The following is a 576,716-nucleotide window of genomic DNA, read 5'->3' on the forward strand; positions in this document are numbered from 1 at the left end:
ATTTGGCCTGGTTTGAGCCAAACCAGGACAGTTGTATAATACAAGTCATTAAATATGAAGGTTTCCTGTTACCGATTTCAAGACAGGCCAATGAAATTTAAAAGAGTGAAAATCTGTAGAAAAGTTCAAATTCAAGGTTCATTGAGATAAGTATTTTCATATTTAGTGGTCTGCAGAATAACAAAACATCAATTAGATTAGGCTTATGGCAAAATTAAGCTTCAGAAATAACAGTACAATTAGGAAGATGTATCTTAGGGCAATCAAAAGGGACTTCAGGGCCCTGGGGCGTTTGGTAAAGGGGGTAGGTGCACAGGTGATATACTCTTCAATTCCTTTGGTATTTGGTGAAAATAGGGAAAAGACTATGAAAGTACAACAGATTAATATGTGGCTAAGAGACTGGTGCCGTAGGTGGGATTTTGGGTTTGTTGACCACGGGGCGGCTTTCATGACACCGGGCCTGCTTATGCCAGATGGGGAACAGCTGAATCAGAAGGGGAAAAGGGTTATGGCCCAGAAGTTGGCAGGGCTGATCAAGAGGTCTTTAAACTAGGTTCGATGGGGGAGGGGGATAAGACCAGGGCAGTCACAAATAAACCTAGGGGTGACAGGCCTGCGTCGGGGGCAAGGCCGCTAGCCCAGCTGAAGTGCGTTTACACCAATGCACGCAGTATGGGCAACAACAGGAAGAGCTAGAGGCCACTGTACAGCAGGAAGGTTATGATGTGGTTGCCATCACAGAAACGTGGTGGGATGACTCTCATGACTGGAGTGCAACTATGGATGGCTATAAGCTCTTTAAGAGGGACAGGCGAAGCAGGAGAGGCGGTGGGGTAGCACTATATGTTAGGGAGTGCTTGGACTGTGTTGAAATTGAGGAAGATGGGGAGGATGACAAGGTTGAATGTTTATGGGTGAAGATCAGGGGGAAGGTCGGCAGGGCGGACATTACGGTGGGAGTCTATTATAGACCACCCAACCAGGATGAGCAGGCGGAAGAGGCGTTTTACAAGCGGCTGTCAGAAGCCGCCCGGTCGCCGGCCCTTGTACTCGTGGGAGACTTCAACTTGCCGGATGTCTGCTGGAAATACAACATGGCAGAGAGGAAGCAATCTAGGAGGTTCCTAGAATGTGTGGAGGACAACTTCCTCATGCAAGTGGTAAATGAGCCCACTAGAGGAGGGGCCCTGCTTGACCTGTTGTTTGTGAACAGAGAAGGACTAGTGGGAGATGTGAGGGTCGGTGGCCGTCTTGGGAGTAGCGACCATGAAATGTTAGAGTTTTCGATAGTGGGGCAAGTAAGGAGGGGCAAGAGTAGGACTTCTGCCTTAGATTTCCGGCAGGCTGACTTTAGCCTGTTTAAGAGGCTGGTGGACAGAGTCCCTTGGGAATCGGTCCTGAAGGGCAAAGGAGTCCAGGAAGGCTGGACATGCTTCAAAAGGGAATTGTTAAATATTCAGGAGCAGGCTGTCCCGGTGTGTAGGAAGGCAAGCCGTCGGGGAAAAAGACCGGCCTGGTTAAACAGGGAACTTAGACTAGAACTTAAGGAAAAAAAGAGAGCCTACATGCTCTGGAAGAAGGGTCGGGTAACTTGGGAGGTCTATAGGGACGTGGCCAGGTCGTGTAGGGAGAAGATTAGAAGGGCCAAAGCTCAATTAGAGCTTGATTTGGCTGCTACAGTCAAAGACAACAAAAAAAGCTTTTACAAATACATCAACAGCAAAAGGAGGGTCAAGGAGAGCCTCCACCACTTGCTGAATGAGGAGAGTAGTGTAGTGTCAGGGGATGAGGAAAAGGCAGAGGTGCTCAATGCCTTCTTTGCCTCGGTCTTTAATGTCAAGACCGGTTGTCCTCAGGAGACTCGGCCCCCAGAGCCTGAAATTAGGGACGGGGGGCTGTGTGAACCTCCCATGATCCAGGAGGAGACGGTTAGTGACCTGCTGTGCCAGTTGGACACCCACAAGGCTATGGGCCCAGATGGGATTCACCCTAGAGTAATGAAGGAACTGGCAAATGAACTTGCCAAACCACTCTCGATTATCTACTGGCAGTCCTGGTTAACTGGAGAAGTTCCAGCTGACAGGAAATTAGCAAACGTAACGCCCATCTACAAGAAGGGTCGGAAGGACGATCCAGGGAACTATAGGCCTGTCAGCCTGACCTCGGTGCCAGGCAAGGTGATGGAACAGATCATCCTGAGTGCCATTACACGGCACATGCAGGACAATCGGGGCATCGGGGCCAGCCAACATGGATTCATGAAAGGCAGGTCCTGCTCGACCAACCTGATCTCCTTCTATGACAAAGTGACCCGCTTAGTAGATGAGGGCAGGGCTGTGGATGTAGTCTATCTAGACTTCAGTAAGGCATTCGACACTGTCTCCCACAGCATCTTTCGAGACAAACTGGCTGCCCGGGGCTTGGATGGGTGGACTCTTAAATGGGTTAAAAACTGGCTGGATGGCCGAGCCCAGAGAGTGGTGGTGAATGGGGCAAAGTCCAACTGGTGGCCGGTCACTAGCGGTGTTCCCCAGGGCTCAGTTCTGGGGCTGGTGCTGTTCAATATCTTTATAGATGATCTAGATGTAGGGATTGAGTGCACCCTCAGTAAATTTGCAGATGACACCAAGCTGGGTGGGAGTGTCGATCTGCTGGAGGGTAGGAAGGCCCTACAGAGGGATCTGGACAGGTTAGATAGATGGGCCGAGACCAACGGCATAAGGTTCAACAAGAACAAGTGCCGGGTCTTACACTTCAGCCACAACAACCCCATGCAGCTCTACAGGCTGGGGGAAGAGTGGTTAGAAAACGGCCCAGCGGAAAGAGACCTGGGGGTGCTGATCGACAGCTGGCTAAAGATGAGCCAGCAGTGTGCCCAGGTGGCCAAGAAGGCCAATGGCAGCCTGGCCTCTATTAGGAATAGTGTAGCCAGCTGGTCTAGGGAAGTGATCGTCCCTCTGTACTTGGCACTGGTGAGGCCGCATCTTGAGTACTGTGTCCAGTTCTGGGCCCCGCACTTCAAGAAAGATGTTGAGGTGTTGGAGCGAGTCCAGAGGAGGGCGACCAAGCTGGTGAAGGGTCTGGAGGGTCTGACCTATGAGGAACGGCTGAGGGAGCTGGGGTTGTTTAGCCTGGAGAAGAGGAGGCTCAGAGGTGACCTTATTGCAGTCTACAACTACCTGAAGGGAGGTTGTAGTGAAGTGTGAGTTGGCTTCTTCTCCTAGGCAACTAGAGATAGGACAAGAGGACACAGCCTCAAGCTTCGCCAGGGGAGGTTCAGGTTGGACATCAGGAAGAATTTCTTCTCAGAAAGGGTTATTAGACATTGGAATGGGCTGCCCAGGGAGGTGGTGGAGTCACCATCTCTGGATGTGTTTAAGAAAAGACTGGACATGGCACTTAGTGCCATGGTCTAGTTGACAGGGTGGTGTAGGGACAGCAGTTGGACTCGATGATCCCTGAGGTCTCTTCCAACCTGGTTGATTCTGTGATTCTGTGGTATGTCAAATGTCTTGTTACCTGGTGCACATGCTTTTGCTCTTACTTTGGAGAGAAAATAAGTTGATTTTTCAGCACAGTGACAGCCATAAATGTTGGAGGCTTAGCTTGCCATAGTCTCTACAGTTATGTCTCTGCTGTTTTTTCTGTTGCTTCATGCCATAGAAGGTTTGGTCATACCATTTCATAGCATAAAATCATAGAATCATAGGAAACATAAAACTGAAAAAGATCTCAGAAGTTCATCCAATTGTGTTCATGCACAAAAGACCTTTTCTACTGTGATGGAGACTCCTCAGGCCTTCTAGACAGCCAGTTTCAGCATTCATTTTCACTGGCAAACTTCTAGAAACTTCCACCAATAATTTTCCTTGCTGCAGTTTGAGCCCGTTATTTCTAGTCCTGGGCATAGTGAATAGATTATTACCTTTCTATTTGAACCAGCCTTCTATGACTTTGAAAACTACTATTTCTTGTTTTAATCTTCTCTAGCTTTAAATAAATTGAACGTCTTCAGTCTTTCCCCATGTGCTAGAAACTTCTAATCATGTAACTAGTTAAGAAAACAGTGCTAGACCTGCAGTAGAAATATACTAAAGGGCAAGGAAGATTTTACTCTCCCAGCCTAAATAATGAAAGACAAATCATGAGTCATTACTGGTCCACTGTGTGTGTTCTCTAGAAATAGTTTAAACTAGATTGACCAAGAGTACAACATCATCTCCTTCCAACATTTTAGGACCAGCTACCTGGTCATGCTGTAGTCCTTTTCTGAATGTCTGTAACTGTATTAGGTAACCTAAAAATCACAGTGACTTTAGAAATCTTAGGATTAAGAGATTACTTCTTTCAACTGTTGTGAGGAAAGAAGTTTCTCATGGGTACACTTAAAGTAGTGAAGTCTTCAATTTCTTCCAGGACATTGGAAACCGGTTATTATGAATCAATTTCCAGTTCTTCTAGACTGATTCTTCTGCTTCTAGGTTGCAATTGGTTAGGTCTCTGAAAATAAATTGCTGGGATTTTTGCAGCTTTGCTATTGATTCTGTTATGGCCTTCTAAGCAGTGGTCTATAGAACCTATTTACTGTGCTTGACTCCAACCCTTGCTCATTTTTATTTGATTCACAGCTACATTAAAATACATTTGTACAATAAATAAGGTGTCAGAGGTAGCTTATTTTACATGGGTGTTTATCTTTATAGTCTCTTCTGTTAAATTGGTGTTTCTGATATTTATGACAAAAGGAGTTTACTGTACTTTCTTCCGTGATGTGCGTTTTAATACACTGGTGCAAGTTTACCTCAACTGGCCATTATGATCATCAGCTACTCGCCAGTGTTGCCTACACTTCTGTATTACATGGCATTACTATAGTCTATAAACTGCACCGTCATGCTATTGTTTAGAAAGTCTGTGTTCCTTCTTGGTACTCTTACCTTAAAAAATGACTTTTTTTTGTGATGCATTATCTTGTCAGGGTTTTTATTGGGATGGTGTTTTCCACTTATTTTTAAAGAAAGCCTGTAGCACCTTTTTCTAAGAACACTTGCTAGCATGGAAAGAGTTAAGCAACAGCACCAGCTCTGAGCCAGGGAAATAGCACTGTGGAAACCAGGCTAGAGTCTTGTTTGGAGGCTAAAGACACAAGCACTGAACAGAAACAGAAATGACAGTTCAACAAAGAAAAAGAGGTAGATAATTGTTGAGAGAGATAGAGGGCCCTGGAGAGCATTCAGGGGACTGGGAGGAAGTGGGGAAGCCACTGTCTGGATCAAGGGTCTACACTAGAGTAATACATAAACAAGGTTGCTGATTGCATGTCAAAAAAACATTTAGCAGCAATGAGAGAAGCTATCTTCCTCTCATCCCATTATCAGTCTCTAGTAATGTATCACATAGTCCATGTACCACAGTCCCCATGCAGCTTTTCTTGTCTTCTTTGTGCATCAATATCATTGTGGTATCCAACTCTTATATTGAAGTATGCAGATGTTTACAGATCTGGTGATGTGTTCATCACTTTTCTGTAAATACTTTGCACTCCTTGGAAATAAAGTAACTACAAACTTGAAGCAAACTGACAAAGACATTGGACCCATGTGTGCCCTTTCTATCACTAGACAGTTATAATGCAACTAAGATAGCCCAGTGAATTTGTTCCTTTGATTTTTCAGCTGCTTTGACATCTAACACACTTCAGGCTTACTTTTTTTCTTTCTTCAGCTGGTGTAAACTGGGAGTAACAAGTAAAATGAAAGGAGCTTGGCCAATGTGAAAACATGGCAGCTTAGTCTCATGGCATTGAAAGTCACTCGTCCGTTCATTCTCTCCTTTACTGGACATTAAGTAACAGACAGAGTTAATTAATCAAGGTTATAATTTACAAAGTTGGTAAAATATTTTTTCTTTTACAGTAATTCATTAAGGTTGTGGGGTTTTTTTTAACCAAGAAACTCCCTCTTACCCATTGCTAGATCTCTGTACTCACAATCTTTGTAAGAAAGGAATTGACTCTCTGTTCTCTGAGAGTATCTCAACAGTTACTCTGACCACTTTCCCAAATAGCCAGGCTTAGGCATCCTGCGGGTGTACTCGCACTGTGTACATGTATGTGGCATGTAAACTATATCCACTTGCCTTGGCAATGAGTAGAGCAAAAGTGTGTTATGACCAACTGAGAGGGCAGGCTTCTACTTTTCATCAAGCAGATTCAGTCTGTGCATGCTCACTGTGAGGATCTAGTACATGGCACCACAGAAGGTACCGTTAGTTAACATTGGACTGTGGGGAACTAAATGAGTCATCTACCTGATTTTTCTAAGATACCCTAAAAATAATAGTTCATTAAACACTCAGCTTGGGTTTAATGTAGAGGGTCAGAGGCACCACCCATATGTAACCTTGCACAACAGGTGCTTAGTAATCATTTTAGAATGCATTTTCTTTTCTAAAAATAACAGACAATTCAATTTCTCTGCAAGATATTTGTGTGAAATATACATATTTCTCATCAAAAGTGCAATGGTTCAGCTTAAAAGCCAATACTGAAGAAAGCAGAAACAATAGGTTAAGTAAGTGAAATATCAGTGATGCATTTGCAAACTGAAGTAATTTCCATGCTGAGGGAAAAGCCTAGAAGGATTTTAGCTAGAAAAATACAAGTAACTAGTGAAAGACACTTGAAGAAGTTCATCTTTTACTATATAAGTAAGTATGTCCTGTCCTTATTTTGTCTGAGTCTTTCTTCACCTTTATTCATTACCATTTCTGAGATCGCTAGGCTTTTCTGCGTTTACGAAAGATACACCACTTCGTATTCACAATTACTCTTATTAGGACCAAATTGTCTTATGCTGTACATTGGTACAGAGGCTAAACAATTTCACTAAAAATAGCAAAAATACTGATCATTTAAAGCTATAGGAATACACTATAATGTTTTATATTGTTGCATTTCATTAACATTCTGACCTTTTGCTTCCCTACAAGAACCAGAATATTCACAATATTCACATGTGATCTAAAGTAGAAATAATAACAGTGTTGCCATACTTTTGATGATATGAGCAATATGAGGAAAGATATGTAGGTAAATGCAGTATCTTCTATTAGTCTGTTGCTTCTCCTTCTAACATTAAGAATGACTTAGAGAAATGAATATTACAGCCTATCATTTGATCTAATAAAATATCCTACAAATGTAAAGGAGAGTAGAATGTCTACAGCAGACACATCAGACTACCTGTAAAAAAATAATTTAAAAATATATTAAATTCTAAAATAATTGTCTGTAGATGCAATAGCGAACCTCCGTGTACTCATCTTCCAGTTACCCCGACTGAAGACTAATAACTTAATGTGACGTGAATTCTCCTGAAAGGAAATGTATGTGGCTTTTATAGAACACAGCAATCAAATTCAAGCTAAACGTTCCTGAGAATGTCTGGCCTATAATCTCAAAATCTCAAATCTCTCAATTATTGTGTCTCATGTTACCTCGACCATCAGAATGGTACTTGTAAACTGCCAGACGTTTGCAATCAATGACAAAATTCATATTACTTTTGTAAGTACAGAATAAGATGCTAATTCAGTCAGAACCAGAAGTATATAGAGTGAGGGTTCCTGTGGGATGGTACTTCAAAGCAGAGTTGCAAATACAAATGAGAGAAGTGTCACTAAATGGGAAGTGATATATCCATTATCTGAAGTTTCTGTGTAGTCATAAATGAGAGACTCATATACTATGTTTGCAGTAACTGTGCAAACAGCTATCAGAACAATTGAAAAATTTTCAAAGCTTGTGACAGGGGAAGGCAGCAGAACAGCCAGTGGGGTAGGTGTGGGGTAAGAACACGGTCATCTTAAATTCCATAAAATAAAACCTACTTTCTTCTAGAAGCAGAAAGAGTGAGAACTCTCTACTCCTCTGCAAAGACAGGACCATTCTAGGAATCGCCACTAGGTGAGGAAGATGCCATCTCATATGACTGCTGAGCAGCCTGAAAGCCATGCACATATGCAGCAGCCCTGGTCCTCAAATTGAGAAAATATCTGACAGTAGTTTAATATTTGCTGAAATAATTCAGCAACCAGAGTTTAATATAAATATCCTGGTGACAAAGAATTGTCAAGTCACAGCACAACACTGAATTCTGAGCATCCAGTTCATGTGCCTAAATTAGGACACTCAGTCTGGCTTTGATGCACTGTGTAGGCAATAGGGATTCCTCCAAGCTCACCATCAGATTCTGCCTCTTGACTATTAAAGGGAACCTGTTGATGAACTAGATTAATATGGTAAACGCCAACTTTATACCAGTACCTTAAATAAGTCTATATAAACACTGGAATTATTCAAAAGCCATTTTAAGATGCAAGTAGTACGAATTACCCGATCCAGTACAGAAAAGCACATGCTTAATATTAAGCGGATACTTAAACACTTTTATATATCAGGACCTCACAGAAGACTTGTAAGGTTTGGACTGTTTGTTTCTCTGAGATCTGATCACTAGAAATTTTTTTTAATCATGGTTGTTTTATGTATATACCACCAGTTATGACATTAATGTGTCCTTTGAATGAAACAAATGCTCTAAAATGCTCATTATTGTTTCCAAAACAAAGTCAAAAGCTCACTTGACTGAAATTAGCCTTGTTTCTTACTTTTACTGTGTTTCACTGACTATACATATTTTGAGAAAATAATCCATTTTACAGTATAGTTTTATTATGCTACAAAGAAATAAAATACTAATCTGACTAAACTGATAATTTTTTTTGTAATTTTATACAGCACAGAATAATTATGATTATTTTTCTTGGTAATTACAAATGATAATTATATTTGAAGTTACCATAAAAATCTATGACTTATAAATTCACAACAAATAATTCTGTAGTCATCCAGCTAGCACATCGATAAACCAGTTTCATTATAGCACCACCAACTGCAAAACCCTTAATAAGTTCAATACAGACGATACAGTATATTTGCCAATGGAACAAATGAGATTATAAAGCAGTCTTTTTTTTAATGCACAGAACATTTTTTTTTCCTGTTTGATGTATAAGTCAATTTTATTTTACAGTTTCCGAGTTTTCTATGCACAACAAGTGCAAGAGAACTAAACGTTATTAAATTAGCTCTAACACTGTTAATGTGAGCAGAATGCAGGAAAAACCTGTTATCTATTTATTAATCTTGAGTTATGTAATCACAAGACAACAGAAATAGAGTTTAGGTTTTGAATTAGATAACAGATAAAGCACTAATGTTCTGATGGGATATTTGCCTGTGAATGGTGGTTAATGTATTAAAAGTTACCCATCTGTGGTATGCATACTGCAAGAGTTTTCATGGTAACAATAATGCACTTATTCATCTTTGTTGGTACAATACCAGCCAAAGCAGAAAACTTAAATATTCTTGAGAAAAATATACACAAGCACAGCACTAGAGAAGACTTAGTAGTTAACAGATGGCTAGTTCTGCAGAGATGCTTTAACAGATGGCTGGCATGAAGTTCTGGAAAAAAAATTTACTAGAGTTTGGAAGGTATAATCTTACCAAACAAGACTTACTCTCTATTCCCATGAAGCTAATGTGCAGCATCATGCTGTTGCAAGTAGATAATATAAGGTTTTATCTATTACTGGCAACCAAATTCAGCACTTTCTAAAATCCAGTGCAAGAGAGAAAAAAAAAATAATCATTGTTTCCTTACCACCTATTGTTGCTTGGGTTGTTTTTTTTTCACTCAGTGAAAGCAAGTGTGTCCATGCATAAGCTTGACAACAAACTTTTTCTCTGAACATTTGGGGATCCTCACAGCTATCAAGTGCGCATGGTACTCAGACTGTAGGTATCAACTCAAAAGAAACGTCACACACTTCTGGGGTGCTTTCTTGTGTATCTCCATTGTCAAAGTTGTTCCAAAGTAGGGAAGCACATAATAATCCTTGAGATCCCTGAAGATTTCATGGGTTGAGAGCATTAGATCTTTTGTAACTTCTACCACCCTCATGTAAACAAAAATAATTTCAAAAAGAGGAGTAAAACAGAAGTTAAACACAAAACCATAAAATTTAAACATAAAATTTTTACATTTTATGGGTGTAAATAATTTTTCATTAATCCAGAAGAAGGAAAAAAGAAAACCAGAAAAGACTCACCCAGCAATATTTAATGAGGCAAAATTCCTGTTGAAGCTTGCTATATACTTGCAAAAATCACCAGGTGGTCAAAAGAGAGGTGAGCTGGCTTCAGGATAGCTAAATGTGACACTTCTTGCCAGGGAGAGAAATCTGTAAAGCAAATGGCAGATTCTTTATCAGAAATAAAAAGTGCCTATCAGGAAGAATGAGCTCTGCTCTATTAATGCCAAAGGTGGTATGATTAAACCTTAGTTATATATTCATTTGAGATGTCCAGTGTTTAAACTCAAACACAGTTGTTTGCTGATTTTGTTTCCCAGTCATGTCCATCCACAAATCAATGCTACCTTTCACTACAAGAATAACATATGTATTATTTTTTATTCCTAAACATCAGATTTTGCATGTTCTCTTCTTCCTGTCTCATTTGTATATGTCGTAAACTTTAAGTAGTTTTCAGACACTTTCCTTTATTCTGTAGGGAAATGGAAGCATTATCAGTGCAAGAAGTTTGAGTAATTTTGACTGACAACCAAAGGAAGGTAAAGAGAAACTATGTGACAATTGGAGGATTGATGAAAATGATTAAGTGAAACTCTTGTAGATTTAATGTAATGGGCAAGATAACAAGGGCCAAATTCATTATATGATTTAAGTACAAAGATCTAGGTTAACTCACATGGTTAATCCAATTCTAGATTAAATTCTTAATTAATTTTAATATGTTCTCTCCCATGATTCATTGTAAGTAAAGATACAGGCTGTGACAGTGACAAACATAATGATGTTATTGATTATTTTAATTTACAGGTTATCATAGAAAAACACTTTTACCAATTATCTACATTTACCTCGTAAAAGTTAAATATAATTAATAATAATTAGAGTAAAACCTATATTAGATACTTGATACAGTTACATTTTCACGTTACAAAAATAATTTTCAGTTGAATAATATGTTTGACATAAATGTTTCTTCCCAAAAATATATCTGAGCTTTGACATGGAGAAGTACATGCAGATAATTGACTAGGCATCATGAGAATAAGCTAAAAATTGTGTAGCATGGATGTTGTTTTTTGTAGAACCAGCTGCACTTCTGATTGTGTTCTAGAAATAGCTCTTTAGTGTTCTATGTCTCACATTTCAGTGTTGTTGGAAACTCACAGCTTGTAAATGGATGGGAAAGAGGAGTTGCTCCTGAAACACTCCATTTTATCTATTCTCTTCTGAGGATAAAGTAGAACTAAGAAAAGTAATGCATCTTTTTGATAAGAACTTTGCTTTTACTTCATTCTTCTGAGGCTAAAAGTATGCTTTTGTAACATCCCACAGCAAACAGCTTTAATATTTTGAAGCACCACTCATCTACCAAATTTCAATTGCTCTGCAAGTGTTTATTACAAGAAGATTGCCAATGTAACAATCACATAACCACTGTCATAGATCATAAGTGAATCACAAAAAAATCAGTATCCTGCAAGCTAAATTTTACATTTGAAATGTAAATGGTAAATTACTAAAACAGTATTTGACAACTGACTTACTTTCTGCTCTTTCCAAGCAACTTTGACTCTTACATTCCTGAAGGTGAAAAAAGTTAAACAAAGCAAAATAATTAAAAAATATGTTTTTCAAACATAGAAGACAAATGTTTTGTTAAAAGGTGAAAATGGAAGTATAGTGTTCATGCTCAGAGAAGTCACAAATACTCTGTGACAGAACACATGCTCTCCTTTCAGTGAAAACAAATAGTTGCCTCTATCAGCAATACTTCAACAGCTTGCAGCTTGGTCTCATGTCAGGCTCAAGCATCAGGGTTGTTGTCCTTTCATTTCCTCCTGCTTGCCAAAGTAGTATCCCAGTTTTACACCTTCACCTTTCTGTCACCAAACTCCCAGAGTAAAACACCAGTCCCCATCCCCTGCAACCTCAGCAAGTACCCTCTCTCTTGCCAGGCCTGGTAGTTACCAACAGATCAGCAACAACTGCCTGTACAAAGGAGCCCACCCAAGCTGCACTCAGACAGTTATTTGGATTGGTTATTGACTGTGTGAAGAACCTCATCCCACATTTTGGAAAAGTTCATGTACTACCACTAGTGGTAGTTCATGTAGTAATAGCTCACACAGTTAATGGTATTTATGCCACAGTCTGGGAACTTATTTCCTATAAAAATACAAAACAATTCCGCTTGTTCTTAATGTATCTTAATTTACTTGTAGCATAGACATAATACTAATGACTTCAAATATTTTATAGCCTGATGTTCAAACTAGCTAAGATGGAGCAATGAATAACATGGCCATTGGTGCCGCTGTTATATGCATAGTCTTCCCCTCCTTTATCCCTGTGCTGGTTTTGGCTGGGATAGAGTTAATTTCCTTCATAGCAGGTCATATGGTGCTCTGTTTTGGATTTGTGCTGGAAACAATGTTGATAATACAGGGACGTTTTTGCTGTTGCTGAGCAGTACTTAAACAGCATCAAGGCCTTTTCTGCTCCTCGTACCACCCCATCAGTGAGTAGGCTGTGGGTGCACAAGAAGTTGGGAGGGAACACAGCTGGGACAGCTGATCTCAGCTGACCAAAGGAATATTCCATAACATATGACATCATACTCAGCAATATAAAAACTGGGGAAAGAAGAAGGAAGGTGGGGGGGGCTGTTTGGAGTGATGGCATTTGTTTTCCCAAGTAACCATTACACGTGATGGAGCCCTGCTTTCCTGGAGATGGCTGAACACCTGCCTGCCAATGGGAAGTAGTGAATGAATTCCTTGGTTTGCTTTGCTTGTGCATGCAGGTTTTGCTTTACCTATTGAAATGTCTTTATCTCAACCCATAAGTTTTCTGACTTTTACACTTTCAATACTCTCCCCCATTCCACTCAGGGAGAGTGAGTGAGTGGCTGCGTGGTGCTTAGTTGCCTGCTGGGGTTAAACCATGACAACTCCGCAACTTCATTTTGCTCAGCTTCAAGCATCTAACTGAAAAATGTGAATTATAAGCCTTTTTCAGGAGATGTCTCTTTTACCCCACAAAAATAGCTGTCTATGGATCTGAGAGAGTTAGATGCAGTAGTAAGAGGCAAAACATTTCTCCATGCATTTTTTCTGAAATTGCAATTCTGACAGAAGTTTATTAATTTGCTTAAGCAGTTCTAAATTTTAAAATATACTGTTTTTCAGTGGAAAGGCACCACTCCCCTTCCATTCTGTTTTCTAACCAGACTCTGGTTAGAAAACATTTCATGACATGCTTAAAGAAAATGTGAGGGAGGCATTTCAATAGTGCATGTCTATTGATTTGTCCTCAAAGCCTTATATTTATGACTCGAAATCCATTTGCCCCAAAATTTCCTTTGTTGAATTCTTTATTCACCATTGAACTGAAGTGGGTAAACTATTTCCTAAATTAAAAATGAATAATTGAATTTACCTTCAGCTCCAGTTTTGCCATTCATGTACTTTCTGCCTAACACTTCTAGTTATCCTTCATGTATGTCTTTTCATTAACAAGGTCTGGCAAAGTATGAACAACTCCCAGTGAATGCAACTGCACAGAGCCATTGTTGTTCAGTCAACAATGAGGACAAGGGAGTATAAAGTAGAAGAAAGAGGTCAGGGCAATGGGAGACATTTTGTCAGTAGCCAGATTAAAAAAAAACAAAAGACGACAAAAGATGAAATGGAGGGTAGTAGTGGCCCTCCTTTTCTTCCCAAAACTCCCCTGACTCTCTCTACTGAGTCACCTTGAGCATAGCTCTTGTTCTTGAACTCCTCACATTGAGCCCTAGTATGACTGAGGTGACTCATTCTCATCACAACTGCTTTACATCGCTACTGTAGCACAAAATGAATTGCTTCTCCCCACTCAGGAGGTTCGACCTTCAAAGTCTGTTCTAGCTATTAGAAAGCATTACCTCCTCTTATGCTATCTCACATATATTTATATGTGAGATGTATATAAGATGGAAGATTCTCCAAGGCAGTTTTGTTTTCTGTCCTGCTACATATATCTAATTAATCTGTTTTACAATTTTATCAGAATATGTGAACATCCACTGAGAAACCATTCTTACAACTTTACTTACAGATTCAATGTAATGCTTACCCATAATTCTGCTAGAGCACATACTGAACACTGTGTGAAAGGGAACCTGATTAACAGAAATTTGACTCTGTCAATTAAGGACAAATTGTCTAAGGATTGTTCATTAATGACAATGAAGGACAGGTTTCAACTCCAATAAAAGGATTAATATTATAAAGGTATAAGCATCTATTCAAAGCTGTGCATAAAATAGGATATAATTAATTGTATCAGTATAAGACTAAAAACATGCAAGTGTAATAGAATTTAATTGCAGTGCTACAATTCTGAGAGACTGTGATACCTGTACAAAGAAATAGATTTTCATCCAATACTTTACATAATCTTAATTTTTTGTTTTGTTTTAGTTAGAGCAGGCTATCTCATAATAAAATCGAATGTGTCTAGTTTTAAATTTAAACAGTGTCTTTCTGCAACAGAGAAAATATTGATCTAAATTTTGACCTATTCTGCTGTCAAAGGATATAAATATTACTAAAATAATCAAAGAAATTTTTTTGATGGAATGTTCAACTGACTGTGCACAATGCCAGTGTTTATCACAGTAACACATAGTCCAACAACAGCTTAAGCTTTAAAACCACATTTAGGTTATAATTTAACTTAAAAATTTCAGTTCTAAAAAAGTTAGGACCCTTATATTCAGCAGAAATTGTCCTTAAAAATATTCTTATCACTGTACGATTACTACTAGAGAATCAGAGTTTCTGTGCATGGGCACGAGTGTTTTTATAGCCTAAATAAAATAGTTACCAAAAAAACCACAGTTGTGCAAATAAAAAAAGAAATCCTTTAAACTGATTGTAACAGACAGAAGAGTTGTTCTGCTTGGTGCTTCAGGACTCAGCTGGCTAGGAGGCACTGGCAGAGCTACTACAGTTCCATAGTTCTGGAACAATCAATAACAAGCAACTGAAAACCCTAAACACTGACTGGAAGTCAAAGCAAGCTGTCCAAGCAATACACCTATCTGCGGTATGTAAGACACTGAGTAGTATAAGATACCAAACAAACACTGAGACAATCAGCTCTGAAAAAGGTCAGTTCAATTTATTTCTTGATTTCACTGTTTTTCCCATATCTTCCCACTCAAATCCATACTATATGCGTTTATTAATACATTTTTTGCCATGTAAATCACTTCAAACATTCAGTCTCATGAGAAAAATCCATCTCAAGAGATTTCAAGTCCAGACTCCTCATCAGACAGGATGTAATGTTGCGGATGCAGGTACCACTTCTTCTCACTCACCACAATTTCTATAGAAGTGAAAATGCTTATATTTTATATATATGCACGTATTGTATTGACATCGTTAAAGAAACCTAGCATAAGCATACCAGTGCTGTATAGCAGCACTGCATAGCAGGTTTACATAGTACTGCCACCCACTTAGCGATCTTATCCATCCACATCAGAAAGTGTCATGCCAACAGAAGGAGCAGTATCTTTGTAAAAGCTGTACAAGAGAAGCTAATGACGCTTGATGCAGAACATTTATATTTTCCACCTATTATATCAGTCAAATGGCCACTGATAAAATCGTTAGTTTAAAGATAAAATGTAAAACAAAAAGGGAATGATTGAATCATTTCTGTTATAATCACCTGCACTAAGCAATGACAAAGACAGGTCAACACAGGAGGAGAAAGACAGTGTATTTTTTTACTTCACAGAACAGTTTGCTTGATAGTCACTAATTTTTCAGTAAACAAGTCTGTAGAGCATGAATGTAATTGCTGTGCTATGTTAATATTACTAACAATTTACTGCACTTTTCTATCTGTCTTCCACATTTGTAATGTATTTGAAGCAGTCTATTCCAAATAAGACACTGCAGCATTTTTCCCCTCCTTCTGTTCTGGAGTGTTTTCTGCTCTCACTTAAAACCAGCCTCATCTTGAATGACCTGTGTCAGGTGCAGTGGGAGCCGGGGGCTCCCCCAGGTCCCTCAGGGCAGGACCCAGCAGCCAGGGCTCATCCCACCACCCCAGCCAGGAGCGGGGCAGCTGGAGGGCACCATTGGCAGCCCCAGGCACCAGGCACCGCCCTGGGGACAGCAGGGCAGGGCTTGGAAAGCTGGAAACCAGCCATGATGTGGCATCACTGGGGAACAGACTGATGGCCCCAGGGGGCTGAAATGGGGCCTTGGGCATGGTGGGGGGAGCCCCAGGAAGGTGGGCAGGGACAGCAAGAATTAGCAGTACCCTCAGGGCCTTGACAACCCACACCTCAATGCTGGACGTTATTTTCTCTACAAAACTGCAGACAAACTGAAGAATCCAGCCAGTTGTAGCAGCTCTCTCTTTTGGCTTTGTAGGTACTATAGACAATACCTACAACAACTGTATTCATATATAGTTTAAATGGGGACGATTCTCCACAGGAAACAAAAGTCTGCAGCTATATGTTCAGACCTACTCTTGTTCTATTTCAATACCAACATATTCCTACTAGTAAGGAATTTTTTAGATGTAAAATGATTCCTTTTTAAAATACTCAAAACAAGCTTTTGCATGAAAATTCCAGATTCAGTGAAAAATTCCTCAGGGCTCAGCCATTCCAGTCAGTTTTCCAGTAGAAGAAACTGAAAAAGCAGTTAGCACAACCATTTTCCACATAATTCTCTGATCATGAGGAGAAGGAAGAGTTCCTCCTTCAGTCCACACAATCACAATCTCTACTTTTTTTCCACTTGATGTAGGGGTACCTGTAGCAAAAAAACAGGATTATACAAATACAATCACCTTAACCACTTCACTATCTTGTATTTGGGCATACAACTGTAGTATTTAATTTACTTTGCTTATAAATTGGGTTCATTTTCAGCTGAAGTTTTCTGCCTCCTCTTCCCACAGTGCTTTGTCACTCCAGTTTTCATGCAATTTAAATGAGACTCAAGGATTGATTTCTTGATTAGCTTATGCAAAAGCTGTATTCATCATTCTGCATTGTTCATCATCAGTTTAGGGAGGGAACAGAAACAAATAAATAAGTACCTCTCACTAAAGCTAAAAATAAGTTGTATCTATTTGCAGTTGAGTTGGCTATTGTCATTTAAAGAGTTACAGGGGTTCCCTCCCTCAGCCAATGCTATTTGAGTATTTGTTTACCATGAATTGCCTGACTTTCCTGTACACTAGAATGATAAATTTCTGTGGGCCAGTTTTATGCCATCTAACCAAACAGCTTAGGTTAAAAAGCATTTACAGAGATTATACTCTTATGATACCTTTGGACACAGTTATTAGAATCAAGTGTGGACTTAAGCTCCCCCATAAAAGGCCATTTATTCCCCAGTGAACTCTCAAAAGTTATGGGTAGTTTCACTCCTAATTTGGGTACCTCCATCGGTCCTTTGAGCAAAGATACACTATGTCTTTACCACTATACTAAGACATCAAGACCATCCCAAGTATAAACTAACTACACTGAATCACTGAAAGTGATTTTTTTAAATGTAAATACATTTCCATCTGCTGGTTTATGCTAGCTTTTCTGTATCAGTTAAGAATTGTATGTTTTCTCATCACTGCTTGACCATAATTAAGCTGGCATATAGTAAGCCTGGACTGATTTGAAGGAAAAAATCTTTCTCTAGCCAGAAATAGTCCTCTATAGTGACAAACAAATTTTCCAACAGATTTCTAAACTGACTTTTCCAAAACTACCTATAATTTTTTAATATGAAGTATTTCCTTCTCATGAAGGAAATGAGAGAAAAATTCCTATCCATCCATGCTGTCCTTCGCATTTCTAAAGCAGACTAGAGTGAAAACACAGATCGACTGCCTAAAGTAATCACTTCGAAACACATGTGCTCATAAATCATTCTAAGAATGATTTTTTCTTTCACTAAGGGATTACACAAATAGCAAACCTGTATTTTTGTGACAGCAGTTCCTGAAAAATACTAACTTACGTCAAGCTAGTACAGTCTAAAATACACAGCACATGTCATCCTTTTATTTTAGAAGTATCAATGACTACAAAAATGCACATTAATTTATGCTATTTTAAAATAGAGTCCTTTGAGACTGTGTAGAACAACCACCCTAGAATTACATTCATTTGACCAAAAGGAGTAAGAAAACACAGCTAGTAATTGAGTGAACTTCCTTTAAAAACATCCTCTGGGAATTTGCAGATCTAGCCATCTGAATAGTCCTGACTTACAGACATCACATGTATCTACTGTTCAATTTATATCTGATAGCAAAATGAAACTGATTAGGAGAGACAGAGAGCCAAACAGCCCTGCATGGTGTTAGTTTTGAAGGAAGGAGCAAGGCATGAATATCACAAAAAACGTCTCTAAGGCATGAATATCACAAAAACTTCTCTGTCAAGTTAGAGTTGCCTGGATTGGTAAGAAAGGAAGCTACAAGGCAAGCTTGCCTTCTGTCCTATTCCTCGGCCGTTTCCTTCTCATAAAATCACTTCATCTCCACCACTTTTATCCACTATTACCTTCTGCTTAATGTTACTGACTGTCCACTCCAAAATGCCCGCCATCGAGCTATAGGATGATTTGGCTCCAAGAAGAGCTGTTAATTATAAATAGGCACAGTGAGAACTGAAGAGCAGCTGCAGCCAGTAAGCTTTTGCTGTAGCAAACCCCTCTTCAAACATATTCTAACATATTACTCTTCCCTTTCAAAATAGGCCAACTTTAATTTCAAAATGGATCTCAAAAACTTCAGAATCAAGATCCAATTGTCTAAAATGCGCTTGGGTTTCTGGAGGCAGAAAAACAGAACATGCTAAATAAAGCAAGGTGGTGAATAGTGGCTCTGAGAGATTTTGTTTTCTTTCTTGGATAAGTGGACAAAATGAGATCATTTTTTCAGTAAGATTTCCTTAAATTCCATTGGCTAAAATCTCAACTCCTGAAAACAGTGAATAAAGTAACCTGTTAAAAAGTTTCAATTAAAACAACAAAAAAACCCACTACCCAGTAGTTTACATCAGCTAAGGACCTGATCCCACATTCTCTCTGCCAGTCTGCTAACCAGAAAATAAAAGTCTATTATTTCTGTGTAGAAATGAAAGTTTTATTTCTACAGAAACCCTACAAATGCTTAAACTTGGCAAAACTTCTTAAAGCTAAATCATTATTAATAGCAAATTCCAACTGAGAACTGGCTGCATTTAGAATATAACCCAAGTCATGCTGAGTGGTAAAATTGCCCTCCCACCCCCTCTTTTTTTGCTCAGATAAAGAAGTGAAGTGATGTCAGTTCACACAAGGGAGAAAAAAAGAAATCCAATAAAGTAAGATGCTAACAAGCATCCCCTAAAAACAAACTTGAAGTACCCCTCAAAGATCCGTAATGAAGTATCACAAAAGACTGAGTTAAATGCTTGTGCAAGCAGAAAGACCTTAAAAAATGTAATGAAATTTAACAAATCCTGTCAAACCAAAAGTGAAATAAGTTCCTTAAGGGAAGTAAGAGCACTGTGCATTTTGTACTACTTTACAGAACTGGAATGGTGTTAGTTTTGATACGAGAGCTGATCCCAAGCAAAGTTTGGACTCAAACGGTGCAGATGCCCCTTACTGCCACATAATTCTCCAGCTCTGTTACAATACTCTTCTAGAAGATCCAGCCTCCACAAAGGTTTATGCAATTGCTGACATAACTTCACTTCCCAGGGAGCAGTAAAGGACTCCCTGCAGTGTCTCTTAACACCTGTCATATATGTCATACAAAAAAACCAAGAAAACACATGGAAATTCTTTATCACTGCCAGAGTTTTAAGCTACATCAACAAAAGACTGTGGCATATCAATACCATGAGCACTGTGACAGAACTTAAAAATGGCACTATAGAGACCCTAAGGCATCTATCTTATTTAACTGAACTATGCTCATCTCTAGTGATGGAGAAGAAATCAATTCAGTTAATCCAGTCCTGCAACTCTGTTCCATCTGCCTCTCTTACCATTGAGCCCTAAATTACCATCACTTTTATGATGCATAGATATAAGATCAACTGAATTTGATTGGATTTTTTACTGTCTTGGAAACACAGCCATATTATACCTTTGCATTTAAAATCCCTGAGAGAAATTCTACACAAACATTTCACATATAGATGACAGAAGATAAATAGTTAAAACTGTGCCTGAGATGAATTTTACTTCCAGAATCACAGCAATGCTAATTCTCCCTACCTCCTACTCGCCAGGCTCAGATCTAGCACAAATAAAACTATTATAGTTTCTACTGAGCTGGCATGCAAGATACCCATACAAGGGTATTTTGTGCCACTGTGCACCTGACTGGACTGTCTGATTTACAGTATCATATATAGTTTTCTATGTTGTGGCACCTGACATGTTACAGCATCCAAGTGATCGATCCAGATTTACAGAATCTTGAGGTAAGAGATTATAACAGTTCCCAAATGAATGTAAGATTTAAGCATCCTAATGTAGCGTTGTATGAAAACCTCTACCGAGCAAGTGAGTACATCATACCCACAGTAGATTTCATTAATTCCCAAATTTGTTAAGTATTTTTTTTATTTTCTGGTCAAGCCTTGCTGCCAAATCCCAGCAGCTGTACTCCTACAGTTTCATAGTTGTCTTCGGTATTTTGACAGTCTTGCTGAGTCTATTGTCACAGACAAGGATGTTACTAGCTCCAGTGGAACTGGCAACTACCTCGGTTGTGGCAGTTAAAACCAACATGTATTTTAAGGAGTGTCCTAAACTGCCACCTTTCACAGTCAAGTGTATTAAACTATAAGCAATTACAACTGAGTTTAATATGCCCAGCTGTGAACTGCTCCAGCTAAAGGCTCAACACACGATCTTCCACATCTTTTCTGTTACAGGGGTAATAACCTCAGGTGAATGAGAAGGGATAAAGAACTATTAGATACGGATATCAGTCTAGTCTGATGCAAGACCAGAACTCATAACTCAAAGCCTTACTATCTTGCCTAAAAGGGGATGCTCTTAGTTTACAAGGTTACAAGCCACATTTCTGTAATTAGGCATGTGTATCTCAGGTTTCCAGAAGTCTTATGTTATATGCTGCATAAACTTGGTAAGATCCACTTGACAAATATATAGTTATTTTCTCGAGGATCTCAAAGCAATTTAAAAACATAATTGCAAGTCTCGAGTTTCAGGTATGCACTCTTAAATATAAATAATCACATCGAAGTATTTGGCATGGGAAAAATAAATAAAAATTCAGATGTGGCATTTTTGTCCATTGTTTGTTTGGGGAGAAAATGAGAAGGTTTGGGATTCTTTTTGCACTAAATGAAATAAATTTTGCCTAAGACTACTGAGAACTGGAGGTGTAGGTTTTTCAGTCTTTTCTCAGTGGAACACATCTGTTTTCTCAACCTTTCATTTTGGGCATGACAAGAAATAAAATCAAGAAATATTCTTCCATGTCATTTATCTTTTTATCATTTTGTTTCAAACCAAAACCACAGCATTTAGGTAAAGTCCTGAGTATGTCACATTGGCATGTTTACTCTGTGTACATACTGGTCTCTTAAGAAGAGGTTTTCGCTTGATCAGTTGTCATGGAAGAATTGTGGTTATTGCTGAGATAGCATGATTAAATGAATGCAGCTATAATAGTGGCTAAAGCCCTGAATTAGATAAGGTACTAATCTTTTCTTATGCATCTTCAGAAAGATGCAAAAAAAGGAAAATACACAGAAGTTAACAAGCAAGACTAACAGAAGGACTAAGTGTTAATCAACCTGTATTTTTATCTAAGCACAGCAGGCTTAAGATTTTAATACAAATTAACTGTTAATAAGACTTTAATAGCCCAATTGTATATGCTAATGTAAAGCCCATGAATACTCGTTCTAAGAAACACTTGGACTATTGGTGATGACTTTCTATCACCATTGCTTTTTTAAAAAATTGCATGGGAAGGTTTTTTCCTAATGATTGCAGCCTACATCTATGTTTTTTTACAGGAGTTGGACCTTCGTGTAGCTGAACACAGTGGTAAGTAGGACAACAGCAAAGTCAATAGCAAATTGCAAGATATGAAGAGAAAATAAATGGTGCTTGTAGCTCTGAGGTAGGTAACCTGAAAATGAGAGATACGTATATAAGAAGAATTTGGTATTTAGGGATACGGGCAAGGAAAAATTCAAGGGATGAGGGTTCTAGAATGAGGTGATGAAAAGGAGAGGGCAAAAAAGTATGTGAAGGATGTTCAAGGATGAGAAAAAATGTTACCAAGAGTCCACTGACTAAATCCTGGTTTGGATGTAGGGCTACAACATTCTCTGCTTTGTTGTATTTCAGTTGCTGTGAATACGGCAGGTTTCGTAAATGTTTGTTCTTGTCTTGATGATGCACCACAATCATGGTACAGTTACAACCTCACAGAGGATCATAGCAAATATTAAAACATGTTCTCTGAAGTACTTGAATATTGGCAATATCTGCCATTATGGTAAGGACTAAAATGGGTCGATTCACTACCTAGCCCAAAACTCTGGATTAAGCTGGACTCAAATTATTCATCACAAGAAGTAAGTATTTAAGTTATGAGTTTAAGTTGTGGATGTAGAGAACATGTTTGTAACATTTTGTATTCAGAGGGAAACAGTAATATTTCTTATTGGTTAAAGTATCTGTCTTGAAGAGAAATGTTTCTTTTTCCTACTTTCCTTTTCTCCTTTATGGTGCTAAAACTGAACACACTCCTATATATTAGTTTTTATATCAGAAGAAAATCAAACTGAAATTTCTGGATCAAACACTTATTTTAGCTTTATGACCATACAGTTTCAATCTTTTTTTCCAAAGTCCTGTATCTCAGATAAAGGCTTACTCAATAACTTTGAAACTGGAAAGATATTTCTGTGAGAGAGAGCTAATATAATACATTCAGATAAGACTTTTTCTGAGGAATTAAAATCAGCCTTCTAATAAAAAAAAAAACATCACTTTTTGTCTAGTAGAATCACATTTATGGAGTAGTACAGGGTATTAAATCTGTTTAACGGACAAAAAAACACAAGTCACAATTAAGCGAGATCACGGATCGTGTAATTCAATGGTCAGGTGAGCATATGACTCAATGTGAGTTATGCAAGGTCAAGAACAATCCAATGGCATAATGAGAAACTGAACAGAGAGCTGGTATGTCAGACATTGTTTTGGCAATTAACTGCACATTCATTCTTAAACAAACAGCTTATTGCAGCTAAAGAGCTACGTCCTTTCAAGCAATTCACATAAGCCTAAAATACTATTCAACGATCATAATTTTTTATTTTCCTTCTAATATTACAGCTTTGAAATAAATTTCTTTGAAATAAACTGCTGTTTCCTTTCTTTATATATCCCTCAAGACCCCTAGTCTGTAATGAAATTAACATTTTCCAAATGTAACATTGGCTAATTCACAGGTCTCTCATTTTTAGGACATGTCATAGTCCCCAGCAATCATTTGAAGGAAAAAGAGAAGGAAACAGAAGATACTTGTTACTGAAGTCATGTACAAACTACAAAATTTGTTTCTTTCTTATCAGCTTTATATATTGTATCTCATTCTACAGAAGAGTGAGTTTCAGACACAGATGCAGTTAACCATTAATTACAACTGCAGAACAGTATAAAGGTCAGTGATTATACTATTACCCAAAGCTTTCTGAAAAAAAATCACTGAACATGGTCCTTGTCCACGCTTGCGCTACAATCACTGCATCAGCAGGCTGGCTGCAGCTGTGGTTAACAGCCACTGTCAGCGACGGATAATTTCATTGCATTAGACAAGATGTGAAAGGACCACCTAAAAGAAACTTAATAAAGGAGAAACTTAAAACATAAAAAACCCTTAGCACAATGATTTGCAATGAACATTATTTGAAGAGAAGCAGAGCTCTATTGTGTTGTAAATATAATAAAATGCTTCCAGCTCATAAAAATCACTTGTTAATGGGACTATTGTGTCATTGTAAATTACTGTAAAGTAACATTATCACATGCATCATCCAAGCCATTTTCAAACCATTCATCAACATTAACTGTCATTGTGGAAAGAGAGTTTCCTGTGTTTAGAAGCTACAGTCACAGATATATACAAAAAGCAGGAATTTCATTCACAAATCAGTTCAGTTCAGATGTTTATTGTGTACTGCCTTGTCTCTACACCATTGTTGGAACTGAAATTATGTCCTAAAAGATGAACCAGAAATAAAAAAATAGAGCAGACTACACCAAAGACGTGTAATAACTTGAATTATTGAACCAAAAAAAAAAAGTATGATGTAGCTAGTTGTCTGTCTGAAACATTCCTGAAATTTCCAAGCCAAATTCTACTCAAATATTCTTAAGCAGTAGAAATATGTGTGGGTGGATGGAGGACAAGGGAATTTGCATAGAAGGTAATCTTGTGATTGTTTTCCAGTCTGAATTAGAAAAAGAAGTGAATGAATGTTCAGTGACAGACAGACATACAAGCATCAGAAATGCCCTAACGGCATCAGACAGGTAGTCTGGTCTACCTAGCTGAGTGACCACAGGAGATGTTATTCATGAAAGGCAAATAAACCTGACCACCCTCTGAGGTTCTCAAAGTGGACACTCCCCTCAGATCCCTAGCCACTGGATTAAGGGTCGTGGGAGGTACATCACTTTCTAGCCCTTCTTTAGTTATTTACAGTCCCTGAATTTGTCTAATCCCTTTTATATCTGTTGATGTTGTCTGTCTCTACAATTTTCTCTGGCAACTAATTCCAACATTTCACCGCTTGCTACTTAAAAATCATACCTTTAAAAAAATCTATTTCAAACTGATCTCCTACTAGTTTCAGCTAGTTCTAGTACAATATTTTGTGAGTAATGATTCTGTATTTACCTCATCCATCAACTTCACGGTTTTGCAAAACTTCCTTTACAAACAACAGCTTTCCAAAAGATATGCTCTTGCTTATGTTAAAATTAAGCTTGGATTGAGACACGGTAGTATGTTTAATTCTGGACAAGACTTGTTAGTAGTGAGTTTATTTAAGTTTCCTTCAAGAAATGAATTCAACTTCTCAGGGCTCAAAGAATTTCTCTGTTTTATCAACCTCAATAAAATACTGCAACATCTGTCAATGTATTGGGTTTCTGTGGAAAGATTTTGGTAGCAGGAGGGCTGCAGCAGCAGCTTCTATGAGAAGACGCCAGAAGTTGCCCCCATGTTGGACAGAGCCAGTTTCAGCTGACTCCAATGACCCACGGCTGGCCAAAGCTGAGCCCATCAGTGACATTGGTAGTACCTCTGTGATAACGTATTTAAGAGGAGGTAAAAACCACTGTATAACAGCAACTGGGAGAGAGGAGTGAGAATATTTGAGAGAAACAAGTCTGCAGACACCAAGGTCAGTGAAGAAGAAGGGGGATGAGGTGCTCTGGGTGCCAGAGCAGAGATTCTCCTGCAGCCCGTAGTGAAGACCACGGTGAAGCAGTTTGTCCTCCTGCAGCCCATGGAGGTTAACAGTGGAGCAGATATCCACCTGCAGTCTGTGGAGGATGCCATGCCAGAGCAGGTGGATTGTACCCTGAAGGAAGTTGTGACCCTGTAGAGAACCCACACTGGAGCAGGCTCCTGGCAGGACCTGTAGCCCGTGGAGAGGAGGCCATGCAGGAGCAGTTTTTCTGGCAGGACCTATCACCCCATGGGGGACCCACACTGGAGCAGTCCATTCCTGAAGGACTGTACCCTGTGGAAAGGACCCACATTGGAAAAGCTTGTGAAGGACTGTCTCCCATGAGTTGGACCCCGAGCTGGAGCAAGGGAAGAGTGCGAGGAGGAAGGAGTGGCAGAGACCAAGTGTTATGAAATGACCATAATCCTCATTCCCCATGCCCCTGTGCCACTTGAAGGGAGGAGGTAGAAGAATGAGGAGAGAAGTTGAGCCTAGGAAGACATGAAGAGTGGGAGGAAGGTGTTTTTTAGACTTTTTCTTATTTTTCATTATCCTAATCTGTTTGATTGGCAATAAAGTGAATTAATTTCCCTCTCCCTAGAAGTGTTCAAGGGCAGGTTGGATGAGTAACCTGATCCAGTGGAAGGTGTCCCTGACCATGGCAGGGGCGGTGGAACTAGATGATCTTTAAAAGTCCCTTCCAAACCAAACCATTCTACAATTCTGTGATAACTGTGCTAGTAAAATAAAAATTGCCATGGAACATTCCCAGACACATTAGAATAATCCAATCTGTAAAACTGTTAGTAAGGTCACTAATGCAGTTTTAGCCTGGACCAAGTATCAGCCTCTCAGATAATTTCTGGACATCATCTTGAATTTAACAAAGGACAAGCAGTTACAAATAGACAGTTCAGGCCAGTGTGGTTTGGAAAGTAAATGGACATACAGCATGCATGTAGGTTGCCCTCTGCCAGCCATGTTCAATACCATTGAATGATGCTGTGTATTTGCCACTATAATTTTCCAGCATAAATATAGCCATCACAGAATAAAATTTTAAATTATTTGATAATATTCATCAATTTCAATGAGTTCAGTATCCAAGCATTTTTCTGAAAGCCCAAGAACTTTCAATCGTTTCAGAAGCATTTAAAATTTTTTTTCATAGAAGTCAGCATAGATAGCTCAGTGAAAATGACGATGTGCTGTGCAAGACCAGACAAAAAATAAAAATATTTATTTGTTTGGAAATAAAGCAGCACACTCATACGCCCATGGAGTATTTTATTCACTATTTTGACATCCTATCTGGCTGTATGAACAGCTATTCAAAACTCATCCACTGAAAGCTTTCTTACATCTGTCTCTGCAGCATCTTATACTGCATACATTTACAGAGATAGAATGCTGGAAAATATGGATTGCCATTTTGATCCCAATCAATACCTATGCTTCTTCTGTACTCTACATTTAGTATAACATCCATATTAGTTCAAAACCAGAATCTCAGTCTTCACCTCTTAACATTCACATTTTATTTGTTTGTACTGAAGCCTTTTGAAAACTGGAAAAATATTTAAAGAAATGAAAAAGTAGCATGTAAATCTGCTATACTTTTTAAAGGTACATACCTACTCAACTTAAACAGCTCCACAAAAGGTAGTGCAGATCACTGAAGCAATTTATGAGCTAGAAGTCTCTAAAAGCTACAAAGTAGGTTGTTACACAAGAGACTAAAAATAGCTGTTATGATTTATCATGTCCTGATTCCTTTGGGGCTGTTAGAATCCGGAACAGAAACAAGAGCCCTTTTGTAAAATCTCTCCTTTTGTGTTTATCTGGCAAACATGACACAATCTTTATTATTTTCTCAATAACCCATGAAGATTGTTATATACTCATTTCATAATTTGAAACATAAGTCTGTAAACCACACACACTAATGGAGAGTCTTCTAACAAAAAGGAATATATATATTTTTTAATGTTACTTTAGGCAAAGAAACACATTTGTAATGCAAACTGGTAGAGAATAAGCAAGTTAGAGCTATGGCAGAATATCAAGAATGACACTCTCCTTAATGCATCTCATTACATCCAGATGCTGAAGAATACAATGCTTACTATCATGCACTCATCTCAGGCAATGAAGATTGAAAGCCTGAGCCTGTAATTCTTGAGGCAAAACTTTCATTCTCTGAAAGACTGCAGAGTCAAACCATATGTTTCACTGACATTTTCTTCTGTAGTTCTGTTGTATTTTGTTTTGTATATTATGTTAAATCAGATCTTTATGTCCTGAATGTAGTGTTCCTGACTGCTATCCAGCTACAGTTATCTTTCTATGCCTAGCAGGTACTACACACAGCTGGGATGAGAGGGGGGCATTCTTTGAGAGAAAAACTCTTAATCATTCTTTGGTTCCTTAAAATGAAGGAAGAAAAAAAAAAATCTAACACGTCTGTATGCTGGTCTGTATGACAGACAAAGCAAATCTTCTGGCTAGCAAAAAGCAAAGTAGAAAGGCACGGTGTTTAAGAGAACTTAACTGATATTTGCTGCCTGCAGGGTGTAAGGTAAATGCCATGGTGTTTTAACTTACTGCTTGCAGAAGATTGATCACAAGTGCTTTATGAAAGAAAGAAAAATTGCACTGATCCTAGACAGGTGCACAGTGTATCCATGCATCTCCTCATTAATGTTTAACTGACGCTTTGTGTCCACAGACATTTCTTTCTGCATCAGTACAAGTTTAAGCAGTTATTCTCCTCTCTCTGCCTTATGCTTGCTTCCACATCAGTGCTGCTCACTTGCTTTTGTGAATATAACTATCTGTAGGGCTACAGAGTGAACTGAATCAGCAAACTGATCCAAGTTAAAATACCCATACTCAAAATAAAATGCAGGTGAGGGTTGGAGGAGGAATTTTCATTCCTGACCCAGTTCAAAGACAGTAAGGATGCAGAGTAGTACTACAGACAGGATAACAAGAAAGACAATATTGTAAGAAACATCACAATTAAAGTGTAAGTGTATGATGAGAAGAAGGTAATATAATTATGTTCTGCTGTTTTGATAAAATTAGAAACTTACTTTTTTGAGACAATACTGTGAGGGTAATTCTTTTTAAGTCATGTAGGCTTTTACTGTTTTACGAATTTTGTGGAATAAGCATTCCCAGCATGATGCAGACTTTGCCTCTATTTGAGTGTTAGCTTAAGAAAGGCAGATACTTTATTCATGAAAATGAATGTACTGAAGAATCCTCCTCTTCGGAGGTAAGCCTATCCTCATTCTTCCTTTCAGAGAAAATGCTTTCAAAAAGATGAGTAAAATGTTTCCCAACTGACCAAAGGGATATTCCATACCATATGTTGCCATGCTCAGCATATAAAGCTGGGGGAAGAAGAAGGAAGGGTGACAATGTTTGGAGTGATGGTGTTTGTCTTCCCAATTAACCATTACATGTGATGAAGCCCTGCTTCCCTGGAGATGGCTGAACACCTGCCTGCCAATGGGAAGTAGTGAATGAATTCCTTGTTTTGTTTTGCTTGAGCACACAGCTTTTGCTTTACCTATTAAACTATCTTTATCTCAACCAACGAGTTTTCTCACTTTTACCCTTCCAATTCTCTCCCCCATCCCATCTGGGGGGAGAGAGTGAGCGAGTGGCTGCGTGGTGCTTAGTCACCAGCTGGGGTTAAACCACAACACAAGAAAATTGAATAGATAATGTTATAGATTTATTCCTTAAACCATCAATATTATTTCCTAATCATTATATTTAAAATATTTTGTTGTCATTCAATTCAAATGAATGATGGCCATACTCTTACAACCTCATCAAAATAAGGAATTTTTTTCTTAAGTTATGTACTGTAACTTTGTCATAGACAGTACAGCCTCGATTGTCAGGGCAATTTTCTGTTAAATCATTTCTTACAGGTCCATCAGCGAGCTGCAAATATAAATCATTCCCAGTAACCACTTTCCAAAGTCAGAGCAATTATTATACGCCTGTAAAATTTTTAGCTATAAGTGTGGTGAGAGAGAATCATAAAAAAAAATATATTCCCGCTATCAAATCATCAGCTAAGCACTGCTGAAAGCAAATACCAATTTAGGCATCACTGTTAAGCAAGAGAAATTGCACCCCACTTGTTGATTTCCAGGCTTCTCCTGATAGCGGAGGCACTTAGTGTTATCTCAATCAAGAGCAACAATAAAGCATGTCAGATGCAAAAAGAACCATTGAACATCTGTAGCCAGATTCAGTCACAGCAGCTCAGAACACAGAGGCAGCAGGAGGACAAGGAAATCTTCCATTTCAAACAGATAGCTTGTGTGCCTCTTCTGTGCACAGGGGACTCCATCCCTGTGGAGTGACAGAAAAGTAAATGCTTCAGAGTATAGGCTTGATAAAAGTTATATGGGTTGTTTGAGAAACAGGCCTACAATATACTTCCTTCAACTGCAACGGCTCAAGCAATTGGTCTACTGAAGTCTCTGGCAACTGCTTAGCAGAAAACTTAGAGAAACCATACAGAACAAAGGAAGGACAGACAGACATAAGACAGACAGATGGATGGATGGAAGGATGAAGTACTTGCCATTTCCATTATCTAATTTTCTAAGCTTTATCTAACACCAGTCTATTACAGAACAAACTGTGACTAACAACCTTGCAGAAAGGCAAGTTTGTCACAAATGAAGACCAACCTGACATGGTCCTGTGAGAACAAAAATGTCTGCAGTCGGATTGTATTGACAACCTCACCCCAACACGGTCAGCAATGGAGGAATAGCACATGAACAGGACAGGCAAATCACGTTGTATATCACACACATCCCCTTGTACCCCAGACTGCTCTAGGGAGGGAATGAATCTCTTAAGCCCTTCATTTCTGGTGTCTTGACAGGTACTGCTGAAGAAGAGCCTGTAAGGTATTTCTGATCTGTCTTATAGAAGCAGTGGTTTGATATATGGTTTACTGACTCCTCAAGAAGGTAAATAAATAAAACAATCAGAGTCAAAACTGACTTTTATAGATTGATGCTGTAGAAAGACTCAGGAGAATTTAAATTTAGCAGTACCAAAATTCCTCTAAGATGGAGAGAGGGAGAGAGGGAGGAGTCCTCCCCTGTTATATTTATTGTCATCTTTCTTATCACATACATGTATATTTACCAGTGGAGCCATATACATTTACGTAACAGTCCACAGAATAGTTTTTTACACTTGGTTATTAGAGTTATCAGGACAGTATATGCAGGAATAAGAGGTGAAAGCTAAAGATCATGGTAACTGGAGTCTTGATTTTTTATAAACGTATGTTGAAGAAGAAGAGTTATCCTTCACATAAAAGATAAATGTTTTTCAAAAGAGAACACTCATGACATCATTTGGTGTGAATTTAGGAGTGGTCCAAAACTGAGAAAAAATTAATACCAATTTTGACTAAAATTTCTAGGGCAATATAATAGATTATCTTTGCAATTTGTTAAAGCAGCAATTCTTCTGCTTAGCAGACCGCAGAACAACTTTTCAAGTTTGTCTTTAAGTGACAACCACAGCTCACAGTAACAGATCTGGTTAGACCAGATACAAATCAAGCAGTAATCATCTATTAATAATAATGTTTAAAACGTGAGAAAAAAATATTGGCATAGCATATATGTCAGTTAGAAGGAAAATAGCTTTAGCTAAAGCCAAGGAAAACTGTAGATTTCAATTTGAAGTAATCAGAAATGGCTTAACAGCAAACAGTAGATAGCAGTTCATGAAGAAAATCATTTAAACTGTTTCACACAGACCTTTGCAGTAGGGAGAACACCTGGAGAAGCAGAGTTTGATTAAGGATAACTAGCAAGGACTCTGGCAGGGAACTGTCATGCTTATCCAGCCTGTGGGAGTTGTTTGAAGATACTGCTGTTGTAAGAGATAAGGGCAATTCAGTGGATGCAATATACTCATATTTTCAAAAGTATTTGACTAAGTTCCAAACTAGAGATTAGTGGCTGAGGTAAAGAACAAGGGTTAAAATGGGCTGCTGGATAAAAAGACTGGATCAGGAGCAGAGTATAAAGTACTGCTATAGAAGGAAACTTCTTACAAATTGGAAAGGGGTTTGAGGTCAATCAGGTTAATAGGCATGTGCAGAAGTCTAGAAATACATTATTTATGTGACAGTGCCTTGTGAACTGAATTGGGAAATATCCATACCATATATGATTGCATGCAAAGTGAATAATGAAAAAATAATATAGAAAGCACCACAAGAAGTGAATCAAAGTGAATTTGAAAATTTTCACAAGCAAGTGAAAATAAGTTAAATAATTTTAATGACACTGCTGACAACTAGACCAAATGCTCACCAGAAAAGAAGATAAATGGGGAAAACATCATTGTCAAGAATATACAGCATAAAAAAAAAAGACAGTTACTATTACAACAGATTTTTTTTCAAATGAAATAGCAAACAACTCTGCAGAGATTATTCTATTGCCATAGAAAGTAACAATCACGGATGGTCATGGTTCTTGTAGTTGTTATGTATAATGCTGCTAATGTACACGAAGGATACAAATGTTATATTAAAACACACAGAATTTTTAGTCAATCAAGAAAGATAAAGGAGCTGTTCTTATCACTGTTGAAGAACCACAGAACCTCAAAACAGGTTTTATTTTTTTGGGGAGGCATACCTTTATACCACCAAGATTAAAGTGTAAGGAAACAATCCAATTGAATATTGGATTGTTATTGAATATCCACCTTGAATGCTGTGTTCAGTTTTGGGCCCCTTACTACAAGAAATACATTGAGGTGCTGGACCGTGTCCAAAGAAGGGAATCGAATCTGGTGAAGGGTCTAGAGCACAAGTCTTATGAGGAGCGGCTGAGGGAACTGGGGTTGTTTAGTTTGGAGAAAAGGAGGCTGAGGGGAGACCTTATTGCTGTCTACAAGTACCTGAAAGGAGGTTGTAGCGAGGAGGGTGCTAGTCTTCTCCCAGGTAACAACTGATAGGACGAGAGGAAATGGCCTCAAGTTGCTCCAGGGGAAGTTTGGATTGGATATTAGGAAAAATTTCTTCACAGAAAGGGTTATCAAGCATTGGAACAGGCTGCCCTGGGAAGTGGTGGAGTCACCATACCTGGAGGTATTTAAAAGATGAGTAGATGTGGTTCTTGGGGATATTGTTTAGTCGTGGACTTGGCAGTGTTAGGTTAATTGTTGGACTTGATGATCTTAAAGGTCCTTTCCAATCAAAACGATTCTATGATTCTATGATTCTAATTGCAGAATTAGGATTTTGAAAGCAAAAAAAAAAATTTAAAAAAAAGGTTTCTATAAAAGCCTATTAATCTACAAGTGAGTTATTTGGAAAATTTACTGTAACAAAAAGGTTGCAAGTTTAAGGAACATCTAATGGATTATTAATAATTAACATTGCTATATGAATGCAAACCTACGCTCAGCAGATATTGTGCCAATGCAAATCATCAACCAGGTTCTACCGCCTTTAGATGCGTGCAAAAGTAGCCAAAAATCCATTCATTCATGTTAGTATTCATGTTAGATTTCTAACAACCCTTCTCCCTCCCGCATTGGTATGCAAAAAAGCAAGGTGTGTCAGCTGATTTGAAACCATTCCCAAGAATACTTCTGCTCTCCAGTTTGTTTACTCTCCACCCTTCTTCCCATGTTTGCCAGTAATTTTTACAGAAGCTTTGCCTGGTCTATCTACTTTTCCCTAGAGCCTCCAATCCTAGGAAGTGTGATTTCTTTGCACAAATAAATGTCTTTTCTCCTGATAACATGTGCCAAAGCATTCAGTGTTACAGAGAAACTCAAAAGATTTTGCACTATTAGATTTTAGGTGAGAAAATCACCATGAAAACTCTTCATATTCTCCTTTGTAGCCTCGTAATTCATCCTACAACTGTAGAATCCTAATTCATATCAGGTGCCATCAGCTGCCTTCCGTAAATATGACAAATACAATAGTCTAGGAAGATTGCACATACGATCTTATTAATGCTTCATAAGGCAAGGAAATATAAATACGTAACTACAGTAAAATAAAATAAACAAAATTTCACTAGCTATTTTTTCTTATTATCATCAGTAGATGCATATTGCACACGGTTGACTTAATAGGCTTTAAATTTATTCAGCTCAATCATTGCTTCTATAATAAATGCAAATGTTGTGTCACAACCCAAAATATAGAAATAAGTTGTATAATATACTACCCAATGCATTCAGCTCTATTTGTACAGAGGTGTTTTATAACCCAATACACACACACATTTTAAATCAAGGCAAACAATTTCAAAAGGCACTCAGAAAAGCAATGACATAAATAATATTGTAGGGGTCCTTATTGCTTTCACATTAATAATTTCTGTATCCAGTTTATTCAGGTAACAAATTATTTTTTGTTCATTTTTAAACTGACTGAAAGAGTTCATATTGGTCATGAAGCTGGAGAAAAAAAATCACATCACAATCTTCTAGACATTTATATTACATCTGCTACTAATATAGATGCTGTAATTAGGATTTAGTCCATGATATTCTTGTGGGAAGCAGGCTAGAAAGCAAATATAGCATGGTTGACTAACATAAAAAGACACTCTTTAAATCCATTGATGACAATATGTTGAGCAAAGAATATTTTTCTGATCACAAGCATTTTTCAATTTAACTACATATTAGGTGTGATTGTAACATACCTATCATTTGTTCTGATGCATTGGTTTGGTATACTGGATTAGGTAAACATCTCACCAGAATTTTGAAATGCTGCAAAAAATTATAATCAATACACAGTATTTCAGAAGATGTAGTATTTTTTTAAAATTTCCATGCATTTGCAAATAGTTCTTTTGTAGCTAAGATGATACACAGTTTTTAACTTTGGCTTTATGCACCAGCTCCTACTTTACCATGATTTGATTTACCATACTTTACCATGATTTGATTAGAAAAGAAAATCCATTCCTGAAGGATCAGAATGAAATACAGGAGACCAGTATTTTAGGGATAAAGGCTATTCTTCTCAGACATCTCCTATCTTCAAACAGCTGTAAGCTCTACTGGAGAACATGGAAACATTCTTGGATATACAAGAGAACTCCTTGGGCAATGGATTTACTAGCAAGGAGATACGGCTTAGAAATTATAACACTAATCTTTTTTAAAATGCCTTAAAATAATATAGCAAATATTCTCCTTAAAATATTGAAAAGGAAACTTGAAATCAACCATAACTGCTAGTCAGCCTCCACAAAACCTGAGAGCAATCAAAAGATGAGATAATCTTGTCTCTAAAAAGCTATAGAAGATTTTACTGAATTCCTTTCATCTTGCCTATCAAGACTCAAGTGGCAAGAAAATATTTGTTCAGAGAGAATATTATTGCCTTATTTTTAAAGTGTGTGTTTTGCAACTGTGAACCTTCTACTCAAATCTTACTGATCTCTACGTATTGGAAATGTCAAATCTTCATTCAATGACCGTCTTAAACCTTTTAAAGACGATGCCTTCAATGATAGGATCTGCTTGATTATACTGGAAATAAATGTGTTTGATCTGAAATGTACCAAATGCATGTTTATAAAGGCTTAATTCATAAGCATCACTCACGTCAAAGCAGCTCTTTCTATAATCAAATTTGTATGACACATATATGACGAGGTACAACTCCTTTGTATTGCAGCATAATACATATAGAATATATTCTACACGTCTATTTGCTGTTAGTCTGCAGAAAACAGATATATATATATACACTCAAATCTGAAATTAATAAAATAGCATCTTTATTATTGTTTTAGACTGTAAATGACAATTTCCCTTCCAAGGAAGAAACATGTTAAATTTCATTTCAACTGGATGAAATAATCTCCCAGATTTCTGTAATCTTTTAAAGTCTTGCTGGTCTCTTGAATTTTGGCTTCCTAACTCTTCTATTAGCTGTGGAAACACTGTATTGTGCAACTAGATGCTTTAACAACAGTTTTGCCTTACTCTTTGTAAAACAGAAATAATTCTGGAGAACACAAAGTCAAGCAGATGGGGGGAAGCAAATAATTCATAAATAATACTTTGCAGCTATAACAACATCAGAGTTGAAGCCGATTGCAAAACCTCAACAGAATGACTTTATATCAGTCAGTTTATGTAGCTAAAAGTTTATGTTGAAACATTTTCAGTAAGATTTTCATCCAGAAAAAAAATCATTGGATAATCTGGCCCATGATTAATTTTTTAATAGAACAGAAGAGAAAGTAACTTTGTCCCACATACTAGTGGACAAACTCGCTTAGCAACTCCAGGCTTTCATGATCTCAGTCAGAAACAGAAGGAAATGAGATTCTCTGTTACAAGTGAATGCCTTGACTAACCTGGTTTGTCCCTCCCAAAATACCTTGACCTCATGCTGGTGTAGAATATGATTTTTAGGCTTCAAAATTTTTCACAAGATGATAGAAAATCTCTTACAACCTTCTCTGCTTGAAATTCCCTTGCTCAGATAAATACTTACATCTTGAATTTTAAAGCATGAAAATCTAAGACCCTGGTAAAAATAGGCAACTTTCACATGAAAAATATTATCAAAAAAATCTTCCTGTAACAATTTGTTATTGGTCAGTATCTGAACTACGTACTAGCTGCAATGCTTAAGAAATACATGATGGACAGTATGAAAATAGCAGTGAATCATTCAGAATTATTTTTCATAAAGTATTTTGGGTAAGTCATTCACTTACTTTCTTTGAAGTTTCTCTAGTTTTCTGTGACATAGGGATGTTGATATCAAACACTACCTCCTATGTGCTGCATTTTTATTATATAGACTGTCAAAAGTATAGGGACCTCAGGGCTGAGGCTGGAGAATGCATTAGATTTCGGTCAGAACCATCACAGAATGCTGATGAAAGTCTACTGACACTCTGACATTTTTGTTAAGCTTTTCATGTTTAACAAAAGCAAAAAAAGTCCTGACCAACTTTAATCCTGGTATTTGTTAAGTAGCAAAAAAGGTTTACTTCCAAAACATAAATATAAAAGAAGAGGAAATGTTATATAGTTTTTGTTGCTACTGGCTTCATTTTGAAGCACTGTTTCTAACTAAAGAAGAGAGGCTTGCCAGGCACAAGTGTAGAGAAATACTTAAATCAGAAAATGGATTTAGAACAGAAAAATAAGTTCATAGTATTTAAATTATAGCAAAAGGAGCAGAAATACCGTGGAAAATACTTCTGTAGCACTAACTTGTATTTTAGATAGCATTTAAGTCCTTAAATGGAGTTCATGTCTGTCATAGATAAACCAAGTCAAATATGAATTCAGGATAATTGATGAGGAAATAAAAGCTTTTAAAGTTGATGGACTGATAAAAGCAGACACTCAAGTCTTTAGTTGACAAGGTGGATCACTGATTTGAAATAACTTATTATAAAAGCAGATCATCTGGTCACTGGTATCAGATCACTTATGATGAGAAGCCAAAGGTACAATGCTGCCAGATATACAATACATATCTTCAGATGCCTAACAAGAAGCTATTGCATGTCTGTCACTTTTGAAAATGAAATAAATTGTCCTGTTCTTTTTATTCATTTTTCTAAAATTCTGAACCAGAAAACTATGTTATTTTAGCTAAAAAGTGCATTATTTCCAATACCAACAGCTTAAGGCTAAACAAGACAGTACAAATCACTTTCAATCATATAACATATTGTTTACAGAATATGCAATTGCAAATTCCACTGTATTTACATTCAAATAATTTTTTTCACTTACAGTATTTACTCAGAAGTTAGAACTCTGTAAGCAGTTAATTTATATCCTAAAGTTCCCTTGACTTCAAGATAATCTACCTATATCAAGAGACTGGAAATTGTTTTATAAGTTCTTCTTGCTAATAATTTTATTATCACTAAAAATAATGAGCTGATACAGAATTGCTGACCTCAAGGTAATAAGTGAACTTCCTCATTTTTCCCTCAAGCTGTGTCAAGAGTATGTGGTCACTGCTTAAAAGTGTAAGCTTTGGTAAATATTAAAAATATATATATTTATGGCTATGAAGGTGTTTCTTTCTGGAAAATTCCTTTTCACTAGATAGAGTCATTCAGATATTAGTCAGAGTAGCTCCCCCAGAGTCCTGCAACAGTGAGTATCTCAGAAGGACAAAAGAAATTAAAAATGGCCCTCTGCCTCCCTCCTCACCTCCCTTTCCCAGTTCAGTAAGACTGCCACTTCTACCTGGTGGTTTGGTTCCTGAGTGGTACCACATAAGCAGCAGGAGTCATGAGAGCCTGCAATATTTTTCCCAGACCTGAAACAACTCTGGACAACCCTTTTGGATGGTATATATGACATGATAGTACTGCATGCATCCACAATAAATTATGGCAGTACTGTTCATTTGAAGGCTCATCATAGTTGATATGTTTAGGCATGACAGAATGATCGACCTTTTTATATATACTGGAATAAGCAAGCTCAGTTCTGCCTCAAGTCTCTGCAGCCTTGAATGCCTTCACATGGGATAACTGCAATTTCTCTCATTGTCTGTTTAAGTGCTTTTGCCATTTTTTAATATATTGCGTACAAGCGAAACCTGTGATATTGTTTGATAGCTTGCTGAACACCTCTTGCAGAAAGGGGTACAGTCAATTTCGCCATCGAGACTGCCACATAAAACTGCAACATATCAAGATTTCTCTTTTTATTGCATCGCTAATTCTTTAATATATAATAAGGTGAGCTGAAATACATTTGAAAAATGATTCATATTAATTATAAACTTATTTATAACCTCTAACAAGTTTTGGATTTTTTTCCCCTAGCTACCATTTAAGAGGCAGTAGATACAATATTCTAGGACAAGGATTATAAACTGTGGTACGTAAAAAAAAAAAAAAAAGACATGCAAATATTGATATGCAAATATTTCCCAGATAATTTTTGGGTATGTGGCTGAAAAATACTGCTGTCCCCTACATCTCTTGCTTCTGTCAATAACAGTCCTTTTTGGTGCCCAACGTGGGGCCTGAGAAATTCAAGAAAAGGATAGTAATTGGGATAGGTAACGTAAAGACACAGACTGAACAATTTTAAGAGAGCAGAATGATCATGGGGAATTTTGATTGTTGTAAGTGTGGTGAAGGGACAGGGGGTGGATTGTGTGTAAATTGTTCACTTTCATTCAGTGTTGTGATGATGTTATTTTGATTTTGGTGTGGGGAATTTTTTTTTTTGTTGACGTGAGTGAAGTTTGTGAAGACTGTGTGATTAATGTAAATTTTAATGAAAATTCTTAAAAACGGGATTCACAGAGGTGAGGGGTGGAATGTATTGGGTTTTCCTGGCAAGGTCGTGGTAGCAGGGGGACTACAGGAGTGGCTTCTGTGAGAAGCTGCTAGAAGCTTCTGCTATGTCTGATAGAGCCAATGCCAGCTGGCTCCAAGATGGACCTGCCACTGGCCAAGGCTGAGCCCATCAGCAACAGTGGTAGCTCCTCTGCGATAACATATTTAAGAAGGGGAAAAAGTTGCTGCACAACAGCAACTGCAGCTGGAGAGAGAGTGAGAATATGTGAGAGAAACAACTCTGCAGACACCAAGGTCAGTGAAGAAGGAGAGGGAGGAGGTGTTTCAGGTGCCAGAGCAGAGATTCCCCTGCAGCCCCTGGTGAGGTAGGCTGTCCCCCTGCAGCCCATGGAGGTTAATGGTAGAGCAGATATCCACCTGTAGCCCATGGAAGGCCCCACACCAGAGCAGGTGGATGTCCAAAGGAAGCTGTGACCCTGTGGGAAGCCTGCACTGGAGCAGGCTCCTGGCAGGACCTGTGGACCCGTGGAGAGAGGAGCCCACACTGGAGCAGGTTTGCTGGCAGGACTTGTGACGCCATGAGGGACATACACTGGAGTAGTCTGTTCCTGAAGGACTGCACCCTGTGGAAGGGACCCACACTGGAGCAGTTCATGAAGAACTGTAGCCCATGGCAAGGACTCAACATTGGAGTTCATGGAGGACTGTCTCCCATGGGTGGGACCCCACACTGGACCTGGGGAAGAGCATGAGGAGTCCTCCCCCTCAGGAAGAAGGAACAGCAGAGACAATCTGTGATGAACTGACTGTAACCCCCATTCCCCATCCCCTTGTTCCACTGCAGGGGAGGATGTAGAGAACTCAGGAGTAAAGTTAAGTCCAGGAAGAAGGGAGGGGTGGGAAGAAGGTGTTTTTAAGATTTGGTTTTATTTCTCATTACCCTTCTTTGATTTGACTGGTAATAGATTAATTTTTTTTCCCCAAGTCTGGTTTGCCCATGATAGTGATTGATGAGTGATCTCTCCTTGTCCTTATCCTGACCAATGAGCCTTTCATTATATTTTCTCTCCCCTGTCCAGCTTAGGAGGGGAAGTGATAGAGCAGCTTTGGTGGGTACCAGGCATCCGGCCAGTGTCAACCCACCACAGTACAATGCTTAGTAGTCATCTTTCTTCTCAGATAAAGCTTGTTAGCCTAGTTACTAGGGTGTTAAACTGTTAACAAAGATAAAGACCAAAGTACTTGCTTAGAACTATATATAGTTATGTTTCAACAAAGTTATCCAAAAAAAAAGCCTATGAAGATATTGAGCTAGGGGCTCCAGTAATAAATAAGATGAATCAGAATTGTTTGTTTACATGCTCAAACTTAATAGAATTGGTATTGCAGCACCCTTGTGAAATGAATTGCATAACTTGAAGAATAAGATAAAACTTATGTAAAAGGACAGAGAAAGCAAAGTGGGAATTGAAGCAGCACTCTATCAAGTTAGTGTTATCTGTTACTAAGTTACTGTACTGGTTTTTTTTGGGATAGAGTTAATTTTCTTCATAGCAGCTCATATGGTGCTCTGCTTTGGATTTGTGACCAAAGCAGTGTCCATAACAAAGGGATGTCTTAGCTATTGCTGAGCGGTGCTTACACAGCATCAAGGCCTTTTCTGCTCCTCACACTGCCCCGCCAGTGAGTAGGCTGGTGGTGCACAAGGAGTTGGGAGGGGACACAGTCAGGACAGCTGACCCCAACTGACCAAAGGGATATTCCATAACATATGATGTCATGCTTAGCAATAAAAGGCTAGGGGAAGAAGGAGGAAGGGGCGACGTTCAGAGTTATGGTGCTTGTCTTCCCAAGTAACCATTTCATATGATGGAGCCCTGCTTTCCTACAGATGGCTGAACACCTGCCTGACGATGGGAAGTGGTGAATGGATTCATTGTTTTTCTTTGCTTGTGCATGCAGCTTTTGCTTTACCTATTAAACTGTCTTTATCTCAACCCACAAGTTTTCCTCACTTTTACTCTTCCAATTCTCTCCCCCATCCAGGGCTGAGCTGCCCAGCTGGGGTTAACCTACAACCATTACCCATAACTGACAAGAAAACAATCCTTGAACACTATTCAAATGCATAACTAGGCTTCAGAGAACGTTGATACCAACTCTTACAGTCACCTACATAAGTTAAAAATGTGATATCACAGGAACCTTTATCCTTAGTGAAACATGCCAGACATTTCACCCTCCTGATGATACAATTATTTCATCAGCATTTATGGCATATATGTCAGTCTCCTAAGTTAAGAACACTTTCACCCATGTAAGAGAAATTACAAATTCATTTAGCTATGATCATAGAACTGAAATTACTTTGTAGCAAGTGCTCTTGTTTTGAATATATTTGCTATGTGCAAGTGGAATAAAACAGAAAAAGGATTTATATATGTTTGGTGCTTAAATAAAATTTTCACAAGTCTAGAAGTAAATTATGAGTTAAACCAACTAATTTTTGAACAGGAAATTATTAATTGCAACTAAAATTATTACATTACATATTCAAAAATCTGTAATTAAGAAACACTAATGATTGTATTGACTTAGAGGATTATAAAAAACAGACAATAAAATTAAAAGTAGCATATAGGAAATGAAGACTGGAATTTTATATGAGTGACTACAAATTAAAAACTAGGGAAACAGAACGGCAAAAGATAAAATACCTAACTACTAATTTTGGAAGATATAAGAAAATATATTCAAATAATCGTAAATGGTAAAACTGTCAACAGCCACACAAAGCACATAGAAGTATGTAATGAACATAGCTCATCAGTATTTGGGAAAAATGTGTTGATAAATGTACTACATAGAATAAGAACTACCTTCCACTTCATCAGTAATTTCAGAGGACACTACATTTCCTTAATTTTGTACTTCAAAAATTGTGGTTCAGTTATTTTTTACTTAAGAATTTTAAGAAAGTTTATCAAGGAGTTTTCTGGATCATTAATACAGATCTTCAACAAGCCTTAGACCTTTATGAGATACTTATTCAGCATGAGACTAAGCAGTTAAATTAAAAATAAATGTAAAATAATACACACTGTAAATGCTTGTTGAACCCAATGTTCAGAGAAATTATGAATTTTCAAGCGTTAACTTTCAGTCAGATTCAACTATTGTATTAAATTCGGCAAAAAGGCACTGGAAAATCTTAGAGGTACTCTTTCTCCATCACTGTAGCTCTTTGCCTTATGAAAGGCTTAAAACCATGCAAGAAGATTAAAATCTGATTTAAAGTTCAAAATGTGAAAGTGTGAAATCCAAAGCCTTGCATTTAGGATAAAAAAATAATATTCCAAAATTATGTGTTGTGTTATATTTCATGGTCTATGAGCAAAAGTTTTCCATGAAAAGGAGACTCTAACTTGACATGGTTAAAATTCGCTAACAAGAATTTTCAACAGAAAAGCATTTATGTAGTCATATTAAAAACCATCTGCCAATAATTAACAGACTTAAATACCACCTTTGGCTACTACTTACAGTAGAATACACGGGTAACCACATAGCTGGATCTGTGACTTAACTTTGCAATCACGAGCTTGTAATGACATAGCTGGCTTTAACTATGGTATGTTACAATTATCATTAGTAAGTGAGGAAGCTGTTGTCATCCTCACCAGCAGTCTAAGCTGGCACATACTTGCCTTAACATGAAGTTGTCTTTGTGATACAAGGTTATTTTCTCCTCACTTATCTGTCAGACCTTTAAAACTGATGGATTTTTACTCCATTGCACTATTATCCTCTGCCCTCACTGCTGCTCTACATCCAAACCCATTGAGCACTCTGAAGGTCCAACATCTTTACTAACTGCTCAGTCTCCTAGCTTTGCTCAGGTAGCAGAAAGATTTCATGCATGTGTTACAAGCAATATGATCTGTGAATGCAAGTTACATCTTTTGTAACTATGTCAGAATAAATATCGTATTCTGATCTCAAAACTACAGATGTACTTATAGTTGGAGTAGAGAAGGAACAGCTTCCCCACAGAATGGAAGTCTGAAACCCACTGTTTTGCACAATAATGTAAGAAGAATGTAACATTTTAAAATATTTTGAAAACATTGGTCTGAGGAAGCTTGATTAAAAGAATTAAATTGAAATATACCTAAATAGCAACACATCCTAGTTGCTTTACGCTAGGACAAAAGGGGGAATTTGAAAACCTGAGAGAGAATATTAACAATCTTGTTAAATTAAGGGGACTCCATCTCAACTGCTTTGTCACCATTAGCTCTAGCAATATGCAAACCCCACTCTGCTCATACCACAGTATTTCTGAATATATTCATTCAACAAACACACTACCATATTGCAACAGTTTTTCTTGCAGAACTACATTGATTTGTGGTACTGTATTTGATCATCTTAGATAATAGCCATCTGAAGCATCTTAGACAAGGAAGGGTTGAAGTGTTTTGACAATTCTGTATTAGCATCTCCTAAAATACCTCAACTCATTTCCCTCTTTGTCTTCCCTGAAGTAAAATGTATGTGGCTGCAGCTGTGAAATTTCAGTCTGGCATTTTTGTTGCAGTTAAGTCTTTCACTTAAATGTGATTATGAGCCATTTCTGAGATGCCAATCAGAAAGGCAATATACCAAGAAGATTAACACACAACAGCTATGAAAACAAGAATGAAGGACTACTTTTTTATTATATCATTAGCTGGCTCTGTAACCTTTTCTTACATTACCCTACTTCCTTTCTGAGCACTCATATCCTCAGTATTTAGATATGGCCCATTATGATACCTATCCACAATCTTCTTCCCAAATATTCTCATTTCTGTTCCACAGAACAGTCTACATGCACATTTTGAAATAGAGTAAGGTAGAAATTAATTAACAAAAACACATCATAAAATCATATAGTTGAGTACTGTGGCATATATGGACACCTTCACTCCTTAAAGTAACTTCAGTTGATCTTAGAATATTATATTTAACATTAGTTTAAGCTCTGTACTACCCTTATCATGACAGTAACTGAAATCCCTGTTGAAAATTAAGCAACAGGACTAGCAGCAACCAATCTGCTTTGTACATTACCATCCTCCAAACTCAGATCCAGTATGAAATGTGGAAAGGGAAGAGAACTGGATAAACAAAAGCGTGGAGCAGAGAACCATTAAATGTAATATGTACATTGCACCATGTTTAGAGACATAACACTTCAAGACAAGGTCTCTGTTTAACCTGCACCCAGGGCTAAGCAATAACCAGTTGTTCTATCACCCAATCTCCCCTCCCTAACCTAGAAAAGGAATTCAGAAAAGGAGGGAAACTCATAGGTTAAAATTCAAACAGATTTAATAAAATAAGAAAACCAATATCAATACAAATAACACGAAGTTATACTTAGCCCATAGAGCAGTGACAAGTCCCTCCATGGATCACAACATTTGAGAAATGAAGAGAGCATAAAGAGTGAGAGAAGAGCAGAACCAAGAGCCCCCTATCTCTAGCAAGCTTTCCCATTTATAGTGAACCTGATGTTAATGAACTAATGATGTTAGTGAACACACCTGTGGGCCAGCCTGGGTCAGCTGCCCTGGATTTAACTGCTAATGGCCTTGATCACCATACCGTGGCTGGCTGTAAACTGAAACAAAAAGTACCAGAAAATTGATTCTATAAATTTTATCTCTGCAAAACCAGGACAGACAACTGGAATTATAAAAAAAAAACACATAGAATAAAGCTGCAAGAAGTGGACAAACACTAGTTATGGCCCAGAGATCCTGCAACTGAAAGGTCCCAGGCAAGGTACTTCACGTCTTCACCTCTAGCTCCCTGCTACTGCATATCTATCTCATTAATTTTTATCTTGACAGGAACAGCTACATACCACAGCTTTGTGTAACAAACAGAGCAGAGATGCTGCAATTTAATCCCACTGCTCTCATTAGTCCTTTTGCTAAGAAGAAAAAAAACACACACTTGAATTCTGTCCAAACTGTCTGCTACCATGGAAATAGAAAATCATCTTGCTAAGAAAATGCTACATTGTATCTACTAATATTTCAGCCAAGTACAGTCTGTAGCAGTAGAGATTTTGGCAGAACTTCAGCCCATGACATGAGAGCTGTTCAGTACATCCTGTGAGATAACTAATGGTCTCAATTCCTGCTCACTGAAAATCCAAAGAAGCTGAAGAAGTTTGTCACTTTACAGGAAGCACTTGGTATCTTTGCATTGTTAGGTCATAAACCAGTATATAACAAACTGCTCTTATTTCCTTCTTATAAAAGTAGCTTGCATGTTAAGGACATGCAGTTGGTAATATTGATGACAATAAAAAAAAAAAGCTCAATCCAATTTGAAAAATAGCTTATTCTTGGTTGTGGTCAAGAATGGAGTACCTTTGGAAAGTCTGGAACAAGTTGTTGAAGTAATTTAATGAGCCACAAAGTAGTAGGAGTTAAATATTTCGATATTTTTTAAAAGGAAGCCTTTCCTGATCATTCAGTGTAAAGAGCTTGTGGGTTTTGCATTTGTATTTCAGACTAGACTAACTCAGTTTTTCTACAACATCTAGGATGACCTTTTTTTTTCCTTTCCATTTAAGAAAATACATTGATTTGTACAAAGGCAAAAACAGAACAGACATCTGCTACATATTATTCAAACAATGCAGAACACAATTATTGTGTCTGCATACAAAATACCAGAAGTAGATACAAAAATTAAAGGTTCAGAAGAGTAGAAAGTATGAAGTAATGGTAACATATCAATTGCAGAAGGATTGCTAAGTGGAAAATAAATTTTCACACACATTTAACCTATTGTTTTAAAAGAAAGACAGTTTCACCAAGGCATCAAAGAGATCATTTAATCTCTTTTTGCCCTTAGTTTCACTGTGTGAATAGAGATAAACCTGTATTTCAAACTGTTTCTAGTTCTTCAGAGGAAATACTTATTCTCCCAACATCTTCTTAGCCTGGAGAAGACTGAGAGGGGATCTTATCAATACTTACAAATACCTTAAGGGCAGGTGTCAAGAAGATGGGGCCAGACTCTTCTCAGTGGTGCCCAGCAACAGGACAAGGGGCAATGGGCACAAACTGAAACACAGGAAGTTCCATTTAATATGAGGAAAAACTTCTTTACTTTGAGGGTGACAGAGCACTGGAACAGGCTGCCCAGAGAGGTTGTGGAGTCTCCTTCTCTGGAGATATTCAAAACCTGCCTGGATGCGACCCTGTGCAATGTGCTGTAGGTGAACCTGCTTTGGCAGGTGGTTGGACTAGATGATCTCCAGAGGTCCCTTCCAACCCCAACCATTCTGTGATTCTGTCTTCTTGCACAGTCTTGGATCAAAAAGAATTCTAAATTCTGCCCTTCCCTTTACGATTATTCACATTTTAAGGAGGCTGAACCAAAAACATTTGCAATCTAACTTTTGAAAGCTGCAGGGTTTGTCAAGCTTCCAGTATTTTATGTCTCTCCTGGCTGCCAATACAGGCAGATGTAAAAATTTCCTCAAGTGTTCCTTATGTGTTAGTTCATTTATACCTTGAAACAGGCAGATGTCGGGGGAAAGCAGGAGGGTAGAACTCATAATCTTGCTGACAGCAATGTTAACATTGTTCCAAAAATTCAGTATGAGCCTAATTTTGCTCCTGTTAAAGTCAGTCAGATTTTGGCTCTTGACTTGAATGGATGTAGAAATAGAGCTTAGGCAAGGCCATACAAACAGCTTTTGGAGAATATTGACATTTTAGGTTTTGAATACTTGGATGACTACTCATTGTGAAATTAGGTCATTTCTATAGGTTCTACTAGATGCTGATAGCAGTTTATCACACATCGCCTTTCACAGATGAATACGTCCACTTATTTGCTAAAACAAAGCTTCTCATTTCCTATCTAGTATACTTACCATATGCCAGCATTTGACAGCAGAGCCAGAACCTTTTCAGTTCTGCCTTCCTCCTAACACTCCTTGATGTGACAGCAATTATCAGTCCCCATACTTCTGTCCTTCAGCCACCTTTGATACAAGGCAAACTGGCTTCCTCAATAGTGTCAGTTTATAATTATGTTCAGAGTTTCTGATACTGTTTCAACCCAGGATTTTTAACTATGGTGAGCAACATGTGTCAGAAGTAACCATGAAGAAGCAGACATTTGGAAGACAGATTGATCTTCATTACCATATAAATGTAAACACCTTGATCTTTAGCTCCTCATGGCACATATTTGCAGATGTAAAAATATCTTGACCTGGAAGAACCTTTAGGTGTTAGGTTTTCCTTTTCCTCCTTTTAGTGGGCAAAGCCATGTTACTCATATTACTTACCAGGGATTCCCCCAGGAAGCTTTCTTCCCTCAGAGTGAAATAAGATCCATAAATAAGATCATGACACTTAATGCTGCTTCTGTCAACTGTTTCTAAAGGAACAATTAGAAAAGTCTCTTCAACTGGAAAAAGCACCGTCACAACACCTTCAGGAATAACTTTGTATTTAAACATCCCCCTCTCCCGCTCTCATCAGTTTCACATCAGTGGCCAGCCTAAACCACAAGGGTCCTCAGCGTCCTCCTACCAGATGCATTCTCTGTAGAGGAAAAACTTCACAACCTCCCTGTGCAACAGCTAGTTACACATACAGGGAGAAAAAACAGCTTTTGCTTGTCAGATTAGAGGAATTTATGAGTAAGTGTCATCTTTTGCCTGTTTTTGGTGAGGGGAGTGTTTGTTTTGTTTCATGCTTGTTGCCTGAAACTATTTCTGGACTTGTGTCTTCTCTCTCTTCATCCCACAGTAAATGTATCTCTAGGACATTTTTACATTTTGATGCATAAATTCTTTATGCCAGGAACTTGGCATGCCCTCTCCCAAGCATTCCCAGTAAGTGCTCACGAGACTCAGACCAGATGCATAATAACCAACCTAAAGGTCATTGGAAGAAATAATCTTTGACAGCAAAACTAGGAGTCATCCCTAAACTTTGTGAGTTTCCAGAGCAAGGAAACTCTCAGGTTCCCATTTCATTGAAACTCTACTTCCTTCATTAAAGATGAAGGAGCAGAACAAGTATCTTCTATTTTCTTTCTATAACAACCATCCTTTTCTTCTCTCTCCTTTGTTAACATTGTTGCCCTGTCAAGGATGGGAGAGTGGAAGGTAGTTTGTTGCAAATTGAGATTTTACACAACTTTGAGGTAGCAACAATTTAGGATTTATTATTAGATAAATCACAGGATTAGATTGAACGGTATTTAATGCCACTTGATCATCAGCCAAACAGATTGGTTTAACAGAAGTTGTTATAATCAAACAGCTTCTTAGTTAAAGATTCGAGAATGGTAAGGTTCGCACAAGACTTATGACAGAGTTTCTTAAATCAAATTACACACGCACAAACACACACACACACTCACAAATACAGAGGTTAACCTGTGATTTAGATTTTCTCCTTTGTAATTTGTAATGAATTAATGGTACCAAATGATCTTTAAACTTCACAAAATCCAATTACAGTGAACTACTCACTCTTCTTCTTCATCGGCATCTATCAGCTGACAATCTGTGAACCTTGTGAAATCTACCCTGAGAGGAGTCCCAGCTCAGGAGGAGACACTGGATCACAGCCTACTGCGATCCCAGACAGCTCAAAGGGTCTCACTTAGGATCACTATTTATAGATGATTGACTTTGGTCAGTACCTTTTTTTTTTCAATTTGGCCACAACTTGTGTTAGGTGATTCTAGTATCTCAGCAACTGTACAATTCCAGTACTTTCCAGACTGTACAGTTCTGATACCTACCAGATCGGCCCATGATCCAGGTGGCAGCAGTTTTGGGTATGGTATGCAGGCAGCAGGAGTCTCAGGTAGGTCAGGGAGTGTCTGATCGTCCTGACTCACTGCAGTTGGAACCAAAACAACAACATAATATTGGCTTATCCTGAGATCACAAAGTAGCCCAGCAGGGGCTTCACCACCACGTGCCTCCATTTACCCACAGATGTTAGAAAAGACTAATCTCAGGCACTTGCAAGACATCTTCCTGAGGAAGTCATACTTTTTAAATGTGTTATCTGCAAACACTGTTGTGTTGTGTTGTGTGAGGTAGGTAAGTAAAAGTTAACATTGTTTTAAATAGGAAATTAAGCAACAAAGTATCCACATGAATTTGTCACCCTTGACGTAAGATAGTTATTAAGCAAGGAAGCAAATTCATTTAGCTTGGGAGTTCAAGTTACCTTATATTTACGGGTTTTATCTGAGGTTTTAGTGTTGATGGTTCAGGTTTTGCAATTTGTAAAAAAAAAAGATCTTACACTATCTGCACAGCACTTTCTTAAATATTGGTTAATTATTAAACAGAATAGGCAGAGGGCATTGATTTTCTGAAAATCAGACATGAAAACCCATATTGCACAGAAACTATTACATTATTTATTTTCTGACCTTGACAAATATTGTATGACACATTTTCTTTTTTTTTTTTAATACATATTTTTAACACATTTTTGCCTTCTATATATTTACAATCTTTCATAAACAAATATGCCCTGAAGTTTCTGGCTACCATTTAGCTTGCCTACAGTGAAGCACTAGAAAGGAAGGTTTCAGAGAGGCATATAATACAGACTGAGAAATGCTCTTTACTTGCTGCTTTGCAAAATTTGCTCTATCAATCAGAAACATGTATTGGAATAATTATGTCAAGGCGTGACCCTGAAGCATGACAAAATCATAATACAGAAATGCACATCCATCGCAGTTAATTTGAGTCACTGTTAAGACTGAAACTGACAGCACTGACAAATTTGTTGCAATGAGTCATAATGTTAAATACTGAAATGGCACCTGAGTTTTGTTCTGCTAACTTTGTTCAATTTGCTACTTGCTCATATTACTTTTACAAATTTCCTTTCACAGAATCACAGAATCACAGAATGTTAGGGATTGGAAGGGACCTCGAGAGATCATCTAGTCCAATCCCCCTGCCAGAGCAGGATTACCTAGACCATATCACACAGGAACGCATCCAGGCGGGTTTTGAATGTCTCCAGAGAAGGAGACTCCACAGCCTCACTGGGCAGCCTGTTCCAGTGTTCAGTTACCCTCACTTTGTTTTCAGCTTTCCAAGATTCTGCTGAAAACTCTGTGCTGATGAACTGCATACAAATCAGAAAACATTTATTTATACCGTTTCATAGATGATATAGTGAATAACATGAAAAGAGATCTCCAGATGGAATATTAGAGAGAAAATGGGAAAAAAAGTGGGGTGGAGGGGTGGGGGAATTAAAGATATTAATAGCTACATGAGTATAAAAAATAGATATTCCTGTATATAATGTTCTTTATATTTTTCAGATAGCTATGCATATAACTGAAAACTGGTACTAAAGTACAAGAGGAAATTCATCTAACATGAGATACATAAAATTGACCTAGCAGTAACATACTACTAACTCATTAAAAGATGAAGCACCATAATGTGTAATGCCTCCCTGAGTCAAACATAAGACATTTTCTTAGACAAGTATAAGACATCTCTTATTTCTGGGCCCAAACACCAGAATCTGGGGAATGGAATAAATTCCATATGCAAGAAAAGATCTGCAGCCTAAACTGCAGGCTTGGAGAGAAAGGCCAAATCATATAGCAAACAATCACAAAGATGTTCAGGATGAATGCATTCCTGAGAGGAAATGTTCTCAGTAGAGCAAGTCAAACAGAAAAATGCATTTGAAAAAAAAACAAAGGGGGATCTTGGATTGTGACCGCAGTGAAGCAAAGTGAACAAAGGTCATTGGGTAGATGACAAATCTGAAAGCTTGGTGGTAAGTCTAAATGATTAATGATACAAATCAATGTTTACAACATTCTATAAAATGCAATATATGTGATATGCTAGAAATGTGTATCTTGAAAGTATATTACAGCACCAATACAATTAAATCTGTGTTACACAAACTGCATTTACAATGGACAAGACATAGAAATTCATCTTGACTGTGCTCCATTCACATTAATTAGCTACAGGTACAACAATGGGATACAAAAAAAGGGGCTCCTTCCAGGGCTGAAGGTACAGGTGCTAAGGAGGGTAAATAAACGTCTCTGAGATAATATTCAAGAGAGTCTGAGTCCCCTGTTAATGTGAGGAAGTCCCAGAATTCCACTGACAGCATCACTTGCTATCATGATTTGGAGAAGATCAATAAAGTTGTATCTCAATGGCGTATCCCCAAAGCAGACAATATTTGAGGTGCTTAGCTCCAGCATTACTGAATTAAAAAAAAAAACAAACAACCAAACCCAACAAACAAATATATCATCCCCATTTTGACTTAGCTGTCTTCATTATTTTATGGAGTATTTGCTTGAAAACCTATAGTAGCCTTTTCTTCATCAATGTGTTTTTACCTTTCCCCTGCTACATTCATTTATGCACCTGTGTGTACCTTCAGCAATTATTAAAAAGGCCAGAAAAGAAAAACAGACTATCTGTAATCCTGACTTACAAAGTAAATTCCCCAGCTGTCAACTCATTGACTGGTCACCTTACTCTTTTTTATGCTTTGATCATTAAAGCTCTCCCAGTGGTCTCAGGTACATGTTCAATCAGAGAGGAGACAGAATCAGCCTTAAAGATAGAAACACTCAGTGTGAAAGAAGTGATTCTCATTATGCTCCAGCAAGTTTTATTGGATAACAGTGAGTGATTTTACTTTACCTGACTCTGACCTGTGCTAAGTCACACCAACAGATCAGCAGATTATTTTGCATAAGAGTTTCAGTGATTCTTAGCAGACTAAAAAATACTAGCACTGACATTTCATCCTTGCCTATATCCCTGAGGACACTATCTATCAAATTAAATGCCATCATACCCATGCTGCTTACATTAAGATTGGAAGAGATCCAAGACTTTGTAATGTGTTAGGAGCACTTGCATTTGGCCCATAGGAACTGGAGAATAAAGGTAGAGAAGATTCATCCCCCATTGAAATATGGATGAAAAACCTCTATTGATGCTAGCTTTATTATCCCAGTTGATTAGAAATAGTTACAATCAATTAAATGAATCGAAACAGCAAAAAGGACTTCAAATTCACACAACGAAAGATAATCTACTCATGTTTTGATATCACCATGGTATGCAACTATCGTTTGCTATATGGTTTCTGAGAAATTAAAATTGAGAGTTCTATACCATCATGAATGCAAACCAAACTGCTATTACAAAGCAGTTACATTTTAAAAAGGGATAACAATCAAAGATAATTATGTTCACAATTTGTTCTGATCACTTCTGCTACCCATATATATTCATTTGATTTTCCACTACACTTCCCCTTTTGTCAAGTGATTTGAAATATACCAGCTGCACCAATCACATTGTAATCACTTCATTTTACAATGCAACACAGTATGATGTAATGGAGCCTAAACAATTCTACTCTGTGTGGCTGTACAAAGAAGTTCTATAGTATTTTCCAAAAGTGGGGCTGTAAGACTCCCAAAGTATCCATCTACCCCTTTTGTTTGTTTTTTTCTAGTGGCATCCATCAGAGAGAGACCCTCCGCAGTACCAGGACAAGAGGACAAGACACTCTTCTCCTGCCCAAAGCAGCTGTAATTTCAAAGTGAAACAGTCCTGGTTCTACTGGACTGAATTATTTAGTCATCAGAATCTAAAACAAAGAGGTTCTATAGAGATGGAAAAACACATGGGTTGAATGACAAACAAAGTATTATTTACTGAATGTATTAAAAATTGTTTTTCCAGACACATTTCATCAAAGCAAAGTTCCATTCCCAGGAAAACAGCTATATTTACAAGTCACGTGAAAGAAGACTGCCACTGGACTGAATTATTTAGTTGTTTGCTAGAGACTTGATCAAATTCAGCCTCTGTGTAAACAGACAAATTTAAATGGAACACAGTTTGAGGTGTTCTACATCCTGGTTGAATTTGATCCTGTATCTGCATTAGATCTCTGGAAATGCTAGTGTAAAAATGTTGTCCTTGTAGTGAATGTAAATTTGCGGGTATGTTTTGGATTAAATAGTCCATAAGACTTAATAGTATCATTCATAAAAAAAACCAATAATCATCATGTATGCACGAAGGAGCTTGGATTTCTAATGTGGCCAACCCTTGAAAAGTCTGTCAAAGGTAGATAACTGAACGCAACTGTATTTTCATTAACACATTTATTTTCTTGGAAAGATGAAGTCTTTTTCTCATCATATATCCGTATCTGAACAATTTCTTTCCTACAACATTGACTGTTTAGATACACTTTTAATTTACTAACTACATTCAAATTTGTTCTTCCAACAGATCACTGAATTTTAGAAAACTTTGCCTTTTTTGTAACACATGTTCATGCAAATAACAGAAGATATTGTAAAAAATTGCTCATAGAAGAAAGGAATGCTTGAAAAGTGTAAATGTATTTAAAGATTCCCAAATATACCTAATTTATGTTAATATGGTATCTAAACAATATGTGAATATAGTCTTTTCATATTGAGCCACCACATTACCTCTGTTGCAAATGAATTAATGGTTTACTGGTTTAAGCAGCCAATATTTTAATATTTGTTGCAGATTTTCATTACTTTGTGTTGACAATTGCAGTTTCTGTACCATATACCACATAATTTTATTTGTTTATGATCAGAGTAATACCTCTTTACTCCTTTTTAACACAGTTTCAGTTTTCAGCTCTTCATTAGCCAAAATAGCATAAAATGCAAGGAAATGAAGTGTGAAACTTTACAAAAAGGAATTATCTTGCCAATTTCTCCATATCTCCAAATTAGTTCTCTCAAGTTTGTAAGAAACCAAAACATAAACATAAAGAGTTTAGATTAAAACATGACTACACAAATATTATATCATGCTTACAAGATTTATAATAATGGTGGAAGATGTACCTCACATTGCAATTTTTTTTTTCAATTACAGAATACAGATATTTTTATAAAATCTTATACACTGGTAATACAATAATCTAAAGCCATACTGATTTTGTAGAATCTTAACAAAAAAATGTGGAAACTGATCACACAAAATAGAAGAAAGAGCAGAGCAAAACAGACAGGAAAGCATAGCAGTTTTACAACAGCTCAAAAGAAAGAAGCATGACAAGTGTTCTCAGTAAATTGATCAGATAAAAAGAAAGTCGGTGGTAAAAAGCTATGGGCTAAGTATATAAGCATGTGGGCTATTGCTTAAGTAAAGATACATTGCTATGGTCCTTCACATCTTAATATTTAGTAAATCCAAGATCAGAGCATGACTGTAGTTGTTGCAAAGCACTAAGAATATTGTTTTCTGGGGTTTTTATCTCAACAAAAATGTATTTGTGCTTGCACTAAAGCAAGAACCATAAATGACGTTTTTCATTCTAGGGAAATATTTTAAGGACGAAAACTCCTATTAAAAGAGAAGAGTGCTCAGTAACCAGTTCTCATAGCAGATGTTAACCAATTGCACAGTCAGCTAACATACCCCTTCTAAAAAAAAAGGTAAAGATGACAAAGAGTTCCTGACCACCAAATCTGACCAAATGCAATAAGTAGCTGTAGTAGTAGTTCACTAGAGTAGTTCACTAGTAGTGTTTCACTAGAGGAGACTGGTGTTCAACTGAGGTGCTGGCACAAGGTTCCAACAAGTGTGTCCTAGTAGGTCACTTGATATAACAGCATAACAAAATGGGGAGGTGGGTCCAGTGCTCCCATCACATAGAACAGGGAGGTCACAAGAGGAACTGGAACATTTTGTGTACAGACAAATGCTAACAGTCTCCAGAAGAGAAAGAGCAAGGAATTGCTTGTACCCTTTTTGCGAGAAAATGTATTGATATTGAATTTAGCAAACCAATGCCTATGAAGTTGGTGAAGGTCAGCATGAGAACAAGTGGAAATTATCCCAGCAGTACATCTCTGTGCAGACTTAAAGGCCCTGAGTTCCTTGAGTCACCCAAGGGCTACAAATGGATAAAAACTCTTCCCTAATTATGGTCCCCCCCCAAATTAAGTATGTGGATGTACCTGGGCCAAATGTTGAGAATGGGTCCTGACTCTCCACCACAGAAACAGAGTAAGTACCCTTAGACTGCACAGGAAAGCCTAGAGTCCACCACTTTATCAGTTGACCAAGGAGTAAATGTACAAAAGTCAAGCACCTGTAGTGGTTTATCCTGTCCTGAATGATACAATATTCCATGGTCATATTCAAATTGTGTGCATAATACAAGAAAAAGGGGTAGAAACTAGGAGGTGTATGTATTGCAATTTTAACCACATTATTGAGACTTATATAAATATGCACTGAAGTAAGTAGTTCTAGAGAGTCCACTAAACGAAACAGAATACATATTATCACCTCCCTAAATGAACTTGACACAAATAGTGTGCGAGACACTGCAGGTAACAAGTCACTAATGTAGCAGAAAGACACAGGCAGTTCTGGTTATAATTCTTATTCCCAACAGTGATGATATGAAGCTGCCTATAGTGAAAAAATTTAGTGTCTCATTGGCTGCAACTTTTGAAAATCTCTGTATTACTAACAGTATGTAGAAATGTTCCAGACAAAGGGACTGCGATGCATCAAAACTGAGAAGCTTTTCCAAAATGCCCATTTTCTCACCATGTGGTAGACAAGTTAGTACTTCTTTTAAAGAAGGTATTCGGGCACCATAAATTGCCTTTAACAAAAGGATAAAATCTCAGTTACGAAGCTATAGGAAATACCAACCATCCCCTCAAGGTCAAAACACCACTGAATATGCTAATTATTGATATACATTTAGCTAGACCAGCACCATGCTTTCACTATGCTATTTAAGGATGACATTGTTACCTCTATTTTTTTGTCACAGAAAAAAATATCCTGCTGTCCTGAGAAGAGCACAACTGCTGGGAGTAAGAGGAATGAACCTCAAGAATACAGCGTCACCTACTTAATATTTGTCATTCTGCATTACTCCTTGCTGTGTATGAAGAGGCTTGACTTATGGGAAAAATAATTAGAACTGCGTTTAAAAACCAGCATAATTATATTGTTTGTATGCATTTTTGTACCACTAATGGATATTTTAACATCCCAGAGTTTCCTTTGCTTTTCTTTCATCTAGTTTCAAACATCCGATATACGTGGCTTTCTTTGGAATCTACTCTACGGCCAAAAAGCAGTAAGTATTTAACCTTTAATGCTTCAGTCTACACAAATGAATGTAGTAAAAAATGTTTTTTTGAAAAAAACAACTCTCCCTAAATTGCAGTCATTTTATGAAAAATTTGGTAAGTAGCTTCAAGCAGTCTACTTACCAAGAACCATTTTGTTTCTCTTTCTTGAACCATCTTACTATCTCCATAACAGTCAGGGAGGGGTTAGCAATTGCATTTACTTTGTAGATCAAATCTACAGCATCTACAATTTCAAATAACCTTTAAAAGCATGTAACCAGTGGCACTATATGTCACAGGCTACTTAACATATTTCATTATACCTATTTGTACATTTTCATATCATCCTAAACAATTGATCTTGTTTTTTCTGTGTTTATACTCTTGGGAGTACCCTTACATAAATGCATAGTGAGGTTTACAAAACATCGCCTGGCATTAAACACCTCTTTATATAGCCCAAAGAGAAGTCAGTTACAGGGAGCATTGACTGTTATTTTACCACCTACTTTCTTTAGTGTTGTGCCTTCACACACAATCAAAATATGTAAACAGAGTCAGCTTTAACTGATGTATCGCAAGAGCTACATTACTGGAGGCAGGTAAGAGGATGTACTTATTGTGAGCCAATGATTCTAATGGCTCTTGCACTTAAATTTCTTAATAGTGCCTAAGGGTGGTTTATACTATCTTAGACGGTCAGACCAGTGCATACAGACCTAAAACAGTGTTGCAAAAATGGCATAACACTGTCGTATACACCTCCCTTAATCCATGTCACTGAAAATACAGAGAAACAATATCAAACAGCTATTTTATCTTAATAGTATTTTCTTTCAGGTAAGAATTTTAATTAGATTTACTAGGTGGTAAGAGCAAAGAACTTTGTTTCTCGTTTGTGAAAACTAAGAAAACCTAATTAGATGTCATTCTGCTATTATCTCAAACTCTCCATAAATGAGAAGAAAGGAGACATGAAAATATTAGCATAAAAAGAGATTTAAGCGACAGGCCCTAATTTTCCCCATATCAACATTAACAGTGAAAGGGCTAAATTCTTACTAAAAAACTGAAGTCATCTAACAATACCTAATAAAGTATTTCATACCTTCTTATTATACAATGGTATTTCAGCATAACAACTAGGATTTAGCCTATCCTACTATCATTTTGCCCAGTTAGGATGTGCCATTACATTAGCAAGTAGCGTAGAGCTATGGAAGTGGATCTGCAAAGAACAGCTGGTGATTAGAGTTAACTCCAGAAGTGGCTGAGGGTTTTTTCAGCCAGAGCCCAGTTTCATTCCACCCCAGAAGAACTGAATCTATGTTCTCTAGGGTCATGGGGCAGTGTGTATCCAAGTGGGGGCTATCTGGAAATTCTCTATGAAAGTGGACTTCTGTTCTGAACTAAAACACTGATGTAGGTACATCCCGTGAGTTTGAAAAAGTGCCCTTTAAGCCCTGTTAATAACCTAGGCCTTAGAGAGCCAGATCTGAACTTAGATTTACAATATCTATGGTGTCCTAACCAACAGAAAGTTGGATTGAAAGAAAAGGGGGGAATTCACCAATTCACTAGTCATCCTCTGCAATACTTGCGTTTACTACTGCTGCGATATTTACACTCAGTTTATTAACCTAGTACCTTAGATATTAACTTCAGATGTGATTTATTGCAAAAGGATGCAAAATGAGCAAATACTATATACATTTAATATCATCAGCATCCACCTCCATCTCTTAATCCTAGCACACTGAAAGGAAATATTCTCAACAGATCATAAACAACAGTCATGTGATATATTACAGGCAATGTTATAGCTGTGTCATCTAAGCAAAGCTAATCTTTTTATAGATGTTAATTTAAAATACTATCCCTATATGTTTGCTTAATGTCTATAAATACATTTTACTTCAGATAAACCAGAAGCAGTTTTAAAAGAATACTGACATGAACCTATGAAATATCATATCAAAGAATGTTCCAGTAAATCTTGGCAGATAATATACACTTGGGGCTTGATTCTGCAATTTCAGGGCTCTCACTCATTTCTATTATGCTGGAGTCTTTCTAAAAGTATGTCCATTAACTCAAATAGTAAATGAGACCAATGCAGTGAAAAGATGACAAGTAGGTGTAGCCTGATGCCTAAACACTCTGTATTATGGATGATAAATTAAATGTTTGGGAGTTCCTTGTAACTGCCAAAATGTTGCCACCATGCCTATACTTGGAAACTGTCTGTCATTACACTGTACCAGTAGTATAAAGGGACCTTAAAACAGATGTGGAGTCTGTAATAATTATACACAGTTACAGTGATAACTGTATATAACAGTATACAGTTATACTCCAGTATGCTGTTACTGGAGTTATAACAGTAAAATCCAGGTCGAAGCATGAGCAGGAGTCCACACTTGGATTTTCAGTTGCTGAAGTAGTTGCAAGCTTGAGCCGTAGATGTGTCCTGTATCAAATCAGCATTATTACTTGCTATGAAAATTACAGTACAAGGTAAAAACCTCTAGTTTTATACTTCTTAAATGTAAAGAATGTGAGGAAATTAGAACACAGAACTACTCTTGTGAATGAGCATTTCATAATAAGAGAAATCATTTATTAAAAATAAAATATGCTATTTCAAAGAATTCAGTTAAAAATGAGTAGCAACAAGGTTGAAAAATTAAGTGAATTATTTGATCAATTGTTTATGTGACATTTTGAGGCTATAACATTTTACAGAAATGCAAAGTATTGAGACCATAATTAGCTATACTGTAATTCCACAGTCAATCACTTTGTACCAGTGTCCTGGTTTCATGGGATAAAATTTATAGAAGCAAGTTTCTGTTAGATTTTGTTTCAGTTTGTGGCCAGCCATGGTGATCAAGGGCAGCTGACCCAGGCTGGCCCACAGGTGTATTCTATATCATTAACATCAAGTTCACTACAAAAGGCAAAGCTTGTTGGGGAGAGAGGGGGCTTTTTTTTTTTTTTTTTTTTTTCTCCATCTTCCTCGTTCTTAATGATTGCTATTCCTGGAGCAACTTGCTGCAACTCTGTAGCTAAGTATAATTTTGTGTTTTGTATTATTATTGATATTGGTTTCCTTATTTTATTAAATCTGTTTAATGATAACCCATGAGTCTCCCTCCTTTTCCCAATTCCCTTCCTCGTCTGGGGAAGGGACATGGTGTGAGAGAAAAACTGTTATTGTTTAGCCCTGGGTGTGGGCTAAAGGAAGACACACAGTTAGTGGATATTGTGTTACTTTCTGGATGGGAAAAATGGATGTAACATTCTAGTAGCTCTTTTACTGACATAGATCATAAACTTTGTGTTGTTTCCTATTCTTGCATAGTACTTCTTTATTTATCTTTATAATGCTGTGTTTTACCTCTGAATTAAACTTTCATGGGAGGAAAAAGGTGATTTTCAAACAGGTATGGATCAGCCACACAAAAAAAAAAAAACAGGACTATAACTTGAACAAAATCATTCTTACAAGAGAAGTGTATTGAAGCTATCCATTTGCTGTTATCTGTGCATACATTGAGCAGGCAGACTGCTGTTGTCTCTTATTTACTTCTAATTTTCTGTAATTGATTATACATGGGCTCATTCCTAGACAAAATATAAACTTCTGAAAGAGGAAAAAGAATTTAATAAATATCAGTCTATACCCATTACCAGTATGGGAACATCAGAAGAACCAAAAAAAGACTGCTTCCTTATTAACTGTAGCAAGATAAATACAAAAATAATGTATTCAATGTGAAAGGCAAATTGACTTTCTTAATGCTTCCATTTTCTGGCTTTAACTAAATATGTTTACCCATTATATGTCAAAAATAACTTCAGTCTGTTTTGTCATATAACACTACAGTACACTCATAATGAAAACTCAGTCACGTGTAGTGTGTTTGCAGTTGATTGTAACTTCAGAATATTCACATCATTCAACCTTTTGTTTGCAACCTTCTGTTACATTCAACAGTAATTGTTGGGCTATAAAGTGTTATATTTGGGATGTTTTAATCATGTAGTTCACAGCCGTTGCAGATAATATCATTAGGAGTAGACCATGATTTGTACTTGTATTCATTCAAGTTTCAATGTCTTCTATGGGTAGGCATGATATTTTAATGATTACGAATTAAATGTAACTATTATATGCCTGCTAGTACTTTTAAGGCAATACTACTTACCAATATTACAGACTAATAAATAGGTCTATTTGTGAGATTCATAAATCTTCCTGAGTTTATTTTTTTTTAGTTCCAATCTAAACAAACACTATTAAGGGGTAACAACCCCAATACAGAAACATAATGCCTACAAGATATTCTGAGTAAGACTAGAATATTAAATGCGGGATATAGTAGACTCTACATTGCCATGTAAAAGTTCATTTAAGACTAACAAACTATTAAATGGAGCAGACTAATTTCACTTCATGTAATATACACTGAAGTAGACTGGCCTTTATATTATACTTTTAGAAGAATGTATAAAAAGAATGCTCACATTTAATGAACTTTAACAATTGAGAGTACAGAAACTCATGATTGGCCAGCTCTCTATAGGCCATTAACAAGAGTTTCTCAAACCATGCTGTATGATGGTCCACAATATGTTTTTCCCATCTGTGCAGATATTCATTTGGATTTTTCTTTATTCATATGAATTTTCAGGTATGATTTTTAAAAAAATATTGCAACACCAGTAAGAATGTGGGATGTCCCTGTGTTAATCTCAGCAGAGTATGAAATCTTTTTCCCCTCCCCAAAGATCTTCATCTGGACAGTGATGGAGTGCATCAGAGGCATTTAGTTCATAAATATTATTTACAGTACCTGCAAGGCAAAACACTTACTGTCAAAAAGTTTCATGAAGGGAAGCAGGATTTATTTTTAGTAAATATGGAAATTCTATACTTTTTTCCCTCCTGCTTTGATCTCAAAATAGCAAAAGGGTGAAGGATGACTACAGTAATAAATATGCTATACTTACAGTAAATATACTACAGCATGTAATGGAATGTGGCACAGTGCTATTGCCACATACAAATGTTAACAGGTCTACTTAGCATGACACTGTTTCAACAAAACTTGACTACATCCTATTCAAAACCTGTCTTAGTGCATGACCCATCATTCAGTACACTACGCACTGTGTCCGTGTATGGCAGCTAACACACAAGGACTCCAAATTCAAGTGGGACCTCTGCAATCTTGTGCTATACGTGTAATAGCCCTGGCTCAGCTTGAGTGCTACCAACTAAACAGTGAGATGCACTTATCTCATATAGCAATTTGGGGAAACAAAAGGATCCCTTTCCAAAACAAACTCTTTTCCATTTGTATCTGCCCTCAAAAAAATTTCCAAAGCAAAATGCTGACTGAAGAAAGAGGAGCTTTGCAAGTTGTTCATCACTGCATAGAAAAAGTCAAGTTGACATCCTTTAGTCCTGCAGTCAGCCTAACCCTGAAAAACACTGTACATCATATTTCTCATTTCAGGATTACCCTAATTTTCTCTGCTATGGAATTTCAGTCCAAATCCCAGATTGCTCAGCTACCTTCCATAGAAAAAAAGAACACTTCCAGAAAGCTAATATGAGTGGACAAATTATAACTGTACAATTAATCTTTCTTGTGGTCTTTTTATACTCAAAATTTTTTTTACAGGAAAAAAGGAAATGGTCCTTACATATAAATCCAAGAATTTATTGTTAGCTAGTCAAAATTTATTGCTAGTACAGTCAAAACCTTAACAATCTATTCAACAAATAATTATTAGTCCAGATCCAATTACTACAGAAAAAGAATACCTCTATACAGAAAAAAGACTTAATAGTAATAATACATTAAAAATAAACACATTTCCTAGTTTCTATCCCTTTTCCTGGTGTTATGCTGACCTTTCCCCTGCTCCTCTGGGTCCTAAGAAGGTCACAGGTTTCAATCCAGTATCAGGTGAGAGGGAGGGGCTGTTACACAAATTGTCAGAACATGAGAGTTCTTCACTGGCAAGAGTATGATGCTCATGTTGATGGCTTTGTTCTCCTCCCTCTAGGATCCACTTGGGATCATTTTTATGTGTTTACTAACATGATTTTATGCCTTGTTTATTCCTCATTTAAGGTTAACAGTGTCCCGGGCTGTGTTAGGAAGGCTGTTGCCAGGAGACCAAGGGAAGTGATCTTTGATCCTTCCTCTCTGCTCAGCCCTTGTGAAACACATCGGGGTTGGGTCCAGTTCTGGGCTTCCCAGTACAATAGAGGTGGGGACATACTGAAGTAAGTATGAGTCTGAAGAAGCTGGGTCTCCAGTGCTAAGCCCATGTCCCATCTCTTGGCAGCCCATGCCTGTACTCCTCTGTGCTGCATCCTTCTCAAGGCCTCTGCTGTCACACCAGAACAACATTACTTTATAATACATCATTATGTTAGTGTTGTGAACATTTCACTCTACACAGGATAACTGCTTGTTATTGTTTTCTATACAAACCTATGGTTGTATCATACAAAGATAAGTAGAAGTGAAGCAAAGTAGGCATAACCAAAACAAAAATTGTTGTTAGATACAGCTAGACCATGTAAAACAAAGCTCTGGATATCTCAAGAGAAGTTCAGCCAGAGCAAGCCTGAAAAGTCTCAGTCCTGAGGCCTTACAAACTTAGTACAAAGCCTCTGGCCTGTTACCAGTAATGGTAATACCATATTACAGGCCTACAGGCTTAGACTCTGTGGAAGAACAGAGGAAAGATGTAAGCATTCAAGAAAAGCAATAACTGATTCAAAGCAGACATAAGGAAGAGTGGATAAATCTGACTTACTTTATTTTTCTTCCAGAAAATTGTATCATAAGTCTACAGATTTGCATTGAAATCCTGTGTTTAAAAAGTCTCCATTTCAAAAATCAGTTCCCACAGGATGAAAAGGGAAAACTACAATAAATGGAACAAATACTTCTAACCAAACACAGATCATCATCAGCATGAACGCAAGCAAAGGAAACAGAAATTAGCAGTTTACTGGCAAGCTAGGAACCTAGATGACTTGCCAGATTTCCCTTTCTGAATAACAAGATTCCACCTTTGATTAGGACAATCAGAAACTGCCCTTCTGATATATCCTTTACAGTTAACTGTTATTCAGGACTAGATTAAAACATTAATCAGGCAGTAGTTAAACAAACAGGCAAGCAAAGCCTCTACTTTTACAATCATCTACGACAACTTCATCTGTCAAAAGATATACTTTCTACATATTTATATTCAACCATCTTCGGTTGAATTCTTGATTTTGCTGAATCTTCATTATTAACTTCTACAAGTACTTGTGAAATGAGGAAAAGCAGACTTGACCCTCAATAGTATTAGAGAGGGACAGGCATTTTATAGAACAGGATATGTTCCCTGCCTGAAGCATTGATATGAACAGAAAGAAATACCACCAAATAAAGTGCAACAGAGCCAAATTGTATACCAAAGCTACCAAGCTTTAGATCTGATCCTTTACTGTCAAAGAAACATACATCATCAGACACTTCCCATATGGCAGGGAAGTCTTGTGCATTATTGTCTCAGCCGTGTTACACTTGCTCAGAGGAAAGGAATATACAAAGACTACCATTTCTTGCAACTAGCCACCTCCAACTCCAAGACAAGCACCTTGAATCTGCCCACCCGAAAGCAACATAAGGCACAACCAATATAAGTATTAATAAACACATACATAGGAAGTTCGTAAACAGATGTTATGGAACAAGCACTACAGAACAGATACATATACCAGATGCTCAACCTTCAAAGGCTGGCCATCAGGTAAGAACAATATGCATAGAATACAGCTTATCTACCCAAATAATTCACAAGTTTGGTCACCGTGTTTGGGGATAGGACAGTTGGTGAACTGGTTATACCTACCCAGTAATACTACTATACTTATAGCTTGATCTATGCAGAGAACAATAAAATGCTACCATGTTAATCATAGAAATGCTTGCACTGCTAACTACTTCCACTTGAAGAATACCCACAAAAGATTGACCAGACTGCTGATCATTAAGGAATAAATTAATCCTCAGTGTAACACCACCACTGTCACAGAACCTGTCACAAGTTATCACACCAGATAAATTTGGCTGAGCATTAAAATGCTCATTACTGTAATTATGATTTTTCTTTCTAAAAATGCATTGAAAATGATCTGAACAAAATTACTCTAGAGCTGATTACAGCTCATGAATTTACATTATCATCAGCAGGAATATTCAGAGCCAGTTAACAAGTGATTACACTGAAAAATAATAAAACTTAGTAATTGGGTGTACAATACCGAGTGTATCAGATTTAAGAAAGTTTGGGTTGTTTTCCTTATTTAAATCATGTGACAAATACATACATTTTTTCATAAGATAAATACATGTTCATTACTGCTGAGGTCCTTAAAATACAGCATGTCAAATATATTCTTGCAGGACTGTAGCTACTCTTATATAGAAAGAATCAAAGTCGTCAATCAGTCTTCAAAAACTGAAGATTAAATGCTCTGTTTGAGTGGGTAAGTTAAATTCCTCAAAATATGTCCAAGTGTATTACAAGAAGTCTTTACCCCTCCTCAACTATAAAGAGAACACTCTAAAAATCTTCAGATAATATCAGTATGCTCCTTAGTCTATCTCAGTGAAGTATATAATTTAAACATTATTTGTTTTGACTGTTCTTTATTTAGCTCAGTAGAGTTCAATCCTATCTCATGCAGGTTCTCATCAGTCTAATAGCAACATTTCTTTCTGAAGTTCAGTGAACAGCATAACTATAGTTGTCAGGTGTTACTTGTTCCCTCATATCTTCCCTTGTATAGAACTTTTTTTTTGGTTGTTTTACTTATTTATGATGTGCTATGATAGAGTTATTGACAAAAGCAGAGTTGAGGAGTTTCTTTTTACAGCTGCAACAGAGAGAAACAACTTTTCATGTTTCATCACTTCTAAGGAAAGTGCCTTATACTCCACAAGTCAAAGGAAGTTCTGCCTTTGGTTATGCCTTAGTTTTGGTTTCAAATTCAGACCTCAAGTATTCCTGTACTTTAGGGATGCAGATATCAGGGACAGCTTCAACTTCAGCACTCAGTCTGATGAAGCCCTAATATGGGCTGCAGAAAGGACCAAAGTCACTTCCAAACCTCCTCAAAATTCACGACGGGTTCCTGATCAAAACGTCTCTCCTAACTGAGACAGGGCTGACAGCGGCGGCAGCAGCGAAAGCGGCGGCAGCGACTTGAGGTTAGTGCGGGGGCGAGGGCGACATCGGGCTTAACCGGGCGGTTTTTCGTACTCTGGGCCCCCCCTGAGCCCCCCGCGAGCATCAGCCCCGAGCTGCTTCCCTCTGACCCCGGACCCGGAGGTTCCCGGCAACGAATCGGGAGAGGAGGGGGCGTAGCCGGAGGCACCGCGGGCGATTTAAACGCTCCACCCCCTGTTATCGGTTGATAAAGAGCCTCCTGGAGGACAGGGACTAGTCCCTGCCCAGAAGGGAGTGGGAGAGGGAGACTCAGCAGTGCCTCTGTGAATCATCAGTGACTGGGTGTGTCCCAGGGCAGGAGAGGCTGCAGTTGTTTGCAGCTCGTTGGGGAGGGCACTGACTCCCTCCCAGTGCACAAGGCGAGGAAGGTGCCAAGGAGCTGTGAACCAGGGGTGCCACCAACAGGTATTTCCCAGTTCAGTGGAAGAACAATGGTATCTACCTGGTGGAAGAAGACCAAAATGGATGTGGGAACCCAGACAGAGCTCCCACGGAAGGAGGCGATGGTGCAGGTTGCGGGCTGCAGGGAATGCTACACCATCTCTGTGGTGTCAGGGGGCTGTGTGCGCTGTGAGCAAGTAGATGATCTGCTTGGCCGAGCGGCACAGCTGCAAAGCCAGGTTGAAAGGCTTCAAGCCGAAGTAGAAAGGCTTAGGAGCATTCAGGAGGCTGAAATGGAGATAGACTGGTGGAGCCAGGCTCTGCCCTCCCTGCAACAAAAATGGGAGCACCTGCCGGAGAGCTCCCAGGATCGAGGGACCCCTGTACTCTGCCTCTCTCAGGTGGAAAACGATAACCTAGAGGAGAGGAGTGAGTGGAGGCAAGTCTATGGCCGTGGCAATAGGCGAGTGCCCTCCTTGCCTACCTTGCCTCCACAGGTGCCTCTGAGCAATAGATATGAAGCCCTAGTGGAATACAGCCGGTCCAATGGGGATGTGGTGGAGAGGCAACCTATATCAGAGGTCCCACCACAGTCAGAAAAACCTGACAGGTGTATAGCTACCTCCTCCACAAGGAAGAAGAGAAGAGTTTTAGTGGTTGGAGACTCCTTCCTAAAGGGATCTGAGGGCCCAATATGCAGAGCTGACCCCCATCACAGGGAGGTCTGCAGCCTGCCTGGAGCCCGAATTAGGGATATCACCAGGCAACTCCCCAACCTGGTGAAGGCCACAGACTACTACCCCTTGCTGATCTTCCAGACAGGTGGGGAAGAAGCTGCATCCCGTAGTCTGAGGGGGATGAAGAAAGACTACAAGGCCCTAGGGCGGTTGGTGAAAGAGTCTGGAGCACAAGTTGTTTTCTCCTCCCTCCTTCCATTTTCAGGTGATGACGTTGTTTGGAATAGTAGGATTCTCTCTATTAACGCCTGGCTACGAGACTGGTGCTACAGGCAGGGCTTTGGGTTCTTTGATAATGGCTGGTTTTATAAGACAACAGGCGTGACAGTGATACATGGGAAAGGTTTATGTCGTAAGGGCAAAAGGGTTCTGGGACAGGAATTAGCAGGGCTCATTCGGAGAGCTTTAAACTAGATTCGAAGGGGGATGGGGTGGTAGCTGGGCTTGCACCACTGGGGCAACGCTCTAGTGTTGAGGTAGACCAGGAGGCCTCCCATCCCCCTGGGGTGAAATCAGGGGGTGAATCTGGGATGAAATCGGTGTGCTCAGCTCGCTCCCTGAAATGCCTGTACACCAATGCACGCAGCATGGGGAATAAGCAGGAGGAGTTAGAAATCCGTGTTCGGTCGGGGGGCTATGATCCAGTGGCAATTACAGAGACTTGGTGGGACGCCTCGCATGACTGGAATGTGGTCATGGATGGCTATGTCCTGTTCAGGAAAGACAGGCCGCTAAGGAGAGGTGGTGGAGTTGCTCTTTATGTGAGTGAGCAGCTAGAATGTATTGAGTTCTGTCCAGAGGCGGATCAGGAGCGAGTTGAGAGTTTGTGGGTGCGAATTAAGGGGCAGGCTGGCAGGGGTGATACTGTTGTGGGTGTCTATTACAGGCCACCAGATCAGGATGAGGAGGGTGATGAGGCCTTCTACAGGCAGCTGAGAGCAGTCTCGCAATTACAGGGCCTGGTTGTTGTGGGGGATTTCAACTACCCTGATATTTGCTGGGAGGCCTACTCAGCCAGCCATCCCCAGTCCAGGAGGTTCCTCCAGTGCATTGATGATAACTTGCTGATGCAAATGGTGGATGAGCCAACTAGGAGAGGAGCACTGCTGGATCTGATCCTTACTAACAAGGAGGGTCTGGTTGAAGAGGTGAAGGTTGAGGGCAGCCTTGGTTGTAGCGACCATGAGATGGTAGAGTTCAGGATCTCATGTGGCAGGAACAGAATAGCTAGCAGAATTGCAACCCTGGACTTCAGGAGGGCCAACTTTGGTCTTTTCAAGCAATTGCTAGGGGAAATCCCATGGGACAGGGTACTAGAAGGTAAGGGGGCCCAAGATAGTTGGTTAGCATTCAAGGACTGCTTCTTCCGAGCTCAAGATCAGAGCATCCCAGCAGGTAGGAAGTCAAGGAAGGGTAGCAGGAGACCTGCATGGTTGAACAGGGAACTGCTGGGCAAACTCAAGTGGAAGAAGAGGGTGTACAGATCGTGGAAGGAGGGGCTGGCCACTTGGGAGGAATAGAAGTCTGTTGTCAGAGGATGTAGGGAGGCAACTAGGAAAGCTAAGGCCTCCTTGGAATTAAACCTTGTAAGAGAGGTCAAGGACAACAGAAAGGGCTTCTTCAAATACATTGCAGGTAAATCCAACACTAGAGGCAATGTAGGCCCACTGATGAATGAGGTGGGGGTCCTGGAGACAGAAGATAAAAAGAAGGCGGAGTTACTGAATGCCTTCTTTGCCTCTGTCTATACTGTTGGAGGCTGTCCTGAGGAGCCCCGGACCCCTGAGGCCTCAGAAGAAGTCAGGATAGAGGAGGAATCTGTCTTGGTTGATGAGGGCTGTGTCAGGGACCAATTAAGCAATCTGGACGTCCATAAATCCATGGGCCCTGATGGGATGCATCCGCGGGTGCTGAGGGAGCTGGCGGAAGTCATTGCTAGGCCACTCTCCATCATCTTTGCTAAGTCGTGGGCAACGGGAGAGGTGCCTGAGGACTGGAGGAAAGCGAATGTCACTCCAGTCTTCAAAAAGGGCAGGAAGGAGGACCCGGGTAACTATAGACGGGTCAGCCTCACCTCCATCCCCGGAAAGGTGATGGAGCAACTTGTTCTTGGTGCTGTCTCTAGGCACATCAAGGATAGGGGGATCATTAGGGGCACTCAACATGGCTTCACCAACGGGAAGTCTTGCTCAACCAACTTGATAGCCTTTTATGAGGACGTAACCCGGTGGATAGATGATGGTAAAGCTGTGGATGTGGTCTATCTCGATTTCAGTAAAGCGTTTGACACAGTCTCCCACAGCATCCTCGCAGCTAAACTGGGGAAGTGTGGTCTGGATGATCGGGTAGTGAGGTGGATTGTGAACTGGCTGAAGGAAAGAAGCCAGAGAGTGGTGGTCAATGGGACAGAGTCCAGTTGGAGGTCTGTGTCTAGCGGAGTCCCACAAGGGTCCGTTCTGGGACCAGTTCTATTCAATATATTCATTAATGACTTGGATGAGGGATTAGAGTGCGCTGTCAGCAAGTTCGCTGATGACACAAAACTGGGAGGAGTGGCTGATGTGCCGGAAGGCTGCGCAGCCATTCAGAGAGACCTGGAGAGGCTGGAGAGTTGGGCGGGGAGAAATTTAATGAAATATAACAAGGGCAAGTGTAGAGTCCTGCATCTGGGCAAGAACAACCCCATGTACCAGTACAAGTTGGGGACAGACCTGTTGGAGACCAGCGTAGGGGAAAGGGACCTGGGGGTCCTAGTGGACAACAGGATGACCATGAGCCAGCAGTGTGCCCTTGTGGCCAAGAAGGCCAATGGCATCCTGGGGTGTATTAGAAGGGGTGTGGTCAGCAGGTCGAGAGAGGTTCTCCTCCCCCTCTACTCTGCCCTGGTGAGGCCGCATCTGGAATATTGTGTCCAGTTCTGGGCCCCTCAGTTCAAGAAGGACAGGGAACTGCTAGAGAGAGTCCAGCGCAGAGCCACAAAGATGATTAAGGGAGTGGAACATCTCCCTTATGAGGAGAGGCTGAGGGAGCTGGGTCTCTTTAGCTTAGAGAAGAGGAGACTGAGGGGTGACCTCATTAATGTTTATAAATATGTAAAGGGCAAGTGTCAAGAGGATGGAGCCAGGCTCTTCTCAGTGACATCCCTTGACAGGACAAGGGGCAATGGGTGCAAGCTGGAACACAGGAGGTTCCACTTAAATTTGAGGAAAAACTTCTTTACGGTGAGGGTGACTGAACACTGGAACAGGCTGCCCAGAGAGGTTGTGGAGTCTCCTTCTCTGGAGACATTCAAAACCCGCCTGGACGCGTTCCTGTGTGATATGATCTAGGTAATCCTGCTCCGGCAGGGGGATTGGACTAGATGATCTTTCGTGGTCCCTTCCAATCCCTAACATTCTGTGATTCTGTGAACTTCATATATGCTTAATCTCAGTCTGAATGTTGCATGCAGTGATGATGTTAGGATTGCTCACCAAAAGAGAGGTTGTCTTCTCCTGTTTGCCTTAAATTCTGTAAGTCTTCTCATTTTGAGTTAGAATTAGTAAGACTCACCAAGTTTGATGGTCACAGTTAACAAATAATACCTGTATCTTCATGACGGATCTTAGAAAATTAGATATCGACACAGTGTTTCCCATAATTTTGAAACTGTAAACCGCTAATGATCTTAATCTTTACTTGCAAGAAACTAGAGAAATAGAAATCAAGCAGATTTCACAAGGAAGCCTTTCCAGTCTTCATTTTCTTGAGGAGACCCTGTATCTCTTCCTTTTTTCTTTTCATAAGCCAAATGTTTCTGTAAAACAATGCCAGTGTCATGGTTTAAACCTGGCCGGCAGCCATACACCACAAAGATGCTCATTCACCCTCCCCCTGCCCCAGGGAATGGAGGAGAGAATTGGAGGGGTAAAGATAGGGGCATTCATAAGTTGAGATAAAAACAATTTAATAAATGAAATAAAATAAAATTAAAATAATAATGATAATAGAAATAGTAGAATATACAAACGAGTGATGTAGAATGCAATTGCTCACCACCTACCAACCAAGGCCCAGCCCATTCCCAGATAGTGATCCCAGAGGAGAGAGATCTCAAAACCACAATCCCGGAAAAGAAAGAGAACTTCCCAGCCAGCTCTCATCTATATACTGAGCATGACATTGTATGATATGAAATATTCCACAGGCCAATTTGGATCTGTTGCTCTGGCTATGCTGCCTCCCAGCTTCTTTCAGTACCTGCACACTAGCAAACATGGGAGTTGAAAAGTCCTCGATTTCTTAGCAATAACTAAAACCATCAGTGTATTATCAGCATTCTTCTCATACCAAATCCCATACTACAGCCAAAATATAACGCTATTCTAGCTACTAAGAAGAAAATTAGCTCTATCCCAGCCGAAATCAGGACACCCAGAAAAAAACTACTCACATTAATTTTTTAAATTAATAACCAAAACACTGGTAATAACAACAGCTCTTCTTACATCTTCAGAGACAGCAACCAAAACCTGCTCTCTTTGTCAGACTATACCCTGAGTTTTAACTCTCAAAATCCACACATCAGAAACTTTTGGTGTTAATGTAATATTTACAAGCTTAAAGCAGTGGCATCACAACGTTAGTGATCGATACCCTTTCTTCACAAGAAGTCATATGTGATAATGATTAGAGATTTAGGACTTCAGCAAGTATTATTACAAAGTGATATTTAGGAAAAATTGCATATGGATAATTTTTTGTGTTCCTTATTTGCACGACAAAGCAAACATAAACAAAGTAATCTAGAGGAAAATTCTGGCATTATTCTAGCTAACTGCCTAATTCCTGTTGATTCCTTCCATGATGTCAAAACATTGTTCCTATTCTTGGACATCAGCAGAAAACTATACGCCACAAAATGAAGAATGGATCAATTTTAGCCGCAGAAAAATATTAGTTCTACACACTATAGTTTACAGTAAGTACTTAGAGTCTAATTTGTAGATTATACCATAATTTATAACTCATGCTCTAAAACATGTTTTCTGCAGCAAGGCAAAAGCTGCAGCTTTACTAGTGAAGTATAGTACTACTTACCTCTAGCAAGCTCATCCCTATTTTCCCTCCCTCCATTGTTATTAAAATTATTTTCACCTGTACCACTGTTGCACTAAGTCTGTGTATCATCTACAATGGATTAGTTATGATACCACACTGTTTCTATTTCATAAGCAATCAAAAGAGTCACAGACATTTTTTCAACTGTTTCCATAACATTAATTAAATTGCCACTGTTATTTTGCAATCCTGCTCTGAAATCAATTTTAAGAGCAGTGCTAATGGGCTGCTTTTATGTCAGCTGATAAACAACTGGTCTGAGGGACAGATGTGTCATCATTCATGTCTTGAAATCATCTTTTTTCGAAGTAACTTTTCCAGGTAGATATGTAAGGTGGCAGTTTTATATCGAGATCAGGATCTGCTTTGAAAAGGCACCTTGCAGACACCCGAGGCAGAGAATAGCCCAACCTCAGGAAAATTTTGTTGAGAGAAGTCAGGAGTTATAGAGTGAACCTCTTTCCTCAGGTAACCTGAAGTGAAGCCTCCAGGACAGAGTAACACACTAAACTAATCTCTTCTTTCCCTAGAATCAGATTTTGTTACAAGTCCAGAGATACAAGCTGCAGGGAGACCACACACTATATTTGGTTTGAAGGAATCAGGAACTTAAATCTACACAGAAAACATTCTCAAGGCATGTGTCCAGACCACTTACAAGTGTGGAGGCCAGCAAGAAAACATCAAGGCCACTGAATGGCTGTGTATAGGCAGAATGTCAGCACTGGGAACATCGGCTGAGGTCAATGATTTACAGTGCCAAACCCAAACTGGCGAACTGTGTTTCCGGGGCATTGATAAGAAGTTCAGCTGTTTGGTTGAAAGTTTCAGAAGAGACTGTCAGTCCCAGAAAATAAAGGGCAGAAAAAGTAAACTGCTTGAAAAGAGATATGTAAAACCAAAGCAAAATTCAAGGAGGCAGTGAGAAATGGAACCCAGCTCCAAAAGCCAGAACTCCAAACATATCGCTATCCTAACGGGGTCCAGGGAGAAGCTGTGAAGCACTGGCAATTGATTTTACGCTGGTGCTTCAAATGACCACAATTTCGGAGAGCTAGAGGACTTTTGTTCTTACTCACACAAAGCATTTGATACAAAAGAACTTGTATCCAGCCAATATCATTTCTTTAGAAAGAGACGTTGAGCAATAATAGCATTTTACTTTGAACTGTACCAAGAGCTTTCTTCCCGGTACAGTTTTTACAGGAATAGCTGACTGCAATTTCACAGAAATTTTTTACAAGCACTGAAATATGGTATGAAGACTTGGAGGGGTGGGGGAGGGGGATATTTCTGTTGGGGTGGTGTGTAGCTAATGGATATCCTGAAAAGAACACATTTTTTATATACACATCTGCCTTTGGTTTTGTTTCAGTCACAATGTGTTCTATTTGTTTCCACAGGACAAAGACAATACTATGCATAAAAAAACAGGAAATATTTGTCTTTGCTCCAGTGTCTATGATTTAAAGGTTAATCAATATGCAATAGGGCTAAACAGGAATATGCTTACTAGTAGCTTGTCCAAATATCTTTTACAGTTTTGAACACCAACACTAAGCTGTTCATAACACTTGCACAACTTCTAGTATCCTCTACCACATCATATTTATTCACAGGATATTGAGCCATTTTGAATAATTTCATGCATATCAATGTCCATAATTGTTTCAGGCACTCCAATAGCACATGCTTCATTACTGAGTGCTAATCCAGAGAGATTGTTTTTTGTCAACACTCCATCCACATTGAATAGTTATGAACTGTATAATTTATTTTCATTATTCCTCTCTACATTGACTCTATCTTTTAAAAGTGTATGGCTTTCTAAGCTAAGCAGGCTAATAGAATCATAGAATCAGTTTGGCTGGAAAAGGTCTTTAAGATCAAGTCCAACTGTTAACCTAGCACTGCCAAGTTCACCACTAAGCCATGTCCCTAAGCACCACATCCACACATCTTTTAAATACCTCCAGGGATGGTGACTCCACCACTTCCCTGGGCAGCCTGTTCCAATGTTTGACAACCCTTTCAGTGAGGAAATTTTTCCTAATATCCAATCTAAACTTCCCCTGGCTACAGTAACCCAATAGCATTGTTTAAAGGTAGTATACTGTTTGTTAGTATATAGTGTTATCATAGTGGATGACAACCACATTTCTCTGCTTTTTATCTCTTTTCACGTAAGTTATTTGAGGAGAAAAACTTGGTGACTAACATTATTATTGCCCTTGAAGAATTGTTTCTGTATAGTAAGAGTTGCAAGGGCAAATTTGATGCAAATATGATGCTCACTTGATGCTACCCTTCCTTGGTTTGAAACCCTGAAAGAGTTCAAATCTGGAACCTGTCTAATAATTTTAGTTTATTCTGCCCTCCACAACTTAGTAAAGCAGAATTTCACAGCTATCCAGAGTAGAGACAGTGTTTCTCATTTCAGTTATGCTATCCTGTCAAATTAAGACAGGATTAATTAACTCCTAGATTCCTTCTCTTCATTCCTTCCCGTAGCCCTTGGTTTTTGATCAAGTGACAAAAAATCCTGGGTTTGTTACCACATGTGCTACCATATCACTAACATCTCCTTGGCAGAAGGCAACAGCATGTTGTACATCTGTGCACTTAAAGCCTCAGTACACCACAGCCTTAACACAACCATACATGCTACTACATACTGTAAGTCCACACATAGTCTACGTACTGGGTAATCTCAGCTACAGCACACACATTATTGTGTTTCTATTACACATATTGCATACATATAGGATCAGCTTTGAGCTTGCTCAGTTTTATGCTCAATAACTATCAACTTCAGTTAGGAAACATGAATTTGATCTCAATAAACCCTGCAGGACTGGCTTAAAAATGTAAGGTTCTTCTCATATTTTTTCCCTATGAAGTTCTGTAGTATTTCTATTTAAGCTTTTTCCCACAGAAATTAAGGCTTTTAAAGTTGAAATCCAAAGTTTAGCGAATTGCAATAGAGAGAAAACTTACTGAAGGAGTCTAACCCTGGCAGCTCAGATCTCCATAGAGATAATTTGATCCGGAGAGCCAAACACAATTCTTCAAGCATCCTAATAGGCTTATGTTGCACATCTCTTCACTACACAGCTGTCCGCAGCATAGATATCCATATGTCACAATGATCAGGGATTGTAAAGAAAATAATAAATGCCAGATGGCAATGGTTTCACAAAAGAATACAAAACTGCTACTGTCAGTATACTAACATCTGCATGAAAAAGAGACATATTCCTTTCTCTCTCTTCCTACTATTCTTAAGTCTTTACTTTGCTTGCTTTTTCCTGGGGTTTCTCATGCTGTAATGGCAAACCTGGTATCACTTAAGTATCCAGGCAAATTAAAGACAGACCGAATTGGTGCAGCAACATACAAAATGAATTAGAAATCTGTTCTCAAGCTTACAAAGAATCATTGGATCTTCTATCTATCTTAATGAAGCCTTGGTTTTCAGCCAAGGGGACCAAGAAAAGGCAAATGGGGAACCTCTGTGTCTCATTAGAACTAAAAAAGTGATTCCAGCACAGCTCACCAGTGTTCAAAAGCAATCATTTTATAATACTGCCAGCTCTACCTTTTCTTTTTCTTTTCATGTTGAACTGACAGCTTTTACTCCATCCACAAAGAGGCTGACAGGTGGAGCAGCAGCTGAGCAGCTGCAGGCATTTGGCTTCCTGTAGCTTGCTACTGGTGGCCGAGAACTTCTCTTCACTCTGGTGTTTGTCTCTCTGGAGAACTTGGGAAGTTAGCAGCACAAAGCCAAGTCTGATCTCCTGCAACTGCACCAATGGTGCAAAAGAAGCCAAAAAGGTTAGGAGGACTTCTTCTATCCCCCCATTATTTGCAAAATACTGATGCACATCTCCCTCTTGAAATAGACAAACAGGACAGAGAAGACTATATTGCCTCTGAATGGCTTGACAAGAAAGTAAGTGTGTTGAAAATCCACCTCAACCACAGGTTTCACATTAAAATGTGATTACTTCTTAGCCTTAGCAACCCAGTAGGTGACAGCAGTTATGCCACTTCAGAGCAGACAGCTCTTTTCAAAAGTCTGGACCAAAGCTGACGACCATGTTTTTGTTCTCTAGCATGATGACTTCACCATTCTACCACCATCTCCAGTGTACTAGAGAGATAAACGGTGAATCCCTGAAAGCAAGAGACAAAAACCCAAAGCAGTCCTGGTGGAGAGCAGGTACATATGACATGCCCCAAATATACTGCAAGTAGCTGCTACAAGGTACATGGATGTGGAAAGCAAAAAGCGGAGGCTGCGTTTTTCATTTCAGCCACCTTCAATGCCTTTTCTGCTGCTCTGTTCCTAAACTCCTATCAGAATCCTCCAGGACAGTTATCCATTCAATCATCTGTGACATATATGTCTGTTCATTCTGCTTGCAAATGTGCAATACTGACAGAAATAACTGACTGTCACAATATTTGCTTCAAAAATGAAATGAAAAAATGTGAATCCAAGAGCTGTGTCAAAACATAGTGCAATACGTGATTTAATGTGTCCCTGAACATAAAAGAAATCCTCTACTTCAAGCAGGGGAACATGCACAGGGCTGACAATCAGGAAGTCCTCAGCTTCTTTCCCATTTCTGACATTCTTTATACTTTGCTGAACGAAGACTCTAAGGATGACCAAGTTTCACTGCTGCAGTTTTTCCTTACTACATGCTAGTGATCTGTTTAACTTTCCTAAATCTATCATGTAAGAAAGCAGCTTTATATAAAAATACAGTTATTGCAGTTTGTAACCTGTCTGGAGATCCATAGCAAACAGGTGCTGAACATCTACCCCTCTCCAGGAGGCAACTTTTGCTGGATCTAGAGCTAGAGAAGGATACAGCCTAGCTGACTTCTGCAAATCATCCTGTCATCCAATGTTAACAGAAACATAAACTGAATTCATTTCAGCTATGTGCTCTTGTCCATTTTCACTGTCTCTGCCTTATTTCCCACATTAGGTTATATTTGGCACATTCACACAAACAATTAGGTGACATTCAGAAGCTGCTCACCTCTGCCTCTTCATAACTTAACCTCTGCTAGCCTCAATGTCAAACAAAACAAAGACAGTCGTTCTGTCTTTACTGTGCCCACCTGCCAGTAAAGGGTTTGAGTATGTTTGCCAATTTCAGTCAAATCTGAAGGACCAAAACTCACACGCACCAAAGGGAAGGAAAACTCAGTCTCTGTTTCTTCCATCTGTTAGCCATCTACTGGCAATGAATGGCACATGGGCAGCTTTGGAGGAGCTGCGTAAGGACAAGGGTGCTTCAAGAGAAGAAGTGATGGGTGTCCCCAAACCCAGCTTCCTGGGGAGGCCCTACTCCTTCTGGCTATCACCTGGCCCCCTTGCCCCAGAAGCCCCTCCCCTCTTCCAGTCACATGGTCTATTTTCTCCACCCCTTTCTGCCTTTGGGGGTCACCATTTTGTAAAATGTCATACCAATGTCATACCAACACATCATGTTCACAGGCTGCCCTGTGATCAGCCAGCAGGACCAGCCACCCCTTCCTGTTTAGCCGGTAGTGTGCCAGCATGAGAAGTCCCTTCTCACTATGCACACAGGGCCATTGTCTTGTTTCAGACGCTACCTGATGATTGGGAGCCACCATTTTGTAAACTGTGATATCCCATTGTGTTTTTGTGTGATTGGCTGCCAGTCCCCACGTCTCCCTCATGGTCAGCAGAGGGTCAGGTCCAGGGGCAGTGGGGGCCAACAGCACTTGAACCCGGCAGTACTGGAGCAGTGGCAGGGGCACAGTCCTCCACAGGACAGCAGCTCCTCCTGCCCTCCCCTCCCCCCACCATGGATCTACAAATATATGTTTAGGCATTTTATTTGCTCTCCTACATTTAGACAGCTAAATTTAGTTATATACAATGTTACTGAAGGACACCAGGGAGATTCAGTTCTGTGCTCTGGTGGTTACAATTCGTTGTGTCAGGATGGGATGACCTCAGTCCTAGAAATGCAGGTTTTCTTTTGTACTTCAGCCACTAGAGATGACCTTTTATTTTGATAAATAGGGCATTTCTGAAGTAAGGGGAAAAACGGGGGGGCGCGCTCACGGGTGCTGGGGGACGGTCTGGAGTAAACTACATGCTCTCAATGTGAGTATGGAAGCTTCTCCTTTATTAACAAAGAAAGCAGCGGTTATATAGACTACGTATATGTTAATCACGCGTCCCGATCGCACTTGTGATTGGTCCATAGATTTACATACTCAGAGCCATGACCGCCCCCCCCCCCCCCAGACGCAGCTCTGCTTCCCGCCGAAGCAGGCACCACAGGGTTGTTTTGCACCCTTCAAGGGGAGTCCAAGGTCGCTAGCTCTGGGCTTAACCCTTGCTCAAAGCCTGGGTTGCTCAGACTGCTCAGTGGCACAAGATCGTGCCCCTTCTCACTTAACCAAACCTCTACAATTCCCCCTTCTTGTTTGTGAGCAAGCCAGGCCTGATTTGCAAGTTTCATTAAAGCTTCCTGCAAACAAGAACACAAGCATGGTAACACTAACAAGATAACTGCAATCACAAAAACTCCCGTAAGAACCATTTTTTCCAGTTCCACTTTTCTTAGGGATAACAAAAATGGGTGTATTCCAAGGACTAACTGAGGGTTTGATATGTCCTGCTTTTAACTGTTCCTCTACCAGTCCCTTAGTAATCTGCATTCGCTCTTCAGTCATAGGCCACCTCAAAGCAGTTGTAACATTAGGTTGGTCAATTAAATACTGTGGCTCCCTGTTGGATATACACACAATTTTTACACCCAGACGTTAATGCATACAAAGCAACAAGGCATTGTTAAATAAATCAGCAACAAGTTAATTACTGCAACTTAGGCCCTATGACCAATTACACATGATTAAAATTACTTCCCACATTCACATCCACAGTACTCTTCCACCATTTAACATCTCAACCAAAACCTTACACATGTAAAACATTCACTAACAGGCAAAAAAAGTACTAAACCTGTATATTTGGTATTGCAAATACACTTATGTTGCGTCTGATTTTACTCCATACTGTGTAACTGCAGCTTTTGCTCGTTGAAGAATTTTCCAATCACGTGGTTCCCACACCGGGAATCGAACCCGGGCCGCCGGGGTGAAAACCCGGGAATGCTAGCAGCTAGACCACTTTCGGAACGGCGCTCGCAAGACCTGCTGTAAAAGTCCGGTGGCGTCCGTCTCCGGGTTCCCACGGTCAGGTGGTGTCGATCTTGACGGACAGGGTGAAGGCGGAAGGGGCGGGTACTCTGGCGGCGCGGAGGGGAGGGGCCGGCCCCCCTCTCCGGATGCCAGCTGAGCAGGGTGAGGAGCTGACCACCCCTCCCCCTCCTGTTTCCGCTCCCTTTGCCACACGGTCCTAGGAGCGCCACATGTTTCTTTGTTCACAACCTCCTCCTCTAAATTCTTGCTGCGCCATTTCTCCCGGGAGTTCGCCGCTTCTACCGCCGTACGGACCTCAGTGATAGATGGTTTTATCGTCGCTGACATGCCCTTAACTGCCGGTAACCCGAAGAAACGAGCCAGAACCCGAGTTTTTTCCGTTTTAGCGGGGGGGAGTGGGCTCCGGCGGCGCCGGCCGCATCTCAGCAGCCGCGCGGGTGACCTCTCTTTCTGCCCTCATAGTTTTTAAAGTCTCTATCACGTTTTGCCAGAGTCCACGCACCTCCTTAATTTCTTTTTCCTCGGGGTCCCTCTCAACAGTCTTTTCCCACATAATGTCTCCCACTTCTCTCCATTCCTCCACAGAAAATACAAGCGCTGTGTCTTTAAAATGTCCCCAGTGCTGGCCCAACTTTATCAGCTTAATTAGCTGTTTCTCCGCTGTCTCGCTCCCTCTCTTAGAGAGGATACTTGTGAGTAACGCGGCTGCAGCCTCTGTCTCCATGGCTGCCCTTTTTCCAGTGTCTGCTCTGTCCTTTCTTGGACCCAAACAGCACCTGAACTCTGGGAGCTGAGTGGCCAACTCTTCCAGTGTCTGCTCTGCCCTTTTTTGAACCCGAACAGCACCTCTCCCAGCCGTCTTTTTCCCAACACCTCCTTTTCGCTGCTTACCGCAGTCTAGGAGAGAGCACACCGAAGGGAATCATCCTCTGCTACCAGCTGAAGTAAGGGGAAAAACGGGGGGGCGCGCTCGCGGGTGCTGGGGGACAGTCTGGAGTAAACTACATGCTCTCAATGTGAGTATGGAAGCTTCTCCTTTATTAACAAAGAAAGCAGCGGTTATATAGACTATGTATATGTTAATCACGTGCCCCGATCGCACCTGTGATTGGTCCATAGGTTTACATACTCAGAGCCGTGACCGCCCCCCCCGCCCCCGGACGCAGCTCTGCTTCCCACCGAAGCAGGCACCACGGGGTTGTTTTGCACCCTTCAAGGGGAGTCCAAGGTCGCTAGCTCTGGGCTTAACCCTTGCTCAAAGCCTGGGTTGCTCAGACTGCTCAGTGGCACAAGATCGTGCCCCTTCTCACTTAACCAAACCTCTACACATTTCATCCTGCACATTATAATTACATGAATGAATGCTGAATTGCTTATTGCAGTATACATATCTTTTAGAGACTCCTTAAAACATAATGACTGCCAAATTACCCTGTAGGAAATGATGTTGTTACACTATAGCAACAATGTAGCTACAATCTCCAAGGAAGGAGAGATTAATCTTTGTTGAATCATAACTGATTTCAGTCTTTCAGACTCACAATCTCATAACCACAAGCACCAAGATGTGTGTAAGTACCCTGCCAAGCATTCTGGCCCTAAGACACCCATATCCAGGTAGTCTGTCCAGGATTGCTTGCAATGACATGGAGGACAAGGGGCATCGGTTTTCAAGTTCCTTCCTGCACTTCCTGGGTTTTTCTTAGGAGTGTGCTTATTTTGGATGTGTTTCATCCTACCCTTCAGCAGTTTGCACCTTTCTATCCTGTCCCACTTCTGCAAGTCATCAGGATTTAGTCACTGTCTCTGTTTCAGATCTACTTGTCCTGAGAAATTGCAAGTAGATGTGTGCTAGGATTTTGATGACCTGCTACTGTAGGTGTCTGCAACATATGTGATTTTTATAGCCCTTCTCCTCCTGGCGTTTTCACCCATGTGTTCACATTCACTCTCCCTTCATATTAATATAAATGTTTATAATGATTTTCCACAGGCCTAGAATATTCCTGGGTTTCTATTTTCTAATACATTGTAGGCACTTTAGTACCTGCTGGCAATAAAATGACAGATGCTTTTTATGATTCGTAAGTTTTTCTCTGAAAAGTCTCCAAAGCTTCTGGTACTGCCCCTCAGTATTTCAGCATCACATTATAGTAAACTTCCCACCTTCCTGTTTCAGAATCTCAAAAGAAGATAACAATTCACTTCTTTCTATGCAGCCATTTTGTCTACAAATTCCAATCTGATGCAATGTTCATATTCTATCTCTATTTTATTTGATTCTGGTAAGATTTATGGTGGGCCTTCCCAATTTATCATCTTCCATTACCCACATTACATTATCCCTTTTTATGCAAGCCAAATTGGAAAAAAGTTTGCCATTTATAGGACAGACAGAAAGAAATCTGTTGAGTAACAAAAAAAGTATTTCTTTCCCTTTTAAAGTATATTCTAAGTACTCCTTTTGTGAGTTGTCATAATACCCTTTCACTGACAGTCCTGCTGCATATTTGTCAAGGTCTACCTTATTGGCTAATCAGAACTTTATTGGTTGTAATAGAGATGTCACTTGATATCAGATAAAGATCTTGACCCAAATTCTATATGCAGCATTTATATTTAGGAGTGGCAGCTGGCTCTCTCCTCAGATTAGCAGCAGAGTAATCACTGGCAGATAGTAAATACAAACTTTAGTTCACAGATCCCTTTAATGAGAAAGTCAGGATGTTGAAGGCAAAAAAAGCTTTGCAAGAATCATGTAGACATTTTTAATTCATTCATTTTAATAAGAAACTTACTTTCTGCATAATTCTACCACAGAGCATGTTTCATACCGTAGTAAAGACTGAAACATAATTCAAAAACACACAAGGTTTCATTCTTCAGTCTTAAATTCTGTTAGCACTGTTCAGTTGGAGAAAAAATATTTCACGATAGGAAAAAAAGAAACTATTCAAATACTTAATCATCAGACCATTAAGATAATTTGGAAAGTTGTTTCAGAACCATTAGTATGGTCATAAAAATCTACTGATAAAAGTGTAAGAATGTAAGCCTTGAAAGACAGATAAATTAAATCAATAAAGAGAGATTGAGCAGCCTCTCCGTGCCTTTGTATTGGTTAGGATTGTCTTCCATAGCAGTCCTGAAATGTCATCCAGTTCCAGATACTATAGTCCACACAAAAGTAAAAGAAATATATAGTTAAAATGTGTTCCATAGGCTTCTGCATGTCCCTACCACATCTCTTGTACCCTTACAGCCTAGAAGAAAGCTTAAGAACGGAGATATTTGTTAGACAAAAGGAAATTTCATTTTGCAGAATTGTTGTATCTTAATAGAATCTTATGAACCAGGTACCCAGGTAAACGAAAACATCATTCCAAGGTAGGCACACCCATGTGACAGAATTAATGTAAAGCTTCTTGTTTCTTCCTCAGTGAACAAGGAAATCATGTCTAGCAAAAGAGAAGGCTGTGACCAAAAACATGATGGAAATAGAACTTGCTATAGAACAAAAAATTCTAAGGAGGGAAAAAGCATTTAATGGTAAACTGCATAGCAACCAAGATCTCACATAGGAAGTTTAAACTCTTGAATAGTTTAGAAGTTTATTCATATATACTTCCTCTGAAGTCAATAGTATGAATGTAAAGAATAATCTGTATGTGTTTGAGAACAATGTGTTCTAATAACTGCTTTCAGCAGAATAGTAGTTATAATGTAGTTATGTTTAGGTTTCATAATCAGTCTTTCAGACCAAAATCACTTCAAATAAATCTCATAAAATGATAAAAATATTCACCGATAATGTTTAGCCATGTAAATAGTAACATTTTTATGTGACCACTAAAATGTGAAGAAACAAAATTAAAAATAATCAAATCACTTAAACAGTTTCATTAGTTCTAAATATATGAAAAAAATCAATATTTACAAGAAGAATTCAATGTTTTATTCAACTCTAGTCCTTGTTTCTTTTAAAATGCTTTCTTGCTGCCTTGTGTAAGCTGTAAGCATCCTGGTTTGCAAACCAGGTTGCTACTTGGCTTCTGTACAGACCATTTCTGTTTGCTTTTTCACAACTACTAACAGAGGATTTATATCCTCAAATGTTCCCACTTCCCCAGGAGCATAGTTAACTTTTAACAGAAGTAGTGGCATAGACTTATTTACCAACTGGCAGCTACCACACACATATAAGAAAGGAAACACTGGACCATCAATTTAAGTCATGCACAAAGAAACTTTATTAACAGGGTATGAGGGGAATTGGTCGTCTGTTAGGCTTTTCCAGCTTTTTTCCTTTATTTCCTCAAATGCTGCTGTCTCTTCTATGCCTGTTCACCTTCCTTTAATTGCTGCAGGCCCAGACAGGAAGGTGAATAGACCATGGCACACATCAGTCACTTAGGTGGAATTTAATCAACTCAAGGATAAGGAAGCACATACAGCACCAACCTGCATCCCATAATGGTCCTACAGGTAGCTGTAAGCTCTCCCACAACCATGGGGGAAGGAAGCTCACCCCACCACCACCCACCCTCTCTGTGTGAAACTTATGCAAACTATCAGTTTCTGATTCACAGGCCTGTTGGCTGTTTTTTCTGGTTCACGTGGGAATTTCAGGAATCACTTTGGAGTTTTTCCTTATTGTTCCAATATACATGTTCTTCTGAAGTTGGGATTTTGCATTTTTGCAGGCAGTGTTGCCTGTCTTCCAGCACAATACAAAGTCACGAAGTCCACCATAGTGCATGGTAATGCTAGCGGTCTGGGGATGAGTGTAGGGCCTGTCAGAGCAGCTCACTGCACAGGTCTCTGCTTTGCGTGTGGCTGGGGTTGTGCTGGGGCTCCTTGGTGACCTCCTTGGATGGGTCCACAGCCTTTGAGCATGTTCCAAAGTGTCTGCAGCCCTCCACCCTTCTGGTGTCCTCCCCACTCTCATGAACTTCCCCTCTTCCCAACATGCGAGGGCTTGTTCAACAGCATTGTAAAATGAGGGGCCTCAAACTTGCCTTATACCTTTTACCTGTTTTCTTTCTATTCACATTAAAAACTTACTTATTAATTTAACTACCTATTATTAAAGAAAGTTTTGTTCATTATATACCTACACTTGTAGGTATACACATATTTTAATGTATGTACTTTCATGCGTATGTATAACTATATGCTATATATATACACATATAAATATATACATATGAAGTGCCTGTATAAATAACATCTATATTTTTGCATATTTCTACACACTTTTATAAGTAAAGTTTTATATAGAAATAATAATTTATTTATAAATCTGTATTTTTCTCTGTATTAGCATTTTGTGGTCCAAATGAGCAGCCAATCACAGGGTTATCATAGAATCATAGAATCAGAATAGTTTGGGTTGGAAGCGACCTTAAAGATCTAGTTCCAACCCCCCTGCCATGGGCAGGGACACCTTTTCACTAGACCATGGTGCTCAAAGCCCCATGCAATCTGGCCTTGAACACTGCCAGGGAGGGAGCAGCCACAGATTCTCTGGGCAACCTATGCCAGTGTCTAACCACCCTCACAGTAAATAATTTCTTCCTAATATCTCATCTAAATCTACCCTCTTTCAGTTTAAAATCGTTACCCCTCATCCTCTCACTACATTGCCCTTGTAAAAAGTCCCTCTCCACAGAATCACAGAATCACAGAATGTTAGGGATTGGAAGGGACCTCGAAAGATCATCTAGCCCGATCCCCCTGCCGGAGCAGGATTGCCTAGACCATATCACACAGGAGCGCGTCCAGGCGGGTTTTGAATGTCTCCAGAGAAGGAGACTCCACAACCTCTCTGGGCAGCCTGTTCCAGTGTTCGGTCACCCTCACCGTAAAGAAGTTTTTCCTCATATTTATGCGGAACCTCCTGTGTTCCAGCTTGCACCCATTGCCCCTTGTCCTGTCAAGGGATGTCACTGAGAAGAGCCTGGCTCCATCCTCATGACACTTGCCCTTTACATATTTATAAACATTAATGAGGTCACCCCTCAGTCTCCTCTTCTCTAAGCTAAAGAGACCCAGCTCCCTCAGCCTCTCCTCATAAGGGAGATGTTCCACTCCCTTAATCATCTTCGTGGCTCTGCGCTGGACTCTCTCTAGCAGTTTCTTGTCCTTCTTGAACTGAGGGGCCCAGAACTGGACACAATATTCCAGATGCGGCCTCACCAGGGCAGAGTAGAGGGGGAGGAGAACCTCTCTTGACCTGCTAACCACACCCCTTCTAATACACCCCAGGATGCCATTGGCCTTCTTGGCCACAAGGGCACACTGCTGGCTCATGGTCATCCTGCTGTCCACTAGGACCCCCCAGGTCCCTTTCCCCTACGCTGCTCTCCAACAGGTCTGTCCCCAACTTGTACTGGTACATGGGGTTGTTCTTGCCCAGATGCAGGACTCTACACTTGCCCTTGTTATATTTCATTAAATTTCTCCCTGCCCAACTCTCCAGCCTGTCCAGGTCTCTCTGAATGGCTGCGCAGCCTTCCGGCACATCAGCCACTCCTCCCAGTTTTGTGTCATCAGCGAACTTGCTGACAGCGCACTCTAATCCCTCATCCAAGTCATTAATGAATATATTGAATAGAACTGGTCCCAGTACCGACCCTTGAGGGACTCCGCTAGACACAGACCTCCAACTGGACTCTGTCCCATTGACCACCACTCTCTGGCTTCTTTCCTTCAGCCAGTTCACAATCCACCTCACTACCCGATCATCCAGACCACACTTCCTCAGTTTAGCTGCGAGGATGTTGTGGGAGACTGCGTCAAACGCTTTACTGAAATCGAGATAGACCACATCCACAGCTTTACCATCATCTATCCACCGGGTAACATCCTCATAAAAGGCTACCAAGTTGGTTAAGCATGACTTCCCCTTGCTGAAGCCATGCTGAGTGCCCCTAATGATCCCCCTATCCTTGATGTGCCTAGAGACAGCACCAAGGACAAGTTGTTCCGTCACCTTTCCAGGGATGGAGGTGAGGCTGACCGGTCTATAGTTACCCGGGTCCTCCTTCCTGCCCTTTTTGAAGACTGGAGTGACATTCGCTTTCCTCCAGTCCTCAGGCACCTCTCCCGTTGCCCACGACTTAGCAAAGATGATGGAGAGTGGCCTAGCAATGACTTCCGCCAGCTCCCTCAGCACCTGCGGGTGCATCCCATCAGGGCCCATGGATTTATGGATGTCCAGGTTGCTTAATTGGTCCCTGACCCAGCCCTCATCTACCAAGACAGATTCCTCCTCTATCTTGACTTCTTCTGGGGCCTCAGGGGTCCGGGGCTCCTCAGGACAGCCTCCAACAGTATAGACAGAGGCAAAGAAGGCATTCAGTAACTCCGCCTTCTTCTTATCCTCTGTCTCCAGGGCCCCCACCTCATTCATCAGTGGGCCTACATTGCCTCTAGTGTTGGTTTTACCTTCAATGTATTTGAAGAAGCCCTCCTTGAGGTACTGGAAGGCTGCTATAAGGTCTCCCTGGAGCCTTCTCTTCTCCAGGCTGACCCTGTCAGAAATGGCAGCTCCCCGCCACAAAACAGCAGCTGAAATAACATTGCAGCCTGAGTGTATTTAGTAAAAGGAGAATTGCTGCAATGATGCCCTTCTAGCGTAGACAGAAAGAGCAGGCTTGTCCTGACAGCCAACCACAGGGCTACCTGAGAACACGTGGGGTCTGATAATGCCACAAAAAGCCATCAGCCAATCACAAATCAGCATGAAAACATGTGGGTTACAACACTTTACAAAATGGCAGCTCTCTGCCAGAAAAAAGTGGCTGACCAAAATGGCGGCCCCTGTGTATGTAGTGGGAAGGGGCTTCCTGTTGTGAGGTACTTCGGGGTGAACTGGAAGGGGAAGCTGGTCCTGCCAGCCAATCACAGGGCACTCTGTCAACATGTGGGGTATGACATTTTACAAAATGGAGACCCCACAGGGGCAGAACGAGATGGAGTAAAGAAACTACATGACTGGAAGTGGGGAGGGACTGCTGGTGCAAGGACGTCATATGATGGCCAGTAGGGGCAGGGCTTCCATGGGACGTTTTGAGGGGGGCACCTGTCACTTCTTTTCTTAAATAAAGACTGTCCATATGCTACTTAGATCATGCAGGACAGTTAATTTCTGTTTCTCAGGTCTTAGACGAAAAATGAGGTAGAGCTGGGATAACTTAGGAATAGGAGAGGGGTAGGATTTAGGAAGAAGAGGATGGTGAGCTCCAAGTATCAGGTAAAAATGCAGTAAAGCTCAAAACATGAACAGTTTGTGCTTTCACATTAAAGCTATTAAACAGTGAGGGATTTATTTCAGCAGAAATAAGGGAGCATACATAACATTCTCTTACTGCAAGACTCAAAAGTATTTTATATCAAAGCATCAGCTTACCATTAACATTATCTGGTCGAATGGGACACATATTGCAAACGCCTCTTTTCAGAAGCTAGAATCCATTCCTAAAATGGACCTATCACACCTTATTTTTTATACCATTTCTTAGTAAATTAGGAACACCTAGTTCTAGGGAGTTTTTTGTTACTCCAAGGAAAAAAAAAAACTATTCTGAAAAGCAGACCAAACATTTTAACTTAAAAAAGTACCTTCTTTTTTCTTTCTTACTAACCAGTGAGATGGGATTACTTTAACAGATTAACATGTAAAACATTAAATTCAGTGTTTCAGTGTATGTACGATTAAATTCACTTCCATCAAGCAAACTTTTTTTTGCCTTAGTCAGACAGTATCATGGAGTAAACTGTTGGAAATTTAGGTGAGGTCCAAGCAATTTCTAACTTCCAATAAGTGACAGAATACTTCCAATAGTACAGTAATAGTACAGTATAGTACAACAATTCCACAACAATTCATTATATTTATCCTAGAATAAATCTGTATTAGCCTTTACTAACTAATTTGCATACATCTAGTAATGTAGTTCATATCTAGCTGCATTATCTAGTACAATCTGGAAATCGAAAGAATTCTTTGTACAGTGACTTCAGGGTTATATATTTAAGAGTGAGCTCTGGAGGGTAGAATATTTTGGTCAGCTAGAAGTATTTTGGAACATATTTAAACCAATCCTGAAATACTGAGGACAAATTTTTAAATTTGATTATTTACTGAAATAACAGAACTTAGGTCAGTCCAATCTGATGTTGTGTCAGGTTGTATTGACACTGGACCAGCCATTGCCAGCAGTTGTCCACACAAGGAAAAGGCAACACTGATTTCTGTTTTGAAGAACTGTATTTTCAGTCATTTACTTCCTGATTGTGGCTGTGAAACTACGAACTCGTGCATTTATTTTAGTATACAAATACTCTTTTTCAGTGTAAAACACTGTATTCACATGCTTATCAATGAACAAAAGTGTCTTTATGTGATTTTATAACTGCTGTGATTTCTACAGATTAGCTAAGCCTCATTGTGTTTTCCTCACTTCAAAGCCAGCTTGCAAAAAATATACTCTGAAAACAATGGAAATTCCTTAGATTCACATAGCACTTCAGAAAGTTTGACTTCATGCTATGACACAGGTGACAGTCTTTGATCAAAGAATTTCACAACGTAAGCTTGTAAAATATTCAAACCAATCTTTGTTTCTGCAGTGCATTCATGAAATAGTCTGCTTGCAGTGTTTGAATTTTAGACTGTCTTTAAGCATCCCATTGATTCAAAACCAACTCTCTTTTTCTTTAAGAAATCATAGCTCTATCAAGCACAAATAGATTGAAATAGGAGAATTGTAGTATTATCCATATTATAAGGTTTGGCAGTAGCTAATAACTCATTTAAGAGGTCTAAAACCTTGATTTTCTATTCCTCAGTCTTCTGAAAATCTTTTAGGAGTGGAATTTTCCACATGCTTGGTCTTATCTTTTGGTCAAATTGATTTGAGTTTGGGAATTTTTCTATAACACACATTTTCCATTGTGCATATATATACCAAACAAAGATGTATATACTATTTTTCCTTAGTATGTTCCTATTAAAGTGCTTAAACCATCAACTTCACAGCTAACCAAATTGTTGAAATACTTACAGAACCAGAAAAGCAATGTGAGATGGAGAAACTATATACAGTATCTTTAACATCTTAGATTGTCTGTAGGTAAATTTTCACCATAGGTCCAGCCTAGTAAATTGAAAAAATAATGAAACGTCTCCCAGATTAAGTTAAATTTAAGGAATAATAATAATTGGCAGAAAATACATCTAGGACAGGAAATTGGAATAAAGCTTCTGACCATTGAGACATTAACTTCTAGGGCAATTTCCAAGCTAGATAGCAGGAGAAAAGGAGCTAAAACGTTTTAGAATTATGCTTGGGTGTCATACAGAAAGGATTGCATGACAAAATTGGAATTGCAAGAAAGAGAAAATTGAGCTAATTAGTTAATTAATTATGTTTATGCATTGGTTCAGCCTGACTAGGGTCACTCATAACCTTTATCAGAACATGTAGTAAGAGGATGTAACAATTTTGTTTTTTTCTGTTTTTCTTTCAGTGGCACAACATGGTTATGGATTTTTGTTTTTATTATCAGTCCTATGTTTGTTAAATATTGCTTGGGGGGGATTACATGGCCTTGGCAGGGTGGCACCATGTAAAACAGACGATCTGTAGGACTTTATGAAACTGCATAATTGGTTACTCTGACAACATCCTAGACTCAACCACCCAAGCAGACATCCCTTCCACTGTTCCACTGTTCTCAGCATGGCCTGCATTAAGGCTTCAGACACTGTTTTGTCTTTTGAGGGAGTTTTGTTGGAGACAGAAGAGGTGGGGAAAGAATTGTTGTATTCAGTGTTGCATTTGAATCAGTGAGCGATAGCAGTGGGCAACTCCCTGATGTGGTCAGGGCAACATTTGCTGACTTGCCATGTTGTCTAAAGGAAGTTTGCTGCTTGCCAGGGGCCTGGATCTGGGACATTGTGGAGAGACTGCCAAAGCTTGTCCGACACTATGACTGTTACCTACTGCTCTTCTTCCACATGGGCACCAATACTTTCAGGGGCAATCTGGAGACTATAACAAATTACTACAGAGCTCTGAGAGTGACAGTCAGGGGTATGTGGGCCCAGGTGATGTTATTCTCAGTCCTCCGAGCGAGGGGAAAAGGTGTGAGGAGGAGAGGACTGATACTGCGTGTCAGCAATTGGTTGCACAGCTGGTGTCAGCAAGAGGGTTTTGGTTTCCATGGCCGTGGGACCCTGTTCATGGGTTCAACATCTGCTTGGGAGATGTGGGATCCATCTCAGTAAGTGGGGAAAAGGTATCTTTGCCAGCAGGATGGATGACCTGGTAAGGATAGCTGGAGAGCTTTAAACTAGGAACAACAGAGGAGGCTGGGAGCTGCCAGCAGCCCTGTCAGGGAGTGATGGTCAGGGTTAACAAGCAAAAGGTCTAGGGTGATATGAACAAAAGTGAACATAAAATCAACAAAACATGACTTAAACTGTCACCTCCATCTTTTGCATTTCAGCAGGGAAGTGCCTACAAGGCACCATTAGCAGAAAAAAAACCAAAGTCTTAGGGAAGTCAGCATGGTGGGGTGCCTCTATGAAGTGCCTGTACACTAACACATGCAGCATGGAGAATAAATACAAGCAGTTAGAGATCTGTGTGTGGTTGCAGGGATATGATCCTGTTGGGATCACATGGACATGGACCTGTACAAGGTAAATAAGAAAATGACCATCCTTGTGTGCAGTAATTCACAGCAATACAGTAGGTAAGTATTAAGATGCCTTTTATAAAGGGAAGTCATGTCTGGCAAACATATGGAGGTCCTTTGAACTGGATAAGGATGTGGATAAGAAAGATCTTGTTCATATAGTCCAGCTGGGTTTTTGAAAAGTGTTTCACCAAAGATTCTAAAAGAAATGTAACAGTTATCAGATAATGTAGAAGATTGTTCGATGATTATGTGTTCAAATAAGAAACAGAGTAGAAATAAAAGGTGGTCACCAGTAGACTGCTGGAGGGATTTGTACTGAGACCAATGTTCAACATATTCATACGTAATTTGGAAAAGAGGACAGTTACTGGAGTGACAGGTTGCCTAATAATACCACCAGTTCAACTGTGAAGACTGATGAAAGTCAGGCGATGCCCATAGGAAAAAGATGTATTTGATGAATTCTAAACTGAGTGTTACCACTCAGAAGTGAGCTCTCAGTGTTAGGATACATCCATCCACTTTGTAAAAACAAAATCTTGTTGTTCAGTAGCAATCAATAAAGCATTGTTGAGAAGAAGAGAGAGAATAACATTATACCATTAAAAATGTCACAGGGCACCCATATCTGGAACATTGTGTAAAAGTCCATCGTGGTCAAAAGGATTTAGTAGATCTGCAAAAGTTTCAAGCGAGCAAAGATGATCTAAGGCCTAAAAAGGCTCCCATAAAGGCTTATGATGTAAGAACTCAGTCTCCAAAAAAGACAAGAATTTAAATCGATTATTCAGTATTTCTTCCCATTTAAGAACTAGGGGGCAACAAATGAATCTATCAGACAGTAGGCTAAAACCAATCAAAAAGCAGTGTTTCTTCACACAATGTAGAGTTATATAGTATATGTCATGGTCAAACCCTGGTAGGCAGCTAAATCCCACACAGCCGCTCTCTCACTCCCCCACAGCAGGATAGGGGAAGAGAATTGGAAGGGTAAAAGTGAGAAAACTCGTGGGTTGAGGTAAAGACAGACTAATAAAGAAAGCACAAGCTGTGTGCACAAGCAAAGAAAAATGAAGAACTCATTGACTGCTTCCCATCAGCAGGCAGATGTTCAGCCATCCCCAGGAAAGCAGGGCTTCATCACGTGTAATGGTTACTTGGGACGACAAATGCCATAACTCCGAATGTCCCCTCTTCCTCCCTCTTTCCCCCTCCCAGCTTTTATTGCTGAGCCCAACATCATATGGTATGGGATATCCCTTTGGTCAGCTGGGGTCAGCTGTCCCAATTCTGTGCACCCCCAGTCTACTTGCTGGCAAGGCAGTGTGAGAAACAATAACAGCCTTGACACTGATCAACACTGTTTTGGTCACAAATCCAAAACATACCACCATATGAGCTGCTATGAAGAAAATTAACTCTATCCCAGCCAAAACAAGTACAGTATAGCATGCAGAATCTATGTCACAGTATGCTGTAAATGCTAGTTTCATGGGAGTCACACTTGGGCTGGACAAGTTCAGAAGGAAGCCACCAGAGGCTTCTAAATATCTACAAATCATGTCTTGTGGCAGAAATTGCTGAAGGATGGGTGAGAACTCCTGAAAAGGATTACATATGTTTTTCCTCTTCTCCCCTGCTGTGGACAGCCGCTGTTGACCACTGCTGGAGATAGGACAGGTGAGCTTGACTGACCATTAGTCTGACACAAAGTGACTACTATTTTTAGCAGACCTGCACACATTTACAAGCAAATTGCAGTCTTACACATTGACATAATATAATAATGATCTCTGCTTAGTTCTTTATTCCTAATGAATCCTAGCACAAATGACATCTCAATTACCACATTTCATTACAACTCTCAGATAATTTTTCTCTTTTTCCCCAACTGAGTTCAAAACATGTCTTAAAGCACTTCTCATAAAGAAGTAAAATCTTTTTTTCACAGTAGGATGGCTCAAGGGACAGTTTGAGAACCAGTTAAAGAAGGAATTAGTTACTAATAACAAATGCTTTAATTAAGTAAGGTCTGTTTCTTTTTTTGTTTCCTGGGTACTATTGTTCTTCACTATTATAAACTTTTATTAGAACAAGCACACCTCTCTAATCCTTGCAGATAAAACAAGGTCAGAACATGGACAGCTGTAACATCTGCATGAGTTAGCACTCAGGGCTCTGGGATGTGTGAATTGCTTAATGGGTTGTTAACTCAGATATGCACTGATAATAACTGAAAGATCAATTTGTCAACATTACTTATTTGGCCACTGATCAAAGCAGTATAAGAGGGTGAGGGAGATAATATGAAGGTCAGAATAATTTTCTGTGGGGATTTCACTTTGGCACATGAATATTGTTACTCCCTAATAGGTTACTAGGGAAAAAAACAATTAAGAATCCCAGGGTGAGCCAATAGCACAGAATCAGTCGTGGAACACCATTCCAAGCAGGGACCAGTCTGAGCCCATGCTGCATTTAAAACTCACTGGTGAGCCCAAGGAGTCAAAACACAAAAGACAAAATCTTGTTCAGAGCTCCAGACAGGTTCTCATTTTGGTGTTTCATATGTGTGAAACCTAATTTACAATTCCTAGAGTTTCCTTGAGTTCAAGACCTACTATCCTAGTAACATTCACTAGAGAAGTCCCTATGGCCTAGTTATGCAAGGAACTCTGCAATAGAATAAAACAATGGCTGCTCGGAAGAGTTTCATCTAATATAATATCTAATATTATTTTGAAGGCAGGCATAGAGCAAAGAAGAAAGAAGGTTTCATTCCGTTTCAGTATTCCAATTAAATGACTTAAATGTTACCAGCTGGATGTTTTTGTTTTGTTATGTAAGTTCCTGTTTTCATGAAATTTTTTTCTTCTTTTAAACAGAATTTTGTTATGAAAAGAGCTTGATTAAAAGAAAACAGAAGAGGGCAGACTGCGAGGTACCAGCCTTGGGGCAAAATCATCCACAAGAATCCATGAACTGAATGTGACAATGACTGAAATGGGCACAATATTTGCATAAAACTGCTCAGTCTCCTGCAAGCCTTTCACTATCATTTTATTAGCAGAACATCACAACAGTTAAAGTGAAAAAGATCAAAAGTGCACAAGTTTTGCCAGGGAATATAGCGCCCAAGTATGCCCTCTTACACTCTCTCCAATAAAGGAAAACAGAAAACTAAAGACACTATCTTACCAACCACAAAACCATGCAAAAAAAAAAAAGTTCCTCTTCAGTGTATCAGTGGGTTCTGTCAGTTACCTTTAAGGAAAGGAGAAAATAAGTCACATGCCAATGACAACAGCTTATCTATAAAGGAGGTGTTGTATGTATTCAGTTTCTCTAATTGAAAAAACATCTTTTCTCCTATATTAGTGGTTTTGCTTCTCTTAGATGGCTTTACTAGAAGATACTTCAATTCTGCTCAAGTATACTATGTTAAATCTATTTTTTTGCAAAAAGAAAAACGATATATCCAATGTGTTAACAGCTCGTGGGCTATAACTGAGCAGGTACAAGTTTTAGAGGTTTCTAGGAAAACCCAGGGTATATGGTATTGAGTTGTATCTGTCACGTTGAATCCCTGCAGCATCAGGCGTGTTAAAACAAAGCGCCTGTCCTACCACGTTGTAGGTTCAGACATATCTGAACAAACAAATCACTGTAATTCACAAAAGCATCAACAAAACATGGTTGTCACCTACTGGCATTTATTAAGCAAAAAACTGGCAGCAAAAATACATGAAGCTGATGCCGGTCATTTGGAATACGCAACTATTTATATTTAAAAAGACATATATGTCAAAACAGAAAACACAGTGTGATCTGAGATCTCATTACCTACTACAGCTTAAGGAAAATGATGCAACATTCCCCTCTAATGGGAAACAGTATTTTTAAATAGTGGAATCACAAGGTGTGGTTTCATCATCAAAAGTTTTCTATTAAGGTAAAGAGTTAATTATTGAGAAATGGAAAACAAATCCTCTAAATTTCAGAAGACCACCAGGTTATTCCTGCTGAAAAGGATTTTTCCAGAAAAAAAATCAGGTCAGTCTAAAGCAGCTGGCTACCCACTCTTCCATCAGTACGTAGTACTGTCATGTGGTTGCTAACACTGGAGTAAAAATTAAGATACTCAGGGTGATCTTCTATTAGCATTTTAGTTCAAAACATGAGTGCCTTTTGTTGTGAATTTCTGATCATCCCTGCTTACATTCACATTGTAGAGCAGTTTTAGAGCACACAAATTGGATTGCTTTCAGATTAAACTGAAATAGAAACTGTGCCCCAGAGTGACATACACCTAGTGCATTCAAACAAACAACTGGCATTCAGTGCACAAGACCAGAGCAGAGCTAGTCTGAAGTAACACAATGCCCTGCAAGTTAGTATGATGTGGATATCAGGTCCTTATCATCACCTGGTTTGCTTTCTGACCTGCTCCAACTGCACTATTTGCTCATGCAGATGTACTCTCAGTTAGCCAAAACGGAGGTACGCAGACTTACCTATTTCATAGAATCATAGAATCATAGAATGGTTTGAGTTGGAAGGGACCTTAAAGATCATCTAGTTCCAACCCCGCTGCCACAGGCAGGAACACCTTTCCTCTAGACCAAGTTGCTCAAAGCCTCCTCCAACCTGGCCTTAAACACTGCGAGGGACGGGTCAGCCACAACCTCTCTGGGCAACCTGTTCCAGTGTCTCACCACCCTCACAGTAAAGAATTTCTTCCTAATATCTAATCTAAATCTACACTCTTTCAGTTTAAAACCATTCCCCCTTGTCCTGCCACTACATGCTGTTGTAAAAACCCCTCTCCCACTTTCCCATAGGCCCCCTTCAGGTACTGGAAGGCTGCTGTGAGGTCTCCCTGGAGCCTTCTCTTCTCCAGGCTGAAGAGCCCCAGCATGGCTCTAAAACAATGTTGCAATAAATTATATAACAATAAATCACAACTGCAACGCCTTACATGTACATTTAAAGAGTTCTGTAAGGAATGCCAGTACACTGCAAATTTTAAAACCAAGAACATTAATAACATGATAGGATAGAAAGCCTAACTCCTATTGTGCTCACTTTTGCAAATAGTGCTAGTGATACTACTGGAATGACCTATTTAATACAATCAGCTCTTTACAAAGTTGGAAGTGCAATATTTTCTGTACCATAGACACGCTAAAGTATTTTACAGACTAAGTTACAAACAGAGAAGAAGAAATTGGTTTCCTTCTACGCAAAGGAACCCCGTGGAAGATTCTTGTATGCAAACACCATTTCAATGCACATGTTCCTGGAGGACATTATCACTCTGCAATGCTATCATCCTGCCTCAGTTTCCTCACAGAGTTCACTAGAGGTTGGAATTATCCCTCCACTTTAAGTGTTACAGTCTTCTCCCAGAGGGACAGTGTACACTTAGTCAAAACTGAATTCTTGATCAAGACTTCATCCCAGCAGATATTTTAACCCACTCAGTAACACAGATGTCAATTGCTATAGCTCACAGGTCCCCTACTCTTGAAGAATACTGAAAGCAATTAGGTCATACCTAATTCATCTTAGCAAGGAGGCCAGGCTTCCCACATGCAAAATGCTTCCTGTCAAAGACAGGTAACGCACGCTTTCGTAATCAGGTTTCCTTTCTTTTAAGCCTGCTACTCAGCCCAAATGCAGCAAATTGATTCTATCTGAGTTCTACACTTTTAACTCCTTGGTCATTATTAAAGGTATGAAAAATGCTAGAGATTGCAGAAAAAAAAGGCGTAAAAGTGAAAGGATAATGGACTTCAAGATTACCAAGTTCTTCTAAATAATACTTTGAAATCATAAGCAGTAAGGAGGTTGAGGACTATGAACAATACCTTCCCCAAAAAGCAGTGTTTTACTTAATACAAAACCCTTAAAATAGATGCCTGGGAATGATTTCAGTATGGATGCAGAAGTAAGAGCGCCACCTAGTGAGTCACTGTTACCACGCTCTGCAGCTCCCCGTTGAACTTATGGGAAATCCCGCACCTCTGCCTTTGCACTGGGGGGAGTGTTTGGGAGGTCTCTTCTTATTTTTCTTTATGCTGTAGTATACAGCACAAACAGAAGTTAAGAACTTGATGCAGAAATCACTGGGGGGAGATTCTATAGGCTATATTATTCAGCAGGGCAGACCAGGTAATCACAAAACATTGTTATCCTTAAAATCTCTTAAGGTAATTCATTTCAGCCGGCAAGCTCTGGCAGGCTGGCAAAAAGGGATATTCAGCAGTGATGTTAATATATATTCTGTTTCTCTTACATATGTGCTAGTATTACTTCTTCTTGTGAAATTCAAATAGTCCTTGAGGACAGGCTCCATCTTTCTCCATAAATGTACCTAACCCAGCTGGCGAGCGATTCATTCAGAGCACAGATGGGAACGGTGCAGATGTTCTGCGGTCTAACTTAATAAAATTCCTGTTGAATCTCACCAATGTGCAACACGTAAAACTCTGTGAATTACTGTTCATTGTTCATCAGACAACTACAATCAGGGAAGCAAAATACTCCAAAGTCCACTACTATTCGTAAAGAAAAAGTTGATCCTGAGACAACGGCAGTGTATACTCTGTTCCTAAGGGACAATATAATCCTTGATCTGTCTGTTCCATCACCTAGTACCTACTTTTCTACATTTTTTTTTTATTCCTACATGCTAATTTCTAATCCCCACATTAAATATCTCAGAGATGTCTCAAGGCTTTTCAGCCAGCCAGCAAAATGTTACAACAACAGATTAAGTCACACGGGGGTAAATAGAGGAAAGGAAGGAAAGCAGGAAAGGGGCAGCCTGGACCACCCCACAGGATTCCCTTTCCTTCTCCATTCCGCTGACTTCACCTCCCTGGCCATTCCCTTCCTCATGCAGCCACATCCCCTGACCAATTTACATCTACCCCTTATGTCACCCCACTAAGCTTCCCAGATGCCCCACAGAGCCAGGCCAAAGGCTGCAGAATACACTGAAAGGCATGACTTTACCCTTATGAAGGAGGTAAAAACAAGTTATTGCTGAGGGAGGAGCAGTCCCTTCCCATAATTTTTATCCCTCCTCCCCAGCAGGCGCTGCAGCCTGTGAAGGCAGCAGATGGGGATGGACCAGCTCTTCCAACCCTCGCCTGAAGGACAGGCAGTCCACTACTTTCTGCATATTGCTACCCTAGTCAGCAAGGGCCTAAATTTCCTTAAGCCTTCAGCGAACTCTGAATTTTCCCTTCGTGTAACTACATGCCTTGTTCAAACCAGTTCTAATAAGCCAATATCACACTCATTCTTCTCCTAGAAATGGTTACTTGCATTTTCTATGTGCTTATGTGCATTCATGCCTCTGTCATCCATTTGGATTTATTCCCAGAGCTGCTTTTCATTTGACAGCCATTGTTTTCTGTAATTTTTATACCTTGTACCCATGTTTATGGGAGTGCTATTTTGCTCTGTCATATGCCCAGAAGGGTCATTTACAAAAGAAGAAAAACATCATTACCTTTGTTTAACAGCTAGTGAGGCTCAGACACAGAGGTTAAGTGACTTACCAAGCAGAAGTCATTGGCAAAGCTGGAAATAAGTCAGTTATCTTCCCTCTTTGAACACCCTGCCTTCTAGACTGAAAAAACCCACTGCTGATTGCAAAGGAACAGATGAAATTATAAATATCGCTGGTTCCAATTCTATTACACTATTAAGTAAATCTTCACTTGTCAGGTAACGCCATTGCTAACTCACTGTCATTAGTTTCAGCTCAGTGCTCGTAGCCTGTAGGAAAAAAGGTACTACATCGAACATCCATTTAAAAAGTAATTCCATAACTTTGAAATGCCACTGGTTTGCCACCACTGATTTTGCAATTATTTCAGATCACTTCATAATAATTAGGAAAAACTGTCTAAAAGTAATTGTATTACATACAAGTTCATTTGTGAAAAACAGCTACCTAACCCTGAAGCTGTTTTTTCTTTACTGAGATGGCTCTTTTATGTCTAATTTTTATTAAACTGTCGTGATCAGGCAGATATTCAACATAAACTCAGAAGCTAAACATTAAAAAAGGTGCAGTAAAGGCTACAAATCTCAAAGCAATTCAAGCAGAGAATGAAAAATGACAGATCTGGTGGTTATATCAGCTGCTCACGCAGTACATAAGTAATATTAATTCAAGCGTGGACTTTTAAATATGTTCATGAAGTAAACAAATAGATCAGATAAAAAACCTAATTCTAAGTCTGAAAAGCCCTCCTGGAATACCACGAAACAGGCAATTTAAGAACCTGATGACAATTTTTAACATTCGTTGCAGATGCCCCAGAAAGCACAGTTAGGCACTGGGAAGAGGACCCAATAACCACGCATGTCCTTTTCAGCTGTTGTGGGGTTTTTTTTGTCCAGCATGCTACCTGTAAAAACCAGAGCTGTCCAACTTCTTTTATCTAAATTCAAGTGGTCTCCTGTTGGAAAGGATGCCTGGCAGTAATCAGGAGACAAGAAACTGTCATATTACTGAAACATTACTCTGCAAAGGAGTGAGCGAAGTGTTATTCACACATTTTTTTCTGAAGTTATTGGTTGGAAGCCTGTTCACTTTCCCCATTCTGTGCTGCACTTAATGTTTTCTGTATTTTGCACTTCAAAGCTGTGGTAATTCCACTGAATGATGCCCTAGGAAGATCACCTTTAAGGTGAAATGGAGGAGAGCATGCCCTGGATGGAATGCATTACCACAAACTAATGATGTGTTCACAGAAGTGACTCCTGCCCAGACTGTCAGCTGTGAGACATTCCTCCAGCTCTGTGTACCTGGATCTGCAGGTGATAGGCATGCAAGGCACTGCTCAATCCAAAGTCCTAGGGAACTTTTATAAATGGTTCTTCACCTGACCACACAAATTGTCCTGCTCCTTCCTGACCCAGAGCCTGACAAGCATAAAGAATCCAGTGTCCTGCTTTTTTCTGAAGGGTAATTAGGTACACCAGCTGCACCTTAGTGTACTGCCAGCTGTTATCCCTGCCTGAACTCTTGCAGACCACTTGGGGAGTGGACTGTCCGTGGGTGGGAGAAGTCCAGAAGTGTGGTCAGAAATGTATTGTTTTCCAGTGAGGGTGGGCCTGGGATGTGTCTTACACCTTAAGCGTAGTGCAAGGTCAAGGGAAAGCCACACAGAGGATGTGCTGTTGGGGACGGAGGGGAAAGAAAAGAAAGGGAGAGTCTGCAGCTGATATTTCACCACCTTCATGCCATGCAAGAATGATAAACTGCAGTCCTGACAGAGCTGTTTCAGACAATACCCAGGGTGTGGAGTGCATTCATTGTACGCAGTGTATCATTTTCCTGTCAAACCTGTAGCTAGTTTCAACGGAGGGAAGGGAGGGGGAAGCCATGTGCATGCTCTGATAAAGATATCTAAGAAGGACAAACTTCTTCATGTGGCACATGTTCATTTCTTGACCAAAATTATGATCATTTATGTGGTGCATGGACAGCAGTCTCATAATTCTTTTGCTAGCAGCAAAAACTTTTGGCAGTGATAGCAGCAGCAGAGAACAGTCTGCTAACCAAAACCGTAAGCATATTTGCTTGCTAGATCCTATAACATTCTCAACTTTTATATTTTATTTTAGAAAAATATTTACTGATGCTGCCTTGATCCCTTAAAAATAACTTACCTTCCTGTAACATTCTCCTTAGTCATTCATTCCCAGGAACCTCTGTACTTGTAAAGCTATTTATTAGCATTTTTAGAGCAAATGAGTGAAATAGGCAATAGGATTTGTCAAAATAACTTGTAAAAAATCCCCATATATAAATATTATATATCTTTAAACATTATATGCTTTTTTTTTAGTATGGGTGATTACAGTTAAAACATTACGGAGTCCTGTATAAGGTAAATATGCAGCCAATGCGAATTTATACCAATTGCTATGTAAAGTACAAAGAGTAGGGGACTGCTGTAGTCCCACAGAGCCCATATTAGTCAAGGATTCGCACTGGTATATTTGAGAGAAGAGTGCAAGGATAGTTTCAGCTTCCCATCTGCTGGCAAACCCTGTACTCAAGCATAACAGTACACAGACCAAACTGATATGTAAGGTGACAGAGAAGCAGAAAAAACATGGCAGAACTATCAAGATAGGAGCACCAGGAAAATATTTTCTAGTTACAGCTTGCTTCTTTCTGTATGTAAATGTAAAAAAAAAAAAAAGATACATACAAGAGCCCATTGCAACCTTCTGCAACACGGAAGAAACATACCCTGAATAAAATGACAAAATTTGACAGATACGGTGCTACATAGAAATGGGTAGATATTTGAGAGCTATGGAGCTACTGGAGAGGGTCCAGCAAAGGTCCAAGAAGATGATGAAGGGACTGGCGCATCTCTCATACAAGGAAAGGCTGAGAGCTGGGACTGCTCAACCTAGAGAAGAGAAGGCTCAGGGGGAATCTTATAAATATCTGAAGGCAAGGTGCAAAGAGGACAGAGCCAGGCTCTTTTCAGTGGTGCCCAGTGACAGGACCAGAGACACTGGGCACAAACTGAAACACAGGAGGTTCCCTCTGAACAGCAGGAAACACTTTCTTACTGTGAGGGTGACCAAGCCCTGGCACAGGTTGCCCAGAGAGGTGTTGGAGTCTCCCATCCTGGAGATATTCAAAAGCCATCTGGACATGGTCCTGGGCAACCGGCTCTAGGTGACCCTGCTAGATCAGGGAGGTTGGACCAGATGACCTCCAGAGGTTCCTTCCAGTCTGAAATATTCTGTGATTTTGTGAAAATTTCTTGCCAGAATATTTTTTCATCTTATTCCTTCTACATTTTAGAGTAAATCGTAAAGAAACAGCCTAAACTAAACATAAGCTACATTACACTTCCAAGTTAAAAAACAAATTGCTTGAGTCACAAAGGCTAAAGTTAATCCAGATTTTTTCCTGTGGGACATTTGCATTTGGATGTAACCTTACAGGTTGAATGCCTCAATCATATATTGATCAGACAGTATGCAGTGAATGACGCAGTGTTAGAGCCAGTAAATATGCATTTCACTCAGTACTCATCATCTGTCTTGGCTGCTAAGGATCTATCCATGTAATCCAGTTTCCTAAAGAATTTTCTCTAAACATACACTGTTCCTAAAGAAACTATATGTTTTTATCCTCTATTTAGTTCACTACTTTTTCCACAAAAAAGGTTAATTATGTAGACCAGGCCAACAAAATTTCTTCCCAGGAAATAAAACTCTGTGGACAATAAGTAAATGACAAAGTCTTTTAACTTGTATACAGCTAAACTGACTAGAATATCATATATGCAAATCTACAAATTCTATCCTAGTGCTTTAGAGGTCTGAAATGTGGGGGTATATTTCATATGTAAGTACAAAATAGGTAATACAAAATTAGTTTATTTTTAACCATAATTAGAGTTCCCCGTAATCTTGTATTCTATTTCTAATATACAAATTCCACTCAATGCCAAAAAAAAAATTCCCCTTTATTGGAACAGATATAATTTAAAGCATAAAACAACCATTATACATATGAAAAACCTGTTACTGAACTGCTGAACTATAGTTGTTTAGTGTACAGCATACACAGAATTCATTGGTCACAGCAAAACTAGAGGGCATTTTTATTTCAGCTGCTCAGCATATGAACAGATCTATTTCCCTGTTAGTTGCAGACAAAAGTAAACTGAAATTACCAATATTTGAAAAGAAAGGGATAAACTTGGAACCCACTTCTGGAAATCCTCAACATGCAGAGCTTCAACTGTGCCAAAAGAATATTATGTACAGAACAGATTTACAGGGCTTTGTTCTTTCAGGAACCTGAGTTTGAGAAGTAAGTTTTGAAAGCGGCACTCCTAATCAGTATCCTGATAAAAAATGTTAGCCTACTGCGAGAACATGTCGTGGTTATAATAATTACAGTGACTTAGCCTCAGTTTTTAGTAAACAGTGGGAAATACATAACTAAGAAGAAGCATCCTCAAAATATTTTGGAAATAGGAACAATGGAATGAAAGAAAGTGTCTGTATGTCACTGAACTCTGGTGGCATGGAATATTAGGCCCACACTACTAAGAGCTTGCAGAAGTTTAAGATCACCTCTTCCCGATAATTTGCATACCAAATATGATACTGTTAAGACTCTATATTATTTTATTCTGATCCAAGAAATAGAGTTTATCTCATGGACCTTGAAAGTTAAGGGTGCAGTCAGAAAGTACCTTGTTTTATTCAAACAGAGTTTTCCTTTTCTGTATTGTACTGCTGTCACTTCTAATCAGTCCCACATGTCACACCTAAGAAAAGAAAGAGAGATCCTGTAAAATTCAACATGTGTTTGCATGTGTTTGGGCCATTACAGCTAATAATATTTGTTTGCAGCAGCACCTAGAAACCAATAAGCCAGATGCCCCTGCTGAGAATATCTCAGCTATCTTGCAGTCTATACCTGATTCTCAAACAAATTATAAATATGCAACTTATTAGTCATTAGTCATTACTCGTGTCAGTTGCTCTTGCCTTCTCAGTTTTACTGCTCGTTGCTTGAACATCTTTCCTCTCTTAGCCAGCAGCTTTCCAGAACCACAATGTCCAGAAAACTGACCATAATATTCTAGGGTTTCATGTAAACCCCACTTTATGTAGCCAAATAATGTGATGGTTTAAATTTGACAGATTCCCACTCTAGTTTATGCTTTAAAAAGTGGTTTTTGGAAGGGGGGCTCAGCTACAGAACAAAGAACATCAATTATTTACATGACTATCCAATTAGTCAGAGCCTGTCAAATCCAATGTCTTGGCACTGCAGAGGCACTGACTCGTCGTGGATAGCAAGCACATTATTTCACCTGCAAGAAGGAAATATTGACAGGAGCAGCTGTGACATCTACTCCCAGCATAGATAGATGTACTGAAGTCAGGATCAGACAAAGTGAATTAGAATTATATATTACCTGGACAAAGGAAGTGGGGAAAAAACACAGTGAGTTTCTACATTATAGTCATAAACTAAATGGGAATAGCTGTCTACAGAAAGAAGAATTAAAGAAGTTCCACTGAAAGGCCTGATGGAGAACATCTTTATAGTGAAATAGTGCTAACACTTTTTTATAGCTAGATGATTGCCATCACATAAGTGAAATGAGCAAGATTTAAATAGCATATAAATAAATAAAAAAGGTGGGGAGAGCATTTGTCTCACATGCCGAATAGATAATTCAATCATTTTCAGAGAATAATGTCAGTTTCTCTACATTTATAATTTTTGTTGAAACAGGTTCTTAGGAAAAATTAAACCAGTCATAAATCATGCAAACATAAGACCTAAAATAAAATTCCTGATAAAAATGATAGGTGCAACATAAATTCTGAATGAATAAATGTTATCTGAACTGAAACAGCACTGATTAATTCCAAAAGTGACTTGGGGAGTGGCTTTTATACTTGTTAACACCAACTACTTGCTCTTGAACATTAGCAGTACAAACTCAGAGAAATCTCCAGTGATCATCTGTTCAGAGACTTAATTTTGTATTTGCAGTGTTTCTGTGGATTGAAATACAGAGTTATGAGCATCTCTGGCCTCCACATTTAGCTTGCATTCTAATCGCCTCTGGGTTGTATGGCTGCTGCAGGCATGTGCCACAAAGTCAGTCGAGCACAAGTCTACAGTTAAATCAGAGCTTCCCCTTAAGTCAGCTCTGCAAATCTTAACACTGTACTTTGTGTCAGCTCACTGCAGTGCTGCAGTGCAGAGAGACAAGGAGGACAAAGCAACACAGCTGTTTTCATCACTGAGCAAAATAAATAGAGATACCTGTAGGTATTAGAGATTCAGCTGTAGGGTATCAGCAAAAGTGGCTCAAACACTTGGAAAATCAGAAGGCATTTTCAAATGCTCCCAAACTGATCCTGTAGCACTTCCCAGTCATTATTATTCTGGCAAAGTTGTAAATGAAAAGTAGGTCGAGGTCGTTGATGTTGGTCAAGGTGGAAGGGGAAAAATAACATTTGCAACGCATAGCTGATAACCCATATACTAACAGAATGTTTACCAGTAACGTGGAAGAAAGTAGCACTGCCTTAAATCATATGGGATGAAGCTGTTCACTGCATCTTGTCCCCAGCATGCAACCACCCAGTCCTGCTACAAGTTACCAGTATGAAACAATCCATGGACGAACGCTCAGCATTTCCAGAGGCTAGAAAGTGGAAGTTGAGGCTCTGATACTCCCTACATGAGGAATGCAATAAGCCAGTACTACATCTAACTTCTGAAAACAGGAGCTGAGGTAAACTGGGGTCCCTTCTCAGGAAAAGAAATATGCTTAGAAGGAAACGTAAATTGAAAAGGACTACCTTTCAAGAAATGTATGAGAGCTGACCACAGCATCTATATAGGAGTAATTGTATGAGTAAGTATGCTTTTCTGTTCTGATGACAACTAATGAAGATAATAAGTCCTCAACATACAGGATAAGATTCAGTTCATAATTTAAACAACTCCACTGAATTTTCTAAAGGCACATGAACTGTCTAAGCCCCTGTTACAATTAATAGAAAACATAGTTAATGGAATGTAGAGTGTGATTCAGGTGATGAGCCGCTAGGTGACTGCCCTATACAGGGCCAAATCGCTCTCTGGGTTTCATTAATGATACTGAATATAACTTCATTGACTCATTGGAATCTGTCCACCGGTAGACATGTACATTTTAAACACAAACTGAATCCCACTCCAGTGACAGCCTTTTTGCCAGAAATTTATGCCATGTAGTATAGGTTCAACTTCCCTACTCAACTACAGCTCTTTTCCTGAGGGGAAAACGGCAAACAGGAATGGCTTGCTTAATTTATATATTTATACATAAGAACAACAGGAATGGAAATCAGGGCATTTAGGAATTTGGCAATTCTACAGTTTTAGATAATAATTCTTTGTGTCTCTGTGAGCTCAAGTTTCTTGATCCCACCACACATCCTCCATGGTCTCAATGACAGACAAAAAATATCCAGAAAAGGTTCTCTATCTAGACAGAAAAGTTCTGCCAGACCTTGAACCAGTGTGACCCAACCTAATGTGTCAGTGTTTTGTCAGATCTGCAGCTGTCATCACCCATTAGATCTAAGCTAGCAGCTCAAAAGTTCTGTAATTGTAGTGACATATACAGTCCATGAAAGTTATAAACTGAGAAAAAGAGAGTCTTTCCTTTTCATTATCATGAAGATAACAGAGAGTACAAAAATTGCATGGAATTCATCAGCAGTGAAAGAAAAATTCAGTGAGTTCCAGCTAAATCGCAGAGCTAGTGCTCTGACTCTTTCTAATAAGGAAAACACGATAATCCAATGATGAAATGATAAAATGTTGAAATGTCTCATTACCACTGATTTGGCTAGTTCTCTAGTCAAGAACATACCTAAGCCATTTCTTAACTCCAAGCTGATTGCTTGTAATGTCAAATGCATTATGCGGACACATTGACCCACGTAGCTGCGTAGCAATCACATGATGGTCCTCAGCTGCTGCTTCTATCAAAACTTACAGTCATATTTAGGACCCACTGCAATGCAGGAATCATCAGTACCCTAGCTAACTTCTGAAAACAGAGAGCAGGTACAGTGCCCAGAACACATGTATATCCTGCTTTAGACCTGATCAGTCTCATACTGAGCCAACATGGGTTTTTCTGTATGCTCGTCATGTATAGAGCCAACTCAGTATCTTTAAAACCGAGGTTTACATAAGCCCACTCTGTGAACAAAATACTAGGTATGTTACCAGCAATAGGTATAATTTCAAGCTTATACTAAACCACCTTTCAAGCAATATGTTGTCACATAGCATTGCTCAAGAAGCTGATAATAATTAAATGACAGAGAGTTTATACTACTGGAAAATAATGTGTATCTTCAGTAAGCATATTCTCATTAAACTATTATTCCTGTTAACATTGATATACTCAGAATACATTACTGTCTGGTAATAATGATCAATTCTGCATCAAAATGAGGAAGGAAGACTGAAATGGTGAACATTTCAGTGAAATACTCTCAGTGCTCTTTAATTAATTTCATACCACTGTTAAATCTCATCCCAAGATTAACAAATTGAAACTAATAGTACAGCTTTATAAGTGTCCAATAAAAACAATCTGAGTGTGGGATGAGAAACTGTACCTTCTTTCCAAATATTCAGCTCATTCAAATTGACAGGCACAGGAAATGCCAACAATAGCCCTTTGGACCCTAGTGATCATCCAGGGCAATATGAGAATGAAGAGCTGAGCCTCCCGCTAGGCAGATGACCAACACCTCCTTTGACAGAAAATTGATCACTCATCCTAAAACATGCAGGAGTCTGTCTAGGACTAAATAAATCTTTAGCAGACACTAACAACTTCATTAGCTACTGCCAGCACCTAATCTTCTGTAAGCCAGCTAATCAAGAAACAAGCAATCAGTGTCTCCCGTCACCTGTCAGTATTCTGGACAGACATCAGGAATGCTGCAGGCCAGAGACAGCACAGGAGCAGCACTCTTCACTTTGAGAGCTCATCTCCCCCAAGTCAGAAACAGAGGCAATCATTTATAGTTATTCTGCACTGTTCAATATCACTGATTTTTGAGCAAGTTCATTGCTACTCAAGGGAGATGCAGGAATACATAGATATTCCTCAAAATAACTGGATGAATCCTTCATTTCATACTCAATTTTATTGTTCACTCTTCATGAAAAAGAAGTAAATATGGAAAATATTTTCAGCACCTGTTATCTTTTGTGTGAGTGTGTTGATGTCCACAAAGAAGGTATGGATAAAACTGTATCACTTTATCATTTACACTCATTAATTCATCTATGACCAAACTACTTTTCCCAAGTATAAAAAGTCTGCTTCCTTAGTACATAGTCCCATGACCCAGTTTAGTTTCACATTTGCAAGAAGCTTTAAATACTTTCTTTTTAATGTCTTATATCTTACATCAACAATTTTATTCCATTGGAAAAGCAAAATCTTCACATTCCAGTGACATACAGAGCCATGTGCCTCCAGTCTTGCCTCTAGTCTCCTCTATTGTGCTTGAAATTGAGATATTACTATGGAGAGAAAATTAGTTCAAACTGTTTCTAAAGGTAATTTTTTGTTATTTAAATTGTATTGACTCTAAGTCTTCAGTCCCTCAAGACCTGGGAGAGCTGGGATCATGAGAGCAAAGGCGAAATGACAGGAGGACAATAATATAATCTGACCAGAAGAATCAAAGTTTAAACTAAGATTGTTATGTTTGCCTTGTAAGTGAAAACAGTAATCAATCTAAAAAAAAAAAAAAAAAAAAAAAAAAGATAGATTAAAATGGTTATTATTCCATGCTCTTTTCCCTTCTTTCTCCAAGAGATGGTTCTGCTCCCTCAGTTGGAATGCAGGTGGCTCAGACACCTGATTTTGCTTTCCATGCATTTGAAGAAAAGGAAACTTCTTGTGGGAGATATGGGAGGGGAGGCAAAAAACAACAGACAGGAAAGGAGGAATGGGAATAACCATATGTTGTTGTTGTTGTTATTATTATTATTATTACTATTATCATCATCATCGTTATTAAAAGGTGCACAAATTCTTGGTTTTACCGTTCAATCCTAATTTAAATCTGCAAGGCTGTGATCACATTGCCCCAAAGCCTCTTACAGAAAAGCTGGAAGTTATTTTTAACATTTTCCTTACAAAAGAACTCTCTAAAATTAAAAGAACATTTACACAAATGTCATAATATTAAAAAAAAAAACTTGAATACTACATGTTCAACAGAGACTGAAAAGTATTTGAAGTAAATTTATTAGTAAGTTGCATAACAGTCAACATAAGCTATTATTTACATATTAGCTAAATGAATATGTAAATTTTAATTTATTGTCTTGAAGTTGCTTCAGAATCAGCAGAATGCTGTCTAGAGAGCCAAAGCACATCAGATTTTTGCTGCAGAGTTTCTGCCTAGCTTGCTGTGGTTCCTAGGGATTTTGTCTATGTCCATATCTACAATGGCTTTTTTGTACACAAAAGATACTTTAGGCAATGTGACAGAGTTGTAGTTCCTCTGGCAACATCAGAGAATTGCGCTGCTGTTGGTTTTCAGGCTCAGACATGAGTAACACAAGATGGTGGCAGAAATGCCACATTGCCCCCAAGTTTTCCATAACCTTTTGTAAACTTCTGCATTTTAAGTTCTCTAAAAGCAAAGGCTTAGACATCATAGCTAAAAAAAAAGTGGAAGAAGATACCTAAATAAAACTTTGAGTGAGGAATGTACACAAAAATCCATTGGGAATTTATTTGTAACACTGATGATCCATAAAGCCTGACACAAGTGATCCAAGAAAGAAAACTAAAATGCCATATTGCAGTTTGCTTTTAAGGAGGGGGAGAATTTTGCCCTTTGCAAGAAGGTGCCAGGTATACTCAACTCAGGGTATTGCTACCTCTAACTGCCACCAAAGTCTTATTCATTTTGCCAGTCTTTCCAGTAACACTGCCAGGTCTTCACACGTTCCAAAGGCTGAGAAATGGCAAATGAGCAGGCGCTTCAGCAAAGGAGTGTCAGAAGGACAAACTGCAGTGCAGTGAACAGTAGCTTCATCTTATACTAGAAAGCGTATAAAACCCATGACAGCATGACCCCATTTATTTTCCGGAAATAGAAAAGGCTATTTAAAATAAGGAAAACAATTTTTTTTGCTACAGAAATCAGAATTTATTTTACGGAACTTAAGAGTAAATTAATTATCTATAAATCTATTCTTAAACATGAAGCAATGTATTTATGTTAATTTCTATATCTGATCTGTAGAAACTTCTCTCTTTGCAGTGTTTGGCTAAATGAGGCACCAAAAAGTAATAGTCAGTCCTGTCAACAGCAGTAGGAAGCTAAATGTATCCATTAATTAGTTTTATGACCTGATGAGCATAGATACCAGCACTGGTTAGCTGGTCACTTCAGGAGTGCTTGTTGTGTTTATAACAAAGCAAATCAAATAATGCAGTTTGCATTTGGGAAGGTGGAAAAGCTGAGCCAAATAGTCACTGACATGACCTGGCAAAAATCGATAGTGCTAAATTTGCACCTCTATTCCTAAGTGGCAGTAGGTGGTCATTTGGTTAAAGCCAATTACTTTAATGAAACCGATCTACTGCACCAGTGACAGCAAAAGTCAGAACTTGTTGATTTCTGAAGTTATGCTGCGTTTCACAAATCACTGGTGGAGTGAGCAGCAAGAATACGTGAAATGAAGACGATGACAATACTTCCAGTGCTTCTGACTGACAAGCACCAGTCTAGAGTAAGGGTCAAAAACCATTTTAAAGGATATTGCTACGCTGAGTTCTGTCATGTTTAAAAGCTTATGCTGACAGCTCAGTTGTTGTGCAGGAAAATGAGGTGGCATGCTATGGCAGAAACAAAGCAAGAATAATGAACATCTGTATCAGTTAAACCAAAAAGTTTCATGATGGAGCTCTGGGATTCTAATGATGATGATGCTGCTATTGAAAATGAAAATGTATACAACCACTTAATTCCCATGATTACTGCAACAGGTAGAGAGAACTATGTCCCTGAGAATCTCTGATGAATATTAGCAATGAAAAAGAATGTGAGCTGTAGAAAAAAAAAGAGGTTCACTGACAGGAAAAAAAGAAAGAATGAAAAGTAATGACTGATGAGCATTTTATACGTACACCAAATAAAAGATTTCTGAGTGACAAGACAAAATGACATGGTCTGATTTATCATATGACAGGGGTTTAGGATAAATAAAACAGTTGAAACATCCTAACAGTATATTTAGAGACATTTAAAGAATGATAGGGATGGCATCTCAGCTTAATAGCCTTATTCTTCAGTAAAAACTGCATGAAAATGGAATTCTTACGTGTTTTTCCCTGTACTGACCCTGTATGTGATGAATAAAGCAAGCTGTAAATTTAGGTGCATAGAATCTGAATGCATAATAAAACAAAAAGTGTTCTTCTTTCAAGACAGATGGACGAAAATAAAAAGAATGCTAATTCTATGTTGGGTTTTGTTTTGTTTTGTTTTATCTCAATATATACGTTAATAAAATCTTGTTTCTTCTTTTTTTTAAAATTTGGCCAGTTTTATCATTTGTTTTACATTGCTGGGTAATGTTTAGATATGGTCCTTAATGCAATTCCTAGAATTGCTGCTGAAAGCTTGATTGTTACTACTCAGAGATAAGTATCTGTCCCTGATCCTCCAAAAGATGTTGGTACTATATTAGCTTTTAGAAGTGGAATGTATCATGTATACACTTTAAAAACAATAATTGACATACTGTCTCTTCACACAGCAATGCTCAAGAAAGGTCAAGTTCAGGCAACTGACACCAGAAGGGAGAATGACATCCAGAATTAAGTTTTCAGACACTGTTCTTCCACCACTCAAACCTGATACTACTTAACTATTGCTCATCTACCAAGATACTGCAGAACAAAAGCTGCGACAGCTGAGGCTACCGCACCGCAAAGACCTAGAGAGGTAATGGTCAAACCCAACATCTTGACTGCACACAGGCACAAACCAGAGAACGTACCGTTATGATATGTTGCCTCTGTGTCAAAAAAGTTGATTGTTTGTATCTCCTCTGTTTCAGTAACACCTGTGTAATCACAAAACTGACTTTAAGACATTTCATGGCAATTTTCTCTTTAGATGATTTAAAATCATTGTATACTGACTTGCGCCAAGTCATTAGGTAACAATATTGCTTTTTTCTGTTTTCACAGAACTGAGCTTAACGGGGAGTTTTTAATGTTGCCATGGCAATATTAGACAATGCATTAAAAAAATCTTTTAGCATTTTTATTTGCTTGCTTGCTTGCTTTTTGCAGAAGAGAGCATTCCAAGGCAAAATATAATATCTCAGTCTATCGAGAAGCAAAACCTCTCCATTAAATTTGCTCTTCCTATTGAAGAAACAAACTATGTAATTTACTTTAAAAATAAACATTATTTTTAGTCAGAACTCAGTCAAACAGAACTTAATGTGAAATATGGAAATCATACCGGATATAAACCCTAATATTGAATTTTAAATAGTTTTCCCTTGTAATTTGTAGCACAATATCGTAGCCTTGTAGCCCACCAAATACGGAGTTACCATTGCCAGTAACAGACCACAGGCTTAGCATTAAGTTAATAACACAGGCATCAGGATGGGTCAGGCTTTGTCTGGACTAGTCTTGGCCTGCCTGGAGATTTGTTTTCGCATGTAACAGAAATTACCCAATGACCACATAACTACAACCTACTTTGTATTAGCTTTTGCTGAGCTTCATACAGTTGTACAAATAGTTCCTATTGTTATATATATTTGGTAACTAATCAATAATCAGAACATAGAGTTATTCTATGTACAAGAACTTACCTATAACCCTAGTGTGAAATGATGCGTAGGGGAGCACAGATACGTGATGATAGTGGAGGCCTTGAAAGTACAGGCACATGAGACACCAAAGGCCACATGGCAATAAATAGCAAGGGTCATAAATTACTGGTCATCAAAGTAACGCAGCCTTCAGAGCTGGGCAAAACCAGTTTTAGGGGTGACAGAGCAAAGCACAAGTATCTAAGATACGTAAATTACTTCAAATATTGTAAATTTGGATGTAACATCGACTTGCAGACCAATGGAGAAAGAGCCAGGTGCAGATTATTTTAGCAAACACATAGAAATGACACCAAGTTGATCCTAGACGGAGGCAGAAGACTTCACTATCATCACACTCTTCCTAGTGAAGCACTTATGAGGCTGATGACTTGTTGTAAGACCCAGAGGGACAGCAGAAGGGTGAGCATAACATCACAGAAGGAGGTAGATACTAGAAAGTTCGTGTATGTATTGTTTTAACTGTATATAATTTGAACTATAAGTGTCCAATGCATTTATAGTTTTCATGCTTGGTTGCATTTAAATATATTTTGTTTGATGGAACATATCTTACAGAGAAATTTATGTCATACAGTATAATTCTTAGCTGTCATTATTTAACACACAAATTTTCAGTTTCAAAGAAGTGATGAAAACGTCCCATAGTGTTGGACCCACTCCCAGCCCTTGCACAACTCCACGGGGTGGGGGTGATTTTCTGTTGATAACTACTTATTCATAGGTTATTCATTACCCAGTTCATTACTCCACTAAATGCATACTTCGTTAGTATTGTGTAGTGCCAATTCTGTAAGCAAGGTATGATGCAAGACACAGTCAAATGCCTTATAAAAATGAAAGCATGTTACATTCAAGCAGTTACTTTTAGCAATCACATCTGTAGTCTTAAGGAATGAAATCAAGTTTGTTTGATATTACCTACTTTTTATGAATTCAGTGACATACATTACTTAATTTTTAAATAATTCACTATTAAAGCAGCTCTTTCCTCTTCTTTCAAGTATAAAGTCTCTTATTTAGTCATGTCACAAGATATCCATTTGTTGAGTCTTCTGGAATTTATCCACAATTCCAAGATTTGCTAAGAATGAACATCAGCTGGTCAGACATTCCTTCAGTCATGTCTTCTGGAATTCTGTCCAGACCTGGTGAGTTCATAATCGTTTGCCACAACAAATGTTTTTCACAGAATCACAGAATCACAGAATGTTAGGGATTGGAAGGGACCTCGAAAGATCATCTAGTCCAATCCCCCTGCCGGAGCAAGATTACCTAGACCATATCACACAGGAAAGCGTCCAGGAGGGTTTTGAATGTCTCCAGAGAAGGAGACTCCACAACCTCTCTGGGCAGCCTGTTCCAGTGTTCTGTTACCCTCACCGTAAAGAAGTTTTTCCTCATATTTATGTGGAACCTCCTGTGTTCCAGCTTGCACCCATTGCCCCTTGTCCTGTCAAGGGATGTCACTGAGAAGAGCCTGGCTCCATCCTCATGACACTTGCCCTTTACATATTTATAAACATTAATGAGGTCACCCCTCAGTCTCCTCCAAGCTAAAGAGACCCAGCTCCCGCAGCCTCTCCTCATAAGGGAGATGTTCCACTCCCTTAATCATCTTCGTGGCTCTGCGCTGGACTCTCTCTAGCAGTTCCCTGTCCTTCTTGAACTGAGGGACCCAGAACTGGACACAATATTCCAGATGCGGCCTCACCAGGGCAGAGTAGAGGAGGAGGTTTTTAACCTCTTTGGTTACTAATGGAAAATACTTTATCATCCTCCTGTGAAATAAGTCCTTCACTGCACTTCTTTCAAAATGCAAGAGAGAAATATTCAGTGGCAATCACCAATGAGGATCGTGGCATATTCATATTGCTTGAATATTTTTTCATATCCTTAAAAAATGACTCTACTATGGTTAGCATAGCCATCATGGATCTTTTCCCAAGATTGTTAGTTTCCTTCAGTTTCTTTTTTCCAAAAATTCTAACAGGCAGATTTTGGTATCTATTTATTATTTCATGTGTTATATATTGTATTTTATTTCTAACTTTCACTTTACCAGTGAGGCAGAGTGGGCTTGCCTTGACTGTAGGATCAAACAATTTTGGTCCTCTAGTAAATCTTCATCAGTTATTTCTGATTAATGGAAAACATTAATTTGTTTGCCAGACTATATATAATCATAATGACTAGTCTTGATTCAGCCCAGGTGATTAATTCATCTTTATCTGCTATAATGATGACCAAAATAGAGAAACAGCATATTGGTGGCAGAATCTTTCATGTTAGAAAACAGTCATCTGTAATGTTTAAAAGAACTAAAGTATGCTTTTCTAAGGGCTCTATGAGACCTCTAATATGTCTCTCATGATTACAGCATTATGGACAAAAATGACCTATTTTTCTTCTCATTCGTGCTGTTTTTCGGTCTTCTAGACTATGCTAGTTAGCGCAGTGATGTTTCTTCAGTATACCCTATTACCTCTTTTGCCTATTTTATTCTCCTAAAGTGGGTAATAACCACTGATTTTAATGTTCTAATCATGCAAATCAACTCATCAGCTTTTAGGAATACCAGTTATATAAAATTTCTTCTAATCAATGAGAATTTCCAATTCATGTTGCTTATTGCCTTCAAGCAGTAGCATATAGCAATTGAAAAATATATTCTTTCCACATGTGTTGACCTTGATAACAACATCCTGAGTTTCTGTTTATATGACATTTGCATTCTTATTAAGTTTCCTTTTTTATTTTTATGTTAATAGCCTCATAGTTGCTCCAGCTAATCTCCAGTTGAGAAGATTATCACCTTTTTTCTCTGAAAGAAGTAAGCTGCAGTATTTATAAATCCAACCATCTCTTAGGATAAATGTTCTACAAACTGAAACTTTTCCTTTCTTACCAGCCATGCAAACATTGGTCCCCTCTGGTATCTTCTGCCTTTTCAGTGCTATTAGAGTGACTCTAAGAAGATTATGTGGGCTTTTGTCTTCTGCCTCCCTTCAAGATAACTGAAACTTCCTAAAGTGCGTAGGTCCACGTGAATGTCATGTAACTAATTTCAATGTGCATCATCCCTTAATAATATCTCATAAGTATCTATCTGGTGGATTCTCTGTCCTCTCTTTTCAACACAGAGTCATCAGTGATGACTGCTTGCCCTCCTGGGGTATTTGAACTCTTTCTGTAGCTGCTTGCTTCATGCAAAAAGAATATGAGTCAAGATATTCAACAGGCTTTTGTTCTGTTCTTCCAGAAACAAGGGACGAGTTACTGTTCATCTGATGATCTGACACTTGTAGAGGAAAGTAAATGTCCTTCTAGGTAAGGAAGTACACTCTGTACAACATTAACATCTCCTATGTTATAGTGCAAACCATAATCATGACTTCAGAAGCATTATTCATCACTGATACATACATTCTTCTAAAAATGTGAAGTATTTTATTTGCAGAGAAATTTTATTTGCAGAGAAATATAAGATTATAGTTAAGAAATTGCACTGTAGTGTAAGGGAGATTAAGACATCAAATGTTTATCTGCTGGAGGCATAAGAAAGCATTCCTCTTCTAGTATTTTAAACACCAACTGGCTGATCTTTGGCTGATAAACATTTACGGCATGATACTAGCTAGAACCTAACAGGATCAGACTGTTATTGCAGATTTCCAGCAGACAGACCACACAGTTTAAAAGAAATGGTAGTCAAATGTAACAAATTAATGGACAGCCTTCTAGGTCTACCCTACCTTACCCTTAGTTAGTTCGTAAAGCTTGATGTGGTAACAGCAGAAAGTGATAAGACTGAAAGTACAGCTCATTAGGCATAGAAAGGAGTAAACAGAATTCTTAGCAATTTATAGGGCATGTTTTCAACTCTTTTTACCCATGTAATTTTCATGTAAGTAATGTATAATACAGTGCCCCTATGCCACAGTGCAAAATGTAAATTTGACATCACAGTCCCTGAAGCAGCTTTGTCACCAGCGTGATCTGTGATCACTCATTGTTCTGTGATTAAAATATAAAACCCGTCTGATCAGACAAAGGAATAAATGATGAATAAGAAATGGCGCGGGGGCAGGAGTGCAGCACAGCTAATCCAGTAGCCTAACAGAGGTGAGGCTGCTGCAGATCCATGCCCTCAGGTCCAACTAGCAGCAAGGATGAGAATATATTCCTAGTACTGTGGCACACACACACAGAGCACACATATATACCGCATATATACATATATACACAGCTGACCACACAGATCAATACAGACAGACACACAGAGCACTCACACAACAGCACCAATAGCTTCATCCTGCTCCCCTTTCTAGCTAAGCAGGATGAAGGTCTCTGCGTGTAAAATGTATACATATCACAGAATCACAGAATCACAGAATGTTAGGGATTGGAAGGGACCTCGAAAGATCATCTAGTCCAATCCCCCTGCCGGAGCAGGATTACCTAGACCATATCACACAGGAATGCGTCCAGGTGGGTTTTGAATGTCTCCAGAGAAGGAGACTCCACAACCTCTCTGGGCAGCCTGTTCCAGTGTTCAGTCACCCTCACCGTAAAGAAGTTTTTCCTCAAATTTAAGTGGAACCTCCTGTGTTCCAGCTTGCACCCATTGCCCCTTGTCCTGTCAAGGGATGTCACTGAGAAGAGCCTGGCTCCATCCTCTTGACACTTGCCCTTTACATATTTATAAACATTGATGAGGTCACCCCTCAGTCTCCTCTTCTCTAAGCTAAAGAGACCCAGCTCCCTCAGCCTCTCCTCATAAGGGAGATGTTCCACTCCCTTAATCATCTTCGTGGCTCTGCGCTGGACTCTCTCTAGCAGTTCCCTGTCCTTCTTGAACTGAGGGGCCCAGAACTGGACACAATATTCCAGATGCAGCCTCACCAGGGCAGAGTAGAGGGGGAGGAGAACCTCTCTTGACCTGCTGACCACACCCCTTCTAATACACCCCAGGATGCCATTGGCCTTCTTGGCCACAAGGGCACATTGCTGGCTCATGGTCATCCTGCTGTCCACTAGGACCCCCAGGTCCCTTTCCCCTACGCTGCTCTCCAACAGCTCTGCCCCCAACTTGTACTGGTACATGGGGTTGTTCTTGCCCAGATGCAGGACTCTACACTTGCCCTTGTTATATTTCATTAAATTTCTCCCCGCCCAACTCTCCAGCCTCTCCAGGTCTCTCTGAATGGCTGCGCAGCCTTCCGGCACATCAGCCACTCCTCCCAGTTTGGTGTCATCAGCGAACTTGCTGACAGTGCACTCTAATCCCTCATCCAAGTCATTAATGAATATATTGAATAGAACTGGTCCCAGAACCGACCCTTGCGGGACTCCGCTAGACACAGACCTCCAACTGGACTCTGTCCCACTGACCACTACTCTCTGGCTTCTTTCCTTCAGCCAGTTCACAAGCCACCTCACTACCTGATCATCCAGACCACACTTCCCCAGTTTAGCTGCGAGGATGCTGTGGGAGACTGTGTCAAACGCTTTACTGAAATCGAGATAGACCACATCCACAGCTTTACCATCATCTATCCACCGGGTTACGTCCTCATAAAAGGCTATCAAGTTGGTTGAGCATGACTTCCCGTTGGTGAAGCCATGCTGAGTGCCCCTAATGATCCCCCTATCCTTGATGTACCTAGAGACAGCACCAAGAACAAGTTGTTCCATCACCTTTCCGGGGATGGAGGTGAGGCTGACCGGTCTATAGTTACCCGGGTCCTCCTTCTTGCCCTTTTTGAAGACTGGAGTGACATTCGCTTTCCTCCAGTCCTCAGGCACCTCTCCCGTTGCCCACGACTTAGCAAAGATGATGGAGAGTGGCCTAGCAATGACTTCCGCCAGCTCCCTCAGCACCTGCGGGTGCATCCCATCAGGGCCCATGGATTTATGGACGTCCAATGTACAATATGTACAATGTGGGTCCCTCCAGCAGCTGAGCTCAGACACTCAGTCTGCCTAGTGGCTGCCCCTGGATCCCAGTCTCCCCAGTTGCTGGCACGTGGACATCTGAGCCCCTGAGGCCACAGTCCCACTCCAGCTGCTGGTACCTCACTTAGATACACAGACAGAGACACACATGCACACACACCCTCCCAGATACACACACAGATGGCTCGGATTCCCCTGGTCCCCAGTACCCAGTGTTATAAATGAGGACTCGAGAAATTGAGCAATTATGGTTTATTGCCAATGATATGATCAGTAAGCAAGCCACAATAAGCAAAGACAGCGCTGGGCGGTCGGGGAGTCACCACTCCACCAAGACGTGCACCGAATCACACAGAAAGCATCCTTTTATTAGATAAAACATACATATTCATTAAGATGAGTAAGGGTTATTACAATTAGTTCTGGGAATGGATGTGATTATGTTAATTATTTCCAGGAACTCATTATTTGTAAATTTCCTCCTGTTTGTGTTCTGACAGTTCTTCTTGTCGGTGTTTGCCGTTAGTTGGTTGTGTTGATAATTCCTTATCTAGTTACAAGCTTAGCATATGTTATTTGAACCTACTATCTTTACCTAACAGGATGGTCATCTAGGATCACATTTTTCTTATTACACGAATCATCCCATTTATGCCCCCCCCCCACTTTACACAGTCCTTTGTTCCTGCCTACGTGGCCTCCAGAATCCTCTGCGTTGTATCTGTGCCCACGTCCAGTTGTTAGGTGGTCGTTATCGGTCTCCTGGTGGTCATTGGGATGAAGGCCGAAGTCTTCCTCAGGTGTCCTGGGGTGGACCTGGTAATTTAGTCAGTTTGCGCAAACCAACCCCCTCCCTTGAGCTGCTTAGTCATAGGGATTCCAACAAGCATATGACAGTTTCCTGATTAAACAGTTTTTAGGAACAAACATCTTGTACTGCTTAGCAAGCGTATAGATTAGGCAGCTTTCATGAACAAACATCCTGCACTGCTTATTACACCCAGCTCTTCCTTGGTCTCACCCTTAGAAGCAGATCTGGCTCCTCCCACCATTGCACCTACGCACTGGCTAGTGCAGCTTGCTCTTCACTAGCGCTCACACACTCACTCACACATCCACAACTCACTCCAGCTGCTGGCACAACACAGGCTCTCCAACTCCAGTGGCTGGCACTTAAGACTCTCATACAGCCACACAGAACAGAGAGCTCCTCACCCAGGCAAAGGGTTAGAAAATGGACTTGGATAAGAAGATAGGACAGACTGCACTGATCAGGCACCAGGCATGATCAGACAAGTGTACCAACCTTGTCTACCTGCAACCGGCCCCTTCGATGCCTTTCTCCTTCTATTTTCCCATGATAGCTCCTCCTCAAATCACTTGATTCATCTCCTTTCCTGCCTTCTTTACTTCTCTAAACACCCCATTATAAGTCCCACACAATCCCAAAATGCTCTTCCCCTGCACCCTATAATGTGTACCATACCCCTATGCAGTGACCCTCTCAGTCCGAAAGGTGCTCCGGAGACTCATCTTGATGGGTGTCACCCTGGCCCATGGCTGAGGCTCTCCTGGGATGCCCTGGCAGGGGGCTGGACAGGGCATCCTCCGAGTCCGTAATCCAGGTACCCCCGCCAGTCGCTGTCTCTCTGTGCTCCCTTCTGTGTGCGCAGACAAGCTTTTTACCACATAACCTAACAGGAACATGTGAGCCATATGACAAAAAAGCATCATAGCCCTCCTTTCAAACTAAGTATCAACATTTTAAATAAGACCACTCTGTCAAATGGTCTTTCTGTTCAGTTCACACAACAATTTTCTCCAATATAAGTAATTGATTCCCTGAATAGTCTTCAAAAGGGAGAAGAAGCACGACGATCACACCAAAAGGATGATCATATTTATTACGTGTGTTAAAGGACACCTGGACAATTCTTATGAATCCTTTATGAGGTACAAAGAAATAATCTCAGCAGGAACATCTCAACATCTTTTTCAATAGAAGTACTTTAAAAAGACTTTTGGCTAATACCATTCCCCTGAATAAACAGGTGAAAAACTGTGGTGTCCGTAACAAAATACTTACTATTCAAAACTCTATTCATTGATTACTTTATGCCAACCATCCTAAGTCAGAAGCGAGCACACTAGCTGCAGCAATTTACAAAGCACAAGATACTACTCATCTCTTACTGGGACAGCTCTGTCCTTTAGTGTCCTCAGGCAGCACTCTTCTAAGTGTCTTCCAGCTTCACTCTGTTTTTACTTTTCAGTGACAATTCCCTTTCCAAACAGGGCAAATGTTGATGTCTGTGTCTGATTAGATATGTTGGAATATTCTCTTTTTTTTTAATAGCTTTTGAAATTATTTGCCTGAAGTCATTCTCCAAGTTAGCGACTAAGCAGGACTTAAAAATTCCTAACTAGAAATTACTCTATCATGTCTCTAATGCTTCTGCTTTGCTGCTGGTAGGAATCGCCTTCTCCTCCCCCACAGTATATGTGACATGAATCCCTATAGCGCTATCCCATCTTGTGTCAGCAGAGCTTTCAACAACAGCATTTTGGGTTTCTTTAGTTGCTTCATAGGTCTCCAAGGAACCTCCTAATATAAAAAATACACAACAATAAACTAGATATAGCCCCAAATTAATTTTTAAATAAAAACTTGTACAAAATCCTGAGAGTTTCTTTTTCTCTCTTTGTCTAGGTATACATATACACACACACACATCAGCAGTTTGCGTAAGCAGTGAACCGTTAAACTACAGCAGCTCCTTTCCAGTTTCTCACAGCTACCAACCCCTTTCCATATTCATTTCTGAAACAAACTCTGTGATCAAAATCTAACCTCTTTTTTTTTTCACAGTGCTATGCTCAGTGACATGAGCCAGAATGGCAAACATCTAGCAGCATAACTGACAACAACCTAGCACCTGGCATTGAAAAAGATGCTCCACTTTCAGCAGAGTTCACAGGGATATCCAGCATCCTGCCGTGAGTCTGTGGGACTTGGAAGAAGCAAGCAGAAAATGGAGTTGAGATGACATTTGCATCTGTAGCTGACTGAGCAAATTCTGACTATGTCTCTCCCAGTTTCAGAATATGGCGAGAATACTGTTGTTGTTCTTGCCATTTAATCTCTGAAATCGTGCTTTAAGGAGTACTTATCAGTTAAATGAGAAAAGGATTTTTCTGTCTGTGTCTGGCCAGAAGAGTGACCTTTTCTTTGTTTCTTGTGAAAATTTTGCTGGTATTCTGAGGAGACTCTAGAAGAATATCATCTGGTCTAAATATGTATCACCTTCAGACCCACATAAACTACAACACAACCACCTTGCTTTTGCGGAATGCATCATATTGGAAACATAGAGTGCTTATATTCTGAGATAAGTAATATTGAGGAGTAGATCTCAGCAGTCTTGGCTTGAAACTAAGAAGTTTCATTGATATAAGGGGGGGGCTGTAATGATGTTTCTTTTTCCAGTATTTTTTTTCAAAACCCATGTGAATCAATCACTTAGATCTCCCTTTCTTCAGCATTATCCAGTATTTAGAGATAAGATATTGATACTTTATTCAACAAACTACTTTCTTCAGCAGCCCTTCTTTGAAGAACTTCAAAGAAAATATAAATAGTATGAATCACTGCAGTAATATACTTTGCGGTGGAGAACCAGTTCCACCACTTTTTGTATGTGCCACCGGGGCATATAGGAATAAGAAGAAAGATCAAAGAAAACATGAGATGACAGGTAAGGTCTGCCCACCAAGTTCCAAAGCTAGCTCTACAGTATTAGTAATAAATATCAGCCTAAATGGGTGTGAAGTGCAGCCTGTTGACCATGATGATTCAACATTTCAGCTCAGTTCACTTCAACACCACACTGAAATTATGTATATAAAAGAATTATTTTAATGTGCAGTCTTTCAAAATCACTAACAAAAGAATGAGAAAGAAACAAGAAATAGGACACCATATATATTCCTCAGACCAACACAATTTCTTTCTGGTTTCTATTTCTAAGCTGCTCCCATTCCTGACCACACACATAGTTCTTACATCATAAATAATTTTAAAAAATAAATTAGCAAATTATGAACACAGGATTCAGTTCTAGCCTCCTCCCTGGGCTTAACTGCTTTTAATAGTTCTACAATTCATGACTGTTTACCCAAAACATTATCCAACAGATCATCTCTCTGGCAAGATACTGTCGTATCAACACTTAGGTAAGTTAAGGGTTCTCAAACCTGTCAGTATCTCTCAACAAGACTAAAACCTGGCAACAACGTGGCTGCTTCAAACATCAATTGTTATTTTTTTACAAAGTTTTACTCTATCCATTACTATAAGTATAAACTGGGAGAGGAATGGCTGGAGAGCAGCCCTGCAGAAAGGGATCTGGGGGTGCTGGTCACCAGCAGGCTCAGTATGAGTCAGGAATGTGCCCTGGCAGCCAAGAGGGCAAACCGCATCCTGGGGTGCATCAAACACAGCATAACCAGCTGGCCAAAAGAGGTGATTGTCCCCCTGTATTCAGCATTGGTGCGGCCTCACCTCGAGTACTGTGTGCAGTTCTGGGCCCCACAATTTGGGAAGGGTGTGAAGGTTCATGAATGTGTCCAGAGTAGTGCAACAAAGCTGATGGAAAGGCTGGAAGGCATGTCCTATGAGGAGCAGCTGAGGACTTTGGGTTTGTCTAGTTTGGAGAAAATGAGGCTGAGGGTCAACCTCATCACTCTCTACAGCTTCCAGAGAAGAGGAAGTGAAGAGGGAGGTGCTGATCTCTTCTCCCTGGTATCCAGTGATAGGACACATGGGAATGGTTCAAAGCTGCATCAGGGGAGGTTCAGACTGGACATTAGGAAGCATTTCTTTACTGAGAGGGTGGTCAAACACTGGAACAGGCTTCCTAGAGAGGTGGTCGATGACCCGTCTGTCAGTGTTTAAGAGGCATTTGGATAACGCCCTTAATAACATGCTTTAACTTTTGGTCAGCCCTAAACTGGTCAGGCAGTTGGACGAGATGATTGTTGTAGGTCCCTTCCAACTGAAATATTCTATTCTATTCTATTCTATTCTATTCTATTCTATTCTATTCTATTCTATTCTATTCTATTCTATTCTATTCTATTCTATTCTATCCTATCCTATCCTATCCTATCCTATCCTATCTTTAAACAGTTGTATATGGTGATTTTCACAAAAGAAATGTTACTTGTTTGTTTCATGTTCAGAATGAAATGATGTTGCCATTTGTTTTACTTTCTTTTTTCATTCTCCTCTGATGCAGAGCTGGCAAATGTATTAATGCAAATTCACGAAACATGACACATAGTGCAGTCATCTTGATATTATGCAAGCATGGATCAGACTAGACACATGACCGAGATGCAGAAGCACTATGGCTAAAGTCGACCCTTAAAAATAATTCTCTAAATCAATCCTGGTAAATCTTTTAAAAAATTTTTGATGTTTTCTATGTTCAGGCTCCTTGTTGGATATAAGAATATAAATTTTATATTAGATTCTGATGTATTTATTTTTAAAAAAATAAAAAAACATAGTTTTCTGAAAGAAAAAAAGCAAAATAATAATGCATTCCTTATTCAACTCTCATATAAGGACAGTCATTCATGATGACATTATTAATTCTATTAGCATTAAAAAAAAAGTAGCAGTGTGGATTACTAGGAAATCTGTACTGTTTAAACTTAGGCTCAGCAACTAAAAGAAAACTTGTCCACTACCACTCCAGAATCCTGTTAAATTATGAGAATGTTTGTGATACTTCTATACTCTTTATCCATACCTGTGAAGCAAATAATGTTGTTTCACTTTTAAGTACATTTAAGAAATTACAGATAATCATAAATGGAGACTAATAAGAAACATATTTTCTATTCTAGCTACATTAATATTCACCAGCACAGAAGGAATATCATGCTGCTTAATTAACCTGAAAAACCCTGGACAAAATATAAGATAGCGCTGAAAAATCCCTATGTTAAAGAAGAGCAGCTGGGTGTTAAACCTAGGTACATTCATATCCGGTAGAAGATAATATGAATAGATTGAATTCAGAGAGCAATGCAGAAGAACCAGTAATAATGGACATGATATATCCCCTTTATGTAGCCTGCATTACACTAAAAAAGGCTCAGGTTTCAAAGAACAAATTTGAATTATGGGTTTTTATGCAGCAGTGGCTACATATTTTCTTACGCATATTTTCTTCAGTAGTATTTTCTTATGATACACTGTGTATTAAGTTTCAAGAACTCGCAGACCACTTACAATATCTGTGTGACTTTTAAATAAAGTATTAAAAGCCACAGGAACAAGATGACTGTAAAGAAGTATAGCTCATTTAATGACAGCATCTTCCACGCACTGGCTATTGCTAGCATTGCACTTGTGGTCATGCACAACACGATTACTTTGTAATTATGGGCAATAGAGATTTTGGACGTTTTCTGAGGAAGCTGCATTATCCTCACAGAACATTGATTTAAAATTCTTATCCCAGTGTCAGTAACAGTGGCATCTGCAGAGAGAAGTTTAGTTCTGAATGTGTGATACTCTCATCACAGCAGAGATCAACAGTGAGTCAAGGATGTCTGTCAGTTTCATCTTACAACTTCCACAGAGGCTGAATGTGTTCAATTTTTTGGAACACAGTGATTTAATAAGTTTTCTCTTGTCAAAGTAAAGACAAGGTCATCCTAATTACTAGTCCATTTCTTTTCTGAACCTGAAGTACACTTCAAGTAACTGTAAAATTCATAGCTCACATATTAATATTAGTATTTAGTTGTTAAAAAGAAACAAAAGAGTCAATTCAATAGCCCATAAATTACAATACATTTGCAGATAATCATTCAAGTGCGACCAGCTGGCAGTACTCACAGTGACCATAAACTAAGGACCAGGTTTTGTGAGTAACCCATTGTTCTCCAAATGAAAAACCCTTGTTTAACTCTGAATGCAACATTGCTTGGTTAAGAAACACATAAAGTAAGAAATACAGTAGTGAATTCACTCATGTAAATTTGCATGGTATTTCACAAACTTAAATTCAGATACATTCCTTGCTTCCCACATTCTACAATTTTGGCCCTACTTCATTGAAACCTTTTTCCAAAATTTGAGTTAGTTTTCTAAAACTTGAATTCTCACATGGCTATGCTGGAAGGATTTGATGCAAAAGACAGACTTTTTTTACACCTTTTTATTGGACCTCCAAGAAGCATAACAGTCAAACAAAGGACAAGACATAATGAACTGCAGATTTAGATACTACAGAATATTGAAATGCTGCCAAAGACCGGGTACTATGCAAAAGAGAATAAACAAAGGATTATTTAAGGCGCGAATATAAAACAAATTATGTAAGAAGAAATAAGAATTTTTTTTTTCCTGAGGAGCAAATTCCTCCTGAATTCATCTCATAATTTACATTTCTGTCCATCTTAGTCCATAAATAGGGTGAAGTTGTACTCACTTTGTGTATCTATCTCCCTTTAGCTAACTTTAGACATTACATTAATATATACACATCTACATGTGAGCTGCTCATTTTATGCTCACTTACTGGTAATTGAGAAGCACTGGCACTCTTACAGTATGATTCTTCTGTTTTTAGGGTGAGATGGACAGAACCTGTGTGCTTCTACTGATTCTTAAGCAAATGCAGAAGCTGAGCACAGACATAGATTTCTGTATAGCAGGAATATAAAATTTTTAAGACAAAGTCCTCTCTATGAATAATTTTTATCACTTTTATGTATCATATGTGTTAAAAAAATTATTACATACTGAAGAAAATTAGAATTTTTTCCTCAGGGACTTAGTAAGTCTATGTTAAGTCATCCGCAATTGATAAAATTAATTCCATGCAATATCTGGCACTTCTGGTCCACTAAAAATCGAGCAGATAATATCTTTATTGTACAACATCACCTTACACATACATTCAGTATGACTACAACTGAGGACATAGGCCACTTAGTTAAAAAACTTGCTTCAAAAATAATTTAAAATTTGGAAGAGTAGTAGGTTAGTATGTACAACCATTTGTGCATTTAAAGTCTTTGGAAGCTAGGGCATAGAAAGGCTGTGGTATATTCCTAATGTCTGCTGGGAAGTGAATGTCAAGAAAAACCTAAGAGCTACAAAAATGTAAAGTTTCAACATTTTCCAAGATGAGGAAATAAACATAACCCAGTAAATGTGTTTTTTTTTTCTATTAGTAGAAGAGCTCAGGCTTTGTACTGACCTGACAGTGCAGGGTCTCAGAATTTGGCTGGGCTTGTCTCAGCCTGAGTTGGTTTTAGCTTGCTTTGACAGTTGTCTAGTGGTCAAGTGACTATGGCATGATTTATTTTATCTTAATCTCAGTCAATACCACATATGGTAGTGGTCTGACAAACTGAGGCAGTCAGTTTGTGCAAAATTATAGCCATTAACTGAGGCTGGGAAGGCTGCAGGGCAACTCTCAGACTTGAGCTGGGAGCCAATGAGAAGGAAGCAGATTGCATTACGAAAACATATAAAAATAAACAGAATCAGGTTAAAAAATGGGAGGAAGAAAGCGGGAACATTGTGCTCCTCCTGGCAAAAAGAAGAAACCTCCCAATGGGAACGTTGTCCTGAGGGAAGACCTCATGATGCTGTCATCTTGTAAGCCCCTCCTGCATTCTCCTTGAGAGGGACAAATAGGATCCAGAGGAACATTTGAAAGGTGACCATAACACAAAAGAAAAGAGCAGATGCTAGGAAGGTTTTAGCTGCATTATAAAAGAGAGACTTTTCACTAGGAGATAACTTGGACTGTTAGACTGTTAAAACACTAAGTAGCCTGAAAGTGAATTCTTGGTCCTATATATGGCAAGTTCTCTTTTGCCCATAAACAAGAGTTTGAGTGCAACCCAGACAAAGCTACAAAGTCTGTTATCTTCGGAGATCCCTGGGTAACATGACCTTGCAAAGCCAAGTTATTCCTTGCAAAGCCTAGCTTTGTAGAATTCATACTGAATGACTATTCAAAAAAAATACCCTTCATTATTAAGTATCCCTGTATTGCTGTTTATCTACTAGAAAACATTCAAATTATACTAGTTTTTGTCTACAAATGGAAGTATACACATTGCCTTAGTATTCCCTCAGTCTCTCCTCTATGATAAGAAATAAAGTCCTGGTTTGGTTAGGCTGGAAACTTGCTTTTATGTGAAGTACATGTTTCAAGAAGTCAGGAAGGAAGGGTAGAACTGTCGTATTTGTTAAGTGACAGCTTTGACTCACAAGTCTGTAATGGAGTTTCCTCCATTTCCTCAAGGAAAGCAATATGCCAATGAATAGTCCTTACTCTCGATTAAAAATTTGTATTCAGAAAGAATACAAAAACATTCCTTAAAAAGTTAAGACTATTAGAAGAATTCATAAGAGGATTGCTCTCTTTTTTAATTACATTTAACTTTGCCTGACAGATTCATACATTAGAAATATAAAATACTGTATTTATAAAACATCCACATTTGCCTTGGGAATATGGTTGTAAAATTATGCTACAAAAATTGAAATCCTGAGGTACCTAGCATCAAGTTACAGGAGCTTAATTACAGCACTTACTCTTTGCTAGTCCACTATGAGGATTTTAACAACATGACTGAACAGAAGTAGCAAAAATTTGGACTTTCCAGTGTTTAGACTAGCCACTCTAAGGATAAGTGGTCTAGAAACATTATAACCAGTTCCATATGGCTATCTACCAAGCCCAAGATACACACGCTTTATGACTCCTCTAAACTGGTCATGTTCCCTTCTTTTTAGGAAGAGTGGAGTATGTTACTATGTTCTTGGGAGTCTGCTTTTGAACATCTCCAACAGTACAAATACAGACACAGGCACATATATACATGAATGCTTGCCTTCTTTTACGTAAGTGGAATACTTGCTAGAATTGCAGAGATGAAAGCAGTTCAGTGATCTGAGAAGATAGCACCCTTATGTGCTTCGCAAGACAGAACACAAGAAGAGACACTTGAGAAGACAGAAGTCAGAAATAAATCACCTGAATGCTAACAGTTACCCAGCTGGAGGCCTCTTAAGAGTCCAGTTGTATCTGCGTACAGACACCCAAGCACTCCAGAGTGAGCATTTTTTTCCTTGCAACTTCGTTTTGTGCTAAAATTATCTGACATTGCTCATTCATTCTTTCCGGCTCTCTCTGCACAGCTTGATCTTTAGCGTCATTTTACTGTGGTGCCTGTGGATTAGAAACCCCGTTGCTCAGGAGCACACACGACTGAGTAAGCGTGGAAGAGCACGTAAGGCACACACGGGTGTACAGACGTGGTTTGGGCAACAGCAAGTGTACAGTAAGTGTACACGGAAACCCAACTCCGGGGAAGCCCGAGGCGCTCATGCGGGAGCGGCAATGCCGCCGGGAGCTGCCTTCATGGTGTATGTGATCATGCAGGGAACAGCCGGTGCGGGCGGGCGCAGGTGCCGGCCCCGCTGCCCCAGTACTCCCGGCGAGACGCGTTTTTGTACACAGAAAAGGCAGCGGACGGCGCTAGCGCGGGCGGGGAGAAAGGCGGCGGCGCGGCCTGTAGCCGGGGTGGGCCTAGGCACGGCGCCGGCTTTCAGCGGCGCGGAGAGGCAGGGAGGAGGGATGGGAGCAGAGGCATGTCCTGGGCGCGGAGGGTGGGGAGCCCGGCGAGGCGGCTGAGCGGGCCGGGCCGGGCCGGGGCACAGCGACGAGCACCGCCGCTCACGTCCGGCGCCGTGCCGCGCCTCGCTTCGCCCCGCCTGCTCGCTTTACGGCAGTGTCGCGCCGTGGCGGCTCTTCCCGGCAGCGGAACCGGCAGGCCGGAAGGCAGGTGCGCGGCGGGCTCGGGCGGGCGGGGGTCGGGAGGCTGCGCGGGGCGGCGGTGCGCCCGGGGCTCGCCGGGCCCTAGCGGCGGGCAGCGGCCGGAGCTCGCTGCGCTCCGGCGGATGGGGCGAACGTTGTTTTCCACCGCGGTGTTAAAGGCCGGTGCGGGGCCGCGGTCTGGCCCCCTCGGCGGGGAGCGGGGCCGCTCGGCCCGCCCCGGTGGCAGTGCGCGTCCTCCCGCCGGCGCGCGGATTTCTGCCCGCCGCCCCTGGGGAGGGAGGGCGGAGGGGACGGCGCCGGGTCGCTGGCGGGGTCCGGCTGTTTCGGGGCAGCGAGGCCGCTGGCCGGTGCCAGGCCTTGCCTCCCGGCGGGGGCCCCGCGGCAGGGCCGGCGGCGGGCGGGGTGCCCTAACCCGGCAGCGGGGCCGGGCCCTGCCGTCTGCGTGCGTGTGCCCGAGCCCCAGCGCGCAGCTCGGCGAGCGATACGAGATCACTAATAAAGGCCGGGTCCCGGTTCTGCTCTCGTTCTGTTTCTGGTCTTGGCCTCAGTGTGATCATGGAAACGGGGATAACGGGAGTGTTGTCAAGTGGAAAACGCCACAGGTGTTGAATGGGCCTGAATACTTTCGGTACTTACTACCGGTATTAATAAATGCAGACAACTAGAAACGAATAATGAAAAACCAGCATGTGATCACGTAGAGTGTTTTTCGAGTGCTACTTGCTTCATTATGGTTGGTAATGGTAAACCGACAGCTTTGCTTGTACATCGTGCTTGTACATCGTCATCTCTAGTGTCCTAAGGCTTACCCTTCAGGTGCTTCAGGAGAATGTATCATGATGGAACTCAAATAATACCTTTATTTAAGGCTTTTTTATGTTCTGAATTTAGATTTAGTTGTTTTTAGAACACTAACATTTGTGTAGATCCGTTTCAATCTTCAGGCTTTTTCAAGAATTGACTGTGAAATAGTACTATTGAAATGGAACCAGTAATCTTCACTTTTGCAGAGAAGGCATCTAGTAGTCGAGCTTAGTTATTTTCTTGAGGACAGACTTGACTTGAGTCTACTCAATGAGTAGAAAAAATATTAGAAATTCCAGAGAAGATGCAACATGAGTTACGTATGTCCACATGGTAGGTCGCAGACATGAATTTTTAGGAGGAAGAAAACCAAACCAACCGTTAGTTCAAGTGCAAGCTGGCTTTTATCTGAAGACCACATTAATTATATCAGTGAGGTGCTGAGTCTAAGTAAACACGCACTACTTTTCAGCAGTTGCCGTAATAATTTCCTTTGGATTTGACTTGCTTCTGGCTGTGACAGAGTAAACTTGCATCATCGTGGAATTAGATGTGTAGATATTTGGAGGAACTGTCTTCCCATTTATGTGGGAACACTGACCAACTCCCACCTAGGGCCTTTATGCATTGTATAAATTAGTTTAAATGTGAGACCTGCACAGTTTTCTGTAAAAGCTAGTTTGGCCTTTGGAAGGGTGAAATCACTAGTTCCATTGAATCAGAGAGAAGGTAACAAATTGTCAAATGACAATATTTTGTTCTGGCAGTTCTGTGTTTAGGGAGCTTTCTTTGAAGCTAAACCTGGAGTGACAGGTAGGCTTTCTGTTTTTAAAATTAAGAGGAACGCACAATGCTCTTTTTCACCTCTTTATTTTCTTCTTGTTCCTTCCTTTCTGCAGCTGTCATGTATGTATTTGAAATATACCAGTGTGTTTCTCTCCCAGTAACCTATCTAACCTGAGCTTGTTGTATCTTTCCTAGTAGATAATGTCTTCTACATTGCTGGCCATTTTTGTTATCCTCTACTGCGTCCTTCTAAGCTGGTATGTGTCTTTCTAGAGACAAGGTGCACAACAAAGACAGCAGTAGTCTAGTGGAGTCTTTTAATATTGGTTAGGGGAAGGACAACATAGTATATTTTAAGGCTTCACTCTTATCTTTGAATATTAATGTTTCCTGTCTTTCCATGTCTTTTCACGTTTCCAGCATGACAAATGACATGATTGCCACTTGCTGTAGTCTGTAGATGTGTGTGCTGGTTTTGGCTGGAATAGAGTTAATTTTCTTCATAGTTCCTAGTACGGTGCTATATTTTGGATTTGTGACCAAAACAGTGTTGATAGTGTAGAGATGTTTTAGTTATTGCTGAGCAGTGCTTACACAGAGTCAAGGCCTTTTCTGCTTCTCACACCACCCCACCAGCGAGTAGGCTGGGAGTACACAAGAAGTTGGGAGGGGACACAGCTGGGACAGCTGACCAAAGGGGTCAGGACTGAAAGGGATATTCCATACCATATGACGACATGCTCAGCATATAAAGCTTTGGGAAAAAGAAGGAAGGGGGGGACGTTCAGAGTTACAGCATTTGTCTTCCCAAGTAACCGTTAGGCGTGATGGAGCCCTGCTTTCATCTGGGGATGGCTGAACACCTGCCTGCCGATGGGAAGCAGTGGATGGATTCCTTGGTTTGCTTTGCTTGTTTGCATGGCTTTTGCTTTACCTTTTAAGCTGTCTATATCTCAATTCATGATTTTTCTCACTTTCACCCTTCCGATTCTCTCCCCCATCCTACTGTAAGGGGAGTGAGTGAGTGGCTGTGTTGCCAGGTGGGGTTAAACCACAACAATGTGTTTCTTCAAAACTGCAACTAATGTGTTGTTTCTTGGCCTCCTCTGTTTTTGTGGTTCCTTACTCTTGCTTTAATGTAATATGTTTTACTGTCCATGTTGGATATGGTTCTTTCCTGGTAATTGTAAATTGTAATTTGGCCCTAAAATAGTTGCAGTCCCTTGCATCTTAGTGTCGTTTACAGATTTAGTAAGTATAGTCTTAATTCTATTGTCAGGAAGAACATTTAGAGTTGAAAAATCTTTTTTTACAGAATTAATAGCAAATTTGTCCTTTGTAAAGTACCAATGTGTATTTCTGCAGGTTCTTGTTAAACTACAACTCTTTCTCTGGAAAAAGTTGTCCTTTATAAATACTGAACTGAGCTCAGGCTGGTCCATGTTCTTCCTGTGTGTTTCATTCCTCTTCTCTTCCATAGTCATAGGAGCTGCTATTGGTGTGGGGAGGTGGTTGAAGGAAGGAAAGGCACATGTTGTCTTTTGCTGGGTAGTTATAACGTAAAGTTTACTTGGAAGCTGTTCAATGTGTGAATAATTCTACCATGTATTAGTTTTTTGAGTACTGAACAGGTTTCATTTTCCCCCCTACAAAATTTGTTGGAAGTTCTCATTACTCCAAATAATGGCTTAATGTTTTCCTGGTAAATTGTTTTTAGTAACAATTGTTGAAGTTGGTGTTGAGCACTTTCCAGCTTATGCATTTTTTTAAAACAAATTATGCTTTAATGTTTGGAGAAAGAAGAAAAAACAAAATCTACTCTCTAGTTTGGGCAAACTTATCTAATTAAAAGCAGTTTAACGACCTGTAATGTGTAGTTGGAAGCTTGTTAGAAATATGATAGCTGCTGTCTGAACTAAGAAGAGAGAGAAACAAGGGCTGGACCCACAAACAGATTTAGAGACTTTAGGCTCCTAAATTCCAAATTCTAATCCTCAGAATCTCTGTTGTCACATCTCCCTTAGCTCTGTTTTCAAACAAAATGTTTATCTAGCGTCTCTCCCCTGTAGCAGCCAGTCGCAGGAGTTTAGGCAACATACTGAAAAAAAAAATTGGAAAACAAATACAGTGATGCCTTCACTTTCGTATTACCTTTCAGTAGTCAGTGATTTTAATAGCTGATGGTCTGCCCCTAAGCTGTTGAGTTCAGTAACTACCAAGGTATCTGACTTCCATTAATTCATCTAATTCTTTTTTGAGCACGCTTGAACTTCTAATCCTTTTGGCATCTTGTGGCAATGAATTCCCAGATTTAATTATGTAAGGAAAGACATTCCATTTGATTGGCTGCTGACCGGGGTCAGCCCACCCCAGCACTTTGTGCAGACACCTAAAAACATGATTGAAGGAAGAAACAGCAACACACTCTGGTTCTCTGGTAAAAGTGCTCTCTGAATTAACCAGTGTTGTGAAAGATCCCAATGCCTTATGTTCCTTGAGGTTACTTACTTGGTATAGAATATTCCTCTTGAAGTTGTACACAGTTTTGTATAGTTTATTGAAAATCCATTAGGCTAGGGAGAAGCCAAGAAAGACTTAATTAAGCTGCAGTGGCTATGCTGGACTGCTTGGGCATTTACCAGTTTATCCTCACTGAAAGGGCAGTTGGTGTTCTCTTTGTTTTATTCAGTACATTAATGCATGGACTAGAATTTGGTGGCCGACCTCTAGATGAGCACGACTCTCTGAGATGCAAATTAAAATTCATGTGCTTTTTCTGGCTTGTTGAATCTTGCTGATGCTAGAGGAGAACATCTTTAACAGGGAAGTGGAGAATGTTTTACCTAACTGATATTTTAGGGAGGGAAAAGTTCCAGTGTGGGTCCCCCATGGGGTCACAAGTCCTGCTAGCAAACCTGCTCCAGTGTGGGCTCCCCTCTCCACAGGTCCACCAGTCCTGCCAGCAGCCTGCTCCAGCGGTGAGATGCAACATGTGTTACTTAGCTGTCATCATTAACTCAAAGATCTTTCCTTTCTCTCACTTACCTATTGTTTTTCATCCTCCCTTTACTTCCTTTGGACATGTACATCCGTATTTACCTTCCATACACCACCTCCTTTTTCTTTAATGACAAACAAGAGCCCCCTATTAAGCTAAAGCAAAACCAAACAAACACCACCCCCCTCATCTTGTATTTGTGGCTCATGCCTAGTGTTTAAATGAACATACATGTTATGTATGTTGGAGATACACTTATAGTACATCTCCACATGTAGGGCAAGCCTTTAAGTCTCTGTTGCTGGGGGTGCAATTTGTCTCTTGCTGCAGAGAATGAAAAATTTAAGGTGATTGGGTGTAAAAGTGCAGACGTTTCTATATCTAACAATTGAACTTCTTATGTTCTCGGAAAAGAAATATGAGTTATTCTGAAAAAAAGGGAGATTTTTTTCTTTTGTTTTGGAGTGGGGGTTTTTTTTTTTTTAGAAATGAGACCTATGGTTAGTAATGATCTCAAAGCACATCTAAAATGAATACGTTATTGGGCCAAGCCACACGTTTGGCATCACACCAAAACAGTATTGGGCATAATCACAGGAAACAGCCTCTCCAGCTGACGCTAGTGGGAACAGTGTCAGGCAGCTGGTGTTTCATCCTGTGTGCATGGCTAAGATTGTGAGAGGGAGAATCTGGAAAGGGTTAATATTCTATTGAATGCATGACTTGCAATTCCATTATTTGTTTTTTAGGGTTTTTTTTTTGATTTAGTGACTTACATGGTTAAGATCCTGAAATTGCCTCTTATATGAATGATGGCACATATAGGCACTGTTGTGCCTCCTCATTATGCTGAAGCATTTGTTTGAATTCTGGTATTCACTGAGAAGAATGTCAGGTATCAGGCAGCCGCTATATCTTTCTGAATGCATATTCCTTAATCTTGACATCTCCCTTTCAAAGACTGACCCTATCTTGACTGGAGATCAGCAATATTCGACCCAGACAACTTGAGAGAGTTCCAGTGCGATGTCTGAGCCTTTGGCAGAAAATTAGATGTCTGAAAGTGTACAATTGTTACTACATCATATAGCACTGCTTATAAAAGTGCAAAATTTGAAGTTGGAAAATATTGATATTGTAGTATCTTGTTTTGGCCTGCTGTTTATTATTAATATCTCAGACATCATTAAACCACTATTATCCTTGGCTGTCAACTTCGATGTTAGGTGCTGTATTTGTACTGTTTGCATCAGACATGCTTGGATAAGAAGTTTAAGTGAGTCTAATACAAATGTCTCCATTTTTGTAAAATAGCTTTTTCATCTAATGCTTTTATTTATTTCTTTAAAATGTCAATGAGAAATACACACCAAATAGAGTATGTTTTTTTTTTAAATATTGAGACTTATTTGTAAACAAAATATGAAGTTTACCTTTGTGTTGAAGCTGCTGAGGTTAATTGTAGCAATTCTAAAATGTGTTCATGTCACTAAAACTTAATGCTTCGGGATTTATTTATTTTTATTCCTCTTGCATAATAGTGTAAAGAAGTAAAATATTCTGTGTGGATATATTTAAAATGTCTTAATGTGTCCTCATGGTCTCGCTACTTTTGTGTTTTGATTTAGATGATCCTATGCTAATATTTATTGTAATGGTTTTTAAATGCCTTTAAAGTACCAAAAAAGTTACTGCATTTGCCCTTTTTTTTTTTTTTTTTTTTAGTTGGCTGGGGTATCATTTGCCTTTTTAGCTTTCTGTTCATTTGAAATGATTCCACTTTGACAAGTGAAAGTAAAAATGCCATTTGATCCAAATATTATGTGGTCAATAGCAATGTGCTATTAACTGCCAATGTCTAAAGCCTCTTTTTCTTTATAACATTCTTTGATATTAGTAATCAATAATAACTTCTTCAGGTTTTATAAATTAGAATTTTATATAGACAGCAAGAAACTTGTTAATAGTTTAAAGAATTATAGGCAAAACCTGGTAACACAGCTTAATATTCCTTAAATAGTTTAAACAAAATGACTGTTGTGAGGTTTTAAAGGACCTGTAACATGCCAAATACTAGAGGCTACAGAAGCTGGTACTTCAGGATAGTACAGGTGCTGATTTTTACCTGTGATTCTGTTGATGCTCTGTTATTCCACCATTTTCAACTTGAAAATTAAGGTACCTACATTTGAGCAATCCCCTTCTCAGCCCTACTAGGCAGCTGGCTTGTTTTGTTAAAGAGTATAGGAATTAAAATAAGTAAGTTTGAAACAAAACAGCAACAACAAAAAACCTCTTTGACCATAATCTCTGTAACATTTCAGTGGAGAAGAGAAAGAGATGGTTCTCTTATATTTGCTTATAGAAGAAAATAGGAAGGTCAAGAGTGGGAGGAAAACTTAAGTAGTTGGTAAAAATATAAAGTGGAAAACTTCTTTAGTAATGTTAGTTACCTTTGTAATATTGGTAGCAGTTTTTTACATTTTTCATTAATAAGAAAAAAAACCCACCCTGCTGAGATTGTGATCCGTGTTTACTGTTAGGTTTACTTTCACACTATAAAATTTGAATGGTTTCATACCCGAATTCTGAGTATAATCTGCTTTTATGTTTTACTTTCCCTCATAAAAAAGTGTCAATGTTAAAATAACTTCTTTTTTTAAAGAAGTAAAATAGGCTTAGAAGATATTGCCTTGCATCTTCACAAAAAAAAAAGAAAGGTGGATGTTGCTCTTTCTGCTTTAGGGAGAGAAGCTTAGTGGAAAGTTAAGGTTTTTTTAAAAGAGGCAGGATGTCTGAGATAGTACTAGAAATTGTCGAACTTCAGTTCCTTTTCCTAAAAAACATTAACAGAATGGGCCCAACTTATTCTCAATTGATTGAAGGCCGGGGGGAGGTATTTTTAGCATGTGAAGTTGCACTGATCTCAGGGTTAAATTCCCATTCCACTTGTCTCTCTACAAACATGAAATAATATGGTACCTATTCTCACACCTTCTTCTTGAGGGGGAATGGGCATAAGAATGGCAAAAGCTCATCTTGCATCGCTGTACGTGGGCCCTGGTAAAAAGGATTTAATCGCTGCTGCCTTTTAGGTCCTTGTTCCAAAACCGGCAGATCTTAGCAGGATCATTTGGTAGTACAGATGTTTCTGATCAAGCTTGGGGCAAACAGATATTTCTGTCAATCAGAAGGAATTAATTACCCTTAGGGTGGCTATGGGAAGACAAGCAGTAGCTGATCCACTCTAAAGGCAGTGTGATGCAGGCAGGTATCTACATCAACAGGCTTTATGTGAAAGCAGGTAACTTAATTTTTTTTTTAAACAAATGTAAATTTATGCTGCATCTCATAGGGCCAAGGCATTTTTGACCCAGCATTTACAGCTGGCTCTAGTATGTTGCAGAATAATAGTGTAAATTCCTAATCTGTACCTTGGTTTTCATATTAACAATAGAGTAATTGCACCAGTCCCCTGCTTTCTAATGGATGGCTATTTTTGATTTCTTGTGGTGGCCTGGTAAGGGCAGGTGTGATGGACCAGAAGTGAAGGGCATGCGGAGTTTGCCTGTAAACAAGGTGCAGAAGCCTTGGGTGGCTGCTCTGCCAAACCAGCCCCCTCCGGGGAACTTTAATCAAGTTCTCAAAGCACGTAAGCACATGTGGAGCAGCATTTATTAATATGAGCTCAACTGTAGGGCTTTGAGGCTGGGTTTGGCTCTTTGGCCAAGCCCACAGCACAGGAGGTGTGCCCTTACTTGTCCTCTGGGCTTCCAGGTTTTTTATTTCAGAAAGTGTTAATAACTCGATGAATAAAGGAGGAAGAAATGCTGCTTTAAAGCTCAGTTTCCTAACAAATGGGCCTGCTGGAGATGCTTTAAAATCTTGTGTATGTGAAAAGTGAGCTTTTAATTGAAAAGTGAGTTCGAACTTTCATAAACTACTGTGCATGTTATTTCAGAAAGGACAATTAAGATAATAATATTACAATTATGTTGTTATGTGTTATTGTAAAGGACCATAACTCTATAGAAAAAGGTGTTTGAGTGTAGGTATAAAATAAATAGGCAAAATGGAGTGATCTTTAATACCTAATGGCCATGCTCTCATTTGAGCAGTATGAGAGTGATTTACCATTTTTGTTGGGTTCAAACAAAAAAGGTCAGGTTAGATTCCCTCAAATTTTGGACACGCTACTTCTCTTCTGTAATGGTTGCTGTAATACAGGCTGTTTTCACTAGGAGCTGCGCTGGTATGACTTAACATGTCATACATTCACTGAACATCTCAAAAGCTGCAGTGTTGCTTGGTTTGTCTGCTTCTAGGCTTGAAATGGAACATGTCCTCTCTATCCCCTTCACAGTTAAAGATTTTATATTTCCACATTTTGTAGCTTCATCAGTATAACATTTATCTCCAAAATATCAGCTGTTGTGATGGCTTTTCTCAAAAAGCATCTTAATGTGAGGTGGGAAAACAAGCAGACTTGACAAGTCAGTGACATTTCTCTGTGACTGGAACTCTGCATCTGGGTTTGCTTTTGTGCTGTATTGCAAAGCTGATAGCTAAAATACAAATGTGGTCATTAAATAAAGAAAAATGTTAAGGATAATTGGATTAAAGCAGGTATTCTGTACAGTATATGACTGGGGCGGGGGGGGAAGTTGTTTTATTAACTCTGTTTTAAGTTCTTTAAATTCTGGATGGCCAATGGTCTTCAGGCATGCTAAGAATGATGCAGATCATTAGGTTTGTAATGGTATCATTAATTGTTTCAGAAATAATCTAAATCTGTATCTGCTACCATCAGAAACTGTAGCTGTGCATTAGAGTTCATTAAACAATTCAGCTGTGGGCAGCTTTCAGAATTAAACAACTCCGAGAATAGTTTCAGTAAAAGGCTTGGACCGAGTACAAGTTCAGATGGAGAACAGCTGTGTTTTGCTGTATAGATATGAGCGTGTTTCATACACGAAATAAGACTGCGCAGAAATAGGCTGTAGTCCTGGAGAGAGCCCCACGCTGTGTAAGTGTGTGTGTATGCTCCCAGTTGTGAGATGAAAACATGCTGAAGCACACTTTTTTCGATTTTCTGATAGCCCTTTTATTGCTTTATCTCTTAGAATAGTTCAGTGTTATGCATATTACAATCTTTTTTCTTCTGTCATAATTTTCTTTGTCTGTTTTGCCAGTTAAAAATGACTAAGCGGTTGTCAGGAAGGATGTCCCTGCATCAGCACCAGAGGCTGTTAATGACCTGAAAACTCCCAGTGTGCGCTGGTTCTGAGAAAATCTTCCTGTAGGTTGTAATCAGTTACTGCTGTTGGGAGCTGAAGTTCGGTTACATAGGTTTCACTATAATACTCTTGTGTTAGTGGTGCTAAAGGAATACTTGCCACTTTGCCTCATTGCTGGTAACTTCTGTAGGGAGGACAGAGAAGAACCACCTGCTGAGTGACCTCTGCATGTTACCATGTCTTGTCTACTGTCTGTGCCTTTCATGTCCTGTCTATTGAATCTTGATTATCAGCATTTTGAGAGAGATTTTTTTAGCTTAATTGAAGTGCCAGCCAAGTTCTGTTTGCTCAAAAAGGTCTCTGAAGTTTGTGATGTGAATTTGTATTTACAGCATGAACAAAGCCATGTTATTTGTTTTGTTCTCATCTAGGTGCTTGAACTGGGATTTAATTTCTCATCCTATGGATCACTGAATGAGTAACAGATGGCCTTGCCTCGTCTTACAGGAGCTTTACGCTCCTTTTCAAATGTCACTAAGCACGAGGATTACAGTGAAGAATTAGCTGACTTAACGGTAAAGATTTTTTTCTTTTCCAAAGCACAATAGTAAAGTTTTAGTGTATACAGTATGAATTCTTTGTTTTCTTAATTTGCATTGGTATTTTTCATAAGAGTATGCAAGCAAGACTGGGCAAAGTGTGTATAGTTTTCGTGTGCATTCCTTCATAGTGTCCTCACTCAAAGTCAGATTTGCTGTAGTGCTGTGATTTCTGCTAGGCCCTTACAACCATGATGTGCTGTATGGGTAGGGTCGCTTGGCTGTGTCAGTACAGCCCTTTTATTTCATCTTTCAGGAAGTTATTTAAGTTGGTCTGGGTGGGTATGTTTCTAGCCCCGAGCTTACGCAGAGCTGGGGAGCCAAACGTTTCCCTTGAATATTAAGTTCACTTCGGACTCTTGTTGGGGGATGTTTAGAATAAATTTAGTGATACTGAATTTAGGTACTTTTTTTTTTGCCTCAAGAAATAATGCATTAAAGCAATAGATGCGTTGCGAGAACCTGTAATGTTAAATGAATTTGGAATCTTGGGAGCTGTAAATCTCTTGAAGTTGCAACAGTTTGTCTTTACAGACAATTCTGCTTTGGAAAGACTAAAGTAGTGAGAGAGAGTGCGTGTGTGTATCCTTCCTTACGCACAGGAAAGAGTGTAAAGAACAGGTAATAGGGAAACTGCTTGCAACTGTTACTACATACTGGCTGAATGCAATTGTAAAGAGGTTTGTGGTTTTTTATCTGGTGTTTAATTTTAAAGGAACCTCCATGTACTAATTTGAAAAACCCAAATATTTTGCATTTTCAGACTAAAAGATCAAAACTACATGAACAGTTGCTGAAGTCTGATCTTACTTGGAAGAAGATAATAAAGTTTGTTGATGACAATTTGGACAAAAAAGAACACCAAACTGTAAATGGGGATTTAAAAGCTATATTACAAGCTGCAAAACAAATAGGTACATTTTCATTCTCTAGGAGTCTAATAATAGACTGTTTTGTTGGGGGTCACTTTTTCAAGCTGCTTTCTGCTTGCATATTTTGCGTAATTTTAGTTCTACCTTGATGCCAGGCTTGCCCTGAAATATCTTTGAAACTCCAGTTAATCTGATATGTATATGCATAATTTGTTTTGCTGTTTCATTTTAAAACATGGTTCTGTTGTTATGTGGATATTCTTGCTTTTTGATAGTGGTGTTGTGTAGTGTGTGGTATGGTTTGTGATCGACTTGTAGTAAGCAAAAGCCACAGCTTCTTTTGGAATGGCAGTACTCTGAGGAAAAAACAATCTTGGTGTTATCTGCTTTAATTCCACGTGATTGTACAATGAAAAATTGGATTAATACATAAGCAGATAAAAAGGTAAAAAAAATGGTTTCTGCTTGAAATGTTTGGTGTTGGGGAGAGAAATAAATAATAAATTTCACTCATCTGGGATTAAGCTTTTAAAACTGAATATACATTATGGCAAAGAAGGTGTGAAAACTTAGTTTTGATTGGAAACAGTTTTTGATGTACAGACTGAAACTAATTCAGCTTGTGCTGTTAGAATTTAATTTCATCAGCTCATAAACTGAGCACATGGCTCAAGCTCTAGCTGTCATGTATTTAAGAATTTTTCATTTCAACATAATAGGTATATTTTCTCTTTTTCTGGTTATGTTTCAAGTGTCTTGAACAGAACCGTAAGTAAAAGACGGAAAGAATTAATACGTATAAATATATTTGCTTTTTTTTTTTTTTGCATTATAGACCAGAGTGTGTTTTATTACAATCCAAATGTTAGCCTGCCTCACTCAGGTTTCTGTTTATTGACAGTTCTTTTGGAAATAACTAGCAAACTAAGTAAGAAACAAAGATCTAAACACAGACTTGCAAAAAAAAAGGCTAGACAAGTTATTCGTGTCCAGCATGGAGCAATCGGTCGTGCTGTACAGTTGCACAGAAGATGTCTGTTAAAGCTATTAATGGTTTTAATGCCTATTGCTTTAGTAAGTCATCAGAAGAAAAAATTCGAGTATTTCTCAAATCACTGTCAAAAATATTTTAAACTCATCTGATGAGACACATGTTCTAAACTTTGCTTTGTAGTTCATTCCTTCCATGTTTGTGACTCAGCTCTGTTTTTTTACAAATTTGGTCCTAATTGGTTTTAATCCTATATTTCTAATACAAGTAGTAGAGCTTGTGCTGTTAGTAGACTTTAACCTCTTCAGGCCAGAAGTTAAGCAAGTATTTCTGAGACAGAGAGGTCTCTAAGAAGGGCCACCTCTCTGCCCCACCTCAGATACCTCCGTTTCAGTGCACAGATTTCAGCTGGCACTTCTGATACGCAAGATTTGGGGGAAAGTCATGCAAGATGTGGAGTGAGTTTGCATCAACTGTCAATCCTAAAGTTAGTAAGGAAAAAATGCAGTCTGTATTGATAACTGATCAAAGAAATGAATGTTATGTTTTTAACTTTGTTTGTCTGAGATTGCCCACACAATTTATACTCTTTTACTAGTTCTTAAAAGATGTTTATTGCTGTGCTGCAATAGTAAGGCAGGTTTCAGACACAGCTGTGATGGGAAGCGAAAAGTCCTTTTTGGTACACATGGTGTAGAAATGTCTGTATGAACAACACATTTTAGAATACAGAAAGGCTAATGAGATTTCACTCAGTACTCCATTGCAATAGCATACTATTGATGTAATTTTTAAAAGTTATACTCTCCACTTTTCTGGCTTCTCTTCCTTGACTTGATCAATTCAGATTTTTTATTTTAGGATAACATTGTGATATTAGGAAGATGGCAATACAATTAGACCTGGAACAGGCACTGACCTGGTTTTACAGGGATGCTTGATCCATCTGTCCCATATGCCCCTTTACTAGCAAGTAAAGGCAGCCCCTCCTCAGCCCTGAGTCCTCCTGACCATGGTAGCAGGTTTGAAATATGTGGTATGGTCAGAACAACAAGTTGGTTTATTTTCCTGCTTCAGCTTGTGGTGATCAAGTACAGGGCTGCCTGACAATAACCCCTGGACTGTCCCAATAACAGCATTGGCATAGTTTATATTCCCCTTTTCCCATTTCTTGGCACTCCTCCTTGCTTCGCTTTTTACCTCTCAATTAAACAGTCTGTCTGTAATTACTTTTTCCCAGTTGGTTTCCAGTTTTGTTACCTATGCACCCATCCTAACATCATCCTCACAGGTTGAAAGGAAAAACTTTTTTGATGACAGACAAATATAGGACAGTTTCCAAATTAAAACAAGTGCATGATTATTTAGTTAGAGCAAGTTAGAAAGAAATCATCATCTTTGACACTTCTGACTAAAGGTGTGTAGTGTTTTGGAGACACAAACCAGAACGGATTACAGTGACAGGATTACAAACTGAACTGACAATAATGTTCCAACCATCATCATCAGAAATGTATAACAGGGAAAAGGCATTACTTGTATGCCTTTTTAGCTTAATTTCAAGGAAGTGAAATCTCAGCCTAGGCTAGAGATACTGTAATATTGATTTACTTTACGGGGAAAATGTCACTTACTGAAATGATCTGATTGGCTTAAAAACAAAAAGGGGAGAGTAGCTTCAAGTAGTGCATCTCTTGCCATCTTGGCTGGCTTATTATTTTCGGAGTGGAGAGGTAGTATTTTCTCAAGAAATGCTTCCACGAATAGGAGACATTGATAATAAAGGAGCACATAATAAACCTAAGAGACTTTTCTCATGTCCTTCAGTACAATTGCTCTTTTAGTTTAGTAATGTGTACTTCTGTTCTGACACAAGTGACTTTAAATAATGATGTGTTTTTGTATGTTAAGAATATGAGTGAGGTTCATGCAGCCAAACTTAGGCCTGTAAGTTTTCAGATGTTTTTTTGTTTTTTTTTCTGTGATTCCTATATCACTAGTCCTGAGAGGGAGGCTGAACCACCTTTTTCCTTTGAGATATAGGTACATATATATTGTATATGAGTGTATCTTTGCGACATATCTTCCATATGTAGGTATCTGATTATCCTGTAAATATCATCTCCAATCCCCTCCATGAACTTTTCCGCTTTTCAAAGTGCACCATAGGGAAATTCAAGAGAAATACTGCATTTTTAGGCACCTCCATTTATATGTTATGTTTCTAGTTACTCAGCCTTTTTCCATCTGCTTATGCTCAATTTCTTTTGCTCTTTCCTGTTACATTGTGGGGGGAAAAAAAACACTTGCTTTTGCTAGGGTTGAACCTAACTTACTTTGAATCAAGTAACAAGTACTGATGCCAAAATAATTAAAAATCTTCCCACTGATTTCAGTAACTTTTTCAACAGGCAGAAAACAGGAATGTGGTAGAGCAAACACGTAGGCCCATAACTGGATAGAAGAGGTATACAGAGGCAGGCACAAGGCAGTTTTGATTACTGAATAGCCACATTTACTATGCCAGAAATGCCTTTTGGGGGTTTTAAAAAATGAATAATATTTTTATTTTTAAAATAAATAGTTCATTTTAATAGTTCTTTTGAATATGCCATGCCGGGGTTAATCACCGGTGTTATCACTTAAATCGTACTGTTCTCTGCTGGAGTTCCATCGTTTGATCCTGATATAACTATAGAATTGACCGGATAAAGACATCTTGACAATAGCAGCTTGTGAATCTAGACAGTAAGGTTTTAAGATGTTTTTAAATCATGCAATCTTGTAAGAAACGCTAATTCTGCTAAAAATGTCAGGGTAACCTACCCAGCTTTTTAGAACACGTTTTTTAAACTTCGAAAAAAATTCTGCATGTTGTCCTCATATAAAACAAACAAAAAATCCCCAGTATACTGGCTGGTTTTGAGGGTGTTTTTTATGCTTGATGACTTCAAAAATTTTGTTTAGTAGTGACATTTTGGTTCATCATATGGTGTTTTTGCTTATGTTTTCCTTGAGTACCTTTGTGAATGTTTGTGTATGAGGTAAATTCATGTTTTTCTCTAATAATATATTTTTTTATTTGGATAATGTGATATTTTGTAGATATAAATCTAAATTCATGCACTTATTTGCTTTAATTTCTTTGGGCAATTTTTCTAACTAAAACACATTCTGTAGTAATTCTAATGGGAATTACTACATTCTTGTAGTAATTCTCAGCTGAGTTCTGTACATTTAGTCTGTTATGAATATTCAGATTAGGCAGTGAATAAACATTGATACAAAGTGGAAATTTGTTACCTTTAAGAAGCTCAGATGTATAGTGTTGTGAGTTCAAGATCTCAGGCAAGTTTTTCCTCTTACTTGGAAAAATAAGAAAGCATTGGTAATCCTTAATATGAATTTCTAGTAAGTAGAAGAATAATGAAGACAGATGCTTTATTATCATATACCTTTTATAATTCAGTACCTTACAACAATTGTTACTTGTTATGGTCTTCATTTCATATCTCTGTTGATGACTTGCAGCAAGAAATTGAATACAGTTTTGTTATAGACAGTGACAGAGAATTAGTTTAAAGTGTATAAAGTTACATTTGCTTTTGGTTTTGTTAACAGTTGGAGCAGAAAATGGACAAGAAGCAGTTGAAAGCGGAGCTGTTTTTCTCTTTAAGACATTTCACAGGAAAGAATGTGTTGGCCATGATGAGACAAAGGCGATCAAGCAGATGTTTGGGCCATTTCCATCATCATCTGCTACTGCAGCTTGTAATGCCACATGTCGGATTGCTTCTCACTTCACTGAAGAACAGCTTACAGCCCTTGTACAGATGGTGGAAGAGCAAAATGGTGATAACAGAGTGTTCTTCGGTAAAAATATAGTGTTTTCGTTTGACATGCATGATTTGGATCACTCTGAGGAGCTGCCTGTGAATGGTGAAGCCGATGCGCAGAAAATTATAAGCTTAGATTATAACAAATTTCTGAATAACCAGCTGAATCACTTACAGAATTACTGTGATGAGAAATCTGATCTCAAGTTGTTAGAAAAAGTAGATGATTCTTTTTTATGGTGTGAAGTTGGAAAGTATCTGAATGAATCTCAAGGAGGTACCCCTGGAGGGCCAACAACAGAAGACCTCTGCTGTACTTTGTACGAGATGCTTGCTTCTACCAAAAGTGGCGATGAACTTCAAAATGAGGTACAGTAGCATATTAACCATACTGCATGTATTTGAATGTTGCACAAGTATACCATTATTTCATATTGGATTATGCCAACATACTTTATCCAAGTGTTGTCTATGCTTTTTTTTTTTGTGTGTGTGTGTGTCTTGAGAAAAGTTACATGGCAGCATCTTTAATTTACCAGGAAGAAGAAGGATGCAGCATGAATTTTATGTCAATAGTCTCCTCTCCCCCTCAACAGACAGGCTATTATTTTTTTTTGGCTGTTTGCTCAGCTTCTCCATACTTTAAGCAGTAGCCAATTTAAGCTACAATATAAAAGTGTGAGAACTTGCAAAGCCAAACTTTCTTGGTCAGGTTCCATCTCCAGTTTCAGAGCCTTCCTCTTGCTGGAAAGAAAGTTGGAGGACTGTGCAGGTGGTGCTACTTTAAAACTTTGTCACATAACTTCTGTTTCTTTTGAAAAGGAAAGGGGGGCGTTTATCACAAGAACGGCAGAGAAAGCTTGAGGGAGAGAAAACAGTTGCTGGGAGGCTGGAGTTGAAGGATAAGCATAGTGGTAGAAAGGGGAAGAGCATGATTAAAGACTGGTGAAGAGGCTTTCAAGGCATGTGCAGGAGAGAAGATTGGATTAATCAAGGCAAGAAAGAACTGGTTTTGGATGGGGTTAGGAAAGAATTCCTGCAATTTGATAATTGCTTCTTCCTGTGCACTTTTCTGTTATGTTTACTTTATTTTTACTAACTTGTCCTGCTTTCCTCCCCTGAAAACATCCAGTACTTAAATTCTCAAATTAACTTTTCAGGAAAACTTTAAATGTTGAAAATTTGCTACAGAAATACAACTGATGGTAGGAATAGACAATCCTGTGAAAGACAGTATAATGAAAATTTGCTGGAATTTTGCCATTACAGCTGCAGATTTTATTCTTCTTAACAAAAACATTAAGTGATAGAGAAGAGGACCTGAATACTTCATTTTAGATTTAGCTAACTATGTATTGCTGTCTATCACATAATGATATAGTTGCTGAAGTTATATTCTTGTTCGGTTTGGTAGTCAGTAGGCTACATTCCAGCTGTCCTTTGAGCTATTTTCTATATATGAATATTTTTTTATAAACTACTACTAATTTGAGAACCTAAATATGCATATAAAGGGAAGCTGCTCTAATTTCTACTGCATTAAAATATGTTTCAAAAATAACACTTCTATGCGTATCTGCAGTTTCATATTTTGGGTGATTGTATTGAGGGAAGACACATGAAAATAGAACAGTGAACAGGTCTTGGAGAAGGAGATTGGATAAAGAAACTTGCATGTCAAAGGAAACATAAAAAAGAGTACCTTCATTTAACATAGGGACCTGAAGTTTATTAATTGTACAGAGATAAAGATTTTCAATTTTTTTTTCTAGATCAGATAAAGACTTTTCAGATATAGTCACAGGGTGTGCAGAAATAATTCCATACTTCCGCATAATGCCTACTTAATGCCTAAGTTTAACTTGTAAAATGTTAAAGGAAATGCTTGAAACCTTTCACTTGAAGCAAGAAGAAATAACTTTATTTTTATTTTGCAACTTTATGATCTAAATGGATTGCTAAATCAATTGGCAGAAAGTGCAAGCTGTCAGTTTTTATGTAGATCACCAATAAAGACTTCTTTTGCTTTAGTTTTTGGAACAAAGACTTTCTGCAAAATTTCTGTTTTGATGGCTTTACAGGAGTTTTAATTTGAAAAAAAAATGTTTACTCTGCCAATGTACACATACCTTTCTGAAGATTGCTTAGCAAGAGTAAATCCTTTTCTTTGCATTATTAGAGAGAAAAAGAATTCTTTCCCTTGAGTCTCTGAAACATGTATCTCATTTTGGATTTTTAAGAACTCTTAGTAATAAAAAAATACATTTTCTCCCCATTCTGCTTATTTCTGCCCCCATGTTGCCTTTCCTTGCAACAATCTCATTAATTCATTGTTCATTGCACAATGTGGGTGCGAGGCCAATTTGAACCTGAAGACTTTTTTGTTAAAAGCTAGCTGGCATTTGTATTGTGCTCTGTGTAAAAGTAGTCATGACTTAAAAATTTCTGCTGGATTTTGGATTTTGCCATCACTTAGGGATTTTTTGATTTTTTTTTTTTATTACAGCAATTTTGCTAATGGCATTATTAAGCACAAGTGGTGCTTTTAAACCTGAAGATAACCCATTTCTAAAACTAGGTCACAGATTTGCCTTATGAGATGGTATAACAAGTATGTGTTTGATCATGCATACTGAATATCTTACATTAATTGAGGTGATGTATACATGCTGAAGTCTCCATGTTCTACGAAATTCTTTTTTTCTTTATAAGCCAAGAAAAAAAGAACTGTTACTATGAAAGGATGGTAATTCTTTGTAAATAAAAATGCAGATCTGTAAAATACATTTTCGTATTTTAAAACAGTAGCCATGTCTATTCTTCTGTTTAGGAAGATACCACCTCCTATTTATTATTAAACAAGAAAAAAATATGCTGGTCGTGAGGATATTGGCAAGTGGACTTCTCTAGGACAATTTTATTTGATCCCTAAGCAAAGTTTATTTAAGATTCCAGATCACATTAAGAATATGAGCATTTTGAGATAATTTCAGGGGTGACATCCTGGGGTTTTTTTTTAGTGTATCTGTAGGCACACACATACATGCTATTTAGGTTTTTACTTAATGAACTCTGTAAGGAATTGAAATGAGCTTCTTTCTCCAGCATTGTATAGCTTACGTTTAATGTGGTTGGCAAGGTACAAGAAATACTTCGTTCTTTGTTTTCACTATTTAAGAACATTCCACACTTCCTTTGGGACAGTTTGTTTGTCTGGCACATCACTGGTGACTCTTAATTAGAGGAAAATTGATTCTTCTGCTTGGAGTGATATGGGAGTAATAACTTATTTTCTAAGTGTTTAAGACATGTCATTGGGGATATAAAGTCTAATAAAGCTAAATGACAGCTACTGGAGCATGCTTTTCACTGTATGTCAGATTTTGTTGATGAGTATGAAATGGTAATGATGCAGTAACAAGACTGTTATTTTAAGAAAGGAAGAAAAAACTGATGACAAACTAGAGTTTTGCCCAATAACCATGTGATTTGTATTATTTTTTTATTAAAACTTAGCATGCAGTGCATTCCTCAATTTGAATACTCAGTTTCTAGTATATTATGCTTTCAGAATGAAGACTTGAGGCATCTGAGAGCATTTTAGCAACTTTGCCACCTAACCCCTCCTAGAATAACTAGGAAAAAGTTGGAGGAGTTTAGTTCCTCTTTGGTTAGAGCGCGGTGTTCTCAGAGGGTCTTTCTTTTTCTTCTGTGAACTCTTGTCATAATTTATCTGCAAAATTTTTCTGCATTTTATTTTGGAGCTATCTGTCTCTATTTTTACACTAATGCAGAGATGCATTATACCGTTATCATAACAAAACAGGAAGAAATTTCCTGTAGAGATAAAATAACTAGAGGAAAAAAAGGAAATGCAGTCAGAATTGTGTTAAGATCTAGTTTATACTGCATAGAATATGAAAAAATGTGCAATTTATTCATCTCAGGAAAGAACTTTGCCCAAATAAAATTAAGAAACATTAATGTCATTCAGCATATTAGATTAGATGGTGATTCCCAGATTAATCATGTTAAATGCTGTGTAAATGACTAGAAGAACACTAGGCTATGATGTGAAACAGCAGAACTGTTTCAAGAAAATTACATTGTAAGTAGTAGTTTACATATTATGTGAGTAGTACGTATGTTTACTTATCAATTTATGGTACATTTATGTGCCTATAAAATAAGACACAAGAAGTTCATTGCTTAGGCTTCTTTTGTCAATTTTATGGTTATGACTATCTCCAGCTCTCTGCATTAAAAGGTAACGTATACACGTGCTTGAACTATACCATCTAGGGCTTCCATCAGTTAAATACAATCCAGCTGTATTGCAAACTGTTGTAGTGGGAAACAAACATTCCTTTTTATTTCATTTCTAAGAATAATTCGTTATTCATCATTCCTACCGAAAAAGTAAGATGTGACTTCTTCCTTGTTGGCATAAGCACCTGAGAACATTCAGGTGATGAAAACTACAGTAAGAGACCAAAGGGTAGTAACGTGGAGTTTGAAGGTGCTGAATCCTTCCTTCAAGGGTCAAAAACATTCCTTTCAAATCAAAGTAGACCTGAAATCAGAAAAATACAAGTTGTGGAATATAGGTTTTATATGATGGGGAAAAAAAAAGAGGTCAAGAGTTGGGCAGCACCTCTTCCTGTATTTATTCCTTAATGGATCCATCTAGTAATATACTCATCAGTAGAGCCAGAAGGTTACAGCTTTATTACTGAAATTCAGCTCTTTTCATGCTTATTTCAGGGTGGAAGTTAATAGATTATTTTGTTGTTTCATTAAGTAGGATTTTTTTTTCAGTGTCATGTTTGTGTGTCTCTGAATGCTTGATGTAGCAACAGGCTTTTAGACAGTTTTCCCCATGTTCTGCTATGTGGAGCTCTGCTATCTCTTGGGCTTCTGCCTGTAACTTTTCTTCAGCTGCCTTTGTCACTGGTGGCAATATAATGATTTTTTTTCCCCACTTCAGTTCATCTACATTGTTTCTGTTGCCCTATCCTAATCCCACCATAAATGTCTGCCAGTATGCTTTGTTGGTTGAACCTATAAATGCTCTTGGGATCAAGAACAAGGGGAACTTAACTAATTTGTCAATTCAACAAACTGGCAGGAAGCTCCTCTGTGTCTGCTACCAGCCTTTCCTCAAAGGAACTTCAGAAGAGTAAAGGAAAGCAAAATCTATTTAAACTGTCACATAGTCTGGAGGGGACCTTTTCTGCCGGTAATACAATATCTTAAACTAAGGAAGACTCGTTAATAAAAGAATGTGGGAAAGTTTGTCCCAACTTCGTCCCTCAAGACTGCTCCAGAGTCTTGTTGCCTGGGTGGTTAAAATGAACCCTTGTTATCTGGATTCTGGCTTTGTTCAGGGCTGGTTTTATGATTACTTTTCCTGTGCTACAGCTGTCCTCTTTTTTAAATCAATTTAAAAAATGAGCATCAAAGAGCTATGCTTGTAACTTTTTTCCAGACGATGCTATGCCTTCTCAACACTGCTTTTCCTTTCATTTACCCTTCAGGCGGTTGCTTGCCAACTTTTAATTCTTCTATTAATGCTCATCTTCACGAATTTAACAAGTCCTCATGTGGAAAACTGCAGTGTTTTAAATGAAGTCCAGATGTGAGACAACTGCTATTTATTCATTTTCTAGATTAATGAAGTGTTAGACCAAGTGATGTATCATTAGTAAGCCCATGCTGTGCTTACGCCGTTTTCCAGTTACCTGCATGTCTCTTTGATTTTTTTTTTTTTTCCCCCCAAAATATATCCTTTTAACTTTTCTCCAATCATATTTATATTTTTCTTGTCCACAGTGTTATTGCACTTGTACATGTGTGCTCCTTGACCTACAATTTCATATGTCACTTTTGGAAGATTTATGAAAGATTAACTTGCACTCAAGCTGCGAGAACAGTGAGCTCTCCAAATTTTGTTCCTAGCTTTAATGTGATAATTTTTATATTCATACTCCTTTCTCTTTAATCACCTTATCCTTATATCCAAAATCAAATACATTTCTTTAACCGGAGAGAAATTTGAATTTAAATTTAAAATTGAAATTAATTAAAGTAACAGGTCAGTAATTAACACTTTAATAATTAAGAGTCAAAATTTCCTTTTCAAAGGTAAATTTGTGCTACAGTAAGGGGCCTAGATAGCGAAGTCAGCTGGTCTGTGGAACTCAATGGAAAACAGGCCTGGGTACTTTCAAAGCAAGAGACACTAAAATTCTTCCCTGATGTAGGGATATGAGCCAATAAATAAAAGAAACACATAGCAGGAGATGAGTTTGTTTGGTTTGATTTGTTTTTTTTTCCTCTAGTCATCTTTTAGGAAGTCTTTCCAATCTACCCAGTCAAATCTAGTATAGCATCACCACCTTCTGGAAGCATACATCGTTCCTTGTAAGTAGGAAATTCACATACAAAAGTCTTATTAAATGATGGTTGCACTTAAATAAGGAAAAGAAAAGGTATTCACAGATTATAAAGTCTTTTCCTGAGCTTGGATTTCAATGTGTTTTCTTGATACTTGAAAACTGAGTTGTATTTCTAAAACTGTGTATCCTTCAGCCTGCAGCGATGACTGTTTTTTAGAATTTCTTCATGTCTAAACCAAAACATAAGGGACAGATTTGGCAATAGAAGTAGCAGCCTCACACTGCAGCTTGCAAGTCCCAGGGCACATCATTCACAGTACACCACAACTGGGCAGCGTTGCTAATTCTGATCAGAATAGAAAGTATAAAGCTCAGCAGTCAACAGATGATACATCTTTTCCCTAGCCCTGAAATTACAATTGATTTTTTTCTTTTTCTTACTCTTTTATTTTTCCCCCAGAAAACTTTTTATCACATATCTCAGGGATACTGTAGAAAGATGCATATTTTTTTAGAACATAGCCTCTGGGTTTTTTCTTTTTATTATTGGCTGCTGAATTAATGTCTGATATCCATATTAATATTGGATAGTATGTTACTTTATAAACTGATGGGTTGATAAAGAGATAAGAGCTTTTAAATTTTCCTGGATAATGTTCACTGTTGTATTTGTGTCTTTAGAGGGGAAAACTCCATTTGGTGTTTTACAGCACTGCAAATAAAGAGTGTTTTGTGAGGCTGGGTAAATATCACCTTTGTCTATAATGATTATCTTTCAAAAAGCCTCACAGCTCTTGGATTACTATCACTTCATCTGATGATGTCACATCTTATTTGACAAAGCTTCCTCCCCCCACCCCCCCGCCACCTAAAGTTGAAAAACTTTTAATTAAAAAATGCTGACACTGCATTTCACATGATAGTCTGATCGTGACAAAAGGTGTGTCTAGATTGACTTTGATCAGTACTTGCCTCTTATTCTGGAAAATACATGGTATCAACTAAATTTCTTTTAACTCTTGTTAATACTATTTTATTGATAGGTATACTTGTTTCATTTTGCTTATAAAATGGAGAGGAAGGCAAGCAGCACAGAGCAAAAGCTCTGAAAACTATCTGTAGTTACTATTTAAATGTTAGGCTTTCTTAATTAACATCACACTCTTATGCGTTATTGCCCTGCTTTAAGCAGTAAGATGAACAAATGAAATCTGAAAGGTGTAGGATAGTGTCCAGTATGGGCATACGGGACTGAGTCCGGTGAAGGGCCACAGATTATGAAGGGACTGGAGCGTCCGACGTAGAAGACACTGCGGCCCAGCGGAAAGAGACCAGGGGGTGCTGATCGACAGCCGGCTAAACATGAGCCAGCAGTGTGCCCAGGTGGCCAAGAAGGCCAATGGCATCCTGGCCTCTATTAGGAATAGTGTAGACAGCTGGTCTAGGGAAGTGATCATCCCTCAGTACTCGGCACTGGTGAGGCCACACCTTGAGTACTGTGTCCAGTTCTGAGCCCCGCACTTTAAGAAAGATGTTGAGGTGTTGGAGCGAGTCCAGAGGAGGACGACCAAGCTGGTGAAGGGTCTGGAGTGTCTGACCTATGAGGAATGGCTGAGGAAGCTGGGGTTGTTTAGCCTGGAGAAGAGGAGGCTCAGAGGTGACCTTATTGCAGTCTACAACTACCTGAAGGGAGGTTGTGGTAAAGTGGGAGTCGGCCTCTTCTCCCAGGCAACTAGCGATAGGACAAGAGGACATAGCCTCAAGCTTCGCCAGGGGAGGTTCAGGTTGGACATTAGGAAGCATTTCTTTTCAGAAAGGGTTATTAGACATTGGAATGGGCTGCCCAGGGAGGTGGTGGAGTCACCATCTCTGGATGTTTTTAAGAAAAGACTGGACATGGCACTTAGTGCCGTGGTCTAGTTGACTGGGTGATGTCAGGGCAATGATTGGACTCGATGATCCCTGAGGTCTCTTCCAACCTGGTTGATTCTGTGATTCTGTAACTGAGAGCTGTGGTTGTTCAGCCTAGAGAAGGGAAGGCTCAGGGGGATCTGATCTGGTCAGATCTGATGGGGAGGGAGTGAAGAAGATGGAGTCAGACTCCTGTCAGTGATATCCATTGGCAGGATGAGAGGCAATGGGCATAAACTGAAATGCAGGATGTTCTGTTGTAAACATAAAACATTTTTGTCCCTATGAGAGTGGTCAGACACAGGTGCAGTTTGCTCAGGAGGTTGTGGAGTCTCCAACCCTGGAGACTGAATGATCTCCAGAGGTTCCTTCAAACCTCAACCATTCTGTGATTCTGTCATTTCAATTGAATAAATAGAAGTAAGTAGAGAAAATCCTTCTATTTAGTCCTAATTCTGTATTAACTTAAGTCTTCATTTTTTCCTAATGGATTTTTTGCATTAAAATCAAGTGTAAACTATCCCTTACCCTAATATGTTCTTTTTTTAAGTTAAAAAAGTCTTGTTTTGTAACACGTTCTTTGTTAGTAGAATCTCATAATAAATAAGTGGAGTGGGCCTTTTAAGTACTTATATTTTAACCTTATGTGTAACTTAATTAATGAATTACGGTATACAGGAAATAAATAGTCCTTGTGTGGCAAGTAATCTCAATTAGGTTTTAAAGTGACCTTGATTTCAGATGTGTTAAATTGGTCTCCTAAATTAAGTATCTATAAATAATGGACATTTGTTGTTCAGAGAAATCATTCATTTAGTTTCCTGCATTAAACAGGAATCTGTAATGGTCATTATTCTCTTTAAGAGAAAATACATACAGTCTTAATTTACATGACCAAATTTCTAATACCCTTTAAAAGCCTAACATTATTTATGTGAACATTTAATTTTTTTTCAAGTGTAAGCTAAGACAAATGTAACATTGTGAAATGACATTGAAATACAGTTCAACAGGAAAGAGCATATTTTAGAGCTTATCGTGCAAACCAGCTGCAAAAGGATTTTTGAATTCCTACAGGTTGCACGCACTTGCTCTCTAGTTCAGGTGAGCGAATGGAAGAGTGTATACAGCACTGCACAAAATCACATTACTTCAGAATAAGGCTAAGCAAGCATATGTAGATTTTGTTTCCTACTAGTGACTTAGTGTGCTGTTTGTCAGTAGCACACACTGCAGACACTGCTCTCTGTATTTACTTACTTCTTGCTCATTACTTTCAGAGTAGCCAGAACTTTAGTGTTACATTTTACAAATAAAAACTATATGTTCTAGCTATTAGTATGCAAAATTTGATGACCTGAGGAACATTTAACTCTCATTTCTAAACCTGAATTCAATTTAATAATTCTCAGGTCTGTATTGAGAGTGATTCTCTGAGTGGTCTGAATATGTAATTTATATTAAGAGCTCTGAACTCTTCGCAGTTCACATTATAATACTGACTGTGAAAAGTGCTTTGACATTTCATTTTTTGCAGACTTGTGTGGCACTCAGGTGCTAGTTTTGACATACTGTGCAGGCTCCAAGAGAAATGCTTTAGAGAAACAGGCTGCATTATCTGCACATGGTGCAGTTGGCTTTGGCTCAATATTTGGCTAATACTTTTACTTGGCTCAGAGGGCAAGTGAAGCTTGTTTGCATATGCTGTGTAGCCATTCCCTGAGTTACAAGCTGACCTTCTCCATCAGAGAAGTGCAGTGTGCAGGTGTGAAAGTAGATGTGTACTTTGCTTTCCTTAAGCAAAATATGACATGAAGCATCAGCTTTTTGCTGCTCTCTAGAATGCCAGATATTGGACTTTGCAAATGCTTAACTCCTCCAAATATCAAGCATGAATGTTCTGCTATTGGAAACTCAGTTTTACTTGTCACTAGCTCGGTACATCAGTCTAATTGCATGTGCATCAGTGCTGCCAGAAGGTTCTCTGTTCCCTGTCAAAGCCAAAGCTTGGCTTTTCTGCGTAAGCTGCTACTCTTCTCTTTAGGCATAGGACTCCCATCTGCAGCTTTTCTAACTCATCTGTAGCAGTACCAAAGTTGTTCTGAGAGCCCCAGCACAAGACTGCTGTTTTCCCTGCACAGTTTTCATCAAACCATTATTAGGTGAAGAAAGAGAACTTTGATGTCAAAATGTGATTTGGGAGAAGTAGTGTTGGTATATAGTCTTTAGAAAATGTAGTGGGAAACACTATTTGAAATATAACAAATAGCATAATCTACTGAGGCGTAAGTAAACAGTACAGCTTGCTGGTGAATGAGAAAACTAAATTGGCCAGAAACTGAAGTCAGTGGTGAAATGGCTGATGTGATTGTCCAAAGTGAAAGAAATATGAACATTGAATTATTTTGAAATGATAGTTAAACGTGTAAGTGCAAAGACAAAACCTCTAGGATAAAATACTAGCATCATTAAAATCAGTTGGAGATTTGTCCTTGATTTCCAAAGGGTTTTGTTTTTACTACTTGTCTTAGTCTGTGCTTATGTTTTTAACTTATTTTACAGAGGTGTTTCTGAACTCTGTATATGTATAGCTGATATTTTACATGCACAGCCAGAAAAATCACACCATTATAAAACAGGATTGCACTAACATGTATTTGTATGTGGCCTGGGAAATTTTTGCCATTTAAAAGAGCTTTGATGTTATGTTGCCCTTGCATTTTTATGAGACTTTCCTACAGAGGAGCTGGATGTCTGGTTATACGCTCACTGGTGAACTACTCTTTACTGATTTTAACTAGTTTAATCCAATGAGTTTTACACTGTTAATAAAGTAGTCTTTAACAACTGATATAAGCAGATGTAGTAATAACTGCGTAAAATACTTAGCAAAAAACAGGATGCTTGTGTAAGCAGAGAGTAGTCATACTGTAACTTTTTTGTTCAAAATGGAAAACAGAGTACATTATGGGGTTTTTGTCATAAAAACTTTGGCTAACAGCTTGTTTTAGAGCATGAACTATTTTTTTATGAGCTATTGTATTTATTACTTAGTTATTTATAGTAAGAGACAAAAGACTTGTGAAACAGCTTTCAAAAATGCATTAATACAGGGAAAATCTTGGATATTTGATGCCAAAACTGAGTGTCTCAGGACTATATTTCTGCCATGCTGCAGAGGTTCTCCAGACCTCTAAACTTAACATGTTCATGCCGTGCTGGAGCTAGGCATGGACTCTGCAGGAAAGCGACAAAAGCATTCTATGCTTCAGCATCTTGTATTACTATATATTATATATAGTATAAATAGAATATATTATATAGATAGTTATGTATTACTATCTTTTATTACTGGGTAATCTTTATTGAAGCCCTGTTTGTGAAGATTAGGTTTGTGGAGGCTACATATAAGAATAGCAAAAAATCACGGTACTTTCTTTTGTTATGTAGAAGTCATTATTAAACCTTTCCTTATTAATGTTAATTTAATTAAAGAACTAAACAAAACTGTGGAAGTTAGATGAGTGAAGGGATTTGCAAGTGGAATTTTGGAATAAGATTCTGCTGACTCTCCTTACTCAAAGTAATCGAACTAAACATTAAATGTCCTGACATGCTAGTCAAATTCTTTTAAAAAATGCAGATGCCGAAAACATAAAAATATGCGTCCAGGTATGTAGCTATTTAAATAAAAAAAACCAACAAAAAAAGCCACAACCATAAAATGTTGTTTTGACTGAACATATTTCAAAAACGTCAAATCTGTATGTTTATATACCATTGTAAAGACCTTAAAGACCTTCATTGTAAGCACTACAAGATATTTTCAGTGGTACAACTACATTTCATAGTTGATCTTAAGTGGAGAATGTGTTAATATAGCCTGCTTATTGATAAGGAAAGCAGTTTCAGAAGATTACTTCATCATTACTATATATAGGAGGTGCTAAAAAATAGTTGGAAAAGGGTTCGCAGGAGGTCCATCGTATAGAAGATAGCATGTGAAATAATGCATGGAAAACTGAGAAAATTAAATAGGAAAAAATGATTTCCAGTCTGGTTTGATGCGAAGTAGTAGCAGTAGTACAAACATATTTAATGTGGGAGTACTGCATTAATGGACTATGGCTTGCAGGAAAAGGCACTCGGAGAGAGGGAGGGGATGGCAATAGACTGGCAGACTGGCAAATGTTGTGTAAATATTGGCTGTTCTTCTCACCAAGAGTTTCGGTTAACTTTCAGATTCTAGGCAAGTTTGTTTCCAGTGCTAGCATAGTTTTTGCAGTAACCAAACAATTTTCACTGTTAAAAGAAGTGTGCCTGAGCATCAACTCTCAGAACTGCTAGACACAGCAGTTGTCTGCTTCTTGTGAGGTGTTCTTCAGGATGCTGTAAGTTACCTAATTGCTCTATTTGGACATGGAAATTCAGTTGCCTGTAAGGGCTTTAAGCAGACACTGAGAATCGGGAGTAGATTATTATTATTATTATTTCAAGGCATATTCAATATTCATTTTTGTATAGGGCATAGCTAGACTACCGGTGCTCTTTAGTGATGGGAATTGTCATAAGTTGTGTCTGTATATCCTTCTACCTGTTACATACTTTCTACTGTTGGTACTGTTTTTTCTTTATTACTGAACAACCATTCATTTGGTATCTTTTCTTGCAATATTGAACAAAGTCTGAAGTGATAGTTAAAATGTTATTTAAAAACTGTATAAGACAACATCAAAAGTTATAAATGGCTTATTTTTGGTGACAGAAGGAAATGGAAGTACTTACCTGACCTCCAGAAATGTTCATCTTTTGCTCCTGGAGAACTCTTCAGCCAGCCCTACTAGTGATTGTTACTAATCTAGTAGTGATCATAAAGTTAACTATAAGTTTAGGAAACCTATCTAGGAATCTTGTCTAATTTTTTACAAATTGTTATAGATCTCAGGCTTCAGTATCATAGTTTAGAGGTTTTGTATAATACATGGAAGAGCAATACCTAGTAGTTTTTCCAAGTATCTGGGACATAATAAAGAACAGGAAGTGCTCATAGCCAGAGTAATTTTTTTTAATACTTCACATTCCTCCTACTTTCTGTTCTGTCATTATTTGCTAATGTCCTCCCTGGAGTCATTCCAAAATTTCATCTCCAAATCTCTCTGAATTCAGTACGGCTCCTCTTTTGTCTTAGCACAATTTAGAAGACTTTTGCCAGGGAACTTTCCTGAGGACAGACTGAATTTCTGTTGCCATTATATTACTTTAATGTAACTGTTTACTAAAAGTTAATTTGTTAGGTTTGTTGCTTAATAGCCATCACACATAAGTTTACTATAGGAAGTTGTTTGCATAGTAGAAAATAAACAAAATTCAAGCTGTCCTTAGAAATGTTTTCTTGGTTAAAATCAATGAAGAAGTGATGTAGCTCTTGTGAGGCTCCTTTGACAGAACAATTCAAAAAGCTACTGTTTAACATCCATTTTGACTTAAAACCAGCTAATTTTTATGTTCATTGCTATGTATATGCAACACCACATGAAAATTTTGGATATGATACTATGTTGATGTAATTTAATCTGCATTTTTCCTTATATATTGTGAAATTACATTAGCTTTTAGTTTTGTGTGTGTGTACCCTTGCATCACAGATATTTTCATGCCAAAGCAACTTGTCTCATAAAACATGTTTGGTTTTAAGCATCAAAGTGGCTCTTCGTTTTGTGCAGTAAAAGGACCTTCTAACCCTAACAAATTAACATGCCACAAAGCTTATTCCCCATTGCCTAGTTCATAAAAGCAGTACCCATTATGGAAAAGTTCAGGCATCTGTGAATCACCCCTGTGGTGTTTTATTTTATCTTATCATCAAAGCTTCTTACTTGGCATGAGACTGGCTTTTCAAGCTCATATTCTTCTCTTTGTAATTTTATTAAAATTACTAAGAATTTCATATTCAGACAATACAAAGCTTGGGCCTCACTATTCTTGACCATGGAGCTTATCTGCTTCCCTTTCATATAGAGGAAATAATCCAGTTATTTTTGATACAGGTTTCTCCTTTTCTGTTTGTGGCCTTCTTTTTTTTTAATCAGAATCAGAAGTATACAGCACTGTTGATGTCCAAGGACTGTTGAAACCCCAAGGATAATAGGAAACTTTGTCTTTTTGTGAAAACAGAGCCATGCTGTCTCCCTTTGTAAGAAACCAAATTGAATGGCGTTTGAGTGCTTTTTGAGGATAGAACTTAAGAACTGATGAAAGAGCCACAGTGAAAGCCAGAAGATGCTAGGCTTCATCCTGGTGCTAAGAGCTGGTCCCTCTCCTTCCTGTCAGTAACTGTTCCTCTTTCCTGTCAATTCCTTTACTTCAGTTTTGTACTGAGAGAAAGCTTGTTGTATCTTTGAGGTGGTATGAGGCTTGATCTATTAATGGTAACTTTTGAAATCAGCTTAAATATATCATTAAACTTAATGAGATCTTTTTCTAGAGTGAGCCAGTCTTCAGCTGATAGAACTTTTCCCTTTTTATTTTCTTTGATGCTGGGAAGTTCTTTTCACATTCACATAGAGACATAAGGAACTACAAGGTCTGCAAGAAATGCAGTCAGATGGCACCTGGAAGATTGTCTCACTTATTAAACACAAAATCACTTTCTTCCAAATGCTTTTATGGAAGGCAGGAAGTGGGGAAACACCTCAAAAAAAACCCAAACCCACAGCTGCTTGAGCTGCAGAAGTCACAGGGCTGGGATTACTGTGGTGCTTCGTGTTGCGTGGTTTCCAGTACCCTATGTCTGCTGCAGCTTTGCTGGCCGAGTTTGTGCTGGTGCTTTACTTGTGGGCTCACTGGCGCCTGCTAACGCCACTGTGCTCATGCTGCAGCCATGCAGAGCGTAAGAGCAGGAGGCACAAAGAGCAGTCGTTTGGATCGGTCTCCTCTAGTGACCCCTTCAGATCTCTGAAAATTTCTGTCTCTCTGTCAAATTTGGAAGTTACTGAAGAGGCTTAAAACTTGTTTGTTAGTTCACACGCTGGTAAATGCACAGTGATTTGGTAGGCCTTGTTTCTTTGGAAAGCTAGGCTAAAAATTCATTTTTCCTTAGGTGAAACCCTTTTTCTTCTTTTCTACACACACCTAAAATAATACGGAAGGCTGTGTTTCAGGGAAGAACCTGTGTTGTTTCCTTCTCCCCCACTTGTGTGTATGGCAACCCAGGGTGTTGGGGCATGCAGCCTGCGGCTGGTCAGTGTGAGCAAAGGCATGAGGCCTTTCGGCCTGTTTCCCTGGGGAAGCCTGCTGGGCCTGGCAGCCTTTCGTGGAGATCTTAATCACTCTCCTAGTTGGGATAAAACGAGCTATCCATATTAGAGTCTCTTGCTACTCTTTATCATCCACCTCCATTAAGCAACATGAACTAACTCCTTGGCTTTCTGGCATTTTCTTGTATGTTGTCACTACGCTTTAGGACAGCAGAAGTGCTGGACTAGAGGTGAACAGCTCCGTGCTCGACCAAGTCCCTCTTCTGAAATGGTCAGGTTTGGGAATTGCTGTCCTTTAAGAATATCTGCAAGTTTTTCTCTTTTGCAGAAAAGAATTCTGTGGCAACCACCGCCATGTTATAAATATCTGAAATAATCAGCCCTAAAAAAAAATGGTTCGGATGTTTGATTCTGATACAGAAACTTCCTCTATAAATGTATGTTTCCGGCTGGATAAAGTGAGAATTTCTTACCCCTGCATCTACTTTTCTGTTTCCTCTCACTACAAAATGAAATAGGCATCTACTGTCTCCTATTCAAGTTATGCTTTTGATTTTTTTTTCTTCGGGAGAATTTGGATTTGTGTTACTGCAATAATACTCATTCAGTAATTCCAAATTTGCCTGCTCCCTGTGCTTAGAAAAGTGGCAAGTGCAGCAAATCGCTAATCTTAGGAGGGTTTTTTTTTTCAGAATTCATAAATAGCGGATCCCAGAATACTTCTGAAGATAAATACTAGTTTAAGCAATCATGTAACAGCAAGTTTTTCTACACTTAAATTGGTCTTCAGGGCTTCCTTTTCAAAAAGCATGTCAGTAGTCTGCTGTTCGTAACTGGGTTTGACATTATTTCTAATTACCGAAGTCTTTAGGCTAAATAAGCTGGTGGAAGTCGCCTTGTAGCTATATGTTTGAAATTTTCAAAATTAATGCATCTGTGTAAGTTTCTAATTAGTCAGTGTTAAAACATTGATGGTGGTGGCAATCTCTCCAGTCTATTTGTTTTCACTTAAAAATGTTAAGAACATTTACTAAGATGCTTTGTTGTTTTGTGCTTGTCTCTTTGTCAAGTACAGTAGGCAGGTTTATTATGTATTTGCACAAGAAGCTGGAGAGAGCTTTCCAGCAAATATGTTAGAATTATGCTGTGACAGATTCTGCTATTTTTTTAATATAAGAAGAATAATAGAGATATATCTGTAATCAAAACTAATAGGAAATTAAATACGGAAGACAACTGTTTTAGGCCTATTAAGCAATATTTGCATATGCTTTCAATCTAATAGTCAGTTTTTTAGTCTTGTTATAAGAAAAATAATAATCTTAGGGGGTTTTTTTCTTGTAATTGATCAATTTCTGTGTTTTAACTTTAGATTTCACTTTGGTTTAAAAGAAGTCTTGACTGGTACCTGTAGACTGAGTTTTCTAAGAAATTAGTTTTCATGTTTTAATACTCATTTTGGAATTTTTCTTGCTGTGATTCATTTCTTTCTACTAGTGTGTAGTTGGAGTAAAATTGCATAGTGATCTGTGGATAGACAAATGCAGAAAGAGAGGGTATGCCAATATTCTGAGGAGAGATGGTATTAAAAAGAATAATTGGCTCTGTCTTTATTTGTGCATTGAACTTTTACACCTGGACTAAAAATGTGGCCGGGGCTGAAGACCAGATTTCCAGCATTACTTGTGGCACTGCAAATGTAGTTATGAGAAAAGCAACCAAAACTGAATGTTGAGTAAGAATTTGTCAAGAATGCATTATCTTCATGCAAATATCTTTCTGAAAGACAATGTTATAGGAAAACTTTTCCATCAGCTTCCTCACTCAGCCTTCTAAGTAAAATCGAAAGTTTTTGTTGGGGGAATTCCTAGAATTTTGCTGCTTTTCTCTAATCTACCTGTTTCTAACTTTGTGTTTCGTTCATTTTTTTTTTCCAATTGATGACCAAAAGTAAAATCCAGAGATTCAAAGCTACCTGATTTCATGGACAGACCCTTAAGACCTCTCTGATGACAAGTAGTAACTTCTCATTCATTCTCATGAAGCTGGCACTTTTTCTGCTGGAGGCTGCCTGAGAGCTAGGTGCTCCTGTCCCATGAAAATGCCTGCCTGTGGGCACGTCGTTCTGTTGTATCTGATTCCAGTGGCTGCTGAGGTTGCAATATGAGAATCCTTCAGCCCCTGTACTGAGGAATAGCAATCAGACATGCCTTTTGCATACATGTAGTTTATCAGCAACTTACCTTCAAAGTGCTTGAATTGCCTGGCCACTGTGAGGCAGGTACAGTTAAGCTGAGCTTGCTAGGACTCTGTGCAAGTCTCCTAGGTGGAAATGGTTCCTAGGATTGGAAGACCATTTCTGTGTAAGTAAGTGGACTTAATGTGCTGGACTGCATATTCAAAAATGCCAGACTTGAAAAAAGAAAAGCAGATCTGAGAGCTGAATTACTTTTTTCGCACCTAATATCTGTTTTTAATAAAATGGTAAGAAATTATGCTTTGTCTGGCTTATCTTGTTTTAATCAACTTGTAAGAAACATGAAAATACAGAATTTATCTGATTCTTGGTTTTACACCAAGTATTCTTCTATAATCTGTAGATGTAAGAGGTGGTATTAGTCCATTGCTTTTCAGTAGCATAATAGTAAGTAGCAGCCAGTGTATATATTACACCCATGAAGTTTGTATTGAATTTTCTTATGCGAAAAAAACCCTCTATCATCAATGTCTCTGTTTTTGTTACTGAGACTTTTAAGCAATAGCTAATATGAATTTTTCTGTCTGGTACTCTTTGGGCAGTATATCCAGACAGCTTTTGCAGTAAGCCTGTAGTCCAAGAGAAATGTCATATTTTCCCCATAATTTTTGAAATGAAGCAATCATTTCAGTTACTTCAGAGCTACCAGAATGGAAGAAACTTGAGATCATGCTATGGAGATGATTCTTCCATGGCTGTTTGAAAACTGTGCCTTGTAAAGCAAAATCATCTGCAAACAAGCCACTAAGAGCAGGCATAGCAATTAGTTATGCAGGTGGTGGTCTGTAACCTAGACCAACTGTTAGGCTATAAAGGTAGAGAGATAGAGCAAATAAGCACTGGCTGGCTGACTTTGGTTTACTGTTTGATTTATTGCTGCAGAACAGTACTCAGTACTAAGACTCAAGCAAGGTACAAGAACTGTTCCTAGTCTATTTTTGTTCACATTGGAAAACCAAAATATTTTCTGAGATTTATAGGATCTCTTCCCACCTCATAGAAGATGCAGAAATCAAGAAAATGCCCTTGTGATGGCAGATAGTTTATGTTGTCAAAGTACCTCATATTTGAGGTCACGGTAAGGACCTCCAAGGCTTCTTGTAAGTTGTGCCTTATAGAATTGAGAAGTGAACATTAGCTATTTAACATTCAGAGTGAAATCTTGTTTCAGTCCTGAACTGTGAGTTCAACAATAACGATGTACTTTTAATGGCTGAGCCTTACTTGAAAAAATTCCTATGTCATGCATCTCATTGGGGTTCAGCTTCTTGCTTGTTACCTGCTCTGGCAGATGGACTCTTGTCTATCTGCAAGACTGCTGTCTGTGTCTCCTTTTTCCGTATAACTCGTATATATTCAGTAGAAATCATTAGCATGGGGACCTTGCCTCACTTTTCTAATACAATATGACACATCTTGTCCTTCGGTTCCTAGATTGATTACTCATTACGCTTCCTTCCAGATATTAAGGCTATGCACATAAAATGAAATGTAAAAATCATTCAAACAAATATGAGTGACTATATATCACACTCATCTGTGTCTTTATGGTTACTGAGTAGTAGCTGAAGTCATCTGGGACCTTTGTTATTGAAGGCAGTCAGGGTTGCCTTTTGGGCACAATCTGTTACTGACTTCAAGGAACGTAATAGTTTGGCTGGTATTCAAGAAGCTGCTGACTGACATACAACCTCTCCAACTGTTGCCCGCTGTCTAGTTTATCTCATTATAACTTAATAAAAAGGCAGCTATGAACATTTACCAGATTCCTTTGCCTGCTCTCAGGGTCTTGAACATTGACTTTTCAGGCCAGAATATATAATAATATATCAAATCTGAAATGCTAGCACCTACACTGAATACAGAATTAGGCCCCTATGCCACTTTCTGTGTCAGAACCCTCACAGTTTTTGCAAACAAGATTGCACAGATGTCTTTTTCCTACCATGCTGTCCTGAAAGGGTCATGATCTGGGTAGCTATTGATCTTAGAACCCTTTTTTGTTGTTGTTGCATTCAGTGTTACATGCTGTTTAATGTTTTTCCATCAGCCATGTGAAGTCATTAACAGCATTCAAGTTACAGGCTCAAGTGCCAGTAACACGTCTGCCATTCAAACCTGCACCATCTTCATTTCAAGCATAAATTTCCCTGTTGACCCTTTTTGGAATGAACATTTGCGATGAGTGGCAGAAGCTCAATATGTTAGAAATAAATATGATGCTAGGAAAGTGTTGAAAATATTTCCAAAAACTTTCTGTTACTCTTGTAGTTTCTTCATTAAAAACTACCATTAGGCTGTCATCAACATGGTCCCCAGCCTTACTGTCCTTCGAAGATTCGTTGCTTCTAATTGGCATTTGAATGCTAGAAATTTCATCCCGCAGACTATTGGATTGGATGTGACCCTGCTAACTCCTGGGTTTGATTAGCGGAAGGCATTTCATTTGGAATGAAACTTAATAATTAGCCTCTTAAGCTATGTAAATTGCTAGGAGTGCATCACATTTTTTGATTTGCCTTTTCTTCTCTAAAAGAGAAAGTAAAATGTTTAGAAGCAAAATATTGTATCCGAAATTCTTTTTTTCAACAGCATAAAGCCTCTGAAGTAGTTCTCTTTCTCTGTAGTGAATATTAGAAATTTCTGTGTTGCTTAAACTGGATATTTGTCCAAAGGAGCAATGCGGCTCATTGGGGGTTAGTGCTTCAACACATGGAGAGGCTTGAGAGTAGATAGGATTGACAACTTGCCTCATAACTTTCTTAAGCTTTGCACTTTATATATATTGTTACTTTGTTTTTCTTTCACTACTGTTTGTGGAGTTTCATTCTTTACGAACATATTCGGTGGAATAGTAGAGCAATCACCTGAAACACCATCAAGAGAAGCCTGTTCTGTGCATTAGAAAATGACACAGCCTCCTGTGACAGTAATATGTTTATTTTTTGTAAATCAACATGCAAAGCAACTTTAGTAAGCAGTTACTTCAGCATTATGCCTCCAGCTGAACATCCAGGCATGAGACTAAACTGCGGCGGTCAGGACTACATCAGCACTTAGTAGGTACTGGAGGGTGTTGTGGATTTTGCTCTTTTACCACTAGTTCAGCCACTCCAGCCTATGTTGATAACTTCAATTTATACCATCAAGAATTAAAACTACTATAGGAAAGATGTGTCCTGGCAAAAGACAGCCGCTTTATCTCCTGGTCACGTGTTCTCTGTGCCTTGAGGCTTCATTTCTCCTAGTAGACATAAGGCAGTTCAACACAGCTCCTAATTTTCTCTTTCCTGCTCTTTGATTTGTACAGTCAACCTGTTGCTATAAAGTGTAAGTGCTTTCCAGTGTAAGATTGATAGCAGTAGTGAGGTGGTTACTTTGTACAAACTTTGGCCTAGGATTATTTGGGTAGTGTAACTATTAATATTAAAAATGTAATTCTTACAATGGAAAATTTTTTTAAGAAGGCAAATTCTGTGCTATTTCTGAAGATGTCAGACTCATCATTGGCCTGAAAAAAAGGGGTCATTGATCTGATGCCCTTGGCACTGTTCAAAATTTTACAAATGTAAGAAGAGGCAGCATAAAGTTATTTTGAAGTGTTCCCAGAGGGCAGTAGTCACAGACAGACACAGAAAAACTCACTGTTAAGGAATTGGCAAATTAAATACAGGACAGTAAGAGACCTCTCTCTCCTTTTTATAGTTAGAACAGAGATACTTGGATCCTACAGTGCCGAAGTCTTACTCTTTCATAGAACATCACATCAAAGTACATAATAACTTTTATTCTTACATGATAACTGAAGTTGTATGAATAATATTAGCAGCAGACTTAAAGAGCACTAAGGAAAACCTGCCCTATTTACCTTTTTGGAAATTGAAAAAAAATTGTTTTGAGCAGTATTAAAAATCAATAATGGGTTCTGTATAACTTATCAGTCTGCTGTAATGCTTTGATTTTTGACAAAATAATTATAGATAAGATGGACAGGGAAGAGCTTTTAATGTTTCGGGTGGGTTTTTTCCATTTTCCAAAAACAGTATTATGTGGAAAAGGGAACTTTAAATAGAGAATGGTGTTTATCTAACCTGCTACAAGAGAATCATTCGAGTAAGAGAATCATTGGGCCAAAATAGTGCTTATTGGTACAGAATTCTGTTCTGGTGTACATTACCTACATCATGTGTTTGAATTGCACGTGCTCACACGCACAGCATTATATGTGCAAGTAGTATAGACTTAAGTTGATATTAGTGTCGTCTTAATTGTTTCTTCAGATTTCTGCTGTACTTTTTTTTTTTTCTTTTGTAGGATGTGACTGAAAATTCAGTAGCCTATATCTCTTGTTCGCTTGAATGGGAATAATTTTTTATTTATCTGATTTTTATGAGAAAGCATTGGTTCTCTTGATTTATCTACTTAGATTGTGGAGGAATAAATTTGCAGCATAGTTTACGTAAATAAACAAGAAGACAGATGAAGTTTAGTCTTGAGAAGAGCTAAATTTTATACAAGAATCTCTGAGAAAAATCTTTTACTGAATAGACAAAATTCACAGATTTTAAATATTTCCAGCTGAAAACTTTCTGTAACTTTCCCTTTTTGTAATCAAGAATCTGGCTGAATACTAGCAATGATGATACCTTTTGGGTTGAATTACTTGGAGTTAAAGTTCATTAATTTGTTTAAATATTGCAGCCCTATTCATAAATTCACATTAATTTGGACAATGACTTATGTCTTTGTTGTCATTGTAGTTATTTGAACTGCTAGGCCCTGAAGGTTTTGAACTCATAGAGAAACTCCTACAGAACAGATCTCTGATTCTGGAAAGATCTTTAACTTGTCCAAATGATAACAGGTTCCAGACTCTGCAAGGTAAGTGACTACAAAATTTTTATTCCAAACCAGATAAAAAGTAGTTTTCTAACTGTTCAGTTATATTTCAAACAGCAGTGCTGTCTATGTGTATTTCGAAAGCAAGCAAAAAAAAAAGGGGGGGGATATTTATATGAGCTTAAACAAAGGAATCATGGTCTGGTTATACAGAGAAAACATATATATTGCATATATTTATTTAATTTTCAGCTACCTATGGGCATGTGTAATTTTTAAATGTACTAACTGTTGCACTGTATCTATTTTAATGGATTACTCTGGAAATAAGTTGATCTTTGGTTATTCCTCATCTGCTTTCCTGCTTACTCTCTAGTTCTGTACTATCAACAAATGTAGACCTTGGGCAGAAAAAGCACAGTAACAACCACTTCTGAAAAAAATGAAATGAAGCTTAAGCATGGATAAGTGAGAGGCAAAAAAGGGGTTCGGGTTTTATACTGTGATTTTTGTTTTTGTAAGATAAATTACTTGCACAGAGTAATTCTTTTAAAATCTGTTTTACAAACTGCTGTTTAAAAACAAGTCCTCTCACTTTTTCCTCTGACAAAAAGAAATCTGATTGTGAATAGGTTGTGGTTTGGGATAAGTCTTTCATCGACATAGCACCATGTAGCCCATTGCATGTTCACAACATACGGAGCTAGAAAGACGTGAATAAAACTAGTAATGATAGACTTATGTATCCTCACAATAATTTTAAAATGCAAATAAATCCTTTTTAATATGTTTATCTTAAATGAAATGTTATGTAGGCAAGTGTTTAGAAGTTCACCTCTTGTGCTGACGGTTAGTCTAAACTCATCAGAACAACCATTAGTTTTATCTGTTTGTGATTTCGAAGCAGCAGGTCTTGCTATCAATCAGTATAACAAGGTTTTGTGTCTTGGTGTTTTTCCCTTCTGAAATAATCAAATAATAAAAAATTCATAATATATTTAGTAGAAACTGAACTATTATAGTTTTTCTCCTATGTGCAGGTTTTAGTTACAGAAATATTTTCTTCTCACTTAGCAGAAGTGGTATTTTGGAAGCTTTTATGAATTCATTCTTCATTATGCCATCAGTAAAATCTATCACAGTAATTTTTGCTAGAATGTGGAGGAAGAATATTTTCGATGTTGTGCTTTTGAGACAATAGGAAAGCATTACTGATTGTATGGGTTTTTTTCGCTGATGAGAGAACCCTTCTTTCACTGTGTATAAGAAGTCAAAGATATTTGAGTATCTTCCCTGAGATTGAAGATGCTCTCCCTCAAGTTCCCTTTACTAATTTTAATAGGCTTTTTTTCTTTTAAGTTGATCAAAATGGTGTTTCTAATGGGGATTGAAATTTTATCTTCCTAGAATTGCATTTGGGGAAGAAAATAATTTGTGTCTACAGAAATTTAGTCAACTTTGAATAGTTTGTGTCTTGAGATAATAAGCACAAGTCAAGGAACTGTACGTGTACTGCTTTTTTGTATCATGCTGTATTATTTGACTGTTTCTTATGTAATTTACTTCCACGGCAGTAAAGGTGATTGTTGTGCTTATCAGACAAATCAAGTAACAGTTCTTTGCCCTGTTGTGTTCAGTCTGAATTAAATTTAGTTAGGAAATTGCATCTGTTGTTGTCCCCTTTTAATACAAGAGAGAGTGAGTTAAATCTAGAGACATGATGGTATTAATGTGGACATTTTGACAGTTTATTAGAATTTTTTCAATGCTATTTAGCAAGATACAGTCACCTTATGCAGTATGCATGCTATCAGAGGTAGGAGTTTCACTATTAGTGTAGGTGAAAACTAAACAGCACAAATTGTTCAAAGCATCAGTCAAGTCGGTTTATTCGATGAAAAAAACTTTTCTAGTTTTCGACTTCAGAGTTTGACTGCAAAAGTGCATATGAAACATAGCTGAATTAAGTATATAATATATTCAGTGAAACCTACATAAGCTAATAATCTGTTTGCAGGATTTTGAAAACAGAAGTTTAAAAACATTAGTATAGTTAAAAACAATACAAATCTCTCCACCCCATTGCATATAAAAGACTTGGTTTTGTCTTTGTTTTTGGCGAGTAATGGCCTTGGAAGGCTGAATGTGACTGGGCTTTTTCGGGTTCCCTGCTCCCCTAGTTTCATTGTTTACTGTAATTGTTCAGTGGTTATGATTCTTCTTGATTCAATCCTGCTGCTTTCCATGTGGAGGGAAGGAGTCCTTGTGGTTGTATAGAGTAGGATTTCTTTTCTCACTTGTTCAGGGAAATTACATTGTGAGTATGCTTTCAATACAATCATGTTGTCTGGGAAATACACACTAATTGCTTTGTGAAGAGGCTGTTTAAAAAAGCAGCCTGTTTAATCTGTTTTCACACCATTCTGCTCATCAGTGTATACATGTAAGAGAAGAGATAAGTGGCATTTCCACTGTTGATACAGTTATAAATACAGAAAAGAAAAAAAAGCCCTTCTTTTTGCTGCTAGCCCATCCTCTTGCTTTGGGATGAAGAATTTTTGTTTGCTTAACATGGTAACTTTAAACGTCCTACCTTTGGGACATGAGCCAGTACTTCTTTTAGATTTCTTGAGATCAACTGCTGCATCGTCATCTAAAGAAAGTTAAACTGTCTTTAAACACACACATGCCACCACCCCAAAAAAGAAAACAAACCTCAGAAACAAACCTTTAGAAGAAAAGTGGGGAAAACAAAGATGGAATTCAGTACTTATGGAGATGTATACCTGTTATCATATTGCAGAACAGTGCAAGAAGTTTATAGGAGAAAATGCTAAGCCCAATTATGGTTGTCAAGTTACAGTTCAGTCTGAACAGGAAAAGCTGTTAATGAAACAATATCGTCGAGAAGAAAAGCGAAATGCCAGAAAAGAGAAACAAGCTGGGGAAGATGGAGAGGTTTCTGGAGAAGGACTAATGTGCTTTGATCCCAAAGAGCTGCGGATGCAAAGGTAATAAATGCCAAAAGTTGAGAAACGCTTCTGTTGTAATTACTACTTTAACATATCATAATAGTTTATTTTCTTTTAGTTTGGTGATTAGGTGATTCTGACTTCAAGTCACGTTTTATTGCACATGTAGAATTTTTTTTTTTTTATATGAAAACCTAATTTTCAGGGAAATAAAGCAGTGATCTGCTTAATGAGAATCTTCCTGATCTCATCTCTGTGGGCTGGAGATGCAGATTAGAGGGGTAGGCTATCTTTCTTAGTTCCTGTATGCACACTATTTGCTTAAGATTTATGAAGTCTGTACTAAATCTATCAGAACTCTTTCTTTTTTTCCTCTCAAGATTAATGGATACTGTTTTCCAAGTTGTCAGCTAAAGGTAGTGGGAGGAGTAGGGGAGGGAGAGGATGAGGAGCAAATAAGCTGTTGTATTTCGTTTAGAAAAATATAGTAGGACTGGTATTTAACTGTGACTACCTGTTGCTATATTGCTTTAAAAGAGGCAATATTGCATTTAGGAAAGCCTTGCACTTACTGGATTGCACTTTTGATTTTTATCTGAACAGTGTGTTATAAGGACTTTATTTAACTGATGCCAGAGAATAACACTGTAAAATTCCTTTGTTAACTATTTCGTGCAATGTTTTTTTCCTTAAATTTCCACAATTCTTGCTCTGACTTTATTATACTGCATTCAGTTTTTGTGATGGCTGCCTAAAATGGGCAGAATTATTGCAGTTATTTTTCTGCTCACAGAGAACTAGCACTTTTGAATGCTCGAAGTATGCCAGTCCTAAGTAGACGGAGAGAGATGGACTTTGAAAAAATACATTATCCACATGTTTATGATTCCCGAGCTGAAGCTATGAAAACATCAGCATTCATTGGGGGTGCAAAGGTATGTGTTTGGTGCGTGACCCTTCTTGAACGGTACATCTTTCCAGTGAATAATGTGCAGCAAGATTCCCTTTGTTTCCTTAGAGATTCTCCTCCTTATCAGAGTCCAATGCATGAAGAAGTGTTTCATTGCAGAGGGTTTTACACACTTTCCTCTATTCTGTTTTTATTTTGACTCTAGAAGAAATAATCTCATTCTCAGCTAATGTATTTGTTTTTATTTCTAGGGTCACTTAAATAATTAAAATACTATTTTTCTCTTTCTATCTTTTGGAAAACATTGAATTGACTTTAACAAAATGAATGCTTTATGAAATTCTAGACTTAATGGATTTTGAAATTTAGTAAAATGGAGTTATCATCTTTTTTGTCTTTTTGGGACCGTTTTCTGAGTAGTAAAACTGATTATTTTCCACTTTGGGGGTTCAGTGCTATCTGTAAAATGAATCACTGAGAATTGCTTTTATTTTGGATTCATTTTTTGAAGGAAAGTGAGAAACCATTGTTTAAAGTGGGTTATATGTAATGACACTTTCTGTTTTCATACTTTCAATAATTTTCCTGTAATACTGTTTTAGGTGTTCTTACCAGAGGCAGTGCAGAGAGAAAACAATAAAATGTATGAAGAGGTGAAGATCCCCCACAGTGAACCAATGCCTATTGGTATTGAAGAGAAAATCGTTTATATTAAAGACTTAGATGAGGTGAGTAAACCATTTCAAAGATATTAAATTAGTTTTCACTTTGTATTACAAAAATTTAACTGAGAAAGATGATTACCAATTAATACTGTGATTTGTGATGTGTAAATGCAGCCAGTTAGTTTCTTCACTACTAATTTCAAGAATACGTGTTGGGGGATGCAGTTCAGTGATATCATAGAATCATAGAATTATGGAGTGGTTTGGGTTGGAAGGGACCTTAAAGATCATCTAGTTCCAGCCCGCCTGCCACAGGCAGGGACACCAGGTTGCTCAAAGCCCCATCCAATCTGGACTTAAATACTGCCAGGGAGGGGGCATCCACAACTTCTCTGGGCACCCTGTGCCAGTGTCTCACCACCCTCACAGTAAAGACTTTCTTCCTAATATCTAATCTAAATCTACCCTCTTTCAGTTTAAAACCGTTCCCCCTTGTCCTATCACTACATGCCCTTGTAAAAAGTCCCTTTCCAGCTTCCCTGTAGGCCCCCTTCAGGTACTGGAAGGCTGCTATAAGGTCTCCCCAGAACCCCAACTCTCTCAGCCTTTCTTCATAGGAGAGAAGCTCCAGTCCTCTCATCATCTTTGTGGCCCTCCTCTGGACTCGTTCCAACAGCTTCATGTCCTTCTTGTGTCAGGGGCCGCAGAACTGGACACAGTACTCCAGGTGGGGTCTCACAAGAGCAGAGTAGAGGAGGAGAATTATGTCCCTCGACATTCTGGCCATGCTGCTTTTGATGCAGCCCAGGACACAGTTGGCCTTCTGGGCTGCAAGCGCACATTGCCGACTCATGTTGAGCTTCTCATCAACCATCACCCCCAAGTCCTTCTCTTCAGGGCTGCTCTCAATCCATTCTTCACTCAGCCTGTATTTGTGCTTGGGATTGCCCCGACCCACACGCAGGACCTTGCACTTGGCCTTGTTGAACTTCATGCGGTTTGCACAGGCCCAACACTCAAGCCTGTCAAGGTCCCTCTGAATGGCATCCCTTCCCTCCAGCGTGTCAACTGCACCACACGGCTTGGTGTTGTTGGCAGACTTGCTGAGGGCACACTCAATCCCACTGTCCATGTCGCTGACAAAGATGTTAAACAGCACCAGTCCCAATACTGACCCCTGAGGAGCCCCACTCGTCACTGGTCTCCACTTGGACATCGAGCTGTTGACCGTAACTCTTTGAGTGCGACCATCCAGCCAATTCTTTATCCACCAAGTGATCCATCCGTCAAGTCCATGTCTCTCCAATTTAGAGAGAAGGATGTTGTGCGGGGCAGTGTCAAATGCTTTGCACAAGTCCAGGTAGATGACATCAGTTGCTCTTCCCCTATCCACCAGCGCTGTAACCCCGTCGTAGAAGGCCACCAAATTTGTCAGGCACGATTTGCCCTTAGTGAAGCCATGTTGGCTGTCACCAATTGCCTCCTTGATTTCCTGTGCCGCAGTATAGTTTCCAGGAGGATCTGCTCCCTGATCTTGCTAGGCACAGAGGTGAGACTGACTGGCCTGTAGTTCCCTGGGTCTTACTTTTTTCCCTTCTTGAAAATGGGGGTTATGTTTCCCCTTTTCCAGTCAGTGGGAACTTCACCAGACTGCCACGACTTCTCAAATATTATGGATAGTGGCTTAGCAACTTCATCCGACAGTTCCCTCAGGACCCGTGGATGCACCTCATCAGGTCCCATGGACTTGTGCACCTTCAGGTTCCTTAGATGGTCTTGAACCTGATCTTCTCCTACAGTGGGCGGTTCTTCATCCTCCCAGTCTCTGCCTCTAGCATATAAGTGTGTGTGTATATATATATATATACACACACATATCTCCCATGAAAGAGATATAATCCCTTTCATGACGACTCAGATTGAAGAAATTCCTGCTCTAAGCTACTTGTTCAGGAGTTGCAATTCTCAATTCCTTTGGTGTTACCTGTTCAGCTATTTATGGTTTTGAGCTGTGATCTGGATCACTAAAATGAAAAGAAAATATTATGGCAATTCTGTTCTCTTTCTGGAGACCACATGGAGAAGGGAGCCCAGGCTTCTGTATCTTGACTTGTGCAGATTGGCTTGTGACTGCACAGCGCTATTTTGCAGTCCATAAGACTAGTCTTATAGTACAGTGCAGTTGTGGGGGTATTGAATTATGGTGTTATAGACTGTATGGGGTCCAAACCTTCTGGGATAGTGCTTCTTGAAGCAGAAGGCAGCAAATCATTATTAGCAAAACTTTGATAATAGAAAATAGAGGGCACGGGGGGAAAATGCCAGTAAACCAAACATAAACTTTTAAACTTCTATTGATTTAAACTGGTGCAAAAGCTGAGATAAGGGAACTAAATTTGTTGTATTTACAGTCTAGAACTTGCAGTACTCCATGACATGTACCTGCTCACTCCTCATTGTATATGTCAAATCTGTTGATGAATAGAAGATTTACTATTGATTTCAACAGGGACATAAAGAGCAAGCTCTGTGTGCCTATGAAGAAGGCTTTATGTTTTTTAGTTCTTCAGCAGCGTACAACACGGAAAAATGTTTTGCAGTTTTTTCCCTGTGGGAAAACAGGAAATGAGAACATAAATCTAATATGGTTACCCAGAGTACTTTATTGGGATTCTGAGTAAAGATTGTCTTACATAAAGATTTAACTCTTTTTAAACAGAAGACAGTTTAATTTTAGAATCTGAGTCTTATTCTTTTCTGCTTGGGTGGTAGTAGCTAATGTCATGTTTATGCAGTGACTGACAGCTTTACTTGATAGAAAAGTTGAGCCACTGCAGCTGTAAAATGCGATATTTTATATGACCATTTTCAGCGTGACAGCTTTTTGCAGTGAAATGTCTTTCTCCTAAGCTAAATATTACCTACTAGTCTGTAAACATTTTGTGTGGAGTCCCAATATTTCAAGAGACAATAACTTGTTTCAGAAAAAATATAGTTCACATAGAAAAATTAATATCTAAAAGAAATGGTTTGCAGATTTTTACACATATAATGTTTAAAATAAATGTTACAAAATGCATCAGTTTTATGGATTTCATCTCCTTTGTAGGTTGTGTATCATCAAGAGGTACACTTTTCAGTTTTACAGTGAAATTCTGAAATAGAAACAATTTTCTTCAGGACTTTACTCTTCCGTATGTTTCCTATTACAGGACATCAAATAGGAGTTTCAACAGCAGATACAATTTTGAATGTTTGAATACTTATGTACTTAATTCCCACCCCCAACTTTTATAACAGTTTGCAACAAAAGATGACAAAGTTATGAATAGTTTGTCCACCTGCAGGACTTGTCAGATTTCCATGTCCGTGAGTGAAACGCATAGATTTGAATCTTGTTGAATAGCACCTTTTTCTCAGTGAGGTAAAGAGGCTGAAGTTGCCAATGTTTATTGTTTAAGATGCACCTGGTCAAGATGTAAGTATCTTGGTTAGGGTAAAATTTCTTTTGCTTTGTCTGTATGGCTGTTATAGATCTCTAAGCTCATAAAATCTTGGTTGGTGCTTAAATTTTTTGTAAAAAAACTCAAGTCAATTTAGACAGCCAGAAGCTTTTCTGACAATATGGTTTATTCTTTTGGTGAACTAGTGTAAGCAAAAGCAACAAAATAAGGTTTTTTAGCTTTATCCCTAGCATGTATAGATGCTTATAAGATAGCTCTTTTATATCTCTGTATAGATATGTTGCAAGATTATCTAAAATATAAACAGATGGGCAAGAAGGAGAGGTGACAGTAAATGTAACTGTAGATAGTTCATAGCGGTATTTAAAGGTATCATGAGGAAGTTGAGTTTTGCTACTGTTGACTATTATGAGATGTCATTAGTAGTAGGGTTTTGATGTAAAATGTTGAGTTGGTCTAAACATATAGATTAAGGTACTCAATATACATGCAACCCATGATAATAAAGGTCCCCAGCAAAAAAAAAAAGCTCAGAACAACCAAACAGTCTATTGTCACTGTTACAAGGGTATTTATCACACAACTCTCCAAGCACTTGGTGTTTTATGAAGAAATCCTGATGGTTTTAAAAATTATAAATATTATTCTTCCTTTGAGTTTATTCCTTTAGTTTTCATCTGTTCTCTATTTCACCAGTCCCATATCTGTTAACGCTTTGGTGAGTTTCTTGCCTTGCCAAGAACCAGCTCTGGCTGTGTTTCCCTGCCTCAGGTACTAACACTTGTTAGACCCAGTATTCAAAGAAACAAATACTTTAGGTTTTCTCAGGTGTTTCTCTTTGTAAAATTGTCTTTTTACATCCAGAAAATAAATCACTTTTCTACTTTCCAAGAACAGCTTTGCTGACTTACTTTCAGGCTTAAGCTTTTAAGTTCTCATTTGCCACAGAGGCACTGCGAGGAGAAGGAGGTGGGGCAGGTCGGAGCCCTTGGTGCTCAGTGCAGTTGAGTATGGGAGTCCTCCCTGAGCTCTTAAAGCTGTGGGGTGTCAGCTTGCTTCGGAGGGGCATAAACTGCTGATAACCTCTCTGGATCTACTTTGTCTACACAATAACGATAACAGATGGTGATCTCCTTCATTTACTATATAAATTCTTGGTAATAATAGCCTCTCTTCTGTAAGGTCCAGCTTTCTTTTGCTTGCTGTCACAAGCTGTGGCCAGAGGACAGAAGTAAAAATGGATTTGCACTATGGAAAACTTTGACCGTTCCATCAAAACACGTGCCCTCTTTGAAAACTTGAGGGACATCTGTGGGACATACAGGTCATTGCTTCAGGTACAGAGTACAGCAATTTTTGTACAATTGCAAAAATTCCTGGGCCTTCTGCTGGGCTCTTCTTCATGTGTGGAGAGGGTAGGTAGTCAGGAGAAGTACTGTATAGCTGACTTTCTAGTTGATTATGTTGTAGAGGGAAGTGTGCTTCTATTTAGGTTTGGTTTATGGAAAGTTTTTTGATAGCTGGTACAGATTTGTTTTTAAGGGAAAGAAATGTATATGCCATTGATAATATAAAGAATCCTACATCTTGATCTGAAGATTTCCAGTGGTACCTTCGCTCATTCAAGGTTAAAAACCTGAACTGCATCAATTTTCCCAAAGGACTGAAAAGAAATAAACCTTACTATGAAGTGTGACCAATAAGAAAGAGCATGAGAAGAATAGTAACAATACAAAATAAAATTAGTTCTCCACTAATGCTTTGTATTAGGTACATTGACAAGAGTGGGTCTGGGAACATACAAAGACCAAGAAGCTGTGCTATGTAGTTAAGAGAGTGCATTTCACAGACAAAGTATTTTTAGAAAATGCAGCTGGTAGTACCATAAGTATTTAAAGAAGCAGCAGAGTTGGCAGTCAGTGGTGGTGCAGAGACTAAGGACAAAAAGTATTCATTATTCAACTTAGTATTCACATTACCTAGCAGGTGAAAATTCTGTTATTCAGCTACTAGTTTGCATTTGTGTCATCTCTGTCTTTTAGCGGACAAAGGAGCTCTGTGAGAGTATCTGTAAGGTATAGGCATAACATAATGCTGGTAATGGAACTAAATTGTGAAAAAGTTAAGTTTACCTTTAATTTTCCTTTTAAAAGATGGAAGGTAAGAATTAGTCTAAAATGGGCTAGCTTGTATTCTTTTGAAAAAATGTTTCGCTTTCAACTGAATATTAATGCGAGAATTTTTGAAGTGTCATAGAAGCTTCTTTTCTTTTTAGTCTGTATTTTTTCATTTGCACAAAAGTAGTTTTAAGGGCTTAATATGTATTTCTCATCAGTTACGTGACTTTGATCACATTGTCAGCAGTTTGGATGGAATATATGACAGTGTAACATGCCTATTGCAGAATACACTATTAAATTTAATCTTCAAAGCTCTTAAGGTCAGAACTGAGTTTGTGATAAGGAGTTCATTTATATTTTGAACTGTTAGCCAAAAGTTAAACCTCTGGATCATGTAAGGTGAAATAATCTTTCATTTTAAATGTTTTTAAGTATTAGTTCAGATTACTTACATTTTTCTCATTTCCTTAAGTAAATGTAAACATAGATTGAGAAGAGGTGAGACAAATGTATTCCTCTAAATATTAATTCTAACAAACCACATTTTAACCACATTTTAAACATGTATAGACTCATTTTTTTATTTGTTTCTTTTGTACAAATATAAGGCAAAATGACAAAACTTCTACGAACCAACAGCAAAGGGAAGAGCAATGCCTTAAACTAGCACCGGCATGAACAGGAGGTTCTTATTTATAGGACTGGCAGCGTAATCAGCATGCACCTTCCACTGCACTCCAGAATGAAGAAATAACACATTTTAGCTAGATTTGGCACTATATTATCTGAAATCTTATGGCTAGTATTTTCACAGTAAGCATTTAGTTTAGTTAGAGCCTCCTTGCAAAGGATCAGAACTTTTCTAAAGAGTTTAACTTCATGGTTGGTTAAATTATTCCACAGGTATATTTTTCTAAAGTGTCATGGAATCAGTGCCTGGAAGAATTCAGACACTAAGATGAAACCCATGATACAAACTGACAAAAATCCAAATTTTTGTAGCTACCATTCCTACCTAATCCCATTATGCGCTGCAAATATGAGATCAGGAGTGGCCAACCTTTCACAATTTAGCAGCCATAAAAGCATAACATAGCATCTGTCATAAACTGCTGGCATTAGCACTCTCCTACTATCTGTGTTCCTTTTTCTGCTTTGTCACCCGTACCTGTCTACACTGTGATCTGAACTGCTTCACCTCCTGCCACAGTCTAACTCCACCTTTGTCACCTCATATTCTTTATTTCCTACTCCTGCTGAGTTGGGAGCAGGAGCTAGTGGTTTGCACAGAAGGTGCTGTGCTGCTGCTCGGGAGTGTCTTGGGCATTCTAGGAAAGCTAAGGCCTCCTTGGAATTAAACCTTGCAAGAGAGGTCAAGGACAACAGAAAGGGCTTCTTCAAATACATTGCAGGTAAAGCCAACACTAGAGGCAATGTAGGCCCACTGATGAATGAGGTGGGGGCCCTGGAGACAGAGGATAAAAAGAAGGCGGAGTTACTGAATGCCTTCTTTGCCTCTGTCTATACTGCTGGAGGCTGTCCTGAGAAGCCCCGGACCCCTGAGGCCCCAGAAGAAGTCAGGATAGAGCAGGAATCTGTCTTGGTTGATGAGGGCTGTGTCAGGGACCAATTAAGCAACCTGGACGTCCATAAATCCGTGGGTCCTGATGGGATGCATCCGCGGGTGCTGAGGGAGCTGGCGGAAGTCATTGCTAGGCCACTCTCCATCATCTTTGCTAAGTCGTGGGCAATGGGAGAGATGCCTGAGGACTGGAGGAAAGCGAATGTCACTCCAGTCTTCAAAAAGGGCAAGAAGGAGGACCTGGGTAACTATAGACCGGTCAGCCTCACCTCCATCCCCGGAAAGGTGATGGAACAACTTGTTCTTGGTGCTGTCTCTAGGCACATCAAGGATAGGGGGATCATTAGGGGCACTCAGCATGGCTTCAGCAAGGGGAAGTCATGCTTAACCAACTTGATAGCCTTTTATGAGGACATAACCCAGTGGATAGATGATGGTAAAGCTGTGGATGTGGTCTATCTTGATTTCAGTAAAGCATTTGACACAGTCTCCCACAGCATCCTCGCAGCTAAACTGAGAAAGTGTGGTCTGGATGATCGGGTAGTGAGGTGGATTGTGAACTGGCTGAAGGAAAGAAGCCAGAGAGTGGTGGTCAATGGGACAGAGTCCAGTTGGAGGCCTGTGTCTAGCGGAGTCCCTCAAGGGTCGGTACTGGGACCAGTACTATTCAATTTATTCATTAATGACTTGGATGAGGGAATAGAGTGCACCGTCAGCAAGTTCGCTGATGACACCAAACTGGGAGGAGTGGCTGACGCGCCGGAAGGCTGCGCAGCCATTCAGAGGGACCTAGACAGGCTGGAGAGTTGGGTGCGGAGAAATTTAATGAAATATAACAAGGGCAAGTGTAGAGTCCTGCACCTGGGCAAGAACAACCCCATGTACCAGTACAAGTTGGGGACAGAGCTGTTGGAGAGCAGCGTAGGGGAAAGGGACCTGGGGGTCCTAGTGGACAGCAGGATGACCATGAGCCAGCAGTGTGCCCTTGTGGCCAAGAAGGCCAATGGCATCCTGGGGTGTATTAGAAGGGGTGTGGTTAGTATGTCAAGAGAGGTTCTCCTCCCCTCTGCTCTGCTCTGGTGAGGCCGCATCTGGAATATTGTGTCCAGTTCTGGGCCCCTCAGTTCAAGAAGGACAGGGAACTGCTAGAGAGAGTCCAGCGCAGAGCCACGAAGATGATTAAGGGAGTGGAACATCTCCCTTATGAGGAGAGGCTGAGGGAGCTGGGTCTCTTTAGCTTAGAGAAGAGGAGACTGAGGGGTGACCTCATTAATGTTTATAAATATGTAAAGGGCAAGTGTCATGAGGATGGAGCCAGGCTCTTCTCAGTGACATCCCTTGACAGGACAAGGGGCAATGGGTGCAAGCTGGAACACAGGAGGTTCCACATAAATATGAGGAAAAACTTCTTCACGGTGAGGGTAACTGAACACTGGAACAGGCTGCCCAGAGAGGTTGTGGAGTCTCCTTCTCTGGAGACGTTCAAAACCCGCCTGGACGCGTTCCTGTGTGATATGGTCTAGGTAATCCTGCTCCGGCAGGGGGATTGGACTAGATGATCTTTCGAGGTCCCTTCCAATCCCTAACATTCTGGGATTCTGTGATTCTGTGGCAGAAGGGTGCACTGCATCACTGTGGCAGAAGGAGTTGCAAAGGGGAAGGATTCTTGGCTTATTGCAAGGCAGCAAATCCAACCCCATACTTGATTTGTAGATAATTATTCTTTTTGGCATTTATTATTATTTTGAAAGCTGTTATTTTCACCATAGTACAAGCATATGTGGCTTATAAGTAGTTAGTTGGTCACACCAGTTTAGTCTGAAGTATTGTGGTACTGTTAGCTGTGGAAGTGGCATGCTAGCTGGGTTGTTTCAATTACGAGAATTTAAGAGTAAGCGCAAGCTTAGATTTATTAGCTTTGGTTGCTTGACATGTAGCTTGACCATTACTGAAATATATCTTTTGTACTTACTATAAAGGTGGTTTTGTGCCAGCCTTTTTGATAAATAAATGTATCTTTAAAGTCATAAAGTCAGGTCAGGAAAAGTTCCTCTTCACTGTGAAAACAGGTTTTATCTAAAAAATTGCTGTTGGTGAAAAATTACTTCAGCTTTTTACCTAAAGTGGGTGTTCAGGGTAGGATTTATTTCTTTGTTTCATGTTGCTTCCATTTCCTTTTACTAGCACTACTTAATGGTCTAAATAAGAAATGGGGGTTTTTTTCTGCCTTATGTGAAGGAATTATTACAAAATCAATATTGCTTTTTTTCCTGTAATGTTTTCTTGTTTTTAAAATTGTACAGATTAAGTCTACTGAATAGAAGTATGGATATTTTTGCATAAATTACATTTTTCACATCTAGAATATTGGACCATTTATTCCTAAGTTGATCTTAGTGTATATTTCAGTTGCATATTTTCCAAACAGCAATTGATAGTTGGACTGAATTGAATAGTTTTTAAAAATATTTTTAATTATATTGAAATCTTGTCATTTATCCAATGAACTATACTAGAAAATTGCTCAGAGGAAAGTTTACAAGTTCCATAATCATTAGTCCCACCTTAAGACAAGGAAAAAAACCATGTCGGTCATGATACAATGGTTTTAATAGCTGGTAATGTGTATTAGGAATTGCAGTCTGTCTTCATATTTCATGAGTGGGGGTCTAAAGAAGGTAGAATATGTGCAATAACAGGTCAACAAAATATTGTACTTATGATTCTACACTGATGTAAATCTTAAAGCCTATGAGTTCTGGCTTAATTTTCTTCAATATGTGAGTTAAATGAGTATTTTATCATTACTTTAGAATTCTAGATGCAAAATCTACAATTTCTGCATCAAATTGCTTGAATATCTAACTTAGCCTGAGCTGAGGCGCTTGTGCATTGTTTTGTTTAAATTGTCTGAGTAGACACTGTTGCTTTGGCCGAAAGCACGTAACAATATGTGCTTCATGCCAAAGCAGCAGTTTATTGTCTGTCTTGTGTAAAATTATCATCTTTTCTGTTAAGTAAAACCTATTTCTTATTAGAAATAGTTTATTAACTCTTCATCAAAAAGATCTGTTGCTATGACATGCAACTTTGAAGTGGTATGGTCTTAAAATTTACCTGTAATCTGAAGTTGCAGAAATGCAAACGTGTGCTCTGTTGCTGGCTACTAATTCACTGTTGGAAGACACTTGCTGTACTTGAATATAACTCATTGAATGTAGTATTTTTAAAACATGCCTCAATTGACTATGGCTTTCTAATTTTTAGATATCACTGTATTACTTCCTGAATGCTAAATAGTTCTTTTCCTTTCAGCAACAGAAAACATCTTCCCGTTGTGATAAATCTCTGAAAAGTATTTTGAAAATTATTCTTATTTTATTGATACAGCCTTTAATGCTACAAATGATACCATAGCATTTTTCCAGATTCATAAAACCTTTCCATTAGTTTAAATACTAATATTCTTTTGCCAGTAAGATGCTCTTTTTTTTGTTCAACAGAATCACTGAATTTATTGCATTCCAGATTATTAACCTGATTTATTTTGGGTAACAACTTTAAAACAAAACATATCTAAATAATTTAGAGAGAGAAAGATACTTGATATGGTAATATCAAATAGTCATGATATGGTAATTGAAATACAGGTACACTGCAGTGATAGCAGGGCTTATGAATGTTGTAGTACAACTTTTAATTAATGCCAGAATGAAATGTGGGAGTCTGAATTCCTTGATTTAACACGGCAAGTGGATGTCCCAGCTCGGTGAGGCGGTGTTCTTAGGAGCAAATCTTGGGAGGATCAGGGATTACGACTACCCTTCAATAGCTGTGAGTTTGAGAAGCTGAAAACTAACACCAAAAGGGAAGATTAGGAGTGAAGTAGGTAGATAATAAAAGAATGAGTATGTAATCAAGAAATACTTTACAGATGGATAATTTTGTCCAGTAATCTGAGATTATCATTCTAAACACGGTTCCAACTGTATCTACTTTCTCCTGAAATGAGAGTATTTTTGCATCTCTGAAGTCTGTATCAAAATATATAAAGTAGGTTTCTTAGAACATGAGAATAAGAGCTTATGCTAGTGCTGAGATGAGAAAGGAAAAATGAACTATCTCAGAAGAGGATAAAGATTTTCTTTTTTAAAGTAGCGATAGTAAAATACAAAAAGAAAGGGAAGTGTAATCAGAGGTAGTGATATCAAGGCTGTTCTAAAAATAAGAAAGCAGGAAGTAGAGATTAACATTTTGTTTTCTGACAAAACCCATAATACAACTTCTTTTTCTGAGATACACATCCCAGGTGTGTGCTAGCTCTTAAGAGCTGAACACAGTACTGAATATGTTCATCTCGTAGCCATTTCATGGGTTTCCTCCAGAGCATTTTATTTGTAACTTTTACAGCTATTTTAAAAAACATTTTGAAATGAAGTGGTACCTGGCAGTAGGGATTGTGGTATACCCTTAGCATTTGAAAACTGTGATTTTTGGCTAAGCAAAAGATGTATTTGACACTATTATAGTCTTTGAGAGGACCTGTCTCTTAACATAGGATGAGAAATTGAAACAATTTTCTCTGAAAGATCTCTGCATTAGGCATGTGTGACGTGACTGCATTCTTTGCCTTAATCCATGATGCTTCTTCCATTCTCAGTCCAAGATTATCATAGACATAAAAAAGACAGTAATATATACATTTTAGATATTTAAAAATATATTTATAAAATATATTTTTTATATATACACAACACATATCTGGGTGTATGTATATATATATTTCCTATTAATGCAGAGTAGATTTTTAAAGTAACAGATGGTTTTTAACAGACCCATCTATATTCTCCTCTTTGCCTCCCTCGACTTGCCAGATTTTTACTTTATTATTTATAAACAGAAAAAAAGATCTGTATGCAAAAAAGATAGTCAAGCCGATATATGTCCCTTATACAGATGTATGTAGGATGCAAAAAAGAGAGGAAGATGATGAACAATTGCAGAGAGACAAGAACTGGAGTATGCTCTTATGTCAGATTTTATGAAGAGCAAAAAGCAGCTTTCACTGAGCAGCAGCCGATATCACAGAATCACAGAATGTTAGGGATTGGAAGGGACCTCGAAAGATCATCTAGTCCAATCCCCCTGCCGGAGCAGGATTGCCTAGACCATATCACACAGGAACGCGTCCAGGCGGGTTTTGAATGTCTCCAGAGAAGGAGACTCCACAACCTCTCTGGGCAGCCTGTTCCAGTGTTCAGTCACCCTCACCGTAAAGAAGTTTTTCCTCATATTTATGTGGAACCTCCTGTGTTCCAGCTTGCACCCATTGCCCCTTGTCCTGTCAAGGGATGTCACTGAGAAGAGCCTGGCTCCGTCCTCATGACACTTGCCCTTTACATATTTATAAACATTAATGAGGTCACCCCTCAGTCTCCTCTTCTCTAAGCTAAAGAGACCCAGCTCCCTCAGCCTCTCCTCATAAGGGAGATGTTCCACTCCCTTAATCATCTTCGTGGCTCTGCGCTGGACTCTCTCTAGCAGTTCCGTGTCCTTCTTGAACTGAGGGGCCCAGAACTGGACACAATATTCCAGACGCGGCCTCACCAGGGCAGAGTAGAGGGGGAGGAGAACCTCTCTCGACCTGCTAACCACACCCCTTCTAATACACCCCAGGATGCCATTGGCCTTCTTGGCCACAAGGGCACACTGCTGGCTCATGGTCATCCTGCTGTCCACTAGGACCCCCAGGTCCCTTTCCCCTACGCTGCTCTCCAACAGGTCTGTCCCCAACTTATACTGTACTGAACCAATCTGTGTCAATCCACTGTTGTGGAAATAATGCCATAGTTCACCTCTTTTGGGATGGGAAGGAATGAAGGCTCATGAGTTTCAGAGCTAGGCATTATATAACTGATCAGATATAAGCTTGTATTTGTTCAAACTACATCCTCCTTGGCGTATTCATATGATGTGGCTTTTATTTTTGGTATGATGTTGTGGATCAAATCACTGTAATGATCATTTAAAAACATTATTTTATAGAAATTGGAAAAATATTTGCTGAAGAAGATACTGATGAAGAAGATGCTGAAAAATGTTTAGTAGATACTGTCATGTGAGAGTTGCATATTCGTACACTTATTTGGGATTTTGGTAGCTCCTTTTCATGCAAATAGTAAATATGAATAAGGGAGTGCACTTTTTAGTATTAGCATGAGTAAAATTCACTGCATCTGATTTGAATAAAATGTTAAGCCTGTTTCATTTTCTACACAGCTGCCAAGTGTGTGTATATTGTGTAGTGCTGCCTCTGAAATGATTGAAAATCTGATGGGAACACTTACAAAGGCAAACCAGTAAAGGGCACCAGCTGCTGAAAAGCACCTGCTCAGCCACTGTGGGAATAGATGCATCTGCCTGTATTTAGAAGTAATCTAACAAAGTACCTGCTTTTACCTATCAGGATTTTAATTTGTGTAAAGGTTCAACTGGTGAAACTAATTCTGAATACTTAAAGAAAAGGAAAAAAAAATCTGGGGTGTTTTTTTTGTGCAAAAGAGCACCACTTCTGAGCAATAGGAGTCTCTGAAAGCTTCTCATTCTCACAACTATTCTGGTTTTGTTTTAATAAAAACAAACCCAGATATGGCAGCCAAAAGTCTCAGCTACACTGTGCATACTGTCTTAATAATGGATGCAGTCAGTATGGAAGAGATTATGCTACCAAAGAGCAGGTTTCCAGTTTTTGTTTGGCTTAGTTTGAGAGATGGATCTCAGGGGATTTTGTAAGAGTATATGTTTCTTTTTTCATTGCAGCTTATTTGATTTGTTGTGAATGGTAATGAGCACAGAAAAATATGTTTTACAATCAGAAGTCATTAGATAAATTTCCCAAATATTTTTTAAAAATGTACTTTTTGTGTTTTGATACTTGAATTTTTTTTGTTCCCACACATTGCTGACCTTACCACACAAGTTCATCCCTCACCTACCTTTTATTTTCCTACAGCAGATCAGGTGGAAAAACTTCTGTGAATACTGCAGGTTTAGTTGGGATATGGGAGAACAAAATAGCTGTATTCTTGTACAAAAACAGACTGATTGTGCTTGTAGTCTTCCCTTGTAAAATTTAGGGAAAAGTCTTTTAACATCTATATTGTAAAACAGTACTGCTGCCTTGGTTAGCAGTAGTGTGAAATTAATTGAAATAGAGAAGAAAATTGAGTTGTAGAAAGATTATGATAGCAATAGTTATTCCTCTGGGAATATTCTGCTGTTTACCATTCTTTCATTTTTACTTGATGTTTTAAAATTATTACTAGTTTCAACAATAATTATCATTCAGAACACTCTGTTAGTTTTTCTGGGTTTTGTTAGGTATTATTAGGAAGAAATAGTTTGTGTCTTACATTAAGGGCAAGCTAAACTAAATAGTTTGAAAATGTTATCTTAAAGTGGCTTCTACGTTAACAGTTTAAATATTTGTTTCTACATGAACAGTTAGAACTGATGCCTTTGTGTGCATAAAATAGTATTGATTAGGGTTTATTTAAAAATAAAAATACTGAAAGTTATCTATACTTTATATAATAATATGAAGTGCTGTTAAAGACAGGTTTCAATTTGTTTCAAAGGAAGACAATATTTAGGCTCTAAATTGTGATGTTCAACTGACTGTAAATTGAGTGACTTTTATGTATTAAAATTTGTAGAGTAATGTCACGGTTTAAAGCTGGGCTGGCTACTAAACCTGCGGCAGACGCTCTCTGTTAACCCTCCCCCCCCCACACCCGAAGGGAAAGGGAAAGGGAAAAGGGAGAGAGACTTACGGGTTGGAAAGTTAAAACAGTTTTAATAAACCTATAATAATGAAAAAGAGTATAATAATAATATTGGAATAATCAAATATATACAAATATATATACAAAACCAAGATCGAGCTCCCCCGATGTCGGCAACGTCACCACCGGCACTGCAGGGCAGGCTCCGGGAAGGCCCAGGCTGGGCCTAGTGACGGTCGAGAGCTGGATTCAGGGATGCACGGATCGGGATCGGGGGCAGCAGGAAAACAGTCGGAGTCCTCCTTGGACACCGGCCATAGCAGAAAAGAGCCCGAGAGCGAGACCCTCGTGATCCCCCCGCTTTTTACCGAGAATGACGTGTATGGGATGGAATACCCTCGTTGGTCAATTTTGGGTCACCTGCCCTGTCTGCTCCCCCCTGCAGCTGCGACCCCCCTTCGGCTCTTCACTCGTAAGCAGTGAGGAATTCAGCAGTGACCTTGGTTTCTCTAAGACTAAGTACAGCAAGAGCCTTACTGCACAACATCCCTACCAGTGCCTCAGTGATAACTACAAACTTCGAGCGTTATCAGTCCTGGAAGCGGACACTGTCTGCAAAACATGCAGTTAGTTTCAGAAAGTGCAGTTACTTAGAGGAGACTTAGCTGAAAGTAAAAATCACTGAAAGGAAAATCGGCCTGGTTTAGGCCAAACCAGGACAAGTAAAACCAATGACCAGTAAAAATCCAAGAAGCATTTCAGGTAGACGTGTTGTCCCACAGTGCAGCTGCATGTAACTCAAAGAAATCCAGATTTCTGGTTTACAGCATTTTTTTCCTCTTGTACTTATTCACTGTAATATTTGAAATCCAGTTATATCTACCTGGTGACTTTGCAGCTGTTACGTTTGCTGACCTCATTAAATGATCATAATAAGTGAAATATTTAAACTGAGAAAGCAATTTGTTAAATGTCCATTTTTCATTCTTTAGGGAGGTACATTTATGTCATTGACTGAATATAAAGACTTTTTGGTATAAAGCACATGCAGAGATCTGTACATTTTTTAATGAAAACAACTCAAAGTAGTTTTAGTCATTTTGATAATTAAGACTGGAGAATGAATAATGTGCTTCTGCTGCGTCCTGTTCAGGAGATAGCCATTTCTCAATGGAATTTCATAGTACAAGTGTGGAAGAAGAATGCAGTAGTCTGCTTTACTTTGATAGCATACCTGAAGGCAAGCTTTCATTCTTAGGAGTAATCAGTCTTCAATTTACAAGAGAAATACAGGGTATTGTTTTAAATTCTAATTAAAATTATGCTCAAGACCAAAATTGTTTTTCATTTTGAAGAAATGTAATCTCAAAGTGAAAATTTTCAAAGATGAGGGAAGCGTATGCTAATTCTGATATGCTGTGACATTTAAAAGATTAACTCGCACTGAAAATATTTAGACAAATTATAGTTTGTCTGATTTTAATGTTTGTCTTTAATTAACACAAGTTTCAGTACTCTTCTTGAGACATGCTTATCTAGGATAAGAATGTCCCAGGTCTTTCAATAATAGAAATGGGACTGGGATTGTCCATCAAGGGATTCAGTTAGAAATCACCAAATAGTTTTAAGTGTTTTTAAAAGGTTTTGGGATAGAGGAGCTACATGACCAAAAGATTGACTTTATGTCCGATAGGCTGTTCATCTCAGACTTGCAGTTTCCATTAACCTCAAGATCACACAGTAACTGCTAATACAGCGGAAGTTTCAAAGTTTTCCAAGAGTAGTAGTTGTTTGAGTCTGCAGAACAACAGGGAGCAACAAGTAACGTAAAGTCTCTTAAAGCAGGAAACAGGTTTTTTGTGTGTGTGTATTTTGTATCTTATTCTAACGAAATACTTTTTCTGTATTCTAATTGGAAAATTGGAATTCATCTACCACTTAATCTTTCAGTTAGAATATTGGAGCTGAACACATCAAATAAGAGTGGAGTTATTTTTTCTTTTCATATAAATAAATAGGTGTGCTTTGTATAATAATAATGACAATGGTAGTAGAAACCATTTCTTTCCTCTGTAGCATGTTGGAAATTAACCTGCAGAAGGGAAATAGGAACTTTTAATTGGCAGGAAGCAAAATATAGAGGAAGAGGATTTTATTTAGCCATTCATAAAAATTGCTTTTCATTGAACATAATATAATGAAGGAAAATTCTGTGCAAGTATTTCTCCTTCTCTGCTTTTGTTCCCTGAATCTGAAAAGGATGGGGATTTTTTCTGAGTCCTCTGAGACTATGTAGGAGTTAATTTCCTGTGTTGCTGATTCTCTTTCCTTTGCTTTTGACACCTCTAGACCTTTGTCCTTCTGGACTTCTAAGCATGAGACTGTCTCCCTGCCCTGCATCGTCCTTAGATGGAGACTTTTTGGCTTGTTGTCAAATGTATCTTTAAGCTAAATAAGAATGCCCCTGTCAAGTTTTGTGGCAGTAATTTGCCTACCTCAGAAAAAAAGACTATTTTGCATATCAATAGCTGCTGTAGCAGCAAAACAAAAAGTCTGGTCTAGTTGTAACCTGAGCATGTATCCTTTTCAAAGTACATGTGAAAGCTCTGTTAAATCTGTAGTGCTGTTTGCAAAGGCAGAACTATCTTCTTCATCAGCTTTTCAGTTTTTGTGATTCTGTAGTTTTCAGTGTCTTAATTTTCCATTAATCTAAATCCTGAGAACTGCTGAATGGAAATGCCCAGATGCAGCCCTTAAGAAAGTTTTGTGTCTTTATCCAGACCCATACCTCAGTCATTCACATAAGTCTGTGTGGTATGGGAGGGTCTGGGCTTTGATCTCTTTTGTCTGATGTCTGTCCTTTCCTCATGGTCACCATCTTTCAGGTTTGGCCAAAAACTGTCTGCTGTTTTCTGTCAGTACGCCTCCATCCCTCCTAGATTTTTCAGTTATCTGTCTAGGCTAGTTGCAGCAGCCACACCTTTTTTGAGATGTATATATGCCCTCATCAACACAACTTACTGCTTAGAAATATTTTTTCTTATTTTTCCTCTTTTTTTTTGTGTTAATAGTGGCATATTCTCTCAAAACTGGAACACGAATGTGGAAGGAAAAGAATAAAGTACGTCTTTCTTGATGTGATGCAGTTGTTTCAAAATTCTGCCAACTGGTTCAGGAATGGCAATTCATGCAAGAATTCAACTTTCAAAAAGTAGTTTCTGTGTCTACTTTAACATCATCTCATAATCTCTTTATTTGGGAAAAGTTGGCTAGAATCGTTTTATATTGGTTGCATGAAAGTGCTTCAGGTTTTATGCTGTGTGTTAGTAGAGTAACTTTTTTCTCACCAATGGCCGTAACTTATGTAATTCCTTTTAACTATGCCCTCACTATCTTTGATTCTTATTTGTTTGGTTTCTCCCTTTGTCTTGCAGTGTCTATATTCTTGAACAACTAGAAAAGGGTTTTTTATATTAACTCTTTGATTACAGTTACATTTGAGACAGTGTGCCTCAAACAGTGAATTTCCTTTTAAAGAGATGCACTGTATTTTCCCAGGGGAATAAATTAAGGGAGCAATATGCCATCAGCAGAGCTAGGAGTCTGTTTTAATTGTATAGAAGCATAACAAATTATGAGAGCATTCTCTAAGTAGAAGAAAACCAAAACCTGTAGAACAGACTGTGGCATATAAACGTTGGTTTCCTCATTGGTCCATCTGGAAAAGTCAGGGAGATGGTGGTAGTGGAGGTCTCAATACATAGCAGTCCAGAAGGAACGTTGCTGTTAAGGGCAACAATGTTCTAAATGTTTTACTTTGTAGAGTTTTTTGTATTTCACTCTTCCATGATCTTAGCTTTGTATAGCATTAACGTCTTTTTAAATTTTAAAGGAAAGAAACCCTCTTTATTTGATACTGTTAGTATGCATGAAATGTGAGCAAATTAAACTCAAATCCTTCTATCCTCATATAATTTTAACTTCTGATGTTATTAGGAAATGCCACAACTGATGCCAATTTCTCTTTTGCTATTTTCCTACTAGCTGCATACTTCAAAGTAAGTTTTGTGTGTAATTCACAAATGGCATCAGAAGGCTCTGAGAGGAGGCTGTGTTCTGATCTCCATTTCATTGCTGTAATCTGGAATAATTCTCTTGACGTCAGATGCTTTTGAGTTTACAATAGGGCCACTGAAATCAGAATCTCTCCTATGTGTTTATTTGGATGCCAAAATGTATGTAGATTTGCTGTGCTGTAGAAATCATTACTTTTATGGAAAAATCTTTCAGAAACACTTTGTCATCCATTTTCTCAAATCAAATCACCAGAGGGTATAATCATTCTGTCTATAATATTTTGTCATATTATAACTAGGCTGGGAGGGTTTTATCCTTTGATTTTACTTTTTTTTTTTTTATCAACTGTTTTTTTCAAGGAGTGCCTATGTTACTGTTACTGAAAAATAGAAACCAAGAAAACTCTCCAAACCAAATTATGGTTTAGAAAGCCGACATTGGTTTATTACAGCTGGGTGCATGGGGGATATCTCCTCCTATCATGCACACCTAAGAACAAAAGCTTGCTCCTTATGTACATAATTCCAAGAAAAGCCCACCCATTCCAAAAAAAAACTTACGTTATGTAATGCATTACATAATGTCTTTACGCATGCGTACTAAATTGGGGAAGGGGTCCTGGGTGGTCTCTGGGGGTCGCTGGTGGTCGCAATCCCCCTTTAATTGTGCTTGTGTGCAAGCGTGGTCGAGGCCTTCTTGTTTACAAGTACATGTGTTCTCAAGAAGAAGATATCGTTTTGAACTTATCTCTCCTCTGACACAAGAGTTTATGAATCAAGTTAATTTAGACATCACAAAGTTGTTCTCTACAGTTTTGTTTTGTCTTTTGGCCCTTTTATAATTAGCAGAGACCTTTGTTTTTCTAAGACTAAGCATAAACAGCATGAATCATTGTCTACTAGAACCTTGTTATCAATCCCATAAACAAACTCTATCTACAAAACATGTAGTTTGCTTCAGAACCTATTGTTATTCTCTATTATTCTAGCTAAAAGGAAAATTATTGACAGGAAAGCTTGTTCTGTGTAAAGGTAACACAGAGCAGGCCTTTTAGAGCCTACTCTGAGGCCTACTCTTGCTAAACCATTGCTAACTCTGAGGCCTACTCTTGCTAAACCATTGCTGAACTGAACCGTCTGGTATCATTACCGTAGTTAGTAGGAGACTAATATACTGCTAGACTTCACTGCAATTTTTTTAATGGAACTCTTCTGGACTTCCTCTGAATGGAGGCTGATTCTTCTCTAATGAAAGTTTGTTGAAGAGCACTCGCTGTTACGAGCTGTCCAGAATTTTCACATTTCTGAGAACTGAATAACTGTCAGAAAAACAACAGTTTCAGTATCTTGGCAAACATGAAGTCTGGAAGTCTGGAGGGGAAATGTTTAATCAGAGTTTAAAAACAGCATTCCAAATAAAGTAAAAACGTAACAATTTTCATAGTTTGTGTGCTACGATAGCTTTCCTTCCTATCTAATGTCAGACTGGATTTCTCAAGTACTATCCCACATCAACTAAGCAGAGGTAATCCTTTCATATACAATGAACATATATTATTTTTTTTCTCAGGATACTTTTTTATTCTTGTGAACTCTTTGTCAGAATCTAGGAAAATTATGCAGTGTTTGTTTTTAGTTCAGGGACAGTAATATAACTTGAAAATTTCCCTGTTTTCTGTTGGCTACTGCTGTTTAAATACCTATTGCATTAAACAGTGAATGTGGTGATAATAAAATCAAGACTACATAGTTTTCTAAAAGATGATGTTGAATTCAGTTTAAAAACATATTCAGGAAAGTCTAATGGGCTGTGATTCTGTGTTCTATAGGATGTCAGAGTATAATTTTACCCTTATGACTCATTATCTGTCATTTCTAGGAATTTCTTCTGGCTTCTTACTCTAATTAAGTGACTGGAGCACCTTTCATGTGAGGAGAGGCTGAGAGCGCTTGAGGAGTGGAGGCTCAGGGGGAATCTTACAAATGTATACAACTACCTGATGTGAGAATGATTAACAAAGAGGGAGCCAGGCTCTCCTCAGCGGTACCCTGTGACAGCACCAGCGGCAATGGGCACAAATTAAAACACATGAAACTTTATGTGAACACAAGAATATACTTTTTACTGTGAGGTGATCAAACACTGGCACAGGTTGCTCAGAGAGGTTGTGGAGTCTCCATACTTGGAGATATTTTAAACCCGACTGAATGCAGTCCTGGGCAACCTGATGTAGGTAATCCTGCTTTGACTAGTGGGTTGGACTAGATGATCTTCAACCTAAATGATTCTGTGATCTATGGTTACCACTAATAGTGACATGGATAGCCATAGCATGCAAGAATTGCTTTAGTTCTCGTCACTTGTAGCACATACAGCTTTGAAAATAGCTGCTGGTTCTCTGGTGCCTTTTGTTACTTGCATCTGTCTAAGATGTTTTACTCCAAGCTTCCTTTATAGCAAATAACTCTTCTGGTTCTACACTTTGGATGAGACATAGTTCGTACTTACTTGAAGAAATTATAATGCTGATTATGGCTCAAAGCCAATCCTAAGCTCTATTTGGTACGCTTGTGTGATTTTCGTATCTTTGTGTATGCTACTTGTTCCTACAAAAATTATCCCCCTAAGTCCAATGAAATCTCACTGATATGATTTGGTGCTAAATGGAGCAAATCCAAACATCATGCAGTTCTTCTTTTACGTGTTATGAACCTTTGCTTAAAATGTATATATGCGCTTTGAAAGACAACATTGCAGTCTTTGAGGCAGGTAGAAAATTGTATTTGCAAATAGTACTCCTAAGATAATACAAAAATAATTTGACCTTTATAGTATTTATATAGTTATATTTTTATTTATTATTGTTCCTAAATCTCGTGAGCTACCACCTCCATGAAAGTAGCAAAATATGAAAAGTGGCATCAGGAGAGGGAGGCTGTGGAAGTCCCCAGGTATAACATCTATGTTTATTTCTGAGTGTACCTTCAGTAACAAAATAGGATTTACACTGTCACAAAAGCGCTTTAAGTGTATACATGCATAATTAGAAAGTAGGAGGGACTACTAAATGTTTGTAATTTGGAGGGATAATGGAAATGTATTTATTAAATTGTGTATGTCTATATACATAGATATACAAATTTTTTGTGTGTGTGTGTATGAGTGTGTACACATAGATATGTGTTTTAACCGACAACATTCCAAAGTATAGCAAAGGGGAAAGATGACCTAGAGATTATTTACATGTCAGGATGAGGAACATCTGATGTTCATGGATTTTCTGTAAAACAGCATGGATTAGTCATGCTATTACCAGTTATGTCAATTATCTTTTTAACTGAAAGTGCAATAGAACAACTGACTGCAGAATGGGATTTGTTGCACCTGAAATATATAAGGTACTTTGATTAAAATATATCTACATTAAAATTAGGCCAACGAGTAGGGAAAATGCTGGAAGTTTAAACTTGGTTTATGAGGGCAGTGGATTATCTTTATGATAAATTGGTAGTAATCTTACTGTTTTGTTATAGTACGTTATTATAGTCATCTTTATAGAACATTATTTTAGGTGATTTTATGCTATGGAAATTAGGACAGATGACTAACATTTCTTTATTTCAGACTGTGAGAAAATTAGTCTACTATTTCATGAAAACTGGAAAAATTACACAGATAAGACAAAATCACTTTTAGAATGAGGAATATAAAGAGCACGTCCTGTAGATAAATCAATAAAATATGATAATTCTAAGGGAGATAACACCCAAACATATTTTCTGGATAAATTGCTAAAAATTAAGTGTACATATTTCTTCTAGTGTTGCTCTGGGTAGATTAGATAAGACATATTAGCTGTGTCTGTGCACGCCAATATTGAATTTAGAAGCTACTACTAAAATGCTTGCATTGTACATTGAAGTTAAGAGCACATTGGGCCACCGAGTAAAAATTTGTGATACTAAGGTTAATTGTATCTCATAAGCTGTTTCTGCCAGCTAGCATTAATACCTAAAGTGATACTGAGAGCAAAAGAAGATCTCAGCTTTTAATGGAACTTGTAGTTAGCACCCTTTTGTTCTGGGTGAGGGAGAGTGCTATAGACCATAGCAGGTTTCAGAGGTATGCCTGGGGAAAAAAGTGACCATCTTCTCTATCGTATTTGTTAAACTCTGTAGAACTACAACGTCTGGCTAATGAATTGCATGACTAAAATTCTGTCTAAAGTGCTAAGGGCCTGTGCTATTTAGAACAGACACTGTTACTACCGTGTTGTTAAAGCAGTTGTGTTTCTGAGCTGTAGCTTGCCTGCAGACTGAATTGTATGGACTCATTCATAAATATTACTTTAATGACTTTAACAGTTTTGTCCTATTTTTAAATTGCTGTTAGAGCACTAAAACACAAATATCTTTTTAATGAAATGACTAATTTAGAATATCTTAATTAAGTGTAATCTCATTTACTCATAAATGCATTAGTTGTAATAGTAAATTCCTTGGGAAAGAACTGGAAAGCTTACTGAAGTAAAAATAAAGGTTTTATACATCCATATCGGAGCTACCTTTACTTATCATCTTCTGGTTCGTGGAAAGAGTCGCTTCTCAGTGGTCAATCACACTACTGTAAGGACACCTGCATGTGTAAAGCTACATGTGTTCAACTTTGTGACTGCGAAAAACTCCTGTTCTTTTCTGAAGATACTTACACCTGGCTTCATTTAGACAACTGTGTTTCTGCTTTTTTTTAAAAACTGCTTCTTTAAATAATACACATATTGTGCAAGGTAGTGTTTTGTTAGTTCAATTCTGTAATCACCAGTTGTGTTTGTGAGTTTCTCTCCATAGATCCTTTATTTTAAACACTGTAAACAGTGTTTATCAGTGTGAACTTTATGGTGTTTATAGTAGCTTCTAAAACCAATTAGATGGAATGGGAAGGAAAAGGAGAAATATAACTATTTTCAAAGACCTGTCAAGAAATCTCAAAATGAAGTAACAGGCAAATTAGAAACCTAAACTGAGTCAGGAGGCCATAAAAATAGCTGATTGAACCGTGATAGTGCTAATGTAATCAGCAGGTCTCCAGGAAGCCCATTAACACTTTATAATAGTCTCATTCACGAAATGAATTTTGAAGATGATACACCAAGTAAACATTATGTATACAAAACTGGTGCAAAACAAATAAGCTTTCCCCCTGCAGTCTTGCAAGCAGAATAAACTGTGAAAGAACATTAATAGTGAAAACTTGTAATCCTGAAATTCACCTACTTAAAAAATTGAAGAAACTTGATGAAAAGTACTGGAAGTACTTGTATTAGATACGTTTTTTTCTTCACCAAAGATACTTAACAGTTTAGAATAGGTATTTGAATATATTTGAGACGTGTTAGTCCTATAAATACAAGTGCAATCCGTGATTTGAATGGAACTTGTTTTTTCAGTGTTGCATAAGAAGTTTTCAACCTGAAAGCTTTGCTAAGGCAAAGGTACTGCTAAATTTAAAGGAACATTTTTCAAAAAGAAATAGTGTTAATTGCATAGCATTTTCATTTACTTTTATATAAATGAATGTTGGCTTTTACTATTTCAAGTCCTCTAGAATAAAAGTACAGTTGGCCAGTCATTAACTACATCATTCCTCTACATTTGGGTAGAACATTGTCATGTATTGTGAAAATGGTGTATTAACCTAAAGTTGTAATTTGCATCTAAGCCTCTCACATGAGGCTACTACCAAGAAGCTGCAGCAGAATGATAGACCTAGTGCTGTTTGTTGCAAAGTTAAATAAAATAGTTGATTTGAATAGCTGATAAAGCTCTCATTCCTAAGCTTGCATTACTTGAGGTAGTAATAAATTGGGTCCTGCTCAAATAATTTGCTTAGAATTGGAAAGAATATTATTAGTACTGGAGAGGCTATTACCACAGCAAATGACTGTAAATGAACTGAAGCGCCCAGAATAATGGAAAGGGAGATCTTCAGAAGGTGCTTTCGGGACTGTTCTTTACAGTGAATTTGTACTTTTGTGGTTTTCTACAATTAAAATAAAAATTATAATAGTCAAATGTATCAGTAAGATACTTTTCATGATTATTAATAGAAGCAGTGCAGGTAATTAAATCTGTAGAAAGTAATTCTGTGTTCTGCAGTCTCTTTTAAGCATCTCTGAAAAGTAACTAAGAAAAAGCAAGTTTATTATAAAATTAACTTTATATCTTAAGGGTCTGTTCTTCAGTTGCAAAAGTTTTAGAATCTTCAAATGTAGAAATTTTAACTGTCTGCAGCAGTTCTTTCTTGGTGAAAATCTCATTTTTCAGAGAGACCAAGAGGAACAAAATAACTATTTTTATAATTGATGATTTGTACTTTATAAGATTTAAAAATGCATTAAACTATAACAACTATAATTGCCTATATTAGCTATGTAATTTAGTTTTTGAAAACATTCTCTATGTTTATTTGGGACTGCACATACAAGTTTTATGTTCCTTTTGGAGGCTGCAGTTTGTTGCAAGTATTGTTGGAAAAAGCAACTTATTGTCTGAACATAAACAATTGCAAGATGGAGATTTCCTCAGAAGAAAAGAGAAGGTTGTTACTGAATTTGTGTGTGTGTGTTTGCATAATTAAACTTTATTGCACAAAATTAATCATAAATAATTTTTTAAATCATCTGTTTCTTCAGCAGGTTTCTGTGCGTTGCCACCTCGTCTTCTATCGGAGTAGTCATAGTTTGTCATGTTAGATTTAAAGATATGTATTCTTCTAATCTGACTATTGCTGTTTTCCTGATATTTATTTATTAATAGGTCGTTATTTTACTGTATATTAGTTTTGGTCACACTTGATTAAAAACAAATTAAATGCTGAAATAGCATGTGGCTAAAGATTTTGGTTAATTTTAAGAGATGTTATCCTGCTATATTTTGTTTTCCTTATGTATTCAGTATTTGAAGGTTGAACAGGGATGGTATCCTCAAAATAAAAACCTTGGAATAATAAATATATTTCAACAGATATCCTGTTTTGTTACCATATCTTCTTTTTTTATGATTAATATATGTATACACACACACATATATATGAAAAACCCAAAATATGGTTGTTATTTGTTTTAACAGATTGGACAACTTGCTTTTAAAGGCATGAAAAGACTAAACCGAATCCAATCTATAGTTTTCGAGACTGCCTACAACACAAATGAGAACATGTTAATCTGTGCCCCCACTGGAGCTGGGAAGACTAACATTGCCATGCTGACAGTCCTTCATGAAATTCGCCAGCATGTCCAGCATGGTGTTATCAAAAAAGATGAGTTTAAGGTAAGAGTTTAATGAACCAAGTTACAGCTTTTTAACTTATAAGGTAAAACCCATTATATGTTATATATGGAATATGAAATCAGCAAGTTTTTGAGGGTATTACACTTTTCCAAGTCAAAGATAAGGCTAGTTGTGATTTACTTGATTACTGTTAAAGCTGGTTTTACTTGTGTTCTAAAAATCTTATTATGCAATTAAAAAGCTATGAAAACGCATTTTGCTTTGATGCAGAACCAATTTTCAAAGTGATGAGGGTGTATAAACAAAATCCATTGTCCTTTCAACAGCTGCACACTTACCCGACAAAGATAACTACTTTTCATATATCACTATTAAGATTTTTCACTGTAAGTGCCTGGTATCATATTTCACGATAAATTGTGATTTGTAATGGTTGCCATGAAACAAACTACATTGTGGGGTTTGCTCATTTATCAAGCGAGTGTCCTTTTGGTGCAGATTGTGTATGTTGCTCCTATGAAGGCTTTGGCAGCTGAAATGACTAATTACTTCAGCAAGCGGCTGGAACCACTAGGCATTACTGTGAAAGAGCTGACTGGTGATATGCAACTGTCAAAAGGTGAAATTCTGCGGACACAGGTATGTTTAATATTTTAAAATATTGTTCTGTGTGTGTATTCCTATCTCCATAGGTACGCTAGTCTTTTTTTAGACTTTCTTATAAAAGTATTGATGAAGCAGATGAAATATTATTACTGAGTCTGTAATTACAACGGTTGTGTTCTAAAATGCGACTTTCAATTCGAAGTGATTAAAATACTAATATATCTGGAATATCTTAAAGCAATGGGCTCATTAAACTTTTTGGTTTCTCCCATTTAGTCTTATTACTATGGCACCCCACTTCCATATAATCTCTGTATAAAATCTTACCCCATTTCCAGCTTGTGAACCTGTGCCCCTACCCTTTCAGGATTAAAAACCAAGTGTTATATGTGTGTGTTTGCAAGAACGTAACATTCATAATTTCAGATTTGGCATTTGATGAAAACTATCTTTAAAAAGTTGAAGGTCTGGTCTGCAAATGGTAAAATCTAGATAAATTTGAAATGCTGTAACAGCATTGTTGCAAATATGTCAAAATAATGCTTAACTTCTTTTTTATTAAAAAAAAAAAAGTTAGTAAAGCTGTAGGTTCCTGTTAACGGCTGATCTTACTTTTCCTTTTTAAGGACAAATGAGGAACAGTATAAAACATCAGTAGGTTAAACATTTGAACATTCATAGAAATTAATAACATTTACTTATTTAGCCTCATAAAGAGTATTGCATAGATGGAGGTTTTTCTGTTTTAGCAGATACTTCTTGTCATATTTATTTCAGGCAAATGCTGTTTGTGTCAGTGAAATATCATTTTTCCAAAATATTGAGATACTTTTATAACTGTTCTTACATAAAGTTCCTTGTAATTACCCTTCCTCCTCCTGCCTGGTCCAAGAGACAGAATACGACTTGGTTGTATTATCAATATGAACGTTTATAGATGTAACTTGTAGTAATTATTGATTCACATGAGTTATATTTTGCCAGTCTTAACTTTGATGTGTATTACATTTTTATGGTAAGACTAGGGAAAACTCTTCACGTGAGAATAAAAGATGTCTATATGTAATTAATAATAACAAGGACCACTGCAGTAATCTAGCATGAATACCTGGATAACAGTCGTCTTTATTAGAAGACATGTATGCGTACATATTGATGCATACAGTCACAATGCGGTGGTAACCAATAAATAACAAACCAATAACTTACCAATGAGTTACAGCAATATCACTGGTACTTTATCTGAATTACTTTGCAACAGCATCTGCCTAAAAGTTGGGTTTACAAAATAAAAAACTTTCCAATAGGGACTTTTTAATAATTGAAATTATTTACATAGACCAACTTATCATTTAATATTACTTCCTGTTTTAAAAATACTTTTCAGCTAGGGCACATAATCAACTAGGTCAGAGTTTTAATAGTGAGAGAGCACGTGTAATGACTGGCAAAACCGAAGTGATGGTGGATAAGCCTGCTCTGAATGTAACTACAAAGTTTGATGAACAGGATGGATGTAGAATGAAAAAGTGCTATTTTCACTTGCTTTCCTAGTTTGCAACGTAATTCGTAAAATCTCACCTCATTGCTAAAACTCTGCTTACGTCCAGTAAAGAAGTAATGAAAGAAAAAAACCAAACAATTTCAGGCATTATTAAGAAATGTGTAGGGAAAATGATTTACAAAGTTGAAATTTTATTGCTCTAGTAATAGGAAATTATGAATATATACAAAGTATTAATGTAGAGCAACATAGTAACTTAAGTGTAGAAAGACTGTCTGCTTTATCATGCTCTCCTATTTCAGTCCAAAATACCACTAGTAGCATAATCCTTCGTTTTCTTTTGGGGAAGAGACTAAAGTAGATTTATGTATAAAAATCAAGAACAAATGGCAAGGGGAGGACCTGGGAAAAATCAGTTTTTTTCCTGCCACTGACTCATCTCATTGTTTTGAAATTTCTTTTTTTTATCTGAAACTTACTCATCTTCAAATACTGTTTAAGGATTTCTGCAGTTCTGTATGTACTTCATGGGATAGAAACACAAATCTCAAGTGTAGTGTATTTGTAGTTCTTAAACTGTGGGGGGAATAGAGGTAGAAGAAGAATGGTCTCCAGAAGAGGAAAAATTTGGAAACCATTGTGTTATATGTGACCCAAAATTTAGTTCCCAGTTTTTCAAATGAACGACAATTAAAACATGGATTAATTTAAGTTTTGCTTTTGCGTCAATAATAGTTTTGCTTCTTTGCTCTTCAAAACATTGGAAAGGTTTAAAAGACAAATACATAAAGCTCAAAAATTCTGTGAAATACTCATTATTTGTTTTCGTTGTTTGTTGGAGCTAGTCTGTCTTTCCTCATGATTAATCAGGATTGTAGGAGGTGCAGAGGAGAGATAACACTAGTCCAAGTGTTGCGAATGTAATTGCTGCTGCTCTTGCAGACTCTGGAACCCAGCAGTGGGCTTTGTTTTATTCCAACTTATCAAAGTGCACAGAAGATGTGTGGCCTTATTATAAACTAAGGAAAGGGCACTTACTTATGCTGGATCCTGCTTATTGCTCTTTGCATATAATGTTTCCTATGAAAAATCATGACCTTTCTTTCATTGACTGTGCATTTAAACCACCTCATCTAAGCAGGTCCTTTTCATTGCTTTTTACCCTATATTAAATTAATTCTTGCTTCAAAACTTCACTTGTCAGCCTCTCTAATGTGTGCATTTCTCAGACAGAAATGCTCTGATATGCGTTGCTGCTTTATTTATAGTTTCAGAGTTGCTTTGGCAATCATTACCCTGCTTTCTAGCCTTTACTAGTGTAATAGATGAAGTGCCTGTGTTTAACAGTAAAGCAGTTTTCCTGTAAGAATTAATGTTACAGCAGGTGGATGCATGCACACATTTTAAATACACAGGGATAGTATAAATAGTATGTGGGGATAAAAGGCAGGAGTAGGATCATCAGCTGAAGTAGATGCAGGCGTTTCAGGTTGGATCACTGTTTCAAAAGATCTCAGCTGATTCTTCAGAAACCGAAAGCCTGGTTTAAATCTTCTGTGACAGTTGTCTTCTGCCTCTTTTCTGAGCAGTTACATTTTCACCATCTTAATTTTCATCCTTAGGTGAATCAAATCAGTCACAATGAAAGTTGTAAAAATGAGGTGATTGTCAGGTATTAGTTAGAAGTAGCACTTCAGTGACAATCTTGATAATTTTCTCCTGCCTTTCCATTCTTATGCTTCATCCATCATGCTTTGCCTGTGTGTACTTAAATGTGTGTTTTGTAAGTTGTTACATGCATCTGTTAAGCTTATTCTGATGAGGAAAAATTGCTTTATCTGACAAATTTCTAACAGTCTCACTTCTCAGGAGTCCACCCATAATGTACAGTGGGGTCTGCCTCTATTACTTTTTCTACAAATATTTTTAAAAGATGAAAATGCTAGCCAAAAAAAAATAATGAGTAATATAAATTTTCATTCCTTTTATGATAGAATAAATTTTTTTAAATGTGTTTAAAAGTTATTCCCATTAAAAAGGTCTGTAGCACAATTTTTCAGAAATAACTTTTGCTGTGCTTTCCATGCAGTCATTTATATTCATCCAGAAGGCATCCATGTCTCTTGCTGCTCCATACATTTATGGTATTATACATTAGATGATTTTACTTCCATGTTGTTCCATACTATACCTTGAGTGTTCATTAACAGTACTGTGGTTTCAACAGGTACCAGAAGCCAAGCTTTTCAAAGAAGTTATTTCTAATTTTACCAATAATGAAATTACCTTAAAAAGAAAAAATAAAATAATTGTTTTGTTGACTCTTCAGTCAGTCTTCTAACCTGCTTCCCACATCTTGTGCAGCGAAAGCCTCAGCTACTACTTATCTAACTGTAAGATGTAGGATGCATGTTAGAACTGTAAGACACAGTTTCCCTTCATGTTTTTGTGAAAAGGCATAAGTGTAAATATTTAACGTGTTGCTTTAATGTTTCAGACAGAATAGATACAGGGTCCATTACCAAATAATTTGTACGTAAATAAGTGCCTCACTGAACCTGGGAACAGAAGAAAATAAACTTATTACAAGAATAAATAACCCTAGCTATTGTACTGGTTCTTGTAGAGTTTATTTTACATTTTTTAGGCCTTTTTATAGTCCAAATAAAGATACATGAACTTTTCACTTTCTGCTCCTCATTAAAAAAAACAATCTAAGGAAGGTATTTCCCCACAGTTGATATTTTTTCTAGCAGCTCTTTTCTAAGCGTGTTTGTGTACTGACCCACTATTATCTCAGTGTGTTCGTATAGTGACATACTATTATCTAGGAAATTCTGATGCTTAGACATCACTTAAACGACAATGATGTTAAGCGTGCTTTAGCCATAATCTGTTGTTTGGTAAGTTAGTTTTTGGTATGTTGATGTTTAAATGGAAAATATTCATAAGTAATAAATTGTGTATTTTGCTGGGTAGCATTCGAGATAACATTAAGTGTTTTGTTAGAAGGCAATGGATTATTTGGTTGATTATCCTTATGGTCTTTTTTGAGTCTGCATATATATAACTACTCAGTCTTTGCTTTATACAATCTAGAAAATGATATAACACAACTTCAAAATCAACTTGTGGGCTTCCATATCAGTTATCTTTGACCTTGTGTTTGCAACAAATATAGTAGTAATAGTTATCTCTTGAAATTTTGGAGAATGCAACTGGGATTGGAGCAATATAGGTTTATAATGTAATCACCAAGTCTGAAGGCATTGCCCTGCACTGGGCAGTGTATTGTAAGCTGATGAGTAGCACGATGCCTTAACTTGTACAAAACAGTGGTAGCTTCTAGGGAGTTGCAGAAATGCCTTCTGGTCTTAACAATTAGTAACTTTTAAAGCTAGTGGGCATCAAAAAACATGTAGGAGATAATTTCTCTTTAATGTTTTATACATACATAACATGAAACAAAATTAAGATCCTTGCCATAGCACAGTGAAAATTCATCAAAATTTCTTCCACCTGTATAAACTTGAAAAATAATTTTAAAAAATCGTCCTTTTAAAGATGTTTTATTTTCTTTTTAAGGAAAGTTATTTTACTGTTCTGTTGCATCTTAAGTTACTGTGAATATTCCTCGCCCTTAAACTAGTACCTCAGCAGTTTTGTATGAGATGTGTTACACTACAATCCTTGTCAACAGCTAGCGTCCTAATTCAAATAAGTACATATAAGTGAGACTGATGTTTTAACACTGAAATACATTTTCTGTCATGTTTTTGCTTTATTTTGTGCCTCAGACCTGCAGATATAAGCCAAACTTCTTTTATTGGTCCTGTGTCTCTTGCTTTTCCTTGAAGACTGCCAGGCTATCATGAGCCTTGCTTGCTACAGATATGTCTTGGTGTTAAGGCCAGATTATCAGTGCTTTCTGTGTTGCTAAAATTATGTAGTAGTTGAAAACAAATCTGCTCAAATTTTGAAAGCAGACTAATTTCCCCAACCTGTAAACCTCTGTATATCTCAGTTCCTTCCTTCTCATATTCTTGGAGTTAAAGGGATTCAGAGAGCAGGAGAAGGAAATTTATTGTCTTTTAAATAAATATTATGAGAAAATGAATCAAACTATTAGTCCTGATCCTGCCACTTCTGAATTATTGAATACTTTTTTTTTAAACTCTTTTGGAATATAGATTTATTTTTTAATGGAGGAAAGTATTTCCGTTTTTGTTATTGTTCTTGTTGATCAAGAAACTGATTATGCAGAAAGCAAAGTTATTCACTTTAAAATATATTATTGGGTTTTCTGTAGTATTTGCATAGTACTAAAATACTTCGAGGCCCACAAAAAGAGATTTATACATTTACTGGACTGCAAGGCTGTGCCTGTCAACGCGGGCTTGCCAGCCATCACAGAAACAGACATTTCTAAAACTTTTAGGTTTCTACGGGCCTCCAAGTATCTCTGTCTTTTTTCCATCATGGATTTGATAAAAATTAATTGCACGTCTTATTAAAGAAAGGGGTATTAGAAGCAAACGTTGTATCTGACCTTAGTCTGCTTTCTACCTAAAGTGCTACTAAACGTTTTACTTTAAGACAGGTAGGAAATAGGAGACCTAGAGTAGTGTTCACCTATTTTTTTAAAAAAACCCTGCCTTCTTCATAAACTTTTGTAATTTCACAACTCTGAAAAATTCCAAGATGTTCAACTAAATCAAATTCAAAGCTTAAATTTGTTTGCTGTAGTGTGCTGCGTCAGTGAAATACACAGAGAAGGCGTGAAGTGAAAGATCAGACTTTTTATCCATGCAGCTCAGTTTGAAAAAAAAAAAAAAAAAAAGAAAAAAAAAACCAGAAAAAGGGGATGGGAGGGGAGAAAATCCTGCGAAACCTGACTTGCATTGTCACTTAGAAAATGGGCAGCTAGCTGTCATATTTGTTCTCTGCTTGTTAGCCTGTGTCAGCTAAAATCACATTGCTTTTAACATTGGTCACAGTTTATGAAAAAACTACCTTACTATTTTGCTAGGAAACCATCCTTCAAAGCTTTAGATTTGAGAAGTGATACCACTTTCATTTGCCAAGTGCTGAACATGTTGAGCAGCTTAAAAATGTGAATGATTTCCAAGATCTCAATTAAGGAGAAAAAAACCCACCAATAAGTAAGCAGAGTGTCTTCTTATCACCTTATAAGCACATTGTGCTCGGTTTTGGGGTGTCTGCCCAGGTGCTGGCAGCTTCAACAGACCCACCTCAGGGCACGGCTCAGCCCAGCAGCCAAGCTGATGGCACCTCTGTAAAAGCATATTTAAGAAAGGGCAAAACCACTGTGCAGCAGCTGAGAGAGAGCGAGGAGTGAGGAAAAAAAGTGTGAGAAACAGCACAGCAGAAACCAAGGTCAGAGCAGAAGGAGGGGAGGAGGTGCTTCAGGGGACGGAGCAGAGATTCCCTTGCAGCCATGGAAGAGGCCATGGTGGAGCCGATACCCACACTGCAGCCCTGGGAGGATCCCACACTGCAGCAGCTGGATGGTGCCCAAAAGGAAATGGTGGCCCATGGAGAGCCCATGCAGGAGCAGGAGCCCATGCAGGAGCAGGCTCCTGGCAGGAACTGCAGCCCATGGAAAGGACCCATGTTGGAGCAGTTTGTGAAGGACTCTATCCTGTGGGAGGAACCCGACACTGGAGCATGGGAAAAGTGTGAGGAAGGAACGGCAGAGACGAAGGCTTGTGGGCTGACTGCAACCTCCATTCCCCAGGAGGCAGAGAAGTTGAGAACAAAGCAGTGAAGTTGAGCCTGGGAAGAAGGGGGACTAGGAGAAAGGGTTTTTTAGGTTTTGTCTTTGTTTCCTCACTATTATACTCTATTTTTAATTTGCAATAAATTACATTAATTTTCCCCAAGTCAAATCTGTTTTGTACAGTAACTGGTAAATGACCTCCCAGTCTTTATCTCAACCCATGAGATTTTTGATCTTATTTTCTCTCCCTGTCCAGTTGAGGAGGGGAAGTGAGGGAGTGGCTGAGTGGGTATCTGGAAGCCACCAATGTCAACCCACAACACCTAGTTTTAGTTTTGTTTTTTTTAAAAATAAAGTTATTGCTTTCATTGAAATTTTACTTTTGGTATTTTAAATCCAAGATAAATGTTTTGTTAGCTTATTGAAAATTTTATTGGCAGGTTACTTTTCTTTTTAACTTTAGCTAGCTATTTATACTGGAAATAAGAGTAGTTTAGAACAAAAGGGCAATTCTTATTGAAGAGCATGAGTAATACAACAGTACTGATAGTGTTTTTGAAAACACCAGTGTTGCAAATGAAAAGAGAATTTGTGTAAACCGCATTTGCATTGGCAAATACATTTGTCGGATTACTGAACAGAATGCTTTCTTGAGGAGAGGAAATAGCCCGAAGGACTGAATGTATTTTGACATCTCGAAGATTAGATGATTAATTGTACTTGTGATGGCAAGGCAGAAGTGAGAAGTAAAGCAGAGACCACAAAAGCATCAGAGCTGAATAAGGGAAGTAGTTCTGAGAACAGCAAATGGCATCAGGACCTTTGAGTAATATGGATGATCACTCTGATAGATTCTGTCAGCTGATAGACTCTGGTATTAAGTCATGAAGGCTTTGTTCCCTTTTGGAATCTGATACTAATAAAATGGAATAATGCTTTTTTCTTAAGTTCTTATCTGCAGTATAAAACTAATCAAGTCTAAAACTATTTGAAGCAAGAAAGGGCTATAAACTTGAGGTGCCTTCTGTTTCATCTAAGCTTTCTGTTTCTGATACACTATTTCTCATTTCCTGCACTTTAATAAGATATAGAGATGCTTCTAGGTAAAAGCAAATAGAGAACTTGACTACTGCTATTTCCTTTTCCTATGGAAATGGAAATACATGAATTTTGTTTATTTTTAGTGCATTGTATTCTATGATATTCTGCTATATATGTGCTTCCCATTTCATGCATATACAAAGCCGACGGTTAGAAGCTGAATATGCATATATAGTAAGTACTTTAAATAGTGATTCTTTACAGTAGTTACTCATTTACATACTTTTTTAAAATAAACATTACCCACCCATTGCATGCACATTTATTTTTATATGTAACAGAAATTAGGACATCTTTACATTAGGAAAAGGGCATAAAAGATGAAAGAATATTTGAAATCAGAAGGGGTTTTTTTGCGCTCAGGAATTGGCAAAAAAATTAGTGATGACAGAATTATCACTAAATCATGTTAGACATTAAGGGTTTCTTTTTGACTGCTGGACCTATTTGACTCTGAAGCCATACAAGTAGACTGAATTGTGATAAATGTCATAAAACTATGTAAGCAGTATTTTCAATGTCCAGTTCTTTCAATAAAAAAGGATTTTTGTATAAAAGGAAAATCTTGAAAAACAGGATTTGGTGGTGTGGGTTTATTTTTTTAACACTATTTTTCTTGACATATTCTCTGTCGATTTCATAGGTTTTGGTAGGAATTAATGAGTTCTGTGGAGGTGGTCTTTCAGGGAGCAGTTATAAAGAAACACTCTTAAGCATTACTACTATGAAATTTTATTAAATAGTGTGCCAAAAAGACCTCCTAGCCTGGCTTGGTACACATGGAGATACTGGAAACTGGCTATTGAATCTATATATGCAAAAATGTAGTAAAACAAGTGCATGGCTAAGAATTTGACAGGTGTGCATGATCAGCACAGGCAAAAATAGTTTACTAGTTCACATTTCATTTACCCCCAAACCAGAAAAGAATTGAAATGACGCCCTGATTTTGTGGGCTTTGCAGCCTGCCCTTAATTGCAAGTAGGTTGGCCACTTGGTTACATGTATAATGCTAAAATGTATGAAATTACATTGCACAGTGAAATTAAAACATGGAAAAGTATTGCATTTCTTATTCCTCCCAAAGCCTTATTTTACACAAATGTGTTTCTATTTCTGAACTGTCTGTGTTGATAAAATAGCCTTCAAAATTCCTTGATGAGTAAGGTACCTATCAAACAGAATCTATAGGAACTTTATTTCTCACTTTCCCTTATTGAATGCAGGGATGTCATCTCACCATGCATGTCACCATACTAATACAAAAATGTTTCAATATGGTGATCAAGGATTATGAATTTTTTTAATTCAGACTATTAACAGCTCTTCTTCCTTAACAATTCTCATGCTGTCGTATTGTGCTGCATTTTAACAGAAATCAAATGTAGGAAAACACTTTTATTTTTTAAGATTGGCATTGTCAATTGTTATCTCATTCATATTACCGTACCACTTTGTGAAAACTATATGAAGTGCTTACACTGAAAAATTACATAGAATATGCAATCTAAAGTGCCTTTGAAGCAAGATAATACTATTTTATTTTCCCATCTCTTGATGCTTCGTCACAATCTAAACTCTTTCTCCTTCTCCAGTGTATTTTGTCTGTCCCTGTAGACGCTTGTTCTGATGTTAGTCTTCTGTAAGTGGCCTTCATTTCCAATTCCATGCCATTGGTTTTTTACTTGCAGTTGTTGAAAACACCTATATTACTGCTGACTTTAGATGCCAGTCTGTTTCCTTCCAGGAACACAATGGTTCTTTTCTCTAGAAACTTTGGATGCATTAGATGCAATAAAATCTACAAATCTTTTTTTGATATGAGGAGATAAACTGTCATGAAGTGGCCATCAGAAGTGATCCAGAGATTATAAAGCTCACAAATACAGAAAAGCCCTCCTCTTTTCAAGTTGTTCATTTCAAAAGAAGAGTTCAGCTTGATTAATATTCCCTCTTCTGGTACACCTAGAATGAAAAGCAGTGCTGAGTTCTATGCACACCAATGGCTTCAGGAGCAGAATATCCTCGTTTGACCAGCATTTGGACTAGGAGATATACTTTATCAAGAGAACATCAAAATCTAATACAAAAAAAAGAAAGAGGAAGGGACGTGCCTCTATCTTGAGAAAACTTCCAGAATATTTCTCAGTAGTACAACCTTGCTGAAAGAAAATTTCCTTTCTTCTGAATTTTCAAAGTTATGCACTATTTAAAATGAGAGTCGTTCTTCCTTTAAATGAGGTAAAAACCTTACCTTTCAAATGAGAGAAATATACCAAAATGTTTAGAACAGAAATGCTTGCTGAAGTATATGGCTTAGTCAAGATCAAAATCTTTTTATACAGTAGGATTTCTATATCCCAAAGTCATCTCCGTTTCACACTGTCATCTCCATATGGATTTCCTTCGTTTCAGAAGTCCTCATGGTCTGAAAAGTAAAATCTTGCTCCCTGCTTCATTGTCCACACTATCTTCAGGGCAAATTGTGTTTAAAAAAAACACTATCCAGAATCTCTTTGAGGCAGTGAGGCTCGATGGAACTCCACAGACTGTTAACATATTTTTTTCTGACTTACCTTTTAAACTCTCTCTCTGTAAATGTTAAGTGCATTTCTTAATTAGTGTTTAGTTCTGAAAGCAAGACTATTAAAATCAGAAAGGATGTGTCTTTGTACACGTGCAAATACCTACTGTATTGTGTTTAAAGATTGGAAATACTGTTTTTTAAGGTTCTGATCGTGTCAGTCTTTTCACCAGTAAGCAGTGTACACTCCCAGTTGATAGCAGTCTGGTGACCAGTAACACGCAGGTCCTCGTGCTGGGCTGATTTCATTCTCCTCGGCTTTTGGAGGGAAAAAGTGGAATCCCAAAAGCATTTTGATGGATGAGCAGATGGGAAAAAGGGTAGTCATTTTTATGTCCTCTTCAGAGATCCAAAATAGGGAGTAACAAAAGGGAAATGAAGACAGAATGTGAATTGTGATTGTGCATTGACTAGAATCTGAAACTGGATAAAATACTTGAAGCCCTCTCCCTTCCAAGTTGGGCACACTTCTGTAATGTCACTATGCCCATCCAACTCACCTCAGGAACAAGTTTTCAGTTTATTAACATTGTAGTGCTGTTTCTTGACCATTTAAAGACAGGGAAGTTTTTCCATGGGTGCTATTTTTATGAAGTATATAGTTTTCCCACAGTTTTCTTCCTTCCTTACACCAACCTGGAGAAATAGTAAAGCAGGTGAAAAAAATTGATGTTAAACAGCAGAGAGGCAATTTGGGGCCTGTAATGTTAATTCTTTGACTGAATTCTTTAACCCCCACAAACAAAGGCAATCAACTCAGTGACTTCACATGTAGGACACCTGGTTGTCTCTGATGATGAAAATGGTTAAGAAACAAATTACGTTTTGCTTGTATAAGAGGTGTCTGGATGACTTTTCAGTGGGTTCAGTTAATAAGCTTGTCGCTTAGTTGAATTGCTGTCTGCATTCGTTCTGTTGTTTTTGTTGCTGGGACAACTACACTGCTGTCTCAGGCTGATGTTATCGATCTGTGCCTTCAGCATTGTACTTCCTTTTTTTTGGCATCAGTCTTCCAATGCCCTAGTGGGATTGTTGGAAACCGTTCTGATTTACTGCTCTCCCATTAATATATGTGCCTATGACAGCTAAGATTTTGCCGGGGGGGAAAAGTGCTTATACATCATCAAACTGTAGCAGTTTGAATAAAAAATAGTAGTCCTTTATAAGGAACTGGAGGTGCTGCCTGTGACCTAAATTAATTTCTAGATTTATGACAGAATCCATCTTGATTTTACTAAAATCAGGCTTCCACGCTTCAGAAATTAGAATTGCTACTCTAAGACATTCATTTACATTTTATTTGAAATAATTTATTTTTCAAATAGACAGATATAGTGGTTTATTATATTACATGCCTACTTGCTTGCTGTTATTGCATAATCTGTAGAATTTTAGTACAGCCTTTGAGTAACCTACTTTGTGTTTAATAATCAAATGCCACATACTCTGATAAAATGTGTAATTGACTGGCATTCTTTGGTATGACTCACTTGGCTAAAATCTCTATTTAGATTGAGTTGGAAGGTGGGAGTTAATTTTTGTTTTAGCAGTAAAATGTAGTTGAAACGATGCCAGATAAAATTACAGTAATCTTGAACAACAGGAAAAAATTTGTTCTGTGTGTTCTGTAGTTAAAGGATATAAGATTTTTTTTGTAATTGCATTCTTGATTGTGTGTTCCCTTTTATTGGAAGTAATTATGTTCATACCTGACTTAGCTCCATTTCCTACAAGTTTTTCTAAACTGTTTTGAAACCAAAGTTTTGAGTGTTTTTTTTCTTTTTTTTTAATGAACTTATATAATTCTTTGATATTGCACTTCAGCACTTATATGAAAATATATAAATATTCAATTTGGATGAAGACCCCTTGCCATAAGTATATAGTCTTTTTTTTTTTATCCTCCAGTGCACACATTTTTTCATTTACTTTAAGCTTTATTAGAATAAATTCAGTTTTAATATATCTGTACTTGAAGGACTTGCATTAATCACTGTCTCTGCAGAGGTTTGATATTACAGTGGAACTTTAAAAGTACTGCTGTACAAATATAAGAAAAATAATTGTGTTTTGGATACACCGTTGATCCAGACTGCAACTGAATATATTGAGAGGAATGCTGTTGCTCTTTGGTTGTATGGCTAAGACCAACAGTGTCACCTGCAGGTGAATCAAGTAGATTTCTTAATTTTGCAAGTGGAAATTTCAGACACACAAGTTACTTACTGAAAATCAGAATATCTGGTTTAATAACTTTCCAATGAATATCTTAAATCAATTTTGCTGCTTATTCTTGTTATGAAAATAACTGCAAATTTGTCATGCAAAATATTTTTTTAAGAAGTGCTTGCTAAAAAAATTTTGAAATCATTCTTTAATGAGTATAAAAGATGTTTATTGGGACTGTTTTGCCCATTTACTATTTAAAATCAAACTATACTGGAAATGTGCATGATTTATGACATAAAAATTTGTTTACTGTCTATGTTTTTATAGAGGTGAAAATTCATTGTTTATCAATGATTCATCTCAGTTCATTGTGGTAGAATATTGCAGAAATGAATATGAAGTAAAATGTATAAAAATGAATAAACATATATACAAAATTAACAAAATAATAAATTTAATGTGCATATGTAAAAGATTGCTCTTAGATTATTGCATCTAGTACTTCAATACAACAGATATTAATGATGCCAAAGTTTTTCTGAAAGTAGAATAACACATTAATTTAATTTATGTAAAGAGAGAGGACTGCTGTTCTTCAGTCATTTTTTGAGGCTTCAGCATCTTCCTTTCTCTGTTGCCAGGTTTATAATTAATAAAAAAAAAAAAAAAGACACTTCTTCACTTTTGCGTGACTGAGACTGACTGAATCAAATTCTTTCTTGACCTTTACATGAAGGAGTTTTAGTTGTATTATTACAATGATGTGATCTTCCAGTGGCTACTGAATCTCGTGTGAGTTGCAAAGTACTTGTAATGTTTTAAGCTACATTGTGAATACTAGTGGTGTTCTCAGAGAGGCTTCAGTGTAATACAGATGGGTGATTGTGGGAAGAAGGAAGCCCGGTTGGAACTGCTAAGTTGCTCTCCCACTTCTGCAATAGAGTGCTGAAGCTCCTATGGGGAAGCTGCCTTTGAGCTTTCTATTCCTTTTATGTCACTGAGTTGGGATATATATATATATCTCGCTCTCCATCTTGTGGATTCTGAGCATAGAAAGATTTGCATAGCTTTGTGTAGACTATCATGTGTTGGGTAGTCAGCTGTAGTATTTAGAGACCTCAGAGGTAAGTTATTACCTTACATAAGATTCAGTAGTAAATTAAGCCTATTTCCTTGGTCTTCACAAACACCAGTTTTGGTTTGTGCTGGTTTTAGAGAGTTTTTGCCATTTAAGAAAATACTTTAGACAGTGACATTGAAAACCAAATATTACTTCTTCATGTCAAAGACATAGTGCTAAGCACAAGATTTCTTTGCTACACCTTCCACTTATTTGATCTTGCTTTACTCTGTTTCGGACAGTCCATCTTATTTACAGAATCACAGAATAACAGAATCACAGATATACTTGCCAAGTTGTATTCTCTGCTACATCTCTCAAAACAGATAAAAGTTACATTGATTTGGTAACCTCGGTATTGGGGCAAGGGGGAGAGAGGAGAGTTCATAATGTAGTAGAAAGTTTCAAAGACTTTTAATTCAGTTGTGTGCTAATATGCAAATCTTGTAGATCCAGTATTATAGCTGTAGTAAGTTCGGTTAACTTAATGCATTTGTGTCACGCAGCATGATTCTTGAGTTTTAATCTTTTATGCAGAAGTTAGTCTTCTCTTACTGTGCTTCAGAAAGTGCAACGTGTGTAAGGGTATTATATGTAGGATTATTAAACAAAATACTCTGATGTTGAGAACTGATCAAATAGCAGGTCACTGCAATATTTTCCACACTCCTTTGTAAATCACTTAATGAGGACATGATACTAATGAGTTCAATAAACTACTTCAGTATTTTTTAATCTAGATGGAAAACTCAAAGGCTTTTGGGCTTTAGGAGTCTCTAGCGATCCTGTGAACTTGTTATTCCTAGTTGATGCCTCCAAACTCAAGAGTGGTTCAACCATATGAGCAGGAAGTCAGACAAGAGTGGCAGGAGGCCTGCAAGACAAAAAGCAAACAGAAAAAAGAAGCATGCAAGAGGTGGGTGCAGGAACAGGTGATCTGGAAGGATTGTAGTTGCTGTTTGAGCATGAAGGGACAGGGTTAGGTAAGCCAAAGCCCAGGAGCATATGTGAAGGGCAACAAGAAAAGCTGCTATAGGTATTTTATCAACAGCAAAAGGAAGACTGGGGAAAACCGCTGCCAAGTGGGGCAGGGGACCTGATGACAAAGGACATGTAAAAGGCTGAGGTGCTTAATGCTTTCTTTGCTTTGTCCTTTAGTGTTAGGACTGGCTTTCAGCAATCCCAGGACCCTGAGACAAATGGGAAAGTCCAAAGAAGGAAACTTAACACTTGGTGGAAGAAAGTCAGGTTTAGGGAGCGTGCAAAAAACTGAGCATAATACAAGTCAATGTGATCTGATGAGATTCACCCACAAGTACTAAGGGAGCTGGTCAAAGTCATCGTGAGGTCACCTTCAATTACCTTTGAAAGGTCATGGTAATCCTCCGTCATGGGACAGAGTGCACCCTCAGCATGTTTGCAGATGGTACAAAACTGGGAGGAGTGATTGACAAATCAGATGGTTGTACAGTCATTCAGAGGGTCCTTGACAGGCTGGAGAAATGGGCCAACAGACGTCTCATGAAGTTCCAGAGTTAAATGCCATGTCCTGCACGGGAGTGGGGGAATAATCCAGTCCAGGCTGGGGGCCAATCAGCTGGATAGCAACTTCCCAGAAAAGACAGGGATGTTTTGGTGAACAGCAAATTGAACATGAGCTAGCAATGTCGCCTTCAGTCTAGGCTGCATTTAGAAGAGTGTTGCCAGCAGCTCGAAGGAGGTGATCCTTCCCCTCTGTTCAGCCCTGGTGACACACATCTGGAGTGCTGGGTCCAGTTCTGGGTTCCCCATTATGAGAGGAACAGGGACATACTCGAGCAAGTCTGGAAAAGAGCCATAAAGATGATTAAGGGCTAGGACATCTGACACATGAGGAGAGGCAAAGCAAGCTGGGGTCATTCAGCCCGGGTATGAGAATGCTCAGACAGATGTGATCCATGCATAAGAGTACATTGTGTATTCGTGTGTAAAGAAGTCTGAGCCAGACCTCCGCAATGTCCAGTGAGAGGACAAGAGCCAATGGACACAAACTGCAATACAGGAAATTCTCTGTAAACATAAGATTTTGGTTTTTTTTCCTCTGAGGGTAGTCAGACACTGGAAGTTTGTCTAGAGAAGTTGTGGAGTCTTCACCTTAGAGATACTCAAAACCCGACTGGACATGGTCTTGAGCAGGCTCTAGGTGACCATGTTTTGAGCAGTGGGTTGGACTGGAAGATCTGTGAAGGTGCCTTCCAACCTTATCCATTCTGTGATTCCGTGAAAAACAAGATTAGTCTATTTTGATGGAATCGCCTATGTGATATTTACTGCATGTATCAATAAAAGATGAGCAAGGAACCATTTTAGACACCATTTTGCTTGTTACATGTTCCCGTATGGTGATTGAAGATGACAGTTTGTCAAACAAATTTCAGATTTTCTTCTCCAGTGATGGAAGGCTAATGAGCGGTATGCTTTTCATATTTTTATATGTAAAATTAAGACTAAAAATCCTTGAAATACATTGTCTGAATGTTAAATTCTGAAATACAATGCATCTTAATAAGTAACAATAAAGAATGCCTCAGATTAAGTTCTTAAATTAATAGCAAAGAATCTGAAATTGAAGTACGTCATGGTATAAACTAACTGCTCATCTGCATATGAAGAATTAATTAATTTATTAAAAACACAAAATAAAATATTATTATAGGGTTTTGTCTCTGAGGCTTTTTTTCGCACTGAGGATGTAATCTTCAGTAAAATTTGTAGGAGTATCTTTTTCAAGAGTATCTATTATCATTAATATTTTATCTATGAAGAACTTGGAAGAATGATTTACTTTTGTTGGTTTTAATGGTCTTTTACAGCTGAAGAGGTTCTGTGCAAAAGGAATCCACATGTCTATAAAATTACTGAGTAACTGTTTTGCGCTTCCAAATACTTTTTCAAGCACAGTGGATTTTACAGGATAAAAAAGCAGTCTTTTATAGTTGATGCAAATGATGCATTAAGTTAGACCTTTCTCCCAGAGTACAATTTAAAGGTACTCAGAAGTCCAGTTATCTTTGATTTAGACGTAAAAATTGCAGAATAACAGCTGTGCCTGCCGAGTGAATATTCCTCTGCAAAAAGACAGGTTATTTGAGTAGAGTTGAGGACAGGTTGCTCAGGGAATGTTTGCCTCTTTTGGCTCTTTTTCAAATTTAACTGCTTCTGGTCAGTTGAAAATGCAAGTAAATTACAAAATAGCATCTGAGCAATTTCGAATGTATATCCTCTAAGTTGTCATTTTGCATGTTACAGAATATTTTAGGTTGTTTAGCACTTATTGTGACTATTTGTGGAACAAAAAAACACATTATACTTCAAATTAATACTTACAAATATTGCAGATAATCTTATCTTGTTAAATTTGACTGCATTTAAAAGTGTAGCTATTTCTATGCTACATTACAATTTTTTTTAAAGAATCTTTAATACTAAAGAATCACTTTACATGCAGTAACTATATTGAAATGTACTCTAATTTACAATAGAATTAGAATAAATATAATATTAGTATAAAGTATTATAACAGTATTTTATTAGCATAAAGTGTATAATAGTATATATTACAGTATTAGCACAGTATATATGAGTAGCATCTTAAATTATTAATATAGAGTATAATTAGAATATATTATTTAGGATACATAATATATATATTTTTGTTTAGAATTGAAATTTGAAAGGTGTTTCTTAATTGAAGTTTTGAGGACTTTTACCTTGGTGTGAATGCAACATTAGGTGCAGTTCTGTACACTGAGCTGATCCTAAAACTGTACAAAATAGTATGAGAATTAGTCTAATTTGTCATTCTGCAAAAACAGATGTAATACATATATTTCACTATTGATAAATATTGGTCTCATTTGATCTGACAGCACCCTGATCATGGAGCTTTCCTAAACTTACTGGTGAATCTCCTTCTGGGGTTATCTGTCTTTGCTGTTAGAAGATTTTTTTTTAAATTATTATTTTTAACAGAAATCTATTTTCAACATGAATCTTACTCAAATTTTATTACCAGTTTCCTTATCTGAATGTCTTTCTTCCCGAAAGCCACTGCTGTTCGGTTTTTGAAGACTCTTGTAGTTTTATCTCTGTTCAGTCACGTTTATTTAGCCTAAGCATCAGTTCATTTAAACTTTTCTTAAAGGTCATGCTTCATTTATGTTTAGTCATTCTCATTTTTCACTTTTGGACTCTCAGTTGGTTTGCTCTTTTTGAATTAAGTTGCCCAAAACATAATGTATTGCCCCGAGGTTATACTGCTGCTGAGCAGAGTGGAAGGTTTATTTAGCGTGTCCAAATAACAGCGTTTCTGTTCCAAGGTTTCATTTTTTGCAACAGCACAGCATTTTTGGTTCATGTGCAGACAGTTCTGCTCTTTCTCTTTTTCCCTGTCCAACTACTGTCTTATCAGTTGTTTTACGTCCTGTATTTGTTGAGATAATTATTCCTAATGGTCAGATTAATCTATTTTGGCCTTAGCCATGTAGAAGTTAGGCAGCTAGTCTAAACTGGTTGCACAGACTTGTAGGGAGAACACTATAGAGAAAAGACTTCTAAGGCTGACTCAGACTAATATGGATGAGATGAACCAGCTAGAAGGAACCTAGGCAACTAGTTTAGATTGTGAATTTCTAAATTAGCAGGTAAGATAGGCAAGATGAATCTCATCCTTGGTGCAGAATATTGAAACTGTATTACTTTCATCCATTAATGCATCTGTTCTTTAACTTATTAAGGCATTTTTGAATTCTTACTCCATCCTCCAATGGGTTTACAGCTCTGTGCAGCATAATATCAATTGAAAGTTTAGTGAGTATAATCTTTAGTCTATCATTAGGACTACTCATGAAAATATGCAATAGTATTGAGGTGGATAGACTCCTGTGGAACTCCGTTTGATTTGATCCTTTCATAAAACAGCGAACTGTTGGTATTTCCTCTGAGTGCTTAAAGGATCCTGCTGGAATCCAGAGGGTGTGCTAGTTTTTAGTTAATATAACTGGAGAATATAAATCTGACAATCCTGCTGTAAGTCTATTGCAATCACCTTCAACACTAGTTATCATTAATATTAGCATACATAATTTTCTCTGGAGTGTAGACATGAAAGCAAATTTCATTAAATCACATTTGCATGAAAGCAAATGAATTGGTGTTTGGGTTGTCATTTTGTGAACAGGTATCAACAAAATTGACTTTTAATGTGATATCTGTTTAACATCAGCATCTTAGCCAAACCAAGAAACCTTTCTTCATCTTATACATAGTATGCCTCTGAGTCAGTGATTTGCATTGATTCTAAAAAATACCCCTGCTTTTAAACAAAAAAAAACATGACTTGCTTTCTCTCGCATACGAATCTGTGAAAGAAAGTAAAACTGTTCAGTAAAGATGTGTTAAAAAGGATATTTGGAACAAAATGTCACTGTTGCAATCTGGTCTTTTTTCACATAATACTGGATTAATCCATGTCTTGGGGTAATTCTTTACAGGAGCAGAACAGAGGGGAAAAAAACTCATTAGGAACAACTCCTTCTTCAAGAACAGTTCCTCACTTTTAGTGAAAAAGTTCTCTCTCTGTTCCAGAGAATAGGTATTTGATCACTGATTTTTTTCAAGTACCAGGAAAAGTTACACAGACTCTTTCTCCCCGCACTGAGACTAATCTTAAAATAAAATAAATAAATAAATAAATAAAAGGTTATAATTTTGCCAACAAAAGTTATTCTGAACTTTTTAGACTTACAGTTAATGAGATATACAGGACGATTGTGATAAGCCTTAAAAGTGTGCCAGTATAAATACGTTGGAAAAACTGGTAGCTGTTGTGCAACCCAAGCCTAAAGTTTCCCTGTAGAGTAGAGGAGGAATGACTTTGAAACCCTTTTCCTTGCAGCTTTGAGAGCAAAAAGAAAAAGAAAAAAAAGCCCAAACAAACAAAGGAAAAAACACCAACCAAGCAACAATATTGCATTTCTCAGAAACATCAATGTATTTCCAAAAAATGTTCTTGTGCTTAGTTTTCCCTTGTAAATTCTTATCCAGTAAACAGTCAACCTTAGCCCAAATATTGCTATAATGATTTTTAAAAACATACACAAATATACTCTACGCTCATGTTTTGTTGCTATTCTGCTGTATCTCTGTTCTATATGAAAAAGGGGCTGGAGGAGAAGAAAATGCAAAATAACACTGGGAAGACTTGAAAACAAGCAGGCTGGATGCAGTGTCTCAAGAGACAGGCTCTTGCTGAAAGTTGTCAGATCTGATTAAGGGAGCTATTGGCATCAATCAGACCTGACAGTAGTATATCAGAGGTTAGTATAACTATAATTAGTGAACTGATTAACAGCAAAAAGGGAAAGAGGGTAATGTTTTGGATCAAGCTCCTTTAAAACGTTTAGATCATTATTTAAACTTGAAGGCTGAGTGGCTAATTATATATTTTACAATATAAGAACTAAATTTCACAAAGCGTGCAAGCTGTTCTTCCGCTCTATGGTTATTAAAAGAAGGTTTGCTCTGATTCTAAACAGACTGTTTTTTCCTAGAAAAAAGAGAGAGCAGGTGCTCTAATCATATTATTTCTCAATACAGCTATTGTGATCCTATGTATATTGTTTTCCGTAGTTTCTCCTCAGATTAATGTAACTATTCCACATGTAAAGCTTTATATTCTTTTAATAAGAATATAAGAAACTTCAATGCTTTCACAGCAGCAACAAAAAGGAATTCTTCTGATTCATCAGCCTGACTGGTTGTGCTGGGTTTGATTCCGGTTTATTTTGACTCTGTCAGAGTCCATTGTGTTCAAGTTTAAAAGTAGGATTGGAGCTTATAAATGAATTTTGTAATTGCATGGACAGCCAGGACTGTGCTGAAAGCATAACATTTTAAATCTTAACATACAAACTTATATCTGTTAATAGTAGCTGTGAAACTGAGTATACAATTAATAAAATAATATTGAAAAAAACAGTTCAACAGTACGTGTGAGATGTGTCATAAGTATCTTGCTCTGCTAAGGAGGTGTGCTGACATATTGTGAATCAGTTGCCTTTTCATTAGGTGGACTAGCTGGGTTCTGTAAAGGAACTAAATGGACTGTAATTATATTATTTCCTAGGATTAAGTTATAAAATAAATCATGCTGAACAGTTACGTTTCTTCAGTTAAAAATTCATTTGCCATTTTAATGAGTTCTGAGTGGGAGCTGTTACAATTTTTGTTGTTCCATTGTTGATTTCTAGACCTACTGTTTCTTCATCGTTGGTGTTAGCTTTGGTGGCTTACTAATTGCTGCTAATAAGCATCAATATAATGCACCTCTGTAAGTCTTTCTAACATGAAAAACTCAATTTTTTATGCAGATACTTTTTGTAAGTATAGTATTATTAATGAATGTTTCTAAGATACTTTAATATATATATGTATATGTGACCCTATATTGCCATCACTTTAGACCACAAATACGTGTTAAGATGTGATATAACATCATCTATTCACCCGAATGAGCATGCTGCTCATCTGCATATCTTAGTATTGTAAGGAGTCTGCTTTACTGGAGGCATAATTCTGTTTTAACTGTGTAAAACACTGCATCAGATGGTTGTCTCTGATTTATAAAAAACAAAATATTTATATTCATTATTTATTACTTCCTACCTTCCCACCTCAAATTCTTGTTTTGAATTGCTGTCCTCTGTTTTACTTTCTATATGTTTATTCCAATTCCTACTTGAGCTCCAGCTCAAATGAGGCTTTGTGAAATGCTTGAATAAATCATACAGAGAAAGAGTGCAATAAAAAGAGGAATAAAACCAGCATTATGAAAGTGACTTGCAGGCTTCTGCTCTAGTAACATGTTTTGATGAAGGTTTACCTCAGAGAGTGCCAAAGTGGTAGAGTGTCCCTCACAGGGCGTGATATCAGGTATCTGATATTAAAATTTGTGAGAATCTCCAAAGCATCACTGAGTAGAAGGAAAATATTTCCAAATTGTACAAAGCCTCAGCATAGCAGCTCTCCCTATAGAGTTGCAGAATATGCTGCATTCCAGTGAGAGGCTGCTCTGGGTGGATGTCTGTAGTTGCGTGCAGTTTTCTGTGTCTCCGTTTCTGCACGAGTAAAGCTCTTGCAGTGAACTTTCTGCCAGAACAAAGCACCAAGATAAATAGTTATAGCATGAACAGAATAAACTGTGTAGTTTGCCCATGGCCCTTTGCCAAAAAGCTGTCAAAAGATGAGGAGTGTTGGCTGCGACTGAACAAAGGATCAGCCACATATTCTTAAATGGTGTTTTCATGTGTGGTAGGGGGAATTTATAGATATGTGTAAAGGAGTGGGAGAAGAAGAGAAGACCAGTAGCAAGGTGAAAACAATAAAGATGAGGAAGTTGTTTTAATTGAAATCTACAGAAGTAGATCTTTGAGAAAGTGTCTTTGAATATTGACAAGAAAGCAGCAGAATTCTAGACCAGAGTGCTTTATTGCTGTCTGTCCATGATGAATCACTGTGGTGGAGACAAACTTGCTACAGGAATTAACATGGAAAGAGGCTGGTTCAATGCTCTCCAAAGCTTTTAGGTCCTTAGAGCCTGTATTTCGTACATGAACTATGTTTCTTCTTTAACTGTATATACAAGTGGAATAGACCTTAAAATTCTTTTCCAACATAGTCGAGGCACTTCAGAAAATACTACTTTTTTTAAGTTTACTGAATTCTCATATTTGGAATGATGCTTTATTTCATGACATTTAATTTCAGTAAAAGAATTCTTTTCAATCTGCAAATGATGAAATAATTCCTAGTCATATCTAATCATTGTTTTATGCTGTTAATAGGCAAATTTCTGAAATACCAAACATGATTTTCCAATGGAGAATATATATTTCAGTTATTTCCAGGCTGTATTTTAGCTGTTTCAGTCTCTTTACCTCTCCTTGGTTTTGGCTGTGGTATCTTCAGTCAGACTTTTTTTATGCTAACAACATCATGAGTAAATCCAGCATCATTGGTCATTGCACAGGAGGTAGCCTTTACAGGACAGATGCTCACATAGCCACAGGCATCAGGTATTTTTTATAATAAGATTTAGTTTTCTTTTTCCTTTCCTAAGGATACTGAAATAGTAAGAGGGTTGCTTAACAGAAAGTGGGAAAGGTATGAAAAAATGCTAAAGCAAAATGAAAAAGAAATGGCTGTTAAGAGAGTAAATAATGAAATTATAGTGGAAATGTGTATTTCTTGTTGATTTAATCAATGCTTTGAGAAACAGTATTGTGAACTTCACAGAGAAAGATAACATGAACAGAATATTTGCTGTTTATTTAGCAGCTATTCTAATGATTTCAAAGTAAAGAGGAAGTAGTACTTTCATATAGGTATATTAAATGTGAAAATATCTCTGTTGTGGTCTGGGGGTGCGATGACATATGGTCATGAAATCTTTGTGGTTCTTGATCCAGATTTGGGAAGATAATTTCATTTTGGAAATTTCCCATAACAAACAAGCTTTATTATTGTGATCATTGGGCATCAGCAATATTTTCCTCATGTGGAGGCCTTTGGCTTTGTTCATTATAATCTTGAGCTTATTCTCTACAGTTTCTTTCTAGAAAGAATGATAGATATTAATGCCCAGTATATACAATAACATGAATTAAAACTTACAGATCAAATGTTTGAAAGTATGTGCGTGTACCATTGTATGTATTTTCACAATTCTGACATAATAAACACATACATATTTACATCCTATGTTAAAGAAAGATGGTGAAATTACATGTTAGTTCGTACTACTGTTGCTCTGCTTATAGTATGGCAGTATGCAGCCTTATTTCTGAAATAGTGCTGATGCTGAGAATATCAACACTATCCAATCTAACTACAAGGTGCTTTTCTATCTTTTATGTTACAGAAAGCTATGTAACCACATATGAAAATACTATGTGCTCATGCACAGGGCACGGGGGTAAACAAATGGTAGAGAATATTAATATAATGCTTTACTAGAAAGGACTTGCATACTGCATTTATCAGTGCAGTGTAAGAACCTGTGTGGTAAGGTTCTTATAGCACTACAGGATGATGTTTTTGTGGAATCTATGGTGAGCTATAGATGTGTTGTAGAAGAAAAATTTTGTATACCATAGCAGAGTACTTATCTATTCCTGTCTAGATGAGAAAGAAGTCTCTTGCTGTGGTTGGTTCTTTTAAGTAATGGTGATGGCTAAATGTTAAAATTGACCGCTGTTGATAGTGGCTGTTATTCCTGATGACAGGTATTTGCTGCTTCTCTGAAAAATTCCCCAAAAAGGTGTTTTCCCTACCTTCTATGAAAACTTCCACATGCAGTTGCATACCAGCTTGCCACCTCTGTCAGTTCTTGGCCTAACGTTCGCATGAGCCTACTAAAAAAAAATTTTAAAATTCAAACATTTTAAATTACTATAATTCTGGGAAACATTCTACATAAAGATTTACTGTTCATAACTCATTTATGAACACAGTAGCAGGAAAATTAAAACACAGAAGTGAATGCTAAGCTGAAAATGAACAAAGTGTTTGGGAGGTGGAGCAACTGCTCTGTTTGTTCATGTGCAGTTGTAAGAGATGTTCTCAAAAAAGGTTTTGTTTCATGCATTCTCTGTTCTGGTCCTCCAGAATTTTGTACACCTTTTACCATCTTTGTTACTTTTCTATTCAGCGCTTTTAATTCATCAGTTCAGTTCGGGTTAGTCCTCTGGGATTGTTTTACTGGCTAATTCTAGTGCCTGTAAGATTAGCAATTCTTTGTTTGGACTTAAAATCTAATGGTTGATACTGATTTTGTAGTTCCACAGAAGCCTTTATTCATATTTATTTTATAAAAATTATTGTCTTGAACAGCTCACTGGCAGCAAGACCTACTTTCTGAATGGGTCTGATTACAACAGACTAGTTTTCAATCTTGTGTTCCTGCTGTTTGTTGGGAATGTTTCATTTTTATTCTCAGGAATGTCCATAAAATCTCTACTATAAGAAATGTAACAATGTGTTTCTTTTGTAATCATTTCATCAAATTCATTCAAAAGTCTTGTATTTAAATAATAGTTGAATTCTGTTTATCATGTGCATCAGGAATAAAAACTTATAAATATCTGCTTGAAGAGAAATTGCCAAAGGTATGATTTGGCTTGTAGGGTGTTTACTCAATCACTGTATGCAAACTTATATAAACCCAGTCCCAAAATTTAAGTTGTTATCAGGTCTGACAAAGCAAAAACCTAAAATGAAAACAAGTTTAAAATTTGCCGTGCATGCCTACTTTACTAATGATGCCTTACCTTCCAGAAAGGTTTGAGCAGATGTAAAGTGGACTATTTTGAGAATCCACTTTTAAGAGAATGGAGCAGGGAGAATTTAATTTACAAACCTAATGATTCACAACTAACTGTTCTCCCTCTTTTTTGTAATCAGAATGGTATGTTGGTTAAACCAAACAGTCCCTTTCTGCTATCATCCCAGTTGATGTTTAACGTGAGATAAGAGTCAACCAGTTCTTTATACATTTTGGTTTGACAATATCCGGTAGATAGGAAGAATGACCTAGGTCTCTTCTAATTGTTTTCTGGAAATCATAGTAGTTAGGAAGTTACCTGTGGGGTTTTTTTTCTCAGTTTTGATTTACCGTTTTATGTATGAAAGGGACAAAAGGTCAGATAAATGGCAGACTGCTTGGAGGCTGAAGTGGCTAAAGAAAGGAAAACTGTTCTTGAAAATTGTCTTGAAGACCTTAAAAACAGTGAATTTTATAGTATGGGACATTATATCTAAGTATTTCATGTAGTTTGGTCTTAAATATTTTCATATGTGGATTGGACCTGTGGGAGTGTGAATTTGAGGGGATTACCATAGTTTTATTAACCTCAGAGTATGTGCACAAATTATTCAGGCAGAAATCAGATACTAATAATGAGCAAGATGTGGTGCTTAGGGACATGGTTTAGTGGTGGACTTGGCAGTGTTAGGTTAACTATTGGACTTGATCTTAAAGGTCCTTTCCAACCAAAACGATTCTATGATTCTAAGATGTGTTTGGGAGAACTTAAAGAAGCAAAAAAATTCAAAGGATTGCAAGTGAGCTATTGAAAAGCTAAACCTGCAGTCTGTGCCAACTGCTAGAAATTAATGTTGGACTTTAAGAAATTAATGGAAGATCATTTTATTTCAGGAAGACCATAAGCCTTTACAGACTAAGGAAAACCCCAAACAACAACAACAAAACCCAGCATTTTTCAACGTGTTGATCTTCTGAAACTGTGGTGAAAATATAACTTCCTCTTATCATGAAGTCTGGCTTCTAAGGGGGCTGAAGAGAAACTGACAAAAATAGTTAGCAAATCATACAATTATACAAAAATGCATTTTCACGGTCACTCGAAATTTTGTCAGTTGACGTTGAAATTATCAGTGTCGTCCCTTTTGACTTAATTTTTCAAAGTGAAGTAATTAGACTTTTTTGTTTGAGTTCTTACCTGACCATTATGTAATGTAGGGATGTGTTAAATAACCCCAAAGCTAAATGAAATAATTTGGGGTTGAAAGACTTTTTTTTTTAAACTGTGAAATTGAGTGGTAGTCCTCACCTACGACAGAAGACTCTTTGTGGTAAGCTCATGTTTTCTCTAGTAGAAAAAGTCAGTGTGGAATAGTTACTAATGATAATCCAAAAAGCATTGGGAAAGGAGAATTCTATGTGCGGAGAGAAATTTAAGTTGACAGTAAAAATATTGACAGTTAACCCATTTCAATTCAGCCATACACTAATACAGAAACCAGATTGAAATGTCTTGCATGAATTGCAGTTCATTAAGCAAATGTGACACTTTATTTTCTAGCTATTTCAATACTGAAAGAGGTGAAGTGATGAAATAGCAATATAAATGAACACGCTTCTCAGTGTGCTGATAACTCAAGTCAAAGTAAAATAAGAAAATATTAAAAAGATGTTTCAAGGCTTGGTTACTGTGTCCTTCCCTTGCCCCCAAACAGAAAGCAGAATCCTTTTGCTGAATCTGAGTTTTGAGTTTATAACTTTGTGGATAAAATACATTGTCTTTGAAAATTAATTATAAAAAGAAATGCCACTACCACATTTAAAACTAATTATGAGATGGATCATAATGCTGCTTTGTTTATTATTTTAATTGAAAAAATAATCTGTAGCTTTGTTAACATTTGCTGATAGTCAGCATTTTCTTTTAGCTGATATTTTTAATGAGCACTTTATATATTTGAATTCAATTTATGGTTTGAGACTACAAAGCTGATTTGTTTGGGGTTTTTTGGAGGATTTTTTTTTTTTTTCAACTGTACTTTCTATCTGCAAAATAAATATAAGGACCAATCATATTTTCTGGCAAGACATTCTCTGGAGATCTCTGGCATTACTAAATGAGACAGTATATCAAGTATAGCGTTTTAATTCGGGTCATTACTTTGAGTAACATTGCTGTTTTAAAATAAGATCAAAGTGAAAGACCGTTATAATGAATATTTAGTCATCACTCAGAAACAGAAGAATTAATGATACCATTTTAAACATATATCCTGATAACATGACTGACATTAAAAAAACTGCAATCTGAACATTGCCAATTTAGATTTAGCAAATTAGCTAAGTAGCTTGCATTTGTAGTATTTCACACCTTAAAGTCTTAATATGCATTGCTAAATTTATTTCTTCGCTGTTTGCTAATTAATGTTCTGTGGAAGTACAGCTGCTAATTTTTTGTGGTTGACATGGCTCATTTTAAAGTGATAACAGTGGCATCTGTAGTAGTGTTACAATTCAGTTCATAAATTATGGTTGTACATTTTTACACCTACTATTTTGTAGGAGTAAAAGCATTTGAAAAATCTGTATTTGCTAACAAAATGCACCCAGTAATATTTTAACATAGAAACACCCCCCTCACACTACCACTCTCTCAATGATATTAGCGACTCAGTGAGTCTTTCATGTGTTAAGTTTTAAATATTGCAGGACAGGAACATCTTTTTTGATAGTATCACAAAGTCTCTTCAGGAGTAATTCTTGGTAATTAGTAAAGACTGATGTATTCTGATGGTAAAACAGTTGGACTGGAACAATATTATGAGGCAGTGCAGGGAAAAATATTTTTCTGAGGAGAATAAATAAATATGATCAGGATATGTCTTGTGGAGATCAAGTGAAGAAAAAAAGTATTCATAAATGCATGTGGTTTGTAAGATACATTTTTTTCTAATATTTTGAAAGAAATAAAGCAGGATGTAAGCAATCCAGGAGGTTCCTGAAGTGCATTGATGAGAAATTCCTCTTCCAGGTGATAGAGGAGCCAACAAGGAGAGGTGCTCTACTGTACCTCTTACTCACCAGTAAGGGAGGGGCTCGTTCAGGATGTGGAGATCAAAGGTAGACTTGACTGCAGTGAGCATGAGATGGTGGAGTTCAGGATCCTGATGGGGAAGGAACAAGGCAAAAAGCAATCTCACAACCCTGGGCTTCAGGAGAGTAAACTTTGGCCTCTTCAGAGATCTGCTTGGGAAAGTCCCATGGGATAAGGCCCTGGAGGGAAGAGAGGCCCAAGCAAGCTGGTTAATATTCAAGGATCACCTCTTCCAAGCTCAAGAGCAGTCCATCCCAATGAATAGGAAGTCAGGAAAAAATGCCAGGAGGCCTACATGGATGAACAAGTTGCTCCTGGCCAAACTCAAACGTAAGAAAGCATACAGAGGGTGGAAGTGAGGACATATAACCTGGGAGGAATACAGAGACATTGAGCATCCAGGGATTAAGTTAGGAAGGCTGAAGTCCAAAAGCAGTTGAATCTGGTCAGGGACGTCAAAGACAAAGAGATAGACAATAAAAGGAAGACTAAGGAAAATGTGGGCCCATTGCTGAATGAGACAGGGGACCTGGTTACATAGGACATGGAAAAGGCTGAGGTACTGAATGCCTCCTTTGCCTCAGTCTTTACTGGCAAGACCAGCCTTCAAGAATCCCACGTCCCAGCAACTGAGGGAAAGTCTGGAGGAAGGAAAGTGTACCTCTGGTGGATCAGATCAGGGAATACTGAAGTGAACTGGGCATACATATGTCCATGGGCTCTGATGAGATGTATCCACGAGTGCTGAGGGAGCTGGCTGATGTCATTGCAATGTCACTCTTGATAATCTTTGATTGATCATGGTAACTGGAAGAAGTGACTGAAGACTGGAGAAAAGCAAATGTCACTCCTGTCTTCAACAAGGGCAAGAAGTAGGACCCAGGGAATGCCAGGCTGGTCAGCCTCACCTGAAAAGGTGGTAGAGCAGCTAATCCTGGAAACAATTTCCACGCACATGAAAGACAAGAAAATTATATCATGAGTAGCCAGCTTGGCTTCACCAAGGGGAAATCATGCTTGACCAGCTTGATAAATTTCTATGATGAAATGACTGGCCACGTAGATGAGGGGAGAGCAGTGGATGATGCCTGCCTAGACGTCAGTAAGGCCCTTGACACTGTCTCCCATAAGATCCTCATAAAGAAGCTGTTGTTGTATGGTCTGGCTGAGCAGACAGTGAGGTGGATTGAAAACTGGCTGAATAGCCGGGCCCAGAGGTTGGTCATCAGTGGAGCAAAGTCTAGTTGAAGGCCAGTGACTAGCTGTGTACCCCAGGGGTTTATACTGGGTCCAGTCTTGTTCAACACCTTCATTAATGATCTGGATGATGGGGTGGAGTGTACCCTCAGCAAGTTTGCTGATGACACCAAACTGGGAGGAGTGGCTAATACACCAGAGGATTGTGGAGAAATGGCCTGACAGGAACCTCAGGAAGTTCAACAAAGACAAGCGCAAAGTCCTGCCCCTGGGGAGGAATAAACGCATGCACCAATATATGCTGGGGGCTGACCAGCTGGAAGGCAACTTGGCAGAAAAGGACCTGGGGGTCCCGGTGGACACCAAGTTGAACAAGAGCCGGCCATGTGCCCTTGCTGCGTTAGATAAAGTGTTGCCAGCATGTCGAAGGAGGTGATCCTTCCCCTCTGCTCAGCAATGTTCAGGCCACATCTGGAGTACTGTGTCCAGTTCTGGACTCCCCAGTACAGGAGAAACACGACATACTGGAGAGAGTCATTGAAGGACCACGAAGATGATGAAGGGACTGGAGCATGTCTCATGGGGAAAGTCTGAGAGAGCTAGGACTGTTCAGCCTGGAGAAGAGAAGGCTCATGGGAATCTCATCAATGTATATAAATACCTGAAGGGAGGGTGTGAAGAGGACAGAGCCAGGCTCTTCTCAGTGGATCCCAGTGACAGGACCAGAGGCAAATGGGCACAAACTGAAACACAGGTCATATCTGAACAGCAGGAGACACTTTTTTACTGTGAGGATGACTGAGCACTGGTGCAGGTTGCCCAGGGAGGTTGTGGGCTTTTCATCCTTGGAGTTACTCGAAAGCTTTCTTGATATGTTACTGGGCAACGAGCTCTAGGTGGTCCTGCTTGAACAGGGGAGTGGTGCAAGATGACCTCCAGAGGTCCCTTCCAACCTCAACCATTCTTTGATACTGTAACTATGAAGTCTGTCAAGCTGAATTTCAAAAATGTTGAGGCAGCAAATCAATTGCTTTCTAAAAGCTGTTAATATTATGCTGATGGTACTTAAGGTAGTTGAATGTTCTGATGGGGAGAAATGCTCTTGCTCAGATTTGGACTAGCAACTTTTATAGACTTTGTAAGACCTGCTAGGTCTCGGTGTCTGCTTTTCTTAGCCAGGGCCTTGAAGCATTATTCATAATTACGCAGTGTTTTTACCTTTTGCATTGTATAATTTCTGTGATAAGAAACTAGGTTTGGTACTAATATTAATGTGTACCATTTGTATACCTCACAGCACCACATTTGGAGGCTGCCTAACCTGTCTTGATGTTTTTCTTTTTGTCAGTCTGGGCTCTAGTGCAGCAGTCTTCATTTTTCATATTTGTACATTCTGGTCTCACAGACAGTAAGATTTTGTTTGAGAAGAAAACGTCATGACTCACATATTCTGTTGGTTTTACATTATCTGGTCAAATTTGAGATCAGATACTGATAGTATCTGGTCAACTCTTTTAATCAACATTTTTTTTAGTATTCTACCATGGCTGCTTAGAATATAGCAAATGCTGACTAGATTAAAACAATTCATGTGTGTGTAAGCTTTTGTAGGGACTTACTAGTGTTATATTTCCTGTAGAAGCATTATCATGTATAAGGTTGAACTGTGTGTCATCTTAGTGTTTTATTTCTGAACATCTAAAGTTACGAGAAAGACCAGTCATAAAACATGTTTATTATGAAAGAACTGATATGGATCAGATGCATGTTTTCCTGTCTGATTGTAGGCTCAATTCTTATTTGTGATGTGAAGCATGTGTTCATCAAATACTAAATGTTAAAGTTTATTTATTATTGTTTGTTCTTTTTTTCTGTAAGTGGAATGAAAGAAAAAAAATTTTGAGAGAAAAATATGGATGTAATATTGGTTTAAGAGTCAAAGGCCTTGATACTAAAATTTGTGTTAAAATAACCTTGGAATCAAAATCTGTCAGAAGATACTACTCCAAATGTTTTGGGGAAAATGTTGGCCATGTACTTAAAAATACTTTGTCAAATAAAATTATACCGATACAAGTAGGATGTTCTTGCAATTTACAATTCCTGTTTTTAAAACACTATCATAAACCTAGTTTGCTTATCTTACCTTAACATTTGTTATATCTGTCCTCTTATAGGATAATTTGAGATCGTTGAATGGAATTCAAGGTTACAGAGTAACCTTTATTTTAATAGTTCTAAGTTCTTTTTTTGTGAAATAAATAAGATTGTAAGGTAAGCCTTGTGCCTGTCTGAGAAACCTCAAGCTTTGATAGATTCATTAGATTTGTTATGAATAGGCAATAAATAATTGCTGTTAAATCATAGTCATAACTTGCAGGCAAGTTACTACTGAATTTCAGTGCATGGGATTCAGTTCTAGAGGGGTTTCATAGCACTTAAACAGGAAATTATTTTTGTTGAATATGAGAAATCTGTATTTCTATTTCTGTTTGAAACAGCTGCTAAGAATTTTATTGGGGGAGGAGTGAGATGCTTTCTTTAGAGTGACCACTTTATGTCTGATTTTAAATTTTAAAATGCTACTTTCTTGAATTCTTGTGTTAAGGTCACATGAGGTGACTGCTGAGTATGTTGTCATTGTGAAGAACGGAGGGTGCTGCAATTGTTTGGCAACTGGAGATTGAATGTACCTCAGTTTTATCTGTTTGATAGTCTATTGCTTAGGGATTTATGCAAAAAGAGAAGCCATTGCAAGAACATGCACGAAATGATGCCATAATAGAGACTTACCACAGACATATCTACGTGAAGCAGTAAAGTTTGGAAGTTAACCTTTTCCAGGACTGGTGGAGGTTGTTTAATCTGTTTTGCCAGTGCAAGGATCAAGATATTAAAATGTACAACTTGAAAGTATGCCTTAGGGAGAAAGTATTTCACAGAATCACAGAATCACAGAACCAACCAGGTTGGAAGAGACCTCAGGGATCATCGAGTCCAACCATTGCCCTGACACACCCTGTCAACTAGGCCATGGCACTAAGTGCCATGTCCAGTCTTTTCTTAAACACATCCAGAGATGGTGACTCCACCACCTCCCTGGGCAGCCCATTCCAATGTCTAATAACCCTTTCTGAAAAGAAGTTCTTCCTAATGTCCAACCTGAACCTCCCCTGGCAAAGCTTGAGGCTGTGTCCTCTTGTCCTATCGCTAGTTGCCCGGGAGTTACCAGTTTCATAGGGAACTGGTAACTATCAGCTCAAGCTTAGGTATGGGAAAGGTCTTAGGTGTTTACTGTGCTGTGGTGAAGGTTAGAAATATTTGATCACAGATAATTTTTAGTAGGACACATACATTAAGTGAGTCACACAATTCTATAAGGAGTTGATTCTGGATAACTGCTTAATTATTTTAATGTGAAAAATGTGTACAAATGATGCACGTTACCTTGAAGTTATTAGTTGATATTTCCATATGGTTTTCCGTACTGAGTCCTACTAACGGCCGTCCAACACACGTAGATGCAGCAAACTTTCTGCCTTAAATATATAAAGTAGGTAAAACTTAAGATAGCTTTGTTAAGTTCTACATTGCATTTACTCTGCTGTATATTAAAATACTGTTTTTTTATAAATACAAATCTGGATTTTTCTTTGTATGTGCTTAATATTGCTTTTTTCTGCTCTACTAGATGCTTGTGACTACTCCAGAGAAGTGGGATGTAGTGACAAGAAAAAGTGTTGGTGATGTAGCGCTTTCTCAGCTTGTAAAACTCTTGATTCTCGATGAAGTTCATCTCTTGCATGAAGATAGAGGACCAGTACTTGAAAGTATAGTAGCACGTACTTTACGTCAGGTAAGTGCGAAAAAACCTTCAAAAGAATTTTATTTTGTTCAAGAATAAATAGATTTCGCTGTAAAAGGAGAAATGCTTAAACAATGAAATCAAAACACTTAGACAGCTTACAATTTATTTTATAGCTATTCTGTACTAATTATGAAGAAAAATTTTAGTCTTCTACCTTCTCTTCCATATTATATCAATGATCAGATACCTAGGATGCATAATTTATTACAGAGCTATTTCTTTACTTATGATTTATTACTTATTAATGTACTTACTGTACAAGTAACAGCAGAATGGAACATTTTTAAACAAATAATCAGGTTAATGTTTTAACATAACGAAAATTGAAAGGATTTTCTTACCGGGAATGCTGGTTTTGAATTAGCAGTTTTCCTAGGAATATTTTTTTTAAATTAAGCGTAGTGTCTTGAATCTAGGTAAAACTTCCAGCACTGCTAGAAAAATAACTATGTAATTTTTAGTTTAGCGTAATTGGTCCTTTTCTTTTTTCCTGTGCTTTAGTGGTAATTTCAAAATACCAAGATTCGAGATGGCAAAAGGAGAAAAGGATTAATTTGTGGGGTTTTTCTCTTAAATCTTGTACAAAAGAAGGATTCAGAGTTAGGCAATAAATAAGATTGGTCTGAATGGCAAGATGTGCATTTACAAGAAAAAATATGGAATTTAGGGATGAATAAAAAGAATGGAATTACGATAAATAAATAATGGTAAGGAGAGAAGGCCTTCTTTTTGTCATGCAGAGCAAAAATATGTCAATACAAATAATCTGTAACAAATTGAAAATAAACACAATTGCTATTGTTATGGCCGTATATGTAGCATGTTAAATGTTTAAAGCCTTTTAGCTTTCAAGAGGCGTTTTTCTTGGTAAGGCTACACTGACCTTGTTAAGGCTTTCTGAATCATCTGATTCCAGCTCCTCTAAGAACAGAATAAAATGGATGTCTGATGTAATCCAGTACAGAAAGTGTAAAGTTCCTATATAAAGAACAACATAAGGAATAATTCCTTAGAGGAAGCTAAACTTGAAAACTTTATTTTGTGGAGAGTAGGGCTTTGTAAAGTTTAGACTACTTCAAGGGCACTAAAGCTTAACCTGTTTGATATTGTATTTTTTTTCTTAAATGGGTTTGATTACCTTGTTTTCCTTAGGTGTCTTTAAAGTAAAGCATCTCAGCTTTTAGCAGTGACCATGATAGTCATTGTCTTCATGTCAGATTGCAAGACTCGTTCATTTTTTAATGCAGTTTTGTGAGACTTGTAAGGTAGGCTTCAGCTGTCTGAAATAGACGTCTAGAGCCATTTTATCTGCCCTACATTATTCAGCTTGGCATTCTGTTCCTGCTTCATTTGAACACATATCTCCCATAGATCCTTTCCTTTTGTGTCTGTCAAGCCTGTGCAGGTAACTTAAGGAGTATAAAATCTGAGGCAATTGTGTCTTGGGTACTGAATCCTGCCCTTAGTGCGTTTATTGTAATATAGCAGTATCTTGCTTCAATACTCATTTAAAAAATAGCTCTCTAGGGTGCTTTAATCTTCTAGGATTTCAAGGTTTGTTTTACGTACAAAGTTGGCGTTTAATTCATCTGGAATTGAAGCTACTCATTTGTAACCCTTCCTTAAGCGAAACAGTTGGGTAGAAAAACAAAACACAAATCTTGAAATTAACTCTCTCACCACTTTTCTGAAGACCTTATTTATTCTAAGTTGATAAGAAAGTTGTATTGGAGACAACTGTGAATCTTTACAAGAAGGTGGTTGAAAAGAGGAAAAAATTATATTATAAAAATACACCAAAAAAACCCCCACAGTTAAACAGAAGACAAACCTACTTGTAGAAATATTTAGAATTATGCAGTTGAAAACAATTCCAGACAAAAATATTTTGAACTGCAAGCCTCCCAGAGAGCTTGGGGACAAAGAAACAGGAGATGTTTTGTACAAGTGTTTTAACTTTTTAATATGGAAACAAAAAATAAGAGAACTGGTTTTAAAAATTACACTGAAATGTTCTACTGCAAAATCTGAGCCTGCAAGCATAGCTCCATGAAGTCTGCGGTACACATCCATAACTAATTATGAAATTACTGGAACTTCTATTTACTGACTAAAAAAGATTACATAAATTTGCTGATTTCAGAAGTATTTCACTAGAGTTCAGTTAAAATACTATTACAGATGTTTTAAGTGTAAAAATATCACAATAATGTTTTAATTATATTTTGCAAAGAAAAAATACTTGGTTACATTTCTTTGATTCTGTTCCCTGCTCATAGTTGCATTTTGATACAAATTCATAAATGTCCTTGGAGCAGAAACTAAACCTAGGATATTCAGCCCGTCCCTGGAGAATCTCCTGACTTCAGTGATGCTGTATGAAACATTAAGCTCCTCTCCAGCCCTTCTGAAAGTAGTTCTAGAACATATTTTTCATTGATATCTGTAGAAACATCATACTCATACAATATTCGTGCACACAGGAGGTAAGATTAATTGTTCAGTTCTTAAATTTAACAACAACAACAACAAAAAAACAAAACAAAAAAAAACAACAAAACAATAAAAAAAATTATATCAGTCTAAAATATCCTTATGTCAATTCCTCCACTGCAATAATTACTGAAATCAATTACCTGATTTGTATACTGGTTTAAGACATCAGAAGTATTGACTAGTTTTTCCTAATTTGTAGTGGAGAGATTCAGAAAGTGATTAGACAAGTAATTCAAAGAAAAATCGGTTGCAGATTAACAGTCACTAAATCAGACTAGGGGCTGTAGTAACAAGGGACTCTGCTGGCAAATATCACTGACGTTTTCTCAGTTTCTGTGCTGTCCCTTTTGGCCACTGTGGGAGGCAGTGTATTGAAGTAGTTGGATTTTTTATCTGACCTGGAACAGTCATTTCTTGTATCACTTCTAGGACAGAACTATGATAAATATCTTTGAATACAACTTGAGCCTTTTTAATAAATTGCTAATAGCTACTCTAATAATGTCTGTACCTATAGTATCATTTGGATCATACCTCACTAGCTTGTATATGAGACTATCTTATGAGACAATGTCATTATTCCTGTGCAGGTCAGGATGTATAATGTAGTGCCTTTTACATTTTGCAGGGCTTGTTATCCTGTCTTACAGAAAAGCGTCTCTCTTGTTTTGTTGGAGTGTGTGAGGGTTGTTTTGTTTAGATGGTTGATAACAGAAAAACAGACAGTGGATTTTTTTTTTTTCTCTTTTTAAGAATTAGTGTTCAGCTAGCTACTTGGGCCTACAACTGTGCCAGAAAACAATGTTTTGAGATCCATATTCATATGGTGTACAAATACAGCTATACAGATATATTCTCAAAACAGGAATATCCTGATGCATTAGCAGATGTGTCCTAATTTGTACCTCAAAATTGAACTATGGCTGTACTTTCCTCCAGATGAACACTGAGTCATACCACTTACTGTAAGACTTTAACATGTTCATTTTAACTTATGGCATTTTTTAGAATCAGGTTTTTTTAAAACCTGGAAGGAGCATATATCTTGGAATTGCTGACAGTTTTACTCGTAGCAGAATGAACAGCATATTCGTGCATGTTTGCACTTTTCAAATTTTAGAGAATGTTTTTACAAGTGATTTAAATTGACCTTGCTAAACATTTTGGTAAGAAAATTGCTTTGAGCTCTGTTACATACTGTAGGTATAACATCAAACAACTTCTGTGAATCCAATTTATAGCTTTGATGTTTAAAGTTTTAGTCTAGAGCATAATGCAGATGTAAAACTGAAATGCTTAAACTTTTTAATCAAACTTTCCCCATTTCTGTAGTATCTACTAAGCTTATTAGCATGAAAGAAAAAAATTGACCGCTTTTAAAGAACACTGAATTATTCTTCATATTATTCAGAGATTTTAATGACTTCTTTACTGCTTACACGTATTTTTTCACAAAAAGCATACTGAATATTATACTTGAGTGATATGTGAGTTTTGATACCTTCTCTCAACTATGTGAATGATAAAATAAATAAAAGAAAATCTGTAGTAAAAGATTTCTGAGATTTTGGGGAACTGAAGCTCCGTTATTAGACAACAAATATTCTCATCACAGTCTCATTCTTCAAATTTAAGTTTCAGTTCGTTTATGTTTTTGTATTAGATCGACAAAGTTGCTACATAAATAATAGGTGGGACAACACAGCAGGGCAAGCAATACAGGAGGTTCCTGGAGTGCATTAATGAGAACTTCCTCCTCCAGGCAATAGAGGAGCCAACAAGGAGAGGTGCTCTGCTATACCTCATACTCACCAATAAGGGAGGGGCTCATTGAGGATGTGGAGATCAAAGGCAGACTTGGCTGCAGTGACCATGAGATAGTAGGATTCTACTCCTTCCCCTGGAAATTCTCATGTTTCCTTTCTGAGCTTTCGTTCCTCATGACACCTTATTTAAGAAACTTTCCCTCTCAGCCATCGTGTAGTTTTCCTTGCTCTTGATGCATTTCCAATATCTCTAGTTCCTTTTTATACATCTTTGTTCCTGTCCCTTTGTTTCCCTCTTTTACCTCCTTACTAGAAATCAGAAGCAAAGAAGTTCAGAGGTTTCTCACCCAAAGCCAAATGCCTAATTGTTATCAAATTAGGAATTTTTATGTGTTTGGAATCCCATTCTTGATTAAGAAAATTTGAGCAGTTTGGGAAAAAAAAACCAAAACACAAGGCTCGTAGCTAATGACCTGAAAACAGCTGATTAGATCTATATATCTTGTATCTAATGGTAGCTCACCGTAGTTCCTATATGTGTCTTTTGGGACTAGAATGGCATTGGCATTTCATTTGGTTCCTCATTTCTTGAGTGACTGCTGTCATTTCTCTCTTTGGTGTTCCTTGTATAGGCTAATCAAGTTTCTCAGTATCTTCTATCACAGAATAAACCAATCAAGCTTACTGAAACTTCTACAATATTTTTTTTGTTTCCAACCGTAGTGTTGTGGGGCTCTTTTTGCTGAACTTTCTTATATTTGCAATTGGAGTTTTAAAACATGTCGACAAAACTGAGTATAGAACTTTTGTGTTATTTTTGGTTGTGGCATATACAGAGGTAGAGTGTTTTCCTCCTATTACTCAGTTCTGTCCTTTTTATACCTCTAAGAATTGCATGTACTTAGTCTGCTAACACATCATCTTTGGAGCTTGCATTCAGATGCTTGTTCATTAAGTCCTCAGACAAACCTCTTTATAGCTGCTGCAGGATTCACTTGTTGCTATAAGAATGTTTCCTGAGAACAGTGTCTCGTTTTGCAGCAGTGGCCTGTTTTAGAATGATCTAAATTAAAAGAAATTTAGTTTGAATGGGACCATCAACCTAGGTTTATCTGCATGGCTGATGCATACATCAGTTATATAAATTCTGCCAATCACCTGCTCTTCTTCCAGTTATTTTTTATTTACTGCATATAATGGATAAAATTATTGAATAGACACGGGCTTAGAAAGCAATTAGAGGCATCCCTTTTAATTGCTGTTTTTCAATTATACATTCTCTTTAAAATCTGTCAGTTCATCAGCTTGTGATAAATTTAATACGTTTTCTTGCTCTTCTGTGATGTTATTTTTAAACAGTATGGTGTGCAGCCACACATCTAATGCCTTACATGAGTCTAGATCTATCTTGTTATCTCTTCTGGCAACCTTGTAGTTGTGTAAAAATGGCTTTTTTAAAACAACATACGTTTTTAAAACAAAACCTAATCTCCATTTTTTTGGAGAATGTTGTGTATCAGATATTTGAATTAATCTTCAGAAGCTTTTCTATTATTTTGCATGGAAGTCATGTCAGGAAGTCATTCTGCATGTCATTTTTTATTATTGATATGTGAACATTTTTCCATTTTCGTGATATATCCATGGAGGTTAAAAGATAATAGTGATTGTCATATGTTTTATGTTCTTTCATAATATGGTAAAGCAGTTAAACTGATTTGTAGAAGGGTTCATATTTCTTTTTATTTCTTGGTTTGGGAACAAAATAGTAAACATAGCATGAAAAGGCATTCTGTCATTCAAGAAAAACTGACATAGCACTGTGCGGGGCACAGAAATCTCTTATATTAAAAATGTCATTTCTTAAGGCGGAGTATTGCATACTTAATATTTAGCTGAAGGAAAATAATATGGCTTCTAATAGTGCTTTCTGCATGGTTACATTTTTTCAGTACCTCTACATTTTTAAATATGTTCTAAATGGAGGACTGAGATCACAGTATTTTCAGGGTTCATTGGAAGCAGAGTAAAACCCATTTATACAATTACTTAACTAGATGGTTGCTTAGTAACAAATGCATTCTGTGCAGAGTGTTTGAGTTGTAGATAACGTCTTATGTAGAATCTTCAAAACAGTATTAGTAATTGCATTTTTACTATGTACTTTTGATTTTGCTATTTTACTGTTTTTTCCACTTTTGTTCCTAAAACTAGGAAATTGCGACCTGCGTGGACTGACTGACAACTTCTTAATTCTTTCATTAGACAGTAAACAAGATATCAATAAACAAGTAAACGCTGGTGAAACATTCTAACAAACTTCCTTCTTAGCCTTTTTGAAACACCTTTAATTCTTTTTTTTTTTTAATGTTCTAAGAATTCCTAATTTTTTTCCTTTGTTTTTCACCTTTTTTTTGGATAATGGGAAAAACATAGATCTTTTGAGAGGCTGTCCTGGTTTGGACTAGGACAGACTTTCCAGTTAAATTTCTTTTAAGTGACTTTACTTTCTGAAGTTGACCACCCACACTTGTTGCCATAGGAGCTAGGGTCCCTGTTGGGTCTCTTTGTTCGCCACAGGAAGGAACCGTAAAGCATCACACCTGTGGGGAGGGGTGGACAGGACAGGTGACCCACGTGATACTCAGTTTAAAGCTGAGGGACCACGAGGGTCTTACTCTCTTCCCCTGTGGCCAACATCCTGTGAGGACTCTGCCCATGCTCCTGCCTTCACTCCTGAATCCAGTCCCCTTCTGCTGCCACGTCTGGTTCAAGACCCTCCAGTGCCTGCCCGCAGCATCAGCAGTGACGTGATTGTCATCGGGGGGGAGCTCAGTAGCAGTCTTGTATAAAGTTCATCATTTATTATACTCTTTCTTTGCATTGTTACTGTTTATTAAAACTGTTTTAACATTCCAACCCATAAGTCCCCGTCCCTTTTCTCTTTTCCTTTTCCCCTCCAGGGAAACAGGTTAATTGAGAGCGTCTGTCGTCCACTTAGCCTGCCCAGCCTTAAATGGTGACAGAGGCTGAGGCTTATAGCCATTCTGTGGCTAGGGTGGTATCTAACTAATAACTAATATGGATCACTGTATGCAGTACTTCATTCTTACCACTGTTGAGCAGGGAATTCAGGAACTTAAGAATTCATCTTCTTGGACATCTAGACTAAAAACTAAGAAACACTTGTGTCTAATTTTCTGCATATCTTGTCTTTAGTGTATATCTGAAGGGCATACAGACTGACTGTAGCGGGTGTGTTGAAGTGATCCTGGGTCATCTGAATACGAGATTAATTTCTAACCAGTGGACAATTCTTCAGATTAGAATATGTAAACTTTTCTGATTCACTTAATTCTGTGCTTGTGTTGAACAATCAGGGTTATGCTTTCCAGCTTGATTGTAATTCATCCTGTGAATGTGATATTTTAATACATGGAAATGGGAAGACTGCCAAGATCACAAAGTTCAGGAAGAACTTTAGAAGTCAGATAAAAGAGTATCTCTATGCATACTCTGTATGCTCTCAAGTGGCGGCTGTAATGTAATGACATGATATGCAAATCTTAAAACCTATTAGGAAGAAAATGATCCTGCTGTGATCAATTTACAATCCAGAGAGGCACTTCCCATACCTGATCCTGTAATCATTTACAGTGTAAATGCAGATGATGCTTGAGTGTGGAAATCGGTACTAGATAGCTATCTTCTGTTTATTTTTCTGTATACATGGAATTTCATGGTGTGATAATCGTGTTCTGTGAACATGTATGGTGAACATGCTGTCAATTTGCCATCGTGAATGCTTCTGAATTAGATATACTAATTACATATGCCAATTAAATATAGTTATGGCAATTTTATTTCTTACTTCCAGTGTAACATCAAATCAATAAAATATAGTAAAGGGTTCAAAGAACATGATGTGAAAATACTGTGACAGTTCAGTTTTCCAAAGAAAGCCTTGTAAGTTCCAAATACTGCTTATATTTTGACTGAGATAATTAAACATATATGAAGATTAAAATTTTTGAGATTGTGTGCCAGTAGTGAAGAAAATGCACTTAGCTGCGTACCACCAGCCAGAGATAGGGAATGTAAACAGAAAACTTTGTCATCCAAAATGTCTTTTCTGTAATTTTTTTCTGCAATTTCAGGAAAACACTGTGTCTTGTATATGAAGGCATAATCTCTAATTGGGACTTCTAGGAGCAAATAACAAGTGATTCAACACATGAAAAATATTAATGTTTGAATGGACTGTATTTACAGAGGGCATCTCCATACCTCCAAGACTTACTTTTTTTTGGAAGCATCTGAGAGCAAAACATATTAATGCTTGCTCTTCAAGGGGAAGTCAGAAAAGTAGTTGAAAAATGTATGGGGAGAACTCTGTTCTAAAAATGTGTTAGAATTCTAAAAGCTATTATGAAAAATAAAGTCTCTGTAGTGCTTGGATAGGTGAATAATAGATAAATAATTGAAACTGAACTATAATCACAGAGAAGATGGAAAAATAAATCGTGTTGTGGTTGCATATTCACGTAATTTTCTTTTTCTAACTTTTAAGTTTAGCACAGTTTTAGTCACTGTTGTTTGTATATTGACATGTATAATTAAAAGAATAAACAAAACTCATTCTGTATATCTATGTGATGATGTGCAGACACATAGGGTTATAGTTACAGTTTTGAATTTGATTTGAGCATAAAATAATTGGGAGAATTGTTCTGATACATTTCATCTTTTAGAGTAAATGTACCTCTTTTTGCTTCTTGATTGTTTTATATATGTATTAATTATTGATATTTTGTGTTGCAAGTGAATATAAAAGTAGATAGTAAAAAATAAATATTTTTTGCTTGGATGGCCTTGGAAGAAGTTAAAAGAAATTGATGGAATGCTTTAGAGTCTTAATAGTCTTTATTTAATTATGAAGACTAACAAAATGTTACTATAGAGCAAAAGACATTATTGCCTGATTTCTTATAGCACTCTGACTTGATTTTTGTGGCTTGATATAAATAGAAAAGTAATAGTCCAAATAATTTGTAAATTTTGGATTTATAAACTGAAAAAATTAGGTAGGCGTTATATACATATGCACAAATATAAGTAAAGTATAACATAAAGTATGCAAAAATATATGTTGTTTAAAAATATGCTGTGCATATTAGTAATTACTTGCTTGTGTTAACTCTCTGCTGCGGTTTTCATGTGGGGTTGTAATTCAGGGTTTTCAGTCAGCTCCTTAACTCCAGGGCCAACTGCCAGATCAGTGAAGTTAAATGGCTTCGTTTTGTGAAGGTTTTGAAAGCGGCAAGTCTCAGTAAACTGTAACTGTTCTCTAGGCGTTGTTTATATTTTGAAAGAAAACTGAACGAACAGCTTACAGTTAATTGCTGGAAAAATTCATACTTCCATGGTTATTAAGCAGAGTTCTTGTTAATTGGTTAAATACTTGAAATGCTTTCCTACCTTCAGATGGAACTGAGCACATTTTCAAACTAGTGCTTTCAGGCTCTTAGGAGATTTGAAAATAATTGTTATTTAATTTAGCAAAATCAAATGTTTTCCAGATTGGAGCTCAGTTACACTTTCAGATTGTTCTACTTATTATCAGGTGATTGTGAACAAAGTACAGGATAAATATATTAGCAAGCGGTTACTGTTCTTACAGATTCAAGTTTGAAAAAAAAAAAAGTTTTGTAAACGTTAAGTAAATTAAACTTTTGTACCGGGCGCGGGTGCCCAGGCGCTGGCAGCGGGAGCTGCAGGGTGGCCTCTGTGAGGGGAGGCCGGGGCTGCCCCGTGCCGGAAACAGCTGGTTCCAGGCCGCTCCAACTGACCCACTGTAGGGCATGGCTCAGCCCTGCAGCCATGGTGGTGCTCCCCCTGTAAAAGCATATTTAAGAAAGGGTAAAAGCACTGTGCAGCAGTTGAGAGAGAGAGGATTGAGGAAAAAAGTGTGAGAAACAGCCCTGCAGACACCCAGGTGAGAGCAGAAGGAGGTGGTGCTCCAGGGGACTGAGCCAAAACCAAACCAAAATCAAAAAAAACCAAAGAAACAAAAAAGAAAACCACCCACTCCCTACACCCTCCCCCAAAAAAAACCCTCAAACACCTCAAAACTCTGTGGTTGAAGTTGACTGTAGCCATTAGGTCATCACATAATCCAGCTATAAAAAATGCATAAGAAATGATAATGCTTCTCTGTACTTTCAAAGGTGAATGCTGCTTTTGTTCCAAAATGAAATCTCTCATTTGCCCCAGTCAACTCAAAATTTGCGTTTACATATAAGATTTTGTTGTACATGGGGTTTTTTTTTTTTCAAAGCTGCTCTTTGTTTAAGTGGAAAAGGGTCTGTCAGCAGGTTTTCTGTGTCATTTAGTCGGTTGCATCCACAGTTTAAGCATCCAAACTTTTGCCATGGGACACGTCCATTACCAGGCAACATAGTGGTTTACTTTGCTTGATGTCTGTAGAGTTGTGGGGGATGATTTCTTTTGGGATTTTTTTATTATTTTGGTGTGCTTGTTATTCGCCAGGCCTGTGTTATGGTATGGTGTATTTTATCTTCCTTGAGAATGCTGTCCATATACTTTTTAATCATCTTTTTTGAAAACTCAATCTGTTTTAATTACATGACGCTTCCTTTCACTTTAACTCACCTGAGTGATTCAAAATCTGTATTCTAAGTAAAACCTTGTATTGTTTTGAACAGGACTTAGCCAGGTAGAAGTTACCAGCCTTACTCATCATGAGACATTCATGTATTTGAGACAAGTTGAGAACCTCATATATGGCTTCAGTTATAGTGACTAAAAAGCCTTTTGATGAACATTACTGTGAACTTCGCTTCTAAATAATTATGCTAGTAAGAAAGTTGTGAGCCAGCCTACATGGCTTCTAATATTCCAGAAGGAAATGGGAAAATTCTTGCATATTTTCCTCATTCAAGTCTTTTTGGCTGGTTTCATTCTTTTTGAAAATTACCTGGAAATACGTATAATATGCAGGCTTTTATATGGAACAGAGTATTTCATTGTAAAGCACCATTTCTGTCCCTTATTGAATGGGAAGGCATGTAATGCAAACATTTGGGGCATTATTAAAAAAAAAGAGATAAGATAGAAAAAAATGTCTGTTACAGAGCAGCTTCTTGGTATTTAAATATCTTCAACTCTGCAGAAGTACTGCTACATACTGGAGAAATGCAGATAGTAATGAACTAGAATAGATTGCCTAAGAGTTGTGTAAAGGCCACAACAAAAGCCAAAACTGACGAATGATGTGAATTAGATTCTTCTTCCTCTTCAGAATTGTGATGTGATTTGGACTAAGGAAGAAATGATACCAAATTATCTGTCCTAGTTTTGCTTATAAATTGAACTGTCCCTTCTTAACAAAGCCAGTTTTACTGCTATTGTTCCTCCATGTCAGTTAATGACTACTAACCTTTTGGAGGGCAACAGTACAATAAAATAGAAAGATGAATAGGCAAGATTTGATGGAATTGCAGAGTGCTCTGGTTTCTTCAGTACAGAGTAATCACTAACTCACATCTGTTGTTCACCTTTTGTAGAAAGTATTAAATGCTTCTTTTGCATTACCTTTTTATAAGGGATGTTTTAAAACTGTGCTTGATTTCTTGGCTTATAACACTTGGATCATTTACAGGTTTTCTGTTTTTTAATAGGTTGAATCTACACAAAGTATGATTAGGATTTTGGGCCTTTCAGCTACGTTACCCAATTATCTTGATGTTGCTACATTTCTACATGTCAATCCCTGCATTGGACTATTCTACTTTGATGGCCGTTTCCGACCTGTACCGCTGGGACAAACCTTTATAGGAATTAAGACAACCAATAAGGTAAAGAATCGTGAATGTCAAAGAAAGGGTTGGTGTTTGTTTGACCATGCTTCACATATGTATGTGTAGGAGGCACTGGTGTATTATGCTACAGGTGTTTTATGGAGCATATTTTCTTCTGTATAAAGATATACATAATTGAAAGGTGCTTTAAGAATCGTATTTCCTTAGCTTACAATAGTTGTAAATACGCCTTCTCGCAATTGGATACTATGGTATCTAGCTTTGCATTGCCTCCGCTTCACTAGTAAGTTTTGCTTGATTAAGGAGAAATCATCACCCTCAACTGCAGAGTCACTGTAGCAGCTGATTATTCTGCCTTTCTCGTTTCAGTTTTCCATTTTGCTAGAAACAGTGGTGCTTCTTGTTTGGCTGTAAGGATGCATGAGGAATGCTGTGACAAAAATATTCACTTATGAAATCTGGAGATATATACATCAATATGACATGCATTAATACCAGTTGGATACACGTTATTGATGAAAACCTTAGCATGCTAAGCCATTAACTATCATATGTGCATATCTGATAGAAAACACATTAAAGTAGTCCCTAAATAAGCTTCTTTCCTCTTTTTGCTCTTGCTCATTTTGGGAAGCGTGAAGGCTGTGGTCAGGTATAATGTTCTTATTAGAAATCATAAGTGCAGTGCCACTTGACCTGTAAATTATAATTCTTATTTTAATACAGGAATTAATACAACCACTTCTCCATAAGATTTCCCATGCATCTCACTAGCTGATAATTAAAGCTTGTATAGCTCAAGTTGTATAAAATCTTATTCTGCTGTGATTTAACTTAATAGAAACCAAAACATTTTCAATCAAGTTAATTTCATAGCTTAATCGATAATAGCATTTTTTTTCTTTTTTGTAGAAATGGACATTGCCTTTCTTACTAGGTTATTTAAGTAGTTCACTCCATCTGCAGTGCAGGAAAGAAACTTATTTTACAACTGTAGGGAGCCATTTCAAGTCTATACACACAAGAATAGTTTACCATATGGTGCTTACCATGATTTGCATATTTTAACCTTCATTAATTATTTCAAGTACCTTCACTGTTATTTGCTGTTGCTTTTCTTTAATCTTTTCCTGATACTTGATTTGAATATTTAGTTTATTTCCACTCTACGGTAAGAAAAAAGGGAAGACTCAATTTCTTCATGCTCACTTTAGAATGCATTTGTGATTTAAAAATCAAAGAAATATCAAGTTATCCTATAAAGTCTGAAATTATTAAAAAAACAGTAAGTTTTCTAATGAAAAACATGAGGACATGACGAAATATTAGGAGGTAGTAGTTGTTCTGAAATGTGAGTACCTGGCAAAGATAACTGTTTTGATAATACCGCAGCCAGGAGTTAGTCTTTTTGCTTTTCAGAAGAATGCCATTGCAGATTTCATACAGTAAAATACATTTTGCAATCAAGATAATACACTTTATAGCAAATGAAAAATAAGAGTATTAAGCTTCTTTGAGAAAGGATTCTATTCAAGATAATACTAAAGCTGCCAAATTATTACCGATATCTACATCCTTCTACTCTATATGAGAGGAGGAAAGCAATGTAAGAACCCCCAGAATCAAAAGCAATTCTTGCTGATATATAAAGACGTGCTTTTAATATGAGGTGTGATGTTTGTTTTTCAGGTACAGCAGCTGAATCATATGGATGAAGTATGTTATGAAAATGTGCTGAAGCAAATAATGGCTGGACACCAGGTATTTATTTTTTGTTTCAGTTTGCATTCAGAACACATATAAAGAAATTTGTTTTGATCATCATAACAATGTATTAAATATTTTTTAATTTTTTTTTTTATTACTTGAGATATGTCACTTCAGATGTCATCTCAAATCTTGAAAACACTTTATAGAAACAGCATGCAAAAAAATCTAAACTGGCTAAATAATGTTAGTTTCTAGCTAAGGTGAAAATTCCTGGTACTTTATATATTCCTTAAAGTAATTTATGTATATTTATGTCACTTTTTTGAAATGACAAGGCAAAGTAGGTCAGTACTTCTGAGGCCTTATACAGGTACATTTAATGATTAAAAAAAACCCCAAAAATACAGCACATAGTTATTCTTCTTAGTCTTTCCCATATCTTTCAAATTCTGGTGTCTCCTGTTAGATGTGAGGAATGAGAATTATGCAGAGTGTTCAAGGCATGGTGCACAAGAGCTCAGCATCTGTCATTTGAAATATCCTGGAGTTTGTGTTTTGTTTTCTTTTTAAAGGAAGTAATCCTGCATTTTGCTGTACAACAGAGGTTTCTGCAGTGAATTTTTAATTTTGATATTCCCCTCTGCTCAGATGGTGGGCTTACCTCATTTGCCTGAATGGTTTATCATTCTGTTGTCATTGTGCTCCTGAATCACCCCCACGCAACGTCTCATTTTTGTTAGAACTTTGCACATACAGCAGTGTGAGCAGCAATAGTTGTAGCAGGTGTGGCACCTCTTCAGAGCAGGAACAAATGCTAGTGCAATGTGATCCTTGAAGAGGCTATTAACTAAATCACACATATATAAAACTTTCCCACACAGGCACAGTAAGAATTGCACATTTTCCCTTTTTCACAGAAAATTCAGATTGTGGTGTTTTTTGAAAGATGAACAGTTGGTTTATGCCTTGAGGGACAAAATATTTCAGCAATGGCTTCTTAGTCCTCCTTCTCCCCCTGGTTTAACACCATTCTTCCACTTATCTTCTTTTGTTGATAGCAGTTACTGTTGTTACATTCAGAAAACTTTCATGAAGATTACATATGGAAATGCTGATATTTTCCTGAGTGAAGGCTTTTAACAAAATTTGTTGGCAGTACCAAGGGAACTTTAGTTTATTTTCTCCTCATTGTCAATTATGCACATACCTTACCAAATTCCTAACAGTGAGGTACGTTTAGTTGCTTATCTTTCATTTCTTGTTATGATTTTGGATATTTTCACTTGCTGTAGATAAATCTACAAGTAGCACATTCTTTAAATCAGTATGTCTAAATAAGTAACATATCTTGGATTCCCGGGAGGAAGTTACATGCTGTTCCAGCATATTTATTGCACATTTCTTCACGTCTTTTCTTCACACTGAGGAAAAAACTGTCTACAAACATGTACTTGAATTTTTCAAATAATATAATAAGTTGCTTAATTCTAGCAGGAGATGTTTTTGTAGCTTTCCTTGAGAATAGTTTTAGTTCCTGTACTAGCAGCTGAACACTTGAGTGTTTTGTTTTAAAGCATGAGCTACAGCTGAAAGAGGTCAAGTGAAGAACTGTAGTCTACTTAATGTTACAGTTTCAGCATCTGACATTATTGCTGGTCTCAATTTCTGAAAATAGCATTTCAAACCAGCAACCAACTAAGAAGTGTATTTTCAGACCAAGCGGAAGTGTGGTTTCCCTTGCTATATAAATGTCAGTTTCGTTTCAGAACGCTTTGGTTAATTAGATTCAACTAATCATAAATGTTAAGCATTTTCTTTGCTTGAAAACGTTTGTTCTGCTATATTGCAGAACTCTCTTAGATACATGTCTAAATGCCAACCAGTTACACTGGAATTTTCTTCAGAGTATTTAAAGCATATTGGTTTTAATACTTACGAAACAAACTTATGAAACTTATGAAACATATCCTGAAATGAATGATATACAAACACTGGTATAGTCTTTGACAAGGCAGAATCAAGCATATCAGCTCATTGTATAATATAGTATGTAGAATTGTACCACATATTAAAAATCAGGGATTTTCCTTTTAATGGGTATACTGTGACAGATGATCTGTATAATCATTAAACCAGCTGCAAATGTTAAAAAAAAAGTGGAAAAAAAAAAAAAGCTCACTTAGATATATCTGCATTGAAATGCCTACACCATAGAGGAAGATGAACATTGTGAGTGAATGTGATGAATATTACACTAGGACGGTTTTCTTCAGTGTCTTTTCATAATTTTGAGAATAGCCTTTGATCTTCTAAAGTTATCACCTTCTGATTTTCTTAGTTCTTAGAAATCCATTCTCTTGTGTACATGTTCCCCATAGTCCATTACTGTCATGCTTTGTTACCTTTCTTAGCTTGTGTTATCCTTGAAACTTGTGTTTATTTACATTCTATGTGTGTAAAGTTTGTTTGCTTTTTAACAAACCTGTGGTTATTTCTAAATACACTTCTTAAAAAGATGTATTCACACCTTCCACCCCAGTACTTTAGAAAAAATTTTCACAGCAGTTGTAAATGTGTATGTAATTCAGGAAATGGTTGGAATTTTATAACTATTCAGGCAGTAGTGTGTGACAGACACAGATCACTAACAGCGCTCCAAAGAGCCAAACACCTACCTGTTCTGTTTTATACTGAAGCGCAAGAAAGAAATACCAGAATCAGGGAAAAATACTTTCCCTCTTCTAAAGTTCTGTGAGTTAATGTACACCTTCCTGTGGACATCAAACTTTCACAGTGTTGTCTCTTTTAAGATTCTTTGCCAGAGTCTTTGGAATGTCTTAATACATTAAATTTGACGTTGTTAGTTTATCTACTGTTCTGTTAACTCGTTTTCAATGAATTCTACCATGCCAGAACTGAATAATTTACTCTTATGGAAGTCATGCTAGTGTGTCCCTGTCATATTATAGGTTACAGTGTGATGCTTGACTGAAGTTATATGTTCATGTGTTTTAATGGATGTACATGTGTTTTCATTTTTTAAGACTGAGGCTGGTAGGGGGTAGTTGTATTCTACAGGCATGTATTTTGACAGATGGAGAGAAGCTTTTTATGTTGATTTTTCAACAGTCAGCCTCTGCAAGACTTCAAGCTCTTTCTGGCTACTGGGAAATTAAAAGTTGGTGATTCAGCCTTTAATTTTGATCCATCTGCTCAAACTAATGAGATATCTCATTTGTAGGCTTCACTTCAAATTACCAAATGCAACTGAAGCTATAACATTTGTCTTATAGCACAATTCTCTTCTTGTTTAACTTGGGGAAAGATATAATGATAGATGGCTTGCCCTACTAAGTTTTCTAGGGTTTTTGTTACAGAAACTTTTTATCGTGACTGAAGAAGTAAGATCACAAAATGTCCCAAAGGTTTCCAGGTGCTTTTTAAGTCAGTGTGCTCTTTTTGTAGGATTACTAACAATGTAGATCTTCATTAGGAGGTTTCTCTGTCAGATCCTCTTAAGACTGCTTTAAGTGAGAACCTCTAGTGCTGTTAAGTCTGCTTTCCTGGGACTGTCCTTCTGTACTCGATATTAGCTGGTGAATATTTGTTTTCATGTTGTACTTTGAATTTACTATGCTCTTGTATTATCTGAAAAGATGTTAGATCCTCTTGGACTGATTTGCACCTTTGGAGCTTTATTTCTACCTCTTAATAAACTAAAGATTCTTTAAACAAAGGAAAAACCACACCTGAAATTACAAGCTGTTCGTTAGAGAATATGACTCCATGCTCTGTTGCAGCTGGAGTATTTTTGCCAGCATTTATCTTCTGGGATACTGTTTCCTTGAAGACTGGGTAAAGGCTCAGTCACTGAAAATTATCATTCCCCCAAAGTGAATACAGCTGTCTCTTGTCAGGCAGTCACCAGTAGTGGGCCAAGTGCATTAACAGCATTGATTCAGCTGCAGAGCTGAAAAGCTTCTTCAGATTTTACAGCGCTGTGAGAAGGGCATCTAATGGCGATGAGTTCTGGGGAGCAGGTAGCATCTTTTGAGGCAGCCTGTAGAGAACCTCATGAGATCAGCAAAGACAATGACTGAAGACCAAATGTATCAATGTCATTTCTATAATAAATTGAAACATTTCATTACTAGCCAGTTTAGAACAATACATATCATACTGTCTTTATCTTCACAATCTCTGAGGGGGAAAACACCCTTGTCATGTTATGCTTTGAGAAGTAACATAGTATTTTTAGGACTTTTGAGAAATAACAATATTTTTAAGGGTTTTTTTTTCCACTGAAACATATAATATGTAAATTTTAACTTTGCGTTAAATTCATTTATGTAAAAAAAAAGGAGCTTTTGCTCTTTGCCAAGGTTCAGTTGCTTAAGTTAGTATCCTAGGGAATTAACTCTTTTTGACTCTGACCATCACTGCTGTTGTATAGGTTCACATCCATTATATCTCCTGCTGTTTGCTAACCTTTTGCTATTTTATCCCATTATCTTGGTTACCAAGAGATGATCGTATGTTTCTGTCATTGTCCCCATCACCTCTTAAATATTTATGCTGTTATGAATTTGTCAGAACCTTACTGTTTTCTGTTTTGGTGGTCTGAACATTCTCTCTTGATCAAAAAAAAAAAAAAAGAAACTGAAATTGCATAAGATTTCTTGGGATCATGTTAATTTTTTGCGTTATGAATTAGAAGGGGAGTTGCTGAAGTTCTTTGAAAGCTTTCGGAGGAAATACTTCCTCAAACTTCACTCTCTTCTTTTTGCCACATTCCTCAGACTACTCATCTCTTTCGTTTCTGCAACCTTTTCTTATTTTTTTCCTCATAGCTGATTCTCTTTGATATTACCTAAACCTTCAAAAGAAGTCCTGTGTTCTCTTTGCCCTTGGTGTTGTTTCAGCAGGTGTCCTGTATTTATTCTCTGCACCTTACTTACCTATATGGTTTTTTCCTGACCTTCAGCACTCTTGTTATTCTACTTGTCTTCAGCCACAGATATCTAAGTTTCAGTCCTGATTCCTTACCCCAATGCACTTCGCTTGTTTGCCATTTTGACTGTTTATTACAGTTTTCAACTTGGAGTGCCTTTGGCATTCTCCTGTCTTCAGAAACCTCTTTTCCTTTTTAAGACAATGAATGTTTCTGTTTTCCCACTGCTTTTGAGAGTCTTCCATGTAACTCTGAGATAACATATTGTCTGTTTTAACTTTTCTTCCACTAGCTCTGGTACTCAGTGAAACTGCTTGAAAGTTCATTCTCTCACTGAGCTTGGTATTTTCAGTTCATAGCAAAAACTGACTTTTCAGTGGAAGTTCTGAAATCGTTGTGTAATTCTCATTGCCCTTGCTGTCTGTGCAGGCATTGAGGCTCAAGGTGTCAGTACTTAATTACTGAGGAGACATCATGGCGTTACAGGAAGTGGTTTCAATATTCAAGGAAGAGCTTTTCTGGTAGCCAAAGATGCCAGGTTGTCTGTTGCAAAGAACCTAGATTTTTGAAACAGTAAATAGCTATTGAAAGCCTCACCGCAACATCGAAAAGTGAATGCAGTAGTAGTATTCCTACATATTTAGCAACAACTCCAGTTAACTTGAGTGTTGTAGGAGTTAACTTGAGGCTTTAGGAGCTGTAAACCAGTGGAGACATGGCAACCTTTTTAGAATTAATGTGCTGGAAATCTTACTACTGGGACTAAAAATGTAGAGGAAAACGACTTAAAACAATGAACAGCCTTACACAAACCATCCTTTCTCAATGATGTACTGTGAGTGGTGATTTCAGACTGCCCATTTTGTGCTTATTTCAGTTCAGTTTTCTTAACAAGCTTTTGAAGAAAAGCGCTTTTTCAAGTACCTTGTTAGTTTCTGAGCTTTTGCTCTTCTGATTTGAACTAATTTCTTAGGTTTAGCTGGCTTCTTCTGTGTCATGATTTTGCTTTTGCAGTATTGTCTCAACTGCATCTGATATACCTATGACAAGCTTTACCTTTTATCTTTGAAAATGAAATCTGGAATTTTTTTATGTGCAGAATACAGCCATGTATACTGGTAAATTTTTAATTAGTGTTTGCATTGGGTGGTTAGTATGCAGTTTTCTGAAGATCAAGCTTACTTTATTAATTAGAATTTATGTACTTAATTAAATCGCTGTTCTATGCCACTGTTCTGCATTTAGTTCATTAGAAGTAATATTGAGATGCTATATATTTTTTAAAAATCTTGGAATAATTTCTAAGTATCACCTTGCACAGATTTTTAACACTTTACTCTTTCAAATCAGGATTTTTGATGTCAGATCAGAAACAGATTACACTTGAATTTATATAGTCAGAACTAGTTCTGTGCTATATATTACACATAAAGCATTCACTTTGACTGTAATTGTTCTCTATTTACAATAATTGACTTGAACTTTGCAGTGCTAAGAAGTGTCATCTTGTTTTTCTTACAATGCTATCTTAAACCAAAAAAGAAACACTGAGTAGTTACTTTAAATCTGTTATATTAAATTGCCAGAAGTGAATTTGACAGGTATTAATTTCATCTGTAAAAATGATGGATTAAATTTCTTTATTATCAGTTTTTCAGCTGTTCATTTGGCTGCAGAAGTCATGTGAAAATAAAAGTTTAATAAGCTTAGTTACTGCAACTGTTGACAATGCTTTTATAGCTGTGTCATAAGATAAGGTTTAATAAAACAGTATTTTTTTCAGAGATCTCTTTGGAACTTACTACCTTGAGAATCAAGCTTGGCGGAGTATTTTTCCTGGGTGAAATAGTGTTTATAGCACACTTTGGACAAATAACTCTGAAAACTTACTGGATTTGTTAAAACGTATTCTTTATCTAGATTGGTTTTTTTTTCCTAGACCTCCATCTTAATAGCCTAAAGAGTTTATTTCAGTCTCAGTTTTAGTAACTCTGTATCTATACAGATTGTTTCTACTTCATCACCTGGTGTAGCTTATTTACATATATGTGTGTATATATTGTTTCTATATTTATATATGCACACATGTATGTAGGTATATAAAAATAGACAAATACCGACGGTGAAGTGGTCTGGCAGGATACCTGAATTATAGCTGATCATTTTAGATGTTATTTCTGTGTCAGCTGATTAAGTGAAGACTTGAATACTTTGGATAGTTTTCTGTAGAATTTCTTCTGCAACTTTTGCACAGTTAGGGCCCATTTGTATGTATGGTTTGTTCAACAAAATCACAGACAAACTAATTCAGTGATGGTGCACTATTTTTATGTTCTGCATCTTCATCATTTATTTGTGCACTTCATTTCCACAATAACTACCTTTTGCAATTTTAAGGATATAATAGTTAATACAATCTTATGCCTGAATAAATGAAACTTTGTATCTTACTTTAATTAAAAATATTATATTGACGTGCTGTGTAGAAGATATGCTTCAAACAATGTTATATACCAGATGTTTCATGTTATTGTCAAATGATAGGCATGTACTCTATTTTCCTCTATATTTTCTGGTCAAATCTGTTTGGCTTTAAACATTTAATACCTTGTGTTAAGGTATACCGTGGAAGGAGGGGCTGGCCACTTGGGAGGAATATAAGTCTGTTGTCAGAGGATGTAGGGAGGCAACTAGGAAAGCTAAGGCCTCCATGGAATTAAACCTTGCAAGAGAGGTCAAGGGCAACAGAAAGGGCTTCTTCAAATACATTGCAGGTAAAGCCAACACTAGAGGCAATGTAGGCCCACTGATGAATGAGGTGGGGGTCCTGGAGACAGAGGATAAAAAGAAGGCGGAGTTACTGAATGCCTTCTTTGCCTCTGTCTCTACTGTTGGAGGCTGTCCTGAGGAGCCCCGGACCCCTGAGGCCTCAGAAGAAGTCAGGATAGAGGAGGAATCTGTCTTGGTTGATGAGGGCTGGGTCAGGGACCAATTAAGCAACCTGGACGTCCATAAATCCATGGGCCCTGATGGGATGCACCTGCGGGTGCTGAGGGAGCTGGCGGAAGTCATTGCTAGGCCACTCTCCATCATCTTTGCTAAGTCGTGGGCAACGGGAGAGGTGCCTGAGGACTGGAGGAAAGTGAATGTCACTCCAGTCTTCAAAAAGGGCAAGAAGGAGGACCCGGGTAACTATAGACCGGTCAGCCTCACCTCCATCCCCGGAAAGGTGATGGAGCAACTTGTTCTTGGTGCTGTCTCTAGGCACATCAAGGATAGGGGGATCATTAGGGGCACTCAGCATGGCTTCACCAACGGGAAGTCTTGCTCAACCAACTTGATAGCCTTTTATGAGGATGTTACCCGGTGGACAGATGACGGTAAAGCTGTGGATGTGGTCTATCTCGATTTCAGTAAAGCGTTTGACACGGTCTCCCACAGCATCCTCGCAGCTAAACTGGGGAAGTGTGGTCTGGATGATCGGGTAGTGAGGTGGATTGTGAACTGGCTGAAGGAAAGAAGCCAGAGAGTAGTGGTCAGCGGGACAGAGTCCAGTTGGAGGTCTGTGTCTAGCGGAGTTCCGCAAGGGTCGGTTCTGGGACCAGTTCTATTCAATATATTCATTAATGACTTGGATGAGGGATTAGAGTGCACTGTCAGCAAGTTCGCTGATGACACCAAACTGGGAGGAGTGGCTGATGTGCCGGAAGGCTGCGCAGCCATCCAGAGAGACCTGGACAGGCTGGAGAGTTGGGCGGGGAGAAATTTAATGAAATATAACAAGGGCAAGTGTAGAGTCCTGCATCTGGGCAAGAACAACCCCATGTACCAGTACAAGTTGGGGACAGAGCTGTTGGAGACCAGCGTAGGGGAAAGGGACCTGGGGGTCCTAGTGGACAACAGGATGACCATGAGCCAGCAGTGTGCCCTTGTGGCCAAGAAGGCCAATGGCATCCTGGGGTGTATTAGAAGGGGTGTGGTCAGCAGGTCGAGAGAGGTTCTCCTCCCCCTCTACTCTGCCCTGGTGAGGCCGCATCTGGAGTATTGTGTCCAGTTCTGGGCCCCTCAGTTCAAGAAGGACAGGGAACTGCTAGAGAGAGTCCAGCGCAGAGCCACGAAGATGATTAAGGGAGTGGAACATCTCCCTTATGAGGAGAGGCTGAGGGAGCTGGGTCTCTTTAGCTTGGAGAAGAGGAGACTGAGGGGTGACCTCATTAATGTTTATAAATATGTAAAGGGCAAGTGTCATGAGGATGGAGCCAGGCTCTTCTCAGTGACATCCCTTGACAGGACAAGGGGCAATGGGTGCAAGCTGGAGCACAGGAGGTTCCACTTAAATTTGAGGAAAAACTTCTTTACGGTGAGGGTGACTGAACACTGGAACAGGCTGCCCAGAGAGGTTGTGGAGTCTCCTTCTCTGGAGACATTCAAAACCCGCCTGGACGCGTTCCTGTGTGATATGGTCTAGGTAATCCTGCCCCGGCAGGGGGATTGGACTAGATGATCTTTCGAGGTCCCTTCCAATCCCTAACATTCTGTGATTCTGTGATTCTGTGTGATTGTCATCTGCCTATATGAACGGCTGAGGAAGTTGCTAGAATTGGATGCCATAACAAGTTATGTATGGTTGTTATATGGGTTGTTATAACAACCCATTATTCTTCAATTTGGTAGCCTTCTAAGTGTTCATGTGCTATATTTCTGTGTCTTATGCTAATTTTTGCATATATGTTTGTATTTACATAGTAGCTTGTCTGTATATGTGTATTCAGGTGTTCACAATGAATTTATGTATACTAGAAGCACCAATTTAATATCTTTCTATTATTTATGAATTCACAAGGTGTTCATTTTATGTCCATAGTCTTGCACAGCTACACAATAATGTCAGTATTGGTAATACAACTGTTTAAGGTAGCAGGTGCTACTATTTAGAATTATTATTCTGCTGATATTATGAATGTACATTGAATCATTAAAACAAAAAAAATATTTAATTCCAAATGAGTAACTTCTCATAGCCTAAAATTATATTTAAATGAAATAATAAATAGTTACATCTTGAGCCAGTTGGCCTTCTGTGGATGACCTAAGTGTTAAGTTACAGATGTGTGTCTTACAAGTTGTGGTAAAGGCAGCTTGACCAGTCCTGTGGCCTAATGCAATGAGTTTTACTAGCTCTATGTTAAAAGCTGTTTTTCAAACATGGGACTGCAGACCATTAGTGGTCTAGAAGATTGTGGGAAGTTAGGTCTGTGGAATCCTGTCAACTTCATATTGTTCTTCATAGAATCATAGAATGGTTTGGGTTGGAAGGGACCTTAAAGATCATTTAGTTCCAACACCCCTGCCACGGGCAGGCACACTTTTCCACTACACCAGGTTGCTCAAAGCCTTGTCCAATCTGGCCTTAAACATTGCCAGGGAGGGGGCATCCACAACTTCTCTGGGCAACCTGTTCCAGTGTCTCACTAGCCCCAACTCTTTCAGCCTCTCTTCATGGGAGAGGTGCTCCAGCCCTCTGATCATCTTTGTGGCCCTCCTCTGGACTCATTCCAACAGCTCCATGTCCTTCTTATGCTGGGGGCCCCAGAGGTGGACACAGTACTCCAGGTGGGGTCTCACAAGAGCAGAGTAAAGGGGAAGAATCACTTCCCTCGACCTGCTGACTATGCTTGTTTTGATGCAGCCCAGTAAGAATTTAATGGCAAGGATAAATGATATTCAGAAGACATGTTGACGATTGTCAGTGGTCCAAAGCTTTTGAAAATTCTTGCTCTGTAGTGCTGAAAGAAATGGATCTGTGTGCTTAGTTTAACATAATAGATAGTATCAACCAATAAACTCCCCAGTTGTTGTCAAAACTGTAAATTATTCAAAATGTTAACAAGATAACTACTGCCCACCAACACCGTATGCCTATCACAGACTTTTTAACAGGTGTTACCAGAGAATCCAATAGTAATGTCATTAGTGGGTTTTAATTTGAAATGTGCAGTAATATAGGGTGCTCTAGAAAATAAGTTATTTTGAGGAATCCACAAGGATGGAAAATAAATATTCTTTAATAAGACACGAAGATGCGTCAGGAAATTCCTTTGGACTTCCAAGTGCAAGGTCCTGCACGTGGGTCGGGGCAATCCCAAGCACAAATACAGGCTGGGTGGAGAATGGATTGAGAGCAGCCCTGAGGAGAAGGACTTGGGGGTGATGGTTGATGAGAAGCTCAACATGAGCCAGCAATGTGCGCTTGCAGCCCAGAAGGCCAACCGTATCCTGGGCTGCATCAAAAGCAGCATGGCCAGCAGATCGAGAGAGGTGATTCTGCCTCTCTACTCTGCTCTCCCGAGACCCCACCTGGAGTACTGTGTCCAGCTCTGGGGCCCCCAGCATAAGAAGGATGTGGAGCTGTTGGAACGAGTCCAGAGGAGGGCCACAAAGATTATGAGAGGGCTGGAGCACCTCTCCTATGAAGAGAGGCTGAAAGAGTTGGGACTGTTCAGCCTGGAGAAGAGAAGGCTCCGGGGAGACCTTTTAGCAGCCTTCCAGTACCTGAAGGGGGCCTGCAAGAAAGCTGCAGAGGGACTTTTTACAAGGACATATAGTGATAGGATGAGGGGGAATGGTTTTAAACTGAAAGAGGGAAGATTTAGATGAGATATTAGGAAGAAATTCTTTACTGTGAGTGTGGTGTGACACTGGCACAGGTTGCCCAGAGAAGTTGTGAATGCCCCCTCCCTGGCAATGTTTAAGGCCAGATTGGACGAGGCTTTGAGCAACCTGGTGTAGTGGAAAGGTGTCCCTGCCCGTGGCAGGGGTGTTGGAACTAAATGATCTTTAAGGTCCCTTCCAACCCAAACCATTCTATGTTTCTATGACTTTATATTTCTATTCACTTTCCAGAGTATGAGATTTCTCATGTATGTAGTGCTGTGGTGTTTAGTTTTGTTTGTGGTTACTGAAGAGATGACTCCAGAATATGTTACATTTGTATACTCTTCATCTATTTAATCATGAGGTATTTATAATATTATTATTTAGGAGAGGATATCTTGAGAAGGGCTAGGTATATAAGGTATGAGTTTGCAAGGTACATTCTAATTGTTCTAACATAGTTTACTATTGTTTGCAAACTATTGCATCATTTAAATCCTTCGTAACTTTATTAAGTTTCATATTAAAAACATTGCTTATAATTGAAGGCATTTCTTCACTTTTCTGATGATGTAGAAAACCTGTAGATTAGGAGAAAAAGAAGCTTCTGGATAAAGGTCTGTGTTTTTAAATCAGCACTGATAATAAGTAAGCTAGAAAACGTGACTGTTCTGTTCTTTAATTGTTTACTAGGTTTATTTGTGTTATTGGATCTTACAAAAACAGAAGATATAGAGGTTGACATTGCAATTTTCTTACTCTTTTTACTTAAGTAAAAGGAATGGGAATAGTTACGAAGATTTCTCCAGTATCCTCTATGTTCCTTTCCTTTAGTAAAGTTGAACAGATTCTGTGTATTGCTACTGGCTCCTGGGTTATTTTTTCATTTTATGGGTGGTATATATATAAGTATAAATAGTTCTGGAAGCGTAAGATATATGGTAGGCATGACAACTCTTATTCTGGAGTGATATTTGTCAAAAATATAATTTATGATAATGTAGAAACATTTTATTGTACAAAGTCAAAATAGCTAATGTCGGAACAGGACAAAGAGAAATGCTTGAAACAAGTCTTGCATGATCTTGTTTTTCTAAAAAAAGATGCAGTGAAAAGCTGCTTATAATTTTGAATAATAATTGTCGTTCAAGTCCATTGGCATCTGCAAAAATGCAATTGTTAACTGCCTAATGACATGTTTGCATAGTAATAGACTAGCTATTCTTGTTTAATTTTCTATACAAGAATAGATATTGCTATTTCTATTTCTATCCTGTCAATTAAAATTCAGAATAATATCTACTACCTGTAGGAGTCAGTAAAGTATTGTTTGTTTCTCTTATTGAATAATTTGCCTTCTACATAATTTTCATGCTATTCATTTTTCCTCTGCATTTTGTCATATATTTGGCTAATGCTATGAATTGAAGATAGCGTAGATCCCATTGTACTGTTCTAAAATGGGTTTCCTTTAGTGTCCAGAATCTATATTTAAGCATTGATTCCATAACTGAGCATTTATTTTATACACATTTGAATGTAATTCAAAATATAATAAAACCAGATCATAAACACAAGTGCTTGCAGTTTTTAAAGTACTTAATAATTTAGAACTTCCTAATGTAAATTAAATCAGACAAAACCGATCAACATACATTAGTGGAAAATGTTTATAACTGTTGCATAGGTATAAAGGAAGAGTCATGAAGTTTTGTATGGGCAAGTACTTCTTCTCAGAAGCATCCTCCCATTAGTGCTGCTGCATACACACTGACTGTTCTTCAGTATAAAGGTTTGATCTCATCAGAGTCTCCTATTTTAATGCTAGAGGCTTAATGTCAAACTTATGGGTCCAGAACTGTTTTATCCATAGCTTTGAATGTAAATGAAAGCAAACTCCTATATTTTTCATCTTTACATAGTGGCAGAAAACACAATGTCATGTTTTACATGAGCATAACTGGGTGCCTCTCTGAAATGTCTGTGCACTACTACATGCAGCATATGGAACAAAAAGAGGAAATTAGGGGTCTGCATCCAATTGCTGAGCTAAGGTTGTGTTGAGATCGGAGATGTGATATGAGCTCACATGACTGAAAGCTGCAATGGGTGGAAACAGGGTCTTGAGCAAGGTCATACCAGGACGGCAATAAACTTGTTAGTATGTGAGAGCACAGCAGGGATACCTGGAGCTCTGCCTAGGGATGGATGATGAGCCAGCTGAGAGCTCGGGATGAGAATTAGCCAGCAGACAGACATGAGCAACATTGTTATGAGAGTTTGCTGCAGACCCACTGATCAGGAATAAAGTAGATGAGGCTTTCTTCAAACAACTAGAGGAAGCCTCACGTTCACTGTCCTTGGTGTTCCTGGGGGACTTTACCACCACATTGTCTGCTGGAGGGACAATACAGCAGGCCAAAAGCAATCCGGGAAGTTTCTGGAGTGCATTGATGACAACTTCCTAGCACAGATGATTGAGGAGCTGATGAGGGCTTGAACTTACTTACAAAAAAGGAAGGACAGGTTGAGGATGTGAATGCTGGGAGAAGCCTTGGCTGCAGTGACCATGAGATGGTGGATTCTGATGGAGGGAACAAGGCAAAAAGCTAGACCACAGCCCTGGGCTTCAGGAGAGCACTTCGGCCTCTTCAGGGATCTGCTTGGAAGAATCCTATGGAAATCCAAGGAAAAAAGAAGAAAATAAAACCAGGAGCAACTAAGTTTATACTGAGAATTAAAATAGAATTATAACAATAAAGATTTTAACAAGTCAGAGAAGACAGAGAAGGAGGTGCATCAAGAAGGAAACTGTAAGAGAAATGAAAATGAATAATAAGAAAGATGGTGGTATTTCAGAATGTGTGTGATAGTAGAGCCTTTTTTATGGATAGATTTAGAACACAAAAGGCTAACTGAAGGGCAGATAGCAAGAAAATTAAGACAGTAGTTCCAATATAATGTCCTTACCATAGCGTTTTACATAGAATTTCATGAGCAATACTAAAAACGAGATGGGATTATACGATATAATATTCATTAGGGTGGGCACATCTTAAGTAAAAAATACATTTCCACATTAAAAGAAATACAAAAATTGAAATTACAGGGCAGATGTCTTTAAAAAGTAGTATTATTACAGATAGATAAATAAGTGCACATTATTGTAGTAAAAATATCTGTAAACTAAATAGGAGTTATTACCCTTAAAAGCTGGTATATCTAAATAGAAATATAATTAGATAAATAGCTATGTTAAATAGATTTTTTTTTTTTATTAGTTTCTGTAGAGGTTTTTTAAAAAATCCTGGTTTTTGTTTAAACAGGGATGATCAGAAGAATTTTTTTTGAGTGAATAATTAAATCAAAACTTAGCAGAGACAGCAATTAATGGTAATCTATCAGAAGTTCAAAATAGATCCCATAACAGTACTGATTAGCTGATGCGGCATTATAGTTTTCTTTGTTGCTGTTATTAGTTAATATTTTCTGTTAAAATATTGTATGGTATTGTGTAGCTTTGTTCTTCCGCAGAGTTTGCTGAATGTTTCTCTTGAATGTTTTAATGGTGACTCTTGCTGAATTTTTTTGGTCTTTTTGACCCCTCAAACTTGAATGAAAATTCCTGTATTCTAATGCACATTATTTAATTTTGTATGTTGAGTCAATGCAGTCTGCTTTTAACTTGTGAAGAATTTTCTATACAAAAGGAAGGATATATAAAATGGCTCATTAGAACTAGTTTGTAGGCAGCTTAATAATCCTTCTATTTTCTGTAGTGCAAAAGATCTTAATACACATGCAACTTTTATCAATATTTCTTTCAAATACAAGATGTACTAAAATGAATTAAAATAATTAGAAAAGAAATTCAAATCCTCTTGTTGCCTTGGTAAGTGACACAACCTGTTCAGCTTTGTCCATTCCCATGGTGTTGTTTAATAAGTAAAAAGACCTTAATATGCAAAATACAAAAATCTGCTAAAATAAAAGCAAGATTTCTACATTAAACTTTTTAAGTATAGGTCACCTTATAAAAATTCTTTTTTCATATACTTCATTGCTGTTCTTTTAGTTACTAGTTCTGGATAGTGATCTTCATAAGTTATGATATTAGTGAGAGGAAGGGGAAATCGTATTTTTACACTGTCATGCTATCATTTAGATCTGGTAATCAAGACATTCTGATTTTGCAGTGAGTATTTTTGATCAAGAGATATTAGTGAGCAGTGTGTGTTATTTTCATTTATATTTTGCGTGGAATATGCTTTTCATTCTGTAAATGTTAGGCAATGGAATTTTGACCTGTATTGTGTCAGCTGGGGAGAAATCACAGTGCAAGAGAGAAACAATTTTATTATTCTTTAGAATGAGGCTAGACATTAGTGAGTTGTGCTTAGTCTAGGAGACAGTTCTATTTAATGAAGGGCAAAGGATGATTTTTTTAACATAAATAGGTGCAGTCAGTGCTCCTTGGGGAGGAATGTTGAAACCTCATTAGGAATTCAGTTTTGTAAAATACTTGGAGGAGGTTTCGTGCTGACCTTAAGGGAGAAAATGATTGGATAGATTGATCTGTTGGTCCATATCCCTAACTGTTCATTTTCAGTTGAAGTAATACCCGGGTCAAGAACTGGATACCACATAAAAGAACATGTTATAAGGATTTAGCTGGGTGAAGCCAAACAATGTCTTGAAGCTAAAATGAAGTATATATACTTGTTTCTAAACTACGTAATTAATATCAACACTGCATTAAATAAATTCATTCTTTCATCTTAACTTCTCTGAAAGATGTGATGCAAAGTGGGTGGCAAAACCTAGGACTTCTGTCCTCGAGGAGAGGTGTTAAGTAAAACAGAGATGCTGAACTCAAGCATTCGAGGGACCAGCACTCTAATAACAAGATGGAAAGATACCTGAAAGTCGGTGTGCTTCCCCTAAAAGATGACTGCACCATTTTGGAGTTATCATAGAGAATGTTAGTTTGAAAGACAACGTTTTCCAGTAGCAAAAGTTAGCGCAAGCATCTTTAACTGTCCAAGGCAGAAGAAAGGTGTTTCAAGGGATTTCAAATACATGATTATAAATTTTCTTGAATTATTTTAGACACTTTTGTTACGTGTATATGTGGTGTGTTTTTTTCCTTCTCCTCTAAGTGAAAATACAAGTCCTACTAGTGTCTAGTTACGTGTCTCAACAGAAAAGTAAATTACTAGTTCTCGTAGGTATTTTGAATAATAGCACGCTGTTCAGTGCTTTGGTGATGCACTAACACATTTCAGAAAGATTACAACCTGGAATATGCAACACTTGGGGAATGCAAGCACTTCCTGTTGTGAATTTTAAACAAAGTCTTTGGTGAAAACCTTTGATTTGTTTCATGCCTTAAGAAAATTCTGGGGAGGTAACCTAGCTAGAGACATTTGCCTTCTCCTTTCTTGTATATTTTTTATCATTTAAAACTTTGGTTTCAGGAGAGCAGCAGCAGACGCTTTCAGCACTAGGGCTATATACACCAGAGCTAGCTTTGAACTGCAGAGTACAGATCTAATTACACAGCTTGTAGCTGTGGAACCACTTCTCTCTATTTTAAATTACTTTTCCTAGCTTATTTGCATAATTTAATGCACAGAGATTTTGCCACTGAAATACAATATTCTCTGACACAGTTAGGACAGACTAAATTAACCCTCTTAAGACTATATTGCTGTTTCACAACACATTTGGTGAATGCTTACCAACTTCATTGGGGGAAAAACATTCAACAAAGTGTCAATTTTTAGCTAGGTCTGGTTCTTTACAAACATATTTGGTGATGTACAGAGATTACAAGTAAACAATAACCTTAAGATTGGGCATCTCTAATCAGCTAGTAAAGCAGTCTATTTTTTTTTAATCAGACTTGGTGTCTGTCTACCTCTCACTGAGAAGTTCTTTTTATTGTCAGCAATTTGTGCAACCATTTTTCATTTAAAAATTTGGTCAGGTGTTCATATGTGATCATGAAATACATAAAATTCAAGTGTGCTTTCTTAGTTTAAAACCAGCGGGAGGTAAATTTCATAAAGAAAATTTGCTGCACATCTGAAAATCAGGCTCTTTCTATAAGAACTGTAGGCTTCTGGGCAGAAGACAGTTATACAATGCTTGTTTCTTAGTTATTGTTTGCATAATAAGGTCTTATGTCTTTCTGAATGAATGATTGCTATGATGTCAGGCATTGTCTTCTGTAAGAAGAAGAAGCAGCCATATAAAAAGTGTTAAGACAATATCAAATGTGTTCTTTGACGAGGGGATATTATGAGAGTTTTTATGCATTAGACCTTTATTTCTTTTAGTTCATTTAGTGCCAGAGATTTAATATGTTAAAGAAGTGTCAGAAGTGTCCTCTGTCAGGACACATCCTCATTCCTGAAGTTTAAAATCGTGTGATGGATACAATAGAGAATAATAGAAAAAGAAGAGATGGTGTGTTATCTAAGACAAAGAAACACTTCACTGAAAATGTATATTTTGTCCCTGCCTCTGACAGTTTATGTCTGACGTTACAGAAGCTGAAGCTGCTGAAATAAAAATCCTCAGAAGTACGTACTAATCAGGGCTTCTAAATTTGAGAATTATGACATAGGAAGCGTTGATCTGATGATTGAGAGTATTGGCTGCTCAGGGCTTCAATGGAGTTAATAGGAGTTCTGCTTTGATATCAAGTCATACACAGTAAGCAGGATGATCTCACATCCCAGGTTTCACCATCAGATGGTGAATACAGTTAACCTTGGTTTCACTTGCAAAACGGGAATATGAGGAAACAATGTTGTATGCATTTTTTTCTTGGTGTTATGTAATCCTGACTTCTTGTGATGATTAATCTCAGAGCAAATCTGATTATGGAGTTGTTAATTCTTGAGAGCAAGGTTTGATCAGACTATGCTAGACAAAACAAGGTAAAAACTAGATCTTGATTCATTAATTCTGCGTTGTCTGTTTCTCATACAAAATGTGGCAGGTAATGTCTCGATGTAAGAAGGAGGATTAAATACAGACTGTGTTTGTTAAAGACTGACTTCCCAGTTTAGCACCATCCTATTTTCTACATGTTTTGCGTGGTAGCCCAGCCAGCTCCTTCAGGTCAGGGTTGGCAATTCCAGGGTGGTTTTTTTTTTTGTTTATTTCTCCTGCCTAGCTACTATTCCTAATGATGCACTTGAAACATCTTCCAGTTCCCTGGCAGAGAAACAGGCTGCTTGTTTTTCAGTTCTTGTGGAAAACCCAGCGTGGAATTGCACTTGGCCTGTTCAGTTTCAGCTGCACATAGACAGAAGCTTTACAAATCATGACTGAAGTTCTATCAAGTCTGTACCAAGACTCTGCTGACTGAAAGCAAAAACATATGGTCTTTAAATATTAACCCTTCAGTTCACTGGGTAAATGGAGTAAAAAAAGAATGTTGATGCTCTTTATGGCTACAGTTTATTTTTATATGTAGTATTAGATATCAGAAAGAAGTTTTCAATAATATTAATTTATTGAAATTTATTGAGTATAGTGGTTAAAATAAAAAATGAAGGGACCTTGGAGCATAAAATGCAATGTGATCCAAATCCATCTGTCTTCCAGTTCTTGAAGCATCTAAACTGAGTGCCTCCTAGTATCAAAATTTGTAAAGCTCCCAGAATTGTTTCTGAACATACACTATGGCAGGCAGTGATGAGAAAGGAACGTTTTAGTTGGTTTTAGGTAAAAGACTCCAACTCTTTTTCCAGCACTGTTGACATTCTCAGCAGCATGAAAAAAATGTGAAAATGTTTCTCATAAACATTTTGATTAGTGTTTTCATGACTTTTGAATATTGTATCAGTGATCCTGCTGTTACAGTGGTAATATTCTTGTGGGCTTTTAACTGTGAGCATTGCACAGTAGTTCTCTTTTTATCTTTTTCCCCCCTTCTCTTCTTCAATTCCCTACCCAGTACCCTGGACTATATAATTTTATTTCTGCCAAGAATCCGTTTTTCTAGGAAATTTCAATTTAATTTATTTTATGGTCTTATTTCTTAAGGCATTTTGGTCTTTTCTAGTACCCTTCTTAGCTGTATTTTTAATATCTGCATTTCTTGAGCTCATATATATCTTATCTAGCATCTCAAGTAGATGACTGCAGGTGTGCCAACTCTGTACAGCTATTACATTGGTAAATATTCCATAGTGCTACATAATATTCTTTGTCGTTTTTTAGATTAATCCTCAAGTCTGTCAGCATTTCAAATAAAATCGAGGCGCCAGACTTTGAAATAGTGTTCAGATTCTTTTCTACTGAGACAAACTGGTTATTGAGTGATGTGTTTTAAAGTATGTTAATTAAAAGGAAAGTATTGCAAAAGTAATGCTACGTAGTCATCTTAGAAATGTTCAGTGGCCAAGATTCAATTATACAATATTCTTAGATTTATATGTTAGTATAATATTCTATAGCAAACTGTCAGCTATTGGATTCTGTTTTCTTACAGAAGTTTATATTAAGTTGAGTTTCTAATATTTCTGTATGACTAGTAAAAATTAGATATGAATGTTACTGCTTCATCCACCAGTGTACTACTTTTAGCACAGTTTAGCACAGTTTCTCCCAAGAAAGAGGTTGGGTCGCATCTGCTTTCAAGGTGAGATAGAATTAAGGGCAGGGAAGAAACCTGAAAAATAACAACAGATTTTCTTCTAAGTCTTCAAAATAATATTTCCTTATCTTTTTGGTATTGCTTAGCATTGTCTTAGCAGGGCCAGGACATCATAGTAACAGTTGACTTCAGAGTGTCAGTTCTTAAAGGCTCTGCCTAATTATGACTGGAACTAAGAGGGATTTTCCTCACACTTACAGTTTGAGGAATGGGCTCTATACAAGCATTATGGTTGCTGTTCATTTGTATAATAATTGAAAGGAAGATTCTTCAATTAGGGGCCTATTTTCTGCTATCATCTTTTCTGTGACTAGTAGTCTGTGCTCTAATTTGTGTAACTGTAGTGACTTTTTTACACCTTTTTTTTTAAATAGGTGTAGGCCACCGAAGTGTTGCACCTACATTTTTTTTTTTACTGTAGCTTTTTTAGTTTGAAGTTACCTCCTAATATGCCCCTTTCTCTGTATCTTGTTTAAACAAGCCATAAAGAATTATACTCTGGTTAGTTAAGAGGTTTATTGGATATAGATACACACTTGTGTGCAGATTTGCTTGCTATTTTATTTGACTGTTTTCATTCGTTCCTCTCAAACTTTAAAAGCATTCCTGCTTGCAGCTGCTCTTTTAGTTTTGTCCTTCTAGCCGTATAACTCTCACCCACTCCAAAAATTCGGTCAGACCACACTTCATTTGGTCTTTGATTAGGAATTTTAAAAAGGTCAGGAGGAACCATAAGATATTTATCAATATTATGTCAAAGCATGCAGAAATGTATTAGTCTAATATATTTGAACTTAATTAATATTAATGCTGTGTAAACACCATTCTCAAAGTTGCCATTTTAGATTTACGATAAAGGTAGTGATTTCAAAATTAATGCAAGACTGAAATAAAATAGAATCTAAAAGATTAAAATAAAATGTAAAACCAATCAACAAACCTATTATGTGGTTAAGTCATAAAACCCTTTAGTGCACGTGACTTTTTTTTTTCTTTTTTTTAAGGAATCAACACGTCAAAAGTTTTTAGACTTCCTAATTCAGCAGTTTCAAAATTACTTGGATAAAAAAGACCGTCCCTATTTCACCTTAATGCCTGATACTGTATTTCCTCAGTTTCTCAACTTTCACAGTCTAGCTATTTTCACAAAATGAATTTTTAATCTATTCAGCAAAGAATCAAATGTTAATATGACTCCATTTAAAAAGGAAATTAGTAAACTATAAAATCATGTTGATTTTAAAAGTGGAGATTATTTTTTTAGTGAAACCTGTTGATGCAGAGTTTATAAGTGAGAATTAACTGAGGAAGACATAGTGGATCTGTTAATAAAAGGAAATTGCTGTTTTGACTAGTTATGTATTTTTATTCAGACTTTCTATAGAAAAAAAATACAAAAAGGTAAATAGACAAGTAATTCTTAAGCAATTTAAGAAGACAGAAAGGACATACACTGTACTTTGTTATGTTGTGCTCCTTTTACTTTTTGGAGAAATTTTAAAAAGGTTTTGCCAGTATGTTGTTTTTAAGTTAGAGAAAATCAGTATGTTGCTAACTGTGACAGGTATGTGAGAATATTTCTACTCGCATGAAAGCTAATAATTGTATGAGTCACAGTGTTGCTAAATTGATGATGGAAAGTATCAAATAAGCTAAAACAGGTAAGGAGTAATTGCTCTCAGTAAGCAAATAGTTATGCACACATTGTTTCTCTTTTTATCTCTTCTCTGTATTGTCACCTGAATTAATTTGCTTGTTTGTAATTATAAATTTATACAAATTCACAACTATTATGTCTTACTTTTGTATAAAATTACAGGTACATTATACACTTATAGTTAAACTATGAATTTCCAAATGAAGAACAGAAGCAATAACTTATTTAATTATACCCTAAATACCGCTACTTTCTTAATAGTGTTTTATTTAAAGTAATTCAATTATATACTGCAAGTTGATACAAGGATGATGGTGCGAAAAGCCAAAATTAAACCCACAGTTCTCTGGAATTTGACATACCAATCTTAAAATTCACCTGAAACTACCTTAAAACAGAACTGTAAATCCACGGTTACATTTTTAATTAAAATTAGATGGACTTGCAAAACAGCATTTGCCATTTACTCAGGAGCCAGGCACTCAAACTTTTCCACGTGAGTTTTAAGAACACAAAAATTGTCATACTTGATCAAACTGAAGAGTTGTATGACCAAGTATGTGGAGTCAATTTAGGCAAACCTTGGCTAATGCAAAATGCTTAGGGGGACAATATAGAGTGTTTTCCATAGTGTACCTTTCACAGCAGTATGCGGTTAACAGACATTCAGAACTGTTATTACACTGGAATTAAGTGGTATTTAATCACTCTTGCCTTTCTACACCAATCAGGGGGCTTACTGCCCTCATTCATCTAAATGTGCCTTGCAGTGAATCTTAATATCAGTTTAAATTGCTCCATATACATATCTGAAGGAGTAAGTATTAAAAGCTCATCGCTATCTCTTGGTTCAGATATCGTATGTGATGATAATGAGCATAATCAAGTGACAGTGGGGTTGATTGGATGATACCGAACTGTATTTCCGAAGCCTACTGCAGAGATGGGACAAATAATTTTTCATTACCACTCAACTCTTAGTTGATATTTTCAGGGAAATGTCCACAGTATTTCTAAGGTATCTTACTAAGTGATAGTATGTGATTTAAAACCCATAATCATATGTGTTATTTTAAAATTTTGCATTTGTTGGTGCTTAATTTCATTCTTCTCTTTGATTGTTCAGTGGTTTGCAATATCCTTCTGGGGTACTTTATAGTCAGTTTTTGTTTCAGCTGTCTCACATAGTCAGGTCGTATCATCAGGAAACTTACCACCTCACTATTTGCTTTCCACATCATTTAGGATGTGTCAAGTTACACAAATCTTTACATCACCAGTAATCTCCCTACTTTGTGAAAATGAACTATTTATTGACAACAATTATTCCCTGTCTTTTAAAGACTAAAGAATTAACAAATACAATATAGGCAGGATCACCCTTTAATTTCCCTAAAGCAACATTAGTTTTCATCAGTATGTCACATATGAACTTTTTTTGTTGTTCCTATAGGGAATATTTTGTAATTAAACTGCTTTCATTATTTGATTAAGACTTTTGTTATTTCTAATCAACGCTGATTCTTTCTGTCTTAAGGTGATGGTGTTTGTTCATGCTAGAAATGCCACAGTACGAACTGCTATGGGTCTTCGAGAAAAAGCAAAAAACAATGGTCATATTTGTCACTTTTTGTCACCCCAAGGATCGGATTATGGACAAGCTGAAAAACAGGTAAGTGAATAATTTACGTTGGTAGTCTTTACAATCCTAGAATTGATGTTTTTACGGGACAGTCCAAGATGGGAATAGATGAAGCATTTTTGAGCTTCTGGGAAGAATTGCTGAATTGAATAGAGGAAAGAGTAATGGTGAAGGAAGAGAAAAGTGCTGTTACTTTTAGTTTTTTAAACAAAAGCTGATAATAGGTTGTGTTTTATGCAACTTGTACTATTTGACAGTAGTCTTCATGTAATCTGCAGGTCAGGAAGTCCCTAAACCACCAATTGCCACAGTTTGGGAGAGCACATATCTCCTGCTTTTTGCACTCTTTCACTAAGCATGTGCTACTGTCCACTCTTTAAGACGGAAAACTGTCTTAACGTATTAATCTGACCTAGCCTGTAAATTTACCACCTTTCCAAAATCATCTGACTTTCCTCATGAATCAGCTAATGGTGGGCAATCTTTGATCCTTTTGACTACTTTTTGCATTATTACAATAGCAAAAATGCTTCTTTTGCCCAGAAGGTTTAGGGACTTGTATGTTATAAAATGTAATTGAAGATGCATGAGTGGTATTGTGAAGAACCATTTCACGTACTATAATACAGCCAGAAAGTATAGTTCTCGTTATACTATCTCAGAATCTTAGGAAGGTAAACTAATAAATAATAATTAAAATAATTGAAAGATTCCCAACAAAATTCCACTGAATTAAGTGGTTATTTTGATGCTCAATAAATTTCACTGGGAATTCCCTGAAACATTTAAAAACGATCACCACAAGAAGTGTGGTCATTGTATGAAAGATGTGATTATTCTCCATTGGAAATGCCTGAATCTTTTATTTCACTATTTTTTTTTTAATGTAATGAGTAGGCATTACGACAAGAAGTCTTTAACCATAGAATAATATGAAGCATGTACCAGTGTTGGCTGCTTTTTTTTCTTAAGATGTCACTGTCTTTTACATTAAGTAATATCAGATTTGTGATACCAGCAAGGAGAGATTCTCTTTTGATTTATTTTTCAGTTATGAAAAGCACATTTCAGGTATGAAAAGCACATCAGGGTATTTATTTAGTAAACTCATTGTCTATTCCTTAAAGTAGATGTCTTATCATCTTTAGGTCATATGCTACCTGCCAAAATAACGCATTCAATCAGCTGTCTGTTCACACTAACCCTTTTCCGTGAGGGAGTGAACTGTTGGTTGCCAGAATTTGCCCTGCTAGGGTATCCTGGTTTTGGCTAGCCCCTCTCTCCTGGCTGCTCTTCAGCTTCAGCCAGAAATCCTAGAGTCGTAGTACTGTAAAAGGCATTTTAAAAGGTGTACTAGTCTACATCAAAGGGAAGAATCAACTGTGTTTATAGTATTCCTGACTGCTTCAGAAAGTAATGTGTAATATGAATGTGTTTTGATGTGATATAACACTTACTACTTGTGGATATAGCAGGCAGATTACATCTCTGAGGCAATGCATCTTATGTACCACATTGGAAAGGACAGACAGGGAAGAGGAGGAGAGGGAGTTATGCTCTCTGATAGTTAGATCTTTGGCTGCGCAGAGCTCCACAGTGAAACCAGACGTGCAGCTCCTGTCTGGTTCAAGATCGGAGCAGGAAGGAACAGACAGGGAGGTTACGGTTAAGGTCTGTTATGGACCACCTGTCCGTGGGGAGGTATTGGATGTGACTTACTAGGAGCTACCAGCAGAAGTCTCCTGCTGGCAGGCCTTCATTTTCATGGGAGATTTCAACATTCTTCTGGGATGGTACATTATCCAGTCAACCCATGTGGTTCATAGGCTGCATTTAGAGGCAGCTTTTGAATCCAGCCAGGCCCCTACTTGGCTTGCTGCTCAAGCAGGGAAGAACTAGAAGCAACTGTTGCCATGAATGGCAAGTTTGGTTGCAGTGATTAAGCTGTGTTCAGAGGAAGGCTGTGATGGTAAACAGTGAGTTAGGACTGTGGTCTTTAGAAGAGCAATCTTTGGCTTATTCAGAGGATTGCATGGTAGAATCCCCTGGGAAGCTCCCATGAAATAAAAAAATCTCTCTACTTTTACACTGAAGAAATGGCTTAAACAGAGAGTTCATCTTCACTGAAAGCAGTGATGACTTAGCATCATGATGCAGGAAGTGGGAAAGAAATTGGGAAAGAGAGAGGTAAGGAAAATTAATATTTAAGTTGTAAACTTAGCTTTAAATGTTAGTAAAACAAAATATGAATAAAATATTGTCACTACATACATTCATGTGAAATGTACTTGTTCTAAGCAAATTCCCGAGGAAATTTGAGCTCTTATGTGGGGAAACTACAGAGGAACTTGAAGCATGAAAGTGTAATGTGACAAGTTACACAATGTGACAATGGGAATCTTTCCCAACAGAATTTGAAAAGTTCTTAGGAATTAGTGCCTAGGAAGAGTTTGAAAGATGAGGCCAAATGCAGTTACAAATGAAGCTGGTGGTGATTGTCTTGGAAAGCAAGACCAAGTAGTATGACGCTTAATAACAGAACAAATTTATATCCAGGGACTGATAAGAAGGAAGAGATGTGAAGACCATAGCAATGAATGAGAGAGAATTGTGTTCTCCAGCAGAGTTCAGATAATGTTCTTGTGGCTGCCCTGAGTCTTACCATGACAATCAAGAGACAGAATAATTCATTAAATTCTTCCAGTGATCAGTACATGTGATATGCACATTTTGCATTAATGCAAATTCACATTATTTTACTTCTTATGCATGTAAATATGACCTAGGGGAAAAATACTGTTGTTGTTATTTTTGTTACTATTATACAAATTATATATTCCAGTGTACTTAAGGGCTTCTTCATTGACACACATAAATAAATTAGTAATGGGAATTAAAAATAGAGTGAAAGCCTAGTCGTACTGAAATCTGTGGCATAACATCACCAATAACTTTTCCCTACATACTTTTTGTCCTCTTTCAGGATGCATTCAACAAACAAAGTTAAATTATTTTAATTTTACTTTCCATAAAAATGAGATATTTCGTTGGTTCTGTCTCTGTTACCTAATAAATATTATCTAGAAAAGGAGTTTTTAAGTTTTAAGTTTTTAAGATACAAAGGAAATCTAATACTTGTTCTCGTTCTTGGGAAACTTGTTGCTGTTTAAAATAAAAATGCACATCATGTATTGAAATTATTATGTCACAGCATATATCTTTGAGGCGTATTTTTATTTATATACAGTTATCACAGTAAGGATACTAATCAAATAAGATATATACTCTGCCAAGGCAGCAACTCTGCATAAACAACCATCAATAATCGTAAAATGAGTAACATGCTAGCAACATTTTGCTGAGCAATTAAGGCTAACATATTAAGACTTATGAGTACACCAAAGATTTCAGTGATTAGAGCATGTGGGGGTTTGTTGTTAAAACTATTAGCGTTCAGTCTAAATTTTCTTTTTCTTTCTTAGCAGTAAATATTTCTAACAGAAGTGTTAGAATCACGTGTTTTGTCATAGGAACTTTCTGCACTAAAATCTCTAAAGATTTCAAAGTGTAACAGATAAAGACACAAGGCACAGTGAACTCAAGCTGGATGTAAAGAGGTTTTTTTTCCCCTTAACTTTCTGCTCCCCCTTCAATAAACCCATACTGTAATTAAACACCTAAGGTTGGAATAGCACTATCTGAAGCATGTGCAACATCTATGTTCAGGTAACCTGAAAGTGTAGGAATTTTCTCCTCCGCTGGTAACTCTAATATTGGAGAGATTTAGTGGCTAAGGTAGGAACTTCAGTACCACATAGGTGTACAGACAGAGCCTACATATATTGGCATAAGTGTCTGTCACCAGGAATTATAACTGTTCAGTTTTCTACCATTGAAACTGTCAGAAAAAAAAACACTGTTATTGCAGCCAAGTGTGGTTCCGAACAGAATGAGTCAGAGTTGTAGAAACACTGCAGAGACACACTAACGGATTCATAGTTTTGTGGACAAGAAGGACCAACAGTTGTGAAATGTTTATAATGTGATGTAGAGAATCGAGCAAGGCCTAAATTTCTGTTTGAGCTCCAGCAACAATTTCTAACAAGTATATAGCCTTGATGTGTGTCATTCTTCATGTCTGAATTGTCCTACGTACTGCTTTAGACCTAGGATCTCATCTCTTCATTAATTTAAATTTTTCACTGTGAAAGTTCTTATTCATTTAAATAATAGTGAATTGTTATTAGGGGTAGGTCAAGCTACTCAGTAAATCCCTTAATAGCAAATTTCTGGTGGCCAGGAGAATATACTGGGAAGAGCATAGATACCTACTCTTCCTTAGGCATTTGCTGTTCAGAGAGACTACTGCTCTAGACAGACTTTCAGTCTGACCTGGCACAGCAGTTGTTATGCCTTATGCTGTAAATCAAGACACATCTTATGCAATAAATTAAGTATCAACATGATAAAACACATGACTTGTAAGAGCTTTTCAGGTTTCTTTTATAATCCATTCTCAAAGCACGACCTAGGTTCTTTGTTCCCAGATATCTCAAAGCTCAAACTGTAGGTGAGCCAAATGGCACTGTGGAACTGACCTGTCCTTGCAAGCATTTACCATTCCTTCAGAGTGCTTCTGATTTCCAAACTGTGCCTTTAATCAGTGTGATCACGTTTTAAATTTTTGGTCACCATACAAATATGAAATGTCCATGGGTGAAATTGGATCTCTGAAGAACCTCATTAGATATTCTGTCAAGACAAAGTTTCTATATACAATTAACTTCTTTAATCATCATTGCCTAATTTTAATCTCCCTAATAAGTGAAATTCATTTTATATAGTACTAAATTCCCAGTGCCATACCATATAAATGAAATTTCTGACAGAAGTCTAACCGTATTGTATCAATGCTGTGTGATGCAGAGTGATTAATTTAAGCTTCATGATGATAACATCATGTTTGTCTGACAAGAGCTATCTTGTATAAAGGGATGTTTATTGGCACAATTCCCAAAATATCAGACTGCAGGCCATCCAGTCTTGCCGTTTCATTTGACATGAAATTTAGCAATACTTGGCAGAGAATAATCTTGATAATGTAATACAATCCTTATTTTGTATTCTGTGTACAGTGTTCACTGTAATGGATGAAGATGTTTAGAAACATCTGAAATCCAGTGTATGGCTTACAAGACTAAGTAATGCTCAAATCACACATGTTCTAGTCTAGACACAGCAAGTGTAAGTGAAGGCTACTTGAACACACAGGAGGAACTGAAAAATAGAATAGTTAAAAGCATTGTATTCCTTGCTGGCCTTTAAAATTTGAAAGCAATTTTAGTAATCCTCTTAATTGTCTGTCAAATGTTTTTAAATTATTAGAAATTAATTTTTAGAGAACATTCATCAAATATTTGATGTGTAATCATTTGTTTGACATTTAATTATTTCAGAGCAAATCCTCATTTTATTTTTGTTTTACTAATAATACATCTAATATTTGATATGCCATTAAAAAACTATAAAAATAAAATGAAGATATGTATTCAAATACATTAGGCTATATTAAATGTCAAACATATATTGAAGTTCCCTGTTTGTTTTATAATTACCATATTTTTTTACTTTTGAAAAATATTTGCTAATTATCTCTTGGAGAATGGAGTGAAGCTCTTTATATTTCTTTCATGGAATATTTTATGCACTAGTCCTGCTTAAAAGAGACAAAATTCATGATGTGGTCCTAACAATTGATGGGTTAAAGAAAAATGTGTTCTGTATAGAGTGATCCTACTCTTCTAATGAATCCTGTATTAAGAGGGATTTAGATGGACATTTAGGTTTTAGAGAGGCCTGTTTACAGAGAAATATATTGTGAACAATCGAAAAATGTTGCCTTCAGTTTTTTTAGCAGTATTCCTATATATTAGAGTTAACTTAAGCATTAACTGTTGTAAATAAAAGTTGACAGAAACAGTAAACAACTTCTTTTTGCCTTTGCTTTTCCTGACCTTTGTAAAGGAAAAACATTTGAAGTTTGATGTATATTTCTGTTACTATGATAGTTACTTTTTTGTGTCACTCTAGAAATTGTATTTGCACTGCTTTAGGTTTGCATTTCTATGTACTCCTGTACATTGTATACAGTCTACTGGAATTTCTAGTGTTTTTATTATGAATCAGAAAGTATAAAATATATGGTATAGATTGAATTCTGTTATCAACTGATTTGTTGGCTTGTCTCTCGAGCTCTGATAGTTACAGCACTGAGGGAACAAGTAACAGTCTGCTATCCTGTGAAAAATAAAATGGACTTTTTTTTCCCTAATCTATGGACTTGATCATACAGTCTGTTTTGTCTATCATGAGCTTCAACTTGATATGCAACAATGCTTCATTTTAGCCTGTTTATCACCGGAAAGCTGCCTCATTAATATTTGCTCTACTTCCAGAAGCTGCGCTGTTAGTAACGGGACTCCTAGAAGCAAAATGGGTTAGCAAACCTTTTTCTAGCATGATCTCTGAGGTTGCAAATGTAGCTGACAGGGGTGCTGATGTTTTTTTTCCAAGGAACTACAAAAAGGCATTTTGTGCTTTTGTACACAACTTTTCAGCAATTTCAGTTATTCAGGTTAAAATCAGTAATGGATTTCATCATGGTAAATATAAGATTTAATACTTTTTCTTACTAATCCTCCATGGAAATGCTCTGATAAACTGTAGGATAATGCGTTGCCTATAGCATCCCCTTTCGTTGTTGACATAATTTCCTATTAATACTAAACGCGCTTAGTAAGATCATTTGAAACTGTTGTCGTATTTATAATATGATTAAGCTTCTTTCCTTAAATGAAGTCTGTCACAGCCTCCAGCAAGGTATTGCAGTATTTGCATTCAGTCAACTCACATCTTAAGGTGAATACATTTTTTTAAAATATGTTCTTTATTTGTGCTTGTAAATATAGAAACTCTAATTCGAACTTGTATTGTTTAAAAGAATGTTTTTAATTGTTAATTTGATTTAAATCTAAGATTTTTTTTTTGTATTTGATTAAAATACACTGCAACTTCTTTCCCTCTGGGATATGGGAACAATATTAGACTAATGGAGGTTCCTTGATGTCAGGCTATGACATTACTTACTGTAATGAGTAGCTCTCACAAGTTCTTTGGTTGATTCTGCAGTCACAGAAGTTTGCACAGTCAGTAGCAGCATATGTGTATTTTTTTTCCTTTAAAATTGGCATGAAGTTGATATTGCTGTAAAACTAACTTATTTCAATATAAATAAGTGAACATATTACAATAAATTTAAACATTTTCCTATGCATTCTTATCTATTTCTTACATGAGAATTTGTGATCTCCTTGTCTTCCCTGAAGTTTCAACCTCATTCTGGGGCACTGACAGAGAGAAAAGCCAGCAACATTCTTTTTTCCTTTGACTGTCCAAATCTCCTTCAGTTAGCTGCTAGAATGTTTTAACATGTAATCCAGGTCAAAAAGAAAAAGTTTGCTGTGTCTTTTCACAGTAGTTATTAATTGATAGCTTCCCTGTGTAAGATGATTTCAACTTGAAATCTCGCTGTTACATAAAGTCTATACTGGATATTGAATAGCTATGCTAATAGTAAAGAAACACATTTCAAAAGAAAACTTCAAAGCCGTTTGGGAGGGAAAAACAAAACTAAAAAAAAAAACAGTATGATTGTTTTCATATTCACAAGTTTGGGAAACAGGACTACACTCTTTCCACTTCAGTGACACAACCTACTACCCGCTTTTGATTTTTGCCAGTGCTTACTTTCACCGTGTGTAATGAAGTTCAGGTATATACTAAAAATACATAATATTTCTTGAGTGGATAAAGCTCCCTTTTCTTGATGTTTTCTTCTGTCATTTAACAGGTTCAAGGGCTAGCAATATCTGGTCACTTGTGAACAGTCCAGCAAGAAGAAATTATAATATTGAAATCATCGTAGGTGCTCTCTGCCCTAGCCCCTCTTTAGCCCTCCCTCAAAGAGCTTGGTTGGCTCAGCTAATTTCAGCTGCTTTCAATCCCTAGGGATTGTTCCAGCCAAGAAATTAAAAAAAAATGCTTAATTTACTAATGACCCCTAGGTCTTGCATTCCATTTCCAAGATGTGCCAGTTAGTTCTTGGCTGCAATGTGTAATCTTGTGCAATATGTTCACAGTGAGACTGTAGACAATAATCATATTTTTCAGGCACCTTTTCTTTATAAGATGCACCAAACCATACTGGCAAATGGTTCTGGTCACATACAATTTAAGTAGCTTAGTATGGAAACCATATGCTGACTAGAAAATAGTATTTAAAGAGAACCTACTTAGAGAATCTACTTAGGAATTCTTTTGTTCAGGAAATAGTGTAGCTACAGTAGTTATTAGTAATGAAGAGTAACAATTGAAAAGTTAATAAGAATTTGTATTTTTTTCTGCGTTGTGCACTGACAGTGAATGCTGCTTGTTGATGATCAGTTGTATTTTGTATTTCATGGTAATTATTCTCAAACAGACATGACAGTGTTCAGTGATTGACATTCTGTTAGAAACTATATTTTATTTCTTTTACAAGAACTAAACAGAGTAAATTTTCCGAGGTCCAGTATATTGTATTCGATTTTAGTTTTTTCTCTAGCATCACAGTTGACTTATAAAGGATCATTGCAAAAGTCTCAAAGTACTATTCTTTGGTTTGTAAATCACATAAAGGAGATAATGGGTTTTTTTTAAGTGGTTGGTCATTGCATTAAAGATGCAGACCATGACAGAACACCCTTTGTAGTTGCCTTTCCTGAAATAAAATTCATAACAAAACCTGCAGTTCACAGTTATCCTGTAGAATAAATCTATGTGCTTTCTTCTAGGGTTGCTTGATGTTTTTCCTTCAGAATATCACTATTAACTGACCATGTTTCTTTTGCTCCCTGAGAATTCATGTGGATTTATTCATTTACGTTGTAAAACAATGAATATAGAGGATATCTTTAGACGGTGAATTTTTTAAAAATTGAAGTTATTGTCCTGTCATAATTGAAAAATACATGTTCATAAACACCTAATTTGATAGAAAACATCACTGCAGTATGGGAAACTATCTCACACTGTTTAATCTTTAAAATCTAAAAATCTTTAAAAACAAGATTAGAATAAGTGCAATTAAATAAATTCACCTGTTGCATGAAATATTCTGCTCACTTACCTGTTGATAAATTTCCTCCTGCTGAACCCAGACTGTGGCAAACATTAGATTTTTTTTTCCCCAAGGTACATTTAGATGCTTGATTCAGTTTTTCATTTAGAAAACATGATTTTCTTGACAGATGGAGAAAAATATTAAATTTCATTTCAGTTCATATTCTTAATTTCATTTATTTTCAAAATAGAATGTTTCTAATCTAGTTTGATTATGGTTTGATGGAATTGTTTAGCTATGTATGCTCACTGTTTCAGTTGTCATCCACTTTCCACTTCCAACTCCCCCAAATACCATAATTTAGGCAAATTTGGTTCATCTTTTTAACTATTCCTTTAGTTTGTTTGCACAATATGTAAAGTAGATCAGAACTGGACAGAAGCATTTTTGCGCTGAAGCTTGCAATGACATCTAGTTAAAATGAATTGTGAAATAATAAGTAAAATACGTGCACGCTTTTAAATAAAAGAGCAATTAGAAGCAACTATTAAGAGTGAGTGAATTTGATCCGCAGTCTGTTAATACCACATACTGAGAGCCAGAGATGCTTTGGAGAAAACAAAATAGATTAAAAAGTAATCAAGCGTACTTTCAGAAATTTGTGCAGATTTTTTTCCAGAGAACTGCCTAATATTTATTGCTATATATTTATTTTTCTGGTTTAAGTTGTACTATGCAGATAGTCAGTCTCTGGTTTTTAGCATATCCTATATACGTTTTATATTATCAACATTTCTCCATAGTAGGAGGCCAGAAGATATGGAAGCTTTGGTATCTACAACATTTAGTTTTATCTTCTGGTTGTTTTGAATTAATCTTAAGCTCCTTTGAACTGGAATTTCAAAAGTCAACCAAGCTTCAGAAGAATCCATGCTCACTGGAAATCATTGTCCTGGAGAAAAGCATTGTATTGTATAAAACCACAAACAGCTATGCTTTAGGTTGTACAGATACAATTGCATTTCACCTTTATCACAGTAAAATTATAATTTTGCCTAAATTTGCCGTATCTCTTTTGAACAACGTAATTATTTCAGAAACCTCTTTTTATTGCTAGCAGACTGTTACGTCGAAAACACCAGAGACTGATTATAGAAGATTTCCAAAAAACATAAAAAGCTAAAAAACAGTATTCTTTTCATCCCACTACTGAGATTTTGAATGAGCATTATATAAATGTGTATTTGCATACATCTTCATACATATACCGTGTTAGTAATTTTTGGCTCGATTTGACCAGAAGACAGAACGAGAACTAAAAGTTATGTATTACGCTAGTGGGAACTAGACTAACAGCATCATGTGTTTGACAAGGCTACAGTATACACAAACTGTGCATGAACTATAACAAAAACTGGTAGGTAACAAAAATGGAGCTTACTCTGTATTACAGAATGAAAATAAAATTGCTAAAAAACGGGAGGCAGATTTGGAAGTATGTGGCTTGTGGTAAGCTGCTGGAAGAGTGCAGATAGGAAGACAGCAATATTAGACTTGTAAATTTCCATGCTTAAGTATGAATTCTTAGAAAAACTCAATGTTCACCATCCCCATCCCACCAAACAGGCCTTATTTGTCCATCTATGGACAATATCAGTACAAGTAAATAAAGAATGAATTTTAGTCAATAAAGCTAAAAAATGGAATATGTGTAAACTTCTAGAACTTAAAATTTTATTTACATGAAAGTACAAGACAATTGTTAGGCTTTTGGTAGAACAAGGTCTTAAACTAATTCATTTTTAGTATTCGGATAAGACATACTGAAAAACACTGACACTAGAGTAAGTTTTTTTCCTAGGATATTTGCTTCCTATCAGATACTAACTTTACTTATTAGGTCAACCAACTTGACAAAGCATCAAGATTTGGTTTATGATCCCCTGTATGGCTATTATGTTGCCAGCTGCTGTGGAACCCGCAGAATCTGTTTCTTCTCCAAGCAACGGTCATATATAATACATGCACTAAATATTTTAAGAAATTCTAAAAACCCAGAAGTGCCATGTCCTAGTATTTACCATACTCCAAATGGAAAAGCCATTTGAAATGAATGCTGTCAACACTTCTAATGCATTCTCTAGAATGGGATATTAAGAGAATATTAAGAACTAGGGTGATATTTCTAGAACTCTTGGACACCAAATGTATAGGATGAATTGGAATGCATTTCAGGCAATGGTTTTATTCAGTTTCAGACTTTTGTTGGGTAAAATCATTCCTAACCTATAAAGAAAACTAGGAAAACAACAACAGACAAGCAGGACAGATCCTGTTTTGACATATTTGCAGATGACGTGCATATGGCCTAAAAACTTTTCCAAAAAATGTACACAAGGTTTCAGATTTGAAAGTTTTTTGGCTTATATTTCTTGTTATAGTTCACATTTAAAACAGTTCTAATTAGACAAGTAAAACTTTTCAGCGTGATCCTGTCTTTGAGGAAGAATATTTTGTTCTTTTGATAATCAATAATAGTTAGGAGATCTTAGCACAGATTTTGAATATTTAATTTCCTTAAGTCAAAAGTAGTGGAACTTAAATTCTGATTACTTTTATAGATTTTATATATTAAAACTAGTATGTGAATATAAGCATTATCTATATTGATATCAACAATTAATTAGTCATTGGTCCATTTTAATTCTAATAAAATTTATAGATCTTTACTACCTCTTTAATAAAGAATGGTATCAGCATATAGTGGAGTTGTCATGTTTCTGACAGTGCTTGTGCAGCCAGGGCACCCCATATCTCTATCCTGCCCAGTACCTCACAAGTAAGTTTCTCACGTTTGTTTTGTGCCCCTTGCAATAGAAATCAAAATGCTAATATATCTTTTGTGTATGCCCAGCCATTCAGAAATGTCTAATGAAACATATTTGAAGCTTTACTGATAATATTTGTCTGTACATAAGTTTTGCTGTATTATGATGGCTTATCACCTCTGTAGGAAAACAACATACATGATTTCAAAAGTTTATGCACAACTTCTATGGTGAATCTTTTCAGTGACAGAAAGCAGAAACTGTGAAAATGTAAATTGCTGAGACAGATGTGAATATAGGCCAGCAGCTTCCCTAAATACTGGAAGATTTTGATGAAGCTTAGCAAAGGTTCTAAAAAAAAAATTAGCCAATTCCCCATGTTTCCTAATAGACACAAGAGGACTAAGACCAAAATGAGGTTTTTGTAGGTAAAGATAAATAAAAACATTTGTATTAAGTTAGTTATTCCTAACAATCAAAAAATATCTTCAGAGAAGAAAAATAAATAGGGGCGTTACATAACTGTGTAACATAATAGTTACCTGGGGCAAAATGTTATGTGTACAGCTGCTGATTGATTGAACTCAGCAAGACCCGACAGTCTGCCCTGCACACCAACAAAGTACTGGTGACCAAAAGAGTTTGCAGCATCGTGGTTCTTTGAGAGGCGATAGTTACTGGCTGCAGCTCAATTTTCACTGACAAATTCAACCTCTGCTTCAGAAGTCTTATGCATCAACCTTAAAACCATTAAGGTTTCTGATATGTTTTTGTTTTGAATTAAAGGCTTTTTTCCAAGTAAGGAGTTGTAAGAGCTTCTCTTAAAATGTGTTATCTATTTGAATAATGACCTTGAGCGGCATTTTTGAAGAAGCTGTGTTGATTTCTGCTGTTCTGAGGATCTGTCATTTTTTATAGGTGTCTGTCTTCGTTTAGCCCACACCCAGGGCTAAACAATAGCAGTTTTTCTCTCACCCAATGTCCCTTTCCCAACCGAGGAAGTTCTAGTTCAGTAATTGGTGTGCTAGGGATTCTTCTCTCTCTTCTTTTTTTTTAAAGATAGACAAAAAAATGTAGGAAGGTAGTTCAATGTTGGCTTATAAATTTGGAAGCTCTAAAATGCTGAGAAATGTTGACAAAATGCTAAAAACATAGTAGTGGATGGCAAACTCTTAGGTTCTAGAATTTAGAGTATCAAAAGGTCTGCAAAAGCCTTTCTAGACTCTTTGTAATAATAATAAAAGCAGTTAGCTCAGGAATCAAAGGCTTTTGCATCAAGGATGAAAAATACTGCACATTTTCTGTCTGTGAGGGTGCCTCTGGCTTTGATACACATCAATTTTGTAATTAAATGTAGAATTCCAGTGCAAAGTCTCTGATTCTAGAGATCACTTTTTCCAAGTATTGTGCTACATATATTTATCAAGGACAACAATCAGAAATCTGCAAAGAGTTTGAAACCTTTAGCATTGTATTGCTGTGTTTTCATTTAAGCTGTAGTATTGCTGAATAATTGAAGGGTCCTAGCTGGTTTGCAGTTGAAGGATCTCATTGAAAAACATATTGAAGCTAATGGGAAAGAGACTGTTGGCTTTGGAGTAAGCCCTAAGGACACAACTTAATACAGCACAAAATAGTGTTTCATAGAGAAAACACAGCAGAGTGTTTAACTTCTTGCAGAAGTGCATTTTCTGCAAGTTTCTGGAACTGAAAGCAATAAGAAAATGTGAATTTATCCCAGTGATTCATGGGTTAAAAACACTCATATAGTGATTCATGGGTTAAAAACACTCGTATTATTTATAATTATTCTCATGATCCCTTACACTGAGCAATTATTTTCTGGGCTCTTGATTCAGTAGTTATAGCATAGTAAAAAAGTGTTTGTACTGCAGCATAGCATTGAAAACATACCTGGTTTCTTGCTCCATGGGCATGTAATTTCAAAACAGCTATAACAGTTATTTTCAGGTATTCTCTTAGATTATGTTCCTGTGAGGAAGTAACCACCAAGATCTCTTGTCTAAGGAATGTATCCAAGATGAAGGTTCTAAGAGACTTCTATCCTTTGAGAATACTGTACAGGTCTACAATTCATTGGTTCAGAATCAAGTAATAATTCTTTACTGGCTTGACGATCATAGCCCTATTTATTATTTTTCCTACATGGTCCAGTTTCTTTAAATTTCAGATTTCCACGTTTATGGGAAAAAATGAATGTTAAATGAAAACAGATATTTATGAAACTAAAATGACTACAGAAATAGATGGAAGGTTGCCAACAAAACCCACGACTGTTTATAAACCTGTAAAAGGAAAAATAAAATGGTAATTAAGAACATGAAGAATATAACTAGAGCATACTGGAAAAAACAAGATGTATAAGATTGCTCCAGCAGGGGGATTGGACTAGATCATCTTTCGAGGTCCCTTCCAATCCCTAACATTCTGTGATTCTGTGATTCTGAGAAAATGCTGTCCCCATTCATGTTCTATGTAGAAGTTCCATGCAGTTTTCATCGTGAAACAGAACTAATAGTGGTAAATAGTTGAAAATTAACTTAATCAAAAACAGTAAATGATTTCAATTATGTATATATGAATTTCAACTATCAAGAGGGCTTAGATTTTGGGGGGAATATGTGACTACGGGAAAATGATGCTGTTACAGATAGAGCCTCTAAATCTCTCACTGGAATTCTTTATATGATGTTTTCATGATGTTGAGGAACAAAGTATGTTTAAAATATCTTCAAAATATTAGTCTAGTGTGGAAATAAATGTTTCTAAGAATAAGTGAAACATATCACTTATCATTTTAAGAAAACAAAACTAATTGAGATTCTTATTTCGTTTTCAGAGTTGTAGTTTTCAATGCTGAGTATTGAGAGCCACCTTGTGGCCGTACTTTTTAATGCACATGTGTGATGCTGATTTTATGGTAGCTGAAAGGTCGTTCTTCATTGTTTCAGTTTAGAGCATTTTGAAGATTGTGAATTAAAAATAAATACATAAATACGTTCTATTTCCAGGAATCTAGCCTGAAGTGCAGCTCTCTGCTTGACCTGAAAGATGGGTTCTTTACATTCATGTGAAATTTCTGAGATAATTTTTTTCTTATTCCCTCGTTTGTTATTTTCCTCTTCTTTTCTTGCATACATTAATGGATGATAGTACAAAACACAAGACAGATAAGTTACGTGTGTAATAAGTATAATGTATAATGTACTTGTATAATATATATTTCTACAAAGTACATGTGTAGTAATATAACAGACTATGTTCACTGTTGCTAAAAGAAATATAAATTCTTGAACAGTACATGTTTTAGGAAGCTAACAAAATTTGTCTGACAGTTTTAAGCTTATTTTAAGTTTATTTTACTATGTTAGTAATTGTTTTGATTACTGGAATAACAGTTAATAGTAAATAGAACAATTTGATATGTGTATCTTTCAAATTTGTATTTACTGTTACAAAATGTATGTATGAAATTAGTTTCAGGCATCGGAACTGGGATTAGCTGGAGAAACTGCGTGAGGATGAATTGATTACTCTTGCACACAGCTTCACAAAATAGCTTTATGAATTTGTGTCTTTTTCTGGAGGAGAGACATGTCAAAACTTATTGTGACTATACCAGGGCTGATGTAAATACAGGAAGTCATCAGCTAAAGTAACAGTCTAGATTTTCCTGAATTCAGTTTTCTGTTCTATAATATAAAGTATATGCTGTGTGTAAAGGTTGAGGTTGAAGCAGTACCAGTACTCTACAAAGCATTTTCTTTTGGGATTTTGAGGAGGTAGGGATGGGATTCCCCATAAAGCTTATACTTACTTCTGATATTAGTGGAAACCTTTTTTACTCTGTGCTTGAATTTGTACCGAGGACTCTCAGACAACTTCGAGGTTTCACAGGCAATTCATTCCATCAAACAGAACACTCTCTATTTTTACTCTCAAATTAAAAATTAAATCAATAACTGTAGAAATTTGCACAGATGAGGAAAAAAAATCACTTAACATCTGCTATCCTTTTTTGTTGTTAGGGAAAATTGAGATTAACTGGGTATTTAATCCCATTCTTTGTCTGACAACAACAGTTTGGGAACATTTCAATTATAGTATGTTCTTACCAACTTTGTCACGTATTGGAGAAAACTGTTTCTTGTCATACAAGTAGTACTATGACCTGTACTTACTGTGGTGATGACAAATTCTGTGAATGTATTGCATAATTTTATCCATGGCAAAGAAAGGGCTATGGGAATGTAGTATTTTATGGGAAGGTGTATTATTATATTTGGGGTTTCTAACAAGTACGAAATGAATTTATGATAGATAAAAAGTCTCCATTCCTGTTTTTATTATGATGTTCTTTAGTTCTGTTATGTTCGGGCATTTAAAACCATAGGGTGATCTGATTAATTTTCATGTACAGGGCCATTAACTTTTCAACTGTTTCTTCAGTTTCTCTGTGATAGGAAGTATTCAGTATCAGAATAAGTGGGGATTAGTGTGAAGACAGATAATGCAAATTCCAATTTACTTGGAATAGTGAGTGATAATTAAGAGTTATTACTGATATGTGCCATCTGGGAGTGTTGAGACAATGCCACCTGAGTCAGTTACAATAGAAATTTGTTGCAACTGAAATGTATTTGAGGGTCTATTTTGTCTTTCTTTCCAGGATAATTCTTATTCATTAGTCTAAATCTGAAACATGCCAGTGGAGTGCTTTTCAGGCTAAGATTATAGCACACAGATTTTAGGAGACTGCACATGGTAACTACAAACGTGTGATGTGTCTGAGCTCCTGTTACAGCTGGTAGAGTTCAGTGCATTTCAGGCACTGGAGCCAAGAGGATGCCTGAGCTCAGCCGTGAGCAGACACGGGGCGGTGAGGGAACAGAAATGCTGTACAAGCCCTGCTGCCTGGTGCTCATTGACTGTGAAGGGTGCTCAGACTCCTGCTTCAGCTGTACAGATATGCATGTAGACATCGATAGTGTTTTAATCTCACACTGAGCCCTGCCATATCAAGCTGCTGGCAAAGTGGCCTGTCTCAAATGGTCAGGCAATTACTTTACTTTCTAGGGACATCTCTCTGCATCAGACAGCATTAGCTGGCCCTCTTATCTTCAGTTTTAGCAGCATGCAGATTAACTAAGTATGATGGAAATATCTAGTTACCTCAAGTGATGCCTCCTCAAAAAAGAAATAGAGTAGGAAAACTTTTCTAGGTTGATCTCAAGATTGAAAAGGCTATGCCAAGAATTATAAGTCATCAGTCTGTCGCTGGGGATAGTAGAGATAACACCAGTGTTATAGGTAAGCATAGATTGTGTTTCCATTCTGTGTAAAATTTCTGTGACAACATAATTGACAATTCCATATTTGGAACTCAAAAAATCAATTTAAAAATTAGCTGAAATCCAGATACAAAATTAACAGAAGGAAATACTTTTGTAGAATATCTTCAGATGTTTAGATTGGAATTTGCAAAGTAAAATATTCTTAGATGTGTAAACCAGTTTCTAAAGGTGAGTGATGTTATGATCACCAAGTTTGCTTTACAATATTTTTATATTATTTATTATTTATACATTGATGTTTACATTCATTTTATATATAATATATCATATTTTATGTTAACTTTCAAAGTGCATAATTTAGAAAATCAAGCAAAACAGCAAAAGTTTTTAAAGTATCTGTCACACTGAATCTAATTTAAAGTTTGTACAGATTGCACAAGTCAAAGATTCTCCACTCCTTTTATCCTGATTTTAATTCATAATTCAGTATTGCCATCTTGAAACCACTGAAAACTGATATCCTGGTGATAATCCTGTAGTATGTGTGTGTTATGAAACTCCACAAACATATTTGCTTAGCACTGAACCGTGGTGTCTGGTTCAGTTCTGTACAGTGAGATAAAGTTTCTCTTTATATAGGAAAGCTATTAATATGTCTTGAAAGTGATTGCAATGTTAGTTATAGAACTATTTTACATAGATAGTATTAGCTTTCAGTCTTAAAGTAGAGGAAAAATTATTTTTATGTAGGTTTTTTACTTCAACTGCAGTTGTTTTTGTCATTTAAAACAATATAAAGATACTCAGTTTTAAAATGTTATTACTTCAAGTGATAAATTATTTAGACATACTAATTTTAAGGCAAGTGTTAGTATTGTTTACTGTTTGCTTCCCTCCTAGAATCCTAACACCCCAACAAATGCGGCATTACACATACAGGTTCAACTTTTAGGTAAAGTATTTTGCAAAGCCTTTTGAGATTAGGCTGCTCTTAAAAGAAGGCAGAGTTGTGAGATGAAAAACATTTTTAAGGAGAGGAAATGCATGAAGGATGTAATGATTTGAACAGATATGACTATTAATTGTACAGAAGAAAGACTGTTAATATAATTAAAAGATTAAAGAAAATGAAGCTCACAGTATGGCCTCTAACACTTTCCAACAGTCATTAGCACTAATGTATGCACGATAAGTAAACAGTGTATGAAAAAATGGAAATTAATGAGGGTTGGAGAGGGACTGTGGAAGCAGCATAGCAGCTCTCCTCTCGCCTGCTTTGTGCTGCTGTGCTTTGCATTAAGTGAGAAAGTTAACAATGCCCTTACTTCTTCCCATACCAGGTAATTTAGTCTCCATGATATGTTCGATATGTGAGATATTTTCTTAAATTTCCTCTGAGATCTATCTGCTATGTGGGTAAGACATTTAAAGTTAGCTTGCTGAAGAAACTGTTTAGCCTACTTTAAAATAATGGCATATCAATTACAGTATCTTAGCAATAGTGAGCTCCAGCTCCTCAGTTCTGACAGAGGATTTCTAATCTAGTTTACAAACTCCAGACAAAGCAGATCGGTGAATTAACATCAATGCAATATTTTTTCTCAAATCTCTGTAAATATGTTATAAAAATTACTTGCACAAGAAAATAAGTCATCCTTTGCTCAAAATACCAGCCTTGGAGAGGTGATATATGTGCTAGGTACATACTGTAGATGTAGAAAACAGTCTTTCAAAGCCAAATGTAATTATGCATAATTGTCTTCATCTCTATGATTTTTGAACTTTATAAAGCAATTATCTTGCAGGCTTCATGAAGTATGATACATAATGTTAGTACGTGACATAAAATATTGGGACTATAAAGGCTGGATTTGGGGGGATTTTTTTTTTTAAAGAGAGGGGGGTAATAAAACCTCTTTTTTTCAGTAGATAGAGTTTAAAACTACAAAGGATCTCATAATTTAGCAGAGGTCTGTGGGAAAATACATTTGAACAGGATCTGGGTGTAAAATTAGGCTCCATGGAGGTGACTGCATGGTACTCCTTTCTTGCATCAGCTGGTTTCCTCTGGCAGCAAGCCTAATAGTTGCCTCAGTTTAACTGACAATCTGTCTCTAAATTCCTGAGTCTGCTGGCCAAAAGAGCCCAGTAATATAAACCTTCTTGTTTCATCACTTTTTAGGTGCTACTTCTGTGGCCTTTTAGGTGTGTAAAGACATCATTACCTTTGAAACTGACTTTAAATGACATTCAATAGTCCACAGGCTTCACAATTCTGCACTGAGATTGCAGAACTTCAGAGACCAGCCTGCTAGTGATTTGGAATAAAACTTAACAAAAAAGACAACACAATTGTTAAAGGTGTTGGTAATAATCAGATGGCAGTGTTGATAATCAGCCTCATACAGATGTCATTTCTAAGATGTATTTTTTTTGTCCACAGTGGAAAAAGATATGGAACAGTAAGGCAAGGAAATAATTCTGGGAGAGACGGGATTATGGAAATCTGATGGGACAGGCATTTGAGTTGGCAGAGGGGCACAAGGAATATAAAATTTGTAGGAAACCAGGTTTCACTGGTCCCACCACTTAAAGGTCTATTTATATAAAGTTCAGATTACATAGTTCAAGTAACTTAATGAGTGGTGAGTATAATTTTGACCTTTTTTAGTTTACAAATTTGTACCACTTTTATTGACTTGAATTTTTTTTATCATGTCTGCTTAGTATTGTTGTGTTTATTTCTTCCATGCTGTAGGGCAGAAGCTAGAAAAGTGAAGACACCAAGCCACAAATCAAAAGACATTTAATACCTAGGGTTCATCTCCAAAAATTATTTTCCTATTTTAAGTTAAATTTCAACTTTTCATGGTCCTACATACTGATGCCAGTCTAAAACTGTTTGAAAACCCTATAGACTATTAATTCATACTTCACATTTCCAATTACCTTTAAAACTTGTAAAAGAAATTCCATTCTTCTGAAGAATCCTCAATCTGTCACTTTGCATAGCTGTGAAGTTGTAGTGGACTGTTATGGTTTAATTGTGAAATGAGAAATATGCTTAATGTTCACAAATGGATTTTTTTCTTGCAGGGTTAATGATGTCTCAGTCAGTATAGCCTTTGAGGAGGAGTTGCACTAAAAATCACGATGATATGTAATAAGTAAGCTGCAGCTTACTTTTTTGGAAAGATCTTGAAAACACTTTCTGCTTTCATTGTCTCAGAGTAAAAATGCATCCAGTATTGTTAAGACTCAGCAGAGTGGCAGTTTTGAGCATTATAAAGCAAAGGAGGTGTTCTCAAATATAACAAATATTTTTGTGGAAACCATGCAGTATCAGTTTCCTGTTGAAGCAGAAATACTGAAATCTTTGCACAGTTAAGCACAGCAGCAAAAGGTTTAACTAGGTCTCCAGAGGATGTCAGTATTCAAACTGGTACAAATTCAGCCTTGCTGTTGCAATGCTACCCTTGCATGTCATACCCCTTATCTCTCTTTCTATGAATTTCTTTTCATGCTGTATATCTTCCCTACTGGCTAGTTTTCTAACAGCGTACTGAAAACAACTGCTGTCAGCAAAACAGACCAAGACTGATTACTTTTTCATCTGCGTACTCCAAGTGGTTAACAAATATGACGACAGGACTTCCTGTCCCAAGGGCTGGCGAAGAATAGATACCTTGCTGTATTTTACGTGTTTCATATATCTATTCCTAGAGAGAGAACAGTTTAATACTAAATTGATGAGAAAGAAAACCAGAGCTTTACATGATTTTGCATGGATTTTTAAATTGTCATGTTATACAATTAATTCAGTCTAATTGGTGTTCATTTTCCTGTTATTGCTAAACTGAAATGTTTTGACACTTCGTTTAATAAGACTTGAGATTATTTGGTCACAGATTTCTGTTCACTGTGAAGTCCAGGTTTTCATCATACTGAAGCAGTACAAAAATGTCTTTATATAATTTTTATTGCACTTGCTATAAACAATAGAAAGATGCTTATCATTGTACAATATATGAAAATTATTATTTTTATTGCATTTTCACTTAGTGGTGGAGCTTAAACTGGGTCATTATAACAAACATTTCCTTTTTATCTAAACCTAGTGCTGTTTTCCACGTGTGTTTTCACAGAATAATTATTTCTCATTCTAAGTTCTTAAACCGTTTTATTTGAGAATCAGTAATTCATTCAGCTAGGCATTAAGTGAGGTATTTTGAAACTATGTCTACATCCTGGGTGACTTGTTGCAAATCATGATTCATTCATTCTTGGCTTGTCTGGCTGGCTCGAAAACGTAACATGTTAGCAATACTAAATTTTCTTAGTTTCTAACATCAGAGGTCTGTAAACACTGTTCTCTCTTCTGCATTATAGATTATAGAACTGAGGAATCAGAGATTAAAGTAAATGTTACCTCTTGCTCAGAGTTTTTAATCTTATTGCTATTCTTCCTCCTCCCATAGAATCTTATTTCATTCTCTATGCATTATGTAACTTTCTCAATGAAAAAAAGATGGGGCTGTATAAGGCAAGACATTTCTGGACACCGTACCAATCCGTTCTTTAACTGGTAGTCATCACTCCCTAATGTGCTGACTGGATGAAACACAACCTTAGGTAAATAGGTTATGATCTGTGGTAAGGACAGGGCAACAGAAAAATATGCCAGAAATTCTGCCTTACACCTCGTTTCCTTGTGAATCAAAAAGAAAAGAAAAGGATAATTCATAGGAATTTTTTTTAAACTACTCTCTGATTGGAGCACAAAGACAAGGAATAATGTTTGTATTTGAACAACTGCAAAGTATGTTTTAAACCTGCATTATTTTGAAAAATCACAGTATTATCTGTCATATGCAAAGTACATCAGGGAATCATTGCCAGATTTCAAATTCCCAACAGTTACCAGTACTATGTAAGTAGTGTTCCAGCAATAATTCATATTTTCTTCATTAGCAGAAAAATTATAAGTTTTCACTCTTCACTTTTGAGAGCAGACAAGTCTTTTTGGTCCATATTTACAGAATTAATTTTCCTTTAAAGGGAACAACAGCTTCTCAAGTTTTTTCTTCAAAGAACATCTACAAACACCGAATCTGTAAAAAGCAGAAAAGTTAGCAACCTGGGCTGAAAAGTAAACAAAGTCTACATAATAAAGATAAACAAAAGAGTGTACTAAAATATAAGTATCATCTAACCATATCTCAAGACTGGAAGTCATAGACAATGAAAATTGTATGGCTTTGAAGAAAAGAGACCATTATTTCACTGGAACAAAAAAACACAGCTATGTTAGAAAATGACAGTCATAGCTTGGGTAGGCTGCTTGGCAATTGTTCCTAATTGTCTAAACTTCTCCTCCCTTCTCTTTTTTGTACAGTTTTTCAAATTGTGATTTAAATCCACTAAAACTGAATTCTTTGATACTTCACTCTGCAGTAACTCTGTGTTTTACAAACTACAGAAACCCAGTATGTTATATAGACCTGAAATATTTTTAAAACTTTCACTGAAGGTAGCTCTGCCCTGCAGAAAATTATGTATGTAGAGAGAATTGCTTTTAGTGCAACAACTGAAAAAATAGTCTGTGGCTTACTGAGGACTAAGGACAGGTAGATTCCTATGATAAACAAGTACTTCTAAATTACAAATTGACAGAAGACACCCCTAAATCAATAGAAACCTGCGTACACACACAAAGGAGAAGGTTCAGAAGAAAAACAGTTATAATGCTATAATACAGAAAATTAGTCCTGAATTATGTGGTCCTGATGATTGCACTCAAAGAATTGTTATCTTTACACTGATAGAGGACAACATTTAAGCAAAGCAGTCACGCCACTCTCCTTTCTTTCTCCTTCAGAGGTATTTTTAGAGCACTTTACAGAACTTACTGAGGTGATTTCAGTAGATTGATCAGATCAGTAACTTATAGTTTTAAACAATTCTAACTTTAATACAGTGAACGTAAATCTCCAGAGGGAGACAATTAGATTATTGACTCTTCCAGGAGAAATTCAAACTGATTCACATTTGTTTGCTAGAATTACCTTCTTCAAATACTATCTTGCCAGGTACCCACTAATTATAACCCAGTAAAAAGAATAAGTGTTAGACAGAGATATTGCTTCAGGATAACTATACAAAGTTAATAGCTAGATACATTTAAAAAGTGAAGATGTAGAGAATGAGCATGCATACTCATTAAGTAGAATAGCATATTGGCCAGCCTGTATCCATCCAGAAATGATCTGCTAGGTCATGCAAGTCGTCTTGATTGAGGAGAGCTCTCTGTAGTCTTTGGGTTCTTCACAGGAACCAGCTGCAGGGTGAACAGTCAGTGAAGCTGATGTTGCTGTTCCCAGGAAAGAGCGAGGGAAGTAATGTGAGGGCATATCAACACAGAAGCACTACCTGAATCCAATGTATTGAACTGTTGGGTATCTTTTAAAAAGTGACTGATTTATACCTTTACAGAAGAGCTTCTTGACAAGTTGTTAATATATGATTTAGTGTATTACTGAATGTTTAATAAATACTAACGATTTTCCATTTCATGCTGTTTCTCCAGCAGTATGAAAGGTAATACAAGATAAGGACCAATTGTTTGATATATATTCGTCACATAAATGTAGTCAACTTTTAAATCCTTTAGGGAAAGTTTCTTTCAAAGTTAGTTCTTTGCTTCTGTAATAAAATAATAATTTAATCTTACTCTTACCATGTAACATGCTACTTTGTCCTTGCCCTAGAAACAGCTGCTGATAGCTTAGTTATTATGCAGACAGTACAAGCTGAATAATACAAATAAAAATTCTAATTAATAGAAGGAGAGTCCTCAGATAAAATCATTGTAGCTCAAATGCATTCCTTTTTTTCTCCCTTTAGACTCCAATCTCTATCTCTCATGTTCAGTTTCTTTCATAAACTGTCACATAGTGTTACTGCTCATCTTCACGGTTTAGTATTTTCTCTAGGTTTCATATATTTGCTCTAACTGTGCATATTAAGGAGTCCATTTTTTTTTCAGTAACAAGAAATTATTATATTTTGACTTCGTATTTAAAAACCGCTTCTCATGGTTTTATTGGCACTAAGTTATGATCTCTCCCCTTTGAAACAGCAGTTGTGAATAAAAGAATAAAACTTATGTTAAAGATTTAACTTGTATAGATTAATTAATATGCAATAAGTATGTAGTAAATAAGTCATGTTAGTTTTTTGTATTTAAGGAACAGGAATAAGCCCACTGATGGACTCTTCAACTTCCCTTTTTTCATTCAGCTTTTCTTAGCCGCCCTTTACTTCCTGAATGGGTGGAGACTTCTCCCATCTTACCTTGATCTCATAAATTTTGAAAGAGAATCAGTATTCTTTAAATGAGCCAACAGAGCAGATTCAGCAGTGTGATTAATATGAATGAGGCAGAGGCGGCTTTTGTCTTGTTGGAACCTAATTTAGCCAAAGACCAAAGCCACCTTGGTTGTCTTCAGGGAAGTTACAAAATAGTTATTTTGGAAATAATTGAATTGTGTTCATCACACAGTAGTATTACTAATTAAAACTGCTCTTCATGGAAGGTTGCAGCAAAAGATACCTTACTTTGTTTGGTTTAGGTGTCTGTGATATCTGTGCTATGTGAACACCGACACTCATCAAGTGAAGCTAATGAGGCCTCAAAATTAAGAGCTAGTACTTTGCAGGGTGTCAGGACAGTGCAGAGAATGGATGGGAATAAATTGGTCAGAATTGCTCAAACCAGTGAACAAATATGTTGGTGCATTCCGAACAAACTGCAAGTGCTGCCCTGTTGTGAACTCTACAGAAAGGAAATTACAGTGATTGAGCCTTACAAGCACAAGCATGAAATTTTGCTATAGCAAGGTGATCATGAGAAAAACAGGAGAATAGCCTGTGCCATTTCTGTTACTGAAAGAAAATACATGATAGTCAAAAACTATGTTATTAGTGGGGAAAAAACACCAAAATTCAAAGTTGCAAGCAATATATTCAAAATGAGGAAGCAGAAAGGAAAAATAAGTAAGTTGGGGAAAGAAAAAAAAAATCTGACCTTACCAAGTAGTCATGATCTACTTAGTCTGTCCTAGATGAGGGTAGCAATTGGAGATTAAAGACAAGACATAAATGGATGTTTCACTTATCAAGAAGTAATTTATTAGCAGCTGCTTCTCATAGTCAAGCTTTATTACTCTTTTTTACTGGTTTTTAAGATAAAATTAAAAAATAGCTATTAGCTTATTAAAAATTTCATTCTTTGATTCATGTAGTGTTGGTAGTTCAGACAAAAAGCATTCAGCTTATAGTCTTTATGAATGATGATACCTTTGTGATACCAGATGCAAGAAAAGGGTAAGGAAGGCTTTTATGTTTTTTAAGTCTCTAGCTGAATTACCCTAAAGCTTGATTAAATCTTTTCTTCTGCTGCGTATGCCTCACTTCTCATTAAAATTAAGCAGGATATTTTTCTGTGCCTAATTGTGACATTTTTAATGTGTCCTAATCAAGAACTGCATGAAATTCAAGACATATAAAGGAGAAATATAGGTGGCAGCAAGCTAGACTAGGAATTTATTTCATACATGCTGTTTTAGATGCACACAGACATGTAAGCAAAGGTCATAAATCTACAGCCCTCTTGAGCAATAAGGGAGGGGAAAGAAGATCAATTCTAATCAGGAGACCAGTGCCAGACCTCATAATAACAACTTCTCCATATACCTGAGGCACTTAATAATATTTCATATAAATTTTAAGCAAAACCTTTTGGTCTGTAATAGAACAAGATGGGAGTAGTATAACTTTTATAGTTTTGCTTCTCTTATTTAGTAGTTGTTGGTTTTGTTGTCTCTGCAACCATTAAAATCCAGATTTAATAGAATAACCGTGCAATTCATTGGCACAAGAGCTTAGAAGGTTTATTTGCAAATATGTTGCCATTAAAGGATATGCTGTGTGAGCAATGCAGACCAGCATTTCCATATCTTAATGTGTTTTCTGTCACAAACTCTTTGCTTTCCTCCTCATTTTTCCTATATTCACAAGTTCCTTTCTCTAAATTGGTGAAATTGTAATTCCTAAAACTGTAAACAAATACCCCTTCCTTCCATATATAGTACACGATTTTATTCTTCTTAGTTTCCCATTAGTAAATTGCCCTGTCTTTCAATCACATGAGACAGCATAAGCAATCAAAACAAATGTATGTTACAAACAAATGTATGTAAAATTTTTCAATTGTGGAGATTTGAGAACAAAATTTGGCTTTTTCAGCTACAGATTATAATATTTAAAGTGTAAGTTTTGATATTGAATAATTGTGCTTTTTGAAAAGTTGTTATTTTAATACCTGTAAAACAGTCATGTGACAAAAATACAACAAGCTCTACTAAAAAAGTGAAATTTCTGATGGTTGTCTTATCACATAGGAAGATTTGCTTTATTTAAGACAAAACATAATTACATTGTTAAATGCTTACACCATGTTCTGAATATAATCAAGATCAATCCAAATTTCTCTGTCACAATTATTCTCAGATTTGCTGCTGAAATGAATTTTCCACATGTCTGTCTTCTGTGAGATTTGCTGATGATAAATTATAAATGCAAACCTTGGTGCATTTCTGTTCATTAGGAAATATTTGTTTCCATTCACTAGCTCATAAAGAATAAGCTTCATGAACTGCACTGCCACTTTCTCAATTTCTTATTTATTAATTTTTAAGCACTACAGCAGTTAATTAAATGTGCCCAAAAATCATGTGTAGTTAAAAGCTGAGTTTGATTTCCTTTAAATGAATAGTAAATAATTGCTGCTAAAGCAGGAAAGATCAGATGTTGAGAAGCTGGATAATTGTGAAGCTGAGAAATGTGGTTTTCCTACAATATTTTTCTTTTCATGTCCTCTTTTATAATTGCATTCCCGTCTCCCTATTTATTTCTGTGTTTGCAGAGATTTATTGTTCAGGTTTGGCAGTATGCCAGTACTGTGAACCATATTTTGCTTTGGTTTACCCACTCAGTGTCCCCTAAGTCAACTTTCAGTGGCTGTGTCTCAGGTACTAGTAAATGTGAAGATTTAAAATAATAGTAATCATAATTTGATCTAGAATTAATTAGCTTGTGGTCTATGGAAAATTAACTCTTGTGGTCTATGGAAAAGTAGAGGTTCTCTGCTGACAAAGATAATAAAGAAATCTGTTTTAGAGAAAGATTAGAGTCATCATTACTACAGTCCTCTTGGTGTCATATTCAGCAAGCGATCTGTTCTGGAAGGCAGTGAGCACAGTAGTTAGTAACGTGGAAGAGATGAGAGGAAAATCAGAGGTGTTTGTGGCAAATCAGGGACATTGAAACATGAAGATCTAAGAAACCGGTAGCCAGGGGCGAGGATAAAGAGATTGTATACGGCATGCTTTCTGACCTTATATTTAAGCTCATATAAGCTTGGTGGAAGGTCCTTTATTCCACTTTACAACAGGGTTATCGTGCCTTTTCTCCTGTCATCTTAACTGCAATGAAAGAGCCGTACTTTTTGTGATACTTGAGCTTTAGCCCAAAGTCTTGTTTCTGAACAGAGAGACAACTGTTCCCATTGGGCTAAAACGGCATGAACTCTGGTGGTTTGGGTTTCCTCTTTAAGCGGTTGGGTTTCTTTTTTCCTTCCATGTTGCTTCTGGAAGACACATTCCAAAGCAATTGGACTTTCAGAGTTCAGTGTTTAGAAGGGAAGTATATTAGTTTTTCTTAAGTTTGAGTCCATATTTGCTTTAGGTGAAGCATGATAAAGCTAGCACCCAGAAATAAGGGAGACATGGTTACGGACTTCGTACACAGTGGGAGGCTGGTGCGCCTGAGGTTTTGCAAACTGAGATCCTAGCCTCCTACTCACAGGGAAGGTAAAAATCGGGGGTAGATGAACAGTTTGATTCCATATTACGAATTTATTAATCCACGCTCTGCCTAGCTGATGCAATGGCTGGTGGTGGGGAAAGGTATCCTTTCCTTAATGCTAAATATAGTGTGTGGCCTGCTGCCTTAAGCCTGTCCTAGCTGCCTGCTGTCTGAAAGAACTGCTTTTAAGCAAAAGCAATATGCGAGTTCTCAGTTTTGGTGTTCAGGCTGGTTATCAGTAAATTTGGATCTCTATTTAAATGAAGCTATACTTTTATAAAAGTTTTCTTTTAAACAATTAAGTGTATTCTTTGGAAAGTAAGAATAGAAGTCAAATTCATTTATAGAAAATCATGGCATATTGGTGTTGATGAAGAGTTTGACATTAATAGAAATAGTTTCTTTCATATGACTCATAATAATATTCAATGGTTTTTTTCCTGTAATTTTTTTAATACAATGCTTCTTGTACTGTAATTAGAAGTGAATTTAATTTTTATGCTTGTCTAGGTACAGAGATCCAGAAATAAGCAGTTACGCGAGCTGTTTCCAGATGGATTTAGTATTCATCATGCAGGAATGCTGCGGCAAGACAGAAGTTTGGTTGAGAACTTGTTTTCTAATGGACATATCAAAGTCCTAGTTTGTACAGCTACACTCGCCTGGGGTGTCAATCTTCCTGCTCATGCTGTTGTTATTAAGGTAAGAGCTTCCACTACTCTGCACACAAGTATCTGTCTTAAAAGAAACCTGTAAAGAAGCGTAGATAGCAAGATCTTTATTGTGGGTTTTGGGCCTGGAGGGGAAATGTCTGATTGACTTGAAATGTTATTTATATCTCATTAAACTGATTCTCTCCAGTGGGAGTCTAGTTTGTATAGTAAAGATTTAAATATATCAAAGATTATGAAAGGATTAGTTAAAGTACACTTCTGAAATCATGCTATATTTGCCTAATTTCAGTATTCAGCTCATCAGGATTATATTCATGTGTATTTATGTTAATTTTTATTAACTTTTCCTCAACCAGGGAACACAAATATATGCTGCAAAAAGAGGCTCCTTTGTTGACCTTGGAATTTTAGATGTCATGCAGATATTTGGTCGAGCTGGACGGCCTCAGTTTGACAAATTTGGAGAAGGCATCATTATTACAACTCATGATAAACTCAGTCATTACCTGACTCTTCTTACTCAGCAGAATCCAATTGAAAGCCAGTTTCTTGAAAGCCTTGCAGACAACCTAAATGCAGAGGTAATCTTTGATTCATTTAGAGAAACTAGCAAACTTTAAAGGATTAATATTATTTGAAACAAAACGCAATATTGTCACCTTAAAATATCTAAGATGGAAGTTTTCTTATTATTGGTAGTGTGTAGGTGTGTATGGTTTAAGAGGAGTGAACTGTTACATGTGTGAAAATGCTGAGGGCCTTTTACAAAAGGTAGTAGGTATTAGAAGTAGTACGGAGGGTCAAAATACCATTAAGATAAAACTGTATAAACACACCATTTACCTTTTAATCAAATGTCCTTTATTAGAATTTAGTACGTGTTCTGCATAACTGCAAAAAAAAAATCCGCAAAAAAAAATTGAAGCATGTCTGTCTGTATATAAACAAACTTAACTTCACATGGTTGACTGCAATATAGGAAGAATAATGTACTTGGCTTGAACTCTTTGTTCTCTTTTACAGTGGTAATCAGAACTGTTTTATTATAAATAGCAAGTTCCCTGTTTGCTTCAGTTTAAATCCTAAATGCATTTTCTTTGAAAATGCTGTGGTTGTATTGAAAATACTGACCTCTGTCATATTAAAATATAACAATTCAAAAGCTATCTATTGTAATAACCAATTAAAAAGATGTATATACGCACACAGACACTTTTTACAAGGAAACATCAGAAATGTAAACATGTTTAAATGAGAAGAGAATACTATTTTTTCAAAGGCACTGGACATTTTTTCAATAACAGTAGAGGAGTCCAGTGACATCTTAAAACTGATTATCCCTTTGAAAGATGTGAAGTTTATTTGGTCTATTAGGAATAGCCTTGGCTTTTTAAGATGCTAGTTCTCTTTTATCTATATAATTCTTACATATTTGTGTTTATTTTTCACCTTTTCATCACTTTAAAGTCTTTGCATTATTCAATCATAAATAATAATTTTAAAAGGAAATTCTGGAAAAGAGCAGAAGTTGATACAGTAACCTTTGAAAATCTTAAGATTCATCCCTTGATTCTTTACAAATGACTGAATTTAATCATTCAATATTTTGGTGGTTTGATTTTTTTCATTTAAGGGGGTCTCATGAGTTATTTCTTCAGTTCCTGTTAACAGGAAAAATCTTTGCCCAAGTACAGTCATACATTAGAAGCAGAATAAGGTTTAGCTGTATTCCAAGTATTTCCACACACAAATGTGGGGGAATGAAAATATTGACACCTGTCTGAGCTCACAGCTACTCCTCTTTGCCTCAAGGCTCTGGAGTGGTCTGAGTACAAAGGAGGGAGAGAGAAATTGAACTCCCCCAGAACATGAGACACAAATGTGATGAAAAGGAGCCGTTTGCAGTTTTCCCATCCCTCTTTCTACCACAAAGGAGAAGGGAAAAATAAATGGAAGGCATGCTTGCAGTGGGCCAGTGTAGAGCTCTCAGCCATTTTCCTTTGACAACACTTTTATATTCCTGGAGTTAGACACCTGTGAGTGTTCTCTAAGTGGAAATGGATGAATATTCAGTTCTTTAAAATTGGATGGTAGCAACTTACACATTAGCAGTAATAATATTAATCCTAAAGTTGGTTGTAAAGGCCAGGATTAACTGTAATTATTGTTCAGCACCCCAAGAAGTTAGGAGAGAGAGATCTGGTCCTGGGATACTGTGTACCTTTTCACTAGGAAAGAATCCAGCCAGATATCATAGAAGAGTTTTGTTCTTTTTCTTGAGTTACATGAGGTAGACAAGGAAAAAAAAGAGTTGGATATTCTTTCCTTCACAGCAAAGGATTTATTTTTCTACTTTTTTATTTTAATATCAGAAATTTAGTCCTCCCATCTCACAGAGCACCTTCAGGTCAATGAAGAATTACAAAGATAATGGAATAATAAGCACCTGTTGGGAAATGGGTCAGAGAACATCTCTATGACTGATGTACTGTGAAAAACAAATGGCATGGCTATATGCTACTGTTTTTGCAGGCTTGGTCTGTATTGCTCCAGATTATCTAGAAGATGTGTGGACGTGCTGGTGTGCCCACCTGAATTATACCAGGAATCTCAAGTACTCCTTCCACAGAGCTCCAGCAGAAAAGCTAGCTTTTGTAGGGAAGATGCTTTCCTGACATACTGTCTTCATTTAGCCCACACCCAGGGCTAAACAATAAGCAGATGTTCTCTCACCCAATGTCCCTTCCCTGATCAAGGAAAGGAATTGGGAAAAGGAGGGAGATGCATGGGTTAAATTTAAACAGATTTAATAAAACAAAGAAACCAGTATCAATGGTAATACAAACACACAAAATTATACGTAGCTACAAAGTTGCAGCAAGTTGCTCCAGGAATAGCAATCATTGAGAATGGGAGAGAGGAGAAAGCCCCACCTCTTCCCTCCAAGCCCTCCCTTTTATAGTGAACCTGATGTTAATGTTATAGAATACACCTGCAGGCCAGCCTGGGTCAGCTGCCCTGGATTTAACTGCTAAGGGCCTCAATCAACATGGCTGGCCACAAACTAAAACAAAATCTAGCCGAAACTTGATTCTATAAATTTTATCCCCAGGAGACCAGGACACATACACTCAAAAATCTTGTTGCTTAGCTTAGCAAAAGAAAGTTTCAAAGGAGGTACAACAGCTCTCTACAACTAGCCAGAACTAGAAGTGAATAAGAGAAAGGGAAAAAAGATAGTTTTGGCCAATGCTAGTACAAGAATTAATCACCCTGCTCATAAGTAAGCTTGCCTGAAATATAAGATCTGGAATGGTCTGTCTTTTAGCAGTAGTGGAGAGGAAATAAGTCTAATTTTTTTCTATGGTGAAGATTTCGTAAGAAGTGATGGTATTTGTATGGAAGATGTGATTGCACATGAGAAAAAGATTTGACTTGATGAACCAGGAGTTCCAGTCCTATTTCTTTCCTCTCAGCTGAGAATGCTTAGTTAAGAAAGTAAGAGATGTGAGCTATTAATTTTCATCTGTAATATTCTGCAGAGAGAGAGGGGGTTTAATGGGCAGCGTGTTGTTCCTCTGATCTGAGCTGTAGTTCCAAAATGCACAAATTTTCCAGCAAGGCCAGAAAGCAGAGGTGATTGTTATATGCAAGCTTAAAAGAAGAGTTTTTTGGGTTTTGGGATTGGTTTTTTTTTTTGAAGGGACAAATGAATTTGCATTCACTGAAATTTTTATGCAGAGGAAAAAAAATTTTTTAAATCTAAAAGTAATTCAGTTTTCAGTATCAAAGAAAGGATGTATTTGGTTATAGTTACACTTTAGGATTCTTATCCCCTTCCTCCTTTTCCACTGTGCAGGTTGCAAATTCTTAGTTTTAAGTCCTAGGTATTTATCTCACAGGAAGTATTTAGAATGGCTTAACAAAATGTAATGTAGCAAGTGTCTACTGGTATATTTCTGTATGTTACTGTATTAGATAGTAAATTAAGGTACCAAACTGCTGCTAGCATTGACTTTGGTGCAGTTAGCACAAAAAAAAACCATTGCAGGTGGAACAGACCTGGTTCATTGTTAGAATACAAAACAATTTTAATTTCTCCCAGGCTTGTGGTTTTAACAGCAGTCTTTAAAGGTAGTAGTATCTTCTCTTTTTTTTCTTTTCCTTGCATTTAATAGTAAGCACTCTACTAGCTGAAAAGCTGTTAAAAACAAAATTGCTGAAGACTTGGAAAGGTAAATACCATTCTCTAGCACTAGCTGAGTATGTCCAAATGGATACTTAATGAAGAGGAAAAAAAAGTATCAAAAAGCAAGATATTCAAGGGAGAAAGGGCTCTGTGAGCTTAGAATAGTGATGTCTACAGTAATTATGAAATACTAAAAATTGTCCAAAAGAAAAACAATGAGTTGTGGCAATTTCAGATACGACTGACAACAATAAATGCAGTCTTACTCATGCAGCTTTATTTAGATTTTTACCTAAAAAGAGAAGGGTTGGTTTGTCCAGGGAAGTATGTATTTCTGCTAAGTAGTTTCTTTTCAAATATGTACACATTACTGAAATTCTTTGCGGAAGTAGAGGAAATCTCAATAGAAATTTAGTGACTTTTAGCAGTAATTGAGTATCCAAGTAGTTCTCTGAAAAATATTGCTGGTAGACACTGCAAAAATAATTTGGTTACATTGAAGATGTAAAATTAAGAGGTTAATCCTCATGCCCTTTTAAAATAGTAGAACTAAAGAAGAAAAAAATAATGGAATAGAACAATAATTCTGTTTTGCAGGAGTAGTCATCTAAACTTATTCAGTCAAAGATATACAGGAAGCATGTGATGTACAATGTAATAAAAACTACTTCTAAGTGCATCATTTCTGCCACAGGGTTTGGGGAAAAGTACAGAAAACTGACAAACTAGTTTAGACAGAACTATTTCTTTTCAGATTTTATGTAATGGTAGTGTTATCTGAAAAGAAGTATACTCATGGCTTTAAATTAACAAAGATTCAGCTGAAGACAGAATTTTGTTAATCACTGTGATAAATGGTTGTTAGTAGAAATAGGAATGGAAAATGCTGAAAAGCAATAGAGTAACAGGGGCATGAAACCACCATTTTTTTTTTCATCTGATATGTGTGATGTTACTTATCCTTCTGTCATGACATGCAGGAAAAATTATCACCTGCCAGTTTACAGAAAATCAATACTATGAGCAGTTACAAGGAGCTATTGTGTTAGGGTTTTTTGGAAAGTAACTTCATTATTTCTTTATAATTGGAGTCAGTCTAAACTTCTATATATGCTTATTCGATCTAAATTAGTGGAATCTGAGAATGATACAGGTTTTTTAGGAATAGTTATGTTTATCTGGAGATTACTATTCCATAGGCTGCAGCATTCTGGAAAAATAGAAATACATTTTAAAACGTATGCCATCGTATTGATCAGTAGATAGTCTTAAGAAGCACATTCAGTTTTGATCATCTTTTATAGACAGTGTCCCTTTGACAGTAACAATAGCACTATATGGAGACAAAATATATGTTTATTGACTGATTTGTTACAGAAATCTAGACAGTATGCTCATGACTACTGTCATCTTTGCCATAACAGAGCCTGTTGTTAGCACCAGGAAATCTGCACTGGTATATAATAAAATTACATATTTTAGGAGCAGAGTCTGCTTTTATTTCAAGTCATTCAGGAAATCCAAATGCTTATGCTGTAGTTGTAAAGAGAAACCGATTAAAGGCCAGAAGCACTGCTGAATTCTTTACATTCTTAATTTATTATAGAGAATTCTCTCCTGCAGATTTGAGTTTTGGTTTGGTTTGGGGGATTTTTTCATCTAAAAATGAGCAGAAGGAAGTGGTGAAGGAGCAGAAGGAAATGGTCAGTGATGATCAACATAGGCATGGGGATGCCCTTTTCGTTTTCTGCTGAAGTGCCACTGGGCATAATGGAATGTAAAAAAGGAATAAAATAAACAGCTGGTTAGGGTGCGTAGTCAAGAGGAGCAAGTCCTGGGTCAGTTGACCAGCTGGCAATCAGAAAATACCTACAGCTGTATTTTCTGGAAATACAGGAAGAAAGATAAGTTGCAGGGGATGTGGTTTAATTAGACCATAAACTTTAACTTATCTGGGAACTATCATCAATAGCTCATACAGTGCAGGTCACCATTCCTTCCCTAATTGTTTCCACCTGATAGAGCCCTCCCTGACATCCACAGCTGGACTCCAGCTTGTTGCTGGGATGACTCCTTTCCCCAGAGAGCTTAGAAACTGAGCAGATTTGCAGTGCCGGACAGTAGGTATACCTTCCTCAGGGGGTGTGCCTTTCCTTACACTTATGATTTTGTTGCGAAGCCAGGAATGTAAAAGGTGGTGACTTGTTTAGTTTGGACAAACCTCTTAATCTGTTTTTTTGCCATGGAAGAGTGGGCAACTGTTGTGGTTCTCAGAAGAGACACAGAATTCCTTCAAAGCCCTTCCAAAAAAAACCACATGAGCTGGGTGACTGAATGGCTAATCTGGGTATGGGGAAAAGCACAGGCTGGGGGGAACTGAAGTTTTCTCCCTGGGTGTCCAGGGCCCTAGGGCCTGACTTGACCTGCATGAGTCTAGCAACCTTATCTGTTCTCCGCTCACCTTCTTCTGCTGTGTCCAGGTGGTAGACAAGTTATCTGGAATTAACAGATAATGACAACTCAGATGTAGTTCAGTTGTGCTTATAAATAGTCCTTTGATCACGTGTGACTGGAGGAGATTCTCTTCCACTTGGGACAATTCTAGTAGCATTAAGAAATTATTTCAACAGCCATACAGGAATAAGACCATAATCTCTTCAGATGCTGAAATATTAATTCAAAATACACTGGTTTCCAAACCAAACAGAAAATTGCTTATTAGGTTGTTAGAAAGATTCCTTGCTCTCTTACCTTAACAACAAATATTTGGTTCATATATAGAAAATTTTCATCCATGTAATCTGACTCAGTTATACAAATATAATAGCAACTAAACGTTCTTATGTAAAAAAATACAGTATATTATGTTATATTATATAATACATACAGTATATATTATCAGTAACATTTTTATGCCCTTTTCTAATCTGTATAGAAATGTCAGAAAGAAAAACTTCATTTTTCAAAAAGTACCCTCAAAAAGCAATGTTACTTATATCTGTTTACACTTTTTTGAAAATCAAAAACACCTCCTCTGAAGTACTGTTCAGCTTGATAAAGTCTGTGGGATAGCATTTGTAAAAAAAATTATTTAATGAAAATGGAGACTACTAAGCACGTCACTTGGTGATGGTGACATCAGCCATTGAACAATTAGTTGAAAATTTGTGATGCTGATGATTTTTTCACTTAAAATGACACAGTGAGCTGGATTAATATAGTACTCAAGTTTTCATTTTGTGAGTGCAACACAATTATTTGTATTTGAACAGTTTAAAAAAAAAGTGTTTTGTGATGACTGGTGCAATCAGAAAATGCAATGTCAACACAGTAAATATTTCTACTCATTGGTTATTCCATCTGTAACTAAATACCTAATACATGGTTGAGGAAACGCTGGAAAATTTAGAACTTTTTTTCTTTTATTTTAATAAAGTATCACCTTGTCTATTAATTTTATGAATACTACATATCCTAGGTCTTAACAGAGGTCCTCTCCTAACCTCGTATATAATTTATTTCATAATTACTCTTAATTGTTTGTATTGAGAAGATAACTTCCATCATTCATAATCTTTAAGGTTCAACCCAAGCCATTCTATGATTCATACAGTTTTAACAAAGGTACACATTTTCAGACATTCCATAAGAACTTTACTTGAACACTAGATGGCAGCAAATATTTAGAAGTTGCCTTTTTTTTTTTTTGTCTCTGCATATTAATCAGTGAATGTTCAAGTTAGGGGAGGTAGGAAAGCTCAGTATTAGATTTCAGTACCATATCTGAAAGCCAGCTGTATTTCATAATCACTTTTTTCACTCAGTTTTACTTTTAACTTATGAAAATAAGTAGTTTGTAAGTAATACAATCAGATGTTTGAACAAAAGAGGCAAAAAAAGTTGGGTATTTTTTTTTTTTGTTTGTCAGACTTGACTGCCCCCGGTAATGAGCATTTTACATTTTCATGGTTGTGAAAGTAGTTGTTTGGGGAAAAATGTTACTATTGGACTGTGTTGTTATGCTGTTTCAAGTTGTGTGCTGAAAGATATTTTAATTGTGAAAAGAAACCAAATGCTGACATTAACCTGGGTAGCAAATTGAGTAATAATAACCTGTGGGCTGTATTAGGTGTTTCCCTGTAGCAGTCTATGAAGAACTGAATGCTTTTGAGCTACTTCAGTGTATTCTGTAGCTATATACTTTGAAAAACAGCACAGTGGGCTTTCCCGAATCTCCTTATGCTGTTGAAGAACAAAATATCACTTGAAAAATGTGTAAGACAAAGCTTCGGTAACTCCATGCTATTAGTCATTGATATCAACAAGGTTTTGCTGGATTTAAGTTTTTAACTAAAGGCAGGCCTCACTTGCATTATTATTTTTTATTAGATATTTATGTTGTTTCAAAAATAATATCTGTATTATTATTATGATCTTTCGAGGTCCCTTCCAATCCCTAACGTTCTGTGATTATTAAGGTCTATATGCTTAGATCTGAACATGCATATGAAATCACTTGCAGTTGTATAGGGTTTTTTTAATTTTTGCCAAGTCATGTGCAACATTTATATGAAATCCAAACACCGATAAAACAAAAATAAGTTAAAAAATTTGGTAATGGATTACAAAAATTCGGTGAGAGGGGCTTTTGTTGTTTTAAACAACCAGCAGCAACCAAAAAATATTTGTTCATGGGACATGCAGGAGATATTAAATTCTCCTGGTAAAATTAGGTTAACTGGAATAAGCAGTAAAATGCTTCTCATGAATGTAACCAATATAAAATAAGGCTGAGGTTATCAAGTAAAAATGTGTGTGTGGTAAATAATTTGGTGCTAAAACTATTGAATTAGCAAAAAAAGTCACCTAGCAAAAAACTGTTTTGATATACCTGATTTGGCCTTGAAAAATAAATAGATAAATGTCTATATATATGTGCATATTACCTGTTCAATTTTGTTATGTTTTGATATAAAAATCCAGTAGATACCTATATTTTTGACTTGCCAGATAGAAAAGGAGAAAACTGTGTCTAAAAACTATGTATAAACAGGTTGCCAAGTATGAGGGCATGCTGAAGAAAACCCTAAAGATTGTCAGTATCATTTGGTTTAGAACTTGAACCAGAAAGTGCTTTTACATTGGCATGAAAAATTAATCTTTTAAATGCAGATTTTTTTTAAAGGTACTCTTCTTTAAATTACCCTGAGCATATTCACTAAAGATTGTTTTGTTTGTCTTTTTTTTATAACAAGCTTGCTCAGTATCATCTTTTAATTGTAAAAATCGTAAGTAGTGTACGAAAGATCATGCGGGTCACTGTATCTATAATATTATGTCACAGAACATACCATGTTATTAGATGTTCATAGGATGAAGATGTATAAATGGTTCAAGTTATTGTCCTATGATTATTTTAAAATAATTTTAAGTTGGAAACATACTGACACTTTCTTTAATCTAGTGCTCATGCTCTGAATTCCATATGTTTTCAGCCAAATACTTGTGTTCAGCTCTAACAAGTACATTTAATTTTGTCTCTTTTCCTGTTTCCAGATTGCTCTTGGAACAGTAACTAATGTGGAAGAAGCAGTGAAGTGGATAAGTTATACTTATCTTTATGTACGAATGAGAGCAAATCCATTAGTATATGGCATCAGTCACAAAGCTTATCAGGTATAAAATGCATTTTAAAAAAATCTGTAACCTGTCCTGGGTCTCTAATCCTTCCCTGATGTGAGGATAAATATTTGCTATTTCTACTTAACCTGACATCAGCAATTCTTTTAAGTGCAGGATATTTTTAACACTAAATTAAGAGGCCCCTTCTGTTCACATAAAAATATACATTTTAACTGGCCAAGTTATGCTCCAAAGGGCAACATTCATTCTTATCAGACAGTTACTGTAACTTAGCCTATTGTCAGTTTTTCAGTTTTGTAGGCTAGATAGATAGAAATGATAAAATAAAGCATTCTTGTGCTGCTTGCTTTCCCCCCGCCGCCCCCATCAGCTTTTGTTTTAGCATGTTTTATCCCGTGACATCTTATAAATTATAAAATGACATTTTTATTTGGGTTATTTTTTTCTTTCTTGCGATTTAGTAATTATAAGATTTTTTTATTCATTTATTTTGATTTTTTTGTTGTTTATTTAGAAGTGTTAGGTGATATAAATCAAAGCACTGTTACATATGTTTTCTTTCAAGTTTTTTTCATTCTCTGTAATTTTTAGGAAGTTTAATTGTTTACAGATTATCTAAATATTGCTACTTTTTTCTGTACAGCTGTTTATAAGCATTTAATATTAACATAGTTTGGACACAGGTGGTTGAGCCTAATGCAGGTGGAACTCTCACAAGTGTATGGTAAATGCAGTTTATTTCACATGTCCTGAATCTGTCTTGTAACTTCATAATTTGTCATGATATTGTGAGCAGCAGTTGTTTCGGGCATTGTAACATGTAGAGATATATGTGAGGAGATTTTTTTTTGATAGCTTTTGTGTCTGATATTGGAAGCTGCAGTGGAAGTAGGTCGGCTATTGTTTAAGCAAGCTTCTGCAGGCATTAAGGTGTTATTAATAAATTTTAGATTAAAAGAAATGCAACTGTGGTGGTAATAATTGGTGAAAAAAAGTAATAAAACTCTAACAGAAATATTTTTTATAAATTTAAAAAATAATGAACAAGAGTTGCTCCTGCTCCCCTTGATTTTGTGTTTTTATTCAGCTGCTGAGAAAGTGGAGATTGCCAGCACTTGTCTTTTCCTGCCACTAGCCTCCTTTCTACCCCTTCTGATTTGATGTGCTAATAATAGACATTCCTATTTTTCTGTTAAGGCAGTAACAAATTATATCAATTTAAAGTGTTATCCATTCATGTAGGAGCAAAACCAATGCCAATCCCCTTATTTGCTAGATAAACCAGTTTTAAACTTCAAAGCTAATGTGTTATACATAGTATACGGATGGTATAGTGCCAGATGCAGGTATAACCACAGATTTGCTCACTTAGGCCATTCTATTCCTTCTGTTCTGGTTATAGGTATCCAATTTTCATAATTGTTATTGTATTGTTTCTTAGTAATGTTGCACCGTGCCAATTTCTATCTCTGTTTTGGCTGACAGTCAATGTTACCCATTCGGAATCCATATATCTGCATAACCAGCGCGAGTCACAATTCCTAGCTGTTCGGTGGGGCTGAGAAGATGCAAACTCGTTCTCCTTTCCCTTTCCACAGGCGCTCAACACATCCAGTAATTACTTAAGGGCACAAAAGATCGAGCCTGTCCACACAAAAGGGGTGTGTTGTACTGCACAGGGAGACCAGGGCAAGCATGTGCTTGCCATGCACCGACACATTCTGCACCCCACGTGTTGCCTCTGGGATATTACTGTTCCCTTCCTAGCCCATTTCTGGGCTATGCCCAGGAGTAAGGCTAGTCCAGGCCCACTGCTTTGATTTGTGACTTTTCAAGTTGTTTGCCAGAAGTGCCAATAATGCCTTTTACTGAGTTGGGAAAATGACCAAAATTTATGGTGAGCAGCAAGGTACAAAGACTGGAAGGAAAAAGTGGAGGAAATGTGAGTGTCGTATTAGTGAAGCCTGTGATATGAATTACGGGCATTTTCTCATCCTTTTAGGGTTCCAAAGGAAAGGTGACTTGTTTTTTTTAATTTAAGGTAACCCCTTTGTTTTCTCCTATTGTTGCTTGCACTCTTTGGTGTTCCTGCAGTTAAGCAAAGCTTTTTATACCCATAAGCCGTATGTTTATGTTTAGAACATCTATAAAAGTTAGAGGAGCTTGTTCCCAACACTTCTCTCAGTTAGTTAGAGAAAATAACGTGAATAATAATGTACTTTATCATGCATTCTTAAATTTCCATATGTATACTCCAGATATGCTCATTTTCTTGCTGTGGACATGCCAAGGCTCGTTTTTAAGAGTACAGCTTAAAGCTGTTCTAGGCTGGACCTTTTACTTTGGGGGATTTATAATTATGCAAGTTCAACAAGAAGGGTGCTAACCATGGATCCTCTAGACTGGAATATTGTTTCACAGCCTTTTCAAGTTGGTGACCTTTCCTTTAAAGTTAAAACCTTTGTATTTGTGAAAAATGTTAGTCTACTGTTACAGCTTTAGCTTTTTTAAGGCAAAAGATTGGCAGGTAATTTGGACTGCCAAAGGAGTAGGGAAGTGTTTTGATATTTTTTTAAAATTTTTCCCCCTCTAGTTTTAAGAAATGTTAAACATCTGGCATCATGATCACTTTTTTTTTTGACCACTTCTGCTCTGAAATCTGACCTCAATGCATGACTTACTATTGAGAAAAGCACTCTAGACCTTTGCCATCTTAGCTTTTGACTTAAAACTAAGGCAAGCCATAACTAAGGAGAAACAGCTTCAGAGTAACTGCAAAGACAGGGTATATTAGGAACTAGTCTTGCAGCTGCTTTGTGGAGGTGGCTGTGTTCGTTTGCAGCTTCACTGAACATGAGATGAAGCACTTTGCCACAAAGATGAAACTGAATCCTGGCCCAGGGAAAACCAGAGCAAACCAAGGCATAGCAATTCTTAAACCCTGCTCCTTTTTGCAGTCTTGGTCATATCTCTCTGGTGCAGATTTACCAAGAGGGTTGGTATGACTTACTCTGTAGGAAATCTGAACTATACAAGCCCTGAAATAAGAATGCTGCCTGGGGACTAGAACAGAGTTTCAGTCTTTTCAAATTTGGTGACTAATCATTGCTTGTGTAAGTAGAGCCATATCTCAGGTGCATGTATACCAGAGGGTTAACATGACTATGAATCCCTTTTCACCAGTCCCTGTCAGTCTGGATATCCCAGGTGCATGATGTGGAAACACACAATTATCCAGCAGTCACACTCAGATGGGAGTTTTGCCCAGCCTTGTATGTACTAATGAGATAATGTACATTATTACTTGGACAAAACATCCAAGTTCCTGAACTTTCATATGAATAGAAGTGGTGTTGGGCACAGCAAGCTCCTTGTGTGCTTTTAATGTGAATGTTTATGCGGTCCATCTATAACTCAATAATTAGAATATCCCAGCTGACATACCTAAAGCTTTTGGGGGCGTTAGAGATTTTTGCTAGTAAACATGTCAGCCATCCAATTTGAAACTTTCTATGTTTCGGATACAGTTAAAACCATCTCATGTCAGATACCCAGGCAAGGTATATCTTCAGCTATTTTCGTAAATAGAAGATACCATAAGATGGCGTGGTTTGTGAAGTGATACAATAATGATAATTTCATGAAGAATATGTTATCATTAAAACTTCTTTCGAAAACTTCAATGTAAATTTATTTCATAATCATGCTACTGTTTCATAAGTAATATTAGACTGTTGTATTGATAGTCTCTAAGTATTGTAAAAGAAATATTATTCTGATTATTTTGTCCTGTATAGACAGGTTTTGGTCAACAATGTCAACGTAACTGTTACTAGCGAGATCTCGGGAAAATCTTGACTTAATAACTGTACCTTCCTTTTATTTGATTTCTGACTTTGTGTGGCTGGGTTATCTCAATAAAAGTATTTATTTAACACTTTTTTTTTCTTTTATACAAATAAATTTGTGTGTTTCATGTCTAGATGGATCCAACTCTAGAAAAGCACAGAGAACAACTGGTAATTGAAGTCGGCAGAAAACTGGACAAAGCCCGCATGATTCGCTTTGAAGAACGAACTGGCTTTTTTTCTTCAACAGATTTAGGCAGAACTGCCAGCCACTACTATATTAAATACAATACTATAGAGGTAAAATATGATGTTCTATTTCTGGAGTTTTTTCCTTCTTTTTGAACCTATGCCCAAAATAGTTGTAAGATATTACAGAATATGTAGCTGATTTGTTCAATATATTTTCGAATCGTATTTACCGATATGGGGAGAGAAGAAATAGAGGAAAGTAAAGTAAGATGAGAAACTAAGTATAAAGCAATACCAAAAAATTAGACTTGGTGTGAAGTGAGATTTGAAATCTCTGCAATCTTTCCCTTCTTTTAGATGAATTATTAGAAGCATTTTGGTAGCAATAGTGTGTGCAACCATTGGTACATGATAGCACATTCAAGTGTAGGGTCTGGTAACAGCAAAGTTTTTCTGCAATTTTTGGCACTGTAATCAGGTTGTGTTCTAAATGTGTAAGGAAGATGCATTTGTACAAAACTTTGTAGTATTGGAAGCTTGATTTGAGGTACATACTCATCTTAAAATCTTTCTTTTATAGGAAATAAGTCTTTTTCTTGAATAAGCTGAAGACTCGGCATTAATAATTTTTACCTGTTCACTATCACTATGTATAATTAGTCTCACAGATTTATTCATTCAGATATGTCCTAGACTTGTTTTGAAATGGTCATAGATTGCCTCTCAATTTTGGGGTGCCCAGGTTTCAAGGGACTGTTTTTCTGAAAGTGCTGAGAAGTCATTCTGGAAATTGTTCCTGTTTAAATTGCATCACTCTGGTCTTCCAATAACTAACTTAGACTTTAACCTTATATGCCTTTTAAAATCTTGGTTAATGTGGGGTTTTTTTGTGCTATATGTATATTTTTATTTTCAATGTTAAATCAATTTATTTTCTTTTTAATAGACTTTCAATGAACTGTTTGATGCTCATAAAACAGAAAGTGATATTCTTGCTATAGTATCAAAAGCTGAAGAATTTGAACAGATAAAGGTAAAGTTGTATCCTTTCATACAAAGAGTATGTCTTAGAACTAGACACTTCTATAGTACTCTCTCCATAAATAGTGTCTACAGACCCAAGTTTTGTTACATATTAAACACCATTACAAAATGTTTTCTAAGTAGGCATAATTGCTAAGAACTATATATGCTCTCACTCAAATTTACATGTAGTTCAGCTTGAACTATAGTTCACATTTAATAACTAGTTATGGATCTTTGAGAATTCCTTTTAAGAACTTTTCAGCTCCTCAGTTAATAACAGGTGAAGATAAGTGTCCATTGGAACAGTGCACCCAGGGATGAGATAGTTTTTCTGTTTGAAGTTTAAACCGTTATTAGATGTCTCCCTGAACAATTTGCATTATCAGAAATGAGGCAGGACTCACTGAAGTTAACTCTGTGATATACTTCATGCAGGGAACAATATTAGATTAGCAGAATGATAAATTCTGATAAATTATTTCCAAATTTGAAATCTAGAAAGTTGTTGTAACAGATTATGTTGTGCAGCCTAAAAGATTACTGTACTATCGTACTCAGTTCAATTCCAGCCTCCCTTTTTGCCTCCTGTGTGGGTAGGACACAAGACAATACATGCAAGCCGGCATGAGCTTGTTTGCCTATGCTTCCATCTCATAGAGGTGCGAGCCAGACTCCACAGGATTTATTAGCTTGGGCTCTTTGCCATTTTACCACAATTATACAACTTTCAGATCAGAGTTGGCTCTCATTCACCTGGCTCTGCGCACTGACAGTGTGAATCCCTCACCATCTACATATTTACATATTTGCACACATTGTCTGCATATTACCATCTCTTTATCTAATGGAAAAATTCTATTTTGCTATAATCTCTTCTATTATAGAAGATAATAAGCAGTGAGGTTTCACAGTGATACATGCAATGTTTTCCAAGCTAGAAGGGATTTTTTTATGATAGTGATATTGCTTTGCTAGGTCTAAATTTAGCGTAATTGAATATTTAAAAGAAAAGCATATGGAAAATATGATGTGATATGTTTCTATAATTGTAATAAAGTTAGTAGTGATGCTTCTTGACTAAAGCAGTTTTTCTAGTTTGCTTTCTCAGGTTTGTATGGTATGGCATCAGTGCACCATCATTTCCATTTTTTTGTGATTCATTCACTGTGCAGCTCTGAATAGTACTAGTAAAAATAGTAACTGATTTTCACAAGAATAACTCAGGATTTACCCCTCTGTGTGATACAAATTGTGGTATTTGGTTTACACAAATTGTGGCTTTTGTTAATATGAATCCTGTCTCCATAATGCCTTTAAATAACTGTATGTTGAGATAGGTAATTCACCAGTAGCTGAAAATACAGATCTGTATTTGACATGTACTGTGCTATGCAAGAGCAGAAGAAATTATCAAAAATGCTGTTGTAAGCAGAGCATAATATTCCTCTGACACTGGAGTCATCTGTGATGGTTGTGTCCTTCATAATTTTCTTTCCTGTAGGACCAGTGGCTGGATAGTTGGGAATTTTAACCCGATTGTCTTAGGGTCTTTTGTGTGTCAGGTAGTCAGGTCCAAATTAAAATTACTTTCAGCTGGTTCCCTGCAGGCACCAAACATTTACCCTCTTTAAATAAGTTTTACACTAACAGACTATCAGTAAATCAAAGAATATGTAGATTTATGCTGGTTTTGCCATGTAAGGGTCATCAGTTAGAATGTGAAATGTTATGCATTATTCAAACGATAGATATGAATATTTCTTTACTCATATGAAGACTTAATCTTATTAACAGTGAAAATTTTAATATCATGAATGATAGTACTTCACAGTTTTGAGTTAAAAATGTATTATGCCACATGCAAACTATGTAACTCTAATGAGTACATTTAATGTTAATTCAAGATTGCCCTAATCCAGATGGACAGAGGTTTTACTCTGGTCAAATAAAAAATGAAGTCTCATCAGATGAAGGATGGTAGGGTCAGAAGATACAATCTTTGTGGCATATCAAATTTTTATATGTCAATGGCAACCTTAATAGATGGAGATGAATAATAAAATGTAATTGTGTCACTGTTAAGATAGTTTCAATTATGGTCTATTAGCTACATTGTGGAAGATGTGGGTTTGCTGCTCTTTTTCTTCTTTTTTTTTTCCTTAGAACTAGAGGCTCCATTTTAAAATAATGTAACTATGCTATAAGGAAAATTCTATTTCAATGTAAAAATTTTTATCAAATTGCTCCAGCCTCTTCATAATGTATAATTGTGTTTTAGGTAAGAGAAGAAGAAATAGAAGAGCTGGATACCTTACTGAATGATTTCTGTGAACTTCCTGCTCCAGGAGGTGTGGAAAACAATTATGGAAAAATTAATATCCTCCTTCAAACATATATTAGCAGAGGGGAGATGGACAGCTTCTCTCTTATTTCAGATTCTGCATATGTTGCACAGGTAAAAATAGTATTTTTTACATATCTGTTGCTTTCTTTTGCTCTTTTCATTCTCCCAGATGTTTACAATTGTGTAAGTAGGCCTTGATCTGCCATTTTTTTGTACATTTTTATGCAAATTGATTTGAAAATCAGAGCCTTGTGTTTATGCACATGTGTAGTTATTATACCACATATATATACTTAAGTAGAAAAGATTTGCAAAAGCCTACCTTGGGAGACTTGCATTTTTTGTTAATTATTAATGTTTTTTGCATTTGTATTACCTCTGTAGTCTCATTATATGTAATCATTCTAACTGTGACTGCACAGAAATCTTATTCTTAAATTACTGGGTTTTCTTCTAAATCTGGAGAACTGTTGCAATCTTTTTTTTTGTTTTTTGTACTTTTATACTTTGTTCTGTAAAACATAATTTGTGTTTTATTCACATACCTTGGTTTACACAAGAAAGATGTGCTATTACAATTTTATTGCTAGACATAATCATGCACATTTACATATCAGTCTATATATTTGTTTGTTGGCTTGATTTGACCCCTGAATGGTTGATAGTTACACAGCATGTTTAGTTGTTACACAGAATAGTAAGAGAACTGCAAGTCTCTGACACAGAACTGCTTGCTTACACAACTAGAGCCCATCTTAGAAAGAAAGGGGTGTTGCTTGAAAATTTAGAGTTCTGGATCCCGAAGAACTCAAAAGTAACAAAATGTTCATAGACAATCCCAGATATGCAATAATAATGAATGTATAAAATAGATTATAAAGTTTTATCTTTTAGCCCGTCCTATGTCTCTCTTTTTTTTTTTTTTTTTTTTTCTTTTAACAGTCAGCAACATGTTGCATTGAATCATTTTTGTCTCTTCCTTACAAAACCTTTTTGGAAAGAATTGATTGTAAAATTGCATTTAGTTGGTGCTGAAGATGAGAGTTAAATATTCAAAAGCATGCATACTCTTCAGCAGGATTTTCATACTAAAGTTACTGTCTTCAGAAGTGTTTCCATTTCATAGCACATACGGATATAAATGAGAAAATTCTGACATCATTATGCACATCATAAAAATTGTGGTACTTGCGCAACAAGACCATTTTCAGTAAGATTCTTTTAATCTTTGCTTTCAAGACAATTGCTTTTATTTGTCTGTCTCAGTTATAGCATTTTTAGTGAGGCAACATGGTCGTCTTCTCAGATCTTCATAAATTGTACATGTAGAATCAGTGTTACAAATTATGATTTTTTTTTTTAATTGGATAGTGACTATTACAAAAATCATTCATCCTTTCTAAGTAAAAGAAATGTGCTTCTTTAGTAACATATGCTTCGCATCACAACCAAATAATTTTCTATTTTTTGTTCCTGTTGGCATTGCAGAGCCAGTAGAGGATGATTGTATTCTATTCAATGAATCAAGAACAGAATTGCTAATCTGGGCATAGTACCGGTAGGCCAAAAAAAAAAAAAAAAAAAAAACAACACACCAAAAAAACCACAACTTCATAATACAGCTTGATAAGTTTATGAAAGGAATATCATAACTTACGGTTTCAGGATAAGGCTGACCTCATTCAAGCTTACGTTAATGATTAATTTTCCAAGTCCAAAGCAGATTTCTACAGTTTGGTTATGCAATAGTCTCAGAAGATAGTAACATGTTAAGAAAAAGTCACTACTGTTAAACTGCTGTGCAAATGTTGTGAAATTCAGTGTGAAAGGGAATGCTATTATGGAAGGACAACTGAAGTGAAAAATTAAAACTTGAATTTCCATATAAACTGAGTTTGCAGGTGTATATTATATGGGGGGAGAAAGAGGAAGGTATTAAGTACGGTAGGTGAATTTATTTCAGAAGTGACTGAGACTCCATAAATTTAGAACTCCCTAATGTTAGCATAACCGTGGTTAAAATGCTATGGCAGACCTGCCACTACAACTTTAATTAGTTGCACATGTTTCTTTTCATAATTTCTGTAGGCAATCCTGAGGTAGTTCTGCCACTAGACAGTGATGGAAAAAATAGTTTTCAAGAATGTTTGAAATAAGTTTGAAAAGAAAAATCTATTGTTACGGTTTGTCAAAGATGAGTCTATGGGATCCTTTTCATTTTGCAAAGAATACTTGAGAGAATTACAACATTTTTGCTTTTTTTTTCACTCTCCAGAATGCAGCTCGTATTGTTCGAGCTCTTTTTGAGATTGCCCTTAGGAAACATTGGCCTGCAATGACATATCGACTACTGAATCTCAGCAAAGTCATTGACAAGCGGCTGTGGGGCTGGGTTAGCCCTTTGAGACAGTTCTCAGTGTTACCGCCATCAGTCCTCTCAAAGTTGGAAGAGAAGAATCTCACTATAGACAAGATGAAGGACATGAGAAAAGATGAAATAGGTGAGAAATCATCAATGCTGATCTGCTTAAACTGTTAGTAATCAATGGGCAAGTTAGAACTAAATCTGAGCCATTCATTAATATATACCCACTCTGGTCTGGAAGCCATGTAGATACATTAATATGGTATCATGATCTGTCCAATAAAGAAGGTTTATTCAGTCTCCACAGCTTGTAATATGGCACAGCTTGGAGGGTAAGGCTAGCCCATGTCCTGGCAACCCCAGAACACATGTGGAATGGAGATGTATCTTGATATGTATTTACATATATGTGTGTGTATATATATATATATACACATATTTATGTTGACCTGTGCTTCCCTTCCCTTCCTTTCTGTAGTAGTAATACACTACTATAAAAGGCATCTGTTTATTTTTGCCAGTTGGCAAAATATGACCTTTTGTTTTTATTGAAGTACTATTAACGTGAAAAAGAATAAAAGCAGATTACTATGTCCTGGTATACTATCAGTAAATGGCCGCCTTCTGAATCACTGCATTAATTTTCATTGAGCATGGAGAATTCATTGTCACTGGTGTCATTGCAGCAAAACCTTAATGGAATTTTTTAAAGGATTTGATGCTTCGATAATGAGAAAATCCACAAGCCTACTGATAGACATAATGACAATTTCTAGTATGTGTGTATAAACTGTTGTGCATAAACTGTCAACCAGCTGGTTTAAGTTCCTATTTTAGTGTAATTTTTATGTGGGCTTTCTTTGCACCTGTTATTGCCAAGTTGTTGAGAAACAAACTGCCATTTTTTAAAAAATCTGATTTTACAATAAAAATACAATTCATAGTCACTGCTTTTTAGAAGTTATGACCCCTGACCTGATATTTCTCTCATTTGACAAGAGAACTACATTCCTAACTTAGGAAGCTTTGTTACATGCCTAAATTAGGTTAGAAAAAGTTGAATAAATATGTAAAAGTTTGCAGAATTAGAGGCTATGGTTTTATTTAATAAGTTAAAATTAAAATATTAAAATTAAAATACAAAACCAGTTTTGCTTCCTTCAACGTAGTGGAACTAGTAGTGACAAGATGGAAATGTATCAATATATACCTATGAAATGTCTAGTTTTATTTTACATTAACTTAGTTTGAAAGTAGATGAGACTTGGGATTTGACTGTGAAAATAGGCCATTGCTGACTATGTGTAATGATATGTCATGTTCTTCAGCCTTATAAATATCACAGCAAGTTGATCTGTCCGTGTCTGTGAAGTACTCGGCATACTTCATCCTGTTTAGCTTCTCTTTCTCCCACCAAGGGTGTGAAGGAAGCACTTGCCTGGCAGACGCCTTATTTTTATGTGAATTCAAAGCCATGTTGAAATGAGAAAAGGCACAGCTTCCAGGTGCTGCCTTGTTCTCTGACTCCATGGGCATAGTTTCAGTCTTAGCATTTCTTCCTTTTAAAATGTTATTGTGACCTTGGAGATGATAAAGTAAAAAAGACAGGAGCTAGATGGCTAACTCAGTCCATGGCCTAGGGAGAGATAAAAGCATCAGATGGGTGCCAGCTCTCCCAGTGAATGAAGAGCATGTTGTGTGCACAGACCCTGGATTCCAGTGTACCACGAAACTGGTCAAACCCAGTCTATGTATGTGCTATTTCAATATAACCATGGAGTTTCCAGAAAGCCAAGAAATCACTGTGTTATCTGAGATAAACGGTCTTGTTTTTTCAGAATACAGATGACAATCATTGTGGAATAAGCAAAATTTATTCTTCTTTTGTTAAAGATACCTGTTTTCTCAAATAGTCAGCTTTTGTTCAGAAGGTTTTAATATTTCTTAAATGTCATTGATATTTTCTCATAATGTGATTATTAAAAAAAAGGGGGGAGAGAGAGAGTTTTATAATATTTTACAGAAGTTGGGAGAGGAGCCTTATTTTCCCCTGGCAGATAAGTGTACAAAACCTCAGTGCTGTCCTGTACAAACACAGAAGTTCACCTTACACATCGTGATACAGAAGGTTATTTTTGGCATGAAAAGGTGTACTTGCCTACATAAGCTTCTTGAGTTGTATCTTTGACTATTTGGCACCTATCTTTATTTAACACTATTTCTGAAGTTTTACCTCTGATTGCAAAAGCAATTACACTGTGCAAGTATCCTATAATACTGCATATATCACCAAGTTATACCAATATAATTGGTTTGGCTTTTAATAATCAACTTGCTGGAGGTGCACTTGTTTTAGCAACTGCAAATTAAACTGATTAAGTATGTGTCAAAACTTTTGCATTAGGGATTTGCTTCTTAAGCAAGATCACCATTCGTTACTTCAGAGTATAGATAAACACCTGTGTGAGGCAAAATCTGCCAGTTTGTTAAATAAGAAAAACAGAAAACGTAAAGTCAGGATCACTATAAAAAAGTTAGCAATTTCGAGATGTTATGCTCCTAAATTTCATGCAACAGCAAGAAAAAGTTTGTATCAGCTTTTCACTTTGCACATGATGCAAATAATAGGATTTCTTCTCTTTTTTTTTTTTTCTTGATGGGAAATTGTGCACAGGAACCACATAACGATATGAGAAAATATCAGTAGCCATTTGTAAGGTAGCTTTTAAGAGTGAGTGCTTATGACCATTACAATTAAAATTTAAAATATGTTCCACATAATTATATAAGCAATTTCAGTGAAAATGTGATAAATCAACCTTCAAGGAAATTTTTTTAATTAATATAATCACTTTATTGCCTTAGTTACTATGACTGTGATAGAAAATAAAAAACATAGCAACATTTAGGTTTTCCTTTGTCTCAGTTACACACTGGTGTATTCTGAAAGATCAAAGCTGCTGTGAGATGTTTACTAGTTGCACGCATTTTTAAACTATTAACTACCTATATTCAGTTTTATGAAAAGCTTCCTGTCTGTGTTGAATCAATACGCAGGAATTGTAGAAGTTCAAATGTGTGCCCTTCATTAAGTAAAAGGTCGGTATTCATGCTTTAAAAAAGAACTATATGGCTTGGTAAGAGCCTGGTCAAAAAGTCAGTAAAGGAAAGGGAACTAGCTTGACATAATATGTTTTCAGTGTGAAGTCTTAATAGTTATTTTAACCCCTTAGTTAGAACCAACAGAGGGGGTTAATACAGATTTTTCTAGGCTCTAAATTGCTAATTCAAGTTAAGTATTACAAAATATTCAGACATGCCAGGTCAAGAGAGTCAGACATTTACACACCTAAGAGCAAAACAAGCAAGCAATAATACTTCTCTCTAAAAGGCTATTTGAAAGTCCGAGTTGTATTATTTTTCCTGGAAATGCAAATTTGTTGCACCTGATGTTTTCTTGGCAGGTCATATGCTGCATCATGTGAAGATTGGGTTAAAGGTAAAACAGTGTGTCCATCAAATCCCCTCCATCATAATGGAAGCAACAATTCAGCCAATTACCCGCACGGTGCTCCGAGTTCGGCTGAACATCGCTCCTGACTTCACGTGGAATGATCAGGTAAAAAAAAAAAGGAGGTGGAGGAAGGATGGGAAGTTTTAATTTAGCTTTAGTAAAGGAGGTGATCACAGGGAGTCCATAGCTGTTTGGAAAAGAAAAAAAAAGATATTTATTCTAGCTAAAAAGCAAATTTGGTAATAGGAATGGAATGACCTTTAAGACTTTTGTAGAAGATCATCTTTTTATTTCCGTTAATTGTTACAAGATTGTGCTGTTTATAATATATTGAAGCAAGTGCTTATACTGAATATTAATAGTAGTCACACACAGATTTGAGCTATATGCCCAAAAATGAGAAGCAAGAAAAAGGTAGACACGGATGACTCTCTGAACTATGAGTGAACGTCAAACACAGAAAATAAAGCCTTGAAATACAGTTCATGTGTGCCAAGTTCTGCTGCTCTTTATGGCTTTACAAATGTACATTCACAATGTCAGTGCCTTTTTTTGTGTTGGGACTGGTCTAAACAGAAAAACTGAGATGAGTTTGGAATTACATTCATCTATATTTTATGGTGCAAATTTATTTGAAAGGAGCTGTACTAGTTGCACATTTAGATATACCCACACCCTTTGATTCAGAATCTGTTCATTAGAAATAAATTTAAGACGAATCTAAATGAAATACAAATGTCCACATGGGGGCATTGTATTGTTGCTGGTACTTCTGAAACTCTACAGAAACAAGGCAAAGATACCTCAATGGGAAAGCGCATTTTTCTTTTATTACACTTAAGAGATTTATGCTTAAGATAAATTATTCTGAAAGGTGGATATTAAGTAACTGTTCTTTTATTAAAAAAAAATTTTTAAATCCCTTAGATTACAAATTTACCTTAATCATGAGTAAATTAGAGTTTTATTCACAGAATTTCACAAACATTTAGATGATTTTAAAATTTATTTTCCCTGCCTAAAGGCTTTTTCTTTTCTTTTGCAAGTTTCACCGAGTTAACTTATGAATGGGAGATTAAGGATCAAAATATAGAAATTTAGATTTTGTTTGCTACCTGGATTTATTACAGAAATATTTGAATGGATTCCTCAGATGAATTATAAGATTAATTATTTTTTGCTGCCTTATTTATGTGCAATACTTCAGAAGGCAAACAAGCATTACTTTTTAGGATTGAAACAAGTTTTTATTATTCAATTTTTCATCCACTTCACCTGTAAACTATTAAAGACCAAAAAAACCACAACTGTTCTTCATATTAAACTGTATCTGAACACAAAGTAATTTCTCAATCCATTTTTAGATTTTTCTACAAAATATAGGTTCTTCTATATTTTACAATTGAAAAGGGGTCCACACAGAATTGTACTCTCTTATTTAGATTCTGAAATTCTAGAGTTATAGCAAAACTTTGCCAAAAATCTATTTTCGGCTACGACCCTTTGACACAGTTTTCCTAATGGTTGCTTTGGAAACATTATGATTGTTTTATCGTTCAACTTATGGAGCTCTTTTTGTGTGAATTTGTATATTGGTACTCATCAAAACTTGGAAAACCTTTTTCTTCTCTTTTTTTTTTTTTTTAATTTCTGTAAGGTAGCTGTTGATTTTCTTGTTTCTTCAGTAAATGAAACTTCTATCACAGTAAATAAACAAAAAAGCTGTTAAATTTTGATAGTCTCTAAAAATTAATAACTGTCTTTTAAATTCAACCATTGACACTCCAAAACTGCTTCTCCATCATCACACAGTATTTTAGCAAGCTATTCAGAAGACTATAGAAACTTGTAGGTATAGCTGTAATTGGTACAAAAACTAGCTGCCAAAAAATTCCATTCAAAAAATGCGAGTAGTCAAATAAAATCAGAATATTAAAAATTTAAGTGCCATACTTAACTGAAATACTTCGCTCGGCTAACATTTCATGGTTTTGAGACTGTTTCTTTACCTGGATACTTAATTCTAGAGCGATCTCATCACAAATTTTTCACTTGCCTTTACAAGAGAAAGAGGATATGTTTTGGTAGTCATGAGATATGACATCATCTTGATCTTTAATGGCTGCAGTTTTCAGTGCTGGGAGCCCTTAAGTTCAGTAAAAGCATGTGAGCCATATCCCAGTGGAAAATTCTTATATTGCTAGAAGCAAAGGACTATAAACATACCCAGACAGAGCAAGCAGGTCTTACTGCAGCCGGTAGGAGTCCAACAGAATAATGCAACTAGTATTAATTATCCGAGTCATATATCAGACATGCAGTTTTAGGGCAATGGTTGCCTAAAATACAGGTACGTGTCAGTTCTTAGGAGGTCCCCAGAGTTCTTGAGAATCGTTACTGGAGAGCGTGTTGCGTTGCCTGTTCCCACATTGCCCTTCCTTCCCTGTGCAGCTTTGTCACAGGACTCTCCAAAACTAAGATGCTGTTACAGTTGATAATAAAATTTCTAAGCTTTGAACTTTTATCGCTTTCCTTAATTCTTCTTTCCTCTCTTAAATTCTCCTAAACACCGGTGAAGTAATAGTCTCACTGTAATTTTTCAAAATGTCACCTGCAGTGACCTGTGTCCTTTCAGTTTCACTGCTTCAGTTCCCAGGGAAGCTGCTACTGAAATTCAAGTGTAATGAAAATGAATGACAGTGTCTTTACTGTCCATCTACTTATCTATTGTGCAACTGTGTTTAAAAAAGAAACAAAAGCACCTTAGTCCTATTCTTAGTACATATTTTTGTCTTCAAAAGCCAGTACAGTTTTCCAGCACATACATGATAATGAATTATGCTGAAAATAGTGTGTGCTGAGTGAATCAATACCAGATTCCTGGAGTGTTAAAATTGCCATTAGAAGCAACTACGCACTTTGTGTTTTTTCCTGTTAAGTAAAGTTTAGGAATAATTCCAACTTTTTTTTTCATCTTCATACTGGTTTTGTACTTTATCACAGTCCTCATCAGAAACATCAGAGATCTATGTTCATTTAATAGTATGTCTTCCATACTCCTTTGCTGTGCATTTTTCTTCTTTTCCTAGATATTTACGTAAAATGCTTGCATATTGGCATGAGTCATCTATTCTGACAAAGAAACAAAAATTCTTAACTGAGCATCCCACCTAGCTATGATTTGTGCCTGGCATTGCAAAATAAGGTACACAACAAAGCAAACAAAAATCTAGGATGGAATAAAGTGTTGCCAGATGGCATGGGAATCATCAAGGGACAGCTCTATTTACGTTCTTCTCACTTCACCTGTAGCAATGACTAGATCTACAGCCTTCTGAATCCACTTACTGTATCTTTCTAGAGGAGAGGGGGAGAGAGGAAGAGAGAGGAATGTCACAATTCAGTGTCCAGTTTTTCCTGAGAGAATGTTTTTGACTGAAAAATGAGCAGTGGATAGCAAAAGACAATCCTCTATACAGAATCCAAAGACAGAAGTACAAGGAGGAAAAAGGAGAAGGAGTCCTTTTTTAGGAGCCTAGAGGAAACCCTGGGAGTTCAGTCTATTTATAAACAGCTGAGGCACTAGCTTCAGTTGCGTTTATATCATGTCCATTTATGTGATACGTGCCTTAAGCAAACCCTTCTTGAAACATAATCTTTAAGCAGACTGATCTAATTAGAAATGTTATATTGCTCTTACCTCTCATTTCTATATTTCTCTATTCCTTTGTAAGCCTACATCATTTAGAAATATATCCAATATACCCAGCAAATCTAGAGAACCTCATTACAACTATAACAAAGCTATCTTTTCTATTCTTAAAGGTACATGGGACTGTTGGAGAGCCCTGGTGGATTTGGGTGGAAGACCCCACTAATGATCACATTTATCATTCAGAGTACTTCATCATTCAAAAAAAACAGGTAATGCATTTTGTTCAGAATCTGATAGCAAGACAAAAATAAAGTTAGTGAGATGTGGATTTGTAAGGTCAAACAGTATTTTAACTTAAGCATATTTTCAAATCAGTAGCACAGCTTTCAGTTTCAGATGTACATGATAAGCTTGGACTTCCACAAAGATGTTTTCTAACCTCGGATGTCCCTTTTTCTCCTCCTCCTTTGGTGGTACAGTTATTTCCAGGTGAAAAAAGAAAGACTGTGATGGTTTTGTCTGTTAAAAGAAAAAGATAAGAGCCAGCCTTATTTTTATCTTTTGAAGTCCATGGAAACAAAATCCATTCCCAGTGGTGAAATATTTATCATTATAAAGATGTGAACATTTTGCACACGGAGTTGCACACATACTTTATTGCCATGTGTTGGTAATGCTTATGGAAGTGAGGCAAACTATGATTTTTTCAAGTTACTGATTTATCTGCGCAGTAATTATTCTCTACATGTTTGCATTAGGTCATTACTAAAGAACCTCAACTGCTGGTGTTCACAATCCCAATTTTTGAACCTCTTCCTTCTCAATATTATATTCGAGCTGTGTCCGATAGATGGTTAGGAGCAGAGGCTGTATGTATCATAAATTTTCAACATTTGATTCTTCCAGAGAGACATCCACCCCACACAGGTAACTTCAAATTGGATAATTTTGTTTTAAATCATTTTGCTTATATTGATTTTCCTTATGATAGTGCAATAAATCTCTTAACTTCTGCTTCATCGTAGAAAAGTATATGGAATTTCACTCTGTGATGTATTTGTATTATTGACACCATTTCTTCACTCATTTCATCTGAACATAATACCTGCCTTTTAGTTACTCCAGGTTCTCTATAAACCATAGGAAAATTGAAACTGTCATATAAAACTAAGCAAATCTCTATGTTACAGTATGTCTTAGTGCTTGTAAGCATTACATTTCTTCTGGACTGGTTTAAAATTATCTTAGAGTGGATGGTTGTATTATAAATGGCATTCAGCAAAGAAAAAAGAAACACAGTTAAAATTTTGAAAATATGAAACATTTTACTATTTTTACTAAAATAAATTCATCATAGCAAGCACTGTTACAGTACCTAACATCGCATTTCAACTCAGCACTCCTGATCAAGGCATGGCCTTCCCCTCCCTCTCTTTTTTTAACACTTGGCACAGAAGCATATGTTTGTGTTTTGCTTCTTTTTTTCTGGATACATAAATTGCTTTGTACATTCATTGTGCCTGATGTCATTGTAAAACCTTTCCACTGTAATTACATTTGGCTCATCTAGCAGTCTGTGAAGTGAGTGCCTTCAGAAATACTCAGTTCTCATACGCTGTTGTCCTTTGGCATGCATAAATTCACATGTGTTTGTGAAGTGTTTAGCTATTGTTGTACTGTACCTACACTGTCTGGAAAAGCATGTGTAACCTTTTTATCTAATTGACTGATCACTGACTACTATTCAGAAGAAACAGAAAGATATTTACACATCACCAGTTATGGAGCCTCTAGGATTTATGGTAATTGATTTCAATTCCCATCTGGATCCCACTCAACAATGAAGTACATAGAGGCCCTGCTAGGCAAAAAACCTTCTTTCTCCTCAACAGAGCCCAAGAAATCACAGTTTCAGTGGGAATGATAAAACAGCCATAAGGTATCAGTGAAAAGCATGCGAAGAATATTAGGCATCATTGCCTCAGTAGATTTTATGACTCCCACATCATACCTTAATGTGAAGCACCCTGAAAGACAATGAGACCTCCAGCCACAAAAAAAAAAACAAAAAAAACTTCAAAGCAAGCATCTGCATAGCAGAATCACTGCAGTCTCCTTAATTTGGTAGGATTCCAAATCCAATCCGGTTATATATATCATCTTCCAAATTCCACAATCTCTAATTTTTTTGATAGCAGATGCCCTCAAGATATATTGAGAATCATATATCGAAAGGCTGTTTGTTTATTTATTAAGATTATGTCTTTAATTACATGTTTAAAGGATTAGATGCAAAATTTAGTTGTACTCATCTGATTTGTATTACTCCATCAACTTAGAAACTCCAAAGAATCCTTCCTTCTTAAATAGTTTTTTTCCTTGAATCTGAAATGTACAGACTATGCAGTCCTCTGACTCCTCATTCTGTTATCATATGAAGCTGGACGTACATATAATCTAACACAGTGAGTTTAGAACATACTACAACTAGGTAAAAAGGAAACAGCTTTAAGAAAAAGATTAATTTATGCAAATGGCTGGTTCATGGCTATCAGAATTCTAACAACCATACTTGCAGAAATACTTCAGAGCTACAAAATCAACTTTTCATTATTCCTCATCGAAGTTAACAATGACCCAAATGTGGACTCTGTATCATATGAGATATTAAGTAAAACCATTTCCAATGTAAGTTGTTTTCCACTAAAATATTGGTTAATATCTTTATCTTCATAATAAACTATATTATGTCATGGCATCTCTTGTCATGCACTTATTATTATTTTGTGGTTTTAGAGCTTCTAGATCTTCAGCCTTTGCCTGTCACAGCCTTGGGACATCGGGAATATGAAGTCCTGTACAAATTCACACACTTCAACCCTATCCAGACCCAGATATTTCATACACTTTATCACACAGACTGTAATGTTCTTCTTGGAGCACCTACAGGTTCTGGAAAAACTGTTGCAGCTGAATTAGCCATCTTTAGAGTTTTTAACAAGTATCCCACATCAAAGGTTTGTAAAATAGGTTTACTAGAATCGTTTTGTGTAGGCGTGTTTTCAGCAATACAGAAGCCTAGAAAAAGACTATGGCAAACTCAATTTTGCTTTCTATAATTTATACCTGTCTGGATACAAAGTGGTACTGTGTTATGTACATTATGCTTTTATTTCAACTTTATATATTGATCACTGTACAACTAGAGTGAAATCTAAAAACATGACATACAGGCATGTTGGATTTCCTTTTCTGTATTTACTTGCATTTCCTGCTTTAATCTCCTTCTACTAGCAGTAGTACTGTTTTATAGCTATTAATTCCCCTCTGTGTGAATACAACTAGCCCTGTCTCTCTCTTATTTAAACAAATAAGTTGCAATTAATTACTACAAGCCCATTTTCTGTTCCAGCTTGCCCCTGTGTTTTATTTCTTAAATTGTCTAAAAGCTGAACAACTCAGCTTTCGGGGTTTTGTTTTCAAAATGAATATATCTGTATCTTGACTTAGCTATCTCATCTTAGTTAAACACATTTTATCTGTAAATTCTTTGGAAAAGGTATTGTATCTGACTGTGAGATTTAACCAAAGAATAACCTTTGAAATTAACGGAAAGCATGTGCATAAATCCCTTATTCATCTTTGAAATTTCAATATCTTCATGTAATTTGTTAGTCCAAGCGAGGTAAACAAGACACTCATACATTTTCAGATTATCTATTAGACTTACAAAATAGCCAGTTCTCAAAGGAATATATCTTCTAGGTTTTAATAAAGCTGAAAAGCTGGCGATAGATTTTAAAGAATGTACGTGAATTCTTCATATAGCAGTTTCTTCATGTTCAAAAGCTTCAGAATATTTAACCATAAGTCTGTAAATAAATACTGTTTCTACATGTCAGAGATTCCCCCCTGCACAGCAAGCTTCTTTGAGGAAAATATTGTCACATTTTGCTTAAAATAATCAGCTTTTTAATTTAATTGGTAACGCTTTAATAATTTAACGACATAACTAGAAATTGGGTAAGATATTGCTTGCTGGAAATTCTGATTATTTCTGTTCTAGAATGTTAGCTTGCAGATTTTATAGTCCTGGCAAAAAATGGCATTATTTGTATAAATCAGTTTCAATATTAAATGGTATGATAAATACTTCCATTTCAAGAAATTATTCTTTTTCTTTCTTAATTTATTTGCTTGTTCTTGGCTCAGGAAACAAAGCAGTATTTTCAAGTGTTAAGTCAGTTTTAAATGTAAACCTGTTGTAGGTCATTTAAGGAACTCAGGCCTTAATCATTTTATAGATAATGAATGTGTTCAAATCTTACAAGTATTAAATAATTTTTTTCCTTGTAGGTGGACTTTAATAAAGGTTTCTTGTTTAACTTCTGGTTTTGTGACTTTTCTTTTGCAGGCAGTGTATATTGCGCCCTTAAAAGCACTCGTTCGTGAAAGAATTGAGGACTGGAAGGTTAGGATTGAAGACAAACTTGGTAAAAAGTATGTATCTCCTTACCTAATCAGAGAAACGAGAAGCAAAAGAACAGCCCATCAAGTATGAATAAAATCTACAGAATACTTTTGAGTATTTCAAAATAGATTTTGATTGTACACTATCCTTCAAATTTCTAGTGCTTAAAAAATAAAAAATGCTATCAATAGTCATTGTAATGATAGCAAAATCAAAACTAAAAAAGGGATACACTTTGATACCCAGCTATTTTCATTCTCATTACTTGCCAGTGTGACAAACATGAAGCTCAGATTTCTCTCTGCACTATCCTTGGAAATTGAATTGCAATCCAAAATAAGCTTTCTTTAGAAACCTCAGCTATAAAGAGCTCCTAGGAGTTGTATGAACTGTATACTGGTATTCATATATTGTCCTTCATATATAAATTAGGTATAATTTTATTCCTTCGTAACATTAATTTCTTACTGATGTTCTCAGGTGTTGGAGGAGTTCAGCCATTACTTTATGACATGTAAGGTGTATCAGTCATGTTGATGCTTTCCAAAATTATACTTTCTTGAGTTAAAAATTATATCCATAGGATGCATTATTTAGGGCCTTTTCCTTTCCTATATATAGCTTTTTTTGTAAGTTAAAGCTCAAAGCACACCACAGGTTTCAATAGAAAGAGGTGCTAGTTTGTGTACATGAAATTACCATTGAGATTCTTGCTATTATCATAGCAGTGACTTATTAACTGGCAAATTTTTTTTGCTATTTTAATGGCCTGTGCAGATAAATTATTTGCCTCTTAATTTTAAAATATTTTCAGGTAATATTTCCTTTTTGAAATTTACTCTATTACTTGTGACTGAAATTTTGAACAGAAGATACACGTTACTTCGAGGAGTTTTTATTAGGTGTTCAACTGGATGTAGAATGTGTCATAGAAATGTCAAAAATCCATTCTATTCAGTCTAAAATGCTGTTTCAGAACTTAATAAGGCAAACAATTGGAAAAACTCTTCTGATCTTCCCAAAAAATGACCTCAGGATAATTTCTGCTCCAGTCTTAATGGAACGTCACCAACAAATGCAGATACGCTGCAATCTAGCCTCGTTATTCAAACCAGAGTTCTACACAGAACAGCAGGCAGCAACTCAGTAGTTTTCTAGAAAGCTTTCATACTGGCTATGACAGAATGTTATGATTCATGTTATATCATACTAATATTCTTATATTATCTTCATTTTGAAAAATTAACCATAGAGGGTTTGCAACTCATATTCACCCTCTTCTTTTTATATGGTTTTGCTAAGGAATGGTATTTGGTATTTATGTGGTATTTGCTAGGAAAACAAAGAGACAGGTTTATTTGCTTAAAACAGTTTTGAAAATCCTATTAGAAGTATTTGACCAGAAACAAAATTACTTTATCTAATTTTGTTTCTTCTCTCTTTTAAGAGGTAATGTTTAGGAGTTACTATTTGAACATAAAGATCTTCTAAAGCTTTGTAAAGCCAAGCCACCATCTTTCTTAATTACAGGGTTGTAGAGTTGACAGGAGATGTAACTCCTGATATGAGAGCTATTGCCCAAGCTGACCTGATTGTTACTACTCCAGAAAAGTGGGATGGTGTCAGCAGAAGCTGGCAGAACAGAAGCTATGTTCAGAAAGTTTCCATTCTTATCATAGATGAGATCCATCTGCTAGGTGAGTGTGTTTTGTTGTTTTTGATCGGAATCGTTGTTAAATTTGAAGAAGTGTGCTAGTACTTATGATGTGAATATACTTTTTGACAGCTGAACCTTTTCTTTTTCTCTGTTTGTCAATGGACTTTTCATTTACTAGGGGATGAGAGAGGCCCAGTATTGGAAGTCATTGTGTCTCGAACAAACTTCATCTCATCTCACACAGAGAAGCCTGTAAGAGTAGTTGGTTTATCCACTGCTTTAGCAAATGCCAGAGACCTTGCTGACTGGCTAAATATTAATCAGGTATGAAAAATGTTTCAGAAGATGGATATGTATTTGTGCTGCAGAAAAACAAAGTAGCAATTTATAAGATAATTCAAGGTTAAACTTGAAAAACGTGTTTTCTTGTAGATGGGTCTCTTCAACTTCCGACCATCGGTACGCCCAGTTCCTCTAGAGGTGCACATTCAGGGCTTCCCTGGCCAGCATTACTGTCCTCGCATGGCTAGCATGAATAAACCTGCATTTCAGGGTAAGCAACAAGCTCCTAGACCTTTTCCTTCTTTCTGTAAAAGAAAAAAAGACTTTGAGCACTTTACACAGTTCACTTGCAGCACATTTACAACATGTGTTACTGTATGTAACGTGTGTTACTCTTGGCATGTATAGGGCCAAGCTGCTCTGATAATGGCCCAAAGCTATTTGTCCGAAACATAAAGTGTGCACCAAATGCAACATATAACAGAGGAATGTAATGTATTTAGAACAGAAGAATAAAATTAGTGCTAATGAAGGGGAAATAAAATGTGTTTTCTCTTAGTGTTTGATACCATAAATTATAAAAATATTTGAAATTTAGAAAGTAACAAAACCATTCATATTATTAATCTGATGAGGTATTTTCAAATGGACCACTGTACGTAAGCGTTAAAAAAATTGTGAACAGAAGTTGCAAGTCAGGCTAACCTCCTATAATTCTAGTTTCAAAGCAATAACCATAAAATTCAAAATTTGTAGTGCATCCAGATATGCTTCTTTTTTCATTTTTTTATTCTTAACAAAGCTGGCAAGCAGGATAGATTTAAGAAAAACTCTCGTATTTTATTTGAACATGTTTTTTTTGGTTACATAAGGAATATTTATTATATCAATTAAAAATAACCTCCAAAATAAATTTTGTAGTGTGAACTGCTGTGATTGTGAGGTGACATTTGTGAGGTGACTTTTTAGCTCCTTTAATTAGCCTTATGACAGAAGCAAAGTATTGATTGTGGACTGGAGACCAATCTTGACAGGTCAGATTATTTACACCTCCACAAGAGCATTGTACAAAAACACTAATGAGCAATAAATCTGTCTTGAGCTGTTCTGCCACACCTGTTCCTGAAGCAACAAAAATCCATTAGATGCTGGGCTTTTAAAATATATAGATATATTGGCATATATAGTTGTAAGGTATAAATGCACATGAATCATCCTATTTCAATAATTTCACAACTGTATAATGTGTGTATATGCAGGAGCACATGCTGGGTAGTATTCATGAACTGGGGAACAATATGTGATGGTGGATAGTATGAAAGTTTTCAGAAATTAACAATGCATAAATTTAATTGCTAGAATGAGAATTACATGACAAAACTCACAAATGGATTTATAAGAGATTTAGAGAGAGTATTTGAAATTCTGCGTACACCTGTTTATACTTCTAGTGCTTGTTGATGATAGAAAATCTGTAGACGTATGATTTATTGACAGCTTTTTTCCCTCACTTGTTTGATGTGATATAGTCAAGGTTATTTTAGCATTTCCGTGGCAATACTTACTCCTGAGACCATAAAAATTTTGCTGCAACCTGAAGGTTTTCAAACATGGGCTGAGCAAGAAAATGCTTTTTTAAAAAGTCCTAAAACATAATTGGTTTAAATATATCAGACTAATTAGTAAACAACAGAAACAAAGTTCTTTTGTACCATAATGCCCACCTTTCACAGCAGCTATTGAAAAGTCATCTTCTACCTTTTTTACCTTTTCTGGTTTTGGTAGATTGAAGTGATCCTTTGCAGGCAGACATGAGTTTATGCAGTCTGAGCTCTGCGTCAGGCAGAAAGTAAGTTTTGGACCTTGATGGCACTTAGCCTGAGACAAAATATCCCAATAGGGTAGAAAAAACATAACATAGTTTTTAAGCTGAGATAGAGAAAATCACAAGCTTTGAAATCTAGAAAGTTGTCCACGTTTTGTGGTGTTTTGGTGGGTTTTTTTTCCTACCTGCTTCTCTGAAATCTTTAGCTTACAATGATCACTGAAGTAGCAGGGCAAATTAACTGAGACTCAGCTAAGTATAGTTATGTGATCTTGGATTCAGAGATGATATATGCTCACCTCAGTTGTATCTATCTGGCGCAATAGAGACTAAATATACATACCTTTATATCATCTGCAGAGAGGTATATCAGCTGCCTAGGTATTGCAAAGAGAAACTCTAATTTTTGTCATTAATGGGCCTAATTCTCAAGTTCTGTTTTCCTCAACAGGAATTCGGAGTCATTCTCCAGCCAAGCCTGTTCTTATTTTTGTGTCATCCAGACGTCAGACAAGGCTTACTGCCTTAGATCTGATAGCTTTCCTAGCCACTGAGGATGATCCCAAACAATGGCTGAAGATGGATGAAAGAGAGGTAGAATAATTTTACCTACATTATTTGTGCTTTGCTTCTATTTTATTGATGTTTGTTTGAAAAGGAAATCCATTTAAAACAAGAGTCATTTGAGGATAGATCTTGAAACAGCTATTCATATGCTAAATTTCAATATGTATTAAAACTAGTGTCAGCATTGAGACTATGTAAGCATCTTTGCAAGATCTGAACTTTAGAACACAGACTCTTTTATCTTTGTTTTTCCTGCATATCTATTATTAATGCTAGTTCCATTGTCCCAGACAGAATATATCACATGATACAAGTCTTTGATACAAAGATAAGACAAAGAATAAAAGAGGCTTAGTGTTCTCCAAAGTTTACAGCTGGAAACCTGTGACATATAGATGTCGAGCTGGAATTTAAACCAAATCTCTTTCAGTGTTTTAGGAGCAAAATCCTTCTTACAAGATAACTCTATGTGTAGAGGGTTATGTATATGCATGTGTGTCTGTGTGTATATATGTACATCTGTATATACTTGTGTCTATCCATCTATATTCATACAGATGGATAGATAGATAGATAGTCAGACAGACTGCAGAACCAACAGTTTAGGAATGGCTCAGTCTTGCATATCAATGAAATAAATCAATGTTATAAAACAAAGAAGATAGCTTCTGCCAGTATCTCTATTATAAGAACATAAAGATTGCAAAGTCAAATACTCAAATGTTAAGCAATGCTGGAGTAAAGGTTTAAATTTTTGTTCTTTTTCAAGCAATATAATCTTTAATTACATTTTCTTGTGTTGTTTCTAAAAAAAATCCTTCTTTATTGCAAAACGTGAATGATGGTCAAATAATAAACAACTCTTCAATATTATGTTTTATCTGCATTCTTCAAAATGTATACTAGATTTTATTTACTTCCCTTGATTCTGCACCTTCTCTGAATGCAGAATTATTTATTTCCTTCTGGACTAATGGTCCTGATTATAGTATATCATTGCTTCAAAACAATTTTTTTGTTGATATTCAGATTTCCTAGATTTGGAAGTTAGCTTTCTCTAATGGTTGCAGACCTTCTGCGTAGGAATTTCTGTGATAATATACGGCCAAAACACAGCAAAATGCATGACTCATAAATACAAGGTCCAAACTGAATATTGCGTGAATATTTATATATCAACAGTGATATGAATAGTTATATGATTGTATACCAAAAATTTTATGCCAAAAAGTGTAGGTTTCTAGATGACATTATTTGATTTTGTTTGCTCTTTGCAAAAAGATGAAGTGTGATTTTTCTGAGATAAAGCATAACATCTGTATCCTTCCTCTTTTGGGTGGATTTTAAAGAGAAAATGGATGTCTTGGCTGATAAACTACTAGTACTAAAACATGTCTCAATTTGATGCTGCTTTTCTAACTGTATAACCTCTATTTAATGTTTTCTTGAGCCTAACAGAAGCATTTCATATCAAAATAATTAGTGCATAGTAGAGTACTCTAGTACCTTGTGCTAGTTTACTGTAGTAATCTCACCTACAATTAGAATATGCAACATGCAGCTTGCCCTGAATGACTTGCATTAATATGAATGGCTTCCTCATGTCCTGTGAGCTACTACTATCCTGAAAAGAACTGTAACTGAAGCTTCTTCACTTGCTGGAAAAGGGTTTTCTATTAGGAGACTTTGATTTCATATGTTTGAGAATATATCTTTGAAGGTTTTGAAAGAAGAGCCAACAAGCACAAGCAGACTTTGCATTTATTAGTTTAATAACATTTGCATATGATTTGTATTTGAGTTAATAAGCTGAATGTTTGGAGCGTAAGATACCTACCAAGTTATTCAGTTCTGATTACATAAATATAAAAGACTGAGGATTAAGCCCTAAGTTGTTGTATCTTACCACTATTATGCAGAACACAGTTGTGTTTGAAGTACCCACAATTTCAAGTGGACATTTCTTTAGGTAATTATGGGACCAGTTTGTAGTTTTGTTTTAAATGAGCATGATTAGCCTGAGCTTCATTTTACATTGAAGCAAAGGACAAAGCTATAGTAGTATACATATGTAGTGTATGTACTGCTTAATTCTTTATCCATAATATTTTTTTTTAATTTAAAAAATCTGACTTCAAGTGTTACTAAAGTCAAGCTTGGACTAGGTGAAAGAAATAGACAAAATTATCTCTGTATTGCTATAGCATTTTTAAGTTTTAAAAGTAGAACTAATGAATACTTACTTTATAGTAGGTATTCCCTAACTTAAACACTTGCCCAAGTATTTCAAGTGTTTCTCAATTCCATATGGGATAAAAATGGACCCGTTAGAAGAAATAAATTGTTCTTGCCTTTAAACAACATTTTTTGTTGCCTGTCAGTTTTTCATGTTCGTTTTTTGCCAAACAGTGTTCTTTTAGGGGAACTTACAAACAAATTACTTTATTTTCAAAGTATTTGTAATTGTTAATTGTGAAGTATGTTGAGATATAAGAGATTTTTCATAAACGAGTGTATACAAAGTTTACAATCTTTACAACAGGCCTTGTCATTATTCTTCATTCAGCCTTATTTGTATGACATTAATCTTGGCTGACATAAGATTCCTTTGAGAACTCACTGGTTAGTTTTGTTTAATGGTGTAATTGGTTTTGCTACATGATGGCCAAATGTTAGTCTATGTTATGTTAGCTTCCTAGTGGGTAGACTTCATAAGGCTTCTTAAAATGCTGTAAACAATGCCATCCGTAATAACATCCAGAAGACTGGTACTGAGGCAGACACAGATTCTTACAGCCATTAAAAGTGATTTTTCTCTGTTAACATGCATGGCAGCTTTTCTGTGACGGTAACAGAGAGATTCAGGCCTTGTGGGGAGGGAGTGGAGTGGGGGAGAGAGACCAATACTGACTATTTGGTACCTGTTTATCAGCTATGCCAATCATCTTCGCTTCCCTCACCTTCTCTATAGAGATTCTCCTTGTACTTGTAGTGCCAAACAAGGCTCTCATTTGCAGCACGTGAAGGGTTCTGTTCACAAAACTCCAGACAACTACTCTTTACCAGTACTCTCAGATAACAGGCAAATCCACCCCCATCTCTGCCACCCAGCTCCAAGTATCAAATTCAGACAATATTTCGATCAGCTGTATTTCAAAGGACATGAAGTTGTATGGAGCTTCTGGAATGAATACCTGTACGTATAAATGACATACAGAAACAACCCTTCAGCTGTTGCCACCAAAGTAGACAAGCGCATACCTGGATCGTGGAGGAATGATACAAGATGTTCTTTCCCTCAAAGGAGTCAGTAGTATAACAGGTGCAACTGAATTATAATTGACAAGGAATTTTATTCTACATCCGTCTACTGAAAATATATGTTACAGGCAGCTCCATTCAGTTTTGGAGATGATTCTTCCTGGATGCTTTCCTTGAATTTCATGTCTGATGTACAGTTTCCTACTCATATGCATCTTCCTACAGTATTCAGAAAGTTGAAAGCTATTCAGAAAGTTGAGACAGCAGTCAGTCTTCATCAGACTGAACCGTACTTGATGAAAATTGCTGTTTCTTGTACTGATGAGTTTTCCAGTTCTGTTGGACGTGTTGTACAACAGTAGTTAGATCTGTTTAATAGATTCTATCCAACCAAGTTTCAGGCTATGTGTATGCTTTTTATGAAAAAATGTCCACTCAAATACCTCATGTCTAGTTTAGTCTGATCAAGGAAGCCTCCAATGATGTTGAAATACCCCACTTACTGAGATTTGTAGCTGATACTTAAAAGCTTATCCCTACATTTGCCAATTGCTATGCATAGCACATGCATAAGTTCTTCAGGATTTAAGCAGGACTGCAACAGTTTGCCCCAAGTAGAGTATGAGTAGGAAATCTCTTGAATAGGAAGAATAGCTACCTATTTTAGAGCCTTAGAGGTGGGTTTTTTTCTTTTTCCGTAAGGTACATTGTCCATACACATTCCAAAATGAGCTTTCTGTCCGTTTTAGGATTTCCAGTCCCCACACAGAGTTTATTTTTCACCAAAGAGTGATGGAGCAGCTGAAGCTGCCTTCCTCACCATTTGCAGTAGCTGCAAGGGCTCTTCAGTAGTCATCACTCTGTAAAGATCATCCTAGTTGTACTTATGAAGTGCAGGTTCATCGTGACAGACATGTGGATAGGCAGTGCGTCTCAAAGAGAAGACTGCCCCTGTAAATTGAGTAATTCTTTATTTCTTTTTATTGTTCATTGATACCAGGGTGCCAATGAAAAAGAAAACCTTATGCTTACCCTGCTTTTTTGTATAATCATGAGATGATTTTTAAATATAAACTTTCTAGCTAAAATTCTAATTTGGAGCTGTCAGCCAGGACTGTCATGTTCAAGCTTGTGTCCCATTACTTATCTTGTTAAAAGGGACAACAGCTCAGATTATCCTTTTGGAAACAGACAGTGCCACCAGTGTGTGGTGGTAAGCTTGGTAAGATCAGTTATACTGTTCTGCATTAGGAGCTGACTAAAGAGGAACAAGTCCTTGTCTTTCAGAAACTGCATCTACATCTGTGGTGGTGGCAGATGTTGCAATCTTTTTACAACATAATTTGTTAGAATCAAATTTTCAGTTTATTTATTTTTCTCTAATGTTTTTACTGCTTTTTGTTTTTAACCTAAAATAAAAGTCCAAAGTAGTATTTATTGTTTGTTGTTTGAAGTTAGAATGCAGTTCTCAAAAGCAGACGAGCAGGATGTTTTCTTATTTGGGTTTTTGTTTTTTTTTAAAGAAATTTATTCCCTGGCCAGATAGTTGGATTTTTTTTTTATGGTTACAGTGCAAGGACTGAGAAGAAATGTACCCATGTATACAGTTTTAACTTTAACCACAATGATTTTTGCATTCTGCTTTGTTCATCATTTTACCATCTGCGTCTTGTTAAGACTATTCTTTATGAAACCTCTAGAAATAACTAAAATCCTTTAGCACAAACATACCTACTGTAATATTCAATAGCATCCATACCAGGCAATAGCCATCTTCCACTGAATTCAAGGGCACTTGAATGAAGGGCATTCATTGACTCTAAAAGAATGAATCAGGCCCATACTGATTTTGCAATTTTAGAGATGTGAGTGTATAAACATGTGTGAGCTAATTATGGATTTGTATATGTGTTTGTAGACTATGTGGAAATATGCGTAGACATATGTATGAAAGTAAATTAAATTTTATCATATAGTTCTGTTTTGCATTGCTAAAAAAACAACCAAACAAAAAAACACCCATCCTAAGAATTGCTGGAAAGACAAAAGATGACGTTTCCTTCTCTGACCTTTAAATCAAATAACCTATTATCTCGATGTTATTGTTCTGAGGTAATGCTGTGCTATAAAACAGGAATAGAAGAATCTGGTCTGTGTCATGAATAGGTATATTGCTGTCTTTTAGATGAGATTTTTACTGTTAAATATATATGTTTTAATAATATATCTCAACTGTTTAAACCATATTTTAAGATGTTTCTTGAATAATCTTATTTAAGGTGGTTTAGGCATCTTGTTTATATGGGAGAGTTCTGGAGTACGAGGATGTCAACTCTTCATCAAAAATAATTTTATAAGATGACACTTTTTTCTGCCTTTAAAGATCAGGAGGGTACCCAAGAATGATTTCTAAGTGTTTCATTCATTATAGAAGTTCAACTTCCTTCTACAAGATGTTGTTTTTATGACACAAAAGTGTGTCATAAAAAATTAACATTTAGTTATAACAAGGGGATGTTTTTATTTCACTTAACATCTGTAGCAGATGTGAAATATGTAATTATTTTTGTAAAAGACTTCATAACTTTCACGATTCTTTTGTTTGGCACATCTTTCTTCTATTGGGCATTTTAGACAATTGATAAGCATTATTCAGTGGCATATGGTCTGAGTCTGACGTGCTTTGAAAAGAGTACAGAGTACTAATAATGAGGATTCTGTGAAAATGGGAAAACCAGCACAACAGATATGCTTTGAGAAAGTATGGGTTTTTAGCATCTTGAAACAATATATCACACTCAAAGGGACAGAATTGGGCTGCACAATCTGTTAGCTCATTCTTGTCCAATCTGGTCTCCTCCTTTCTTTTGGAGCCAGCATTGTCATCAACTTGCTGAATTATACTCTGACTGGAATGTATTTCAGGCACAGGGTAATGTATCTACTTAAATGGAATCCTATCTTTCTACAAAAGCTTTTTAAGTATAATAAATTTAAAATATAAAAAACTCCTATTAGCTTAAAGTAAATGGTTCAACAGTTTACATATGTGCAGGAACAAAGAAAATGACTACTTACTAGTTTGAGAAAAATCTAGTTTGAGAAAAATCTAGTTTGTTCAGAGATTAAAATATAAAAGGTAGAAATAAACGGGGTTTTTTATAAGAAATATTTTGCAATGCTACTAGAGTCCCAAATTGGTTTTCAAAGGTTTTTTATTAAAAGGTGGATTCTTAATCAGCCTAATGTTAGGAAAGCCCAGAGGTATTTTTGTTTGTTCATCAAAAAATGTGTGAAGGATAGCGAAACCTTTTCTGCATGGGCCCAATCCTGCCTGTCTTGGAGTCCAGGGAAAAATCCCTCCTTGCATTAAGTTCCCTTCATCAGTGTTGGGTGGGGTTTTTTATGTCAGTGCCATATATATTTCCTTATATTATTTTAAATATACTTTTTCTGTTCTTCAGATAAAATATATTTTCTTTACCCTTTTATGAGTTAACATTACAGTTGTTTTCAGAAAGATAAACAGTAATGAAGTTATAACAACGGAGAAACATTAGATTTGTTTTATAGTCACAATGCTGTGTCTGTTTCTGGTTAATGAACCTATTATGCAATTATTTCTTAATAGAAAGTGATAATATTCTTACACTACACTGACATAAGAGAGTTATATTTTAAAATAAATTGTCATGAGAATTTTAAGCCTTGGATTGTGCCTATGGGTAAAATAGTTGTGTTTATTACATTGATTTATGTGAAAGTAAGGGGTCAGCTAAAAATGACTAGGATTCCCTGCTGCTAAAATGACAGGACAGTAGTACATGCGCCAGCTCTCCTGCTAAGGGTTCTTTAGTTTTCCTGTGCTAAATTACACTGCTTTGCAGGTATGACTAACAGCACCACAGGCCACCGCTGTAATACAAGTCAGAGGGGAAAAAAAAAATAACCACCACTGATTGTAAAAGCAAGAAGAACATCTTTGAATAAATTCCAAGCAGTGCGAATTTAGGATGTTTTATGCTGGCAACTACATGGCAAAAAGGTTTAGCTCAGGTTCTGTACTGAAAATAACTAACACTGTAAAACTGCGTGTGCTGAAGGAACAGTCTAATTGCTATAGACTAATCCAAATCAGCTAATTTGATCCCTGTACTCTTCTAGAGGAAAAGGGAGTTTAGATTCATTATTTTCCCAATACCAAATTCTGCTCATGTGAATAATGAAATAAATGTCATTGGAACTGGCTTGTTCCCTTATATTAAGGACATAACTATTATAAGGTGATGATTCTTGGTGGGGAGGAGAAACATTAATTCAGCAATATAATATCTTCTGTCAGTTTTTGAATGCAGAAATTGAGTAAAATGTAAATGCATTAATTTTTTCATTTATTTTTCTGACACTTAGCAGTGCCATTTTCTACTTTTTCATCTTAATTCTCTGACAAATGTATACATATAACTATTATTTCTCAAAGTGTCTATCTAAGCAGAAGGAGCCTGTGCAGTGCTAGTACCACTTCATAAATCCATAGCACAGAAAGCATTAATAGGTTTTAAAATATATTTAGTAATGCATGTTGATGGTCATAATTGTAGAGAAAACTGTATACAAGTTCTCATTTTATCAAGCTATTTTTTTGTCTTAGAAGAAAAAATCTTTAAGATGGGTCACAATTCATGTTGTCTACACTGCAATCACATGTCTACATGGTGACTAGAGAAATCAAAGGTTTGCTGATTGTATCTAGATAGATAAACTTTATCCTTTAACATATCCTCCTTTCATTCAGTTCTTTACTCTCTTCTACTTATCTACCCCTCTTCTTGTTTCCATCTCCTAAACAGACTTATCCCCTCTTCACTTCTCAATTCGTTGCTTTTTTCTTTCTGCTTCCTTTCCTTTCAGTGTTTTATAGTCCCTTTCACTCTTTTCTTCTGTAAGCATCCTTTTCTTTTATACATGCCAGCTCAGTTTATACAACAAACTTTCCATGTCTTATAATATAGGAAACTCTCAGGAACATCCAGGCAACTGTGTTGCGAGGGAAAATAAAATTTAGGAGCTTCCATTGACAGGTCAAATTGATTGCACTAAGCCAAAACTTGAACAATTTTTTTTTTTTAAATTGGCTTCTCTGTTACTTCTATCAGCTCTGGTTCTGTTAGTCAAGACTACTTCAACAAATGCTTTGTAATTTCACTTTCTTGACAAAAGTGATTGCTTTACAAAATCTATATTTTTTGTTTGTTTGTTTTAAATCCTGAATATGGACTATTATATTCTCTGGCTTTTTTGTACCTTTTAAAGATTTTTTTTTGATAATGGTAGTGACATATGTTACTTGTGTTTAGATACGTGAATAATTTTAGTAGCATTAAGGTCTGAGAATTATAAAACGCAGGAAACATTTAGAGAAGGTTGCAATTCTGAACATCAGAAGTGCAATCTTGGAGTCCTAAGTGGAAATGAAGATATCGCTACAGTCACGCGGGTATCGTATCTCAGTTCTTTGAGATACTCAGACCGAGATGAGACTGAGTACTCGGTCCAAATTCTTCAGTTGCCCTGAGTAATTTGTTCTGCACTACTATTTTTTCTCTAACCTTGGCTATACCTCCTAGGTTAACCATCAATAATGCTGCCCGTAAGTGTGCAGTGTCATCATGCCACTGCTGGTGGCACCAGGAAACCACTAATATAGATGAGGTTTGAAAGTTCCTGGCTATAACTATATTAAAATCACATAAAATAATAAATGGCCTTAAAAATAAAACAACAGAAGGTATATTGAGGGGTAGAATCACTAAAATAGAAGTTATGAAGCTTTTGTTCATTATTAGTGAGGGGCTTTCCACAAAGGTCGACTACAGAAATAATTGAGCTTATTATGGAATTTGCTACTTGAAAACATAGGCAAGAAATATAGTTAAAATGATAGTAGTTAAAATTATTCCAAGTGGTCATTGACATGAGATTTGAAAAAAATAGTAATAAAAAATAGCTTTTTATCTGGACTTCTAAAAGTTTTATATGAAGACTCTTATTGTATGTTGGATTTCACTATAGAGTTTGAGTCTATAAATTACAAACTCACACTCAAAAAAAATTTTCACATTAATTTGCATTCCAGCATGTGAATGGGAAACTTTTTTGATGGATAATAATTGCAGAATTATCAAACTGAAGAACTTTGTCTGTCATTTCATAGGCATTAGAGAGCGCCAAATTTATTTTTCATTACTGTTATTATGTTACTGGTTGCAGGGATTTGCTGTTTTTATACCAGTTCTAACTGCTTTGATACTAGGGATTGCATTAAACGAACACAGAGCAGAATGCACAGCATTTGCCAGACCTGTCAAGATATTTTCAGCATTTTCATTTCCTTATCTGCACTACTTAGCGTATCAATAAAGTCATGTGCATTTTGTATTCCCCCCATCATTAATATAGTATTTGATTTTTTTTTTTTAGTCTAAACCCAGACTGTTCAGAGACTGAAGACTGTTTTCCTGTTGGTATAAACAGCGTTGAGCAAATTATCCTTGCTATTAAAGAAAAGATAATAACAACCCTAGAAGTTTAAAATTTCTGAGTAATCTGTTTTAAAACTTGCAACTATTCTTTCTGTTACAGATGAATGACATTATAGTGACAGTTAGAGATTCAAATCTGAAGCTGACGCTTGCTTTTGGGATAGGCATGCACCATGCGGGTCTGCATGAGAGAGACAGGAAAACTGTGGAAGAATTGTTTGTGAACTGCAAAATCCAGGTACGTTTGTTCTTTGAATACTGCCGTAATGAGTTTTACATGGAATTTTAAAAGTTGGCTTTTTGTTACATATACCTCATTAGACTTTCTTTCTGTTTTAGGTTCTTATTGCCACAAGCACATTAGCTTGGGGTGTAAATTTTCCAGCTCATTTAGTAATTGTTAAAGGAACAGAATACTATGATGGAAAAACAAGGCGTTACGTGGATTATCCCATTACAGGTACTGACATAAATTATGGAAATGATGATATGCTGAAATGTATTTCACGCGTATGCAAATGATCTGAATTATTTAGTAACTGATCACTGAAAATACCTGATTTGGGCAGAGACTAGGAGTGCTGAGGAAAGGGTTTCTTTGTTTAATGCAACCTGTAAGAGAACTCTTAAGATTTTATGTAATAATGAAAATGTTTCTGTTTTGCAAATCTTTTTTCATGCTAAATTCCTTTAATGTGTATCATCCAAAATAGATATTAAACAATTAAAGGGACAGTATGAAGTCATATTTAGCTACCTACTTAATTGTATAAAAGGAAGTTTTCATGAATCAAATCTTTTTTTCATTTTTGAAATTCTTTTAAATAGAAACAGATTTCTAACAGTAAACTTAGCCATGGTTTGAAATGCAACAGTTGAATCACACATGTATGAGAACATAAAATTTATATGTAGTCACTTGACAGTAAACGAAAAACCTTAACTAGTCTAGTATCTTCACTGATGTGATACTTCAAGTAAGTGATACTTCAAAAATAAGCAGCTAAATTAAATATTTGAATTTCTGGTTTGATATAGACTTTTATTGCTTTCTGGCTCCAGTAAACTCCTCTTTTCATAAACTGTTCTGCAGTGTTTTCAACAAGCTTAAAAGTGAACCATGGAAGAACTTCTTTCAGAGTTCAGACAGGGAGAATATTTGTCTGGATGTTACTAAGCTTGAAGAATGAGGACAAGCTAAATTTATTCCAGGTTTCCTGTTCTGTTTTCCCTTTCTTTTTTCGCTAGAGAAAGTTTATTATTAAATAATCCTATACTATGCCAGAGATGTGTACACCTAAGGACAATCTAAATGTTTTTTGTAATGTAAATAGAAAGCTTGCATCTTTTTAAGCACACACTGTCTTTTCAGCAAGAGAAGCTTACTAATGAAAAAAAGCTCAAACTGAAAATACTACAGGGTTACTTCTCCAAGTAACCCATCATAGAGCTTAATTTAGTGGTTAGTGCTCTGCAGGAAACTTGGGATCAATTTCCAGACCAACTCTCTTATTCAAAGATTCTGGTATGACCTGGGACCTTAGCCATGCACACTTGCATTTTGTGGCAGACTTAGGCTGATGTAAACTTAGTACAGACAGTCTCTGCAGAGAAGTAATATCTCGCTCGTCCTGACTGGAAGAATAGTGACAACTGACTTTATTACTGAATGGGGAAAAGTGACGAGGAAAGAAATCAACTGAAGTTTTAAATTTTATGTTGAATCTGTGGGACTGTCAGAGAGAAGTAATAAAGAAAATAATATATTCAAAAGAAATCAGAAACTCGATAAGCATTGAAGACTTACTATGCTGTTTTAGAAATCTGTTGTACAAGTACTCACAAAGGCTTTAGGGAATGCTTATGGTTTCACTATTGCATTTTTGAATTCAGGTGACTTGGACTTTGGGAGTTGTTTAATTATTGAATTTTCAATAAGACTTTGTGGGGGGGAGGGGATGGAATACCACCATCTGTGGTGGAAGCATTTAGGTTTTGTTGTCTGTGCTGCAACAGAAAATGCAGATTCCTTACTTTATGAAGAAACATGTGGTGTGGTTTGCTTAGAGCATTTTTATTTTTAACTTTCTAGAGAATATTTATGCATCTGGAAGTTCTGTGGATAGGTAGTACAGCTTTGCAGCAGCACTAAAATGAAAATGTAATGAGTTTCTTTCTGAAATACTTCCAAAATTTCACAATACTGTCTTTAATGCTGCCCTGAAGTTATGCCTTCACTGTTTCATCATGGTATAACTTAGTTTCTCTCTGCTGATGTTACCTTTCTGTATTAGGTATGCATTTGGCTCCAAGGAAGCAGCTGAGGGCAGAATGAATCATTCTGGAGTGTTCAGTAATTTCAAAATAAATAAAAAAACGCTTCTTTGAGTGAAGTCAGAGGTTATGGGGAGGGCCTTTTCTCAGTTACCAGATATTTAGTCAGCCAGTTGGATCATATTTAACATTTTGGGAGTTTAGTCCAGTGATTAAAAGCAGCCAAGCAACATATAGTCAGTAAAGAAAATATTGGTTTTGGATAATTACGTAGTGGATATTGGCAAAAGCCATTTACTGATGCTTTTTGGTAAAACTATTTCCTATATGGTATTAAGCACAAATTAATTCACCACATTAGAATAGCAAGAAGTTGTTTCTTCACCTTCCTGTGAACATACCTATTCAGAAACATCATTTGCAAACTAATTTCATTTTACATTTACACGTCACTCATAAATTAACAAAAGGAATAAACTGATAAAAAATATTGCTGTCTATATAGCTCATGAGTACGCAAGTGAAAATGTATTACCAAAAACTGTTATCGTCATTGGGCTGTTTCTCCTATCATTGTCTGTTGCCGTATGCCATTCTACATCCTCTGGCTTTTCCTTCCCCAACTGACCATTGGGCCAAAAGCTTATTGATTCTGAAGCCAAAGAAATCGCTTTTCAGAATGCCAGGTACTGTAAGCCACATGTTATGCAAGTATGATAGAGCTCATAGAGAATACACAAAACATAAAAAATTTTAAAATAAAGATGTAAAACTTACTTATGAATTGCTTTCCATTGTTTCTTCAAAGTTAAATAGCAGTTGGAGGCACCAAAAAGGAATCAGAGCTCTGTTGAGCAAGACACAAAACAACCTATGCAGGTGCACTTCTCAGATTATGAGAAGACACAAACAAGCAGATGATAAGCATACTTATCTTGGTGGCTGGGTAGCAAGTTGAGCATGTTTTGTATAAACTAGTATTTTCAGTGTTTATAGAAATCATTAACTAGCATTTGAAAGTGATGATGTGTAGGCAGAGTAAGGTAGAGGTAAGCTTTAACTGCACCTGCTTTTAAATATGTATATCGTGATCTGATATAGGGACAACATATGATACAAAACCACCTCTACTCCAGCGCTAGTAACTGATATAACTTGTCCTGAAGTTTGAGTGGTAAAGATCATAGCTGTCAATAATTAGAACTTGCCTTTACCTTTTTGTCCTCTAAAATATTCAAAACCTAGGAAATCATGTATAGCAGAAAAGCTTATACAAGGAACTTTTATTATTGTGAAGTCAAATATTTGAAAATCAGGGAATAATAGACAGTTGCTATTGTAGGCTTTATGAGTTCTCTTATTCATCCTCTTTAATTGCAAATGATCAAACGAGAGATGGATGTGGAATGGAAGGAGAGTAGAGGAAATTTATATTAGATGTAAGCTTGGATTCTATTGCAGTGGGTGGTCTTCAAGTATGCAGGAAGATAGTCTTTGCCAGAAAGAAGTTCATCATCAATTTATCTGAGATGGAAAAAAAATTAGATGTGTCAAAACCAATAGGGCATATGAGGCCAAAGAAATCCAAAAATCCTGTATTGCACATTATACAGATGTAAATACATTTATTTATACATTCAGATAAATACATTTGTTTTATACGTTATTGTCTCTTTGACAGATGTGCTTCAGATGATGGGACGTGCTGGCAGACCACAATTTGATGACCAAGGAAAAGCTGTAATTCTAGTTCATGATATTAAGAAAGACTTCTACAAAAAATTCCTTTATGAACCTTTCCCAGTGGAATCAAGGTAAAGATAAAGCAATCAGAAAAGCTAATCAAACTATAAACAATACTACAAATGAGGGACAGAGAAAAGTGAAACAAAATTCCTGTGCTGAGTATCTCCTAAATATTGAAGTTCTAGAGGAAAATCATTTTCCAAAAAATATTATCTGTCTTTAGGCAGAAAAATCCTTTCTTCCATGAGTTTTGCAGCACTGTTGAGCTCTTTAGTCCATTCCCAGATAATACTACAAATGCTTCTCTGCTTCTGAGTGTTGTCTCAGACATTTGAATGAGAGCACAAACTGTTCTTCAAGGCCAGTGTGTAGGACAAATATACATGATCCTCAGAACCCTCTCTGAAATTCTGTGACAAATTCTTAATAGAAAAAAAAATAGGTGAGTTCCTAGCACTTTTTGCCGAGAATACTTATACCATTACAGATATCACATTCTTCAAAATCTCACAAGTTCAAAAAGAAATCTGCATGGAAAAGTGTCCCTGCCTGTGTCAGGGGGTTTGGAACTAGACGATCTTTAAGGTCCCTTCCAACCGAAACCATTCTGTGATTCTATGATGATTGCTATAAACTATTACTAATACACTTCCAACACATCTTTCACTTCAAAATTGCAATGTAGAGACATCACCTTTTTGCAGCCTCTCTGAACTTAGTTGATACAAAGTTTGCTGTCCACCATAATGGAACTTGTGCCTTGGTTTTGGTATTTATAATATACTTAGTTGTTCAATGAGAAGCAGAACTAGTTACATTGGTCCCCTATAGAGGCACGTTTCATGGAGGAATTCTCAGACATCTAATAAAGTATGAGAATTACTGGAAGCTTTTCTCAGTGATGAAGAATTCACAATATTGTTCTCCTAAGGAAATTTCATCCCTCAACATAAGCGATAATGGGACCTCTATTTGGTCAGGAAATTTGTAGGAGCTTGAGAGTGCTATCCACCTGTGAAACGTAGTTGAAATGGGCTGGTGTATTTGAAGGTTAATTTCTGTGGTGTGCAGACATGCATATAATTTTTGCAATCAAAGAATGTGGAGACATGCGCTTCATTTCCTTAGGAAACCACACTTTTCTTTTTTTAACATATAAATTTCACTTAGCACAAAAGGCTAGGAGCTGAACTTCTTCAAAATGATAACTAATAAGTCAAAAGAGCAGTGTAATTAAAGTGTTGATGATATATCCAGAGAGTATGGCACTAGCATAAACTCAGAAATCTCTCAATTCATTAGTAAGTGGCGTTTCTAAATAAAGAAATCCTGTCTTCAGTATAACAGTAGTAATCATACCTTGTTCCTGTTTGCAATACTATAAATATTCTGTGTTTCTAGTAGCTCAAAGTATATAGATTTACTTTGTAGTTTGATATATTCCATCTTTTACTATAACAAAGAATATTTGATAAATTTTCAGATGAAGATTCACATATTAATAGCAATCTCGTTAAGTTCATAGAATAGAATGGTTTCGGTTGGAAGGGACCTTAAAGATCATCTAGTTCTATGTAAGTTGTGATCCAATTAACTTAGAGTTGTCTTGGTCTCTTTTATGATCAAGTATTTGAAGAGGCTTCATAGCTTCAAAGAGAAACTGGGGTTATTTGGATGGTTTTTAGTTTTAGAATGCTTTCCCATCTGTTCTACCAAAGAGCAGATTTATCAGCTTTGTGTAGTATTTCCAATTTGTAAGATTAAACTGCATATTTTTTTAATTAAAGTTTTTTCTAAAAGTCATTGTCTATGTTTTTGTTGTACGACTTGAGTACACAACTCGTATGACAGGCCTTGTGCTCTCACTGATCTGGGTCTCACTGGGTCTGAAATATGGCACATTAGAAGCAAAAGAGAAAGCGCTCTTTGTTATGGAATAGCTACTGAATCATCTGTCAAGTTTCTGCTGGACAGTCTGGGTAGAACATCTGCAGTTCTTACCTTCAGAAGTGTGCGATCAGTGGTATAGAGCAGTAAACCAGCTACTTTCACCAAATTGTTCTTTACTTTTAGCAATAGGGAAAGAATAGTAGGAAAAGAAAAAGGATTATAATACAAGAAAAATTAGGTTGATCCTTAAGGATATTTGCCATTCCCTGATTGAACTCTAGCCAGGCATGATCTCATCAGGTACCCTAATGGAGGTCTTTGTTCCATTTAATGACACTAAACAGTATTTTACTTTGTAAGAATAATTTTAAACTGCTTTTGTTCTTCTGTGTTTCTGAGTTTAGATCTTTCTGGGTAAAAGTAGCTGCTTTTTTTTTTTACACTGGATGAAGATGAGGCAAAATCTGGGGGAAGCGGTTTTGATGTAATTTTAATAGCCCTCAAGTATTTGTCAAGTATTAGCTAAGCTATTGCCACTGTTTCATTTCCTGTTTGTCTTTCCATATGATTCTCTATTGGATTAAACCAGCATGATCATATGGTCAACACACAGTATTCAGAAGTTACCACTGAGTAGCTCCATCTGAATACATTCCATGAATGACTTAAACTTGTGCATTCTTGGTCCAATCAAAAAATAATTTGAGCTTCATTCCACTATCATGTAAAGATGACTGACCTTGCAATTACATTCCCCCTTCTTCCTCTCTTCTCTTTTACCAGAAAATAAATATATAATATTTTCAGATTAAAAGCAATAAATCTTTTCATGCAGAACTCTACAAAATATATTACCTGTCTTTGTGATTGTAAAGTCAGCTAAGTCCTCTTGTTTTCTGTTCTTCAGCTTGTTAGAAGTGCTGGCTGACCACTTGAATGCTGAAATTGCTTCTGGAACTATTACTTCTAAGCAGGATGCAATGGATTATATCACCTGGACTTATTTCTTCCGTCGACTTATAATGAACCCAACGTGAGTATAAAATACAAATGCAATTTAATCTAAAGGTAGAGTTGATCCAAAGGTGATGCCACTGCTGTTGGAGCCTAGCATACTCATCAGTCTCCCATGTAGGAGCATTACTGGCCAACACATGGACTAAAACTTGTGTGCACACTTTTAAAATAATTTTTTCTCTAATATAAATGCATTTCTTGCAGATAACTTTACAATTTAGTGACAACTACAAAATAGCCTTATTGAGAGGGCTACATCAGCATCCCTAAAATAAAACTCCAGATTATCACATTCCTTTAGGTGCTGTATTTCTAATGTGTTACTTTTTTTTTTAGCTACCACATTGATATGTTCTGCCCAGTTTTCTATACAAAATCTATTAAGACCTGGATTTTCCTAAGAAATGAGAGAATAGCTATCAGCTGTTTCTCTGTGATAACGTTTACTTTCATTAGGATATACTGGTGAAACCATGTGTGCGATATTTTCAATGATTGTTATCATCCTGCCTAGCTCCAGCTGGTATGCAGATCATTCTGAGCTGTTCCAGCAGTGTAGCCTGCCTTTACCACAATATTGGTTTGGGTAAATGGTATGTTACCTATCATGTGATCATTCACTCACCAAAATAATATGGCAAATAAAGAATTAGGCATTTATAGCTCTACATATTTCTTTATGTACTCGCAGTGTTTGTATTTCTGAAATCATGTTAATGTCCATAACTTTTGGCTGAATTTTCAGCTGGGTTCTTTATGGGCAACTGCTGGTGGGAGCCTGCAGGTGATAAAATAATTTCCATTAATTCTTTTTTGGTCTTCATTAGCTTTGAATTCTGCATCTAGTCCTATGCTGAGAATCTCTCACAAAACAGAATTTCCATCTAATCTTCTTGGGAAATAAAAAATGCACAGTGTTAGAACTGTAAACTAAAGAAAACATATTTGATTCTCTCACTTCATAACTAACAAAATGAATATGTTTATGCGGAAGGTATTTCTCCCCTGAGAGTGACAAACAGCTAAATTCTGGTTTTGTCTAGGTTAAATGTGGGTAAAGTTGTGTTTAGTTGTACGACTTTGGAATTTACACGATCCATACTACAACTAATGTTAAAAACTATGCCACTGCACACACTATTCTTTTTTAGTATAAAGAATAAGTAATGTTATTTTAAAATGTCTTGCTCTTGAATTGCTGTATTAAAGTGATTTTGTTGATTTGTCTTTGGCAAACTTTGATCATGTGGTATCTGTGGTAGGTAGATTTTTAAGACACAATATATAGCCGAAAGGTAAGTGTAGAATATAGAAATGTTGTTTGATTTAATAGGCAAGCTCTTCCCAATATAAAAGAAGGTTCCCACTGGAGTATGAGGTTGGCATGTTTACTGATGGTCCTTTTTTCTCAGCAGTTTCTTTAATGTGCAGTGTTATGGAAAGCTAAATCTGAAGTTATCACAATATCAACTTTTAACCAAAAGTTCTGCTATTCTGACAGGATTGTGGGAAGAAATGTGGAGGGGAGGAAACCTATTATTTCATAGTGAGATGCAGAGCCTTTGTAGTGAGAAACGAGATGAACAGATCTTGACTAGTCACATCTGTAATGGCAGGATAGGAATGCATATTGAAGTTTCTAATGAAATTGGAGTCTTTTATTGGAATGCCACACATGCAGGTTGGAATAGTTCATAAGTTGTGCTGCTTCACCCCGTCTCATTCACACATAGGTACTCAGCATTCCTTCTGTACTTAGTCATGCAGGGAGAAAAATGAAGGACATAATTGACTGTGTCAAAAAGGTCACTTCTAGATACCAAGTGCAAATACAATGGATGTGCACACTTTCCATTCCTTGACATGATAATAAAATCTATTAAGTTTCATCCAAAGTTACTAAACTAGCCAGTTAGTAGAGTTCCTGGACCTACTATCAGTGGTATTTTCAGACCTCCTACAAGCCAAGCAGTTCCAGTGCGGTCCATGTTTGAATGAGATACATCAAAGGAAACCTGAAGAGTTTTATGAAGAAAAGTCAGTGATAGTTGAGATAACTTTGAATAAATTGTAATATAGTAATGGAGTTTACTGTGCCATAGATGAGCATATGAAATGATTGATGTTACCAAATAAGAACTATTTGTGGCCCTTAATAATCCAAAGGTTTTAGGGTTTATTTTTTTTACAAGGGTAGGAGCACAATGGCTGAATTTTGGTTTGGGTAGTTACACAATACCTACTCAGTGTCACTTGATACAGTGTTCTTTATCAAGTCCTGCCCCATAGCAATTTTGTTGACTTTCTCTCCACTGTGAAACAAGAGCTATTTTCCAGCCAGCAGGTGATTGTACCTTAGTGGTGAATAAGTAATTCCCGTATGCATGATTGGTAAAATGCCTTGGGATTCATTGGCATAAAAGTCATTGCATGTGATGCTGTAAATCCCTAAAATAATGGGCTTAGATAATATGCAGAAGATTTATATTCTCATTTATTGCCAGTTTTAGCTACTTGTATATTAAAGCTGCATAAACAAATCTAAGATCATTCTATTCCAATCCAGTATCATAAAATGCCTTACTGAATGCCTACAATTTCTATTATTTAAGTAATGTTAATCTACCTTTGCTGTGAGATAGAGATCAAAGAATCCTTTTGCTCTAAGTGTCCAGGTTTCTTTTAAACATGCAGTCGTTATGACAGTTTTTCTGACACACTCGAGATAATTTGTTAGACTTGTAATAATGGCTTTTTTAATGGTGTTGTTGAAAATCTCTGCATGTTACAATACTTCTTTTCATCAAACCATTTTAATTTTCTTGTTTGATGAACCCCTGTATCTTGAAATCTGTGAAATGGGTTTTGACTGTCTGGTTAAGGGGAGTAATTAAGCTGTTGATTTGGGGGAGTGGAGTAGCTGAGTGCTAGCTTTGTTCAGAGGCACACTGACTAGTCATGTGCACGTTGTTCAACAGATGATGTGCAAATAAGAGGGGTGGTACAAATAAAACTGTTTATCAAAGTGTATCAGTCGCAATGTCCAGAGTTTCTTCTGTGTTCTTTCCCTGCCCCAAAGCAATTATTTCTAAATGTAGAGGTTTTTGAATTTGCACGTGAAGTCAAAGTTTCTGTGCTACTTCAGTCAAGCACTACAACATGTTCTTCGTTCCATATACAACTTTAGTTGATGTGTTCTTTACATAGTCAAGATCATACAAGACAGATCAGCGAAGTGCCCTGTTCTTTGAACGGGGCTATTTTGAGAGGCTCGTCTATCTCCTTTCCTTGGCTGAAATTCCTTGGCTATTTCATTTTTTTACCCTTATAAAATATTATAATCTGCAACTTTCTACAAAAGAGAAATGGCTATGGGAAACATTTTCTGTAAATCAGGTTAAGATATTTTCCAGATACATGTGCAGTAAAAGAGAAATAGAAATTTACAACATATGTAAAGTTAAGCAGAATCAGCTTTCATTTGGAAAGTTAATTTTTAGATATTTTGAGAGTACACATCACTTCACTGTTAAAATGTGTGTGGTTTTTTATGTATTTATAAATATATATTAGTGTGTATGTGTGTATAAGTACACACTTATAAAATCAGTTTTCTGTGTAAATTCCTTGTGAGGACCTGAAAAAATTATTTTATTAGTTCATTCTGAGAGTTATTATTAAGGGATTTGTTTTCACTTTATGTCAGTCTTACAAAGTTTCTGGAGTGAAAGAATAATGTAGTATAAATTATAATTAAATTATCCCAGACTGATGCTCTTATCATCATACGCTTGTATTTTAAATATCCTTTTCTCAGTATGATTAGCTGAGCATGTCTAATAACATGAATAAAATATCTGAATAAAAATTATTATTATATACTGTTCCAATATAGTTTCTGGTATTGAGGTGACAGCTAGTATCAGCCAGTCAGGGAAGAATAATATGTATTTCAGTGACAAAATCAGTTATTCAGAATTTTAGGGCTAGTTTGGAATTATATCAGAAGGGGGGATTACTGAAGAAAGTTAAATTAACTAAGATCAAGAGATAGAATAGTTTGGCAGTAGCTAAGAAGGTGCAGGTATGTTACACTGCAGTAATTACCAATATCCGTATTTTGAATTGGTAAACAGATGTTTCTCAGGGTGGAGTCTTTCTTTTACAGTCACATTTAGATCTGTGTGCGTGTATATATGCTTCGTAAATAACAGCTATAGGCATTATTGTGAATTTCATAACAAGAGCTTGTTCTTTTAAGTTATTAGGGTCCCAGTGATGTGAAGAGTACAGGAATGTAGTTCATGGTGTGCTTTTACCAAACTGTTCACATGAATAAGGTCTTTCTGATTCTCTCAGACTGGGAAGCCCCAGTATTGGAGTATACCTTGCTGATGTCAGAGAAACTGCACTCTTTTTTGATCATCTTAAATAACCATGATGTACAATATACTAAAAACTGATTAAAGATAGCAGTATATCTGTTTCTCATACCTGGCGTAAGCAAATATATGAATTCCAGAAAATACGATATGAGTAAAATACAGATAGAGATTACTGACTGCAGCGTTTGTGCATGCTGTAATGCATTTTAGCAAGCCAGTCATGGACTCCAGAGTCAGTCAGTGATGCACTAACAACAGAAGTGAGCTGGTACCTTGGTTCATAGCTCTCTAGCAATGAAGGTCCATCAGTTGTGCCATATACTCAGTACCATTTCCACGGTACCAATTGAAGATGGCAGCTGCTGAAGGCCACAAGCTGATGAAAGTAAACGCAATTGCTGACTGCAGTAAAGCGATTTACAAAAATTACTATCCATGCTTCCCTCATACTTCATCAAAAAATTCTGCTTTCAGGACTGTAAAAATATCAGAAAGCACACTTTCTTGCTATCAAGTGAATGCTGTAGATTTGTCTCTTGTGGATTTGTTTCAAAAGGCCTTGCAGCTAACAAGTTTTTTCTTTTAATAGTTTTGGCTGGCTCTGCCACTGATTTTCATTATGTGTGTCACTATTACTACTGTATAATCTGAACATAAAAAACATGGTGCTGTAACAAATGACTTCACAGCATTGACAGTTATAGCAGGACCATTTCAAGGCTGATGAAAAAATTCCCAGAAAGATCTCAGGTCAGGTTTACATAAGATAAACAGGAAATGATTGCCACCATTCACATTAAATCCTAAATGTTTTGTGTAACTTCGTCTACATTTTATGTTCCTACACATGTCTCTGTCTTTCTCAGCTGATGAAATTCCACACTTTCTTAGATTAGAGAAATAAGTTCATGTTTCATGGTTTGTTGTTCTTGCTAAGGTCTACAAGGTTTGGGATTTTAAATATATTATTTAAAAGACAATAAAAAGTTCCTTCAGTTTTTGATTGTTCAAATTCTACATACTTTGTAAATTTTTATGATACCTAGGGGTTTGTTATTGCTTTCTCCCAATGGACTACTAATGGAAGTTAGCCTGTCTAGCCCATGTGCTAGATGCTGTTAGGATAAAACTGCCTTTGACTTTCACACCTCTCAGGGGACGAGTAATTGTTGTGTTCAAACAGCCTGTAATTGTGATCCCGCTGGCTTTCTCAGTACGCTTCTGGCTATTAGAATCATTAAACAACTCAGCACCTGTTAACAGCATTGTAAATATTCAACCCTGCTTGTGTGCAGGTTGAGTCCAATATAGGAGAAGGCTTACAGAGCCCAGCCTCATAAATTAGAGCTTCTGACAAGTCAATTATTGTGAAACCGGGCTTCACTGTGAAATAAATGAAATGGTGTGCTGATAAAAAGGTAGGCTGTCTGTTTATAGCAAAGGGAAAATAATGACTAGATGATTCAATGCAGTGAGCATGAAACTGCATTGTTTTTATTCTTTATCTGTAATTAAATGGTTAGGTAATATAGCTTCATACAGGAACTCACATACGATGCAATTTTTATACTTGGAGCATACCAACATGCAAAATTCAACTTGCATTTATGCCTGCACATTCAAAATACTATCTAATGTCATGATACCTCTGTTTTCGCTAACGATTTTAACATAGTCTTTCTAGATGAATGGCTTTGCTTTTTATTAGGGGAAAATGTGCTGAGTGACCAAGAAGCTCCTGTGGGTGTGCTCAAAATTATATTTACCCCATTATAGATAGTATGGGGTATCAATAAAACACACTGGTACCACTTCACTCAAGATTACAAACCGTTTAAGATTTTTCTTTACATTGTTTTATTTGCGTTAGGCAGCTAGATATTTACCCCTCTGACAACAAACTATGAAAAATCAGCAAATTTAAAATTCATGTAATTTTTAAAAGACATTATAATACTTTCTATGATTACGACTTCAGTGTGAAATACTGCAAATTAGGCAGAGCACAAGATAAAATATGTTTGAATTAGAGTCTTAAACTACAGTCTCAAAAAATAATTTCAGTGTATTGCCCATATCTTTTCCTTTGTTTTATCCATCTTCATCATCAGTCTCGTGGTACTGCAAATAACAGTGCTGAAATTGTATGGTAAAATTCTGAATACCGTGGCAACAAAGTGCCGTAATTATAATCATTTCAGTAGTGTTGTATTCAATTTAGAGAAAAATACTAATGAATCATTAGTGATTTAGATGTATAAAACAGAAAATCTTTTCACATCCTTAAGCAACTTATGTAGTTAATTTGCTCGATTATTTTCTGAAGCGAAACAAAATGTTATGAATTTCTGCTAATAAACAGAATGTAAATGTTTCCAGTGATAAGATGTCAGGCAGATAAAAGGTGCAGATGGAAATATTGACCATTTTTTATCATTACCTTAGTAAATTTAAAGGGGACTCTCATGAAAGTTAAGTTGCATTGAAAACAATGATGTTAGAGTACTTTTGCTACAAATAAGTTTTCTTTGCATAAGGCTGATAATGTGTGGCTGTCTACCATATAAAACTTTTCTGTCAATATAAATATTTCTTTGTTTTGTTTTCTTTTGAACAATAGCTATGTTTTAAATATTTGAGAACATCTGAATGTGAACCTATGTAAAATATCACAGAGTTGAATACTCCACTGCCATATATATACACTTTGTTGTCTAATGTAGCTGACTGTTTCCTGCTATCAGAAGAGATTTTTTTTAAATCTTTTTCTTATGGTAGTAGTGTTTTGCTCCAACTTTACCCAATTATAAGTGAACGTTCAAAACATCAGAGAATTAACGTCATAACTTGGGATTAATAACAAGGGAAAAAATCTAGAAATGACTGTACTGCTATTTAGCGTGCGGGCTTTTTTCAGTTATGCTATTGCTATTCAAAAAGATAAATGTTAAAAACTCTGCTTAAGAAAATAATAATGCAAATCAGATTCTATTAATAAAACAGTCATGGAAGGATGTTTGTTGTATATAAAAGCGCAATTTCATCTTTTGAAATTTGCTAACAGCAGCATTACAGTAAACAAAGTAAAGCTTAAAATCAAAGAATGGGATTCATCTGCCCAAATATAGCATCAACAACTGAACTGATTGTCGAAAGTTCTTTTTTTTAGGCAGTGATTATATTTCACCTCATCCTAAAGCAGATATATCAAGTACTTCAGGGGGACAGCATTCTGCAAGCACACGTTTCTCTCCATTGGCAGTAAAGGGAGTTAAAACAACTAACTCAGGTGTAGCCGTATCTACGTAAAATCAGCTAAAATGAATCTCAGCACACTGTTTTGCAGCCTGTTGTTCACCTGCACAAAATAACACTGAAAGAACCTACTCTCCATTACAGCATGTGGTATTGTTTCCAGTGGGGATGATGAGTACATCGTAACAGTAGGAAATTTTAGTAAAGCAGCTGGTATGAACAAAGGAGCATCTTTCATCGTTGCAGCAATCTCAGTAGTCTGTGCGACAGTATTTTACAGAATTAAATGAGCAGAGACCACCTTTTTTACTGTGTTTTTTAACATTTCAATAAATCGATTTTTTTGTTTGAATTCCATTTTGAACTTGCATGATTTAATTGCTCTGCTTAAATTCAGAATTTGTAAACTTTCTGAGCATGCTCAGTTTTTATTTACTCCTCATTGAACTTAATTGTTACTTTCTGAATTGGTGCCTATGTTGAATCTAGAACACAAGTTCTTACTACATTTTTATCTGGAGTTTTCTAGGTAAAAGCTCTCCCTGAAGTTATGTTAGTTTGTGTGAGTAAGAAACTTATAATACAGCTTAAGTTCTACAGTTAAGGAGTGCAAACTTCAGTCACTGGGTCTTTTTTTTATGCCAGCATAACAATATGTTTTTGCACACTTTATTAACATTTTTCCTTCATAGAGCTAACTAAGAACCGTTGTTACTATATATAGTTTACTTAAACAATTTTACCTGAAAATGAACATGTGAAGTAACCACATTGACAAATACCCTGTTGCTTTTTTTAGCAACTTTAACTTTGAGAATAACATGACACCGAAATATAACAACACCAACATTTGGATTGGTGTACAGTTACTTTTTCAAGAGATGTCACTATATGCCTAGTTTTTGTTTTCAGAGTTCCACGATGTAAGAACAGTTGCTATCCCTGGTGGGTTTTCTTCCTTTCTCTGGAAGTTAAAATACTGTTACTTTTGTTAGTATTGCTTGTTCACTTTCATACTTATATAATAAGGAAAACAGACTTATGCAATCAAGAAAATTTTCCCACTAACAAAATATAGCCAGTCCAGTTCTGTTTGTATCAACCTATCTATTAATAGACAGATAAATTACCATCTTTCCGTATGTACATGCTTGTATTATGTTGGTTACTCCCACAAACCATTTGAGAGTCATGAATTTTTGTTAGACTATATAAGGGAATAGTTCTGTGTTTAATTGTTTAATGTGGATATTTGCTGTTCCAAGTAAGTGTGTGTATTGTAGCAGCCTTGTAAGTTTTCCTACAAGACATTATTGTTAAAAATCTTCAGAGTGTAAAAAGTATTCATGTAATGCATCTGTTTTCAATTTACCTAGTTACTATAACTTGGATGATGTGAGCCATGACACTGTGAATAAGTACCTCTCAAGCCTTGTTGAGAAATCCCTCTTTGATTTGGAATGCTCCTACTGTATTGAAATTGGGGAGGTAAGACTAATCTGTGCCTTACAGTATTCAGTAAGATACATGCTCCTAAAAGTTGGGAACAGCAAGACACATACAGGCTCCTGATTTGAGATGTTAGTGTTTGTCTATTTGTCTATTTGTAAGACATATGTTGAAAACTGAGCTTAATTGGGGTTGCAACTAATGCTAAATCATTTTTGCTGTTCTCTCTTATAGTCTTAAAATATTTTACAGTTTTGTAGGAACCATTTATACTGAACTATGTAGGAACCACTTATATTTGATTCCTCTCCTAACAGGATAATCGCAGCATTGAGCCTCTGACATACGGCCGCATTGCTTCCTATTACTATTTGAAGCATCCAACTATTGGGATGTTCAAAGATCAGTTGAAACCTGAAAGCAACATTGAAGAATTGCTCTTAATTCTGACAGTAAGTGCTGATATTTTCTTAACGTAAACATATGTAACTCCTGATTCTTAAAGACACTTACAAGTATATGAAAAAACACCCCAAAATTAAGAAAAGCCTTTCTTCCCTGATCTGTAATTTCATTTTTTGTTGTTTTGAGTAACATACCTGAATCATTTTTGATGTTTCAAGTGTTTCATCTAATTAGTACATAACAATTACTGTATACACCTGTTTCTCTTCTTAGGTCCCTTTATAATGTTCAGGATATATACAAATCTGATATTTGTTTTTTTCTAAGTAAGTTAGGTGTAATACTAAAATGCCAAAATAATAACTGCGTATCAACATCCTAAATCTGTACCAGGGCCGTCACTTTGCGCTGGGACAATCTGGGAGATACAGCAGCTTTAAGAAGTGGGGGAGACATATAGGGAAGACCTGATTCCTAAAATGCCTTCTTTTCCTTCTCCCAGCCACCTCACAATCCCTGAGGTCATAACCTGCAATAATGCCAGCTCATACAGTTAGTCTAGTGACTGTTTAGTAGAGAAGTGCAATACAAGGCAAACGATTTTAGGGTACAAATCTGGAGACACGGTGTACAATGCAGCATGATAGTATTACATTCTCATCATAAAAGAATCAGGTTTTACTCCTTTTTCCTTTTTAAGTACTTAAGTAGTTATGTCTACAAAATCTTCTTTTGCAGAATGGTATAACTCCACCTGTACACACGTATTTGAAAACAAGAAGTGCCTGAATATTAGCTAGGAAAACTTATTTCTGCCCACTTATGATTATAGTCTCTGTTATATTATATACATGATACAAGTGGCACAAATTCTTTAATATTCTGATTTCCAGGTGTTAACTTCAAAATCTAGAGTCCCATCTTATAGCATTTATGTATGTTACTTTTATACTCATTATTGTTTTGACATACTGCCAAAATTTCTCTGAGGCAAAATACAAAAAGAAAAATAAAAATAGTGCTATTCAACAGTTTGCATCTCAACAAAACCTGATCAGCATTTTATGGCACTAGGAAAGCCACTTTTCTACTACAGAGACTTTCTGATAAATTTAAATCACCTGCTGCAAACACTCAGAGTGTTACAGCTCAGAAATAAAGGCCACAGTTATCTTTTATAATGGAAAGTGTTAGACAGCCTAAATAGGGGAATTGCTATCACTGACCCTGCAATATCTGTTGTTCTGTTGTCAGAAAACATTGCAGATTATATGAAATGAAATTCAGTGTATTCAGCTGAATTCAAAATGATCAACCTCAATCCCTATATATGCTGTATGTAAAATAACTGAAATTTTAAAAATAAATACCTGCTAGTGAACAGAAGTTAAATAGTATAATGTTGAGTATTCAAGGTGAGAGCTTTACTCCAGCTACTGTCTCCTTAAAATATCTTCTTAGCTCTAGAGAAAATTTTCTCCACCTAGAAACTTCAGAATTTTTTTTTTCAGACAAATTTGGACAGGGAAGGTTTGATAATAGCATTAGCAGAGATGGGAGACATTTCATGACACTGCCTAAGCTAGTGAGCAGCATATGGAAGATAAACGATTGAAGCAGAACCTAGTGCTGTGTATCTTATGTCAGGGCTCCTCATCTATTTAAACAGCTTGTGTCCATGAAGTGCAAAGGTAAACGGCAAATATTTCTGTTGTAGAGGAAAGCTAGGATCCTACTGTTGGGCAGAGGTTGTAAAATTTAAAATTCCTTAATCTTGCTTTAATTATTTCTAATTTTTTTTTCTGGAAATACAGTCTTGGAACAGTCTTAAGAGGAATGAGACTAAAAATAAAAATCAGTTAGGGGTCAAAATGTGCCACGTGTCAATTTGAAAGATGAAAAGGATGTATGAATGCTGGATGCCATTATAGCTGACAATTTTTCCTTACTTTTTATGCAGATATGGATTTTCATAATTACTAGTGGAATTACTATTCTGTCTTGTTGAAGGTGTAAATTGAAAGGTTTTTTTCAATCTGATGTAGTGTTGAAAAGAATTGCCATTTCAACAGAGTTATTGCCAAGGATTTTTTTTCCCCCTAAACACTGTGAATTAATGAGTTTTATAATTACGGCAGTTGCTTCACACCTCTGTTGTTAACCAATGACATTACATCTGCCTTGCTCCGCTGGTGCCCTCCTTCTTCTTATTGAAGCATTTAGCAGTTTTGGCAATGGGGAATTACATTGCATGGGATAAGTAGTCTAATTAGGTATAAGTGAAAATCCTGAGGGAAAAGGATATTTAAAAAGTAATTTGAAGAATCTCTTAATGATGCTGGAACTGAAAGCTGTAGATATAGTACAAAAAGGCCTGTTATCGTTGCAAAACATAATTATAATTGTGATTATTCTGCTGATCACTCAGTTTTAAAGTTTTGAATTTTGGACTCTGTTATTTAAGAGTAACCGCCCAAAACATTTCTCAAATGCAGTTGCAGGATTTTGTAGATGTGATGTGGGTCTTTTTTTTTCTTGGTGTTGTTCATAATCTTGCAAACATTTAGACATTTACAAGTAGTCTGATGTATATAAGGAAGGCAGAAGTATACAATTGTAACAAAGAAAATACTGATATTGTGGGTTTGAAATGGGATATATACAAGTTTTTACCAAATTGTCATTGTGTAACTTGAAAAGGAGCAAAAGTTTATTTAACACAAAACCAGGAAAAAAGCAAGATTGCTTTCAAGAATTCAGAAATTTATGACCATATTAAGGATTTTAAATCTGAGTTTCTCTTCTCAGTCAATCTGTACTTGAGATGTTTAATCTGTCTTGGGTTTGCAGTTAGCAGGCAAAGTTCAGATTCAGTTACTTTGGTAACTGACTTCTGCAAGTGGACCTGTAATCTTTCTGAAATAAAATGTTTGATGCTTTTCCATAGAGCTTTCTTTAAAACTTTCCTAACCGTGCTTCAGCCAGTAGTAATCCAAATGAGTTTAATCACTGTTGAATTATGGTGCTTCTTGCATTAAGTATTATTGATGAGAAAGTGTTCATGAATTATTACTGACAGGCTGGATTTCCCTAAGGTACCTAAAGACTGTTTCCTTTTATTCTGAAAGTTAGGTACAGAGATTAAAACAGAGATCTGGGTAAAAAACAGTGAGAGATACTTTGGGATAATTTTTGTCATTTTCTGTACTAAATCAGCAGTCACCACAAATCTTTCAAAATCAAATGTAGGTTTGTTGTACTTTGAGGAAAGGAGGGCTGTCTTGATGATTGATCAGGACTGTGATGGCTAGATCCACTAGCTTCATGATTTTTGGTGATTTGTTACTACACTCATCTGGTTAACTGGTTAATATTCTTATTTAGAGAGCAAATACTTTGTTATATCTCTTCATACTGGACAGTGAAGAGGAGAATCATCTTTCAGCCCTTGTTTTTGTCTGCATGTTGTCCCTTATTTATGTTTTTTAATTCTACCTACAAGAGAGAACTGGTTGGTTTTCTTGTGCCTACTGCTGTCTTTCACGTACACTGCTTATAAGAGGTGGGTTGCTTTCTAACTGGGGAGCTTAGGGACAGACAGCATGGTATTTGTTTTATACTGGGGCATACACATCCATCTTTCTGTGGTATAAACATGGACTTCTAAGTTTGGTATCCACATACCTCTTCCCTATATTTCTATCTGATAATTACATGGGTTTGCTACACTGGCTTGTATTAGACGGTATTTTGGAACTCAGCAGAAAATATGGCATTGCTGGAGTAGCAGATTTGGAAGATAGAATGAGGAGATTCACGAAACAGACGCTCTCCATCCCAGATACATACATAACAAAAGAGTGAAGTTATTAATGCCTTATCTGTCTTTCATTACCTGTTAGGTATTTGTACTATGAGATTCTAGGTAACTCAGTTAACCTATAGCTTTATTTTCATCGTCATTGGCACATCCTATTCTAACCAGGGAAATATGCGAGTCTGTGAATATTTACACTCTCAGTCTAAAATAATTTTATTTCCTTAGCAAGATTCTATCTTAAAGCTGTTGGTTCAGCTTCCCGTGAAGGGGCCACAAAGGTTTTTGACTCAGTGATAAACCATCTTTTCCACTGGTCTCCAGTTAGATGCCAGGACAGGAGGAATTAATAAGTTACAAAAATACTGTCCAAGAACAGAATCACAGAATCACAGAATCAATCAGGTTGGAAGAGACCTCTGGGATCATCGAGTCCAACCATTGCCCTGACACCACCATGTCAACTAGACCATGTGTCCAGTCTTTTCTTAAACACATCCAGAGATGGTGACTCCACCACCTCCCTGGGCAGCCCATTCCAATGTCTAATGACCCTTTCTGAGAAGAAATTCTTCCTAATGTCCAACCTGAACCTCCCCTGGCAAAGCTTGAGGCTGTGTCCTCTTGTCCTATCGCTAGTTGCCTGGGAGAGGCCGACTCCCACTTCACTACAACCTCCCTTCAGGTAGTTGTAGACTGCAATAAGGTCACCTCTGAGCCTCCTCTTCTCCAGGCTAAACAACCCCAGCTCCCTCAGCCGTTCCTCATAGGTCAGACCCTCCAGACCCTTCACCAGCTTGGTCGCCCTCCTCTGGACTCGCTCCAACACCTCAACGTCTTTCTTGAAGTGCGGGGCCCACAACTGGACACAGTACTCAAGATGCGGCCTCACCAGTGCCGAGTACAGAGGGATGATCACTTCCCTAGACCGGCTGGCTACACTATTCCTAATAGAGGCCAGGCTGCCATTGGCCTTCTTGGCCACCTGGGCACACTGCTGGCTCATGTTTAGCCAGCTGTCGATCAGCACCCCCAGGTCTCTTTCCGCTGGGCCGCTTTCTAACCACTCTTCCCCCAGCCTGTAGAGCTGCATGGGGTTGTTGTGGCCGAAGTGTAAGACCCGGCACTTGTTCTTGTTGAACCTCACGCTGTTGGTCTCGGCCCATATATCTAACCTGTCCAGATCCCTCTGTAGGGCCTGGACAGGTTAGAACAAGCCAATGTGAGCTGGTTTGTGTAATATTTTCTCTGCAAGCTATGGCAGAAACATTGCTTTTGCTTTTTTAAATATATTATATAGAACTGGTTTTCTGTTCTATGAGGTATTTCAGAAAAAAAAATCAGATCAGTCTTCCTAAGTCAGACATTTTCTAGTTTAAATTTACATTTGCATTTAATTTAGAGGGGAATAAAGGTGCTACTATGATTTTCTTCAAGGCATAAAAGTACAGCAATACTGTATTCATTATGTTATTCTTTTTAAATATGGCATTTCAGTGTCAAGAACAGAAATACTTTGTTACATCAACTTTATGTCAAATGAAAAGCAATTATGTTACATGCTAACCTTTAAAGAACTTACATATTTGATTTCACATATATCATTCATTCTCAACAATATGAACATGACTGCTGTGGCTACTCTACAAATAGGAACAGGCCTCAGTTGTGATGTATATTTTAGTGACCCCTTATAACAGGAGAAAACTGTTACCTCTTACCATTAAATCTTTTCTTCACACTAAATCCATACCTAGGACTGTTCAATGGCATAAATTTCATCCTAAACACAGGCATTTCCAGGATCATTTACTTAATTTTTGTACAGCTTATATTCTCTGGATTTTAATATTTTAAAACATTTGTGCTTCAGTTCTCACTTGGAACATCTAGATAGTATCACAGTGTGCTTAATAAAATAGTTTAAATTTGAAAATTGTATTTGGCTTCATTAAAATAAAACAAAATACTACAGTGAATTTTAATAGCATCCAAATTCCGTCATCTATCTCCAGTATATTCAGAATGTCTTGTACTTAGCAGAAAGAGTACTTACACACATGAATACTCACACATTAAATTTGTCTTGATTTTTCTCTAGTCCCAGTAGATGGAGCAGTTTTGAATGTTGCTGTAGTACTTGAACACAGTAATTTTTTTCTAACATCATGACACAATTATTTCTTTTTTTTCTTCTTCCAAGTGATTGTTTAAGTTTTATTTTGAAAGCATCATATGCTGCCCGCCTTTCCAAAAAAGCACAATCAGTTGGTAAATCAACGTGACAATGCCCACCACTGACAGCTAACTGAACGTGGCGTCTTTCATTTTTTTGGCATCAATAAGAAAGAATTACATTCAAAACCAGAAAATATAAAACCTTCCCATCTCCAATACACATGACTTTCTAATCTCCGATTAACAGATCTCCATTTTTTTCCCTCCAATCTTCTTACTCAACCTCTTTCATTACCTGCCAGTTTAAAAAACTGAATCAATACTCAGGGAAGTTAAAATAAAACCTATTTTAAAGTTGAAGTTAAAAGTTTCTGACATACATTTCCCACGAGGTGGGCCATAAGACAAGAACTCTTATCTTGGAAATAATTTAGTATCTTTAATTTTTTTCTTTTTTTTTTTTTAGTTTGTTTTGATTGCAGTGCAGGATCCAAAGGAAAAACTTGTGAAAGTGTACGTAGCTGTGGTAGTGGAAGCCAGTAGCCTCAGGTTATGTCGCCATTTCAAACAGCTGCTTTAGTAACTGTTTCTGTCAGAAAAATGAGGAAATAAATTCCTTTAACGGGAGCTATAGATGCAGTTATAGCAGCAAAACACTCATGTACACCAATGAAAACTATTTTGATGCGCCAGAAAGCTATTACACTTGTATCTGCTAGGATAGATAGGAGGACTGTCCTGGTCTTGTACTCACAAATGTGAACGTTGGCTGCCATCTGTGGGAAATCAATGCTTGTCCTTGATATATCTGCTAGAAGCAAGTTCAGTGGTAGCAAGCTTGGTTTAGCTGACTGCTTAAAGCTGCAGGCAATTCAACCACGCACCATCTATTTATTTGTTTATTTTAGCACAAAAATCTTTTACTTACCACTTGGCAGTTAGAATTGTAGCCATCGTCATTATGTGAGATTTCAAACTATGCATAGTTGTGTACATGCAACCAATACTTTGCAACGTATTCATGTTGAAAATGAAATGGCTTTTTTTCAGCAGTCATGTCATATGGCTCTATTTTCAAATATACAGTATATTTGTTGAAATAATGTTTGTGTTTGTTGAAATAAAACTGAAGTTTTAAACTGCATCTTTATTAAGGTAAAGCTGAACATTTTATAATACTCAATGCTGCTTTGATAAATGGCTGTGGGTTCTCATGCCCCAAGTACTCCAGAAGGCAAGTCTTACAAGCTCGGTGTGCCTTTAGCAAGTCAGTACAAGTTCTACCTACTTTGCACCTCCTCATTTGTAATTAAAGCTCAATAGGCAAATTTAGGCCCTCTGCAGCCTGCAGTTCTTTTGTCTTCACTAGTTTCTAGTTAATTGCCTTTGCTTTTGATAGAACTATACTTTTGTACTATAAATTATAGGAGTTACAATGATTTTGCTGATGAATTTGTTTTCACAGATTTCAGTTCACTTAGTGACACCAACTCAGCCTTACTCGCTGCTATTTAAAGGCACACAAATTATTTTCTCTGTCAGCAAAGAAGTTATTGCTCAGACTTGTAAAACTGTTAAGGAGGAGGATGGCATTTTGTAGCTTGTTCTCTGATTGGAACAGAAATTTCAGGATAAGGATTGGTTTGGCTGAAATAATTACATCATACAAGATTGGTATCCAGCATATATTGTTCCTTTAGCATAGCAGTTTAAAAAAAAGGACATAAGAGGATTACTGATCAGTCCTTAATCAAGTATCTGACACTTGTATTTTCCTATTTACATTTAGATTCTTTCTTTGTCTCATTCTTTTTTTTTTTTTCCTGATGGAACCTGGCTAGCTTCAGAAGGCTGAATTTTACTTTAAGTGTTGATGTTATGTATTATCACAGACGAACTTTTAAGAAATCAGCCTCTCCTGTTATTTGCCTAGTATTTACAAGGTGCTTTATTTCACGGTTACTTGGGTAACCTATAAAGTTAGAAGAAATTGAAGAGAGATTTTTGCCTCCGAAAGGCCAAAACTTTTCTTAGCATTTGAAAAAGTTAATATATATTTATATGTCTGTAAATTTGGTATAGCATAGTAAGCTTGCTTTTAGAGAACAAACAGTTCTCTTGCAGATTTTCTTCACCTCTGCAGCTTAATGAATGTGGACCAGGCATCCAGCAAAATATTGGAATTGTTGTATGTGAAAACTGTCAGATGATGCACTTTCTAAGTAATTTTATCTGAGGTGATGCTCAAATACAGCTTTCCTTAATTTAGAGTAGATCACTGTCCTATTTCCCATGGAAGAGTCAAATCAGACATCACCAATTTGATCGGATTTCTCACATGCCAACTTCCCACTGCCTTTCCTTTCTGTCTTCCAGTGGAAAAGACTAGCAAGCCAGCAGAGGTTATTCAAACTACTAGTTTTCAGAAGGAGAAAATATCTCAAGTCTATTCCTCTCACCTCAGAGGGTGAGAAAATGGCTAAAATCCCTCCCACAACAGGTCTCTTAAATCCTTCTCCTGTCAAGGTGAAGGCATGCTACTATGTTTGCTTATATTTATTTAGTGTGTATATGCATGTCTACTTACAAAATACTTTTAGGTACAACTGATGCATACGATATTAAGATATTTTATCTTAAACATATTAAATCATTGAATGCACGATATTCTGTAGGTTAATGAGATTAATTCCAACTGTTTTATCATTTGCTTAAGGCAGCAAGCAAATGTAAACATGAGGTGTAGACAATAGATTATTTTTTCTTTTTTCTATGATTGTCTTGATATTTCCTATATGCATTCATATAAGATGCTAATTTTTAATACTTCTTTAGCTACAAGAATGCGTGTTTGCTTTCTCTTGATTCACACAGAACAGATGGATGCTTGACTGCCTGCTAATCCACAGCTGAAATGGTTTCAGCGGTTTCCACGTTGCTGGGTTAGAGTGGCTTTTCTAGTGGACTGAGAGGGCAGCAAGAGAGGGATATCATTATTCATCAGTATCCCAGTGGGATCGCTGCCAGCAGAGATTAATTTTTTCTGTTATGCTTGTAAAACAAGCTCAGGTGGAGTCTCTAATCCTCAGGGCACGGGTGGCAGATCAATGAAGATGCTACAAAGCTAGTTAATTTTCAGATTCTAGGGGAAACAGAAGCTCTGTTAGATGTATAAATACATGATTGCAAATTTAAGTAGCTCAAATCCAAATGGGATCTTCTAAGACATCTGGTACTGAAAATCTCTGTTTTCTTTGTCTTTTGAAAGAAGTTCTTAAAACTTTACACTAGAGGCAAAATATCTGCAACTCTCTTTATTGTCAGTTATCTTTCCATTTTATTTTTTTTTTAATACAGCTCTTACAGCATACTTTAGATGAATGCCTTTATTTACAGGTAGAAAAGACAGGGTATAAGTCTGTGTAGGGACACTGATTTTAAAGTATTCTCACAAATTTGTGTGCAGTGAACACCACCAAGAAAAATTATCACTTGCCATCCAAAAAGGGTTAGATCTGCCCTAGTAATGCATGATACGTCCCATTTCAGTTATGGGATGTTCTGTGAAGGTCAAGTGTGGTACAAGGGCATTTTTGCCATGTTACTCACTGTATCAGACCTCTGGTCATTCATGACAGAAATGTTGATAGAACTTACACAAATCAAGCACACCAAAATACTGACAGATTGTCTATTTGTTTAATAGATTTCAAATATTTTTCCTTTTACTGACTTTTTTGTTTCCTCAGTGATTACCCCTCTTCCCCACCCTTGTAATTATCAGCATCTTCCATCTCTGCATTACCTTGTAAGTCTTGAGTTCTTCAAAACGTTGGGTCAGATTTTCAAGCAATGTTAATCCACATAGTTACACTGAAATGAGTGGAGAAGTGCCAGTTTTTATCAGCAGGGAACTACCCTTATTGAAATTTACTTGCAGCAGCTGTCACTTCCTCTTACAGTTGTGTTTTTTTATTATTATATTAAAATATTTTCATTTAAAAGTGCTCAGAGTGAGACCAGTAGCACTGGCTTGCTGAAAAGACATTGTGCGTGTAGGCACCTTCCAAGTTTCCCCTATATTTCTGCCAGTTCATATTGTTCTTCTGTTATTCTGGGCTTGAGCCTCTCTTGAACAGAGGCTGCTAGTCATTTCACCACATGATGACAGGTATTCATGCCTGTGAACTTTTTATTCCCTTTTGTCTCTGGTCACATAGTAGTCTAGATACGGAATTTAATCCAGTACAAAAATGCAGCAGTGTGCATTTGTGGCTCCCCACTAGGGGAGCTGCCACAGGTCAGCAGATCTGAAATCCAGTTTTCAACACACAGAGCTTTTATAGCTTGCCGTTAACATATACAGTATGTATGGGCCCCTTTTCACATAAAGAAGTAGTAGCACTTACTCCTGTCTCCATGCGGAGTAGCATTAACTTAATGCAGAGATCTGTTAACTTCTTCCCTGGGTCTGGGCTCTGCACTGGAAGATCCCAATGGAGGATCAAAGCCAAAGATGGAAAATGACTGATCGCTTTCCCGGGGAAAGCTGTGTGCCAAGATTCGCTATTATGATTTTTATTGCTGTCATCATCTCAATCAGTAGTTGAGCCAGCTGATTCAGCCAAGCTTAGCTTCAAAATGTGGACAAAACATCCAGATGGAACCGAAGTAGATTTCTCATGACAATCAGACTTTTGAATGTACACTCAGAGAGATTTTCCCAGTTTTGTGTTAGCACATTACTGAGTTCATGCACTGAAAAGCTTTTCTATATTAGTGCAATACAATTAGTTCCAGTACAGCCAAGAACAGTCAGTTTTAAGTCTTCCCCATAAGATAACTTGAGATTATAGTGGAAGAAAGTTGTGGGTCACTGCCCCATCTAGGTATTAAGATTTTAAAAAACGGGGTGACGATAATGCTTTCAGAATGTGCAGGTTCAAAGCGTTCTCTTGAAAAGTAATAGGAAAAGTCAGGCGTCTTGGAGAGGCGAAAATCTCAAATATACCATTTCCAGTGATGAAATGTAGTAATTCTCTCACAACAGTATAATTCACTTTATAAATGCAATTTATACCATTCCCTTTTTATTTATTTGCTATTGTCAAAGTAACTTATTTTAGGTGAATAATGTGTATGCCATACCAGTTTCAGATGTTTGCCCTTATTTTTGTCCTACTTTAGTCTTCTTTTGCGTTTATTTTTCCTGATTATAAGTAAACCTGTAACACTGTGCAAGTGTTAACAGGCTTACTTATAATCAATAATTTCACTTTAAAACCTAGGAGTGAACTAAAGCCACCTCTATGGAACTTGTACAGGCTTAATACTATGAAAGTACCTACACATTTGGGGGAAAAATGAATGTATTGTAAGAATGTTTTTTATTAGGACTGGCCAAAAAAGTAGCACTGAATTATGACTGCGCTCGTAAACTTTATGAAATATGTATTGTGAGAGTTAAGACTTAAAATCATGAATTCATTCCTTGCTTTAATATGTTTTAGTAAAGTACGCAATTTTAAAAGGAAATTATTCTGAAACAGAATGGTTCTATAAGTCTATTTTTTACCATTTGGTAAACCAATTACAATGATTGTGTTATCTATGACTGTATCTTCCTGTACACTGACACCTAACTTCTCTGATATGCTGAGGAAACTTTAGAAGAAAAAGGGAAGCCAACCTGCAAGTTAGTACAGAAGTCCTAAGAATTTTTTCCCATGTAAATTATTGTTATTTTGTATAATCCTCCCTCTCACATGTTCCAGCATGCTTGCATTTTCTTTTAGCAACTCCATGCTGAAGCAGAGGTCTGTAATTTAACTTTGTACTTTAGAAGTTCCCAGATCTGCCAGGTCACTCTCTGCTACTGGTAGCTAATATTTTTGACCTCCTATTGCTCTGTGTGCAGTGGCAAAGGTCTTTCAGACTCCTGACCTCTGGTCATCAGGAATGTCATCAGTAGTTTGTAGTGTGGATGTTTTAAGTGAGAGGTGAACTTGTGAAATCTAAACCCTTCAGGGTGTTTTTAAGTGATCACTCAACTGTTTCATTGCCCTAGCTTGTACTTTTTATGATGTCTGTAATTGTAAAATTTGTGGTGTTTATCATATGTAGCTATTTAAAAGCAAAAATCAAACACTTGTCCATTTAAAGTGAGAAGTCTGAGAATACAATTATATATGATTTCTCTGATCACTAACGTGAGAACTTTATAAGGACTGTAAGAACTTTTAACTTGTATATTCTTATAAACTATGTTTGTAGGTCCCATTACTGAAATGTGCTCATTTTAAATCCTGATAGTTATAAATTAATGTTTAAAAGATAATAGATTTACATAATTGCATGTTGATGGATTTTATAACTTTATATCTCTTCAACAATTTCCAGTGCCCACTCTGGTAAGTCTTAAATCTAGAGACAGAGCCCAGGGTAGCCCAGCCTCACTATTTTGCTCCTTCCTAGTTAATTAGGCTAATTTGAATTCTATACAGGTTTTTTTGACACATATCTTTTATCTGTAAAAATGCATTAACCACTAATTAGATAATAAATAAAAATGTTAGTATTTGTGTCAAAAAGATACTGAGCAGCCCTTATCCCTTGGATGTTGCTCTCCATCCTATGTGTATCTGTTTTCCTCTTGTCATCTTTCCAAAAGTAGAGAGCGAAGAGTACTCCGACGGAGTACTAGAGAAGTGGCAAGATCATTTTCCTATTACCCAAGCTGGAGTGGAGAGTTAGGGCAGGCAGAGTCCCCAGTGGGAGGCACCAGTGTCAGAGAGGGAGCCCCTTTTCTGCAGCCAGAGACGGCTGCTGGCCAGGGGCTGCGGCTCTGACTCCTCAGTGCCCCGCGGCGCAGGGGCTGGCACAGGGTTTTGCTTTCTGCCTTTCCTCCCTGCCAGCCACTGACCCTGGAAGGAAGGGATGGGAAAGATACTGCACTGCAGGGTTGTCTCTAATATGCTGGGTGCCATTTGATTGCACTGCCACATACACGTGCAGTTGACAAGGAGAGATGTTATATGGTATATGAAGGTGAGGAGCTTATTTAGAAATAGTCGCTGTGATGAATTACAGCGTCATGTAGTAAATATATTCTAATCATGCCTGACAATTTCTGTTTTCTTCCTTTGCATCATGTTAGCCACTCTTTGAGTTCTCTACAAAACTTCAGCCTGCTCTGTTGTCTAGTGGAGCCTGCCAGGCTGCCCTAAAAATCCGGAACATCACTTCTGCAAATGTCTGCTGTCTAAAAGAAGGCTTCCAATCTAAATATCCCTGTGTTATGTAGCAGCTTCAATAAGCTGGTAGAAATGACTTTTTTTTTTCTTTTGATCTATAATATGAATCTTGAAAACACGCATCATGTTTGTTCTTAAAACTTATAACTAGTAATACGTGTCTGTAAGTCTCTTTAACTGGGATATTGTTCTAGACCTTTTATATGTAAGAGTAAAAAAACACACAAACATTTTAAACTTCGGAAGTTTGAATTATGTCCCATAAAACTGAGACCAAAGCATATACATTTATAGGATACCTATAAACTCCTCAAAATACGAGTTTATAATGGAATCACTAACACAGATAACATTTTCAGAGCAGTAATTCTAGCAAGTCCTTCTCCAATTCCATTTTTCGATCTACTTTACTTTTTGGTGTGAGCTGAAAAACAACTTTTAAGTATGCGGTCAGTTTGGGCTTTTTTTTTCTTTTTTCCTTTTTTTTTTTTTTCTAAAGCACATGTTTTCTCACATTTTTTTGTTTTCTGAATATAAATCTAAGCTTGATCGTGTTCCAGCTGTCTGCCAGGATACATCTGTGGAAATTTAATGTCTTTCCTTATAAATCAAACTCACACTTGAAAATGTGAAGATAAAATATAGCATAAATATGTTGGTTAATTTGAATAATTTTCATAATATATACTTGTGTCATTATTGTGTCACATAATACAGTCTTGTGCTCTTGGGAAGAGCACAGGCAAAGGAAGATTAACTTCAGAACTTTAGTTAAGCGATTTTTTTATTTTCCTTGTAATATAGTTAAAAGGGTCAAACGAGACTTTTGTCATTACATGAATGGAGATATGTATATGTATATATAAAAACCAGAAGTAATTTAAAATGGTTTTAAGTACAGAAATTCAAGTATCCTCAAAGAAAAATTTAGAATTTGTGAGTCTATTATAAGACGTGATTATCCAGTTACCCAGCTACTCACAAACTATCAGTGCTTGTTCATTCTCTATTTGACCATACCGCTTTTCTCTACCCTATACTAAGGGTGACATAGGTATCACCCAAATGAGGATAGTTACAGACTGCTTTAATGACTGGAGTCCAGCTACTTGCTATACAGTGTAGCACTATGTGGAAGTGACAGGTCAGCATGTTGCACTAAAATACTCGTAGCACTTTGTGCAATGGAACAAAAGACAAAAGCCAATTATACAATTATTGTTGAGCTTATATTTACCCATCCAGTTACTTAAAGAGCAAAATATGTTGTTTTCCCTTGGAAAAATAAATTGCATATTGGCATACCTTTGAACTTCTGATAGCAGAGAACTTAAATCTACTTCATAATGTATTATTAGTGCTAATTGCCGAACAGCTGTAAAAAGCCCCACATTTCTTTATTGCAGCTTATGTTTTATTTTTCATTCTATGCACAAATGTATGATTTTTGCAGTCCTTCAGCATGTACTCAGACTACCAGAAGCTTATGTAATTTAAACCAAGGTTCAGGTAAAGAGGATATGATTACTATATTAGCTAAAAATTACCCTCATCTTTTCTCCTTTTTATTATTCTGGTAGTTACTTTTAGTACTAGTTTACTGCAAGATTTTTTAATACTTTAGCTTAACAACTGTTAATTTTAGTATCAAATTTTCTAAGAATGCTTTTCCCTTGTTTCTTTCTACGTCAGAAACTGGAAAGAGCTCAAAACACATTGCAGGTTTATTAAAGTTGAAAATATGGTGTGTTTGGGTTCACTGTATCTATATAAAGAAAAGGAACATACAGGCAGTCAGTCAATTCTAAGGTAGTTCAATAACAGCATCGCTGAAGAAAAGACTACTGGTTCAACTCTGGAATGTGAGAAACTATTTTTGGTTTGTTTTAGACCCTCATTGTTACAAATTAATCAACCGCTCTTTAAAGTCTAGAACTCATTAACTTTATAAGTTTTACTGTTCCCATGACTGAACTTAACTTAAAATACTCAAGTTTACTTCACTTACTCACCTTGATCCCATTTCTGTCTATGCTCCACAAGTATCCTCTTCTCTCTTGTAAACAGACAGCAAGATATAGTTACCTGAGATTTAAAAAATTTCAGAAGGTTTACATGTAGTATAAGGTTATAGTTCAGCTTTCACTATACATCAGTAATTCCAGCCAAACTTACACCTTTTGTAGGTAGAAAGAAAATATGATTTTTTTTTAACCCTATGGACACTGCGGAGCATAGTACTCGCCCTGTTGGATACCTTATTTAAATTTTACTTCAGTCTGACTCCTCAAGTGCCTCATAGTACCAGAAAACTGCAAAAGATATATTTTAAAATGGGATGAGTTGTTTGCTTTTAGAACAATCCTAACAATTCATGTAAAGGGCGATGATAAGCTGCATATCTGGCACATGATGTCGCAGACAGGACTTTAAGATGATTCTGTGGCTGGTGTTACGCAGGAAACGGAATTCAATTATCAGAACAGCCCTTTGGCCTTGTAAAATGTAACTATCGACTTTATGCAGGTCTACGTGTTATATTTCTCACTGGCAAAGGAAGTTACTGTCTCCTATATGACCCTGCATCGCATAAAGGTTGAAATGTAGGTTTGAGAGGACTCTTACACCCTCGAAACGATGCAGCACTCTCTAACTCCCAAAAGAAGACATTATTGGGAAAGTCCATCACAGACCTATAGAAAAGAGAGATGTGACATGACTACCAAACACATGTTGCAGAACTCATAGCTAAAATTCCTAGTTATCTCCTGGTGTACTCCAAGTTATGCTTAACTATCTAGGTGCTTGTAAACATATTATTCACACATGGGCTGCAATAGTCCTGATTTAACAGAAGAAAAAGGGAAAGCGAAAAATGCACAGCAGCGCTTAGTAGTTTAACTCTAAAGTTTGTATTAAGTTTCTTGACTTTAGAAAGAAGATTAATGATTGATACGTAATTTGATCTGTTTCGTCACCCATGGAAGTAAAAACAGTCTTCAGATACAATGTAGTAAAATAATATATCTTATATGTTGTGTGGAATAGTTGAAGCTATAGCCTTTGCAGAACAGATTGAGATTCACAATGAAAAGGAAAACTAAAATGAAAAAATATTGAGTGAACAGCAGGGCCCATTTGAGGTGATTACAAAGGATGTTTCTTTATTCTGTCTTTTCTTGTGCAACCTGAAAACAGTAGCAGGGGGTTACAAGCAGAGTTCATCACAGAGCTGTCAATCACTGTCATTTAACATTTTGCAATGGAAGATGTCTTTATTCAGGGACAGCTGGGCAAATCAGAGAAACAGATTTGCAGTTAGTAGTCTGTCCAGCCTACACTAAGCAAACAAGGACAGGGCAGACATACTGGCCTCTCACATAAAAATATAATGGACTCTGCTGACCTCAGTGCCCTCCATTCAGCTTCATTCTCAGTTGTATAAAAGCTTCACTACCCATTCTCAATTTCCTTTAATTACCTACATGATGCAGATAAGAAAATGAACCTCACTTACTTACAGTCAATGATCACAAACAGGAAATTAAGTAGGCAAGTTGTTTAAAATAAGAGGAGTGTTTTGGAGGTAAATAAAACATGTGCTGGGGAAGAATTAGGGAAAATGCATTTTCAGGAGTACCAATTGGTCTGGAGTGACTTGGCTGATCCTTCTTCTTTCTGCTACTTTAAACTGCAAAGCAAAACTAAGTAAAAAATCTCCTTGGTAAATATTCTTTAAAATATCTTTGAAGGAGAAGCCAGTTAAATAAAAAGAGTGAAGCAAACATGCAGCCTTCTATAGGGCTTAAAAAGATTGTGACCTTAGGTTCAGAGAATAAATGACCACAGTTTTCTCAAGAGATCTGACAGAGACATCCAGGATTAAGCAGCAGTTGTCTTTAGTCAGTCTTCGCTTCTAATCTGCAGTCAAGATATGAAATAAATTAATGACATTCTGATTTTCTTTCCAAATCTTGAATTGTCTAATACCTATCTTTCCTGTTACATTTATATGACAGTTTAGGTGTAGTTTCATTGTGCCATTAAAGAAAATAGAAAATTTTGTACTGTCAGTTTCCAAGGCGGGAAAAAACAGCTGTATAACTGTTTTTAGGAATTGTCAAAAAAGGTTCTGTGTGTTAGGATATTAATGAGTGGGTAGAGTACTTTGCAAGTCAATTAGGTAGTTCTATTAGGTGCTCTAAAATTGCCATTTTTCTTTACCTCACTCTGCATTGGTTACTGTTGTGAATATTTCATTAATATGGATTTGCAGGAAGTCTGACTGGAGATTGAAGACTAAAATGCATAATATCGAATCTGTAGTTTAAGAGGAATATAAAACCCCAAACACTTTAATTTAATGGTCTCTGCGAAGCCCATAGCTGGGAAGACATTGCCCTTCAGGCTACCAAATGACTTTTTATTTTATGACAGAAGAAATACATTCTCTTAAATTACAGATGGAAAAGTTATCACATATTATAAAACTCTTAACTTTACTTGCAAGTTTTTTACTTTAGAAAGATCATTCTCATTCCAAACAAGAATATGTACACATACATGCACAAGAAGATTTTGTGGAGGAAAAAAAAATACCAATTAAATCACAGAACTGACTCTTCAGCCTAAATTATAGTTCTTAGGATGCTTCTGTTGAATTTTTTTTTCTTTCACAGACAGTGGATTTCCCTAGCAGGAGAATTAACATCTCTGCTCTGACTGCTAGAACAGTGATACTTGTTCCTCTCAGCCCCAAGGGTGTTGCTGCCCATAACTACAATTAGATTACCTGTTGGTGTGCAGCTCCTTTTTGCAACAGTGAGAAAGTTCTTAGACAGCTTTTATTTTGGTGTGAATGGTATTAGTCCCACTCTGGAGCACACAGAATAGTTTTCTGCACCTATTTACAATTTTGATCTTTCCTTTGATCACTGATCATCTGTTGCTTAGACACCGACTGCTCAAAATATTGAAAATATATTTTAAAAGAACCTTACCAGACCTATTTCAAACCCACTGTGCTTTGAATACAAAGAGAAAAGTAGAAACCCTGAAAACTGAAAATGTGAATTATTGACAACTTTAGAGCTAATCTTACAATGTTTGTGTGAGCCAACCAGGGTAGGGCATCTGTAGAAGGTCATCTCAAATACTGAGTCCATCCAATTAATGTATTTATTTCACTGCTTTTATTTTCTTCTTCTCTAATGTTAAAATCAGCTATGTGGAAAAAAAAATAAAATCTATAATTGTGTGAATATTTGTGAATATTTTACTAGCTATTGTTTTCCCTCACACATGATTTTGATAAATAAGAACGCTTTCTAAACATTAAAATGCTGCTATTTTAACAATGAAACCTAACTGTAGTAAATTAAATGCATATACTTTTAATGTCTCAGTAAAGAATAATAATTATTGTCAAGTTAATTACAATGGTTATTTTTTTTTTTAAAGAATGCTGAGGAGTACACAGATCTGCCTGTGAGACACAATGAAGATCAGATGAACAGTGAACTGGCAAAACATCTTCCAATTGAAGTCAATCCCCATTCGTTTGACAGTTCACACACAAAAACACACCTTCTGCTGCAAGCCCACTTCAGTCATGCCATGCTGCCTTGTCCAGATTATGCAACTGATACAAAGACAGTGCTGGACCAAGCAATTAGAATATGTCAGGTATAGTAAGGCATTTCAATATTTAATTCTTGTTGGCTTACTATTTATTGTTAGTGTGTTGTAATGTTGTGAATATAGAAAAATCTGAAGATTTCTTGCAGTCTCGTGGAGAACTTTGTTTAGGGAGGAACTAGATGCCCATAAAGATGCCCACTTTACAGAACTGGAGGTAAACAAACTTACAGTAAAAGACTGTAGTACCCTGGTTGGAGGCATCTGTTGCCATAGGGCTTGCCTCTTCTTTCATATGCAACAGCTTTCTATCTCTGTGTCATGGAATGCTGTACGTAAGTCATTCCTGCATGGGTGTGCTCCCTGCAGATTGTCATGCTGACCCCCAAGAACCTGTCTCACATGAGTACTTTTATTTTTATAGCACCCAAAAGCACTGTAGTCACTGCCAAGCATAAATAAAACATGTTTTGAAATGTGATTTGGGACGAGATACAGGATTTTTCTCTAGCTTGTGAAAAGATAAGTCTTATATTTCCCAATTATCATAGAGTCAAAGAGCACGCTTTTAAACACAGATTTTAAACTCAGTCTGGAGGCTTGTGACTGCAGTTGCGACCCACAGAAACTAAACTGAGCATGGAGAGTACTGGTAAGAAGCAATCACATACACAGCTGCATGCCTCAAAAGAATTTTAAGCAGCAATTTGAGTTTGGAATAGAGTGCTGCTATATCTGAAAAGCACAATTACAGTTACAGCAGGAAGGGTGAGCTCTAGCTGACACACCCCCCTCTGATTCTGCTGGAAAGGAATAATGTTCTCTTTAGCAGAACTGGACAAGGACTCATTCACAGGGTCTTGAAGATCAGGTAGCCTTCAACAAACTATTCTTTTTATCTTCCTGAGTTCCATATATGTAAAATAGGGACAGTAATTCTTTCTTCCTACAGTTTTTTTTTTTGCTCGAATTTTAATATCTTCAGTGATCTATGTGTCAGCTCTCAGAATGAGGCTTTGATCTTGTTTGAGGCCTGTTGACAATGTGGTAACTACAAACATCTATGAGAAATTATTAGTCAATGCTCTAGACAGACAAAATACCGTGGGCAACTCAGTGTCCAGTGATTTGGGTGGGTATCACCCTTACACTAGCAAAACCTGCAAGCTTATTATACTGACAAAAACAAACAAAGCAAAACTAAAATTAAGAAAAGGAAAGTAAGAAGCAAATAACACCACAGGTGTTATTGCTACAGAGTCTTAAACTTGGCAACCAGCATTGCTTGGATGCAAGTCTACTTCAGATATTTCTAATTAATAAAATCATGGTGCTGAAAGCTTCAATGTATGAACAGTTATTATTCATAATACTCAGTTATTAACAGAGAACAATGTCACTTGCTCAGGTGAGAAAATTTGCCTTTGTTTCAAAGAAATCACATACTTAAAGTTCATCTAGACATTTGTGGAATTAGTGTTTGGGGGGTTAATTACATATTTGGGAAAAAATGTAAATTAAAGATTCTTTTCAATAATTTTTTTGCTCAATATTTATCATGCTATGCTAAAAAATGTATTTTTTAATCCTGTTACTGCATAATAGGTGTTTCAGAAACAATAATCACTCAGAAGAAAAAAACCCTGAAATATTCAACAGTTTCTTTTAAGCTGAAGTAGAGTTCAGAAGAATGCCATTCCATACTGTGCCTTGGCACTCGGGCCTTCCGTTAACTACTGCATAATGTTACATATACAGACATCTTAAAAAAAAAAAATTCCTCTTTTAAAAAAAAAAAGAGAAAACATGCAAGCATTTTTGTATTTTGAAGTTGGCGCATGGTTCACATCTCTTGGGAGAATATTTGTTCCATCTTATTAGTCACGCTTTCCAATCGGAGGTTAAAGTTCCCAGAATCTAAGCAATAGACAGGGTTACACTTTCAATACTGGTTGTTACCTTTTTCCTTAGCACTGACCTGCTGATGAACTCTGGGTCAACAGAGGTGGAAAAAAAGATGTTAGTTGTGAGAAAAGGAACTGAACCATAGAAGGATCCATTGATAAACTTATTCATTGGGTGATGTTCTCTGTGTGTGTGAAACACACGCTCGTGCACCACCAAACGTAAAATTCAGCAATGAGACAGGAACTGGGTTTTGAGTTATGTTGAACTTTTGTTTGTTTACTTACAAAGTACTTTAGCTGTTGAGGTTGTATAGCTAACCTTCAAACTGTGACCTGAACATAAACTGTTATTTTTGCTGGCGGGTATGTGAATGACAGACACTCCATATCAGCGCTGCTTTTCTATTACAAGAAAGCAAGATCTTTCAAAGAGCTTTTACAAGTGGTTGTATCTCAGTACGTACAGCAGGCCTCCATCCCAGGTCCCCTGCAGAGCAGATTTGCCATCTCTAGACACGATACATAAGCAAGCCTCTTTCCATCACAGGCTATTAAACTTCTCCACTCTTCTGTGCTGTCTTTCACCTGAATCAGCCTTCTCTCCTATGGTTCCTTTCATATACAACCCGTTGCATCCTCCCACCCATTCCTCCAGTGTCCTCTGGGCCTCTTTCATCACTAGTGGCTTTAGACTGAGTAGAGTGAATGCTCAGTCTGAAAACTAAGTTAACAGCACCAGATATATAAATGTAGCTGATGGATTTCAGGTGACATTCCACTCTCTTCTAACAAAAAAAAATTATGCAATCACTCTTCAATTAATTTTCCTGAGGTGTCTTAGAAGTTTTGGCTTTATGTTAGAATTCTGTTCATGTATACTCATGATGAAAGATAGAAGTCACAAGCATTTAACAGAATTTGAGGAGTCATGGTGCTGGCTCAATGAAATAATGTAATTGTTAACATAGAAAATGGAAGAAACATACTCTGTTAGAGTTTTCCTATAGTTAACATTTGTTAGGTATAGATGGAGTTCATCATGGCAAGATAAAATTTAGTATCTATTAACCCAGTATGAAGTACAGAATTCTTTCCCTTTTACTGCAGAAATACAGGGAATAGCAGTATGTAACCTTCCGGAAGGTGAATGCCTGTCTGCTCCCACACCCATCTCTGTAATGAATGGCCACTGAGGCATTGACTAAACTGAAGGAATGTCCCTGCTCTACATTGAAAAGCTCAAGTCAAAAACTAACAAGTTTGTTATCAGTGACAGGCTTTCGTAGATAAAGCACAGAAGGTTCCCATGGCTCAGAAAATCTGCCATGAGTTCTTGTGTGATCTTGGGCAAGTCATTTTTTGCCTCTGTTACCTTTAATACAGTTACAGTAGACTGCATATTCTCTTCAAGCCTAGCAGTCTGTTGGCATTATTTTTACTAAGAAAAGATAGAGGTGTCACTAAGATGGTGCTGAGTACTCCAGTAGCTGCTCAAAATCAAACACTTCCCCACTTCTTGCAGAAGAACATCAAAGAATAAAAATTCTAATGAAATTATTTGTCTAGTATTTTTATAGAAGATAATTACTATTATAAAGACAATACCCCACCTTTTTTCCTCTCTCTGATTTAAGAATTTGTGAAACGGACTAAATCTAGTCTCTTTTTTACTTCTTTTGTCAGGCCTTATATTTTGTGACTGTGTATTCAGCGATCAGTTCTTACTCTGCTGTCCTAAGACTACCGCCTATATTTGCATTAATTGAAATGGATAATTGAGGCAGTAATACCATCAGTCTCAGATTCAGCAGGGCAGTCTCTTCTAGGAAATAACGTGACAGTTGCTGGCTTTGCATTGGGATTGGCCACAAGCCTCCACTTGTAGTATAATCATTGATAAAATATTTTAATATTGCCAGGAGCAGAACTGCCATGGAGCTCAGCCTTAACCTTTGAGAAGTGTTTATCTATGGATGTGTTAAACACATCTCAGCAGGGTACCTGTGCACTGAGAAGATGGACATGAAGTCAGCTTCCAAACTGAGGAGTAAAGACTTGTTTGCCCAGGAAACGTGCACATCCCTGAAACGAGGACCTTGTAACGATGTCACTGATGGCCTGCCTTTCCCCATCGTGTTACTCCTCCAGAGAATCTAATTTTGACAGGAAATAAAAAACTCTTTGGGTTAAGTACTGCGTTTCCTTAGCTGGATGAACGATGATGTGTGTAACACCGCTTTACCCGTTCTAAAATAGTTAAAGTAAATAAGTTGTTTCCAGTCCTTTAATTTGCAGCTTTTGCCACAGTTCTGCTTATGGGAATCATCTTTGTGGTACGTGTTCAGCGTCATCAAATATTGCACAAATATGCTGCCCAATTCAGCTGTCTTTTAAGAGCTAGCTTACGTACTAAATGCTCACTCTACTAAACTGCAGACTGTTCTGGCTGATGGTGGGAGCTGTATCTACTGCTCCTCGCACAAAAGGTGCAAACAGCAGAGGTGCCCGAGCTGCAGTTCCTGAACCAAACGAACGAGAATGTTCCTTATCTCTGGACTTTCCATCCTCCCCAAACCTCCTCGGTTCATAACAGCCACTAAAACTATTGATTTGGGGAGCCGTATCCTTTGGATCATTTGTTTTCCTGCCTATGAGGAAATGGAGAAGTTCTTAAAGATCCTAGGTGTGTTTTGAGCTCATATGTGTCTGTTGTTAGTGCAGGTGTGCTGATTACTTGCTGCAAGGTGGTGGGGATTACAGGAATGGCCTGTTTTACGGTTGTGTATATAAGATTTGTCCAGAAGTGCCCAGGGAAAGACATCATTGCTTTGTTTAATGAGTGCATTAGCAACTATGAATAAATGGGCAACTTTACTGAAGGAAGGGAAGAGAATCAAATTAACTTGACAATGCAGAGGATTATTCAGAAACAAGTGAAGAGCAGAGGCAATATCTCTTTAGCTACTACACGTATTCTTTGTGTATGTGGTGATGTTTCAGTGATAGCACCATGTTTGGAATTTTACTTAAATACTGGCTGCTTTCGTGGTTGGATGGCTGTTACTCCACATTAGGAGGGTGGAAATAATAGAATGATCAAAAAACTTGTAGCGCACATACTGGACAGTAATGCTTCTTTATAGATACTAAGCAGCACTGGATAGCTTTGTAGTTGAAACTACTGGGGCATAGGAAATGTTGAATTACTTGCTGCCTGCTTGTGTTTTATAGGTATATATGTGGGAGAAGGGAGGGTTACCTTTGTGGCAGTGGCGTTGGGGCTTTTGCTTGCTATGGAAAATTGGTGAACTGGTGTATGGAAGCATCTTGGTGACAGTTTAATGATCATTTGGTGCTGCTTGTATATGATCCCTCCCCCACCCATGCCAAACCTTTTCCCAGTTGGGGCTGGAGGAAATGAGTAATGCTTAACCCATTTGTGTGATCAATTCACTTAAGCAGCTACTGTGAAATGTTAATCACAACTTTAATTTGTACTGCATTAGCATTTTGATTAACTTGTAGGCTTGCTAGCACACTTGAAGCACTTTTACTCATAGTTACAGCTCGGAAATGACTTTTTGATTAATTAAGTTTGTTAGACAGCAGCTGAGCTTCCTGAATGCTAACCTTATGGGGCTAAAAGTTCAGGAGAAAGTTACTGGGAATAACTGTTGCTGTTGAAAAGGATTCTTGTGAATACACTCAAAATTTTTTAATTATTGACAAAATATTACGTTACTACTTTGAAACTGACTTTAAACTCTAAAGACGGCAGATTTCTTATGAGAAAGGTGCTGTATATTTTTCATGAGTCTGGTAGTTTTGTGTAAGATTTGGAACAAATGCTATCTTTAAGACATTGTTTATGTTTAGGAAACTGGGATTTCTTGACAGAGATTTTCTCAAAAACATTTTATTGTATTTACAGTCCTCTAGCATAGTAGAAAATATGAATGTATTAATTACTATTTTGAAAATAAATTAGATATTGGGACTCAACAAGTTCTGAACATGTTGGGTTATGCCCTGCTGAGTTTATATTGCTGGTATCACCTTCCATAGCTGCTTTTATCTCTGTAATGCTATCCAAAAAAAAAAATCAGTAAGAACCCAAACGTTGCACTCCACTAAATGTAGACAGTAAGTGATTTGTCCTTTCCTTGGTTCTGATCATACTAATAATGTTACTACGGAGGCTAAAGGTTGAATACAGGGATAGGAATCTTACGAAGCAGCTAAGAAGGTCGTAATTTGCATACATCAGTGAGACCTTTATGATGATGGGAGAATGAAGAATTAGTCTCTCGTAGGGGGTACCAGTGCATATGGAAGAGGGAGCTGAATATGCTTGTAAAAAAAGTGAAGGGAAGGGGGATGCTGAGGGCAGTATAAAAGGAGTGCCTCCTGAATAGGATTAATTACATCTTATTCACTGTATCTCTGATAAAGTATAAAGAGGGAGGTAGTCTGTAGGCTGTAGTACATGGGAAAGGTTTATGTCGTAGGGGCAAAAGGGTTCTGGGACAGGAATTAGCAGGGCTCATTCGGAGAGCTTTCAACTAGATTCGAAGGGGGACGGGGTAGTAGCTGGGCTTGCACCACTGGGGCAACGCTCTAGTGTTGAGGTAGACCAGGAGGCCTCCCATCCCCCTGGGGTGAAATCGATGTGCTCAGCTCGCTCCCTGAAATGCCTGTACACCAATGCACGCAGCATGGGGAATAAACAAGAGGAGTTAGAAATCCGTGTTCGGTCGGGGGGCTATGATCTAGTGGCAATCACAGAGACTTGGTGGGACGCCTCGCATGACTGGAATGTGGTCATGGATGGCTATGTCTTGTTCAGGAAAGACAGGCCGCTAAGGAGAGGTGGTGGAGTTGCTCTTTATGTGAGTGAGCAGCTAGAATGTATTGAGTTCTGTCCAGGGGCGGATCAGGAGGGAGTTGAGAGTTTGTGGGTGCGAACTAAGGGGCAGGCTGGCAGGGGTGATACTGTTGTGGGTGTCTATTACAGGCCACCAGATCAGGATGAGGAGGTTGATGAGGCCTTCTACAGGCAGCTGAGAGCAGTCTCGCAATTACAGGGCCTGGTTGTCATGGGGGATTTCAACTACCCTGATATTTGCTGGGAGGCCTACTCAGCCAGCCATCCCCAGTCCAGGAGGTTCCTCCAGTGCATTGATGATAACTTGCTGATGCAAATGGTGGATGAGCCAACTAGGAGAGGAGCGCTGCTGGATCTTATCCTCACTAACAAGGTGGGTCTGGTTGAAGAGGTGAAGGTTGAGGGCAGCCTTGGTTGTAGTGACCATGAGATGGTGGAGTTCAGGATCTCATGTGGCAGGAACAGAATAGCTAGCAGAATCACAACCCTGGACTTCAGGAGGGCCAACTTTGGCCTTTTCAAGCAATTGCTAGGGGAAATCCCATGGGACAGGGTACTAGAAGGTAAGGGGGCCCAAGATAGTTGGTTAGCATTCAAGGACTGCTTCTTCCGAGCTCAAGATCAGAACATCCCAGCAGGTAGGAAGTCAAGGAAGGGTAGCAGGAGACCTGCATGGTTAAACAGGGAACTGCTGGGCAAACTCAAGTGGAAGAAGAGGGTGTACAGATCATGGAAGGAGGGGCTGGCCACTTGGGAGGAATAGAAGTCTGTTGTCAGAGGATGTAGGGAGGCAATTAGGAAAGCTAAGGCCTCCTTGGAATTAAACCTTGTAAGAGAGGTCAAGGACAACAGAAAGGGCTTCTTCAAATACATTGCAGGTAAAGGTAAAGCCAACACTAGAGGCAATGTAGACCCACTGATGAATGAGGTGGGGGCCCTGGAGACAGAGGATACAAAGAAGGCAGAGTTACTGAATGCCTTCTTTGCCTCTGTCTATACTGCTGGAGGCTGTCCTGAGGAGCCCCGGACCCCTGAGGCCCCAGAAGAAGTCAGGATAGAGGAGGAATCTGTCTTGGTAGATGAGGGCTGGGTCAGGGACCAATTAAGCAATCTGGACGTCCATAAATCCATGGGCCCTGATGGGATGCACCCGCGGGTGCTGAGGGAGCTGGCGGAAGTCATTGCTAGGCCACTCTCCATCATCTTTGCTAAGTCGTGGGCAACAGGAGAGGTGCCTGAGGACTGGAGGAAAGCGAATGTCACTCCAGTCTTCAAAAAGGGCAAGAAGGAGGACCCGGATAACTATAGACCGGTCAGCCTCACCTCCATCCCTGGAAAGGTGATGGAACAACTTGTTCTTGATGCTGTCTCTAGGCACATCAAGGATAGGGGGATCATTAGGGGCACTCAGCATGGCTTCACCAAGGGGAAGTCATGCTCAACCAACTTGATAGCCTTTTATGAGGATGTAACCCGGTGGATAGATGATGGTAAAGCTGTGGATGTGGTCTATCTCGATTTCAGTAAAGCGTTTGACACGGTCTCTCACAGCATCCTCGCAGCTAAACTGGGGAAGTGTGGTCTGGATGATCGGGTAGTGAGGTGGATTGTGAACTGGCTGAAGGAAAGAAGCCAGAGAGTGGTGGTCAATGGGACAGAGTCCAGTTGGAGGCCTGTGTCTAGCGGAGTCCCTCAAGGGTCAGTATTGGGACCAGTACTATTCAATATATTCATTAATGACTTGGATGAGGGAATAGAGTGCACTGTCAGCAAGTTCGCTGATGACACAAAACTGGGAGGAGTGGCTGACACACCGGAAGGCTGCGCAGCCATTCAGAGAGACCTAGACAGGCTGGAGAGTTGGGCGGGGAGTAATTTAATGAAATATAACAAGGGCAAGTGTAGAGTCCTGCATCTGGGCAAGAATAACCCCATGTACCAGTACAAGTTGGGGGCAGACCTGTTGGAGAGCAGCGTAGGGGAAAGGGACCTGGGGGTCCTAGTGGACAGCAGGATGACCATGAGCCAGCAGTGTGCCCTTGTGGCCAAGAAGGCCAATGGCATCCTGGGGTGTATTAGAAGGGGTGTGGTCAGCAGGTCGAGAGAGGTTCTCCTCCCCCTCTACTCTGCCCTGGTGAGGCCGCATCTGGAGTATTGTGTCCAGTTCTGGGCCCCTCAGTTCAAGAAGGACAGGGAACTGCTAGAGAGAGTCCAGCGCAGAGCCACAAAGATGATTAAGGGAGTGGAACATCTCCCTTATGAGGAGAGGCTGAGGGAGCTGGGTCTCTTTAGCTTGGAGAAGAGGAGACTGAGGGGTGACCTCATCAATGTTTATAAATATGTAAAGGGCAAGTGTCATGAGGATGGAGCCAGGCTCTTCTCAGTGACATCCCTTGACAGGACAAGGGGCAATGGGTGCAAGCTGGAACACAGGAGGTTCCGCATAAATATAAGGAAAAACTTCTTTACGGTGAGGGTGACCGAACACTGGAACAGGCTGCCCAGAGAGGTTGTGGAGTCTCCTTCTCTGGAGACATTCAAAACCCGCCTGGACGTGTTCCTGTGTGATATGGTCTAGGCAATCCTGCTCCGGCAGGGGGGGATTGGACTAGATGATCTTTCGAGGTCCCTTCCAATCCCTAACATTCTGTGATTCTGTGATTCTGAGACTATACACCTCTATGAGTCTGACTTAACTGATCTGAAAAACTCCTCCTCCTCCCCAAATTAATACATTTCTATAAAGTAATCTTGGACTGGATCTCTGAAGTGCAAAGGTTCTGTAGATACCTGTTTTACCAATATATAACATACAAAAGGTAGTGACCTTAAACCCTCTATAAGTCTTCTTCAAATAAATTCCAACTTTTCAAGTCAGTTGTTGTTTCTGGGGTATATAATTGAAGCACTGTAATAATGATTTATATAAAAACATGAAATTTATAGCACATGGCATTCTTTAACATCTGGAAAAATATTTTACTTGTATTAGTATGATCTCAAGTCATATGTGGATCATAATATAATATTACATATTGGAAGGCTTCCTACATTTGAAGCATGTGCAAAAAAGATTTATTGTTATGCTGAATTCGTAGTTTTCAGGAAAATGGTTAAAATGCATACACTTTTGCATATTATTATCTATAAATATTTGTTGTATAAATGCTGTCATCCTAAACAGCTGTAATTAGGCACCATTCTAACGATTTTAATAGATTATGGATTTAAACTCATATTTTTAACTGAAGTATGGTCCTAGACAACAGAACTTATATTATCGTAGAATCATAGAATGGTTTGGGTTGGAAGGGACCTTAAAAATCATGTAGTTCGAACCCCCCTGCCATGGGCAGGGACATCTTCCGCTAGACCAGGTTGCTCAAAGCCCCATCCAACCTGCCCTTGAACACTTCCAGGGAGGGGGCATCCACAGCTTCTCTGGGCAACCTGTGCCAGTGTCTCACCACCCTCACAGTAAAGAATTTCTTCCTAATATTAGCGTGCAGCGAAGACAAGAGTGGGGATATTTTGCTTGTTTGATGTTGGAATACTCCACACAATAAATTCAGGTACACCTATATCAGTCACTTATTGAGCATCAGCATTTTTGTCCTACCCCTGCCATGGTTTATAGCTTGTTGCTTCCCATGTTGGTACAAGCCAAGCTATTTTTGATAATGACAGACAAAATGTTAAAGGATGTGTCACTAATTGCTGTTATTACTTTGTGGTTGTCCAAGTATGACACTTGAAAGGCCTAAAAGCTAACATCTGATTCTTTCATTAAAACCCATCTCAGTATACGCCTCTGGTTTTATTCTCCTAAGTGCAGGAAGAGGCCCAAATAAGATGATGGTAAACGTGTTTTTCATTATAACAAGCAATATTTCCCTTGACTGCATCTATTTACCCCATGTTTTCTACTTTAGGTTAAAAAGTGGTGGGCTTAGGGCTTTTTTTTTTAACTTGTTAGTTTACCAAAAAATATTTGTGTGCTTTTTCTGTAAGTAAAAGCATCTTTATAGTTTTATTGTTTCCTTCTTGCACTCACTGTCTTCTTAATTTTTTCTCTGTGATGAAATTATCCTATGTTGGCATGAAATTCTGAGGCTAGAAAGGCAAATAACCAATTTGTGCCATTTCTCAGTTTAGAGTAATATTCTTAATCTGTTCCAATCTTATCAACTATAAGATATTTAGCAATTACTTACTTCTTTGCCAAATAAGAGTTGAAGTTAAGAAGCCACAAATTTCTAGAAAATTATGCTGGTTTGTAGTTAAAAACAACAACAAACCAAACAAGCAGCAACTGGAGAAACTAGAGAGAGTAAATGTTATTAATCAGATAACATAAATATTAAATACTTATAGTTTTTTCTTTTGTCCTTTATGGTATTTTCTTCATTTAGTTGCTACATTTTATACAGCTCATTTGGAGATAGGGAAATGACTCAATTTGTTACCTTGAGTATTTATAGGAATTTCAATAACAAGTTAAGTATCAAGCATCTGTGTGTTTTACGCTTAGCGGAAAATGAAACGTGTGCGGGTTTCCAAGGCAGCAGATGAAACCAGCCAACTTCACCATTGTTCTGACTTTTTCACAATGTCACTGTCTTGGATTTCACATCCAGATAGAGATGCTGTGAATAAATTCTATGGGTGAAGAAGCAGAAAATAAGGAGGAAAAGAGGATTTGCCATGTGGATTCGTTACAACAATGTAGAACACAGAGTCTCACACACACAGGCTTTCCTTACTCCCTACGGGATATCTATCTGTAGGCCTCTATCAATTTCTAGGAGATTTTCTAGGTTGAAAGGATCCTCCAGTTAATTTCAGTGTATAGCTTGTTTTAGATTTATCTTTCTCTTACGTCTTCTCTCTTCCTTTTCCCCTTTTCAAACCTCTGTTAAAAGGGGTGGGGGTAGGGGAATAGATGTAGGAAAAAAAAAAAAAGAAAGAAAACAATGAAAACAGTGTTACACATGTATCCTCAGAAGCATTTTATGAAAATACCACTGCTTCATGCTGACTAAAAGTACAACTTACCGTATTCTTCTTGCTGCTCATGGAGAAGACAGGATATCTACGCACCCATTATTCTTCATGTATATACAGCAGGCTCATCATTGAGGAACATGATGTTTCAGGCTATTACAGAATAGCAGAAAGGAAAGAACAAGAATCAGGTCGTGGAGAATAGGAAAGAGGTACGATACTGTCTGAGCAGCACGCTCAGAGATACGGACTGTACCATATGTGTAGGCTTCAATATATTTTAAAATGCGGAAGCAGGTAAAGAGCAACTCGCCCTGTAAGTTTAAAAGACGGACTACACTCTGATATATGCTGAAACAATTCCCTCTTTATCTGACTAAAAATCATGTGAACCAACACATAAATCTACAGGCCATGAGGCTGCTCCTTTCAAATGTGACTTCTAACATAATTCTATTTTCTATTGGGTAAAAAGAATCATACCTGGAAATCACCTTGGCAAGCCAAGTGAAAAGATGATAGAAAAAGAAAACCAGTAATGTAGTGCTCTGAGATACTATTTCTAGGGTCACTAGGAATGCTATTAGGGTGTTTCAAGGTGCTATCGCTCTTCCTTCAAAAAAGACGAGTTAAATGTTAAATCTAGATCTTTATTAGCTGAAAGGCACTTTATCCACGATTCATGAGAAATGAGACAACATTTGTGTAATACAGGGTAACACTTCAAATATTTTTCTAGGTGTCGCTGATCTTATCACCCCGGTCTGGAATAAAACCTGTTGAAATTGCATTGTAAACTGCTAAAATGAACTGCATGACTGGCCAGGACTGAAACTAACTTGTGTCTTTAAACTCAGTATTTCTCCAGAATCAGTGTAATTTAACTGAAATAGCTCTGCGTGTGTAAACAACTCCTTTGTTTAAAGAAGATTCCACTGTTTAGTTTGCCTTAAGTAAATGCTGCCTTTTGTTTGTCTGTAAAACATTTGATTAAATGTAAAGACTTACGTAGACAGCTCCTCCTCATTACAGTAGTGGCTGGAGAAGGAGTTAAAATGATGCAGGTATCTGCTGTCTAAGGAACTATCAAACAATATCATTTGTCTTTAAAAGAAAAACCCATGGAAACATCTTAAGCCTAGTCCTAAAATCAAACTACAGCTCTCCTAATAGCAAGAAGATGATATTTTAAGAAGTGTTGAAACTGTTCAATATACCAGACTGTTTTCTTGCTTTCTTAAAAAACGTTTTCTAGTATTTTAATGAAACTCCATATTTCCTACATGGCACAATACATGACTTTCTACTGAATTAGAGGGTTGTAATATGAAGACCCACACTTTGTTGTGATTGTGATGGTATTAAACACCAAAATAAGCAAGATAGCTAACATATTATAACATCATTTTCTTCACTAGCTGAAATACTTCTATAAATTGTAATAATTGTTTTAAGGTACTCTAGACAGGGTGCAAAGTATATGTTCAAATAACTGCATTTACTATGAAAAAAAATTATGATGAAACCAAAAACTCGTGTTTGATCCTTTTTCCTTTGGAAGAACTCTTAAGTTCTCTTTCAGACTAATGAAACAGAATTTAAGTCCAGTCAGGAAAAAAGTAAGAGTAAGATTTTTTTCATGTCAATAGGGCCACTCGCAATGCACAATCCATAACGTATTTTGCAGGTTTAGATCTTTATGCTAGTGATACTTATAGTTTACCTGTTACTTGTATGGTCTAAAACATAGTAAGTAGAAATGGAACAGAAACTCACGAGACACGGAAGGCAGAATGATCATTAGCACTTTAAGGTGTGATGTGTAGCTGGGTAGGGGTTGTTCGTTTGCTTGGGTTTTTTATGTACTTTGGGAAAGCTTTTCAGATTCAGGATAGAGATGCTGAAAGGGAGACAGGCAAGCATCCCTCATTCTCAAGACAATCAACTGTTCACTATGCAAAGGGTGAAATCCATGTTATTTCTGACTGCTCTTACTCACCCTAGGTAAATTATTAGCTATTTTGTAGTTTTTCTTTAAGATTTCAAGTTAGGTGTCAGTGTTGAACAAAACCTCAAAAATGCTCATTAAGCTAAATTTTAGGTTTTTTAGCTAGTCCAATTCAAGAGATTTTTTAAGTCCTTAGGTTAAAATGGGAATAATAACTGCTACTGGTAAGTGGCTTTAGTATTAATTTTTGAACAAATGTAAATTTGTTGTTGTTCTTAAATAGCTCAAGGATTTTTGAATAAATATGCAATTCTGGCAAAGCTCTCATGTCAAAATATAAACCAGTACTTCTGTTAATTGTAACTTCTTCCTTTGCAGTAAACTTTGTGATTTATTCCTTTCATTCTGAGTTGGATTATATAAAAGATAGATAGGTTATTTGTAAGAAAAAGATCCCAGCTTCTGCTCTCACCCCCAAAAACATGGTGTAAATTACCTTTTCCAGAGTAAGAGTTGATGATGATGATGCAAGATTTAATCCATCTTTTTTTCAAGGTTAATTCAAAAGGTACCTACTGCGATTAGTAGAGGTTGAGGTAAATTCCTATGTTGCAGGCCTAGAAATTCCTGTATGTTAAACATTAAATAAATGCTTTTACTTGTATGAACCACGTGCACAATTATACTTGCATTCTCTTTTTTACGTATGTCTCTGTTAATTAGGCAATGCTGGATGTGGCAGCACATCATGGCTGGCTGGTGACTGCTGTGAATATAACCAGTCTGGTGCAGATGGTGGTTCAGGGTAGATGGATACAAGACTCTTCCCTCCTTACTTTGCCCAATATAGAGCTACACCACCTTTACCTTTTTCGGTACGTAATTCTTCTGGCATTTGCAGGTTTGCAATTTCATCCCACCTCTGACTGCTCGTTGTGTTTGGATGTCATTGTTGTGCCCAAGAATGTTCGTTAATGCACCAGAAGCAGAACTCGTTCTTTCACAGTGATGCTTTCCCAAATAGAGTTTCTGTTTCTGTTTTCAATATTCATTGATTAATTAACCCCCTCAGATTATTTTGAGAAGCATGATTCCAGACAAATTAATAAGAGATCACTGGAAGGGTTCCAAGTCCTAACAAATCTAACTCTGTATATTAATTATCTCTCTATTTTAATCCATTATAGAAATACATTAGTATCCATCTTAATATCATAGATAATGCTAAGCTCTGTAGATGCCTAGATGATGCAGTAATTAATGCTATCCAAAAATAAATGACCAGCATTTAATAACAGAAGCCAGTATCAAATTTTACCACCAAAACAACTGAAAACAAATGTTTGCTTTCCCTCCCTGGACATATGTTTTGCTGACTGTATCAGGAAGTGGAGCCAAGGCAAAAGGAAGAGCGTGCATGGAGGTTACCAAGGGCCTATTGAGTGTCTTCCTGAACTAATGGCTGCCTGCGAAGGAAAAGAGAATGTTTTTGCTTCCATTGTGGACAGTGAATTGCAAACAGCACACATTTCACAGGTAATACTTTCTATCCGTGGTCATTATCAATGTGGTTGGAAAGGAAGAGTATCTGGGAAAAGAAATACTCTCTTCCCTTCAGCAAATATCATGTGATGTTCTCTATAAAGTGCAACACATTCATTGCTTTAATTTCAAGGTACTGCTAGCTTTACAGGGTTTCTTCTCTGCCTGTTTTCTTAATATTATTTTCACTTATTCCCTGCTAACTGGTAACAGAGTCTGGTTTATGGCTGATATTACCACATCTCTTTGCTCTAAAGATGCTTCTGTAGGTCATTCAATCTGCTGAGCGTTATCCACCTTTTCATAGCCAGCTATGCACTAGGAATAATACATGGGTTGCAAATGTCATCGTAGCTGTTTTCTGAAGTGGTCTGTCAAACACAATTCCTTTCTGACGATACCCTTAGTAAAAGATCCAGCACTAATTTTCTATTTGAAACAGAAAAAGCAGGTGAAATTTTCACACTTCGTGGGGGGAAGAAAAAAATACTATCTCAAAATGTTGTGGCTTCTGGAGTTTTATTTTCAGTTTGGTTTTCAAGCCATTTCCAGCAAAGGGCAGCTATATTCCGTAGTATTCATCACATGTTAAGCCTATTGATTTCAAATAAATGTACGAAAGATGAAAACTTCAAATGCTATACTTCAAATGTTTTTTATTTGAATATTTAAAAGGGCAGCAATATGTCCTGTGTTTGACTGTTCAGCTTCAGCTAAACCTTTTACTGGTATGCAAACAAGGAGAAAAGTACTTAAATGTCTACAACAGACATCTGCATTTGTAACTAAATTAACATCAAAATTTTGAATTAAGAAAATGTATTGACATCAAAACAAGGCTTCCTTTAACAACATATTTCTAACGTAATATACATTGATTTCAGTCCAACTTTCAGATGTGATAAAAATTAGAACATTGTTGTAATTAGTTCAGGGAGAACTCAGAAGTAAACTTACTTAATTTATTTGCATAAATTGCCATTCTGTTATCTTTAAAAGCAAATGCAAATTGGCTCTGTCTGATACGATGATGGTTATTTGGCTCAAAAGTGCTTCAATTTGCGTAGCAATCTGGTGTCGTCTCTGCAGTGAGGCGATCCCAGGTAACATACAAATCCTGAATTATTCCAGAAATTAGTATGTTTAAAGCATCAATTTAAGTGCTAATTGCAGTAGTAATGAGAAAAAGCAGTACTACTGTGAGATTTGCATCTACTGCCCCATCAGTATGCCTGGAACGGCTGCTGACTGGCAGAGGATTTGGCTGCTAATTAAATAATTGTATGCATGGCAGTGTTCTCGTCTGATTCAATAGATGAAGATTAATCCTCAGATAAATATGTTTGGCTGGTATTGAAATGTCTTAGCAGTTTCTTCAAAAATAGCTTGTGTGTATGTGGTGTGTACGTTCACACTGTGAATGACTTTATGCCTCTATATGTCTATGTTTGTAAATACAGATGCATATAAGAGGGAAAAACATAATGCCTTAGCATCATATGAAGAGAAAGTTTCATTTCTGAGTTGGGAATGGCCATATTGGGTATAGCAAAGCCGTGACTGTATTATGCAAGTCATTGCAAATGTGAAACATTTATACCAACATTTTATATTCTTTACGGCATTTTTTTCAGAAAAAAAACTATTGTAATACCTTGTAGAGAATAAAATTTTTATTGAGACTGCCTGTTGACTGCCTTCATATGTGAAGTCCTTCAATGCACACTTAGACAGGGGCCAACCAAGAGAAAAATTCTTCAATAAATAATGCATCTTTATGATATATTTTCTATAATGAAAGAATACAAGATTACAGAGTTTAAGCCTAGCATTCTGGCACCAGACCTGAACAAAGTCAAATAAAGTGGTAAGTACACCACTAAATTGCCAAAAACATTGTTTTCTAACAGACCTTTTACTTCTCACTCACAGTATATTGAACCTGTATCTTAAGCCTGTTACTAGCATGAAACTGGTAAAAACAGCTTGAGCTTTACATAAATTTGAGGCAGACAGGAAAAGGAACAATTTCACATTTGGAAAGCAGAAAATGTCTTTTAAGCAGATTGGTAATTAATTTTTAAATAGCAGCTCTTGAAGCTGCTCATGGATTTGGAATATTAGGCTAAGTCCTGGGGAGACAGATTATTGGCAAAAATGCTAATGATGTTATCAACGGTTCGTTAAGAATTTCTCATGTGATTATGATTTGCATCTATGGGTTTGGTAGGTACATATATATATAGTATATATGTACATGCACACATTGAGCATGTTGATATATTTAAAAGGAGGTAATATGTACTTGTGTCATCCTATACAGCAAAAAAACCAGTAAAATTGTCAAGCAATACCTAAGTGACGTGGCAGCCTGAGTTTAATTTTCCAAAAGTTAGTTATAAGCCTAAACCTCATTGAAAGTCAGTGGGGCTTTGAAAGCTGACAGCTAAATTCAAAAACTATTTAGACTGCAACTGATCTTTGGCCTAAGCTCCATCTTTGTTTCAGTGATTCATTCTGAATCATATTTCTTTGACAAATCTTTTTCAGTTTCTAAGTCACTTAGGCATTAGGCATCTTTTAAAATACTAAGCTGATATTTATATTATTGAAGGAGAAAAAAGAAACCTCGAGACTGAAAAAAATATTATCCCTTCTGTAGTATTAGCTGCTTTTACTCTGGAAGAATCTGTGTTCCTATAACCTTCTTTTTCAATTTCAGCTGCTACTACTTGACTTTATTCCTCAGTAAGAAAAGCATTTGTTTATTTTCTCCACGTTGCATGGATGATAAAAAGGCAGCATGCTGTCCATATTTTATCAATGGTCAAGCAGTACTAACTTTGCCTTTCATTTTCAAATACACAAGGCCTGGAGAATGACATATTACAACTACTTTCTTATCTAATTAGAAAGTTACTCAGAGTTACTTTGTTTTGTTTGCACTGTAAAAGCTACATGAGGACATGACAGCCTTTGACAAATAGAATTGGGGTTGTACAGTATAAACCAGACCAAATCAGAGTCTTCAACAGAGCGACAGGTAATGCCACTAAAGGAGTTAATACATGATGATCTCTGCTGAAATTAAACCTTGTTCTAACATAATTGTAACAGGTCTTGTCCTCTGAGATAGTGCACATAAAAGTTTTCCAGGTAAATGATATCTAAAGTACAACCAAAGGAGTGATCCCTGGGTTGGTATATATTAGGGTGCCTCTACTAAGCACAGCAGAAGTGCTGTGGTGCACGGAGAGTCTGACATAGTAGGTCTGTACAGTTCCTACAGTAAGCTTCGTCTTAAAAACCTTTACATTAAACAGAAAATCATTTGCCAGTTGAGGTGTTACTACTCAAGTTGTCTCATCTGAAGGTGATTTTAGTATTGTCTTGTGTGCTAAATGTAACGGAATCCTGACAACAACTAATTAATTAAGAATGTCTGTGGTGTTTTTTCCTCCTTCTTCACGGTGCGGCCTTTTTTTCCCCCTTTTCCCTTTCAGACTTGGGACAAAGAGGGGTATCTTTTCCCTTAACATTCTAGCAGTTTATTTTCTGTTATAATTTTCCTGTCCTTTCTTAGCTAAGGCACTATTAAGAACATCAGTGCAATTCGTCGGTGCCCCCTGCTTTTAAACTGCAGTTCCTGAGCGCTCACGGCTGGCCCTGCACAGCTGTTCCTGCAGCACACAGAAGAGGGAAGAGAGAGAGAGATCAGTTTTAGCCTAAATCAGTTTTCTCATTTAGTTCAGCCAGGCTCTGGTAATCAGCTATTTTAATCCAACAGAAGCCTGCGCTGCAGCCCGAATGGGCAGTCCTGCCCTCCCTGTGCCATTTTCACCTCTCCTGACCCAGCTCACTGCACAGCTGCACAAACGCTGCGGCTGCTTCAGGCGAGGAGGTGGGAACAAGCATCTGGGGACGAGGGGAGGAGGGTTGATATGATTATCAACCCTCTCGCTGACAGTCAAAATGGCCTGTAGCCAAGTGGCTATGGGAATGCTTGTGCCAGCAGGGGAGGAGGCTGGACCACTGTTTTCAGTGGCACTGAAGGTTCATGCTTATTCAGAGTACTCACAGGATTAGAGAATATGCTTCCACAATCAGCTTTAAGCTAAGTTCATGCTGTCACCAAAGTGAGTAGCAGGCTGATCCGTCTAGCTGCACAATCACAGCATGGTGGTACCAACATGTCAGGGATGGAGGGGAGCACAGCTAGCTGGCGAGGAGGGTGTTGGAGTGAGGGATGGCACTACCTTTTCCTACAGCAGTATGATCTTAGGTTTGCTTCCCCTGGCTGCTGTATCCCTAATTATGTATTAACATATACCATTATTGTCAGTATGAATCATGGCAATGATGTCTCCAGAAAGCAAACTGAGCTTTTATTAGGGCTCTGTGCCTTCCAGCACAGAAAAAGTAATCAGAGACACATCAAGCACAATCTGAATGAAAATAGATTTTGTTGAAACACAAGATGGCCAAACCAATACATGAAAAATAAAATATACTTTAGTCTCTTTCCAGATAAAATGTTTCCGTTCCGTGCCAGTATTGGCCATGCGACTCTGGCTACCCTCTTCATTCCCACAAGTTCCCATTTTGACATCCGCGGGCTCTTTACCAAGACCAATATTCTTATTTCATTCTTCTCCTTCCCGCCCTCTAGCTTTTCAGATGTGTTGTTTGAAAACATGGGTGAAGTGCTGATTCCTATTTTGTTGTGGGGGTGGAGGGGAAGGAGGGCAGGGCAGAGGGTGGTTCTTGGGTTTTTGTTTTTCTTCCCGAGCCAGCCTCATCTGTCTTTTTCATCCATAGTCAGGCCACAAATCACTGCCTCCATTCCACGGCCCATTTTTCCATTTCTTCCTAACAAATTTCATTGAGTGAACATGCTGATTTTCTTTTTACTAAATGAAAGCCTGTGTTACTCCTCTCCATTTTTGTCACAGCTGCTCAGAGCTGCTTTCCCTTGACTGATGAAGACCAAAATGAGAGCTACGTAGGGCTGCATTTTCAGGGTGCCTCTTTAAGGTTGAAGAGAGTGTCATGTTCAGTTACACAAATTGTATGCCTCTAACAACAGTTCTCTGTCCAAGGAGAAAGTGGAGGGCCTGTTGCAGTTCATGAGAAACCACAGAGACTTAAGATTGCTCAGGAGGATTTTAAGAAGGAGGGTTCATGAAGATCGGTGCAAGAATACCATAAAAAAAAAAAAGAAACTAGGGATAATTTTGGATATGCAGCTGAACTTTTGGTTAATTATCTGAACTGATCCTCTGAACTCTCTGAGGTTTGCCCATTGCTAATTAGCACTGCAGTGACTTGTTCTTTATGGATTATGCTAAGGAAGTTTAATTTAAAACTTAATTATACTAGTTTTTAAGTGGCTTATAGGGAAAAAATACTTTAATCGGGAGTGGCAAGGAATCTTTGCTATGTTCAGATGTCAGTAATCTTAGTGAGGCATGTGTAACGTGCTTGAGGAGTTTCACATTTGTTTTATTTGCTTAGAAGAAAGTAGAGTAAGAGGTTAATGAAAAGTATTTTATACTTGTGATTGAGAGTCATATGATTACATATGATATTCTAATACATAATAAAATATTATTAATATAGAATAAGTATATAGACTGCACATTGAATTGTTATTGTTACAGTGACAATAGTCTGAGTTGTATAGATTGTTTTGTAATCCACAGGGATCTGTTTTTTCCACAGGCTTGGAATTTCTTGTGCCGTTTGCCAATTCTAAACGTCAGCCTGAGCATTAAGGGCTGTTGGGATGACCCAGTTCAGCCACAGAACGAAGTGCCTGTTCCTTCTCTGACAACTGACACGCGAGACGACAAAAGATGGATCAAATTACACGCTGATCAAGAGTATGTGCTCCAAATAAATCTGCAGAGAACCCAGACGGGATATCAGGTAGGTTAATTTATCATTTCCCTCCCAAGTGCACAAGTTTCCAATAATCCATTACATTACCAATAATGCCTTATACAGCATAACAGGGTTTTTTTACAGTTCAAGTATTATGTAAATTAGAAACACTTTCAAAGCTTTTTCTGTGTTAGTAATGAAGCAAATGGTTTTTCACGCTGCAATAGGATAGTAAATAGACTCTTAAGGTAAAATCCTAGACCAATTCAAGTCAACGAAAGAAATCTTCCATTGTTTTTTACAAACCAGAAACTTATAAACTTCATTTGCTTGGGTACTACAAGCAGTGACAGTAGAGATGGTAACTTCACAGGCAGTACTGAAGTACTTGCCAGCCCCAAACTCCTACCACTCATACTCTTGCATATCCTGCTTTCCCAAACCAGTTTATAAGCTTCCCTAGTGTATTCCCATGTAGCTCCAAACTGCGTACCAGACCCATACCTGTAAATATGTTTCTACTTGTAACACATCCTCAGGCCTTTACTGAGGATGTTTTCCTCATATTTTGCATGTGAAGCTTTTTTGAACAGCTCCTAGAACAACAACTACATACAATTCTCTTCCACACCCAAATTGCAGTCCCACCCCTTTGCCCAGTTAAAGCACATCCCATTTCCTCTGGAGCTGGTCACCTCACTAGGCCCTCAGCAAGTCTTCATGTGCCAAGCCAGAAACACCAGCAGCTGCACAGGTTTCCAGGTACTCTGCCCGTAGCAGCAGTAACTCACTGTACCTGTTTGTCAGCTCTTGGAAGAGTGAAGGCCATGCCTCCTGCATCCAAATCGGCCACTGCAGACACTGTAGCTATCACTTACTTATAAATGCGGGGTTTTTGTCATTTGCATCCATGAGTGGCGTATGGACCACCATGATTATAATTTTCCTAATGAATTTCTCTAACATTTCAAACAACTAAGAATGATCATTACCAGCATTTTTGTTAAGATACGAAGAAGAGTTCAAGATATAAGCAGAGAACAGTTTGAGATGTTAGTTCTGAGACTCTTCATTTTGATAAAAATAACAATGGAGATACATACGTTCTGTTGTAAATCCTGAAGTTAACTTACATTAGTTAAAGAATTATATTTGAAAAGTATTCTTCTTTCCCAAAAGACTTTTTGTCCTGACTACAGCAGGTTCACCATAGCTTCAAGGGGAGACTGTCTCATTTGTAGGAAGGAAAAAGGGTCAAAGCTCCTCCATAAGTCATTCTATTTGCCGTGCCGGTTACTGACAGAGACTTTTCCTAATGAGAAACCACAGAAAAGAAGGGAGCAGGAGCATTTCATGCAGTGATCACTGTTTTCTAAACCTCTCCTAGAATTTGATCCCTCTTTTGTAAGAAACAGCTGGATCAAACTGTTTCTGAAGCTTCATTGCTACAATGGTGTTTTTTCTTCTGTATAAATCTTCAGTAAAACCTTTCCATCTACAGAACTCAAACTGAATGCTGATTGAGTGTGCATCATTATATCTTCAGCTTTCAGCAGTAAAGTCACTGTCTTAAAGAATCACTGAAATAATCTTTCCTTTTGCTCTATCAACTTCCAATGAAGACTTCGAGTGCTGTTTTTGTCTTTTTATTAATCTTGAACAATATTGTTTAGCATGATTTAAAGACACAAGGTTTACAATTAACCCTTCTGCAGAGAATAGCATTTGGAATACATTAGATGAAACTACAAAAAGGGAACAGTATTTCCATTCAAGTTTTAATAGCTTACAAACTAGGTGCAATAGTATCTCGTATTCTGTGTTTTTCTCTGTGGACTGTGATTTTTTTTTTTAAACCCTTCGTCTGAAAAGAAATAACAAAAATATTTTAGTCTGGCTAAATTATCGTCTTACATAAAAATTCACAACAATGTGTTTTTGAGGTGTTTTTCATTCAAGGAAGACTGACATTTTGGAAAGGTGATTTCCAGTTTTACTAAACTGTTTCTTTTCCCCAACAGGGAAAGCAAGACAGTAAAGCAGTGGCTCCTCGATTCCCCAAAGTTAAAGATGAAGGATGGTTTTTGATATTGGGAGAAGTTGATAAAAAAGAACTCATCGCCCTGAAGAGAACTGGATATGTCAGAAATCGAAATACCGTTTCAATTGCTTTCTATACTCCAGAAACTCCTGGAAAGTATGACAAATTTACAAATTAAGTTATCTTAACAATTCTCTTTTCCAAGTAGTCAAGACCTGATTTCCAAACTAATGGTTCTGCATTTTCTATTTCAGGTGTATCTACACATTGTATCTCATGAGTGACAGTTACCTTGGCATGGACCAACAGTATGATATTTACCTGAACATTATACCAGCTAATACTTCAGCACAAGTCACAACAGAGGTGTCTGATGCTGTGAGTCACCTGGCTCTGAAGTAAGGTGATCTGAAAAGTCCATTCAAAGAACTGGACCTGCAGCTAAGACATCTGGTCAGTCTGGACATCCAAAATGCGTTTGCCTTAGTGGAATCAACTTCAAACCTCAGAGAACTAGGAAGTTGAAAGTGACTACTGTATTGACTCTGGTAACACAGAGTTAGCCACAGTGGCCTTACTCCTTTATGAAGATTTGTCTTCTCTTGTTTCATCTTTCTTCTTTCAGAAGTCATATTGTTAATTGAATTTTGACACATGAAAATAAAAGACTAAAAGATATTGTAAGTTGCGTGAAGTTAGAGCTATAGTCTTCATTTTGAAAAGTATTCTGTAGCCTATGTATTAATGTAGCTTAAATAGTTGAAGAAAGGGAAAACGAGGGCGCGGCTCACAGGTGCTGGGCGACGGTCCAGAGTAACAACACAATCTCAATATGAGTATGGAAGTTCTCCTTTATGACAAGGGTGCACAGAGTATATATAGCCTTTAAGCAGAGCGCACGCTGATCACGCATCCAAGCCCGCGTTCTGATTGGCTTATGCTAAAAAGTTATATCTTGCAGGTGCAGCATTCTTTCTTATTTTTCAACTTCCCCCATATCTTGTTGGTCTCATAGCCAAGGCCCTTGTTCTGTATTATGATTGGCTAGTTCATCACCACCCCATTACCACCCCCTGGACATGCCTGGACATAGCTCGTTCAGTACGTGACCACTGTCCCGTGGTAACCCCACAAATAGTCAACTTTTTTAATTTACAGGGAAAAATACAAAATTTGTTCTAAGAACTGCTGAAAATATTGATGGATGTGTTATATTTCATCTTTAATAAAAATATGTCCATAAGAATGTTTTGCATTAGATTTTTCAGTGCAAAATATGAGATATGTAGTAACAAAATCGTCCTCTTACACATACTGCATTTTGAAGGCGATCATCTAAAGGAAAACTTTCACAAATTTGTATTAATTATATATGCAGTAAATCTGGTTATAAAGGCATGCTAAACAGTATAAAATATTGGAATTTGTATAGATCATAACTAAAGTTTACCCTTTACATGTATGCACATACATATATATACACACCATACATATATATTACATATTTACAATTTCTTTAGTGTTTTCTCCTGAATTTTGAAGTACTAAGGCATATAAAATCAGGTGTCCTGTTCTAGGGTTCAGTGCTAAAGTGGGAAACTACATTCTGTAAATAGGGGAGAGTGAGGCTCCAAAACCAGGGTTTACAACACACGGCTTGATGGGCAAGGAAGAGTTCTGCCAGATGATAGATACTAAGAGATGCCCAGCTCGGTGATAGTACGATGGAGGCACTTCCATCTGCAAGACATAAATCTGAAGGGAGAAGGTAGCAGCAGCTATCTTCTGCACAATACAGTGATGAGACTGCAGATCTACATATCCTGAGGTCAGTCCTCTTAAGGGGATTCAAGATACTGAGCAAGTAAGTACCTGGAGGCAACATACTGCAAAAACATCACACATCTTCATTCAGATAGACTAGACCTTAAATGGAATATTCATATTTGAACTTGTTCAGCTTTGCATTTAGCCGATTAGCATTACCTCTCTGAGGGATCATTTTGCAGTCATTTCCATTGCGTTTCACCAGATGAAAGAATATAGCAGAGTTGTTGCCTGAAAGCTTCCAAAAAAAAAAAAAGAAAAATAAGGACACCGGTGGTGCTGTGCCCACATAAAATCACAGAATGGCTGAGGTTGGAAGGGACCTCTGGAGGTCATGTGATCCAATCCCTTGCTCAAGCAGGGCCACCTAGAGCTAGTTGCCCAGGACCATATCCAGATGGCGCTTGAGTATCTCCAAGGATGGAGACTCCACAACCTCTCTGGGCAACCTGTGCCAGTGCTTAGTCACCCTCACAGTAAAAAAAAAGTGTTTCCTGCCGTTCAGAGGCACCCTCCTGTGTTTCAGTCTGTGCCCAGTGTCTCTGGTCCTGTCACTGAGCACCACTGAAAAGAGCCTGGCTCTGTCCTCTTTAACATCTTCCATTCAGGTATTTATACACATTGATGAGATCCCCCTGAGCCTTCTCTTCTCCAGGCCGAACAGTCCTGGCTCACTCAGTCTTTCCTCATGTGAGAGATGCTCCAGTCTCTTCACCTTCTTTGTGGCCCTTCCCTGGACTCTCTCCAGTATGTCTGTGCCTCCCTTGTGCTGGGGAGCCCTGAACCACACACAGTACTCCAGGTGTGGCCTCAGCAGTGCCGAGTCACCTCCCTCAACCTGTTGGCAACACTACATTGTAGCGAAGCAAAGGCTGGCTGATTTCAAAGGGTCAATAGTTAAACATTAATTTATTTCATATCTATCTGGCCCCTCTAAATTGTGAGAAAAGTTTTTAAAATAATCAGTTCTAATAGTAGAGTGTTTTCAGAGATCTTCACGTCACCTGATGATGTTAAAAATTTTATATTTCATTATTATAGGTTGATTTTATTGCCTAAGAAAATGGGACAATAATAGAAAAAGTTGTCACTATATTTACAGCCTGCTAGATGATACAACTGCTGCCGTTGCCGTTTAGACTATAGCCAATATAATATGGTTTGTATCACACAGCAAACGGGTTTTTTTCAAATTGGGAGGCAAAAGTTTGGTTATACACATATTTACTTAGTCCTACGCCCATTTTTGAGAGACTTGTTTTCTCTAATCTGCAAGTAAATTTTCACAGAAATTAAGTCTTTTCTTTGGGAAAATTCTTGGCTGAAGAAATATATTGTCCTTCAACAATTTTAATTAATTAGGAAAAAGAGTTATGCCACAGTCAAACAACATACCAACACAGTGACGCCAGCTCTTGTTGCTTTGTAGATGCACATCGCAAAACAGTCTAACTGCAGAGTAGCAGACAATAGCTTCAGTATTCTGTATTAACCAGTTAAAGAGTTTCTGTAGTGTCATTTGTACCATTTGTACTTTGGTTTGGAAATATTGTATTTAATTTCCTAGCATGTTAATTGTTTTTGAGAAATAGTTTGGTGAAATTTCTAAATAACATACTTGAATTTTTTTTTTTACGAAAGCATTGGATTCATAAAGACAAAGTCTGAAGTAATATAGAATGAATTTAAGCAAATTGATTAGAATCAGTATTTATCTGAAAAATCCAAGAGAAGGAATTCTGATGCATTTGAAACAGTTGCTTAGAAGGAACAATCAATCGATATGGTCAATCCAGTGTTATCTAATGGTGAAAAGTGAGAATATCTGTAACGAAAGTATGAAAATAAAACACAGAATTTTTAAAAAAGAGAGATAAATACTTCGGTGATGTAATTATCACCATTATGCATACATGAGCAAATTGACAGCACATACAGAAATTTTTAATGTTAAGTTTGTCATTCCAGTTTGCAAGCAGGTTCCCCCCCCGCCTTTTCTGTGAGCAGCTGCAGTTAGTGCCTGCCTGCTCAGGTGTGATACTTCTTCCAAAACTTGGAAAGAGCAACAAAAAACATGCACATCTTGTAAATACAAGATGTATTGAAGTCTGCCTCTATGGCTTCACCCTTTCCATCTTACCCTCCCCTAATATGATAACGGCATCACAGCAGTACTTAGCAGGAGCTAGAGGAGGTTTGGGTATGTACAACCATCCCCTGTCTCTTCTTACGGAGCTCTTACAATGTAATCTGTTATTTAGAACTTTACTTACGGCTTTGGTTCTAGTCCAGGTCCTGAATGTATCACAGTGGCACCGTGAAGCTATCTGTCTTCAGTACTGCAGGTCTTTCTCTTCCGTTGGACGTTGAATCGTTGGAAGCCCTAATTCCACCCAGATTAATTCAGGGATTTATGCTGCTGACCCAAAATTCCTCCTCCTCATTAATAGTTTGCTTCTAGAGACCATCTCTAGATGGTCATCCTGAAGGAAACTTCAAGAAGTCTCAGTCATCAACCTCCATCCCAGAGCCTAGTATGAGACTTGCACATTCACTGAATAGGCTGCATTTAAAGAGTCTTGTCATTCCAGTTTTCTAGTTCTGGGAGGTACTTAGAAGAAGGTATCCCCTGTGCATCTGCTCTAGCACGTCACAGCCTGAATCCAAATTCCTATGTTCCTCCCTTGCTCAAGAAAAAGAGGCTGTGATATTTTTAAGACAGTTTGATGAACTGGCCCAACAGGCATCACTTCTCTATGAAGAGTCTTCCTTACTGCAGCTTGTTCTTAAATCGTCACTCTCTTGTCTTGCCTCCATCTCTCCATTTAAGGCAGACTTACCTTTACCTCCTCCACAGATATTTTCCACTACCTGTAAACCCTACAGTCACACCCAGTCAGAGACAGTTATCTATCTTAGTGACACTAAATGATCACAGAAGGAATTTTTTAAGCTCATCTCTCTGTGATGTGGTATGGATGCTATTCTAGGCTATGTACTAAGTACTGAAGCAAGGTAATACAAGCAAACCATATATATTTTTTCCACATCCTAAAGGTCTCCATAACAAAGTCTGAACTAATGCTGACAGCAGAAAAAAAATCTGTATGATAATTCTGTAACCAGAAATCCAAGCCACAGGTGTAAAAAGAAGCCACTCATCCATCCAAGTGTGCTTTACTCCTCGTATGAAATGGTGAATTTGTGTAAGTTATTTTTATATAAACTTTTTTTATTATACTTGATAAAGGAAATGGAAAACTGAAAATCCCTCCAAGCTTTGCAGTAAGAACGTTTTTGTTGTGCAGGTTAGAAGAGAGACAGAAAAGCATATGGTTATTCCTGTTAGAATGGATACTAAAGGGAAATGGACAAAAAGGAAAAAGCCGTGTCAATTAAAATTGCACACGTTGAAAAAGTGGGGAGAAAATCACCCACAGTATCAATGCATTTTTTGAAAGCCCAGTGACTTGGGACAAAAAAATGAGGAGCTGAAGCACATTGTATTAATCATACCAAGGGATGATACTTACAATGTAACATTAGCCATTCTTCAGTTTGACATACTGTCAAATCCAGAGAAATATCAAAATGCATATACAGCTATAAAAAGAACCACAGTACCACCACTTTTGTTTGACAAAAGCAGTTCTGGCACCCTGAAAATATCAGAAGTACTACAGTGTTAATGCACTGTACAAAGAATCACAGAATCACAGAATGTTAGGGATTGGAAGGGACCTCGAAAGATCATCTAGTCCAATCCCGCTGCTGGAGCAGGATTACCTACATTATATCACACAGGAACGCATCCAGGCGGGTTTTGAATGTCTCCAGAGAAGGAGACTCCACAACCTCTCTGGGCAGCCAGTTCCAGTGTTCGGTTACCCTCACTGTAAAGAAGTTTTTCCTCATATTTATGTGGAACCTCCTGTGTTCCAGCTTGCACCCATTGCCCCTTGTCCTGTCAAGGGATGTCACTGAGAAGAGCCTGGCTCCATCCTCATGACACTTGCCCTTTACATATTTATAAACATTAATGAGGTCACCCCTCAGTCTCCTCTAAGCTAAAGAGGCCCAGCTCCTTCAGCCTCTCCTCATAAGGGAGATGTTCCACCCCCTTAATCATCTTTGTGGCTCTGCGTTGGACTCTCTCTAGCAGTTCCCTGTCCTTCTTGAACTGAGGGGCCCAGAACTGGACACAATATTCCAGATGCAGCCTCACCAGGCAATGGCATTTTTATTATTTCTAGGGAAACTCGTTGAAAGGATAGAGTATATAAAAAGCCTTACCTAAAGCAACAGACTGGGTATAAACAAGGACTGGCCCATTTATATGCCACTGGCATTCCTCTCCTAGATAAAATCCAGTTTGGAGGAGGCACCTCCCTTTAGCATTCTAGCGGTGACGGAAGCTTAAATTACGAAATGCTTTTGCAGAAGGATTAATACAAGAGGTTGAACATGCAGTGTGTGTTTAGGCACAGGCATGGCCTTCCACACTATAACGAAAGACCTTTGCTTATTCTGATTCTGGTTAAATGAGGAAGCAGGTGGGAGCTGCAGATGATGCATGGGTCTAAAGGAGCTACAGGTAGATATTCACATTTATCACAAGTTGCAAAGGATTTATTAAAGTTCTTGTTTCATAACAGTTTGAAAAAGAAAAAGAAAATGTCAGTGGGATTAACCTCTAGGACAAGACACCTAAATGTAATTGTCTCTGCAGATAATGGAGGTGTCCAAGCTCCTGTTAGAGGAGATGGGATTAACTCACCTGCCTGCACTGTCTAAACCCCTTTGAAATCACCAGACTATCCAGCTCTTTTAAATCTTACGTATCTGTGAAAGTATCCATTAGCAAGTAGTGCTGTCGACTACAAGGGGCTGTGTAGAAGGAAACAGTTAGTGCTGAGGACAATGTTCCCACTGTACCTGTTTGGGAACATAGACTATACGGCTCCAGTGCAGTCAAATGCAGGGAATACACGTGTGTTACTGAGCACTTCAGGTATGCTCCTGGATCACATCTGCTGGGTTAGTTGCAGCTGAAAGAAATCGTCTTCCCGTGCTTAAGGACACTTTGCAATGTGCATCAACACACGAGGAGCAGAGCTGATAAGGGACTCAGCCCAGGAACACATTTCTAGTTTGTCCCAAAATGCTAATGTAAACACACCCTACTAGCCCAAGGAGGATGTCTTGGGCACCCTATAATATCCCAAATGGCACTAGATGATTATGCTCAGGTAATTGATTCAAGCTTTCATCTACTTAGAGTGAGCTGAATCACTCACCAAAATCCGAAGATGCTATTAGAGCTCTACTAAGTGTGTTAGTTATAGCGGGAGCTTAGAGGCCTGGTGTGCACTGAACTCTGTTGATATCCAAACAGCATCACCTAATTTTACTTTTTCCAGATAAATTGCACACCTTTGGCCTTGATTTAGTTGCCTACATGCAGATATCTAGTGCCATTTAACATGCAATGTCTCACCTGGCCTCTACATTCAGCTCCAGAAGAACGCGTGCCGTCTGCAGAGGGCTACCAGATGTGAAACATGATGCTGTTGTATCCGTCACTCTCTGTGGATGCCTCAAGTAATCTAAGGCATCTGAAATGGCACTATGTGTCTACATTCAGGTAATCAAACTGAGCCTTTAGTCGTAGGTAAGCAATTCAGTTGCTTAACTGCATCTAATGCACTTTAAAATCACCAAGGGTATTTCATTTACCATGCCAGAAGACAGCATGTCTTCCATAGGTCCTGCGTCACTTCTACTATCCCCATGCAGATATGCCAATACCATGGGGTGGATACCTACATACGCAAGCTTAATTAGCTAATCAAGCCCACGCTATTTTGTAAGTCAGAAGAACCATAAGTGTTCAAAATTCTCTCTTGCATAGCACAGTGCAAGCAGTTTTATGAGAAGGTAGAATTCTCCTGCTTCATGAGAAGAAATATTTTCTGAAAAGAGGTTTGGAAGCCATAGGATGCCCAGACAGACGTGTGAGCTACAAAAAGCTGAGTGAGGCTGCTGCTGGGAATGGTCACCCCATTTCTACTTACACTCTATGCCTATTCTTTCGGCTACATTTGATTCCTACCTTTCTTTTTAAACATATATCTATCTTCTTATATGATGTGTCTTTTCAGAGCACACTGCACTTCAGCAGGGTGTGCCAAGACTTACATCCGCAGAAATTTTGACACACGTTTTTCTGAAGTGATTTGCAAAAGCTCGGGAATGCAGTAACCAAGTTTGTTATTAACATCACACACTGGTAGCAGTGAGAGGTTAAGCTGCTTGCATGAAGTGTGTGAAGGGAACTTCTCTATTAAAGAAACTTCTCTGGAAAGCCATTGTACAGCTTGTACTAAGTAAGTGTCTGTGTAAATAATTCCTACAGAGGATTCAGTCTAGACAGAAGAAACAAGCTCTATAGAAAAGGATTCTCCACAGTGATTACTCCATCCTGCAATTAAATATGTTTACAATATGTCTTGTACTCAGATCTTCTAATGAGCTCCATACTGCATCAATGTGATTTGAATCTGGGACTCTCCAAGTCCGTAAGCCTTTCTTCTGCATCGCTTTTCCTAGAAAATCCCAACCACCTTCTCTGCTCAAATCTCTCCTCAGAAATAAAGAACGTAAAAGCTTCACCAAGCCTATGCATTAGGCTTCACTGTGGCTTTTTTCCTTCTGCTTAGTCTTGTCCTACCAAAACCCTCAATAAAAACATGAACTCAAAATAGAAGGCTTGTATCTCTCTTTGCAGATGATCCGTACCCACAGAATTGATGACATCCTGTTTCACAATGACAAAGGTCACACACGTGAGAGGACAAGATGGAGATCTCATTAAAAATATCATAAGTGACCACTGAGGGAATTGTCTACATCTAGATTTTAGAATAGAAATGAGAACATGGGGGGGCAAGGAAAGTAAATAAAGACATTGGCTAGAAGTATTGTTCATGTGCTAGAAAAGCAATGGAATAAAGGATGAAAAGTGTTCTGTGCTGAATATTATCATTACCAATAGTGAGATTCCGACTAATTGTAATGACAGTTGAGGTGAATTGGGCAGTTTTGAAAAATCATGCTCTCGATAACGTGCTACACATACAAATAGTTACAGCACTATGCTATTAATTACTGGTAAGAACAGTAGAAAGAGTCTAGAAATATCACCATCTCTTTCTAACTACACTCTAAATCTCTACATAAATATGATAAACAGCATTCTTTACACACTCACAAATTTGCACCTTGGAATGGAAATAACTCAGTTTCTACCATGTAGTGCTAATGGGGGAAAATTAGGCTTACATACTTGACAGCAGTACTTTCTTCTAGCTAACAGGATAAAATTGTTTCAGATGCCAGTAACACATGGTGAGTTCCCATCATGTATTTGTCAGCAAATCCAACTAATTAGGGACTAATTACTCATTGTAGTAGCACAGTAATATCAGGTTCTGATAAACTGTCATCTTTGTAGCTTTGTAGCTGTGAAGATTCTGCAATTAAGCCTTATTTTATTTTCTCAAATTATTGCAATGACTAAAGGGAGAGCTGGAAAAAACACTGAGAGGGTTCTGCCATCTCCATAAAAAAGCCCCTTCATTCACCCAAGCCAAAGCAAGATTTATTCCTAAAGGTTTTTTGATATTTTGCCCTATCTAAAATACAACATCAAAAGTTTACCCCAGTCACAGCATCTTGCTGTTTCTCTGGCATGGCTCTGCCCTGTCCCATCCCATGCCCCCACCCCCGCTGACACAGTGACGCGAGCTCTCGTGTTATACTTGGACTAAGATTTCTGGGATAGGACTTTTAGGGGAATTTCATTCTCTGTTTATAGGACACATAGCACAGAGGAAGTCCTGGTCCATGATTAGGTTCCTGCAAGCCGACATCTACAAATAACCGCATAAGGCCCTACTGTGCTAAACTCAAAATACGATGCAACGTTACTCAAAGACTATATCAAGCAAATAAGACAGGTGCGAAATACGCAGGACAGTTAGTGGTATGATTAAGGCAAATGCCAGTTTAATTTTATATTTTAATTCTATGTGACTTGTTCAAAGAGGGAACGAGCTAATCTGGGAAAAGAGGGATGTGGAGATTCTCAGTTCTCGTTGGTAATGAAATGCTCAGAACTGACACAAGTGAAATAGTTACAGGCCATATCCACTCGCGTGATACTCATCTAGTCAAGTTCTGCCTTTGCGCATCTCACATTTTTACTTGACTCCTGCATGCAAAGGTTGACAGCATCTTTCAGCCTCATCTTTGCAGATACCAGGAAAATACATGCTTTACACTTCCCAAGAGAACAGCGCCTCCATAATTTACATGCAATAACACGTGCATCACAAGGCAAACACTTCCCGCATCTTCACAAAACCCCTTAGCAACAGGTTTAGAAACTGTAAAACGCATTCATGAAGGATTAACACCTTGCTTTCACCCAGTTATATACAGTTGCAGTGCCATCTTCTGCAATGCTACTCAGTAACTCAGAAGAAATCACAGCTAGGTAAAGTTTCTGAAACTTTTGCTAACAGTTTTTGCCTTCTGGTGGTAACCGACACACAGACATGGTCACCTACAAGTAATTACCTTTCTTTTTTTTTTTTTCCTTTTAATTGAATTCCATGTCAATAACTTGTGACTGAACTACAATAATAGAGGACTTTTGCCCTAACACTGATCCCCAGGTTTTGTCTTCACATCATGTGACATACCCAAGGAGCGCTGCAACAGCTTTTTCATCCTGTTCATTCTTAGCCTGGCCATGAACTTAAAACTTGGAGAAAACAGAAACAAACTTGGTCAACAGGTGGGTTTTTTCTTGCTGCTGTATTCATCATCTGATTACTGCATTCTCATGCCATAAGCCTAGGAGACCTACAAGAACTGACAACAGCTGACTCAACAATACTTTTTTTGGTCCTAAAACTGTTTGGCACTTTAAGCTGGAAGCCCAAGGAGATACCACTGTGACCCTGAAGACTTGACTTAGATATCCAAGTTGCAGAACACTTAATTTTTCAGTGAGTTTCACTGGAAAATGGCTACCAGAGGGAGCTGGTAAAGTTGGGGAAAAAAAAATGAGAATGAAATATTCTGACTTGTACTCCAAGACAGGAGTTTGAGTTGAAACAAAGACTCTTAGGATAACAACTCCGTATCCTTCGGGAGAAAGCAGCTCAGAGTAAAATCATCATCCTGTCAGGACGAAATTCTTTGATTTTACCTGTTCTAAGCATATCTAAAATTAATCAATCTAAGCTCTAAATGATCCAGATCATGTTACTCTAAGTGAATATACAAATTTGTTGTCTTTTTTTTGAAAGTGATATTGCAGTAAAAGGCTGAGCTAAAATACTTTTCAAAAACATGACTAAATGACGAATGAAAGTAGTTGTAATGGTAAAAGGGATTTACTTCATCAGTGAATTCACTTAATCCAGCCCTATAGAGCCAAGAAATGCTACCAGTCACCTAGAATTATCTCCATTCATAAAGCCATGAGACATAAAGCAATGACATTTAAACTCCTTCGATGCTTAAGAGTAAGAGTAATAACATTTGGGTTGTGCAAGCTGAATGAAGCACGATCATACTGTTGCAATACAAAAGTCATAAGAGAATGATTTTGATTTTGTTGATGTATGGAAAGTGATTATTTTTTTTTTTTTGCTGTTTAACTTTTTTGGGACAGAAAAGCAGGTTGTTGTGCATCATCTTTGGCACATAAATACAATCTGGAACTCCCTGGAACACTGTCAGAGAACATGCAATGACAGCTCTTCCTTTTTGCTGCCGAAACCAAAACACCTGCATTGTTACTCTATACTCTGAGACCAGGAACACTCTGAGAAAGACTGACACCAGACATTTAGTTCATTTTCTGTCTGGTTTGTAGGAGGTGCTCAGTCAGGTGCCAGCTCTCCGGTATTGTGCTGTGATTCTTAAGTTGACAAAGGCACCTGAGCTCCATTAGAGGATGTGAAAATTTCCATCCACTCCTCTGCCCTACACATCCAACAGTAGGGGATGCATATGTCAGCCTTCCAGGTCATGCTTCAGTTTCCTTCCCTGGCAAGAGAGTGTGCCCAGAGAGATGCTCTGATGCACTGTTTTGGGAACAGGAGCCTAGATTTCTATTCCAAACTTAAATGCACCTCAACTAAACTGAACCTTGTCCAAAATTTTCCCAGGACCAGGATCCTCAGGGAATGCTGATCTTAAAGGAGCAAAACCTTTAAGATATAGAGGTTTTTTAGAAAAAAAAATGGTCCAGATGGATTGCTAGAATATTCTATTATTTGTAAACATGAAATAAAAAAGGAAAATATCTCACCAAAGGAATATTGACAAGAATGCCAAACACTTTGTTTCTTCATTTTAAAAACACATAGTACCTACATATTTATCCGAAAGTCTTGGGGAACAGATGGATTAATTTACTCAAATCAGTGAAAATCTTCTGGGAAATATGGGTGCTGCTAAGGAAACAAACAGAACCTGGAAAGAAATCTCAACATTAAGGGACTGAAAGATATGCTAAAGTTTCTTTTCTGTTGATGCATTGCCCTTTGCTTCAGAGATCGGAGGATGAAATGCATTCCCAACATGTATTATTAGCAGATCAAATTTAGTTTCTGCTATTACTTTCAAAGGATTTGGTGAATAGACAGTAGCATTAGTATGATCTAATCCTTCACTCAGACCTAGGACTCAAAGATTAACAGCTGAAGATGTTATAACATTTCTAATTCAGGGATAAATAGTATTTTCTTGAATTGGATGGGTAGGTAATGTCCTAAAGTTATTTAATTCTTAGGAACCATTGACTTTACAGGAACAGACTAAGAACTCATGACCATGAAAAATTGCTAATTGGATGAAATTAGATGAAAAAAATATCCCTAATGAGAAAAACAGGGTAAGAATCCCATCTCCAAGCAGGGACAAAGCTTTGAGTTATGAAGACAGGGCTGCTGTGAGACCACAGTCCTGTTTGTTTTTATTATACAATCTTGTCTGCTTTCATTACACCAAATTATTTTGGCATGATGGCACAGCTTCCACAAAAACATACCACTCCCACTTACCTGGTGATTAGGGCACATTTGGGGAAAACGTGGTCAGAAAAGGGAAGAAAGAACTGAAGAAGAGAGTTTTGTGTGGGAGCAGACTGGATAGTCAATTTTTAAATAAGAAAGCACAAGTCCGATCTCTCATTCTGAAAGACAGTAAGCCTCTGTTTTCAAGGGAAGGTTCCAAGTAACATACCCTAAACAGACAAGCACCTCTCCTGTAGTCTTAGGCAAGGTACCAAACGTAAATTACATTTCTGTGTTCCATCTTTGTGCTAGGCTTCCCTCTTCATATGCAGTTAGCCAGTCTCATTTGAGATACATAATTGTCCATGTTCACCTGATAGGGGAATTTCAGCACCTCACATCTTGAATTCCGTTCGGTGCATTTAGGGGTGAGATTCTTGCCATTTAAAAATCCTTTCTTAGCTATACCCCTAAAGAACTGCATACTCATAGTTTTATAAACTATGTATGCTCTTCTCTCCATTTTACACACCTATGCTTGTAGCTCTCATGTTACATCATACCAATTTGATGTTAAGAATAAGTAGTCCACGTTAAAAACATTGTAAAGATACAATGTCTGTATCCTTACATTTGGACATTAATAAAATATAGTCAGTTATGTCAACATTTCTCAAGGAAGGCAGAATAAATAGATTCATAGCATCGTAGAATGGTTTGGGTTGGAAGGGACCTTTAAGATCATCTAGTTCCAACCCCCCTGCCATGGACAGGGACACCTTTCCACTAGACCAGGTTGCTCAAAGCCCCATCCAACCTGGTCTTGAGCACTGCCAGGGAGGGGGCATCCACAGCTTCTCTGGGCAACCTGTTCCAGTGTCTCACCACCCTCACAGTCAAGAATTTCTTCCTAGTATCTAATCTAAATCTACCCTCTTGCAGTTTAAAACTGTTACCCCTCATCCTATCACTACACGCCCTTGTAAAAAGCCCCTCTCCGGCTTTCCTGTAGGCCCCCTTCAGGTACTGGAAGGCTGCTATAAGGTGTCCCTGGAGCCTTCTCTTCTCCAGGCTGAACAACCCCAACTCTCCAGCCTCTCTTCATAAAAGAGGTGCTCCAGACCCCTGATCATCTTTGTGGCCCTCCTCGCTCCTACAGGTCCACGTCCTTCTTGGACATGCTAGAATGTTACACATATATATATATCTATAATTATATATATATATATATAAAAAAATATTACAGGAACATCAACATGTTACGTAGTAACATGAACATAACAAGCCATTGAAGTTGGCAGTTATTGTTGCCACCACTATTGAAGGAAGGCAAGAACCCACCAAAACTAACTTTCAGAGGAGAAATGTTTCTTGGATCTTTTGGAAGAGCAGATTACTGGTTGGAATCAGATGCCTGACTATGTGTTAGGTTTATGCATAACTGGAGAAGACAATCCACGATCATTATTTCATTCTTTTGTCTGCCACTTATCTTTTCATATAAGAATCCCTGCCCAGCTCAGATCACCAACACAACATTGTTCTGCCATCTCTTCTCCAAACCACAAAACTTCAGGCTATGAGAAATAGCAATGTAATAAGATATAGAAATAAGGATAAATCAAGTAAATTCCTGTTTGAAATTTCTGTTTTTCCTAATTCTTCTTCCTTTCCATAATTATGTTTGCTCTTCCGTTTCAGCCCTCACCTCATCTCCATTTCAAGTTCCCAATCTGTCTAGCATTGCTTTTATTTATGCCCTCCCTTCTCTTTTCTGTGGTGTACCTTCTTTCCTCTTGTAGATAAAAATAAATACATACTCCTAAAAGAGTTTAAAAATTATTTACTGACTACTGCTCCTACCCAGAGCACCTTTCTCTGGGCTTTCTGTATTTTCCAGTGCCTTTTCCATTTCTATGCATTTATCTTCAAACTGTGTTCCAAAGTCTGATTGAGGCCTTGCCTTTTTTTTTCCCCCATCATCTCTGTTATGTGATCTGTTATAACCCATCTTATAGTAGTTTGGTTTTGACACCAAGCACTAGTCACAAATATCTTTGTGGCAGATCAGGCTCTCCATTGAAGGAACTCCATGCCAGCATCTAATTGTGAGCTACGATAAGAGGTGAGCTAAACTAAGCCTCATTTTCACATTTTCTACCCATCCATTTAGTGTATTTGCTCAGGATTACTCCGTGTTTTGAATGACAGGTAATAAATAAGGGCTATCTTGTCTGTATGGGCAGGAAGAGGAAAAAAGCACTCCTTCCTTTGGGCAAAAAGTTAAATGAAGGCATCTTCAGGAGGTATCAATCTGTATTTTGCTCCCAGTAACACCTAGCAATAACCTACACCTACACTACCCTAGAGTCTTCTTCCACTATTCTCATTTTGGCCACCCTTCACTTGCACCTAAGAACACCGTCTGTGATTGCACTTCTCCCCGGCGAAACAATCACAAAACCAGAAGTTTTCTTCAGCCACACTTTCTTCGTTCTTTCACTCATACTGAAGAGAGATGAGCAACACAAACCTGAACCAGCTTTCATTTGACCCCAGGAGATATGTTGGTGTTTTGGTTTTTTTTTTTCTTAAGCTTAGACTGTGCTCTTCTACAGTCTGAGGCCCTCAAGCAACAGCTGACTTAGAAACCAGCCAGGCCACAAAGTATCTACAGAAAACTTCATCTGCAGGATTAATTTCAGCTAATGCTCTCTTGTTCATGAAGTACTGTCATAGGCAAAGGTTGCTTACCACATGGCAGTTTAAGAATAGATTCCTTTCAATTTAGGTATAAAATAGCAAGTTTAAATATTCCACACTCAAACAGCAACAGTTGTCAGGCCCCACATATGCACTAGATTGGACCATGGCACAGAAGGATGTAAAACCACATTCTTCAGATCATAAATCAGTCAAACGGGCTGACTGACTGCAGACAGGATACCCATAGCACTGGGTTATTCTCCAGTTGCCCATTACAAGACTCCCCTGGTGCATTCAGCACTGTGAGAAGCAAGATACCGGTCTGACTCAGTTGGATCTTGTGTTATGTTTCAAACCATTGAAGATGGGTATCTCATGACGTTAAAAAATACGCAGTTCCAACGTTCTGATCCTATACAATTCTTCCCTTGACAGATCAATACACTTCTCAGCAAATATTTCATTTTTTAAATATTTTTTTTTAAAACATTCATTTCATTTAGTTGCAAACAGTTCGTCTAAGCACACATTTGAGGCAAACTCATTTCACTTCATGCTAATTCTTGGATCTATATTAAAAAAAAAACACTTTACAGTTTTTTCCTTTAAAATGAGGGGAAAACCCTATAAGACAACCAGATCTGGGGTACAAGATAACACAATTTCCAACATAAATGCTAGTTATTAGGTGTCATGTAGAGTCAGGAGTTGCCATGGAATCCATTTGCTTCTAAACCAGCTCCTCCTGCTGGAATACTTTCTCATTATTATTTCTTTCAGTAGTACAAAAGAAGCTGGCTATAGAAGAAACGTTATTTTAGGGTAAAGTTTCTACTATGTCTGCAATCAGATATGAAATTAAAATCTAAATTTAAAGCTATATTTCTGTTCAAATGTAAAGCTACATTAGTGTGGTCAGAAGAATGAATTTGTAGACTTTTTATAGATTCAGTAAAGCAGAGAAAACAAATTATAGCTGAAGTCTTCCTTTCAGCTTTCTTCCCATAAGTGAAAATAAATGTCATATCTGATGTCTACTGTTTACATTTTTGCTACATTATTCTCCCATTATGCTTAACATTTACATTTTCATACTAGTTATTCTATGCAACAGCAGTCTCGTTACCAGCCTAATTACTAATGTCCTGGTGTACAGAACAGTGTGTGCATGCTGGACACTGGGTTTATTAGGCCAACGAACTCACTTGTTGTGATGTCAGTTTCAACAGATGGATTTCAGAAGAAAAAATGTGATCATGCCTTCAAACTCTTGACATGCCGATTACTGGGTTTCAATTCTTTTGTATACAATGTACTGCAGTAAGACTGGAGGACAATACTGGAAAGTAACCAGCAATATTAGAAAACTATGTCAGTGATTTGCAGCTTGGCATCTTAATACTTATTATTAATATTATTGTTTATTATAGACATTGACTAGCATTGCATCTGGAAGCCCTAAACAGAAATAGGATCCTATTGTGATCAGCACTGTATGGAGATAAACACAGCCCTTGCCTCCACGAGCTTGTATTGTACAGCCCTAGCCTTGTAAACTGATCTGGGCAGATAGATTCTTGCGCCCCCGCGGAGGCCCCCAGCCCTCCAAGGCGGTCAGAGCTTCCTGCCTAACCCTCCTACGTGGAGGAGCAGCAAGCAAGCTTCGGGTGCAGGGAGCCTGAGCCTTTCTAGTCCATTCTTCTCCCACCCTTTAGCAGTTGAACAACGCCCAAGCTTAGACAAGTCCACCAGCTTATGGAACTTCTGACCCTTATTTACATTTCTCAAACTGAAGTTTGCTCCTGCCAGGAAAACAGAGGAAGCTCTATGCATGCAACACCCTTCCCTCTCCAGCCCTGTGTTTTCTAAGGTCCCGTAACTGCAGGTAGACTCCTGCACCCGTGCAGAGGCCTGTGGTACATCCGAGGAAGCTCCCCAGAGTGCAACAGCTTCTGGGACAGACACCACCCTTGGAAAAGCAAAAAAGCATAGATGAGCAGGCTAGAGACAGAGAATCCTTTGCCCTGGAGGGAAAGCAGAATGGTCGTTGGAGCCCTACAATGAATAGAAGCGGCCCACCATCAGTAAGCAACAGAGGCTGGGCTGTTGGAACAGGACATGGAGCCGCCAGCCAAGCGTAACAGCAAGGCCAGCAGGGCAGGGGCCTCACCAGACAGGGCCCACCCCACGCTACCTGAGCAAGGAGAGCAGGGCTGGTGTGGGGATGGCAGCTGGGCTCAGGCCAGAGCTCAGGTCATCAGGCAAGTCCATAGCAGCAAGGCAGGCCCAAGGTCAAGCTGGAAGTCAGTCCGTAGATTGGGTCCAGAGCAGCAGGGTCCCTAGCCAGGTACAGGCATAACTGCAGTGCAGCTGGAGCCAAGCTGGTCAGGGCAACTAAGGTTTATCAGTGCCCTCAGGGACCTGATACCCACAGTGTTCTCTCTCTTACCAGTATGGCTGCTCTGACAAGAAGCTGAGCTGAGCAATGCACCAGGAGCGTTTTGTGCTGAAGCCAAAATTAAAACCAGACTCCAGTACATCCTAAAGTTTTGGCCTGTTTCAAAGATGTGGCATTAACATCACCAAGCTATTGCCAGACCAAAGAAACGACAATTCCTTGTTCATCTACCAGCTAAATTTGAGAGGAATCACACAGAGCAAGTAAGCCCTGGAGCTTCCTCCCTCCAGCTGCAAGTAGTGGACACTCCTCAGGAGAGGCACTGCAGGGAAACTGTCCTTTTAATAGGCTCTAGCTTCAGCTAGTTACACCCAGCTGTTGTATTATGTAAATGAAGTCCCACCATCAGAGAAGAATAGGCAGAATTCAGGGTTTAGACAAAACATTTCAACAGTGAGGCAAAACCTAAATAAAAAAATATTAATTGTGGGCATATGCCAAGCCTTGGGAAACACCCGCACCCCCCCAGCAACAGATTTAGCGTGGTCTGAAATAGGTTAAAACTGGATTCAGGCTTACAAGTCTGGTGCTGTTTCCCTGTGCCCCTTTCCAACGTAAGTAATTGATCCCACAGTGTTTTCTTCAGAGACATCATCTCCTCCACATCACTTCTGAAGAACTCAGATCATACTGCAGTTATGATTATGATTACAAACTCAGTTCATTCTGCAGTTGCAATAAGGCATCTATTCACCACGTGGGGAACGCAGAGGAGAGTAGAGACAGGCTTGCAGAGAGCCCAAATAAGTCAGAAACTGTGCGACAGAGGGGTTGCTCCCAGCTTAGTGCGCAATGCTCAAAAACATAATTAGACTCGTAACCACAAACAGGTATGAGACTAAAACCAGTAAAGCTCCTATTAAAATCCACGCAGGGAACACTTCCCACTTTGCCTTGCAACAAAACCATAAGCATCCTGATGATTATGATACACACTAAGTACAACGGGCACCAGCTCTGGAGCTGTCAGGCAGCCTCACAGTCTGTGTCCCTCCTTTTTGGTCTGATCGAGCCTATTCTCTCAGGTGATGGGCGGCCAAAGGCAGAGTTTCAGTGCAGCAGAGGGGGGCGGTTCCTCTTGCTATTGATTTCATCTGAAGCGGCATGTGTTACTGCGAAGCGAAGTGTGTCCTCGAGATGGGTTAAGCTGCTTTCCTGCACTGAAACAAAGCAGTGATACAAGTCTATTTGTGACCTCATAATTATCAGGTTGATAGTAAGAGCAGGCTGTGGAACGGATCCCACTATTTTAAGCATTATTCTTTGGGGTGCTGAAATTTCAACAGGCTTCTGCTGACAGGTTTCCCCCCAACTAATGAAATAACTTCTTTGCTAATGAAAGCCAGGCCTTGGGAAAGGAGATTTCAGTAATAGCAAGGGGTTGGAGGAAGCCTCACGCAGCTCCAGCTCCACTAGCATACGTGAGTAAGCGCAGATCTCACGCTGTACCTGAGGCCTGGATGAGACCACCCACCCGAGGAGGGTCCCCCCGCCCTGAGGCGGCTTCTCTGGCTTCCCCGCAGCCGACCCTTTCTGGGGTGAAGCCTCCATAAGGACACTCTCGTTTCTCCCAGGTTGGGACAGGGAGAGCGAAATCCAACCTATACAATACAATAACGTAAAAGGGATGTTTTCCCCCCCTTCGCCCCTCGCAAAGCTCAGACCCCCTCTCGTTTAGGGGTGAGGAGGGCAGGTGCGACCCCGGGGCAGATGAACGCGGGGAGGAAGTGCCGAGCACCGGCGGCCCGCGTCGTGCGGGCCCCTCTCGCCGCCTCGTTAGCCCAGCCGGGGCCGCGCTGCAGGTGAGGGGACGCTAATTAGGACCGTGTTGAGCCAATACAGCGCGACGTGTGTCCGCCCGTGCCCGCCTGTCCGGGGCGGCGGCGGCGCTGCGGGGAGGGGGCGGGGCGCGCTGTGAGGCGCCGTTTCCCGCGCTGGCGCGCACAGGCGCGCTCGTGCCAGGGGCCGGCGCGGCGCGTGGGGCGCTGCGGGTCCTGCGGCCGTTGGCGTCGCGCGCGGCGCGGGGCGAGGAGGGCAGGGCGGGGGGGGCAGGGAGGCGGTGCCGGGAGGCGGTGCGGGGCTGCACTGCGGGGCTGCACTGCGCTGCTCGCTGCTGCCGGCTCACCGGAGAGCCCGGCGGAAACACCGCAGCCGAACAAAGCCACTGGCCGCTGGGAAGCCTCCCCGAAATTGGCCCGGGGCCCGGCGGGGCGGGCTGGAGCGCAGCGGCAGCGTGGCTCTGCCCTCCCACGAAGGAGAGCCGTGAGGGAGAGGCGGCAGGGCCCGGCGGCGCCCGGCTGGCTGTGTCCCCGGGGGCCGCTGCCGCCATCGGCGCTAGGGATGCCCGTTAGCAGGAGGGAGAGAGAAATAGCGCCGCGGGGGCCTGGGGAGGGAGAGGGGTCACTCGCGACCAGAATCAGGGGAAAGAAGCCTGCACGGGGGTGCGCTCCACATGGCGCGGGGAGGGTGCGGCAGGCCCGGCGGGAGGCAGCGAGGGCGCCGGGTGTGGGGCTCGGAGCCGCCTGCCCAGGGCCGGGCAGGCCGTGCGGCTGGGGGCGCCCGGCTCAGGTGACGAGGGGAGCCGGGAGCGCGGCACCGGCACGGCCCGGGCCGCCGGTACCGTCCGGGACAGAAGGGAAAAAATAAACCATCGTGCAGCAGAAAGGAATACAGGAGCTGAGCAAGATGTCTGTGAAGGCACCGGGAGGGCAGGAAACACTGTTTAAAGTTTATGATCTCTTCAAAGTTCGTTTCCAGTCCCGAATCCTTCCCGAACCTCTCATCGCTTATAAGGGCGTTTCAGCTCGGTTCGGACGTTCAGTATACCAGGCTCCCTTGGAAATGCAGAAGGCGAGAAAAATGTGCCTGGGGGTAATTGTTACTGACCATAAAGTAGATTTTCTAATGTTTCTTTATATTTAGTTTGTTTTCATTCGCTGCTCCACGTAACACTGATAGCTTGACTTCTGATTATTAGCAAGAGTGTATTCAATAAGATAAGGGCTAAAAGGCACTGACCTTTGACTCCACTGGAAAAATGAATATAAATCATCTCGTGACATTTATGCCAAAAACAATAAAATTGAAAGGAGTGCGTGGTCAAGAGAAGTGCCTCCCAAAGCATGGCTTAAAAAAATCCACGGATGTATCGCCAAAAACTGTTTCAAAAGAGTAGCCGAAAATAACTAACGATCGTGCTGGTGGTCGACTACCCTAATTTTGCGATGTTTCTGTGATTATTTTTAAGAGATGCATTCGGAACCGCTTACATCCGAGAGCTTGTGTCCCAGGGTCTGTTAACTATTGCCTGTGTTTTGCTCGAGAATCGGCTTTCTCGTTGCCCTGCTCCCCTGCGTCCTAATAACATTAGCAAAAGAGCAGGAATAAAGTACCTAGAGCATGGCTTGAATGTTGGAGGTTAAGATCTAGATCAGTTAAAACATATTAATTACTTCTGAATGGTCCCAAAGAGCATTTCCCTTGTATATTTATGTCAGTGAAGCCCTGATGAGGGCACGGGTGAAAATTCACACCACACGCCAGTTCACCAGGGTACACCGGGGCTGCGGGTCCGGGGGAGCTCGGGTCCTGCCCTCCCTCCGGTACAGAGCGGAGGGAGGCTCGGCGTGTCGGAGTCTGTCCTTTAGCAGTACCAGGCCGATGGGGTTTTGTAAGCAATCGTGAGAGGGATCCGCATGGTTAATTCGTTAATAGTTACCGTTTTAAAACGCTCTCATGAAAGATAAGCGGTGTCTTATGCTTGAAAAGATTTTTCTCCCTGCATAAGAAATGGCCACCTTATTCTTTAGGGGCGGAGGGGGTGTTAGTAAACGTATCCAAATTCATAAACCAATAAATATATCAGAGTACGCCAGAATGTGCTGGAGAAGGAAGAGGATCAGACGTGTCCTACGGGGAAATGACCCGGTAGAGGGGTTCGTTCTTCCCCCCACCACCACCCCGCTTTGATTTTTACACTTCTCTCTCTCCCCCCTCTCCTTCTCCGCACACACGCACGCACGCTGCAGTATACACTGCATATTCCTCCTGGCTACACAAGTTCTCTACGACACGTAGTTGGAAACCTGTCTGCGAAACTCTTTGTTTTCACCCAGCCTTTCCTTAAATATCCTGTCCTTTTAAATCAAATTGTGCTGCAATACCTGTTTATTCAGTTTTCCAAAATTATCTGTTTTCCAGAGTATTCTCACCTGAGAATAAATGCGTCTGAACTGAGCACAGCTACCTACGTGTCTCGGGCAGCCGGAGGGTCTCTTTCGGCCCCCTCCCTCGCTGCCCCGACCCGCGGTGACGGCAGCAGGACCCCACCGCCGAGCCGCTCCGTTCCCCGCTTCAGGCGCGGCGCGGGGGGGTCCGAGGGGGCTCAGCCCCTCCGCTCGCAGGTGTCCGCTCCGCGCCGTCAGTGCGCTGGCTGTTGTGAACCCGGCTCCGACGGCGGGTACGCCGAGGAGTAACCGCGGTCCGGTCATCCCGTAGGGATGCGTTCGCTTTATTGATTAAACGGCACCGTGTAGTCCCCGCTGGGACAGGCGAGCTTCAGCGGGGCGCGGCGGCAGCCTCGCTGAGCCCACCGCGAGTGACATCGGGCTCTCGGCTGGTACGAAGACCACTAATTTAGCTCCTGTGGGCTGCCTTTCTCTGTATACCTGGAACGGGGCAGTGCTAGCTCTGATCTCCGCTGTCGGAAGTCGTGTATTTTGAGGAAGAAAAACAAAGCTAATGTCTCTGAAACGGCCAAATCCTCCCATCATTCGGCAACTGCCTCTTGCAGTCTGCTGGGAAATGTCCCTCGCGTACTGACCCCGCGCTAGTAATTCTGTAAAGCTTTGTCCATGCTTAGGATAACTTGGAAAGCTGAGTAATTCCCTTTCGCACGCTGGTCCTTTCACATCTTGTACTTTATCTACTGCAGCATTTATATATTAAAAACCTACATATGGGCTTGTCGAGTCCGAGCCACTGGAGGATCCGGAGCGGCTGCTGACTCCCGCCCGGGCTGCCGCTGCGGGAAGGCAACCGGGTCCCTGTACACCGGGAAAGCGTATCCTCGGTGAACTGCCGTCCTCGCTGGGGCTGTGTGGGGTTGGTAAGGTGGATGCTCATGTTTCCCTGGTATAAATTAGCAGAAGTGTATCCTACTGATTTATTTATTTTTCCCAAACCAAGCGAGTTATAAAAGACATTCTCTGCGGCTCATGTTGACAAATACCTCGTGAGCTACCTGACACTGTTAGTCCAGTTGTTGCCCATATGTCTAAATACCCTCCAAGAGACGTCAGTGCCGCTTAGCAAGAGAATTACCTCAAATGAAAACCAGAAGGAAGATGTTTTTTTTTTCCTTCTCCCCCAAACCCACTTTACACCTGATGGCAGTAACACACAGGGAAGATTTTTGCAAATTCAGTGTCACCTTCCCCCGTAGCAGCGATCGCTTTACAACGTGACAGGGGGGGCGGGGAGGGGTGCTTTTTCTTTTTTCCTTTTCTTTTTTTTTTATTTTTAATCCATACCTTCACTAAATGACTTGCGTTCGTGTTTGTTTAACAACGGGTCGCTTCGGTAAACAAGACAATCAAAAGAACATTTGAGACTGCGTGGATCCATTTCTCTGCTGCTCGTAGACGTCTGGACACCCAGAGGAGTTGTTGAATGCCTCTCCTTCCATCATTCCTTTATTTACCCAAATGAACACAGGGAAAGCTTTTAACCGAAGGGAGATTTAAGGTGATAAGCAGCGAAGCTGCGCTTCCAGCTGCAGCCTCCGTGGAGCAAAACGGACGGTGTGTCTCAAAGGCTATTTTTTTTTGTTGACATTTTTCTTCTTGCGAAAACCGAGACCCTTTATTTTTCCTCGAAATATTCCGACTGTCGCCTTGCCAGTGCGATTTCATTTTTAAACTATTTTAGCCGAGCTCTCGCACCGACTGGTTTGGCAATTATTTCAGGGTTTTGAACGTGCCTTATGGTTTTAGGGAAGACTCTACAACCCTTCTCCCCCCCGCAGTCGCTCTCTTTCTGCTCTATCTTTTTAGGAGCCAGCAGTTTTAGGAGCCTTGTCTGATGGTTTGGTTTTTTTTTTCAGGAGACTAACGATTTTAGCAATAGTCCCACTCCCTAGGAAAGAAAGAAAGAAATCCCCTCGCTCCACATCCATTTTGCGGGCAGTTCTAAAGTGCCCCTGTCTCCTGATGTAAGAGGATTGGGGGTGTTTTGTGTGGGGTTTTTTTGTTCTTTTTCGGTCTGTTTGTGGGATTGTTTGTTTTTTTTCCAGCGTGTATCGAGAAGATTTGTTAAAATCTTTCTCCATCCTCTTCCCCCTCTCCCCGCCGCTCAGTTCGCTCTGTCCCACAGCGGGACAGGGGCCGTGGCTACAGCTTATTTCTCCCACGCAAGACAACTTGCTTGAGCGGGAGGAATTGGAGGAGGGGGGGTAAAACTGCCGACTCTCACAACCCACAGTCCCGAGGGACCTCGGCCGCTCCTCTGCGGTGCCCAGCCTGGATCGGGATGGCCAAAAAACCCACCTAACACCCCCCAAATAAACAAAAAAAAAAAACAACAGAGCGGAGCGGGCAGGTACGGGCGGGGGGCGGGAGGGGGGGACGCGCGCGGGGAGGTCACGCGACGCCCCCCCCCCCTCCCGCTCCCCGCAGCGCCGCCAGGTCAGAGGGCGGACGCGGGGAGAGAGAGGAGGAGGGGTGTGCCCGGGGCGCGCTGACGTCACCGTCCCCTTCACCAGTGGGAGGCCGGGCGCGGGGTGGTGGCGACCAATGGGAGGCGAGGTGGGTCCGTGAGTGGCATTAAGGGAGGGCTGGACTGGGGGGGGGGAAGGGGGCGCTCTGAGAGAAATGAAGTTGTGCTAAAAGGCTTTTAGCCATCAAGAAGTTATTAGGCATTTCTCACCGCAAATTAGGGATCCTTCATTAATACCAACCTCGCCCCCCCCCCCCATCCCACCCTACTTCCCCCCCCGTTATGTGAGAGGGAGAGCCTGGGAGCCGATAAAGGGGATGGGGAGGCGGCAATGTCTGTCTGCCCATCGGTGTGGGGAGCAGTGACAGGCGCAAAGTTTTTCCCGTGCCATTAATGAACCAATTAAAGAGTTGGGCTCCTCACCCCGGGAGAGCTCTCTGCAGGCTGCCGGGCTCAGGGACTCAAGGTAGGTAAAAAGAAGATCACAACCCACCAGAAGCTGCCAGCCTCAGCGAGGAGCCGCAGTGATGTGCGGGGCTATGCTGGGGGTCTCTTCCCCCCGGTGGAAAAAAAGGAGAAAAAAAAAAAAAAACCATTTGTTTGGAAAAATGTGGTTTGGGGGTGGGGGGATTCCGGCTCGGGGCAGGGCTGGACAGAGCGTGCCTTCCCCTGGCTGAGGTACGGCTGGGGCAGACGCCCCCCCGCCGACCGCAGCCGGGGAATGAGGGGAGCAGCCGAAACGAGGGGAAAATTAAAAAGAAAAAAAAAAAAAGAAAGGAAAAAAAAAAGGCAGAAATACTCCTGGACTCGCAATGCTTGCCTGTCTGCGGGGCCGGCAGCGCGGGGACGTCTGGCCGCCGCCGCGGTGCCAGCGCGGGGGAGAGCGGAGGGGACGGGGCAGCCCTGCCAGCACCGACAGCAGCCGGTAACTCCTTTGCTGGGAGACTGTTTGTGATTTGGTTTCGTTCTGGTCGTGCCGTGAGCACCTGGGCTGGGCAGGGTGAGGGCTGTGGGAGGAGAGTGCGGGGCAGGCTCCCGTACGGGCGCACTAGATGGCAAAATATACTTTTTTTTTTCCCCCCTTTCCCCTCTGGTGGGAGAAAATACTACACCCGCCGGAGGCTGTTTGTTGATTATTATTTCTCGCGGCCCCGCTGCGGCGTCGTGCAGCGGCTCTCTCACCCCAGGGCTGCTGTTATCTTCACAGAGGCTCCCGGGAAGTCACCAGCGCCCTGGGAGGCAGCCCACGGCCGGGCGTTTCGGGCCTCGGACTGACAGCGGATCACGGGAAGAAATGGGATTATTATGACCCTCTTCAGAGGAGATACGCTGCCCGCCATGAGTAGGAAAAAAGGCCAAAAATACCTCGTTGGGTTGCTGTCTGATGCCGCGAGCTTCTAGCTTTTTTTTCCCCCTGCAGTTGCTTGGAGTCTCTGAGCTGCATTGGATAAATGCCTTTCGCAACCGGTTGACTCTGCTTTTATATATATATATATATATATATATATATATATATCTTTTTTTTTTTTTTTTAAGAACACCTCTCTGGTCTTCAATACTTGTTTGCCTTTTACTCAACTGAACGGTTTCTGAGAGTAATGGCCGCACTCAGAATCACTGCCTGATGCTTCGGAGAGATGAATGGCAGCTGAAAGTTCCCCTTCTGCCTTTGGATGAATCTCTGGAGTTTAAATTGTAGGAAGGAAGGGGGGGAAAATACACGATGAAAGAGAAGTCCAAAAATGCTGCCCGGACTAGACGGGAGAAAGAAAACAGTGAATTTTATGAACTGGCGAAATTACTACCCTTGCCCTCCGCTATCACCTCTCAGCTGGACAAAGCATCCATAATCAGACTCACCACCAGCTATTTAAAAATGAGAGTGGTTTTTCCAGAAGGTAGGTGAGAATGCTTATTCGCCTCTATTTCCATTCCGATCCAGGTGTCTCTTGTCGCTTTTACTTAACAACAACAAAAAAGTAAATCGCATGGGGTGGTGTGCTCGGAGGCAGCGTGCTCTCTGCTGTCACTTTTCTCTGTCGTAAATACTTTCCCTTCAGTTGCTGTGACAGGTTTGGCTGGGGACTTACGGTGCTTTTGTCAACACTTAAAGACCCTGAGCTCTGCTGCGTGTTCTGCTAAAGCAAACACGGGTTTTCTTTTCCCCGAGTCTCCCAGTCAGATGTGCATCCCCCGCCAAGCACGTGCGTGGCGAAAGAGGGGACGATTCACCTCTATTTATAGTCGTACTATGGGGGGAGTTAATATACGGGTAAATATTTACATAAGTCTATGCAAAGTCCTAAAGCCTTAGTTCAAGTATCGAGCAAAGGTGCAGTTTGCAGGTACAGTACACGCGAACAGGCGTGCTCACACACACGCACAGCCTACATAAATAAGCCAAGCACACCGCATTGCATCACGAATGTGATGTGTCTCGCTCTGAGGACCATTTGGGCAGTTTGAGGGCGTTAATCGACCTCGGAAATTTTTAACAGGCGTTTTGTACTCAGACCTGTTCAATCCCCCTGCCCACCCAAGGCTGCAAGCCCAGCATCCGAGTCTGAGCCTGATTCTCCTCGACAGTCAGGAAACAGTAAACTTCACGTTGACTTCCACGGCAGCAGCAACGGTCCCGCTTGTCTGGCAAAAGCAGACTTAAGCGTCCTAAAGTATGTATTGCTTTTAAGTAGAATGAGGATTAAAAGCGACTGTCTTGGGGCTTCTAGACTGGCTGCCAAGAAAAACAAACAGAACAGAAAGTTAAGAGAGTCGGAATAAAGTTCTGTGTTCTCTCTCTATTGCTTTTACAAGATGTAGGAGAAAAAAAAATACTTTACGAAGTTTTTGTTTTGATCAATTCGATTGAAAGATTGTCTGCACGAAAGAAAAAGTATTAAGAGCTTTTTTCTTCCCGAACTAATAACAAAAACCACTGCGTCTTTTGTTGAAAAGTGTGTGTACATAAGAAACAACGTAATATGGACATGTCCCTCTGTGTTTGCTGTAGCTGTACCGAGGTCGGTCTGTCTGTCTCCTATGTTTTACAAATCGAGAGTGAGTATACGGCCTGGTTTTGGTTTGCCTTGGTTTTGGGGGATTTGTTGTTTTGGTTTTTTTTTTTATCCTGATTAAGTCTGTGAACTACTGGTCGTAATTTTACTTTTTAAAAGTAAATATGCGATCGAGCAGTCATTTGGACTGCGGGAGGTACCCCCCCACGGTTACTTATTAACGCTTGTACCTAAAGCCCACAGCAGTAGTTTGCAATCTAGTGCATCTTGCGATAGTTTCTTTAATTAATGTGTCATATCTCCGGGTCACTTAGAACCAAAGAAGAGATAAATGAAAGCTGTAACACCTGAAAGCTTTAAAAAGGAATAATTAAAGGCTTCATGAAGCCACTTTCCTCTTCTATGTGATCTGCCACCTTGAAGATCATTATGCGGGGCAGTCCTCTGTTTCAAAAGAGACCGAGCTGTCCTTTATACTGTCAGCGCATACTTTATAAAAATAAAGCTATTGCAAACTCTGATGCCCACAATGTTCCTAAAAGGATTATTAGCACTGATTTGTCAACTCCTGCGGTCTCAGTAGGCTACCTTTCTGCGTGATTTCGAGCAGGTCTCGTCAATTACTGGTGCCTATGTAGCGGGTTGTTTGATCAGAAGAAGCATATGGTGTTTCTTGTAGGCTGTGAGTAATCACGGGAAGAGAAGAATAGCTGATCCCCGTCCCTCGGTGCAGCGCAGGATGTTTGAATGCCCTGGGGAACCGTGTGGCGAAGTGCGCCGGGGCCGGGGCCGCTGCCGGCCGCAGCAGATGCTAATTTGAGCGCGGAGACAGAGGGGGCGGCTAAGCGGGGCTTTGGAGGCAGCAGAGCCTTCGCAGCCTAATTAAAGGCAAACTGTAAAATAAAAAGAAAGGCAGCGAGCAGGCACGAAAGGGCTCGCCCCTCCGAGGCGAGTTGCCGCAGCAGGCCCGGCGCCGAGCGGGCGGTACATCCACGCGGGACCGCCGCGTCCCCTCTTGCCCCCCCGCCGGAGCCGCGCATCCCCGCGCAGGGCCGCGGGCGGGGAGGCACGAAGGCCCGAGAGCGGGGGCCGCGGGGTGGCGCCGGGCGGATTCTCCGCGGCCCCACGCGGGTTCCGTCCCTCTTCCTCCCACGTCCTTCCGAGGAGGAGGCGGGTGAGCGGGGAGGGCAGCCCGGCCCGGCACCGCAGCCGCGGGTTTCCCTGCACTCGCCGGTACCGCGATTCATCACGAGTGGCCTCCCGGCGCTGCGCCTGTGTCTGTCCGTGCGGGAGCCGAGCCCGGGACCGGGGTGGTATTTCCCCCGGGAGCTCGGGGGTCGGCGGGGTCTCCGGGACCGAGGCGGGAGGAGCGGGCGCTGGGGCTGCTGGCGCGGGTGTGCTTGTGCACCGGCCCTTTCGGCTCGACCGGCTGCAGCGGGGGGGAAAGAGGGGCAATCCTGGCCTCCCGGTGCCCGCAGCCAGAAAAAGAAGTCATTGCTTCGCTGGGAAGGGAGGACAGGCAGTGGCAACCATGGAAATTACTCACCCAAAGGAAAAGCCTTCCTGAAAGGAGGAGGCAGGGTAGGGATGTCAGATGGATTGAACGGGGGGGGCTGTTTGCTTGTTTTTCCCCGGGGAGGAAAGAGATACAAGCACCGGGACAAACCCGGGGAGCTGGCCAAAGAGCTGGAGATGGGTGGTAGGAGGCTCGGGAGCACGGCGACGTGTCATGTCATACATTTAAAGAGCTCTTGGAGGAGTCAGGACGGAGAAGAGCTGTCGCCGTAAGAGCGAGCTGCACTTCCAGTGCAACTCACACAGCCGGTACAAGAGCGAATTTCCATCTGCCCAGAGAGTGCGTGCGTAGGGGCTGGTTGTAAATAATCACGTACAGAAGGATATACACTCCTCATTGCCGCGCACACACGGGGCTGGGTACAGGCGGAGAGAATCGGTGTGCATTTGTCTGCATATTTTTACGTCTGAAAGATTCCTAGAAAGAGAGAAGGTGGGTAGATTTCGGGTTCTTTTTGGAAACAAGGGAGTTTTCTGGAAGGAAAATGCCAGGAGAGTCACACACAGAACCATCACGGTGCGGTGTCCGTCTCACCCCCAAGAAACCTAAACCCGAATCAGTGGCACCGGATAAACTTGATAAACCGAGCAGAGATTTTCCAACGGGCTCCCTTTCCTAATTGCTGTGTAATTCTCACAAGCTATTACAACGCCTGGGTTGTTCTCTCTACCCCTGATTTCACTTTACTAGGTCTCCAGCAGATTAAAACTGTCAAGGGCGAAAAGCGTTCAGCGTCTTAGGTATCTTGCATCATTTCAGTGAAAAAACTCTTCTGCCTCCGGAGGAGAGAGCCTACAAGACATATAGTAGTTTTCGGTGATCAGATGACTTCTGGAGAGGCTAAATCGCTGAGGACAGTAAGGAAGATTTTTTTTTTAAGCAGAACTTCCTAATAAATTCACTCGTGAGTTAACGTTCATTTTAAAAAAAAATCCTAAAATTGCAATTTAACATTAAACAGTTAATGGCAAGTAAAGTAGCCTCAAAAAATATGTAGAAAAATCTCCGACATGTGGAAGGAGTAAAAGAATTTTTCTTCAAAAAAGATCCGGTTGCTATAACTAGCGGGGTAATTCTTCACTGACCCTCGCCAATATCCAAAAGTGAAGTGAGGGGGGAAAAAAGCAAAAACAACAAAAAAAAGTGGCACAATAAATAGTTGTTTGCTTGGTTTTTGTTTTTCTTTTTTAGGTGGCAATATTTTAAGGGTCCTATTCTCCTTAGGCGAACAGAGAGGGAAAAGGACGGTTTGCCGTCTCCGTCCTCCTGGGGACGGACCGCTTCGGCGCGGAGAGGCGTTTGATTTTGGAGACAAAAGCGGAGGCTCCGTTTACATAAACTTTCGCCGAAATCAGGATGGTTAATATTTCAATAATCAAATCCTTAATCTTGTTTTATTTTAAAGGGGGAAGAGATCAGCGGGAAAAAAAATCCGTTTCCCACGTGGATAGGTGATTTAATGCTGTTTTTCTTACTGCTAAGGGAAATGATTGAGCATTAGGTTTCAGTGTTTGTTTTCTTACAGAAGTTTTTCTCATTTAAGCGGCAGTTTACTCTCCACGCTGCCTCTCTGCTTAATTCCAGTTTTGATGTGAACTTAACATGTGAAGTGCAGAACTAAACCACTAGCATGATAGTTGAAAAAGCAGATTTATGTGTTAGAAAGAATATTATGTGAGATGAGTGGGGAAAAAAATATTTTCTTTAGAAGTGTCCTCTCCCTTCTTAGTAACATACGACCGTTTTAATGTTGGAGGATATTTTTCAACTTGCATATCAACAGTGTGTGTTCGCCAGTGCATTGGTGCAAACCCTTCCCTCCCCGATTTCTTCGGAATAAGGGCTATTTGAATCTGCATCTTCTGTAGAAGCGAATAAGTAGTTGGCGCTCGAAAATGTGCCTGATTTTTTTTTCCCTCTCTCCAGTTTGGTCATGGTTCCGTTTGTTTGCTTTTCAGAGCGCAATTCCGTTACCCCGTGTGTGCCAAAATGCTGGTATTTCTTTCTAGAGTGAATTAGTCTCGGCATTATTTCCACTACCGTTTTCTTAATAGGGTTGTTTGTTTAGTCAACAGGACCTTTCCTCCCTCTTATTATTATTTTTATAAAGCAAGCGGGATGCTAACTTATCTCTGCTTCAAATGAACACATGTGATTTACCGAGATAATAAATCTTTACAAAACCTTGCTAATGGCATCCGCAGGCAGTTAGAAATGAACAGCATTTTTTTTTAAACATAGCCATTTCATCCGAACCCTCCGACGGCGACCCGTCCTTCACAGAAGCCTCATTTGGCCGAGATTTTGAGTTATCATTAACCACCGCCTGTTAAATTAACTGCGAAATCAGCCCTGTCAGGCGTTAGGCGATGGCAAACCGGAGCGCTGGCGGTAGACTATTTAATTAAATGGTTAATCGAATCACGCTAATTCCTCGATACAACATCCAGTTGCCTTTCACCTTCCCGGTGACTAGGACGTACAGCTTCTGTCCCTGCGACTGCCGGTGCTGTGACTTGTCGTTTTCCCTAGGTAGCGAGGGAACATGACCGCCTTGAAGATGGGGATCGGGCTGTCCTGCCTCCCTGTCCCCAAAAAACTGTCCGTGCCCCCCACTTCTCCCCAGAGCAGCTTCAAGGAGAGGTATAAAGCAGCAGGGGTGCCAGCGAGGAGCGATGGGGAGATAGGAGAGGTGCTGCTTTACGAGCTGCACACGGAGGTGAAATGCCCATGGCCGCCGTAAAGCTTTTTTTTACGAGCGGCCTCGCCGAGCCGGTTGCACGAAGCCGGTGTGCGGGGACGGGAGGGCGAGGGACGGGAGGGCGAGGGACCACCGGCTCCCCCGCGGCAGGGCAGCCCCGCCGGGCCCGGGCAGCCCCTCCTCGGCCTCCCCAGAGCCGCGGGGGGAGGCTGGCGGGGCCCGGCCTGCCTCGGTGCTGCAGGGAAAGGGCGAGCCCCGGGCCGGAGGTGGCCGGGGGTCCCGCATCCCTCGCCCTCCGCGGGGTCAGCATCCCCAGCGGCGCGGGCGGCCGGTCGGGCGGCGGGCGAGCTGCCTCTCCTCCATTTTTAATAAGCAGAGAGCGGCTGTTAAAAGGGCAAAGCAAACGCAGCGAAACAAAAGCGAGAGGAGAAGTCCCTGGGCAGCGGGCCCGGACAGGCGGCGGGGAGAGCCCGGGAGCGGGGCGGCGGCGGCCGCTGCCCGGAGAGGGAGTTTTAAGAAGCGCCTGGAAGCGAAACGCGCGGTGGAGCTCCTTGGACCCGGCTTAGGCCAGAGTCCCCGCTGCTGCCCCGGTGGGCTGGCGCCCAGCGCAGCCCCGCAGCAGTGGGTTGCCCACGGGCGAGCCCCCTGCGCCTCCTCCTCTTCCCAACCTCAGCAACAGGAGAAAACTCTCTGCCTCTGGGGGCTTCGTCTCCAAGCCAGCATCTACCCGGCGTGCACGGCTTCCGTAGGCCTCTCACCCCTACCCTCGCCCCTGGGCCTCGCCGGGCGGTGCGGCCAGGCAGGGCGCAGGGGCAAGTCCCTGGGGGGGTCCCCAAGGGTTCGTCCCCCACCCGGAGGTAGCTGCCCCTCAAAGCCTGGCCCCCCAAAGAAGCAGATCTGGAGTTCAGGCTGGGCTCTCCACTAAGTGACTTTTAAACGGGGACGTCAAATCGCCCGCTCTGCCGTTGTTTTGGCTACCGTGAATCCGGATTGCGCTGTTGTCGGATAGTCCGTTGGCAAAACCGTAGTAACTGCTTTTAAAAGCCGGCAAATCAACACAAAGTAGATAAGGGCTTGCATCTTCGGGCCACCCCACCCCCACCGTCCACCCCCGCCCCCCTTTGCTATTGCCAGACAAAGGAGGGGGTCGACATGGGTTCTGCGTTGCAGATGCTCACAGAGGGACAAGTAACCCGGAGATCAGCCAGGGCCAAGGAGCTGCCCGGGGCTCCTGGAGTTTCATTTCCCTGCGCCTGCCTTCCTCCGTCTTTGCCTATATCAAATTAGAAATGATTGAGGAATTTTTTCCCGGTTCCGTGGGACAGAGGAGCTTCTTGCGACAATATCGCCTCTGGGTAGGGACGATATCTACCCAACCCCTCCATTAGCTGCCGGCATCAAAGCTTGCATCAATCAAACGATGATGGGAAGGACAGGGCCAACGCAGCGAAGCGCTGTGGCGCCGGCCGTGAGCCTGGCTTTGGGGACAGGCTGCCGGTGAGGACCGGCGTGCCCAGTGCCGGGGGTGGGCACGGCCGGGGAGAAGGCATTGCACATGGATTCGCTGGCGTAGCTGTCCCATGAAACCGATGGAGATGCTTTTTGATGTGGGAAGCGCAGTGGTTTTCCATTGGGAAGTTCTGAGAGAAACGATGAGTCAGCACGCTCGCTCCGCGCAGGATCCGCGCAGTCTCGGCACATGCTGTTAGGGAGCGAGACTGTTGTTCGCAAACTAAGCAAAAGCCTGGCTAAAATGCCTTTTTTTGTTGTTGTTTTTCCTCTTCCTCCTGACGATGGACGCTTTCTGGTGGCCCAAATTGTTTCTCTTCTTAGGAAAAAAAATAAAAATCTTCGAGTGGAGGGGATTGTTAGGTAGCATCCTATAATCTATATTTTGTCAAGAGTATCAAATTCATTCCGAAAGAAAAGCTCGATCCATTTATTTTTGTTGCTTGAATAACACAGCTGGATGATGCCTTGAGCTTACGCTAGACGGTTGCTCATCACTCATTCACCAAGAACTGGCCTAAATGGTGCCTGTGGGATTAGGTCAATTTTAGTGGATCTACTTCGCCTCATTTGGTTACTAATTGGTTTCTTGTTTTATAAATCGAAATCTCATTTTCAGGAAATTACAAAACCCATGCAGCGAGTCCATTGAGGTAATCCGTGGGTCGGGGGTATTTAAATGGAAATGGTTCTACAATGCATCAAGTATTAAGCAACAGTAAAACTTCGTCTCTATTTCCAAATGAAATGTGAGCTCGCCAGCTCCTTAAATCCGTAATAGATACATCCCTTCTAAGGCTACTTATGTAAATATGATAAACCAGACCTTGGTTGGGGGAGGGGATGCAGGGAAGAAAGCAAATTTTATCTGCTAAGGTTAATGTGGCATATCTTGGAAATCTTCCAAAATAGATTATGTTTTGCTTTGTCTTCGGCCACTTTAGCTGGGAAAATCCTTTGCCTAAAACCGATTTAGTTATCCTTCCCCTCACAAAGCTGCTTGTTTCTATTCCAAAGCTATTATGCTGTTGGCTCTCCAAATTACAAGAGAATCTTTAGATCTTGTTTCCAAGCGTAATCCTGAAGCAAAAGGGAGAGCTGATTTCCTTGTTTTGTTTTAAATAGACAGTCAAAGGATTTGCAGAGTTTTCTGCGGTAGGTCAAGTGCAAGAAATCACAGTTTGCCCCCTCGGTAAAAGGAAATTGGATGTTAAAGCGAATAGACAGGAAAAAAAAAAGGAATATTAATAGCGAGGTGTTCTCGTATAATCTTTAAAAACAGTATTTAAGGGACATCAGGAGAGCCCGTCTGTTTGGGGGCTGGGCTTGGCAATGAATAGAAATAGTCTCCGATTTGGAAGTACAAAGAATCGTCTCATGTGACAGGATTTCAAAAAGCGGGTTCAGGTAGACAAGTGAAAACGTTTAATTATAAACCATTAACAGACACAGCCCAGCAGCGCGGGGTTTCCACCTGAACCACAGCGAGGAATTCAGCGCCCCGTGAAGAGCCGCCTTCCCGGGGGGCGGTGAACCTGCAATGCCCGTGAGCTGTTCATTAACCCGCCGGCGTCGGGTTATTTTCCCTTTTAGAAGAAGAAGAATTAGAGCCGTAAACTTCGATTAATAAACAACTTAAATCATAGGCGGGGAGCGCAGATTTAGCCCTGAATACAGAAACCTGTCATTCAGATTTCCCTCCGGGTTGGGGGGGGACGTCGCAAGGAGCCACCTTGGCCACCTCTGCGCTAACTGGTCGTCCTGGCTCCCCAGCAGAGAAGCCTCCGAGGAGCTCGGGAAAAACAAATACACAACGGGTTTTTCTCTCTTTCCCTGGAAGCTCTGCAAGATTTGCCAGCTCCTTGCTGATTTCGGGGGTCGGGGATGACACTCCGTCCTGGCGAGGGGGGCAGAGGTGCCTCCGGAGCCCCCCGTGCATCATCCGCGGGCCGACCTGCTCCGGAGGGCGCAGGGCGGGGAGAGAGAGAGGGGAGACTCAGGAAAATATCACTGGGTCCTCGATAATTGGCGTGGAGGAATTAATGGGAAAGAGCCTGTTTCTGGCTGGCACCTGGCACCGGGTACACGCTGGGGCTGCGGGAGGGGTGCCAGGCCAGAGAGATGCCCTTGCTTCTGTAGGGCTGTGAAGTTAAGGAGGAAGGAGGGAAGTGTAGAAGCGGTGAAAAGACAAGCTGGCGTGAAGAGGTGGACGAGGAAGCGGGGAAAGAAGAGAGGGAAAGGCGGGGACGAGAGGGGCGCGTCGCTTCGGCGGTGGGGAGGGAGGGCAGGACGAGGGCCGCCGTGGGATGCCCCGTTCAAACAGCGTGGAGGAAATCGTTAGCTTTGTTTAGACCGGCAAACACCTAGGTGAAGCCTGTCAATAGCGAGGGATGGCCGCGGCTGCCTGCTGTCGCCACCTCGCCTGTTTGCGTCGAAATAGCCGGAAAACTGGGTCTTGCCTTCCCCGCGCCCGCCCTGCGGGAGGGAAACCTCGCCAGCTCGGCTCTCGCCTCCCCCGGGCGATCCGCACCCCGGCCATCAATCAGGATTTGTATTTTTTTTCCCTCCCTCTTACTTTATCTTAGTGTCTGTGCGTGTCAGGCTGAGCCTTATTTCATGGCATAAGTGTAAAAGGTTTTAACTGCTCCGTTTAAATTATTTCAGCAACAACACTGAAAAGGCATCGCCCATAAATAATTTTACTCCGGTGGAGTAATTTCCATCTGGCTTTTATTCCTCCTCATTTTGCATAGGAGAAAACAAGCGGCACCTGAAACATTGGACAGGTCCGGAGAGTTTAATTTCTGGAGGGGGATGTTTGGAGGCAGATCGTCCCTTCTGCAGAGAGAACCATCCCGCCTGCCAGAGCAGCGGGGAGGTGGGAGGTGAATCCCGGAGACCCGGCTTCGTGGGGCAGAAGGGAGGACGGTCCGTGCCAACGGACAGTGCCTTGCCTGGGCCGCCCCAGAAGCGCCTTACCACAACCGTGAAACTGCCCTCTGCTTAGCGACAGGTAGTTTGCTTTTCGTAGTCTTGAGTGGGGATCACTAAAAGGGAAAGCGTTTTAACACGGGGCTCAGGGAGAGCTGGAGGAGTCCCACCTGGCTGCTCCTCTCTCCCTCCCCAAACAGGTAATTACAAACTTTTCAGGTGATGAGAGGACGGTGGCCCTGAAGAGAGCGAGAGGCAGGAGGTCACAGATGAAACTAGGAAGTGATCTCTGGCGAGCAGGGGGTCTAAGCCCATCCTTATCACTTCCCCTCCAAAGCCTGCTGGCTAATTACCAGGCAGGTTGTGGCCGAGCTCTGCCTTCTGCAGGGCAGGGGGGCACCCGCAGGCAGGGCTCAGGTGCAGGCAGGACCCATGTGCAGGCAGGACCCATCCTCGTCGCTGGCCTGGCCGCCGCCAAGGGGTTTCTCTTCCCAGACACCGTCGTGCCACGTTAGCCGTATCCTTCTCTCGACATCAAAGACTTCCCCCAGCACAACCCTTCCTTTCATTTTAAATAGCTCTCGGTGTTGTCCGGGATCCCTTCGGTGACGTTGGGAGAAAGGCGCTTTCCCTGAAGTTCAAGGAGCCAGTTCCCGGTAGCCGAACGCAGCACCAAAAAGCCCTTTTGCCTGACACGCTATTTCACTTAGGTCTTAGGAATGAACTTCACCGTTAACTCAAAATAGGTGTTTTGATATTTTTCTCTCATGCGAGTTAGGTCTTTTAAAAAAAATCCACAGAAGAAGCTTCTCTGTGCAACGAAGTCATGTCTAGTTTTCCAAAGATTATACGTATAAATGTTTTAGAGCGAATACAAGCGAAAAAATGGCGGAAAAAAAGTTCCTCTCCAGTAGACTAACACGAGTCAATTTTTCATCTCCTCACCTTACTTATTTTGTGTGTCTTAAATAAACAGGACTTGGAGAAGCCTGGGGCCACTCTAGCCGAACCAGCCCGCTGGATAATGTTGGACGGGAACTGGGATCCCATCTTTTGCAGGTACTGGTCTGGAAACGACAGCCATGTGGTATTAATGATTAAAGAAATCATTCCTTCTTCTGAGCCCTTAATTGCCACCTTGACTAATTTTTAACTGTTCACGTGTTTAATAAAAAAGCAGGGGGGGGACACGACTTCAGAAATACGACCCGTCGCGGTTGAATGTCGTGCCTTGTAATGGGGCTGTGGTCTGGTCCCTCCGGGTCCTTTGCCCCAACACTGGCCAACACAGGGTCTGCAGCAAGAGCATATCCCGGTCTGTCCTCTGGGACCAGAGAACAGGAGCATGACTTTTCCCCAAATTATTAACAAGGTGACAAGTCCCGGCAATGCGCTGAACCTCTGAGCGGTGTAGAAACAGGGAGAGGCTCTAGAGACAGGTTGGGGGAGGCTGTCCTGGGCTCAGTAGGCACAGAAATGAGCATAGACACAAAACAGGTAGGACAAATTTGAAAACACACTGCTGTCTGAAATATTAAGGAACATTAGCTGTTAGCGTCACCACGCATTTTTAGCGGGGTTGTGTGGCCTTTGGGAGCCTGTTCTGCTCTCGGCGCAGCCAGAAGTCCCGTCTATGTCTGCTGAAACGTGCCTAATAAATTCTTTTGTCCCTTATTTACACTACGGAGAGTTTTAGATCCTCCTCGCTCGCTTAAAGTCTCCTTAGCAAACATTCGAACGCTAAACCCCCCAGTGACAATTGGGATCTGATAGAAGTGTTCAGGATTTCTAGGATCGACGTATTAATCACCGTGTAGCCAGGAGCTCTTCTTAGATGCTTCACAGGTACTTTGCATTACCGGGACCTTTTGGGCTGTATCCCAGGTGTCCAGAAGCTTTGAAGGGATGCCTGTCCAGGACTTGCCCGTTTCCTTCCAACTTCTTGAACAATCACAACCTGAACAGGGATGTCCGTTTGCTAAAATAAACCTGAGGACAGGTATTTCATGGATCTATCTGTCTTCATGGGTGGATCTATCTGTCTATCTGTTGATGTGTTTATACTTCCCACCCCTCAACCCTTTCCTGCAGACGTTGGACGGTTTCATATTTGTCGTGGCTCCGGATGGCAAGATCATGTACATCTCGGAGACCGCCTCGGTGCACCTGGGCTTGTCGCAGGTACCCTGGGGGGGCCGCTAGCACCCATGCCTGCTTCCCCCAACCCCCATTCCCGGCTGAGAGGGGAGGTGCGTGCGGGGGGAGGGTGAGCGGTGCCGGCGATTAACCCCTTCCTCCCCCCCTCCTTCTCCTCCTCCTTCTCCTCTCTCACAGGTAGAGCTGACCGGCAATAGCATTTACGAGTACATCCACCCCGCCGACCACGACGAGATGACGGCGGTGCTCACGGCCCATCAGCCCTACCACTCGCACTTTGTGCAGGGTAAAGAACACAGCCCTCCGCCCCCGCTTGGCCTGCGCGGCCGCGGAGAAAACCGCGCGGAGGGGACCGCGGAGGGTCGGCGGAGCCCTCGGCTCACCCCACCTCTGCCTTTCCCCCCTCCCAGAGTACGAGATCGAGAGGTCCTTTTTCCTGAGGATGAAGTGCGTCCTGGCCAAGAGGAACGCGGGCCTGACTTGCGGGGGCTACAAGGTGCGTGCCCACCGCCAGGACCCCCCCCCGCCCCCGGCCCGGCCTTGCCGCGCCCCTGCTCCGGCAGCGCGGAGCACCCAGGGCGGGCTGTGAAAACGGGGACGGGGGCGGGGATGAGCCCTCCGCCCGCGGGGGCTGTCCCGGCCCGGTGCTCTTTCATGTGGTCCAGAGCCAGAATTTCTCTCGGAGTTTAGGTTAAAGAGCTCGAACCACAAAACCGAGCAATCGAGCTCCCCGTGGGTTTTTTGTTTTGTTTTGTTTTATTTTGCTTTTTAAACTGAACCTCGCACAACCGCTGACGTCCCCGAGGTGCCATGGAAGCTGTCAGGTGACACAATGGGAGCCCTGGGTTAATTTATTTATTTATTGGGTAACTCGTCAGCCTCAGGGGCAGCTCTCCAAGTCAAGGGTTTTGCTCGCGTGTTTCAGACGGTTCTGCTCAGGGCTCCTCAGTGGGGACACCCTCTGCTCTCCCACCTTCTCCCTGCCTTTGTGTCAGCTGCACAACGTCGGAGAGTGGTGGGTACCTATAATACAAGCAGATGTTGTGCCACCACGTCCCGTAGAACATCTGTTGACCGTACTCCAGGAAGAAACACCCTAATAATAGAAAAGTAAGGGTGGAAGTACAGAGCAGTCGTCTGCAGGGATACATTCATGAGACATACCTAAATCTATGCCCAAAGATACATTCTGGCTATGGATTGCGTCTGCTCTATCTATTTAACAGACATATCTTACACATGTGACATATGCACACATGTAAACTCTTTCTCTCACACGCATACACTCTTCATTACAAAGTTGTAACTGGCTTGGCACTTCCGCGTCTTTCCTTTTTAGAAGAATAATAAAAGCGTAGTTAGGAGGTGGTCCAAAACCCACTTAAGTCAGTGGAAAAAAAAAAAAAATCTCGTTGACTTTAATGGGCGTTAGATCAGTGCTGAACTCTCGCATGGAAAAAAACCCAATCCCAACCCAAACAGCAGAGCAGAAAACTCTCAGACGGTGCCGCTTTGCCGGAGCGCGGGCGCGGGGCAGCAACGCCGGGCACCCGGCGGCCGCATCGGCATCAGCCTGCTCGACGGGGCGGGGGGAGGGGGCTGTCTGTCCGCGTCCCCTCGACGGGGAGGGACGCCTGTCGCAGCACACCCTCCCCCCCTGCTAGGCAGCCCCGAGCTTTCCTGTGTCTCTGGCAGGTCATTCACTGCAGCGGGTACCTGAAGATCCGCCAGTACAGCCTGGACATGTCCCCCTTCGACGGCTGCTACCAAAACGTTGGCTTGGTCGCCGTGGGCCACTCGCTGCCGCCCAGCGCCGTGACAGAGATCAAGCTCCACAGCAATATGTTCATGTTTCGGGCCAGCCTAGACATGAAGCTTATATTCCTAGATTCCAGGTAGAGCTGGGGTTATTTCCTAATCTATTCCCCTAGCCCGACCCTTCTTCTCCCCCAGACCTCCTCTCTTGTCCTCTCACCCACTGATATTTGCTACTTGTGTCTCTTGCAGGGTAGCTGAGCTAACAGGTTATGAGCCCCAGGACTTGATAGAGAAGACCCTTTACCACCATGTCCACGGCTGTGACACCTTCCACCTGCGATGCGCTCATCACTTGTGTAAGGAGATTATGTCCTTGGTTCTCGTAGAGACCCTGCCCCTCGCCCCCCGCTTTCTCCTTCTGCAGATGGACTTCGGGTTTGTTAGGATTTGCCTCTAGGTCGGAACGGGAAAAGCCACCTCACTGGTGGGGCAGATAAGCAAAATCTGCAGCAGGTTTTAATGAAGCAAGTCGTTAGAGACTCAACTCCGAGCTGGAGGCAGGAAGGAGACGGAGGGGATGGGCAATGAAAGGCTATTTTTCCCTCCTCAGCTCCCGGTTGCAGGACAAGAACTCCCCTGCACAAACCTCAGATGCTCAGTTCACTTCAAATTCCGTTTAGGAAAAACCCTTTTTTCTTGCTCCAAAAAGCCATGCCAGTGAAATCCAAATACTTTCGTTCCACTTCCACTAAGTCTCACAAATCTTATCTGTGTATCTAATTTTGACTGCAGTAGTGAGTTCGATTCGGAGAGCTGTTCTTTATTCTATTTTGATATCTTGATGACATTAATACACGGATAGATGAATAAAAAGGATATTAATTTCCGGTAAGTTTCCTTACAGAGAATGTAAGGAGAAGAGACAAAACCCAAAGCCAGATTTACAGAATTAAATCTCGATGACGATATGTCGGGGAGGGTTGGGGGGGATTCAACCCCCTGGTGTGTTCACCCTGCCCCATCAATCTTCTCGAATAGACCTTGATAACGAGCGGCCCGACTCCCAGGGACTGAGATCAGCTCTGCCCGGGGGTCTCCACCTGCCTTGCCCACGGGGGTTTCGGTCCACGCTACTTCCCGATGTGATGCTAAGGGGTTCCCAGTCCCTCTCCTCGCCCACGGGGATTTGGGGGGTGTGCGCCCCCTTCCCAGGGCCGATCAAAACGAAGGCAGAAGCCGCGCTGAGGCTCTCCCCGCTTTGTCCCCGCAGTGCTGGTGAAAGGGCAAGTGACCACCAAGTACTACCGCTTCCTGGCCAAGCACGGCGGCTGGGTGTGGGTGCAGAGCTACGCCACCATCGTGCACAACAGCCGCTCCTCCCGCCCGCACTGCATCGTCAGCGTCAACTACGTCCTCACGTAAGTCAGCCCGGGGCCGCTACAAGTTGCGCGGGGCCGAGAGGAGCCGAGCGGGGCCGAGCGGAGCCGAGCCGGCGGCGGGCACCTGCCCGTGCGCCCCGCGGAGGGCAGCACTGCGGGCCGGGCCCGGCGGCCGCTCCTCCTGCCCGCCTCTCCCCCCATCTTCCCCGAGAGCGGCTGCTGAGCCCCCCCGCGCCCGCGCTGACCAGGGCAGGCTCGCCAGGTCTGCTAGGAAACACATTGAACACTTTCATCTAGATGAAGGGTTTCCCGTCTGACTGTTTCTTTCTCTTTCGAGAGGGGAAAAGATTTAGAGGTTTGTCACCCACATATTTTGCAGTCCTCTTTTTTTTTTTTTTCAGTTTAAATGCACCCAGCATTAAATAAAATTTAATGCAGGGTAAAAAAAAGGTTTCCACGTACGGAGTTATTTATACTCAACAAACAGGACATCTGTTTTTCTTTTCAAAAATCTGGGGTTTGAAGTTCTTAATTTCATCCAGAGTCTCTATCAAAGCTCCGAGATTTCTTTTTTGTTCTTGGAGAGCGATCCTTACAGTGAACCACAAAGAAAGTTGGTGACCAGAAGGGTCAGTTAAACTTTAAAAAAAAAAAAAAAAATCGAGTGTCTGCTGAGATACCGGATTATCTCCACGCATCTCCTTGTATTTGGGGATTGCTAGGTTGTGCCCTAGCTATGCTGCTTAAACTGAAACACAGAGGCCCAGTGAAGGAGGGGAAGCTCGGCCGGACTGTTTTGGGGTGTTCATCATTGTGACCGTTAGCATCTCCTCTGGACACGGCAGTAGCTGCTGGCGGCAGTACTGATGCTTCATTAGGATCATAGGGCAGGGCAGGTCGGCGGTACCTCGTTAATGTTAGAGGCTGAATATTCCTCTGTTCCGCTGCTCATTTTTTATTCTGGAGGCATATGTAGGTGTTGGAAACATCTGAGAGGCATCTCCCTCCCCTCTCCCAAAACTGCGGCGATGGCAGCATCACAATCTTGCCGTTGCGGGCTTCACGCACGCACACGTGGCGAGTGGTTTGTTAGTCGAGTTTAAGATGTGCTTCCCGAACAGGTGGCAAATGATTTGGTAGCCAAGTTTAAGACGTGCTTCCAAATGAAGTGGCTGGTTACGGAGGCGACGGCTCTGGTCGTGTGTGCGGGCGTGGCTGGTGGGGCGGGGAGGGGGATGCGGCTCCCGGCGCTGCATTGCTAGGACGTAATCACTTTGGTACGGAAAGTGATAACGGGCATCGTGCTCTTAGCTGGGTTTACAGGGGTAATTGCGTCTGCGTGAAAAAGCATACATTTGGGTCAGCACTCCGTTGTAGGGAGTAAACTGCGATTCCCCTTTAAAGAAAATACCTTTTATTCGCTTTAAAAAGGGACGCGGGGCGCGGCGGGGTATTCACCCTGGCATTCACCCAGCAAGGATGCGGATCAGCAGAGGCATCACCACTTCTGTTCTAGCTGTTCTGTACATTTTTATGTCCATTTCCCCTTCACCAGCCCCTTTCTGTATTTTTCGCGGTTTATGCTTCTCAGTTAAGGCCAAGCACCTGCCTTAGGTGAACGGGGAACTACAAAGGCAGAAGTCAGTGTATCGTCACGCTAAGAAAGAAGGAATCCAAAGGCAATTAGCATGCTAGAGTGCTTCTGCACCAGAAACGCTACATGTTTCTCTATGAGCACCTGAGATTAGCGGTCATTTCCCTTTCCTTTAATCCCGAAAGAATGAACATCAATCACGGAACTCTACCTCAAATGACCGGAGTGGAAACGAAACATCCCATTGGATCTGCTTAAAGTCCTCTAGGGATCTGGCTCGATCTGTCCCCTGCTTGCCAGGGTGGCTACCACGGCACCAGCACTTCAGGCTGGCACAGCAAAGCGAGCAGGGAGTACCCTGGTCCCGCGGGGGCCGGTCGGACAAAACCCTCGGAGCTGTTTTCCAGCAGCGGGACTGGTTGTACCATGTGCCGCCCCAGCCCCTCGGGCTGCGCACCAGTGCCGCGGTCACCGCCAGTGCAACCCAGCCCAGGGTGGCTACCAGCGGCTCGGGGCGGGGGTGGGGGGGCCAGGGGCATCGCGGTCAGCTTGCTCGCAGCCCGTTTGCACCGCCACAGCCGGCTGCGCAGGTGCGCACCGATCCGCCGTCCGCACCGCGGTTCTGCGCCACGGCGGCATTTCCCCGCCGCCTGAGAGCTAGGCTCGGGGACACCCGGCACCTGCCACCCCCCCCCTCCCCCCCCCAAAAAACCAAACCCGGCGCTGTCAGGAGAGGTACCAAAATAGCGCGATCCCTCCGCCTCGGCTGATTTTTCGCTGGAGTCAGCGCCTTTATATTTTCGTGCATGTATATGGATTTTTAGAACAAGGTTATATTTAAACCTGTTTGCAGCCAGACTGACATGTAGGAGGACTATAGTTGTTCTTTCAATATTTCCCCTTGGAGGACAAGGTTACGCCGCGGCGCGACTTCGCTACGCCTCAGTGTAAGGCTCCCCTTGTGCTCTTTGCTTAATTGCCTCGAGTGCGGAGGACGGGGAGAGGGCAGAGAGGGAGGCAGGGTGGCTAAAATGCGGCTGGTAAATGCCGGGAGGTCCATCACTGGCTGCGGCAAGTGTCATGTGCTGAGGGCGACTGCAATGCAGGCACTGCGACTGCATTAAAAAGCTATGGTATGTTCAGGTCCTCGAGGTCTCATCAAGCTTGTCTGGCTCTTCATTAGGGCGCTGCAGAAGAAGAGGTCGTGTCCTGCTTGCTTTAGCGGCAGGGCTGCCTCTGCTGAAATCGCTGCTCTGGGTCCGGGGGACGGGCGTAACTTCCACTGCATCATAATCACCATTATTATTATTATTATTATTATTATTATTATTATTATTAATTATTCGTCTAGCTTGCCGTTCGAAAAATAAATGAGAGAACAGGCCCTGACGTGTACTGAGGGGGCTGTAAGCAGAGAAAGGACTTTTAAAAATTGAGGTGTAGTCAGACTCTCAAATGGGTAACCTGGAATGGAGGGTAGCTGTTGGGGAAGAAGTTCGTGGCGAGCGAGTCGGGTAGGGGGATGCCGAGCTCCTCGTACCCTAGAGTCGGCTTAATTGTCTTAATGAGCTATTCGGAGTCAACAGGTTATTGCTCAAATGAGGAAGGCGGGTGGTGAGAGTACAGGGGAAAATGGTGTGAGGTAGGCTCCACTCCAGGAGGGCCAAGTAAAGGTCCTGTAGCACTCAAAATTTGCAAATGTTTAATATACTTTATTCCGATATAAATCCTATAGGATTTAAGGATGACATTGGATTATTCCAGTAAACCAGGACCAGTTGAGATATGCATATGTGTGCCGCGGGTTCCTCCCACGCTTCACCCACGCAGCATCGGGTGCGTGGCAGAGGCACTTGTGCAGAGGCGGGTCCCGGCAGAGGCACAAGTTTGGCCGCTGCAGCCTTGTCATGTTATAAACCCAGCTACAAAAAACGTGCTCGTGGAAGAGCAAGACAAACCTTTGCACGTCGTCTCCTGTGTGTGGAAGCCGAGAAAGCAAAAGAAGTGCAAACTAGTGGGTTTGTGCTTTGAAATAACAGAGTCGCGTTTGGGATTGCAGGGTGGAGCTTGAAAGGTGGGATGCTTCTCGCCGAAGATTCCTTTGGAAATAGGAAATGTCGGTCTTTTTCATTGAATTGGGGTGAAAATAGCAAAAGGGATCACAAGCTTTGGAAGATACGGTGCAGGTTTTTGACCTGCTGGGTCCCTGGTCCCCTCGCACAGTACTTCTTCACTCGGAGAAATCCCCAGGAGGGTTTTTTTTTTCAGTTTGCTCGTGGGATAAGGAGCTTTTTCTCACTATGGAGAAGAACCTGCAGGCTCTGATGTTTTGGAACGGAGGGGGTACCGACTGGTGTAAGTGCCAAACTGGTCTGGAGTACCAGTGTCAGTGCAGGCTGAGCAGGAAGAGCGAGAATCTCTTACCTTGTAGTTTCCCAACTCCCCTGGGCGATATAGATGATGAAAATGGAAAGAATGAGAAAGGGTTTATGCAGAAGGAACCCCCCACCCCCCAGTTAAGAAAATAGAAAAGGGATAATTTCCATCTTCCATAAATCCCAAGCTTTGAGAAAGTGAATTCTAGGCTTGAGAACAAATGTTTGTAATAAGTATATATGCTGAACTAAAACAGTACGGTGGCAAGGGCATTTTAACAACAAGAGGAAAGGTTATTTTTTGTATAATAGCAATGTGTCAAAAATTAATATAAATGATCTAGGACTCCAGCTTTAAAACACACATATTTGCTCTTCTTTGTATTCTGCATGGCGTATGTCAGTACTGACACAGAATATTTGTTTCTTTTCTTATTTGTTCCGTACACACTGTTTCCATATCATTGATTATTAGTTGTGCATGTTTATCACATAAAGGGACTCAAGTATGAATCAATTAATAGAGAATGTAACAGCTGAAGTTAAGTTTATATTTAGTTCGCAAACAACCTCCCTCTAAACAAATGGATAATGCAAAGTGCAAATCCTTTGACTTTTTGAGCACGAGCAAATATTATAATAATTTGTCCCAAGAGAAAGCTAAGGAAGCTTTCCTATATACATTTCGTTGTCCTTTAGCGTTTAAAAGAATAGCAATAGCGGTAACGTATACAGATAACATGGATTAGGTACCTAATTGTGACTAATCTCTATTCTGATGATACAGTGCGTATATGATATAGTTCCAGTTGACCTTTTCACATTGTATTATGTAACTGGCTGATCAGAAGCACAAATTGGATGCAATTTGTTTGAAAGATTATTTTACAAATAACTGCCATACTGACAAATGTTTTACTTAATGATGTGGTAAATGTAATTTAGAATAAATTAACCATTAATTGTATCTACGCACTTAGTCTTTAACTTATTATTACTATTTATAGCTGTGTGTACTACCAGATTTAAAATGATTATATAAGCAATGTGGTATCATTATGTGTGATGGCTCACACTTTGGAAACAGTCCTTCCTAGCATATTAAGTGGGCTTTAGGGAAATTTGTGTTTCATGTGGAAACAAAACTCTCCCCATATTTTTTGACAGTTACAATTAAATATTTTCATAGCTTTTCATAGAAATCCTCTTTTTGGCCTGTTTCTGGGACATCAGGTCTCACCTCCTTCTCTTCCTAGTTGATGGGAGAATCCACAAACCATATTTCCACACCTATAGGCCTACCTTTCTTAAGTGTTTCTTTCAAGCTGACTTATTTGGAATTGCCACAGAGTCTTCTCCTCAAAGGTAGATACATGTTCTCTTGTAGCTCTCAAGTGTGTGATGGAGTGTGTAGGATAGTGAATATGCTGGGAAAGTTATTACTTGCAGGAGTAACCCTACACACCCTTTCTTGTATCATTAGTGGAACTAGTTGCATGAGTAAGCTTAGCCATTTAAATTTAATATTCGAGACAAGGCTTAGTGACTTTAACTGGATAATGTATTTTTGCTTAAATAGTTGTAAACAGTAGAAACAAATTTGACCTGCTGCTTTTCCTTCATATTTCTCTGTATTAATAGGAATGTTGCCACTTGCTTAATTGTGCACAGAACTGGGCCCCAATTTATCTGTTCAATCTGCAGTGTACTCTTCCTAAGACTGGAAAGCCTACCATCATTCACATGATTTGATTAGAAATGTAAATATATAAAGGAATTGTTTTAATAAATCAAAATGCTTGGGAAGCATATGCCTCAAAGAAAAAAGTATAAAAGGATTCCTCTTGAACTACTCAGTGCGGTATTCTGTTTGTTCACCATTAGTTTTTATTACAGACTTGTCTTCCTGGAACATTGTTTATATATTTCTTGCAAATAGGAGACAGTCTTTTCCAGGTGTCCACAATACGTTTCTGCAGTTCTTCTTTGTTCATGTAGGGGCTTTCTTAGCTACCATTTGTTTAATTCACTCCAAATTTTTATGCTTGTATTTAAACCAGGTGACTGTAATAGCCAAGGCACTAAAACAGTGAGCCAGAGTCTACAGTCACTGCTCATACGAAGAAAGTTTTATTTGCTAGAGTAAGGATTAAAGTACTGCAGCTCAGATCCACAGAAAAAAAAGCAGTCATTAGTTTAAATGCCTTCATACCGATAGTCTCACACGGCATGAAGTTCAGGCTTGCAAATAAGTGATTCTATTCCAAGAGGAAAAGTGACTTCAAATGCTTTCCACTTCATCCCTTCCCCATTCGGTGTGCTGGCTGTTCCAGGCCTTTGGAAACTCCCTCCTCCCAAACACCAAGTTACAGATCTTGTAAAATGGTTGTCTGGGGTTGAGACACATTCAGCAGTGGCAATGGCTGAAGCAATTACTATCTCCAGCTGTCTGCCTCACTCCACTGATGAAAGTACAGGGCCCGCTGCAGGGACTCTTACTCCTAAAATGCCACAGTTTATGGTTTAAGGTAAACTGCCACAGATTTCACTTTATGTGGGAGCATTGGACTGTACACTGTAGCACAGCTGTTCCTGCTAGAGAGGTTGTTCACACTTTATCCTTACTCTGCCCTTCTGTACTCTGAACAGCATAAATGAGGCTTGTGAACACCACTACAGCAGCTGGGTGCTTCAGCCCCAGTGGTCCTCCTACATGGCAGAGGGGGGGAGACCATAGGCCATGGAGTTTAGGGTTATGTTCACTGCTCTGTGATAGCTCAGAAAGCTGAAGACAAGCGAGGCAGTTGGAAGAGTGCCTGCTGGTTTTACCACACAACGTTTATGTCTCATCTAATGGATTGTGTTAGTGGCTGTGCAGAAGAGGCAGGCCAAGCAGTTGAACTGCTACCAAAGGATTCCCCTCCATGCTATCATCCTCTTTATACTCTGCACAAAACTGGATGCTGAACTGGCTCCTGCTTTCATAACAGCAACAGTGTGTTCTTTAGGCAGGTTTACAATTTTACTAGCTCTGCTGCTGTGTCCTTAGTCTGTTGCGTGTTTGCTCTCATTGCTCTGTGCTGCTTCTCAGTACTGCTGTGATTCTCATGTTGTTTCACTGTAATTATCATGAGATACAACAGGTGTGATAAGTTACTAAACTAATTCTGAAGTATGCTCTTCCCTCTACGTTATGATGTTCTTGCTAGTTTTTATTCTTACACACACAAATGTGGCATTTCGACATGGCTTAAATTAAGTGTTAACAAATAAATCTCCTTTGTCCATTCAACAGTGGCAAGTATCTGTTTAAAATCTAATTCTCCTTCCCTCACCTCTCTTTTGTACTTTACAGCGTGGGCCAGGCTCCAGCACACATGTTCGTACTCAGTAGGTTACTTCAGAGGCAGTCCCTTTCGCTTTGATGACACTATTTATGGAGGCAGGCATCACTCTGTGTGAACAAGGGTATAGCATCTGACCCTTCTGAAGGCTTGGGATGGCTGAAGTCTGGAGTCAATCACATGATCTTTAACACAGTTGGACGATTTATTCCTTTTGTTGTCCTTTGTTATCATCCACTTAGTGCAATTAAATTGCAGAAGTCCTGATTTACTAAAACACTTAGGCACATGGCAGGCTCTAAAAGTGCTTAGACGTAACTTTCAGTACATGATTATATTCTAGTGAATTCAGTTTTGAAGTTTCAAAAAAAAACCCTTAGGCACATGCTTAGAAATAAGAATATTCCTTGGCTTTGCCAAAGAGAGATGACTTGAAGGACGCATTTGTTACTGTGTTGAATTGGGACCTAATGAAGAACAGCCATAGTTTTTCAGCTACAAACCACTGTATATAAATCTTGGGGGCAGCAATGTTGAAAATAACAGCTATTATCTGCTGACGTTTCAGTGCAACTATGGAAACTCAAATGCCTGGCTAACTAAAGTTTGGCTATATTCCTAGCATTGTGTGGATATTTTGACATAACCTAGAGTAAAGATCTTTAAACCCATCCAATATTCAATGTTCTTATAACTGTGCTGTCGGTTAGGAAGTGAACACGCATGGTCTTTCTTCCCTGAAGCCAGCCTGTTCCCACGTAGCCTGTGGCTTTTGATCATCTCTGTACTGTGTTTGGCAGCTGGTAGCCTGGCCTGCTGCTATAGAAAACTCTCTCCCTCTGACTTAGGCCCTGGTTAACTGAAATTCACCCAAAGGCATTGCATGCTATTTTTCTCTTGCTGTTTCCAAAGACCGTTTTGTACTCAGAACAAAATAATAGTCTTTAATGACCAGTTCACGAGGCATATCCAAGTAGAGTATTTGCTCAAATAAAGGCTAGATTTGGGTATAAATAGCCTGCTAGCATCCTCCCATTTGCAGCCAAACTGCTGAACAGTGTTGCCTAAAGTAATTCTGTTGATCTTGAGCTGTGAGTAGGAGAGTTAAGGAGAGTTAAAGAAAAAATGTCATCTTCTGAAAGATGATCAGCCTCCTTAGTGCTTTCTAGTCTGTGAAAACCAGCAACGGGGGTGGGGATGTGGCTTCAGTCCAAAGAAAACTGCGTATCTGTGTGACTACAACTGTGTAACTTAACATGGGAATATGCAATTAGGGCTTCCATTATGATATCTAGGGAGTTCAAGAAAGCAAGAGGAGAGAAGGTGCACAGCAGCATTTGCACAGGTGTGATACCCTGGAGCTGCTGCATATGTGCTACAGAAGTGGTCACCACAAGTATGGTAAATCTTACACTTTATGATATACTGGGCTTGTTCTGTAAACACAGATCAAATGTTCATTTAGTTCAGCTGCAGATGAGCTGTAGCATTGGTCCAAGCACAGTTGTAGGACGGCAGTGGAGTCGATCTGCATGTATGCTGTGGACATTTCTATGGGAACATACAGCAGCCTCGTCAGAAACATTTCTAGGCATTCAGAAATCCTTGATAAATGTGCATGTGAAGCAGAGACAACAGAGTGGCTGAAGCCAGCTAAGGCCCCTGCCTGACCTAGTCAAAACAAGGACCAAGAGGGCAAAGGTACTAGTCAGATGATAGATTTATACTTCTAAATAAGCTTGTAGCTAGATGTCATTGTGTTTTATTAAATGATTTTTATTTATTTGTTGAGAAATTTTAGATATGCCTAGTAAGTATTTCATTACCTATAACCATTCAACCCACTGGAGACTTATTCTTCAGTTTCATAAGCTGGATTTTAACATGGGCATGCATTTCTGGAACTGTGTATGTTAATGAGTTGTTGTTAGGAGCATTGTCAAAAAACATTAACTACCATTAAAAAAGTCTCGTTTCCGAATTTGATAGAAGCCGTGGGGTCAGCAGTAGTTGTGCAATGTATGGTGGCTTAACTTACTCTGTGGCCCAGAGGGCCCAGGTAGTCAAGCAGGTTATCTTGTATCAATTTTAACATTTAATGGGCCCACTTAACAAATATAACCATGTATAATGTACACTTTGAGGAGACAGAATCAGTGATTACCAGGAAAGTATCAAATAAAATGAAGTATTATGTATTATCTTATAGCCTCAGGATACTGTTTTTTCTTGCTGTTTGTCTCCTGTTTCATCAACATAAACATTTTATACATTATATGTCTATGAAATCTGGATGACCAAGCCTGAGTCCGATATGAACAGAGCCTTAGACCCAACTGGCAAGTAATGAGAGTGGGATATGGCTGCAGTAGATATTTGGCTGTGGGTGGGAAGGAGCTAAAAGGCAGTCTAACTCAGGTACAAATAATGAAATGAGAAAACAGGTGTTTTAATTTGTAAAAAAACCAAAAAGCCATTCTCCCAAATGCCAAAAAACAGATGCAAGTCCTTGCCTCTCTTCCTCTCCTCCTCTAAAATTTAAGCAAAACAAGGTTTAGTTGAAAACCATTTATTAGGTATCATATCATGGTTGCATGCTCTGTGGGCAGATAATGGCACACAACAGCCCTGAGGGGCAAAGTGCTGTCCCTTGGACAAAGCTGAGGAACTCTGGACAAGTGAAGTGGAAAGACTTCCATTGTAGAAAAATCTTGCTTCTTCCGAGGAAGGTATGACAAAAAAAGACTAATCTGATGAAAGAGAAAGTGATCTACTGTAAATAGGGCCTCCTCACCAGATGGAGTTCATGAATCCTTTTGGACTCAACATGCCTTTTCACTATGGGGCACAGCTGATCAGAAAAAGCAGGCTGGAATGATTGACAGGTATGTTATGAGGCGTGCAGATAGGAAACTTCCCAAGGAGGAACAAACAGAATGAACAGTAAACCATTTTTCAAGCACACTGTTTTTGTCAAATAAACTATTCACAGATCACAGAAGCTTATCCAGAAAGTCATTACAGAAAAGCTAACTAATTTTTTTAAGTGTTCACCTTAGGATTTTAGGAAGGTTGTCACAACAAAAGCTTTAATTATGGGGAACATAGAGGAGTTGATAAAATCTGAAATACCAATAAATTAACTTTTACAGTAAATTATTAAAAGTAATAACAGCAAATTGTAGGGCCCACTCTTCACTGCACAGTTTCCAAGGAACTGAAGTATGAAATCACTTAACTACTATGGTATAGCGTGTAACTTAAGAACAGCTATACAGGATTAGACACATACTGATAGTGACCATGGCAAATACTTTGGAAAGAGTTTAAAAATAGGACAAGCATGCAGTAATGCTTCCCCAGCACTTTCTCCCAGTCTTCAAGAAGTTCAAATGACTTCCTAGAAAGAGGTGAGATCTTTGAGTGTGCTAGTTGTCAATGTTTTGTGGGTTTTATTCTCCACAAATTTATATGTTTATTTTGTGAAACCATGTGAGCTTTTGCCAAGCTTAAGTAAATGTGGTAAGAAAGGCCTTCTTTTGTTGTGGAAGTGCCACCTTTTCATTCCTTTCATAGCCCATAATTCCTGCACTAGAAGATAAAGTGAAAAACTGCTTCCTACTCATTTTCTCTATGTCGCTCACAATTTACAGATCTCATTTGGTTCTCCCAGTCATCTCTTCTTCAGCCTGAGGAGTCTCTTTAATTGCTCCTCATAGAGAGGCTGTTTCAAGCCCATCATCCTTGCTGTCCCATGCTGAGCTTTTTCAGGTTTTCAGATGGGATGGTCAGAGTATACAATATATTTGAGGTGTCAGTGCATGAGGAGTTTGTGTACAGTATGAAGTATAATCCTAATTTTTATAATCTTAATTTACTGCATAATTATGCAATGATGATGTGCATTTTCTTATACACAGGGCAATCTGTGTTATCTGTGAACTCTCTGCAATGTGATGCATCTTTCTTTTGTGAAACTTCTCAGTGTAAGTGGTGAAACATATAAATTAGAGGATTCTTCACCAAAATGGAGTTTAAGGCTACTAATTTTAGAAAGAGAAATATGAAACTAGGTTTTAAAGAACACACTTAAGCCCCATAGAGGAGAGTGTTGTATGTGCTCCTAATAACTCAGAGTCCGTAGGTACCTAATTGTCTTTTGTGGCTTCTAAGCACCTAGAAACAGGACTTTCATCCAATTTTGTGCCAACTTTTCTGTTCCTGTTACTTACAAAGCATAGAATAGTCAAATCTTGAAAGTATCTTGACTGTTTTGGCCCTTTTCCTTGCCATGAGGGGACAGAACTGGTATGAGGCTCTTATCTCTTAGAAAGTGCCTGGATTTGAAAATGAAAGCACCCAACATCCTTCATAAAAATCATGAGGAGCTTCTTTTGGTTCTCCTTATTACATACCTTAATGTGCTATAGGAATTCTTAGGATTTAGAAACCTGTTAATTTATAATCTCTGCCAAAAAATCATCAGCATCTTCTCAAATCCTTTTGTCCAAGCATATCATATAGCTTTCCAGTGTGCTATTTCCAATAATTTCTGCTCAGTTAGGTACGCAATAACAACGGTGTTACACATATTCAATCAAGTATTTTTATTCACAGAATACATCTCAAATTTATTTTAGCAGTTTAAATAAGTGAGTTTAATATATATTTAGTCAAGCATTACAGTAGTGAGGGCTTAAGTAGATTAGAAATAAATGAATCCAATTAAAGAACACGTCTGTGAAATTTGATGTATCATAGGCACGAATGAACTTGTTTGCACAGCAACTGTAAAGAAATTATTGATTAACTATCTAGAAGAGGTTTAATCAATGATAAATGGTATAGGACATAGTCAAAAACATTTGTGTTGAATACATGAAGATTCTGAAGTAGTAAAAACATGCTTTGCCTTAATAGTGACAGGAGTACTGGTCTTGGGCAAGGTATTTTTTGTTATCTGTGGTAGACACGCAGCCAGGGGCTGCAGCTGAGAGCTTAGTAATATCAGCCATCAGGCATTGATAGCAGGAGATTGTTCCTTCCAACATAAAGCTTAAGTTTAATAGGCGAGACAGACAAAGATATTTCACAAAAGAAGTGTTTCCCACAAGAACATATTGTTATCTTATCTTTCAGAGCTAATATTCAGCAAAGTTACAGTAGGGATTCTCAGAAGTGATCAGTGCTGGGCTAAATTTGACCCCACCCAAACTAAAAGTCCCATTGGCCACCTTGAGGATAAACTCAGGCAAGTGCCAAGTGCTTGCTAAAATCCCATGATACATGACTTTCCCAGTGTGGCACCAGTAGTCTGTGGGAGGGTTGGGAATTGAATCCACATCACTTGGCTAACAGATCGGTGTCTTAAAGGTGTCAGTGGTATTCAAGGTATATTTTTTAATACATAAAAATATTAAGAAGTCTGAGATGGGAAAATCTACCCCGTGTAACAGCAGTCTGTTGCACTCTTATCAGTCTGGCTTTCTGCACAACAGAAAACATCTTACAGGGATATGTGAGAATTTGTGTTTATGTGGCATTAATTCCTAAAGGGGTGGTGTGTACATGCACTTGCTGATGCACTGAGGTGACATTCGTTTTTATGGAGTTGTTGAAAGGGAGTAGTTGGAAGAATAAAACTTGACTTTTTAAAGTCTCATTTATCAGGTCTTTGGTTTATTCAGAAATATTATTTTGAATGTGCAGGTGAATTTAAAGTAATGGAAAACCCCAAATTATTACAAAGAAGTCACCACAATAATTTAATAAAGGCTGACAGTGTGGATATGAGTCATGGAGTTCTGCAAGGTTTAACGTGCCTTCAGATAAAGTATTCTTAACTATTTGGTGGCCATCCAAAAAAAAAAATGTATTGCAGGCTATGCTCCTCTAATCCAAATTTTTCATTATCAGGCATATTCTAACATATACAAACATTTGTAAACTCCTGTCAAATATATTTCTCCATTTAGCTTGGCAAGAACTGAATATACATCAAATATCATTTTTAGCCAGTTGTGCTCCTAGGTGCCTTGCATTTGAAAGAAATCACTCCCTGTGTAAATAAAGGTTACAGAGTTAAATTCAGGTAATCATATTTTATTTATTTAAAGCATTTTTTCAGTGCTATCTGTAACTAAAAATGGTAATTATATTTATATATAATTAGTCTAGGATATCTTAGGCATTTTATTCACAAACAGTAATAAACCCCTGGTGCATATTTTCGTCTAGCAAATCTAGTAAATAAAGGCAAATACAGTGTATGAAAGGCTCCTTTTGGAGCTAGAGATGGCTAGACATGTGGTCGGGAATAACAAACTGTACCATCAGACTGCTGAAAACTCTGCCACACCATGATTATCTAGAGGCCAGGATGTATTATTTAACTCCAACTGACAGTTAAATGACTGCATTCTGAGATGAGAAACCAATCAGGGAATATATAAAATTTATCTGACAGTAGTTGTCTAGAGGATATCCTCAGACATTTGTGTTAAATGATCCGTATAGGAAAGTTCGTGCTTCAATTTTCCTGAATATATCAAATAATTTAATTTAACTTTCTGGTTTGGATTGCTCTGACTTTAAAAACAAATACAGAAACATGATATCCCGTATGTGAATCTCATGTCTGGAGAAGCTGCAAACTTTACATCAACAAAATGTAAACAGCTACTGTTTCTTATGCTATTTATGGAGATAAATGGGTGCCTGGAACTTAATTAAGGGATCCAATATACAGATCTGATACTTCTCCAAGCAGAAGCATTGCTTAACCATTAAGTGTACTAATGATAAACAACCACTTGAAAGATTTCTGGAGGGTCTTTCCAATTACTTTGGTGAGCAGTAGGTCAAGTCTATATAGGACTTTTCATTCGAGAAGTGTTAGAAAGGAGGATTACTAACACCATCCCAATAACTGATGGAAAAACTGAGGCAGGGAGTGTCTCTGAGGTCGCACAACTGAATGTCAGTGTAGTTTCACAACAAGCAGTGAGGTTCAATAGCTTTTTTCCCACTTTGTCCTGAAATTTGGCTTCCTGTATGAGCTAAGTGAAACCTCCTTATTTTGACTGGTTCTGGAAGATGCTAAAGGGATCACACACGCTCCTCCTGACAAGTCTCATGAGCAGACTGAGGCCTTTGTAAACATTTCTGAGACACATTGTACATGAACAGAGGATACAGCAGATGAGGAAATTGTCTTTTTTGTTGTACCATCTGCTGATTTAGAAAGCCATGAAGATGACAAACAGCCAGAATCTGTTCTCTTTTCACTCATCTGCTGAATGGCGCTCTGTGAGCATTGCATCAGCTGGAGTGTGGAAATGTTAAAAGTTGCAGGCATTGTTTAAAAGTAGAAGAATGATATATTACAGTATTGTGGTCAGACATGCATGAGGAAGTGCCAGACTTTTACCACCTTCATGGCTGCTTTTAACTGAATTGCAACAACTCAGCAAAATAGATGGAACATTAACGACATTAACACCTTTAGTTTAAACTCGCGATTTCTATTCCGTGTTCTGTTAGACTGACAGAAAATCAGACAAATGTAATTTTTCTGATTTTTAACTAAAAGAAATGCGGAGTGCATATGTCCCTTTTCATAGGTATTTCATGTAAAACTAGAGGAAATGATGAACATGTATTATGTGTTCAATAGAAATAATAGTGCAACCAACTAAAATTACACCTTGTTTTCTTTTGCATGAACAATGCTTTGCACTTTGCTTCAGTCATGTGAATGATTGTACCCATGCTGTAGGAACCTGCTGCATTAAGATCATCTAATTGTACTTGGTTAATTAATATGCATGAGGATCAGGTCTAGGTGGTCACCTGATGCCTTTTTATTCTTTATTTGCTGTGATTTCCAGTGACAGTATGATCACTGCATATTGATTCAGACTATCAGTTGAGAGATACCTGAGGATAATAGTAAGATCTGTTTCCAGTTGTATATTGATACTTTCATTGCTGCTGGAGAGAATGAAATGAAATGTATTTCTAATCTAATGCCATAACTCCACGTGTGAAAACTGAATTTCTGTGAATGTTCTTTAAGGTGTCTAAATTTAGTGTCTTTCGAGGCAAAAAAATACACTGTAAATACCTGTCTCTCTGTTGGTTATCTGTGTATTCTCAGTCATTGTATGTATAGCTTATTCTTCCTTTCTGGCATGTTGTGGCATTAACGTAAAAAGATGCTTTTCCTTATGGTTTTTGCAGAATTTTCCATAAGCTGATCATTTTTTCTTCTTTTTTTGAAGACTTTCTTCTTCTTTTGAAGGTTATGCCGCTTATGACCGTACATATCTAAGATCACAGAATCACAGAATCACAGAATGTTAGGGATTGGAAGGGACCTCGAAAGATCATCTAGTCCAATCCCCCCCTGCCGGAGCAGGATTGCCTAGACCATATCACACAGGAACGCGTCCAGGCGGGTTTTGAATGTCTCCAGAGAAGGAGACTCCACAACCTCTCTGGGCAGCCTGTTCCAGTGTTTGGTCACCCTCACCGTAAAGAAGTTTTTCCTCATATTTCTGTGGAACCTCCTGTGTTCCAGTTTGCACCCATTGCCCCTTGTCCTGTCAATGGATGTCACTGAGAAGAGCCTGGCTCCATCCTCATGACACTTGCTCTTTACATATTTATAAACATTAATGAGGTCACCCCTCAGTCTCCTCTTCTCTAAGCTAAAGAGACCCAGCTCCCTCAGCCTCTCCTCACAAGGGAGATGTTCCACTCCCTTAATCATCTTCATGGCTCTGTGCTGGACTCTCTCTAGCAGTTCCCTGTCCTTCTTGAACAGAGGGACCCAGAAGTGGACACAATATTCCAGATGCGGCCTCACCAGGGCAGAGTAGAGGGGGAGGAGAACCTCTCTCGACCTACTAACCACACCCCTTCTAATACACCCCAGGATGCCATTGGCCTTCTTGGCCACAAGGGCACACTGCTGGCTCATGGACATCCTGCTGTCCACTAGGACCCCCAGGTCCCTTTCCCCTACGCTGCTCTCCAACAGGTCTGTCCCCAACTTGTACTCATACATAGGGTTGTTCTTGCCCAGATGCAGGACTCTACACTTGCCCTTGTTATATTTCATTAAATTTCTCCCCGCCCAACTCTCCAGCCTGTCCAGGTCTCTCTGAATAGCTGCGCAGCCTTCCGTTGTGTCAGCCACTCCTCCCAGTTTTGTGTCATCAGCGAACTTGCTGACAGTGCACTCTATTCCCTCATCCAAGTCATTAATGAATATATTGAATAGTACTGGTCCCAATACTGACCCTTGAGGGACTCCGCTGGACACAGACCTCCAACTGGACTCAGTCCCATTGACCACAACTCTCTGGCTTCTTTCCTTCAGCCAGTTCACAAGCCACCTCACTACCCGATCATCCAGACCACACTTCCTCAGTTTAGCTGCGAGGATGCTGTGGGAGACTGTGTCAAACGCTTTACTGAAATCAAGATAGACCACATCCACAGCTTTACCATCATCTATCCACCGGGTTATGTCCTCATAAAAGGCTATCAAGTTGGTTAAGCATGACTTCCCGTTGGTGAAGCCATGCTGAGTGCCCCTAATGATCACCCTATCCTTGATGTGCCTAGAGACAGCACCGAGGACAAGTTGTTCCATTACCTTTCCGGGGATGGAGGTGAGGCTGACCGGTCTATAGTTACCCGGGTCCTCCTTCTTGCCCTTTTTGAAGACTGGAGTGACATTCGCTTTCCTCCAGTCCTCAGGCACCTCTCCCGTTGCCCACGACTTAGCAAAGATGATGGAGAGTGGCCTAGCAATGACTTCCGCCAGCTCCCTCAGCACCCGCGGGTGCATCCCATCAGGGCCCATGGATTTATGGACATCCAGATTGCTTAATTGATCCCTGACCCAGCCCTCATCAACCAAGACAAATTCCTCCTCTATCCTGACTTCTTCTGGGGCCTCAGGGGTCCGGGACTCCTCAGGACAGCCTCCAACAGTATAGACAGAGGCAAAGAAGGCATTCAGTAACTGCCTTCTTTGTATCCTCTGTCTCCAGGGCCCCCATCTCATTCATCAGTGGGCCTACATTGCCTCTAGTGTTGGCTTTACCTGCAATGTATTTGAAGAAGCCCTTTCTGTTGTCCTTGACCTCTCTTACAAGGTTTAATTCCAAGGAGGCCTTAGCTTTCCTAGTTGCCTCCTTACATCCTCTGACAACAGACTTCTATTCCTCCCAAGTGGCCAGCCCCTCCTTCCATGATCTGTACACTCTCTTCTTCCACTTGAGTTTGCCCAGCAGTTCCCTGTTTAACCATGCAGGTTTCCTGGTACCCTTTCTTGACTTCCTACCTGCTGGGATGTTCTGATCTTGAGCTCGGAAGAAGCAGTCCTTGAATGCTAACCAACTATCTTGGGCCCCCTTACCTTCTAGTACCCTGTCCCATGGGATTTCCCCTAGCAATTGCTTGAAAAGGCCAAAGTTGGCCCTCCTGAAGTTCAGGGTTGTGATTCTGCTAGCTATTCTGGTCCTGCCACATGAGATCCTGAACTCTACCATCTCATGGTCACTACAACCAAGGCTGTTCTCAACCTTCACCGCTTCAACCAGACCCTCCTTGTTAGTGAGGATAAGATCCAGCAGCGCTCCTCTCCTAGTTGGCTCATCCACCATTTGCATCAGCAAGTTATCATCAATGCACTGGAGGAAGCTCCTGGACTGAGGATGGCTGGCTGAGTAGGCCTCCCAGCAAATATCAGGGTAGTTGAAATCCCCCACAACAACCAGGCCCTGTAATTGCGAGACTGCTCTCAGCTGCCTGTAGAAGGCCTCATCACCCTCCTCATCCTGATCTGGTGGCCTGTAATAGACACCCACAACAATATCACCCCTGCCAGCCTGCTCCTTAATTCGCATCCACAAACTTTCAACTCGCTCCTGATCCGCCCCTGGACAGAACTCAATGCATTCTAGCTGCTCACTCACATAAAGAGCAACTCCACCACCTCTCCTTAGTGGCCTGTATTTCCTGAACAGGACATAGTCATCCATGACCAATAGATCAAGAATAGATCTCTATTCTTGAGTCTGGTTGTCCTCCTTTTTAGGTTCTTTTGGTTAAATCTGGATATTTGTTCTTCACTAATGGATGTCATTATTTTACTCCTTCCTCTGGATACATCCTGTTCAGCTGCTCTTGTGATTTGAAAGCATTTTTCAGGGCTGAATTTCTCTTCTGTTCCATAGCCAACACTGTCTTTAAGCAAGGAATTCTGATATCTTCAAAACTATTTGTGCCCTTAGCTTGCTGATGTTAATGGCTATTCTCACTTCAGTTTTTAGATTTTGATTACGGTATTCCCAAACTTCACCTCATTACTCCAAGAAACAGAACTACAAAAAAGCCCAGCTTGTCTATACAGTTTTAGTTTGTCTCGGGCCATACAGTGCCCACTGGGCCTCTGTCACTAGTTCCAGTCTTCCCAAACTTATTTCTAGCAATGCTGACTCACCCTTTCCTCATCTTTTTTTTTTCCTTCAACAAGGCCATATATAAGAACTCTCATTTTTTTCAGTTTCATGGTGAGCTCTATCCACACGCTCCGTTGCTGTATTTGTGCAAGCTTTGTTGTTTGCTGAGAATTCAGTTTGTGCGGTGCTCTGATACTCCTTTACTGTTCTTTTTTTGGATCTCTCTCTTAATCAGCCTTTATCTGTTCCTCAAACTTTCATTAGACAGCCTGTTGCCACCATGTTTCATTTTGGCAATGATAGTAGGCAGAAAGTATCTTCTGAAGCTGAATTGTGAGAACTCTTCAAACAAGTGTTGCAGATCTGTCTGGCATCCAAGTCACGTGCAGACTGGCTTCTTCCTCCAAATGCTTTTCTGCTTCAGCCTTTGTCCTTCTCCACCTATACAACTTGCTATAGCTAGATCGCTTTAGTAAAGAACGCTTTGTACTCAACTTTCAGATGCTTTATTGCAGAGAAATGCAGTTGGTACAGCCATTGATCCTTGGTTTTTCATGATGTACATCATGTACTCTAGTACTTCAATAAGTGCTTTCAAAACTAGGGTCAAGCTTTATAATGGCCATTGGAAGAGCCAGAGACATGGTACAGAGCGGAAATGCTTCTGGGAGTTAGATCTGAGAAGAAAATGGGAAGAGGCATATTGTAGCAAGAGGATTTTACACTTTGTCTTCTGATTAATTTCAGCTTACACTGAAGCATGGAAATCTAGTCTGTAGGTGCCTGATATATTGACCATACTGGCCAGATTCTCATATGGGGGTGAGGGACAAGATAGAGGAGAAATAATACATTTTTGGAAGCATAAGCTACCAAAAGCATATGCACTGCCGTTTTTTTGAGGAGTCAAAGAGGACCTAGAATTTCCATACAACTGTGGAAAGAATGGCTGTTTCCCATCATGAAAAGGTGGAGGTCTTCAATGTGTTTCCCTTTGCAAAGAAGCATCACTTTGGTCTTGTCTGGATTCAGTTTGATCCATCTGTTCTTCATTTAAGAGCTAATTTCCTGTAGTTATTCTGATGTTTTATAGTGATGATAGTTGCATCAGAAAATGAGATAAATAGTAGATTGTCAGCAACATACTGTTAGCAATTGAACACATGCCATATCACTCTCTCTCCCAGCAGTCTCATGTAGATAGATGTAAACTGTATGGATCCCTGTGGGATCCTGAAGGTGAGGACCATGGAGGAAGAGGCTCACATCCACCACCTTTTTTTGAATTACATGTAGAATACAAGATGCAGTACTACTGTGTTGCTGGGACTGTGTAATAGAGGATTCAGGTGTCTGAGAACAGGAATCTGGAGATTACAGTTCCATGGTTGGTGTAAGTTTTATAAATTCCTCCAGGAAGCTGTCAGAATTTCCATGTGTAGTTTGTGTACCACTAGGAGCCCTGGTTCCTCTAGTCCTTTGCCTCACAGTGCATATGGATATACTCAAACGTTTTCATTTCTTGGTGGAACATCTTCTGCATCTGGCAGTGAGAACACAGGACCCTTCCTCCATGTTTTCTTTGCCTTTTTTTTTTTTTTAAATTCTGGTATTTATCTTGGCCTGTTACTATTGGTGTTCTGCTGGCTATCTTGTCTCTTCTGAAGGGTAGCTGTGCTAGGATAGGGTTGAGATGGTATTGAATCATGCTTCAGTGATGCAAAAAAGTCCAGGTGTTTCATCTTCAAGGAAAGAGCAGATGTGTTCTTTTTCTAAGGGGAAACTTTGCACTTGGCAGGGAGAACTTCAGATAGTTTTCTTCTTATCCTTTGTTTAATGATGTTATCGTCTAAGCAACTGGCTGCAAATACCAGCTTGTGGTGTTTATTCTAATGTGTGCTGTTCTGGGAGGGTGTCTCCTCACCATAATGATACCAAGGACTTAGAAAAGTAAAGCATAATGGCATGCAAGGTTTTGGGCAGCCTGGTTTGCCTGTTTTTTTTTAGATTCCCATGACCTAGGAGTGCTGTACAGTGTAGTCTCTATGTTTTGAATGGTTGGCCCTTACACAGATGGTAACAGCAGGCAAGTAGTGGAGTGACAGTCTGTGATCTGAATACTGGGGTGGTGTTTTGTCCAATTTTTTAAAACTCTTCCACTGACATGAGAATGCAGCAGACTGTTACAAGGTGGCATACACCAGAGATGGGGGAGTAATGGCAGGAGCGCAGAGCTATGGGTTCTCCAGCAAAGAGGGAGGCAAAGGGTTAGTAGGTTCAAAACCAAAACAGAACCTCCTCATATCCCTAAGGCTATGAACAACCTATCTACTTAGTTTTGATTAATTTTGATTTCTGGAGGCAATACTTCCTGCATCTGATGCTGAGACCACAGGACCCTTCATTTTCTTATAATCAAATAGTCAGAGGGAATGTGTATATCAGGATGAGACTAACAGTTTTTTCAGGACTACTGATAATATCTAATGCTACTTTAGTAGTTAAATACGAAGATTAATTGACATCCTTTGTTTCTGATCTTTTGTATAACATAAAGATAATTTGGTATGACTCAATTATGGAGATGTTTTGCATGTCAAGCCAGATGTCTGGATGGAAATTCTGAGGGTAACCATGGGAAGGATTAATGGTTTCAAGATATGTGGATGAGCCTTACCTGTCAAATAGGCCAAAGCAAATCCTTATATTCAGGTGCTTTCACTGCAGGCAGGATATTTGAAATGCAAATGTTATAGCAGAGGCCTATCTCTATTAAAGCCAAAATTTGAAGAAGTGACCTCATTAAGAAGTAATTTCACATTACAAAACATTAATTATACTTGGCCGATCTCTGTCTGATGGACTGGAAACAGTGTAGTCAGCACAGTTCTAAAGTCAGTGATTCGTTTTCGTGTGTTGTAAATGCATGGATACATATAAATTGCATTGCCAAAAAAATTAAGCCTCTTCAACCAGCAAGTTTGTTGTTTGTCAGGTGCAAAAAAAAATTTAATGTAGAACCGGCATGAATTAATTTGTCTGTTCTGCAGGTTTATCTGTGGCAGTTCAAAGATTCATACTATTTCATTTATTTATTTCAGTGATTTATCAAGTTCATCCTTCTGCCCCTGACTTTTACCTGAAAGCATTTGAGTACACTAAGCTGTGATATGCTCAGGTTGTGGTGCAGTTCCTTTCTAAATAATGTTATACTGTTGTGGCTTACATCAATATATGTGTGATTATAGAGCAAGATATTGTTGGCAAAGCTGTGTGAACAATTTATTATTAATTTAATTCATTAAGGATGAGTCTTTAGGTTTAGATGGAGTATGGGGTAATGTGTGAATGAATATGTTGCCTCCTTGACTGCATAAGAGAAGCATATTTCTTCCCTTGCTCTCCTACTTCTCTGCTGATTAACACAAAGGAAAAGAAAAACCATGAATCCTTCCTCTTTTCTTCCAGGTAGGTAGGTCAGGAAGAAACTCTTGTTTTGCTCTCTTCTAATAAATCATTGTCAGAATAGGTTCCGTATGACTACATGAAAGCTGGAGAGCTCATTTCTTACTCCCCCGGGTATCAGCAGACATGCAGATGTGTGCAGAGGGGTGCAGTCCAAGGCATATGCCCTCGTTATGCTCAATAAGACATTGTGAACAAAGTCAGTTTCCTTACTTTTACGTATTCGTTAGAAAGTTTGAAGCAACTAACACTGAACTTCACAAAGTGCTATTATATCTAGCTCCCCATAGAAAACATCGAGTATTTTGTGAGTGGGGGACAGACTGTTTAAATCACAAAAGTTGTTTTTATTTAGCTGTTTTCTCTGACTGGTAAACTCTTTCAGTATAAGAAACTTTAAACACTCACAAGACTCATAGAAGAATAAAAATTAAAAAATTTGCACCAATTGCCTGAAACCTTGTAAACAATGAAAAATATAACCTTAAAGACGAAGTGTTTTCCATAAAAAAATGCATTTGTTCAATCAATTTAGTCATCTGTGTAGGCTGTTCCATGAACCCCCACACACGCATGAACACACACACATATACGCATGTGGTAAGCTTGTAGTTGTACAGTTAAAAGAGTTTTGAGGAAAATGTATCCTATTTACTGCTTAGCTATGTGACCAATGCAGAACTGTAATATAAATCTCAGAAATTTCCATCCTGTTGTTTTTTATTACTGAAGAAAGTAGATCAGGATGATAACAGTTGGATGCAAAAAGCAATCATATTTTCAGTATAAAAATAGTGCTATTGTTTAGTAAGCTATACTACTTAAATATATTAGGGGGATATACTGGCTTGCCCTGAATGGTTTTATTCTTTTCCTTAAAAATATCTTTCGTTTCCACCCCCCACTAAGAAGGAAGGAATGTTTCCCATTAAGATACGAAGTGAGTTTGTTTTTCACTTTTGCCTTTTATATAGGGACACTGAATATAAAGGACTACAGCTCTCCCTGGATCAGGTCACAGCTACCAAGCCGGCATTCTCATACGCAAATTCAACTCCGACCATAACGGATAATAGAAAGGGAAGCAAATCTCGCCTCTCGAGCACAAAGTCAAAATCAAGGACATCACCATACCCACAGGTAGTTGTCACTGAAAAACAAATTTAAATCTTTTTTAATATCTTGATTTTGACTGCTAATTAGAATGGGCCAAAGAACGTGTTACTCAAAGGGAGTAAAGGATGACAGATTGTAAGATCTTGAGACAGGAATATGTTTCGTTAAACTGTTTCTAAAAAGCTGGAAACATTTATGTTTCAGCATGCATAATAAATCATCATCAACAACAATAACAACGCAGGGCTCAAAGTTAATGAGGAGAGGACAGAAGGACAAGTGAAAATGTTGGTTTTGAAATACTTGGTTTGAGAGGATTGTGAGTTTTGCCATTTGAGAAAGCTTGCTTTTTCTCACTCACTCTTTAATAATTCCAACATATCTAGAAAGCTGCCAGACATTTGACAGCAGTTTAATACTGAAGTCTTAGTCAGGAGAAGTGAGTTTTGAGGAGGAAAAGCAACAAGCTAACTTGCTGAACTGGAATAAGCAAGCTTTTCTTTGTACAAAGCTGTGAAAGGGAGAAAGTGCTAGGAGGTGACCATTGGTAGACTTTAATTTCCCAGATATCATTTTCAGGCCTAATGTGTAAGGAACATGTCCCCATTTGGAGAACAGACCAGACTTGAGTGGGACTCTGAACTGGAGCTTACCTGATATGTTTATGCAACTGATTTCTGAAGGCAATGCCACAACACTTGCATACTTACATTGTCAACCCTTTAGCTCAAATAAATCTGTTGAAATAACCAGTATGTTTACTAAATAATGGTGCAAGTCTTACTGCCTTTATGCCACCACACAGTGCATATAAATGTATGCCGTCATGATGTAATATTGAAGAGCTATGTATTTTTAAAGAGTTCAGGTCAATATTTAACTGATAATGACCTTGATGAGTACAGTTTCTCTGCAGGCACAATGTTTTCTAGACTGAACTCTAAGAGTGTACAATGTAAGCCCAAGTGTCTACATCTCTTCCCTGTTTTCTTTCTTTTTCCCGCCAAAAGTACCGAGGGTAAGAATTTCAGTTAACTGACATCTGCTTTTGGCACAGGGAATATCTAACTGAGCACCTAGATATGAACTCAGATTCTTAGTTTTAAGAATCCAATTTTGTCAGAGATTGTTATGGCTCTTTTTGTTTAATCATTTGTTCATATGCATTTCTGTGGGTTGTTAAAGAAGAGTCTTTCCCTTGAATGCGTTACACCAAACACTTGTAATAAAACTGCTTTAAAGAACCGGGAAACATACCTACAATTAATTCTAAATTAGATTTTTAAGATGACTATCTTTGATTTACTGAAATTACCCTTCATCTCCCCTTACACGGTCCTTTCAGAAGTCCTCGCTTGCTAGCAGGACAATCCCAACATCAATCAGTACCTCCTTATTCTCTCTGCCACCAGAAAAAATCCTGAACTAGCAGTGCAGTGTTGAGACTGTTGGTTTATCAGGGATTGTTGTCTGAAAGCTCAGGATGTTTAGTCTCCAGTTTCATTTTGCATCCTCATTACCAGCTGCCTGGTAGTAAAGTCACAAATTTCGTCATTCAAAAAGAAGCAGCCATGCTAGTTGCCAATATCTTGAAAAATGGTCATACCGTTCATTGTAGCACATCACCACAAGCAACTCTGGCAGCTTGGCTTTGCATCCCTCTCATCCTTCTCCACCACTGAATAAACTGTTGAAAGACTAAGAAAAGCTGTTGTGAAGAACATGCAGCAGGTGGTATGGCCTGTGTCCCTCAGCCTCCAGCGCACGTAATTTGCCAGTCAGTTGCGGAGAATTGGAGTGTGACTCAAAAGCGACGGCTGAAAAGTGAGCGTGGGTTTTGGTGGAGGAAGGAAGCAGGAAGTTTATTAGTAAAATAATGGCAGTGGGCAAAGTATTTCTTAAAGTTAAGGGCACCTAGGAGATTTTAAACGTACATACTTTCCCTTTTTTTTTCTTTTTTCTTTTCCCCTTACCATTTACTTTGTTTCACTCTTGAAGAGAAAAGGGAATCATATGCTTTACTGGGTGATGACTGAGAATCCTCTCCCTTGCCAGCTGTGTGCCCCTAGGATAGCTACATGAGATGTGAACTGTATGAAAACCATGTTAATAAATTTCAGCTGAATGTTTATTACCAGGCAAAAGGTGGATGTTTGGTCACCTAAGACAGTGTTAATGTTTTTCTCCTCAAATCTTATGCAAAAGCAGACATAGTGTAATACAGCACTTGTAGACTGTTTAAGCAAAAACTGAGTTCGTTAAATTGGAGGCATTGGTCAGCATCTGATTAACCCTGACTGACATTAGTACAGTGAGCTAGTGGGTTCTGTGAAACCAGTTCCAGGCAGGGGAAGGGCAAGCAGAGAGGAAAGCAACCCAAAATTCGTGACACAGCTGTAGGATTTGCCCAGACACTTTGAACAGTGTTTTTGGTCTTGTTTTACCAGAGAGGTGGAGAGCTGAAAGAGGAGGTGAAAAAATAGGAGAGATGAAGACTTGATAGAGATTTGCAGAAAAAGGAAATTGTGAGTTGGTTAAAAGATGCCTGTAGTCTTCCCCCATAACAATAATCATTGTGGGGGGCTCCCAAAATCTAGCCCTGGACCTCATTTATTTTGTGTTCCCAAAAGCTACCCCTGGACCTCATTTATTCTGTATACAGGAAATAGCAACAAGATTGGAAAAACATTTTAATTGTGATCATCTGAAAAACTGCTTTGGAGTTTAATCTCTCATTAATGATGATTGTTTAAAGAAAATATTTTAAATTGTCTGTTGTCTGACTCTAATGGAAATGTTTTATGGTCAGATCTGGATAAACATTTATTGCTTCATATCTCATTTTAGTTCTTGGATAAAGATTATATATATATAAAACGAACGAAGTAAGGATGTACCCAAGAGCTGTTGGATGGAGGCTTTGGTGTGTATTACAGCATGCACGAATTTTTGGAAATAAGAACCATCTGTAGTAGGTGTATACTAATAAACCTGATTTTGGAGGTAATTTGATTTTATAGCTCCTTTAAACAGATAATGTGGATTAATTCTGCAATCCACCTCTATTTGGGCATGTCACCCAATGGAGTAAAGATAACAGAATCAGGCTGAATACTAGTCAGCCTTCTTTTTGTTGTTGTTTTTTTCATTTCTTCCTGTAACCTAAAGCTTTGTCAACTTCCAGTGTATTCAAAAGCAAAGCAAACCCCTCTTTTTATAGTAAACATAACTCCTGATCTGGTGAAGAGTCACCAGCAGTGGGGGTTATTTTAATGGGCATGCTGTATTACTTTAATCTAAGCCTTTCACCATCTGTTCTGCCTATAATAGTGAATGCAGAAAGAACATATTTTACATTTCAGGATTACATTAGTAAAAAGTAAGATAAAAGTGACTTAAAAGCATGCATGTGTTCTTAGTACAATGCAGCCCGCATCTGTGATGCTTTTTCTCATGGTTAAGACACAAATCAAGAGGAAAGCTGCTAATGCTGATGTAGTGAAAGTTTTTCATGAAAAAGAGGACTCTGAGAGGGTTTCACTATATATTTAGTGTTTATAATGATAAAAACCTGAGTAGGCTGCCAGAAAATTAGATATCTATAGAATCTATTGTTTGAACATCTGGAATGGTGTGTGTGTGGAGCAGGCTGATGTTGCTGCATATGACAGGATAAGCACTCGGGCCAGTAAGACACCTGTAGGAATGGAAGGTCAGGCAAAAGAAAATCACCCAAGAAATATTAAATTGTCTACTGGCCTAATACACTTCCATGGGATCTCTTAAAGTAAGCTTTTCTTAGACATGGAATTTATATTTTCCTATTTCCTTGCCCATTCAACCCTCCTGAAGTGGAGTGAAAACAGCATCAGTGATGGCTTATAGTCCCTTTCTATGTCAGTGCTAATCCTGCTGGTGTGCTCTCACTGGATTAGCAGTCTGGAAGACATTTCTAGTATCCGGAGGTGGCAATTCAGTTTCCAGGAACCAGCTGGAGGACCATTTAATTTATTTATTGTTGTTGTTTATGCCAGAAGACAATTCAGAAATTACCTGAAGGGATTTCAGATGTTGCCTGTCTGAAGTTCTTTATCAAGTTTAACTTCTGTCTGCTGGTTAAACTTTGTCAAAACCCCCAAAATAATAAATTCTGCCTGATAGGAGTCAGAAGGCAAAAATTAGCAGAAAGGAAAACATTTCTGGTGAGGCAGGACTGGGACTAAAAAAATATATATTTTAGGTAATTTTAATTGGCCATAATTTTCATTAAATCTGATTCTATTTTCTATGGTCTTTCATCATTTGACATACGGAAGCCTAATTCTGACTTGAGAGATAGTGTTTCCACTCCCACAGAATCACAGAATCACAGAATCACAGAATCAATCAGGCTGGAAGAGACCTCAGGGATCATCGAGTCCAACCGTTGCCCTTACACCACCCTGTCAACTAGACCATGGCACTAAGTGCCATGTCCAGTCTTTTCTTAAACACATCCAGAGATGGTGACTCCACCATCTCCCTGGGCAGCCCATTCCAATGTCTAATAACCCTTTCTGAAAAGAAATTCTTCCTGATGTCCAACCTGAACCTCCCCTGGCAAAGCTTGAGGCTGTGTCCTCTTGTCCTATCACTAGTTGCCTGGGAGGAGAGGCCAACTCCCACTTCACTACAACCTCCCTTCAGGTAGTTGTAGACTGCAATAAGGTCACCTCTGAGCCTCCTCTTCTCCAGGCTAAACAACCCCAGCTCCCTCAGCTGTTCCTCGTAGGTCAGACCCTCCAGACCCTTCACCAGCTTGGTCACCCTCCTCTGGACTCGCTCCAACACCTCAACATCTTTCTTGAAGTGCGGGGCCCACAACTGGACACAGTACTCAAGGTGCGGCCTCACCAGTGCCGAGTACAGAGGGACGATCACTTCCCTAGACCGGCTGGCTACACTATTCCTAATAGAGGCCAGGCTGCCATTGGCCTTCTTGGCCACCTGGGCACACTGCTGGCTCATGTTTAGCCGGCTGTCGATCAGCACCCCCAGGTCTCTTTCCACCGGGCTGCTTTCTAACCACTCTTCCCCCAGCCTGTAGCGCTGCATGGGGTTGTTGTGGCCGAAGTGTAAGACCCGGCACTTGTTCTTGTTGAACCTCATGCCGTTGGTCTCGGCCCATCTATCTAACCTGTCCAAATCCCTCTGAAGGGCCTTCCTACCCTCCAGCAGATCGACACTCCCACCCAGCTTGGTGTCATCTGCAAATTTGCTGAGGGTGCACTCAATCCCTACGTCTAGATCATCTATAAAGATGTTGAACAGCACCGGCCCCAGAACTGAGCCCTGGGGAACACCGCTAGTGACCGGCCGCCAGCTGGACTTTGCCCCATTCACCACCACTCTCTGGGCTCGGCCATCCAGCCAGTTTTTAACCCATTTAAGAGTCCACCCATCCAAGCCCCGGGCAGCCAGTTTGTCTAGGAGGATGCTGTGGGAGACAGTGTCGAATGCCTTACTGAAGTCTAGATAGACTACATCCACAGCCCTGCCCTCATCTACTAAGCGGGACACTTTGTCATAGAAGGAGACCAGGTTGGTCGAGCAGGACCTGCCTTTCATGAATCCCTGTTGGCTGGCCCCGATGCCCCGATTGTCCTGCATGTGCCGTGTAATGGCACTCAGGATGATCTGTTCCATCACCTTGCCTGGCACCGAGGTCAGGCTGACAGGCCTATAGTTCCCTGGATTGTCCTTCCGACCCTTCTTGTAGATGGGCGTTACGTTTGCTAATTTCCTGTCAGCTGGAACTTCTCCAGTTAACCAGGACTGCCAGTAGATAATAGAGAGTGGTTTGGCAAGTTCATTTGCCAGTTCTTTCATTACTCTGGGGTGAATCCCATCCGGGCCCATAGCCTTGTGGGTGTCCAATTGGCACAGCAGGTCACTAACCGTCTCCTCCTGGATCATGGGAGGTTCACACAGCCCCCCGTCCCTAACTTCAGGCTCTGGGGGCCAAGTCTCCTGAGGACAACCGGTCTTGACATTAAAGACAGAGGCAAAGAAGGCATTGAGCACCTCTGCCTTTTCCTCATCCCCTGACACTACACTACCCTCCTCATTCAGCAAGTGGTGGAGGCTCTCCTTGACCCTCCTTTTGCTGTTGATGTATTTGTAAAAGCTTTTTTTGTTATCTTTGACCGTAGCAGCCAAATCAAGCTCTAATTGAGCTTTGGCCCTTCTAATCTTCTCCCTACACGACCTGGCCACGTCCCTATAGACCTCCCAAGTTACCCGACCCTTCTTCCAGAGCAAGTAGGCTCTCTTTTTTTCCTTAAGTTCTAGTCTAAGTTCCCTGTTTAACCAGGCCGGTCTTTTTCCCCGACAGCTTGCCTTCCCACAGACTGGGACAGCCTGCTCCTGAATATTTAGCAATTCCCTTTTGAAGCATGTCCAGCCTTCCTGGACTCCTTTGCCCTTCAGGAATGATTCCCAAGGGACTCTGTCCACCAGCCTCTTAAACAGGCTAAAGTCAGCCCGCCGGAAATCTAAGGCAGAAGTTCTACTCTTGCCCCTCCTTACTTCCCCCACTATCGAAAACTCTAACATTTCATGGTCGCTACTCCCAAGACGGCCACCAACCCTCACATCTCCCATTAGTCCTTCTCTGTTCACAAACAACAGGTCAAGCAGGGCCCCTCCTCTAGTGGGCTCATTTACCACTTGCATGAGGAAGTTGTCCTCCACACATTCGAGGAATCTCCTAGATTGCTTCCTCTCTGCCATGTTGTATTTCCAGCAGACATCTGGCAAGTTGAAGTCGCCCACGAATACAAGGGCTGGTGACTGGGCGGCTTCTGACAGCCGCTTGTAAAACACCTCATCTGCCTGCTCATCCTGGTTGGGTGGTCTATAACAGACTCCCACCGTAATGTCCGCCCTGCCGACCTTCCCCCTGATCTTCACCCATAAACATTCAACCTTGTCATCCTCACCATCTTCCTCAATTTCAACACAGTCCAAGCACTCCCTAACATACAGCGCTACCCCACCGCCTCTCCTGCTTCGCCTGTCCCTCTTAAAGAGCTTATAGCCATCCATAGCTGCTCTCCAGTCATGAGAGTCATCCCACCACGTTTCTGTGATGGCAACCACATCATAACCTTCCTGCTGTACAGTGGCTTCTAGCTCTTCCTGTTTGTTGCCCATACTGCGTGCATTGGTGTAAACGCACTTCAGCTGGGCTAGCGGCCTTGCCCCCGACGCAGGCCTGTCACTCCTAGGTTCATTTGCAGCTGCCCTGGTCTTATCCCCCTCCCCCATCGAACCTAGTTTAAAGACCTCTTGATCAGCCCTGCCAACTTCTGGGCCATAACCCTTTTCCCCTTCTGATTCAGCTGTTCCCCATCTGGCATAAGCAGGCCCGGTGCCATGAAAGCCACCCTGTGGTCAACAAACCCAAAATCCCACCAGTCTCTTAGCCACATATTAATCTGTTGTACTTTCATAGTCTTTTCCCTATTTTCACCAAATACCAAAGGAATTGAAGAGAATATCACCTGTGCACCTACCCCCTTTACCAAACGCCCCAGGGCCCTGAAGTCCCTTTTGATTGCCCTGGGACTTCTCTCTTCAATCTCATCCCTACCCACCTGGAATACTAATAGTGGGTAGTAGTCAGAGGGCCTCACCAGTTGAGGAATCCTCCTGGCAACATCCCTTACCCGAGCCCCAGGGAGTAAAGCAGTATCCCATTTCAGTAAAGCAGTATCTTTGATCATCCTTTCATTTCTCCCCCTGTCAACATGTCACACATGCCCGTATTTGGAGTCTCCACCTGTCAACATCAGATTCCCAGAAGAGGCAGTGGTAGAGGCAGCCTGACGATGCCAAATAGAGATGTGATTAGCTTTAAAGGGAATTAGTCATATTTTTGGCTTATGTCTGCTTATGTTGTACCTTAAGAATAAGCAGTCATATCAAACCTAGGTAGGCAATGTGGGCCACAAGCAATTCACTGTGTTAATTTAACTCTGATTGAGGGTTAACAGCTGCTACAAGTCAGATCTCAAATAATAATCATTACATCAAGTACAAAGAATATGCATGAAGTATTGTTGGTCTTGACTACATGGTTATATGACATTACATGGTGCATTTCTGATATACTGAACATGTAGCCTTTGAAATGATTTCCCTTTTTTTAAGAAAAGTGTGTGAAGGCCTGTGAATTGAATCTTTTCTGGTTAGGTTCAAGATAAAAAAAAAAATAATTTGAGCGAGTTTTCAGTTAAATGGAGAAATTCCCTTCAAGAGAAGCTATGTTGGACCCTGAAGTGTCCTTAGAAACAGAGAACTAGTAGAAGAATATCTATTAGAGCTAAATGAAATTACGAATTTTCATTTTGAAAGAATCTCTGGCATTTATTATCATAATAAATTGTCAAAAAAAATTCTTTATATTATTATTAGAAATTAATTTTCCTTGTCCTCCTCATGAAGGAAATACATACTATGAGTCTTGTTTTTAGTAAGAAAATAAATGAACTTTTAACTTTTTAATACTTACATTTATGCTTATACAATCTTATATTTCAGCTTAACTTTTAAAATTAAAAAATCGAGTTTATAAAGTTCAAGTCCAAAAAGAGCACTAAAAAGAATTCTAAAATTTAGAACAGGTACAAAAGTAGTTTTCTTTTTGTGAATTTCCATTTTAACTAAAATTTAATAGTCAAAACCTTGTTAATAATTTCTAATTTTTTCACTGGAAATAATTTTATCTATATATTTTTGTCAAAAAGTTCACAATAATTCAGTCAGTATTTATGAAGATATCTTTGTGACTAAGCAGTTTGAAGACATTATATCTGAAAAGATAATAGAAGAGCTAGATATTCCAGTTGGTCACATAACACTGTGATGGCTGAATAAAGTTCCTAGTTAACGTGTGATGAGTTACTGGCATTTAAAAGAACAATTTTATGGCTGTGTAACTATCTTACCTCCATGAGAAATCAGATTTATCCTTTCATCTCTAAAACCTTGCTATGAATATGGTGGTACTAACTTGCTGACCTTCTCTGTATCTACTGGTAGGCTTTTTGCCTATGGGTATTCTTCTGACAACGAATAACAAAATATAATCGAGCTCCTCAAAGCCATAACCCTTTCTTTCTTTCCTTTAAATAACCTATCATGTTAACAAACAATATTCACAAATATAAACTGGAATACTGAAGAAATACCCAATTAAATTCCAAAAATGAAGTAGTTCCACTACTGCTGTTGCACAGATGGTTTATGTTTCGGTAAGTCAAACATCTGGTCAGTACTTTTGATTGGTAAGTGCATAAAACCTTGATCCTGGCTGATAATGAGGAGTTTCATAGCAACTCAATCTAGTGAAAAGGCAGGTAAGCTTATGTTTTCAGGAGAGAGGCCTAATGCCTATTAAAAGAAAAGGCAGAGTGGGCATCTGGATGGTGAGTGATGGAATGGGAGAATTCCAAGATTTCATGTTGTAATATGTTGATTTGTGACATGAGTGTGCAGTACTGAAGAGGTGAGCATGTACAGCTTTGGTCTCATCCCAGTCCATAATCATGGGTGAAATTGATTTAAAGATGTTCCATGAAGTTCGACAGTTCCAATAAATAAAAAGATTTAAAAATGAGATAGCTAAATCCTAGGAGGTTTAACAAGCATTCTTTTTCTTTTCTTGTCCACAAAGTATCTAAAAGTTTGAACATTCATTATGAATATCTAGAAATCGATGACATTTAACTTAACCCTTACTTCTCTCTAAACAAATGTCCATGCTCCTGTTTTGTCTGTTTTTCCAACTGCCTGTTAGTTACTTCTTGTGTGGGGAGGGCCCTACTTAAGCAAGGGTGCCAAATGCCCACTCTGCCTGCTTTGGCTAGCAGTCACCTTTTCTGGCAAATAGTTTCTTGATTTTCCTTATTTCCACATTGCAACAGAGCTGTGATTTTTAGCTTCCTACTGATCTGCCATCACTTTGGAGCTTTACTCTGTAGTAGTGTTGGTAGTCCCAGGATCTACAGGAGGTTTTCTTTTCCCTACTAATGGGAGGAAAGGTTCCAAAATACCACTCCAGGTAAAAAAAAAAATCCAGCAACAAACAAAATATGAGGAAAAGTGAGGGAACCCTTAGAAAAAGAACTTGAAATACATTCAGTATCAATTTGATATGCGAGAATGCTCCAGGAGCAGTGTTATTTCAGTCCCATTGGAAAGAGTTTTGCCAAGGAGTGTTGGAGAACCATTGCTGAGCATAAACTCTAGCTTACAAAGCAGTAAGAAATATTTGGAAATATTAAAAAAATATTGAATTGCAACATTGAAGTTGCTGAGCCTAATATTACACATTATAAAGGAGATGGCTATTAAGGGTCAACATGGGATGTTTTAGACTTGCATGAGGTCTGTCCTGTCATCTGTGAGCTCATTACAGAGTATTGTACAGGAAAGGAGTCCAATCAGAAGGTGCAGATGTGTGGGCATGCTCACAAGAAACACTCTATCACATGCATACTCTGTTTTTTCAGTGCAGCTACTTGCAGATTTCATCCAGGCGTAGTAATTCCCCCACTACTTCTCCTGTTTTGCAGTATTCTGGATTTCACGCTGAGAGATCTGAGTCTGACCACGAGAGCCAATGGGGTGGGAGCCCCCTGACTGATACGGCTTCTCCCCAGCTACTGGAGCCCGCAGACAGACCGAGCTCCCAGCACCACGATGTCTCCTGTGCCTACAGACAGTACTCAGACCGCAGTGCTCTCTGCTATGGTTTTACACTCGACCACCCCAGGCTGACCGATGACAGACATTTCCATACTCAGGCCTGTGAAGGAGGCAGATGTGAAGCTGGCCGGTATTTCCTTGGCACGCCACAGCCGGGAAGGGAGGGCTGGTGGGGTTCTCGTTCAGCATTGCCCCTGACTAAGTCATCCCCTGAGAGCAGAGAAGCATATGAAAACAGCATGCCCCACATAACTTCAGTGCACAGGATTCATGGTAAGAGATAACAAAGATTTGCAGAAATGGCACCATCTCAGATAAAGCAACATGACATAAACATGCAGCTGTTTATGTGAGAGACAGAAAATGAGAGAGACTCGATGCATGTCCTTGTCTCAGAGATCACTTCTATGGAGATGAGGAATACTTACAGTTCAATTTGAGTTTGACAGTCTGGCTTATATGCAACAAAATATAATTTGTTGTATATTTTTTAATGATGTGTGATATTAAGGTGGGAATATCTGACTGGTGAGATCTTAAGGATGACCTTAAAAGTATGAACAAATTTATACACTTGATAAAACTTGTTATTTGACTTAATATCAAACTACTTTGGATGGAATATATTTAGCACAAAATTAGTTAGAACTAAACCCAAGCTAGATATTAAAAATCCTTTAAAGTATTTGGAGAAATTGTTCTCCAAATGGCTGCTTTTCTCTGCACTGGTTATTACTAGATTCTATAAGTTTTGCTGTTTACTTTTATTTAAAATTGGCAATTCAAATTAACATTTGCTTTTGGTTTCAGACTTTTATCCGCAGCTGTAATTTTTAATCAATTTGAGTCTCTTCATCCTTTCAGCACCAAGCCTGAAGCCTTGCTTCATGTCTGGCAGGTTGCAACCTCAGTGTATTAGCACATTTCAGAGGTTGAAGCTGATAAAAAAATCACAGTGAAAGGCTGATCTTGGATTTGGAAAAATCCAAAGGTCCTTGAGTTTAAAGGGTAGGTTGAGAGTTGAAAGACCGCAACTGACCCAAAAATTAGAGTTTAAGGTTGTAAGGATAGAGGTAGCATAAAAAAATATTTTTCTATTAAAATCATCTATAAAAACATAGGTTGCATCTGAAGAACTCATAAAATCCAATTATATTAGTACCATTCCATTGACTTGCAGAATGAGGCTTCGGAAATCAAAAAAACCTGTACTATTTTACTCCAATCTGAGGAAAATTGTTTTGAGATTAGAAAAATTACTAAAAATCAAGTTCTAGGAAACATAGTCAGAGGAAAAATGAAGAAAGAAAATGACACCTAAATTTTGCTGATGGGTACTGTCGTCCATTTCTCCTGTGAGAACACACCTCCTTCCATGCGCCTGTTCTGTACTTCTGTCATACTTGTGTTTCTCTAGCTGTTTCTTCTCCAAAAAAGAGAATTGAGCAGAATATGATAATTTTGCTGGCAAGTTTTATGCATGATAATTCTTACTGAGCATAGAAAGATAGTAATGTAGAAATATAATACAGAGGTACAAATGCAGAAGTGTTAAATATTTATTCCATACTTTTATCAAGGTAATCAATGCAAATGGATAATATAATTTGATTTTAGTTTGTTCCTTGTTTTTGCTGTAATTCCAGGTGCTGCAGCTATTTTCTGTATTGTATCAAGTCTTAAGTGTTTCAGTGGACCTTCAGTCTGCATGTTGCTTTGGGGGTAAAACCTGACATGTTGGTCTCAGTTGAGGAGAGGAACATCTCAACTTCCCTTGCAAATGTGCCATTTTCATTTAGATTTAGGCAGTTTCAAACCTTGGCCTTTCACAATTGAAACTCTTTTTGACAATGCTATGTGAACGTTGCTGTCAGAGCAGTTTCTTTGGGCAGAAAACTTTTTCTTCCTTTTCTGTTCTTTTAATGTGTCTTCTGGTAGTTCTGGCTCAGAGTCACCTTACATTAATGACAATTAGCTGACCATTGTGGCAGGCCCTGGATATTGCATATGAGCCCATGCGTTTCTGGTCACCCTCAGGAAGTCTGGAATGCTGTAGGTATGGTCTGTGCAGTGAGACAAACTAAGCACGTGGTTTAGAGCTATGGCTGACCAGCTCCCCAGTGTGCCATATGCCATCATATGCTCCGGTGGCTGGTGCTCCCTTCTACCTCCAGGCCCTGGCATTTTGGGCCCAGACCTTAAGAGGATGTGAAAGATAAAATTACGCTCATGAGATACTCCACAGTACAGTACTTCCACCTACAAAGGGCAGGATATGTTTATTATAAAAGCCCATCACTGATTTTGTCACGAACTTTGCAATGCAGCAGTAGTGATCTGCCACCCAAACAGATCTGTATGCCTTGACCCAACACAAAGCAGGTGGAACTACTCATGCTAGACTGAAAATGAGTTTCTTTTGAGGAATCCTGTCAACCAACCTAATGGGCCTCATCCCCAAAGAAGACTTTGTATGTGCTGAGGCAAAGGCATCTTTAAGTAATCTGTGCAAGTCCAACATGTGCCCTCCTGCAGGTACATATCTCAGCAAATCCTTTATCAAGCCCTGTATTATAAAGTGGCCTTACTTGGCTGTTCAGGTATGGGGGTCACTCACTTCCTTCCTAGTGAGGATTGACAGGTCTGATTCTGTCCTTTCAGCTACACGCAAGGTGAACACCTTCTCTGATATGTCTATGAGCCTTCTTTTTTAAAGAGAGGCAATAGTAGTTATATTTTTCCCATTCTAAAAGTTTTATACAGCAAATATTTGTGCATTGGGATATGATACCATGTTTTCCCAGAAAATCTGTCTAACACCTATGGGTTCTTACGCTTCAGGAGAAGAATAACTGCTTCATTGCTTCTGTTTATTTACTGTTGTGTAACCTGCATAAAGTCATCATGGGGCACAAACTATTCCACAGAGCTTTCTTTCTCTATGTTTTAGCTCCTGGAAAGGGTTAAGAAGACATGCTGGAGTCATGTACCCTTGTAATTCCTTGAGATTTTTGTTTTCACCACAGATCTAATTCACTCAGACTTTGTTGATGCGAAGAGGTAGTGAGCGGTCAGGGACCTGAACATCAGTGTCGAGAGCAATTTGACATGCCCTAGGGTACCCTGCCCAGCCTCTAGCTACTCCAGAAGACCCAGAGTTCCTGTAGAATTAGTGTCATATCTGCTGGGCCTATGCAGATACTTGGTTACCCTAGAGCATCTCAGATGGCACTGAATGTCTGTGTTGAGGTGCTTAGATGTCTTTGTATATTTTCAGTTTGTTGCTCATATTGTTCCATGCACAGACACTGGAAACTAGAGGTTGTCACTGAAAAACGAGGGGTCTAGCATGGTCATTTTTAGTGACTTTATTATGAGTCACTTGCCTCTCTCTTGGTTTCCTGTCTGTAAAATAAGGTTCAGAGTATTTGTTCAGAGTATTTATTTGGGGTGTATGAGAAGGGGTGTGGTTAGTAGGTCAAGAGAGGTTCTCCTCCCCCTCTACTCTGCCCTGGTGAGGCCGCATCTGGAATATTGTGTCCAGTTCTGGGCCCCTCAGTTCAAGAAGGACAGGGAACTGCTAGAGAGAGTCCAGCACAGAGCCACGAAGATGATTAAGGGAGTGGAACATCTCCCTTATGAGGAGAGGCTGAGGGAGCTGGGTCTCTTTAGCTTAGAGAAGAGGAGACTGAGGGGTGACCTCATTAATGTTTATAAATATGTAAAGAGCAAGTGTCATGAGGATGGAGCCAGGCTCTTCTCAGTGACATCCCTTGACAGGACAAGGGGCAATGGGTGCAAACTGGAACACAGGAGGTTCCACAGAAATATGAGGAAAAACTTCTTTACGGTGAGGGTAACCGAACACTGGAACAGGCTGCCCAGAGAGGTTGTGGAGTCTCCTTCTCTGGAGACATTCAAAACCCGCCTGGACGCGTTCCTGTGTGATATGGTCTAGGCAATCCTGCTCCGGCAGGGGGTTGGACTAGATGATCTTTCGAGGTCCCTTCCAATCCCTAACATTCTGTGATTCTGTGATTCTGTGATTCTTCCAGATTGCTTGCCTCCTTCAACCTCAATGCTTGTCCCCTTTCTCTCTTTCCTAGGGAGAGGACACTGGGATGAGGACAGTGTCATTAGCTCACCTGATCCTGGCTCTGCCAGTGAGTCAGGTGACCGATACCGTCCTGAGCAATATCAGAGCAGTCCGCATGAGCCCAGCAAAATTGAAACTCTAATAAGAGCCACCCAGCAAATGATTAAAGAGGAAGAAAACAGACTACAGCTGCGGAAAACGACCCCTGATCCACTGGTCTCTATTAATGGCACAGGGAAGAAGCACGCTATCTGTTTTGCAAACTACCCTCAGCAGCAGCTGGCAGGGGATGTCTGCCGCATCCCGACGGTTGCCAACACTCCTCCCTGTGAACACATCCAGCAACGAGATGGAAAGATTATGAGCCCACATGAAAATGACTATGACAACAGCCCCACAACACTGTCTAGGATAAGCAGCCCCAATTCTGACCGAATATCAAAATCTAGCTTGGTACTAGCTAAAGACTACCTGCATTCGGACATATCCCCTCATCAAACCCCAGGGGACCACCCAGCAGCCTCTCCAAACTACTACAGCTCCCACAGGCAGTACTTTGATAAGCATGCTTACACATTAACTGGATATGCCCTGGAGCATCTATATGACTCTGAAACCATTAGAAACTATTCACTAGGCTGTAATGGATCGCACTTTGATGTGACTTCTCACTTAAGGATGCAGCAAGATCCAGCACAAGGACACAAGGGAACATCTGTTATAATAACCAATGGAAGCTGATGCTTTTTTTTTCTAAAAACTTTTGTGCTTTAAAAAAATGACATTTGAGATCTAATTGGAAGATATTATATGTTTTCATGCCCTTGTTGTTACCAGCGTTTGATATACCACAGTGCACTAGAAAAAATAACCTAAAGTTTGGAGGGATAAGTTAGTTAACACTCATTACTTTTAAAAAATAAAAATGGCGTGCAGGGTTAGAGTGGAGCTAAACTCAAAGTTGGTGCCATGCAAGGCGAGAAGGCTAGAAAAGATCTAGGCAGGGGGAGTACTTGGGGCAGGTTAGCAGAGCAGTTTATGCACATTGTATAAGAGGTGGTTGTTTGGAAACACTGCCAAGGGCAGACCTTCTGAACGGCATGGGCTCCACAGGTCCCAGCCAACAAAACTACTATGCACTCTTTTTATGCAGAAAGTTGGAATGTGTTCCTTCAAAATAAGCATCAAAATGTGTACTTCTGGTGATCTGTTTATTCCCTAATGGCCAAGTGTGTTATGCTGCTCCATGGTATAAAGCATCCACGGCTAACAAATACAAAATCAAAAAGGGGAGAAAGATGAGAGAACTCCTCAGAATTGTTATTTCCTTGTGTACTCACATGCATAGCTATTTACATACACTTGATTTGAAAGGAGTCAAATGAGCAGTGTCCTTACGATTAGTAAGTTCAAATATTTTACTTCATTTAAAAGAAAGAGGGCCTTTCTCAGTGTAGTTTTGAGAAATACACAGGGCTTGATTGTCTTGATGTAGAGATGGAACATTGTCCTCGTATTTTTGAAAGATCGCACAAGGTGAGTAGTGGAGTGAACTGGAAGAAAATTGTCAGGAGAAAGAGGGAGAATAGGCTGGAATGAGGAGTGGTCCAAGATAAACACATTTAACCCTACGGCTGTGTATGCCATTTAGTAATAATTATAAAATAAGGAAAAGTGGTTCTAAGCGGCCAAATAATTCAGAATTAATTTGAAATACAGAAGGAACTCATTAGAATCATAGAAATTTTGCTGTAAAATACAAAAGCAATTGCATAAGTGTTAAAACATGATAGGCAAGAATAGACAAAAACTGTATGGTGGTTTGCCCTACTTCTGATAAAGTTTTGGAGTAAATTAAGAAAGTATAGAAAATTGTAACTACTCTGCCTTACATAGAGTGAAATAATAGGCATGACCTTGAAAAGGGATATGCATTCTTTTCTTCCTTGCAGCAGAAAATTTCATGACTATAAGAACATATTAAGGATATCAAAATTAGTCATAGGTACATTTAAAAATACTGAGGAAAATCAGGGTTCCAAGAAATTCAATTATATTAAGAATGCTGATATTATCAGGGCTTGTCCTGAAGTTAGAGAAGACATCAAAAGAGGCAGAGAAACTTTTTGCAATTTTTAATAATCTCACGAGCAAAGAGACACTAATTGATTGGAAAAGAGTAAATAAAAAACATGTGCTAAAAAAAGTAAAATAGGGCATTTGAAGGCACAATTGCTAGACCTATCCTTCTTTGTACGGCATTTATATGAAGTCTCAAAGTTGACTGCAACTGGAGCAGGACCACCACTCCCTATTATACCAATGTGAAGGTAAGGGGACTTGAGGTGGTTACTAAAATGAGATTAGCACTAAATCTAGCTTCATTTGTAACATTAAGAAGCTCGACATATGGGACTGAGTCATCAATGGGACTAAATATAAACCAGCATGCTACGGATAGGTTAAAAATATCTGTTTTCAAATAAAACTAATCAGAAGCAAAAGCTAAATAATAACATTATAAGCCACGTAAGTAGAGATGTACTTGAAAGCAGAGGAAATTACCTCTCTGAACTTGGAATATTGTGTATAGTCCTGATCACTCCAAGGCAGATTGTGAATCTTGAATCGAGTAGTACCTTACTCCATAAGCAATCTCTGTTGACTGCAGTGTGATCACTCCTGGTGAAAAGTACGTTGAACACAAGGAAGAGCAACACAGTCTGGTCTTTATTATCTAAAGCTCATAATAGAAAAGGTGGAGCAGAGCTCAGCAAAAGATAAAGAGACTGAAAGATCTAATAAAATCTTTAAATAAACTGAGTCTGTCATCTTTGTAAGGGAAAAGAGTAAGGGGGAATGTCACTGGTGTGCACCAAGCTCTGCACAGAGGAGAGATAAATAATGGTCTAAAACTATCTGAACTGGCGGCAGAAATGAGAGACAGGGCATTGAATGTTAGCCAAGGCAAAATGAGAACAAAATGATTTGGCAAGAAGTTTATTTGATTAACTGCCAAATGAATAATGAAGGTCATAAAGAGAAGCAGCTAGAGATTTTTGTTTGTTTGTTTTAAGATAATTGAGGGAAAGAAAAACATTGACAACTGTTAACTCAGAGGAAGAAATGGACCAAAATGGACTTCTTTCAGCCCAACAATTGTAGATATTTCTAAAGCATAGGAAGTGAGAAAGTATTTTTGATAAATGTAGTTCTGGATACATATTTATTTCACTTATTCCTATGAATAATATGAATAAACTTGTATTTGGAGTCTCATTGTACAGTATTAAAATACAATTTGCAAAGCGAATTAGAGTAGAGGTACATGGTATCATATTATCCCTACTAGTACATATAAAAAATAAATCTAAGTGTCAATATTATTTTGTATTACAGAAGAGTTTCCTAAACTGTTTGGATGAATGGGATTTTGTCAGCACCCAAGTTTCTTGGGGTCACCAAACACTCTTGCTATCAAGCTTTTAATTAGAAGGCAATGGAGTTCTGCAGACCAGCTGCAGTTCCCTGGCTATGGTCTAATGGCCACAAGTAGTCAGGAAACCACAGTTTGGGCACTGTTGTATTTGCATTCTGACAGGCACTTTTTAAAAATAAGAGACTTTTAAAACAAACAGGCACAATATAAGATGCTTGTACTCTATATGATTTCACCTAGGAAAAAAGCCAGTATGCTATGCAATAGAAGTTCCCCATTCTTATTTACTGTGATCCCAAAATAAAACTTCCCAAACTGTAGTTATTCATCCTGTTTTGAATAGTTTCAGCCTACTACAATGACAAATGCAGCAAAATGCACTGTAATGAATGGTAGAGAAGTCTGCACATGCAGTCGCGTTGTGCTACAAGCAAAGGCTGATGCTCACTCCGCTCACGGGATTCCAGCAACTGGCGCTCCTGAGCACTTCAGTACAGTCTGCTGGAGATAGGTGCCCTTTGTCAGCTAGTTTGCCATCCTGCTTCTTTAGATAGCCAGGAATTTCTTCTTAATTGACAGAAAGCATTGAATGTTGTAAACATAGACTCCGCATGCTACATGCTACCTGAAAGCAAGTTTGCAATTTATAGCGTAGAATATCACTGCAGCTCATTTAACATGTACTTTTCAATACGGTATAAAGCTTCTTTTTTCCGTTACGTATTTATTTAATTCAAATTTTCATTTAGTATCCTTCAAGGATATCTTTTTTGTTTGTTTGTTTCTTCCTTTTCTAAATCAGATAAGATGAGATGAAACATTTTGCAAACCTGAAAAATGCAAGGCATTTGTACCAAATACATTTCAAATGTATAACATCAGGTAAAGGTTATCACTTTAAAGAAGGTATGTAAGCTGTGTTTTGGAACAGAAATATTATAAATTGTTGTGTTGCATCATTTCTCTAACAAAACAGTGTTTTGCTGTTGACACCAAATTAATATTTTGTAGCTACTCTAAATACAGAGTGGCCACAGCTCTTTCAAACCATTTCTTAATGATATCAGTGGACAGTGCATTATTATTTTGTTGCATTATTATTTTGGTGTATCTCTTTTGTTTAAAAAAAGCAAAGAACATCCCTCTTCTTTATACAAAATTGCACCCCAGGCGCATAGCGTTTGTAATTTTGGACAAATTTGCGAAGCAATTCTTAAATTAGACGAAGCACCTTACTCAGCAATTTGTCCCATTGACTCAAATGGGAATATTTGTGGAGTAAGGTACTACTTAATATGTGTAAGGGCAAAAAAACCGGACTTGTGAACTAGCAATAGGTTTGGGGTTTGTTTGTAAACTTTTTTTTTTTATCTCAGGATGTGAGTATTGAAACTATGGGAGGTAATAGCTGTAATGACTGTGTTTCTATAACAGCGGTTATTTATACATGCTTTGAAAAAGTGAGTCCATCTCTCTGCACTGAAGAGCTCCAAAAGTATTTCTTAAGCTTTAAATGGCTTTTGTTGATGTGTCTGCAATACTGCCATGGGTTACACCGTGAAATTCTGCTCTTTTAAACTCTTTTAATCAATCTCGTTTTTATCTCTGGACGTGCAGCATTTGTTCATTAATGTCCCTAAGTATGTTAACTACCATATGTTCGTTTATGTGAACATCCTGAGTGAGTTGGATAAAAACATAAGGTTGCACAGCATTTCTGGAAAAGGCACAGCCACCCCAAAACATCAGACTGGCTGTTCCAAAGGTCAGTTAACCTTTCAGTCAAGGCATTCGCATTGGTTTCAGACCTTCTGCATACAAAGCTGTATATAATGGGGATTAACTCCAGATACCCCCACGGCATGGAGGATAACCTATTTTATTTTATTTGCAGTTAGTATTGACGGTTAAATATTTCAACTGTATGCACTGAGAAGCAAAAAAAAACCCACAAAAAACAACAACAGAAAAACAAAACAAAGAAACCCCCGCAGTTTTTTTCTGTAACCCTTCAGTTTGGTGTTAGTAAAGCCTGCTAGAGGTGTAGCTGAGGGTTTAGCTGTTATTCTGAAGACAAAAAATTAAACAGTCTCCTGTTCAGAACAGTGAGAACACTAGTGTGACTCCATCTCACATTTCCTTAGAGCGTTCATTAATGAAAAAAAAATGATGTGAGGTCAAACTTCACTGTGGCAGTTAGTTAGCTTATGTATGGAAGAGTTCTGTGGATAAATCTGGTTCTAAGTTCCCAGGAATACATCCCTTTCTGAAAAGAAGTAATTTATGACTCCATCTATTAAGCTGTATTTGAAAGGAAAGATCAAAAACAAGAAGAAACAAAGCTTTTTGTCTGGTTATATTCACTATCTAACTCCCCTCTCACACAGAATTCTCAAGATTTCCTTTTGCTCTAGGATTCAAAATAAATTTTTTACACATTTTTATTTATTGCGATTTGGACTGCATGCATTTTTTTCTTTTCAGCTATGATACAGTGGGAAGTTTAGAAATGCAAGGAATAATCTTGCTCACACATTACAAAACATTGGCACCTTTACATTTCTAAGGAAATAAAGTCTGTCAGGAAAAGTACTTTTAAGGCACTGCAACTTTTTCCCAAGGTAAATATTTCAATGCATAAAGAATATACTAATCTAGCAAAAAAAAAGCACTTGAGACATAATGAAGCATTTTGTGTTTGCTTTAAATCAATGGGTTATATTTATGGAAAAAAAGACACAGATTGCCAGCATTTCAAATACCATGCCTTGCAATTTGTAGGGTCTAGTGACATTGTAGCATAACATCTGTAATTTGCAGTTTTCCTTTGGAATGTAATGTAGGAAACACAATTTAGCTATGTCAACAATATCTTGCAAAGTGTTCCCATTTATAATTATTTATATTGTAAATAGCTTTCTGAAGTAAATTTGAAGTTAATGTGCATAAGATGTATTTATTATGTGAAGATTTTTTTGGTTTAAAATATAGCTACCAATATGCAATTTTTGTCTGGTTTTCTACATTTTAAAAACTAAGGACTGTCCTATGTAGGATTTCAAGAATTAATTTTAATTAATAAGAGTATTTCTCAGAATTGGGAGGGGACATGGTGGAAGTAATTGTTTTGATTCTTGTGAATCCTAAGTGCTCTCTGAATCTTGAATGAAGTTTATCAAATATGAAGGGACACTGATCATATACTGCTACCTCATTTAAGAAAGATGTCTGAATCTGCTCTAAATACTGTTCTGTCAGGAAGAGCTGACTCACAGGGGCTTAATTAAGATTAATTTTCTACTTTGTGAATATTTTTACGTATTTCTCGAAGCCATCCACCACCCCTATGCTCAGCTAAATCAGCTTGCTGACTTGTAGCATGATGCCCCTTAGCTGTTAAAAATATTATACTGAGACAAAGAGCAGTGTTATGACAAAGGAATAGGCAAGAAGTTATGCTGAACTGCATTCAGACCTGAGAGCTGGTTATTATTTGGGCTTGTGTGCTTGTACAGTTCAATCAACCCATAATAACATGAGCCACTGTGAAGCAGCTTAGCCGCTGCAACCCTTGCCTGGTCTGGGGTTTAGGTCCTTCTGAGCTCAAGGGTTCATGGTCACAGCTCTCACCTTCTAGACCAGTTTATGAGCCATCAAACCCCATTTCCTCAGCCACTCTCATCAAGGCTCTTCCCTGCAGGTGAACAAATGCAAGACTAATGGTGTCAGAGAGTAGTGGAAGCCTGCTGCTGTGGTTGGGTGAGGAAGCAGCTTTCTCAGGAGAGAAAGTGATTGCTCACATATTTTCCATTGGCAAGACTCAGAGCTAAATACATAAGCAGCAGGAATGGGGGTGAGATGAACAGAACAGTCAGTTTTGAGTCTCAAATAAATTAATTGCATAACATGGAGATCTAATTGTGTCACTGGCCCTTTGCTCCTGCATGGACATAAGCACTCAGTTCTTGGAGACGCTCCTGGGATTAGGGAATACTCTGCAGCATTGAGTTAGATGTTTAAACTATGTAATGATTTTAGCATTTCCTATGGGATAGTTTAGGCAGTTCCCCTCTGTTGGCCTGAATTTGGCCCTGGTTCTCCTTGCAGGCAGGAAATGGTGTTATCTTTTCCCCAAACGATGCTGTTTAGCTGTGCAAAACATGTGTTGGGTTTCTTTCTTTCTTTTTTTTTTAATGTGTGGGTGAGGGGTTCCAGAAATGCCCGTTATTGACCTACCTCTCTGCCTTTGAAGCCCATGCTGAAAAAGAGACACTGAGATCAATAGGCACTCATGGGACCATATTGTCCTTCACAGGGCAGCAGTAGTCTTGGTTTCTCCGTGCTCAGCTCTGCAACAAAACTGAATATCATCCTGGATGCTGAAAGTGTGCTGAAAGTCCTGCCACATCCATGCCTGCGCTTCAGTCTCTCTCCTAGTGCATGAAGTGTACCCATTGCCCACTGGTGTCTGTTCCCTCTTGGCTCCTACGCTCACTGGCAAATTGCTCTGCACTGAGGAAATCTGCTGTCATGGCCATTGTAATAAAAGTGTGCGATACCATCAGGAACTTCCTCTATCCCCATATGGTGGCCATCAGAGGCTTCGGCATCAGCAATTTCATTTGATACAGCTCCTCTGACTGTCAGAAGGTCACAAATAGCCTGCTGCTATGCAGCCTGGCGTGCCTGTGTGAATAAAACGGGCTAGCCACCACAGCACAAAGCCCGACAGACTACATGTTTTTTTCATGGATGTTAACAGGAGTTTCACTAAGCATGCACACAACACTCTGGACTATGGTCCAGAGGCCAGGTGCAAGGCTGTGTATACATGGGAACAGCTGGGCCTCAGGGCCTCACCATCGTCAAACCTGCTCATCTCCACAGACATCTCTCTCCGCCCACAGGCTGTCATTGCCTTTCCCCCACAGCTCTCTCATTTTCAGCTCCCTCAGGCATTATGCCTTCCATTTCCCCTTCCTCCCTTCTGCCCCAAGCCCTGGCCTGCGATTTCACAAATCTTGTGATCTAGCTTGCCCAGCAAGTGTCCTCTGTTGATCCTGAAAATCATGTTTTCCTTTTCATGAGGAAAATGGTTATCTGGCAACAGTTTGATCACTTGCACTCCCCTTTCCTTTTCTGTTCTTTATACAGCTGGTATAAGTGCCATACTGAGGACCCTGCAATTTTTTCTCACAAGCATTAGTTCTGCTACAAGACAGCTATTGGTTGAGGGAATGGAGGTGATGAACTTTTCAGAAAAGCTACAGACAAAAGATGATAGATGCCTTCAGCATACCAAACACACACAGTACTTTAGCTGCATTGTAAAACGTTGTCACTCTTGGCTTGCAAACAGAACATAAAGATGAAAACTGAAACCACAGGGCATATGCCTGCACTGGAAAATAACAACAAAAACTACTATCAGATGCACCTGAGAGGGAAACTTAAAAATTGGGTCTTTGTCTAAGCATGCATTAAATTACATGCAAATAATTAAATGTTCATTATTACTGTTCAGCTCATCATTGTTATTCATTTGTTCATCATTATCTCAAGCTGTCATCAGCTTTGTCCTTTTTATCATGTTATCTTTATGTCACTGTCACGGTTTAAAGCTGGGCTGGCTATTAAACCTGAGGCAGACGCTCTCTGTTAACCCTCCCCCCCACCCAAAGGGAAAGGGAAAGGGAAAAGGGAGAGAGACTTATGGGTTGGAAAGTTAAAACAGTTTTAATAAGCTATAATAATGAAAAAGAGTGTAATAGTAATAATAGAAATAATCAAATATATACAAATATATATACAAAACCAAGATTGAGCTCCCCCGATGTCAGCCACGTCACCACCAGCACTGCAGGTCAGGCTCCGGGAAGGCCCAGGCTGGGCCCAGCGACGGTCAAGAACTGGATTCTGGGATGCACGGATCGGGATCGGGGGCAGCAGGAAAAAGGACAGAGTCCTCCTTGGACACTGGCCAAAGGCTCAAGCCGCAGAAGCAGCCCGAAGCAGCAGAAACACCCAAACACAGCAGAAGCAGCAAGGGAAAAGGGGCAGAAGAAGGGAAGGGGCGAGACCCTCGTGATCCCCCCGTTTTATACTGAGAATGACGTGTATGGGATGGAATACCTTCGTTGGTCAATTTTGGGTCACCTGCCCTGTCCGCTCCTCCCTGTAGGTGCGACCCCCCTTCGGCTCTTCACTCGTAAGCAGTGAGGAATTTAGCAGTGACCTTGGTTTCTCTAAGACTAAGTACAGCAAGAGCCTTTCTACATAACATCCCTACCGGTGCCTCGGTGATAACTACAGACTTAGAGCGTTATCAGTCCTGGAAGCAGACACTGTCTGAAAAACATGCAGTTACTTTCAGAAAGTGCAGTTACTTAGAAGAGACTTAGCTGAAAGTAAAAATCACTGAAAGGAAAATTGGCCTGGTTTAGGCTAAACCAGGACAGTCACCTATTATCTATACTCTTTTTCATCTATAAATAAAAATATTCTATAATACAAATAATATTAATATAAAATGCAGAATATGAATTGAGGCCTGGAAAATAAAAACCAGAAAGTATCAGCATATTCCAGCTTTCAACTGACTATGAGCTCCACTATTTGGTACCCGATGTATCAGGTGGTAAATGTCATATGGGAGCCATCTTTCACTTCCAGAAATATTCCTAGGAATTGTTAGTATGACGTATTTGGAAATTATACCAAAGCTGTGTTACAAACAGATAAACTTGTACATTACCAAATGTGCTACTTTTACTTGATTTTTTTTTTTTTTTAGTAAGGAGAAACATGACACAATGGTGAAGAAAGCTTAAGGTTTTAAGCTGGACACTTTCAATTTCCCCTCAAGATGTAGTGCCAGAGGTATTTGATTCACTTTCAAAGGGCAGGATGGAATCTTTCTGTGGCTCCTTCTATCTCCCTTGAAGCTTGAGGTAGTTCTGAACTGGTCAGCCTCTTGGGATCAGCTAGAGCAGCCTTGAGGCTACACTGATTTGTGCCACCTACCAGGATTGTCTACATGTCCATCGCATATGAAAAACAACGTCCCTCTGGCTTGTAAGGAATTTACAAGTGCAAGAGGGCTGAAACAGCGATGAACATTTACTGCCATTTAAAACCACATTAGTATTTCCCGTTTTTTCTCCCACACTGTCCAGCAAAACTGAGTGAACACCCAGAAGACTATTCTCATCATGGCAGAATAAATGCTTGCCCAGTGAAGTCCTGCCTGCATACAGCCAGATAAGGCATCTTATGTGGGAATGCCCTTTGCGCTGTCAGTGGGGCAGCTGGCAAAACCACGTTCGTGTGTACAAGCTAGCTAAAAGCATGTGCATGAATGCCAGTGTTTTCCACGTTGGTGACGTGTCCTGCCAAAGGACATCAGAATCGCTGTGTGCTGAGCCTTTTGCTGCTTTCCTTTTACCTTTGTATCTGTTTGGAGCCCAGAATGGGGAGAGCTGAGACTGCAGAGCAGCTTACGCAGTTCTGACAGGAGTCAGATCCAATTTTCATCTGAAGCTTCTTGATTTTGATTCTGATACAAGACATTTCATCAGGTTATGAATTAATTTTACAAAAGCAGGACCGTGTCTTGTCTGTCTGGTTTCTCTGTGGCACAGCTGTGCAACTTTTTTCTTAAAGAATACCAGCAAAAGGCATCCTTTGTGTTTTCAATTTGGAGTGCATCAGTGAGGTGAAAAATACAGCGTTAGTGTTATGTCTATTATAGCCAAGGGCACAACTGTGCATTTTGATGTTATGTTTCTGCCTTTTCTTTAATCACAAAGGCAGAGCTTTTCTTCTGTGCTGCTTTCTATTTAACCTCTAAAACAACTGCAAAGTATTAGAATGACTCCAGTATCCTCTCCAGCATGAATGTTTCTTGAGCTCCAGAGAAATGCCCACAGTTTCATTAGGCTGCTTATCTGACAGACTGCTCATAGAAAACAGCTGATTCTTTTTTTTTTTTTTTTTTTTAACTGAACAGCTTTGGCTTCCTTTGATCAATCTTCTTGGCTACAGCAGTAAATATGCTAAACTGCAGGTGCCAGCAAGCTTTGAGACAGTCTGAGGCATGAATGCTGACCCATGGTTTTGTTTTGTGTGTCATCAAATAGCCTACCTTGTGTACAACTATTCGGTCTGCTTGTTAGCTTGGGTGTTTAACTTCATATGTGCTTATTTACTTAGGGAATTAGATCCAGTGTGGGAGAGATGCAAAACAGCCAGTGGTTTAGGAGTTTAGTAAATAATCTCAGCTTTGTTCAGTTTTGCTCTAGGTCAGGCTGATGCATGGAGCAATTCCATATGGTAACCTGATTTGGGCTTACTCAAAGTAAACCTTAAAATGGATTTTGGCAAAATCCGTCCAGCCATCAGGAACCCATTCTCAGTTTCTGTTGAAGATTTCCTGATAGCTTTCTTCATTTAAAAAAAAGAAACAACAAAAAAAACAACAGAAAAAGAGAAAAACTTTGAAACTTTTTTACTGTCTGAAATACCCTTTACCCCCCTCTCAAATCTTAACCATCAAAAAGCCCCTTAGGTGGCTCCAATTTATGCTGAGAGCTATAGAAGTTATGAGGTGCAAACATGGCTTAAGGGACTTTGCCTCCCCCCAGCCTGCTTTGCTCCGTGCCTTTGGCGATGCAGTACAGCGGGTGCAGCCTCTCGGGAGGTAGAGGCACGATGGAGTGCACGGCAGCTGCCCGCTCTTTGCCTTTCTGCTCCGGCTCCTGTGCCCTGGTGCAGAGCAGTGGCTGTCTGGTCCCTCACCAGCTTGTGCCATGGGTGTACGTGAGCTATCGAAGCCTCTGCTGCTCGGGTAAGGGTAAGAGGGAAGCAAGGGGATTGGAGTGGTGCTCAGGGTGCCTCCAGTATGCAAATGCCAGGGGTAAAATCCTGGCATTAATGACAGAAATACCGTGTTCTCACTGAAGCATGGCCAAAAATGTAAGAACATTTTGAAAACAACACTTGAGACAGCTCAGTGTATCTTCCTCAATGGAGCAAGTGAAAGCGTAAGTAAACAGATTTACTCCTGTTTGAAACAAATATAATTAAAAAAAAAAAGTGGGGAGGGAAAGAAGTACACACACAAAATCCTCTCTTGTCATTTAGCTGAATGATGTCAAATGCAAATAAAAACCCTGGGATAAAACTTGGGATAGAGCGTAGAAATTCTGGCAGGGCTATTTCAAAGTAGGGCTCTTAGGAAAAGCTGCTGATTGAAATCAATACAGCAAGACCCAGAATCCAAAAAGACCATTTCTAAGACCTGAGAGGGTCACTGAGCAGAAGTGTCAGTTGATAGTATTGCCTTCACCAAGGTGCTTCAGTGTTTGCTTCAGTGACTTCTTGCAGCCGGTGGCTGAGCGTACATTTAACACCCCACCTGAGATCTCCCTGGTGGCGGAAGGGGTTTTTGAAGAACTGTAGTTCTGTAGTTTATAGAACTCCCTCAACTCCCACATTAGCATGTCACAGATTCTGTATATTAATCAATAATATTAATGTACTGCATCAAGTGAATTGAAGAGGTTATTTTCTGTGGCGAGAACTTAAAAGGAATTGACGTTCTCTGTTTGCTGCTTCTATACTTTAAACACATTTATTCATTTGACTTTTTAATATGTTGTGATTTATCACATGAAACTTTTTTAAGCAGACATTGGTTAATATTTTCATTTTTAACACAGTAGTGATAGATCATATTTTGATATATGTTTATTTGTTTTATTAAGTAGCACTTGATTAGGTAATGGCTTCATAGGGAGGGGCAAAATAGAGATACTTTATATTGTTAGAAATTACTTTAAAAATTTCCTGGTAGCTTATCAAAAGGACATGGAAAAGTGATGAGAAAATAAATAAACAGGGAAATCACATTTCTATTTTTTACATAGAATTGTTTTGTAAAATTGTAGTGTTATAAAAATAATGTCAAAAATTCAAATTTCTCATTCATACCAAAATGAATGTACTATATTTAATTACTGTGTCCTTTTACAATCGCTATTTTAAAGTGCTGGTTTTGATGCTCACTTAAAAACATACTACTTTTTGAATATATGAAGAGTTCATTCAAATTAAATTACACTGTATTTGTATTACAAGGAGGTGCAGAGAAGAGAGAATTCAGATAGATTTTGCCCAGCACAGTGTGGCCATTTTAATTACTATCTATTTTTAGCACTCAGCGGGTCACTCCAGCTCACTGAGGTAAGTGAAGCTATACCAACTTTTTCCAGCTGAAGATTTCCAAATCTCTCTTTCTAGTTGTCATGGTTTCCTATGAGAATGAAGATCATGCAACCACATTGTCTCTTTGTCCATCTGTCAGTCACTTCATCCTTAATATATTTGCAACCCTTCAGCCTAATTGAACCAAGTTTTCAAAAGAGATGTCAGTCTAAATTCTCACAATATTTATAAAAAAATAGGATGCTACAGACAGGCAAGACACCTTCCATGCTGTAGCTCAAGTAAAAGTGAAACCCGAGCTTTCCTCTTACACAACATCAGAACATGGAAACTCAGGCATGAGACACCAGACCTTAGGGAGTGAGGTTCAGTGGGTTATCTTCTCACAGAACCATGTATTTTATTGTATTTAAATTTGCTTTGATATTATCCATTCAAATCTATTTGGAAGATGACTTTATGTGTCTGAGCCTTGAAAAGGCTAGGTGGTCTCCTGCATGAGGGAAATGTTCGTTGACATGGTGAAACGCTGATGCTCAAGTGAAAATTATTTCAAAAGAGCTATATGGTCCACATAAAAGGGCCACTGAGATAAAAAATGGTCCAACACAAATGGATTTAAATCTATAAAGTGACTTAATTAAAAAAACCCCATCTGATATAGGGCTGCTTGATCAAATAGGAATTAAATAAGAGAAAACATTATATGTGCGTTTTCAAGCAGTGTCCTTACTTTCAGTGTAATATTTCAGTTCAGCAGAATTTTTTACTATAGCTTGGGAATTATTTAGGGTGATAGTGAAGACTGCTGTAACAATGTATATAGAAACAGCTAGTTTTAAAATCAAAACATAACTGGTAAGAGGCTATTCATTGTGATATCAGACACTGCTACAATGACCACATATATGTCATGAGGTGAAGAAGAACAAGGAGAAAGCATGCAAATTCACAATGGTACAATGCATTTGCAATATGGATTGCACTTATCTTTTTATTTGCCACAGAAAATGTAAATTATGTGCAACAGAATGGAGATTCAAATGGTCCAGCATCTGCATAACACTATAAATTACACTGTACTGAGTATGTTAGATAAAACAAGACTTTAACAGTATCTAGTTCAAATGAAACAGTGTAAAAAGCAGTATCCAAAAATGAGTCCCAGGCTAACGATTAACAGACATTTTCAAGTATAGAGGTTCAACTACATTTTGGTGTAAGTATATTATACACGTGGGTTTTCAAACACACAATTCCAATTAACTTTTACTGTCAGTCAGAGGCAATAATATTAAAATAATAACAAGCACTTGAGGTTTTGCTGTGTTTATATGAGTGCATCTAGGTTAAGATCTTTAGTGTCTCTCCCACTGTACCATATTCCACTTGCAGTCTTTTGTCCTTAAGGGCTTCCTCTTCTGGTGAATGGAGAATGCTTTGCCAGTTGTACACCTCCGTCCCCTGGAAAGTGGGTATCTATTGCTTGGCTGCCGCAGTTGTGAAGGATCTGGTCACTGTCTTGGCCAGTTTTATTCCCAAAATCATGAGACAATCTGAGGGAACTTCTTGGTTCTCCCATAGATTGCACAGATTTGAATTTACCTTGTTTCTGACCTCACAGATAAATTCAGATTATAGAGATTTCAGAAGGCAGAGAAAAAAATGACTAAGGCAAGAATCATCCAGGCGCTTAAAAGGAAAAAGAGTGGCAGACATAACTACAAAGTAATTACAATTCTGCCTGGAAATTGATGGATGCATGTAGAAGGAGGATAGACACAAGACCATGAAATGAAGTTGACAGGAAGGCAGATACTTAAGCTTCTTCTAACTTAAAAAGAAAGATTCAGTGGCCTTGCTGGCCACTAGTATGCTTTTGTTTGTTTGAGCTGGTTGATTGGTTATCTTTTGCATGAGAAAAATAATTTTAACACTATAACAAGTATGCCCACCTCTACACATCCCACTTCAAAAATATTTCACCAAGTCCAGCAATAGTTTTCCCTGAGCAATCAGTGAAACACCAGGTCTTCAGTGAAGAGGAAAGAATAGATTCAGTGTTTTTAAAATAGTCTTTGTCTTATGTCTGTGAAGCAACACAAGGAGACCTGCCTTCAAGTCTGATTACTTAGGAAACAGAACAGAAATAGTAATTTATCTTTCAATCAGAGTATATGCTGCAGGTTTTGTTAAAGCATGTCGTTTATATCTTCAGTAAAATGAGGTTATTCTCAAATCATCCAAAAAGACAGATGCCTTTGGGTTATTTATATTTTTATATCCTTTTCCATGCGATGATAAGAGAAGACATACTGTTAATTTTTTTTTTTTTTAAACAATGGCCTTATGGCTAGCAGATAATGAAATGAGACATATGAACAGATCTCCAAATGCTGTTAAGCTTGACAGGGCACCAAGTGTGTGGTTAAAGCCCAGTTTTGCAGCCTTTGTGCCTGATTCCCATCTCAGCTGCACCAGTGCAAGGTGAGGGGGGCCTGCCTCCACTGCAATTGGAAGCCGTCCACCTTTGCACAGTTTTACAGCAGACTAATTGTGGCAAACCAACCAGAGGTATTCCTGACTTAAGATGGTGTAAAAGAGAAAGCGAAGGCAAAATGAGCCTTTTTGACAACAATATCCACTGTGCTCACTGATTCTTAGATGTTGTACAGTCGTCATAAATCAAACAGCAGGTGGTTTTAATTGATGAAATTATTCTTACTAATTTTTAAGCTGTCACAGACAGATCTAAAGCAAGTTATGTGGCTGAGTTGGAGCGGACTGTTTTTTTTTAGAAATGTACAAAGCATTCTGTCTTCATTTCTGAAAGTGGAAACATGACTTCTTCCTGGCCTTGCCTGGGCGTGCAGGGCTTGCTGGCTCAAAGAATGATATTTGCTTTAAAAAAAAGAACGACAACATTTCAAAAAATATTCCAGAAAGATCAGGTCACGTCTTCCCCAAAATATCCTTAACATCTTTTGTAACAGTACCAACAATTAACTTGTGTAATTTTTCGACAAAGTGTGCCAGTAACTGCAAAAAAATAAAATCGATGGCCATCTCAGACACAGAGCTATTGCTCGTGAACAGATTGATGTGTTCACGCACAATTGCTCTGAGAGGCCCTAGACATGTTGGGGTCAAATTGGCAAAATAGGTAGCAACTGTATTCTCACAGCAGCCTCCAAAGGAGAGAGGCAGATGTCTATTCTGTCTTGCAAACACATTCTTTTACAATGTGTTACTTCATCTATTTTATTGCACGAGAGGAAAGTGAGAGACAGAGAATCAAGAATAACACTAATGATAGATCATATGGAATCCATAAACAATGTTGTTCTAGAATAAGATGGCCTTTAAAGGGGGTGGGGGCCTTATTGTACTTGGGCCAGACATTACCTAACTCCCCAGGTGAAAGAAGGAAAATAGGTGAGAATAGGGAGCAGACGTTGGGAGCATGCGATTCAGAGCAAGGCTTTCTGGAAGATATAAAGAGCAGCTTGAATCCTTTTAAAGGTCTGAGTTCCTTTGTATTAAAATAGCCTGCTCCTGCTCTCTGGGAGCTGAACCTTCCTCACAAAGACCATACTGGAGAAAATACTAGTTTGAAATTGGATGAAGAATTTGGCCTGTTTGTGAACCACTTAGGAAATCCTGCACTTTTATCTGAAGACATGATGTTCCTAAAGGGGGAAATGACTGAGGGAACCTCCTCCAGTATGGAATGCCCTTGCTTTAACAAAAGGAAGCCAGTAATACCAACAAAGACTCAGGGCTGTCTTAAAAAAATGGATAGGAGAACTGCTACACTGCCACTTTTACAGTCTTTTAAAGCTCAATTTGGATAGCACAGTACTCAGCAAGCCACCTTGCTGAGAGTAGTCGTTGCTCTTGGTGCTAGCATCTGAGCCAACCTAGCCCACGGGCCAGCAAGTGGGACAGTTGTCTGCAGTGAGGAAGCTAGAGGAGTTAGTTATTTCTCTTTGTATTGTGTCTAACTGGCCAATGTTTTAACTGCGTGAGTGTAGGGAAGACTGATAGTGTCTGTCTCCCCCAGCATATGTGAAGGTTTCAGGCTTTGGCCTTGCTCTATTTGACCTCATTTAGGACAAGAATGCTTTTATCTAAATCAAAGCCAATTTCTAGTATTAGTCTGAACTTGTGAAGACCCCCAGTGAACAAAAATATCACAGGAATTAGGCAATAGGTTCAGAATGCATTTTGAAGTTTTAAGCATGTGCTTAAGTGCTTTTCTGGCTCTACTTTAATGAAAGATGGAAATGTAATGTGGAAATATGACCGAGAAATTCTGCTTCATTAAAATTGGAATGAATCCCAGCAATGAACAAAACTCAAAATGAAGTACTATTTTGAGATTTAAAAGTAGCTTCCCTCCATGTTTATTCTCCTCATGTTGCTGCTATCTGGTGCAAGCCCATGGCAAGAATACCACAGCAAGCCTGCTTGCTACATTTCTAGCGTGAGGTAAAACATACTAGTTATTGAAGAGTGGTTTGTCACACTCGGGCATGCTAGAAGGACAGTACAAACGATAGCTGAAGTATGAAAGCATAATAGGAGATTTCTTACTGCTTAACTGAGTCTATCATCTGACTTCCTTGAAAAGACTATAGGACACAGAATTGGGTAACAATAAATAGTTGACATAGAAGAAAAAAAACTTTTCTGTTTTCATTTCTTCTTTGGCGTAATTTCACGATTTATCTAGTAACAGCAATAAAATAAGAGCAGGTTGAGGGAGGGACCTTCATCTGATGCAAAACATTGTAGCTCTGCTGACTTTTGCATATTTGTTTGGGGGACAGGGCACAGACACCCAAGTCAGAATGTCCCAAAAGGGTATCCCAGTTGGACCCTGTGCACAATTGGGGCCTGTGTCTTTTTGCAGGTGTGACCAAGTCACCAAGCAGAAGCAGCCACTCAGCCATCTCAGCCAAGGCCAAAATGAGGTGTTAGGCAGGGCACCCTTTCTGGTGGCTCAGAAAGAGGCATGAAAAATCCGAAGGGGAAGACAGTCAAATGCCTAGCGAAACAGTGAAGGATTTTAGGAGGAACAATACTCCGTTGTTTTCTGCAGGATCTTTTGGCTGGGTTACAAAAGAGGAGTCTGGGTTTTGTCTCTCTGCACAAGGGGAAGTGACAACTCAGGAGGAGGTAATTGTGCTGAGACTTGGAGAGCCCCTGTCCCAGGAGTAGCTCGGTGCTCATCACACATCCTTGCTTTGGGGTCTGGTGTTTTTTAACAGTACTTGTGAGAATGGTGCTACCAGTAGCACAGCAGAATGAGCAATGTGTGACAGAGGCTGCCAGGCTGGGTCTGAGCTCTGTGGGTTACTGTGGGCCTTGACAGGCAACTTGGACAGTCCTTCTCTTCTGTATTTGCTCAAGGTATAGATTTTGACTATGAGCCAAAAGCTAAATGGGTCCAAACCGATGAAGGATAGGTCAGTCTGTTGCTAATACATGTGATGGTCTGGACACAATCTGGATGGTGGGGATGGGGGGAAGGTTATCTATGTGCTCTGTTTCTCATATGCAGCCATTGTCAGTTACTGTTGTAAAATGTGACAATATAGTCCAGCCTTTTTCATTAGTCATTGAAAAAATTTCATAATATCAACCTGCCACACTTTTTCCTTTTCTACTTTGATGAAAGATAGACAGCACCATCTTTCTAATGAAAATATTGCACAGTTAAGGATCTTGTGGTATGATAATGTAAAATGGTAAATATATCTCTGAATACAATCAGCTCTTTTTAACACGCATACCCTGGACACACATGAAAATCCAGTGAACACTGCATTATTATGGGGAAGAACATGAAAGAAAAATGGACCATGAAGATGATATATACTAAGATTTTTCCTATTGTGACTTTTAGTACCACTTTTTTTCATATCTCAGCAGGAGACCTGAGCTATGCTGAGCAACTGCCAAACGGCATGGTAAGCTAACAAGCAGGTTTTCTGTGTGTTATCTCCAGTTTAGTGGAACTTCGTAGGGCAACAACGCACTAGTAGATCACAACTCATTTTGGCAGGCCATTTTGTGTGCATTATTGACCTTTTCTTGCTGTCCATAAATCCTTGACAATGCTGACACAGTAACGCACCAAATGACCTTTCAAAAAATGTTGGAAATAATCCGTTCCAGCTGCAGGCTGAGGACACTGACCATATTCAAATATAAATCTCTCCATCAGCACCATGGACTGCTGGCAACAACAGCATTCACACTCCCCAAACTGATTCTTCGCACCAACAGGCCTGATGTCTCTCATGAAAAAGAAAATTCTCACTGGCTAAAAGCAGGAGGACGAAACCCCCTTTTTAAAGCTGACAATGTAAGGAAAATTTAGGAAAGCACTGGTCTGACTTTCCCCCAAAGATAGCTAGCAACTAGAGCATCATCCCTTGACAGCTCTTAGTGTAAAATGTTCTTAGCACCTGTAAGTCCTGTGGAGCTCAGGCTCAAGCCCAGAACAAAGTGTAAGTTTCCTGTTCTTGAGCTGGCATCCTTTCTTCACGTTTTAAAGTACAAGGCTTTCCTCTCAAAACTCTGCCCAATGTATTTTCTCCATTTGCAGAGTGCAATGTTTGTTTTCCCCTTTCTTCTAAAGGAAAAAAAAGAACCACCTTGAGAACTGACTCTTCAGCTATGATAAACTATTGTAGTTGTGCAAGGGTCCTCAAGAGGCTGGATCTTTGAACCAGCTGCCTGGGGCAGCTAAGCTGCATTAAGGGCCAGTTACACAGGGCTTACTGTCTGTGCATATGGTCTTGAGGTCAGCAATGGATGAGCTGCTTTGAATGACTTCTTGATGAGCATTTTCTGTAGGCTGAGAGTACTGTAATTTTGCAAAATGCCTTATCTTGAGGTACTTTCTTCATGTTCCTAAATTAATTAGCTTTGGCTTATATCCAGTGAAGAGTTTTCCCCATGTTTTTCCTATCAAACCATGATGAAATATATTAGTAAATATGTGAGATAAATATCACATACTTCCAAATAGCTGTGCAAACTTCTCATTTCTTTGGCAAGGAGGTGCACTAACTCCTATTTCAGGGAGAGCTGTGTACCTCTGTGGGAAACAAACATAATTTGAGTAACTGAGAGAGAACCTAGAGCTGAGGTAGAAGCACAGAGATTTGTGCTCAGGAAGTCACAGAGAACAACCATTTGGCAGGGTTGAAAGAGGAACTGTCTTCTCATATGATTAACAATTACATTCAGGTTGCAGTAATTAAACTAAAGACTACTGAAAGGAAGATCAAATGCCTCTCACATTGTTGAATTACAAAGTTCTCTAACTGCCAAGGCAAGGGTAAGATGCTGATGGGAGATTCTGCATGTTGCAAGGTGTCTTCCGAAATCTGTGGTGTCAGCCTCTGACACGTATAAGAGAAAGTTCCATTTTAGCTAAACAGAAAAGACAAAAAGTCCCTATCTAGTTGTTTCAGGATAGTAGCTGAAAGAAAATCTGTATCGTATATGTATTAAAATTACAAATCCCACTGGATCTTTATTATGGAAACTAATCATTTTGTTAATATTTCACATTTCCAGAGAAATATTATTCAGTCTGTTTAAATTTATTTCCAGAAAATTTATTCATGTGGATAGCCAGGAAAAGATGGCTAAATATATAAACAAAAGTTTGCAACAAACTTTTTTCTTCTGTTTCTTCCTCGTTAAACATCCTGGGTAGTAATCCTCAAAATGGTCTTTTTTTCAGGCCCCTTGCCAGGATCTGTTTTCCTTTGTCACCCATGGCCTTGATAATACAGACTTGACTTTGCTAATATGCTTCTTTCTGTTTGCTTTGTGTTTAATTCTGGGAAAGAAGTAGTAGTAGCATGTTCTGCATATAAGAGTGCTTCACATTTCCTTTCCAGCTGGCTAGTATATATTTTTTGTAATTGTTGTTTCTACATTTGTTTCAAATTTCCCTGCCTCCTTGAAGTAAGAGATAATAGTTTTGAGAACCAGTGCATGGATATTAAACTCATCTGTGTAAAAGAAAATTCCAACAGCTTGGATGAGATTCTAACACTTTTTTTTTTCCCTCTTATAAGGCCAGGGACCATGTAATGATCTAGTCCAGCCTTCTGTATAAGGCCATAAACCTCACCATGGTTCCACAGCTTTTTGTCACTGTATGCTCTCCAAGTACAGTGTAAATACGAAGCAACGGAGAATGTGATAAAATGCTTCTGAAAAATCCTGGTGAAAAAATCTCTAAGAAGTCTAAAAACTGGACCTTTTGGTGGGTCTGCAATTACCAGGTGCCTTTCATAGCTGGATGTAAACTTTTTGTAAAAAGCCAAAATAAGTTAGTCTGCATGACTTGAATATTTCAGAGCCTTTTGATCTTAAAGGAAAACAAAGATTTAAATGTGTGTTTGTCTTGACAGTATACTTTTTGTGCAGAATGCTTCAACTTTGTTTCATTGACTGAACATCTGCTTCTTTTCAGTGTCCTTATGTAGATCAATTATTCTTTTACATCTCAAGATAATACTTTATATATTCTGCTTATACTTGCTGTTAAAAATGTTGACAATTTGTTCATACCATGATTTGTGTATGTCTTCAGCACTTACATTCCATTGTGATAAAGGAGATCTTTAACTTCAGTTCTAAAAGCTCCTCACACATAAGGAGCTGGAATCTCTAAATTTGAATTACACACTTTCCTTAAAATTTACTTTGCTTTGCTTCAGCAACTCACTACTGAGCTCACTAAAGACGTTGGTAGTGGACAGCAGAATGCTTCCATAAAACAAATACAGAGGTTCTTTTCATCCTCTCTACCACTCACTCCTCTAGTGAATTTGAAAACTTAATGGAAACAGGTGAATAAATGTGAAACAAAAAGCCATTGGTAGATTTATTTAGCAGCATATCATCACCAAAGGTTCCTCTCACCCTTCGTCCTCTTGCTGGCAAAATGTAAGGCAACCGCAGCCTCTTTAATGAGAGCCCCTCTTTTTATTTCAGCTTCATATGTTTATACTGCACTTATGAAGAGGGATCTAGCCTGGAGTCCTGCTTTTGTAGTCCAAGCTTCCCTTGGAAAGCCATTTAAACCAAGTCCTCATTTTTCCCTTTCTTCTTTCTCCCACCTCAAATTTTAGTAGTTGAGTTAACAAGAAAGGGGTTTCCCCCTTTGTTTCCTGACCATTTTCGTCCTCAACCAGTCATAATGTTGATGTCCCTAAGAGTAATCACATGCAGTTGTCACCTCTCTGGAGGATAAACTGTTATCTCACTACACTACTGGGCTTTGGCCAAGCTGTTAGTGTAGCGTAAATCTATACTGAAAGAAAATGCTTTAGCTTCCCTGATAAGAAATTAGTAAAATATTGATCTATCATTTGGTGGCAGCAATGCTTAAACCAGCTTAAGCAGTTCCCATCCTTCAACAGATATGTCTCTGCTGGTTAACCATGAAAAGAACCGAATCAGAGCTGTGATATGGCTGGAAAATTACCTGAGAAAGTTGTATTTCTGCTGGATCAGCTCCTCGATCTGGTTCACTGTGCAGCTGCTAGAGGGGAGACAGGGTGGTGGTGCAAAGAGCAAGCACCTTGGACAGAGATTGCCACCATCAGCAGTGCTACTAGAGGAATAATGCTGTTAAAGAAGTGTCCGATTCTGTATGAATCACTTGATGAAACACAGCTTCAGGATGAAGCCTCTTCATAAACCCACAAACTGACGACCACCCTTGTACCAACACTGTGATGCCTGCAGGTGCTTCTAGATTTTGTGTGAGACAAAAGAAGAACTATTTGTGGGGATAATGAGTTTGGGATGAACTGATTCTGCTGGCGGAGCCTTCAGTTTCAATGAATTTTTTGTCCAGATAATTCCTTTGAAGGAATTATAAAGATGGTTTGAGGAACCAAACCATCCAGCCCATAAGAACTGATGAAATGTTATTTTCTGTGATAAACCTCCTAAAAGTATGTTGGTATAAAGGAGTAGCTTCTTATTAAATCACAACATCACTAATGCTTTTTCTGAAAAGTGAAATAAAATAATTTAGCGCACGTTGACTGTAACTAGAATGACAATAACAGTCTTATCATTGTCTGAGATGTTATTTAGAGTTTTTTTTGTTGTATTTAGATGATTTGGGTTTCCCAAATATTTAACTTTGCATACTTATCTAAAACTCTTGTCACCAAGGCAGGTGTTTTTTTTGTGTTAATATTTTATGTTCAGCAGTAATGATTTTATAGCTATAACTTAATTGGTCCTTTTAGTACATTTGAGGAAGGACAGGTTGTCCTTTCTTTCACCTCTTAGTTCTGCTGAGATAAACACTGAGTTTTGTAGTAAAGTGAAGAATGAGTTTCAGATTGGACATGTACAGGGAACACTTTGTTAAGCACCAAATAATTTTTGCACAGTCATTTTCTGGGCAATCCAGTTCTTTTAAGGATAAATTCTGGCAACTAGTAACAGACAATTTTATTGAAGTATGGTTCCAAAATAATGGTATCCACAGAAATTATTTTTTTTTACTGGTTAGTAGAGTGCACCTATCTATCTGCTAATAGTATAATGGGGTGGGATAATCCTGTAGGAATTTGTAACTTCTTAGAGACTTAAATGAGCAGCAGACAACACAGGTGTTACTATACCTAATGAGGTCTCTTTGGTCTTAATATCATCAGGAATATGGAAAAAGGAAAGTCAGTATTTCATCCACAGTGAATTCTGACCTTAAGCATTCCATGAGAATATAAGCTTTGAAAGCACCAGTTACAATTTTTAAATGCAATGCAAATAAAATTGCTTCTCATATGGGAACAGTAATACCATCTATGGGAATACGTCATCAGTGTCTGCTGTCTCAGATGATTTTTGGCAAACACCTCCTCTGAGCCCACGGGTTTATTTATTTGTTTCTTCACATTCTTTGATGGAGACAACAGTCTCCAAACACTTTTGACTTCCTCTGATTGCTCACCTAAAGTCGGAAACTTTAGGGACCTTTGCCAATAGTCTCTGTTTTAAAGCACCTAGTATACAGGGTTTCTGTGTGTCTAAGTTATGAATATTCAGAGTTGGATGTTTACGTTTCTCCTCTTTTCAGTGGAGCAGATAAAGCAAAATACTGGGGGGAAAAAGTCTTATTTTCTTGCCAAAGTGAACAGTTTCAAATTACTGCCTTTGGCATAAAGCAAATAGAAAATAACTTTGGGTACTTAGACTAAGAAAACAGGGAACTAGACTCCTATTCCCTCCTGGGAATTTTTTTCAGCTCTAAACATTTTGACAGTTCTAGGACCAAGGGTGGTGGAGTTGCAGAGTGAAAATACTGCTTCTAGGAATAAGCAGGAAGAGTGCACCTAAAATACTAAAGGTCTAAGATTTATAAGACCTCTAGTCAAACTCTGGCTGGCCTTTGGGTCAGAAACAGATTTCAGGGAACAAGAATCAAAAGACATGGTCACTGAATTAATTCTTCACATTCACAGAGCCAAAAGTGACCACAGAACAATGTCAGACTCATTTAGGTAACAATGAAGTATAAGCATTAGAAGAAAAGTCAAATCTAGTTCACCCAGAGCCATTAAGTGCATTCATTTGCCATATTTGTACTAGTGCAGCTTAATGTCGGTGATTAGGTAATAAAAGAGGACTCTTCCATGAGGCAGCCTTCATCTGGCATTGAACTCGTATTCATGCCAAAGTTCCCATCTGCAAATGCAATGAGACTTCCATTTTTTCGCAGCTTAACATCTAAGGCTTAGGCAAGATTTATCCCTAACAGATTGGCCACCTGTTAGTGTTTTCTAACATCTTAAGACTTACAATAACTTCTGAATTATCATTCTTTCCTTTCTGTTTCTTTTTAAACTTAGTATGCATATTTTCATAAAATTATTGTATGATGCTTTCTTATTTGCTGAATTTTGTAATTATTTTCAGTAAAGTGCTTTTAAAACCTTCTTTCTTTAACAGGACCTGGTTCCTTGAGCTCTATTAGTTCTCAGCACATGTATATGGATTAAGAGAGTCCTTAAAAAAGGGAAGGAGACCCAGGTTCAGTCTTCATGTTCTCATTCTTCCACCTCTCTGAGAGCCCCAACAAACAAAGGGAATACTGAAATCAGCAGGCTGTAGGGCTCTGAAAGAATTGTCTTAACCACCAGCCTTGGAGAGCAAATTTCTCTATCTTGGAAACTGTTTATGTAAAGCAAGAATGGGGGGAGGTTCACATGAATGTTCCCTACGGGCAACTTGTTAGGATACTTCCACTGAGGGGTAAGCATAAAGTGGATTTTAACGTCATGAATGGTGTGGCAAAAGGCCAGTATCCCATGGGGTGTACCAAGTAACAGAGAAGATATTGAAAGTCTAAGGTGGTCCTTTCTTTATTGTTCCTACTGGAGCTGCTCTTCTGCATTTAAACTGGTTTTTAAAAGTATCCCCTGAAACATTGTTATGTTTTATACAATAATTTTAATCATAGTCCATGGGCAGTATTTCTAAGGTCTTATGTTTCCGTATTGACGTCTTTTCCCCTGACCTGCCTCTAATTTGTGGGACTAAGTCAGTTTCCAATGAAAAAAAGTATGACATACTGCCCTAGAGTTACATGGAATTGGCTGGCTATACTGGGCTCAATTCCTCTCAGATCTTCATACTTTTCTAGTGAGATAATAATTCTTCAAAACGGAAATAAAGTTGAATCAACTAAAGTCCAAAAAAAAAGTTGATGACTTCGTTACGTAAGTCAGTAACGAGTGATCTCAAACCAACCAAAAAGCTGCTCCATGTGGATCCTCTTTTCCAGTGATAACTAGATTGATTTACCTAGTTCTAGTCCCATTCCCCCTAAAGGAAAGGGAAACACGGACAAGAAAATTCAAGAAAGGGTCTCTCTTTTTAGTCCTGTGAAGAGAATAATAAGCCCACCAGCTGACATGGAAGCTCAGCGCACATACGGTTTTGCTCTCAGCTTTGTAATGTTTCATTAAGATGTTTTATATGTCTTGTTAAGAAATTATTCTTTCTTGCTTTTTCTTCAAGGTATAAAGATATGCCCTGATAAGAGCAGGGAACCTGTGCTGTATTACAGTCCCTTCCACATCAAAGTTAGTTAAGAGGTAGCTGAATGTCAGCAGAGAGCAAACGGGACGCAGTGTCTTTCTTCTGTGCAATTTTGCCTGCTGCTTTTTAGCATGAAGCATTAGAAAATGCCAGCTTAACTTTTTTTTTTGCAGATAAATGCTTAAAATCCTTAATCTTTTTGGCAGATTCCTGGGCCTTCCATGTTTCTGTTGCTCCATAGTTTCAGTCTCCATAGTGCCAACACTTGTCATACTATCTGCAAAGCTAGACAGTATTTGCAAAGGTGTCAGCCCCCAGCTGCCTGAGGAGTTGCAGGGCTACATTATGCCTCCATATATTCTGTAGCTTTCTTATGCTCCTTCTGGGAATACTTGATCAGATTGTTTTTCCTTCTAAACTGTTGGCAGGTCCTGTTAACTTAGTCCTCACAATAGCGTGATTTGTTGCAAACGATGCAATTGGGAACTTGCAGATTTTACCACTTAAAAGTAAGTAAGATCAGGCTTGCTGTGAATTCCTGCATAACTCACAACTTTATTTAAATCAGAGTAAATTTTGGACAAGTAAATCCACATTTCTGCTTATTTCGCATTGGAATAAACTGAAGTTCTTTGCTTAAAAAAATAGGAAATAGAGCCACATGGGACCTTCCACTTCAGCACGGCCACGTCTAACTCTTGGGTACCTTGTCATCCAGTGGAAACCTGAAATCAGGTACCGGGGAACAGGACCTAGCGAACTAAGAGGGAATCTTCTCATTCCATCATGGAAAGGCCAAATCATTAATTTAAAATCATCTGTTTCTAGCAATTAACCTTTATTTTTCTATCTGGGATTCACCCCCAATGCACCCGTCTTCCTCCTGGAGCTAGGCACAGAAGCTAAATTTCTTGTGCACAGAACAACAACAAAGATGTAGAGGGGCACGTAGTGTTCTGCTAATTATGTGAGCTAAATACTGTCTTAGAAAACTCTCTCCTATCTATATCCTTATAAGAGAATTCCCATGAGCAATTCCTTAGGCAACCAGTTAAGCCTGTTTAGTATGTTTGATTACAAACAACTTTTTTTTAAAAAAACCTTTCTTTTTGACAGTGCCCACTTGAGATCTAGGAATTTGAGTTACTAAATTATCTGTCACTTATTTCTGAAAATTAAAGCAGTGGATATCTCCCCTAAATCAGGTGATAAGCACAGCAAAAAAGCAGAGATGTAAGGAAATGTATCTATATTCTGTGAAGGGTTTGGATGATGAAGATCAATTAATGATGGGAGCAACCCAATGAACAATTGGTTTAAAAAAATGACTGAATTATTGCGTACCTAATAAATACTGTCCATGTATGTTGCATGAAGCTGAAAGAAATAATAATGTGGTTCACAGAATCACAGAATGTTAGGGATTGGAAGGGACCTCGAAAGATCATCTAGTCCAATCCCCCTGCCGGAGCAGGATTACCTAGACCATATCACACAGGAACGCGTCCAGGCGGGTTTGGAATGTCTCCAGAGAAGGAAACTCCACAACCTCTCTGGGCAGCCTGTTCCAGTGTTCAGTCACCCTCACCGTAAAGAAGTTTTTCCTCATATTTCTGTGGAACCTCCTGTGTTCCATCTTGCACCCATTGCCCCTTGTCCTGTCAAGGGATGTCACTGAGAAGAGCCTGGCTCCATCCTCATGACACTTGCCCTTTACATATTTATAAACATTAATGAGGTCACCCCTCAGTCTCCTCTTCTCTAAGCTAAAGAGACCCAGCTCCCTCAGCCTCTCCTCATAAGGGAGATGTTCCACTCCCTTAATCATCTTCGTGGCTCTGCGCTGGACTCTCTCTAGCAGTTCCCTGTCCTTCTTGAAATGAGGGGCCCAGAACTGGACACAATATTCCAGATGCGGCCTCACCAGGGCAGAGTAGAGGGGGAGGAGAACCTCTCTCGACCTGCTGACCACACCCCTTCTAATACACCCCAGGATGCCATTGGCCTTCTTGGCCACAAGGGCACATTGCTGGCTCATGGTCATCCTGCTGTCCACTAGGACCCCCAGGTCCCTTTCCCCTACGCTGCTCTCCAACAGCTCTGCCCCCAACTTGTACTCATACATGGGGTTGTTCTTGCCCAGATGCAGGACTCTACACTTGCCCTTGTTATATTTCATTAAATTTCTCCCCGCCCAACTCTCCAGCCTGTCCAGGTCTCTCTGAATAGCTGCGCAGCCTTCCGTTGTGTCAGCCACTCCTCCCAGTTTTGTGTCATCAGCGAACTTGCTGACAGTGCACTCTATTCCCTCATCCAAGTCATTAATGAATATATTGAATAGTACTGGTCCCAGTACCGACCCTTGAGGGACTCCGCTAGACACAGACCTCCAACTGGACTCAGTCCCATTGACCACCACTCTCTGGCTTCTTTCCTTCAGCCAGTTCACAATCCACCTCACTACCCGATCATCCAGACCACACTTCCTCAGTTTAGCTGCGAGGATGCTGTGGGAGACTGTGTCAAACGCTTTACTGAAATCGAGATAGACCACATCCACAGCTTTACCATCATCTATCCACCGGGTTACGTCCTCACAAAAGGCTATCAAGTTGGTTAAGCATGACTTCCCCTTGGTGAAGCCATGCTGAGTGCCCCTAATGATCCCCCTATCCTTGATGTGCCTAGAGACAGCACCAAGGACAAGTTGTTCCATCACCTTTCCAGGGATGGAGGTGAGGCTGACCGGTCTATAGTTACCCGGGTCCTCCTTCTTGCCCTTTTTGAAGACTGGAGTGACATTCGCTTTCCTCCAGTCCTCAGGCACCTCTCCCGTTGCCCACGACTTAGCAAAGATGATGGAGAGTGGCCTAGCAATGACTTCCGCCAGCTCCCTCAGCACCCGCGGGTGCATCCCATCAGGGCCCATGGATTTATGGACATCCAGATTGCTTAATTGGTCCCTGACCCAGCCCTCATCTACCAAGACAGATTCCTCCTCTATCCTGACTTCTTCTGGGGCCTCAGGGGTCCGGGGCTCCTCAGGACAGCCTCCAGCAGTATAGACAGAGGCAAAGAAGGCATTCAGTAACTCTGCCTTCTTTTTATCCTCTGTCTCTAGGGCCCCCACCTCATTCATCAGTGGGCCTACATTGCCTCTAGTGTTGGCTTTACCTGCAATGTATTTGAAGAAGCCCTTTCTGTTGTCCTGGACCTCTCTTGCAAGGTTTAATTCCAAGGAGGCCTTAGCTTTCCTAGTTGCCTCCCTACATCCTCTGACAACAGACTTCTATTCCTCCCAAGAGGCCAGCCCCTCCTTCCATGATCTGTACACTCTCTTCTTCCACTTGAGTTTGCCCAGCAGTTCCCTGTTTAACCATGCAGGTTTCCTGGTACCCTTTCTTGACTTCCTACCTGCTGGGATGTTCTGATCTTGAGCTCGGAAGAAGCAGTCCTTGAACGCTAACCAACTATCTTGGGCCCCCTTACCTTCTAGTACCCTGTCCCATGGGATTTCCCCTAGCAATTGCTTGAAAAGGCCAAAGTTGGCCCTCCTGAAGTTCAGGGTTGTGATTCTGCTAGCTATTCTGGTCCTGCCACATGAGATCCTGAACTCTACCATCTCATGGTCACTACAACCAAGGCTGTTCTCAACCTTCACCTCTTCAACCAGACCCTCCTTGTTAGTGAGGATAAGATCCAGCAGCGCTCCTCTCCTAGTTGGCTCATCCACCATTTGCATCAGCAAGTTATCATCAATGCACTGGAGGAAGCTCCTGGACTGAGGATGGCTGGCTGAGTAGGCCTCCCAGCAAATATCAGGGTAGTTGAAATCCCCCATGACAACCAGGCCCTGTAATTGCGAGAATGCTCTCAGCTGCCTGTAGAAGGCCTCATCACCCTCCTCATCCTGATCTGGTGGCCTGTAATAGACACCCACAACAGTATCACCCCTGCCAGCCTGCCCCTTAATTCGCATCCACAAACTCTCAACTCGCTCCTGATCCGCCCCTGGACAGAACTCAATGCATTCTAGCTGCTCACTCACATAAAGAGCAACTCCACCACCTCTCCTTAGTGGCCTGTCTTTCCTGAACAGGACATAGCCATCCATGACCACATTCCAGTCATGCGAGGCGTCCCACCAAGTCTCTGTGATTGCCACTAAATCATAGCCCCCCGACCTAACACGGATTTCCAACTCCTCCTGTGTATTCCCCATGCTGCGCGCATTGGTGTACAGGCATTTCAGGGAGCGAGCTGAGTACACTGATTTCACCCCAGGGGGATGGGAGGCCTCCTGGTCTACCTCAACACTAGAGCGTTGCCCCAGTGGTGCAAGCCCAGCTACTACCCCATCCCCCTTCGAATCTAGTTGAAAGCTCTCCGAATGAGCCCTGCTAATTGCTGTCCCAGAACCCATTTGCCCCTACGACATAAACCTTTCCCATGTATTACCGTCACGCCTGGTGTCTTATAAAACCAGGCATTATCAAAGAACCCAAAGCCCCGTCTGTAGCACCAGTCTCGTACCCAGGCATTAATAGAGAGAATCCTACTATTCCATCCCATGTCATCACCTGAAAATGGAAGGAGGGAGGAGAAAACAACTTGTTCATAATTAATCTCTTATACTATGTATGCGTAAAGATTTTGAATTAAAATTGCACAAGCAACTTTATAACTGATATCTTCAGAATTCTGATTGCTTAACTTAGAAACCTTAATGTGCTTACTAAACTAAGCGAACTCAGGCAGCGATTTGGACTAAGGAACTAGGAGGGCAGAATACAGACAAGACTTAGATTTACTTTAAGTCAAAGGAGCAAAAACTCATTGGAACTCTATCCAAAGTTGAGAGTCACACTCTCATCCTGGCTGAAAAATAACTATCTTCAAAATAAGAGCAAAATGTGAGAAAAGGTGTTGGATTTACAGTTTAGGTAAGAGAATATGGGTGGAAAGAAGGATTGTTAAGCAAAGGAAATTATGTTCTAGAGTTCATGAGGTATAGAGACAGCAGTCAAAACCTGTAAGATAACAGAAGCTGAGCCAAGTTAGACATCACAAAGGAATTGAAACCAAAGAACAAAAGGTTCTTTAGTCTTATAAATAAAATGAGGGTGAGGGAAGAAGGGAGGCTACTCTGCATTTGGAGGGGGTAGGAAAGGATGGAAGGTTGTCTCACCACTGAAATAATACTTTGCTTCAATTTTTAAGAAGTGATATGAAATACAGGTGAGAAGGGGCAAGACAGCTAGCTACAGGGAATAAAAAGATTGAAGTTACTATGTTTATGGGTGAATAAACTCTGAATTTCGTGTCCTTTCCAGAGTTCTGAGAGGACTAGCATATGAAATTGCAAGATTACTGGCAAGATATTTAAAAATAAATCTAGCCACTGCTGTCCTCATTTAGCCTGCACACAGGACTCAATGATAAACAGTTTTTCTATCACTCAATGTCCCTTCCCCAAATGAGGAAGGGAATTGGAAAAAGAAGGGAGACTTGTAGGTTGAAGTTAAACAGATTTAATGAAATAAAGAAATCAATATATAACACAAAAGAGACAAAACTACACTTATCTACAGAGCACTAGCAAGTTGCTCCAGGAATCACAATCATTGGAAATGAGGAAGAGGGAGAAAAGGAAAGGACCGCACCAAAAAAAAAAAAAGAAAACAAAAAAACCAACCAACCAACCAACCAACCAAACAAACAAACAAAAAAAAACCAAAAAAAACCCCAAACCCACACCCACCTATTCCCAGTAAGCCCTCCCTCTTATAGTGAACTTGATGTTAATGGTATAGAATACACCTGTGGGTCAGCCAGGGTCAGCTGCCCTGGATTTAACTTCTAAGGGCCTTGATCGCCATGGCTGGCTACAAACTGAAATCAAATCCCAATGAAACCAGGACAACTGTAAAATAACAAATGTATGGTGTATTTTTATATAGTATAAAAGTATAAGCATAAAGTATAAAAAGTATAAAGTATAAAAGTATAAAGCTGTATTTTTTAAAAAGTTTGAGGAATGTTTGCAGTAGCCTTTTTGTTTTACAAGTTAAGTGTAGTAGATGTAAGATATCTCAACCTGAGTAAACTGGCAATTTTAAACTGGCAATTGCCTAAATTTCTAGGCAATCCTGCTCCGGCAGGGGGATTGGACTAGATGATCTTTCGAGGTCCCTTCCAATCCCTAACGTTCTGTGATTCTGTAATATTGTGCTCTGTGAGAAATTACTGGTTACTGTAGGTAGAAGAACTGGTTTGAGTGGAGACTAGGTTGAGTGTGTACTGAAAGGGAGGTGTTGGGGTGTAAGGAAGCTGCTAGTGTTGGTCCTGAAGATATGAATTAAATATATTAAAATACAAATATCTTGAATAATCAGCCTGGATTATAATTGCAGTGAAATGACACTGAACAGAGAGAATTACAAATTCATGCCTTTGAGGGTTAATAACAAAATTTAACGGTCATCAGTAGAGGAGAAAGATTTTGCATTAATTAATCATAAAATGGCTGTAATCCACAGGTGGAATAAAACCAAGGGAAAGGCAAATTCAGTCACTGGATTTATTATGCAAAGCTTTTTCAACAGAGGTGAGGAATTAATCTTATCTTTATCCAGGGTGATCTTCCAGAATATTGTGCATGGATCTGGTTATCCATGTTCTAGGAACCTACAATTCAACTAAAAATTCAAAGTGAGGAGAATGGAGTGATCAAAAGATGCAGAGCTAAAGTGTGAGAAGAAACTAGAGGAGCTGGCTTTGTGTAGCATAGTAGAACAAGATCTGGGAGAAATTTTACTGCTCAAAATGTATGATGGAAACAAGCCCCAAGAAGAGAAAAGAATTATTTAACCTAAAGGACAATCTTGATCCAAGAATAAATGGGTAGAAGATGCCTTGAAAAGATGTAGTGTCAAAACTAAGGACAATTTCGAGTGTAGAACACAGCAATGTTCTCGAACAAACAAAGTTAAGACAAAAAAATTAAATATGTGGCAACTTGTGAGTAGTTATGATTGCCTGCAATAGCAGCTGAACAGGCTGAGTGATTGAGATATTTTCCATTCCTATACTCTTCTTTTTGTATACGCAACATGGAGTCATGAAATACTTATGGCATTGATTCAGTTTTTCTTGAATAACAGATACAAGGGCTGTGACAATGCTAAAATAGAAATAGTGATAGACATATGCTACAATTGATCAACCTCTTATGATCAGAATTTTGCCTTTATTTAAAACAATAAAACAATGCCAGAACGGATTCTCCAAAATCCTTCAATTGACCCCACACCAGAAACCTGTCAAAAATTACTACGAAAGAAAGTGATGTAGAATTATTTTATTATATTTCTGAGCCTTGATTCAGGAATATGTGTCATCTCCCTATGGTTTCTCAGCATCACACAGCTGAAATGTTTTATTTGTCATAGTGATGATTGGTTTCCCTTTCAGACTTCAAAACTTGTAGTAAGGGGAAAACCGGGGGAGGCGCGCTCGCAGGTGCTGGGGAACGGTCCGGAGTAAGCTATGCGATCTCAATGTGAGTATGGAAGCTTCTCGTTTATTAACAAAGAAAGCAGTGGTTATATAGACTATGCATATGTTAATCACGCGCCCCGATCGCACTTGTGATTGGTCCATAGGTTTACATATTCAGAGCCGTGACCGCCCCCGCCCCTCCCGGATGTAGTTTTGCTTCCCACGAAGCAGGCACCACGGGGTTCTTTGTTCTGCACCGTGCAAGGGGAGTCCAAGGTCGCTAGCTCTGGGCTTAACCCTTGCTCAAAGCCTGGGTTGCTCAGACTGCTCAGTGACTGACACAGGATCGTGCCCCTTCTCACTCAACCAAACCTCTACAAAAACTTTTCCCATTTTACTGAAAATTTTTGGTTTGCTTGTTGATGGATCAGTCCCTGCAGTTTTAGTGAACTTCACTGGATATTCTTCACCCCTATTAATCACAAATGTAATGGCCAAACATCCTTCTAATCCTAAATATATATTTGTGATTATCTTTCAATTCACCAAAACCATATGGGAAGCCCTCTGGAGACCTGATGTATAGTTCTTAAAATGAGACACCCTTTTTGGAGTCCATGTTACGCAACTTCAATTGCTGTGGAATGAAAATTTGATAATGTTTAACACTTTTCAACACGAATTCTAAACTCTTTTGTCTAGCAATCCTCATTAATAAATAAATTAATGTGCACATAACACCTCTAAAATATCTGTGAGAAGCAGATGTATTACAGAGCAAACCTCATGTGTAGGAGAGTCGTTATCTAGTTGTATGAACACAGGGGGAGTAAGTTATGTACCTTGAATCCGACTTTGTGTACAAGTAGACAACTTGTAAAAGCTTCTAACTTGGGAAGAGAGTTATAGTGAGTTATAAAGGACTGAGAAGGTGATGGGGCAACTTCAAGGAGGAGACTAATCCTGAGGAGGTTAACCCTTCAGACACTTCAAGAAGCAATACCTTTTGCCATTCACATACTGTGTTTCTGAGCCTTCCCTTATCACAGGTGAAGAATATTAACTTGAACGAGTTATTCATTGATAACCATGGTAGAATCAAGTTGGTCTTGATCAATGGTAGCTTTGCCTTGTGTAAGAATAGACAGGTTTGGACCAGATAATCTCCTGAGGTCCTTTCCAGCTGAAATCTTTTTAAGAGTCTGTGATGGTATAAGACGACACTACCCATCTATATTATACATGCACCTGTGTAAGCTCTAAGTATTTTCTCAATGATTTTCAATTTTTTTTCAAATTTCACAAAAACTTTTTCTATTTGCAATAACATTTTCTTATTTCTAGTTAATTTTCTCTCACATGTAGAACAAACTGTATATGTATAAACTGCCACTGATGTCAATAGGACCTTTGGAAACTTCAACCTGTGTAGAGATTTACATTTGTGGGGAATATTGTGTAGATAGAGAGAAAGGAGATAAAGATTTTTGTTAATTGTGTTTTTTTAGGAATGACGTTACTTTGGCTGGAATGCCAATCTTGTTATTGAACATATAAATTTGACAACCCAGCTGCCAAGAATCATATCAATAATTTGAGGAACATACATGCAAATTTCAAATCTACCCCAGCAATAATCTATAGAAATATCTCCACAAGTTTCTTACAGAAGTGTAGGGTGAGATGAATGTGTCAGACCTTAACAAGGGGAAGAGTTTTATTGAGGAAGTTAAGAATTTTTCCTGCCTGGGAGCTAAGTATGGGGTTTATGCCATGCAGCCAGAGACAGAGGTGTTCTGGCTTTTCAGGACAGCTGAAGCCCCTGTACTGTTGCAGTAGCTCACTTGTGTTTGTGTGAATGTGAGTCACAGAAGGAAAAAGACGTAATGATTTTCAAGGACTTAGCTTTGTAAGTAGGGTACTATGGTCTTCCAGAAACTATAACATGGCATAAATACAGCTTTGTCTTTTTGACTCTCCCTATTGGAAGCACTGGTTCAGATCTTGTCTCAGGCCTCACAAAGTCAACTTTTTTTCCCCTGTGAGACTACCTGCAAGTCACAGTGTCCTGTGATTTACAAGTTATGCTGTTGTCTGCTTTTCTCTCCTAGTCTGCTGTTGTACATGAATTGTGTCCTTGTCTTTTGTCAACCAGCTGTACTTTGCTAATCACCTCTGCATCTGTGAACCTTTGTGGAAAGTCATTAATGCTTGCAGGTTTTCCATGAGATCTCAGCCTGACATAGGCAGAGTCTTGTCCTCTTTCATGCTTGTAATCTCCAGTTCTGTTCAAGAGAGTGTGTGATGTGGTGGAAGATGTACAGACCAGGGTCCAAACAACATTCCCATAAAAAGGAAAAATGAAGGTTGGTGCATTCATTAGACAAGCTAGCTTCCAACACTGATGAAATCTTGTAACCCACTGAAGTTAGAAGTGGCTGGATAAAGGCAGCAGACAACCAGTGATATTATAATCTATATTCATGGCTTGAAGTTGGCACTGCATGGTTAGAGAACAGAGCATTTTACAAAGACCTCTCTCCCCTCACCATTTCTATCCTTTGCTGTCAGGTTCCCAGTCATTCTTCTCCACTGAATACTCACTCTTTTTTTGGTTTCCTGATACAGGTGGCTACCATTTGTAGAGCTATCAACTTCTTTGCCCATTTTAAAGCAGCTGTTATTTATGCCAGTCCCTGCTTACCATCCTCTTTATTCGTTTAGACAAGAACAGCTACAAAACATTTTAAACAGCTTGAGATAAAGGTTAAGCTTAAAGATCACATGTTATCATGCACAGCTTCAAAATAATGGGTTAAACCTGCCTCAACACAATGTTCTGAAATCATGTCTTTAATGTGCATTTAATTTGTGCCACTCTTTCAGATGTAAGAAATGTGAAAACATGAACCAAGCTAAAAAGCCATGGCCCATAAAGAAAATCATCTGCGGTAGCGTAAAAGGTACATGCCGCGCTTTTTTTCTCTAGTCTTCATATGCAAGATCATAGAGAATTGAAAAACACACCCTTTTTTGAATTACTTTTATGACTTTATCTTTTAATAATAGGACGTATCAGTGACATATGTCTCACTAAAGAAATGTGATTGTTGGAAGTCCCGCATTTATCCTTCAAATAATTTTAGAATTTTTTGCATTAGAATTAATGGTAAGCTCACAGCCCTTGTTACAAACAATAAATTATCACTACACGTCTTGCTATTGAAATAGATTACTTAGCCATTCACCATTTGCTACAGGATGCTCTCCAGATGTGTTGCATCTGAATTTCTCTGAATTTTCACTTGAGTACTATGAAGTTAATCTGTTGTTTAGCACACCAAAAGAATTGTTAAATATCTGCTAAACATTCTACCAGTTTGCAGTGTTCTGGTGTAAGGATTTTTTTCTTCTCTTTCTCTCCTCTCTCCATTCCAGTGATCTTTAACAATACCCCAGTGTTGCAATGCTGTTCTTTTTCCTCCTTCAGAGTATAATTTTATGCTAATCCTTGAGCTGTTGAAGAGGGCATTAGCTTTCAGCTCATTTTCTGCTTTATCGTGCTAGGGAAACTTTGTTACTTACAACCTGTCACAACCTGAACTTTCCACAAACATTACCTGTTGCTTCCATAGTTTAAACATTTTCTTTAATTTGGTATAGATTACACGATAAGGATGCATGGTCCTTCTGTCTACTGTGTATTTTACAATCCAATTGCTGAGAGGACTGAACTTTCATCTCTATGTTGGAATATGGCCCAGATTCTGGATTTCAAAGCAACTAAAAAGACGACAATCATTAAGACAATGTTCCCTCAAATCCCAGTTCAAATAATCTCAACGTCTATGCAAAACACAAATGTTGACCTCACAGAACTTCTCTACCTCCAGAATAGTTCACAAAGCTCTGAAAACACTTGCAAACATATTTCTGAAACTTATTTTTTTTTTAATGTGGGCAAAATATCCCTTGGTTGCCATTAGTTTTACTTAAATCCCGTGGAAATATTCAGAGCTTCTGGGTGTATTCAACAACTCAGAAAAATGGCTCATCATCTCAGTCTAGCTCAGTCTGCATGATTGCTTGTTTACTTAGTCCCCACTTATTTTTTTCAGGTTCACTATCAGGCTAGACAGCTCTGTCAACTCAAAAAGACATGCTTTTTTCAAACTATTGATCTCTGTTGCTCTTTCAAATCCTTTAGTATTGGCTCTTAGGATTACTATAATGCTATAATCATTCTGTTAAGGATTCAGATTTGTGGTGGACTAAAAGATGGTAACATCAAAAGGATTGAAATGCCCTTGAAGCAATCAATTTTTGTTCATCAAATACAAATGCTGAGAGGCTGCTTTCAGCTAATAATTTATAACTGAATTAATGACACATGGCTTCCGTCAGTAATGGTCTCCTCTCTGGGATTTTTTTTTTCCCTTTCTGTGATCTGATTTCATATTCTGGGAAAGGAAATCAGAGTGCTAAAGAGTTTAATCAGAAATGGGGACTGTCTGAAGTTAAAAGCTTGGCTTTCTTGCTCCAAATTGAGTGCTGCTGAAATCTTTATCTTTCAGTTTTGCCAAATTTGTATTTTTAAGTCAGTCCTACTCATGTGGAATTGTATTTCCACTTTTTTATCCTACATACAAAGAATCACTGAGTTGTGGGAAGCACCTTGCAGAAATTTTAAGTAAGTCCCTTGCATGTGTAGGTCTTCAAACATTTTGGTTAATGAGAAATTTTCCATATTAACAGAATGGTGCCAAAAAGTGCGCAGAGGCAATTCACCTTTTCTCACTCCAGTCTTGTCCTCCTGCTTCTATGCTGGATTCTGGCAACAGGTTCAGAGTAAAACCGTCACTTTTGCAGTTTTAAACAAACTTAAAATAGTTGACTCTCATTTCCTGTCACAGTCCTCTTTCTCCTTTTCTACTTTTCTGGTGATTTGAGATAAGTCTATTTGTGCAGAAAGGCTATCCAAAACATTGACAAGATTTTTTTTCTTTTCTTTTTTTTTCCCCTGAATTTTGTGTGGAAAGAGGAATATGTCCCAGGCTTGCCATCTGGCAAAACATTCTGAACAAGAATAGCATTAAGAAGCCAATACTAGATAGGATTAGAGAATAAGGAAAAAAAAAAAGAAAAAAGGAAATAAAAGAAAAAAGCCTTTATAGAGGAAAAGTCATACACCTGAATAAGAGTCAAATTATTGGACACCTGCATAAACTGATCTCAGCTTCATGGTGTCTTCTCCTTGCTAGATTGATTAAGAACAATCTAACAACACCAGCTGTGTGATGAAGATGCTCGGTGATGTAGTTCTACTATGGTGTGGTCCTTGTTTATAGCTGTCAGATATGTCAGTTTGTGTTTGGGGCTGGTTATGCAGGGAAACGATTGTTGTGGCAGAAGGAAAAAAAATAACCATGGTATTAGCTTCAGGAATGAAATATGCCATTAATCTATTTATTACCTCTTCCCAGCTCTTTTTGTGAAGCACAGATATTCAGAATCACTGAAGTAACTTCTTCAGTGTTGCTTACACTTTTCTTACATGTACCGTGTGGCAAGATTTACAAGTAATCTTGGGTCTATAAACTATTAGCAAAAATAGCATATAGGCTGTCATGTGTTCTTTAGCTCTTATACGTAAATTACAGATATGTTTCCCTTCATACAAACCATCGGATCATGTCCATTAATTCTTTTCTCCATTTCCTTTCTCCTTCTCCAGTTATCCTTCATCATCACCTCCCTCTCACCCAAACTCCTTGCAGCTTATAAATGGTTTAGAAATAGATCAAGCTACTCATATTTAATATCTGAAAATACTTACTCAGGATAATTCTGTTATAGCAATTTGTATCCAATTAATGCTAAACCTTCAGTCATAGCAAATCTTCAACATAGATCTTGCATTGGAACTTACCTATTGTGCTTGTGTATTAAAAGTGTATGTGGCATGGATATCATGCAAGAATCTCTGTGCTTATTGACGTATCAGTTGGTTTTCAGAATTTTAAAACATTTAATTGGGAACTTACAAAATGTGAAGAACCTAGACTCAAGGCAGAACAAAAACACTTAACCAAAACTGAAATAGTTATATAGAAATAAAAAAGAATGCATTGCATAAGTTAGAAAAGCAAGAATATAGTAAACTAACCTATTTATGAAAGAAATCTCCATATCAGATTTGACTTGTACACAAATCATCAGTATCTGAATTTGTTGAATCTCAGTTAGAAAACAGCAGCTAAAATTCTGCAAGGTGCTTAGCACCTCAAATGAACTGAAGCTAAGCCTCACACAAAGCCTTGCAAAATCAGATTAATGGATGAAAAACAAACACAACATGAACTTTTTGAAACATTAAATCAAAAATAGTCACTAAACACTGAAAGTAGGTACAAAACCTGGCCTTGCAAAGTACTCATACGTGATAACACTTGAAAAAGCAATGTAGTTTTAAAAAAGTTTCAAATAAACTGAGACTTATTCCAAACAAAAGTTACAAAATAACTGAAGAACCATAGTAAAAATGATCAATGAAAAAAGGTTTTAAACTAATTGAAAACATTGTAACATTAAGCTTTATGACAATCATGCTCTTTTTCTTAAAGCAGCCTTACACGCAATCTTTGACAGGGGAAATTTTGTTTTAAATTCCCTCCCACTCTGCAGTTTAATGCAGTCCAAATGACTTCACTATGGAGAATGGAGCAAAGACAACATTTCTCTTCATAAAGGTAGCTTGTGGTCCCAAAGCTCATTTATGACAAATACCTGTACATTCTCTAATTTTGTCTTCCAAGTAGTCAGGAGTTTCCACCATCTTTTCCTCCCTTGGTGTTCTCTTCTGCTAGTTTTTCAGTGTTTGAGCTGAGATGAAAATATGCTAGAAGTTATACCTCGTATACAGAAGTGTGGAAACAGCCCCAAAAAGTGGACTCTCAAGAGGCCTCAAAGACCTTAACCTTCAGCTCCAGAACAAAAGAGAGAAATGTCTGTTTCTTTGGAGGGACGCTCGGTGTGTCTGGATCCCTTTTATTGTGCAAGATGTCAAGTTATCTTTTGTATCCCTACTTGCATCTCTGGGCTCACAGCATCCTTATGACAATGCTGAGAATGACTGCGATCACAGCCATCCCTTTGCTTGAGCTGGAGTCCTGGAGAAGCCACTGGGATTTGAAGTGCAGGAGATAGCCCCTTCCAGAAACAGCAAGTCTGGCTCCCCGGGGCTGTCCTTTTTTCACTTTTTATTACAGGAGCAGCCCTATCCTGAGTCCTCAGAGCTGCAGAAGGAAATGTTGCCCATACTACCAGAAGCTGGCTCCAATTATCAGCCTTTAATCGAGAGTCATGAAGATGCTGAGGTACTGTCATCCTACAGACACATGGGTACGAACTTGAAATCTGCAGCTAACTTCAATGGGATGGTTCACATGCCTCAAGTTCAGTTAGTGTGTAGCTTCCTGCCGGAAGACTGGTCATAAAACTTCTGAGTACTTCAATGACTTTAGGGGCAATGGACCACCGAGCATTAGGAGGTACATTCTGTGTGAAGGCATAAGAAAAGCATTCAAAACAGCTTCATCAGTAAGACAATAAAAGTACCTGAACATGCTGTTTACCCCAGCAGTTTCTGGCACTGTTGTTAACCAGGTTGCCGTCTCAGTGACATCCAACTTTCTGTTAATGGTAATCTTCAGAAGTAGACACCTTATAAAACAAACATCACTCTAGTAGGATAGTACATGATGTCTTCTCTGTCTCGATCGGGGCTGTGGGCAGGTGTTTATCACTTGTCAGTTAATTCACACAACTGAAAACATTGCTAAGAGAAATCTTTAAAACTCTTTCACTGACCCTGTTTGGCAGTAAATTGCCCCAGAGGTTATGACTGATACCTAGAAGCTATAACTAACTTTAAAAGTGTTAGTAAATCACCTTTTTACTTCTTGGCTGGCCTGTGAAACACAAGAGAAAGGGAATGCTGCGTACAAGATATGTGAGCATATTCAATAACCCTTTGAAGCCTCATCTGCTAGAACAGGTCCATAACAACTTTTCTTTGGCTGTAATAGGCACCCTTAGTCTGAAGAGAGAGAATGAGAAATGCTGAGGACATGTATTCAGGTTTATGTTACGGCTGAGGTCCAGTCAGTAGCACTAAAGGGCACAACACTTTCCTCTTGGGATAGAGTCAGGTAGGAAATCCCACGCCTACGCTGTCAACCATAGGTGAGAAGGAGATATTTGCCTCTGCTGTGTGATATGCCTATGATTGAAGGTAGCTTTGAAAAAGTCTTCATTCAGAAGTCTGATTTTGTTTAATTTGTTTGGGAAGAAATGAGGAAAGGCCTCAAAGATCTACCAAGCTGATTATACATTCACACTTGTCAGGATCTGCAAAGCATCTTGTTGTCTCAGATAAATGAATGTGTGTTTATAACGTCAGTGCTTTACAGGCTCATATTTGTTAAGCAAAACAAAACAGTTTACTGTTTATTACTATGTTTTTTTCCTCCATCTTTGTCACATGCAGCCTAAAATAAAATGCCATTATTTTCAGAAGGATAGCCCATCTCTAGAACTTTCTCATCATATGTAACAAATAAATCATAACTTTTTCATCCAGTAATGATAGCAAGGACGATGACATCTAAGCTGGAATTATTTTTTGTGGAGGAAAAAATATATCTAAACCTTAAGACATAATGTAAAAACGCAACTCAGATAGAAGGTCTGCGTAAAAAAGTGAAGTAAATTATACTCATTGCTTCAAACACTTCAAAATTTTTACTATTATTAAGGTTTTCTAGTCATATATCCAACAAATTAAGAAAGATGTTTTACTTTCATATTTCTTTCACACAGACACCAGCAGGATAGTATGAAGTTAATATATTGAGAACACAAAATATGGAGCAAATCACTGAAAAATATATGACACTTATCCCCATTAATTCTCTTTCTGAATATATATTGCATCCAGTTTGGGTGGAAGTGGTAGTGTCAATATAAATGCGGAGTCTGCTAAGGTTCCTGAACAGCCAAGGCAGCACAATTCAGCAAAGGTAGCATCATTTATCTCAGCACTGGTTGTGAAATGAGGGGCAGGGGGTGAGGGATGTCATTTTCTGTCGTATGAGATGGAGTCTGTCAGGTTGACCTGAACAGCTCCTTGCGTGCCTCACATTTTGTCACCAGTTAATAGAGGCTGACACGTTCAGTTGCAACACACACCCTCTTTGTAAAGCAAACTGCGTGCATCTGCAAGCCAACACAGTGCAGGGCTTAAATCCTCCTGGTAGCACTTTAACAACCGCCAGCGTGGGTCTGATTTTCCAGCTTGCTTGCATTTGCTCTGGGTTATTTTTGTAAGGATCTCAACACACCGAGTTCATTCTTTGTATTTTTCTATTGATTTTTCCACAACTGATGTGAAATAGAAGTATCTTTCAGGCTCTTTGTTTAACTGCATTTCATCTTGTTTTCCCCCTTAATATTTGTAAACTTAGATCTTCCTGAGGTTATGGCAGTATGTTTGTTATCGCTTCTTGTCATGTGATATTTATCTAGCTGTGACTGTGATACTGCTGGTGTTTCTGAAACAGCACTGGGTTCCTCTGTTATCTTTCTGCAGGTGTTGGATTTGCCAGTCTCAGTGAAGTTTGGTATCCTCAGTAATTGCTGATAGTCTTTACAATCAGCAATCTGGGATTTTCCCAGAAAGTTTACCTCCTGATAAACTGGATTCTTGTTACAGAACGAAAATATACCCAAAAAGTAAGAGGTGGAAATTAACCCACTAATTTTTTTGCCGCTTGATGGGCTAAAACAACTGCACATTTTAAATCCTAAAATGCGAAAGGAGATAATCAACACAGCAACTTGAGACTTAAATACGCTGTCAGTTGCCAGGTTTTTGCCAGTGAGTACAATTCATCTGCCCAAGGTTCTGTCTTTAAATTACTGTAGAAAATATGGATCGTCAGATTTCATCACTTTAAGCGTTTAAGTGTCACTCCTCAACATGAAGAATTTATATAGGGGAAGGCATTTTAAAGTTTATACAGGGGAAGGCATTTTAAAGCCTTCACTTTTCATGAGAAGTAGGACGTCTTACAGAATAAAACCTTGTTTTCTTGTTTTTCTGAAGTGTACGTGGAAATTTGTACATTGACAACCCAAGGAAAAAGTAAAAATTAGTTCCTTACAAGAGCTGACGTTTGTCTAGAGGTTGAAGAAAATGTAATCTTGGAGAATCCTAGAGGTGGTTGTTTAACCATGGGTGTATTCTGCTGGATGTATCGCTGTTCATTTTGCAACCGACAGAAATCTATTCTCTGTCCAGAACCATGGGCTTCTCTTCCAGTTTTTTTGATCCCTGAAAATATACTAGCAGCAGCAAAGTTTACCTGCAGTGCAAACTTCATTGAAATAAGAGGGAAGAAAGAAAACTTTCAAACAGTGCTATTTTGAAATAGACTGACCTTCTTCAATAGTTTTCAAACATCAAAGGATTGTGTATTCTGTCTGCAAGTTAGTTTTCTGAATAAATTATTATTTGATTCATCTCCTCATGATCTATTTTTAGTCTTTTGGGAGACTTTTGAAAGCAAAAGTGTTTTTTTTTTCCTTGGTTTGGATCATATGGTTTGGAAGCTTACAGCTCTTTCTTGTTGCCTGACAGATTCTCACACAATTACCCTTCCAGTAAATTCACCCTTGCTGGAACTTACTTCTTAGGCATTCCTCCAGTGCCCCTTGCACTCATGGACATCCGTATATTCTGCTGATCAAAGAGTGCTCTTCTCCATCCACTTATCAAATGGTTTATTTTTACATAATGTGCCTGTTGACACCACAGCTGCTTTTTCAAACCGGGGAGGGGAGAACTGCTGTTGAACAGAGAAGATGACGTTAAAATTGAACGGTACATTTTTACAAGTAGTTGCAGAGCCGTAGATGTGCTTTTGGGGAGTTACTGTCCTTGACAACATTGCCGTCCACAGCCAGGTTTACTGCCCTTGTAACAGTCTTGCAGCATGAGTGGGGTGTCTGATGGATACTGTTTTAGCAGAGCTACCCAGCTGCTTTGCTGAACCTGAGGGCCGTATTTTATAGTGCACTATTTCCCTACATAAATTTAATGCAAATTCAGTGGAAAAAAATATGCCTCCTTTATTGGATAACACGCTTTCACAGAATCACAGAATGTTAGGGATTGGAAGGGACCTCGAAAGATCATCTAGTCCAATCCCCAATTGCCTAGATCATGTCACACAGGAACGCGTCCAGGCGGGTTTTGAATGTCTCCAGAGAAGGAGACTCCACAACCTCTCTGGGCAGCCTGTTCCAGTGTTCAGTTACCCTCACCATAAAGAAGTTTTTCCTCATATTTCTGTGGAACCTCCTGTGTTCCAGTTTGCACCCATTGCCCCTTGTCCTGTCAAGGGATGTCACTGCGAAGAGCCTGGCTCCATCCTCATGACACTTGCCCTTTACATATTTATAAACATTAATGAGGTCACCCCTCAGTCTCCTCTTCTCTAAGCTAAAGAGACCCAGCTCCCTCAGCCTCTCCTCATAAGGGAGATGTTCCGCCCCCTTAATCAGCTTCATGGCTCTGCGCTGGACTCTCTCTAGCAGTTCCCTGTCCTTCTTGAACTGAGGGACCCAGAGCTGGACACAATATTCCAGATGCGGCCTCACCAGGGCAGAGTAGAGGGGGAGGAGAACCTCTCTCGACCTGCTGACCACACCCCTTCTAATACACCCCAGGATGCCATTGGCCTTCTTGGCCACAAGGGCACATTGCTGGCTCATGGTCATCCTGCTGTCCACTAGGACCCCCAGGTCCCTTTCCCCTACGCTGCTCTCCAACAGGTCTGTCCCCAACTTGTACTCATACATGGGGTTGTTCTTGCCCAGATGCAGGACTCTACACTTGCCCTTGTTACGTTTCATTAAATTTCTCCCTGCCCAACTCTCCAGCCTGTCTAGGTCTCTCTGAATGGCAGCACAGCCTTCTGGTGTGTCAGCCACTCCTCCCAGTTTTGTGTCATCAGCGAACTTGCTGACAGTGCACTCTATTCCCTCATCCAAGTCATTAATGAATATATTGAATAATTGAAACTGGTATTTACCAACATGTCACTCCTAACACCTACAGACTTGAAAACAAGCTGGAGATAGCTGTAACAAATCTATGTGAATGAAAACTGTAGCTTCTTGAATAAAAACATACGGGATTTTTTTTATTAATTTGGCTATAAGCAGATCTGTTTTGTTCTATTGGCAGTAACACATAAGTACAGTTTTGTGGTATCTCTTCTATTCAAGGAATTTTAATCTACAACCTTTTAATCTTGAAATATTTATTCCATATCCATTGTTATACCGTGAGGGATAGTAGTATTAAAAGAAAAGGTAATTTTCTGTCAGTTTCCTGAATATCTGAAGGAGGCAAAGTAGGTCTCTTCCTCTCAAAAGTTTTCTTGAAGACATGATGTAGACCATACCAATTTCTGAACTGACCATACCTCTTTCAGGGCCCAGTCCCACCAAAATTTCCATTTCTTTTAAAATCATAGGATCAGACTTGTAACACAAAATACAACCTGTGAATTGCTTGCACTGCCCTGTCTGACTTCCATTAGTTATGAGGTACATAGGCATAAAATAGAGTCTCAGAGCTTCTTCTCCCTCTACTGTCAGGAAGTTACTGGGACTGATCTATGAACAAAGGATGTGCCTTCTCCTCCCCATGAAACATGAACACCTTTGCTGTATTTAGAAAAGTTTCTGTTTTATTCACCTTCCTTTATAAAATTTGGATTAATAACACTTCCTGGTACAACCAGGATTTTGTGCCCTAATTTAAGTATGAATTTCTAAAGTGTTTTTCCTTTTTCATAATGCCAAATACTATCGCCCTGCAAGCAATTCTAGTTAGAAACAGAGGAATATTTTTCAGCTTTATGGATATACAACCTGAAATATGCAGTTTGTTGCTTATTGTTTTAATGCACATAATAGCCCTCAATAGTTTTAAGCAGGTGATTTCTACATCTCACATGCATTCCTCTCACAGTTACATTCTTTGGACTCAGGGAAATACCAACCACCAAAATGTCCCAAGTCTGTCCAAGTCCCTGCAGATGAACTATGCTGCCTGAAAGATTTTCCCACAAACCAAATTCCTCTTTGTGACCTTGCTTACCTGATATAACCAGGACACAACATGTACAGAAACAAGTTGTATTTTTTGGAAAATAAGCTACAAAATAAAGAAATCTTGCTTGGAAAATGGCCAGTTTTGCCATTGAAACAATCAGTAAATAAAATCTGACAACTGTCCATCAAGCTTTTTTTTTTTTTAAAGAGCCCACCAGAAATGGTTCCATTCTTTGAAAGCAGTACACATTTATATGTTACTCACTATTTAATGTGAAAATCAGAATGTGCTTGTACATCTTCTCAGCCAAAATCCTCAAGAAATTACTCATAACAAATTCAGATTCTCTGAGGAGCTGTTGAAGCTGATAATGCAACAAAATGTTTTCAAAGGACAGTCAAATACCAGGGGAATTACTGTTCTAAAAGTCTTGCAATTATTCTATAAACTAAGCCAAATTTACCACTGACTAAAGTACTGGTATAAATGGTAAATGCCAGTACTCTGTGGAGCACTTACCACAAAGGAGGCAAAAGGGCAGGCTGACGTATGAAAAAAGCATCTGGAGAATGTGATTTAGGTAGAAAATAAGTAGCCTTATCTCTTACGTCATTTTATCTTATGCTGTCTTACTCATTGATATGCCTTGTACATCTCTATCAATCTTTCTTCTTTGGTCCTGTGGTACAGCTCTGGTACCACCTGTGCCTCACCCCACTGACTTGTTCAGCAAGAAGTTACTGCCATGCAGCAGAGGGAACAGACATAGTCCTTCAGGCCGTCCTCTGCTTGCAGAAGATTCCTGCTAACTCCCGTGGGATGCTGCATATAAGACTTCATTGGCTCAAATTATCTGACTTCATTGGCTCAAATTATCTAACTTCATTGCAGCAGTCCTTGAAAGAGAGGAAGGGAAGATGATGTCTCTCCCACTCCAGGCTGTGTGAGAAGAGAGGAGGCTTCCCTGGAGTTTGTCACCCATGTGGCTGGCTTCTCTGCTGCCCATACTTTTGGAACAGGATGGGTGTTATTTAAGACAGTATCTTTCTGTGAAACGGGAGCCATTTTTCTGTCTCTCTCTTCACCACTTTCCCTCGCCATGCTATTGCCTCTTGGTTTGTGTCCGAGCTTGAAAGACATGTAAAAACTGGTAAGAATAGTGCTTCACTTCAGGCACTTCTGCCTTTGGGGGGATCCCATTACCCTGCATGGCGGTGCAGCTGCAGTTCCACCAGCACGATGCCCAGCTGTTGCATAATATAAGTCAGAGTAATTTCCCTTGCTTGCATGCTCCGTGTCTCCATCTCCACACTTGGTTTGGGGCTCCGAGTCTCACCATGGAGCCGCTCTGCTGCCTGGAGGGACCTTGTGGTGAGGTTAGTGAGCTCCTTGCTCCAGAGCTACAGCCCCAGGGCTCACACAAGGGGAAAAACCACAAAGAGATGAAGGATATAACTCCATCCAGCACAGATTGGCAAATGCTCCTATGGCAGCACTCAGCAGCTCTTTGTCTGCTCCTCTACATCAGTTTAGGACCGAAAGTATTGCTGTCATTGCAAACACCGTTTGACGTAGGCAGAATTAAAGTGTGAAATTCTGATCTGGGCAAGTGGCTTAATCCCTCGTCTGTCTCATTTTCTTACCTGTAAAATGCTAATAAAACAAAAAAAGATTGCTGTCAGTATAGGTATGCTACTTTCAAATCTGAGCAACTTCACTTTTGTTACTATAGGCTGTCTATCTGCCCTTGAGTCCCAGTAAAATTCAAGTTAACAAACTTGTAGCATGTATTTTGTAGCCTGCAAGCAGTCAACACTTTGGTTTTCTGTCTGACCAGTATGGTGCCTAAACTCTCCTGTGTTCACGTGTTATTTTGTTACTCAATCAATCACTTCTTCTCCCTGCAGAATGTAACCTACTCAAATAACTGTGATTATACATTCGTAATTGCAAAGTCAAAATAAAAGCCTAGAGCATATGGAAATGATCAGAATACGGTGTAATAGCAGCAGTGCCATTTACTGTATATAATCAATTTAGCACACCAATAAATACACACATATATAAACCTCTGACAAGCATACTATTCTTTTCTATAAAACTTTTCATTTAAATTCTGGTGCCATTGTTTTGGAATAAATTTTCTTGTCACAAAGACATGGCTTTTTATTTGATTCAGTCTTATTGCATCATTAAAATATTGGTATCTTTTATGTTTTGCAAACATTTGTGGACACACCATTAACCAACATAAAACACAATGCAGTAACAAATGCCTGTTTTATGACTGCTGTCAGACTATATATTCTCTAATGGTCTAACATTATCAGCAATCTAAGCCTAAATTATCACAACTAAAAGTCTATGAAATACAAGACACATATATAATCTCCAGGAGTCAATGTATTGAAACATTAGAATTAAAGGTTCAGGCAATCAATTCAGCCAAAAATGCGGTTTTGCAGAGGAATTTTTCATTCAAGCTGCAAAAAGGAAAAGGAAGGAAGCAGCAAGTTATTGTCGATAAGATCACCCATACCCAAAGAAGATATAGTTTCTCTGGACATTTATGTACTGTCAGCAGGAAGAAGGAAAAAAAAAAGGTGAGCTAAAGAAAGAGAAAAGGAATTTGATAAAGGTGCAGTGTTTATGTCTTCATAGCTTTTATTGTAAATGCTTTCTGATCAATGAAATTGTTCCATTACCTGTTTGTAAGATTGATTTGTGTCATTCCCTGACACTTTTTATTTGGCCTGAGAATTTTACTATGTGTCTATAGGAGCAGAAGAATTTAAGACAAGGATGATAAATTGCTAACAACATATGGTTCATTCCAAGTTGTGTGAAAATACTCTTTGTGCTGCTGCAGAATGCAACTAATGAAAGTGTATCAGGGACACTAGATTTAGGTGGTGATAAAGTCCAAGGTGTTTTGTCTGCAGCATGGCTGGCAACAGTCAGTGGTGAACACATACAAGGAATGAATTTGCCTTTTGCATGATGACCATTTAAAAGGGTTTTTTTTGCATCTCCTGTGTAAACTCTAGAAATGAACTTTTTCTTTTGATTGTCTTCTCTTCTAAAGGTGATGACAGGATCAATTTCATTGGCTTAGAAAGACAATATTAATCACAAGGGTCTGTCAAGATACATAATGGCAATATATATTGAAGCAGCATCTTGGCAGAATGTGCTTCTTATTATGAATCTCCCTTTTATTGTAGTCTTTGACAGCAACAGTTTAAAGGGTAAAGAGAGTTCTAAAATCTCGGCACCACAGACAGACAGTGTCGAGTAAAGAGAGGCAGGGAAGAAGAAAAGCAAACAAGTCTGAAAGAAAGTGTCCAGACTCTGAAATGTCTTCCTACTCAAACAGCAAAGGAATCGTGATTTAGTAAGATTCTAAAGTATGCCATTTGCTCTCCATCAAAAGGTTTGTGGGTTTTTTTAACTTTCCTTTCTAAACTAAAGAGGTAGAAGGCACACAAAAGTCTGCTACCTAAGATGGTTTTGAAATACAAAGGTTCTGTGTTTAGTTTACTTTTTGGATTAGATGTGTCGGTTCCAACAGCTCCAACTAACCTATCCTGTCCTCTGTGTATCTTGTCCTTCTTACAGAGATTATACCTCATCTATTAGGCTCTTTTTTATTTTTGTTCCCACTGCTTCTACAGATTTTCTCCAAACACTTTGCCACTTTTGAAGATCGACATTCCTTGTCATTTGTTTATTGTCCTCTAATGAAAGTATTGGAGTTGTTTATGGAATACTAATTAAAGCTTCTTCACCCCTTTCCCTTTGGAAATGAAACGGAAATATTTTCAATTGACTCAAAGAATAATAAGTGGCATGGAGCTGATTTATGTTATTCACATTGTAATTTGCTAGACATCCTCTTTTCCTTGCCTGCTTCCATTTCTAAGTCTATATGACAGTAATCAGAATTTGAGAAATATTAGTTCTCTCTATATTTCTCTTTTCCTAATTAATCTAACAAATGAAAATTAATAAATATTATTATTGTTTAATATTCTATACCTTCTTTTTGAACTTCTGGGTCTTTGCAGTGGTTTATAAAACTGTGGTATGCTTCTTTCTGTTCCCATCTTTCCTGTGGAATACAATATTACTTGGAAATTATAACGATTTATTGTAAAATGGGAGTGGGAGTTGTTCGTGAATAACAGTATAATTCTGCTGAAGTCTCTGGAGGTGCACTAGTTTTATCCGGCCTTAAAAATTTATAGTAGCTTAGAAAGCTAAGTGCAGGATGATCCTTCATGGTCTAATGAACTAATTCTTTTCCAGTTGTACTGAAAATAAGAACATAGCTGATATCCATTTCTGTATGGAAACTACAGATACAGTGTTCAATATCCTCCTAGACTAGACATGTACAAACTGCATTTATGTAAACTCTCTTGAATTCATTGGCTAATACCTGTCTGAGTAAGGACTGCTTACCAAAGAAAGGATTTTCAGGTTCGAGTCCTGCCTCAATATTCTCCACTTTAACTAGGCAATTATCTCACCCTCCTGAGCAGATTATAAATTATGCAAAACTATAAACAAGGTTGAAAGGGCAAGAGGAAAATAGAGGTAATGTATGAAGTATGCATCATGCTATTAGAATTCTTAAAAGCAACACGACTTACAATTTGGATACAGCATAGTATTATTCTAAGATGAATACAGATCCTTTGCTAGCTTGGATATTGCATCTGAAACTTTAATAATGGAAGTAGAAAATAAATGGAGAAGAAGCAGAGGCGAGGCACTCTGTGTGCTACATACTAACTTGCACAAGAGTTCTTTTAACTTAAAAAAATAAAAATACAATATACAAATATGAATGTTGATTGATGAGGAAAAAATATTTTCTATTTAATTTTCCACAGATTCACAAGCTTCTCTTTGTGCTGTTTATTAAAGGGCTGTAATTTATTCAGGGTAAAATTGGATAAGTGCACATTTTGGGAAAGCGTTAATACTAACAAACAAAAGTTGAAGTTTTTAGGATATGGCACTGCAGAAGCATTGTTTGATTTTTTGATATCTCCTAATGAATAAAAATGTGAATATTTTTGTTGGAAATATTGCTGAACAAAAATGGGGTCTTTCACTAATCAATGAACTTCTTAAATTGGATACAAAGACAGAAACAACTCTGAGAAGAATTAAACTGAACATCGTACTGGTGGCTGACCAGAGAGAGAAAAACAGGTTTGTGAAAAGCTGGTGATGAGGAGCTGACCAAGGCATCTGCTACAACTCTACTTAGGTCTAATCATCAGGCAGATATGTGTGTTTTGTTTTTGTCTTCTTTCTTTTAGAACATAATTGTCCTTTCTTGAGCAACCGAAGCTCTAGCTGAACCCAACCAAAGGTAGATCTGAGAGGAGAGTATTGTCCGTCCTTTCAGTTTCCTAATCCATAACGTTTAACATAAACAACCTTTGATAACTCATCTTGAGTAGCAGAAACTTACAGCAGTAATTCCAAGAAGGGAAAAAAAGATCTTGTGGTGTTGATCTCATATGCTCTGAGTTAAAGGTACTGTTCATAAATGTTTAGAGCAAAATATTTTTAATTTCTCCTGAACACTTTCTGCAATACCATTGCATGCATAGGATTGCATGCATAAAATTGCACACATAGGATCTTCTAACACAAATCTACATCTTGACACTTACATCTTTTTTAAATTAGAGTTTTTGAAATAAATTCTGGGTTCTTAATGCTTTTATTCAGGTGTAGGGAAGTCAGTTCAAAGACAATACCCTGCTAATTAATACAGTGTGGGGCAATTTATCTTTTTGGTGTGAACAGTTTTTCTTTATTAACTTTGTCTACTTCTGGGTGAAGTCCTCTCCAATGCAGGAAAAAATGCAAATAATTTAATCATAATTTGGTGTAATACTACTTTATTTCTATACGTTTCATTGTATTGTCTATGTAAAAATTGAGCATTATTGTAGTTATTTGATACACAGTGTTAAGTTAGTCACGCTAATTGGATTGTATGCCTCATCCTCTCAGTGGTGTAATACCATTTCTTTTCCTCTTTTTGTCACAAAAAACAGTCCAAAAGACTACTGAACAATTGTTTGCCTCTTCCCTGAAATTGTTTTTGTGAACATTCTTTAAAACAGAATTTTTCTTGAGACATGTGCTGGTGGAGATATGAAAATTAAAACAAAACCAGCATGACTATTTTGAACAAATATTTTGTAACAGTTTTTTTGTGCTTCTCACCCACCTTTAAGATTTTTAAGTACGATAGCTTAAAGATGGCTCCTGATTTGGCCCTCAGCCCTCTGCTCTGAAACAAAATATTAAAATGGAGAAGTTATTCAGACCTACTGTTTCTGGAAGACTTTGTAAGCAATAAAACTACTATAGTTCTGCTGCATAGAGAAGAAGGATGTGGGTAACAGAGTCTCTGTTCTGCAGATGTGTTTCATTTGGGCTTCTCTATCATTGGCTACAGAGTTTTTGAAAGACATGGAATATTAGAACAATTAGATCATTAGCTACAATAAGGAGCTTGCTTCCCGTCCCCTCCCCCCCCCCCCAATTTTATATAATCTAGTTATTTACTATATCTTTTAGAGATTGCATTACAAAAATAGAAACAGGTTTGTGAGGTTTTTTTAACTGAACAGAATGCCTGGTTTTTTCATACCTCTCTAGTGACAGATCTTTACTCCATGTAGGATCAACATACAGTGACACAAAATGTATCTTAACCCCCGCTGTCCCAATTAAATAACAGGAAGGTCTCGGTATTACAACCCCAAACATACCACCAGTGACTATACTTGTATCATCTCTGACAAAAAATATCTAATTTTAACCTAGCTATCATATTAAATCTTATTAAAATTCATGAGTACAAAATGATAAGGAGAAGATCTTTCAGATCTGGAGTGAGGGTGATATAATATGTATTAACATTTACAGTAAGAAAATGTGTCTTTATCTGGTTAAGTGATGGAAGGTATTGCATTTCATAAAGGGGTTGAGAAGAAGGGAGTCCAAGTGCTGTATGGGCAAGTGGCCGCTTTCTGATATATCTGTAGGGTCATTACATGTGGCTTTTAAACTTATTTTTAGAGGTTTATTATGATTTTCTTTAAAAAGCAGATCAAGAATTACAAGCAATTTTCATAACAGACTTTGGTAATATTTTTTTGGTTTAGACAGTATTTTGTAAAGTGCTCATGTACAATTATTTTGAGTTTTAATATTATATATTATTTACTTTCACTTAATTTATATTTTGATGGTTTAATTTTCTTTAGCTATCCTGCTTTAAAATATGGATTGGGTTGAACTGGATTTTAAAATATTGAATTTCATGTATTGCTCTGCTGGACTTTCACACTGCTGTATTTAATGCACAGTTTCTTCTTCTTCTGTGCATATGAAATACTCTGTTTTTTGTAAGGATTATATTTCATACAATGAAGACAGGAAGAACTGGATGAAGAGAGACTGATGACTGATTTTTTTTCTCTTCAAATTCATACTGGAAAAAACCTGTTTATTTCTTTTGGGTCTGCAGTTGCTCCTGAAAGCGTGATGCTCCTTGAGGACTTTGAATTTTCTCTGAAATGGCATTTTGTGCATAGATTTCTCACTGCAAACTATGTGTTTGTAGTGTGAGATTTCTTCCATGGCTATCAGCTTGTTCCTTTATCCCAAATATTCACTGTCATTATGCCTAGACTTTTTGCTCTCATAGACTTTTTGTGAGGATTCTGTGGAAGAATGGTTTATAAACCACTGCCTGTTATACCATAGTAGAAAAAACTAGCTAACTAGCTGTTGATATCACAGTGATATGGTGATCTGGCGCTCTGATGCTACAGTTTGAGAAAAGGCTTATGCTTTTTTTCTGTTTTCAGATATATCTGTAAATTCCAATGACAAACAGCACTCAGCTAAAAAAGGACACATCAACATCACATCAAAATTCATTTTTCTTGAAGGAGAAAAACAATTGTCCATCCCCTCAACTAACCTTCAAATACTCTAAAAGTCTGTCCAATGAAACTGATGCTCTCTAAAATTTTGAGCTGGAGTACTTAGTTTTGTATTCATCCATGTTAACTTTGATTATGTAAAAGGAGGTTAGGTGCCACTTCAATTCAACTGTATTTTAAAGGAAACCTTTTAATATTGATTACTTTTGAAGGCTTGTGAACAGAGAAAGATTCTAACTTGATGAACTCTAATATCAAACAGGGTTTTTTAAATAACTGTCTATAAAGTTATGAACAATTTCCCTATTTGCTACCAGAAATGAAGCAATAAACATTAGAAAATTAACCCTGTCTTTTTGTTAGACGGAGATAATGCCTTGAGTTTGTTAACTTATGCAATAAGTAGGAGGCATAGCATGTTACGAACTATAATCTCTGTCCTTTTATATGTTATTATTTAATTAAACTTGTTGAAATAACTTTTTTTGAACAAACCCAGTTCATTTGATTATTTTACTATTTTTACTATTCATACAGTGGCTTAAGTTTTCATCCTTACATTTCCTAAAGATTTATTTTATTTAAGGGTGCAGCACTTCCATCTCTGAATAAATTGCCTCCTAAAAAATGGAACACTAGATTGATCCAAGAGATCTTTCAAATACAATGTGAATTTGGAAACTAGTTATAACTGAATGACTATGATAAATAAAAAATATTCCATGAGCCATATTTTAGTAGCTAGTACGAAGATTCACTCTCAGAGAATTTCTTACAAAGAATTAATCTACTGAACTGCTTATATGTCTGTCTTGCCTGGGTGACAGTGCCCAGAGACTGGAAGACTCAGTAAGGCTCCATGAGTCCAGGTGCATACAACACCTGAGACAGTTGTAAGACTAAAGCCATAAATTGAGAATTTCAGTGTCTAAACATTTTAAGAGACACTGACCACTTTGATCTTTAACATAACTGATTCAGATTTTCTATCTCTTTTATATTTTCACAGTTTATAGGATTTTGCTTTATTTTTTCTTCACTTGCTCACTTACAGGTGTGAGAATGTGGTCAACAATATTATCAAGAGAAACAGAAGTCTCATATTTCAAAAATGTGTCCAGAACTTCCCCAATTGAGATGCCTTATTCTGGGCACTAAAATTCATTGATTGAGAGATATCGCCTGTGGGCCACACAAGGACCATTTTGGTCACTATGAATTTCACAGATTTGATGAGAGAAGTTGAAGAAAAGCCAACAAGAGAAAATTGAAAAGATTTGGTCACTTAGCTGTATTTCCCCTAGCCAATGATTTCATGAAAAACCCAAGCATCTGCCATCTGGGAGACAATGGGAGTTACAAATTCATCTTACTGAGCCATTAACTCTAACAATCCCTTCCTCCTCCCTTTGTAATCCTGAGGACTTGGTATGACTTTAGTTATGTGGCAGGTTTTAAACGAGTAAAAAAGGCATGTAATGTGTTGTTATGCAAAGGATTGGGAAAAATGTCCTTGGACCAATATTCAGGTTTTTTTTATTCAGGTGGAAGAAACAACTCTGTGAAGGTAGCTGGTTGGTCTGTAGTTTCATCTGAAACCTGACCTATGTGTAAAACTCCTCAGTAAAACAAATTGACTGGCTAGAGAGGTTATGGACAGATCAGAGATTGCAGAGAAGTGATAGAAACAGGGTGGCTGTACACAAGGAAAGAACAGAGATGGTCTGGGAGTGTGACCCTGAGAAAAACTGAGATGTAATTTTTGGGTCAAGTTGTTGCCTCAAAAAGAAACTTGTATCTGTGGGCAAATCAACTGTCTCCTATCTGAGTTCTTCTGGGACTTCAGATATGCTCTGTGAGTAGACAGGATTTTATCTGAGGAACACCTTGGCAGAATCAGTGTCTCCTTCTATCACAGCAAGATGCAAATCTATTAAATTTGGCTAATCATTCACATCAAAGAAAGGCAACAGTATGACTGTAAGTAGAAAAGCATCTTAATTTAGATTTTTTCTAATTTGTACACAAGATTAGAGTACTCAGACTGAAGTGCTTGGTTCAAATTTGATTTAATGTTAACCTTTTTAATTACTGTAACAGGGCAGTTTCTGCTTTATTCAAACAACCCATTTCATTCCATGTCATTTTTGTCAATGGGGCATATTATTTGTGAATATACAGGGAATTTTACAGAAGGTAATGAGAAGTGTCCCACGTTGTCCTTAGCCTATATTTGTGCATACAAAGATGACTCAAACGCATCATGCAGTGATTACTGAGTATTTGAACATTCCTGTAATACCTTCAGCTGCTTCAGCCAGCTTGCTAGGATGGGAGTTTTTTCTTCCAGACAGTTTGATGGCCTGATTTTACCCTTAATGTGAATCAACAGACAAATGGTAGCGAACTAACAGTCTTGAAAAAAGTATATGTTCATCAAAGTCATTTTGGTAAACAAATTGTGACAGGTCTATTAATCATGTCAGTTTTATGCTCCCTTCTTGCTCCCTTCCCCCTGTTCATTCTAGTTGTCACTTGCCATGTTTGTCTTATGTCAGCACAAGGATGTTGGAATGAAGAAAAACCAACACAGAACTAATATATTATTTAAGTATTTCACCTGAGCTACACACCCTGGCTCATGGTCCGTAAACCAAACTGTTACATATCAGTGAATGAGGACTGAGACATTTTTTCCACTAACTTGGTTTAAAAAAAAATATTACTATTAAAATTATTTTTTATTCCTGAGCTAGTTTAGAAGCTGCACGTTAAGCTGTAGCTTCAGTCTACATGGAGTTTTCTGTGACTGATGTCTATGTACAGAAGTTGGGATGTTATTTTACGCCTGCAAATTTACATCACTAAGTAACCACATAATTTTGCACGTGTAAATAGAATTCCCATAAAATCTTACCGTTTGTGCACACGGAAGCATTTGTGGGAAATTGCATGCTCATTTCACAGTTTACGCTCCTTTTTTGAAATTAGCTATGTGACAGTAAGATTGTTTCCAGATCTGTAAGTTTTTCATTTTTATAAGAATACTGTGACCAAAATCAGAAAATAAATCTGTGGCTTTTTCTGTATGCATTCACATTTTTCCATTTTGCTGTGAAAACAAAACAAAAAAGCCTTAAGTAGAACTTCTGGGAGAAACCCCACATGTATAACCATCTGTTTTCTTGCTAGCTATTTTTCCCTAGCAGTTAGGGTGGCTTCTTTAGCTTTTTCCAGTTGCCAGGCTCAGGTCTTCTGCCCTGAGGAATTACACACCTTGCAGACAGATGTGGCTATGCAAGTATCAGAATGACTCTCCCTCCCTCCCTACCTCTCTTCCCTACACATACTCACAACCCATGCACAAGTGTTTACACGGGGAAGCCTTTTACAACTTTTTAACTTTGCCCCATTAGGGCCAGTGTATGAGCTACTGGTGTAGCACAGCACAGAGCAATTTCACCAGGCGGTGATCTTGTGAACTGTGGAAATAAACCTTTCTGAGCAGCGGCCCAAGCATTAATAATTCAACGGCTGTAAAATTGCAAGCAGCAAAGCTTATTTCACCTCATGCTGTAACTTTTGAGCTCCTTTAGGATGTGGGTAACTATGCAAGAATGGACAATAAATTGACCATTGTGCAACTGCTGTTTGACCTCCACGTGTTTTGGCATGTCAGGAAGTCTTCCAATGTGTATTAGTGGGGGCTGGGCACAAACCCTATCTCCATGAGGTGAACTGGCTTTCTCAGGTTAAATGGTAAAGTTTGCAAAGTATTTAAACTGAAAAAAAGGCTCTAACCTATAAGTATTGCCCATTTCAGAGTGACACTGCTTATCTTTTTAAACATTTAGAACACAGATCTGGTTCACGGTAGAGGATTTCCACTTCCTCTCCTACGGTCTTAAGGGAATGTTGGCTCTGATATAAGTAGTGATAAAAATGGGAGCTTTAGCAAAGAAGCACAAGAGCAATAGCGGCAGTTGCTGGTGTACTTTAGACAAATGGATTCAGTACAGCTATGCAACACGTCTTGGATATTTTCCATTATAAAAATACTGCAAGGAACAATGGGAATGGAAGATTGACAGCACAGGAAAAATATGAAAATCAGTATGATTCTTACTGGTTTAATATTACACAAGGACTGATTTTTTTTCAGCAGAGATGCTTTTAATATCTAAATATTTTCAATATATAAGTATTTAGATACTTTTAATACATAAAAATACTTATTCTAGCAGTGGTATGTTAACAGAACATGATTTTTTTTCCTGAGAAAATAAGAAAAGATGTATTTCCTTTCAAAGTTTAGATAGAACTATAGCTGGACTAATGCTTTGAGTTAATGGTTTTTACAGTATGTGTGTAAACACTTCAGTATGGGAAAAAAACCCACAGTCCAAACTAGCAACTCAATTTTGTCTTTCACCTTATTTTAAGGAAACTACAGCTATAAGAGAGCAAAAATAGAAATAGCTAAGCACCTGACTCTCATTCATGCTCAAAAATCTTTATACTGCTCCAGCATTAAGTGAGAATTAGTTTGATGTGATTCAAGGTCTGAAGAAACAAAATTGTCTGCAATTTAGGTTAAAAATTATGATAATTATTCTAAGGCAGCTCTGGTTTAAGGGAGTCCAGTTGTGGCATTCATATCCAAATGTTTTTAGCATTCTGTACCTGGAGCTTGTCTCTATTAAAATCTTTACTGATACTGTCAACTATGATGCTGTTGAGTAGAAGTTAATAGCTGAATAAAAGTTTGAAAACTAAAGCAGCTGACTTGAATCAGTTTATTGATTCAGAGCTATACAAAAGTAACCAATTAATATTACAAAAGACCTGACTGGAATAATAGTTTATTGGAGCATGCTGCTGCGTTTTGCAATAGTACAAATCTAGCACGCAAATTAGTTACTTATTTTTGTACTTTATTTGTCCATTAGAGAGTATTTACAGTATTACTTTCTTTACATCTCTTTTGTTTTAAAAGCAACAGAAGATTAGCAAAATGTCAGTTACTAAGATCGGTTTTATAGTATTTCACCTGGCATTCTTAAGATAGGAAGTATGATGCATACAAAAAATATAAATCCTATAGCAACTAAAGCCACTACTTATTCCATGCCCTCAACAAAGGAGAAAAATGGGGCTTAGTCTATGAACTGTTAGGGCAGTAGACTAAACTAAAGGTTGGGGGAATTTCAACTAAATCTCAAACACAATGAAAGTACCAGGAAAGTTTGATTCAAAATTTAAAAAGTATGTTACAAATTATATTTTAAATAAAGTAATAAGTAATTAAGATTAGGAATGAAATAATCCAGTTAACAACACAGGTCAACAATATAAAACATAACAGTAAGAGAGAACATTCAAAGTCCATAAATTCAGATGAAAGTACATTTTTTTTAAGAATCCTCATTTACCTTTCTGAAGATACCATCTCTGGCAAAATAAGCATGGCAATTATTGATGAGGCAGCAGTATGTCTGATGAGCAGAATCACTGTTTTTAGCTAACAGAACAGTATTTCATCCAAATAAGATGGGGTAAGATGTTTGGCTTAGTGGAATATGCTTGTAGAGTCTGCAAATTACTTGCTCTAGTTTTAAGGATGTGTGAGTAGCATGAGAAAATGTTTAGTGCTCAAAATTAAAATTGGCTCCAGAGAGTTACTGGCTTCTTATGTCATTGTTCAGAAACTTGTTTTAAGGCCCTTTTCTTTCTTGCGGGTTCCTCTGATTATTGGTCACTCCCATTGAAGACGGGAGTAGACATAACTCATAACCACCAAGAGGACACTAATAGTGCAAAGAACATCAGATGATTCTTTTAATAATAATAAAAGAAAGAGACTTTTTCATAGGCTGAAAGCATAAAAAAGGTGCTAGAATATTCTGATGCTTCATGAACCAGATTATATTATCCAAATGACATTTAAAAATCCTACAAAAGAATGTAAGGTTTAGTTGCTTACTTGCAACTGTGGAAAGCTGCAAAAGTCCTATTCAACCACTGCCTAATGTGGGAGGCAGCATAAAACTGAGAGGAGACTGTGCTTTTGGAGTTTTATAGGCCCTCATATTTTGTTTCTCTGTGGACCTGGGAGCATCTTAGTCTCAATAGCACTGAGCAGCTTGGAGCCTCAGTCCTAGCCAAACCCCACTGTGATTCACAAGATTCATTCCTGAGGGGCTTCGTCAGCTAAGTGCTCCCAAACCATCCATAGGGGATCAATATGTTGTGTGTGTTCTCCCCCAACACTGAAAAGTATTGCAATGGCGATGCCTCTTGCTCTTTTCTTCTAGACAGCATCTACATTGTCTTATTAATGAGACCCACATGGTTCCCTCAGGGGTAGGTTCCCTAGCCTTCTGTTGTGGCCTTGACCCATGTGTATTACGAGTGGGGTGCTGGGAACCCTGTGGAGGTGGGAACCTCAGATCTGGCCTTGCAGCACCCTCCTACACGCAGCTTCATGCTGTCTCAGGAAATCCCACTCTCCCCCAGATTTCCCATTTGAAGAATGACAAATCTGGGCTCACCACTGAGCACACACACCAACCCACACACTGTCAGGTCTTCTGAAAACCTCCACTGCTCAGGTAGTCTCCCTACCTGAAGAGTTGGTCTGTACAGTTTATATCTTCCAAATCTGCCTGCTGCATCATGTATCTGGATGATATGAGCTAATCATAACTATATGACATGAGTGAATCATAACTTAATGACAACTACATGCCTTGACCGCTTACTGTACACAGTCTTGTTCAGTGTTTGATTGGCTCTGCCCTGGCAAAGCTGTTTTCAGCAGGTCCCAGTGTCTTCTATCTGCAATGTGTGCAGCCTGGCAGGAAAACAGATATAAGCTTTATTTTCACGGGTTTGTTTTTTTTTAAAAAATAAACGAGATAAAAAGTATTTGCTGCAGAGACTCTATTTCAGTTTGCCCATTTCCCCATCCCATGCTCTGGGGTTGCAACACAGGCATGAGGCAAAGGGGAAAACTACCTTGATATCAGATACGTACAAGGCTCACATAGTTTAGTCTGGAAACACACTTCTTGAACTAGTTCAGGGCAGCAGGAGTTATTCTAGCAAGCCATTGCTGTTTCTTAGGGATAGAAAACCCACAGAAAACTCATAATTCTGCCTTTCCCTGATGACTTACTTTGGTGGCCCCCACCATGCTGAAGTATTTGTTGTCTTAGATGTTCTTTTCTCCCACTCATGGCTTTCACACATAGCACAGCTCATTGGGGTCCAGACTGAGGAAGGATGAGGCTGTTGAGGTAGCATTTGAAAAAGGGAACCTTGAAAGATGCAAATCCCCTCTGGGGACTTTGTATATTGCTTATTGCATTGTTGTATCCAGGACATAAATAAGGTGCTATGCAGGTTTCAGGTGTAATCACTTGGATTTGGACTGGTGCTTTAAGATGTTTAGTGGTATTTTCCTTCTGCCTGAAGTACTCACAAATGATTTAGCTGTTTGCTCTTTTGCATTTGGTGCAGATGTTCATCTTAGAAAAGACCTTCTGAGGCAGCCTGAGACCATTTACAAAACCAGCTTTTAGGTGCACTCATCCTGAGATGAGTTACAAGATTGGTGGGCAGAAGTGGAAGCCCAGGTTATGAAAAGATCCATGAAAAGATTTGGGTGAATGTTTTGTCTTTGCATTTTTCCCACTAGAGGGTGAGTTGTTCCATGTCAAACTGAGGTGTCTGAGCAGAGACTCCTTCAGACAGGCTGAAAGGACAGAGTGGATTGTGTGCTTCTTGGACATTCATTGTTGGGTCAGGCCAAAACTGTTGGCAAGGGAATATAGGTAACTGGGGAACCATCACCAAAGATGCTTACCTCAGTGCAATCTGGTTCACATCTCGGAGCCCTAACGGTGTGGAGCTCATTGCTCTTTTAGCGCGTATTTTCAAGCAGGTCAGGAGACAGTATCACTCTTTTCCAATGCCTTCTGTAGCTGAAGAGGATTGTAGCACATTTACATCACAGGAATTTTGCCTGATTTCCCATGTCATTTGTGGGTGAGAAGAACAGAGTGCTTTATCTAGGACAATGACAATACACTCATCAAAGATAAAGGGTTTCATCATGTCTTGTCTCCTGCTCAGCGGTGGCAGAAATAAGCCCTGGTTGTCAAATCCCTCCTGTCTTGTCGTTAGTGGTTAGGACAGCTTGCTGGAGGAGTCCTTGCTCCTATAAATACCTGAAGACACTCTTGTTTCATTTTCAAAGCTCTGCAGTAGGTTTATTAATATAATTAATTCACTCAGTCACTGAGGAGCAAAGTGTTCACATATACATGAAACTGGTTGAACATTGCTTTCTGTTTCTGACACAGGCAAAGACTCCAGAAACAAGCTCTGGGTTCAGGTACATTATTATGGTATGTATGGCATTGAAGTTGTTCCTTCATGCAGGTCCTATCAAGACCCATGTGACAGAAAGCACTGAATAAGCAGTTATATTGTACTCAGAATCATCGCACCTGTGAGACAAAGATTATGTTACCAGCTCTGTGTAAGCTCTTTTATGAGTAGAATATCCAAAGCTATTGCTTTTTATTTATTAATGATCTAGAAAAAGGGCACAACTGGAGAAGAAGAAAATATAAAAAATTGAATTAGACTAGTAGTACTTAGACTAATAAAGATTTGATAAGAATCATAAAAAGCATAGGGAAAATAATGCACAGTGCCAGTTTAACTGCTCCTAAATGCTGAGATGGAACAGTCTGAATGAATTCTGCCAATTTTAAATTCAGTGCTGGCATTCAGGAAAGTAAACCTTGGCATTATTGAGTTTGCCTCAGTGACACACTCATCTCAGTCTGCAGCTATAGTGAAACCAGCGAAGAAAATGCTGAAAAAAAGAGGGGAAAAAAGCATAATGTTATTGTAGTGCCAATAATAACAACTGGCAGTATGCCCTCAATTATATTCCATTTTGGATATGAGATCCTATTAAAAATACTTCTGATATGTATAAAATATTTTTGATGCATATATCAGAAATTTTGCAGCTGGAAAAATAAAATTATTGAAGAATGGTGAGACTTTGATGAGGTTGGTGAACACTAGAATTAGAAAATAAAGACAACTTAAGTTAACATGCTTCTGATTGAGAGGAGGGATTGTTTAAATAATTTAAAAGTTGAACTTCTTCAAAAGAAAAGAAAACCACTGTACAATGTATACTCTCTTTCTGCAATCAATTGCCACAGAATACTGTTGCTTGCAAAATCCCACCACAATTTTAAAAGGTTTATATTTGTTTGGACAATAAAATATAGAATTAAACAGAAGAGGTTAAGATCAAGTGTGAGGATTCTGTATCAGAATGAAAGTCAATTACTTCCTAAAAAGTTAAGAGGTATTTTCTTCCATTATTAACACTTTTTTTCACATTTCAGAGGACCTTGTACCCTTTTGTGGCAAATCTGTCACTGGCCACAGCTGGATTAGGATGCAGGACCTCCCGTTTAACCCAGTCAAAATTTCTACATTTCTAAATGAGAATTATACTCAATAGCGCTCCCCAACAGGTTATTTTAAAACCTTGGTACATTTTGAGGAGTCTCCACGTATGCCTGATTTATGGCTAACTTCTTATGGAGAATAAAAAGCATGTAGCATGGAAAAAACTGTGCGAGCACAAATGGAACAGCAGTGGCTGTTCTTTCTCCCACTAATGAGGGGCTGAGATCAAAAGCAGAAAAATGGCTTGCTTTATGGGGGAACCCTGCAACTGAGCAGAGATCTGTGTTCTCCTCTGCTGCCCTGTCCTGGGTATGTTTAGCCTGGTTTGCAGGTAGCTCTGGCTTGGCCTTTTAATGCAACATAATTGATTGCTAAGTAATCTGGATGATTTCAGCCTTTTTTTTTTTTTTCTTATACCCAGGGTTTTTTATTTTTATTTTCAGTAGTTCTGGGTAATCCAAATAAGAGTTTTTCTAATACTCTCTGACTGATCATGCTTCCTCTCTGGCATTTAGGACATTTTTGGCAGGACATTCTTCTTGTTCCAAATCTGAATACACTTTTTAGGGATTTCTTTGGTAACACAGCCGGAAATCATCCAGAGCAAAATGCCTTCTTTGATAACCGAAGTTCCCGTAAGAGATGTTTTCTCCTTGCAGTCAACTTAATCTCAGTAAAATATGAAAATCAAACATTGCTCAGATTTTTAATGAATATTGCAGTGAAATGCCTGAAAATAGATTTGCACAGTAGCTCACAAGTTGAAATCTACTGCAATGTAAGAATTTGTTTTGTCTTGTGTTATAATGCAGATGCTGAGACTTTGGGAACTGGAAATTCTAACAGAAGAAAAGAAACTATTTTTTGTTAAATAAAGTAAAAAAGAATGTGAAAAAGGTGTTTTTTCATTGCTGTTCCACTTTCTTGCTGACTTGTTGGCAGGCATAATGTTATTCTGAATCACATGACAAGTTTAAGAGTAAGATGAGAAATTTTCCTTAGGAGAAAAAAAAAAGTTAACAGAATTGGTAAAAAATTATGGCAATTGAAGTGTTCAGAATATACTCTGTAAGGTCTCTTGCTTTCTACCGTATATGTAATTTGGATCAGCTGCCAGGACAGTGTCTACTTGAATAGCAGAAAAGTGCCAGCAAGGCTCAGGGACAAAGCTCTGCAAATTGCTAGCTCACCTCTGAGCTCTGGTGTGGATTATAGGATCAAAAGTCATTACAATACATGCTTTGTTTGCTGTTGTATGAAAGAAAACTAAGTTTACTGTGCAGAATGTTTGGTGGTTGGATTTTCACACTTGGAGTCAAACAGGTTTGTTCATATTACTGAGTGACATTTTCAGAGAGTTTGAATTTATTTGAAAGTATCCCTATATTTGTGGGTTTGTAAGTTTAGTTCTTCACCAATACACTAGTGAATATGAGTAATTTAGTCATAACTGCCCTTCCCTGAGCAGAGGTCAAGCAAAAATGCACACTTTTCCATTTTCTGTGGCTGTGCAAGACTTTACAGTTCGATGTATTTTCCTGGAAAAATTTCTGGTGAGAATAGTTCTCAAAATCACTCAGTACTGTGCTGACTATGCTCATCCTTGAATTAGTGGTAGAAAAAGCAGATCAATCCCTAATACTTCAAAAGTTTTTTCAAAGAATTAACTAGGTGTTAAACACTGATGAGTGGTCCAGGCTACACTAAGAATTATCTCCCCAGTTACAAATTAAGCCACATGTACAACTTAATGGTACCTCCAAAACAGTAATTAGGTATGGGGGGAGTGAGGATATTCATAGCTGTTCAAATGATGAATGCAAATGTTGAAATACTGGAAATAAGTTCTGTAAAAATAAGTTGGCATCAGGAAAAAAAAAGACATGGACAAAAGAATACAAAAAAATCAGAAGTGATCAAAATCAGGTCTGGGTTAATTGCTTTTTCTTCTAGTCCTTACAGCAATAGTGAAACCTTCCTGGCTTTGATTCTTGATGAAATATCAACCTGTAAAACCTCTGTGAACTGATATAGAAAAAGAGAAATCAAATACAATCACTGTAATAATTTTAATCCTTTAAAAATACCATGTTACTTCAACATGAGAGGGATATTCATGTGAAAAGCAAAGGTTTTATTTTGATGATATTTGTAAAAAAATCTTTTAGGCAACTCCAAATCCATCTCTTTTTTTGCAAGCTAATGTGTTCAAAAAATTGCCCCTCTGATCAGAATAGTTTGATTAATACTTTTTAATTCCTCAAATTTTGTGTTGTCATAAGATTCTTGAGCTGGTGACACAGAAGCATTTGGATGGAGGAGGAGCACAGAGGTCCTTAATTTTGCTAGTCTTTCTAGCGTGAGATCTATAAGCAACCAGCTCTATTGGCAGAGCTCAGTGTCACAGGTTAGTATGTATGTGTCACCTGGGGAACACAGTGACTATTAAAACCAGGAAGCTAGATGATAGCCTTTTCTTTTCTGTTATGAAGCACAGCTGTGGTGGAGATAGAAATTTAGATGATGATAGTGTCAAATTTTGGGGGAAAAAAAAAGTCCTTTGTTTTTTCATCCACAGTAAGTTTCCCCCCCTCCATGTTTTATGTCATTTTGATGTTTACCATTCTATCTACAGTTGAGGTCCCTAAGAAGTAGGAAAACCAGTATTATCAGACCAGGGGGATTTAGAGCACAAACACTACTAATTTATAAGACAGATGCATAATTAATAGAGATTAATACCTCCAGGCCATGATTCAGATCTCAGAGACTTTGAATAATTCTTTTGCCCTTTCTTAATTGATCCCAGAAGAAAGTTAAGAGTACAAGTGCCTAGTCTGAACATATCAGTCCAAATGAATTAAAGCTGGACAGGATGAACATGGGTCCAAGTACCCAGAATATGAAGCAGAAAAGCCTTGGAAAGCAGTGTGCTCTGTAACTGCAAGTGCTTCTTAGCTGAGCTGTGAAACTATTTTTCTTTGTTTTCTGTACTCTGCATGCCTGTGCGGGGTTTGTTATTGTTCCCTGTGCGCTGAATACCTCTACAAGGTAACACAGTCTAGACAATAAAAACGATCAAACAGTGCTCTTTTGGGTATCTGAAAGTTAAAACTCTTCTTGATTCATCGGAAACAGCTTAATATGTTTCTGTTTGGGAACATCACTGAGTAAATTCTTTTGTTTTTGGACTACCACTGCAGACTGTCTTATTTGCATATAAAACATCTCTGGGCCTCTTCCTTCAGTTCTACCCCACAACTGGTTTAAATCAGTGGGGTTACTTGAACAAGGACTGACTGCTGGGCTCTGAGATATAATTAGTAGGACCTGCATTCCTAGGTCACCTAGACCTCTTTTAGAAAATACCTCCCTTTGTCTTTAGTTATGAGAGGTAATCACCTCCTATCCTTAAGATCATTTTTTTTCTAAAGAAACATGCCCATATAACGTACGCATCAACCATGGCCTAAGTCTGGCAAGGAAGCTAATTTGGTCTTCTTTTTGCTAGAGGAAGGAGTTACTGAAGAGCTGGTATAACTAGAGTCTCAGAGAAACAAGGGAACAAATAATCAAACACATTGCGTATAAGCTCCTTGAAGATAATAACCTGTTAAGTAACAACTAACAAAACTGTCAAACCAGCCCAGTATTTCCTCACGCTACAGTCCTCTGACATAGAAGGGAGGGTTACCCTGGTTTTGTGTCATTTCACGAAGATGGATCTCCACCTGGCTGGCAGTTCTGCAGGAAAGAGCCTAGGAACTAGAATGGACCCCAAACTGAGCGTGTATTCTCAATGTTAAACTTCTGCCAAAAATATTTTTAAAAAAGCAAACACTGTATCAGGATATATAAACATGAGTACTATATGTAAACCAGCTGCTCTGCTGAATACTGGCCTCAGCTGGAGCATTACTGCATCCAATTAGAGGCACCGTATTTCCAGAAGTTTGTGGACAAGAAGAAGGGGAGGGCAAAGCAGAGCAAAAAGATTGATCAGAAACCTAGAAAATGTGGCTTTAAAGAAAGAATTGAGATGGTGGAGTATAAGGAACAGAAAACTGAGGGTTAGATGTAAGTCTTCATATATGTAAAATGCTGCTGCAAAGGTGAGATATACAAAATGTTCTTCAGGCATTATTTAGGACATTGATCCATGGATTTTTAGGGTGAGAAATAGCATGCTAAAATGCATCTACGAAGATTTAGCTTAGACTGGAGAAAATATTTTCTATCAGTAAGGATAATTACAGAGTGGAAGAGATTTCTGAGTGGAGCTAAGGAGTCTCAATCGCTGGAAGTTTTTAAGAAAACATTAGACAAACATCTGTCAGGAATGGTTTAAGTATAGTTGATTCCGCCTTTAGACTAGTTGACCTCCCTACTAACTCTATGATCATGACTGTTTATCCTGAGTGATTTGTAACATACTGGTTTAAAGGTGATAAGGGCAAATGTGGTGGATATATTGATTTCCTACTGTCACTGGCTAAGCTGGGTGCTGGTTGGGGAAATGATGAGCTAAATTTACCATCATTCAGAGAAGACAGTGGAAGAGGGAAGAGTCTGAGCTGAGTACTAGGGGTAATTTCCTTTTCCTCTCTTGACCTCTAGTTTGAACTTAACTGATGGACTTGCCATCTGTACCTGCTTCTTAAAGGAGCATGCTTTCACCCGTGTGCTATAAGAAATGACATTTCCAAGTTCAGAACTGATCACTTCAAGTGAGAAAAAAAGTAGAGTAAGAGCACTTTGATAAGCAAGAATGCAGCAGGGAAATACCTGTTACAGATCCAAATTTCAGTAAGACAGAACAGAGAGACAGAAAGTGGTAGTTCGCTATCAAAGCAATTTAAGTTACAAAAAAAGGTCATTTGAACCTTGGTGGAAGTGGAAACAAGTTGAATTTGGGTTCTGCAGCCAAAAAGGCGAAGCTGCCATCTTACCATCCAAATTATGAGACTTTGTACCGTATGGTCAAACTGTATTTTTAAACTGCCCTCATCGCCTGAATATAAGAACCCTCTAGTAATGCATTAAGTGGGGTGATTTATATCTGCCAGAGGGGTTTGTTCTTTTGATCATTCCTTTTCCTGAGGGGCTCTGTATTGTTCTTGTTTAGGAGTTTTTTAAATGGTATGACTGATTAAAAAAATGTTCCCCAACACATGACTTTGATATTCATGTTTCATTCCCAGGAAATCTTTAGGTTTTATCAGTGCAGCTGTGTGAAACTGGTGAATTTTCACTTGGCTAATTTTGTTATTTTATTTTGAATGATTCTGTGACTACACAGAGTCTACCTTAACTCCAAAAATCACATTTTTTTATTCAGAAATGTGGAGATTCCTACTTTTAAATACTTCATGAGCACCAGTACTTACTAGTCAATATTAATCTAAATGAGGGAAAAATCTAAGAAAGGTAGGAAAATAGTTTTCCTTTGTTAGGAACTTTTTTTTTTAATATATAAAAGCTAGTGCATTTCCCCCCACTCATCTGTTAAAGAAACAATGCTGATGTTCTGTAGCTCACGAGTTGTCTCTTTATGTCGTCGATGAACAGTTTCTGTGGAGCTATGCAAGCTGGCATCAGCTGAAATCTTTTAATATGTGATCAGAGAAGTTCAGTCATTCCTTGTCTTTCCTTGATGAAGAACTTCAAGATTGGGTCCAAACACTCTTTCAAAAATGTGGGTTGCTACCAATTTCACATGGAGTTAACTTTTTGTCTAATAACAACCAAAGATTGGGTTCATTTAATTAATGATTACAATAATAATTCCACAAAGTCATATCAGGTCTAAGTACCAGGCATTGCTGAAAGACAAATTTTGGTGCATTTCTATTAATGACTGTGTGATTAATAATTTCTGTCTTATTTTATGTCTATCACAAGATATTTACAAATACTGCTTTTCACCCATCATTCAAACTCTACTTTTGTCAAAAACAAATTGGCTGGATTAGCTACCTTTACCTTATTTCCTTTTACTTCATACATACACTGCATATTGTCTAAAGACCTTTTATTCTTCCACAGGTTTTCAGTGTTCATGTGCTTGGATTCTGATGCTCCTGCTGGTTTAAAGAAGAAATGCAACACTAATAAATTATAATAAATTGTCAGTCTCAACGGGTCTGTGACCTTCAATCTGTAGGGGGTTATGTGCAACACTTCATTTCCCCTTCTTTTAGCTCAGGCCGTTTCCCTTGCTATTAGGCAGTGTCCTTGATTTATGGGTGGGCCACCAGCAGGATATTTCACCTGCAAAAATAGTTCACACTGTGTTGTTTATTGTACTAAGTAGGCTTCATGCTGGCTGAGGGTTTTTACAAGGGAAAGGAGCTGCTGTCAGTCTTTCCATCATTTGAGCAAAGCTGGCTCCAAAGTTTTCTCAAATTTCTACATGAAGTCTAGGAGCAAAAAGCCAGAGTGAGCTTTTGGCCCTTCTTCAGTGAGTCAGTCTGTTTTGGCTCTTTAGACTAGAAGTTCAACAGAAGATGAGAACAAAACTAATGAAAAACAGGGATAAAATTTTTTAAAAATCCACTCTTAATTTAAAGCAAATATTTAATGATGCCACATAATTTTAAATATCTGATTTTCCACCATGTTAAATTATTACCTGCTGTATGACACACTGCCATTTCTTGTGATTAAAAGGTTTTGATTTGCTGAAGGGAAAAAAAACCAACAAACCTCAATTGTCCCAGTACTGTAATTTTAGTGAAAATACAAGACAGCGACATTAGTTACATATTTAGCTTCCAAAACATGAACTAGGAGGCAAAAAAAGCAACCAGTAAGTCAGCAGATTTACCTGCATGTTTTGTTTTTTCTGCCCTCATATTGATAAGATTTTCTAAGAGAAAAAAATTCCATGTTTCAACAAGGCAACATTAAGGTAAAGAAAAGCAGTAAAGACACTGGGAATATCTATTGATTTTGCGTATATTTACATTGCCAAGTTTTGTAACAAGAGTTCATATAAAGACAGTGCACTGTGTCACTCCAACATTGGTAAAAAGTTCCAGAGATTTTCAAGACTTTTTGAGGGATGCTTGCTATTGATGGCAAATAAATAATCCTATACAGTCCAGAAATACCGCTTTTCCACATTGCTCCTCTTCAGCTGCTTTGTGCTGCTGTGGTGAGCAGGCACAGGGTGGCTATTGGCTGGCATGGTCAGTTTTGTTGTATCATAGCAGAATAGAATCATAGAATGCTTTAGGTTCGAAGGGATCTTAAAGATCACCTAGTTCCAACACCCCTGCCATGAGCTGGGACACCTTTCCACTAGACCAGGTTGCTCAAAGACCCATCCAACCTGGACTTGAACACTGCCAGGGAGGGGGCATCCACAACTTCTCTGGGCAACCTGTGCCAGTGTCTCACCACCCTCAGAGTAAAAAATTTCTTCCTAATATCTCATCTAAATCTTCCCTCTTTCAGTTTAAAACCATTCCCCCCTCATCCTATCACTACACGCCCTTGTAAAAAGTCTCTCTCCAGCTTTCCTGTAGGCCACCTTCAGGTACTGGAAGGCTGCTAGAAGGTCTCCCTAGAGCCTTCTCTTCTCCAGGCTGAACAACCCCAACTCTCTCAGCCTGTCTTCATAGGAGAGATGCTGCAGCCCTCTGACCGTCTTCGTGACCCTCCTCTGGACTTACTCCAAAAGCTCCATGTCCTTCTTATGTTGGGGGCCCCAGAGCTGAACACAGTACTCCAGGTGGGGTCTCTCAAGAGCAGAGCAGAGGAGGAAGAGAATCACCTCCCTTGACCTGCTGGCCATGCTGCTTTTGATGCAGCCCAGGATACGGTTAACTTTCTGGGCTGCAAACACACATTGCTGGCTCATGTTGAGCTTCTCATCAACCATCACCCTCAAGTCCTTCTCCTCAGGGCTGCTCTCAATCCATTCTCCTCCCAGCCTGTATTTGTGCTTGGAATTGCCCCAACCCACATGCAGGACCTTGCACTTGGCCTTGTTGAACTTCATGCAGTTCACACGGGCCCAATTCTCAAGCCTGTCAAGGTCACTCTGGATGGCGTCCCTTCCTTCCAGTGTGTCAACCGCACCACACAGCTTTGTGTTGTCGGCAAACTTGCTGAGGGTACACTCAATCCCACTGTCCATATCGATGACGAAGATGTTAAACAGGACTGATCCCAATACTGACCCCTGAGGAGCCCCACTTGTCACTGGTCTGCACATGGACATTGAGCTTTTGACCACAACTCGTTGAGTGTGACCATCCAGCCAATTCCTTATCCACCAAGTGGTCCATCTGTCTCTCCTATTTAGAGACAAGGATGTCACGTGGGACAGTGGCAAATGCTTTGCACAAGTTCAGGTAGGTGACATCAGTTGCTCTTCCCCTATCCACCAGTGCTGTAACCCCATTGTAGAATGCCACCAAATTTGTTAGGCACGATTTACCCTTAATGAAGCCACGTTGGCTGTCACCAATCACCTCCTTATTTTCCATGTGCCTTAGCACAGTTTCCCGGAGGACCTGCTCCATGATTTTGCTGGGCACAGAGGTGAGACTGACTGGCCTGTAGTTCCTGGGTCTTCCTTTTTTCCCTTCTTGAAAATGGGGGTTATGTTTCCCCTTTTCCAGTCAGTGAGAACTTCGCCAGACTGCCACGACTTCTCAAAAGTGATGAATAGTGGCTTAGCGACTTCATCTGCCAGTTTCCTCAGGACCCGTGGATGCACCTCATCAGATTCCATGGACTTGTGCACCTTCAGGTTCCTTAGGTAGTCTCAGACCTGATGTTCTCCTACAGTGGGCGTTTCTTCATTCTCCCAGTCCCTGTCTTTGCTTTGTGTGACTTGGGCAGTGTGGCTTGAGCACTTGTCAGTGAAGACTAAGGCAAAAAAGCCATTGAATACCTCAGCCTTCTCCATATGCCAGGTAGCCGGGTAGCCAGGTCTCCCGTTTCCTTCCAGAGAGTGCCCACATTTTCCCTGGTCTTCCTTTTATCACTGATGTAACTATAGAAGGTTTTCTTGTTTCCCTTGACATCCCTGGCCAGATTTAATTCTCTCGGGGCTTTAGCTTTCCTAACCTGATCCCTGTCTGCTCAGACAATTCTTCTGTATTCCTCCCAGCCTACCTGTCCTTGCTTCCACCCTCTGTAGGCTTCCTTTTTGTGTCTGAGTTTGTCCAGGAGCTCCTTGTTCATCCATGCAGGCCTCCTGGCGTTTTTCCCTGCCTTCCTCTTTGCTGGGATGCATTGCTCCTGAGCTTGGAGGAGGTCATCCTTGAATATCAACCAGCTTTCTTGGGCCCCTCTTCCCTCCAGGGCTTTATCCCAAGGTACTCTGCCAAGCAGGTCCCTGAAGAGGTCAAAGTCTGTTGTCCTGAAGTCCAGGGTAGTGAGCTTGTTGTGCGCCCTCCTTGCTGCCCTAAGCATCTTGAACTCCACTATTTCAGGGTCACCACAGCCAAGGCTGCCCTTGAGCTTCACAAGGTATCACCAAGGCTGGACTATTACAACACTTTCCATATTATGGAACCTTTGTCAGTTGCTTACCTGAACAAAACCAAATTCTTTGTTGACCCAGTAAGAAACACACAACTGTGTAGTGCTTTCTGAGTGTCACCTGATGTGCAGTTAGGATGTGGTGTCATGATGGCCCATTTTGTTGCTGTTCACTATTTATTCATTTTCTTTACAACTCTCCAGGTGTTTGCAGTCTCTGATTAAGCTTGCTGCTGCATTTCTGGTGCAGAAATTAATCAGAAATTATTTTAGACAATTTTTTTTGTCTTTGTATGGGCCTTTTAGGTTTTTAAGAGTGTAATTATGGTTCAAATGAACAAGTAGCATCACAGAGAGAAAAGAATTTCTTCCCAGACCATCAAAAATATTGGCGGGGTTGTGGAGCATCCTAATAAGATATTATACATGAAATCATGCTGCTTATCTCGTTAAACTAGGAGGAACTGGCATATTAGCAAGCATGGTGTGATGCAACCAGACAACATTCTGAAGATAAAAGCACAGGTTAGAACCACAAACCCTAAAGATGAACAAGTTAGTATTACACACGTAATCAGAGTGCTGGAGGCACTCTGAAGGAAATGAGTAATGATATCCTGCTTCGCTAGTTCATGATGTTTTTGTATATCTCCTGATTGTCTTTCCTTTGCTAAAACACATACAATGTTTTTCACCTCAAGAGTTTTTTGCAGTTCTTTGGAAAAACAAAATGCTCCAGTGACTTGCAAGCAGAATGCATCTGTCTATCTGTCTGTCTATCTATCTGTCTATCTATCCATCCATCTATCTGTTTATCTACCTACCTGCATACCTATCTACCTACCATACAACTTTGCTGAGGAGAAAGGAGTCTTGTCTTGAGTGTATTTAAACCTGCTTAAAAACTGTCATATTCACTACCTTATATCAGAATATTATATTCATGAAGGAATATGGGTTTTAAAATACCACTTTAAAATCGACTTTTTTTTCCTGAAAAAATGAAATAAGAAATAAAGTGTAAAAAGTACTACCTCCTATTTCTTTGTCCAAGTATTTGATTTCACATGCATACACTTTTGATATGCTGGATTATAATGCCATTTTTAGAAATTCAAGAAATGGAGAATGATACTTGCAGAAAGTGATTAGTCTTTTTGGTTCCCCAGTGTTAAATGTGCAAGATTTTATAATTTATTCTGGAAAGAATGCAGCCAGAAATGTGATTGCAGATTACTATGGAACATTGGTTTTCAAGCATTTTTCATATGGAGACACCTTGAGAAAACGGTGTGTCTGATTTCACCTTTTTTCAATGTGAAAAATGAAGCTGACTGATGTTAGTCAGTCTTCTTTTTAATGTCTTTTCTCACATCTCTTAAAAGTAGTTAATAGACCACAGGGATGATCAGGTCACTTCTTTGGAAATATTTATTAGCCTGGGTAGAAATTGTCCACTTGACAAATTATTAAGATACAGTTGTCTCTGTTCCCAAACAAGCTTAAATAATAGCAACTTATGAATAAAATTCTGCTGGTTTAGGTCCCTCCACTGATGCAAAGACAAGTAGCAACTGTCTGTGATGCATTTTGTTGAATGTAAATTAAACATAAAGTGAAATAAATCTTTAAGGCTATGCTTTCTGTGTTAGCCTGGGTGAATAAACACGTCGTGTGTTGCACAGACTTCAGTTTCAAGAGATCTGACTCAAAATCAGGGCACATTGTTTGTCAACAAGCAACAATATATTTGCTAACCTGATCTTGAAGGCCAAGGAATTTTCCACTTCACAGAATCACCTTGCAGCTTGGCCTCCTCTGCTCAGCCTAAGAGACATTGGCAGAGACACAAGAGGAGCTCTCAGGTTGCCTGCATGCATTACGCCTGGCTCTGCTATGTAATGACTACAGCTACACTACTCTCATTTTTCTAAGTTGTTGATTTGAATATATGCAGTGAAAATATCCAAAGAATTTGATAGTCCTTAGAAAGAGTGGACTTTGCTTGCCAAGATTAAACATGTTTTATGGTAATACGTATTAAAACTTTGACTCCTTCCACATTGTGTTAAACTCTTCAGCAGATCTGTGTGATATATGTGTGTTTAACAGTATGTATGGTTTAAACCACACCTCAGTTTTAAAGTCTGATGCATCTACACATCTCTGTTCATGACTAAAAGGAATAAACAAAAAAGGGTCTGTCTGGATATTCAAGGAGATGGCAAAATCAGTTTCTCTTGATGGGTGTTGGAAGCTAGTATTAATTCCTTGAACACTGCCTTCTTTTGACCTGTCTTGCAGAGATGTCAATCTTTTCTTCTGCCACTCTTCCTCTCATACCCAAATAATCCACGCATACTTTAGCATGTAAAGCTATTTTCTTTGTCGCTTTCATTGAGGAGACCATACCTGTCTTAGAAACCTTCTAGAGGTTTCTGTAGTATTAAGTCCTTTTTGTATCCCTCTTCAAAGCCACTTACGCAATGTTGGGTTTTAATGTATCTGTCCACTAGTCTTCCTAATACTGAAGATCAATTCAAAAGCAGCACTTCTGCTCTGGATCATCTCCACAGCTGATATCATTGTGCTGGTCACACAGGTTTTCCTCCATAAATAAATCTGCAAAGCTGCTAACCTACTTTCATCCAAATCCCTTTCTGATGATCTCTGCTGGATGCTACAAATAATCAGCCAGCGATGACAGACAGGCAGAATTGCAGTTGTGGATTGTTCATTTCCAAAAGGAAAACATGAAATGAAAAGGAAAACAAATACCCTGATAACTCCTCTTCCTCTCTTTTCTTGAACCTGGAGGTTTTCCTGGCATCAAGTAGAACGATGTCACAATGTCTATTTTGAATTTGATTTATATGATACAAAACAAAAAATCACCTTAACCAAGTGTATAAACAAAATTAAGTTGTGTTTTCTTTTGCCTGCTGACTTTTTATATTTCAGTCCTTATATTTGTTGTTCACTGTTAAAATGCAAGACGTTTTGGTTCCAGTGATAGCTATCTATCTTTGTCCAATGCCTGTTCACAGGGACAAGGAAAACTAACAAGATGGCATTGGCATAGCTAAACTTGCCACCAAGATCCCTATGCTTGCCTTATTCTGAACTCCAGTGAGATCAAGTATCTGCTTGTGTAACTCCAAGAGCCGTATTTGTGATATGCAGAGAAGGAACAATAAGCAATCTGGTTAAGTAATTAACACTTCATTTTCATCACCTCTGAAAATCAGTGGGTTTAATTCTTTGGAAATTTGACCGAAATTAGCTTCCTTTATGTTTGTAATTTCTGCTGAATAGTCAGTTTTGTAAGAACAGGGTGGATTTTTATTTATTGTTAAAGATACTTGTCATTTTTGAGCTATGTATTCCAAAGTGTTTTGGAGAGGAAGTTAATATCATTACCCTTATTGAAAAGCATTTTCTTTTGGCTGTCTTTCCTCCACCCCCCCCCAAGCATATTTGGCTCATAATGTTTAATATTTTACATAATATTTTATGTATTTTCCTCTTGGCACTGAAACAACAGAGTCAAGTAGGAAATCTGGAATACGTTCCACATTTTTCCCTTCTGTCTGTGATCAGTAAGCTGCAAGAGATGAAAGGGATCGCGACTTGAATGCTTCCTTTCCGTATTTTTTTTGAACCCTGAAAATAGTTCTGTATTCTTTTCCATTCATTCATTTTTTCTGCTATCAGCATAAACAAAACCGATTGGGAAAAATGGCAATTGTCTTCCAAAAAATTGATCAGTGTTTTTTGTGATTTAAAAAAAATTGACACTGATTCACAGGAAAAAGCAAGATAAATATTTTCATATAAGTGTAATAGGCATGGTATTTTTGACATTGTATAAATGTGAGCTTTATAGCCTATGTGCCATAATATTATATGTGTATCTCAGGAGAGCAGTGTGCAGAGCAGCCTCTTTTTCTTCTTGAATTTTTCTTGAGTTCTTCCCTCCTGTATTCAAATTTTATATATTACTGTGGCCAATTAAGTAAATCAACACAAAGTACACACACTGACTGCATATATTAGTGTCTATGTTAAAGTATGATCATCCTGTCCTCTTGTAACTATCAACAAAAAATGACACAGACTTGAAGAATTATAATTTAAGTTTCATGTTGCATAATTGTAGCTATATGGCAAGTACCAAACTGTGATCAGACAGCTGTGTACATAAATCAGATAAATGACTGAATTTACAGAGATTTTATTAAATAAATATACAACATATACCATGAATCAGATGTAAGTGGTTTTGAAATTACTTTTTGACTTCAAGCAAAAATGCTTGCTTCAGAAATATAAAATACTCTGAAATTCAAATATATTACATACAAAAATTTCAAAATATGGTCGAAGCCTGGAGAAGGAACACTAAATATACCACACATTTAGAATAAACTAAATAAATTTCATTACCTTTTTCATTTTTCACAGTGTATGTTATTGAATTTTCTTACTTTTTTTTTCCCATTCCTCTTCCTTATTTGCATATGAAATAAAGCAACAAAAGGCAATTCAAATAGTTTTTCCTTTGTCTTCTAACTGAAACTGCAAGAGCTGTTTTAACACCCCCCCCTGCTCTTACTTCAGAATAAACATATCATTTTCCTAAAATTACTCAGAGATAACACCATGTGTATCTGCAGCCTGCCTGGCAATGTGCCATCTCCAGCACAGCGCTGTGCAAAGGTCTGCATTGGTATTTGTCAGTCATTTCTTGGCAATTTATAACCGAGTTGAAGTCCTTCCTCCCCCCCCTCCCCCATTCGAACTGCTGCAGGAATTTGTGATGAATAGGATGGAAAATCCACAGCATGCGTATTAGTTAACAGGAGGCTGTGACTACAGTTTAAATCTGAACAGAAATCGAGAGACCTCGGAGGAATTAAAGGGGTTTTAATTCATTTAAACTGACGAGCCCTGGTTTAACTACTCTACAATTGTGAGCCTTTATCATCTAGGATATCTATTACACTCTACTAAGCATGAGAAAATATACATAGTTTTCTTCTTTACAGCAAAATTATTAGCCTCCTTATTCACCTGCCTGTCAGGCCCTTTTGAGTTACAAAACCTACAACTACATAATTCAGCTGAGGTTTAAAAGCAGAAAATATCTGTTGAGAAACCATGGAAAGATATTGTGCAGATACCATGAAATGTCCTGACTGTGTCTGACCAAGGAGCCAAAATTAAACATTACATAGAGCGAGTCCTATAACACTTGGACAGAGTTCAGTCTCGTACTGAGTGCTTCCCCTTAAGCCAAAGACATTTTCAGAAGAAGACTGGCTGGATGTCTAGACTGTGGAGCAGGTGCATTCGGTGGTGCAGGCTGCCCTCCTGGTTCCTTGGATGTTCAGCTCTAAGAAGGTGGTGGTTTACCTTGTGGCTCCTTCCCAGGGAAATCGAGGGAGAGATGCTGTGTTTCTAGGTCTCCCTCTCAGCAAGAGGAAAACACTGAGACCAAAGTCTGGGATGTTCTCCTGATCATTTGAGACCATGTCAGGATACTAAAAGAGACAAAATAAAGTTCGGTGAACCTACAACCAGACATATATCTTTCATCATAGCATATACAATTTAATCTAGAACCAAGTTAATTAAAAGCCACACAAGTCTTAAAAGGCTTTCTAGGCATTATATGTGTTGTGGCACAGAAAATGTTTGGCAAAGACAACAGACACAAAGCACAAATGAGAAAACCAAAGACTAGCATCAACTAGTCTTCCAAGGTCATGTTTTTTACAGTCCTGAGTGTGGATAATAGCCAGGTCATATCAGTCCTTTAGCAGTCTGCTCTTAAATGTCTCAGTGTAGAACTGAAACAACAACGATTATGGGAAAACTTACGATGAAGTACGCAAAACTCAGAAAGTATAGTCCTGCACGTATTTGGCTAAGTGAATTTTAAACCTTCTTCATGGTTTAAAGAAATACATTTTTAGGGGTATTTACAGTATTTGGCAAGCCTGTTAGAATCTCACCTCTAGAAGATGAAGTCATTTAGTCTGTTATCACAACTGTAGTGTCACAGAGGACTGTTTCACTGCTTTCAGGAGCAAGGTCTGACTACAAATATCAAACCAAATCTATTCAGGTTGTCAGGATTCTGGGGTTCTGCATCAGTGATTGATGGCTCCTGACCGCTGGTATTCACAAGTGTATTTTTTCTTCAGACTTGGCTGTTTTAGTTCTGTATTCCCAAATGCTATGGGGTATTTTATATCCCTTTGCAGCTTGCAGCAAGTCAAATAAATATCTGGAATTGGAGGTTAACCAAATTCCTTGATTATCCTACAGTAAGGAAAGGAGCTTTCAAGCTATCTGATCTATCTAGCTAATGTATGTCTAAAGTACTTCTCACATTTAGTATTTCTCTTGAATTGGCAGTTGACCAACCTCCCTAAATGTCTCTTTGTACCAAAAGAAAAAAAAAAGAAAAAGATTACTTATCTTCATTATGTCCAAGGAATTTAAATATTATTATTTGCTAAGTACTAAAAAAGTCAAAGATCTATTAACAGCCCTGGTGCCAGAGAAGCTGCTGCTGGACATACAATATTAATGCACTTATGTCACTTCAGAGTACAACTCTACCTCCACATTTCATCATTGTGCTGAATGTGGCAAAGCTATCCGTGCAAACTTTGCTAACAGCATAAGTCTACAGGAACGTGGAAAAATCTCTTCTCACTGGGAACACAGGAATATGCTGTGGCAAATTTTTGACTGCAGTTTTTTCCCTACTGGTATTTGTGTGTGCATAGCAACACAATAACTCGTGAGCCTGTGTCTCCAGCCCATTTGCTACTTGTTGCCACAAGTTTCAGTCATCAGTGAATTCTCACTTAACCAAAAATGTTGTGTATTTAATGCACATCTCTCTCTGCTCACCTGTCCTTAGAATTTACTCTGTCCAGGATGAGTCTGACACAAGAAGAAGATGAAGAAAATTACAGTAAAGCCAAGCCTTGTGAGTGAAAGAGTATCTACAGCATTTTTGCAACCCTGCACATATAAATATGTGCAACAGTGTGTTTTCAAGCAGTAGGAATAGGAAGATCAGTTAGGGCTATCTATTGCCGTCCTTGAGAACATCTTTTGTTTCTTTTACAAGTAATATTTCATTGTGAATATAAGGAAGATCATTCAGGCAAATTTATTAGCATACTTCTTAATAATGTGTTCCACTTTATTTCGGAGATAATAATAGACTACTTATTATGTGTTTGCACCTGACCTTTATCACTGATATTGATACAAAAGATACATAATGGTAGAGATCATACGTAGGCCTGCTAGCATGGGTTTTCCCTAGAGCTTTTCCTATGTAAAAAGCATAGGGTACAAAACAACCTAAACCAAGATTAATTATAAATTAGAGAATTATAAATAAGAGAACAGGAAGTGCTTTAACCACTCACTAGGAATGCAATATCAAGAAACATTTCTATAGTATCATCTGTTCAAAAATACATTATCAGTGTTACAGTTGGATGAATGGTATAAAATGTTTAAGAGTAACAGTCAGTCTTTAAATGATTTAGCTTTGTCTCTTTTGTCATGTTGCATATTATCGCAAATGATCCAGTCAAATCTGTGGACAGGAATATTTTTAAAATAGTAACTGCTTACTCCAGTCAATAGACTAGGTACTATCTATCTGTTGTATTTCTGAAAACAAACCTCATAAGAAAGCTCTAAATTGCATATGGACATTCTGTTGCAAGATAATTGTCAAATTATGTGAATCCAACTACAACTATTTGGACATTAGAAATGCAATAACAACTGTTTCATGGCAAAAGTTTGAAAGGGTCACAGCATTATGGCACTTCTGTGACTAATAATCACTCTTAGCTGGAGAGAAATTCCATTAAATCAGTGGTAAAATCATTGTAATAGAAAACATACATTTTCATTTGAATCAGTGTGAACATGATTAGGAGGCTCAAGTCAGCATTAGTTTGTACTTACTTGCATGTCAAATCAGAGCATTACATAATTACTTGCTTATGCTCTTTTGTGCATGTTTGCCTAAACAGACAGTAAATTTACTCTGCCTTCTATTATAATAAATTCAACCTTGTTGCATTAAGTTCTCTGGGTAACAAAAAGAGATTAGATTTATATCTATTCTCTCTACAAAACAACACAGAAATTCCCAAAAATGCTGTCTTTTTGAAAACCAGGCACTGGAAAATTCTATCAGAAATTTCATGTGAAATTGCTTATTTTTATTACAATTTTTACTGAAAAGTTTGGCTTTTGTAGAAATGTTTCTTTTTCATTGAAAAAATAAATTACAGAATCATAGAATCACAGGAGGGCTGGGGTTGGAAGGTACCTCCAGAGTGCTCTAGTCCAAGCCCCCTGCTCAAAGCAGGGTCAATTACAGCAGGTTGCCCAAAGTTGTGTCCAGTCGGGTTTTGAATATCTCCAAGGATGCAGACTCCACAACCTTGCTGGGCAGCCGGTGCCAGTGCTTGGTCACCTTCACAGTAGAAAAGCTTTTTCATATGTTTAAATGGAATTTCGGTTTGTGCCCATTGCCTCTTCTATCTCTGGGCTATGCTGGCAAGAGTCTGGCTCCGTCTCTCTCATCCCTCACTTCCAATCAGGTATTTGCACACAATGATCAGATCACCCGAGCCTTCTATGCTCCAGGCTGAACAACCCCATCTCTCTCAGCCTTTCTTCATATGATAGATGCTCCACCCCTTCATCATCTTTGTTGCGCGCCAGTAAGTTCATGGCTGTCTTGTACCAAGGAGCCCATAACTAGATCCCCAGGTCCTCTGCAGAACAGCTTCCCTGTTGGTTAGCCTCCAGTGTTTATTAGAGCACTATGAAAAATTAAATATTTTAATTGACTGATCAATCTGTAGCAGATTTGGAAATGTTATTCTGAGCTGTCTTTATAGTCACTGAAGGGAGACAGTCTGCCACTGTTTATTGCCTTCTTTAATAAAACATAAAATCGAAATTGAGATATCAACTTAGAAGTCTTGTAGTCAGTATTAGAAAATGGCTAATTTATTTTCTGGCTTAAAGAAAATAATATTTTGTTTCTCAGATATAAATTTATACATTTGGTAATGTTTACATTTAGGTAGACAGATCCCACTTCAACAGCTAGAGTAAAATTTGCACCCTTGAGGTGGATATATTTTCTTTATAGCCTTCACAAACTGAAGGCTCATAATGGCCAAAAGGAACTGTCATTCTGGCCTGGTGTGAGGGCGGTGTGATTTGTTGTGATTCCTGTAACACGCTTCACTCACATCTGTCGTATTTAAGGTACCGATGACTAAAGAGTGTGGTGGCACCACGAGCTCCTATACTTTCTACTGAACTCAATCCTTTTTATTTTGGGTGTGCTCAGAACAGACCTTGGAAATAAAAATCCAAGCTTAGTTTTATTGGCATATAAACAGGTTTACACCAAGGTCAGAAAAACTGGCAAGTTTGCTATTTAGCAAAGTAACTTTCTTGTCAAAAACCTGTATGCCAGGGAACTAGGTGCCTAGACAAGATGGCAGAAAGGGGCAAGCAGATTCAGCCCATACTCTTTGACACAACTACTTAAATTCTGCCTTCATTTTATCTGTCTTTGTTCCTTTCACTAAATTAGCGTTATGATTTTTACCCTGATTGCGCTACTTCAAACTTCTGAGATGAAGAACAAGTCACCGATCAAGGGCTGCGAAATAGGCTGTGTAGCCTGAGTCTCAGCCTGGCATTCTCTGTAGTGGTTGTCAAAATCATGGGTTTCTCAGCTGAAAGCGTGATTTCAGAGTTCAGATGTAGTAAAAACACTTGATCCATTAACCTATTCTGCTTTTTGGCAGAAAAAGATAAATAGTCATTTTCCAATTAGCTCAAAGTAGGAACACAAAGACAACATGTTTGAGAAACAGTAAGAATAACAGGTCATAAAGCAAGTAAATCTTAAACAAGAAACTGTGGAAGAAAGTAGCAGTTCACAGAAGAGAGCTGGAAAGAGAGAGAAGACACACCATGCCAGAGACTGGTGAGAAATTACCATAATGCTGATTGTGGGAACAGCTAACGAGGCCAACATGGTTGTTAGTTTTCCTTTGACTGAAATGAGAGCTATGTACAGACAAAGGAGGCACAATCAAGCCAATTTAAAACATCTTAAGAACCTTCGTAATGAAATATAAAGCAAGTGAGATCTAATAGGTCTGCCCATGTTCAGGTTCTGGAAGAGCAGTTCCCTGAGTCTGGGACAAACACTTTCTGCTCTGTGTCTTGCCACAGGGATGTGACGTAGGGCTCTGAGGCAGGAGGCATTGGCACTAAGGGAGAGCCTTTCTCAGGTAAAAAGCTCTGGCTCACGTTTGGGCAATCATCTGCTCATGGATTTCCGAATTATATCCGACAGCAGATGTTCACAGAAATCTCTTGCAAAAAGTTTTGTCCAGAGCTTACTGAGTCCAGTAAAAGCCTTTCTGAACTTAACTTCTTGCCTAAAAACATCCAGTCCCTACCTAAACTCACCCCAGTCTTGTCACCAGTAGCAGCCATATATAGTTCTCCGTGTATTTTCCCACATTTCCTGCAATTAATTGATAATTTTTACCACTTTTATTTACAAACCCATCACCTTGTCCTCATTCAAATGCTTTCTAAAGCACTGATTCTCTTTAAACACACAGAAGTGAATTTAAGAGAAAAGAAAACCCTCAAACCCAACATTGCTAGCCTTGGTATTTTCTACTGGGTCCAATCCCCTGTTTATCTGAGTGAGAGAGTAGAGGCAAGGAACATCTTTATTTATGTAATGTATTAGGTAAGGATATTGTTAGTATTAAATAACTTACAGACAATAATGTTAAGAGATCACTTTTACACCTGTCCATCTTCTATATTGTATAATGTTGACAACCCCCTTCTCTTCAAAAAACAGTGGTCTCCTGTAGTTTGTACAAGTTTTTTTTTTTCCATGTTACAAAATGGTTATCCACTTTTTGCTTCTTGCTGAGCCTTAGTATGACTTCTTTAATTCAAATCAAATGTGCATGCTGCATTTTTCAACACAATTAAAGTCTAGCTCCTGATAGAAAAATAGCATTAGAGTGAATTAATTGTTGGTACTAGTTCGATACCAGATACAAAGAATCTGTTTTTAATTAAGTGTCCCTCTGGTGAAAATGCTGTGTTATAAAAATGACAACTCAGCATGCATATGAATTCTGCATTATAACTTCGATGTCATGTTTGCATAGTTTACTGTTTTATGAAATGTATCTCTGTGCTCTGCCCTACTGGAATTGAATTAAATTATGAAACTCAAGCTGGCACAGAAATAATGGACTGAGGATGTATACAACATTAGATTCCTCCCCTTCCTCTTAGTAACAAATAAACCAAAAAGTCATCTGGTTTCATTTTTTTTTGAGGAAGTGGAGCAGTATAGAAAAGTCAGGAGGGATGCTTTCATACTTTTTAATACTTGCATTGCAAGATGATGTAAAATTCTGAAATAACTTTTGGCTGGCTGGAGGAACACTCAGAGGAAAGTGCTTCAAACATAACAAACAAGATCTCTTTTGTTATGATTGTGTTTTTAGAAAAAATTATACTGTGGAACTGTCAGTGCAGCTGTGACAGTGTAATTCAGGACAGAAAACATAGGAAATATCTCTCCCCTTCAAAACTGAGACTGAGCTCTTAATGTCAGTAAAGCCCCACGAGACTTTTCACAGCTGCAAGGCTTTAAGTTAGGATGTCCCAGCTATTTCAAATGAGGAGGGTTTTCTGCTTATCTGCTGTCCTCCCTCATCTCTCCTAGCCAGCATGTTCTGCTTTTCCTTTCATTAGCTCTGCACGTGAAATGGTTCTTGAACTTCTCAACCTAGTGCTCTGATTTAGGCAAGGGAAGAAGACCTATTTGAAAATTGATTGTTTAATATGTGACTATGTGATGCTTAACAGCCATTTCTGCAGTATTTTAATAGTGAGTGAAGTGTTTTCACTTATCTGACTGGGCTTTTGGAACCTCAGTGTTTTGAAGTGTCTGGGAAATACTGGAATAAAGGTGCTTAATATGCATGAATATTTTTCTCTTTCATCTTGGAAAAAGCAGTTATATGTTTTCTGGAAGCATTTAGGCTATATTTTAAGTGATGTAAAAGATAAGCAAGGTTGTGTGTCAGATTTAAACTGCTTAGAAAAGCTGTATGACTTGTCAGAAATATTTATGGTGCTTCTAAATAAAGCAGTGCTTATAAGCATTGATAATTTTGTGGTTGGCTAAAATGAATTTAACTTACAAGTCCTTAAAAAAGGAGTAAGATAAAGCTATTACAGAGCTTTTTTCCTTGCTTTTTCCTGATTAAAACCAGCATGTTTGATTGAAGTGATCCCTTTTTTCTTTGGGGAAAAAAAAAACAACTGTGGAAGAATCACAGGGAGAAGAAATGTCCTTAGCATTCCCTTAGAAGATTATCCCATATTTCCATCATCAGAATGAACATCTACAGAACTCGACAAGGAACCCATGGATTGTTCCTCAGCCATCCCAGGAAAAGTTGGCCATCTTCTGTTTCAGGTGAAAATCTGTGTCTCTGGTCGACGCTCCATCCCATCAACACCTGGCAAGATGCCTATTAAAAAGAGAGAGTATCTAAAATGTACTGCCTGACTTATAGAAAAATATACATATGGTCCCTTTATACTTGTAGCATTGACAGTCTAATCCCACACACTGAGAGCATGCATGTAGAAGGGGAAAAGAAAAAAGGATAAAGGAAAGCAACAGTAAGATTCAAGATCCTTAGTCACTGCGTTTTATCTTAAAGTTGCAGAAGGAGCAGAAGACAAAGGGAGGCTTGAGTGGGCAAGTACCAATAGCTAGGGTTACTGTCAAGAACCGGTATGGTTCCCCTGGAAGGGTGTTCACCAGCTACGATTGATCAGATCACAGCCCTCCTCGGTCAGCCCGGCCCAGCCAGCACGGGTCAGAACCCCCTAAAAGCTCCACGGTGAGCCCGATCTGCCCATGGGTCAGAGCCACCTGAAGACTCCATGGTCAGCCCCAGCTGTATGGGTTAGAGCCCCCTAAAAATAATTTCCCCCCCCTACCATCCAGGTGCACTTGGGAGCAGGGGTTCCCCTCCCTTATGAAAAGTTCTTAGTTGATCCTTGAGACAAAGACAAAGCAAAAATGAGGCAGGGTATTGGTTCATAGCTGGCTATGTTTACTTGGATAATGATACTCTATAATTGGATAACGATATTCTGCAAAAGAGGAAGACAGACACAGAAAGGAAACCAGGAGACAGGAGGAAAAAGTAAGCTGATATTACAGATAGTATAGCAAAGATAGGATAGTCACCACCCAGGATCCAGCAGCGTCTCCGCATGTCGTCTGTTTGTCTTCGGTGTTCAGTCTTCTGGTGGTGGTCCAGCACTGCATCTTGGGGGAGGTCTTCTTTTATATCATGTGAGTGGGTTTCGTCATCTCAGCAATGGTGGATGTCAATGCCTGTTCTTTGTGTGATTACAGTTCAGCACATGCAAATACATCCCACGTGCTGTTCACACACCTTAGGTCCCCCTTATCACTCAGCCTTCACTACAGTAAACAGGATGTTCTTGGCGGGCTGCTCGCTCAACCTGGATGAGGGTTGGTAACAGATAAGCAGAAGAATGGTGTGCTGCATCCACCGTCTTATTTGTCAGGCTAGTGCTCACAAGCAAACTTTGAGACAAACACCTTACATTTCGGTCTCTCACAGTTACTGAAGTGAAACTAAAGAGTTTACAGCTTATGGCAGAAGAAGACGATGAGATAGTTACAACAGATGGGACTTATGCTGCCAGACTCTAACCATCTTAAAGTTCAGCATCCAGTCTAAACTAGTTGTCCAGTCTCCATCTGTGGAGGTTGCCAGGAGGCCTTGCCTGACCCTGTCTGAGGCTGATGTATAAAGTGCACAGTATGAATAACTTTGGTCCATATACTTATTCTCTGTTGACTACAAAGGGAGTTGAGATAACTACCTTAGACAAAATACCTAGCATTTCTATGGCTGTAGTTAAGTCAGACAAATCCACTCACTATGATGAGCAAAATATGAAAGGAAGTGGGATATTGAAAAAACAGGGGAAAAAGCAGAGGAACTGAAAAGAAGGTAGCGTGAAGGAAGGTAATAGGAAAAAAAAGAACAAACCAGGAGGAAGAAGTATAAGAGATTAAATAAATCATTAGTCACACAAAAAACAAAAGAGGAAAGAACCTAGCTGATATCTCTGCATATTAAGTTCAGAAGTCTACACATTCAGGCTCTGAAAAGACCCAGATGCATTCCCTGGCAGCTGAATTTTCCATTATATTTATTAGGAAAAGGTCTATGGAGAAGTGCCTGTAAGTATGCAGCTCCATCTTTGAGTCATTAAGTGCATTACCTCCCAAGACACTGGTGAAGAACATCTCTGGAAGCATACATTGATAATAGAAATGAGGTAGGACTCATTGGCACTGTAAAGTGAACCCCATGTACCAGTACAAGTTGGGGACAGAGCTGTTGGAGACCAGCGTAGGAGAAAGGGACCTGGGGGTCCTAGTGGACAACAGGATGACCATGAGCCAGCAGTGTGCCCTTGTGGCCAAGAAGGCCAATGGCATCCTGGGGTGTATTAGAAGGGGTGTGGTCAGCAGGTCGAGAGAGGTTCTCCTCCCCCTCTACTCTGCCCTGGTGAGGCCGCATCTGGAATATTGTGTCCAGTTCTGGGCCCCTCAGTTCAAGAAGGACAGGGAACTGCTAGAGAGAGTCCAGCGCAGAGCCACAAAGATGATTAAGGGGGTGGAACATCTCCCTTATGAGGAGAGGCTGAGGGAGCTGGGTCTCTTTAGCTTAGAGAAGAGGAGACTGAGGGGTGACCTCATTAATGTTTATAAATATGTAAAGGGCAAGTGTCATGAGGCTGGAGCCAGGCTCTTCTCAGTGACATCCCTTGACAGGACAAGGGGCAATGGGTGCAAGCTGGAGCACAGGAGGTTCCACTTAAATTTGAGGAAAAACTTCTTTACTGTAAGGGTGACTGAACACTGGAACAGGCTGCCCAGAGAGGTTGTGGAGTCTCCTTCTCTGGAGACATTCAAAACCCGCCTGGACGCGTTCCTGTGTGATATGGTCTAGGCATTCCTGCCCCGGCAGGGGGATTGGACTAGATGATCTTTCGAGGTCCCTTCCAATCCCTAACATTCTGTGATTCTGTGATTCTGTGATTCTTTAGATGTTCTCAAACTATAGCAGCAGTTTATGTGCTACCATATTAGCCCATTATGTCCTATGATAATTTGTGTAATGACATCAAAGAATCTCTTCAGAAACATTTGGAGTTTGATACAGAGCATTTATGCATGACTAGAAGTTTGGGCAAGAAACAGAAGACCAGTGCATACATTAAAAATATCATAGAGGTTTTGATTCTAATGTGTGACATGACATAGGTGAGTGATACATAATATGCACAGATCAGTCTTCCACATGGATAAATAAAATAAAATTGATTTGTTAACAGATTAAATGATCAAACAGCAATTAAAGCACCTGATAGGAACAATAAACTGAATCATTGGTTACTTAGATATTTTTTCTCTTGGAATAAAGGTTCTATCTTTATCTAAATGTAAGCAACAAAATCTTTGTCAGCTGATCACTTTTCACTCAAGTAACAATGCCAAATCACCTTCATGTTTAATCCAAATGGGCAATCATTTGCAAGTAACAACACCAAAGCTGAGGACAACTTAATTTAGACTGTTCATAAAATACATGTACTATTACTGTTCTTTCATGAAGTCACAGTCTGACTTCCTAATTATTTTTGGCTCTTTTATCATTGCAAATATCTATAAATAGGCTTGATAATAGAACTAGAAAATTAACAAAACAGGCTCAGACAATGGTACTTTGAAGGCTATTTACAGCCTGTCCAGATTCTGGGTTGTATTCTTCGTTTTATAACTTTTTTTAATATTAATAGCAGGTTAGCTCCTGAAAAAAGATTTGCTAAACCATAACTGAGGAAGGATTTTTTTAAGTTGTAATCCTGCTTGGTCACAAAGAGAGACAATAGTTGTTGTTAAATTTAAATGTTATTCAGAGAAGCAGGTCAAAATTTCCTTGCATATGGAAAAGTGTAATTAACGAGAAAGGAAACTAATCACTGAAAATCAAGGAGATATTAATGACTTAGAATGACTGGAGCAAAACTAAAAGGGTAAAATCTTTCAGGGTCACCACAGCAGCCTGGGTATTGTCTCATGCTGCTATAGTAGCTGATTTTCTGGCTTTCTTGTAAAGGAAGCAATTTTATAGATTGGGAGAAGATTCATCTTCCCTAATTTAGGTGTTAAGAGTTAGTTGTTTAAATTCAGGTTAGTCTACCTAGGGACCATGTATAGTCAATGCGAGAAACAAGCAATTCATTTCATCTTAAACTGGTTTTATTAAGATAGGCAATATGTATTGTTTTCTGAAGTTAGGTGATTTCTTCTATTGATGATAAAGGAGACCAAGGTGACTTGGACTACTAAAATGAGGAATCTTAGATTACAGAAGATGAATCGTAATCTGGGTATACTGCTACAAATTAATTGGTATTTGAGTCTGTCAGCTTTATTTCCCTTTTTTGGTGGGAGGGAAAAAAAAGATCCTTGCAACAGAATGAAAAAAATAATATTGTATTATTTTTATATTGCATGTTTATAACTTACTTATATATAAAACTTCAGAAGCATAATATTTTTATTTAAGACATTCCTTACATTCTGATAACTAACAAGAGATGGCAGAGATAAGAAATGCAATAAATATTTCAAAACTATGTTGAAGCTTGCTATTAGTCTTTGAATAATAGTAATTATTGTTCTTTTCTGAATGATAGAATTAAACACAGTCTGTTTAGTTAAAGCTTGCTTAACAGTGCCACCACAGAGAAAGGTACAAAATACCCATGGCTGCTAGATAAATAATAAGTCCTCTTCTAGGAAGTCTTGTATTAACCTAATGATTAGTGACGGTATTAAAATCTCAAAGATATTTTCGTATGTCCCAACTACAATTGGTGGTGGTGTGGTGCTGGATATTCTCATTATCTTGTAACATTTGATTCTTCTTTAAAAGATCCTTCTTGAGAACATCAGTGACAGTATTCTGTATTTTAATTACTGGTTGCTTGAAACTTCCTTTTGATAACCAGGTATAAAGTCACAGATTATTGATTAGCAATGCCAATATGTTTCATATATTGTATTTTAATATTCTTTCTGTTTTTTAAAAAAACATGGCTTGCAGAAAAAGCTTTGACTTCCCTAAATGGAAGTCCAAATAAGTGTAGTATGTGGTATTTCCACAGATGTGAGCAATTTGGTTTCTCTGTACAAAAATCCATAGCATAAAAATGAGCATGAAAACCTGGAAGCATCAACACTAATTCCTTTTGTATCTGTGACATTATTTAAAGACAATACTCATTGAAGATTTTGCACAGATTTAAAGAAGCAAGATGTATTTTTAAAAAAGTGCTTGTACAGTGACAGGCTTTTCTCTATTTACTCTAGATTACAGAGGATGCAGCTGTTGCTTTCAGAAGGTGGAATGTAAAGACTACATTTTCAAAGCATGTTCTAATAGCATGATTTATTTTAGACCCTGTTATTTGTTGACTGCAATGATTGGATAACTTTTTAAGGATAACTTTTGAGTTTACAGGATAGCTTTTTAGGAAATAAGGTAACTTTTCAAGAAAAAAAATCCCAATAGTGTCTTTATATGAAACTAGTTCAATTAAAAGAAAAAGGTTGAAGATCTGGGTCTTGACACTTCTTCTACTGCAGGCAGTCAGAAAATATGCTATTGACTCTCTGGGTGGAGAAAGTGCCCTGCTATACTTTTTGGATATTGACAAATTATAATTATTATTTTTTTTTTATTATATTTTTTTTTTCTTATTCTCTATTTTTGTTTTGGTGGCTTTTTACATAGATCATTTAAATAAAAATGAATTGTATTAGAAGTCACTATAGCTTTCCAGACTCAAATGTAAATATTTCCTTTTGTTTTGTTTCTCTCATTTTATCATATTACATTTATTTTATAATTCAAAACTGACCTGTTTTAATTATACGCATCCTGAATTTGGTGCTCTGCCATGGATGCATGGAATATCACTGTGTTCAAGAAAATGACAATGGGATGATAATCAGTTCATGGTTGCATCTCTCACAGCAGTGAGTGGGAGAAGGGGAAAGTGCTGGGACTTTAACAAAGCATGACAAGAAAACAATTTCTGTGTATGGTTTTAGTGAAATTCTAGTTCCTAGTTTCAAAAGTTTCTCTCTGATTACTTACAGTTTCCCAGAATAAATGAGAAATAGCAAGGAAATATTATCCTTCAAGAGGTAGGACAACCATGTATTCAGGGAGGCTGTGGTCTTCCTCCAGCGTTGTGGAATCTCCATACATTGATATGTGAAACCAGAGAGTTCTGCTCAATGCTAACAGCGTGAGACGGACTTATTCACCAGCATAGCTGGAGAAAACTTTCACAGGCTGCTGATAGAGCTTGCAAATTTGCAGAGTAATTCTGCCTGTGTTGAACCATCCAGTTCTTTCTATTGCTGAAGTGTAACATATCTGTGTGTTATATTTCAGATCTTTGCTGGGAGTAAAGTTTTGTAAGAAATAATGAACAAGGTAAGAGATTTCAGAACAAGAAGAGTGACAGCAAGACAATTCACCCAGATTTCAGTGTCCCAACAATAAGTTTATGTAAGGCCATATTCTGAGACACATGGGAAAGCCAATGTTAAGTGGACGTGCAGAAACTGGAAGTGGGAGGGAAAAAGGAACTGACATTTCGTATTTTTATTGACTGGGTGAGGTATTAGTTTAGTT

The 576,716-nt window shown here is 38.5% G+C and overlaps 2 protein-coding genes across 3 annotated transcripts; both read left to right on the forward strand.

Annotated features, from left to right (window-relative positions):
* The first annotated feature begins 129,052 nt into the window (after nt 1-129,052).
* ASCC3 (activating signal cointegrator 1 complex subunit 3) lies at nt 129,053-403,950 on the forward strand. 2 transcript variants are annotated; one of them, XM_068401794.1, is made up of 42 exons: nt 129,053-129,093; nt 139,343-139,486; nt 140,274-140,424; nt 144,995-145,578; nt 167,792-167,912; nt 170,674-170,881; nt 171,636-171,777; nt 172,355-172,480; nt 198,572-198,772; nt 199,232-199,372; nt 232,899-233,063; nt 245,038-245,214; nt 246,868-246,939; nt 270,362-270,496; nt 299,206-299,397; nt 299,726-299,950; nt 309,115-309,234; nt 313,185-313,349; nt 314,188-314,274; nt 316,546-316,722; nt 318,887-319,112; nt 322,441-322,595; nt 326,316-326,414; nt 326,904-327,072; nt 328,942-329,162; nt 330,560-330,645; nt 332,147-332,313; nt 332,452-332,597; nt 332,706-332,826; nt 334,832-334,974; nt 344,851-344,988; nt 345,090-345,210; nt 348,706-348,838; nt 351,568-351,693; nt 360,694-360,805; nt 361,084-361,218; nt 379,880-380,104; nt 394,524-394,675; nt 395,186-395,336; nt 401,064-401,270; nt 403,247-403,422; nt 403,521-403,950. In XM_068401794.1, exons 2-42 carry the CDS (start codon nt 139,397-139,399, stop codon nt 403,666-403,668), a joined length of 6,636 nt encoding a protein of 2,211 aa, XP_068257895.1. In that variant the 5' UTR covers nt 129,053-129,093; nt 139,343-139,396; the 3' UTR covers nt 403,669-403,950. The 2 variants fall into 2 exon arrangements, with proteins under 2 accessions (XP_068257895.1, XP_068257905.1); XM_068401804.1 differs by lacking the exons at nt 270,362-270,496; nt 299,206-299,397; nt 299,726-299,950; ... (24 more) ...; nt 403,247-403,422; nt 403,521-403,950 and adding an exon at nt 260,181-260,213.
* Nucleotides 403,951-429,787: 25,837 nt separating this feature from the next.
* On the forward strand, nt 429,788-484,049 carry SIM1 (SIM bHLH transcription factor 1). Its single transcript, XM_068408061.1, has 11 exons — nt 429,788-429,962; nt 440,772-440,854; nt 441,887-441,976; nt 442,130-442,238; nt 442,363-442,448; nt 443,648-443,847; nt 443,960-444,066; nt 444,981-445,128; nt 468,319-468,484; nt 479,080-479,485; nt 483,319-484,049. Exons 1-11 carry the CDS (start codon nt 429,788-429,790, stop codon nt 484,047-484,049), a joined length of 2,301 nt encoding a protein of 766 aa, XP_068264162.1.
* The last annotated feature ends 92,667 nt before the right edge of the window (nt 484,050-576,716 follow it).

Source organism: Nyctibius grandis, chromosome 1 (assembly GCF_013368605.1).
Source record: "Nyctibius grandis isolate bNycGra1 chromosome 1, bNycGra1.pri, whole genome shotgun sequence".
Classification (NCBI taxonomy): domain Eukaryota; kingdom Metazoa; phylum Chordata; class Aves; order Nyctibiiformes; family Nyctibiidae; genus Nyctibius; species Nyctibius grandis.

Bases quoted from the DNA above. Each gene is read 5' to 3' on its own strand.
- ASCC3 (XM_068401794.1), top strand. From the start codon at position 139,397: ATGGCCTTGCCTCGTCTTACAGGAGCTTTACGCTCCTTTTCAAATGTC. The intron at 299,398-299,725 runs GTAAGAGCTTCC...TTCCTCAACCAG, and splicing joins CTCATGCTGTTGTTATTAAG to GGAACACAAATATATGCTGC. The intron at 394,676-395,185 runs GTACGTAATTCT...TGACTGTATCAG, and splicing joins CACCACCTTTACCTTTTTCG to GAAGTGGAGCCAAGGCAAAA.
- SIM1 (XM_068408061.1), top strand. From the start codon at position 429,788: ATGAAAGAGAAGTCCAAAAATGCTGCCCGGACTAGACGGGAGAAAGAA. The intron at 441,977-442,129 runs GTACCCTGGGGG...CCTCTCTCACAG, and splicing joins TGCACCTGGGCTTGTCGCAG to GTAGAGCTGACCGGCAATAG. The intron at 468,485-479,079 runs GTAGTTGTCACT...CCTGTTTTGCAG, and splicing joins GGACATCACCATACCCACAG to TATTCTGGATTTCACGCTGA.